The 576,716-nt window shown below is 38.6% G+C and overlaps 2 protein-coding genes across 3 annotated transcripts; one reads left to right on the top strand and one right to left on the bottom strand.

Moving 5' to 3' along the window:
- Positions 1–108,259: 108,259 nt before the first annotated feature.
- On the top strand, positions 108,260–108,862 carry LOC128647665 (ADP-ribosylation factor-like protein 6-interacting protein 1). The gene has a single exon (XM_053700415.1). The coding sequence runs from the start codon at positions 108,296–108,298 to the stop codon at positions 108,845–108,847; it is 552 nt and encodes a 183-aa protein (XP_053556390.1). The 5' UTR covers positions 108,260–108,295; the 3' UTR covers positions 108,848–108,862.
- A 19,752-nt stretch (positions 108,863–128,614) lies between these two features.
- MALT1 (MALT1 paracaspase) lies at positions 128,615–387,988 on the bottom strand. 2 transcript variants are annotated; one of them, XM_053701166.1, is made up of 17 exons: positions 387,771–387,988; positions 320,747–320,913; positions 307,764–307,885; positions 306,201–306,351; positions 293,650–293,816; positions 288,415–288,514; positions 283,170–283,220; positions 251,121–251,147; positions 244,850–244,873; positions 231,926–232,129; positions 207,866–208,043; positions 204,521–204,595; positions 191,947–192,074; positions 189,131–189,280; positions 187,431–187,588; positions 148,456–148,581; positions 128,615–129,173 (listed from the first exon to the last, which is right to left on the bottom strand). In XM_053701166.1, exons 1-17 carry the CDS (start codon positions 387,920–387,922, stop codon positions 128,748–128,750), a joined length of 2,406 nt encoding a protein of 801 aa, XP_053557141.1. In that variant the 5' UTR covers positions 387,923–387,988; the 3' UTR covers positions 128,615–128,747. The 2 variants fall into 2 exon arrangements, with proteins under 2 accessions (XP_053557141.1, XP_053557143.1); XM_053701168.1 differs by lacking the exon at positions 283,170–283,220.
- Between the last annotated feature and the right edge of the window lie 188,728 nt (positions 387,989–576,716).

Raw genomic sequence — 576,716 nt, 5'->3', positions numbered from 1 at the left:
GAAGAGGTCCTTCATCCAGTAGAAGTCTTCATCCAAGCGGGGCAAGAAGAGGTCCTCCATCCGGTAGAAGTCTTCATCCAAGCGGAGTCTTCTATCTTCATCCATCCGGAACGGAGCAGAGACATCTTCCATACAGCCGACGCAGAGCCATCCTCTTCAACCGATGGACTAACGACGAATGACGGTTCCTTTAAGGGACGTCATCCAAGATGGCGTCCCTCGAATTCATATTGGCTGATGGAATTAAGGTAAGAAAATCTGATTGGCTGATTGAATCAGCCAATCAGATTGAAGTTCAATCCGATTGGCTGATCCAATCAGCCAATTGGATTTACCTCGCATTCTATTGGCTGTTCCGATCAGCCAATAGAATTCAAGGTCAATCCGATTGGCTGATCAGATTTTTCTTACCTTAATTCCGATTGGCTGATAGAATCCAATCAGCCAATCGGAATTCGAGGGACGTCATCTTGGATGACGTCCCTTAAAGGAACCATCATTCGTCGTTAGTCCGTCGGTTGAAGAGGATGGCTCCATGTCGGCTGTATGGAAGATGGCTCCGCTCCGGATGGATGAAAATAGAAGACCCCGCTTGGATGAAGACTTCTACTGGATGGAGGACCTCTTCTTGCCCTGCTTGGATGAAGACTTCTACCGGATGAAGGACCTCTTCTTGCTCCACTTGGATGAAGACTTCTACCGGATGGAGGACCTCTTCTTGCCCCGCTTGGATGAAGACTTCTACCGGATGAAGGACCTCTTCTTGCTCCACTTGGATGAAGAATTCGGCTCGGCTGGGTGAAGATGACTCAAGGTAGGGAGATCTTCAGGTGGTTAGTGTTAGGTTTATTTAAGGGGGGTTTGGGTGGGTTAGGGTAGGGGTATGTGGGTGGTGGGTTTTAATGTTGGGGGGGTTGTATTTTAATTTACAGGTAAAAGAGCTGATTACTTTGGGGCAATGCCCTGCAAAAAGCCCTTTTAAGGGCTGGTAAAAGAGCTGATTACTTTGTAATTTAGAATAGGGGAAGGCAATTTATTATTTTGGGGGGCTTTTTTATTTATTAGGGGGCTTAGATTAGGTGTAATTAGTTTAAACTTCTTGTAAATTTTATTTATTTTCTGTAATTTAGAGTTTTTTGTTTTTTTGTATTATAGATTAGTTTATTTAATTGTATTTTAGTTTAGCTAATTGTAGTTAATTTATTTAATTAATTTATTGATAGTGTAGTGTTAGGTGTATTTGTAACTTAGGTTAGGATTTACTTTACAGGTAATTTTGTAATTATTTTAACTAGGTAGCTATTAAATAGTTATTAACTATTTAATAGCTATTGTACCTAGTTAAAATAAACAAAGTTGCCTGTAAAATTAATATAAATCCTAAAATAGCTACAATGTAACTATTAGTTATAATGTAGCTATATTAGGGTTTATTTTATAGGTAAGTATTTAGTTTTAAATAGGAATAATTTATTTAATTATAGTACATTTATTTAGATTAATCTAAATTACATTTAACTTAGGGGGTGTTAGGGTTAGACTTAAGTTTAGGGGTTAATAAATTTATTATAGTAGCGGCGACGTTGGGGGCGGCAGATTAGGGGTTAATATTTTTAGGTAGGTGGCGGCGATGTTAGGGAGGGCAGATTAGGGGTTAATACTATTTATTATAGTGTTTGCGAGGCGGGAGTGCTGCGGTTTAGGGGTTAATACATTTATTATAGTGGCGGCGAGGTCCGGTCGGCAGAGTTAGGGGTTAATAAGTGTAGGTAGGTGGCGGCGACGTTGGGGGGGGATGATTAGGGGTTAATAAATATAATGTAGGTGTCGGCGATGTTAGGGGCAGCAGATTAGGGGTTCATAGGTATAATGTAGGTTGCGGTGGTGTCCGGAGCGGCAGATTAGGGGTTAAAAAAAATCATTATAGGGTTGGCGATGTGGGAGGGCCTCGGTTTAGGGGTTCATAGGTAGTTTATGGGTGTTAGTGTACTTTATAGCACAGTAGTTAAGGGCTTTATGTTCCGGTGTTAGCCCATAAAGCTCTTAACTACTGACTTTTTTTTGCGGTTGGAGTCTTGTCGGTAGAGGGTCTACCACTCACTTCTTCCAAGACTCGAAATACCAGCGTTAGGCAAATCCCATTGAAAAGATAGGATACGCAATTGACGTAAGGGGATCTGCAGTAGCCTCGAGTCGCGGAAAGAAAGTGAGCCGTAGACCCTTTGCTGCCTGACTCTAAATACCAGCGGGCAGTAAAAAGCAGCGTTAGGACCCCTTAATGCTGCTTTTGACGGCTAACGCCAAACTCTAAATCTAGGCGAATGTATTCTGAGAGTTTCTGTGGGAAAAGCAAGTCTTCTGACTTGTCTAGATTTGTAAATGGGTTACACAATGATTTGTTTTCTCTATATTTTGTATTTAGTGGAGGATTTTAAACTTACTTTTCGCCTCCCCATAATTTTTGTTGTATTTCACCCAGAAATCAAATTTACCCAGCAGTGATTCAACCTTCTCCCAGCTGATGAGTGACAAAACAGCTGTCCTAGGATTGGTCTGAATCACTGTATTAACCCTAGCTAAGCTTAAAAGCTGTTTAATACGGCGATGCTATACCGTAAAGGGAAGTCTGCCTTAAAAAGCAGGCTAAAAGTAAAAAAGTGAGTCATTTTGGACCTAATTTGCATATCTTACCCCAAATCCTTTGCTGCATTGGAAACAATGTATTCAGAGAGTTTCTGTGGGAAAAGCAAGTCTTCTAACTTGTCTAGATTTGTAAATGGGTTGCACAATTAGTTATTTTCTCTACATTTTGTATTTAGTGGAGGATTTTAAACTCACTTTTTGCGTCCCCATAAATAATAAAAAAAAAAAATCCAGTAAGAGACATCAACATCTGCCATTGTTTATGCAATATTTATGCCAGTGAGCCCAATGAAAGAAGCTTTTAAAAATAAGAGGCAATAGACTAAAAATAACATTCTGCTAAAGCTCATTTGTAATTGAGTCATGAAAGTCCTGTCAATGACTAAGAAAATTAGTGTGTTTGTTTTTTTAAGTTGTTAGTTCTTGCGTTTAATTACACTTTATTATACAAAGATAAACACAGTAGAAACACAGTAAAACACAATGGCCCCCATTCTAGACCATCATCATTTTCATTCAAAGTGCCTTGCAAATGTGGTTTTCAAATTCAAAGCCTTTTTATTTAATTAAATAAAATAAAATTAAAAATCTGTCATCATAACTAGCTTTCCTAGTGTCCTTGTGACATGATACCCTTATTCCATACTGTGCATAGGAACAGTTCAACAGTAATACTCTAATTCATCAGTACCTAATGAGAATGATAAATGATATAAAATAATACTAATACAAGAGGAGGAGGACACTGCACCAAAGAGCTTGCAATACATGGTACAGACAGTATTCGCACTGAAGCTTACTACATCCAAATGGATTACAAAAAACCCCAAAACAAAACAGGAAAGATTCCCCTGAGCTGGATACAATGTTTCAGACAGACACTGATGGGTTGGAATAGACAACCAATATCAAGAGTGCTATAGTAAAGTAATGTATTCTGCATTTCCTATTGAAATCATTATTTCCAGTAACTGGTTATTATAATTGCAGCATGTTAGATATTGGAAATTTTAGTTTAGAGTAGCAAAGTGAAGAATGAATCAACATTTTTTAAATCTTTTTTTTGTTTAATTAACTAAATTAGAAACATTTTAGAAATTATTAAAGTTAATATTCTGGAAAAACAGTAACAAACATTATGTATCAAGTAACAAAATAAAATAATTATTTGCCAGAATCTGAGCTCCAGAATCCAGAACACCCATATCGCCATCTAGTGTAGTTTTTAAAACTACATGCTGATTTTTTTTATCATATTTGTACAAAATAAAGTCATTTATTTATTTGTAAAGTTAAACAAATAATTTCAGTTTAGTAAATTGTTTTCTGTTATAACACACTTACTTTATTTCCAAAAGACATATCTGTATCAGAGAATTTGTATCATCAGAAACAAAGTAAAGAAAAGGGAGCACTATTATGTCACAAGGAAGAAAAGATCAATTCTTTTATTAGTAGAAAGATGTGACTATGGGGCGATTTATTAAAGTGCAGATGGACATGATACAATGAAGCGCATCATGTCTGCCTCACATCGATAAATGCCAACAGCATACGCTGTCGGCATTTATCATTGCACAAGCAGTTCTGGTAAACTGCTTGTGCAATGCCGCCCCATTGGCCGCTAGCAGGGGGTGTCAATCAGCCTGATCGTATAGGATTGGGCAGATTGATGTCCACAGCCTCAGAGCAGGCAGACAGGTTATGGAACAGCTGTCTTTAGAGGGGCATCAAGCTCCATTCGGAGCTTGATAATTCTGCCCCTATAGCTACATGGCCATAATACTTTACTGCCATCCACAGTCATCCTGAGATTTTGAAGTGAATCATAACTAATAATGTACCCTGAATCAGAGTACTTGTTTTTAAAGTTATTTTTAGGCTATTTTGGGCTAGATTAGTGGAGTGTTAATTTATCGTGCACCCGTAGACAAGCAAATTTGCATGTTTGCAGGTGCACAATAAATAACCAGCTATTACAGGTGACTGGTTATTGCTACTGCGAGATCAGATCTCTGGTTAATTTTCATAAAAGCAGTTATAAGGGGTTAAAGTTGGCAATTGTGGGGTGTTAGAAGAATAACGGCGCTGAAAAGTGCCTTTACATAGTGGTCTATGGGAACTGTGCGTTCTCTGTAAATATATATGTGTATGCTTATATACATATATATTTTTGTAGAGAAGAAAAAACAGGCAGACACTCAATATGATCAAGTCCAATAAGCACTTTACTTCATAGGCAGCAGTATTTTTGTGTTATTAAGTGAGTATACATATATTAACACATAAATATATATGTATATAATTATATACATATATATTTGCTGCTCATCGCTGCACTACTTACCCCTTTCACTGTGCTAGTTCTCATGCCGTGTCCTCTCCTATTGGAGGCTATTGAAGCGCTCTCTTGTGAGCGCAATGCTTCCCTGCAATGCGAAAGTGAGGTTGCGTTCGCATTGCACCTCACTTGTATATGCAGTATATACTCAGGACCAAAGATCAGGTCCGCAAGACCTCGCTGAATGCGGAGAGCAATACGCTCTCCGAATTCAGCATTTCACTAGCAGCTCACAAAAGCTGCTGGTGCAGCGCCACCCCTTGCAGACTCGCGGCCAATGGGCCGCCAGCAGGGAGGTGTCAATCAACCTGATCATACTCGATCGGTTGAATTGTGGCGATTCCTGTCCGCCTGCTCAGAGCAGGCGGACATGGTTATGGGGCAGCGGTCTTTAGACCGCTGCTTCGTAACTGCTGTTTCTGGTGAGTCTAAAGACTTGTCAGAAACACAGGTCCACAAGCTCCATAATTGTTTCAAAGCTACAGGGTGAAAAAGTTCTAGTTTAACTCTCTAAGTTCCCAGTACACTCTCTCTCTCGCACGCGTACACTGTCGCTCGCGCTCTCACTTTTTCTCTTTCTCTCTCTTTTTTCTCTGTCTCTCTCTCTCTCACGCTCTCTCTCTTTCTCTATTGTGCTCTTTCTTTCTCTCTGTCTTTCACACACGCTCTCTATCTCTTGAGCTTTCCTCGCGCTGTCTTTCGTTTTCTCTGTCGCTCTCTCTCTCTCTCTCATTCTTTCTTTCTTTAATTCTCCTAAATCAAAGTATAGAAAAACATAGTGCGGTAATTCTGCCGCTGAATTAGAGACTTCTCTGATACCTGTGAGAAAACAGAGAGAGAGAAGTATTCAGTCTATTAGTTTCTGTTATTACAATAAAATAGTGGAATCTCTCTAGTTGCAGTAACATAGTGAAATGTAGGCTTTCCAGCCCAATTTGGTAGGGATTGTTTGGTGTTTTCCAGTGTTTAGGGTATTAGACTCTTGGCCCCAGTCAGCATCATTAGGAAGGTTTTCACTTTAGGCTTGGGGAGTTTGTATAGTAGCCATGTATGGGGATAATTTGGAACAGGGATTCTCGAGGACTGCATTCATAATTTTGAGGACATCAGACCTATAACTCAATATGCAGGCATTGCCACCACATATGCATCATGGCACCATCACTACCCATCTCCTCCAACATTTATTTATAGTCTGGAGGTTTATATGTTGAAGCCTAGGAATTAAGGTAGGAAAAATACTATTGGCTGATGCAATCAGCCAATAGAATTGAGCTTGCATTCGATTGGCTGATTGGAACAGCCAATAGAATGCAAGCTCAATCCTATTGGCTGATTGGATCAGCCAATAGGATTGAACTTCAATTCTATTGGCTGATTGCATCAGCCAATAGGAATTTTCCTACCTTAATTCCGATTGGCTGATAGGATTCTATCAGCCAATGGGAATGGAAGAGACGCCGTCTTGGATGACGTCACTTAAAGGAACCTTCATTCTTCAGTCGCCGTCAGATGGAAGAGGATGCTCCGCGTCGGATGTCTTCAAGATGGACCTGCTCCGCTCCGAATGGAAGAAGATAGAAGATGCCGCCTGGATGAAGACTTCTGCCGGTCTGGATATCCTCTTCTGGCCGGATCGGATGAAGACTTCTGCCCCTCTGGAGGTCCACTTGTGCACGGGGGGTGGGTTTTAATGTTGGGGGGGTATTGTATTACAGGTAAAAGAGCTGATTACTTTGGGGCAATGCCCTGCAAAAAGCCCTTTTAAGGGCTATTTGTAATTTACTATAGGGTAGGGAATTTTTTTATTTTGGTGGGCTTTTTATTTTATTAGGGGGATTAGATTAGGTGTAATTAGTTTAAAAATTAGTAATTTCTTTTTTATTTTCTGTAATTTAGTGGGGGGTTTTCTCGTAATGTAGTTTATTTAATTTAATTGCAATTAATTGTAGTTAGTTTAGGTAATGAATTTCATTATAGCGTAGTGTTAGGTGTAATTGTAACTTAGGTTAGGGTTTATTTTACAGGTAAATTTGTACTTATTTTAACTAGGTAGTTATTAAATAGTTAATAACTATTTAATAACTATTCTACCTAGTTAAAATAAATACAAAGTTGCCTGTAAAATAAAAATAAACCCTAAGATGGCTACAATGTAACTATTAGTTATATTGTAGCTAGCTTAGGGTTTATTTTACAGGTAAGTATTTAGTTTTAAATAGGAATAATTTAGGCAATGATAGTAAATTTAATTAGATGTATTTAAATTATATTTAAGTTAGGGGGGTGTTAGGGTTAGGGTTAGACTTAGATTTAGGGGTTAATACATTTAATATAGTGGCGGCGTTGGGGGCAGCAGATTAGGGGTTAATAAATGTAGGTAGGGGGCGGCGATGTTAGGGATGGCAGCTTATGGGTTATTAAAATTTAACTAGTGTTTGCGAGGTGGGAGTGCGGCGGTTTAGGGGTTAATATATTTTTTATAGTGGCGGCGATGTCCGGTTCGGCAGATTAGGGGTTAAAAATGTTATTTTAGTGTTTGCGATGTGGGGGGGGCCTCGGTTTAGGGGTTAATAGGTAGTTTATGGGTGTTAGTGTACTTTTTAGCACTTTAGTTAAGAATTTTATGCTACAGCGTTGTAGTGTAAAACTCTTAACTACTGACTTTAAAATGCGGTACCAGTCTTGACAGGAGAGGGTGTACAGCTCACTTTTTGGAAGACTCATAATACCGGCACTATGCCAGTCCCATTGAAAAAATAGAATACGCAATTGATGTAAGTGAATTTGTGGTATTTTCGAGTCTGGCCGAAAAAGTGGGCGGTACACCTGTACCTGCAAGACTCGTAAAACCAGTGGGCATTAAAAAGCAGCATTGGGACCTCTCAACGCTGCTTTTTAAGGCTAACGCAAGACTCATAATCTAGCCGTTGGTTAGCAAGTTTAATAAACTGATTGTCTACAGTTGAAGTGTGCCTAAAATAAATCAAGGGGTAGTAACCCTAGCTTAACCCTGACTACTTTTAAGTAATATAGATCTACCTGCTTGGTCTCAAGCTGTTCCACTCTTTGATCTAAAGCACCCAGATCCTTGCACAGCTCCCTAAATACATTTTTAACTCCAATCATAACTTATTTTTCTCCTCCTTTAGAAACAATGTTTTAAGGTAATCCTTGGTGATATTAAAATCATCCTTGGTGATATATGATATACTGTAGGTGGGGAGGATTGTTCATGGATCTGCGCAGTGGTAGTAGGTCTGTGATCTTCTGGGGTGTCCACTGTTGATGCTGGTAAAGTATCAGTGAGTTTGAGGTAGTAGTTTATATTTTTGGATTTAATATTTTTATGTGCCATATTAGATCTTTTATGTGGCATCACAAGTGCGCTTTATTTTAACTCAGCTACAGATGCATAAAAGTTTCTGATGAGGCAACTGTGGCAGGTTGAGAGTGAAATATCATACTAAGAGAACTTTTAACTCTTTGCGAGAGCTGAGTTTTCATTTATTGTAGTGAACGAATTTTTAGATGAGCAATAACAGCATGGAGGAATACAAAACACAGGAGCCATCAGCTATGTGTGCCAAGGGTTCCAGCATCACTCACTTTGTGATTATTAAACAAAACAGGAAATTATGCTTTTCATCCTCCTATAATAAGATACAGAACCCAACTTTTCATCATATACAGTGGGTATTGAAAAGAATCACCCCCTTGAAAATAATCACATTTTGTTGCTTTGCAGCCTGAACTAAAGGCAGACACAGTTTTTGTTTATCCAGTTGTAATTACTCAGTGCAACTTATAACATCCAAGTGAAAGATATAACACCAACCTTCAGGCAAAAATAAAGACAATTCAAAATAGAATCATTGAGTATTTTGTTGAACCACCTTTTGATTTATTACAACCTTAGTCTGTTGGAATATGTCTCTACTAACTTTGCACATCTAGGGCTCCATTACATATGCAGCGTCGCCCGCAAAAGCCGGCGACGCCGGTTTTTGCCCATTTTTGGTATCCTATATACAGCGCCGCATATAAATGCGGCACATATATTTCACTCGTCGCTCACATTTTTACTCCCATAAGCTAACATGGGCCCGCGTCGTAAATCGGTATCCAATATCCAGCGCAAAGTCTTACGTGGCGAAAATGGAGAAATCTTACTTCATTTTTACCTCACCATAAAAAGCAGCTGTAGCAGGCCTTGCGCTGAGTATGGGAGCACCGTAACTCCCTAAAATGCCTGCAAAAATAAACTAACACCTAACGCATGCGCAATGTCTATCTACCTGTCAACCACAATCCCCCACCGCAATAACTAATAAACTGTATTAACCCCTAAACCGCCATAGCCCACACCGCAATAAACCTATTCTATTATTAACCCCTAACCGTCATAGCCCACATAGCCTATTAAATCTATTAACCCCTAATCTGCCATCGCCAACGTTGCCGCCACTATAATAAAGTTATTAACCCCTAAACCTAAGTCTAACCCTAACACCCCCCTAACTTAATTAGTATTTAAATAAATCTAAATAATATTACTATTATTAACTAAAGTATTCCTATTTAAAACTAAATACTTACCTATAAAATAAACCCTAACGGCTAGATTTAGAGTTTGGCGTTAGCCGTCAAAACCAGTGTTAGAGGCTCCTAACGCTGGTTTTGGGCTACCGCTGGTATTTAGAGTCTTGTAGGTAAGGGTCTAACGCTCACTTTGCAGCAGCAACTTTTCCATACCGCAGATCCCCCTACGCCATTTGCGTATCCTATCTTTTCAATGGGATCTTTCTAACGCTGGGTATTTAGAGTCGTGGCTGAAGTGAGCGTTAGAAATCTAACGACAAAACTCCAGCCGCAGGAAAAAAGTCAGGAGTTAAGAGCTTTCTGGCTAACGCCGGTTTATAAAGCTCTTAACTACTGTGCTATAAAGTACACTAACACCCATAAACTACCTATGTACCCCTAAACCGAGGTCCCCCCACATCGCTGCCACTCTATTAAAAATTTTTAACCCCTAATCTGCCGACCGCACACCGCCGCCACCTACGTTATCCCTATGAACCCCTAATCTGCTGCCCCTAACACCGCCGACCCCTATATTATATTTATTAACCCCTAATCTGCCGACCGGACCTCACCGCTACTATAATAAATGTATTAACCCCTAATCCGCCTCACTCCTGCCTCAATAACCCTATAATAAATAGTATTAACCACTAATCTGCCCTCCCTAACATCGCTGACACCTAACTTCAAGTATTAACCCCTAATCTGCCGACCGGACCTCACCGCTACTCTAATAAATTTATTAACCCCTAAAGCTAAGTTTAACCTTAACCCTAACACCCCCCTAAGTTAAATATAATTTTAATCTAAAGAAATAAATTAACTCTTATTAAATAAATTATTCCTATTTAAAGCTAAATACTTACTTGTAAAATAAACCCTAATATAGCTACAATATAAATTATAATTATATTGTAGCTATTTTAGGATTAATATTTATTTTACAGGCAACTTTGTAATTATTTTAACTAGGTACAATAGCTATTAAATAGTTAATAACTATTTAATAGCTACCTAGTTAAAATAATTACAAATTTACCTGTAAAATAAAACCTAACTTAAGTTACAAATACACCTAACACTACACTATCATTAAATTAATTAAATAAATTAACTACAATTACCTAAAATTAAATACAATAAAATAAAATAAACTATAGTACAAAAAAAAACCCAAACACTAAATTACAGAAAATAAAAAAAAATTACAAGAAAACATAATTTATGCTTACCTGATAAATTTTTTTTATCTTGTAGTGTATCCAGTCCACGGATCATCCATTTCTTATGGGATATTAACTCCTCCCCAACAGGAAGTGCAAGAGGATTCACCCAGCAGAGCTGCTATATAGCTCCTCCCCTAACTGCCATTACCAGTCATTCGACCGAAAACATGCAGAGAAAGGAAAACCATAGGGTACAGTGGTGACTGTAGTTTAATGGAAAAATTACCTGCCTTAAAGTGACAGGGCGGGCCGGTGGACTCTGGATACACTACAGAAAGCAGAAATAAATTTATCAGGTAAGCATAAATTATGTTTGTCTCTTGTTAAGTGTATCCAGTCCCACGGATCATCCGATTACTTATGGGATACCAATACCAAAGCTAAAGTACACGGATGACGGGAGGGACAGGCAGGCTCTTTATACGGAAGGAACCACTGCCTGAAGAACCTTTCTCCCAAAAACAGCCTCCGAAGAAGCAAAAGTGTCAAATTTGGAAAATTTGGAAAAAGGTATGAAGAGAAGACCAAGTTGCAGCCTTGCAAATCTGTTCAACAGAAGCCTCATTCTTAAAGGCCCAAGTGGAAGCCACAGCTCTAGTAGAATGTGCTGTAATTCTTTCAGGAGGCTGCTGTCAGCAGTCTCATAGGCTAACCGTATTATGCTACGAAGCCAAAAGGAGAGAGAGGTAGCCGAGCTTTTTGACCTCTCCTCTGACCAGTATAAACGACAAACAGGGAAGACGCTTGTCGAAAATCCTTAGTTGCCTGTAGATAAAATTTCAGGGCACGGACTACATCTAGATTGTGTAGCAGACGTTCCTTTTTCGAAGAGAGGATTAGGACACAAAGATGGAACCACAATCTCTTGATTGATATCCTGTTAGTGACCACCTTAGGTAGGAACCCAGGGTTTAGTACGCAGAACTACCTTGTCTGAATGAAAAATCAGATAAGGAGAATCACAATGTAAGGCAGATAACTCAGAGACTCTTCGAGCCGAGGAAGATCGCCATTAAATACAGAACTTTCCAAGATAACAACTTGATATCAATGGGAATGAAGGGGTTCAACGGAACCCCCTGTAAAACATTAAGAACTAAGTTCAAACTCCATGGTGGAGCAACAGGTTTTTAAACACGTGGCTTGATCCTAGCTAAAGCTGACAAAAAGCTTGAACGTCCGGAACTTCTGACAGACGTTTGTGTAAAAGAATGGACAGAGCTGAAATCTGTCCCCTTACGGAACTAGCGGATAAACCCTTTTCTGAAACCTCTTGTAGAAAAGACAATATCCTCGGAATCCTAACCTTACTCCATGAGTAACTCTTGGATTCGCACCAATATAAGTATTTGCGCCATATCTTATGGTAAATCTTTCTGGTAACAGGCTTCCTAGCCTGTATTAAGGTATCAATAACTGACTCAGAAAAACCAACGTTTTGATAAAATCAAGCGTTCAATTTGCAAGCAGTCAGCTTCAGAGAAATTAGTTTTGATGTTTGAAGGGACCCTGGATCATAAGGTCCTGTTTCAGTGGTAGCGACCAAGGTGGACAGGATGACATGGTCCACTAGATCTGCATACCAAGTCCTGCCGTGGCCATGCAGGCGCTATTAGAATCACTGATGCTCTCTCCTGTTTGGATTCTGGCAATCAATCGAGGAAGCATCGGGAAGGGTGGAAACACATAAGCCATCCCGAAGGTCCAAGTGCTGTCAAAAGCATCTATCAGAACCGCTCCCGGATCCCTGGATCTGGACCCGGCTAACGAGGAAGCTTGGCGTTCTGTTGAGTACGCCATGAGATCTATCTCTGGTTGCCCAACGTCGAAGTCTTTGTGGCAAAGACCTCCGGATGAAGTTCCCACTCCCCCGGATGAAAAGTCTGACGACTTAAGAAATCCGCCTCCCAGTTCTCACTCCCGGGATGTGATTGCTGACAGGTGGCAAGAGTGAGACTCTGCCCAGCGAATTATCTTTGATACTTCCATCATTGCTAGGGAGCTTCTTGTCCCTCCCCTGATGGTTGATGTAAGCTTCAGTCGCGATGTTGTCTGACTGAAACCTGATGAACCCCCGAGTAGTTAACTGGGGCCAAGCCAGAAGGGCATTGAGAACTGCTCTCAATTCCAGAATGTTTATTGGTAGGAGACTCCCTCCTGATTCCATTGTCCCTGAGCCTTCAGAGAATTCCAGACAGCGCCCCAACCTAGTAGGCTGGCGTCTGTTGTTACAATTGTCCAGTCCGGCCTGCTGAATGGCATCCCCCTGGACAGATGTGGCCGAGAAAGCCACCATAGAAGAGAATTTCTGGTCTCTTGATCCAGATTCAGAGTAGGGGACAAGTCTGAGTAATCCCCATTCCACTGACTTAGCATGCACAATTGCAGCGGTCTGAGATGTAGACGTGCAAAGGGTACTATGTCCATTGCCTGCTACCATTAAGCCGATCACCTCCATGCATTGAGCTACTGACGGGTGTTGAATGGAATGAAGGACACGGCATGCATTTTGAAGCTTTGTTAACCTGTCTTCTGTCAGGTAAATCTTCATTTCTACAGAATCTATAAGAGTCCCCAAGAAGGGAACTCTTGTGAGTGGAAAGAGAGAACTCTTCTTTTCGTTCACCTTCCATCCATGCGACCTTAGAAATGCCAGTACTAACTCTGTATGAGACTTGGCAGTTTGAAAGCTTGAAGCTGTGTATCAGAATGTCGTCTAGGTACGGAGCTACCGCAATTCCTCGCGGTCTTAGTACCGCCAGAAGAGCACCCAGAACCTTTGTGAAGATTTCTCGGAGCCGTAGCCATCCGAATGGAAGAGCTACAAACTGGTTAATGCCTGTCTAGAAAGGCAGAACCTTAGATACCGGTAATGATCTTTGTGAATCGGTAAGTGAAGGTAAAGCATCCTTTAAATCCACTGTGGTCATGTACTGACCCTTTTGGATCATGGGGTAAAATTGTGCCAAATAGTTTCCATTTTGAACGATGGAACTCTTAGGAATTTGTTTAGGATCTTTTAAGTCCAAGATGGCCTGAAAGTTCCCTCTTTTTGGGAACCACAAACAGTTTGAGTAAAACCCTTGTCCTTGTTCCGAGACCGCGGAACCGGATGGATCACTCCCATTAATAAAAGATCTTGTACGCAGCGTAGAAACACCTCTTTCTTTATTTGGTTGTTGACGAACCTTGACAGATGAAATCTCCCTCTTGGGGGAGAAGAATTTGAAGTCTAGCAAGGGTATCCCTGAGATATGATCTCTAACGGCCCAGGGATCCTGGACATCTCTTGCCCAAGCCTGGGCGATGAGAGAAAGTCTGCCCCCCACTAGATCCGTTCCCGGATCGGGGGCCCTCGATTCATGCTGTCTTAGGGGCAGCAGCAGGTTCCTGGCCTGCTTGCCCTTGTTCCAGGAGCTGGTTAGGTCTCCAGCCTTGTCTGTAGCGAGCAACAGCTCCTTCCTGTTTTGGTGCAGAGGAAGTTGATGCTGCTCCTGCTTGTGAAATTACGAAAGGAACGAAAATTAGACTGTCTAGCCTTAGGTTTGGCTCTGTCTTGAGGCAGGGCATGGCCTTTACCTCCTGTAATGTCAGCGATAATTTCTTTCAACCCGGGCCCGATATAAGTCTGCCCTTTGAAAGGTATTTTAAGCAATTTAGATTTAGAAGTAACGTCAGCTGACCAGGATTTAGCCACAGTGCTCTGCGTGCCTGAATGGCGAATCCGGATTTCTTAGCCGTAAGTTTAGTTAAATGTACTACGGCATCTGAAATAAATGAGTTAGCTAACTTAAGGGCTTTAAGCTTGTGTGTAATCTCATCTAATGGAGCTGATTCAAGTGGCCTCTTCCAGAGACTCAAACCAAAATGCTGCGTGCAGCCGTGACAGGCGCAATGCATGCAAGAGGTTGCAATATAAAACCTTGTTGAACAAACATTTTCTTAAGGTAACCCTCTAACTTTTTATCCCATTGGATCTGAAAAGGCACAGCTATCCTCCACCGGGATAGTGGTACGCTTAGCTAAAGTAGAAACTGCTCCCTCCACCTTAGGGACCGTTTGCCATAAGTCCCGTGTGGTGGCGTCTATTGGAAACATCTTTCTAAATATCGGAGGGGGTGAGAACGGCACACCGGGTCTATCCCACTCCTTAGTACAATTTCAGTAAGTCTCTTAGGTATAGGAAAAACGTCAGTACTCGGGGCCGGGTACCGCAAAATATTTATCCAACCTACACGATTTTCTCTGGTATATGGCAACTGTGTTATCAATCATTCAGAGCTGCTAACACTCCCCTAGTAATACACGGAGGGTTTTCCAGCTTAAAATTTAAAATGTGAAAATTCTGAATCCAGTTTGTTTGGATCAGAACCGTCACCCGCAGAATGAAGCTCTCCGTCCTCATGTTTCTGCAAATTGTGACGCAGTGTCTGACATGGCCCTAATATTATCAGCGCACTCTGTTCTCACCCAGAGTGATCACGCTTACCTCTTAGTTCTGGTAATTTAGCCAAAACTTCAGTCATAACAGTAGCCATATCCTGAAATGTGAATTTGTAATGGCCGCCCAGATGTACTCGGCGCTACAATATCACGCACCTCCCGAGCGGGAGATGCAGGTACTGACACGTGAGGCGAGTTAGTCGGCTATAACTCTCCCCTCGTTGTTTGGTGAAATATGTTCAATTTGTACAGATTGACTTTTATTTAAAGTAGCATCAATACAGTAGTACATAAATTTCTATTGGGCTCCACTTTGGCTTTAAGCACATATAGCACAGATATCTTCCTCTGAATCAGACATGTTTAACACACTAGCAAATAAACTAGCAACTTGGAAATACTTTTCAAGTAATTTACTATAATATGAAAACGTACTGTGCCTATAGAAGCACAGAAAAAGTTATGACAGTTGAAAATTAATAAACTGAAAAGTTTTAGCATCAAATCTTTGTAAAAAGCACAATTTTAGCAAAGGATTGCTCCCATTAGCAAAGGATAGACTAACCCTGATAGCAGAAAAAAAAAAATACAGAAATAAACGTTTTTTTTATCACAGTCAACTACAATCTCACAGCTCTGCTGTGAGTGATTACCTCCCTCAAAACAAGTTTTGAAGACCCCTGAGTTCTGTAGAGATGAACCGGATCATGCAGGGAAGACAATAAACTTCTGACTGAATTTTTTGATGCGTAGCAAAAGCACCAAAAAAGGTCCCTCCCCCTCACACATAACAGTGAGAGAGATAAGTAAACTGTCATAAATTAAATAAAACGACTGCCAAGTGGAAAAAAATAGTGCCCAAAACATTTTTTCACCCAGTACCTCAGAAAATTAAACGATTTTACATGCCAGCAAAAAACGTTTAACATTAATAAATTGAGTGTTATTAAAAGCCTGTTGCTAGTCCCTGCAAATTAGGCTAAAGTCTTATGCATACAGTATAATTCCAGTGAAGTGCCATTCCCCAGAATACTGAAGTGTAAAATATACATACATGACAGCCTGATACCAGTTGCTGCTACTGCATTTAAGGCTGAGTTTACATTATATCGGTATGGCAGAATTTTCTCATCAATTCCATTGTCAGAAAATAATAAGCTGCTACATACCTCTTTGCAGATTAATCTGCCCGCTGTCCCCTGATCTGAAGTTTACCTCTCCTCAGATGGCCGAGAAACAGCAATATGATCTTAACTACTCCGGCTAAAATCATAGAAAAACTCAGGTAGATTCTTCTTCAAATTCTACCAGAGAAGGAATAACACACTCCGGTGCTATTATAAAATAACAAACTTTTGATTGAAGGTATGAAACTAAGTATAATCACCACAGTCCTCTCACACATCCTATCTATTCGTTGGGTGCAAGAGAATGACTGGTAATGGCAGTTAGGGGAGGAGCTATATAGCAGCTCTGCTGGGTGAATCCTCTTGCACTTCCTGTTGGGGAGGAGTTAATATCCCATAAGTAATGGATGATCCGTGGACTGGATACACTTAACAAGAGAAATTTAAACTAATTACACCTAATCTAAGCCCCCTAATAAAATAAAAAAAGCCCCCAAAATAATAAAAATGCCCTGCCCTATACTAAATTACAAATAGCCCTTAAAAGGGCTTTTTGCGGGGCATTGCCCCAAAGTAATCAGCTCTTTTACCTGTAAAAAAAAGAAATATAACCCCCCAACATTAAAACCCACCACCCACACCCAACCTTACTCTAAAACCCACCCAATCCCCCCTTAAAAAAACCTAACACTACCCCATTGAAGATCACCCTACCTTGCGACGTCTTCACCCAGCCGGGCAGAAGTCTTCATCCGATCCAGGCACAAGTGGTCCTCCAGCTGGGCAGAAGTCTTCATCCAAGTGGCATCTTCTATCATCTTCCATCCGACGAGGAGTGGCACCATTTTGAAGACAACCGACGCAGAGCATCCTTCCTGGCTGACAGACTAACGATGAATGAAGGTTCCTTTAAATGACATCATCCAAGATGGCGTCCCTTGAATTCCGATTGGATGATAAGATTCTATCAGCCAATCGGAATTTAGGTAGGAAAAATCCGATTGGCTGATGAAATCAGCCAATAGGATTGAGCTTGCATTCTATTGGCTGATTGGAACAGCCAATAGAATCCGAGGTCAATCCGATTGGCTGATTGCATCAGTCAATCAGATTTTTCCTACCTTAATTCCGATTGGCTGATAGAATCCTATCAGCCAATCAGAATTCAAGGGACTCCATCTTGGATGATGTCATTTAAAGGAACCTTCATTCGTCGTTAGTCCATCGGCCAGGAAGGATGCTCCGCGTCGGATGTCTTCAAGATGGTGCCGCTCCAAGTCCTCATCAGATGGAAGAAGATAGAAGATGCCGCTTGGATGAAGACTTCTGCACGGATGGAGGACATCTTCTGCCCGGATCGGATGAAGACTTCTGCCCGGCTGGATGAAGACGGCTCAAGGTAGGGTGGTCTTCAAGGGGTTAGTGTTAGGTTTTTTTAAGGGGGGATTGGGTGGGTTTTAGAGTAAGGTTGGGTGTGGGTGGTGGGTTTTAATGTTGGGGGTTGTATTTCTTTTTTTACAGGTAAAAGAGCTGATTACTTTGGGGCAATGCACCGCAAAAAGTCCTTTTAAGGGCTATTTGTAATTTAGTATAGAGTAGGGCATTTTATTATTTTGGGGTGCTTTTTAATTTTATTAGGGGGCCTAGATTAGGTGTAATTAGTTTAAACTTCTTGTAATTTTTTTTTATTTTCTGTAATTTAGTGTTTTTTTTTTTGTACTATAGTTTATTTTATTTAATTGTAATTAATTTTAGGTAATTGTAGTTAATTTATTTAATTAATTTAATGATAGTGTAGTGTTAGGTGTAATTGTAACTTAGGTTAGGTTTAATTTTACAGGTAAATTTGTAATTTTTTTAACTAGGTAGCTATTAAATAGTTATTAACTATTTAATAGCTATTGTACCTAGTTAAAATAAATACAAAGTTGCCTGTAAAATAAAAATAAATCCTAAAATAGCTACAATGTAATTATTAATTATATTGTAGCTATCTTATGGCTAGATTTAGAGTTCTGCAGCCAAAGGGGTGCGTTAGCTACGCATGCTTTTTATCCCCCGCACCTTTTAAACAACGCTGGTATTGAGAGTTCTCAGAAGGGCTGCGTTAGACTCCAAAAAGGGAGCGTAGAGGCATATTTACCGCCACTGCAACTCTCAATACTAGCGGTGCTTACGGATGCGGCCAGCTTCAAAATCGTGCTCGTGCACGATTCCCCCATAGGAAACAATGGGGCAGTTTGAGCTGAAAAAAAACACCCGCAAAAAAGCAGCGTTCAGCCCCATTGTTTTCTATGGGAAAACACTTCCTAAGTCTGCACCTAACACCCTAACATGTACCCCGAGTCTAAACACCCCTAGCCTTACACTTATTAACCCCTAATCTGCCGCCCCCGCTATCGCTGATCCCTGCATATTATTTTTAACCCCTAATCTGCCGTTCCGTACACTGCCGCAACCTACGTTATCCCTATGTACCCCTAATCTGCTGCCCCTAACACCGCCGACCCCTATATTATATTTATTAACCCCTAATCTTCCGCCCCCAACGTCGCCGCCACTTACCTACAATTATTAACCCCTAATCTGCCGACCGGACCTCACTGCTACTATAATAAATGTATTAACCCCTAATACGCCTCACTCCCGCCTCAAAAACCCTATAATAAATAGTATTAACCCCTAATCTGCCTTCCCTAACATCGCCGACACCTAACCTCAAGTATTAACCCCTAATCTGCCGACCGGACTTCGCCGCTACTCTAATAATTGTATTAACCCCTAAAGCTAAGTCTAACCATAACCCTAACACCCCCCTAAGTTAAATATAGTTTAAATCTAACGAAATAAAATAAATCTTATTAAATAAATTATTCCTATTTAAAGCTAAATACTTACCTGTAAAATAAACCCTAATATAGCTACAATATAAATAATAATTATATTGTAGCTATTTTAGGATTTATATTTATTTTACAGGCAACTTTGTATTTATTTTAACCAGGTACAATAGCTATTAAATAGTTAAGAACTATTTAATAGCTACCTAGTTAAAATAATTACAAAATTACCTGTAAAATAAATCCTAACCTAAGTTACAATTAAACCTAACACTACACTATCAATATATTAATTAAAGGGGCAGTCTAGTCAAAATTAAACTTTCATGATTCAGATAGGGCATGTAATTATTAACAACTTTCTAATTTACTTCTATTATCTAATTTGCTCAATTCTTTAGATATCCTTTGTTGAAGAAATAGCAATGCACATGTGTGAGCCAATCACACAAGGCCTCTATGTGCAGCAACCAATCAGCAGCTACTGAGCATATCTAGATATGCTTTTCAACAAGTGATATCAAGAGAATGAAGCAAATGAGATAATAGAAGTACATTAGAAAGTTGTTTAAAATAGCATGCTCTTTCTAAATCACGAAAGAAAAAATTTGGGTTTCATGTCCCTTTAAATAAACTATCTACAATTATCTACAATTAAATCAACTAAACTAAATTACAAAAAAACAAACACTAAATTACAAAAACAAACAAACACTAAATTACAAAAAATAAAAAAAGATTACAAGAATTTTAAACTAATTACACGGTACTCTAAGCCCCCTAAAAAAATAACAAAGCCCCCCAAAATAAAAGAATGCCCTACCCTATTCTAAAATAAAAAGTTAACAGCTCTTTTACCTTACCAGGCCTTAAAAGGGCCTTTTGCGGGGCATGCCCCAAAGAAAACAGCTCTTTTGCATTTAAATATACATACAATACCCCCCCAACATTACAACCCACCACCCACATACCCCTAATCTAACCCAAACCCCCCTTAAAAAACCTAACACTAAGCCCCTGAAGATCTTCCTACCTTGTCTTCTCCACGCGGGTAATCACCGATCCGTCCAGAAGAGGGTCCGAAGTCTTCATCCTATCCGGCAAGAAGAGGAGATCCGGACCGGCAAACATCTTCATCCAAGCGGCATCTTCTATCTTCTTCCATCCGGCGTGGAGCAGGACCATCTTGAAGCAGCCGACGCGGATCCATCCTCTTCTTCTGACGTCCTAAGTTCGAATGAAGGTTCCTTTAAATGACGTCATCCAATATGGCGTCCCTCGAATTCCGATTGGCTGATAGGATTCTATCAGCCAATCGGAATTAAGGTAGGAAAAATCTGATTGGCTGATTGAATCAGCAAATCAGATTCAAGTTCAATCGGATTGGCTGATCCAATCAGCCAATCAGATTGAGCTTGCATTCTATTGGCTGATCGGAACAGCCAATAGAATGCAAGTTAATTAAATAAACTATCTACAATTATCTACAATTAAATCAACTAAACTAAATTACAAAAAAAACAAAACACTAAATTACAAAAAAAACACAAAATTACAAAAAATAAAAAAAGATTACAAGAATTTTAAACTAATTACACCTACTCTAAGCCCCCTAAAAAAATAACAAAGCCCCCCAAAATAAAAAAATGCCCTACCCTATTCTAAAATAAAAAGTTAACAGCTCTTTAACCTTACCAGCCCTTAAAAGGGCCTTTTGCGGGGCATGCCCCAAAGAAAACAGCTCTTTTGTATTTAAATGCCCCCCCAACATTACAACCCACCACCCACATACCCCTAATCTAACCCAAACCCCCCTTAAAAAACCTAACACTAAGCCCCTGAAGATCTTCCTACCTTGTCTTCACCACGCCGGGTATCACCGATCCGTCCAGAAGAGGGTCCGAAGTCTTCCTCCTATCCGTGTAGAAGAGGTCCAGAAAAGGGTCCGAAGTCTTCATCCTATCCGGCAAGAAGAGGAGATCCGGACCGGCAAACATCTTCATCCAAGCGGCATCTTCTATCCAATCAGCCAATCAGATTGAGCTTGCATTCTATTGGCTGATCGGAACAGCCAATAGAATGCAAGCTCAATATGATTGGCTGATTGGATCAGCCAATCTGATTGAACTTGAATCTGATTTGCTGATTCAATCAGCCAATCAGATTTTTCCTACCTTAATTCCGATTGGCTGATAGAATCCTATCAGCCAATTGGAATTCGAGGGACGCCATCTTGGATGACGTCATTTAAAGGAACCTTCATTCAGACTTAGGACGTCGGAAGAAGAGGATGGATCCACGTCGGCTGCTTCAAGATGGTCCTGCTCCGCGCCAGATGGAAGAAGATAGAAGATGCCGCTTGGATGAAGATGTTTGCCGGTCCGGATCTCCTCTTCTTGCCGGATAGGATGAAGACTTCGGACCCTTTTCTGGACCTCTTCTACACGGATAGGAGGAAGACTTCGGACCCTCTTCTGGACGGATCGGTGATACCCGGCGTGGTGAAGACAAGGTAGGAAGATCTTCAGGGGCTTAGTGTTAGGTTTTTTAAGGGGGTTTGGGTTAGATTAGGGGTATGTGGGTGGTGGGTTGTAATGTTGGGGGGGCATTTAAATACAAAAGAGCTGTTTTCTTTGGGGCATGCCCCGCAAAAGGCCCTTTTAAGGGCTGGTAAGGTTAAAGAGCTGTTAACTTTTTATTTTAGAATAGGGTAGGGCATTTTTTTATTTTGGGGGGCTTTGTTATTTTTTTAGGGCGCTTAGAGTAGGTGTAATTAGTTTAAAATTCTTGTAATCTTTTTTTATTTTTTGTAATTTTGTGTTTTTTTTGTAATTTAGTGTTTTGTTTTTTTTGTAATTTAGTTTAGTTGATTTAATTGTAGATAATTGTAGATAGTTTATTTAATTAACTTATTGATAGTGTAGTGTTAGGTTTAATTGTAACTTAGGTTAGAATTTATTTTACAGGTAATTTTGTAATTATTTTAACTAGGTAACTATTAAATAGTTCTTAACTATTTAATAGCTATTGTACCTTGTTAAAATAAATACAAAGTTGCCTGTAAAATAAATATAAATCCTAAAATAGCTACAATATAATTATTATTTATATTGTAGCTATATTAGGGTTTATTTTACAGGTAAGTATTTAGCTTTAAATAGGAATAATTTATTTAATAAGATTTTTTTTATTTCGTTAGATTTAAATTAGATTTAACTTAGGGGGTGTTAGGGTTAGACTTAGCTTTAGGGGTTAATACATTTATTAGAGTAGCGGCGAGGTCCGGTCGGCAGATTAGGGGTTAATACTTGAAGTTAGGTGTCGGCGATGTTAGGGAGGGCAGATTAGGGGTTAATACTATTTATTATAGGGTTTTTGAGGCGGGAGTGAGGCGGATTAGGGGTTAATACATTTATTATAGTAGCGGTGAGGTCTGGTCGGCAGATTAGGAGTTAATAAGTGTAGGTAGGTAGCGGCGACATTGGGGGGCAGATTAGGGGTTAATAAATATAATATAGGGGTCGCGATGTTTGGGGCAGCAGATTAGGGGTACATAGGGATAATGTAGGTTGCGGCGGTGTGCGGTCGGCAGATTAGGGGTTAAAAAAATTTAATAGAGTGGCGGCGATGTGGGGGGGCCTCAGTTTAGGGGTACATAGGTAGTTTATGGGTGTTAGTGTAATTTAGAGCACAGTAGTTAAGAGCTTTATGAACCGGCGTTAGCCCAGAAAGCTCTTAACTCCTGGCTTTTTGCTGCGGCTGGAGTCTTGTCATTAGAGTTCTAACGCTCACTTCAGCCAAGACTCTAAATACTGGCGTTAGAAAGATCCCATTGGGACTTCCGGCTGGGGGCGGAGCGAACAGGTAGCTGGCAGGTAGCTGCTGTCTGCTTCGTCTGTCCTGTCCTTGCTGACTAAGGATATTATCAATCTCCAGCCTCCGAATTGTGCCTTGGCCTAATGGGGTTCAATAGACCCGGCACCTGATCTGTGGATCTCGGAGTAGAAGTCCCTACAAGGCTGAAGTTGCTCTTTTGCCAAGAGCACGTTTCCAAACCCCCTCAGCTGGGGGAGTTGTCGGGGTGTTGGCAACCCAGAGAGTGCTTGTTATGTCCAGCTGTAAGCACTGCTTTTTTGTTCGCTCTACCGACCTGCTAAATAATACCTGATACACTAAATTATTTATGTCTCGGGGCGAAGGTGGGAGACAAGAAAAAGACGAACTAACATATACTGGAACCTTAACTGGGGGCCCTCAAGAACTGTGTGTGATTAAATCTCAGCAGTTTGAAGAGCTGTGCTAAATACAGACATAAACCTGAAACCTTCCAGTGATCCGGTTCTGTGCTCCAATTTGGCATAGAAGTTGTGGAATAAGCGCACAATGGCCACGGTGCCGCAAGTGTAAGAAATATCAGGCTTACTTCAAATCTCGTAGCGCCGGAGGGGAAGGTGTGTACCCGGCTGCAGCAGTCTGAGCCAATCCAGTAGCGGTGAGCCGACACTCCTACTTTCTGTTTGCGTCGCGCCAAACGGGTCCTGGAAGTAGAGTGCTGTTAACCGAGTCTCCCTTCGTCCTCTACAACAGACAACGGCTAACACAGACAGCTAATCGTATGGTCCAGGAGGACAAAGCTCAAGCCGAGTTGCATTAAATAAGCCGTGAAGTGGAACTTTGCATGGGCAAACACGTATCACAGCTAAGACGGCGTCAGTCAAGGCAAAAGGCTCTGGAAATTTTAGAAGGATTCCCCGTTATGGTGCGGTAGATCCAACACTGAAGAGGAAGGGGTACTAAGAGTCGCAGTATTTTGTGCTCATCAGCAGCATCTCGGCATGTGCTAACATCGAGTTCTGAGGTACCTGTGCTTTCTTTCTTTTTTGGACAGCTGCCAGAAGATATGTAAGTGTAATATCTGGAGGGTATATAAGTACGGGACATTTTCCTCTTAAACAATTGGAGTGATACCACATTGTCCTAGACGAGACTTTTTAACCTAATGGCATTTTGAAGAGTGTGTTGTCCCAGTGGAATATCAATGTGCAGTGTCCAGAAACGGTCTAGAAATAAAGTTAATAAACAAAGGGTATTAAGGTGCCCCTGTCTGGACTCTGGGACTGTTTAGGGTAAACCTAACTGTCAGTTTATATGTAGCTATTTAATGTACCAAGGTTATTTAACAATTGTGCCAGATTTAACATATAGCATGTTGCTACAGGATGAATAGGTTCCCTGATGTGTGTCTCCTAATGAATCTTTTTCTGCTTAACATACACAAATATTGTTAGTTTATTCAGAAGGGGGAAAAAAAAGGGGGATTTAGTGTAAAGGTACTTGGATGTAAACTTTAAGCTATTATATTTAATAGGTGTATCAATCCTTTTGATATAACGCTATCAATTACTACATGTTTATTGACCCAGAAGTCTTTCATATGGAGATAGTGTTTAAGGGCTCATTAAATTGTGTTGAGGGTATATAAGCATCATTAAACACTAGTGTTAAGTACTACACAGTGTATATATCCTAAAACTACAAAACTAATATATCTAGGAGTTTTGTGGAGCCTAAGAAAGACCTGGGGTTATTTTGCTCTCCTGCTATAAATTTGGATAATTATTGTGTTGAAATCCATCTTTAGGAAATCCTAAGATTTGAGCTAAATTTTCTCTCCATTTTTGATAATATTTTTGGCTGTATTTTTTTTTTTTTTTTTTTCTCAAGCTATACTGAGAAGCACCGAAATTTTTTTTTTTTTTTTTTTTTTTAAGATTTCACCTTTTTCTCACTATCGGCTTTTTTTAGCCCCTGTGCACATATTGGTACCAACTAATTTTTTTTTTTTTTTTCTCCCTCTCCCCCACATCGCCCCCCCCCCACTGAGTTCACTGAGAATCACTGATTCCAACACTTTTTTGGCACTATAAGTGTGCGTGTTTGATTTTGTTCATTTTTGCTCACAATTTTTTTTTTTTTTTTTTTCACTTACACTCGGTCAGCCCCCCTAGGGGATTGACTGTGAGCATCACACATAGACACATTTATTGATATATTGGTATTTTATCTAGCACGAAACACACGTATACAGAGGTGAATGGAGAGGTTTATCTCTCAGCAAAAAAATTCCTCTCCTATTATGCCACCTAAACAGAGAGACAAGAGAGGCAACTCCAAAAGTATAGAGGGGCCCCATGATACTTCCCAAGATAGAAATGCAATGAATATTTTTAATGATATGTCTGAATTTGCCGCAGAAGTGGCGAAAATGATGGCCCCACATTTGGATTTAGTTAAACAGGAAATAAAGTCAGAGATCTCTAATCTTTCCAATGAGATTAGGCAATTTACTGTCCGAATGGAGGAGGTCGAGACAAGAGTGTCCGACGTAGAGGATAGGTTGAACGTTGTGAGTTCGGCATCAGCTGTCCAGGATAAGGCCATCGCTCAGTTACAAGCTCGAGTAGAGGACCTTGAAGATAGGTCAAGGCGTAACAACTTGAGAGTGATTGGCCTGCCTGAAACAGCTGAATTCCAAGATGTATTACGTTTTGTCTCCATCACGCTTCCTCAGGCACTCATGATCCCTCCTCCTCCTACACCATTTTTGATAGAAAGAGCCCACAGAATAGGGGTGCTCAGAGAAAATAACACTATGCTTAAAACAAGGCCGATCATTTTCAAGTTTGTCAATTATCAAGATAAAGTATTATTTTTGAGCCATTACAGAAAACTTAACTCCTTGATTATTAACTCCCATAGAATTTCAATCTTTCAAGACTTTTCCGCGGAAACTAGGGCCAAAAGAAGAGAAATGTCCCCTTTCTTTGATAAATTTGTGAAAGCGGAATGTAGTGTTAGACTGGTTTATCCAGCTAAGCTTCTAATTAATAAGGCAGGGGTCTCATATGTGGTAAATAATAGTGAGGAAGCGATGTCTTTATGTAATAAAATGGTCATAGCTTGACTAGAAGGTGTTGAGGAAAATGACATAGAAATTCATTAATAAGAATTAAGAATGGGACATGTTCTTTTTATGTGTTTGTATTTTAAAGTTTTACTTACAGTTTTTTTTTTTTTTTTTCCCCCCCCCACTCCGTTCCCCCTTGGCGCTTTCCCCCCACGCAGTATGGTTGGTTGTTTAAATTCTAATATATTGAAGGGACACCTGTTAAAGTTTGATTGTTTGGAGGTATGTTAGACACGCTTAACTTGGTTTCTTGGAACGTGGGGGGCATAAATTCTCCAATAAAGAGGAAGACCATAATTAAACATCTAGCAAAATTAAAACCAGATCTCGCCTTCTTACAGGAGACACACCTAAAAAGCTCGGAATATGTGAAACTTCAGACTAACTGGGTAGGTGAGGTAATTGCGGCCCCATTTAACGCACGTAAAAGAGGAGTGGCTATTCTTTTTAATAAAAACTTAGAGTATAAAATAGATTCTTCCACCATAGATCAGGAAGGCCGCTTTTTAATTGTAGAAATCACAATTAATAAAATACGGTATGTATTGCAATATATATGGGCCAAATAAAATTGACAAGTTATTCTGGGACAGGATGGTCCGATATCTGCATAAATTTATAGGTCAAAATCTTATAGTGGCGGGGGATTTTAATCTAATAGCAGATCCTATTCTTGACAGAGCAAGTAAAATATAATTTTGTTCGCACAGGAAGACTCGTATCCTTCAAAAATTTTCCACACAACTAGGGTTAACAGATATCTGGCGCACACAAAATCCAGATCTGAGAGCTTTCACATGTCTAGCAAGAGGTCAGCAATCCCTGTCCAGGATAGATATGTTTCTGATTGCAGAATCTATGATTGGCTTAGAATGGAAAGCGGACATAAGAGATATAACAATCTCAGATCATGCGGTGATCACATTATCACTTAATGTACCCCAGAGACAGGTAATTACCAATCAAACTATTTTTTTCCCTAAATATTTAGTGAATAATAGTAACTTCCAGAACTGGCTGATTAATCAATGGAGAGAATATGAGAATATTAATAAAGATTATAAAAATAGACCAGAGGTGTATTGGGAAGCGGCTAAAGCTGTAATAAGAGGCCAAATTAAGGCGTACATGTGTAAACTGAAAAAAAGAATTAGACAGCAGGAGACGCAACTGAGCAATCAAGTAAAGAATACATACAGAGTATACTTAAGCGAGCACACAAGAGTTAAATGGCAAAAGTATATAGACGCCAAGAACGCGCAAGACATATTTATCAAACAAAAGACTGCTTTAGATCTTCAGAGACAAAAAGCCCTATATGGAGGTTTTGCGGGCAGATCCGCCAAATTTTTGGCTAGGCTAACTAAAAAAAATCGTCGGAATCCCATAAAGGCCATTAGATCTAATACAGGTAGGTTTACTAACAATGCGGATATTACTAAAAAAATTTATGATTATTTTAGCGCGCTTTATAGAGCTGAAGACTATTCGATAGATAAGCAGAAATTATTCTGGGATAAGATCAAGATTCCCAAAATTTCTCCAGAGATTTTGGCAGAGATTAATAAACCGATCGATGTGGAAGAAATTTCAGTAGCAATTAAATCTGCCAAAACAAATAAAGCAGCTGGTCCAGATTGTCTTCCCAGTGAATTTTATAGGATTCTCCAACCACATATTATCTTAGCACTGGAAAAATTGTTTAATTTTATTTTATTGGGAACAATAAATGTTCACCATATTTCGCAGCAGCAGTTATATCTCTGATTCCCAAAAAAAAACAAAGAACCAGATCTTCCAGAATCATATAGACCAATCTCCGTATTAAACACGGACTATAAATTGTTAACATCTATTTTAGCAAACAGATTAAAACCGCATTTAGGCTCAATCATCCATGAAAATCAGTCAGGCTTCATGGCAGGGAGAAATCCCACTAGGAATACACGAAAGGTCATGACTCTGATAGACTTTTTCTGGAATAAACTTAGAACAACAAGACATAGCGATATGGTGGACTTAGCCTTACTAACGTTAGACGCTGAAAAGGCTTTCGATCGTATCGCCTGGAGGCATCTATTTTATTCCTTAGAACAATTTGGCCTGACAGGACATATGTATAAATTTATTCAGTTAGTATACTCTACCCCCATCTCATCTCTACTAATTAATGGGCAGATTTCTCAACGGATGGTCCTACAACGGGGTACGCGTCAGGGCTGCCCACTATCCCCATTGTTGTTTAACTTATCATTAGAGCCGCTAGCAATTTTACTTAGACAGAAATTGGAAGGGATTCGGGTTGGAGATCAGAAATTAGTATTACTAATGTACGCGGATGATATACTTCTATGTCTGAGTAATATTGAACGAAGTCTTTCCCGACTACTAGAATCGATTGAATTGTTTGGTGCAATTTCGGGCTATAAAATTAACCTCACCAAATCTGAGCTATTATGGCTTAATAAGAAAGATCAATATTTCAGACACCCATTTACCGAGACTTCGCAGATAACCTATCTTGGCATCAAATTAAGTGCGAATCCAGATGACTGGTATAAATTAAACTTCGGTAAATGTTTTCTAGAATGTAAAAACAAGATGGAAGGATGGAAAAATCTACCTATCTCCTTAACAGCTAGGGTCATACTTATAAAAACCATTCTCTTTCCTAAATTATTTTACCTCATACAAAATATCCCAATTCCTATTCATAAGACAGATATAACCAACTATAATAGGGCATGTTCCAACCTAATCTGGAAGGGCGCCAGGGCGCGTATCTCTGCTCTACGTCTTATGTGTAATAAAGAAGCAGCAGGTCTATCTCTTCCCAATCTACAATTCTACAGCTTGGCAGCACGGATGAAAGTTGCGGTTGATTGGGTAACCGATCGCGAACAGGTCTCGGCAGTATTCTGGGAAATGGCCCTGGTGGCTCCATTTCGATTAGATGCTATTTTACACTGTCCAATGAATACACTTCCATCTTCAATTTTTGGTCTCAGTACTTATAGATATATTATTCTAGCATGGCAAAAATGTTGCGTCCTTGCGGGGTGTTCGCCTTATTTCTCTAAATATTTACCTATTATAGGGAACCCTAATTTTGCACCAGGGTTGTCAGATAAAGTTTTCAGGGTATGGTCTTCCAAAGGATTGGTATTTGTCGCTCAAATGTTGGATTCAAATCTTGTGCCATTAACCTTTAGTGAATTAACACATTTATTTGGACTCGGAAATAAAGATTTTTACGCATATTTGCAGTTAAGGCATTTTATATTTGAGTTAAAGCAAAGTTATGGAGTAGAGTGGGCCCTTTTGGAGCTTCAAATTAAAATAAATAATTTTCAAGGTGGCTTGTACTCAATAGCTCCTTTCTATAATTTCTTGAATCAGGGACCATCGGATGTACAGAGAGAGTTTATAGCTGAAAAATGGAGTAAGTTTTTTCCTGAGGTTGATAGCCAGGTTATCGAGAATACTTTTAAGATAATTGGAAAAAGTTGGGTGCTGACCACCTGGAGAGAGACACAAATTAAGCTAGCCTTTATGACGTATTTGACGCCAACTAGATTGACTAATTGGTATAGGGTGAAGGTGGTATGCCCCAAATGTTCTGCTTCTAGGGCAGACCTTTACATTGTTTTTGGACTTGCCCAAAGATTGGTCAATTTTGGCTTAGGGTAGAGCACTGGATACAGGCCTCTCTCAAAATAGATTACAATTTTCAGCCGATGGAAATATTTTTTTTAGTGAATCCGCAGAGTGCCCCCAGAAACTTTAAATTAATCAACTTGATCATATTTCTTGGCCGCAACATATTATTGAGAGCATGGAAAGCGAAAATAGTCCCTAAATTAAAAGAGCTTAAAAATGCTTTGACTGCCCATTTTACACAAGAACAATGGAATTTGCAAGACGTTACGGAGGGAAGGTTAGCCCGGTTCTTTAACCAATGGGAAATATTTATTCTATCTTTCCCTGTGGAAACTCAAATTAGGTTGGTTAAACCTTTTAGGGACACTCCATATGTGCAATTACAAGTATTGGCTGGTCATTTCCCCCGTATATGGTGTAACATTGGAGAGTCGGAAGGGGAATGAATACGGAGGGGGGGAATACGGACTGGTGGGGATTTTTGTTTTCGTTTTGTTTCTTTTTTTTTTTTTCTTTTTTTTTGTGTGTGTGTTGTAATTTTAGGTCAGGAAATTCCCTTGAGCTAGAATCCGATCAATATAGTGTCAGGTCAGATCAAACAGGAGTTAGATTCAGTGTTAAAGTATATTTGCTACAGTGGAGGCATAAAGAGGCATAGTTAATAAATGTATAGTATATATTATTAAGAGCTGATCTAAAATTTCTTTTATTTTTTGGTTGTAGACATATACACTGTTACAGAAGAACTGTAATTCATTTATTTTCTGTTATTTTGTTTCTTCTCGGTTTTGTTGCTAATGCCAGAATGTATATATATCTATGTTGTTGCATAATATAAATCTTATTTAAAAAAGAGAAAGGAAAAGAATAGAAAAATTCCAGCTAAGTGTACAAATACTTCATATAAGGGGATTATTATTTTGTTAAGAGGAAGTGATTCTGTTGTCCTAAATTGTCTTGTTTTGTTTCAAAATATGTCTTACCTGGCCCTGCGTGGCACAAGGAGTTTGAATCCATGTGATTGTACACTTTGTTGGATATAAATAAATATTTAAAAAAAAGAAAGATCCCATTGAAAAGATAGGATACACAATTGACGTAAGGGGATATGCGGTATGGAAAAGTCGCGGCTGGAAAGTGAGCGTTAGACCCTTTCCTGACTGACTCTAAATACCAGCGGGCGGCCAAAACCAGCATTAGGAGCCCCTAACGCTAGTTTTGACGGCTAACGCAGAACTCTAAATCTAGGCGTTAGGGTTTATTTTATAGGTAAGTATTTAGTTAAATAGGAATACTTTAGTTAATAATAGTAATATTATTTAGATTTATTTAAATAATAATTAAGTTAGGGGGGTGTTAGGGTTAGACTTAGATTTAGGGGTTAATAACTTTATTATAGTGGCGGGGATGTTGGCGGTGGCAGACTAGGGGTTAATAGATTTAATAGGCTATGTTGGCTATGGTGGTTTAGGGGTTAATACTACAATAGGTTTATTGCGGTGTGGGCTATGGCGGTTTAGGGATTAATAATTTAGTTATTACTTGCGGTGTGGGCTATGGCAGTTTAGGGGTTAATAATTAGGCTTATTGCGTTGTGGGGGAATGTCTGTCTAGGGGTTAATATATTTATTATTAGTAGTGAGAGGGGAGATATAGGGGTTTTACGTGTCAGGCTTATTTTTGGGAGGCAGGTTAGACTTTTACGGGAATTATTTCGTTTACTTTTCTTAGGCGCCGGCAGTTTCTAAAGTGCCGTAAGTCACTAGCGACTCCAGAAATTAGTTACGCTCATTTCTGGACATCGCTAGTTTATCAGACTTTCGGCACTTTATGAACTGCCGGCGGGGTATATGTAATATCCTAATGTGCTAGATGAAATTACGGCCGGCACAGGATCCCACGCTTGCACCGAAACCTGCACCGTATATCGGATCACGCCCCTAGACTGTGCAATATTTACCCACTCTTCTTTGCAGAACTGCTTCAGTTTCGTTACATTTGAGTTTAAAGGCACACTGAACCCAAATTTTTTCTTTCATGATTCAGCTAGAGCATGCAATTTTAAGCCACTTTCTAATTTACTCCTATTATCAAATGTTCTTCATTCTCTTGGTATCTCTTGGTATCTTTATTTGAAAAGCAAGAATGGAAGTTTAGATGCCGGCCCATTTTTGGTGACTAACCTGGGTTATTCTTGCTGATTGGTGGATAAATTAATCCACCTATAAAAACGTGCTGTCCAGAGTTCTGAATCCAAAAAGAAGCTTAGATGCCTTCTTTTTCAAATAAAGATAACAAGTGAATGAAGAAAAATTGATAATAGGAGTAAATTAGAAAGTTGCTTAAAATTGCATGCTCTATCTGAATCACGAAAGAAAAAAATTTGGGTTCAGTGTCCCTTTAAGTCTGGGCTCTGACTAGGCCATGCAAGGACATTTACGCCTTTCTCCTTCAACCACTATGTGGTCATTTTTGCTGAGTGCTTGGGGTCATTGTCATGTTGGATGGTAAACCTTCTTCCCATTGACAACTTCCTGGCAGAGGGCAGCAGTTTTCCTCAAGAATTTAATGGTATTTTGCCCCATCCATTATTCCTTCTATCATGACAAGTGCTCCAGTGCCTGCTGCAGAGAAACTCACCTATAACAGGATATTACCACCTCCATGCTTTACTGTTGGTATGGTGTTATTTGGATGGTGAGCTGTATTGGATTTCCTCCAGACATATCGTTTGGTGTTGAAGCCAAATAATTAAATTTTAGTCTCATCTGACCATAACATCTTTTTCCATGTGGCCTCAGAATCCTAGGTGTGTTATGGCAAAGCTCAGTCGTGACTGCATTTGGCCTTTCTTGAGGAGTGGCTTTTTCTTGCAACCCTCCCATAAAAGCCACATTTGTGGAGAATTTGTGATATTGTTGTCACATGCACACAATGACCACTCTTTGTCATAAATTCCTGGAAATGCTTGAGAGTTGCTGTGGGCCTCTTGGTAGCCTCTCTGACCAGTTTCCTCCTGGCTCTTTCATCCTGTTTGAAGTGAAGTCCTGATCCAAAGAGGGTCTGTGTTGTACCAAATACCTCCCCCTTCTTAATAATAGACTTCACTGTGCTTCTAGACATTGATAAAGCCTTTGATATTTTCTTGTATCCATCGCCTCACTTGTGCCTATCCACAACACTATCCCGGAGATCTTTTGACAGTGCCTTGCCACCCATAGTTGATTGTTTGCTTCAGTTGCACTACCAGGGACTGAGATTCTCCAAGAAAGTTCTTTTCATGCTGAGCTAATCAATATGCCCATAGCTGATCACAGTTGAAGGTCAAATGGCTTTGTGTGTGCCATTGAGGTGATTAACTACACCTGATTGAGTTTACAAGTAATTTTAGGAGGGGGTGATCCTTTTTGCAACTAAGTGATTCTGTTTTTGAATTATCTTTATTTTTGCCTGACGTGTTGGTGTTATATCTTTCACTTGGATGTTATAAGTTGCACTGAGTAATTACAACTGGATAAAGAAAAACTGTGTCTGTCTTTATTTCAGGCTGCAAAGCAACAAAATGTGATTATATTTAAGGGGGGTGATTCTTTTCAATACCCACTGTATATTATGAAATGTTGGGTCTAACTACATAATGGAAAGTTGGCCGCAAGCAAAGTCCCAATAAACCATAAAGAGAGTGCTGTTTTGCAGAGGGTAATAATAAAAATTAGAACTTACAGTTGCTCCGTCAGTGTTGAAAATATGTGTTATCCTGTTAATGCCATTTGAGGCTTATATATTTGTATGTGCCACCGGGAGCATCCAATGTGTCATTTCGGAGGGCTAGCAAGTGCTTTATGCAAGGCTAAGTGATGACACAAACCTAGTTTGTGTTTCAGCAGGGCATTGAGCAGTCGGTTGCACTTACGATAAGAGCTGCAGGACGCGAAGCAGGTATTGAGATCTGCGCAACTAGAGTGCTGTCTGCCAGTACTGTTTTCATCTGCGCCGCTCCGTTGTCAGCGTGATAGGCCTCACCAGGTAGCTACGTAAGGCTGTTAAATCAAAATCTGGTCACTGAACTCATTACATTTAATCTTGTGTGCAATTATATATTATTATAATAGGTGTCGAAAGGTTTATTGCATGTCTGGGATAGGATTTATCTGAAGGGTTGTGCTGAGTATTGTATCTAGAATGATTGGCACCTATAGTAAATGCACCACAACAGAGACGTTTTCCAGGTGTGCAAGGAGACTAGGAGAGGGGGTGGTATCCTCAGATGAAGTGTCACAGTGAATATTATTTCATACTAGGATCTGCTTCTCATCTGGGGATCAGCAATCAAAGTATAGGAGTTATCCCATTTTAGCCAAGACTAGTAAGGATGTAGGAAGGCACATTTAGTTCTGAAATTATAGCAACACATACAATATAGGGATACGGTACAGTTACTTATGTATACATGCAATCTGATGTGTTTTCCTCAGCATACTTGTGCATCATCAACTTGTCCATTAACATTTCATAACAAAAATTACAAAATCCTTGATCAAATCAGTAATATTGTAGGGCCTGATTATCTAAACTTCACCTGATCAGACGTGGTTTTTCACGCCGACCCTCGCAAGGTTTGCCCTCATGGAATTATCTTAAAGGAATACTGAACCCATATTTTTTCTTTCATGATTCAGATAGAGCATGCAATTTTAAGCAACTTTATAATTTACTATTATTATAAATTTTTCTTCGTTCTCTTGCTATCTTTATTTGAAAAAAGAAGGCATCTAAGCTAAGGAGCCAGCCAATTTTTGGTTCAGAACCTTGGACAGCATTTGTTTAATGGTGGCTGACATTTAGAGGCCTATTTATTAAAGGTCTGTCGGACCTGATCCGACAATGCGGATCAGGTCCGACAGACCTCGCTGAATGTGGAGAGCAATACGCTCTCCGTATTCAGCATTGCACCAGCAGCTCTTGTGAGCTGCTGGTGCAACTGCGCCCCCTGCAGATTCGCAGCCAATCGACTGCTAGCAGGGGGTGTCAATCAACCCGATCGTACTTGATCGGGTTGAATTGTGGCGATGTCTGGGTTATTGAGCAGCGGTCTTTAGACCGCTACTTCATTACTGCTGTTTCTGGCGAGTCTGCAGGCTCGCCAGAAACATGGGCCCTCAAGCTCCATTTGGAGCTTGATAAATGGGCCTCTTAGCCTCCAATCAGGAAGAACAACCCAGGTTGTGAACCAAAATTAGGCTGGATTCTAAACTTACATTCTTGCTTTTCAAATAAAGATAGCAAGAGAATAAATAAAAATTTATAATAGGAGTAAATTAGAAAGTTGCTAAAAATTGCATGCTCTATCTGAATCATGAAAGAAAAAAATTTGGGTTCAGTGTCCCTTTAATATAGGGGCAGTTCCCCATGGTAGAGCGAAGTTAGCAGTGTGCATGGGGCTCACTTTAAAAATTAAATCCTGCATCAAAAATAAATCACATTGTGCTGCTTTCTGCGTATAGCATCTTACAGTCGCAATTCGTATGCATGCGTTTTTCTATTAGGGTATTAAGTATTTTATCACAACCTTTTAGTTAGCGAGAACAAACTGTGAGATCTGTAAGGCGGAAATGTTTTTTAGATAATTACACTTGGATTTTCATAAATGTCCAGTTCAGCCCATTTTACGATAAAACAACAATTTCGCTTTGTATTTTATACTTATAAGTACCAATTTCTATGTTTTTTGCTCATCCAGTTACTTAAATTACGATTTACGCTATGCACATTTAATATGATTTATTCCTATGTCATTTACATACACATTTTACGTTTTTGATAAAATATGATTTTTGGTGAACAATTTTTTTTACAATTTTTGATTCACCTTAAAGGGACATGAAACCCTAAAAAAAACAAAAAAAATCCTGATTCAGATAGAGAAAACATTTGTACACAACTTTCCAATTTACTTCTATTATCAATTTTGTTTTATTCTCTTGGAATCTTTTCTTGAAGAAGAAGCAACGCACTACTGGGAGCTAACTGAACACATTGAGGCTGATTTATGAAATGTCTGTCGGACCTGATCCAACAGTGCAGATCAGGTCCGACAGACATCGTTGAATGCGGAGAGCAATACGCTCTCCGTATTCAGCATTGCACCAGCAGCTCACAAGAGCTGCTGGTGCAACGCCGCCCCCTGCAGACTCACGGCCAATCGGCCGCCAACAGGGGGTGTCAATCAACCCGATCATACTCGACCGGGTTGAATTCCAGCGATTCCTGTTCGCCTCATCAGAGCAGGCAGACAGGGTTATGGAGCAGCGATCTAGACCGCTGCTTCATAACTGGTGTTTCCGACCGCTGCTTCATAACTGGTGTTTCCGACCGCTGCTTCATAACTGGTGTTTCCGACCGCTGCTTCATAACTGGTGTTTCAGGCTCGCCAGAAACACGGGCCTCAAGCTCCGTACAGAGCTTGATAGATAGGCCCCATTGGTAAGCCAATCACAAGAGACATATATGTGCAGCCACCAATCTGTAGCTAGTTCCCAGCTCCTAAGCCTACCTAGGTATGCTTTTTTTTAAAAAAAAGGATACAAAAAGAGCAAAGCAAACTATCTTTTCTCACTGTTAAAAAGATTTCACACTGACACCCTTTTGTGTTTTTTTTTTTACATGTTTATATATACTTTAGGGTTTTTGCATGAACATTTTATATATATATTTAAGCTATCCAAAATTTTTTTTTTAACCTAAACTAATACCCCTATAAAAATAAAAAATCCCCCCAAAATAAAAACACCCCCTAATCTAATACTAAACTACCTATAGCCCTTAAAAGGGCCTTTGGTAGGGCATTGCCCTAAGTTAAACATCTCTTTTACTTAAAAAAAAATACCAATTACCCCCTAACAGTAAAACCCCCCACCCAACCAACCCCCCCAAAATAAAAAAACCTAACTCTAAAAATCCTAATCTAATCATTGCCCCTAAAGGGGCATTTGTATGGGCATTGCTCCAAAAAGGGCATTCAGCTCTTTTACTACCCTTAAAAGGACAATCAGCTCTTTTACAGCCCATTAAATCCCTAATCTTAAAAAAAATAAAAAAAATCCTAAAACTAAGCCCCAAATAGCTACTCACCATTCCTTAAGTCCGGCAGTGAAGGTCTTCTTCCAGGCGGCTCAATCGTCTTCTATCTTCATCCGAAAGCGAAGGCGGCACGGAGCGGAGGTGCAGAGCAGTGTTCCCCGATGCACGGATCCGGAGCAGCGGTCCTCAGTGGCGGCGATCCTCAGCGGAGTGGGGGCATACACTGAAAATTGAATGCAAGGTACTGCATTCAATTCGGGGTACCTTGCATTCCTATTGACTGATATTTTTAAATCAGCTAATAGGATTAGAGCTACTGAAATCCTATTGGCTGTTCAAATCAGCCAAAAAGATTTCAGTAGCTCTCATCCTATTGGCTGATTTCAAAATTTCAGCCAATAGGAATGCAAGGTACCCCAATAAATATGAAGTACCTTGCATTTAATCTTCAGTGTGTGGCTGACGATCGCATGAAGAGGAGCCTCCACGCCACAATGGACCACCGCCGCTGAAGACCACCGCTGAGGATCTGTGCATCGAGGAAGCCAGCTCTGCACCTCCGCTCCATGCCACCTTCACTCCGGATGAAGATAGAAGATGATGGAGCCGCCTGGAAGAAGACCTTCTCCGCCAGACTTCAGGAACGGTTTGTACCTATTTGGGGGTTAGACTTGGCAGATACCCTTTTTCAGGACTCTCCGAATCTTCTGACACTTCTCTGTCGCCACCTCCTAACGTGACGAAAGGCAAAGAATGACTGGGGTAATGAGGAAGTGGGAGGGATATTTAAGCCTTTGGCTGGGGTGTCTTTGCCTCCTCCTGGTGGGCAGGTGTTGTATTTTCCCAACAGTAAGGAATGAAGCCTTGGACTGTCCCTATCTTAGGAAGGAAAGAAATAGGAAAGCAAGAATGGGAGAGGGGAGAGAAAGTGAAGAGGGAAAAAAGAGAGAATAGAAAATAGAGAGGAGAGAGAGAGAAATAAAGGAGGAGAGAATGGAAAGACAGTGTACAAAGTCAAAAAGAGGAGAGGGCAGTAGAGAGACAGAGAGAAAGAAAAGAAAAAGAAGGGATAAGAAGAGAGTGGGGAGATTTGGGAGAGAGAGAAAATGGATCTGGAGAAGGAGAGAAAGTATAGAAGAAGAGGAGTAAATAGAGAGAAGGAGATAGTGAGAAAAGAAAGAAGGGAGAAAGAGAAGGCAGAGAGAGAAGGGAGAAGAATGGAGATTGAATAGAGAGTGGAGAAAAAACAGAAAAGAGAGGGGAGAGAGTGTTTATAGAATGGAGTTTGACAGAGAGAGATAAGGGAGAGCATGAAAAGAGAGATCAAAGAGAAGGAAGGAGGGCGTGGAGAAAGAGAGAGATAGTGAATAGAAAAAGTGAGAAGGGATGGGGAAAGAGAAAAGTGGAAAAAAGGAAAAGGGGCAGAAAAAGAGAGGGTTAAGTGACAGATCAAGGAGAGAAAAGGAGAGAAGGGAATAGTGCAGAAAGAGAATGTCGCTAGTAATGGAAGGTCATAGCAGACCTGGCAGATGTTCTTTTTGTTTGTTTTTTTAGTCATTATAGGCATTACAGACAGGATTATCATTTGGAGCTCCCTCATACAGGCTATCCCATGCTCCCTGCTTCTCCTCAAGCAGTGTGTGGTTAATTCTCACATCCTCAGGTTCTTCACTTGATCACACTAATCTCTACTCTCCTTCTCTCAATCACACCTGTATATGGGGGGTAGTTATCATCGTGTCAACTTTCCTGCCTTCGCCGGCCCAATACGCCCGCCTAAGCTCGCCTACCTTCGCCACCGCGGACCTGAAAAAATACGCCTAAGTTATCAAATAAAGCTGGCAAAAAGCCGCGGGCGATGAGCAGCGGACTGTGAGAGTTATCACTCATCCGATCTCGCTGCTCTTCGGCTTTTTCCCAGCTTTATTGCTAGCCTGTCACTAAGCACTCACACTAAACTGCACTGTTCTACCCCCTATACCGGCGCCCCCGGAGCCTCCCGCAACTAAATAAAGTTACTAACCCCTAAACCGCCGCTCCTAGACCCTGCCGCAACTCTGATAAATGAATTAACCCCTAAACCGCCGCTCCTAGACCCTGCCGCAACTCTGATAAATGTATCAACCCCTAAACCGCCGCTCCCTGAACCCGCCGCAACCTATCTTAAATTTATTAACCCCTATCCTGCCCCCCCTACACCGTCGCCACCTATAATAAATTTATTAACCCCTATCCTGCCCCCCACTACACCGCCGCCACTGTAATAAATTTATTAACCCCTAAACCTAAGTCTAACACTAACCCTAACATCCCCCTAACTTAAATATTAATTAAATAAATCTAAATAATATTTCTATTATTAACTAAATTAATCCTATTTAAAACTAAATACTTACCTATAAAATAAACCCTAATATACCTACAATATAAATAATAATTATATTGTAGCTATCTTAGGATTTATTTTTATTTTACAGGTAACTTTCAATTTATTTTAACTAGGTACAATAGCTATTAAATAGTTATTAACTATTTAATAGCTTACCTAGCTAAAATAAAGAGAAATTTACCTGTAAAATAAAAACTAACCTAAGTTACAATTACACCTAACACTACACTATACTTTAATAAATTATTCCTATTTAAAACTAAATACTTACCTGTAAAATAAACCCTAAGATAGCTACAATGTAATTCATAATTACATTGTAGCTATTTTAGGATTTATATTTATTTTACAGGTAACTTTGTATTTATTTTAGCTAGTTAGAATAGTTATTAAATAGTTATTAACTATTTAATAACTACCTAGCTAAAAGAAATACAAAATTACCTGTAAAATAAATCCTAACCTAAGTTACAATTAAACCTAACACTACACTATCATTAAATTAATTAAATAAATTAAATACAAATAACTACAATTAAATACAATTACATAAACTAACTAAAGTACAAAAAATAAAAAAAGCTAAGTTACAAAAAATAAAAAACATAAGTTACAAACATGTAAAAAATATTACAACAATTTTAAGCTAATTACACCTAATCTAAGCCCCCTAATAAAATAACAAAGCCCCCAAAATAAAAACATTCCCTACCCTATTCTACATTAAAAAAAGTTCAAAGCTCTTTTACATTACCAGCCCTTAAAAGGGCCTTTTTGTGGGGCAATGCCCCAAAGAAAAACTGCTCTTTTGCCTGTAAAAGAAAAATACAACCCCCCCAAACATTAAAACCCACCACCCACATACCCCTAATCTAACCCAAAACCCCCCTTAAAATAACCTAACACTAATCCCCTGAAGATCATCCTACCTTGAGTCGTCTTCACTCAGCCGAGCCACCGATGGGAACTGAAGAGGAAATCCGGAGCGCCAGAAGTGATCCTCCAAGGGGCGCTGAAGAAGTCTTCCATCCGATGAAGTGATCCTCCAAGCGGCGCTGAAGAAGTCTTCCATCCGGCCGATGGTCCTACTTCCAAGCGGCGCTGAAGATCATCTTCCATCCGGGCGATGTCATCTTCCAAGCGGGGTCTTCAATCTTCTTGCTTCAGGATCGATCTTCATCCCGCCGACAGCGGAACATCCTTCTTGCCCGACGGAACTAACGACGAATGAAGGCTCCTTTAAGGGACGTCATCCAAGATGGCGGTCCCTTCAATTCCGATTGGGCTGATAGGATTCTATCAGCCAATCGGAATTAAGTGTAGGAAAAGGTCTGATTGGCTGATTGAATCAGCCAATCAGATTGAGATCGCATTCTATTGGCTGTTCCGATGTATTTTTCTTTTACAGGCAAAGAGAGCAGTTTTCTTTGGGGCATGCCCCACAAAAGGCCCTTTTAGGGCTGGTAAGGTACAAGAGCTTTGAAACTTTTTTAATGTAGAATAGGGTAGGAATGTTTTTATTTTGGGGGGCTTTGTTATTTTATTAGGGGGCTTAGATTAGTGTAATTAGCTTAAAATTGTTGTGTAATATTTTTTACATGTTTGTAACTTATGTTTTTTATTTTTTGTAAATTAGCTTTTTTATTTTTTTGTACTTTAGTTAGTTTATGTAATTGTATTTAATTGTAGTTATTTGTATTTAAATTTATTTAATTAATTTAATGATAGTGTAGTGTTAGGTTTAATTGTAACTAGGTTAGGATTTATTTTACAGGTAATTTGTATTTCTTTTTAGCTAGGTGGTTTTTAAATAGTTAATAACTATTTAATAACTATTTCTAACTAGCTAAAATAAATACAAAGTTACCTGTAAAATAAATATAAATCCTAAAATAGCTACAATGTAATTATGAATTACATTGTAGCTATCTTAGGGTTTATTTTACAGGTAAGTATTTAGTTTTAAATAGGGAATAATTTATTAAAGTATAGTGTAGTGTTAGGTTGAATTGTAACTTAGGTTAGTTTTTATTTTACAGGTAAATTTCCTCTTTATTTTAGCTAGGTAAGCTATTAAATAGTTAATAACTATTTAATAGCTATTGTACCTAGTTAAAATAAATTGAAAGTTACCTGTAAAATAAAAATAAATCCTAAGATAGCTACAATATAATTATTATTTTATTGTAGGTATATTAGGGTTTATTTTATAGGTAAGTAATTTAGGTTTTAAATAGGATTAATTTAGTTAATAATAGAAATAATATTTAGATTTATTTTAATTTATATTTAAGTTAGGGGGGTGTTTGGGTTAGTGTTAGACTTAGGTTTAGGGGTTTAATTAAATTTTATTACAGTGGCGGCGGGTGTAGTGGGGGGGCAGGATAGGGGTTAATAAATGTATTACAGTGGCGGCGGTTTTAGTGGGGGGGCAGGATAGGGGTTAATAATTTTATTACAGTGGCGGCGTTGTATGGGCGGGGCAGGATAGGGGTTACTAGGTATAATGTAGGTGGCGGTGGGCTCCGGGAGCGGCGGTTTAGGGAGTTAATACATATATTTAGTTTGCGGTGGGCTCCGGGAGCGGCGGTTTAGAGGTTAATATGTATAGAGTAAGCTTGCGGAGGGTGCTCCGGAAGCGGCGGTTTAGGGGGGTAATACATTTATTTAGTTGCAGCAGTGTAGGGGGGACAGATTAGTGGTGTTTAGACTCGGGGTACATGTTAGGGTGTTAGGTGTAGACAGCTCCCATAGGAATCAATGGGATGTCTGGCAGCAGCGAACTTGTACTTTCGCTATGGTCAGACTCCCATTGATTCCTATGGGATCCGCCGCCTCCAGGGTGGCGGTTTTGAAAACCAGGTACGCTGGCCGTAAAAAGTGCTGAGCGTACCTGCTAGTTTTTTGATAACTAGCAAAAGTAGTCAGATTGTGCGCACTTGTGTGCGAACATCTGGAGTGACGTAAGAATCGATCTGTGTCGGACTGAGTCCGGCGGATCGAAGTTTACGTCACAAAATTCTACTTTTGCCAGTCTTTAGCCTTTGATAACTAAGGCGAATCAGCCTCGCCACAAATACGCTGCGGAATTCCAGCGTATATGAGGTTGACAGCTTGATAACTACCCCCCTATGTCTACTCACTGTGTGCGATTCACCTGGTGCAACATAACTGTCCCACATGTTACTCTTGTTTAGAGACACTAAGGAAACAACAGGGGTGGCATTTAGACATGCAGGATAGCAGGGCGTGCAATATAACCCCTAATCCACAACTATCATTTTGCAGCACTTCATTTTGAAACATGTATGCCCCAGGTAAACAATAGTAAGACACTTTTAATTTACTCCAGTATCAATTTTTGCACAGTCTTTTATAGTCATACTTTATGGGGAACAAGATCCTACTGAGCATGTGCAACAAGCGCAAAGGCTATATGTATACGTAGTCTGTGACTGGCTGATGTCTGTCACATGATACAGGGGGCCGGGAAAATGGGAGAAAAAATAAATTTGTCCGAAAAAATCTACTACTTATTTCAAATTCAGAGTAGGGGGGGTAGATTTATTAGCAGCGGATGCTGCAATCTACGCTGATAGTTTCAGGTCCGCTGAATTGTAAGTTAAGAGCAGAAAACATGTCAGCTCACCATTTAATACATTTACCCCTAGGTGTTAAATCATTGTCTTTCTAGTATGCACTTGTTAATTATGCAAATTCTAGTGGTCCTTTAAGATCAGATGGGTGGCTTCTATTCATTTTATACTATGCTAACACTTTATGGGTTATCCAAATATTTCTATCACTTTACTTAGATTCACAGAATTTTGTTATTCATTTACAAATCAGGCCAAAATTAAGATGCAACGACAAAAGTCAATCTACTATTCCTCTTCACCGAATAAGGTCTAAAATCTCAGAATGTTTGTGGTAATTTTACTGATCTCTAGCTGTATGTGCGTGGTATCGAAATGACTTGTGGGGGCAGCCAAGCGCTATATAAAATGTATTTGCCGATTTGCAAAAGTGAAGCTAAAAAAAAGTTTCTTAATCAGAATGCCGTTACATGTTCCGCATTGCTGATCAAGTATGATAAAAAGGGAGTTTTCAACAGAATCCTAATTTCTGATTTGACAAATATAAATAGGACATTTAATCACAGGATTGTTCTCGTCTATAAGAACGATGCAACACGGGGCCGATAAACAGCAAATGTGTCAGATTTCTAATCTTTCCCTGGTAAATAGAATATGAGAGATGGTAATGAAAATAAAAAAAAAGATAACTGTAAAAAGGAAAGAAAAACAGGAGAAATTATATTTTAGGGGAATAAAATGTTACTGCCAAAAAAAAAAAAAAAAAAAAAGCATTTCAGTTTGTTCAGTGTTGACTTAATGCATATTGCAGCCCAGCACACAGGAATTTTTAACAACCAGTGAAATTTGAATATCTTTTTAGGTATTTGTGAGTCATTGGAATTTTGCTCTTGCAAATAAATCAAACGTGTTCCAGAAACATATTGTAAAGAAAACATAACAACACAGTGTTTTTTATTTATTTATTTATTATTATTATTATTATTATTATTATTATTAACCCTTCCACACCCATGTGCTGGATGTGTCTTTAGTTATTTGTACTTGTTTGCATTTACACATAGATTTTATATTTTTTTGTCAGGAAAATTATAGCTCATTTATTTTTTTAGCGGACCAAGGGGGCCAGATTAGAAGTGGATCACAAAATATTGCTTTCCCCTTGAAGCGATATTTGCGCACCAATGAGTAATACCAGTGCATGCAAATGTGCGCTTGGTATTATGATGTAGGTGCAATGCAGGACACATTCCTCACGTTCGCCTTTGCACGGAAGGCATTGTGCTCACGAGAGCATGCTTCTATAGGCTCCCAATGGAGCCTCAGGGGGGGGGTAGTTATCAAGCCCGTCAACCTCAATATACGCTGCGTATTCCGAGCGTATTTGTGGCGAGGCTAGATACGCCTTAGTTATCAAAGGCTCTCGAGACCGGGCAAAAGTAGAATTTTGTGATACCGTCAAGCTTCGATCAGCCGGACTCTGTCCGACAACAAGATCGATTCTTACGTCAACTCCAGATGTTCCGCACAACAAGTGCGGCTACATTCTCACTACTTTTTGCTAGCTATCAAAAACTAGCAGGTACGCTCGGCACTTTTACGGCCCAGCGTACCTGGTTTTCAAAGCGCCAGCCCTGGAGGCGGCGGATCCCATAGGAATCAATGGGAGTCTGACCATAGCGAAAGTACACAGGTTCGCTGCTGATAGACATCCCATTGATTTCTATGGGAGCTGTCCTACACCTAACACCCTAACATGTTCCTCCGAGTCTAAACACCACTAATCTGACCCCCCCTACACCGCCGCAACTAAATAAAGTTATTACCCCCTAAACCGCCGCTCCCGGAGCCCACCGCAAGCTACTCCTATACATATTAACCCCTAAAACCGCCGCTCCCGGAGCCCACACGCAACTATAATAAATGTATTAACCCCTAACCCGCCGCTCCCTGAACCCGCCGCAACCTATATTAAATGTATTAACCCCTATCCTGCCCCCCCTACACCGTCGCCACCTATAATACATTATTAACCCCTATCTGCCCCCCCCTACACCGTCGCCACCTATAATAAATTTATTAACCCCTATCCTGCCCCCCACTACGCCGCCGCCAACTGTAATAAAATGATTAACCCCTAAACCTAACCCTAACCCTAACGCCCCCTAACTTAAATATTAATTAAATAAATCTAAATAAATTAACTCTTATTAACTAAATGAGATCCTATTTAAAACTAAATACTTACCTTTAAAATAAACCCTAATATAGCTACAATATAAATAATAATTATATTCTAGCTATCTTAGGATTTATTTTTATTTTACAGGTACCTTTCAATTTATTTTAACCATGTACAATAACTATTAAAATAGTTAATTAACTATTTAATAGCTTACCTAGCTAAAATAAAGAGAAATGTACCTGTGAAATAAATCCTAACCTAAGTTACAATTACACCTAACACTACACTATAACTTTAATAAATTATTCCTATTTAAAAATAAATACTTACCTGTAAAATAAACCCTAAGATAGCTACAATGTAATTAATATTTATATTATAGCTATCTTAGGATTTATATTTATTTTACAGGTAACTTTGTATTTATTTTAGCTAGTTAGAATAGTTATTAAATAGTTATTAACTATTTAATAACTACCTAGCTAAAAGAAATACAAAATTACCTGTAAAATAAATCCTAACTTAAGTTACAATTAAACCTAATACTACACTATCATTAAATTAACTAAATAAACTACCTACAAAGAACTACAATGAAATACAATTACATAAACTAACTAAAGTACAAAAAATAAAAAAAGCTAAGTTACAAAAATAAAAAAATAAGTTACAAACATGTTAAAAATATTACAACAATTTTAAGCTACTTACACCTAATCTAAGCCCCCTAATAAAATAACAAACCCCCCCAAAATAAAAAAAATCCCTACCCTATTCTAAATTACATAAATTCAAAGCTCTTTTACCTTACCAGCCCTTAAAAGGGCCATTTGTGGGGGCATGCCCCAAAAAGTTCAGCTCTTTTGCCTGTAAAATAAAATACAACCCCCCCCCCAACATTAAAACCCACCACCCACATACCCCTAATCTAACCCAAACCCCCCTTACAAAAACCTAACACTAATCCCCTGAAGATCATCCTACCTTGAGTCGTCTTCACTCAGCCGAGCCAACCGATGGAACTGAAGAGGACATCCGGAGCGGAAGAAGTTAATCCTCCAAGCGGCGCTGAAGAAATCTTCCATCCGATGAAGTCATCATCCAGGCGGCGCTGAAGAAGTCTTCGATCCGGCCGATGTCATCTTCAAAGAGGCGCTGAAGAGGTCTTCTATCCGGGCGAAGGTCATCTTCCAAGCCGGGTCTTCAATCTTCCTTCCGCCGACGCGGAACCACCTTCTTCACCGACGGGACTTACGACGAATGACGGCTCCTTTAAGGGACGTCATCCAAGATGGCGTCCCCTCAATTCCGATTGGCTGATAGGATTCTATCAGCCAATCGGAATTAAGGTAGGAAAATCTGATTGGCTGATGGAATCAGCCAATCAGATTCAAGTTCAATCCGATTGGCTGATCCAATCAGCCAATCAGATTGAGCTCGCATTCTATTGGCTGATCGGAACAGCCAATAGAATGCGAGCTCAATCTGATTGGCTGATTCCATCAGCCAATCAGATTTTCATACCTTATTCCGATTGGCTGATAGAATCCTATCAGCCAATCGGGAATTGAGGGGACGCCATCTTGGATGACGTCCCTTAAAGGAGCCGTCATTCGTCGTAGTCTGTCGGTGAAGAAGGTGGTTCCGCGTCGGCGGAAGGAAGATTGAAGACCCGGCTTGGAAGATGACTTCGCCCGGATAGAAGACCTCTTCAGCGCCTCTTTGAAGATGACATCGGCCGGATCGAAGACTTCTCCAGCGCCGCCTGGATGATGACTTCATCGGATGGAAGATTTCTTCAGCGCCGCTTGGAGATTAACTTCTTCCGCTCCGGATGTCCTCTTCAGTTCCATCGGTGGCTCGGCTGAGTGAAGACGACTCAAGGTAGGATGATCTTCAGGGGATTAGTGTTAGGTTTTTGTAAGGGGGGGTTTGGGTTAGATTAGGGGTATGTGGGTGGTGGGTTTTAATGTTGGGGGGGGGGGGTTGTATTTTTATTTTACAGGCAAAAGAGCTGAACTTTTTGGGCATGCCCCCACAAATGGCCCTTTTAAGGGCTGGTAAGGTAAAAGAGCTTTGAAATTTATGTATTTAGAATAGGGTAGGGATTTTTTTTATTTTGGGGGGGTTTGTTATTTATTAGGGGGCTTAGATTAGGTGTAAGTAGCTTAAAATTGTTGTAATATTTTTAACATGTTTGTAACTTAATTTTTTATTTTTTGTAACTTAGCTTTTTTTATTTTTTGTACTTTAGTTAGTTTATGTAATTGTATTTCATTGTAGTTCTTTGTAGGTAGTTTATTTAGTTAATTTAATGATAGTGTAGTATTAGGTTTAATTGTAACTTAAGTTAGGATTTTATTTTACAGGTAATTTTGTATTTCTTTTAGCTAGGTAGTTATTAAATAGTTAATAACTATTTAATAACTATTCTAACTAGCTAAAATAAATACAAAGTTACCTGTAAAATAAATATAAATCCTAAGATAGCTATAATATAATTATTAATTACATTGTAGCTATCTTAGGGTTTATTTTACAGGTAAGTATTTATTTTTAAATAGGAATAATTTATTAAAGTATAGTGTAGTGTTAGGTGTAATTGTAACTTAGGTTAGGATTTATTTCACAGGTACATTCTCTTTATTTTAGCTAGGTAAGCTATTAAATAGTTAATAACTATTTAATAGTTATTGTACATGGTTAAAATAAATTGAAAGGTACCTGTAAAATAAAAATAAATCCTAAGATAGCTAGAATATAATTATTATTTATATTGTAGCTATATTAGGGTTTATTTTAAAGGTAAGTATTTAGTTTTAAATAGGATTCATTTAGTTAATAAGAGTTAATTTAATTTAGATTTATTTAATTAATATTTAAGTTAGGGGGGCGTTATGGTTAGGGTTAGACTTAGGTTTAGGGGTTAATCATTTTATTACAGTGGCGGCGGCGTAGTGGGGGGCAGGATAGGGTTAATAAATTTATTATAGGTTGCGGCGGGTTCATGGAGCGGCGGTTTAGGGGTTAAACTATTTATTTAGTTGCGGAGAGGTGCGGGATCAGCAGGATAGGGGTTAAATAATTTTATAATAGAGGGCGACGGTATAGGGGGGGCAGGATAGGGGGTTAACTAGGTATAATGTAGGTGGCAGCGGTGTCCGGGAGCGGCGGTTTTAGGGGTTAATACATTTATAAGACTTGCGTCGGGGTCTAGGAGCGGCGGTTTAGGGGTTAATACATTTATAAGACTTGCGGCGGGGTTCTAGGAGCGGCGGTTAGGGGGTTAGTAACTTTATTTAGTTGCGGGGGCCTCCGGGGGGCGCCGGTATAGGGGGTAGAACAGTGTAGTTTAGTGTGAGTGCTTAGTGACAGGCTAGCAATAAAGCTGGGAAAAAGCCGAAGGGCAGCGAGATCGGATGAGTGATAACTGTTACAGTCCACTGCTCATCGCCCCGCGGCTTTTTGACAGCTTTATTTGATAACTTAGGCGAACGTATTCAAGGTCCGCGGCGGCGAAGGTAGGCGAGCTTAGGCGGACGTATTGGGCCGGCGAAGCCAGAAAAGTAGACGGCTTGATAAGTAGCCCCCTCATTCTCATCCAGCGATGGGCAGCAACTATATATATTTATTTGTTAATATGTGTATATATTTACAGGGAACACACTGTAACGCAATATAAAGGCACTTTTCTGTACCGTTTTTTTTTCTAACACCCCACACCCACCATTTTTAACCCCTAAAAACTGCCTAGTGCGGTAGTTTTTTTATGAAAAAACATCCGCAAACGGGTGAATTTGCCCATTGCGGGCACGCGATAAATTAGCGCTACACTTGTAATCCATCCCCAAGTATTTTTAAAAAAATATATTAGTTTGCAGAAATACAATATGCAAAAACACCACCATATGAAATGCAAAAATACAGTAAATAGCAGCATGGAAGTAATTATTTCTTAAATATTTCACACATATTTTATTGTCCCACACTGAGCATAAGTTCCCTTCTTCAAAACAGAAAATAGTTTGGATTTCATACATATATTGTTCAATTAAATTTAGCAATTAAAAAAAAATAGAACATTTATTATTTTAGTCACTTTGCACCATCTTGCAATATAAGCATAAAATGAGTTGGTATAAAATATCTAACCCTCCTACAAATATTACATATATTTATAATTACACAAACTTCTTCAATGTGTGTACTTTCCTATTCCTGTCCGAAATCACTCAGCATAGAAAAAAATATTTAAAAACATATAGGGGTCAAGTCCTTCAAAAAAACGTGTGGGAACTCACCAAGTTTTCACACCCCTCATAACTGATATTGTTTTATACAGACACACACATACATACATACATACAGTATATACATACATACATACAGTATATATATACATACACACGCACAGAAACACAGTCCCTTACACACACACAGATCATTTCTAAAACACACACAGACACACCCTCACACACACAGATACACTATCTCTCTTACAAACACACCCAAAGAAACACACTCTCTTCCTCAGACACAGAGAAACACACTCTCTCTGTCCCAAACACACACACAGAAATACACTTTCACACATGCACACATACAGTACATCTCTTTCACACACACACACTCAGATATACAATGTTTCACACAGGGCTGCCACTAGAAATTTTGGGGCCCCTTACTTAACCATTGATCAGCCCCCCCCCCCCTTTGACATGTGCAATTTTTGACCAAGTGACTAAAATGCATATGCACTTTATTCTTAAGTGTAGTCAAACTTGGAAATGTTGTAAATGTAGTAACACACAAACACAGAAACACACAGCACACTCATACACTGAAACACACACTCACACATACGGATTCACATATAGATACTCTAGCAGACACGAAAAGAAACACACTCAGAAACAGACACCAACACAGACACTCAGCACGTGTTTACATTGACCTGACAAGCAATGAGGTAGACTACAGTTTTTTAAAAAAAAAAAAAAAGATTTACAGGACAAAATATGGAGTTCTGATTATCTTTTTGTCAAGGAAGATGCCAACAGCATGCAGTGGCTTAAAGGAAGGGCCCTGAACTGCCAAAACAATAATTTAAAGGTTAAGTGGTGGATTGGTGACTTCCGGAAAGGTCTCATTAGTCTCAAAGTCTATAGAAAGATGTCAAAAATCAGTAATAAGCTCATAATGTCCTAAAAGGAACAGACAATGGACACACACTCACACACACACAAACTTGCACAACATCATGCAGTGGCTTAAAGGAAGGGACCTGAACTGCCTAAACAATAATTTAAAGGTTAAGTGGTGGATTGGTGACTTCCGGAAAGGTCTCATTAGTCTCAATGTCTGTAGAAAGATGTCAATAATCAGCAGTAAGGTCAAAATGTTCTAAAAGGGACAATGGACACACACTCACACACACACAAACTTGCACATACACCCAAGGAAACACACACAGAGGCAGCCTCAGAAAACACACAAAGACATACACACTGACACCAACAGAAAACAGAAAAACATACACACACACAGATACACCCACATAAAAAACACAAAGACATACACAAATACACACACCCCCTCACTGAGACATCTACAGAAAACACACAAAGACATACACACATACACACACACCCTCACTGAGACATCCACAGAAAACACACACAGACATACACACACACACACACACACACACCCTCACCATAGACACCCACAGAAAACATACAAAGATATATGCACACACCCTCACAGAGACACCCACAGAAAACACAGACATACATACACACACCCTCACAGAGACATCCACAGAAAACACACAAATACATACACACCCACCCTCACAGAGGCATCCACAGAAAATACACAAAGACATACATATACACGTGAAGCTCCTAAGAGCAAGCACTGATTGGCTAAAAATGCAAGTCTGTCAATAGAACTGAAATAAGGGGGCAGTTTTCAGAGCCATAGATACAAGGTAATCACAGAGGTAAAAAGTATATTATTATAACTGTGTTGGTTATGCAAAATTGGGGAATGGGTAATAAAGGGATTATTTACCTTTTTAAACAACAAAAAATCTGGTGTTTACTGTTCCTTTAAAGATTTTGAAAATGCTGTACTCTATATGGTCTTGGTTGAACCATAAGCTGTGGTATTCAGTCTCATACCATTAGATCTGGTTAAATGCAGGATTAAGGCTTGTTTTGTATGTATTTCAAAATTAAGTCAGCTGTAGTGTGAACTGAGAAGTGTTAAGTTAACCTGTCTAATTTCAAACACTGAGCAATCTTAGCCTGAGAGTATAACATGTTATGCAGATGTAAAAATCTTAGCTAAAATGCCTCCTGACATCTGGAAAGTCCTTGCATAAAGGGGCAGTAAACTGAAATGTAATATATATATATATATATATATATATATATATATATACCGGTATATAAATCATATGTGCCAAAAGGGAACCTACCATTTGTGTATTGAGGAAGAAACATTTCTGCATGGTTTTAAATATAGAATTTCTACAGCATTGTCAAATAATCATAAATACGCAGCTGCATATTGCTAAAAATAAATGTGTTTTTATGGACCCCTGGCCCCATACAACTACCACACTAAAGTTACAATCCAAAATTGTACAAAGAAATAAAAAAACATTTACTAAGTAAGTCCTACCTCCTCTGCAAATGAAAGTGATCTGCCGTCTGACTCAGGCACACACTTTACAAACTGAAGTGCCAAGTCTCACACTGTGCATAGTGGTTTAGTGCACACTCAGAAATCCTCTCAAATGTTAATGCTTTACTCCTTGTAATGACATTTCCCGCGCTCAATAACATTCTGCTGTAGCACACATACATAAATGCACTCACACACAGACTCAGATACTCTCACACACAGTCAGATACACTCTCTAACACACACTCAGATACACTCTCTCACACACACTGATTCTCTCACACACACTGATACTCTCTCTCACACACACACACTCATAGACTCTCTCATACACACAGATACACTCTCTCTCACACACACACACTCAGATACAATCTCTTACACACACTCAGTTACACACACTCACATACACTCTCACACAAACACTCAGATACACTCTCTCTCACACACACACACACTCAGATACACTCTCTCACACACTCAGATACACTCTCTCACACACACACTCAGATACACACTCTCACACAGATACTCTCTCTCTCTCACACACACACACACTTAATCAATCAATAAGCTCAGCACCCAAACAGACTTATCTCCAATTTTAGTAATTATGCAAGTGGTAAGGGGTTACTGCATACCCCAAGTGTAATTAAGTGTTAATTAAAAGGCCTATATAATGTGTATATGGACCAGGCTATTTTATATGCATGATTAACCCCTTAACGACCAGCATCCTACCCTGTACGACGCTGGTGGTTATGCTCTTAAAGACCAGTGACGTACCCTGTATGTCGCTGCAGTCCTGAGCTTCTCTCTGCCGCGATCTCGCTCAAAATTGCAAGATTGCACTATTTCTGCATGCTCCACGAGTGGGGCACTGCAGAAATAGATTTGCAGAGTTACCGATGCATTCTGCACTCTGTGGCCCTCTTTGCATTGGCCAGCGGTGGTGCCGATCATTGGTGGGTGGGAGGTTAAGGAGGGAGGCGGAGGGCAGGAGCGGGTGGGACCGCTACGCCATGCTACAGGGAAGCCAAAAAAAAAAATATATATACCCTCGTCATTGAGGGGTAAGGAGGGAGGTAGGGGCAATGAGGGCAATCCTATGTGGGATCCGTTGCCATAAAGGGATCTAGGAGGGGGAGGGTGGGTAGTGTATTGGGGGGGGGCAGCTACTACTACTTTTATTTTTTTGTAAAAAAATTGCCTAATTTGCAGCAAACTACAACAGCTGCCAGTACCTAAGATGGCGGCAAATAGGTAGAGGGGGGAGGGTTAGAGAGCTGTTTGGGGGGATCAGGGAGGTTAGGGGCTAAAGGGGGATCCAACACTGCAGAATATTTATTTAAAAAAAAAAGCCTTTTATTTTAGTACTGGCAGGCTGCCAGTACTTAAGATGGCAGTGACAATTGTGAGGTGGGGGAGGGAAGAGAGCTGTTTGAGAGGGAGAAATCAGGGGGGTGAGATGTGTCAGGTGGGAGGCTGATCTGTACACTAAAACTAAAATTAAAACTACAAGCTACCTAATTAACCTCTTCACTGCTGAGCATAATACAAGTGTAGTGCGCAGTGGCATTTAGCTGCCTTCTAATTACCGAAAAGCAATGCCAAAGCCACATATATGTCTGCTATTTCTGAACAAAGGGGATCCCATAGAAGCATTTACAACAATTTATGCCATGATTGCACAAGCTGTTCTTAAATAATTTCAGTGAGAAACCTTTTTTTTAAATATATTATTGCATTGGCAGTGAAATGGTGGCATGAAATATACCAAAATTGGCCTAGATCAATACTTTGGGTTGTCTACTAAAAAATATATATAGTTTTGATAGATAACTTTAAAAAAGGCTCTATTTCTGTTAAAATATAGTGATAGCACTTTCATAACTCATTCACACAAAAAAAGAGAGGGGTTAGTATCCTTTTGGATAAAAATATAGCCTTTCAACATATACAGACCTCTAAGGATAGAGATGGAAGATTTTTGGGAGTCTTTGGTCTCCTATTTGGGAGTCCAGTGACGAACAATAATCAGCTCCCTTTTTTCAAAAAGATGTTCCAGAAGATTCTGGACTTTTCTGGAGGTGTTGTCATATTGGGGGGGGATTTTAATTTTCCAATTCAACCACAAATAGACAGTTCAAATCCCAATTCCAAAGTATCTCTTAAAACAGCTAGATTCCTTTGGAGAATGTTCAGAGAATATAACCTTTTTGACACCTGTCGGTATTTCAACGGTGAAAAGAGGGACTATACTTTTTTTTCAGCCCCTTTCAAGACATATAGCCGTCTAGACTATTTTTTTATTAACCAAGCAGGCCTGACATACGCTAAAAATTCCCTAATAAAACCAACTGCATGGTCAGATCACTCTGCTATGATGATACAATTACATTGGCCTAACACTAGGGGCTCTGAATTTCAATGGAGATTAGATGATTCCTTGTTGCACTCTGAAGACAGGATAGAAAAATTATGTAAATCACTTAAAGAATTTTTTGAAATAAATAGCACTAATGATGTAAATGACACCATTCTGTGGGAAACACATAAATGTTATATAAGAGGGGAATTCATCTAAAAAACAAAAGATAGAAAGACAGCACTACGCCGAACTTACCACACAACTCTCTCATGTAGAATTTCTGCACAAAAAGAAACCCACGGACCCTCACATCACAAGCAAGTTGCAAGACCGTAGGCACCAACTTAAAGCGCTACTCGCTCAGGAACAACAGACCATTGCCCAAAAATATAGGGAAAGATTCTTCTATGAGGGTAACAAGGCAGGGAAAATGCTTGCTAGGTATTTGAAGGTTAAAAAACTTAAATCTCACATACATGAATTACATACTTCTAGGGCACAAAAAGTCCATACAACCCCCGCAATTATGGCTCAATTTAGGGATTACTATAATAAGTTGTATAATCTAAATACTATACGCCCCCGATCTGAGGTAACATCCAGCATATCCCCATATCTAAATAATACCAACCTACCCACATTAAATGAGGAACAAAAGGCTGAGTTAGATGCCCCGATAACTAAGACATAATTATCCAATGCCATTAAAAACCTAAAAGGGGTAAAAGTCCAGGCCCAGATGGGTTTTCAGCCCACTATTATAAGACCTTCCAGGACATTTTGGTCCCATTTCTCCTGTCCCTAGTTAATAATATAAATAAAGATAACCCATTCCTGCAGACTATGGTAGAAGCCCATATAACCGTCCTTCCCAAACCGGGAAAATCTCCTACCACGGCAGCTAATTTTAGACCCATCTCATTACTCAATGTAGACACAAAGTTATTTGCAAAAATTATAGCTAACCGCATCAACAAATTTCTCCCCCAATTGATCAATATCAACCAAGCAGGTTTTACACCAAACCGCGAGGCTAGGGACAATACTATTAAAATAATTAATTTGTTAGATCATGCCTCCAAAATGAAAATTCCAACGATTTTACTATCCATAGATGCGGAAAAAGACTTTGATAGGCTAAATTGGGAATTTCTAAAGGCCACCCTACACAAATTTGGATTCGGATCACTGATAATTGAGAAAATATTCGCCTTATACCTTCACCCAACAGCTAAAATACACCTCAATGACTCCTTTTCCTCCCCAATCAAACTCTCGAATGGAACACGTCAGGGATGCCCATTGTCGCCCATATTATTTGTAATGGCTATAGAAGCATTAGCAACAAATATACGCCAAAATTCTGATATCTCGGGCATCATGATACGTAATAAAGAATACAAAATGACACTTTATGCTGATGATGTCATGCTAACTCTCACAAACCAAATACAATCATTGAAGGCCCTTTCTGCAGAATTTTCCAGATATAGCCACATCTCTTACTTCAAAATTAATGATTCTAAATTGGAATTCCTTAGTTTAAACTCTCAGAACACCATACAACAAATACAGCAGGTATTTTCTTATAAATACCAAAATAACTCTATTAAATACCTAGGATTACAAATATCCAGTGACAAAGATAAATTATTTACATTAAGTTTTTTACCACTATACCAAAGGGTTAAGCAGGAACTCCAAGACTGGACATATAAAAACATGTCATGGCTAGGTCGAATAAGTGCTATTAAGATGATGATACTTCCAAAGATACTTTATATACTGCATGCTCTACCTATACCTATACCCGAAAAATTCATGCAGACCCTACAAAACTCTATTAACACCTATATTTAGTCTAAACATATGATTAGAGTACCGATGAAGACGATGTATATGTCTAAAGAAAAAGGGGGTTTGGGAGTCCCGAATTTAACTCAATACAAATTAGCAGCCCACCTTGTACGCATCATTAATTGGTGCAGACATGAACATGATAAAGAATGGGTAATATTAGAAAGAGATATAGTCAAATCGGATAACCTAGGTAGTAATTGCTGGACATCAATGTCACAACGTGAGGCATCTTACACATCTTCTACACTTGTTGCTGAAACACTTAAACAATGGGACAGAGTGCTCAAAAAAGACCCCACAATATCATCGAACCCTTCCACATTAACACCAATACTTGCAAATCATATTTTTGACAGCGAGATAAAGATTGGGTCGGACTTGGGACATTCCATACATTCACTAATTCCCTACCACGTGGTATTTGACAATGGTAGATTACGCTCAAGAATTGAATTATTAAATATGGGGATCCCGTACTTTAAACAATGGCTAAAATATCACCAACTGGCCCATATAATATCTTCACACCCGGAAAAAATGAAATTCAATAGACCACTCACACCATTCGAGTCTCTCTGCTATTCGACAATTGTGAATAAAAGACACTTATCGATCTCATATAAATTACTTGCACAAGGGTCTGCACGCACACTTCCCACATACACACGGAGATGGGAGACTGAATTAAACAAAACTCTCTCTGAGAAAGAGTGGACATTTATCATATCTAAGATGAACTCATCAACCTCTTCCATGAGGTTTCGTGAAACTAACATGAAACTACTTAGTAGATGGTACTACACACCCCAAAGATTGGCACAGATTTACCCAACAACAGATGTGAAATGTTGGAGAGGATGCGGACAGGTAGGATCACTGATACATATATGGTGGGAATGCCCCAAGGATAGGGGGAATACTGGCAGTCAATAATAAGAGAAATAAACAAAGTGTTACATATCACAATTCCCCTAGATCCCTTGTCATGTCTATTTCACAAAATAGTTAAACAGAATTGTAACCTGAGATCTACACTTCTATATATAATGTTAAATTGTGCAAAACAGTTAATACCCAAATTCTGGAAAAGGGAATCTATCCCTTCAATAAGGGCATGGTACGAATGTGTTAATTTGATGCTGTCATTGGAAAAGTATCACTACTGTAGACTAAAGAAAATGGAGGATTATTATTCCATTAAATTTATATGGGAGGAATATGCATACTCTAAGGACTATTAACAAAGTTTATAAAGTGCTGTCACATAAACTATTTTATAAAAATCAGAAACCTGAGTAGAATTGTACCTACAAAATAACAATACCTTGTTGTCTTATTGTTACCTGTTAATCACTGTAACTACATTTCATTGTATGCCTGAAATTATTTTACTCAATAAAAAAAATTGAAAATCAAAAAAAAAAATAATAATCCCAATTTACATAGTGAAGAAAATATCTTTATTAAAAAAATATTTTTCTATAAGTCTTTTTCTATCATCCTCCAATCAGGGTTCTTAATTGTTTACCAGGATTAATGACTCCATACAGCTAAAGCAGATAGTGTAGTCTCATCAGTTTCAGTGAAATATTGTGAATGTAACAAATTATTTTTAATTAAAGTGCATTTAAAAGAAAAAAAGAAAAGTGATGGCAAAAATGCTAAAAATGCTCTGGTCTTTAGGGGATTTTTTTTGTCTAAAATGCCCGTTCATTAAGGGGTTAAGGCCAGAAGGGCCGAAACGTTGCATTGTGTCATGAAAGTAAAGGTATAATATTGTGAAGAAATCCTTGGTGCTGTGGTCTATTTGGATACTTTCACACACACATTCAGATACTCTCTCACACACACTCAGATACTCTCTCACACACACTCAGATACTCTCTTACACACACTCAGATACTCTCTTACACATGCACACATACAAAAATACTCTCTCACACACAGACTCAAATATACTCTATTACACACACACACACACACACTGATTCTCTCTCTCTCTCACACACACTCAGATACACTCTCACACACCCACACTCAGATACTCTCACACACACTCAGATACACTCTTTCACACACTCAGATACACTCTCACACACTCTCTAAGATACACTCTCTTTCACACACACACTCAGATACACTCTCTCTCACACACACACACTCACACACAGCTTCAGATACACTCTCACACACTCAGATACACTCTATCTCACACAAACACATTCAGACACAACCTCACACACACACACACACACTCAGATACACTCTCTCGCACAGATACACACTCAGATATACTCTCTCGCACAAACACACACTCAGATACACTTTCTCACACACTCATACACTCTCACACACACACTCAGATACTCTCACACACACTCAGATACACTCCCACACACTCACTCAGATACACTCTCTCTCGCACACACTCAGATACTCTCGCACACACACACACTCAGCTACTCTATTTCACACACACACTCAGATACACACTCTCGCACAAACACACACTCATATACACTTTCTCACACACACTCATACACTCTTGCACACACACACAATCAGATACACTCTCTCGCACAGACACACACTCAGATACACTCTCTCGCATAAACACACACTCAGATACACTTTCTCGCACAGACACACTCATACTATCTTACACACACACACTCGGATACACTATGTCTCTTACACATATACACACTCAGATCCACATTGAGGCTGAATTATCAAGTGTCTGTCGAACCTGATCCGACAGTGCAGATCAGGTCCGACAGACATCGCTGAATGTGGAGAGCAATACGCTCTCCGTATTCAGCATTGCACCAGCAGCTCACAAGAGCTGCTGGTGCAAACGCCGCCCCGTGCAGATTCATGGCCAATACTCGATCGGGTTGAATTGTGGCGATTCCTGTCCGCCTCATCAGAGCAGGTGGACAGGGGTATGGAGAAGCGGTCTTTAGACCGCTGCTCCATAACTTGTATTTCTGGCGAGTCTGAAGACTCGCCAGAAACACGGGCCCTCAAGCTCAGTACGGAGCTTGATAAATGGGCCTCTATGTCTCTTAGACATACACACACACACTTACACTCTCAAACACACAGAGCAATGGTGGTTAGATCAGTGTCAGTACTACATAGTGTCAGCCGCTTTGGAATCAGTCCGGGATGCAACCCAACTGCTAGCGTGAATTGAAAGCACACGCTAGCACACTGAGAAATATCCAGGACGTGACCCACTCAGGAAACAGATGAGAAGGATAACAAAAATAATTATTGTTCCAGAATGCAGGAAAGCCACAAAGGAAAAAACGTCCCTTTAAGCAGTTCAAAGAATATAAAGGAAATGCTCTTATTTGCAGCTTTGAAAAACAGTCCTCTTTAGCAGGCTTGTAAAACAAAGGCAAAGTTCTTTTTTGCAGCTTGTAAAAGTAAAAGTCCCTTTAAGCAGGTTTATAACAAACAGAAAGGCAAAGTTCTCTTTTGCAGCTTGTAAAAGTAAATGTCCCTTTAAGCAGGTTTATAACAAACAGAAAGGCAAAGTTCTCTTATGCAGCTTGTAAAAGTAAAATGTCCCTTTAAGCAGGTTTATAACAGACAGAAAGGCAACGTTCTCTTTTGCAGCTTGTAAAAGTAAAATGTCCCTTTAAGCAGGTTTAGATTATTAAAGAAAAGGTTTGAGGATAAAGGCAAAAGCAAGGTCAGGCAGGCAGAAGTCGGCATCCAAATATCAGCAAAAGGGTTAAGGCAAAAGACAAGGTTAGGCAGGCAGAAGTCGGTATCCAAATATCAGCAAAAGGGTTAAGGCAAAAGACAAGGTCAGGCAGGCAGAAGTTGGTATCCAAATATCAGCAAAAGGGTTAAGGCATGAGGCTTGGTCAGGCAGGCAGAAGTCGGTACACAAGAAAACAGAATTTGATAAGGTACTCACAAACTCCAAAGGGAACAAACAAACGGGCCCCGAGTAAGATCTCCCGCCGCGGTTTAAAGGCAAGAGCGGCAACGTCATCAGAGGGGTGTGTTGGAGGAAGCGTCACGTTGCTAAGCAACGTGACGTCATTCACACAGAGAAGATCCGGGAGCCGCGGCGACACGGCAATGAACGGACAGAATCATGACAGCACCCCCCTCCTCAAGGACCCCTCCGGGGGACAGGACCAGGCCTATCAGGATGAGTCTTGTGGAAGGCCTTGATCAAAGTAGGAGCATTTACTTGATGAGCCGGTTCCCAAGAATGTTCCGTGACTGGATAACCCTTCCAATGAATGAGATAATACAATTTCTTGCCACGTAGCTTGGAATCCAGAATATGGCTGATCTCAAACTCAGGGTGTCCATGCACAAATAGAGGTGGAGGTTTGGAAAAAGGCTTAGAATACCTGTTAGTCATCACAGGTTTCAAAAGAGAAACATGGAATACCGGATGGACTTTGAGAGACTTGGGTAAAGCCACCCGATAAGCCGTGGAACACACCTGACCCAGTATTCGGAAAGGACCCACGTATCGTGGTCCCAATTTGTTAGAAGGTTGTTTCAGGCGAAGAAAACGAGAGGAAATCCAAACTTTACCACCAGGGCGATATTTGGGAGCCTTCTTCCGTCGAAGGTCAGAAAAGAACTTGTAACGTCTAGAAGCTACAGAAAGAATACAATGTATTTTACGCCAATGTCGAGTTAATCTTCGGGCTGTAAGATCAGAAGCAGGATTCACTGTGGAAGAAGTATGCAAAGGAAATGTTCTGGGCTGATATCCGTAAGCTGCATGAAAAGGAGAAGTCTGAAGGGAGGAATTGTACCGGGCATTATGAGCCAATTCAGCCAAAGGAAGGTAAGAAGTCCAGTTAGAGTGATAATGATCCACATAATGTCTAAGATATGTTTCAAGACACTGGTTTACCCTTTCAGTCTGGCCATTAGATTGTGGGTGGTGAGAAGTAGAGAGAGATATAGTAGTTCCAAAATGTTTACAAAGTGACCTCCAAAATCGAGAAACAAACTGTACCCCTCTATCTGAAACAATATCTAGAGGAAATCCGTGGATTCTTACAATATGTGAAATAAAAAGTTCAGAGAGTCTTTTGGCAGATGGTAATCCTGGTAAGGGTACAAAATGGGCAGTCTTAGTGAACCTGTCGACCACCACCCAAATAGTATTGTTTCCAGCTGACAAGGGAAGGTCGGTAATGAAGTCCATGGATACATGAGTCCAAGGCTGATGAGGTATGGGCAATGGTTGGAGCAATCCTGAAGGAAGTTGGCGTGGAGTTTTGTTCATTGCACATTGTGTGCATACTGAGACGTAATCTTTCACATCTTGAGAGAGAGTAGGCCACCAGACATACTGTTTGAGATTTCGAGTGGTAATACTGATGCCAGGATGTCCAGAAGGGGGACTATCATGAGCCCAAAATAAAATCTTGGAACGAAGGCGTTCAGGAACAAAGAGTAAACCATCGGGAGGTTTACAGGACAAAGGAAGTTTCTTTTGAGCAGACTGTAAATCTTGTAACCAGGAAGTTGTTAACTGGGCTATGACTTCATGAGGTTGGAGAATGGTACCAGACTCAGGAACTGGGGTATCTTGAAATTGTCTGGAAAGGGCGTCTGCTTTAATATTTTTTGAACCAGGTATGTAAGACAAATTATAGTGAAACCGGGAGAAGAATAATGACCAGCGTGCTTGCCTGGAATTCAATCGTTTGGCTGTTTGGAGATAAAGAAGGTTCTTATGATCAGTGAGTATGGTAAATGGCAAAGAAGTACCTTCCAGCCAATGCCTCCATTCATCCAATGCCATTTTGATGGCAAGCAACTCTTTATTCCCTACGTCATAGTTAAATTCAGAAGGAGTGAATTTTTTAGAGAAGAAAGCAACAGGATGAATCTTTCCAGTCTCCGGTATTCGTTGAGACAGAACAGCTCCAGCAGCAACAGAGGAAGCATCAACTTCCAGGATAAACTGAAAATCAGGATTCGGATGACGGAGAATAGGTACTGAGGAAAAAGCTTCTTTGAGAGACTCAAAAGCTTCTATAGCCTTAGGAGGCCATTTTTTACAGTCTTGTCCTTTTCTACTGAGAGAAGTAAGAGGAGAAGTAATAGTAGCAAAATCCTTGATGAACTTCCTGTAGTAGTTGGCGAAGCCCAGAAAATGTTGTAAAGCCTTCAAAGAATCAGGTCTAGGCCAATCCAAGATGGCAGAAAGTTTAGTAGGATCCATTTCAAATCCAGATGCCGATATTACATAACCCAGAAAGGGTATGGATTTTTGATGGAAAGAACATTTCTCCAGTTTAGCAAACAGATGGAAGTCTCTTAAACGTTGGAGTACTTTCTTGACGTGGTGTACATGATCTTGGTGGTTCTGGGAAAAAATTAAGATGTCGTCAAGGTATATAATGACAAAGATATTCAAAAAATCACGAAAGATCTCGTTTACAAAATGTTGGAAGACCGCCGGAGCATTGCATAGCCCGAAGTGCATGACCAAATATTCGTAATGCCCAAATCGAGTGTTAAAGGCAGTCTTCCACTCATCTCCTTTGCGTATACGGATCAGATTGTATGCACCACGTAGATCGAGTTTGGTGAATATGGTGGCTCCCTGAAGATAAGTAAAAAGTTCAGGAATAAGGGGTAGAGGATAACTGTTCTTGATGGTAATCTGATTTAATCCTCGGTAATCAATACAGGGTCTTAATCCGCCATCCTTTTTTCCTACAAAAAAGAAACCAGCCCCTACAGGGGAAGAGGAGGGTCGAATAAATCCTCTAGCCAGATTGTCTTTAATATATTCTTCCAAAGCCATGTTTTCAGGTTTAGAAAGTGGATATGTCTTGCCTCGAGGATAGGTAGCCCCGGGAAGGAGATCAATGGGGCAATCAAAAGGGCGGTGAGGAGGAAGACGTTCAGCTTCTTTTTTGGAGAAAACATCCACAAAGTCATGATAAGCATAGGTAGGGAGTCCGGAGTTTCGACTGTGAGAGCAATAGTGAGTGGTAACTTGGTAATCTTTTGAAGACATTTAGTCTGGCATGTAGATCCCCAGGAAGTGAGTTCACCGAAAGTCCAAGAGAAAATAGGATTGTGAATTTGGAGCCAGGGTAAACCCAAGATAATGGGAAATTGAGGAGTGGGAATGACATCAAAACAAATTGTCTCGGAATGAAGTATTCCTACGGTGAGAAGTAAGGGTTGAGTAGCAAACTGAATATATCCAGAACCCAAAGGATCTCCACTGACCGTAGAGACTGAAATTGAATACTCCTTCTTTAGTAAAGGTATAGAGTGAATAGAAACGAATGTAGAGTCAATGAACACTCCTCCAGCACCAGAATCGATTAGAGCTTGGGTATGAATCTTCTTATGTCCAATTTGAAGGGTTACTGGAACAAAAAGTTTCTTGTATAGGGAATGGCAACTGTTTTGGCTTAACTCAGTTCCCTGGACTAGAGTTAAGCCCTGGCTTTTACTGGCCTAGTAGGACAATCCCTTAATAGATGCCCTTTAAGGCCACAGTACAGGCATAAGCCAAGAGTCCGTCTTCTCAAGCGTTCAGTCTCAGTTAATTTTATAGTTCCCACTTCCATAGGTTCAGCCTGATCAGTAGTAGGAGAGGCAGGAGTGACTGGATTAGATAAACGAGGAGCCAAGCGAAAAGGGGTTCGAGTTGAAGACCTCTGTGTTCTATCCTTTTCTTGTTGGCGTTCACGAAACCTGGCGTCGAGACTGATACAAAGATTTATTAAGGCTTCTAAGGACTCTGGAAGTTCACGATACACCAATTCATCCTTGAGACGCTCAGAAAGTCCTTTACGAAAAGCGGCTCTGAGTGCTCCCTGATTCCAAGTGGTTTCAGAGGCAAGGGTGCGGAACTCAATAGCGTATTGAGAAACTGGTTGATTACCTTGACGTAAATCCAGGAGAGTGGCTTCAGCAGCGGATGACCTTCCAGGTTTATCGAATACATTTGAAAACATAGATAGGAATGTATCAACATCCAAAAGTATAGGATCATTCTTTTCTAGCAAAGGTGATACCCAAGCCAAGGCTTTTCCTTTCATTAAGGAAATAAGAAATGTGATTCTAGAAGAGGGAGTAGCAAAAAGAGTAGGGCTATTCCGGAAATGAAGACGGCATTGATTCAAAAAGCCTCTACATTCTTCAGGATTCCCATCATATTTATCCGGAAGAGGTATCCTGGGACTTAGTTGTACCTGAGACTGATTGTTAGGAATCGAAGGAGGTAATGCCTCAATAGGATTAGGATTGGGATTAGGATTGGGAGGTGCAGTAGCAACCAAATTTTGTAAAAGAGCAGTTATTTGATCAAGTTTAGTGTCCAGAGACTGCAAGTGAGTGGCATGAGATCCCAATAGCTGTCCCTGGTGAGCCACGGCCATGGATAATTCAGTGGGGTCCATTTTTATGGCCCGTTTGTAATGTCAGCCGCTTTGGAATCAGTCCGGGATGCAACCCAACTGCTAGCGTGAATTGAAAGCACACGCTAGCACACTGAGAAATATCCAGGACGTGACCCACTCAGGAAACAGATGAGAAGGATAACAAAAATAATTATTGTTCCAGAATGCAGGAAAGCCACAAAGGAAAAAACGTCCCTTTAAGCACTTCAAAGAATATAAAGGAAATGCTCTTATTTGCAGCTTTGAAAAACGGTCCTCTTTAGCAGGCTTGTAAAACAAAGGCAAAGTTCTTTTTTGCAGCTTGTAAAAGTAAAAGTCCCTTTAAGCAGGTTTATAACAAACAGAAAGGCAAAGTTCTCTTTTGCAGCTTGTAAAAGTAAATGTCCCTTTAAGCAGGTTTATAACAAACAGAAAGGCAAAGTTCTCTTATGCAGCTTGTAAAAGTAAAATGTCCCTTTAAGCAGGTTTATAACAGACAGAAAGGCAAAGTTCTCTTTTGCAGCTTGTAAAAGTAAAATGTCCCTTTAAGCAGGTTTAGATTATTAAAGAAAAGGTTTGAGGATAAAGGCAAAAGCAAGGTCAGGCAGGCAGAAGTCGGCATCCAAATATCAGCAAAAGGGTTAAGGCAAAAGACAAGGTCAGGCAGGCAGAAGTCGGTATCCAAATATCAGCAAAAGGGTTAAGGCAAAAGACAAGGTCAGGCAGGCAGAAGTCGGTATCCAAATATCAGCAAAAGGGTTAAGGCATGAGGCTTGGTCAGGCAGGCAGAAGTCGGTACACAAGAAAACAGAATTTGATAAGGTACTCACAAACTCCAAAGGGAACAAACAAACGGGCCCCGAGTAAGATCTCCCGCCGCGGTTTAAAGGCAGGAGCGGCAACGTCATCAGAGGGGTGTGTTGGAGGAAGCGTCACGTTGCTAAGCAACGTGACGTCATTCACACAGAGAAGATCCGGGAGCCGCGGCGACACGGCAATGAACGGACAGAATCATGACACATAGTATTATTTGTTTAACCCTTTTGAGTGTGTGTCACTCTAATTCGTAATCCCCATTTATGTAATTCTCTTGCATTCTGGCTTTCCCCACTTTTTATTGTTATCTCCATCTACACGTTATACTCTCTATCGCGTTGGTTTTTTTAGTTTTGTTTTTTAATTTTCCCTTCCTTGTGTCTCATTTATTTGGGTAACCCCCCCCCACCACCACCACCACCACCACCACCATTTTAATTTTGTTTTTGTTCCCTTCTGTGTTTATCTCCCAAAAATGAAAAAGTAAAAAAATAAATAAAATATGAAATCAAATCACATGTGTTTCCACACTATGATCTTGTACTGTTAGTGCAGGTTCCTTATGATAATTAAATGCATTTGGATAACTGCACTCCACAGGGTAATCAGCCCAGCTCACTGCCTGCCCCTTCTGCTGGTACTGATCCTTCAGTCCTCACCACCAGATGACTCACTCTGTGATGTGTCTCTGTTCACCAACCATAACATCATTTGGAAGGGTAGGGGTGAAGGATACTACAAAAATAACACTTTATACACACACAATACACACAAAATGCACACATATTCACAAATAGCATGCAACTGAGAACACACATCATACATACTCATAGACACACAACACAAAACACACACAAAGTCTTGCTCAAAACATTCTAACAACAGCGGTTAAGCCAGAGATGAAGTGGGATGATAGGGACATGGGTCTATGGCTTAAGATGACTCCTCTTAGTTCCTCTCAGCCCTTTCTAGCCGGGCCAGCGGCCAAACCTCTGGGGGGTGTCAGCGTCGGTTAGAAAAGGATTTTGTTTCACATTTAACGAGAAGGTTTGTAAGTGGGGAGCCACATGTAAATTCCGGCACTAATGCACCGGGTGTGGATGTTCCCACCCTTACGCTTAATGCTTCCGTAGGGGCAAAACAGGTGGTAACAGTGCCCCCTTTGAAAAAGGGGGTGTCTCCAGTGATAGTAAGGGCGATGGAGCAGTGGCTCGTCAGGTTTGTTAGGAAGAGGGGTTGTAGAGAGAAGGCGATCTTGCTTTTGCATGGTTTTGAATTTGGGTTTTTGATTACTTCCGAGGGTGGCGTCAAGCAATTTAAAGGGAATTTGAAGTCTGCTAGGCAATTTCCTGGTGTGGTGAGGGAAAAAATAAAAAAAGAAGTCACTCTGGGTAGGATGGAGGGTCCTTTCAGGGCTCCTCCTGTGCCTAATTTGAAGGTTTCTTCTTTAGGGGTTGTACCCAAAAAGGAACCAGGCAATTTTAGGATGATACATCATTTATGATTCCCTAAGGGTCTTTCGGTAAATGACAGGATCCTGGAGGACATGGCGTCTGTATCGTATACGTCTTTCGATCAGGCCATAAGACTGGTTAAGGAGGTGGGGCTTTTGCTTTGTTGTCAAAAATTTATATTGAGGCGGCCTTTCGGCTTTTACCGGTGAACCCTAGGTTTCATCACCTGTTGGAATGCTTCTTCGAAGGAGCATATTACGTAGATCTTTGCCTCCCTATGGGGTGTTCCATATCATGTTCCCTTTTCAAGTGCTTCAGCACGTTTTTAGAGTGGGTGGTTTGAGTTTTGTCAGGTTGCCACTCAGTAGTGCACTACCTCTACAATTTTTTTTATTCGTGGGGCTGGCTGGGTCCGAGAGATGTAGGAGTTTGCGTGACAATTTTTATCAGATGGCTGAGGAATTTGGGGTGCTTATTGCGATGGAAAAGTCTGAGGGGGCAGTGACAGCCCTCAGTTTTTTGGGTATAGTCATTGAAAAAATGGAGTGCAGGCTCCTGCTCGATAAGATAACTAACATAGTGGGCCTCATTGAGCGCTTTCTGGTCACCCCGAAAGTGACATTGAGAGACTTACAGTCCCTAATTGGAAAACTGAACTTCGCTTTCAGGATTATCCCCATTGGGAGGGTCTTTTGTAGGAGGTTGTTCTTAGCTACGGCTGGGGTGGTGCAGCCTCATCATTTCGTGTGGTTGACTAGGGAGCTTAAGGATAATTTGCCTGTAGTAGTTGGCGAAGCCCAGAAAACGTTGTAAAGCCTTCAAAGAATCAGGTCTAGGCCAATCCAAGATGGCAGAAAGTTTAGTAGGATCCATTTCAAATCCAGATGCCGATATTACATAACCCAGAAAGGGTATGGATTTTTGATGGAAAGAACATTTCTCCAGTTTAGCAAACAGATGGAAGTCTCTTAAACGTTGGAGTACTTTCTTGACGTGGTGTACATGATCTTGGTGGTTCTGGGAAAAAATTAAGATGTCGTCAAGGTATATAATGACAAAGATATTCAAAAAATCACGAAAGATCTCGTTTACAAAATGTTGGAAGACCGCCGGAGCATTGCATAGCCCGAAGTGCATGACCAAATATTCGTAATGCCCAAATCGAGTGTTAAAGGCAGTCTTCCACTCATCTCCTTTGCGTATACGGATCAGATTGTATGCACCACGTAGATCGAGTTTGGTGAATATGGTGGCTCCCTGAAGATAAGTAAAAAGTTCAGGAATAAGGGGTAGAGGATAACTGTTCTTGATGGTAATCTGATTTAATCCTCGGTAATCAATACAGGGTCTTAATCCGCCATCCTTTTTTCCTACAAAAAAGAAACCAGCCCCTACAGGGGAAGAGGAGGGTCGAATAAATCCTCTAGCCAGATTGTCTTTAATATATTCTTCCAAAGCCATGTTTTCAGGTTTAGAAAGTGGATATGTCTTGCCTCGAGGATAGGTAGCCCCGGGAAGGAGATCAATGGGGCAATCAAAAGGGCGGTGAGGAGGAAGACGTTCAGCTTCTTTTTTGGAGAAAACATCCACAAAGTCATGATAAGGCATAGGTAGGGAGTCCGGAGTTTCGACTGTGAGAGCAATAGTGAGTGGTAACTTGGTAATCTTTTGAAGACATTTAGTCTGGCATGTAGATCCCCAGGAAGTGAGTTCACCGAAAGTCCAAGAGAAAATAGGATTGTGAATTTGGAGCCAGGGTAAACCCAAGATAATGGGAAATTGAGGAGTGGGAATGACATCAAAACAAATTGTCTCGGAATGAAGTATTCCTACGGTGAGAAGTAAGGGTTGAGTAGCAAACTGAATATATCCAGAACCCAAAGGATCTCCACTGACCGTAGAGACTGAAATTGAATACTCCTTCTTTAGTAAAGGTATAGAGTGAATAGAAACGAATGTAGAGTCAATGAACACTCCTCCAGCACCAGAATCGATTAGAACTTGGGTATGAATCTCCTTATGTCCAATTTGAAGGGTTACTGGAACAAAAAGTTTCTTGTATAGGGAATGGCAACTGTTTTGGCTTAACTCAGTTCCCTGGACTAGAGTTAAGCCCTGGCTTTTACTGGCCTAGTAGGACAATCCCTTAATAGATGCCCTTTAAGGCCACAGTACAGGCATAAGCCAAGAGTCCGTCTTCTCAAGCGTTCAGTCTCAGTTAATTTTATAGTTCCCACTTCCATAGGTTCAGCCTGATCAGTAGTAGGAGAGGCAGGAGTGACTGGATTAGATAAACGAGGAGCCAAGCGAAAAGGGGTTCGAGTTGAAGACCTCTGTGTTCTATCCTTTTCTTGTTGGCGTTCACGAAACCTGGCGTCGAGACTGATACAAAGATTTATTAAGGCTTCTAAGGACTCTGGAAGTTCACGATACACCAATTCATCCTTGAGACGCTCAGAAAGTCCTTTACGAAAAGCGGCTCTGAGTGCTCCCTGATTCCAAGTGGTTTCAGAGGCAAGGGTGCGGAACTCAATAGCGTATTGAGAAACTGGTTGATTACCTTGACGTAAATCCAGGAGAGTGGCTTCAGCAGCGGATGACCTTCCAGGTTTATCGAATACATTTGAAAACATAGATAGGAATGTATCAACATCCAAAAGTATAGGATCATTCTTTTCTAGCAAAGGTGATACCCAAGCCAAGGCTTTTCCTTTCATTAAGAGGGAGTAGCAAAAAGAGTAGGGCTATTCCGGAAATGAAGACGGCATTGATTCAAAAAGCCTCTACATTCTTCAGGATTCCCATCATATTTATCCGGAAGAGGTATCCTGGGACTTAGTTGTACCTGAGACTGATTGTTAGGAATCGAAGGAGGTAATGCCTCAATAGGATTAGGATTGGGATTAGGATTGGGAGGTGCAGTAGCAACCAAATTTTGTAAAAGAGCAGTTATTTGATCAAGTTTAGTGTCCAGAGACTGCAAGTGAGTGGCATGAGATCCCAATAGCTGTCCCTGGTGAGCCACGGCCATGGATAATTCAGTGGGGTCCATTTTTATGGCCCGTTTGTAATGTCAGCCGCTTTGGAATCAGTCCGGGATGCAACCCAACTGCTAGCGTGAATTGAAAGCACACGCTAGCACACTGAGAAATATCCAGGACGTGACCCACTCAGGAAACAGATGAGAAGGATAACAAAAATAATTATTGTTCCAGAATGCAGGAAAGCCACAAAGGAAAAAACGTCCCTTTAAGCAGTTCAAAGAATATAAAGGAAATGCTCTTATTTGCAGCTTTGAAAAACAGTCCTCTTTAGCAGGCTTGTAAAACAAAGGCAAAGTTCTTTTTTGCAGCTTGTAAAAGTAAAAGTCCCTTTAAGCAGGTTTATAACAAACAGAAAGGCAAAGTTCTCTTTTGCAGCTTGTAAAAGTAAATGTCCCTTTAAGCAGGTTTATAACAAACAGAAAGGCAAAGTTCTCTTATGCAGCTTGTAAAAGTAAAATGTCCCTTTAAGCAGGTTTATAACAGACAGAAAGGCAAAGTTCTCTTTTGCAGCTTGTAAAAGTAAAATGTCCCTTTAAGCAGGTTTAGATTATTAAAGAAAAGGTTTGAGGATAAAGGCAAAAGCAAGGTCAGGCAGGCAGAAGTCGGCATCCAAATATCAGCAAAAGGGTTAAGGCAAAAGACAAGGTCAGGCAGGCAGAAGTCGGTATCCAAATATCAGCAAAAGGGTTAAGGCAAAAGACAAGGTCAGGCAGGCAGAAGTCGGTATCCAAATATCAGCAAAAGGGTTAAGGCATGAGGCTTGGTCAGGCAGGCAGAAGTCGGTACACAAGAAAACAGAATTTGATAAGGTACTCACAAACTCCAAAGGGAACAAACAAACGGGCCCCGAGTAAGATCTCCCGCCGCGGTTTAAAGGCAGGAGCGGCAACGTCATCAGAGGGGTGTGTTGGAGGAAGCGTCACGTTGCTAAGCAACGTGACGTCATTCACACAGAGAAGATCCGGGAGCCGCGGCGACACGGCAATGAACGGACAGAATCATGACACATAGTATTATTTGTTTAACCCTTTTGAGTGTGTGTCACTCTAATTCGTAATCCCCATTTATGTAATTCTCTTGCATTCTGGCTTTCCCCACTTTTTATTGTTATCTCCATCTACACGTTATACTCTCTATCGCGTTGGTTTTTTTAGTTTTGTTTTTTAATTTTCCCTTCCTTGTGTTTCATTTATTTGGGTAACCCCCCCCCCCCCACCACCACCACCACCACCACCATTTTAATTTTGTTTTTGTTCCCTTCTGTGTTTATCTCCCAAAAATGAAAAAGTAAAAAAATAAATAAAATATGAAATCAAATCACATGTGTTTCCACACTATGATCTTGTACTGTTAGTGCAGGTTCCTTATGATAATTAAATGCATTTGGATAACTGCACTCCACAGGGTAATCAGCCCAGCTCACTGCCTGCCCCTTCTGCTTTTTTAAATAATTGGTTATCATTGGATGTGTATATGGTTATTTAAAGTTTATAATATATATATATATATATATATATATATATATATATATATTATATATATATATATATATATTTAAAAAAGGAGCTGCAGCCAATTTTTTTTTTTTAAATAACTTTATTTATAGTAATAGGATCCATTACACTCAAAACAAGTCATACAAAGAAATGGCATGGGTACAATTGGATAAACCTTGACCTGATGAGGCAAATTTATGCTTAATGCTACCCATATTTCGGCCCTGTAAGTCCATTCATGACATATATCACATAGTCCAAGAGTCCTTCATGCTTTTGTAAGAAACATGATATACAAGGTCCAAACGACTAAGACATCAAAGAGTGATCTGAATCCCTTTTTTTTTTACAAATTTTTGAACAAGAAAACAAACAAAACAGAACAAATAAATAAATAATAACTTACCCCCAACAACCCCAGACTTTCCTCCGCAGACCGGGACCCGAGACAATAAAATAAGATTCGTATAGAGGGGGAGAGACCTAACTAGGGCAATTGGAAAGGCACCAGTTGCCTCTAAGATTTTCTTTAAGGATGTAAAGGCTATTTTTTAAAGGGTAGATTATTCTGTCTCTAACGGTTGCTGGCAAGCTTAACAAGTATGGTTCCCATTTATGCAGAAATCTTTTAATTCTCCTCTCCGGGTCCCCCCTAACATCTGCTTGTTCTGTTAACATTTGAAGGTGAATCTTTTGTTTAAAGTATTGAAAGGGGGGAAATTTGTTCTCCACCCAACCAGACAAAACTGACTGCCTTGCTAGGACAATAACTGTGGAAATGAAAGCGTCAAAATTATGCTTTTGTTCCCCTGGAAGCAGGAATATAATCTGCTGAGGAGAGAAACGTATCTGAGTTTTAATCAGTTTGGATAACCAGAAGAAGGCTTTATTCCAGAAACTAGACAATTTGGGACAATTACAAAACAAATGAATCCAGTCTGGAGAGGGGAGACTACATTTTGTACAAATATCTCTGGCCCCTGGTACCCATTTGGAGCGCAAATTAGGAGTTATGTATGCCTGCTGTATGATTTTAAGATGTGTTTCCCTCAGGTTTGCTGAAATAGTTATGGACTGGATTTTACTCAAACTAGCCTCAATTACTTCTTCATCTACTGTTAAATCTGCAAAACCAGACCATTTGGATACAATCCTTTGCTCTATGTGGCCCTCACAGTGTTGGAGTAGTAGATTGTATGTATTAGCAAAAGCGTATGACCCCGACCTAGCCAAAACACATAACTTGTCTATATTGGTTGTGTCCGTGGTTAGTGTACCCTCAGATCTCAGCTTAAGTATGTAATGTCTACACTGGAAGTAAGCAAAGCTGTGAGTGCTAGGGAGGTTAAACATATTCCGTAACTCCTGAAAAGGTATAACATCCAAAGTCAGCGGGTTAATTAACTGTCTAAGTGTGGTAAGTCCCCTATGTTGCCACGTTCTAAATGCTTCCGTAGTGTACCCCGGGAGGAATTGTAAATTACCTTGAATTGGTAAATATTTACTCACAGTCCTTCGTGTACCCCAAAATTTACAGATCTTGTCCCAAGCCCTCAGGGGGTCTTGATAGAGGATATGTGTTTGTATATGTACTGGTAAAGAGGTTAAATCCGCATGAGGGAGAAACGCAATGTTTATTGGATTGATCAAGCACGCCTCGAGAGCAGGAATTGTAAAATGATTATTTCCTACCAGCCAGTCCACTGCCAATTTAGCTAGAGTCGCCCAACTGTACCATAAAATATTTGGAAGCCTAAGTCCCCTCTCTGTTGAATGGCATAAAAAGAAAGGATTTTCCTATTCTAGGCTTTTTCCCTTTCCAAATAAAGCGCCCTAGAGCCACTTGCAGAGAATTGATGTCTCGATGTGTAAGGAGAAGAGGGAGCATCTGCAACTGATAAAGAAGCTTAGGTAGAGCCACCATTTTAAAAAGATGAACCCTGCCTGAGAGGGAGATCAGCAACTTCGCCCATCCAACAAGCATCTGGATAACATGTTTAACAGTTTCCCCATAATTTAGACTATATATTTTATTAGGATTAATATGTATGCGAATGCCTAAATATTTAAAAGAGCCATCTGTAATTTTAAGGTCATCATATGGTATCACAGTGTTTTGCAAGTTCTGTAGCCAGGTTATCTCCGACTTATCTATGTTCACCTTATAGCCCGAGAAGGCCCCAAACTCGTCAATTAGTGTCAAAAGTTTATTTAAGTTAGCATGCGGGTCCCCTATGAAAAGCAATAAGTCATCCGCATATAACGTCAGATGTTCTCTGTGATCCTGCAGATGAAGACCCTCACAATTCTGTCTGATGTAACAGGCCAGAGGTTCTATAGCCAGATCAAACAACAGAGGGGAAAGTGGGCAGCCTTGCCTCGTACCTCTCTGCAGCAAAAAAGAAGGGGAAAGACCTCCATTAATTATCAAAGTCGCTCTGGGAGCCATGTACAGTCTGTGGAGAAACTCTGGAAAATGGCCTGCAAAACCAAACCGCTCCAAAGTAATATGCAGATTATCCCACTCAATCCTATCAAAAGCCTTCTCCGCATCAAGTGCTAAAAGACAGGCATCGGGGAGGTGATCTGGCTTAGAGGAATGGGTGTTGTACCACTAATAATCTGTAATTGCTAAAGTCTTACGTATATTAGTTACCGATGAACGGCCCTTAACAAAGCCTGTTTGATCTGTATGCACCATGGAAGGCATTATCTGGGATAATCTGTCTGCTAGTATTTTAGTTAATAATTTATAGTCCCCATTTAGTAGGGAAATTAGACGGTAAGAGGTGGTATTGGTAGGATCCCTGTCAGGCTTGAGCAGTAAAAAGATATTAGCTTCATAGAATCTACAATTTATCGCCGTGGTTCCCTGTAAATAAGCTGTATATAGAGAAGAAAGGATGGGCGCTATGTCTTCACCTAACAATTTATAATATTCTGAGGGTAGGCCGTCTGGTCCTGCTACCTTCCCTAGCCTGATATTGCGTATTGCTTTAATGACCTCTTGCACACTAATTTTATCGTTCAAAGTTTTTTTTTCTTCAGATAAGCTAGGGAGCTTCAGAGAACTCCAGAACTTCTACTTTTTGTTTAAGTCCACTACCTGACTGGAATACAGAGAAGAAGAATAATTCACAAATTCTGCCATAATTTCTTTAGAATCGGAAACTAAATGTGTCTGGGAGGTAATGGCCGAATTGTAGGATTTCGGCTTATAAGCCCTAACTATATTCGCCAAAAGTTTACCCGATTTATTCCCATACCTGAAATATCGACCTTCTCTGGTTATATTAAATATAAAATCTCGTTGTGCTAAGAAGGTATCTCTAGCTAGTTTAAGGTCATAATAATGTCGTCTAGTCATAGGTGTTGGGTCAGCTAAATCATTGTTGTATGCGTTTGGGAGGTTAGAAAGAAACTCATCTATCCGTTTGAGGCTTTTATTATGATGGGCAGTAAAGGAGGTTATACAGCCCCTCATCACTGCCTTTGAGGCATGCCAAAACAAATATAGGTCTTCAAGGTGTTGTGTATTGTCTGTTGCATAATGTGTCCAAGAGGCTTGAAGGTGTTTGTGAAAATCTACATTACCATAGAGGTACGAGGGAAACCTCCATGTTGTATGCCTAGCCAAGTGTATCCTAGCCTTTTTAGACGAGTTCGGGTCTTGGAATCTATCTAACAGTAAGGCCTGAGCCAAGTTAAAATCTCCCCCAACAATATAAGGAGCATCTTAAGATGCCAATTTTGCCAGCAGGTTAGTCCAAAAACTGGGGCAGTAATCGTTCGGGCCATAAACATTGCAGATTGTATATGTGAAGGAGTCTACCTGCAAAAGAGCTATGATGTATCTACCTTTCTTATCTGCAACTACTCGCGTAAAGGACACTGGGAGACCCTTACGCACCAAGATAGCTACCCCCCTCTTTCTGCCCTCTGTAGGGGAATACAACACCTGCCCAACCCACCGACTATTTAGTTTCTTATGCTCTTCCACTGTTAACTTAGTTTCTTGTAGGAAAGCTATGTCTGTATGTAAATTTTTTAACTGTTGTAAAATCATGCTCCTCTTTGCCGGGGATGTGATACCTCCCACCATCCATGAGGTCACCCTAAGAGGTCTAGCCATGTATGGATACTATTAATGCAAAGGGGTGCGTGATATAACTGTGCACAAAGGTATATCCATAACTTACAAATGATGCAAAGGGGGAAGCAGGTATATGGCTCACTATTCCAAACTTGGCGCATGAAACTGGATGAAGTCTCTGAGGGTCCCAGTCCGGAGGTCAAAGCATCATATAACTGAAGTTCTCCCTGATATGAATGAATAAAAACAATAACAGCTTTAAACAGATATAATCTTATGTGACGTGTCACAACAATATTATCAGTGTAAAATAATAGAATCTTAAAGGGACACTAAACCCCAAAAAAATCTTTTATAATTCAAGTAGAGAATACAATTTTAAACAACATTCCAATTTACTTCTATTATCTAATTTGCTTCATTCTTTAGATATCCTTTATTGAACAAATAGCAATGCACATGGGTGAACCAATCACACGAGGCATCTATGTGCAGCAACCAATCAGCAGCTACTGAGCCTATCTAGATATGCTTTTCAGCAAAGCATATGTAGAGAATGAAGCAAATGAGATAATAGAAGTAAATTTGAAAGTTGTTTAAAATTGCACGCTCTTTCTAAATTATGAGAGAAAAAATTGGGGTTTCATGTCCCTTTAATGCTCTTGTCATCCTTCCATGTACCCATATGAGGTGTAAAAGTGGCAGAAAGTGTAAAAGTGGCAGAAAATAACAAGAAAAAAAGGGATACTCCTAGGGAACAGAGATGGGACATCAAAGGGGCCCTAGTGGACAAAAAGGAACCCAACATATGAGGGCAAGGTACCTATTCTGTCTGAATGCTATGTCGGGCATACAATGTTGATAATGAATAATAAAGGGATTTAAGACTAGTGAAGGGTCCCTTATAAAAAAAGACCCCCCAGCTGCAGCCAATTTAAACCAATAAAAAGTATTGCATCTTTATTTATAAGGTAAGAAGGAAAGGTGGGGTTAGGTAGAGAAGAGGAAGGTGTTACATTGGGGGCAGAACATTGACGACTCAAAAGGTCAAGGCACATATAATTACCCACATACCTATGCATGTCACCACATACTCTGGGATATAAATTTTGGGGATTAAAAATTTTAGAGGGATCATTAAAATTAGCCAACTGCTGCTGAATAAGCAGAGTAAAATAAAAGAGGGGTTAATCATCTTTTTAATAAACACATTTCATGGGTGTACTTTTTACACTGTTCTCAAACAGAAATTCCCAGCCTTTTCTTTACAATATTTTTTCTCTGTGTTTTGTGATAACCCCTTGTCAGTTTGTGTGTGTCAACTAGATATACCTTTTAAAACAGCATGTTTCCTTCTATTGCACACTATGAACAGTGCTCCATGTATTGAAATGAAGTCAGACAAGTTGGGAGGGAGCTTCAGTACTGAGAGGAGGGTGAAGAGGAGGGGAAAAGAAGCAGATGGGCTTGGGCTGACAAAGCACCACCCATGTGGCTATCTGCAGGAGCACAGGAACGCTGCTGCTAGATGCTTTGTAAGAGGCAGGGCTGGCTCAAGACATTGTGGTGCCTGGGTCCGATAATGAAATTACGCCCCCCTCCACTTAAAGGGATATGAAACCCAATTTGTTCTTTCAAGATTCAGGTGTGATTTTAATAAACTTTCCATTATACTTCTATTATCTAATTTGTTTTGTACTCTTGGGTATCCTTTGTTCAAAAGGATACCCAGGTAGGCCAATGAGCTGCTTATTGGTGCTTGCACATATGTACTTCATGTTATTGGCTCAACTGGTGTTCAGCTAGCTCCCAGTAGTACTTTGCAGCTTATTCAAAGGATACCAAGAAAATGAAGTCAATTAGACAAAACAAGTAAATTGGAAAGTTGTTTAAAATAGTATAGTCTACCCCTACCAACATCGAGAAACTATACCTTACAAACTCACCAATAAAACACTCTCTCTGCCATCTATAAAATTCTCCTCCAACCCCTACCAGGTAACCTGCCATATTCCATAGAGATGTGGGAAAGGGAACTGGGTACAATTATCCTTCCTCAAACAGCGACTAACATATTTCTTAATACTAAAAAATCCTCCATCTCAGCATCCATTCTAGAAACTAACTATAAAATCCTACATTGCTGGTATTTAACTCCACGGAAAATGTACCGGCTATACCCTAACACTAACAATAGATGCTGGATATGCGGTCATGTGGGGAGTGGTATGGGTCACATGTGGTGGTGGTGTTCGCAACTAAATAATTTTTGGTACAAGGTCATAGATGAGGTTGGAAAAATATTACATATGACTTTACCACCAGACCCCCTAATATGGTTGTTAAACAAGTCTGTCAAACTGCCGCTCAAGTCCCTCCTTCCCCTATTCCGTATATTCACAAACAGTGTAAAAATGCTTATAGCCAGATACTGGAGGGCAAAAGATGTTCCCTCCTTGGGATTGTGGAGAGCAAAAGTATAAGAATTGTTAGAGTTAGAAGAGTATTCCGCTTATAAGAAAGGGAACACAGAAAGTTTTATAATCATACAAGCAATTTGGGATGAATAGAACAGAACACCAGATGCTTCATCTAGGGCAACTGTGGGTAACTAGTAATCTCTATAGAATATAACAGTAATTTATCAAATGCCATCATACATTACACCCCGAGACTGGACATATCCCTACCCCTTTTTGTTACTCAGCTACTTTCTTTTTTTCTTGTAATTATATTTTACGAATATACCTAGTTTTCAACTGTATTACAAAATTGTTTGAGTCTGTACCACTTTATGAGAAAATGTAAATGTTATTATATTTACTTATTGTATGTAAATGTTGTGAGTTGTGTGCAGATTCAACGTCAATAAAAAGAATTTAACTAAAATAGTATACTCTATTTGAATCATGAAAGAAAAAAATGTGGATTTCATATCCCTTTAAAAAGCCTGCCTGGTGTCTGCAGGCAACCTGACCCTGAACCAATTCTTATGCAGTGTCTGGTGTGGGATTGACGCAGGAGAGGACTGGCACAGGTGGAAAGTACAACCACATGGTCTTACAAAAGAAATACATATGTATAGTGTATAAGTAAACAGAGGTCCCCTCTGCCTCACACACACAGCCCCTTCCCCAGTACCTTATATACAGTATATTATAAAGAGATATATATTTATAATTATAGAGTGCATTGCAACTCCTGAGCAGAACTTGGCCAGTGAGACCATCAGATGCACATAGATGACAATCACAAGCATATCATCAGCATCACATTCATTTCAAGTTTCTTTGCTCCACAGTTGCAGGTTCTATAGTGTTACCAATTACATCATTTTACTTTTAGACTGGCATGTCCTTTTAATGAAATCAAACAATATTATTAATTCTGGCAAAAATAAAAGATGTATTGTCTGGACCAAAAGCAGAACATGTTTTAAAACAATAAATCAGGGGGATCAGTCAAAATTAATAAAGTGATTTCTAAAATCCCGAAACATAAGTCAAAGCAACAACTAATCAAAATATAATGCCTAATTTTACACTTTATTTCTGATGATAGACTATTGCCCTAACACAAAGCAACTGAGAGGGGATCATACAGTTAAAAACAAACTCTCAGAAGAGGTCTGAAAAAATGGGCACATTTAAAAGTGTCTACTTATTGTAAGATTTTAATAGTGTAGATTAAGGACATATGACGGAATTTTTCCGTCATAAAACAATTGAGCAAACTGAAAGCTGTGTCCTTAAAGGGTTAAGCACTTTATGTTTGTTAATTTAATAATTTGCATGTTTGAGGTCACATGCATATAATTAATGGTTAAGCCAACTATATAACATGTCAGATAAAAGTAACATAGTCCCTCTCTAGAACAATGCAATGGGCAACCCTGCAAATGTAAAGCTGACCCTAGGTCTGACCTCCTGTCCTGACACTGTCAAGGTAAAGTCTGTGCTCTCAATCAGAAACAAAGGATGCCATCTGACACACAGAACAAGAGGCAGGCTAACACTTCTCTCACCTCTATCTACCATTCCGCAGGCAGCAAAGCTAGATCTGCCACATGATCACACAGGAATGTGTGTGTAGTTGTAGCAGAGAGAGGTGGTCAGGGTCGGTTCTAAGGGGGGGCATTGGGGGGCAATGCCCCCCAAATGGAATGCTGTGCCCCCCAGGACAAAAGAAGTGATTTAAAAATTTTTTTTTTTTTTTTTACATTTTAAAAGTGACCGAACGTCCAGGGTCCCAAATGTCGCATCAACCATTTGCAGCCACTGGACCCTGGAGATCCACCATTGGAGGGCCCAGCTAATCTCTTTACTCTCCTCTATTTACAACCAGATAGCAAATATAGTTGCATTTCCCTGCTGGTGCTCTCACAGTTAAACTAGGGCTTGCAATGCCCCTCCTCCTGCTAGCCCACTTACTACAGAGCTGAAGTGAGATGATGACATCATCAGACCTCTACAGGAAGTGCTGGGAGAAGCTAACAGTCAGTGAGAGGGAAGGCAGAAGTAATTTTGTGAAAACACAGCCGTATAACCAATGTGTATGTGAGAGTAGTATCCCTTCCCTATTGTGCTTTATATCCTGGCAGCCACAGATAAAGAAGCAAATTGGGAATTCCTTGGTTTCCCCACTGCAGGTCACACAAAACAAGTTTGCATTGTGCCTGCTTTATCTGCAGTGATCAATGTAAAATGTGTGTCAGATTATAGGTGCTCAAATACACACACTTCAAATGTAGCTGTGGGACAATGAGTGAAATAGCCTTATGTTTATTATTTTTCAAAACATCTCCTATTTGTCCCCAAGGTTGTTTTATTTTATATATATATATATATATATATATATATATATATATATATATATATATATATATATATATATATATATATATACATATATATATATATATATATATATATATATATATATATATACATACACACACACACACACACATACATACACACAATACACACACTGTGTGTATATATATATATATATATTGTTTATATGTATATATATATATATATATATATATATATGTGTGTATATACATATATACATATATAATGTGTGTGTGTGTGTGTGTGTGTGTTTGTATATATATATATATATATATATATATATATATATAGCCAGAAAACAAGAAGCACTACAGAAGTCTTTCAATAGTTTCACCTTTAATTAGTTAACGTTTTCGGGCAATAAACTGCCCGTCCTCAAACTTACAAGGTTACAGAAAAACTTACCACCCAGCTGTGTTATGAACCGCCACCAGAGAAAAGTGCGCCACGCTCTCCGCGGTAGATGCGCCGCCCCTAGCGAGTGACGTCACCGCCCGCGGCAACGTGTAGAGACTGAATAAAGAAAAACAACAAAAAGCCAGCATAATTATACATGCATACAACAAGCGCTAAGCATACAAAAATAAGGACATAGGCAACATTAATGACAAAAATGGGTAATTATGTTATATCGCCATATAATAATACATATACGGTTGCCATAGCAACCAGTAAACAATAGACGCCATGTATGGCAAGTCATCAATAACAAACAAAAAAGCAAGCAAAATTGCACTAAATATCCAACTGTGTGACTCCAGAGAACAGAGATGATACCAAAAAATGGTACAACCACAGAAGCAAAAACTGAAAAGTGGAGTCACATACTAGGATAAACAAAAGGAAATGGCTAAACAAGATAGAAATATTACAGTTATCAAAGATACTCAAATGGAACATGGCTCTCATAAAGTTGTATACAGTAATTGGAATGACCATGGACTCTCAAGCAAATATGGATGACCCCCATATTCCAAAGCAAGTAACAGCTAATGGAAAGGGATCATAGGAACACCTGCCAATCTAGCTGTGTATTCAGCCCATAAGGCACAAGAGTGTTCAATTCAAATGTCCATTTTGCTTCTTTTTGGAGAAGCAGTCGATTCCTATCACCTCCTCTTGACAATGGTGGCACATGGTCTATGATTGTATACTTGAGGTCCATAACACTGTGTTTGTGTTCCAAAAAGTGTCTGGCCACCGGTTGCTCCGATGTGCCTTTATTAAGTGCCGTTTTGATAGCAGATCGATGATTTGCCATACGTGTACGCAGGTCATCGCAGGTCTTTCCTACGTAATACAGCCCACAAATACAGTGTAATAGGTATATTATATGTGTAGTAGTACACGTCAGGCGGAATTTGTGTTTATAAATTTTGCGTTTTTGTGGATGAGTAAAGCTCGGGCCAGTGATTAGACCCCCACATGTTGTGCAGCCAAGGCATCGAAAAACCCCTGGTTTTTTAATATCCAACCATGTTGAAGATTTATAACTTTGTATCAGGTCGGTTTTAATTAGCAAGTCCCGCAGTGACCTGGACCTCTTATAGCCCACTCTTGGTGGTTCAGCTTTGTGTAAGGGTAACGATCTGTCCGTGTTAATGATCTCCCAATGCTTGTTAAGAATGTCCTTTAAGGGGCCCTTGTCACCTGTAAAGGTTGTGATGAATGTCATCCTTTTATCCTCCTTTTTGGGTACCAAATCCCTGGCCTTGCAGACCTGATCCCGCTGTTCATTTAGTAGTTTGTCAGGATAACTCCTAATTTCAAAACGTTGCACCATCTCAGTGAGTTGTTCTTCTCTTTTGTCAATTTCAGAATTATTCCTGACCACTCTAAGCAATTGAGATTTAGGCAATGCTTTCTTCAATGTGGGGGTATGGCAACTGGTGTAATGTAGTAAGGAGTTTCTATCGGTCTCCTTTCTATACAAAGTTGACTGAATCCTACCGTTACTTATATACAACCTGACATCTAGAAAGTCAATTTGTGTTTTGCTGGATGTCATTTTAAACTTCAGAGCCATATTAGCCCCATTAAGCTCTTGGAACCAATTATCTAGGCTAGCTGACGTTCCAGACCAAATAAAAAACAGGTCATCTATGTATCGCTTAAAAAAGCGAATATTTTTTACCTTAAATAATTCCGTCCCAAACTCCTCGAAGTGGGCCATAAACAAATTGGCGTAAGATGCATATACACTTAGTGTGTGTGTATAAATATATATATTGCTGGTAAATATCATTAATAATATCTGTACAAGTAATGTACTGCTTGGCACTCAAACTTATTGTCACGTAAAAGCTTATTTGATCATTAGTAGGGTCATTGGTAGAGCTACACATGCAAACAGTGTCCACTGGCTGTGTCATATGTGGGAGACATTCCTGAGATATGACAAATGTAACCCCTGCACTGCCATAAATCTGGTAAATGTAACTGCTGCGGCACTGCCAGACATCTTATAAATGTAACCCCTATACTCCTTGAGATATGACACATGTAACCGCTGCACTTCCAGAAATATAAACAAATCTAACTCCTGCACAGCCAGAGATCTAATAAATGTAACCCCTGGACTGCCACAGTAGGTCTGCTCTTATTTTGACTCTCATACATGCTTTTTAAATGCGTGCACCCTCGTGAAAAAAAAATGCCCCCCCATTTCATTCGTTCTGCCCTGGAGGCGGTTATTATTAATGTCCAGTAGCAGCAGCTTAGCCCTTCATGATATAGCTCTCCGTTAGAACATCACCCTAACACTAAAACCCCCTCCCTCCCCTGCTAATAGTTTACACTCACAGGGCTGGAACTCTCAGCCAGGTTCCCTGTGTGAACCGAGAGACCACTGAGCACAGATGAATTACATCTCTCTGTATTTTTTCCAGGACTGTTAGCCTCCCTGCACTATATATATATGCAGTGCTCTGAACGGCCACTACTTACTACCAGACATGTTGTAAACACTATGCCCCTGCCCTTAGCCCAGTCAGCCAATGTAAAAAAAGGGCAGCAGTGCACCACTAAAATATTATCTGAATTTCTTTTACAAAGATGCAGCCTGCTTCTCCATGCCTGCCACCATTAGTTATCTATCCAAGCTAGCCCCTTCCTCTTCGCAGAAGGATCCACATGTGGGAAAGAGGGAGGCTAGAGGGGAGGAGGCTGCACATTATTGGTGGTCAGGGGTGAGTAGTGTGTGACATCACACTGTGGCAGTGGCGTCACTAGGGTTGGTGTCACCCGGCGCGGTACGTTATGGTGTCACCCCCCCTCCCCCCAGAAAGCAGACACACACAAACACAAAAACACAGGCACACACACATACAAACACTCAGACACACTTCAAAACACACTCAGATGCACACACAAACACTCGGAAACACACTCAGACACGCACAAAAACACTCAGACACACAAAAACACGCAAACACACACAAAAAAGCACTCAGACACACACACATACAAAATATGTAAACTGCACTGCATTAATTATAAAGCTCATGCCTAGAGATGCTCCCTGGCTCAGCAGAGCATCAAATGAAAGATAAACAGAGCACTCTAAAAATAAATCACTAAAGAAAAGGTTTAGGCGCAAACTATGAAAATTCTGCTCTCTGACTCTGTTCCAAGTCTGTCAGTTCACAGCCCCGTTCTGCGTGTCTACCGCTTCTTATGGCCAAGCACCTCTGCTCTCTGCTCACCCCCAGACCCCCACCTGCCCTCCCCTCCTACCTCTTCAGTCTGAACTTAGTGTACCGTAACTTTAGAGACAGTGTCAGACAGTTATCCCCCTCATGATTTCCCAGTTCCCGATTAGAGAGACAGCACAGCAGTGAGTGACTCCACTGCTCCACATGCCACTGAGCAGTGAGCACAGATAGGCAGGCAGGTATAGGCTAGCAGCACAACTTTGCAAGCCCCACGGCCCGCCAACAACATTCATAGTGAAATTGGGCAGTGGAGGAGCAAAGTACAAACAACCAAAAGCAGCCAGGAAAACTATTTGTGGAAATTGCAGCGCTGGCTCAAAAATATGAGTCTACAACTTCCCCAGACCAACTAATGTTCACAAATTCTGGCCCCTCTAATAAAAAAATATATGCATCTCTACATTGTATTTCTTTGAATTTCAATAAAATTAAAAAAAAAAAAAAAAAAATTTTTTTGGTGGTGTCACCCCCTGGAGGGTGTCACCCAGGTGCGGCCCGCACCCCCCGCACCCCCTAGTGACGCCACTGCACTGTGGGGCAGCATGATTTATTTGCGCTGATAGCATGCATCATCATTGGCCATTTTTTAAGACAGACAATGTCAGTGACACTGCTGCGCTGCCAGTAATTAGAAATAAACTGACCATCTTACTGCTGCAACGCAGTCATAGACTTCTCTAAGTTTATGCCCCTGCTGAGGTATCCTTAGCTTACTGGAGCTGCCTGTTAGGGAAAGGAGGGCAGAGATTGTAAGAAAGGAGCGTGGTGGTGGGATGGGATTGAATCTGACTCTCAGTTACTGAAGTGATGCTCCATTCTCCCTCCCGATGCAGTCATGTTGATAGCGCAACATGTTGCTGCAACTGCAAGGGCAGGAGGAGAGACAGAGCTATCACAGGACAGTAGGAGTGGTATGACCCGATCTGACAGTGACACACTCAGTCACTGAAGTGCCACTCCCTCTTAAGTGCCACCTGGGTCCAGTGGACCCACTTGGTCCCATTATTAAGTCATCCCTGGAAGAGGCATCTGACTTGAAGGCAGCGGTGCCTGTAATCTTCATGTCTGTTCCATGTCTAAGCCTACGGCATCCAGCTCTGTCTCATTACCCCTCACTTTAGCTTCACCCACCTGCACCGTGTCTGTATAAATGCTGGTATATGCACCTTACCGGGATCTCATCATAAGGTAAAGCCGGGGTAACGGAGCAGCAGGCTTATTACTTAAAAAAAAAAGGCTAAAAAAAAGTTGAGAGGCACTATTTTAGCAGAGGGAACATAGTTCCCTCTGCAAAAATAGTGCAGGGACACCGTTCCCATTGGACTCGACCCCTGAAAATATATATATATATAAATGTCACCTGTTTATACATTCTCCCGAACATCAGCAGCACAACAAAATGAGGCCAGCGGTTACTGCCAGCTTATTAGTCTTACTATGGTGATTGATTGATAGCTCTAAGGACATGAAACCCCATATATGAATTGTGAAACCTGACTCAAATGCTAGGTTTTATTATTGTGGTGAGGGGGTAATAAAGGCCTCTTAAACAGCCCCAGAGCCCCCAAAATAGAACCAAAGGTTGTGAGGCATTTGTAAGTGGGCGGACACAGGACCACCACACCTTTGAAAGAGCAGAATTTTTCAAATATAGGGTCTGAAGATTATTTATGTATTGTGGGGGACAACATAGAGGATACCCCATCTCCCGATGTTGTTCCATATGTGTATGTATTGATATGTGATCCCTATTAACACAGTGGTCAGGGATAACCCCCTGGGCATGTTACCTCCTCCTTTGAAAGAGTGGCCTCTCCTCTTTCAAGAGGGGTCACTTCCCCATTTCAGTGAATATTGTGGGGTGTAAGGATCCCTGTTATAGCCAAAGAGGACTGTAAAAAGCAATCAAGTATACAGGTGATTGCTATGTCTAGGACAATCACCTGCTATTTAAAGGGACATGAGACTTATTTGATTATGGGCAATCCATTCTTTCATGTGAGGGGTTTTGTATATGCACTATATTCAGTATATATACTGTATATATACCACTGCCCCATTCAGTAAACATGTTAGTTAAGTGATTGGCATAAAATGGCAACCACCTACTAATGACAGGGGTATGAGACTTCAAACTGGAAAGAATGTATTCCCCTTTTTTAAACAAGGGTTTCATATATTTAACTATTTCACTATTTTAACAGTGATCAGCTACATCCTGGAGGGAGCAAAGAAGACAACGGATACCTCAAAAAGAGTAATATTCTCTTTACAATGAGGGGTCACTTGTTCGTCTAGCCCAAATAAGGGAGGAGATAGGGGCTCTATTAGAGCCTTCCTCTTCTTGTGTTAAACATCACTTTAAATTTAGCGACCAATCAGCAAACGCTACCCAGGGTGCTGAACCAAAAATTGTCCAGCTCCTAATCTTACATTCAAATAAAGATACCAAGAGAACAAAGCAAAATTTATAATAGGAGTAAATTAGAAAGTTGCTTAAAATTGCATGCTCTATCTGAATCATGAAAAAAACATTTAGGTTTGACATCCCTTTAATAATGACACTCATTTATTGATCTTGTTTTGCAAATATGTTTCCAAAATGTTGTTTTTATTTATTTTTCTTTCTTTCTAGTGGTTCATATTTGCTATTGCCCATATCATAAATTGGCCATTTAATAAAAAGACAGTAAAGTCAAAATTAAACATTCATGTTTCTGATATGTTATTTTAAACAACTTTTTAATTTACTTCTAGCATCTAATTTCCATTGTTCTCTTGGTATCCTTTGTGGAAGAGTAAATCTAGTTAGGTTAATAGGAGCTCAGGAGGGTGCATGTTTCTTTAGAAATTTTTGGCAGTGTTATTTAACATTGTTGCAAACACTGCTGTCAGACAGCTAAAGATATATGCGTGTCCTGAGCTCACATATAATTACTTTTTAATAATGGATACCAAGAGAACATAGCAAAATTGCTAATAGAAGTAAATTGGAAAGTTGTTGAAAAAGTAATGCTCTATCCATTTAAAGGATCAGTAAATACAGTAGATCACCATAATCAACAAATTAATTATACAAATGATGCAATAGCACTTAGGGGTCAATTTATTAAATGTCGTACAGCGGATCATGTCTGCCCGACATCGCTAAATGCCGACAGCATACACTGTCGGCATTTAACATTGCACAAGCATTTCTAGTGAACTGCTTGTGCAATGCCGCCCCCTGCAGATTCGCAAGCAATCGGCTGCTAGCAGGGGGTGTCAATCATCCCGATCGTATGCGATCGGGAAGATTGCTGTCTGCCGCCTCAGAGGTGGCGGATGAGTTAAGGAGCAGTGGTCTTGCGACCGCTGCTTCTTAACTCTTGTTTCCAGTGATCTGGAAATTACGGGGATAGATTGCAGCATCCGCTGCTTGTTAAATCTACCCTTTAGTCTGAACTTCAAAAGAGTAGTAGATTTTTTTTCTAATAAATTTCAAACTTATGTCTATTTCCTCTTTCCCTGTATCATATGACATCCATTAGCCAATCACAAATGCATAAACAGTATGTATATTCTGCAAACTCTTGCACATGCTCAGTAGGAGCTGGTGACTCAAAAAGTGTAAATATAAAAAGAATGTGTACATTTTGTTAATGGAAGTAAAGTGAAAGTTGTTTAAAATTGCATGCTCTATCTGAATCATAAAACTTTAATTTTGACTTGATTGTCCCTTTAAGTTTAGTTTGGAGTTTACTGCCCCTTTAACACAACTTTATCTGTTAAAGGGAGAAACTCCCACAGGAGAAATTATAAGTGAAATAAGCCTCAATGTAGATGTTGAGAGTGTGGTATAACCCAGCAAAAACCACACCCTTAGGGGGCGCCTCCAAACACAAATGACAAAAAATAGTAGTGTGAAAGGAAAAAGAGAAAATGGATATACAACTCTATAAGCACTATATCTACCAAACAATGTCCATAGGAGATATGTGGAAAACAAGTTCCAATGTACAATAGTCCAAAAAAGTGTGGCAGCTCTCGGTTGTAGGATGGTCTTCCTATGATGTTAGATCACTGAAAAAAGAAAAAACAGAGGCGCCGACATGGCCTAGTAATGCAAAGATAAGTGGCTCCAATAAACACAAATCCAGATGTATACTCACAAGAGCAGCGCGCTGTGGTGCTATTGATGCAGGCCGGAGCCTCGCAGTGGTCCAGCTCACTGTGGGATTGAAGTGGATACCCAGAAGATGTCCCTGAGGGGATTGATAGTAGATATCCTATGTGGACACAAAGTATATGCACATAGCCCAGTATTGTTCAGACAGATAGACAAGTAAGTAAAGAATAAACTTACAAGATCCAATGCACCTCCAGGTACATTAACAGCAGGCTGGGACCTAACAGTCGCCCAGCAGACTGGAAAACTCCCAGCAGGTCCTGGTCTTCCTCAGGTGGCTAATAGCAGCACAGCCCAATTATGTACTCACAAAAAATACGCCAAAGGGCAAGCAAGTGTATTAAAATGTATAAAACTTTAATAAAAAGCGACGCGTTCCTCAGCTGACTAAGAGCTGTTTCCTCAGGCTAAAATATATATATATCAATAAATTAGCAGTTATATCTGGAATAATACAGGATATATACTTCCAACACAAAAAAATACAAAAAACAAATTTGCTTCTCAAAGGTTAAAATCAAAATAATCAGATGAATGGTAACAATCAACACTCAAACGTCAACTGTCATCACATACTCAATTTTTTTAGTCCTTTCATGCTGAGCAAGTAAAACAAATAGAGCTTGGTAATCCCTATATTATCAGCCTCACAGCTACATGGAAGAGCTACGTATTCTAAAGTTTTCATTTCAATCTTCACTTACTGTTATATCTACAACAATTTCCTTGTCTGATTCTGAGGCTTAATTTGTGATATCCCACTTTAGAATTGTTTAAAATAGACTGTAACTTGCAATACTGAAATTATGAAACAACACCCAAACCATAAGTGCAGAGGTGAAACAATAATTTATAAAACAAGTGCCAAATAAATTACCAACACTAGAAGGAAAAAAGCTAAGATTACTTGATCAGTGTTGATTATAATGGGCACACTCTTATGTGGTGGTTTGGTGTGTGATCAAAGGTAGATGTGTAAAGTTTAATAAATCACAATTCCATTACACATATCGCAAGCATTTTTGTATTCTATTACAGTATTTGGTCCCAATTAATTTATTGAAAGCCTATTAAATGAAGTAGAATTGTGCTTAAGGGACAGGAAATGCATCAGATTCTTTATATTACCTTGGGTATGATATTTTTAATCACTATGTTTTATGGAGTCTGCACAGTCTTTTTTGTTTTATTAAATAAAGGGACAGTTTACTTGAAATTTGTATTCTTTAAAAAGATAGATAATCCCTTTATTACGCATTCCCCAGTTTTGCTACCAACACTCTTCTATTTATACACTATTATCTTGTATCTAAGCCGTTTTACCCGGGTAATCCTAGTATTACACAATATCTGACTTTACCCACAATATATATATATATATATATATATATATATATATATATATATATATATAATACAACACACAGGAAAAAGTCCAGCACTCACTCTCTTCCAAAAACCCTGACTTGTTCCCAGTTTGTTTGATTAAAGGACCAGTCAACACTGTAGATTTGCATAATCAGCAAATGTAAGATAACAAGACAAAGCAATAGCACTTAGTCTGAACTTCAAATGAATAGTAGATTTCTTTTCAGACTATTTTAAAACTGTCTTTTTGCACTCCCCCTGTACCATGTGACAGCCATCAGCCAATCACAAATGCATACATGTACCATGTGACAGCAATCAGCCATTCACAAATGCATACACACTTATTCTTGCACATGCTCAGTAGGAGCTGGTGACTCAAAAAGTTAAAATATTAAAAGACTGTGCACATTTTGTTAATGGAAGTAAATTTGAAACTTTTTTAAAATTGCATGCTCTATCTGAATAATGAGTTTAATTTTATTGAGTGTCCCTTTAAGAGCTTGCATTTGTGTGCGTGACTGCATTTGTGTGGCTTTAAGAGAGTGCTATAGCACCAAAAGCTGAGCCTGAGGGGTCATGGGATGTGTACCCTGTCCAGTCTGAGAGTGCTCTCCTCTTTTCCTTGTTTTGCATATGCCTAGGGTGATTACATAAGTCTGTGAACCCTGACTTGTTCCCAGTTTGTTTGATTAAAGAGCTTGCATTTGTGTGCCTGCTGCATTTGTGTGGCTGTTTTAGGGACCCAGGTTTTGGAAGAGACCTTGACGTGGTACCAGGGCTTGTCCCATTTGGCCAAATGCCGTAACTGACTCTTCCAGTTTTGCTCTTAATCTTAGCTGAGAGCTTGTGAGCGAGTGCTGGACTTTTTATGTGTGTTGTATTGTCTGTTTTGTAATTTTCCCTATGGACCTGCACCCAGGCAGGCCCGGGGTTAACTGCCTGTGACTCTGGAAATAGCGTAGCTTTAAGAGAGTGCTATAGCACCCAAGACTGGGCCTGTGTAGGGGTCATGGGATGTGTACCCGGTCCGGTCTGAGAGTGATGTCCCCTTTTCCTTGTTTTATATATATATATAAATACTTTCATCTCCCAGACTTCAATAACAAGCTGACGTCCAGGTCATGAGCTCTAGGAATCAGGTGCCCGCTGTCTCTCTCTCTTGCACCACACCTTCTCTTTCCCTAATCTCCTTTACTTTCTATTTTCTCTTCCTTTTCTTCTTCAGCATTCCTGTTTTCCCCTTCTCCCTCTCATCCTCCCTTTCATATGCTGTGCACTTTTGTTTTATATACTGGCCATACACCATGGCCTCACATTTCACTAATTAATACATGTGTAAGGGCTGGACTCCCTCATAATTCTATACATTTGTTTTTCATACCTAAATATACTACTCAGTTTTACCAGAGAAGAACAAATTTATGGGAGCATATGTATCAAGCTCCGAATGGAGCTTGATGCCCCGTTTTTCTGGCGAGCCTGCTCCATAACCTGTCCGCCTGCTCTGAGCAGGCGGACACACATCGTCGGAAATCAACCCGGGTTGATTGACACCCCCCCTGCTGGTGGCCTATTGGCCGCGAGTCTGCAGGGGGCGGCGTTGCACCAGCAGCTCTTGTGAGCTGCTGGTGCAATGCTGAATATGGCGAGCGTATTGCTCGCCGTATTCAGCAAAGTCTGGCGGACCTGATCCGCACTGTCGGATCAGGTCCGCCAGACTTTGATAACTTGGGGCCATGGACTGGGCCTTCTTGTAAATTTTACCTACTATGTTTTTTTTGTATGTTAATTCAAATATTTTACTGCTTTATTGTTTCCTAAATGCACACATGTAAACAGCAATGAAAATTATTGATATGAATGTACACTTTATATACATTTGTATTATACATTGTATTAAAAATTAATAAAAAAAAATTGTTTGGGTACCTCAGAATAGAAAAAGGTTACATTTATGTGTAAATGTAACAAGCACAGGGGTGTGAAATGTATCAGCACTGAAGGGGTTAGTTTGTGTATAAATTTCATAGTTTGGGTTAGAGTACGAGTGGAGCGTTATTTATTGCTCCAGCTCACGCACTAACTATGAATTAAAAAGTTATGAGCGCTAACCCAACTGCGGAAAAAGCAGAACTTCAAATATTGCGACCACGTTAACGTATTCCCCTATAGACTTTAATGGGGCACCAAAAGTGGAAAAAAAACACCCTTACTTGCACGTAAACCTGATTGCGTTTTCTCAAGTGTGCTAACCTAACATGAAATATGAATATGTCACATTCCAATGTTCTTCACATAGCAGATAATGATCTATTTATTCTTAAAGGGACATTAAACACTTTGAGATTGTAATATAAAATGATAAATCGGATATATCAAAAAAGTCTGCAATATACTTTCATTATTTATTTTGTCCCCTTTTCCTGTAAGTCCACTCTGAATTTGTGAGCTTTCAGTTCCTGTTAGAAATGGAAGTGCAGAACACTGTTAAATTCCACACAGCCATTGGGCCCGATTTATCATCGGTCTGTCCGACGTGATTCACTCAGCGGATCATGTCCGGCAGACATTGATGAATGCCAACAGCATACGCTGTCGGTATTTATCATTGCACAAGCAGTATTTATCATTGTATTTATTTTGCACAAGCAGTTCTTGTGAACTGCTTGTGCAATGATGCCCCCTGCAGATTTGCGGCCAATCAGGGGGTAGGATCGGGCAGATTGATGTCCGCAGCCTTTAGAGCAGGAGGACCAGATTATGGAGCAGCGGTCTTAAGACCGCTGCTTCATAACTGCTGTCTTGTGCGGAAACAGGGGCATGAAGCTTGATAATTCTGCCCCATTGGCTGCCCACTCTATTGACCTATTTATAACTGTCTCTAATTGGCCGCAGCAGAGAAGGTAACCTAATTTACAACATGGCAGCTCCCATTGTTTTATAGACACTAAGGGGTCGATTCAACAAAGTCTGGCGGACATGATACGCTGTAGCACATCATGTCCGCCAGACATCGCTGAATGCAGACTGCATAAGCTGTCGGCATTCAGCATTGCACAAGCAGTTCTAGTGAACTACTTGTGCAATGCCACCCCCTGCAGATTCGCGGCCAATCCTCCGCTAGCAGGGGGTGTCAATAAACCCGATTGTATTCGATCGGGTTGATTGTTGTACGCCGCTGCTTCTTAACTCCTGTTTCCCGGCGAGCCTGAAGGCTTGCACGGAAACAGGGTGAGTTGGCCCCATTCGGGGCATAATAAATCGGCCCCTCAAAACTTTACAGTTATTTTGTCAATATTTAAACAGCATGTTATTTATTCTCAGACTAATCTTTTCTTTGAATGCAACATTCTATCTAGCATTTATTTAGTGTTTAATGTCCCTTTAAAAATATATATATATATGTATACACTCAAGTCAAAATAAACTTTTATGATTCAGATAGAGCATGCAATTTTAAGACACTTTATAATTTACTTCCATTATCAAATTTTTAACAGTCATTTTATACTTACACTTTCTGGTGAACAAGCTCCTACTGAGCATGTGCACAAGCTTACAGATTATACGTTATATAGTCTGTTATTCGCTGATGTCTGTCACATGATACAGGGGGCCGGAAAATGGGAGAACATTTTTTTTTGTCAGAAAAAAAAATCTACTGCTTATTTGAAATTCAGAGTAAGTATTAAATCATCGTCTTTTTATTATGCACTTGTTAACTATGCTATTCTACTGCATTGAGTGGTCCATTAGATAAATATATATATACAGTATATATATATATATATATATATATATATATATATATATATATGTATACATACACTCACCGGTAACTTTATTAGGTACACCTATTCAATTGCTTGGTAACACAAATTGCAAATCAGCCAATCGCATGGCAGCAGTTCAATGCATTTAGGCATTTAGACGTAGTGAAGATGACTTGCTGAAGTTCAAACCGAGCATCAGAATGGGGAAGAAAGGGGATTTAAGTGACTTTGAAGTGACTCTGAGTATTTAAAAAACTGATGTACTGGGATTTTCACGCTCAACGATCTCTAGGGTTTACAGAGAATGGTCCAAAGAAGAGAAATTATCCAGTAAGCGGCAGTTGTGTGGACAACAATGCCTTGTTGATGTCAGAGGTCATAGGAGAATGGGCAGACTGGTTCGAGATGATAGAAAGGCAACAGTAACTCAAATAACCACTCCTTACAACCAAGGTGTGCAGAATACTATCTCTGAACCCACAACACGTCGAACCTTCAAGCAGATGGGCTACAGCAGCAAAAGACCACACCGGGTGCCACTCCTGTCAGCTAATAACAGGAAACTGAGGCTACAATTTGCACAGGCTCACCAAAATTGGACAATAGAAGATTGGAAAAAGTTGCCTCGTCTGATGAGTCTCAATTTCAGCTGCGACATTTAGATGGTATGGTCAGAATTTGGCGTAAACAGCATGAAAGCATGGATCCATCCAGCCTTGTATCAACGGTTCAGGCTGGTGTTGGTGGTGTAATGGTTTGGGGGATATTTTCTTGGCACACTTTGGACCCCTTAGTACTAATTGAGCATCATTTAAACACCACGGCCTACTTGAGTATTGTTGCTGATCATGTCCATCCCTTTCTGACTAAAGTGTACCCATCTTCTGATGGCTACTTTCAGCAGGATAAAACACCATGTCACAAAGCTCAAATTAACTCAAACTGGTTTCTTAAACATGACAATGAGTTCACTGTACTCCAATGGCCTCCAAAGTCACCAGATCTCAATCCAATAGAGCACTTTTGGGATGTGGTGGAACGGAAGATTCCCATCATTGATGGATGTGCAGCCGACAAATCTGCAGCAACTGCATGATGCTATCCTGTCAATATGGCCCAAAATGTCTGAAGAATGATTCCAACACATTGTTGAATCTATGCCATGAAGAATTAAGGGAGTTCTGAAGGCAAAAGAGGGTCCAACCTGGTACTAGCAAGGTGTACCTAATAAAGTGGCTGGTGAGTGTATGAGTATATATAAAAGAATACAGTTGTAACACAATGGAAGGAATAAATACTCCCCTTTGTGTGTATATATGTCTGTAAATACATATATATATATATATATACACATATAAATACATATGTACACACACACATACGTACATATACATATTTAGACATGTGTATTTATGTATCTTTAAATTAAAGCCATTTGTCTACCTTTTTTTCTAACATCTGAAACCTCATATTTTTGAGCCCTTACAATTTTTTTTATGCAATTTTTATTTTTAATAATTTTTATTAGATAATTTTATTATGAGTGTAACTGTAACTTTTAAATATAATTTTAATGTGTTTTGTGCAACTTTTCCTTGCGTAAAAGTTAACCAGAGTTCTGAAGTCTTCTGTCGCACACAAAGAGACACGATAAACCCCTTATCGATTGCACACAACAGTTACCTCGCCACTCGTAATTCAGCCCTTTATAAGTTAACTTTTTATTAAACAAAAAATAAACAGTTAGGGTTATTTATGTGTGAACTGAGCATGTGCAAGAACTTTAATATTGGAGTTTTTTTTATTTTTTGAGCTATTTAAGGGACAGATTATGTCTTTCATCAAATATACCACTTTAGTTATTCTTTGTTGCAAATAAGCTTCTTTCTATGGGAGCATAACAAGGTAGGTCAGTAACATGCATGTGCCTGGGCACCATATGTTATAAACACTGCCATATAGTGCTCGAGACACGTGCATGCTACTTAGCCTACCTCAGTATGTACTTGTGAAAAGGTGCTAAGTTTTAACAAAGGACAGCAAGAGCAAGAGGTGATATGCCAATAATAAAAGCGCATTCATTTTTTTTTGTATGCTTTATCTGAATTATTAAGTTTAATAGTAATTAAAATAATGTTATCTTTAAATCATGTACTGACATCTTCAGGGCCGGCTCAACCATGGGACCAAGTGGGTCCAAGGGACCCAGGCAGCACTTGACAAGGGGCAGCACTTCTGTGACTTAGTCAGTCACTGTCAGACCCAGACCATTATGCACAAAGACACAGAATTGGTAAGGGGTGACATTAAAGGTGGGACAAGTGCACTTCTGCCCTAACTTCCTTCCCACTTATTGCACAATTCTGCATAAGCATTGGTTGCATGCAGGTAGGCAGGCTTAGTAAGGACAGCGGCCAGGCTAGTAGGTTGATATGCTAATCAGTAATGTTACTACTGGGGGGCATCATTGCATTCTGGGACCCAGGCAGCACAATTTTTTGAGCCAACCCTGGACATCTTGATGGTCAACCTGGGCCTTTCTTAATTAAAGCAAACCCTACTGGTCTGACGGGTTATTGGAACGAGTGATCCTGCTGCTATTTTACTAGTATAAATATCTGTGTGTCGTTCAATTGCTGGGAAATGCATTCAAAGGTTTGACTTGGAGTGCATTACATTGTGCTTGTAGCTGTAGATACACTTTGTTACAAGTATTTCTTATTTTTAACATCTTCATCTTTCAAGTTTATCCGTGTAATCCTAGATACTTGTATCTTGAAACACAGATACTAAGATAGAAAACAAGTTTTATCTTGGTTGATGGTGTATGCGCTTAAAAGAAATGTCTTCTGTATACGGTGTGTGATAAATATTTGAATTAGAAGATCATAGGAAAAATGCTCTTTATCAGATTTTGATTCCCTGAGTAGAGTACAATTTCACATTACTGTTTCACTGGAAACAAATGTACTTGGCACAAAACACAAACTTTCAGTTAAAATGTAATTATTGTTCTACAGTACTTACACTCATAATAAAAAAACAATTTCTGAATAAAAATATGTAAAATATATAAAGTATAATGCCAAAATAAATAAAATAACTACTCCCTTGTGTAATTAAATACTACAATAATCTTACATTGAAGATGATTCTACCTGTGGTAACTTTTCCAGTCTATTGCAAGAGGCATATAAACACATTCTCCAATTTAACAAATTGCTAATGTACCATGTACCCAGCCAGGGAACCTGTCCGCCTTTGTTTGGAGCTTGTAAAGCAGAATTTGCTGCACACATTTAACAGTGAACAAGCAATCTTCAGATGTTTTTCAATAACCAAACTCCACCAACCACTTGCCTTATTTGGAGGAACCAATCCAGACTTATTATTGCAATAGAAAAGGCACAGCCATTATGACCTTTGCTGAGGCCTGGAAAGGGTTTAAACACAAGGTTACAATATGCTTCAAAGCAGCAATGCTGATACCATCTGGTGAGCTAATGACACGTATATGTGTAGCCACCAATCACCAGCTAGCTCCTAGTAGTGCATTGCTGCTCCAGAGCCTAACTCATGTGCAAGAGTTCACAGTGTATACATATGAGTCTGTGAATGGCTAATGGCTGTCACATGGTATGGGGGAGGGTAAAATGAAGTACACTTTGAAATTTGTCAGAAAAAAAAACTAACTGCTTATTTAAAATTTAGAGTAAGTGCTATTGCACTGTCTTTTTAATTTATCTTGCATTTGTATCTTGCATTTGTACTATATTTTATGGTCCTTACGGGGACAAAAGAAAGTGGGAATATTTTGATAATGCTACAGTAACAGTAGGTGAGTTCATAAAAGTAACCAATATGGTTCTCTAGAGATGTAGCACAGACATATTAAGAGAATATGGAAAATAAAAAAAATTGCTAACTAGTTATTTATTTAGACTCATTATGAGTGAGGCGCTAACTGTTGCGCGCGAGTGATAAGGGGTTTATCGCGGCTCTGCGTGTGTCAGAGGTAGCGCGTGTATTAAAAATTAAATGTGCTAAATTCTTTTTTTAGACAAAATGCTATTAAACACTTAATAGACTACACTATAGTGTAAATATAACTTTAATTTGCACTGGGAACCAAAAAAAAGGAGTGCAACTCATTTTATTGCTATATTCACTTTATTGCAGTGGTCTGGAACCGAAGCCACAATATCTCAGAGGTACTCCTGTATATCCATATATATAGCTACAGATATATATTATAAATATATATATTTATTTATTAATACAAAAAACATAAAAATAACAAAGGATTAGCACACAAGCAAAAGTCAGAAGAGGCTTTTGCATCGTGCCACACAGAAGTCTGTGGGGAAAAGAAGTTAGCGCTGTTGCTCTATCCGACCTCCAGATGTTAGCGCTCCTGAATTTTTAGCTCGCTCTTAAACTTTTTACTTTCAGCTTGTAATATGAGAGCCAGAATAGAGGCACTATTGATTTAACATGCGTGGTGTTAGCGCTAAATAGCACTGCTAATATTTTTGTGCTCCACTTGTAATCTAGCCCATTATATTTAATAATATTATAGAGATATTCATAAATATTTTATCAGACTTCATTATAATATCAATTAAAGAGACAGCTCATAAGTAGATGTTCAATGTTGTTTAATGATTTTCCTATTTAATTAAAGCAGTTCTTAGCAATTTATACACTCTCTTAATTTCATAAACTTTTTTTTGTAAGATGGCTGCATTCACTTCTCATTTTATACATATACTTGTTTTTGAGATCTAAATTGCAGTGTCTCTTACCAGACTAAAGTGTATTTTAAATTAACTGCATTATGCTGGGAACGCCTGTTTCATGTAATTTTCTTGTAATTTTCCACATTATTTTTAGGATTTTTGTACAGTAGGCTATTAAACAATTTCAATGATGACCAGACTGCTCATGTTGCAAACAAAATGATTTTTTTTTTTGGAAACGGAAAACGGTATAACATCTAAATTTAACTTTCACTTATGTGCATCAGTTCCTTTGCAAAAAACAAACAAAAAAAATTAGTCAAGTGTAAAGAAATCTACTTAAAGATTGTTCATGTCTACACAGTACAAGAGGAATCCATTATTTCTTAAATAAATGTGATTAAAAAATATAAATGATCATATAAAATATTGTGCATAATGGTAATTTTTTAAAGCGTGTCCTGTTTTTTTGTGATTAACTGCGTAGTGAAACTGTCATTTCCCACAATATTTTATTTGCTAACTTATATTTACAATCAAATTTATTTATTCAATATTTTTCTTGCACAGAGTAGAGATTAATATTTATAAAATATTTTTCATCAAACAAGTGATTTTTTGCAATCAAAATAACAAATAAATAACAGATGTTTGAAAAAGTAAATTATGTATTTATACACACTCATTTTTCTTTGTTTCCAAGAAAGATCTTTTTTCTGTATTTTGTATTTCTGTGTATCCCTTAATCTAAGCAATAATTTGTTAAATGTTTGAAATTAGATCTTATGGAACAGCGCAGCAATAATACAGAATAATTTATAAATTATACTATGGTCAAAGAGAAGGAGTGCATCCAATTCTATCTGTAAGCAGAGCGAAGGGGACGGGAGGGATTGTATCTGGAGACAAGGTCTGAGATATAGAGGAGAGCAGTGCAGTTGAGGGCTTTGTATGTCAGAGTCAGAGTTTTGTGTTTAATTATGGAGGCAAGAGGAAGCCAGTGAAGGAATTGGCCGAGAGGTGCAGCAGATGAAGAGTGACGTGTAAGGAAGATGAGCCTGGAAGAGGCATTTATTATGGATTGTAAAGGAGCTAGACAGCAGCTAGGGAAACCAGAGAGAATGGAGTTACAGTAGTCATGGCGGGAAAGGATGGGGCAGTGGAATAATTGAGTAAAGTAGTTTCTTATAGAGGCAAGAGGTAGCAATAAGGAATATGAATATATTGAGCATTATTACAAAAGTGGGAACCAATTAAACTCATAAAACACAGAATTACAGCAGCACTTGCATAAGGAAACAATTAGATACTTAAAACGCAAAATTACAAGAGTACTTGCCCCTTGTTCAATTCTTGTATAATTCTTATCTTAATGCCTGGTAAATGTAAAATTCTTCATTTTAAAAATAAAAATATGCAAGTTACCTATTATTTAAATAGGACTAGACTTAGCAAAACAGACGAGGAAGAGGATTTAGGCATACTTATAGGTAACAAGCTCAGAATGAGTGTGCAATACAAAGCTAGTTCTAAGACTAATAAGATACTAGCATGTATTAAAAGAGGCCGAAATGCAAGGAAAGAAAGCATAATTCGGTTGCTGTATAAATAGTATGGGGTGCAGTTCTGGGGACCAATTTTTAAAAAGGACATTACAAAGTTGCAAAAAAATTAATGGAAGGCCTCAAAACTAATGATGTACATGGAAGATTTAAACAATTATGTATTTTTATGAATATTAATAATTAATAATAAAAAAAATATTAATATTTAATCATATTAAATATAACCAAGTTCTGACAAGTGTAATATGAATACAACTAATATGTTTTATGCAGTAACAAAGCAAGGGCTTAATTATGATGAAATATATAATAGATTTATTACAATATCAATAAAGTACAAAACAAGATATAGAAATGATTTAAATTAACTCAATTTAATTTAAATTATCAGACTTAGCATAATTGTCACTAAATCAAATATATTATTAGAAGCCTTATAATGATTCATCAACTATCCAGCATTTATCAGCAAATACAATGTAGTTCAAATTGAATATAACCCGAGAACACTTTATAATAATTTAAAATACTTTTGCAATATTTATACTAGAAAACCTTTTAGTCTCAACTAATAAATTCAATTCCTACACACTATATAGTATAAATGACACTTATATATGAGTAATTCCTAGGACGGTCATGTGTAAAATATCAAGCTGAGAAATAAAATACACTTATAAGCAGGAAGTTAAGTCACTTTTAGCTACAACGATAATTCAGGGATTTCTCCAGTGCACCAATCAGGACGCTCTATGAGAATGTTAAAGGGACATAAAACAAGTTGGGATAGAGAAAAAATATAATAATATTTACTTTAATTACTTTACCTGCAAATGTATACTGCAGTGCCTCACTATTAACCCTTTCTTTTTAGTTTCTGAATTTTAAAGCTCTAACTCCCCCTACACATTTCCTTCTATGGCTGCATCTATATATATTGATCTTTTGGTAAAATGCAAAAGTGCATAGGGATTATCTGCTGGAGCAGGCCTAGAAGCTGTGAACTCAGTTTAAATACACCGGCTGCTCCAGGCAGCTTAGCTATGTAATTCATTTTGCTTATATTTTAATTTTATGCAAACTATTTAAATTAATTAGCCCTTTTAGTATATGCACAGATCTCAACCTATTTTATGTCCCTTTAAAGGGATATGAAACCCATTTTTTTTTCTTTAATGATTCAGATAGAGCATGCAATTTTAAACAACTTACTCATATTATCATTTTTTTCTTTGTTCTCTTGGTATCTTTATTCGAACAAGCAGGAATGTAAGCTTAGGAGCCAGCCCATTGATGGTGGTATGAATGTTAATTTCAAAAGTGCTCAATCTAAATGGCTTTAGACAAGCCTGGGTTATTTTTTAGCTTTTTTTAAAGTCATGCCAATTCCCTGTTTTGAGGGGTCACATGCCCTCAGAAATTGGACTCTTTTTTATACACCTTTTCATTCACAATAAGCCATACATAGGGACCAAATTATCATTGTCTGGCAGACATGATACGCTGTAGCGAATCATGTCCGCCAGACATCGCTGAATGCCGACAGCATATGCTGTCGTCATTTAACATTGCACAAGCAGTTCTAGTGAACTGCTTGTGCAATGACGCCCTCTGCAGATTCGCGGGGCTACTAGCAGGGGTCTTAAGACCGCTGCTTCATAACTGCTGTTTCCGGCTAGCCTCAAGGCTTGCGCGGAAACAAGGGCATCAGGGGCTATTTGGCCCTTGATAAATCGGCCCCATAGAATTTTCTTTCTTTCTGTAATGCTCGTGGGATATCAGACCAAACTTGGCCAGTAGTCTTCTTATCCCAGCGTCAAGTGGAAGGATAAGGAAATATCCAAAAACAAAAGAATAAAGTAATAAGTCAATCCTTCTCTGCACTACAGGGAATAACTGGAGAGTAGTCAGCCAAGCAGAGTTCGGCAACAATGAGATAATCCACAGTAACAGCAGTTCAGGGGTTAATTAGAAGAGTGGTTAGAGGCAAGCAAAGTTCAGCAGCAGTAAGGCAAGCTGGCAGATTAGGGGTTAAACAGGCAGAGTAGTCAGACAGGCAGAATTCAATAACAATTAGGCAATCCAGCAATTCAGCAGCAGTAAGACAATCTGGCAGATTAGGTGTTAAACAGGCAGAGTAGTCAGACAGGCAGAGTTCAGTAACAATAAAACAATCCAGCAATTCAGTAGCAACAAGCACCCAGGATCACACACAGTAACACCTATACTTGGGCAACGTATATGAAGTGAGGTGAGACTTACAAAGGGGCAGATTCGCGCCAGCAGACCGGTGAGCGGCATAAGAGGAAGAAGACGGCATGTGGGGATGACATCATCGCCACAACAACCGCCGCAACCATGGCAACGGAAATGGAAAGAGAACACCGAGCCATCGCTGAGACGGAACGGCGTGACACTTTCCATTTTGGTGTCTAATACAAATGTCATTAGTTTATGATTATATACAAATAACAGTTATCTACATAATGTATGTACTATGGAGGGAGTGTGACTACAAAAGAGTCTCTATCTCCTATAAAAAGTATACAACACATACATAAAATCCTTATATATAAGAAGGGATTACTCCTCTAGGTAGCAAGTGAATGGAATGACAATTAATTATCTACTAGGTTATTTACTAGTTACCCTGTGGGCAATCATTCTATTTCAGCTGGTTATAACATGCTATAACAAATTGAAGGACAATCTTATTTATTATTTATCGCTTATAAATGGCAAAATGAATATGATTTGAGGATCGATTCTGCTATTATTCAATTAAGCATTAAACATTATACAGAAATCAACTTTATCTCTTACCTGGAGAGAATCATATTTGAAAATATTGCACAGAACCTATTAAAGGGATATGAAATGCAAAAATATTATTTTGTGATTCAGACAGAGCAGACCATCTTTAAAAAAGTTTCCAATTTATTTATAATATCAAATTTATTTAGTTCCCAGGATATTCTGTGTTGAAGAGATACCTAGGTAGGCATCTGGAGCACTTCATGGCAGGAAATAGTGCCGCCCTCTAGTGCTTTAGCATATGGATACATTTTTTGCTAAACTGCTGCCATATAGCGCTCCAGAAATGGGCTGGCTCCTAAGCATATGTCCCTGCTTTTCAGCAAAATAAACCAAGAGAACGAAGACGTTTTTTAAACTTCCATGCTCTATCTGAATCATGAAAGAGTTTGTTTTGGGTTTCATATACCTTTAACGCTCTTTGCTATGTCTAAATGGTCTAAAATTCACCTTCTAATGCCCAAAATGATGTTCCTCTATTCCTGATCTTACACATTATCTTTGGCATTGTCCAAAAATAAAGTATTTATGGTCTAAGATCAATTACTGGATGTCTAATATATTTAGAAATGAAATTAAATAGATTAAATGTATATCATATCATTTTTCTTATGGACGGAAGAGAATTCAGTTTAAACTATAATTGATTGAATACTATTATCCTCTTAGGAGCATGATGTTCGAAACATGGAAAGCTAAACAACCTGTCAAATATAATGAGTTTAAAAATAAACTATTTTACCAGCTACAGGTAGAACAGCATTAAAGGGCCATGATACCCAAATGTTGAAACACTTGAAAGTGATGCAGCATAGCTGTAAAAAGCTGACTAGAAAATATCTCCTGAACATCTCTATGTAAAAAAGAAAGATATTTTACCTCAAAAGTTCCTCAGTAGCCACCTCCAATTGTAAAGGATTTCTAAGCAGCATTTTAGTGTGTCTGTCCTGGGACAGCTTAGGGGATGAGCCTCGTGAACTCTCATATTATTTCACCAATCAGGTAAAGGAAGCTTACTATGAAATCTCATGAGAGTTAGGTCAAATCTCATGAGATCACAGTAAGAGTTCATGACCTCAGCACTGCTGATGCTGATTGGCTGCTGTTCATTTCTTCATTTTTTTTTTATTTTTACCTGCAGCTGGGAGCAGCTGAGTATAACTTTTTATACAGAACTTACTCTGCTGAGCTGAGGAAATTATGAGGTAAAATATCTTCCTTTTTTACATAGAGATTCTCAGGTGATATTTTCCTGTCAGCTTTTTACAGTTATACTGCATCAGTTTCAAGTGATTTAGCATATGAGTATTATGTCCCTTTAAGTAGACGTTAAATCTGAGCAGAATATTAAGACATTTTACCAGAAATGGGAAAAGGTTCTTATTTTGTTACCTTCAAATATATATTTATACTTTCAGAAACTCAGAATATTTTGCAGGACTTCGCCTTAAGGGTGAACTGGTCCCAGGGGAGTTGGGAGGTGATTAGAAAGATTTTTTATTTTATTTTTAAGAGAAAGATAAGACTCCATTATGATTTTTTCCTAGACAAAATCCTTTATTTCCTTTTTTTCCTTTACAGGACCAGGGTTCTGGTCTTCTGTTTTATTTTGTAGCCAAATGTTAAATGTATTAATGCTATGTTTAATTGATTTGTAATCTATAATTATGCTTTGTGAAAAAAAAAAAGTTGAAAGGTATTAACGTCTCCATGTTTTCCTCTGTTATGGTCTTCTAATAAAATTAAATAAAATTAAATATAGACTTAAGAGAGGAAGAAAAATAAACAAACTAATTTAAAATCGTAATTTTTGCAGCAGTATAAGAATACTCCTTACCAAACTAGTGTTATGCCAGCTCAGTTATTTTTAGGGTATAACTTATGATGATTCCAGAGGTAAAATTATGAGTTAATAAACAGGAAAACCCTACAAACAACATGCCAATTAATTATGATTACAAGTTTTAAAGCAGTAGCAAAAAAGAATACACTGATTAAAGGAACCCAGAGAAACGAAAGGACTGATATTTTGCATGTGGTCTGGAATGATACAAAAAAAGAAACAAGGAACAGGGTAGAAAATCAAAATGATCACGTTCAGCATTAACTTAATGAACCAGATAAGATCGGATAATAAAACTTAACAGGAAGATATTGAAGTGAATACACAACCACTGGAATGACTTTCAAAATATATAGAAATGGATTATAGAATTCTTAATGGTGCGCAAATTGCCCCTTGCACTATCACCTATCTGCTCCCAAAGACAGATATATAATGGAAAGATACAAGAAATATATAAATTGGTGAGAGTACACTAGCAGCAGCAGGGGATGTGTCACTGGTATAGTCAAATATATAAAATCAATAAAGCAAATAAGTGATAAAATACAAACACATTTATATCAATAAACACATAGGTAAAATCCTGAATTGGTTTGATTGTGCTAAACAGCAGCAGGGAATGTGTCACTGATATAGGCAAATGTTGTTTGAATATATTATGAAATCAATAAAGCAAATTTGTTATAAAATACAAACACATTTATTTCAATAAATAAACACATAGGTAAAATCCTGAATTGGTTCGATTGTGCTAAACAGCAGCAGGGAATGTGTCACTGATATAGGCAAATGTTGTTTGAATATATTATGAAATCAATAAAGCAAATTTGTTATAAAATACAAACACATTTATTTCAATAAACACATAGGTAAAATCCTAATTTTATGACCGGTCTTAAATATTTAAGAACTTAAAGAGTAAAGGCAAGTTCTCAATAATTTAAAAATGCTATTGCATAGAGTTAAAAGAAAATTGGGGATTTACATATACAACTTGTTTACAAGTTTAGAAATATAGTGGTGCACCACTCTTTATGTTGCGGTAGTAGCTGAATAGCTGATATATCACCAATCCACCTTATTATTTTGGTACAAAAGGTTTGACTGTTTGCACACAAAACAAAGTAAAGTCACACTTTGAGAAGAAAAGTAAAAAATATGTGTATATATATGAATCGTTTCAATAAACGACTAGTCCCAATTGTATTTTCCTTTAAATATACGTTCCTTCTGCCTGTATAATTTCTAACGCCTAGATTTAGAGTTGGGCGGTAGCCGTCAAAACCAGCGTTAGAGGGTCCTAACGCTGGTTTTTACCGCCCGCTGGTATTTGGAGTCAGTCAGGAAAGGGTCTAACGCTCACTTTGCAGCCGCGACTTTTTCCATACCGCAGATCCCCCTACGCCATTTGCGTATCCTATCTTTTCAATGGGATCTTTCTAACGCCGGTATTTAGAGTCGTGGCTGAAGTGAGCGTTAGAAATCTAACGACAAAACTCCAGCCGCAGAAAAAAGTCAGTAGTTAAGAGCTTTCTGGGCTAACGCCGGTTTATAAAGCTCTTAACTACTATGCTCTAAAGTACACTAACACTCATAAACTACCTATACACCCCTAAACCGAGGTCCCCCCACATCGCCGCCACTCTATTAAAAAATTTTAACCCCTAATCTGCCACTCCGTACACCGCCGCCAGCTACGTTATCCCTATGTACCCCTAATCTGCTGCCCCTAACATCGCCGACCACTATGTTATATTTATTAACCCCTGACACCTGCATATTATTATTAACCCCTAATCTGCCGACCGGAGCTCACCGCTACTATAATAAATGTATTAACCCCTAAAGCTAAGTCTAACCCTAACACTAACACCCCCCTAAGTTAAATATAATTTAAATCTAACAAAATAAATTAACTCTTATTAAATAAATTATTCCTATTTAAAGCTAAATACTTACCTGTAATTAATTGTGATTAGGGGTTAATAATAATATGCAGGGGTCAGCGATAGCGGGGGCGGCAGATTAGGGGTTAATAAGTATAAGGTTAGGGGTGTTTAGACTCGGGGTTCATGTTAGGGTGTTAGGTGCAGACTTAGGAAGTGTTTCCCCATAGGAAACAATGTAGCTGCGTTAGGAGCTGAACGCTGCTTTTTTGCAGGTGTTAGGTTTTTTTTCAGCTCAAACAGCCCCGTTGTTTCCTATGGGGGAATCGTGCACGAGCACGTTTTTGAAGCTGGCCGCGTCCGTAAGCACCACTGGTATCGAGAGTTGCAGTGGCGGTAAATATCCTCTACGCTCCCTTTTTGGAGCCTAACGCAGCCCTTCTGTGAACTCTAAATACCAGCGGTATTTAAAAGGTGCGGGAGAAAAAAAGCACGCGTAGCTAATGCACCCCTTTGGCTGCAGAACTCAAGATCATGAGAAAGCCACAGCAAGTGGTGAAATGCGTTGATGGTCCTACTGCCTACAGGAATCTAACGTTGCCCAACAAAAGGAATACATAGTGACCAAGGATTGCAAAGGATTGCATTGGCACTATTTTTCTTCATCCAAAACTACAGATACTCTCTGTGCAGAGTTGAAGCCGGATCTACTTTCAGGAGAAAAAATTGGTGTGTGACATCAAACGACTGGCCTTGATTCAATAAAATCCATTTGTTAAACTAATAATCTTGTGGACAAAAACTTGAAAATTGAGGAATTCATACCAATTTAAACCTGCACCTCATCATATCGAAGAGTCACTCTCCATTATAATCGATGAAGTACCATTTTTCTCATAATAATAGTTTTCCACACGGTGAAAACATTCCAAAGGACATTGTTATACCAACAACTACTACGTTACAGATCAGTTGAAATAAAACAAAATAAAAAAACATTCCTTGTTAAAATATGGAAAACTTTAAAGCAGTTAGAGAAAAAAAATATATATACAAACTTGTCAGCTCTGAAATAGAAAGACACAACAGCAAGATGATAATTTACACAGCCAACAGAGTGTTTATCAATACCTCATGCGAGGCCTAAGTATAAGTAAAAAATCATGCTCACAACTCTAGAACTCCCCAAAACGCTAGCTCCTCAAAACAACTTGCATTATATCCAGTGAGACATTACCATAACAAAACAGGCCTGCAAATGGTTTACAATTACTTAAATTTACTTAAACAATCTTGCAAGAGTTTTTTGCCGTTGTAATAATAGTTTTTCCTCATTGCTAGTGGTTTGTGTTTGATGTGGGAGATATCATGTACTGGACACGTCATGCAACTATAGATGTTAATATGGAAAATATAGGTGAAGTGATGCTAAAACTTTGAGCATAATCTCTGCTTTTGCAACGTGATCCCTTGACAACCGTACGAATGTCTATGAATCTAGGCCACTGATTATGTATCTTTTTAAAGGTTAACTTTTGTATTGAGGGGAGATATGACATCTGGAACGAATTTAAGGAGCTTAAGTTTCAGAGGTTTGAGTGTGGTCAGGCTGAGGCTGTAGAGATTAATATCCTGTAGTCTACAAGGCTAAACATCCAAAGGTTCCAGAAATAAGAATTGCTCTTCTGGTGTCAGTAATGGAACAGCCATTTGCATATGACTAACTACAAGAACTAGAGATCTGCTTGTTAGATCTTACATTTTGCATGTTATACTCTTTATATATATTTCATTTATTATGTTGTCTATTTAAATAACAATTCCAAATACAGTTTATCTAGTAAAAAATATACTACAGTTGTCACATAAACCAGAAATAATAATTGGTTCAAAACTTCAGCTGACAATTTTTTTTACTGAACTCAGGGAAAATTAAACACACACATGTGCCAGATAAAAAGTGGCGGTCTATTGTCAGCATGGGTAACCAATATTCTGCAAGCACAAACTTGAGGCCGTATTACAAGTTGAAAGTAAACTAAATTTGCACACAGGGAGTTAGCACAAGTGGAGGCCTAGCGTTATCTAATACAAATTATTTTATAAATATTAATATTATTGTTTTTACAAGGGTTAAAAGGTATATGGTATTTGAATGGAAAGGGCTATAATGTTTGTGTGCCCTGCTTGCAGATTACGGAATGCAGTGCGGGGAGAGCTTATTGTTTTCTGATTGCTGTGACAGGTAACAATGGCGGAAGGGGACAACAAGAGCGTTAACCAGCTGGCAGCAGAGACTTTACGCCTTAAAGAATACTTTCAAGGATGGGGAGAGGTGATCGTCGTAGTTGACCGCACTCTTCGCAGGGAGAAGCCTTGGTTTCCTGCAGTTATTGTGGGTGTGGTTTCATTTGTATTTCTAATAATCTACTTCTTGGATCCATCTGTCCTTTCGGTAGTATCCTGTTTTGTAATTTTCCTGTGCCTGGCTGACTACCTTGTTCCTAGACTTGCTCCCAGAATTTTTGGATCCAACCAGTGGACCACAGATCAGCAGCAAAGATTTAATGAGATTTGCAGCAACCTTGTAAAGACTTGTCGACGAATCATGGGTTGGTGGAATCGCCTCTCTGCCCTTAAAGAGGAAAAGCCAAAAATGTATTTGATGTCTGTGACCATCTTTCTGGCTATGCTTGCTTGGATAGGACAACAGGTTGATGACCTTTTGCTTACATATCTTCTTGTGACCTTTTTTGCTGTTGATTCCTGGTCTCGACAAACATCGAATTATAACAAAATATGATGGAATGGGAAAACGAGAAATGAATAAACTTCTTAAACAAAAGGAAAAGAAGAATGAATCATTTTGTTTCCAGATTTACTATGAACACATTCATGGGAACAATTTTCTTTTGTTTTGTCTTATATCTGTGTTTGGAGAGACAGAGATAGTCTGTGACATTCTTGTTAACCTTCCTATAAAGTATAATATACTGAGTGTCATTTTTGAGTGTCATTTTTAACATTGGTTGCACTGAAACATGTTAATGTTTCTTCTAAATGCAAATATTAAAAATTCTTTGAATATTTGCATTTATTTGCATATCTGTGTTTGGAGAGACAGAGATAGTCTGTGACATTCTTGTTAACCTTCCTATAAAGTATAATATACTGAGTGTCATTTTTGAGTGTCATTTTTAACATTGGTTGCACTGAAACATGTTAATGTTTCTTCTAAATGCAAATATTCAAAATTCTTTGAGAAAAGTTTACACTATTTTCTGATTGTGTCTTGAACTGTTAGTTATTTTATATGTTCACTTCTGTAAATATCTTTTACGTTCGTTTGCTGTGTGTTTATTTTGCATCATGAGTTACAGAACTGTCTTCCTGTTATTAGCTGAAGGAATAAAATCTGCAAAATCTTTAAAAAAATAAAATGTGTGTGTGCATATATATATACAGTATATATATATATATATATATATATATATATATATATATATATATATACACACAAAGAGAAATGCACTCACAGGAACGAACAACCAGCTCAATACCATTGTTAGCCTGTTCTATGGCGATTTACCACCTGGGTGCAACTTCTTTTAGCCCAGCAATGCTTTTCACAGAGTAGAACTTTCCTGTAATATATCAGTCTGGTCCCGCCTATTACGGTCAGTCCAGCGCCGAAATACCAGGCAATTCCTCTCTGAACAAGGAACACAGCAACACCAGACGATCATTTCGGCCTTCATGGGGCAACCAGACATGGACTGTTTGTCAGTGTGCTTAGAGGAATCCACGTCTTGTTGCCCCTTTTTCCCATAGGGAGACTAAATACACACAGAGAGACATGCACTCACAGGAACAAACAACCAGCTCAATACCATTGTTAGCCTGTTCTATGGCGATTTACCACCTGGGTGCAACTTCTTTTAGCCCAGCAATGCTTTTCACAGAGTAGAACTTTCCTGTAGTAGATCAGTCTGGTCCCGCCTATTACGGTCAGTCCAGCGCCGAAATACCAGGCAATTCCTCTCTGAACAAGGAACACAGCAACACCAGACGATCATTTCGGCCTTCATGGGGCAACCAGACATGGACTGCTTGTCAGTGTGCTTAGAGGAATCCACGTCTTGTTGCCCCTTTTTCCCATAGGGAGACTAAATACACACAGAGAGACATGCACTCACAGGAACAAACAACCAGCTCAATACCATTGTTAGCCTGTTCTATGGCGATTTACCACCTGGGTGCAACTTCTTTTAGCCCAGCAATGCTTTTCACAGAGTAGAACTTTCCTGTAGTAGATCAGTCTGGTCCCGCCTATTACGGTCAGTCCAGCGCCGAAATACCAGGCAATTCCTCTCTGAACAAGGAACACAGCAACCCCAGACGATCGTTTTGGCCTTCATTGGGCCTCGTCAGTGAGGTGTAGCAGTATTCCACTAAGCACACTGAGCAAGGAGTCCACGTCTGGTTGCCCCTTTTTCCCATAGGGAGATTAAATACACACAGAGAGAAATGCACTCACAGGAACGAACAACCAGCTCAATACCATTGTTAGCCTGTTCTATGGCGATTTACCACCTGGGTGCAACTTCTTTTAGCCCAGCAATGCTTTTCACAGAGTAGAACTTTCCTGTAGTATATCAGTCTGGTCCCGCCTATTATGGTCAGTCCAGCACCAAAATACCAGGCAATTCCTCTCTGAACAAAGCAACCCCAGACGATCGTTTCTGCCTTCATTGGGCCTTGTCAGTGAGGTGTAGCAGTATTCCTCTAAGCACACTGAGCAAGGAGTCCACGTCTGGTTGCCCCTTTTTCCCATAGGGAGACTAAATACACACAGAGAGCAACCAGACGTGGACTCCTTGCTCAGTGTGCTTAGAGGAATATAGCTACACCTCACTGACGAGGCCCAATGAAGGCCGAAACGATCATCTGGGGTTGCTGTGTTCCTTGTTCAGAGAGGAATTGCCTGGTATTTCGGCGCTGGACTGACCGTAATAGGCGGGACCAGACTGATATACTACAGGAAAGTTCTACTCTGTTAAAAGCATTACTGGGCTAAAAAGTTGCACCCAGGTGGTAAATCGCCATAGAACAGGCTAACAATGTTATTGAGCCAGTTGTTCGTTCCTGTGAGTGCACTTCCCTCTGTATGTATTTAGTCTCCCTATGGGAAAAAGGGGCAACCAGACGTGGACTCCTTGCTCAGTGTGCTTAGAGGAATATAGTTACACCTCACTGACGAGGCCCAATGAAGGCCGAAATGATCGTCTGGGGTTGCTGTGTTCCTTGTTCAGAGAGGAATTGCCTGGTATTTCGGCGCTAGACTGACCGTAATAGGCAGGATCAGACTGATATACTACAGGAAAGTTCTACTCTGTGAAAAGCATTACTGGGCTAAAAAGATGCACCCAGGTGGTAAATCGCCATAGAACAGGCTAACAATGTTATTGAGCCAGTTGTTCGTTCCTGTGAGTGCACTTCTCTCTGTATGTATTTAGTCTCCCTATGGGAAAAAGGGGCAACCAGACGTGGACTCCTTGCTCAGTGTGCTTAGAGTAATATAGCTACACCTCACTGACGAGGCCCAATGAAGGCCGAAACGATCGTCTGGGGTTGCTGTGTTTCTTGTTCAGAGAGGAATTGCCTGGTATTTCGGCACTGGACTGACCGTAATAGGCGGGATCAAACTGATATACTACAGGAAAGTTCTACTCTGTGAAAAGCATTACTGGGCTAAAAAGTTGCACCCAGGTGGTAAATTGCCATAGAACAGGCTAACAATGTTATTGAGCCAGTTGTTCGTTCCTGTGAGTGCACTTCTCTCTGTATGTATGTATGTATATATATATATATATATATATATATATACATACACACATGATATATATATATGTGTATGGGTATATAATATATATATATATATATGTATATATATATATTCATACATATATACACATGCATATAAACACTTTTGAGCCATTTCCACTCAAATACCTTAAACATAAAATAATAATTTTATTTTCATTTTAATAAATTGTTTTTTACTGTAAATGTTTTACATTCCAATGTTCACTTAAAATAAAATTTTCTGTGTATATATACACATACACCTGTATATATTTATATAGATATAGAAGTATAGATATTTATAGATATATTTTTAAATAATCATATATATATAGAAATATATATTTAAAAATAAAACAGAACATATTGTCTTCGATGTGAAGAACACTGGAATGTAAAATATTCCTAACTACCTTCGGGTTTAGCTATGTAGGTCTAACAAGGCGTCTGGTTAGCGCAAAATAATTATTAGTTATTTTTGTGAAAGCTTGCTCCATTAAAGTGTATGGGGCTGATTTATGATGGCCCGAATGGGCCATCATAAACTCCTTAACTCATACGCCGCCTTTGAGGCTGCGTACTGCAATCTGCACGATCGTGTATGATCGGGCTGATTGACACCCCCTGCTACTGGCCGATTGGCCGTGAATCTGCAGGGGGCAGCATTGCACAAGCAGTTCACTAGAACTGCTTGTGCAATGCTGAATGCAGACAGCGTTTTTAGTGATGTCTGGGGCATATCATGTCCGCCAGGCATTGTTAAATCGGCCCCTATGAGGATAATTAATTGTCCTGAAATGAGCGCACATTAAAAGTTTACTTCCAGCAGTTTTTGCCCGCAAGCGAAAGCGCTAAATAGCGCCACAATATTCTAAAACAAGCCACATAAAACAATATAAAATGTATAAATAAAAGTTTATTCATTGTTATATTGTAAACATAAATTACAGTATAAATATATTATTTGCATAAAACATCTGATCATTTCATCAAAACATTGTACAACCATAGATTTACATTCCCTATGCCACTGAAACACTACAATGTCGTCTGCAACCAAGTACCAAACTATTTATTATGTCTTGTTTAGAGTATTATTTCAGTCTTAGAAATAAAGTTATCTACTATAATGAATGCCTCCATAATTATAATATATTATATGTTCAGTCTGGCTACCTAGGCAGTTGTATTCAGCGCGGTTACTTCTCAGTCGTTGGTTACTTTGGCTAACATAGAATTAGAAGATATAATATATATAGCATAACTAAAATAGCATAGTATATTGTGGAGAGTTTTTTTGTTAATGGCTTAAATAAATTCTATCATAAGTCCATCAGTGTGTCCTGTATGGGCATGTTTTTGTTTATTGTAAATGGAGTTCTATAGAATTTTGTGTGCACTTTTTCTCTTTTTATCAGCTTTACTTAAAGGGACAGTCAAGTCCAGAAAAAACTTTCATGAATCAGATAAGGCATGTATATTTAAACAACTTGCCAATTTAATTTTATCTCCAATTTTGCTTTGTTCTCTTGGTATTCATAGTTAAAAGCTAAACCTAGGAGGTTTATATGCTAATTTCTTGGACCTTGAAGGCCGCCTCTGCATTTGACAGTTTTTACCACTAGAGGGCGTTAGTTCATGTGTTTCATATAGATAACACTGAGCTCATGCATGTTCATATGCTAATTTCTTAGACCTTGAAGGCCGCCTCTGCATTTGACAGTTTTTCACCACTAGAGTGTGTTAGTTCATATGTTTCATATAGATAACATTGAGCTCATGCATGTGAATTTACCAAGGAGTGAGCACTGATTGGCTAAAATACAAGTCTGTTAAAAGAACTGAAATAAGGGGGCAGTCTGCAAAGTCTTAGATAAAAGGTAATTACAGAGGTAAAACATGTATTATTATAACTGTGTTGGTTATGCAAAACTGTGGAATGGGTAATTAAGGGATTATCTATCTTTTAAAACAACAACAATTCTGGTGTAGACTGTCCCTTTAAAATTCACAATTGTGTCCTATAGGAAAGTAAAGCTTCAATAATGTTAGTTATGCAGCCTTTTTCTAGTCATCCACTCATCTACATATTTATAATGAAGAGTAAATTTCATTGATTATACAATTATTTTCAAATTAAGCTTTTTAAAGAATTTGGAAAAATGAATACAGTCATAGTTCACTTATTTACAATTGTAATACAATCCTTTATGCATATAACCATTAAAATATAACTAAAGAATATCAAAACCTTGCTAAAACATCCTAAACATAATTTCATTACAGTGTGCATGGATAGCATTAGCAGTGCAATATTATAGGTTGAAGCATTAAAAAAATAATAATCAAGAATTAATTAAATGGACAGCAAATTCAGAATTTAATTCCCATAAAAAAATGTAATTATGTGTAGTAAATCCCCCCCCCCCCCCGTAATTTAATTCTTAAAGAGACATAAACCACTAAGGGCTATCTTACAAATGGAGTACAATTGATAGAGCATGGTATGTTATCTTCTGTGTGACCTCGTGTAAAGAATAATGCCAAAACTAGAATTACAAGTTAAACAATATAAAGAAAGCATCTTAATGTGGCCGAAACATTTTTAGAGCAATTTACACCTTCAATAGATAGCGAAAGGAACATTATCAGTACATTCACTGTACTCGTAATACAAAAAGTGTAATATCCAAAATGTTATGTTTTTTAAGACCTGAAGAAAAACATTATTATTATTAATAGTATAGCACAGAACTACATGAAAAATTATACTATGTGCCAACCATCTGCTTAGTGCACCCTCAACTTATTTCAGAAATTAATTTTACCGCCACCCCCATAGAAGTCTAAAATGTGAGGGATTGAGAGCCCTCACACTATTTTATGTGCAGATATTAGCTCTTAAGCTGCTTAAAGGGACAGTAAATACATTTTGCAATATACTTTCATTATTTATTTTACCCCCTTTGTAGGCAAATTGTGTATTTTCTAATTGTCAGAGCTGAAAAGGCATACTAAAGGCTTCTCAATGCTAAACCTGCTACATAACATGTCTTTAGCATATAAGAGCTGTAAAACAAAACATTTTATACTAAGATTATGGACATGCCTAGCCTTGCTGTCTGCAGACTCAAGCCTGAATTGGCTCCTGCAAATAAGGCAAGTGGTTGGTGAAATGTGTCTATTGAAAAACAATTGCAGCAAACACAATTTAAATAAATAGTTTAGTGTTTTTACTGTCCCTTTAATCAGTGCAGCACATTTCTTTATGTTCTTTACTGGCCACAGGAAGGTAGGTAATAGTAACCACCATCTAAATGAGTTATGGTATAATAATGATTTTAAAAGATCTTGTTTTGAATACAGATGTTTGCAATGCAGCGCTGAACTACTAATGTATTCTAACCATGTATAAAAAAATATATTGTTTTAATGCTGATTTATACTCCACTGTATTATTAATATTTTTATACTTTATTTATGAAGAGCCAATATATTCTGCAGCACTGTCCATGGGTACAATTCATTTAAATAAAACAAAATGATATAAAACTTGTAAGAGACAAGACAACATTTTACATACATATACAGGAGGAATTGCGGGCCCTATTCCCATGGGAATTTACAATCTAGAAGGGTAGGTGGTTGAGAAACAGGAGGTGAGGACTGCAAGATTAAGAAAGATGTTAATACAGAGTTAGATGAGGGAAATGTTAGGTAAGTGAAATTAATTTATTATTGAGTTGGGTGGTAGGCTTCTCTGACCAAAAACATTTTCAGGGAACATATAAAGGAAGAAGGTTTAGGGCAAAGCCTGACAGCATGAGGGAGAGTGTTCCAGAGGGTAGGTGCTGCACGACAGAAGTCCTGCAGTCTAGCATGAGAGGAGGTGATAGTTGCGGATGCAAGGAGCAGGTCAGTGTTGGATCTTAGTGGGCGGGCTGGAGTATAATTGTGTATTAGAGAGGATAGGTAGAGGGGAGCGGCGTTGGTGAGAGCTTTGTATGCAAGGGTGAGAATTTTGAATTTAATTCTGCTGTGTATGGGAAGCCAATGAAGGGACTCACAGAGAGGTGCAGCAGATACAGAGCGACGGGAAAGGTGGATCAGCCTGGCAGAGGCATTTAGGATGGATTGAAGGGGGGAGAGGCGGGAAAAAGGAAGGCCAGTAAGTAGTTTATTGCAGTAGTCAAATCGGGAAATAACAAGGGAGTGGATTATTTGCTTTGTTGTGTTAGCGCTCAGAAAAGGGCAGATCTTGAAGATTTTGCGTAGGTGGTTGCGGCAGGTTGAAGAAAGCGATCGTACTAATCACTACTTAAAGGGACACTGAACCCAGTTTTTTTCTTTCATGATTCAGATAGATCATGCAATTTTAATCAACTTTCTAATTTACTCCTATTATCAATTTTTCTTCATTCTCATGCTATCTTTATTTGAAAAAGAAGGCATCTAAGCTATTTGTTTGGTTCAGAACCCTGAAAAGCACTTGTTCATTGGTGGATGAATTTATCCACCAATCAGCAAGAACAACCCAGGTTTTTCACCAAAAATGGGCCGGCATCTAAACTTACATTCTTGCATTTCAAATAAAGATACCAAGAGAATGAAGAAAATTTGATAATAGGAGTAAATTAGAAAGTTGCTTAAAATTGCATGCTCTATCTGAATCACAAAAGAGAAAAAATTGGGTTCAGTGTCACTTTAAGTTTGACCAAATATTCTAAAAGATTCAAATGTTTCTAATTCTGGATTAGAAGGAGAGATTTAGCTGAAATTGGTAGTTTATAACAGACTGACAAATACTACAAAATATTAAATTTTGAAATAAACTCAGTTTAGCAGTTTCTTAGATATTTTGGTTAAATGTGGACTTTAACGTTAAACAAAGCTACACCCAAAAACAGCAAATGGATTTATGTAAAACCAAAAAGATCTGTAAGTGACATATACTTAAAAATACATTGTTTAGATACATGTGCTAAAAGTGGAACTATAATAGGTATACATTGTGCTGGGTATATTATTTATATCCCCAAATCCAAAATTCAAAATTCCAGAACTATTTTGAAATCCAGACCTTTTCATTAATTATTTTTTATTTATTAACAATTATCATTTGGTTTGTTTTTGTGTTATAACATGCAAATAATAATCTATATATAAAATAAACAATTGCCTTTCTGATTACAGTACTGTACTAAGCATAGAAAAGTATTAAAAATGATATAAATCTACCTTTAGATTAGCGGTGTTATAACAAGTTAATATGGTTAAAATGACATAAACTATTTCTGTTTACAACTGGTTGTATCTGCTCTACAGGCTGTTCCATTTTACAGAAGCAAATTATACAAATATTCCAAAATCCTATATATTCCGAAATCTAAACTTTTTCTAGTCGCAAGCATTTTGGATAAAGGGATTTGTTTGTACCTGTATTTATATATAGGTATAACTAGCGCTGGGCATGCACAGTATGTGCTGCACAACCTTTTTTTGCATTGCAATGGCAATATCATTATTCAATTGAAAAAATAGCTGTAGTCTGGATGCATTATTAGTTGATGTATTCTATAAAGATGCTGGATATGAAAAGGGAAGGCAATATAATGATTTGACTATAAATCATGTTGTAAAATTACATGGTTCTTGGTCCAAAGCCACATAACCCCTGGTGTGCTTTGCACAGAAATGTGTTGCAGCAATCTGTATTATATACAAACAAAGCTTAATGTGACTCACATCTGAAGCCTGTGCCATACCACAATACCTTTTGAACCTGTTTTGTAATGATGAGTTTGAGTTAGGAAGTGCAGTTTTTCTCTCTCTCGTATTTTCCATGCAGCTATAGGTAGTGTGAGCACTCATAGGGCTAGATTACAAGTGGCAATGTCTTGACCAAGCTAACTTGCGCGCGTATTACAATTTGATAAAAATGCAGTACAAACTAAATTAGCGTGTGTCAGGTTTGCGCAAGTGAAAACCTAGCGTAAAGTGTAAGGGTTAAAAAAAATGTGCACCAAACCGAACATAAGCACATTAAATTAAAGTGTTACACTCATACATACACTATCTGATAAAAATATTCATATTAATATGAAAAAAACATAATTTAAGCTTACCTGATAAATTCCTTTCTTTCTAGGTGGTGAGAGTCCATGAAATTCCTTACTGTTGGTAACTAACACCCAAGCTGTGGAGCCCCCATAAAAGTGTGGGGTAGAAAAAGAAAATTCAGGCACCAATTTAGAAACCACAACCTGAAAAACATCCCTGCCAAAAGCTGCCTCAACTGAGGCAAATGCATCAGCATGGCAAATACATCAACATGAACAAAGACGACCAAGTTGCCACCTTGCAAATTTGTCCTACTTAAGCCTCATCTCTGAAGGCCACAGAAGAAGACACAAAACAAGTTAAATGAACTGTACTAGGAGAAGGAGGTGACTGTCCTGCCTCAAAGTAAGCTCTGAGAAATAGAGTGCTCAATCATGAAGCTAAAATAATAGAAGATATCTGCTTACTCTTATGCCTAATCTGAAACAAACAGACCAACTAGAAAACTGACGAAAGCGCTAAGAGCCTGAAGATAACACCTCAATGACCTGACTACATCCAGATAGTGTCTTAATCTTCCCCTGAAAGATTTTGGGTTAGGATAAAAGGCACTACAATATCTTGAAGTATGCTCAGAAAGGACTATCTAAACTGCACAAAGTACCTAAAACCATTTCAACCAGAAAAAAACCCAGGTACTAGAGATCGTCCTATCCAATCTGAACAGAAAACATAACCTTTCCGGATAATGTAGTGCCAAGGTATTCATAGGTTAAGAAGGGAGAAAATTACAGAACCCTTAGAACCAAGCCCAAATTCCAAAAATAAAAAATGGGCTCAACAACTGATCTGAGACTAACTAAGGTATGAATAAATGCTTAAATGTCTAGCAGACGAGCAAGCTTCCTAAACATAAGAATGGAAAATGCAGAAAGGCGACCCTTTAAAGCACTGGTCAACAGACCCCATTCTAAGCCGTCTTGAAAAATTGAAAGATTCGGATATCCAAACAGAATGCTATGTATAACCCTGGGCTAAACCTCAAGGAAAATACACTTTCCACACCCTGTAGTGATTTAGGAAAATGACTTACATGAGTACAGGAATCAAAGGGCTCCACTGCAAAGTCCAGTAGACCTCTAGGGAGCAAATTAAGTGTGCTTTCACTAAGTCATCAAGTTAGCAAAAGAAAATAACCTAATAAAATAGATCAGAAGTAGCAGGAGACGCCAAGAAAAGGAGCAGGACGAGTTAACCAGATCAATGTACCATGTCCTGCAAGGCCTAACAGGAACTAAAAGAGTTGAAATTCGACCCTGAGAGATCCGAACAAATACCCTCAGAAAATAAGTCATTAGAATAACAGAGAAACTAGAGCCTCTATCAGATCCACTTGAGGAACTCTCAACCTTGACCTATCTGGGGAGTTTGTAATACAGGTGGAATGCCATCAAGGTGTTCTTCTAGAAACTCCAGCATCAACTTTTTTCCTAATTGATATAAAATTGTTATAAATACATTTATGCAATTATGCAATTTATTTGTGCTTTGGATATTAAAACACACACACACACACACATATATATATATATATATATATATATACATACCAGTGTGTGTGTGTGTATATATATATATATATATATATATATATATATATATATATATATACTTTTGAGCCCTTTCCACTTAAATATCTTAAAACTTGAAAACATTTTTTAAATTAATTTTAATATTTTATGTTTTTTACTGTGTATTTAATGTAATTTTTTTACATTTCAATGTTCTTCACATAGTAGAAATATCCCTATATATATATGTATATATCTATACAACCTATATAACCTATATCTATACAACCTATATAACCTAGCTTTTTTAGCGCTCCTCTCTTTTTTTCTGTATATATCTATACCTGTATATATTCATATAGGTATATATATATATATATATATATATATATATAAAAAAATATATCTATATATATATATATATATATATATATATAGTATATATATATATATATATATATATATATATATATATATATATTTGTATTTTTTTAATAAAAAGAACATTTTCTTTAGCACAGTAATGCGATGTCGGGTTAATGAGCAAGCAATAAGTATTATTTCTTTTTTAAAGTGTACTCCATTGAAGTATATGGGGAGAAGAAGATAACTCAGCCTCAATATCTAAAGTCCAGTGCACAAAGAATTTACTTTTCAACTTGTAATACGCGTTTTAACCTGCCCGTGTTAGTGGTGAGCTGACGTCCAAGCAGCTTAATGCCAGATGCCCACAAAGATGTTCTAGCTTTTCAAACCAACATTTTCCCCCCCCAAAAAAACCCATAAATTATGCTTACCTGATAATTTCCTTTCCATCTGTATGAGGAGAGTCCACGGCTTCATTCCTTACTTGTGGGAAATACAGAACATGGCCACCAGGAGGAGGCAAAGACAACCCAGCCAAAGGTTTAAATACCTCCCCCACTCCCCTCATTCCCCAGTCATTCTGCCGAGGGAACAAGGAACAGTAGGAGAAATATCACGGTATAAATGGTGCCAGAAGAACAAAAAATTTTGGTCTGCCCAACGGAGAAAACGGGCAGGAGCAGTGGACTCTCCTCATACAGATGGAAAGGAAATGATCAGGTAAGCATAATTTATGTTTTCCATCTTAATATGAAGAGAGTCCATGGCTTTATTCCTTACTTGGGGGACACATATACCCAAGCTCTATAGGACACTGAATGAAAACGGGAGGGTAAAAGAGAGGCGGACCCTATTCTGAGGGCACCACAGCCTGCAAAACCTTTCTCCGAAAAGCTGCTTCAGCCGAAGCAAAAACATAAAATTTACCACCGCCTTACAAATCTGCTCCATAGAGGCCTCATTCTTGAAGGCCCAAGATAAAGCTACAGATCTAGTTGAATGAACCATAATCCTCTGAGGAGGCATATGTCCTGCTGTTTCATATGCCAAGTGAATAATGCTCCTCAACCAAAAAGATAGGGAAGTGGAAAAAGCCTTCTGCCCTCTACGCTTACCAGAATAGACAACAAACAATGCCGAAGTCTGTCTAAAATCCTTTGTGGCCTGAAGATAGAATTTCAAAGCTTGAACCACATCTAGATTAGGAAGTAATAGTTCCTTCGAAGAAGAAGGATTAGGACACAAGGATGGAACCACAATCACCTGATTGATGTTGCGATCAGACACAACCTTAGGGAGGGGAGAAAACCCAACCCAGTGCGAAGAACAGCCTTATCAGCATGAAAAACTAGGTAAGGAGGCTCACATTGCAAGGCCACCATCTCAGAGACTCTGCATGCCAAATCAATAGCCAGTAGAAAAAGAACCTTCCAAGACAGTAATTTAATGTCAACCGAATGCATGAGCTCAAACGGAGCCCTCTACAAAACCTTAAGAACCAGATTTAAGCTCCAAGGAGGAGCGGAATGTCTACACACAGGTCTGACTGTCCATCATAAAGCTCAGCGAGCCTCTTGTGCAATAGCACAGATAGAGCCGAAATCTGTCCCTTTAAGGAACTAGCGGCAAGTCCTTTCTCCAAACCGTCTTGAAGAAAGGAAAGAATCCTGGACACCTTGACCTTATGCCAGGGGAAGCCACGCTCTTCACACCAGAATAAGTATGTCCTCCACATCTTATGATAGATGCGACGGGTGACCAGCTTTCTAGCTTGAATGAGAGTATCAATCACTCTCTCAGAAAAAAACTCTCTTGGCTAGGACTAAGCGTTCAATCTCCATGCAGTCAGCCTCAGAGAATCTAGATTCTGATGAACAAAAGGACCCTGTTCCAGTAGATCTCTGCAACAAGGTAACCTCCATGGAGGAGATGAAGACATCCACACCAGGTCCGCGAACCACATCCTTCGCGGCCACGATGGAGCAATCAGATTAGCCGAAGCTTGCTCCTGATTGATGCGGGCCACTACACGAGGGAGAAGTGGTAACAGAGGAAAGATGTAATCTAGGTTGAACCTCCAAGGCACTGCTAATGCATCTATCAGCTCTGCCTGAGGATCCCTGGACCAGGACCCATATCTGGGTAGCTTGGTTTTGAGCCTGGACGCCATGAGATCTATCTCCGGCGTCCCCTATCTGAAGCAAATCTCCGCAAACACCTCTGGATGGAGAGACTATTTCCCCGGATGAAACGATTGTCTGCTGAGAAAATCCGCTTCCCAGTTGTCAACGCCCAGAATGTGGATCGCTGACAGCAAACAGTTGTGGGCTTCCGCCCATTCCAGAATCCAAGATAATTCTCTCATTGCTAGGGAGCTTCTCGTTTCCCCCTGATGGTTGATGTAAGCCACAGAGGTTATATTGTCTGATAAGAATCTGATAAACTGGAATGAACCCAGAAGAGACCAAGCCTTCAGAGCATTGAAGATAGCTCGAAGTTCCAAAATGTTGATCAGGAGGAGAGATTTCTCTTGAGTCCACAGGCCCTGTGCCTTCCTGGCACCCCAAACAGCTCCCCATCCTAATAGACTTGCGTCCGTAGTCACAATCTCCCAGGATGGCCTCAAGAAGGATGTCCCTTGGGACAGGTGATCTAGACAGAGCCACCAAGAGAGCGATTCCAGAGAAATCTGTTGTTACAGATCTGAGTAGTCACCATTCCACTATCTCAGCATGCACAGCTGAAGAGGTCTGAGATGGAATCTGGCAAATTGGATGATATCTATACTGGACACCATGAGTCCAATTACCTCCATACTCCGCACCACAGAGGGCCTTAAGGAGGTCTGGAGGGCAAGACAATTGGAAGTAATCTTGCAACGTCTCTGGTCTGTTAGAAATATCCTCATAGACATGGAATCCATTATCGTACCCAGGAATTCCACCCTGGTACTGGGAACCAGAGAACTCTTTTCTAAGTTTATCTTCCATCCATGAGATCGAAGAAGAAGTAGAAGAGCTCTTGAATGGTCATCTGCTAGCCGACAGGACAGAGCCTGATCCAGGATGTCGTCCAAATATGGCGCTACTGCAATACCTCTGGATCTCGCCACCGCGAGCAGAGCCCCCAGAACCTTCGTAAAGACTCTTGGAGCAGTAGCTAGACCAAATGGAAGAGCAACAAACTGGAAGTGCTGGTCCAGAAACGTGAATCTTAAGAACTTGAAGTGATCATTGTGTATTGGCACATGAAGGTAAGCATTCCTTAAAGTCTATCGTAGTCATGAACTGTCCCTCTTGAACTAAGGGCAGAATGGACCTTATTGTCTCCATCTTTAACGATGGGACTGACAGAAAGTTGTTTAAGCACTTTAGGTCCAAAATCGGGCGAAACGTACCCTCCTTCTTTGGGACCACAAAAAGGTTTGAGTAGTACCCCAAACCTCTTTCTGCTAGAGGTACCGGCACAATTACTCCCAGGGAGGAGAGATCCCTCACACACCCTAGAAAAGCTTCTCGTTCTTTTGATAAGAGAAATCTGCCCCTGGGTGGATGAGTTTTGAAACCTATCCTGTAACCCTGGGCAATAACCTCCAGAACCCAAGGGTCTTGCACGTCCCCAAGCCAATCCCTCACAAAGAGAGATAGTCTGCCCCCAACACGATCCGCCCCTTCATGCCAATTTTGTTTCGGTGGGTTTCTTGTTCTGCTTGGATTTATTCCAAGATTGAGACAGTTTCCAAGTTCCCTTGGAAAGTTCAGGCTTTGTGGAGGGCTGCTGGCATTCGGATTTATCCGATCGAAAGGGACAAAAATTAGGACCCTAGGTTTAGGTTTATTTTTCTTATCCTGCGGTAGAAAGGCACCTTTGCCCCCAGTGACCGTGGATATGATTGAGTCCAGGCCTGGACCAAAAAGAATCTTCCTCTTAAATAGAAGGGAAAGTAGTTTAGATTTTGAAGTCATGTCCGCAGACCAGGACTTCAGCCAGAGTACCCTATGGGCTAGAACAGAAAAACCTGATGTCTTGGCATTCAGGCGAATGATCTGCATATTTGCACCACAGATAAAAGAATTAGCTAGCCTCAAGACCTTAATTCTTTCCTGGATCTCCTCAAGGGGAGAGTTGCACCAATATGTAGCAGCTCCAGCCACCGTAGCAACTGCCGCTGCAGGTTGAAACAAATACCCCATGTGCTGAAACATTTTTCTTAACAGAGTTTCTAGCGTCTTATCCATGTTCTCCTTAAATGAAGAACTATCCTCAAGTGGTATAGTAATGCGCTTACTGAGTGTGGGGATAGCTCCATCCACCTTAGGGACGGAACCCCACAACCCCAATTGCGAGTCCGGAACCGGGAACAATTTTTTAAAGGAAAAAAAGAAGGGGAAAAAGAAGATCCAGGTCTCTTCCATTCATTCTTAATAATATTTGCCATCTTTACAGGAACCGGAAAGTCTGTGGCACAACTCTTTCCTCATAAACCTTTTCAAGTTTAGGAATAAAAGATTCCTCGGGTAATATAGGTTCTGGAACCTCTAAAGTAGCCAAAACTTCCTTTAACAAAAACCATAAATGCTCAATCCTAAATCTAAAGTCTGGTTCCTCCACAGCCGGACGTTTAGAGGCAGCAGATTCCGACCCAGAAAGAGCATCCTCTGGAATATCAGAGGCGTCCAACAAATTAGTAGATGACCCCTGGGAAGGATAGCAATATTTAAACTTTCACTTGCGCTTAGCAGGGCGAGGTAGAGCACTGAAGGCTGCAGACACTGCCATTTGTAGCTGTTCAGTAAAGTCTGGTGGTAAGAGGGCCCCTCCCAAAGGAGGATTAGCAGTGCAATGGGAGGCTGCATGTGTAATAGGAGATGACTGCAGGGAACGCACATCACAGGACGGAGACCCCTCAGAGGTGGATGGCTCAGTGGTTTTAAACATCTTGGTTTTCTTAGATATAAGTACTTTATCAAGTCATGTGGAACATAATTGAGCAGGCGGGTATCCCGTAGCCTCCTCACAATAAAAACAGGTATTAGATTTAGGTAAAGAGGGAGTACCCTCTAACGCATCAGAGTCCTCCATAGCGTGCGCTTTCAAGATAGACTATAGACAAAATAAATGGCACCTTTATACCCCAAATGGCTAAGGCACTCACCACCTCCTATGACCCAGGCCCCACAGAGAAACCACTTCGTCTTCTGTAACCGCACGGTCAGGAAAGAGGAAATCAATGACACCACACCCGGTCACATGGTGTGCCATGCAGGACCACCCCTGCTCCTGGAATAAGCATGCCAAACCTAACAGGCCGCGCAGTTATCCAAAAATGAAAGTAAAACCTGAATGTTCCAACATCTATCTGAGCCTCATCTCACACATGTCGCAGCATAAAACATAATAAAGTAAAGTATGCGTAAATCCCCCCTGTTCAATAATCCCCTTCCGGAGATATTAACTTTTGATTCCATACAGATAAAGGGAGTCACACTGTGACCCTGTCTTCTTGCATTATCATATGAGTATAAAATGAAATGATCTTACCAGAATCACCGACGTGGAACAGACACACAGCCTCTCAAGTTTCACAAGTCTTGTAGCATCGCATCTGACATGGACTTGAGTGATAGAAGCAGGCAGTGAAACTCGTCAACACTGATTGCTTAGGAGCTGTTAATACGAGTCTGGATGGTTTCGCAGAAAGCCTCTCCCTGCATCTCCAGACCCTAACATTCGTCAATGCTCTCACTGAGAGGGTGACAAGACTACTTAATACTCCAGTCCCATACCGAAGAGTACTACCCTCCATAAGAGACTACTCCGAATCTTCCAACACTTCTCTGCCATCCTCCTGTGATGAAAGGCAAAGAATGACTGGGGGATGAGGGGAGTGGGGGAGGTATTTAAGTCTTTGGCTGGGTTGTCTTTGCCTCCTCCTTATGGCCAGGTTCTGTATTTTCCACAAGTAAGGAATGAAGCCATGGGCTCTCCTCATATTAAGATGGAAATAAGCATATTGAAAACATGCTTCTAAAGGAATATAAAATATATTGCTGTGATCTTCAAAATCTACTTTTATGCCCTGCTAACATTCGTTTTGACCATTGTAATTAACAGAAATATATTTCACTTACATTTAGTGCCAGCTTGCTTCACACTTTAACCAAAATGATATTATGTCAGCTTGATGAAAAAAGAAGTATTATAGATCAGCTTTATCGTTGACCTTAGAAATGCCACACATAGGTCTAGATTACAAGTGGAGCAGCGCTGGTATTACAAGTTATACGTGTTTGCATTGATGACGTGAGACACGTCAAAGAACCTAGCACAGCGCAGGGGGTAAGTCTATGTTTATGCTTATATACACATAGTAACACATAAATATATATGTATATAAGCATATACAGTACATATATATTTCAAGTAAAAACACAGTCCCCATAGACCTTAATATAAAGGCACTTTCAAACACTTTTTTTTCTTCAAGCACTGCACATTCCCTCACTTTAACCCCTTATAACTGTTTTGTGCAGTTAGTTTAAAATAAATAAATAAAGATGCTCATATTTTTTATTTTATAATAGGAGCTGTACACTTTATTTTGGGGGCAATTGAGGGACATTTTTACATTTATATTAATTAATTTCAGTGAAATCTCATGAGATCACATCAAAGCAATGCATGACCTCAGCACTGCTGATTGGCTATTATTATTTTTTTCTTTTCAGTTTCCAGCTGGATAGCAGCTGAAGAATAACTGTTCACAGAGCACTTACTCTAGTGAGCTAAAGAAAGTATGAGGTAAAATATCTTCCATTTTTACAAAGAGTTGTTCAGATGATATTTTCATGTCAGCTTTTAGTTATGCTGTATCACTTTCAAGTTATTTAGAATATGAGTATTTTGTCCCTTTAACTTTAGTTCTAGCCAAACCTGAATACTCTTGCGCAGTGCACAGCATAGTAAATAAATATGTGCAGAGTAAACGCAATGTATAATAGCACATCAACACAAACTTGTACATAGATGTTCACACTCTCACACACTCTCTAACACATGCTCACTCACACACACAATCACACACTAGCACACAATCTAAAACACTCACACATATGCTCTGTCTTACACTTTCTAATACACACAAAGACACTAACACTCTCTCATAGATTCTCTCTTAAACTCTCTCTCACACACAAACACAAATACACTCACTCTTTCGCGCACACACACACACACACAAAGACACTAACACACACACTCTCACACATTCTCTCTCACACATTCTCTCTCACACATACACAAATACACTCACTCTTTTGCACACATACACACACACAGAAAGACTCATACACTCTCACACACAAAGACACTTGCACACACAGACACACTCCTACACAAAGACATACACGCAAATGAGAAATAACCTAGGCACGTGTAGTATGTTGCAAATACACAATGTCCCCTTTGGCTGTTCCCCATAAAACCCGGACATTTGAATGTCGGGCCTGACTCAGCTTCAAACCACACAAATGGAAACCTAAACTGCCAGACAGGTGGCCAAAAAGTAAAATCTGTAACCTAGGTTTTTAAAATACTGCTATTTGCCTAATTAAGCTATATGATTTACAGCATTTCATTTTTTTTCACCCCTTTAATGTGTTCACAATTATCCATTTTTACCTGCTAAAGTGTATTAAATTGTTACAAATCGCTCCTTTACCTATATTTTGTCAGTTAAAATAACTTCTTTTGTCAATTATATCCCCACCATGCTGAAAAGTTTGTGACATACGTATTAGTTATTAGATATGTGAATTTGGCGGTTTCGGATACCTCCGAATGTGGGAGAAGACGGACTCTCATGCCGGTCAGCTATTTCCAGAGCCAGATTTGTTCTTGTTAAACTGCAACACCAGATCCTAGTGTGTTGCAGTTTCACAAGAATAAATTCAGCTCCGAAAATATCCTAATGGCACGAGCAGCCGCCTTCTTCTGCATTTGATGGTATTCAAAATCTCAGAATGCAAATATCTATTAGTTATAGAAAAGATATGTAAACACGAAGGTGGGATGTTGAAGACTGGTACTAAAATATTAATTTTCAGTTGTTCTCCCTTTGAGCCTGATGATCAAAAACGCACAAGCCTGGAGAGAAATCAATCAATAAAGATAACATGTCTGCTTTCTCTGCAAGGTCAGTCCATTTGATTGGGTTGTGGATTACATTAGCAAAACAGTTATTTTCCATATACAAAAATAAACCTAAAGGTACAGGTTGAAAACCCTTTATCCAAACTGCTTAAGACCGGGAAAGGTTTGGATTGTGGAATAGTTTGGATTTTGGAATATTTGCATCTGTAAAAACAGCTTGGAGATAGGCTGGAAGAACAATATCTTATGTCATTTAGGAAATATTTATATGTCACAATACAGCTTATACATGTAACCCAAAGTTAGTTTTATATCCTATATAGACTATTATTTCCATTTTTGAACATACAATTCAAACTAGATACAGAAAGATACAAATATGACTTACAGGTAGGGAAAAAAAAGTAATTTTTAAACTTTTTATTTAAAAAAATATATAAATTAAAAAGTTTAGATTTCAGAATAAGTTTGAATTTTGGAATTCCGGGTTTGTACCTGCACATTTAAACATTTTTATAGCACTCTATACTCTCTAAGGAATGTGGGACAAACACACGTTTTACACAAAAGCAAGAGGTGTTTAATGTAATTTTAACAATTCTGCTAAACTGCTCCGTCTGTGCCACTTTAATACATTTACAATGTTAGGAACTGAAGTTTTCATAGGATATCTATTTACCTGTTTATAGATTAATAGGTTTTAAACCCGCTAGCACTTGCATACAATGTGTAATTAAATTCATCATTGTCATCAGTAATTTCCTCAGGGATGTTACGTGTTGATTTGGGCTGTGAAAAGAATTTTGTGTCATGACTTGAGTAGATATCCTGCTGGTAGCTTTGTCTGACACTTGTAACACTGGGATTATAGATGTCAAGGCGTGACGGTGACAATGCCTGGCTTGTACAAACATGAAATGGTCCTCTAGGGGCGGGTTCCTGTTCAGGGCTATGAGGTATATGACAAGTCTGAACACAGAAGTTTCTCTTAAACCCAGAATTGATGTCTAACTTTGCTATAAGAGGCTTTCCTATGTCGACTCTTTTCTTCTCATCCATCGTTTCTTCAATGCTTTCATACATGTAACTTAAACATACTGAGAACGTCAGGTTCTCCTAAAAGATAGAGAAAAATTTGTACAGTTACAAAATGAAATCCTTATATTTAAATGATCTTTGATATTAAATTGTTAATATTCTCATTATTATTATTTATGTGTAAAGTGAAGACAAATTCTCTTAGCACTGGCTACAGGGGTGGGGATATACAATGCACTAGATGCAATAAAAACTGTTTGTGAAACCAATATTATGCTGTAAAAATCATAAAGATGTGAAAGCTCCCCTTTTTGTGAATGCTACATCTATATTGTAACTTCTCAAAACGTAGAATGAATTCCACTGTCACGGATACCAGCATCATAAAAACGCTTTCCAAACCTTACCAAAAGAATTTAAAAAAAATTATGCTTACCTGATAAATTAATGACTTTCATGATGGTGAGAGTCCACAAGCCATCACATGTGGGATTAAAGTCCAGTTTTACAGGAGAAGAAAATACACACTACAGAACAGAGCTTTAATACCTCCCACTTTCCCATGATTCCTTAGTGATACATGAAGCCAAGAGAAAGGAGAAAATAAGAAAGGGAAAAAAAGCATAGTAAAAGAAGTGCAAACTGGTATTGAAACCAACTGGTATTGAAAAACAAGGGTGCAACTTGTGGACTCTCACCATTATGAAATAAATTAATTTATCAGGTAAGCATACATTTTCTTTTCTTTTATAAGATGGTGAGAGTCCACAAGTCATCACATGTGGGACCATCATGAAATAGGGAGGGAAAAACAGTTAAGGCAAGTACTAAACATGCACTGTAACCTGCAGAAATGTCCTACCAAAAGCAGCCTCAGAAGAGGCAAATGTGTCAAAATTGTGGAATTTTGTAAATGTATGACAAGATGACCAAATAGATTTCTTCCTCCCCTGTTCAATGCAAGCTTAATGTCTAAAAGCCTAAGAAGTGGCAACTACTCTGGTAGAATGAGCAGTAATTTATTCAGGGGGAGACTTCCCTGCTACTAGGTATGCTACGCTAATCAAAGCTTTAAGCCACACTGACAAGGTGATTGCAGCAGCTTTCTGCCCCTTGTGGGGGATCTGAGAAATCAATAAACAAGGAAAACGAATTCTGAACTCTTTAGTGGTTTGAAGATACAAGGCCCATACTACATCCAAGTTATGAAGTGATCTCTCTCTTTAGTGTTATTTTCATGCTGGGACTAAATTGATGTTTTCGGAAGAAACAACCTTAAGAAGGAAAGAGTAGTTTGTTCTTAAAACTACTTTATCCTGATAACAAAAACAGGTAAGGAGAATGACAAGATAGAGCAGAAAGCTCAGATGCTCTTCTGGGTGAGGAAATTTCAAAACAACAGCTGAATGTTAAGACTATGCATAATGTCATGATAAAAACCCCAAACACTTGCCGAAAGAGAGTAATTGTACCTGTTGCAACCTGTGCTGAACAAAGATTGGTTCAGTTTGCCATGCCCTGTGTGAGATCTGAATCTTGTCCATCGTAGTCTGTCCAGGATGCCAGTGTCTCATTTTGGGGGTCCTCTCCTTTCAACCTCTCAGTCATCTGCTGTGTCTATGACTGTGTTTACACTAATCCAATCCCCAGGTTTGAGGCCTAAAGCACATGCTTAAGAAAAAGGGAACACTAACACTAACCTATGTGGTGAAAGCAGGTACTGCAATAACGATACAGGTGCACTTATTAGCAAATGATCCATACTTTGTAATGAATATCATCCTGCTGAACCACTCCCAAAGGAGTAGTCCTTCCTTATAAAATCCTGCAACTTACTTTAATCAGTGCTTGGACACTGTTGCACTCTGTGTCTGTGTTTCCTGGTATTCTGTGTTTGCTGCTTTCTTTTGATACCATATTTGTCTTTAGATCCTTGACCCCAGACTTGGCTATCTGGGCTGCTCTATTGCCATGCTCTTACCTGTTCTGTTGCTGACTGGACAGACTTTTGGTTTGATCCTGAACTGTTCTTTCTACAAAACAACTCTCTCCACTACCTCTGCATATTGGGTATCAGCATAACCAGTAAAAGAGGTACATTTACCCCTGATACATAGGTTCAAATGGCTGAGCCTGAATAAAACCCTCAAGACTAAGTTAAGGTTCCACAAAGGGGAAGCAAGACTGATAATTGTTCTCATCCTGATGAAATATTGAGCAAAAGCTTGAATTTCAGGAAGTCTCAAAATCTGACTGATAAACCCTTATCCAGATCATCAAACAAAAATAATTGAAGAATTCAAGAAAGCTGAAAAGAGTTCCAATGGTAATTCTTAGACTCACATAAGGAAAGGAAAACTTTCCAGACTTTGTGATAAATATGTCTTGTAACAAGCTTTCTGGCCTGAATCTAAGTGTCTATCACTTGATCTGAAAATACCTGTCTGAGACAAAATCAAACGTTCACTTGCCATGCTGTCAAATTGAGAGATTTGAGATCTTGATGGAAGAAGGGACCTTGAGAGAGAGAGAGAAAGTCCTTCCTGATAGAAAAACACAAAATCTGGCTTAAGGACAATTGTACCAGATCTGCGTACCAAGTCCTGCAAGGTCATACAAAAGCAATTAAAATCACTAAGAACATTTCATGTTTTATCTTTATTTATTTATGTTTTTAGTAAAACAGAAGGAGGAAAGTTGAAAATCAAATTGAATGACCAATCACTAGTGCATCTAATAGAATTGCTTGTGGATCTCAAAATCTTGCATAATACTGGGATAGATTGTAATTCAAGCAAGAAGCCATAAGATCTACATCTGGCTTACCCCAACGATTCACAATATACATCCTAATTCAAAGACCATTTACTGGGGTGAAGGTACTGTCGACTGAGGAAGTCCACTTCCCAATTGTACATACCCAGAATGTGAATAGCTGCAATATGGAATGATGGTGTTCTGCCAAGTCAGAATGTGGTCTACCTCTTTCATTGCTAAGGCCCTTTGAGTATGACCTTGGTGATTTATGTAAGTCACTACTGTGGCATTGTCTAACTGAAACCTCAGCAAAAAACTCCAGTCTTAACAGGGGCCAACTCAGTAGAGCCCTAAAGATTGCATAGAGCTCTAAAATGTTGATTGAAAACCTCATCTCCCAAGGAAACCAAACTCCCTGCAATTTCTGGCAATCCCAGACTGTGCCCCGTGGTAAATATTACCCAATTCGGATGGAGGGAAGAGGCTCCCTAAATCAAGATTGGTGAGTCTATCATCAAGTTAGAGAATGTCTTGTATTGAAGTCTAAAAAGATCTTCTGAAACAGACTGTTGAAATCTCCATTTCACTGTTGCAACATTCAAAGCGGCTAAGAATGTTAGTGAAATCTGGCAAAAGCAATGGCATCTGAAGCCACTACTATGAGACTAACTACTTCTATGCATTGAAGCAGTGTAGGAAGAAGAGTTTGATGGAGAAGAGCACACAGCTTCTGCAATTTGAGTTTGCAGATAGTCTTTGTTACAGAGTTTATGGGAAGTTCAGAAAGGCAACTATGGTATGTGGTAGTAGAGAGCTTTTGGGGAATTTGATTTTATAACCATTGAAAACAAAGGAACTGAAGAAACTGTGCTTTTATGTTTCTGACCCATCTGAAAGAAGAAAATGTAGTCTAGGTAAGGACCTACTGTTGAGCCTTGAGCTCTCACTAAATTCACAAGAGTTCCAAAAACCTTTGAGAAGATTCTTGGTGCTGGTGCCAGACCAAATGGGAGTACCACACACTGGTAATGCCAATTTAGAAAGGCAAATCTGAGAAATCTTGTATGCTCCCTGTGAATAATGATATTCAAATAGGTATCTTTCAAATCTATGGTAGATGTAAATTGACCCTCCTGCACTAAAGTTAATATAGTGCAAAATATCTCCATTTTAAAGTTAGAAAATTTGTTCAGTGTTTTGAGATCCAAGATCAGCCTGTAAGTCATGTTTTTCTTTGGAAAAGAAGGCTTGAATAGAACCCCTGAAAATCTGTTCCCCCAAGGGAACCAGAGTAATCACTCTCATAGCTTCTAGGTCTGTTACACATTCCAAGAAAGCTCTGGCCTTTAAATGATCTTTTGTAATATGAGACAGGAGGAATCTTCGATGAGGGTGAGACTGAAAGCCTATGAGTTACCCCAAGGAAATTATGTTCAGTACCTAAGGAACTGCAACAGAATTCTCCAAGCCTCTTAAAAAAAAGTTCAGTCGGCCTCCCACCAGAACAGAGTCAGGGTTGGGGCCCACACCTTAATGCCAATTTTGAGGAAAGGACAGGATTTTATTTTTGGTCTGTTTGGACTTAAACTAAGAGGAACCAGGCTTCTACATGGACTTGGAGGTGTCTGACTTCTGAGACATTTAAGAGGAGGATCTTTGCCTCTTGGAATGACAAAAGGAGTGAAATTGTCTAGCGGACTTATCCCTGCCCTTAGCTTTTTTTTTTGTCTTGTAGCAGGAACGCTCCAGTGACTGTATCAATGGTAGCATCTAGTCCAGCTCCAAACAAGCTCTTTCCCTGAAATAGGAAAGAGAGAAGTCTGCCTTTTACATATTATATCAACAGACAATGGGGCCTATCTATCAAGCTCCGAATGAAGCTTGACACCCCGTGTTTCTGGTGTGCCTGCAGGCTCGCCAGTAACAGCAGTTATGTAGCACTGTCGGATCAGGTCCGCAAGACCTTTGTTAAATTGGCCTCAATTACTTCAGCCATAAGGCTCCTTTAGCCATAACAGTCATAGCAACAATTTTTGCATTTATACAAGTTAGGATATTACAATATGTATGCAAGAAAGCATACAATATGGTGTGCCGGTTGTGTAAGGGTACACCACAAGATATAGTGTAAGGGGTAGTGCTGTGGTGATGAATACAAACTAGGTCAGTGGTATGCCGTAAAGAATGGAATCAGTGAGTGAAAAATGTAAAAAAATGGATAACAAGTTAAACAACAGATATGTGCGGATAAAAAATACTTGTGTGTAATGGGCAAAAAATGGTGTCAAGTAATTCAAAATAATTCAAATTGATCGGTATTCACTAAGGTAATATATAATTGGTGCAAGATGGTAAAAATATACCAGATATATCGTAATTTGTAACAGGCCGGTACAATCGGTACTGTATGAAAGTGCCCTAATGACTATGAAAAACTAAGATGTATCAAAACGTATCAAAACAAATGAGATAAGAATACACAATAGAAAATTGTAATATATATGCATGTACTCAATGTCAGTTTGAAATAACAAGTTCCCTCTATATGCAGCACAGTATATTAAAATAAAATAAAATAAAATGGAATAGATACGTGGGCATTAAAACAGCAATTAAGATTATTGAATAAGGGATAATGAAATATAAAAAGCAATATAAAATGTATAAAGCAATATAAAATGTATCTGTTCGTTTAAATATTAAATTAGATTGGGTGTATCAACAGGTCAAAAAAATAATAAAAAAACCTTTCACACAGACAGTACTGTTCAAACATAAACCGTTCTGTCGGATGGTTGCAAACTTTGTCAACGTTTATGAAAACTGTTACAAAAGAGCAAAGGCGTTGGCCTAATCCATATAGGTCACAGGCTGCTTCTCTTCCAAACCGGCGGTTAATCGGATAATCTTGAAAGTGGAAACAAGAAAAAAAGAGAGCGCCTGATAGTGCAATATTGTACTGTCAAATCCGGAGCCAAAACAATCACAAACTCGTAAGAAAGGTACTCACAAGAGAGTTGGCACTCACAAGTAGTGCATGCGGGCAGGCTGACCTTTAGCAGCAGTCAGTACGCTGGGGATCCCTCCTATACAGGATCCACCTTGGATGGATTTCACAAAGAACTCGGAGAGGCAGATTTCTTTATACACAGGATATGTGTCTGTTTGATCCGTCAGCAGTCCCGGTTAGAAGTTGCGACCAGATGGTCGGTCCCGATCTCGGTCACAGGCTGTGGTGATAGAAGATCCTCTGTACACGGAGTGTGTGTGGAATAGGTACATCTGGAAACTCAGTGAGTCAGTTACACAGGTGTTTGAAATCTCCAAAGCACAACAGGTGTGGAGCGATGTAACAAAGTCCGTCTTGCTCAGAGGAAAAATACCGGTGCTTGTAATAAAACAAGTGGTCACTATAACACATTCACAGCGTAGTCAGATGTATTATAATGTATAAAAAAACATTTATTTGAGGAGCAAACAACGCGTTTTCTCTGGCCGTTTCATCAGGTAAATATTACACCTGTTTTATTACTCCACACCTGTTGTGCTTTGGAGATTTCCAACACCTGTGTACCTGACTCACTGAGTTTCCAGACGTACCTATTCCACACACACTCCGTGTACAGAGGATCTTCTATCACCACAGCCTGTGACCGAGATCGGGACCGACAATCTGGTCGCAACTTCTGACCGGGACTGCTGACGGATCAAACAGACACATATCCTGTGTATAAAGAAATCTGCCTCTCCGAGTTCTTTGTGAAATCCATCCAAGGTGGATCCTGTATAGGAGGGATCCCCAGCGTACTGATTGCTGCTAAAGGTCAGCCTGCCCGCATGCACTACTTGCTCTTTTTTTTCCTTGTTTCCATTTATACAAGTTATTTCAACAGCTGCATCTCAAATGAGACTACTAGCAGTCTTGACCAACTCAAGTGATCCTGAATTTTATCAAGGGAAGCTTCTTAGGAAATAAGGTCAGAGATTCTGTCACACCATGCTGCAGAAGCTAAAGATATGTAGACTACACTAACAGGAAAAACCTTAAATTTTCTGTCTATAGGATCCTTAAAATAGGTACTGTCCTCTAAATGAATGGTAGTCCAACTAGTCAAAGTAGAAATAGCACTGTCCATCTTTGGAATAGTTTCCCACACCTCCAATTTTTCAGAAGGTAAAGGAAACATGTTTTTGAATTTGGCAAATGGAACAAAGGGAATGTCTGTTTTTTTCTATTCCTTGCTAATTAGTTTAGAAAAGAGGCAGCTAGGAAGCGAGTTCAACAGCTTCAGGTTAGTTCAAGTGACGATAAGAAGCAGATATGTATTAACATTCCAGGGACAGCAGACAGAGAAGACGGTGCTAGCTGACACTCAGAATCTCTGCGCAGGGCCCCCCAAAGTGAGGTGCTCAGGGCCAAAGGGTGGGCCTGGCATAATGTAAGACTGAAGTCCCTGTAAGGAAATTAGAAAATCCAGTAGAAGAGCTCATCTTGTGTAGTAGGCATTGACACAGGATATAAGGAAGGAGTACTCTGATGAAGCCAACAGGAACAGGCTACAGGATCAGTCCCAGCGACACCTGTGGCAGGCAAATGACAAACTCCCACAGCAGAATTACTCTCACTGCCAATGTATTCCTTTACAACACTCTGTCCTATACCAAGCTCTCTGAGTGGGATATTGGGTCTCACATCCGGTTTGAGAACATCTTTTATCTTTTCTCCTTGCAGGAGGCATTTTTTTTATCAAACTCCGGATGGAGCTTGAGGGCCCGTGTTTCTGGCGAGCCTGCAGGCGGACAGAGATTTCCGCAATTCAACCCGATCGAGTACAATCAAGTTTATTGACATCCCCCTGCTGGTGGCCGATTGGCCGCGAATCTGCAGGGAGCGGCGTTGCACCAGCAGCTCACAAGAGCTGCTGGTGCAATGCTGAATACGGAGAGCGTATTGCTCTCCGCATTCATCGAGGTCTGTTGGACCTGATCCGCACTGTCGGATCAGGTCAGACAGACCTTTGTTAAATAGGCCCCTAAGGATTCATGGGGAAGAGGGATTAAAGCTCTGTTGTGCAAGTTGTTTTGCCTCCTCCTGTAGAACTGGACTTTATTAAAACCAAAGATTAGCCTTAAAATAATATGTAGATGTAATTTTTACAGTTATATTAGTTGTTTAATATTGAAAATAAGCGTAAATGTTTAGTTTCTATAAAGTAATAAGGGTCAATATATTCTGACATAGCCGGTGTAAATTATATTTAAACTCAGGAGAGTAGTCAGTAGAGGCTCCCTCAGTAATATATCCAGGAACAGGATATAATTCCTTAGAGGAAGTAGAGGGATGAGGTTGATTTGCAAGCAGAAATTGAGGTACACGACTATTGCAAACTTGATTGACCTGGCACAGATTTGCAAAACAGTCACAAAAATGTACAGGGAGAAGTATTAGTAGGACATAGTTTCAGTGGGGACATATTCACTGGGTTCCATTATGTGCAAAACTCACAAGTATAGCAGAGTATGAACAACACACATACACTGATAAAATGTAATGGCAGAGAGCTCTCTACACTTGCAAATTTACACCCTTGACACCTGAAAAGTACATAAAGAGTAAAGTAATAGACTCTATAACAAACAGCAGCTCCTGCGTGGGTACTTAACCCCCTCCAGCGACATGAGCACAAATTGAGAACAATTTGAGAGGAAAAAGGCAGATAGATGCTTTGAAGGCCTTTTCCTCCCCAACTGCAGCTCTGGATTGAGAAGAACAAGACAGAGAAGCTAAGGGGCAGGGCTAACGCCCGGAACAGTACAGGTGCCTCAGACAGGCTAAACACAGTGAAAAAGCCTTTATTAAGGCATAAATAAAGTAAACCAATAGAGATATTGCAGGCTTGAGTTTGAGGGGGCTTGGTCAATCCTATCCTGCCTTCTGGTGTTACTGTTTACAGCTTCAGAGTACATTATCCAAGGTGTCCAAACCTGTAAAAAGCTGTCTTTCTGGTCTAGCAAGTCTGCTGATAGGCTAGAAAGTTGGAATATGCGTTCAATCTTGTGTATGAGTGTGAAAGTTGGGATATGGTGCTTCCAATATCTGGCAATGTTTAGTCTGGTGGCTGTACAAATAATCATGGTTAGTTTATTCTCATTCGGTGACAGGCCAGGTATGGATTGGTGAAGTAGGGCTTGTGCAGTGAGTATTTTTATTTGTTTATAAAATATAGTACTTAATAAGGTTGAGGTCTGGATGCAAATCTGTGAGACAACTGGACATTCCTTCCATATGTGTATATAAGTCCCTCTCTCTTCACATCCTCTAAAGCACATGTTATCTCCTCTTTGTAATCGTGTTGGATGTAAGTACCATCTATAAGCAGTTTTTATATAAGTTTCCTCTAAATTAGCACTAAGGGAGAAGGAGCAGCCTCTATTTATTATGTTAATCCATTCTGTTTGATCCCATGTGATATTGAGTTCAGTTTCCCACTTTAGCAAAAATAATTCTTTATTTTCTGTAGCTGGGATGTTGAAGATATTCTAGCAATAACGCTTTTGGGTCTATTTCTAGAAAGACATAGGGGGATATTTATCAAAGGTCTGGCGGACCTGATCCGACAGTGCGGATCAGGTCCGCCAGACCTTGCTGAATGTGGAGAGCAATACGCTCTCCGTATTCAGCATTGCACCAGCAGCTCTTGTGAGATGCTGGTGCAACGCCGCCCCTGCAGATTCACGGCCAATCGGCCACTAGCAGGGGGAGGTTGAATTGCAGCGATGTCTGTCCGCCTGCTCAGAGCAAGCGGACAGGGTTATGGAGCAGCGGTTTGTAGACCGCTGCTTCATAACTGCTGTTTCTAGCAAGCCTGCAGACTCGCCAGAAACACGGGCCCTCAAGCTCCATCCGGAGCTTGACAAATGGGCCCCATAGTATTTCGAAGCTAGTTGTAGTGTAAAGAGGGTTAGAGTGTTATATTGCCTGTACCCTATATTTAAGTTGTAAATAGTGGAACCATGTGTTAGTGTCAGAGGGGTCTAGTTCTGTATATTGGTTGAAGGATAAAACCTTTTTGTTTACTTATACATTGATTAATCTGTAAAGGCCTCTGTTAGCCCATTTATTTATCACCGCCACCAAGAAATCCAAAGGAGTTGCCCTAGAGTTTTGTGAAATTAAAGGGTATGTACAAATAACCGATAATAATAATAATAATAATAATAATAAAAAGGTATACTGTATGAGCAATAGTGGTGTATTGCTGCTACTGAGGAGGTCTCGCTATTTTGCCAGCCCATACATTTTATAAATGAGATCTGTTTGTATTAAGTCAGATTCTAATTGTACCCATCTGATTCTGTCATGTATATTGTGCCATAAGGATGTTTGTGTCATTCTGGCTGCAAAATAGTAGGAGGTCAGGTGTGGAACACCCAATCCTCCACCCTTCTTGTGTTTTGTTAAAGTAGATCTGTTAATCCTGGGTCTTTTCCCTCCCCAAATTAAATTGTTGATTTATTTTTGTATTAGGTGTAACTCAGCCATCGGGACTGACTGGTAGTGATCAGAAAAGATAGAGTAACTTAGGTAGTATGGTCATTTTGGTAACTACTATTCTACCATAAAAGGAAATATTTTCCCTGGTCCAGTTATTTAAAAGTTTTTTTAATTTGTAGGAGCATTGGTTTATAGTTGAGTGAGAATAGAGAGTTAATGTTATTCGAAAGGGTAATCCCTAAGTATTTGAGACCTTTGTCTGCCCAGGAGAATCCAAAATTAATCTCAAGGAGTTTTTTCATGTCTGCTGGGAGGTGTATACTCAGGCCCTCACATTTATCATTATTTAGCTTATATCCTGATAGATTTCCATTTTTTTTTATCAGTTGGTATAATATGGGTAATGAATAGCGCAATTTTATAAGTGCAGTCTTCTACTTCAATTTCCGAAATATCTGGGCAATTTTGTATCTGGGCCGCAAGTGCAAAGCAAAAAGTAATGGGGAAAGGGGGCATCCCTGCCTTGTACCGTTTCTGATTAAGATTTCTTTGGACTGGTAACCTGCACTTTTGGTGAAATCTTTAGGTTCTGAGTATATTGTTTTTATTGCTTTAAGAAATTTTCCCTTGATCCCAATTGTTTCCAACACAGTAAACAAGTAAGTCCAATTAACCCTATCAAATGCCTTTTCTGCATCCAGTGAAAAGAGCAAAAAAGGCATCCTTTTTTTGTCAGCAAAATTGATTGTCTATTGTTCTGCGTATATTGTCTGGGGCCTCCCTATTAGGGATGAAGCCCACTTGATCTGGGTGTACCAAGGCTGTCATAAAGGGGTTTAGTCTATCTGCTAGAATCTTTGTAAATAGCTTAATGTCTTGGTTGATAAGTGATATTGGTCTATAATTCTGACAATGCTGTTTGTTTTTCCCAGATTTGGGTATTACTGATATTCTGGCTAGTAATAGTTCAGGGGGTATTGCATTGCCTTCTAAGATATGGTTAAAAATGTTCACATGTGAGGGGGCTATAATATCTTTTAGTTTTTCTATGTCTTCCTTCTCTAAAGTGAGTAGGTGACATTCTGTTAGAAATTTACGCATTTCCGTCTGATGATCTGTATTTTTTTTGGAGTTTGCAGATCGAGTGTTTGGTAAAATTTGGCAAATGTATTAGTTATTTCCTGAGGATTATTAGTTGTTCTCCCTTCGGGTGTTTGTATTTGGGTTATTGAGGTAGTTCTGGTTATGTTTTTTAATTTATTGGCCAACATTTTGTCAGGCTTGTTCTCGTAGATAAAGTAATACAATGTATAATCTTTCTCGCCTCTGTGTAGTGACCTCCAACAATCAATCAGGTTATGGTTTATTAAGAAGTCGAGCAATATCTTCCTTGACAGCTCCCCTTTAGAGCTATGTGTTCCAATTGCGATCAACTACTAAGTTAACGTCCCCTCTCAATATTAGTCAATATCTTTTCCAGTGTGTTATCAATTTGCTAATCTCAGCTAAGAATGTGTGTTGTGCTTCATTGGGTGCATAAACATTCCCTATGATAACTGGTGTAAAGTGGATTTTGCCTCTAAGGATAATATAATGACCTTGACTGTCAATCAAGATTTAATCTTCTTGAAAGTTAAGTGAAGCGTGTATCAGAATAGAGACCCCACAATATTTTTTGGTACTACTAGCATGGTATTGTATGGGGTATGCCTTATCCCAATATTTGGGTGTGGGGTGGGGGGGAGTGGAAGATGAGGATGGAGGGATAGGGGAGGATTGTGATTAATCTGAGTATGCTCTGTGTTAAGAGATGGAGATGGTGCTTTATATTCATTTCTCCACCTATGGGTGGATATTTAATCTGGTAATGTTATGAAGTAGAGATGGTGGAAATTGCGAATGCCCTTCCAGCATTGGAGGTATAAATAGGTTACAATTTAACATTAACAAGATAAATAGAACTGAAGAGTCCAGAAATTTAGACTATCTGGGGCGAGATCAAATATACGGCGCAGGTTTTGGCGCAAGCGTGGGAACCTGCGCCGTCCGTAATTTCACCTTGTACATCGGGGTATCACATAAACCCCGCCGGCAGTTCATAAAGTGAGTAAGTCTAATAAACTAGCGATGTCCAGATATGAGCGTAAATAAAGATTTCTGGAGTCGCCAGTGACTTACGGCACTTTAGAAACTGACGGTGCCTAAGAAAAGTAAAGAAAATAACAAATCTCCCGTAAAAGTCTAACACGCCTCCCAAAAATAAGCCAGACACGTAAAACCCCTATATCCGCAACCCCCCTCTCATTACTAATATTAAATGTATTAGACCCCTAGACCGACAACCCCCCACAATGCAATATGCCTATTTAAACTATTAACCCCTATATCCGCCATCAAACCCACACCGAAAGTAATAACTCAATTATTAACCCCTAAATCCGCCAACCCCAACATCGCAAACTACCTATTAAAACCATTAACCCCTAATCCGCCATAGCCCACAACGCAATAAACCTTATCAAGTATTAACCCCTAATCTGCCATAGCCCATAACGCAATAAACCTAATCAAGTATTAACCCCTAAACCGCCATAGCCCACAACACAATAAACCTAACCCCTAACCTAACCCCCCCTAACCTAACACCCCCTAAATGAACTAAAATGAACTAATTTACAAAATACTAACGTTACTATTAAATGTAAAAAAAACTAACACTACTTAAAAAATAAAAATAAACTAAGTATAAATTAAAGGGGCAGTCTAATCAAAATTCAGGAGTAGACTGTCCCTTTAAGCAAGAATTACAGAAAATAATAAAATCTAAGTTTACAGAAAATAATAAATAGAATTACAAAATTTTAAATAAATTACACCTAATCCCTATGAAAATAAAAAAGCCCCCCAAAATAAAAACACCCCCTAATCTAATAAAATACCAGTAGCCCTTAAAAGGACTTTTTGCGGGGCATTGCCCCAAGATAATCAGCTCTTTTGCACAAAAAATACACACAGCCCCACCTACCAGTAAACTCCCCCACCCACCAAACCCCCCCCCAAAAAAAAAAGAGTCGCCGGTCTTTAGTTCCAGATTCACCGGTCTTCAACTCTGCCCTCCGCTCTGCGCCGGCTGGTTCCTGGAAGAAGAAAGATGAGGTCGCCGCTTGGAAGAAGACTTCACCGCCTGGAACAGGACCTTCTCCGCTGGACTTCAGGACAGGTGAGGACCACTTGGGGGTTAGACTTAGGCTTTTTTAAAGGTTTTTTTGGGGGATTTATTTTATTTAGATAGGGTGGGCAGCAAAAGAGCTGAATGCCCAACAAATGCCCTTTTCAGGGCAATGGGTAGTTTAGCGTTTTTAGTGCTAGTTTTTTTTTTGGGGGGGGGGTTTACTGGTAAGGGGGCTGTGTGTATTTTTTGTGCAAAAGAGCTGATTATCTTGGGGCAATGCCCTGCAAAAAGTCCTTTTAAGGGCTACTGGTAGTTTATTAGATTAGGGGGTGTTTTTATTTTGGGGGGGCTTTTTATTTTCATAGGCATTAGGTGTAATTTATTTAATTTTTTTTAATTTTATTTATTATTTTCTGTAATCTTAGATTGTATTATTTTCTGTAATTCTTGCTTAAAGGGACAGTCTACTCCTGAATTTTGATTAGACTGCCCCTTTAATTTATACTTAGTTTATTTTTATTTTTTAAGTAGTGTTAGTTTTTTTTACATTTAATAGTAACGTTAGTATTTTGTAAATTAGGTAATTTTAGTTAATTTAGGGGGTGTTAGGTTAGGGGTTAGGTTTATTGCGTTGTGGGCTATGGCGGTTTAGGGGTTAATACTTGATTAGGTTTATTGCGTTGTGGGCTATGGCGGATTAGGGGTTAATACTTGATTAGGTTTATTGCGTTGTGGGCTATGGCTGATTAGGGGTTAATGGTTTTAATAGGTAGTTTGCGATATTGGGGTTGGCGGATTTAGGGGTTAATAGACTTTATTAGTTATTGCGGTGGGGGATTGCGGTTGACAGGTAGAGAGACATTGGGCATGAGTTAGGTGTTAGTTTATTTTTGCAGGCATTTTCGGGAGTTATGGTGCTCCCATACTCAGCGCAAGGCCTGCTACGGCTGCCTTTTATGGCGAGGTAAAAATGGAGTAAGATTTCTCCATTTTCGCCACGTAAGTCCTTGCGCTGGATATTGGATACAGATTTGCGACGCGGTTCTATGTTAGCTTATGGGAGTAATAATTGTGGGCGACGGGTGACCTATACGCTCGTAACTTGTATGCTACGCTGTATATGTAATACCAAAATCACGTAAAATTTGTCGGCGGAGGATTTTGCGGGCGACACTGCATATGTAATGGAGGCCCAGATTTGCTATCCTTATAAGGACAGTACAAGGAATGGGATAAAACCTAAATTTTCAGGAAAAGTGTCTTTTAGTCCCCCATTAAATTTTTTAAACTGGTAAAGTTCTACGTAGTTACTCAGGTGACATCACCTAGTTGGGGGTTTTGGTGATCTGTAGGTGTCGTAATTACTCAGGTGACATCACTTAGTTGGAGGTTTTGGTCATCTGTAGGTGTAATATTCTGGCGAGCTCTTTTGTGTTAGTTTGGCTTCTGGACCTGCGTCCATGTTCTTTCTATTGATCTTCAAGGATTTCTTTGTGTCAGTGGTTCTGCTGGTAATGTGGTGATTTTGAGTTTGGATAGTATGGATAGACCCTCAGTCAGGGAGGAACAGGTATGTATATTATTGTTGTTATTGAAGACTAGTTTAAATGGGAAGGTCCATCTGTAGCGTATTTGCGCCTGTTTTAGAGCAGTAAGCACTGGTTTCAAGTCTCTCCTTTTCCTTAGGGTGATTGGTGATAGGTCTGTAAATATCTGTATTGTAGATCCCTGGAATTCAAGCTGTTTGTGTTTGCGAGACTCTAGGACTATCTGTTCTTTAACATGGTAATAGTTCATTCTAACTATGATGTCCCTCGCATTGTTTCCAGGTGGGGGCTTGGTTAGTGCTCTGTGAATTCTGTCGAATAGCAATAGAGAGGGATCCACTGAGGGAATTAGTTGTTGAAAAAGTTCAGTGATAGTATCCTGCAGATTAGTATAGTATGGGACTCGGATATTTTTTATGTGTAGATTAGATTTTCTGGAGCGGTTTTCTAGATCCTCTAGTTGGGCCTCCAGCCCATTTATCTGTGATTGTTGCTCCTCTAGAGTGGTTTGTAGGGTTGGTACTACATCTGCGATTTCATCCACTTTGTCTTCTAACTTTGCAGTTCTACCTCCGATATCTTGGATGTCCTGTTTAAGTTCTTGTAATGCTGATCGCAGTTCTTCCTGGATTTTATTTAAGCTAGTAGCTCTTGATTTGTACTGTCAGTGTTTGATAATTGCAGTGTTTCAGAAGCATCTTCTCTGGCAGTTTCTTCTTGAGTTTGTGGAGCTGAGGTCTCTCCCTTTTGCTTTTTCATTTACGATTTAGATAAGCAATCCTTCATAGTTTGATTGCATCTTTTCATGATGAGGAGAGTTATACTTTGTTCCAATGTTCCAATGAAAAAGAACGATAAGGTGTATTTTGTTAAGGCTTTCTGGAATAATGTTAGTATCCTCTTGGTCTTCTAAGTCACTTTTGGTTGTTGGCTTCTGAAATCTTTTATGGTTTCATGTTTATGTTAAGAATAGTTGGTGCTGTTAGTTCTGGGAACCCTTTGTTGCCTCTTGGAATAATTTCTTTCTTGGCTTCTCAATTCCCAGCTGAACAGTGTCCAGTTGTGATTAAGAGAAAGAAAAAGGTTGGATTTTACTCGCCAAGAGGCCTCAGTGGTAAGATTAAGTTAAGGGTCTAGACCATTTCCATATTTCTCTTAGGTGTTGCACATGGGGGTCCTGCACCCTAAGTAGGTCACTAAGAAATGGTTGTTACCCTCTTATTTGTGTTGCTCCCCTGGGGAATTTGTTACTGTATGACCATGTAGGAAAAAGGTGTATGACCCACTGGTTATTATCCAGCGGGAAAGGATGGTGAGACAGCACCTCTGATAACTGTATCTTGTAGCTATGTTTTTGTCTGTGGAGGAGTCGGCAGATATGAGGCTGGTGTAAAGATGGAATTTCACACCAAATTTGTCTATCCCTCCGGCAGTAGTACAGTTATATCAATTTTATATGTCAGTTTGAATATCGCAATGAAAATGAGCTGTAAATACTGTTGCTTCTTTACTAGAGTCTTTTATTGTTTATCAAAGTTTGTCTCTTGGAAGGGGTTACCGCACTGTTTTGCCTTGTGATGTAGGGCCTGGTGATAGTGATCAGCTTGAGCTACATGGTGTTTATTCCTCTGTGTGAGTGATTGTTAATATTGGTGTATGGGGTCTTCAATCATGACCAGATGGGGACTTCGATTAAAGTATGATGAGCCCAGGCCCCACTCACCCTCTTGTAGCGCTCTGCACTTGTTTCAGCTTGCACTGAGGTCTGGTCACTCAGTCAGTCCCTGTAGACCTCTCCAAAGCGGATCCCCAACCCTCTCGAGGCAAGGATGCAGTGTGTTGTGGTTATAGGGGTCAACTGGTTACTCGGCTTCGTGTAGCAGTGGCAGTGCAGGCCACCTCTTAGTAGCGGTCGCCTCTTATCTCTTACACCCGACTCTGGAGCGGAGCCCCGACCATCCGGAGTGGTGTCACCTTGTGCTCACAGCGAGTTGGTGGTGAACTCTCTCCTGTCGCTGGTGAGGCCGATATCAAGATTTTCTCCACATGGGTTGTTCGCAATGAAGGTCTGGCAGTGAATGTCAGATAATCAGCCCTGGTGTCTCCTTTCAAGTGGGGTTCAGTTAGGAACTATCTTGGAAGTATTCCCACTGGAGTATCTTTGTGCACATTAGGTTTTATTTGCCAAAATATAGGGTTTTATTATATGCCACAGACGGAGCTAGTTTAGCATGCGTCCTAAGTCTCCACTGCTTGGCTCCGCCCCCAAATCATTCATATTTTCTTGTTTAGTTAGCGCACATGAGAATATACGATCAGGTTTCCACTTTTTTTGCTCCATTGACTTCTATAGGGAAATACATAAACGCGGTCACAATATTCTAACTTTGGCTTTTTTAAAGTCAACTTGTAATACGAGCGCTACCCAGCCAAAAAGCTTACTTCTAGCACAGTTAACACAGGCAGGCCCATTTATCAAAGGGCTTGCGGACCAGATCCGACACTGCGGATCAGGTACGCAAGACCTCGCTAAATGCGGAGAGCAATACGCTCTCCGCATTTAACATTGCACCAGCAGCTCACAAGAGCTGCTGGTGCAACGCCGCCCCCTGCTGACTCTCGGCCAATTGGCCGCCAGCAGGGAGCTGTCAATCAACCCGCAGGCGGACAGGGTTATGGAGCAGCGGTCTTTAGACCGCTGCTTCATAAGTTGTGTTTCTGGCGAGTCTGAAGACTCGCCAGAAACACGGCCCTTCAAGCTCCGTACGGAGCTTGATAAATGGGCCTGTAAGTGGCCGATTTACTAAGCAGTGGATGCTGCTTATTCCACGCGAGCCTTTCAGTGGTAGTAAGACCGCTGCTCCTTGACGACTGCAATTATCCTGATCAGATACGTTTGGGATGATTGACACAGGCATTTTACCAGAAATGCTTCTGCAATGTTAAATGCCGACAGCGTAGGCAATAGTGAATCATGTATAGTGAATCATGTCCGCCCGGGGTATGATAAATCTAACCCTAAAGCAGGAGCTTTAAATAACACTCCACTTGTAATCTGGCCATATAGTTTAGATAGGCAAAATAAAAAAAGCTCTATTTCTATTTAAGAGGAGTGATAGGACAATGCTAAAAAAAATAATCTGGTATTTTGGGCAAGTTTTTCACTGAAATTACTGGTAGGGAAGGGTTTAAAGGAAGACTAATGTCAAAATCAAATGCTCATGTTTCAGAGCAGGCAATTTTAAACAGTTTACTTTTATTATGTAATTTGCTTCATTCTCTTGATATCCTTTGTGGAAATGCATACCCAGATAGGCTCAGAAGCAGCAATGCACTAAAGGGAACTAGCTGCTGCTTGGTGGCTACACATTTGTCTCTTGTCATTAGTAACCTGATATGCTCAGCTAGCTCCCAGTAGTGCATAGCTGCTCCTTCAACAACAAATACCAAGAGAATGAAGAAAATTTGATAATAGAAGTTAATCTGAAAGATGATTACAATTGTATGCTCTGTCTGAATCATAAAAGAAAAATTGTGGGTTTCATGTCCCTTTAATTTGGATTCCCCTGCTTTACAACATATTGCCATCTCAAAAAATAGCCCCCAGATTGAAGGGGATTAGCAGATAATTTTTTCTTACTCTGACTGCTGTAATAGTTATTCTATCTACTTATGATAACTGCCTATTTGCTCATCGTTCTGGTTAAAGTGTTTTTAATTTCAGCCAACGCTGTCTGTATGAATACCGGTAAATGTCTTTGTAAACCAATAAAGATTTAGGGGCCTATCTTTCAAGCTCTGTACGGAGCTTGAGTGCCTGTGTTTCTGGCGAAGACCGCTGCTCCATAACCCTGTCCGCCTGCGCTGATGAGGCGGACAGGAATCGCCGGAATTCAACCCGATCGAGTACGATCGGGTTGATTGACACCCCCTGCTGGTGGCTGATTGGCCTTGAGTCTGCAGGGGGCGGCGTTGCACCAGCAGCTCACACACTGCTCTCCGCATTCAGCGATGTCTGTCGGACCAGATCCGCACTGTCGGATCAGGTCCGACAGACATTTCATAAATAGGCCTCTTAGTATATATGTAATTATATAGCCGCTACACTATTTTGCTCACATTTCGTTAAAGCAGTATCACGTTACTCATTACACAGAGAAAATCAACCCTTTTTTTAGTTGCATGCTTTCCTACAATTATTTGATAATTGTGTTCCTTTTGCTTACACTCTGTGGCATTAAACCTCACAATAGATATATATATATATAAATTATATAATACATATTAATTTATTAGCGGTATCTTATGCAGATTATTCTACTGCTTTCCCCCATCCTCTATCTCTAACTCATATTAGTCATCTCAGTCTATTTTGGTTTCTACAAATACCTTTAGTGTTTGCAATGAACTCAGACGGGTGTACAGACATTGGTTAGGAAAGTCTTTTGATACCAAAAAGCTGCCCGTCTCTTCAGGAGTTCTTTTATTTGCTTCTTTCGGATCCACATATAAACCCTATTAAGAAAATAATCAAATTAGAAGATAAAAAATATTAGCCTTAAAAATACTGGGCATGATAGTTATTAGTTATACAATATTTTATGTTGTTATAAAATTAATTGAAAGACCACTAAATTTAGTAGAATTGCATAATTAACATGTGCATAATAAAAAGACAATGCAATAACACCTATTATGAATTTCACATAAGCAGTAGATTTTTTTTACGACAAATTTATATTTCTTCCATTTTCCGGCCCCTTGTATCATGCGACAGACATCAGCCAATCCCAGACTAGTATATGTATACCCTGTGAACTTGTGCACATGCTTAGTAGGAACTAGTGCCTCAAAAAATCTGCATATAATAAGATTGTGCAAAAATGTGACAATGGAAGTAAATTGGAAACTACTGCTCTATCTGAATCATAAACATTTATTTTGGTGCATCACGTTTTCATTTTAAATTAATCCCATTCACGCCCTTAGGACGTTCCATGCAGTCCTAACATTCTAAGGACGGATTGAAACAACCTAAATTCTTCGGCGTCCTGCTCCCCTCCTTGATAAGAAACCTAAAGATCAGACTGGGGGACATGTCTGGCAATATAGGCAGCCCCCCAGGCGTTGGAGTCGCGTGAACTTAATTACGATCTTGTCCACGTTCCCCTGTCTTGAAGGGTTAATTTTAAAAAAATCCACATAATAGCATTGAAAAACTGCAAAATAAAATGTCCACAAATTAATAACAGTGGTAACACGTATAGCAGAAGACATTTAGTATACATCCTTTGAAAAAGAGGGGCTAATTGGCTTCATATTGAAATGTGCATTTAGTGTCAGACGATAAACAATGTGTATTTTTATTTTATTTGGTCAGCTTTATTGAAAAATAAGGTCAAAACAGAGAATATCAACATAATTTAAGCTGCTCCTAAATATCATTAAAGGGACATTATACACTCATTTTTTCTTTGCATAAATGTTTTGTAGATGATCTATTTATAAAGCCCATAAAACGTTTTGTTTTTTTTAATGTATAGTTTTGCTTATTTTTAAATAACATTGCTCTGATTTTCTGACTCCTAACGAAGCTCCAAAGTTTTATGTGAATACCATCAGCTACCTTCTCCAACTTGTTCCTGTTTTTCATATGCAAAAGAAGGGGGGGGAGTGTCTTATTTCCCACTTGCAGTGGGCTTTCCAGCTACCTTTTCAACAGAGCTAAACTGAGAGCTTCTAAGTAAGTTTTTAAACCATTTTATACTGGATTTTTATATCAGTATCTGTGCAACTTATTATTTATAGTAGTGTCTGTTACATGCAGTTATATGAAAATAAGTGTATAATGTCCCTTTAAGTGCTGGAGGATTTTAAAATAATAAGCAGAAACAAAAACATAAGCAAAGACAACAAGCAAAAAAAAGTTGTCTCAGTTATAGTTTTTCCCTAAAAATTATGTTGAACCAAAAAAGAAGATTTGCAATAAATTACACACCTAGATTACAAGTTGTGCGCTAAACCCGGTGCGTAAATAACACAAACAAATTAGCGGTACCACACTTTCCATAGCGCTGCCATTACAAGTTACAAAAAACCTTCTTGTGTTGTGCGGAATGGTGCGTTAAGCTCCATACCGCAAAAAAGCCAAGTCCTGACTTGATGTGCTCGTGCACGTATTCCCCCATAGACATCAATGGAGAAAAAGTGTTAGAAAAAACCTAACACATGCGATTACGGAATGGCGATCACTATAAAGCATCCCCCATTGATGTCTATGGAAACAAGAAAGTTATAAATCTAACACCCTAACATAAACCAGTAGTCTAAATACCCCTAATCCACCGCCCCCCGACATCGTCAACACTAAATAAAAATATTAACCCCAAATCCGTCGCCCACCTGCATTGCTAACACTAAATAAAGATATTAACCCCTAATCCGCAACCGCCGACATCGTCAGTACTAAATAAAACTATTAACCCCTAATCCACCACCCACACGCATCACCAACACTAAATAAACCTATTAACCTCTAATCCATTGCCCACCCGCATTGCCAACACTAAATAAACCAATTAACCCCTAATCATCCGTTCACCCGCATCGTCAACACTAAATAAACCTATTAACCCCTAATCTGCTGCCCACTCACATTGCCAACACGAAATAAACCTATTAACCCCTAATCTGCAGCCCACCCGCATTGCCAACACTAAATTAAAGTATTAACCGCTAATCCGCCGCCCCTGCATCGCTAATACTAAATAAATCTATTAACTCCTAAATCGCCGACCTCCCCCCACATCACTACTATTAAAATAAACCTATTAACCCCTAAACCACCGACCACACACATCGCGACTACCTAAATAAAGCCATTACCCCTAAACCACCCCATAACCCCTAAACCTAACACCCCCTGACTATAAATTACATTTACAATATAACTACCTTAAAATAAATAAAAACTTACCTGTGGAATGAAAAAAACCTAATCTTAAACTATAAATAAACCTAACAATACTATTTAAAAAAAAATAAAAAATATATATATATATATATATATATACCAAAAATAAAATACCTAAATTACGCCTAGATTTAGAGTTCTGCGTTAGCCTTAAAAAGCAGCGTTAAGGGGTTCTAACGCTGCTTTTTAATGCCTGCTAGTATTTAGAGTCAGGCAGGAAAGAGTCTACCGCTCACTTTCTTTCCGTGACTCGAGGCTACCGCAAATCCCCTTACGTCAATTGCGTATTCTATCTTTTCTATGGGATTTGCCTAACGCTGGTATTACGAGTCTTGGAAGAAGTGAGCAGTACAGCCTCTACCGCCAAGACTCCAACAGCAAAAAAAAGTCAGTAGTTAAGAGTTTTATGGGCTAACGCCGGAACATAAAGCTCTTAACTACAGTGCTATAAAGTACACTAACACCCATAAACTACCTATGAACCCCTGAACCGAGGCCCCCCCACATCGCAAACCCTATAATAAAAAAATGTAACCCCTAATTTTCCGACCGGACATCGCCGCCACCTACATTATCCCTATGAACCCTAATCTGCTGCCCCTAACATCGCCGACACCTATATTATATTTATTACCCCCTAATCTGCCCCCCCCCCCAACCTCGCCGCCACCTACCTACACTTATTAACCCCTAATCTGCCGACCGGACATCGCCGTCACTATAATAAATGTATTAACCCCTAAACCACCACACTCCAGCCTCGCAAACATTATAATAAATTTTATTAACCCCTAATCTGCCCTCCCTAACATCGCCTCCACCTACCTACACTTATTAACCCCTAATCTGCCACCCCCAACGTCGCCGCTACTATAATAAAGTTATTAACCCTAACACCCCCCTAAGTAAAATATAATTTAAATAAAAAAAACTAAAATTACTATCATTAAATAAATGAATCCTATTTAAAACTAAATACTTTCCTATAAAATAAACCCTAATATAGCTACAATATAACTAATAGTTACATTGTAGCTATTTTAGGATTTATATTTATTTTACAGGCAGCTTTGTATTTAGGAAAAACAAATTTGGAATCCAGCGAGGGATCCAAACAATAGGGGTGCGCTAAAGAAAAAATGTGAATCAGTCACTTCACAAACCGTCAGTTTAATGATTGGATCGATATTGCCAAATGGCTCCTATGAGGCAAGACGGGTGAAGTAAATGCAGTTACGTGGTGATTATTGTTTCATTGAAGGCAGCTCCTCTAATCCTCGGTGTGGGGATTCTGTAGAATTAAAGTTGAGAAAGAGGGCGCCACATAGCGTAATATGTTTGAGACAACTTCAAAGGTAAAATGAATCAAAAATGCTTACCGAATGGAAATGCACCGTACTGTGACCGGTGCTGACAAGCCGGCTAACACTCACAGTGGTTAGTACACTGATGTCTGTGGTATACTGCGTCTGTGTGCAGGTCGAGTGATTCTGTCTGACTCCTGTGTCGGATCGCTCACTTTCTCAGCCAACGTGATATTGTTTTGTTAAATTCACACTGCAGGTTAAGTGTGACACCTTGACCCTTGCAAATTGCCGGTAAAAGCAAAAAGGACAACTTCCGTGTAAGTTAAAAGATATTTATTCCATATAAAGTATCGCTACACGTTTCTCGACCGTAACCGGTCGTTTCCTCAGGCATGAAATAATGGATACAATTGTTACAGAGTAAAAACCTTATATACAGGTGTGTATTAAAAAACGGAAGTTGTCAGAGCACCTAGAGTAACCAATAATAGCTTAGTTAATACGATGAGTGTAATTATCCCTGATTAGAAATTCAAATGTGAGTTAACCTATAACAGACTGGTATAAAATTTTTTAATTTAACTGTTTTGTCTGAGCTCAAAAATAAAATGAAAAAGGGGGAAGAAAAGAACCTGGAGTTTTGTTATCCATATTAATCATATCTTACATGTAGTAAAGGTATAGTTATTTTTTCTAGCATCAACAAAAGAAAACATGATATTTTATAATCTATGTAGTTCGTGTGTATGTTAGAATAAAATCACTTGCACACTAAAAAATTAAAAATTAAAAAACCAAGTTGTAGTGTTTTCCATTTTAGAAAAGGTAAACAAATTTTGTTGTTTTCAGTTTGAGTCTGTAAAGATTTGTTAAAAAGAACTTAAAAAGATATTTTGTTGATATTAAATTGATAATGAAGGTATAGAATATCTATTGATGCAGGTGTGTGATTTACAGAGAAGGTGGGATTTCCCGGCCCTAGCCTAAAGAACGGAAAAAAGTACCACATCATGTAATGGCAATTTTTGTTAAAAAGTATATAATATCTTAATTTTTAAAATATATAAAAATAATTTTAATCTGAAAGTTTGCAGATTGTGTGAGGAAAGAGTGGAATTGGTACGGATTCCTCTTCAATGAATGGAAGTTGATAATGTAATTTAGCTATATTACTATGGGATTCCTATAATATTTGATCATGATAAATAGAATGAGTTGGATCTGTAGTGTCTACTGACTTTTGATTTGATCAGAACAAACCCCTATGTCTGTTCTCATATATGTGAACAAATGTTGCTATTCTCCTATATGACCACTGTTGTACTAATTTGGCTAAACGCTATGTGAACCTATGTTGTAAAAATTCTTATATAGTTAATGATTGTGTAAGCGATCCTAGTCTTGAATGAACATGTAGTGCATGTCTGAGAAAGTGTGTATATATGTGAAAGTTGATGTGTGATGTCACAATAGATTGCTAATGAAAAATTTAGCTAATCTAAAGATAAAATAGGGTATGCATCTATGAGAACCATTTTTGAAGCATGTATATATAATATTATAATAACCGTATCGATCATATAGTGTCGAGAAAAAGATAAAGTAGAGGATCATTATTGTGTGAATGCCAATGTGCATAAAAATAAGGACCCATGTGCATGAAAGTAGTGAGTGTATAGATATATTCGTGGAATGAGAGATCTTGATCAGGTAATGAGAATCGTGTCCTTATCAGTTCTAAAGAGAATGGTAGAAGTCCGATTAAATAGTTTGTATGGGACTACCCTACTGGAAATCTTTAATGCAGACCAAATAGTGTTGGTCCACAAATGTTGCTAGTTTTTTTCAAAAATAGAAGCAGTGGATGTGAAGCTGATGGTGCTTCTAGGTGATGTTGGGCGGATATTTAAGTCTATCAGTTCTAGGTTGAGCTAATTGGGAGATCTTGAGACCAAATCCTTATTAATGGTATTTACCACAAGGGTGTATCTGATATAAGGGAGACGTTCATGGTAATATGGATAATATAAAGAACGGCTTGAAAGTATATATGTATATGTGTGTTTCATTAATTATAATCTGCTAACGATGATGATGTGTGAATGTTGATGTTTGAAATATGTAAAAAGTGAATGCTTCTGAACTTATTTGTGAAAACATGTGCTTCAATTGATTGGGTTTTGATCTAATGGATATGGGATTTGAGATAGTGGGATCTGAAGTAGTTTATATTGAAAAAGATTAAATTTCCAGTTTTTGAGAGACCTTAATTGAAGGCTGCCAAATCCAGGTTGGCATTTAAACCATCCGGAAACAAGGTTTTTAATTTAAAAATCCAAAAGGTTTCTCGTTGTCTAAGTTTATTGACTCTGTTATAATCTGAGGATTTAGGGATAAAATCTATTGGTAGATATTTGAAAATGTAAGGATTGCCTTGATGTTTTGTTAAGCAGTGATTAGGGACACTGTGTTTGATATTAGATTTCTTGCAATTTTTACAATTGCGAAAATGCTCACCCCACCTTATTTTTGCCTTTCTGGTGGTGCGGCCAACATATTGTAGGCCGCATACACATTCCAATAAATATATGACAAAAAAGGAGTCGCAATTGAAAAAACCCTGGATAGGGAAAATTTCCCCAGTGATGTGAGACTTAAATTGTTTAACACCAGATTTAATATATTTGCAAGAAACACATCTAATTTTACCACATTTATAGATTCCCTGTAGGCCAAAAATACCCTTTTGGATTTTATTGTCTTTATATCTCTGTTGCGTGTGTTTGACTATTTTGCTCGGTGCTAGTCTACTTCTCAATGTAGGAGCTCTCCTATAAACTATTTGTGGTTTGTCTGAAACTATATTTTTCAGTATTGGGTCCCTTTGGATGACATGCCAGTGTTTGCAAATTATCTGTTGTATTTTGTAAAAGCTATTATTGTATTGTGTGATGAACATAGTGCTACTTTGTTCAGTTGTTTTGTCCCTTATCTGATTAATATTTTTGTTCTTAGATAACATTACATTTCTATCTAATAGTTTTGTTCTCATTAGCGCCTGATCTAAAATGTGAGCAGGATAACTTTTTTCCATGAATCTATTGTATAAAATTTGGCTTTGGTCGATGAAGGTTTGATATTCTGAACAATTTCTCCTGATACGTCTAAACTGGCTGTATGGGACATTATTAATCCAGCTTCTATGATGGTTACTGTGGTATTCTAGATAGCTGTTGCTGTCCACATCCTTAAAGTGTGTTTTGGATGTTATAGTTAGATTGGGTCCCCAACTAAGTATTAAATCTAGATATTCTATTGAAACGGTTTGTATGTTAGCTGTAAAGGTGATTCCCATATCATTATTATTGAGATGTGAAATAAAAGATTCGGCTGATTCTAAGCTGCCATTCCATATGAACAACAGGTCGTCTATGTAACGGCCATAGAATACCAGGCTCGCCCCAAGGTCCGCCTGGTGAATGTACACCTCTTCAAAAAATCCCATAAAGAGATTGGCAAAACTTGGGGCAAACCTGGTACCCATGGCCGTTCCCCTGGTCTGTAAATAAAAACGATCTAAGTATAAAAAATAATTATGTTGCAATATGTACTTAATGCATTCCAAAATGAAAGCTTTTTGTTCCTTAGGTAAATACAGATCTTGTTCTAGAAAATGAGATACTGACGACAGCCCCAAATCATGGGTGATATTTGAATAAAGAGAACTGACGTCACATGTAATCCAAAGTTTAGTAGTGTTAGTAAGAGTGAGATCTTGTAACAATTGTAAAAGATGAGTGCTATCTCTAATGTAAGAAGGAAGTGTTATTACGAATTTCTGCAAGAACTGATCTATATAAAATGATAAATTGTATGTTAAATTCCCAATCCCTGCTATGATGGGACGTCCGGGAGGGTTGTTTTTATCCTTGTGGATTTTGGGAAGATGGTAATAATGTGCTATGCTTGGATTGTCTACTCTCAAAAAATCCCTTTCATCTTTATTCAGTATTCCTTGTGTAAAACCTTTCCCTATTAGTTTTCGATAGGTCTGTAAGAACAAAGGAGTGGGATCTTGTGATAGGATTTTATAATAATTGAAGTCCCCTAGGATTCTTTCTGCTTCTATGATATAGTCTTTGTAATCTTGAATGATGATCCCACCACCCTTATCCGCATCGCGAATAACAATATTCTGATTGTTCTGTAGGCTGTATAATGCTTTTTTGTGTCTATAAAATGAGTGATTTTTCTTTTTGGCCCCTGATTTTAACAATTTTTCACAATCTTCTAAGACCATATTTTGGTATAGTTCTATATATTTATTGTTAATGTTCGTAGGGTTAAAATTAGATTTGTTTTTGACTGTTGTGTGTATGTATTCTTCAAATAAATGATCAGTTAAAACATCAACATTATCATTTGCCGTTATACATGGAATTAATTTGTTGGGTGTCATGTTGTCAGTTACTATCACCTGGGAATTTGTGTTATTGTAAGGGTCTTTTTTTAATTTTTTGTTAACAAAATATTTTTGTAAAGATAATTTTCGTGTGAAATTGTTCACATCAACGAATATGTTAAAAATATTTGGGGGGTTGGGTGGACAAAAAGAAAGACCTTTTTTGAGTACCCTTTTCTCCTCAATAGATAATGTGTGAGATGATAAGTTGAACAATCCCTGATCTAATCGGGATAATTCCGCTTTCTTGGCGGCAAGGCCTCTGCCCCTGCTGCCTCGTTTTCTGCTATATGTGGTCTTTTGGCCGACCTTGTTGGAAAATTTTCCGTTCTTGTATTGGGGCCTATCCCTAAAAAAGGTGGTGGAGGAAGGTGACTAGTGCTGGGACTTTCGGCATTTTCCACTATTGTGAGTGGACTGTATCTGTTGGCGTGTTCATATTGTTCAAAATTGATATTTGGTGTACGTGGACTGTCATTATAAGCCCATATGTGATTTGTTTGTGGATCTGAGGTAGGTCGCCTCAAGTGTCGTGGCATGTTATGATGGTCGTTATCATCGTGTGTGATGTTGTGTTCCCTCTGAGATCTATAATGGCTCATTGGCTTCCAATTATTACCTGGTTGTGGTGGGGGATGCGCTCCTTGATGTTGATATGCCTGAACTGTCTGATATGATGTGTTATGATTAAAATGAGTGTTGTGATCATTGTGTGTTTTTTCTCTGTTTGAACTGTGTGTTTAACCCCTAATCTGCCACCCCCAACGTCGCCGCTACTATAATAAAGTTATTAACCCTAACACCCCCCTAAGTAAAATATAATTTAAATAAAAAAAACTAAAATTACTATCATTAAATAAATGAATCCTATTTAAAACTAAATACTTTCCTATAAAATAAACCCTAATATAGCTACAATATAACTAATAGTTACATTGTAGCTATTTTAGGATTTATATTTATTTTACAGGCAGCTTTGTATTTATTTTAACTAGGTACAATAGCTATTAAATAGTTAATAACTATTTAATAGCTACCTAGTTAAAATAATTACAAAATTACCTGTAAAATAAATCCTAACCTAAGTTACAAATACACCTAACACTACACTATCAATAAATTAATTAAATAAATTAAATACAATTATCTAAACTAAAATACAATTAAATAAACTAAACTATAATACAAAAAAAACCAAACACTAAATTACAAAAAATAAAAAAATATTACAAGAATTTTAATCTAATTACACCTAATCTAAGGCCCCTAATAAAATAAAAAGCCCCCCAAAATAATAAAATCCCCTACCCTAAACTAAATGACAAAGTAATCAGCTCTTTTACCAGCCCTTAAAAGGGCTTTTTGCGGGGCATTGTCCCAAAGTAATCAGCTCTTTTACCTGTAAAAAAAAAATACAATCCCCCCCCCCAACATTTACAACCCACCACCCACACACCCCTACTCTAAAACCCACCCGATTCCCCCTTAAAAAAACTAACACTATCCCATTGAAGATCACCCTACCTTGAGCCGTGTTCAGCCAGCCGGCCACCGATGGGACAGAAGAGGACATCCGGACCGGCAGAAGTCTTCATCCTATCCGGGCAGAAGAGGACATCCAGACCGGCAGACATCTTCATCCAGGCGGCATCTTCTATCTTCATCCTTCCGGAGCGGAGCCATCTTCTATCCAGCCGACGAGGAGCCATCCTCTTCTTCCGACGGACTAACGACGAATGAAGGTTCCTTTAAATGATGTCATCCAAGATGGTGTCCCTTGAATTCCGATTGGCTGATAGGATTCTATCAGCCAATCGGAATTAAGGTAGGAAAAATCTGATTGGTTGATTTAATCAGCCAATCGGATTGAACTTCAATCCGATTGGCTGATTAAATCAACCAATCAAATTTTTCCTACCTTAATTCCGATTGGCTGATAGAATCCTATCAGCCAATCAGAATTCGAGGGACGCCATCTTGGATGACATCATTTAAAGGAACCCTCATTCGTCGTTAGTCCGTCAGAAGAAGAGGATGGCTTCGCGTTGGCTGGATAGAAGATGGCTCCGCTCCGCTCTGGAAGGATGAAGATAGACGATGTCTGCCGGTCCGGATGTCCTCTTCTGCCCGGATAGGATGAAGACTTCTGCCGGTCTGGATGTCCTCTTCTGTCTCATCGGTGGCCGGCTGGCTGAACACGGCTCAAGGTAGGGTGATCTTCAATGGGGTAGTGTTAGGTTTTTTAAGGGGGGATCGGGTGGGTTTTAGAGTAGGGGTGTGTGGGTGGTGGGTTGATTATTTTTGTTTTTACAGGTAAAAGAGCTGATTACTTTGGGGCAATGCCCCGCAAAAAAGCCCTTTTAAGGGCTGGTAAAAGAGCTGATTACTTTGTAATTTAGTTTAGGGTAGGGAATTTTATTATTTTGGGGGGCTTTTTATTTTATTAGGGGGCTTAGATTAGGTGTAATTAGATTAAAATTCTTGTAATTTTTTTAATTTTTTGTACTTTAGTGTTTTTTTTGTATTATAGTTTAGTTTATTTAATTGTATTTTAGTTTAGATAATTGTAGTTAATTTATTTAATTAATTTATTGATAGTGTAGTGTTAGGTTTAATTGTAACTTAGGTTAGGATTTATTTTACAGGTAATTTTGTAATTATTTTAACTAGGTAGCTATTAAATAGTTATTAACTATTTAATATCTATTGTACCTAGCTAAAATAAATACAAAGTTGCCTGTAAAATAAATATAAATCCTAAAATAGCTACAATGTTACTATTAGTTATATTGTAGCTATATTAGGGTTTATTTTATAGGTAAGTATTTAGTTTTAAATAGGATTAATTTATTTAATGATAGTAATTTTAGTTCGTTTTATTTAAATTATATTTAACTTAGGGGAGTGTTAGGGTTAGGCTTAGGTTTAGGAGTTAATAACTTTATTATAGTAGCGGCGACGTTGGGGGCGGCAGATTAGGGGTTAATAAGTGTAGGTAGGTGGCGGCGATGTTAGGGAGGGCAGATTAGGGGTTAATAAACTTTATTATAATGTTTGCGAGGCGGGAGTGCGGCGGTTTAGGGGTTAATACATTTATTATAGTGGCGGCGATGTCCGGTCGGCAGATTAGGGGTTAATAAGTGTAGGTAGGTGGCGGCGACGTTGGGGGGGAAAGATTAGGGGTTAATAAATATAATATAGGTGTTGGCGATGTTGGGGGCAGCAGATTAGGGGTTAATAAGTATACTGTAGGTGGCGGCAATGTCTGGAGCGGCAGATTAGGGGTTAATAAGTAGACATGTGCAATTCATTTTGGATCGATTCGGAAATTCGGCCGAATTCGTAAAATTCGGGATTCGGATCGAGACAGCAGATTAGGGGTTCATAGCTATAATGTAGGTGGCGGCGGTGTCCGGAGCGGAAGATTAGGGGTTAATAATAAAATGCAGGTATCAGCGATAGCGGGGGCGGCAGATTAGGGGTTAATAAGTGTAAGGTTAGGGGTGTTTAGACTCAGGGTTCATGTTAGGGTGTTAGGTGTAGAGTTAGAAACTGTTTCCCCATAGGAAACAATGGGGCTGCATTAGGAGCTGAACACTGAGCCAGCTCAGCCCCATTGTTTCCTATGGGGATATCGTGCACGAGCACGTTTTTCCAGCTTACCGCTACCGTAGGCAATGCTGGTATTGAGGGTTGAAGTGGAGCTAAATTTGGCTCAACGCTCACTTTTCTGAGGCTAACGCAGCCATTCAGAAAACTCGTAATACCAGCGTTGTCTTAAGGGAGCGCTGGAAAAAAAAGCAGCGTTAGAGCCGCAGGTTTTTACAGACAAAACTCTAAATCTAGGCGTTACTAAATTAAAAAATCCTAACACTACAAATAAAAACAACAACCTAACATTAGAAAAAAATAACAAACTCTAAAATTTCAAAAATAAAAAAATTCTAAGATTACAAAAAATAAACAATATTATCCAAAATAAAAAATAAAGCTAATCTAATACTCCTATAAAAACAAAAAAGCCACCCCAAAATAAAAACACCCTCTAATCTAAGAATAAAATTACACCCTAGATTGTAAATAGGGGTGCTAACCACAAATAATCTATATCAATCAATAATTATAGAACAAAAAATTGGCACAGTGTCTACTGTAATTGTAGGAGTCTTAAAGGTATCAGTGAAACCTTGGTGCTGCCCCTTTAAATAGTACATTAAGGGGGGCGGAGCCTGGAGCTGAACAAGGATGGCGGTGTAATTTCTTAGCTCCACAAAACACTGCTCAAGTTGTTATCATTATAAGGCAAACAACTACCCAAAATCTGCCCAAAAGCACAGGAGAGCAACTATGAAGGAGAGGTGAGCACGGATCAAGAGGGAGAGCGACTATGAAGGAGAGGTGAGCACGGATCAAGAGGATTGGGAGCTGACCCGGTCACCTCGTAAGCACACAAGCAGCGCATTCAGCAGAGACTGAAAGGAGCCGATCGCCATCTTGGCCACGAGGTGAATCTACCTGCGCTTAGAGGAAAATCAACTAGACATGATAGCGGAACCAAAAGGGGTGGCGTAGCATCACTGGAACCGATCATAACAAAATCTACAAAACAGAAGTTACAAGGACCATGAGGTACACAGCATCTGCACCGGGAAGGGGGTATGTGATATGAACGGCAGAGTGCCGGTTGGAAGTAATAGACATCGATAGCTACAGAAAGTTGTCTAATGAGGGGGACAATTACTTTGTATAATCTGCTTAAGAGTCTATATTTATAAAAAAGCTACAGGGAAGGTGAAAAACTTTTAAAATAGACAGCAGAAGAGGGCATGAAATATAGAGGGCTCTGTGTCACCGGAGAGCTACACACAATAATGTAATTATAAGGAGGCCTCATGAGAAAGGCACTCTAACGTGTTACACCCAGATAACTCATCTTACAAGCACATCAGAATCTTATACATATTGTTGCAGACAGTGATATGTTGGGCTTGATGATAAACCCTGCTAACAGGTCTTACACTACAAACATCATAATGCAACTATAAAGGGCTGTATTGGAGCTCATCTGCAATAGTATATATATGCACAGAAAGAATTTTCAATATCATATGGCTGAATCTAAAGTGTTGTGCAGGGCTAAAATATAAATGAGCCATTAGCTATATCTGTTGGAGAAAAAGACTTTGGCCCTAACTGGAATATATGTCTGCCTTTACTGTTATGGATGCTGGGCTATATGCTGAAATTTAAATTACATTAACATATAATGAAAAAAAGCCTGGGAGTCAAGGCAATCTGATAGCGATTGTTGTCAAGAGGGAACTGTACCCCAACTGTTTAAACACATATAAGCAACTCAGAGAGAAACCAGGCACACCCAGCACACATACCCCTTGCTGTTGTAAAAAAACTGACATACACAAGATCAAGGAAAAGGCATCTCAAACCCTGCCATTGACCGCTCTACTCTGCTGATTAATCTTTCACAGCCAGTATGTCAGCCAGGAAGCAAAATAAAACCTCTCTAGGGCCTAAAACGCCAGCAGCTACCCTGTTTTTTAAACCGGTCAGAGAAGAAAAAATCTTAGAAAATGCCAGCAGCATTGTAGAAGGGGACGCAGACTCTGAAACAGACTCACAGTTTAATGAAGATTAATCTATACCTGCCACCAGAGATGACCTTAAGGCCCTGGTGTCCAAACAGGACATTAACAAGAACTTTGACAAGCTCTGGGAAAAATGTGATTCATTCCAGAATACTGTTACCAACAGTCTAGCAGGAATAAAGCAAGACATTACTGAGCTAGGCTCTTGAGTGGCTACTTTAGAGGAGTCTGAGACCACTATCACAGAAGATTTAACCACTATACACCATAGCCTTTCTGCACAACAACAAGAAGTGAAGGACATACAAGACAAATTAGAAGATCTTGAAAATAGAAGCCGCAGATGCAATTTGCGGTTGAAGGGGTTCCCAGAGTCTGTTTCTGCAGACGAGTTACCCAATTATCTACATCAGCTCTTCCAGGCAATCACTGGCGAGGTTGAAGACGGGACGTTTCAGCTAGAAAGAGCTCACAGAGCTCTAATGGCCAAGCCAAAAGAAGATGCTCCACCAAGAGATGTGGTTATCAAATTTTTCAGATTACCAGAAAAAGAAGAAATCCTTACAGCTGCAAGAAAGAACCCTACTTTTAAGTTTCAAGGGACAGTAATCCAATTTTTTCAAGACCTATGTGTCACAAAGTTACAGAGAAGAAGTTATTTGAAACCACTTACCTCACTCCTGAGGAAACACCAAATAATGTACCGCTGGGGATTCCCTTTCAACTTGCATATTCTTTATAATGGCAGAACGCTAAGCCTCAAGGAGCCGATAGAGATTCCAACGATATGCACTAAACTTCAATTGGAAGTACCAGAGCTACCACAGATGAAAACTATAGAAGAGGCATCGCAACACTCTGCTGGATCAAGCCAACTGCAAAGGCAAAGGTGGACAAGGGTGATGAAAAGGAAGGCCAAGACATGAAACTTCCTCTATACAGACTTCCTAAAGGTTTACTATATATGTTCGGCACTCGGAAAGTGTAAAACGGTGAGATATCACCTTTTGTCTTCTCTTCCTCATCTTAAGCTAGGAGGCTGAGATGAACTGGTATGTAAAAAGATTTTACAATTGCAAGAGTCCTAGCCAAGAAAGCTCTGAGAAAGAGACACTATAGATAGGACCAATGTTATGCATAAAAACATGTTGACATAAGTAGCCGGGGGAAAGGAATAATCAGATTAGGCTAATTAACAGTCTGCTCATAATGGTAACCCAAAATGTTTTTCTTTGCTTAAAATTTGCTAACTAGCAGTGGGGGCATAATGTACTCACGGACTGTCAGTGGAGGGGGGGTGATATTTTTCCATCCTTTGTTTTATATTACTTGTTGAAAGTGTTGTTGTTTGATGACAACTTTGTTTTTGTTTTTGTACCTGTTTCTACTCTATTATATTGTTCCGCCTGCTTGCATGAAGGGTTCAGAAGAGAAAGCACAGATAAGCAATGTCTATGGATAGAGGTATTGAACATGGCGGCAGAGCCGGGGGGGGAGCTCTAAATGACCAGAAAATAGCACCTGACCAGGACCAGCTTGCTACATAGGGAATTCAGAACTGACCCAGGCCACAGAAAAATCAAAACCCCAACAGGAATCGACAAAAGGAACTATAGACATAACAATGTACTTACACCTTAAAATGCAACTTCTACGGAACAAAATCGCTGGTATGAAATTCCAGAAAATAAATGTTTCCCACAGGAAAAATTATAACAGACATGAGCTTCTTGAAAAAAATAAAACCATCCTGCTGGATCATAGAAAATTAGGGCAGCACCCGCAGGTGAATGCCCAAGAAGAATGAGTACACTAACAGGACCAGCCAATCAGAGACCCCATACTCCTGAAGCTCAGAACTGGAATAAGATACCAAAAGAAAGTAAATTGGAGATGACAAGGAAATTAACTTCATCCCTCCACGTCTAACCCAGCTTTCCGTCTGGTGCAGCAGACCGAGGATCCCTCAACCCATTAGGATTGGGATCCTCCAGCACTGCCAAAACGAGTCGCAGTAGGACATGAAGGAATGCCAGTCTATAACAAAAAGTAAAACTTACCTCTGCCGGGGCAACTGACGACCCAACCCCGTGGATTGGGTCCCTGAAGTTTCAGAGGCAACTGCTTCCCCAGATGGCTGATCTGACCCAGACAATCCCACGCCTGACGAGCCCTGGTTAACAGAACACGGACAGTATCTCATCAACACCTCCCTTTTAGGAAGGTGTAAAAGAGCCAACGCCGTAGATATGCCATGCGAAACCGTGCCGTAACCTCTGGAAGAAACAAGCCGCCTTCCGGAAAAGGGGTAACGGCATTAGAGAGACCTGCTTGTGTAGCTAGGGATGGATCTAGGGCACGCGCTTCGCGGGATGTGGAATCTCCAGGGGCAAAAATAACAAAAAGTAAAACTTACCTCTGCCGGGGCAACTGACGACCCAACCCCGTGGATTGGGTCCCTGAAGTTTCAGAGGCAACTGCTTCCCCAGATGGCTGATCTGACCCAGACAATCCCACGCCTGACGAGCCCTGGTTAACAGAACACGGACAGTATCTCATCAACACCTCCCTTTTAGGAAGGTGTAAAAGAGCCAACGCCGTAGATATGCCATGCGAAACCGTGCCGTAACCTCTGGAAGAAACAAGCCGCCTTCCGGAAAAGGGGTAACGGCATTAGAGAGACCTGCTTGTGTAGCTAGGGATGGATCTAGGGCACGCGCTTCGCGGGATGTGGAATCTCCAGGGGCAGATGGCTCGGCGGACTCTAAGGTCCCTGTTGAGGGAGAAGAGAGCACTCTAAAGCGGCATTCGGAACATAACTGATGGGCAAGGATTACCCGGGCCATCTCATACTCTTCGCATGAAGTAGAATCTGAATCAGAGACATCCATCTCCAAAAAATCAGAAACCTCTATAACTTGGATAAAAATTATGGATAGAAGAAGAAGAAAAAGAAAAATAGCACCTTACACCCCCAATGGCTGGGGCACTCACCACCTCCTGAGACTCAGACAACTAGCGAAACAGACTCTCTCCATTGCCATGCGTTCTTGAATATGGAAAGTGCAGAACGTAACCACGCCTAGTCACAAGGTACACCGTGCAGGCCAGAAAAAAACACTCCAAAGCCACAAGAGCCGTGCAGCCTGACAAAAAAAAGCCATTATGTTCCAATATAGCCACGAGCCCTAGCATCACTACACACTAGCAGAAAGAATCACATAACAAACATGATTAAAGTCCCCCCTGTTCAATAACCCCCCTCAGGAGATATTAACCCTTGATTCCATAAAGATAAAGGAGTCCCACTGAGACCCTGACTTCTTCGTTCACATTACACTCACACATCAAAGTAAAATGAAACGATCTTACCAGAATCTATGCCGTGGAACAGGAACATGGCCCTTCAAGTGTGACATATAGTAGCCTCACTTCTGACATGGACTTGAGTGAAGAAAGCAGGCAGTGAAATTTGTCAACCCTGATTGCAAAGGAGCTGTTAACATGAGTCGGGTTGGTTTTGCAGAAAGACTCTCCCTGCATCTCCAGACTCTAACATTCATCCATGCTCTCACTAAGAGGCTGACAGGATTACTTAAAACTCCGGTCCCATTTCGATGAGTACTACCCTCCATAAGAGACACTTCTCTGCCATCCTCCTGTGACGAAAGTCAAAGAATGACTGGGGGATGAGGGAAGTGGGGGAGGTATTTAAGCCTTTGGCTGGGGTGTCTTTGCCTCCTCCTGATGGCCAGGTTCTGAATTCTCAAAAGTAATGAATGCAGCTGTGGACTCTCCCCGTTTAAGAAGAAAAACATGACAAGTGCTGCTTTATACTGCTATTTGCTTTCCTGTTAATGTATAATCTTTTCAGTGAACACAAAATGATACACAGAAACACATTTCTGCATACAGAAAGACACAAACCGATGTACTCATGGACATTGCTGCTAGCCGTGTTTTACAACCTTTTTATTTTACAACACACCTTATTTTCAGTATAGTGTCTCTATATCCAGTTGTAAAGCTAAATACTACATTTTCAAACAAATAATCACTAATCATCCAGATCTTCTGGTAACTGACCTTTTGTGTCACTATATACACCCTGGTAGTGAGTCACTAACCTATAGATAATAGCACTGACGCACACACGTACACAGGGGAAAACCTCAGAAAATGAGAAGCTTAGAGATATTTGCACAAACTGTTTATTAAATGAATATTAAATATGTGCTAGACATAATGATTCAAAGCAAAGATTAGAATTATAATAATATGTATCTGTATTTTTACCATTAAATTAGTTGTTTAAATATTGATGATATAAGTGTAAAAATGTAGGTTCTATAAAGTTTTCTATTTATCTCTGTCTTCTGCTAAGAACAATTAGGGAAATCTGTTCCTAATTATTTGCAGCAGGACAGTTAGATAAGGTTAAAACTTAAGTTTAGACATGGCGGTGTCCATTAGTTTATAGAAACTTTATAGGAATTAAAAAAAAAAAAAAATTTCAGAGTTAAATTAAAAGAAAAGGGGACAAAATAAATATTAAATGTATATTACATTTTTTAGCTACACATAATTAAACATTGTATATTACAATCTCAAAATTAGAAAACAGAAGTAAAGTTGATTAGAATTGCATGCTCTGTATGAATCATGAATTATTATTTTTTTTTTAAATAATCTTTATTGAAGTTTACACCGAAAATTGCAGATAAAAAAAAATTAAGGGTACAATGATTCACATTAAAGAAAGAAGAAATACATTTTCACAAGATCTCTTGAAACAATTCCTGTACATAAGACAAAAACAGCATCTAAGATCCACCCAGGTGTCTACACCAGCAACTCCGGTCTAGATCCAACTCTGAGGATCAAAAAGACACAAGAAAAACCCAAAAGGTCTATAAGCAGGCGAAGGTAAGAAACCCGTAAAAGCCGAGACCTGGGAACTACTGTAAAATCTGTAAGCAGCAGTGGCGACTCTAGGAACAATATTAAGGGGGGGCACATAAGATACCACAGTGAAAACTGGGGGGCACCAATAATTTTCACCACTAAATATTATTGTATATATATACAAACAAACATACACATTATATATACAGTATATACAGTATATATATATATATATATATATATATATATATATATATATACACACACACAAATTATACAGGGAGTGCAGAATTATTAGGCAAATGAGTATTTTGACCACATCATCCTCTTTATGCATGTTGTCTTACTCCAAGCTGTATAGGCTCGAAAGCCTACTACCACTTTAGCATATTAGGTGATGTGCATCTCTGTAATGAGAAGGGGTGTGGTCTAATGACATCAACACCCTATATCAGGTGTGCATAATTATTAGGCAACTTCCTTTCCTTTGGCAAAATGGGTCAAAAGAAGGACTTGACAGGCTCAGAAAAGTCAAAAATAGTGAGATATCTTGCAGAGGGATGCAGCACTCTTAAAATTGCAAAGCTTCTGAAGCGTGATCATCGAACAATCAAGCGTTTCATTCAAAATAGTCAACAGGGTCGCAAGAAGCGTGTGGAAAAACCAAGGCGCAAAATAACTGCCCATGAACTGAGAAAAGTCAAGCGTGCAGCTGCCAAGATGCCACTTGCCACCGGTTTGGCCATATTTCAGAGCTGCAACATCACTGGAGTGCCCAAAAGCACAAGGTGTGCAATACTCAGAGACATGGCCAAGGTAAGAGAGGCTGAAAGACGACCACCACTGAACAAGACACACAAGCTGAAACGTCAAGACTGGGCCAAGAAATATCTCAAGACTGATTTTTCTAAGGTTTTATGGACTGATGAAATGAGAGTGAGTCTTGATGGGCCAGATGGATGGGCCCGTGGCTGGATTGGTAAAGGGCAGAGAGCTCCAGTCCGACTCAGACGCCAGCAAGGTGGAGGTGGAGTACTGGTTTGGGCTGGTATCATCAAAGATGAGCTTGTGGGGCCTTTTCGGGTTGAGGATGGAGTCAAGCTCAACTCCCAGTCCTACTGCCAGTTTCTGGAAGACACCTTCTTCAAGCAGTGGTACAGGAAGAAGTCTGCATCCTTCAAGAAAACATGATTTTCATGCAGGACAATGCTCCATCACACGCGTCCAAGTACTCCACAGCGTGGCTGGCAAGAAAGGGTATAAAAGAAGAAAATCTAATGACATGGCCTCCTTGTTCACCTGATCTGAACCCCATTGAGAACCTGTGGTCCATCATCAAATGTGAGATTTACAAGGAGGGAAAACAGTACACCTCTCTGAACAGTGTCTGGGAGGCTGTGGTTGCTGCTGCACGCAATGTTGATGGTGAACAAATCAAAACACTGACAGAATCCATGGATGGCAGGCTTTTGAGTGTCCTTGCAAAGAAAGGTGGCTATATTGGTCACTGATTTGTTTTTGTTTTGTTTTTGAATGTCAGAAATGTATATTTGTGAATGTTGAGATGTTATATTGGTTTCACTGGTAAAAATAAATAATTGAAATGGGTATATATTTGTTTTTTGTTAAGTTGCCTAATAATTATGCACAGTAATAGTCACCTGCACACACAGATATCCCCCTAAAATAGCTATAACTAAAAACAAACTAAAAACTACTTCCAAAACTATTCAGCTTTGATATTAATGAGTTTTTTTGGGTTCATTGAGAACATGGTTATTGTTCAATAATAAAATTAATCCTCAAAAATACAACTTGCCTAATAATTCTGCACTCCCTGTATATATATATATATATATATATATATATATACACATACACACTTATATAAACATAGATACAAATATATACAAACACACATACACATAGACACATACTACACACTCACTCATATATACACACATTCTCATAAACACACATACACACACCCTTACATACACATACATACAAACACTAGACACTCATACATACATACATACGCATACACTCACTCTCCTGTCACACACACATCAACACTGTTGATTTTTTTTAAAAACTTTGGTGGCTGGGCCAAATGTGCAATGTGAGGGAAAACTAGGGAAAATAGACTCACACAGAGTCACAGCTACACGCACATCACACAGTTGACAGTTTGTCATTAGAAAAATGGCAGCAGATAACACTGGAGACTGGAGTCGCATTAGGTGACATAGTTACTGCTTCCCACAGACTTCTGCTAGCTTTTTCCCCACACCTGCTGCAACACTTACTGCTGTCTAAATAGCGGAGCTGTCCGTGAGCGATGACTGTGGGTTTTACTGTTGTGCTTGTGCTGCTAACATGGAGGAGGACTTGGACCTGCCAGCTGAGAGGGAGACTAAGGTAAATGCACTCGGCCTCAAAAGATGGGTTAACACACACACACTGACAGGCAGCTCACTGACACTTCACACACACACTGACAGGCAGCTCACTGACACTTCACACACACACACACACTGACAGGCCGCTCACTGACACTTCACACACACACACTGACAGTCCGCTCACTGACACTTCACACACACTGACAGGCTGCTCACTGACAGGCAGCTCACTGACACTTCACACACTGACAGGCAGCTCACTGACACTTCACACACACACTGACAGGTAGCTCACTGACACTTCACACACCCACACACACTGACAGGCCGCTTACTGACACTTCACATACACACACATACTGACAGGCAGCTCACTGACACTTCACACACACACACACTGACAGGCAGCTCACTGACACTTCACACACACACTGACAAGCAGCTCACTGACACTTCACACACACACACTGACAGGCCGCTCACTGACATTTCACACACACTGACAGGCAGCTCACTGACACTTCACACACAGACACTGACAGGCAGCTCACTGACACTATACACACACACTGACAGGCAGCTCACTGACACTTCACACACACACACACACACTGACAGGCAGCTCACTGACACTTCACACACACACACACACAGACAGGCCGCTCACTGACACTTCACACACACACACAGACAGGCCGCTCACTGACACTTCACACACACACTGACAGGCCGCTCACTGACATTTCACACATACACACGCACACTGACAGGCAGCTCACTGACACTTCACACACACACTGACAGGCAGCTCACTGACACTTAACACACACACACACACACACTGAAAGGCAGCTCACTGACACTTCACACACACACACACAGACAGGCCGCTCACTGACATTTCACACACACACTGACAGGCAGCTCACTGACACTTCACACATATACACGCACACTGACAGGCAGCTCACTGACACTTCTCACACACACTGACAGGCAGCTCACTGACACTTCACACACTCACACACACACACACACACACTGACAGGCAGCTCACTGACACTTCACACACACTGACAGGCAGCTCACTGACACTTTACACACACACTGACACTTCACACACATACTGACAGGCAGCTCACTGACACTTCACACACACACACACACACACATACTGACAGGCAGCTCACTGACACTTCACACACACACTGACAGGCAGCTCACTGACACTTCACACACACACTGACAGGCAGCTCACTGACACTTCACACACACACACACACTGACAGGCAGCTCACTGACACTTCACACACACACACACACACACACACACTGACAGGCAGCTCACTGACACTTCACACACACACACTTCACACACACACATACTGACAGGCAGCTCACTGACACTTCACACACACACACACACACACACACTGAAAGGCAGCTCACTGACACTTCACACACACACTGACAGGCTGCTCACTGACACTTCACACACACACACTGACAGGGAGCTCACTGACACTTCACACACACACACTGACAGGCAGCTCACTGACACTTCACACACACACTGACAGGCAGCTCTCTGACACTTTACACACACACACACTGACAGGCAGCTCACTGACACTTCACACACACACACACACACTGACAGGCATCTCACTGACACTTCACACACACACTGACAGGCTGCTCACTGACACTTCACACACTGACAGGTTGCTCACTGACACTTCACACACTGACAGGCAGCTCACTGACACTTCACACACACACTGACAGGTAGCTCACTGACACTTCACACACACACACACACACACTGACAGGCCGCTCACTGACACTTCACATACACACACATACTGACAGGCAGCTCACTGACACTTCACACACACACACTGACAGGCAGCTCACTGACACTTCACACACACACACACTGACAAGCAGCTCGCTGACACTTCACACACACACACTGACAGGCCGCTCACTGACACTTCACACACACTGACAGGCAGCTCACTGACACTTCACACACAGACACTGACAGGCAGCTCACTGACACTATACACACACACTGACAGGCAGCTCACTGACACTTCACACACACACACACACACTGACAGGCAGCTCACTGACACTTCACACACACACACAGACAGGCCGCTCACTGACACTTCACACACACACAGACAGGCCGCTCACTGACATTTCACACATACACACGCACACTGACAGGCAGCTTACTGACACTTCACACACACACTGACAGGCAGCTCACTGACACTTAACACACACACACACACACACTGAAAGGCAGCTTACTGACACTTCTCACACACACACTGACAGGCCGCTCACTGACATTTCACACATACACACGCACACTGACAGGCAGCTTACTGACACTTCACACACACACTGACAGGCAGCTCACTGACACTTAACACACACACACACACACTGAAAGGCAGCTTACTGACACTTCACACACACGCACACAGACAGGCCGCTCACTGACATTTCACACACACACTGACAGGCAGCTCACTGACACTTCACACATATACACGCACACTGACAGGCAGCTCACTGACACTTCTCACACACACTGACAGGCAGCTCACTGACACTTCACACACTCAGACACACACACACTGAAAGGCAGCTCACTGACACTTCACACACACTGACAGGCAGCTCACTGACACTTCACACACACACACTGACAGGCAGCTCACTGACACTTCACACACACACTGACAGGCAGCTCACTGACACTTTACACACACACACACTGACCGGCAGCTCACTGACACTTCACACACATACTGACAGGCAGCTCACTGACACTTCACACACACACACACATACTGACAGGCAGCTCACTGACACTTCACACACACACTGACAGGCAGCTCACTGACACTTCACACACACACTGACAGGCAGCTCACTGACACTTCACACACACACACACACACTGACAGGCAGCTCACTGACACTTCACACACACACACACACTGACAGGCAGCTCACTGACACTTCACACACACACTGACAGGCAGCTCACTGACACTTCACACACACACTGACAGGCAGCTCACTGACACTTCACACACACACACACACTGACAGGCAGCTCACTGACACTTCACACACACACACACTGACAGGCAGCTCACTGACACTTCACACACACACTGACAGGCAGCTCACTGACACTTTACACACACTGACAGGCAGCTCACTGACACTTCACACACACACACACACACACACACACACACTGACAGGCAGCTCACTGACACTTCACACACACACTGACAGGCAGCTCACTGACACTTCACACACACACACACACACTGACAGGCAGCTCACTGACACTTCACACACACACACACACTGACAGGCAGCTCACTGACACTTCACACACACACACACACAATGACAGGCCGCTCACTGACACTTCACACACACACACACACTGACAGGCAGCTCACTGACACTTCACACACACACACACACTGACAGGCAGCTCACTGACACTTCACACACACACACACTGACAGGCCGCTCACTGACACTTCACACACACACTGACAGGCAGCTCACTGACACTTCACACACACACACACACTGACAGGCAGCTCACTGACACTTCACACACACACACACACACTGACAGGCCGCTCACTGACACTTCACACACACACATACTGACAGGCAGCTCACTGACACTTCACACACACACACTGACAGGCAGCTCACTGACACTTCACACACACACACTGACAGGCCGCTCACTGACACTTCACACACACTGACAGGCAGCTCACTGACACTTCACACACAAATAGTGACAGGCAGCTAACTGACATTTAACACACACACATACTGACAGGCAGCTCACTGACACTTCACACACACACACACACATACTGACAGGCAGCTCACTGACACTTCACACACACACTGACAGGCAGCTCACTGACACTTCACACACACACTGACAGGCAGCTCACTGACACTTCACACACACACACACACACACACACTGACAGGCAGCTCACTGACACTTCACACACACACACACACACTGACAGGCAGCTCACTGACACTTCACACACACACACTTCACACACACACATACTGACAGGCAGCTCACTGACACTTCACAAACACACACACACAGACACTGAAAGGCAGCTCACTGACACTTCACACACACACTGACAGGCAGCTCACTGACACTTCACACACACACTGACAGGCAGCTCACTGACACTTCACACACACACACACTGACAGGCAGCTCACTGACACTTCACACACACACTGACAGGCAGCTCACTGACACTTTACACACACACACACTGACAGGCAGCTCACTGACACTTCACACACACACACTCACACGCTCACTGACACTTCACACACACACATACTGACAGGCAGCTCACTGACACTTCACACACACACACTGACAGGCAGCTCACTGACACTTCACACACACACACTGACAGGCCGCTCACTGACACTTCACACACACACTGAGAGGCAGCTCACTGACACTTCACACACAAATAGTGACAGGCAGCTAACTGACATTTCACACACACACATACTGACAGGCAGCTCACTGACACTTCACACACACACACACATACTGACAGGCAGCTCACTGACACTTCACACACACACACTGACAGGCAGCTCACTGACACTTCACACACACACTGACAGGCAGCTCACTGACATTTCACACACACACACACACACACACACACTGACAGGCAGCTCACTGACACTTCACACACACACACACACACACTGACAGGCAGCTCACTGACACTTCACACACACACACTTCACACACACACATACTGACAGGCAGCTCACTGACACTTCACAAACACACACACACACACACTGAAAGGCAGCTCACTGACACTTCACACACACACTGACAGGCAGCTCACTGACACTTCACACACACACACTGACAGGCAGCTCACTGACACTTCACACACACACACTGACAGGCAGCTCACTGACACTTCACACACACACTGACAGGCAGCTCACTGACACTTTACACACACACACACTGACAGGCAGCTCACTGACACTTCACACACACACACACACACACACACACTGACAGGCAGCTCACTGACACTTCACACACACACTGACAGGCAGCTCACTGACACTTCATACACACACTGACAGGCAGCTCACTGACACTTCACACACACACACACACTGACAGGCAGCTCACTGACACTTCACACACACACACACACACACACAATGACAGGCCGCTCACTGACACTTCACACACACACATACTGACAGGCAGCTCACTGACACTTCACACACACACACACACTGACAGGCAGCTCACTGACACTTCACACACACACACACACTGACAGGCCGCTCACTGACACTTCACACACACACTGACAGGAAGCTCACTGACACTTCACACACACACACTGACAGGCAGCTCACTGACACTTCACACACACACACACTGACAGGCCGCTCACTGACACTTCACACACACTGACAGGCAGCTCACTGACACTTCACACACAAATAGTGACAGGCAGCTCACTGACATTTCACATACACACATACTGACAGGCAGCTCACTGACACTTCACACAAACACACTGACGGGCAGCTCAATGACACTTCACACACACTGACAGGCAGATCACTGACACTTCACACACAAACACTGACAGGCAGCTCACTGACACTTCACACACACTGACAGGCAGATCACTGACACTTCACACACAAACACTGACAGGCAGCTCACTGACACTTCACACACACACTGACAGGCAGCTCACTGACACTTCACACACACACACTGTCACCGACACTTCACACACACACACACACACTGACAGGCAGCTCACTGACACTTCACACACACACTGACAGGCAGCTCACTGACACTTCACACACACACACACTGACAGGCAGCTCACTGACACTTCACAAACACACACTGACAGGCAGCTCACTGACACTTCACACACACACACACACACACACACACACACACACTGACAGGCAGCTCACAGACACTTCACACACACACTGACAGGCAGCTTACTGACACTTTACACACACACACACACACACTGACAGGCAGCTCACTGACACTTCACACACACACACACTGACAGGCAGCTCACTGTTACTTCACACACACACACACATACTGACAGGCAGCTCACTGACACTTTACACACACACTGACAGGCAGCTCACTGACACTTCACACACACACATACTGACAGGCAGCTCACTGATACTTCACACACACACATACTGACAGGCAGCTCACTGACACTTCACACACACACTGACAGGCAGCTCACTGACACTTCACACACACACACACTGACAAGCAGCTCACTGACACTTTACACACACACACACACACTGACAGGCAGCTCACTGACACTTCACACACACACTGAAAGGCAGCTCACTGACACTTCACACACATACTGACAGACAGACAGCTCACTGACACTTCACACACACACTTACAGGCAGCTCACTGACACTTCACACACACACTGACAGGCAGCTCACTGACACTTCACACACACACACACTGACAGGCAGCTCACTGACACTTCACACACACACACACACTGACAGGCAGCTCACTGACACTTCACACACACACACACACACACACACACACTGACAGGCAGCTCACAGACACTTCACACACACTCTGACAGGCAGCTCACTGACACTTTACACACACACACACACTGACAGGCAGCTCACTGACACTTCACACACACACACACACTGACAGGCAGCTCACTGACACTTCACACACACACATACTGACAGGCAGCTCACTGACACTTCACACACACACTGACAGGCAGCTCACTGACACTTCACACACACAATGACAGGCAGCTCACTGACACTTCACACACACACATACTGACAGGCAGCTCACTGACACTTCACACACACACATACTGACAGGCAGCTCACTGACACTTCACACACACACTGACAGGCAGCTCACTGACACTTCACACACACACACTGACAAGCAGCTCACTGACACATTACACACACACACACACACACACACTGACAGGCAGCTCACTGACACTTCACACACACATACTGACAGGCAGCTCACTGACACTTCACACACACACTGACAGGCAGCTCACTGACACTTCACACACACACACTGACAGGCAGCTCACTGACACTTTACACACACACACACACACACACACACTGACAGGCAGCTCACTGACACTTCACACACACACTTCACACACACACACACACACTGACAGGCAGCTCACTGACACTTAACACACACACTGACAGGCAGCTCACTGACACTTCACACACACACACACACACACACACACACACACACACTGACAGGCAGCTCACTTACACTTCACACACACACACACTGACAGGCAGCTCACTGACACTTCACACACACACACACACACTGACAGGCAGCTCACTGACACTTCACACACACACTGACAGGCAGCTCACTGACACTTCACACACACACTGACAGACAGCTCACTGACACTTCACACACACACTTACAGGCAGCTCATTGACACTTCACACACACACTGACAGGCAGCTCACTGACACTTCACACACACACTGACAGGCAGCTCACTGACACTTCACACACACACACACACACACTGACAGGCAGCTCACTGACACTTCACACACACACACTGACAGGCAGCTCACTGACACTTCACACACACACACACACACACACACACACTGACAGGCAGCTCACAGACACTTCACACACACACTGACAGGCAGCTCACTGACACTTTACACACACACACACACACACTGACAGGCAGCTCATTGACACTTCACACACACACACTGACAGGCAGCTCACTGACACTTCACACACACACACACACACACACACATACTGACAGGCAGCTCACTGACACTTGTAATTGGATATATAGGAGTGCCACTGGCTGAGATATACCACAGGAGTCAAAATTTAAAAATCGAATTGTTATACAAATGTATTTAATAGAATCAACATAAACAAAGAAAATAAAATTACAAAAAGTTGGTAAAAAACAAAATAATAATTAAAATCAATAAGATCAGGTTATTTCAACCAAAATGGTGAACTCACTGAAATACAATCCTTAGGGGTATCCACCCTTTTGAATACAAATTTATGAATACAATCTAATATTTATTTATTGATTAATCCTATCTTAAATTGGTACAGCTCTTGATGTTATCTAAATGACTTTAGTTTAACATACGATCGTGAACAAAGTGTAACAAACCAAAATTTTTACAGAAATCCAATAAAGGATTTGCTTCTTAGTGTAAGACCCCTGGTTATGAGTCTAAAGTGTTAAAATGCAGATAAAAAATAATAAAAATATAATTTATGCTTACCTGATAAATTCATTTCTCCTGTAGTGTAGTCAGTCCACGGGTCATCCATTACTTATGGGATTATAACTCCTCCCTAACAGGAAGTGCAAGAGGATCACCCAAGCAGAGCTGCTATATAGCTCCTCCCCTCTACGTCATATCCAGTCATTCGACCGAAACCATACGAGAAAGGAGAAACTATAGGGTGCAGTGGTGACTGGAGTTTAATTAAAATTTAGACCTGCCGTAAAAACAGGGCGGGCCGTGGACTGACTACACTACAGGAGAAATGAATTTATCAGGTAAGCAAAAATTATATTTTCTCCTGTTAAGTGTAGTCAGTCCACGGGTCATCCATTACTTATGGGATACCAATACCAAAGCTAAAAGTACACGGATGACGGGAGGGACAGGCAGGATCTTTACACAGAAGGAACCACTGCCTGTTGAACCTTTCTCCCAAAAACAGCCTCCGAAGAAGCAAAAGTGTCAAATTTGTAAAATTTTGAAAAAGTGTGAAGTGAAGACCAAGTTGCAGCCTTGCAAATCTGTTCAACAGAGGCCTCATTCTTAAAGGCCCAAGTGGAAGCCACAGCTCTAGTAGAATGAGCTGTAATCCTTTCAGGAGGCTGCTGTCCAGCAGTCTCATAGGCTAAACGTATTATGCTACGAAGCCAAAAAGAGAGAGAGGTAGCCAAAGCTTTTTGACCTCTCCTCTGTCCAGAATAAACAACAAACAGGGAAGAAGTTTGACGAAAATCTTTAGTTGCCTGCAAATAAAATTTCAGGGCACGGACGACGTCCAGATTGTGCAAAAGTCGTTCCTTCTTTGAAGAAGGGTTAGGGCACAATGATGGAACAACAATCTCTTGATTGATATTCTTGTTAGTGACTACCTTAGGTAAGAACCCAGGTTTAGTACGCAGAACTACCTTGTCTGAATGAAAAATCAGATAAGGAGAATCACAATGTAAGGCCGATAACTCAGAGACTCTTCGAGCCGAGGAAATAGCCATTAAAAACAGAACTTTCCAAGATAACAGCTTGATATCGATGGAATGAAGGGGTTCAAACGGAACACCTTGCAGAACGTTAAGAACTAAGTTTAAGCTCCACGGCGGAGCAACAGTCTTAAACACAGGCTTAATCCTAGCCAAAGCCTGACAAAAAGCCTGAACGTCTGGAACTTCTGCCAGACGTTTGTGTAAAAGGATAGACAGAGCTGAAATCTGTCCCTTTAATGAACTAGCAGATAAACCCTTTTCTAAACCCTCTTGTAGAAAAGACAATATCCTAGGAATCCTAACCTTACTCCATGAGTAACTCTTGGATTCGCACCAATATAAGTATTTACGCCATATTTTATGGTAAATTTTCCTGGTAACAGGTTTCCTAGCCTGTATTAAGGTATCAATCACTGACTCCGAGAATCCACGCTTTGATAGAATCAAGCGTTCAATCTCCATGCAGTCAGCCTCAGAGAAATTAGATTTGGATGTTTGAAAGGACCCTGAATCAGAAGGTCCTGTCTCAGAGGCTGAGACCATGGTGGACAGGACGACATGTCCACTAGATCTGCATACCAGGTCCTGCATGGCCACGCAGGCGCTATTAGAATCACTGATGCTCTCTCCTGTTTGATCCTGGCAATCAATCGAGGAAGCATCGGGAAAGGTGGAAACACATAAGCCATGTTGAAGACCCAAGGTGCTGTCAGAGCATCTATCAGCACCGCTCCCGGGTCCCTGGACCTGGATCCGTAACAAGGAAGCTTGGCGTTCTGGCGAGACGCCATGAGATCCAGATCTGGTTTGCCCCAATGATGAAGCAGTTGGGCAAACACCTCCGGATGAAGTTCCCACTCCCCCGGATGAAAGGTCTGGCGACTTAGAAAATCCGCCTCCCAGTTCTCCACGCCTGGGATGTGGATCGCTGACAGGTGGCAAGAGTGAGACTCTGCCCAGCGAATTATCTTTGAGACTTCCATCATCGCTAGGGAACTCCTTGTTCCTCCTTGATGGTTGATGTAAGCCACAGTCGTGATGTTGTCCGACTGAAACCTGATGAACCTCAGAGTTGCTAACTGAGGCCAAGCCAGAAGAGCATTGAAAATTGCTCTTAATTCCAGAATGTTTATTGGAAGGAGTCTCTCCTCCTGAGTCCATGATCCCTGAGCCTTCAGGGAATTCCAGACTGCGCCCCAACCTAGAAGGCTGGCGTCTGTTGTTACAATCGTCCAATCTGGCCTGCGGAAGGGCATCCCCTTGGACAGATGTGGCCGAGAAAGCCACCATAGAAGAGAATCTCTGGTCTCTTGATCCAGATTTAGCAGAGGGGACAAATCTGAGTAATCCCCATTCCACTGACTTAGCATGCACAATTGCAGCGGTCTGAGATGCAGGCGCGCAAATGGTACTATGTCCATTGCCGCTACCATTAAGCCGATTACCACCATGCACTGAGCCACTGACGGGTGTTGAATGGAATGAAGGACACGGCAAGCATTTAGAAGTTTTGATAACCTGTCCTCCGTCAGGTAAATTTTCATTTCTACAGAATCTATAAGAGTCCCTAGAAAGGGAACTCTTGTGAGTGGCAATAGAGAACTCTTTTCTACGTTCACCTTCCACCCATGCGACCTTAGAAATGCCAGAACTAACTCTGTATGAGACTTGGCAGTTTGGAAACTTGACACTTGTATCAGAATGTCGTCTAGGTACGGAGCTACCGCTATGCCTCGCGGTCTTAGTACCGCCAGAAGAGAGCCCAGAACCTTTGTAAAGATTCTTGGAGCCGTAGCTAACCCAAAGGGAAGAGCTACAAACTGGTAATGCCTGTTTAGGAAGGCAAATCTTAGATACCGGTAATGATCCTTGCGAATCGGTATGTGAAGGTAGGCATCCTTTAAATCCACTGTGGTCATGTACTGACCCTCTTGGATCATGGGTAAGATGGTTCGAATAGTTTCCATTTTGAACGATGGAACTCTTAGGAATTTGTTTAGGATCTTTAAGTCCAAGATTGGTCTGAAGGTTCCCTCTTTTTTGGGAACCACAAATAGATTTTAATAGAATCCTTGCCCGTGTTCCGACCGCGGAACTGGGTGGATCACTACCATTAGTAAGAGGTCTTGTACACAGTGTAGAAACGCCTCTTTCTTTATCTGGTTTGCTGATAACCTTGAAAGATGAAATCTCCCTTGTGGAGGAGAAGCTTTGAAGTCCAGAAGATATCCCTGAGATATGATTTCCAACGCCCAGGGATCCTGGACATCTCTTGCCCAAGCCTGGGCAAAGAGAGAAAGTCTGCCCCCCACTATATCCGTTTCTGGATCGGGGGCCCTCACTTTATGCTGTCTTAGGGGCAGCAGCAGGTTTTCTGGCCTGCTTGCCCTTGTTCCAGGACTGGTTAGGTTTCCAGCCCTGTCTGTAGCGAGCAACAGTTCCTTCCTGTCTTGGAGCGGAGGATGTTGATGCTGCTCCTGCCTTGAAGCTACGAAAGGCACGAAAATTAGACTGTTTAGCCTTTGGTTTGGCCCTGTCTTGAGGCAGGGCATGGCCCTTACCTCCAGTAATGTCAGCGATAATTTCTTTCAAGCCGGGCCCGAATAATGTCTGCCCTTTGAAAGGAATATTAAGCAATTTAGATTTAGAAGTCACATCAGCTTACCAGGATTTAAGCCACAGTGCTCTGCGCGCTTGAATGGCAAATCCGGAGTTCTTAGCCGTAAGTTTGGTTAAGTGTACTACGGCATCAGAAATAAATGAATTAGCTAGCTTAAGGGCTTTAAGCTTGTTCATAATCTCATCCAATGGAGCTGTGCTAAGGGTCTCTTCCAGAGACTCAAACCAGAATGCCGCCGCAGCAGTGACAGGCGCGATGCATGCAAGGGGTTGTAATATAAAACCTTGTTGAACAAACATTTTCTTAAGGTAACCCTCTAACTTTTTATCCATTGGATCTGAAAAAGCACAGCTATCCTCCACCGGGATAGTGGTGCGCTTAGCCAGAGTAGAAACTGCTCCCTCCACCTTAGGGACCGTCTGCCATAGGTCCCGTGTGGTGGGTCTATTGGAAACATTTTTCTAAATATAGGAGGGGGTGAAAAGGGCACACCGGGTCTATCCCACTCCTTGTTAACAATTTCTGTAAGCCTTTTAGGTATAGGAAAAACGTCAGTACACGCTGGTACCGCAAAATATTTATCCAGCCTACATACTTTCTCTGGAATTGCAACCGTGTTACAATCATTCAGAGCCGCTAATACCTCCCCTAGTAATACACGGAGGTTCTCAAGCTTAAATTTAAAATTTGAAATCTCTGAATCCAGTTTACTTGGATCAGATCCGTCACCCACAGAATGAAGCTCTCCGTCCTCATGTTCTGCAAATTGTGACGCAGTATCAGACATGGCTCTACTATTATCAGCGCACTCTGTTCTTACCCCAGAGTGATCGCGTTTACCTCTTAATTCTGGCAATTTAGATAGTACTTCAGTCATAACATTAGCCATGTCTTGCAAAGTGATTTGTATGGGCCGCCCTGATGTACTTGGCGCCACAATATCACGCACCTCCTGAGCGGGAGGCGAAGGTACTGACACGTGAGGAGAGTTAGTCGGCATAACTTCCCCCTCGTTGTCTGGTGATATTCTTTTAACATATAAAGTTTGACTTTTATTCAAAGTAACATCTATACATTGAGTGCACAAATTTCTATTGGGCTCCACATTGGCCTTTAAACATAGTGAACAAACAGATTCATCTGTGTCAGACATGTTTAAACAGACTAGCAATAACACTAGCAAGCTTGGAAAAAACTTTTAAATAAATTTACAAGCTATATAAAAAACGCTACTGCGCCTTTAAGAAACATAAAAATGTGACACAGTTGAATTAACAATGAACCAAATATGTTAAGCAAAAGGATGATTAACCCCTTAATACCCAAAACGGATAACAGTTGAAATAATAAACGTTTTTATCACAGTCAAACACACTGTCACAGGTCTGCTGTGACTGATTACCTCCCTCAAAAAAAAAACTAGTTTTGGAGACCCCTGGGCTCTGTAGAGACGTCCTGGATCATGGAGGAAGAAATAGGAAGACTGTGACTAAATTTTTACTACGCAATAAAGCGCTAAAATAGGCCCCTCCCACTCATATTACAACAGTGGGGAAGCTCAGTAAACTGTTTTCATGCAGAAAAAAACGACAGCCATGTGGTAAAAATCATGCCCATAAAGTTTTATCACCAAGTACCTCAGAAAAAACGATTAACATGCCAGTAAACGTTTTTAAAATTGAAAATTATGAAGTGTTATTAATAAGCCTGCTGCTAGTCGCTTTCACTGCAGTGCAGGCTCAAATATTACATTTTGTATTGGGTATTCTATTCTAAACCATTCTAGAATAGAATACCCAATACAAAATGTATCTTGCATTAATATAATATTAATATAATTTCATTTATGATTATCCTATTCATATTTTCAATTTATAACTTTTAGGGTGTCTATTTGTGTATTTATTTAGCATTTTTATTTTTGTCGGTTTTAAGTATATCAAATAAGAGAAACAAGAAATGGTACAATTATAAATAGAGTTATTATTATCTTGGAAATTGAAATGTAAATAAATGTATGCTACAAACATTGTAAGTCCTGGATATATAAGCCCAAAATCGGTGACAATCGATCCGAAAACAATTACTAGAAAATAAAATAATCATATAGAGAAACAAAATGATGGAAATCTATCCTCTGATAGTCCGTAGTACCACCTTGCCCCTTTCCAAAATGTCTCCGTTAAACCGGAAGCACTTAGTATACCGATATCCGATCTTGCCGATAGACTGTTGTTCCTTTTTGCCCTTTCGCAAAATGGCCCCGCCAAACCGGACGTGGTAAAGAACCGGAAGCGCTAAGCACTTGGACATCCGGTTCGTCTAGCGGAAGTGCGGTAAAGCGGCAGCAGACAATCTGACAACATCCAACCCTGATTTTGGCGCAATTATAGCAAACAAACGCCCATTTCTAAAAATATAAAAGGTCAGTATTAATTTAGCCTCCACATGTCTTGAAAAAGGCCCCATCTAGAGGGCCGAAACGCGTAGACGACGACTTAGTAACAAAGATTGAGAGGCTAATTATATCCAGGACCGGGCTTTGAATGGTAAGACTATTTTCAATAGTCAATACCCCTGAAGCGCTTTTGTTTAGTGCACTTTTTTCTTTTTTAGGTGTCTGTATTCTTTTTCTAAGGAGTAGGACATTGGACCTCATCGCACTCAAGGAATCTAATCTCTAATAGACATTTCAAGGAAGTGACTTTTTTATGCCAATTTTTTGTATCTCATTAGGACTCGATTCATATCGGACTTATTATTCATTTGTCTACATTGGTTATATCAGTGTTTTACTAATTGTTATATTACATGATTTTACTTGGTTTATATCCTATATGAAGTTAATACATTGGGAAGTCTAATTATTTGAACGGACCGCTGTGTCCACAAGTTGATTGAAATACAATTTCATCGCATTTCTTTTAGTTTTTTTGAATGAGTTTATTAATTATAGCTGGTACCAGTTTAGTCTAGTTTTAGGCTTGTAAGTGGTAAACCCACCTATTTTTCACTGTATTGTATTATCGCACTTTATGCACAGAACTACCACTATATCTTGTAAGGAATTTCGATTTCTATCTTTATAATTATATTTTATTATTTTTTATCTGCATTTGATAGAAAATTAACACTTTAGACTCACAACACAGGTCTTACACTAAGAAGCAAATCCTTTATTGGATTTCTATCTTTATAATTAGATTTTATTATTTTTTATCTGCATTTTAACACTTTAGACTTATAACCAGGGGTCTTACACTAAGAAGCAAATCCTTTATTGGATTTCTGTAAAAATTTTGGTTTGTTACACTTTGTTCACGATCGTATGTTAAACTAAAGTCATTTAGATAACATCAAGAGCTGTACCAATTTAAGATAGGATTAATCAATAAATATTAGATTGTATTCATAAATTTGTATTCAAAAGGGTGGATACCCCTAAGGATTGTATTTCAATGAGTTCACCATTTCGGTTGAAATAACCTGATCTTATTGATTTTAATTATTATTTTGTTTTTTACCAACTTTTTGTAATTTTATTTTCTTTGTTTATGTTGATTCTATTAAATACATTTGTATAACAATTCGATTTTTAAATTTTGACTCCTGTGGTATATCTCAGCCAGTGGCACTCCTATATATCCCATTACCTGTGTTCTGTTCTTTAGACCTATTAGGGGGTCTTCATTATAGTGAGCAGATATCAGTCTTAGGCGCTGGTTACTTTTCTATAATAGCTCACTGACACTTCACACACACACGGACAGGCAGCTCACTGACAAGCAGCTCACTGACACTTCACACACACAATGACAAGCAGCTCACTGACACTTCACACACACACACACACACACACACACACCGAGAGGCAGCAAAAATGGTAAAATATATTTTATTAAGGCCGGATGAAGCCACCCCCGCCACGCCTGCAGCCACACCCCCATCATGCCCCCCAACCACGCCCAAATTCAAAGTGTCCAGGAATCTGCTGGGCAAAAGGTGGCAACCCTACTTATACCCCCAATGACTGGGGCACTCACCACCTCCTATGACCCAGACAAATAGAGAAGATGCTCCTCTCCGCAGACACCCGGTCAGGAATCGGAAGCGGGGGAAAAAACGTGGGGATCATGCATGACCTGCCGCTGCTAAGGAAAAAGCGCGCCATCTTAATAAAAATAAACTGTGCAGCTCTCAAAATGAAAATAACCTGTACGTTCCGTATCAGCCTAAGAGCCCAAACGTTCTTACACATAAGTAGTCGAAATCACATAACAAATATGATTAAAAACTATTACAATATGATTAAACACTATTCAATAATCCCCCTCAGAAGATATTAATTATGAGTCTGATGAGTCTGGATGGGTTCGCAGAAAGACTCTCCCTTCATATCCAGACTGTAACTTTCGTCAATGCTCTCACTGAGAGGCTGACAAGACTACTTAAAACTCCAGTTACATTTTGAAGAGTACTACCCTCCATAAGGAACTCTCCGTATCTTCTGACACTTCTCTGCTAACTTCCTGTAACGAAAGGCAAAGAATGACTGGGGTATGAGGGAAGTGGGGGAGGTATTTAAGCCTTTGGCTAGGGTGTCTTTGCCTCCTCCTGGTGGCCAGGTTCTGTATTTCCCACAAGTAAGGAATGAAGCCGCGGACTCTCCTCATATTAAGAAGGAAATATCAACTGATACATGGAGGAATGTATTTATATTGTGCATAACTTCCAGTTTTGTGACCAAGCATGGTCGCCACCTAGTCATTCCCAAATTAAAGTTTTTATTTTGACTTTACAGTCCCGTTAAATTTGTACCATGGACATTATCATCACTATTACCATTTTCTATCTATAATTTCTCTCTTACTTCTTTAAGGATAGATATCATACATACATAATAATGTATATGAGTTTCTACTAATAAAATACTCTAACAGATATTGTCATTTAAACACCTATACAATTTGTTTAATTTTTTTTTTTTATAAATGATTACATTGCAGATAAACATGGTCTTTAAAAAATTAACTCTATGGGCTTCATTTATAAAGCTGGAAATGCTGGCTCACGCTACTTAAGACTGCTGTTATTTAACATCTCCACTACCACAAGAGTTAAATATTTCTGGCCAGATCTGAGTGAGATGACTGAAAAGCAGCTGCACAAGCTAAAGGTAAGTGCCACAATGCCGGTGGACAGGTTTTTTGGACCTTTTTATAGCTATTTTTTTTCTTCTTCATGGAATTTTCTGCATCTATGTTCCCATGATTGGATTTCATGTGTAGGGGACCCTTTTTGTCTTTTCCGCTCATATTTATTTTCCCTACATTTAATTGTTGATTCTGGAAAAGGAGACGATTTTAGGTTTATGGTATTTTAGTTACCTTCTGATATGCCAGCAATTGTCTGTTTTTGTTTTTTTTATCTTTTCCAGGTTTAAATTAATGACCAATACAAATCTATCTTGTATTAATGACCAATACCAATCTATCTTTTTTATTTGCATTAAATTTGCTGAGTAAAAATCATCTTTATGAACTCAAAACACTGTAAACATTTATCAACTTTATATAGTTTGAAATTTCTTGGAATACTTACTACAGGGAAGTCGGTAACATTTGCACAACACTGAATTATATTTGACGGTCTCTCTATTATTGTGGTGTAGATTATCATGACATTAGAATATTCAGCAGCAAATCCAAGTTGAATTTTAACTCCGCATTCAAATTCGATGCACATACTTTCTGGAAGTTCTATAATTGGGAAAAAAATGAATTGGGTATCTATGCTCCTTTCTTTATACCACAATAAGAAATTTACTAAGAAATAGTTAAGCAGGTAGCTTTAAATTGTTTTAACAAAATGTACAGAGACAAATACTGAAGTAATATTTGTGTGTAATATATCTTCACCCCAATACACTAACATTATTAATGCTGATGTCCTTGTACAGTTGATCACATTTGCACATGAGTAGCAAATTCACCAATACAGTTTTGCATGCACACATCTGATCAAGTGTACATGAAGCACTCAAAAGCTTGTATTTGTTTGTCTTTTGTCTAATAGCAATTCCTAAATAAAGTAGAACGTCCAATCATTGTGCACTTTGCAGGAACACTCCATATTAGGTACAATGTCCGTCCTTTCTCTATGACAGGAGTACCCCCTTTTTTATGTATGGTGAAATGGTCATTAAAGGGCTATCTGGGGATCACATATAAGTTAAAAAAAATACAAACAAATGAGGTATAACTAATGAATTTGATATCACTGTACATACTACTACTGACATTTAAAGAGTTTGGTACAAATACACATTATTTTTATCTTATTTAGCACAATCCTGGGGTACATAAATAAAACAGTTTGTGCGTCCCTGTTCTATGTGCATGATCGAAAAATTTGTTTCGGTTCGGATCGATTCAGAGTTTTTCGAATTTCGTTTCGGATCGATTCGAATTCGGAAAACTTTGAATGAATTTGTTTCGGATTCGTTTTGGATTAATTCGGATTCGAAAAAATTCGGCTGCATTCGGTTCGGAAATACGGAATTTCGGTATGTATGCTGTGTATTAGACTAGTATTATGTACTGTATATTAGGTGTAACCCATAGCAGAGTGATATAACCTAATATACTGTACAATACTAGTGTAATCCATGGCCATCCGAATTTACCGAATAAATCTGAACTAATTCGGATTTATTCTGTAAATTCGGCAGTATTTTAATTCGGAAATTCGGATCGATCCGAATCTCCGAATTTGCCGAATTTTCCAAATTTCCGAATCGATCCGAAACAAATTGCACATGTCTAGTTTTAAATAGCATAGAAAAGTTCATATACTGCTAAGGAATATCCAAATACTGGCCCAGACCATACAGATCATGCCCCTTATTGCTCATACCACATTTGGACTACCCAGATGTTTCTACAACCCCCCATTCCATAGTACAGGATTAAAAAATGCATGTTAAAAGTATGCTAAAACTTTTAAACTAGATAAAGTGTGCATACTTTACCATTTATAGGTCTGAATTCTAAACTAGAATTGTGAAAATGATCAGTCACTTCTTCACTGTGAGAGATGCACATTATATGTTATCATACTCCAAACTAGCCATGAAGCATAATGTAATGCTATGGGCCAGCACTTATTTCACGTGGAACTTTTAAAAATATCTGCAAATATTAAACAAGGACAACCAATATTTAAATCTAAGGTACATACTTAAATTGAATTTGTTTTATAGGTTTTAGTAAATATAATGTAGGCAGTGTTCTGTATGTTACCATGTGCCTTAGCCCATTGCAGGTTTCGCACTAAGGATTCTGGGGAACATGCTGTTTGCTGTATTGGATCCGTCAAGGCTCTTTTCTCAGACAAGCTGCTGCGGATTTCCAAAGCTTGCATTCCTTTGGTGAGCTGACACCTTCCCATGTCTAAAGACAATAGCGAGGAAACATCATTACATTGTACATTTTATCACCTTGCTTTTGCTGATTTGTAATTGCTGCTCTAATTCAAATGGTTTAAGATTAAAGTTTCCCATTCATCAATGCATTTCACTGGGTTATTTTTTCAAACCCATTCCAAATAGTTTGAACGACCATTTATCTAATGCTTTACAAATGCATTCAGCTGAAACAACTGCTATGCTTGGGGTCAATTCAACATGTCTATGTCAATCAATAAAAAGATTTTATAGCAGTTTCTCAAAGGATTTTTTTGACTGTTTAAATTCTATTTACTGGACTTGTTGAAAACAAATTTTTAACTGTTTAAAGACACAGATCATAGTTGTTGGATTATGTGTTCACAACTTCTGTGTAGTTAGGATCATACTTTGTATGTTTATGTGTATCTTTTACAGATTACATTGCACTTTGTATTTCTTCTATTTAAAATAAAACTGAAAAACTGACCGCTTCAGTTTCCCAGAGAGCTTCAATACTTTCTATGCGCCCAATATGCAAAGATTCTCTACTTTCAAGAGAAATTATAGTGTAGACTTCACAGGGGCTGAACTCACTGAATTCCATAGAAAGCTCTCTGGGAAACAGAATTTCACAGGAGAGAGAACGGGTAACTGGAGACTACCTGGGGCTGATATAAAGGCTCAGTTTGCATTAATTACAAATTAAACTGAAATGTTTTCACTACAGTTTAACTTGCTTTTGCCTACAGTTTAGTATATATATTTTATTTTTATTTAAGTTAAATAAGTATATTGTAAATGTTGAGCAAACTTCACCTGCATACTGCTGGCGAGAAAAAAAAAATATTTTCTAAAATGTTTACAGCATTTCACAAGAATTGTGAGAGAGATTCAGACATACACTGGGAACTCCACTGTTTAGCGCTAGGAACTCCCCAGTCTCTCCCACTTTCTAAAGCTGTGTTTTATTTTACAATAAAGAAAGTTGTAAAAGATCCTAATTTGTTAAAGTAAAACAGAAACTTTCAAAGCATAATCAGAATTTGTAAAATCACTGCTGGCTCTAAATCTAAATGTATTTAAATACAAAATAGGAAGTGAGCTTAAATGTAATGATACTGAAAGCACCCAATCTGAAGTGTAGAGTAATATAAAATACAATGCACAAAGTGTAAGTGTAACAAAACTCTCACATCATGCAGTACAATATTGCACTGGGATTGTCTCTACTTCAAAAACAGAAATGTGAGAGATCACGCAGTGCTGGAGGGTTCCACCCTTTTTTCTTTTAGTACAGTATGGCTCAGTCATTGTATAAAAAAAAGGGGCTTCAGCACTCTTTTAAAAAGAGTGCTGAAGCCCCTTTCTTTTTTATATAAGGACTACTATATCCTTGGCATCCAACTTTTATTAGTTTAAAGAAATATAGCTCCATTGGGTCTGCACCAAACTATTTATATATCAATACTTATTGCTAAAAATTTTGTTGAGCTTGTTCTCCTGTTTGATATTTGTTTACAGTATGGCTCAGTAGTACAACATACAATATTTTTCAAAATAATAACTTTTTAAAAACAATTGTATGCACTAGGGTTGCACGGATACCATTTTTTTAAGACCGAGTACAAGTACCGATACTTTTTTTCAAATACCGATACCAATTACCGATACTTTTTTAATGTCATGACAGTTTACCAAGCACAATACAGACTAATGATTTAAGATCGCTTCTTTATAATTATGAACTGTATCTCAAAAGACATTTGGAAAAAATAAAACTGTTTTTTGTGCTTGTTGTCACAAAGTTCATAGAACATGTTTATAAATAAAATTATTACAATAACATATATTAATAAAAACAACAATAAATAACAGCTGCAGCAGCTGGGACTGGAAAGCTACAATTTAAAGGGGCGATTACTGGATGCAATTGGGTTGTAGGGTGCCTATATAACTGATAAATCTGACACTTGTACATAATACAAAGTCATATAATTTAATTCTGAAAATAATATTGAGGAAGGAGTATCGTAGTAATCCCCTTTGAGAAAAATGGGGCATTTATATTCTACTGACTCAACAGAAAATAGGGCTGGTCTTCATATTTTTCCAGGGCTGCTTTTTTTCCCAGTCAAGCCCTGGCTAAGGTTGTTCCTCAGAGTACAGAATATTTTGAGCATAATTGTGCAAGATGAGAGGCTTCCAGCTGTAAAGTAGCAGCTTTTAAAGCACTGCTCTGACGTAAAATAATACAAATAACAGCAATTTGTATTGGCAGAACAGAAGTGAACAAATTTTAGTTAAGTCTCCACTCCAGCTTAAAATGAAATGGGAACATACAGTTTGAAAAACGTCACAAGATGGTGTATGGGTAGGAATTGGAGGTATCGGTTTAAGTATCGGTGCATTTGCACGAGTACAAGTACTCATGCAAATACTTAGTATCGGTATCGGTGCAACCCTAGTATGCACCCACAACTACCCAGTGACGAATCCTCTAAAGCTTACTCAACGCATGGAACCCCTGCTAAACATAATTGCCATATACTCATACATGCAAACATACCATGGCAAGTAAGCAGGCGTGTCTTGTCTCAGCATGAAGCAGGGGACATAACATAGCAATCAAAGGAACAAGCGCAAGCCACCTCTGGTTAAATGTATTCTCACCTTCAGCAACATGGTCTAAAAGAACAGTAATCTTCTTCTCTTCTAGCAAACGCTTCTTTAAGAATTTCATAAATATCCCATTTGCTAAATCCGAGTGCTGAATTTCAAAAGCTTCTGCTCCTTGGCAACTAAAAATAGAGCACACCACATAACATTTTAACAAACTAGTTTCAGTATACTTTTTTGGCAACAAAATCGGCACAACAAATTTAACACACACAGGGCATTAATAAAGTGCAAAACTGGCCATTTTTTATTCTAAGACGATTAGGAATAATTCTATTATCTTGCGAATATGCACTACACTATGAAATGATCACAGATGCCATTTTGCATATATATATATATATATATATATATATATATATTGGGGCCTATTCATGATGTGAGCGGACATGTTCCGATATTGCTTAATTAATGTCCGCCCCAACATAAGCTGTATATATAGACTTAAACTCCTGACACTCATGGTAAACACGGCCAAAAGATACATTCCTTACAACTGGAAAAAAAACACATTACCGACATTACAGTTCTAGAGGGACAGAGTGACAGTAGCCCTAAAACTAGAACAATACCACTATACTAAAACAGGAAAGTTAGAGGAGTTTCACGATTTGTGTTTTATTTGGGAGGAATATTTACATTCCCTTAAAGACCCGATCACTCATCTTACACCCCTACCTCATAGTACCAATGCCTCATAAGGACATTTAACACCCTTTGATCACACCCTACATATTAATTCGGGATATACCTTAGGTTTTGGCCATTGCCTGGTGAAAATTATAAGATAATGGAGGACGTGTCTAATAACAATACCCCCTGGACTGGGACCCTAGTTAATAATAACCTGTGACAAGAGGAGTTATGTAACATGTGGATCTTATTTTGATGTTATTCTAGATTGCCACTGTCTTTCTTTTAAGTCAGATCCATACAATGTACCTGTTTTCCTTTTTTCTTTTTATGGCTGTATTCTTGATAATGACATGTAACATGTATACTGATCTTATTTTTTCAATAAAGTTTGTTAAAATCAAAAAAAAAAAAAAAAATACCAAGAGAATGAAGAAAATTTGATAATAGGAGTAAATTAGAAAGTTGCTTAACATTGCATGCTCTGAATCATGAAAGTTTAATTTTGACTAGACTATTCCTTTAAACTCTAACCACAATTCCTAATCCTAACCATGGACCTTACGTTCAGATCCGTAAAGATAATCAACCACAACATTTCTGCTGTTAGATCTAATGGTTAGCAAAATGTCTCCACTCCCAGGATCCTAGTTACATTATTGTGATCTGTAATCTTGTGGCTATGATATAGCACTTGAATCTCAAAAATAACTTTTTAAGACAAAATAGAAAAAAACATAATTTATGCTTACCAGATATATTCCTTTCCTTCCGGATAGGGAGAGTCCACGGCTTCATTCCTTACTGTTGGGAAATACAACACTTGGCCACCAGAGGAGGCAAAGACACCCCAGCCAAAGGCTTAAATATCCCTCCCACTTCTTCATTACCCCAGTCATTCTGCCGAGGGAAATAGGAAAAGTAGGAGAAACATTAGGGTATAATTGGTGCCAGAAGAACAAAATAAATAAATTGGTGCCAGAAGAACAAAATAAATAATAGGGGACTGCCCATAGACAAGAAAAAATGGAAGGAAAGGAATTTATCTGGTAATCATAAATTATGTTTTCCTTCCTAAGATAGGGAGAGTCCACGGCTTCATGCCTTATTGTTGGGAAAACTATACCCAAGCTTCAGAGGACACTGAATGAATAACGGGAGGGAGCAAAAAGGAAGAGGCAGACCCTATTCTGAGGGCACCACAACCTGCAAAACTTTTCTCCCGAAAGCTGCTTCAAACTTGTAACATTTTGAAAAAGTATGTAAGGAAGACCAGGTAGCCACCTTACAAATCTGATCCATAGAGGCCTCATTCTTAAAGGCCCAAGAGTAAGCCACTGCTCTAGTGGAATGAGCCGTTGTACTCTTTGGAGGACGATGTCCCGCTGTCTCATAAGCTAAGCAGATGACACTTCTTTACCCAAAAGATAGGGAAGTCAAAGTAGCCTTCTGCCCCTTACGCTTCCTCGAATAGACAACAAACAAAGAGGAAGATTATCTAAATTCCTTAGTAGCCTGAAGATACAACTTCAAGGCACAAACCACATCCAAATTGTGAAGTAAGCGTTCCTTCGATGAAGAAAGATTAGGACACAAGGAAGGAACCACATCTCCTGATTGATGTTGCAATCTGACACAACCTTAGGAAGAAAACTTAATTTAGTACGTAAAACTGCCTTATCTGCATGAAAAAGGGGGCTCAAATTGCAAAGCAGAGATCTCAAAAACTCTGCGCGCAGAGGCAATAGCCAATAAAAATAGAATCTTCAAAGATAACAATTTAATGTCAACTGAATGCAGAGGCTCAAACGGAACCTGTTGCAAAACCCGAAGAACAAGATTTAGGCTCCAAGGAGGAGCCCCAGCTCTGATCCTAATCAGAGCCTTAACAAAGGACTGCATCTAGAAGCTCAGTCAGTCTCTTGTGCAATAAAACAGACAGGGTCGAAATCTGTCCCCTCAGGGAACTAGCAGAAAGGCCTTTCTCCAGCCCATCCTGGAGAAAAGATAAGATCCTGGCAACCTTAACTCTGTGCCAGGAAAAACCACACTCTTCACACCAGAATAATTAGGTGCTCCACACATTGTGGTAGATAAGCCGAGTAACTGGTTTACGAGCTTGAATAAGAGTATCAATGACACTCTCAGAGAAATCTCTCTTGGCTAAGACTAAGCGTTCAATTTCCACGCAGTCAGCCTCAGAGAATCTAGATTTTGATGAACAAATGAACCTTGTATCAGCAGGTCTCTGTGACAAGGTGACTTCCACAGAGGAAATGAGGACATCCCCACTAGATCCATGAACCACGTCCTTCGCGGCTACGATGGAGCAATCAGGATTACTAATACCCTCTCCTGCTTGATGCAGGCCACAACTCGAGGAAGAAGCGGTAATGGAGGAAAATGATATATGAGTTTGAACCTCCAGATCACTGCTAGTGCATCTATTAGATCTGCTTGGCGATCCCTCGACCTCAACCCGTACCTGGGTAGCTTGGTATTGAGATGGGACGCCATCAGATCTATCTCTGACATCCCGTACTTGCTGCATATCTCTGCAAACACCTCGGGATGGAGAGACCATTCCCCTGGATGGAAGGATTGCCTGCTGAGAAAATCCGCCTCCCAGTTGTCCACACCCGGAATGTGGATTGCTGACAACGAACAGCTGTGGGCCTCCGCCCACTCCAGAATCTGAGATACTTCTTCCATCGCCAAGGAACTTCTCGTTCTCCCCTCATGGTTGATGTAGGCCACTGAGGTTATATTGTCTGATTGGAATCTGATAAAGTGGCCAAGCCTTCAAGGCCTTGAAGATTGCCTGAAGTTCAAAAATATTGATCGGGAGGGATGACTCTTCCTGAGTCCACAAACCCTGTGCCTTCCTGGCACCCCAAACAGCTCCCCATCCGGATAGGCTTGCGTCCATAGTCACAATCTCCCAGGATGGTCTTAAGAAGCATGTCCCTCCGGACAGATGATCTGGACAGAGCCACCAAGAGAGCGATTCTCTCGACTGGCTGTCTAATACAATCTGTTGAGACAGATCTGAATGATCACCATTCCACTGCCTCAGTATAAACAGTTGTAAAGGTCTGAGACAGAACCTGGCAAAAGGAATAATGCCCATGCAGGACACCATGACACCAATCACCTCCATACACTGAGCCACAGAGGAACTCAAGGAGGTCTGGATGGCAAGACATGCCGAAGTTAGCTTGCAACTGGTCTGTTAGAAATATCCTCATGAATATAGAGTCTATTATTGTACCCAGGAATTTCACCCTGGTACTTGGGATAAGAGAACTCTTTTCCAAGTTTATCTTCCATTCATGTGATCGAAGAAGACTGAGAAGGGACACCGAGAATTCTTCTGCAAGACGAAAGGATGGTGCTTGCATCAGAATACCGTCCAAGTATGAGGCTACTGTAATACCCTGAGTTCTGGCAATAGCTATAAGAGCCCCCAGAACTTTTGTAAAGATTCTTGGAGCAGTAGCTAGGCCAAACGGAAGGGCAATGAACTGGAAGTGCTGGTCCAGGAATGCAAACCTCAGGAACTGAAAGAGCTCCCTGTGGATTGGAACATGAAGGTAAGTGTCCTTCAGATCTATAGTGGTCATAAACTGGCCTTCCTGAATTAAAGGAAGGATGGAACTTATCGTCTCCATCTTGAAGGAAGGAACACTGAGAAATTTGTTTAAGCACTTTAGGTCCAGAATTTGGTGGAAAGTTCCCTCCTTCTTTGGGACCACAAAAAGGTTTGAATAAAACCCCAAACCTCTTTCTTCGATAGGCACCGGGACAACAACTCCTAAAGAGGATAGATCCCAAATGCACCCTAGAAAGGCATCCCTCTTTTCTAGTCTGGTGGACAGATTCGAGAGAGGGAATCTGCCCCTTGGCGGATGAGATTTGAAGCATATCTTGTATCCCTGAGATACCACCTTCAGGACCCATGGATACTGTACGTCCTTGAACCAGGCGTTTGAAAAAAGATACAGTCTGCCCCCTACATAATCGAATCCTGGATTGGGGACCACCCCTTTCAACGTCGCTTTGTTTTCGGCGGGCTTCTTATTCTGCTTGGATTTATTACAGGACTGAGCTGGCTTCCAAGTACTCTTGGATTGCTCGGGCTTGGAGGAGGATTGTTGTCATTGGGATTTTTCAGAACAAAAGGAACAAAAATTAGAAGATTTTTGCCCCTTAGACTTGTTCTTCTTATCTTGCCATAGGAAGGCACCCTTGTCACTGGTAACCATAGAAATAATGGAGTCCAGGCCTGGACCAAATAAAATCTTTCCCTTGAAGGGAAGAGAAAGGAGTCTGGACTTAAGTCATATCCGCAGACCAAGACTTCAAACAGAGCGCCCGGCGGGGTAGGACCACAAAGCCAGAGGCCTTTGCATTTAGGCAAATAATTTGCATGTTCGCATCACAGATAAAAGAATTTGCAATTCTCAGAGCTTTAATTCTGTCTTGAATATCCTTGAGGGTAGACTCCACCTCAATGAGTTCTGACAAAGAGTCGAACCAGTAGGTAGCTGCTACGGGAACTGCGGCAACTGCAGCTGCCGGTTGAAACAATAATCCCATATGTTGAAAAATCTTTCTCAGAAAGGTTTCCATTTTCTTATCCATCGGCTCTCTGAGCGAAGAACTATCTTCAAGAGGTATAGTAGTACGTTTACCAAGCGTAGAGAGAGCACCATCCACCTTAGGAATAGAGCCCCACAAATCCAGTTGAGAGTCTGGGACCAGGAACAACTTTTTAAAAGTAGACGAGGGAGAAAAGGAAGAATCAATTCTTTCCCATTCATTCTTAATAATGTTCGCCATCTTAACCGGCACAGGAAAAGTCCAAGAAACTTTCCTGTCTTTCTCTGTCTAATTTAGGTATCATAGGTTCTTCAGGCAGCGCGGCCTCTGGAACCTCTAACATAGACATAACCTCCTTTAATAAAAAACGCAAGTGCTCAATTTTAAATCCACAGCAGGATGCTTAGATGCTAAGGACTCCGACCCAGAAAGTTCATCCTCTGTAGCAACAGAGGTTAATTTATCATCGGATAACTGGGACATAACAGCTAAATCCGATAAATATTTAGATGACTCTAGGGGGCCTATTTATGAAAGGCCTGTCGGACATGATCCAACATTGCGGGTCATGTCCGACAGACCTCACTGAATGCGGAGAGCAATACGCTCTACACATTCAGCATTGCACCAGCAGCTCTTGTGACCTGCCGGTGCAACGCTGCCCCCTGCAGATTTGTGGCCAATAGGCCACTAGCAGGGGGTTGTCAATAAACCCGTATTCAATCGGGTTGAATTGCGGCTATGTCTGTCTGCCTCCTCAGAGAATGCGGACACGTTATGGAGCAGCTGTCTTTAGACCGCTGCTCCATAACTTGTGTTCCTGGCAAGTCTGAAGGCTCAGCAGAAACACGGGCCCTCAAGGTCCATACGGAGCTTGATAGATAGGCCCCTAGGTCAGGAGAGCTTTGTTTAAACTTTTCTCTTGCGTTTGTTAGAGCGATGTAATGCACATCACAAACGGCCGCAGACACCGCAGTTTGTGACTGTGTGGCAAACTCTGCCGGAAGAAGGCCCCCTTCCGGATGGAGGATTAGACGTGCTACCAGGAACTGCATGTGGAGTGGATAATGTAGCAAGGGTAGTAATCTCTCAGGACGCCAAGTCCTGAGAGGTAGACGGCTCAGAGGGACTAAGAGCCTTAGCAGGCTTGTCCCCCTTCTTAGACTTTATAACAGTGTTAAGGCAGGTGGAACATAATTGAGTGGGCAAGAAAACCACGCCCTCCTCACAAAATAAACAGGTAGGATTTAGTACAGAAGGAGCACCTTCTAACATGTCAGAGTCCTCCATAGCTCAGGTTATACCCACAGTAGGACACAAATAAAATAAAAATTATTATAGAAAACTGCACCTTTATACTCCCAATGGATGGGCCACTCACCACCTCCTAGATCCAGACAGTTAATAGAGGAAATGCTCACCTCAGGTTTAAGTCTCAGTCGGAATGGAGGAAATGAACATAGACCACACCCGGTCACATGGAGTGCAAAACTGTACTTCCCCTGTTATTACAAGTACAAAAAGTAATAGGAGCTGTGCAAAACTTTCAAAAACGAAAGTGACACTTAAAAGTGAAACCTGTTTGTTCCAGCCAAAAACACACAGTCTATCAGCCCAGGAAAAAAATCACACCAAGCAGCATGTAAATAATTAATACACTAATTAATTAACCCCAACTGTTCAATAAACCCCCTTCAGAGGATATTAACCCTGGATCCTATCAAGGTATAAAGCAGCCACACTTTGACCCTGTTATAGCGTTTTATGCGTAAAAATTTAAACAATCTTACCTCCAGGATCCATGCTGTGGAACAGAACACAGCCTCTCAAGTATGACAGTCTTATAGCAGCGCTCCTGACATGGACTTGAGTGAGAGAATACAGGCAGTGAAACTCGTCAACACTGATTGCTTAGGAGCTGTTAGCAGTAGTCTGGATGGTTTTGCAGAAAAACTTTCCCTGCATCTTCAGACTCTAACATTCATCAATACTCTTACTGAGAGGTTGACATGACTACTTAAAACTCAAGTCCTATCTCGAAGGGCAGATACCCTTTTTCATGACTCTCCAAATCTTCTGACCCTTCTCTGCCACCTCCTAATGTGATGAAAGGCAAAGAATGACTGGGGTAATGATTAAGTGGGAGGGATATTTAAGCCTTTGCCTGGGGTGTCTTTGCCTCCTCCTGGTGGCCAGGTGTTGTATTTCCCAACAGTATGGAATGAAGCCGTGGACTCTCCCTATCTTAGGAAGGAAAAGATTGTTTTGTCTATCAGTCATTGATACAAAAAATCTGTATTTCTGTGTAGGAATAGTTTTACTATTAGTAGAATTTTATTTCTGAGTTTATTTATATAAATACCACATTGTTTTTTTATAAGCTTCTCTACATAACTTGCAGTAGCATTTACATTTTCAGAAATGGTTAATACAGTCAACAGTGCAAAACCAAACATGTAACAGATGTGCCAAGATCTGCTTGTAATCCTTAAAACTAAAGCCTCATTGATCACATTCACAGCAAGAATTTTCATTCACTTGTACATCACTGAAATTTAGGTGACTTCTGATGGAGACACGTGACAGTATTGCTAAATGTTTCCCACAGTGATATTATGGTTACAGAGCAAACTAACAAAATAGATTAATGGAATGTGGGAAGCCTAAAGACAGTACGCTACAGCTGATATTGCTGTGTTATTGCTCTAATAAGGACAAAGAGAACGATCAACCAGCTGTAACATTAGTATATTGAACTTGGAACAGAAGGAATATTCTGTAGTGATAAAATAATCTGTTAAGTACTTTGGTTAATGTCAAGTCCAGTAAAAGACATAGAAGTGAGGTAACTTCTACAGAAATTTAAAAGGTTAAAAAGAACACCAAAAATAATTTCTCTGGCATAATGTAACTATAATGTACTTAAAAGTTGCCAGACTTGAAATTCACAAGAGTGCAATGTCACATTGTATCACTGCCTGGCAAGGCAATTTATTTGTTTACAGGTTTTTGACTGTGCCGCATAATTTTTCCATGCCACAATGTCTTACGTTATTAATCTAATGCTGTATAGTTGCCTGACACTCGGCTAGATTTAGAGTTTTGTCGGTAACGACCCGCGTAGCTAACGCTGGCTTTTTTCTGGCCGCACCTTTTAAATAACTCTGGTATTGAGAGTCCACAGAATGGCTGCGTTAGGCTCCAAAAAAGGAGCGTAGAGCATATTTAAAGCAACTTCAACTCTCGATACCAGAGTTGCTTACGGACGCGGCCAGCTTCAAAAACGTGCTCGTGCTGTTTGAGCTGAAAAAAAACCTAACACCTGCAAAAAAGCCGCGTTCAGCTCCTAACGCAGCCCCATTGTTTGCTATGGGGAAACACTTCCTACGTCTGCACCTAACACTCTAACATGTACCCCGAGTCTAAACACCCCTAACCTTACACTTATTAACCCCTAATCTGCCGCCCCCGCTATCGCTGACCCCTGCATATTATTTTTAACCCCTAATCTGCCGCTCCGTACACCCCCGCCACCTACATTATCCCTATGTACCCCTAATCTGCTGCCCTAACATCGCCGACCCCTATATTATATTTATTAACCCCTAATCTGCCGCCCCCAACATCGCCTCCACCTAACTACACTTATTAACCCCTAATCTACCGACCGGACCTGAGCGCTACTATAATAAATGTATTAACCCCTAATCCGCCTCACTCCCGCCTCAATAACCCTATAATAAATAGTATTAACCCCTAATCTGCCCTCCCTAACACTGCCGACACCTAACTTCAAGTATTAACCCCTAATCTGCCGACAGGAGCTCACCGCTATTCTAATAAATGTATTAACCCCTAAAGCTAAGTCTAACCCTAACACTAACAAGTTAAATATAATTTAAATCTAACAAAATAAATTAACTCTTATTAAATAAATTATTCCTATTTAAAGCTAAATACTTACCTGAAAAATAAATCCTAATATAGCTACAATATAAATTATAATTATATTATAGCTATTTTAGGATTTATATTTATTTTACAGGCAACTTTGTATTTATTTTAACCAGGTACAATAGCTATTAAATAGTTAAGAACTATTTAATAGCTAAAATAGTTAAAATAATTACAAAATTACCTGTAAAATAAATCCTAACCTAAGTTACAATTAAACCTAACACTACACTATCAATAAATTAATTAAATAAAATACCTACAATTACCTACAATTAAACCTAACACTACACTATTAATAAATTAATTAAATACAATATCTACAAATAAATACAATGAAATAAACTAACTAAAGTACAAAAAATAAAAAAGAACTAAGTTACAAAAAATAAAAAAATATTTACAAACATTAGAAAAAAATTACAATTTTAAACTAATTACACCTACTCTAAGCCCCCTAATAAAATAACAAAGACCCCCAAAATAAAAAAATGCCGTACCCTATTCTAAATTACAAAAGTTCAAAGCTCTTTTACCTTACCAGCCCTGAACAGGGCCCTTTGCGGGCATGCCCCAAAGAATTCAGCTCTTTTGCCTGTAAAAAAAAACACATACAATACCCCCCCCAACATTACAACCCACTACCCACATACCCCTAATCTAACCCAAACCCCCCTTAAATAAACCTAACACTAAGCCCCTGAAGATCTTCCTACCTTATCTTCACCATACCAGGTTCACCGATCAATCCAGAAGAGCTCCTCCGATGTCGTGATCCAAGCCCAAGCGGGGGGCTGAAGAGGTCCATGATCCGGCTGAAGTCTTCATCCAAGCGGGAGCTGAAGAGGTCCATGATCCGGCTGAAGTCTTCTATCAACGGCATCTTCAATCTTCTTTCTTCAGGATCCGTGTTCATCCCGCTGACGCGGAACATCCATCTTCACCGACGACTTCCCGACGAATGACGGTTTTCCTACCTTAATTCCGATTGGCTGATAGAATCCTATCAGCCAATCGGAATTCGAGGGACGCCATCTTGGATGACGTCCCTTAAAGGAACCGTCATTCGTCGGGAAGTCGTCGGAAGAAGAAGATGGGTCCGCGGTGGAGGTCTTCAAGATGGAGCCGGTCGTCATCGGATGAAGATAGAAGATGCCGCTTGGATCAAGATGGTTGCCGGTCCGGATCGCCTCTTCTTCCCGGATAGGATGAAGACTTTGGAGCCTCTTCTGGACCTCTTCAGCCGCCGGATGATGGATGTCTAGCCCACGCTTGGGCTTGGATGAAGATTTAGGAGCCTGCAACGATCGGTGATACCTGGCATGGTGAAGACAAGGTAGGAAGATCTTCAGGGGCTTAGTGTTAGGTTTATTTAAGGGGGGTTTGGGTTAGATTAGGGGTATGTGGGTGGTGGGTTGTAATGTTGGGGGGGGTATTGTATGTGTTTTTTTTACAGGCAAAAGAGCTGAATTCTTTGGGGCATGCCCCGCAAAGGGCCCTGTTCAGGGCTGGTAAGGTAAAAGAGCTTTGAACTTTTGTAATTTAGAATAGGGTAGGGCATTTTTTTTATTTTGGGGGTCTTTGTTATTTTATTAGGGGGCTTAGAGTAGGTGTAATTAGTTTAAAATTGTTGTAATATTTTTCTGATGTTTGTAAATATTTTTTTATTTTTTGTAACTTAGTTCTTTTTTATTTTTTGTACTTTAGTTAGTTTATTTCATTGTATTTATTTGTAGATATTGTATTTAATTAATGTATTGATAGTGTAGTGTTAGGTTTAATTGTAGGTAATTGTAGGTATTTTATTTAATTTATTTATTGATAGTGTAGTGTTAGGTTTAATTGTAACTTAGGTTAGGATTTATTTTACAGGTAATTTTGTAATTATTTTAACTATTTTAGCTATTAAATAGTTCTTAACTATTTAATAGCTATTGTACCTGGTTAAAATAAATACAAAGTTGCCTGTAAAATAAATATAAATCCTAAAATAGCTAAGATATAATTATAATTTATATTGTAGCTATATTAGGATTTATTTTACAGGTAAGTATTTAGATTTAAATAGGAATAATTTATTTAATAAGAGTTAATTTATTTCGTTAGATAAAAATTATATTTAACTTAGGGGGGTGTTAGTGTTAGGGTTAGACTTAGCTTTAGGGGTTAATACATTTATTAGAATAGCGGTGAGCTCCAGTCGGCAGATTAGGGGTTAATACTTGAAGTTAGGTGTCGGCGATGTTAGGGAGGGCAGATTAGGGGTTAATACTATTTATTATAGGGTTATTGAGGCGGGAGTGAGGCGGATTAGGGGTTAATAACTTTATTATAGTAGCGGTGAGATCCGCTCGGCAGATTAGGGGTTAATAAGTGTAGGCAGGTGGAGGCGACGTTGAGGGGGGCAGATTAGGGGTTAATAAATATAATATAGGGGTCGGCGGTGTTAGGGGCAGCAGATTAGGGGTACATAGCTATAATGTAGGTGGCGGCTCTTTGCGGTCGGCAGATTAGGGGTTAATTATTGTAGGTAGCTGGCGGCGACGTTGTGGGGGGCAGGTTAGGGGTTAATAAATATAATATAGGGGTCGGCGGTGTTAGGGGCAGCAGATTAGGGGTACATAAGTATAACGTAGGTGGCAGTCGGCAGATTAGGGGTTACAAAATTTAATCGAGTGGCGGAGATGTGGGGGGACCTCGGTTTAGGGGTACATAGGTAGTTTATGGGTGTTAGTGTACTTTAGTTAAAAGCTTTATGAACCGGCGTTAGCCCAGAAAGCTCTTAACTACTGACTTTTTTCTGCGGCTGGAGTTTTGTCGTTAGATTTCTAACACTCACTTCAGACACGACTCTAAATACCGGCGTTAGAAAGATCCCATTGAAAAGATAGGATACGCAATTGACGTAAGGGGATCTGCGGTATGGAAAAGTCGCGGCTGAAAAGTGAGCGTTAGACCCTTTCCTGACTGACTCCAAATACCGGCGGTAGCCTAAAACCAGCGTTAGGAGCCTCTAACGCTGGTTTTCACGGCTACTGCCAAACTCTAAATCTAGGCCACTGTGATTTGTTTGTTTATGGGTTTTACTATTTTTGCTTAATTTTTCCACGTTGCAATTGTTTTTTTGTTTTTTTGCTGCAGGGTTGTTGAGCATGCAACCAATGGCAAACTACAATGAATGGGCACCAAACCACATACAATGCCCAACCAAACAGATGCTGTACGTATATAATGACCTAGTGGCAAAAAATGATTTGAGCTATTTGCAACATGAAAACATTTTGACACAAAATTAAAACCCAACATATCTTGTTGCCAGACAATGATACAACACAACACAATTTCACATATGATGACTAACCATTTATATCTTACTTACGTGGCGTATCCAAAAACAATGTTTGCAGTGACCTTGAGGCTCTCTGGAATTACGATGGTGTCATCATATTGATTCCTAAAAAAAAAATATTATAAGCGCAAGATGAAATACAAAGCAGGATTTCTGCTACCTGCAATTAAAATCAAATGTTATTCAGGACAGATACGTATTGGCCTAGATTCATAGACAATTGTGAGGCTGCCAAGTGGCCACACTGTAAAGGAAACATTGTGTAGGAAATGAATTTAACTTCGCTTTACCTCCATTTGCCAGCATTTTGTTACACTTTTTCTGCCATTAATATCTATAGTTGCGTGAGGCGCCCTATCTATACGATATCTCCCACATCAAACGAGAAACGCTAGTATTGGGGAAAAGCAGCACAACTCATAACTTGGTTTATGTAAATATTTGCATTGTCTGTTTTGTTTAATTGGTCTTTCTGGAGAGAACTGTATCTTCAGGGGCTGGCCATGGGTTGTCAGGGGCCGGCCATGGGCCTTTTAGAGGTGTGGTCAGGAATTTTTATCTACACTTTAGCCCAGCATGAGGAATTCATAAAGACTCTGTTGTCCTTGTGCAGTATCTAGTTTCATAAATGGGTTTTATTGAATCTATACCCTTATCAGATCCCAAAGGATTAGTTATTTACTTAAACAATCATTTATCACAAAGACGTAGTGCAGAGATTAGACAAACTTTTGCAAATGTAAAAAATAATCTAAAAACAAATTGACTTGGCTATTACATGCCATGCAATTCCCACCCCACACTTGACCAGATTACGAGTGGAACGCAAATTAACGCTTCAGCTTGAGCATTAATTGTGCTAGAAGTAAGCTTTTTGCGCTTGTCGGGTTGCACTCATAATACAAGTGCAAAGAAAACTATTTATGCTCTTGCGCTAACCAGACAAGAGCAAAAAGTAGGAGTTAGAATAATGCGTGTGTGTTCACGTATTCCCCCATAGAAGTCAATGGAAAAAAAAAAAGTGGAAAAAAACACCCCACTCTACATATATCTGATGTTTTTTGGTACAATATATATCTATACCTATATATTCATGATTAAATATATATATATATATATATATATATATATAGGCAGTCCCCAGGTTATGAACAAGATAGGTTCTGTAGGTTTGTTCTTAAGTTGCATTTGTATGTAAGTTGGAACAGGCACTTTTTTTAGGTGAAACTCTAGCCAAAAATTTTTTTAGTTTTGGATAGCAAAGGGAAAAGTTTGTTTTGCTATCTGTGCCCCTGTTCAGACAATTTCACATAACTTTCTGTCCTTGTGAAAATTGGATTTTGAGTATTTTGGGTTATCCTGGAAAGAAAGATTGTCGATAAAGCTCTATTTTCTCTGTTTGTAAGTATGAGTTGTACTTAAGTCGGATGTCTGTAACCCGGGGACTGCCTGTATATATATATATATATATATATATATATACACACGGATATATATAGGAATATCTATTTATAAATACATAGGACATATTCTGCTATGTGCAGAACATTGGAATGTGAAATATTTCCAGTAAATACAACGTTAAAACCTTTATTAGAAATCAATATTGCATAAATATTCTTTAACATGTTTTCCTCTACTTAACTGCAAAGGGCTCCAATGAACTTGTGTGTGTGTATGTATGTATATATATATATATATATATATATATATATATATATATATATATATATATATATACATACATACATACATACATACACACATACATACATACATATACACACACAAATACATCTTTTGACATGTATATGTATGTATCTCAATGTTAAAGTCCTTTGCCTGTCTTTTTTTTTTCTAACACGTGTATTGGGCAACTTTTTTATTTTGTGAAACAGAAACCAGAGCTCTGAAGTCACAGTAATCATTCTAGCATAAATCACGATTGTGCTCAAGTAATCAAGTTTACTTTCGAATTGTATTTCCAAGGGTAAGGCAGACAAGCACAAACCCCTGGGATAAACCCCTTATCGCAAACATTTGCACTCCACTCGTAATCTGGCCCACTATGGGCTCATTGTACTAAGTAGTGTAAGCTGATTTTAAGCCCTTGCGGAGCCTTCTTTCCACAACCTTAAAAGCAGTAGTCACCAGACTCCTGCTTCTTACACTCTCCACCACCTCTGAGATAGCGTATTGAAATTACCATGAACACACTTGCTCGGGGTGATTGACAGGCCCTTCTTAAATGAGAGTTGGGAGCGGCATTACACACCCAAGAGTGTGTAATGAGACATCCGGGCAACAGGCCCTGTTCGATGTAAAGCCAGGCAGCTAGGTTCTTAAGTTGAGCAGAGAAGAATAGCGGCCGCAGCTCTCGGCATATGACCATACAACCCGGAAATCAATCACACAAAGGGGTAAGCAGAAATCTTCCGTCGCCCGGAGTGCCGTAGCCAAAGCGGTGGATAAATCTGAAGTAATTAGAAATAGACAAGAGGGACCGCAGGCACTACTCCAAAGCCCAAAAGGTATAAAATCCAGAAAATACTTTATTCGAACATGTTACAAAGAGCAGACAGACATGGCAGGACAGGTATACAAACAGTCTGAAGTGTTTGCGCCCCCTCACGCGTCAGACTGTTTGTATACCTGTCCTGCCATGTCTGTCTGCTCTTTTTAACATGTTCTAATAAAGTTTTTTCTGGATTTTATACCTTCTGGACGTTGGAGTAGTGCCTGCCGTCCCTCTTGTCTATACTCAAGTTGAGCACCTTGTCCACTCCAACCTTATTACACAAAGCCCTATGTATTGATGTCTTTGTTAATTATTCTCATATTACACCAGATTTCTTTAATTCATTCAATGATTCATTGCCTCCAATGATAAACTTTATATATTTAAAAATAACAAACAATTGTGGGATGAATAATACTTACACTGTGAAACAGTAGGGAACATTTTCTATTTTTTATAACTGCATATTATAATATTAATCTCCACAATAACTCAGATTTTTAATTGTTGTTAACAAAATTACTACATAAATTTAAACATGTGTGTAGTTTAATATAAAATAAATAACATTAGTGACACTTCTATCTGGTAATTTCTGAAATACAGAAGATACAGATACAGCCTGCAGAGACTCAATAAATATCCGCGGCTCATCAATGAACTGTACTGCCCTTGCATTAGATTATAAACCACAGAATCTTCCTGAGGAAAAGGCAATGTTTGTAATATTTCTATGTTGGAAATTAAATTATCTGCAAAATAAATATAGGCCATGTTATTTTATATTGCATTCCCAAATACATATTACAAAGATAAATATATATTACAAAGATATGCTTTAATTCCGCAATACTTACCGTTTTCTACACATGTCCAACAGAAAAACGTTGAGACCCGTTTCCTTTTCCTGCATTAATTTTAGGATGCTCTGAACACACAAACAATTTGAAGAACTGTAGGGCTTGGGAGCATCTATAGGTACCATAAAACTGTTCCCATAATTTTCATATCCATGGCCTGCATAATAAAACAACCCTAAAATAAAACAAGACACCCATGAATTATAACAATGGAAACACAATACTTATATTTGAAGCTAAAAAAAAATCTACAATTAATTACAGAATTCAGAGCACAGAAAGAAACTGTATCTGTAGTTTTAACTTGTATCAAACCAAATGGTTTCATAAAATTCTGATATAGTAACCCCTTAATGACAATAACATACCTTGTACATTACTTGCTGCAAGGGGCTTCCAGGGCTGTAACAGCACAGATCTGTTCTGTACTCTTACATCCCTGGAATTGCAAGAAGCTGATATTAAAGGGTACACTGGCTATCATTAATGGTTTAAGCAACTATACTCGAGAGATAAATTTCTAATAATTGACAGCGAAACCAGAATTATTTAAATTATTCTACTGAGAAATATAGAAGAAGAACAGAATTTTAAACATAACTAATAAATAACATATACTGTACATGACTATAATAAATAACATACACATGACTATAATAAATAACTTATGTATATGTTATTTATTATAGTCATGTATATGTTATTTATTATAGTCATGCATATGTTATTTATTATAGTCATGTATATTTTATTTATTATAGTTATATATGACTATAATAAATAACATATACATGACTATAATAAATAACTTATACATAACTATTTAAATAACATATACATGACTATAATAAATAACATATACATGACTATAATAAATAACTTATACATAACTATAATAAATAACATATACATAACGATAATAAATAACTTATACATGACTATAATAAATAACATATACATAACGATAATAAATAGCATATACATGACTATAATAAATAACTTATACATGACTATAATAAATAACATATAGATTACTATAATAAATAACTTATACATGACTATAATAAATAACTTATACATGACTATAATTAATAACTTATACATAACTATAATAAATAACATATACATAACTATAATAAATAACATATACATAACGATAATAAATAACTTATACATGACTATAATAAATAACATATACATAACGATAATAAATAGCATATACATGACTATAATAAATAACTTATACATGACTATAATAAATAACATATAGATTACTATAATAAATAACTTATACATGACTATAATAAATAACATATACATGACTATAATAAATAATATATACATGACTATAATAAATAACATATACATGACTATAATAAATAATATATACATGACTATAATAAATAACATATACATAACTATAATAAATAACATATACATGACTATAATAAATAACATATACATGACAATAATAAATAACTTATACATGACTATAATAAATAACATATACATAACTATAATAAATAACTTATATATGACTATAATAAATAACATATACATAACTATAATATATAACTTATACATGACTATAATAAATAACTTATACATGACTATAATAAATATATAAATAATTTCTCTTTTAGCCAAAAGAGAAATCTTTTGGATTTTTAAATTAGACACCAGAGTTCCCAAAGGATTAAATTCCAGGTTTGACTTAATAAACTATTGGGAATAAATCCAATGTGTGAGATAGATCTGCACATATACCCAAAATCCCACCTTGTTTAAATTCTGTTTGTGTGCCCAGTTGTAATAACAAGAATAAAATTACAAGAGGCACACAATAGGACAACAGCATGATTTATCCATATTCAAAGTTAGGGGAACTAAAAATTAGGTCACTCAAGATATATGAGTATACCCTCATATGGGTTTAAACAAATACACATATGTGGGTCTTGAATTGTTGACATTGATTAAAGGTGCAACATGTCCTTTTGTTCTTTAGGATATAGTCAATTTACCCTTAGGATAAGAAAACTAGAGATCAACATATAGCAAATGCATTGATATGACAGAGAGTAAGGTTAGATAACTTTATACATAAATAAATAAAAGCGAGATACAAAAATAGAAATTTATAGCTCATTCCATACAGCAAATATTAAGAGGAGGGGTTTGAACCCCAATCCACTTGCTGCTAAGAGTACCTGTAATCTGCATTTTTTGCATTTTTTTCATTATACCATAAATAGGGCACTTGACATATAACACAAATTAACACAATAATTATCTTACAATAACATTGCTAATAGAAAAGAAATAACCTTTTCTTAGCTTCTATGATCAATATATTGCTTTAAGTAACTATGCAATTATATTATGTGTTCCTTTACATTCATTCTTACTGGCATCTAGCTAGAGTAGAGCATTCGTGTGTTTTTAATTACCAATTAACTTAAAGCCAATAGGATTACTGTGTCTTTATTTTAAATAGCAGTAGCAAACACAGCACTATAGGCTATGACTACGGCTTAACAGACGAAACGCGTAAGCCCAGTGCTGCGTCTACTCTGCAAAGTTGCTGATTCCTCCATCGTTGTAATTGTTTTAAATATACGAATAAAGGTCAAGTTTTATTTTACCCTGGCGTGGATCGCATACTTCTTCTTCTGATGAACTGTAAGCCATATCCTGGGATCCGACGCCTAGGTACTGCTGTGCACCGTGAGCCCTGTAAGCCAGCCAACTCGCAAATCCCCAACTGAAAGAGACGTTACCCGGGATTCTCGGGCCACCTGTGGAACACTTCCGGCTGGAGATGCTGAGGGAGGCGAAGGGTACCGAGAAGCAGCGTTCCTATACGGAACACACGGACCCTTTTTTCTCGGAAGCGGGGAGATCTGAGCTGTGGGGTAAAAAAGCACATTGATAGTGCCAAAGTTTGTCTGTGTTACCAGAATTAAGTAACGGATACCCCAGGGATTTGAAAGCGCACACATTGGCGTGGGTACTGACTGAGCTAGTACAGGAAAGGCACATACATACAAAAAAGTGCAAGTTGTTTGTGTGATTCGCACTCGTTTTCTTTTGTGTAACCAAAGTTTTAGGTGCTAACAGGAGGCACCAGTGGAGTGCTCGAATCACCATTTTCACAGTCACACAGCAGTTAAAATGGAGGCAAATCAGCAACAGGGAAATATGATACAATACAATAGAGACTATTTCTCACTCATGCCAGCAATTGAACGGGAACACAAGACTAAAGATCATGAACACATCTTTTCAGAAGACAAAGGAGTATTATCTCTTAGTTCTCTTTTTGAAATGATGGAGTCACTACTTTTGAAAGAATGCAAAGTTCAGTGGGATATCTGGACATTCGAGAAATACCTTGAATTGGGAATGATTCCCAGAGGATTGAGACTTTTTAAATTCCCAACATTTGATGTGGATTTAAATGAAAAAGATTTTATTAAGGACTGGAATTTGACTCTAACTGATTGTTCAATGAAATTGATGAACATGTTAAAAGATCTTAAATCAAGACAGTTAATTGGGATAAAAAATGAAATCTCAGAGTTACAAACTGAGATGGATAAACGTATAAATGATCCAAAGTTTGGGAAATTTGATACCATACTCAGAGGCATTGTGGCTAGGGGTAAAAGTGTTGTAATGGAGAATAAGCATTCTAAGTTTCTAAGGGATAGATCAGACTATCAGACAGACACAGTATATATTTGGAACAGAAAGAAGAGGGGAGAATTTAGACGTACTCAGTTCCCTCATAAAAAACGAAGCAATCGCAGACGCAGAGGTAATAAACAACAAAAAAATGTCACATTCTCAGGTAGTGACTCAGAATATTCCTCTGAAGAAGGATTAACAGAGTGCACTGCACCTTCGATTGCCTCTAATATTGGAGTCCCTTCTGCACCCCATAATTTGGCTATTACTGCTGTTACACACACAGGTCCTATGGTGGGTCCTATGGCAAGGCCAGTAGGTGGGCCATCTGTCAGACAGAAAGAAAACAAACAATTGCAACATGTAACTCACTATGAACCTATGCAGACACATAGTATATCACATGTACAGGATCCTATGCAAACTATAAATGCTCAAGGGACCGTAAACCCTGATCTTGAACAGGTATTCCCTCAGGTTTTTAGAGAAACTCAAGATCATATGGGGGGATCCCAGCAGATGCAAGGAGAGGGGTCAGGGAGATACCAACTGAGGGGCAATCGCCCGCAAACAAAGTACAAATAATTCACAATGTGTTAAATCTTTCTTCTAATACACTTTCTAATGAACAAGTACAAGTGTTGTCTTTAGGACTGGGTTTTTCACCTAATAGTAATTTTAATCTGTTCCAAACCTTGTTGGATGTGAATCGCCTTATTAGGAATTTAACCTTGAAAAAACATTTTGGTGTAACTGACACGACTCCAAATAGTGTGGAAGGAGCAACCTCACAGAATCAAGAGAAAGATACTCTCCATGATTTTAATGAACTCTGTGATGTGGTGGCCCTACACTCCTTGGAGAATGAGTCCAGAATTCACTCTAACACTACCAGTAGGGCATCGAGTTTTAAAAATAATTTGATATTTTACCCAATTCAAAATAGAGGAACTATTTTGGAAACCTTCCAACAAAGGGATGAAACAGATTTGATTAATCTGGCCACTACATGCACAGACATCAAACACAACCTGTCTTTTAAGCAAAGAAAATCACTGAATGACCTAGAGAACAACAATAACTTGGTCATACGCACAGCAGATAAAGGCGGTGCGGTGGTTGTGATGAACAGGGCCGATTATGTGGCTGAGGCCCACCGCCAATTACATAATCCACATGATTATGTAAAATTGGAAAGAGATCCTACACGAGCTTACCAGTTAGAGCTTAAGAATATTTTGGACGATGGTAGGGAACAGGGGTTTCTGGATGACCAGACAGTGGCATATCTTTATGTATCACATCCACGGATCCCCTGTTTCCACCATCTTCCCAAAGTTCATAAATCTGTCACCAATGTACAGGGTAGGCCCATAGTGAGCGGCATAGGCTCACTTTTGGAACACCTGTCACAATGGACTGACTCGATCCTGCAGCCCCTGGTGATACAATTGGCATCCCATCTGAAGGACACTAAACATGTCATCAACATTGTAGAACAGTTCGAGTGGGCAAGTGGTTATATGTGGCTCACGGTGGATGTTGCCGCATTGTATTCTTCCATTCCCCACAACAAGGGACTGGAAGCTATACAATTCTTTCTGCACAACTATTCCAACTAAAGTACTGATTTTCAGGCCTTTCTCCTGAGAGTGATTAAGTTTCTTCTGACTCACAACTTTTTTCAATTTGAGAGAGATTGCTATCTCCAGAGGTGCGGCACAGCTATGGGAGCGAAATTTGCCCCATCCTACGCCAATTTATATCTAGGCTGGTGGGAGCTGTGCCGCATCTATGGAGATGGCAACCCTAACAAACACAATATACAACTTTATTACAGGTATATAGATGACCTGTTGCTGGTCTGGAAGGGGTCAGAGGAAAATATTGAATTGTTTATGACTTTCATAAACAATAATGATATGGGTTTGAGATTCACTCATGAAATTAATCCTGTGGAAACACATTTTTTGGATTTATCGCTCAAAGGTACTTCAGGACAAAAAGTGTCCACATGTGTGTATCAAAAACCCATAACAGGAAATACTATACTCCACGGCCAGAGCTGCCATCCAAAGCAGATAAGATTCGCAATAGCAAAAGGCCAACTAATTAGGCTGAAGCGCAATTGCTCTGACCCCTCAGATTTCAGAAACAAGGCCAACGATCTTAAACAAAACTTGAGAAAAAGGAAATACCCACAAAGGGATTTGGAGAAAGCAGAGGCAGTAGTAGAAGGTATTCCGAGATCAGAACTACTTAAATACAATAGAACAGAGAAGAAAAGCTCCACTTGTGACAGAGTTAATTTTGTAACTGAATACAGTTCTCAATATTATGACATATGTAAAATAGTGAGAAAGAATTTTTCAATTCTTGCGGCAGACGATCAACTACAACAAGTAGTTAAAACAGGAATCAGATGCTCATACAAAAAGAGCAAGACACTGGGGTCTATACTAGCACCCACTCAATTAAGGAAATCATCTAATACGAACAGTTCATGGCTAGCACATGTAGGCATGTACAAATGTGGGAGCCACCACTTTCGTCCCTGCGAGTTTGTACAGGTCACCAAGGAGTTTGAGTCTGTGGCACATGATATCAAATATGACATACGTGCCTGTTTAAATTGCAGAACTACTCATGTCATATATTTGATAACCTGTACAGCTTGCAGGAAACAGTACGTGGGTCTCACGTCAAGGGATGTCAATACCCGAATCAGGTTACATCTATCCACAATAAGTCAAGGTAAGGCAACCACTCCGCTTGTGCAACACATTGCCCAAAAACATAAAAGCTCACTAGGCACCTTCAGGTGGTGTGCCATTGAAAAAGTGGTGTTGCCCAAGCGGGGCGGTGACCTCGAGGGACTTTTAGCCAAAAGAGAAATCTTTTGGATTTTTAAATTAGACACCAGAGTTCCCAAAGGATTAAATTCCAGGTTCGACTTAATAAACTATTGGGAATGAATCCAATGTGTGAGATAGATCTGCACATATACCCAAAATCCCACCTTGTTTAAATTCTGTTTGTGTGCCCAGTTGTAATAACAAGAATAAAATTATAAGAGGCACACAATAGGACAACAGCATGATTTATCCATATTCAAAGTTAGGGGAACTAAAAATTAGGTCACTCAAGATATATGAGTATACCCTCATATGGGTTTAAACAAATACACATATGTGGGTCTTGAATTGTTGACATTGATTAGCACTATAGGCTATGACTACGGCTTAACAGCCGAAACGCGTAAGCCCAGTGCTGCGTCTACTCTGCAAAGTTGCTGATTCCTCCATCGTTGTAATTGTTTTAAATATACGAATAAAGGTCAAGTTTTATTTTACCCTGGCGTGGATCGCATACTTCTTCTTCTGATGAACTATAATAAATAACATATACATAACTATAATAAATAACATACACATGTCTATAATAAATAACATATGCATGACTATAATAAATAACATATACATAACTATAATAAATAAAATATACATGACTACAATAAATAACTAATATATAACTATAATAAATAACATATACATGACTATAATAAATAACTTATACATGACTATAATAAATAACATATACATAACTATTATAAATAACATATACATGACTATAATAAATAACATATACATAACTATAATAAATAAAATATACATGACTACAATAAATAACTAATATATAACTATAATAAATAACATATACATAACTATAATAAATAACTTATACATGACTATAATAAATAACATATACATGACTATAATAAATAACTTATACATGACTATAATAAATAACATATACATAACTATAATAAATAACTTATACATGACTATAATAAATAACATATACATGAATATAATTAATAACTTATACAAGACTATAATAAATAATATATACATGACTATAATAAATAACTTATACATGACTATAATAAATAACTTATACATGACTATAATAAATAACTTATACATGACTATAATAAATAACTTATACATAACTATAATAAATAACATATACATGACTATAATAAATAACTTATACATGACTATAATTAATAACTTATACATGGCTATAATAAATAAATAAATACATAACTATAATAAATAACTTATACATGACTATAATAAATAACATATACTGTACATGACTATAATAAATAACATATACATAACTATAATAAATAACATATACATGACTATAATAAATAACATATACATAACTATAATAAATAACTTATACATGACTATAATAAATAACTTATACATAACTATAATAAATAACATATACATAACTATAATAAATAACTTATACATGACTATAATAAATAACTTATACATGACTATAATAAATAACATATACATGACTATAATAAATAACATATACATAACTATAATAAATAACTTATACATGACTATAATAAATAACTTATACATGACTATAATTAATAACTTATACATAACTATAATAAATAACTTATACATGACTATAATAAATAACATATACTGTACATGACTATAATAAATAACATATACATAACTATAATAAATAACATATACATGACTATAATAAATAACATATACTGTACATGACTATAACAAATAACATATACATGACTATAATAAATAACATATACTGTACATGACTATAACAAATAACATATACATGACTATAATAAAGAACATATACTGTACATGACTATAACAAATAACATATACATGACTATAATAAATAACATATACATGACTATAATAAATAACTTATACATGACTATAATAAATAACATATACTGTACATGACTATAATAAATAACATATACATGACTATAATAAATAACTTATACATGACTATAATAAATAACATATACTGTACATGACTATAACAAATAACATATACATAACTATAATAAATAACATATACATGACTATAATAAATAACATATACTGTACATGACTATAACAAATAACATATACATGACTATAATAAATAACATATACATGACTATAATAAATAACATATACATGACTATAATAAATAACATATACTGTACATGACTATAATAAATAACATAAACATGACTATAATAAATAACTTATACATGACTATAATAAATAACATATACTGTACATGACTATAATAAATAACTTATACATGACTATAATAAATAACATATACTGTACATGACTATAATAAATAACATATACATAACTATAATAAATAACATATACATGACTATAATAAATAACATATACTGTACATAACTATAATAAATAACATGTACATGACTATAACAAATAACATATACATGACTATAATAAATAACATATACATGACTATAATAAATAACATATACTGTACATGACTATAACAAATAACATATACATGACTATAATTAAAGGGATAATTAACACAAATATTTTCTTTCATGATTCAGATAGACATGCCATTTTAAGCAACTTTCTAATTTACTCCTATTATTATTTTTTCTTTGTTCTCTTGGTATCTTTATTTGAAAAAGCAGGGATGTAATCTTACGAGCCCACCCATCTTTGGTTCATCACCTGATTAGTGCTTGATGATTGGTGGCTAAATGCAGCCATCAATCAGCAAGTGCTATCCAGGGTTTTAAACCAAAAATGGGCCGGCTCATAAGCTTACAATCCTGCTTATTCAAATAAAGATACAAAGAAAATCTGCTAATAGTAGTAAATTAGAATGTTGCTTAAAATTGCATGCTCTATCTAAATCATGAAAGAAAAAAATGTGGGTTCAGTATCCCTTTAATAACATATACATGACTATAATAAATAACATATAAACATTCCTATAATAAATAATATATACATGACTATAATAAAAATAACATATAAACATTCCTATAATAAATAATATATACATGACTATAATAAATAACATATACATGACTATAATAAATAACATATAAACATTCCTATAATAAATAACATATAAACATTCCTATAATAAATAATATATACATGACTATAATAAATAATATATACACATGACTATAATAAATAACATATACATGACTATAATAAATAACATATAAACATTCCTATAATAAATAATATATACATGACTATAATAAATAACATATAAACATTCCTATAATAAATAACATATACATGACTATAATAAAAATAACATATAAACATTCCTATAATAAATAACATGTACATGACTATAATAAATAACATATACATGACTATAATAAATAACATATACATGACTATAATAAAAATAACATATAAACATTCCTATAATAAATAACATGTACATGACTATAATAAATAACATATACATGACTATAATAAATAACATATAAACATTCCTATAATAAATAACATATATATGACTATAATAAATAACATATACATGAATATAATAAATAACATATACATGACTATAATAAATAACATATACATGACTATAATAAATAACATATACATGACTATAATAAATAACATAAACATTCCTATAATAAATAACATGTACATGACTATAATAAATAACATATACATGACTATAATAAATAACATATAAACATTCCTATAATAAATAACATATACATGACTATAATAAATAACATATATATAACTATAATAAATAACATATAAACATTCCTATAATAAATAACATATACATGACTATAATAAATAACACATAAACATTCCTATAATAAATAACATATACATGACTATAATAAATAACATATAAACATTCCTAGAATAAATAACATATACATGACTATAATAAATAACATATAAACATTCCTATAATAAATAATATATACATGACTAATAAATAACATATACATGACTATAATAAATAACATATACATGACTATAATAAATAACATATACATGACTATAATAAATAACATAAACATTCCTATAATAAATAACATGTACATGACTATAATAAATAACATATACATGACTATAATAAATAACATATAAACATTCCTATAATAAATAACATATACATGACTATAATAAATAACATATATATAACTATAATAAATAACATACAAACATTCCTATAATAAATAACATATACATGACTATAATAAATTACATATAAACATTCCTATAATAAATAACATATACATGACTATAATAAATAACATATAAACATTCCTAGAATAAATAACATATACATGACTATAATAAATAACATATAAACATTCCTATAATAAATAATAAATACATGACTAATAAATAACATATACATGACTATAATAAATAACATGTACATGACTATAATAAAAATAACATATAAACATTCCTATAATAAATAACATGTACATGACTATAATAAATAACATGTACATGACTATAATAAAAATAACATATAAACATTCCTATAATAAATAACATGTATATGACTATAATAAATAACATATACATGACTATAATAAATAACATATAAACATTCCTATAATAAATAACATGTACATGACTATAATAAATAACATATAAATGACTATAATAAATAACATATACATAACTATAATAAATAACATATAAACATTCCTATAATAAATAACATGTACATGACTATAATAAATAACATAAACATTCCTATAATAAATAACATATACATGACTATAATAAATAACATATAAACATTCCTATAATAAATAACATGTACATGACTATAATAAATAACATAAACATTCCTATAATAAATAACATATACATGACTATAATAAATAACATGTACATGACTATAATAAATAACATATACATGACTATAATAAATAACATATACATGACTATAATAAATAACATATAAACATTCCTATAATAAATAACATATAAACATTCCTATAATAAATAACATATACATGACTATAATAAATAACATAAACATTCCTATAATAAATAACATGTACATGACTATAATAAATAACATGTACATGACTATAATAAATAACATATACATGACTATAATAAATAACATATACATAACTATAATAAATAACATATACATGACTATAATAAATAACATATATATAACTATAATAAATAACATATATACAGGGAGTGCAGAATTATTAGGCAAATGAGTATTTTGACCACATCATCCTCTTTATGCATGTTGTCTTACTCCAAGCTGTATAGGCTCGAAAGCCTACTACCAATTAAGCATATTAGGTGATGTGCATCTCTGTAATGAGAAGGGGTGTGGTCTAAAGACATCAACACCCTATATCAGGTGTGCATAATTATTAGGCAACTTCCTTTCCTTTGGCAAATTGGGTCAAAAGAAGGACTTGACAGGCTCAGAAAAGTCAAAAATAGTGAGATATCTTGCAAAGGGATGCAGCACTCTTAAAATTGCAAAGCTTCTGAAGCGCGATCATCGAACAATCAAGCGTTTCATTCAAAATAGTCAACAGGGTTGCAAGAAGCGTGTGGAAAAACCAAGGCGCAAAATAACTGCCCATGAACTGAGAAAAGTCAAGCGTGCAGCTGCCAAGATGCCACTTGCCACCAGTTTGGCCATATTTCAGAGCTGCAACCTCACTGGAGTGCACAAAAGCACAAGATGTGCAATACTCAGAGACATGGCCAAGGTAAGAAAGGCTGAAAGACGACCACCACTGAACAAGACACACAAGCTGAAACGTCAAGACTGGGCCAAGAAATATCTCAGGACTGATTTTTCTAAGGTTTTATAGACTGATGAAATGAGAGTGAGTCTTGATGGGCCAGATGGATGGGCCCGTGGCTGGATTGGTAAAGGGCAGAGAGCTCCAGTCCGACTCAGATGCCAGCAAGGTGGAGGTGGAGTACTGGTTTGGGCTGGAATCATCAAAGATGAGCTTGTGGGGCCTTTTCGGGTTGAGGATGGAGTCAAGCTCAACTCCCAGTCCTACTGCCAGTTTCTGGAAGACACCTTCTTCAAGCAGTGGTACAGCAAGAGGTCTGCATCCTTCAAGAAAAACATGATTTTCATGCAGGACAATCATCACACGCGTCCAAGTACTCCACAGCGTGGCTGGCAAGAAAGGGTATAAAAGAAGAAAATCTAATGACATGGCCTCCTTGTTCACCTGATCTGAACCCCATTGAGAACCTGTGGTCCATCATCAAATGTGAGATTTACAAGGAGGGAAAACAGTACACCTCTCTGAACAGTGTCTGGGAGGCTGTGGTTGCTGCTGCACGCAATGTTGATGGTGAACAGATCAAAACACTGACAGAATCCATGGATGGCAGGCTTTTGAGTGTCCTTGCAAAGAAAGGTGGCTATATTGGTCACTGATTTGTTTTTGTTTTGTTTTTGAATGTCAGAAATGTATATTTGTGAATGTTGAGATGTTATATTGGTTTCACTGGTAAAAATAAATAATTGAAATGGGTATATATTTGTTTTTTGTTAAGTTGCCTAATAATTATGCACAGTAATAGTCACCTGCACACACAGATATCCCCCTAAAATAGCTATAACTAAAAACAAACTAAAAACTACTTCCAAAACTATTCAGCTTTGATATTAATGAGTTTTTTGGGTTCATTGAGAACATGGTTGTTGTTCAATAATAAAATTAATCCTCAAAAATACAACTTGCCTAATAATTCTGCACTCCCTGTATAACTATAATAAATAACATATACATGACTATAATAAATAACATATACATGACTATAATAAATAACATGTACATGACTATAATAAATAACATATACATAACTATAATAAATAACATATACATGACTATAATAAATAACATATATATAACTATAATAAATAACATATACATGACTATAATAAATAACATATACATGACAATAATAAATAACATATACATGACTATAATAAATAACATATACATAACTATAATAAATAACATATACATGACTATAATAAATAACATATACATAACTATAATAAATAACATATACATGACTATAATAAATAACATATATATAACTATAATAAATAACATATATATAACTATAATAAATAACATATACATGACTATAATAAATAACATATACATGACAATAACAAATAACTTATACATGACTATAATAAATAACATATACATGACTATAATAAATAACATATATATAACTATAATAAATAACATATATATAACTATAATAAATAACATATACATGACTATAATAAATAACATGTACATGACTATAATAAATAACATATACATAACTATAATAAATAACATATACATGACTATAATAAATAACATATATATAACTATAATAAATAGCATATACATGACTATAATAAATAACATATACATGACAATAATAAATAACTTATACATGACTATAATAAATAACTTATACATGACTATAATAAATAACATATACATGACTATAATAAATAACATATATATAACTATAATAAATAACATATACATGACTATAATAAATAACATAAACATTCCTATAATAAATAACATATACATGACTATAATAAATAACATATACATGACAATAATAAATAACTTATACATGACTATAATAAATAACATATACATGACTATAATAAATAATATATACATGACTATAATAAATAACTTATACATGACTATAATAAATAATATATACATGACTATAATAAATAACTTATACATGACTATAATAAATAACATATACATGACTATAATAAATAACATATACATGACTATAATAAATAACATATACATGACTATAATAAATAACATATACATGACTATAATAAATAACATGTACATGACTATAATAAATAACATATAAACATTCCTATAATAAATAACATGTACATGACTATAATAAATAACATATACATGACTATAATAAATAACATATACATGACTATAATAAATAACATATAAACATTCCTATAATAAATAACATGTACATGACTATAATAAATAACATATACATGACTATAATAAATAACATATAAACATTCCTATAATAAATAACATATACATGACTATAATAAATAACATATACATGACTATAATAAATAACATATACATGACTATAATAAATAACATATACATGACTATAATAAATAACATATAAACATTCCTATAATAAATAACATGTACATGACTATAATAAATAACATATACATGACTATAATAAATAACATATACATGACTATAATAAATAACATATACATGACTATAATAAATAACATATAAACATTCCTATAATAAATAACATATACATGACTATAATAAATAACATATACATGACTATAATAAATAACATATAAACATTCCTATAATAAATAACATATACATGACTATAATAAATAACATATACATGACTATAATAAATAACATATACATGACTATAATAAATAACATGTACATGACTATAATAAATAACATATACATGACTATAATAAATAACATATACATGACTATAATAAATAACATATAAACATTCCTATAATAAATAACATGTACATGACTATAATAAATAATATATATATAACTATAATAAATAACATATACATGACTATAATAAATAACATATACATGACTATAATAAATAACATATAAACATTCCTATAATAAATAACATGTACATGACTATAATAAATAATATATATATAACTATAATAAATAACATGTACATGACTATAATAAATAACATATACATGACTATAATAAATAACATATACATGACTATAATAAATAACATATACATGACTATAATAAATAACATATAAACATTCCTATAATAAATAACATATACATGACTATAATAAATAACATATACATGACTATAATAAATAACATATACATGACTATAATAAATAACATGTACATGACTATAATAAATAACATATACATGACTATAATAAATAACATATACATGACTATAATAAATAACATATAAACATTCCTATAATAAATAACATGTACATGACTATAATAAATAATATATATATATAACTATAATAAATAACATATACATGACTATAATAAATAACATATACATGACTATAATAAATAACATATAAACATTCCTATAATAAATAACATGTACATGACTATAATAAATAATATATATATAACTATAATAAATAACATGTACATGACTATAATAAATAACATATACATGACTATAATAAATAATATATACATGACTATAATAAATAATATATACATGACTATAATAAATAACATATAAACATTCCTATAATAAATAACATATATATAACTATAATAAATAACATATACATGACTATAATAAATAACATATATATAACTATAATAAATAACATATACATGACTATAATAAATAACATATATATAACTATAATAAATAACATATACATGACTATAATAAATAACATATACATGACTATAATAAATAACATATACATGACTATAATAAATAACATATATATAACTATAATAAATAACATATACATGACTATAATAAATAACATATATATAACTATAATAAATAACATATACATGACTATAATAAATAACATATATATAACTATAATAAATAACATATACATGACTATAATAAATAACATATACATGACTATAATAAATAACATATACATGACTATAATAAATAACATATATATAACTATAATAAATAACATATACATGACTATAATAAATAACATATACATGACTATAATAAATAACATATATATAACTATAATAAATAACATATAAACATTCCTATAATAAATAATATATACATGACTATAATAAATAACATATATATAACTATAATAAATAACATATAAACATTCCTATAATAAATAATATATACATGACTATAATAAATAACATATATATAACTATAATAAATAACATATAAACATTCCTATAATAAATAACATATAAATATTCCTATAATAAATAACATGTACATGACTATAATAAATAACATATACATGACTATAATAAATAACATATACATGACTATAATAAATAACATGTACATGACTATAATAAATAACATATACATGACTATAATAAATAACATATATATAACTATAATAAATAACATATACATGACTATAATAAATAACATATACATGACTATAATAAATAACATATAAACATTCCTATAATAAATAATATATACATGACTATAATAAATAACATATATATAACTATAATAAATAACATATAAACATTCCTATAATAAATAACATATAAATATTCCTATAATAAATAACATGTACATGACTATAATAAATAACATATACATGACTATAATAAATAACATATACATGACTATAATAAATAACATGTACATGACTATAATAAATAACATGTACATGACTATAATAAATAACATATATATAACTATAATAAATAACATATACATGACTATAATAAATAACATATACATGACTATAATAAATAACATATATATAACTATAATAAATAACATATACATGACTATAATAAATAATATATACATGACTATAATAAATAACATATATATAACTATAATAAATAACATATAAATATTCCTATAATAAATAACATGTACATGACTATAATAAATAACATATAAACATTCCTATAATAAATAACATATAAATATTCCTATAATAAATAACATGTACATGACTATAATAAATAACATATAAACATTCCTATAATAAATAACATATAAATATTCCTATAATAAATAACATATACATGACTATAATAAATAAGATAACTGTTGAAAATGGTCTCTATCGGTTATTTTGGAAAGTTTTATATTTTTTTTTAAATTTTAAATATAATTTTAATAGCCCTTTACTAAATTCACATTTTAAGCTTCTAATACACAAAATAAAATTGTGTATGACATTTTAGAAAATGTTTTATAACTTGCTGTGGTTAAGGTTTGGCAAGATGAGTGCATAGGATGTGGCTTTGCATTGCACAACATAACATGCAATTAAGAACCTAGGCAAATACATAGAAGAAGGACAAATACACATTATGTGTAATTTTATATCAAATTTAAAGGAACTGGGAAATCAGATATTTTCTTTCATAATGTAACCTTTAACCCCTTCGCTGCTAAACTCTTTTCACGCCCCTGTGCTAAGCTGATTTTTAGCTTTTTTTGCTGCTTACATTTAAACACTATTAAGTCATATTTCAGTAAGTGACCCAAACATTTTTTTTTTTAGCAGGCTCTCAGATTCAGGATATCAAATATCAATATACCATTATTACATTTATATTTCATTGCAGGTGTAAAGGCTGTAACAAATGTTTGGCTTTTGAGGGGTTGTAATAACAACATTTTAGAAATAAAAACACTTTTGCAAGGTGATCATCTGTCTATACAGACAAAATGTGCATATGTATTTAAAAGGGATTTGTCCACAATAAAATACACTTTATTGTGGCTCTAACAACATTTCTGTTTTTTTTTCTATTATTAAGTCCCTAAAGCTCCCTTCCAGAAAAGCCATATTTTTTTTTGGTGGGGGACCACTACCATTTGAAAGAGGGATTTTTCTATATTAACAGTGGTCACATTCAGTTATTCTACGAGATCTCAACACTGGGGCATGAGTAGAGTATGGTTGCTAGGGATACCGCAGTGTGTGAAGGGGCAGGTCATTAAACAGTCTGTTGGTCAGACACGAAAAGTGCTACAGGATTGGATCTTGAGGGACATCGATTTCAACCATTTAATGTAGGTGATTTTTGAACGACAACACAATTGGCCTATCAAAAGTATGGTTCAGTGAGTACTCTCCCAATGGATATGGTGGTATAGTATACCCTGGAAGAGTCCAAATATTGTAGCCCTATTGAAGTCAGTTATATATCCAAATAAGACTTTTAATAAAACAAAAGCAAAATGAAGAAATAAAAAAATGAATGAATAAACAATTTAAGCACTTGCTTTCACAAACTCCTGTGCACTTGTACCTGCTTCTTGATCTATTGGTTTGAACCTGGAAGTGAATTTGGCATTGTTAACAATACACTAAGGACATTACCACAGCAATCTGTTTCCAGTTTGCAAAGTAGCAAGGGAAAAAGCAGGAGAGTACTACCTAACCCCAGTAGAGCAAAATACCACTGATTTCACTATGACCATTCCTCAACAAAATAACTAATTAGACTAAAATAACTTATCAACAGTTTTCTAAACTCTTCTAAAAGCAGAAAGTTATAAAGACTAAAAATGCACAATCTTGACTTGCCTGTCTCATAACTTCCTCAAATAGCAACAAGAGGAGGAAGAACCAACAAAAGAGGAAATGCTTCTACCAGGGCGTCTGAAATCTCAATGAGAAGAGACTTGGCTAGTAAATGTCTGTACCCTTAAATTGTGTTTGCTTGAAAAACATATAGTTAAAAGCTGTTTAATTTTTACACTGAAACTAATGGTGCAGTCCTAGTTTTGTACTTTCTACTAATCCACATTTTCAAATGATTATTTTTTTTCTGGTCAGAAATGTGAATTTAATACTGAAATACATTTTCAAATGTGATATTTTAGGTGAAAAAAGTTTCAGAGATTGTGTTCTGTAAAATCTTCTAACCTTCAATTTGTTTCCAATTATCCATTTTCCCAGGTGGAGTGTATTACACTGTTCACAATAACTCAATTACCTTTATTTTCATATTTGAGATAACTGATTTTGCTTGTAGTATTCCCACCTATTCTGGGCATGTTAATACTTTTATAATGGCTATAAAACACAACATAGCCAGTAGAAGAAATTACACTCCCTGTGAAGGTAGCAGATATGATATAAACATTTTAATTTTTAAAAACTTTTCTCTCTGTAAGTACTGGGCTTTGCTATACAGACAGAGATAAGATGATGAACCATGTATTTGTATAGTAAGTGATAAAATAAGGAGATCTGATTTTTTTCCTTTAAGATCAGCAAATTTTTTATTGATTGTGTTATCAAAGAACAAAACCTAAAAGAGCAATTATCATGCATTTTATACTCTGCTGTTGGTATAAAAAGTCATTGGTAACACATTAAGGGGAAACTAATATTACAGTACACTGTCCCTTTAACTACAATGATTCTCTAAGCAAAAAAAGCATCTTACCAAGGGCTAACAAAGAAAAATAAATAGCCTACAAATGTATGCTAAGTAAACAAGGAAGCAAACACTGAAGAAGTATTCCTAGATTTGCTAGGATCAGACGGACTCCCAGGATAATTCCAGACCTTCCACACATTCTGGATTTTACAGGATTGTCACTGTTTGGGAGGTCTGCTCACTGAGTCTTAGGCACCTCCTCTTGTCAATGCCAATGTCATGTTATCTATGGATTGTCCTAGCTCTGCCAATGTCACAAACCTGACTCCCCCTAGCCTGACCTGCCCATAACACACACGGACACAGACACGCCACCCACCAAACACCATTGAACCACTACCCACATGATACCTCACTTCCCTGTCCCAGAAAGCCTCAGGGGCATGTGGAGAGGTATGTTATTTTCTGTTACCTGAATATCAGGAAAAACCTCCAAATTATTGATTTCGCTAAAACCATAACATTAGCACAAGCCTTACTGCTTAAAGCCCAATCCTACAGATAGCATCAGCCCTATCCCTCATGGCCTATAACATTACACCCCTCCATAAGAGAGTTATAATGTTTAGGGCTAATATTCTAAGTAGAAAACACCTCAACCCCAAAACATTTACAAACAAATCTTATCTAATCAGTTTGTGATATAGGCAGAAAGGGGATGCCTACAAATCATAGCCACATCCCCTCTAACACCCATATTCTCACACACAATTACACAATTATACAGAGAACATTTGTACTGTGAACTGAAATACTCAATGCCCTGGAGTGCCATAGCTTCTCCAGCTTACTCCCTAGATCTATGCCCACTCACAAATGACTGATTCCCCAAGATGCCCACTCCCTTATTCTGATCTTCAGCAACCATTGTTCTATCTCACACTTTATCAAGTTCCCCTTTCCTTTTTTGTCCAGCATCGATTAACATGCAACAATAATACATCTACTGCTCTCCGACAATTTAATCCCTCTAAAGGTTTACAAAAAAGTCTAAAATCCACAACACCTTACCTTCTAAGACTCCTCTTTATCATCTCATCTGTATAGTGCCTGATTAGTCCATCTCAAAAAATAAACCTCAATAACCCCCACGCTAGAGATGTGCATTCAGACGAAATGCACATTCGTCACAAAAATCCGAAAGAATGCACCAACAAAAATAAAGAAAACTAAATCAATATTCATTTGTTTTCTTTATTTTTTTTTAAGCATTTAATATTTACATTAGTTCGCTCCCCATGCTTTCCAGAGCCCATTAAAGGGACAGTCAAGTCCAAAAAAAACTTTCATGTTTCAAATAGGGCATGTTTTTAAACAATTTTCCAATTTACTTTTATCACCAATTTTGCTTTGTTCTCTTGGTATTCTTAGTTGAAAGCTAAACCTAGGAAGGCTCATATGATAATTTCTAAGCCCTTGAAGGCCGCCTCTTATAACATGCTTTTTTATTTGCTTTTCACAACAGGGGAGCGCTAGTTCATGTGAGCCATATAGATAACAATGTGATCAAGCCCGTGGCTTGTGGCAGACACTGCACTAATTGGCTAAAGTGCAAGTCAATAGATAATAAAAAAAATGTCATGTGATCAGAGGGCTGTCAGAAGATGCTTAGATACAAGATAATCACAGAGGTAAAAAGTGTATTAATATAACTGTGTTGGTTATGCAAAACTGGGGAATGGGTAATAAAGAGATTATCTATCTTTTTAAAAAACAAAAATTCCGGTGTTGACTGTCCCTTTAAGGTAAGTATTGTATCATCCCAACCAATATTCGGAAAACTAATTTCTCTGAATATTCGTTACAAAACTTTAGTTCGAAGCGCACATCTCTACAAAGGGGTCAAGTCCTACAAAAAAATGGGTGGGAACTCACTAAGACTTCAACCCCCTCACATTTGATATTATTTTACATACACACACTTAAACACACACACTGTATTTATATGTAAATAATCTATACACTTTGGTTAATGAAAGAAAATTAAATCCAATGAAGGGTTGAATGGTTGTCTTTGGGCCTGCAGTCCTATTTCTGCTGAGGGAACTAAATAACCCCAAAGCAAGCAACACAGAAATGTAAGCACCATGTGTTAAACACACTGCCCATTACTAGAGTATTTCCCTTTCCCTCTAATCAGACTGTGCTCCAGCTCCTCCCACCAGCAGCAGCAGTGTTTACTGAAGCGTTTCTGTTCTCTGTCCAGGGGGAACTTAGTTCCTCCTGCAAGAATAGTGCAGGAACTTCGTTCCCATGCGTTCCTATTCGACTTGACCCCTGTCTCTACACCAAGCATGAAAATATAACTCCATCTGCACTGCTGAGCATTTTTGGATGAAAACTTGGATCTTAGTTGCCTTTATGCAATGCAGTCTTTCTAAGCAACATTGTATCACTCTCATATCAATGCAAACCCAAATATATATTCTACGCTTTTAATGCCCTTCTCTGACCACTCTATTATTCCATGATCATTACCTTCCTCTCATGTACCTCTGTCAGGACCAGACATGTTTTTCTTTGTTTACTCATATCATAAGCTGCCATTCTAGAATCACATTCTGGATGTCTTTTCAAAGCATCTTGATGTTAGCTCGTATTTGTAGAGCACATACTAAGGGCTAATATTCAAAAATATTCTTTCACGATAGAGCATGCCATTTTAAACAGATTTCTAATTTACTCCTATTAGAAGTTTTTTTCTTTGTTCTCTTGGTATCTTTATTTGAAAAGCAGGAATATAAAGCAGCCAACCCATTTTTGGTTCAGCACCTGGGTAGTGCTTGTTGATTGGTGGCTAAATGTAGTCACCAATTAGCAAGCGCTAGCCAGGGTGCTAAGCTTATATTCCTGCTTTTTCAAATAAAGATGCCAAGAGAACGAAGAAAAAATAATAATAGGAGTAATTTAGAAAGTTGCTTAAAATTGCCTGCTCTATCTGAATCATGAAAAAAAATAATAATTTGTGTTTAGTATCCCTTTAAGGTATTGCACTTTATATTTTATTTTTCTCCAATGAACCGTTAGCAGGGGCCATCAATCATCCCGATTGTATTGGATAGGGATGATTTCAGTCCGTCAAAGGAGCCGCGGTCTTATGACCGCTGCTTCTTAACTTCCGTTTTTGGCGAACCAGAAACGATGGGGCTTTGATGTAGCATCCGCTCCTTAATAAATCGACCCCCATGTGTCAGTTCTTGTAGACTCAGTAAAAAGTGAGATTTCTGGTCAGAGAAAAAACAAGGGGGCTACTCTTCAAAAGAACCATATGGAGGGGTGAACAGCAGACAGGGGGTACCCACCCTACCTACGTCTGGCCCATTGCCACAGAACATTTATAGGAAATAAGTTTTAGTTTAATAGCCATATATATATATAAAATCAGAGTTTCATGGACTAATATATCTATCCCTTTAGAACATATTAAATATAATAACTTCCAGGCTGCATCCTATATTATTGTGCACCTGAAAATATTAATAAAAATGCATTCCAAATAAATTGCAGGCTCTGTAACCTTATTGTTGGCTAATAAACATTTAAAAAAAACAGACTGCACATGGAGTGACTGAGAAAACTTAAATGATAACATTGCTATTGTGCAACAGCAAAATAATCACTCTGAATGATATTGTAGATCTTTGATATAAGACAAAGACATCACTTGATAATCTGTAAGTATTTGCATGCTGACATTGCTGTCATGGAATGCGGAGAACAAATGAGAAGATTAGTACACAATGCAAAGCTTGTAATATAATTACAGTGTATGCAATAGAAGGAAGTAGAGATCTTATCAGCCAGCTGAGACTTTTGAGGCATTTTGCAAAGCAAAACCACAGGAAGTATGGGAGGGCACTTGTATCCTGCACAGTAACTTAAAATAACACCAATCTGATGTACAAGGATTTAAAGGGACAGTTAAGTCAAACTTAAACTTTTTGATTTAGATAGAACATGCAATTTTATTAACTTTCCTATTTACTTCCATTATCTATTTTGCTTTTTTAATTAGGTATCCCTTTTTTGAAAAGCATACTTGGGTCAGCTCAGGAGCAGCAATGCACTCCTGGGAGTAAGCTGCTGATTGGCCGCTGTGCATACATACCCTCTGGTCATTGGCTCACCTGATGTGTTCAGCAATCTCCCGTTAGTGCATTATTCCTCTTTTAACAAAGGATACCAACATAATGATGCAGATTGGATAACAGAAATACATTAAAAGAATCATGAAAGAAAAATGTTGGGTTTCATGTCCTGTTTAATTATACATCATACTAATCAATGTTTCTTACCGTATACCCCTTTATCAAGAAGGAGTAAGAATTCATTCACTGCGTTCCTCATCTCCAGCTCGGTGAGATCAAGAAGAGACACAACCTTAAAGTTAAGTTGTCTCAGTAAATTTGTTAGTTCGTATACATCAACCATGGGAGCTTTGAGTGGAGTGTGATTTTTGTATGACATGTTTCCAATAAGCAGAGCAACCTTATCTGTGGCTGCAAAATAACAAAAACACAATAGATATATTAACTATCAAACAAACAGGGCTAATAAAATATTTAATGATGTCAACAAATAAACAAATGACAAAATGTATGCTTACCAGATAAATTCCTTTTTTTTCTGGCAGGGAGAGTCCACAACTTCATTAATTACTGTTGAGAATATCAACACCTGGCCACCCAGAGGAGGCAAAGACACCCCAGCCAAAGGCTATACATATCCCTCCCACTTCCCCTATCCCCCCAGTCATTTGGCCGAGGGAACAAGGAAAAGTAGGAGAAACATTAGGTTATAGAGGTGCCAGAAGAAAATAAAAGGGAAGCCGCATAAAAAAGACAACGGGCAGGGTCATGGGCTCTCCCTGCCAGGAAAGAAAGGAATTTTTCTGTTAAGCATCAATTTTGTTTTCTTTCCAAAGGCAGGGAGAGTCCACAACTTCACTCATTACTGTTGGGAACCAATATTCAAGCTCCAGAGTACACTGAATGAATAACAAATGGGAGGGCAAAAAGAAAGGCAGACCCTAAACTGAGGGCACCACAGCCTGTAACACCTTTCTCCCAAAAGCTGCTTCAGTCGAAGGAAAAACATCGAATTTATAGCATTTTGAAAAAGTATGTAAGGAGGACCAGGTAGCCCCCTTACAAATCTGATCTATGGAGGCTTCTTTCTTAAAAGCCCAGGAAGAAGAAACTGCCCTAGTGGAATGAGCCGTTATTCTCTCAGGAGGCTGTTGTCCAGCCTGCTCATAAGCCAAATGGATGATGTTTCTCAGCCAATAAGACAATGAAGTTGCTGTGGCCTTCTGGCCCTTGTGTCTACAAGCATATAAAACAAACAAAGAAGAGGATTGTCTGAAATCATTAGTTGCCTGGAGATAAAATTTTAAAGCACTCACAATGTCTAGAATTGTGGAGCAAACGTTCCTTCGAGGAAGAAGGATTAGGACAAAAGGAAGGACCACCTTAGGTAGAAATCCTAACTTTGTACGTAAAACTGCCTTATCCACATGGAATACCAGATAAGGGGGTTCACACTGTAAAGCAGATATCTCAAAGACTCTGCGAGCAGAGGCGATGGCCAACAAAAATAGAACCTTTCAGGATAGAAGCTTAAGATCAACAGAATGCATAGGTTCAAACGGAGCTTGCTGCAAAACACAAAGAACAAGATTGAGGCTCCATGGTAGAGCAACAGGTTTAAATACAGGTCTAATTCTAACCAGGGATTGAACAAAGGGCTGTGCATCAGGAAGGTCTGCAGTAGGACCGACAGAGCAGAAATCTGACCGTAGCTGATAGGCTCAAACCATCCTGAAAAAAGACAGAATTCGAGCAATTCCCAGTTTGTGCCAGGGAAAACCGCGTTCCTCACACCAAACTAGGTAAGTTCACCACAGCTTGTGGTAGAAATGGCGAGTAACAGGATTACGAGCCTGTATCAGAGTATCTATGACTCTCTCAGAAAAACCTCTCTTGGACAAGATTAGGCGTTCAATTTCCACGCAGTCTCAGAGAATCTAGGTTTTGATGGAGGAATGCTCCCTGCATTAGAAGATCCGCACGGGGCGGCAATTTCCATGGAGGGGAGGAGGACATCCTCACCAGATCTGCGAACCAAGTACTTTGCGGCCAAGATGGCGCTATCAGAATTACCGGAGCTAGCTCCTGCTTGATGCGAGCAATGACTCAAGGTAAGAGAGCCAATGGAGGAAAAATATATATGAGCTTGAACCTCCATGGAACCGCTAACGTGTCCAGCAACTCCACCTGAGGATTCCTCGATCTCGACCCGTACCTGGGTAGCTTAATATTGAGACGAGAAGCCATGAGGTTGATCTCCGGAACCCCTATCTGAAAGGTTTCTCTGAGAACACCTAGGGGTGTAGAAACCCCTTGCCTGGGTGAAAAGACTGTCTGCTGAGGAAATCCGCTTCCCAGTTGTCCACTCCAGGGATGTGGATTGCGGAAAGAAGACAATTGTGGGATTCCGCCCAATACAGGATTCAAGGCACTTCCATCATCGCTAGGAAGCTTCTTGTTCTTCCCTGACAATTTATGTAAGCGACAGAAGTTATGTTGTTTGATTGAAATCTGATATACCGGGCAGAACACATTTGAGGCCAAGCTCTCAGAGCATCCAAGATGTTGAATGGAAGAGATGATTCTTCTCGAGACCAAGTCCCCTGAGATTTTCTGGGACCCCAGACTGCTCCCCAGCCTGAAAGGCTGGCATCTGTAGTCACAATCTCCCAGGATGGTCTCAAGAAACACGTGCCTAGAGACAGGTGATCTTGATGGAGCTACCAAGAGAGAGAGTCTCTTGTTAGCTTGTCTAGAACAATCTGTTGAGACAGATTTAAGTGATCTCCATTCCATTGCCTCAGCATACATAACTGTAGAAGTCAAAGATGGAAGTCAGCAAAAGGAATAATGTCCATGGAAGACACCATGAGACCAATCACTTCCATAAACTGAGCCACTAAAGGGTTTAGGGTGTTCTGAATGGATCGACAAGCTGACACAAGCTTGGAACATCTCTGATCCATCAGAAAGATCTTCATAGAGACTAAATCTATTATATTTCCTAGAAAAACCACCCTGGTGCTGGGAACCAGGGAACTCTTTTTCTAGATTTATCTTCCATCCGTGTGTCTGAAGGAGACACAGAAGAGACTCTGTCTGATATATTGATAGAGAAAAAGATGCAGCTTGAACCAAGATATCGTACAGGTAGGGAGCCACCGCGATACCCCGGGATCTGGCCACTGCTAGGAGGGCTCCCAGAACCTTCGTAAATATTCTGGGAGCAGTAGCTAAGCCAAATGGTAGGGCTATGAACTGGAAAAGCTGGTTCAGAAATGCAAACCGCAGGAACTGAAAAATGATCCTTGTGGATCGGATCATAAAGGTAAGCATCCTTTAAATCGATTGTAGTCATGAAGTGTCCTTCCTGAATTAAGGGACAGATGGACCTGATAGTCTCCATCTTGAAGGAGGGAATTCTGAGAGAGAAACTTGTTTAGACATTTCAAGTCCAGTATAGGGCGATAAGTCCCCTCCTTTTTGGGAACCAGAAAGAGGTTTGAGCAAAAACCTAGACCTCTTTCTGAGGTGGGTACCGGGATGAATACTCCCAGGGATGAAAGGTCCCGAACACAATCTAAGAAAACTGCCCTCTTCTCTGGTTTTGAAGACAGTCTTGAAAGAAGAAATCTGCCCCTTGGAGGACAAGATTTGAGCCCTATTTTGTATCCCTAAGATACGACGTCTAACACCCAAGGATCCTGAACATCCTGAACCCAAGCCTCTGAGAAAAAGAACAATGTGTCCCCTACTCGATCCGATCCTGGATCGAGGGCCGCACCTTAATGCAGATTTGTTGTCTGTGGGTTTCTTGGTCTGCTTGGATTTGTTCCAAGTCTGGTTAGGCTTCCAAGTAACCTTGGACTGTTCAGGCTTGGAGGATGATTGAGTCCTCTGGGTCTTTTCTGACCGAAAGGAATGAAAAAATGAAAAAAGAGGACTGACATTCCTTAGGTCTAACTTTCTTATCCTGGGGAAAGAATGAACCTCCCCCCCCCCCCCCCCCCCGACCTGGTCCAAATAAAACCTTCCCCTTGAATGGTAAGGAAAGGAGTTTTGACTTTGAGACCATATCAGCGGACCAAGATTTTAACCAGAGGGCGCTGCGAGCCAGGACCGCAAAACCTGAAGCTTTGGCATTCAAACGTACAATTTGCACATTAGCATCACAGATAAAGGAGTTGGCTATCTTTAAAGCCTTGATCCTATCCTGAAAATCCTCAAGAGGGGATTCCACTTCAATTAATTTCCGACAGAAAGTCACACCAATAAGTGGCTGCACCTGCAACTGTGGCTACAGCTGCTGCCAGTTGGAAAAGGAATCCCATATGTTGAAACATTCTTCTCAAGAAGCTTTCCAATTTCTTATCCATAGCGTCCCTAAAAGAGGAACTATCCTCTAGAGGTATAGTAGGTGTGCGTTTGGAGAGTGTAGAAATGGCGCCATCCACCTTAGGAATGGAGTTCCACATTTCCAGATGAGAATCAGGAATTGGAAATAATTTCTTAAAAGTTGAAGGAGAGAAAGGAGTTCCAATCCTTTCCCATTAATTCGCAATAATGCTCGCCATGTGGACAGGAACCGGAAAGTTCTGTGAGACCTTCTTGTCTTCATAGACCCAATCTAACTTAGGAATCTGATCAGAAAGCTTAGCTTCTGGAACCTCCAGAGTAGAAAAACCTCCTTTAAAAGAAAACGGAGATGTTCAATTTTAAATCTGAAGTTAGGTTCCTCTGAGACAGGAGGCTTAACTTCTGAAACCTCTGACTCCGAAAGTTAATCTTCGGATGCGACCCAGGTTAACTCATCCTCAGAAAGGCTATGCAGACTAGCCAATTCTGACTGTAGAGAAGGAGTATCCCCCAAATCAGTTGAACTGTGTTTGACCTTTCTCTTACGTTGTCCAGAGATAGGCAATGCATTTAGGGCCGCAAATACAGCAGATTGTAACTGAGAAGTAAAATCCGCTGGAAGAAAGCCACCTCCAACTGGAGGGATAAGCGTGCCATGGGTAACTGCTTGTGAAGAAGGGTTAAATCAGGGTTGTGGAGTGAGTGTATGAAGAATCTGGACAATAGAGTCCTGAGAGGTGGAAGGCTCAGATGGGATAAACTTATCAGAGGGATTAACTTTTCTAGCCCCCTTCCTAGGATTGGAGCAGGAGCCGAACCCTCTGAAGGATTCATATCAGAATCCTCCGTAGAATAATAATGGTTCTCAACAAAAAAGCAGCTAATGAAAAAAATCAACTGCGCAGAGAGGCACCTCTACCCACACCTATGCTGGGGTACTCACCGTCTCGCAGTACCCCAGACCGGTCAGAAGAAACAGACTCTACGGAGTCAGCGTCAAGGATCTCTGCAGTCTGCGACTAGAACCGGAGTTGCTAACAAGGAGGAAATTGTCTTTTTTGGGCAGCTTCCCTTCTATTTTCTTCTGTCACCTCTATACCCTAATGTTTCCACTACTTTTCCTTGTTCCCTAGGGGATAGGGGAAGTGGGAGGGATATTTATAGCCTTTGGCTGGGGTGTCTTTGCCTCCTCCTGGTGGCCAGATTTTGATATTCAAAAAAAGTAATGAAATAAGTCATGGACTATCCTTGCCTTTGGAAATAAATATACATTTTGCAAATATAGACAATATTATATCTGGAAAGTTCATTCTTAATAGGAACAAAGTGTATTACAAAAATGATCATAAATGGCAAAATATTAAAAACATTTCACTTCTATATATAAAATAAAAACAGAACTATAATTTTCAGTTTAAAATCCTACACAATTTTTCTACTTCCTCTTGTTGCAAAAGTGTAGTCTTAAAGGGCCATAATACCCAAATGTTTAAACGCTTGAAAGTGATGCAGTATAGCTGTAAAAAGCTGACTAGAAAATATCTCCTGAACATCTCTATGTAAAAAAGAAAGATATTTTACCTCAAAAGTTTCTCAGTAGCCACCTCCCATTGTAAAGAATTTCTAAGCAGCATATTAGTATGTCTGTCCTGGGACAGCTTAGGGGATGAGCCCCGTGCACTCTCATATTATTTCCCTATTCAGCTTACTATGAAATCTCATGAGCGTTAAGTCAAATCTCATGAGATCACAGTAAAAGAGTTCATGACCTCAGCACTGCTGATGCTGATTGGCTGCTGTTCATTTCTTCATTTTTTTTTTATTTTTTTACCTGCAGCTGGGAGCAGCTGAGTATAACTTTTTACACAGAACTTACTCTGCTGAGCTGAGGAGATTGTGAGGTAAAATATCTTCCTTTTTTACATAGAGATGCTCAGGTGATATTTTCCTGTCAGCTTTTTACAGTTATACTGCATCAGTTTCAAGTGATTTAGCATATGAGTATTATGTCCCTTTAAGGCTGTGATACACTGCACTCTGACGCGGCTGAGCAGGCAGAAATGAAAAGGCAAGACACACTGAGAGTGCATAGCCGTATCATCACGCTGTGCACCGCATTGCTTCTGAAGTTCAAATATTTTAACTCTGAGCGCTCAGCTACACGACCTGACGCGGCTGAGCGGGCAGAGATGAAAAGGCAGGACACACTGAACGCGCACAGCTGCATCATCACACTGCGCGCCACGCCACTCTGAAAAAACCACTGAGTTCACAAAAAACACAAATCAGTTTATAATTTAGTGATATAATTTTTATCATTTATTGCCCGTTATCACAAAAATAAAAAAACAAACAAAAAGACCACTATGAATAACTATGAAAGCAATTATAAAAAAACAGTCATCGATGAGTCCTTTAACAGTGATAACCTGTTGCTTCGTTTCCATGATATTCTGTGTTGAAGAGATACATAGATAGGCATCTGGAGCACTACATGGCAATGGAAATAGTGCTGCCATCTTGTGATCTTGCACATGAAAAACATTCTTGCAAAACTGCTGCCATATAGTGCTCCAGAAATGGGACAGCTCCTAAGCTTGTGTCCCTGCTTTTCAGCAAAAGATACAAAAAGAACAAAAAAATGATAATAGAAGTAAATTAGAAATTTGTTTAAAATTGCATGCTCTATCTGAATCATGAAAGAAAAATTTTGGGTTTCATATCCCTTTAACCACTGCCAACCCTAATTTACTTTTCAGTGTGTCTCCTTGCTCAGCTATGCACCTTATGTGCTGAGTCTATGTCTAATACTTGACAGAGATTTGGAGCTCTGCCCTTCAGTCATAGGGCCCCATGTAGTAACGCCTGCTGCCAGTACATACCATTACACTTGAGTGTGTAATCCTGCACCTTTTTTTCAAGCAAGAGAAGGGCCTGTCAATCACCCTGAGCAAGCTTGTTCAGGGTGATTTCAATCTGCCACCGCTGCTTCTTACATTGCTTGAAGCAGGCTCGCATGTGCAAGCCTTCTCTGCAAGGACTCAAAAGCAGATTGCACTGCTTTGTACATTGAACTCATAGGGCTCCATTTAAGAAGCTGCAAAAGCAACTTTGGAGCGTCTTCGGCTGCATGCTAGCATGAGCGAGCCTGCCGTTGATAGTTAAGAAGCAGCTGTCATTAAACCTACTATGTCAACAATAATGTGGCGTTCCTCAATCCCCCCGGACTTCCCTACCTGGGCGATTGACAGCTCCTACTTACGGCATTGCACAACCTGACAGGGATGGAGATGTACTTCCCTTTCTTCCATTGCTCAATGCATGGAGGTTGTGTGCCTTATAGTAGCTGCCTCAGATGCAGGTCCATTTTCCAGGTTTCATTTTTGGCCTCTTCAACTGCCAAAACTTCAGCAGGGAGGTAATGGGGACTATGGGACCTTTCTTTTTAGATCACAAGCACAGACAGTTCTTTACATGGCTGCAGACTCACCAATCTCTTGTTCAGGGGGGCTCCTTCCTGTTTCCATTTTGGACAGTGATCACCACAGAGCTAGCTTAAGTGGTTAGGAGGAAGTCTGGAGGTCACAAAAAGTGCAAGAAGTTTGGTCTCCTTTGGAGGCGAGGTTCCAAATAAGTGTTTTGGAACTCGGGGCAATCTTTAGGTCTTCTCAGAATTGTCCCAACCTCAGGCAAAAGTCTTTCCTACAAATTCAAACAATATTACTGCAATGGCATACATAAATCACCAAAAAGGAACTCACATGTGCTTGGCACTAATAAGATGGGCATTAACATCATTAGTCTGACCTCGGCCATTCACATGCTGGGATTAAACAATACAGAGGCAGACTTTCACCAGTGTCTTCACCAGGGGGAGTGGTGTCTGACCCAGGAATATTCTACCAGATAGTGATACATTGGGGTCTGCCAGAGATAGACCTCATGGCTTCTCACTTGAATCACAAACTTACTAACTATTGTGCTAAGTCTCCAGATCCTCAGGCAGACCTGATAGATGCAATACTGCTTTCAGGGTCATTCAATCTCATTTATCAATGCCATCCATTTGTGTTGCTATCCAGGGTGATAGCCAGGATCAAACAAGAACGAGCACCAGTAATTTTGATTGCTCTAGCATGGCGTCTCATGACTTGGTATGCAGATCAGATTCACATGTCCTTGTACCCACCTTGGTGTCTTCCTCTCAGAAAGGACCTTTTTTCCCAAGGACCTTTCTTTCATCAGGATCAGAAAAAAAACTGAATTTGAAGGCCTGGCAATTGAAGGCCTTTTCCTATCTCAAATAGTTTTTTTCTGATATGGTTATCAATTCTTTGATTCAGGCCAGAAAGCCTGTCACCAGGCATATCTATCCTAAAGTGTGGAAAAACTTTTTGTCCTGGTGTGCTAATAAAGTTTACCATTGGAATTCTTTTAAAATTTCAGTTTGTGCATTTCTGCAGGATGGTTTGGAGGAGGCATTATCAGCCATTTCTTTTAATGGTCAAATTTCACCTTATTTATCCTACATGATAGGAAAATTGCCAAGTTTCCTGATATCCAGACCATTGTTCAGGCCTTGATCAAAGTCAGACTGTTGATTCAAACAGTCACTCCTCCTTGGAGCCTTAATCTGGTTTAAAATGTTCTTCAAGCCCCGCCATTTGAACCTATGCATGGTTTTGACCTTCAACTTTTATCCTGAAAAAGGTTCCTTTTATCTTAGCCAGAATAATTTCTGAGTTTACAGTTTTCTTCTTTTTTTTTTTTTTTTGCATTTTAAAATTTTTATTGAAGACATATGGGAAAAACAGCGAGGATACATACATAATCATAAAGTCGTAAACACACAGAAATATACAAAGAATGCGAGAGTACACATATCGCGTATCTACATACCACTTTGTTAAAACATTAATTTGTCAATAAAAAGAATATAAAGTTTCAAACTGGGGGGGGGAGGACGGTTGGAAGAGGGTGGAAATCTTCCCCTTAATTTTTATTAATTTTTGCCCAAATTTCCCAAGCCTGGCAATGGAGCTGTAAATTATTATTAGAGGAAAAAAATAGGACACTCCATAGTCTCCAGATAAGACATAATTTTAGAGATATCATTCCAAGTTGGGATTATAGCTTGTTTCCATAACCGAGCAATGGACAACTTTAACGCCATCAATAGGTAAATACTAAGTAAGCTATTAGGGGTAAGAGAAGACCCAAAGGACAAATGGAACAATACTGTTTGTGGATTAGTCCACAAATAAGAGTCTAAATCAGAACATCTTAGAGAGAGCATTTTCCACAAGGGGAGCAGCAATGAGCACTCCCACCACACATGAGCCGGTGAGCCAACATTTCCACATCCTCTTCAGCAGAGAGGCGAATTCAAGGGGGAGATTTTGAAAAGCCTCAGAGGCGTAAGATGCCATTGGGTGCAAACTTTAAGGTATAATTCCAGCAGAGTAACACAATGGAGGGCTTTCTTGGTGAGTAGAATAGCTAATGACCAATCTTCTTGTGAAGCTTGGAATCCGAGGGATCTCTCCCACGAAGTGATATGGGCCGATTTGTAGTAGACATTTGGATTAAGCAGATCTTGATAAGAAATTGACAGTGCTCTAGGTATCCTTTTGGCCATATCCCAACGCTTTTCCCAGTTGGTGCGTGCGCGCATCGGAAGTTCAGTGAACCCCCAAGCCTTCAGGAGGCTTCTAAGTCTCCAAAACTCAAATTGCAATATCTGGGATGGATTGTATGCGAATCGAAATGTTGCTAATGAGATAAGATGACCATTCGGGAAAAGATCCCCAATAATAGTGATTACCATGTGATTGCCATAGCAGCGGGTGTGAGTCTCGTAGTGCTTTGAGAAGACCCTGGAGGGATTGACTAGGTGAAGGATGAGGAGCAATTTGGGGAAGAGACCAGGTTTTATCCCAAAAGCGTAAAGCAGAAAGAACAATATAATTTTTTAATATCAAAAGATACCCTAATGTGTTTAGGAAACCAGAGGAGATCTGAGAGGGAAAGTGGGTTTGGCAGGGTAGCCTGCTCTATGGCCCACCATTTACAATTAGAGGAGTCTGAATTCCAGGGAAGAATGTGGGCCAGTCTAGATGCCTCATGATACAGACCAAAATTGGGGGCGCCTGCACCTCCACTTAGTATTGGCTGCTGCATTATTCTTGAGTTTACAGCTTTAATTTGAAAGCCATTCAAATTATTATTTAATTCCCAAGGTATCAACTGAATCAACTCAATGAAGAAATTGTAGTTCCTTTTTTTATGCCCAGCTCCTAAAAGTGTCTTCTTAACATTTTTGAGCTGAGTTTAAACTTTCTTCTCTGTTATGTCATTCCTCATGACCTTATAAAGGAATTAAAGCTATGGCAGTTACTTTAGCAGTTTGGCTTAAGGCCTTAATTTGTAAGGCATATTTGATCGCAGGGAAGACTCCCCTTGAGCACATTACTGCTCATTCGACTAGAGCAACTGCCACTTTTTGGCAAGGCGGCTACTTGGTCTTCTTTGTACACTTTCACTACATTTTAACACTTTCTTGTGTATGCCTTTTTAGAGGCTACTTTTGACAGGAAAGTACTGTGGACTGCAGTGCATAATCAGTAACATTCCTGCCTTTACTATATTGTCCCCCTAAACATGGTTATCTTGTGGACTTCACTGTTTTGGTATAAGATCCCTCATCTTATGAAAGAAAACAAAATTTATGCTTACCTAATATATTAATTTCTTTCATGGTGGAGAGAGTCCACAGGTCATGTGTTTTTTTTCTATACAGTAGGAGGCAGAACTTGTTTTGCACGTCATTTGCCCCAGTTTGGGCGCTAACTGTTGCGCGTAAGCGAAAAGAGGTATATTACGGCTCTTTGCGCACGTCGGGAGTAGCACACATATTACGAGTTAAAAGTAAATGCTTTTGCTTGAGTGCAATAGAATTTAACGTGCGTCAGGTTAACGCGACTTGACACTCATTATAACAGTGTCTATTAAAAAAAAATTTTTTTAAATTGCATAAAAATTGAATTGTAGTGAAATTATACCTAGGAATTTATGTTAATCTTAGTTTATGTTAACGATAGTTAGCACTCCAATATTCCAAATTTGTAATTTTCCCCCACATAATAAAATGATTACTTCCTTCTTTAATACGTCAAAGATATACATAAATAACAATAGGATAGTGCATAGTTCACAACAAGATAAGGTTTATGGTTTAATGAAAGGTACACAGTTGTCTTCTTTAACGGCATATGGAAGTAAAAAAGAAAGCAATAAATTTAAAGAGATTTTTCAAATTACTTCTAGTACTGTATTATTATTATTATCAGTTATTTGTAAAGTGCAAACAGATTCTGCAGCGCTATAAACATAGGTATAATATACAATGGTAGCATTTATTGGAGGCAAATGAGAGTCCTGCCAAGAATTGCTTTGTTGTATATCACCTCTCATGAATTTGATCTACAAAACAGATGGGCTCATAAGCTTACATGCTAAGGGGGTTCAAGCGAATGATAAAGAAAGAGGAGAGGAGCTAAGGTAAGAAAGGTTAGCGTATGGTGTATGCATCCTTGAGCAGCAGTCTTTAAGGAACACTTGAAACTATGAAAACTAGGGGAGAGTCTTGTTAAGCGAGGCAGAGAGTTTCACAAAAAGGGGCCATTCTGGAGAAGTCCTGTAGACGGGAGTGTGAGGAGGTAACAAGGGAGGAGGAGAGAAGGAGGTTGTGAGCAGGGCGAAGGGGACAGGAGGGAGAGTATCTGGAGACAAGCTCTGAGATATAGGGGGAGCAGTGTTATTGAGGACAATGAATGCCAGAGTCAGGATTTTGTGTTTTATTCTGTTGGCTAGAGGAAGCCAGTGAAGGGATTGACAGAGAGGCGCAGCAAAAGAGGAACGACATGTAAGAAAGATCAGCCTGGCAGAGGCATTCAATATGGATTGTAAAGGAGCTAGGGAGACCAGAGAGGATGGAGTTGCAATAGTCAAGGTGGGAAATGATGAGAGCGTGAATTAAAATCTTAGTTGTATCTTGGGTGAGGAAGTGGCAAATTTTGGAGATGTTTTTAAGGTAGAGACATCAATGAGCTGGCCAAAGACTGGATGTGGAGACTGAAAGAAAGATCTGAGTCAAGTGTGACCCCAAGACATCAGGCATGCAGGGTTTGGGTAATTATGTTGCTATCAATAGTTATAGAAAGAAGGGGGATAGATATTTTGGAAGAAGTGGGGATAAGGAGCTCATTTTTGGAGAGATTTAGCTTAAGGTAGTGAAAGGACATCCAGGATGAAATATTAGAAAGACATTTACTGACATGAGTTAGCAAGGATGGGGATATCTGGTGCAGAGAGGTAGATTTGGGTGTCATCAGCATACAAATGATATTGAAACCCATGGTACTTTATTAAGGAACCTAAGGCAGATGTATAGATTGAGAAGTGAAGGGGACTACGGACAGAGCTTTGTGGTACCCCAAGAAAAGTGGTAAAGGAGTAGAGGATGCACCAGAGAAGGCTACACTAAAGGTATGGATGGGCAGGTAGGAGGAGGACCACAAGAGGGCTGTGAAGTATTATATTTACTTCATTATCTTGGTATCCTTTGTTGAAAAGTACATCTAGGTAAGCTCTGTAGCAGCAATGCACTACTAAGATCTAGCTAGGGGTAAACACATATGCATGTTACAGTATTTGTATCAGTACCCCTGCAGTTGGCATTCAAGATGTGTCTATAATTCATCCATACTTACTTACCATAAAAGTGTTGATTGACTTGCTCTGCAAAACAAAATAAAAGCAAAAATATTTTTAGAAAAATTATATTATTAATTTCAAGGCCAACTTATCTAAGCAGAAAAAATATATCAACAGAGGAATATCTCAAACATAAGAGCATAATAACTATATATTGCAGCAGGAGATTATTTAGTAGGATATGAGTGCCCCCACCTATTTATTCTTTCTGACTAAACCCTGTTTAACATTGTTTTTTTACTTTATAAGTGGTGTATTCTAATAGCAATTTATATATTGGGGAAAATAATGTTGCTGATCTAACCAACGGCTAGATTTAAAAGTTCTGCGTTAGCCGTCAAAAGCAGCGTTGCGGGGTCCTAACGCTGCTTTTGGCCGCCCGCTGGTATTTAGAGTCAGCCAGGAAAGGGTCTAACGCTCACTTCCTCACCGCAACTCCAGGCTACCGCAGATCCCCTTACGCCAATTGCGTATCCTATCTTTTCTATGGGATCTGCCTAACACTGGTATTTGGAGTCTTGGAACAAGTGAGCGGTAGACCCTCTACCGACAAGACTCCAGCCACAAAACAAAGTCAGTAGTTAAGAGCTTTATGGGCTAACGCTGGAATATAAAGCTCTTAACTACTGTGCTACAAAGTACACTAACACCCATAAACTACCTATGTACCCCTAAACCGAGGCCCCCCCACATCGCTGCCAATCGTATTGAGCTTGCATTCTATTGGCCGATCGGAACAGCCAATAGAATGCGAGCTCAATACGACTGGCTGATTGGATCAGCCAATCGGATTGAAATTCAATCTGATTGGCTGATTGCATCGGCCAATCAGATTTTTTCTACCTTAATTCCGATTGGCTGATAGAATCCTATCAGCCAATCGGAATTGAAGGGATGCCATCTTGGATGACGTCCCTTAAAGGAACCGTCATTCATCGGGAAGTCGTCGGTTGAAGAGGATGGCTCCGCTCCGGATGGATGAAGATTGAAGACGCCGCCTGGATGAACACTTCTACCGGATGGAGGACCTCTTCTTGCCCCGCTTGGATGAAGACTTCTACCGGATGAAGGACCTCCTCTGCGCACCTTGGATGAAGAATTTGGCTCAGCTGGGTGAAGACGACTCAAGGTAGGATGATCTTCAGGGGGTTAGCGATAGGTTTTTTAAGGGGGTTTGGGTGGGTTAGAGTAGGGGTATGTGGGTGGTGGGTTGTAATGTTGGGGGGGTATTGTATTTTTATTTTCAGGTAAAAGAGCTGATTATTTTGGGGCAATGCCCCGCAAAAAGCCCTTTTAAAGGCTGGTAAAAGAGCTGATTACTTTGGTAGTTTAGAATAGGGTAGGGCAATTTTTATTTTGGGGGGCTTTTTTATTTTATTAGGGGGCTTAGATTAGGTGTAATTAGTTTAAAATTCTTGTAATTCTTTTTTATTTTTTGTAATTAAGTGTTTTTTTTTTGTATTATAGAATAGTTTATTTTATTGTATTTTAAGTTAGCTAATTGTAGGTAATTTATTTAATTTATTTAATGATAGTGTAGTGTTAGGTGTATTTGTAACTTAGGTTAGGATTTATTTTACAGGTAATTTTGTACTTATTTTAACTAGGGAGCTATTAAATAGTTATTAACTATTTAATAGCTATTGTACCTAGTTAAAATAAATACAAAGTTGCCTGTAAAATAAATATAAATCCTAAAATAGCTACAATGTAATTATTAATTATACTGTAGCTATATTAGGGTTTATTTTCTAGGTAAGTATTTAGTTTTAAATAGGATTATTTTATTTCATTTTAGGAATATTATTTCGTTTAATTTAAATTATATTTATGTTAGGGGGGTGTTAGGGTTAGAGTTAGGTTTAGGGGTTAATAATTTTATTATAGTAGCGGCGACGGTGCGGGCGGGAGATTAGGGGTTAATAATTGTAGGTAGGTGGCGGCGATGATAGGGAGGGCAGATTAGGGGTTAATACTATTTATTCTAGTGTTTGCGAGGCGGGAGTGCGGCGGTTTAGGGGTTAATACATATATTATAGTGGCGGCGAGTTCCGGTCGGCAGATTAGGGGTTAATAATTATAGTTAGGTAGCGGCGACGTTTGGGGGGCAGATTAGGGGGTAATAAATATAATATAGGGGTCGGCGATGTTAGGGGCAGCAGATTAGGGGTTCATAGGGATAATGTAGGTTGCGGTGGTGTATGGAGCGGCAGATTAGGGGTTAATAATATACAGCAGGTGTCAGCGATAGCGGGGGCGGCAGATTAGGGGTTAATAAGTGTAAGGTTAGGGGTGTTTAGACTCGGGGTTCATGTTAGGGTGTTAGGTGCAGACTTAGAGATTGTTTCCCCATAGGAAACAATCTGGCTGCGTTAGGAGCTGAACACTGCTTTTTTGCAGGTGTTAGTTTTTTTTTCAGCCCAAACTGCCCCATTGTTTCCTATGTGGAAATCGTGCACAAGCACGTTTTTCCGCTACCGTAGGCAACGCTGGTATTGAGGGTTGAAGTGGAGCTAAATTAGACTCAACGCTCCCTTTTCTGAACCTAACGCAGCCACTCAGACAACTCTAAATACCAGCGTTGTCTTAAGGGTGCGCTGGGAAAAAAAGCAGCGTTAGCTACGCGGGTCTTTACCGACAAAACTCTAAATCTAGCCGCAAGTGTTTTCATTTATTTGTATGATTAAAGATATTTTTTATGTGCAGCATAAAAGCCTACCATCCATTAAAATAGTCCCAAGATGATCATAAACATTTTGACCACATTACCTCATTAAGGGCCAGATTTTGAGAGGAGCGCTAAGAGTTACGCGCGAGTGATAAGGGGTTTATCGCGTCTGTTTATATGTGTCGGGCTTCCCGCTTGTAGTAGTTGAAAGTAAACGCAATTGCAAAACAAAAGTGTCACAAAAAAAAATCAAAGATACATTACAAAGTACAGTTACTCTCACAATAACACCATCTAATAAATATTATTTTAAAAAGATGCAGGCAAAGGGCTTTAACACTGAGATAGATATATATACATGTCTAAATATGTATATCTATCTATCTATCTATCTATCTATCTATCTATCTATGTATTTATATGTATATTTACAGACATAATAAATATAATAAATAAATATGTATACATATATAAACATATATGTGCATTTGAGCCCTTTGCAGTCAAGTAGCTGAAAACATGTAAAAACATATTTATGCTATATTCATATTAAAGTGTTATACTGTGTATTTACTGCAGATATTTCCCATTCCAATGTTCTGCATAATATGTTCTATGTATTTTGAAAGAGAAATTCCTATATATATAGTATCTGTATATATCTATACCTATATATAATCATGCATATATATAAGTACAGATATATATGTACCAAATAGGAATAGGCGAATGTGTTTATATCCGAATTTGAATGTTAGAACGAATGTTATTGTTGAAATTCGATTTACATAATAGAATGTTGATAAGAACGAATATTCTTAAAAATTCGATTTTCGAATGTTATTTACAGTTTTTGAATGTCACATTACATTTACATTTACAAAACATTTATAAAACACAATTGTAGACTAGAAACACTATTTCGAATGTCACATTCAAATCGAATATCACATTCGAATCGAATGTCACATTCGAATTCGAATATTACATTTATAAAACACAGTATTAGACTAGAAATACTATTTCGAATTCGAATGTCACATTCAAATCGAATATCACATTCGAATCGAATATCACATTTAAAACACAGTATTAGACTAGAAATACTATTTCAAATTCGAATGTGACATTCGAATTTGAATGTAGCATTCGAATATTACATTTATTAAACACAGTTGTAGACTAGAAATACTATTTCAAATTTGAATGTCACATTCGAATTCGAATGTCACATTCGAATTCGAATATTACATTTCGAAATTGAATGAATACATAGCTAAACATTCTATTATTCGAATGAATATTTTCGAATTTTATTGAAAAATTTGAAAACGAAAATTCGAAAATAGAATGTTAGAATGTTATATAAACATTCTAAATTCAATTCGAATGAACGAATGTATCAAAATTTGTTTTAAATTTCGAATTTTTAGAAACATTCGCCCATCCCTAGTACCAAAATACCATCAAATATATGTAGAAATATGTATTTAGGAATAAATATAACATATTGAGGAACATTGGAATGTGAAATATTCAGATTTTCTTGTTGGGTTAGCGCACTTGAGAATATGCAAGTTTGTGCATTAATAGTATGTTAGTTTTTTTCAACTGTTTTCACTCCATTGACTTCGATGGGGGAATATGTTATTGCGCGTGCGTGTGCGCGAGCGAGTGAAAACTCTTTACTTTCAACTTGCAATATGAGCTACACGGCGCGCATAAAAAAGCTTACTTCTAGCGGAGTTAGTGCTCAAAAGGGAGCATTAAATACCGCTTCACTTGTAATCTGACCCTCAGGTGTTATAAAAGAGTTGTTGGGTAACTTGGGGTGAAGACACTTGGCTCTCAAGTTAAATCTAAACATTTCTTCAGATAAGGGATGTCTAATATAAAAAAAACAATACATTTAGTCACCCTTTTAGAAGGTCAACACTGAGAAGATTGAGGGTGTGACAGGAGCGAGCTGCACTTAGTCTTATGGCGCGGGCTGTGACTATACAGCTGGCCCAATGCGATGTGTAAAAAAAGCAGACCCGCTCAGCAGAGCGCAGAGAGCGGGTCTGTAAAACTGTGTTTTTTGTTAAAAATGAAAGGGAATATTATGTGTTATAAAGTTTGGCTAATATAATGTTATATAATTCTGCACTATGTGCAGAATTATATAACATTAATTTTAAGGTTTACTGTCCCTTTAAGGGGTTAATGGCTAAGAATAGATAATTTCTATTCTTGTAATAAAATCGGGGGCAGCATATGTGCTCAGAAATACAGCCTTATTTTTAACATGTGCTTGTCTTGCTTGACTGATCACAATCAAAATTCTTGATAATTAGCAACACATTTACAGGATCATTACCCGTCACTGTATTGGATAACATTAGGAAGCAACATCACCAAACCTATACAAACCCTAACTGTTAAATTAATTTGATAAAACTTTTGGTATAGGTGCAGTTTAGCGCCCAGAATCAGGAAGGTACCAAATCCCACCATGGGGGGGAGGGGGGTGTTGTGGTATTTTTACAGTGTGTATTTTTACAGTGTACTTCAAAAAAGTACACTTTACTGTTGGAATTACTTCAGTAAGGTAATTTGGGGGGGGGGGGCCCTGGATAGGTTACCAGCAGCGGTTGTGGCGCCCGGGGCAGGTATTGGAACAGATCGCTCTTTTCCAATATCGTTCCCAGGTGCCGCAACGCTCTGTTCCAATATCGTTATTGGACGCCAGAACCACTGCTGGGAACATATCCATGGTTCCCCCCTTTTGCTGCGGGATGTGGTACCTTCCGAATTTGGGACGCTAAACTACACCTTTACCAAACTTTTACAATAAGCGCTTTTCCACTATTAAAAACTAATCAATTCCATAACCCAGCAAACATAATTGCCAATTATTACTTATAATAATCTTGTTCAAATCTCTTTAAATGACGTACCCACGTGCTACTCATTATAATCACAACGCACTATAAAAAGGGATCAATTAATATACAGGCCCTTCAACCTTTGATGTAAATGCTAAACCCGTGAAATTGCCATTTTGTTACTGGTTTATCATGTGCATTTAGATTTTGGACTATGAAATCAAAAGATTAATGACGCAGATTTTGATTTTGTGCTGTTTCCTGGAGGTAATGATTTTGAGCTTCATGGATATTAAAGGCAAAAGCATTTTAAGATTGTGGTCACTAAAACAAACTGACAATACTGGATTAAGTTCAGAAATTGTTATTTACCACAAAATTGTGATCAAACCCATAGTTCTCTGCAAGAAATAGTGCACATTACATAATTTTATTATGTAAGAAAACAATGCATAGTCACTTGAAAATAAAAGTCATTGTATACCTCTTCTCTCTTTTTTCATTTTTCTAAACAGCCACAAGGATTACGTTTTTCACTTTTGTATCATAAATATGTTTCTTAAAATATTAAACACTATTCAGATCACGTTCTTAAAATAACTTATTTAAACAAATCAATATTTAATGTGGACTAACAGTCAGCAAGAAAATGACATTTAAATTGCTTTACAAAGCTGAAAAAGACAAACAGTGATACATTGTATTATTCTAAAAAATAATTATATATATTACTTACCAGTAACTGTAAAGCCACTTAACTCTTCTAAAAAAAAAAAAATACAATATATTTATTTGAATCTTTTTTGTTTCATAGCACACAAAATAAATTAGCATGCAGAAAATAAGCCTAAATTGTAGCTTTATTAATTATTGATTATATAGTTAATAAAATGAATACATTGTTATTTGAGTATGGTACTGCAACAATTCATTATTCATTCAATTATTTATATTTTTATTTTTGCTTCAAGCAAAAAGTGTATAATTTGCCAGTCAAGTTATCATCATTGTATTTTGAAGTTGTGTCTTATTATGACTTCCTCCTGTCTATTAAAGGTACAATAAACTCAGGCAAGCAGTTGATAAGAATTAATTGTAATCAAAGCAGCTGCAGGAATACACTTTCAAATTGGCTGGGCTCTCTCCCACCCCTGACTGTAAGGTTGACTTCTGCTGCTACCTCTTGTTTACAGTACTATAGAAAAAAACTGCTGCACTTACATTTTTAGAAAAAATAAGCTCATTCGAATAACAAAATAAAGGTAAAGGAATTATTTGAGAACAGTTTAATACATTTCAGCAGGTAAAATGAAACACACAAAGGGAAGAAAGCTTTAAAATGCAATGTCACTTTAAGTAAGAAGAAAATATATAAGAAAATATCAGTACAGCTTTTAGCTCATGTTGTATATGAATGTGACACAATGTCCAAGATTTTAACTTTGCAAAAATACATATTTATAGGGAATTCAATGTTGAGTTTATTTAAAAAAAGACTGCTATCTGCTTCCATTTGGGAGTAATGGACTAATATTTGCTACTAGTTTGACACAACCTCTCCAGCATACAGCTTATGACATAAATCAGTGCGAACTGCAGGGGTAAAAAGCTTCCAGAAAACAATGAGAGTTATGAGAAAATTTCAAATATGCTGATATTTTTTCCTTAGTGAAAGGTTTTGCGTATAGTTCACATGATAACAAAAACTTTCTACCAAGTTTAACCCCTTTAGAACGGAGGCAACCGTCCAAGTTGAGAACGTAAACAAAAGTGCCAAAAAGGATATCCTGTGAGGGCCAGTGCACCACTACTCAAACACTGGGCTACATTACAAGTGGCACGCTAACTGTTGTGTGCAAGTGATATCGGCTTTTTGTGCACGTATTACAAGTTAAGAGTAAACGTGGCCATGAGAGCACATTGTCAGGTTAGTGCAACAGAAACACTCACGTAAAGGGGAGTGTATTAAGTTAAGTTGCACTAAACACAACAGAAATACATTTAAAAATACAGTTACACCCATATAAACACTATCTGATAAAAAATATTCATATAAATATTTTAAAAAGTTGTAAGGTTTCAGAGGCATATGGTATGTGACAAGGTGTTTGACTGTAAAGGGCTATAATGTATATATGTCTAAATATATGAATATTGCATATATTGCCTATTTGTGTATGTATATATATATATATATATATATATATATATATGTGTGTGTGTGTGTAAATATGTAGTTATGTATATGTATATTTAGTTTACTTTATATTTACTGTACATATTTAACAAGTATATTGCAAAAATGTTTATATTTCAAGTTGAAATGAACCCATTTCATTTTTAATTTTTCAATCCCTTTAAGGGGGGTGATGAGAGTGGGAGTGTGACATCACCGGATGGGGGCGTGGCCTATAGCCGTTATAGTCTATGTCGCAGTTACTATGCTGGATATATTGTGCAGTCTGTAAACATTTTGAAGTGGTGTGTAAAACTGAGTCCAATAAAGAGATGCCGGTGGACAGTGACCAAGAAGCTCAAGAAGTGGCCATTGTAGGGTCTGTTGTTGAACGATCTGGTTCAGACAAAGATTGGTGGGTTACCCTTACAGCAATGGTAACCAAGGTTGCCTTCAAGATTGACACAGGAGCAGACATTACCGTTATGTCCCTTGCAGCATTCATAAAACTGCCTCGACAGCCTCAAGAGGCAAAAGTTAAGACAAACGTTCACAGTCCCGGAGACCGCATTGATTGTGCAGTGAAATTTCTCGCTAGCTGCAAGTACAAACAGAAGAAATTCACAATGTGGCTACATGTAATTAGAGGACAGTGTGTTAACAATCTATTGAGCAGGAAAGCAGCCTGTGGTCTGGGCCTTGTCGCCAGAGTAAATGAGATCAGCAAAGACATGTTTGGTGAATTGGGCCTGCTAAACTGGGAGCCAGTCCGAATAGCACTTAAAGTTGATACAGTCCCATACAGCATTAGTACTCCTCGTAGAATTCCATTCCCCTCATGCCTCAAAGTGGAGAAGGAAGTTATTGAAGAAGTTGTCGAAGTAACCGACTGGTGTGCCCCCATTGTGCCCGTTGCGAAGGACGGAAAGGTACGCATCTGCGTAGATTTGAAATGGCTGAATGAGGCGGTAAAAAGGGAGATATATGTGCTGTCGACGCTTGAAGATATAGCTCCGAAACTGGCTGGGGCGAAGTTCTTCTCCACACTGGATGCTTCCAGTGGCTTCTGGCAGATACCTCTAGACCCACAAACTGACTACCTTCAATACACCGGTAGGTCGGTTTTGCTTCTGCAGACTCCCCTTTGGGATATCCTCTGCCCATGAAATATTTCAATAGATAAATGAACAGCACCCACCAGATGGTACTGAGCACGGAGAGGGTTAACCAGACCCAGACAAGTCACAATGTAAAGAAGTTCTCCAGCTAGTAGTGCAAATCGACCTTTATTAGTGCATACAGGGTTCCAACAGTAACAGCAACGTTTCAGGCAAACAATATGCCCTTTGTCAAGCTAAATATCAAGTGATTATACAGGTGTTTAAATAGCCCTACTGGCGCCAAACAATGCATATTAACATCCCTAATGCGCCACCTAGTGGTCAAAAACATAATTGACTTTTGAAAAATAATTGTGTATATACTTATCTATCGGCTAGATTTAGAGTTTTGTCGGTAAGGACCCGCGTAGCTAACGCCGGCTTTTTTCTGGCCGCACCATAAAAATAACTCTGGTATTGAGAGTCCACATAAAGGCAGCGTTAGGCTCCAAAAAAGGAGCGTAGAGCATTTTTAACGCAACTTCAACTCTCGATACCAGAGTTGCTTACGGACGCGGCCAGCCTCAAAAACGTGCTCGTGCACGATTCCCCCATAGGAAACAATGGGGCTGTTTGAGCTGAAAAAAAACCTAACACCTGCAAAAAAGCCGCGTTCAGCTCCTAACGCAGCCCCATTGTTTGCTATGCGTAAACACTTCCTAAGTCTGCACCTAACACCCTAACATGTACCCCGAGTCTAAACACCCCTAACCTTACACTTATTAACCCCTAATCTGCCGCCCCCGCTATCGCTGACCCCTGCATATTTTTTTAACCCCTAATCTGCCGCTCCGTAAACCGCCGCTACTTACATTATCCTTATGTACCCCTAATCTGCTGCCCCTAACACCGCCGACCCCTATATTATATTTATTAACCCCTAATCTGCTCCCCACAACGTCGCCTCCACCTGCCTACACTTATTAACCCCTAATCTGCCGAGCGGACCGCACCGCTATTATAATAAAGTTATTAACCCCTAATCCGCCTCACTAACCCTATAAGAAATAGTATTAACCCCTAATCTGCCCTCCCTAACATCGCCGACACCTAACTTCAATTATTAACCCCTAATCTGCCGACCGGAGCTCACCGCTATTCTAATAAATGTATTAACCCCTAAAGCTAAGTCTAACCCTAACACTAACATCCCCCTAAGTTAAATATAATTTAAATCTAACGAAATTAATTAACTCTTATTAAATAAATTATTCCTATTTAAAGCTAAATACTTAACTGTAAAATAATATAGCTACAATATAAATTATAATTACATTGTAGCTATTTTAGGATTAATATTTATTTTACAGGCAACTTTGTAATTATTTTAACCAGGTACAATATCAGAATCAAGTTCAATCCGATCAGCCAATCGGATTGAACTTGATTCTGATTGGCTGATTCCATCAGCCAATCAGAATATTCCTACCTTAATTCCGATTGGCTGATAGAATCCTATCAGCCAATCGGAATTGGAGGGACGCCATCTTGGATGACGTCCCTTAAAGGAACCGTCATTCTTCAGTTGGACGTCGCCGGATGAAGATGGGTCCGCGTCGGAGGTCTTCAGGATGGAGCCGGTCCTCATCGGATGAAGATAGAAGATGCCGCTTGGAAGATGATGGTTGCCGGTCCGGATCTACTCTTCTTCCCGGATAGGATGAAGACTTTGGAGCCTCTTCTGGACCTCTTCAGCCACCAGATGATGGATGTCTAGCCCCCGCTTGGGTTGGATGAAGATTTTGGAGCCAGGACGGATCGGTGATACCTGGTGAGGTGAAGACAAGGTAGGATGATCTTCAGGGGCTTAGTGTTAGGTTTATTTAAGGGGGGTTTGGGTTAGATTAGGGGTATGTGGGTGGTGGGTTGTAATGTTGGGGGGGGTATTGTATGTTTTTTTTTACAGGAAAAAGAGCTGAACTTTTTGGGGCATGCCCCGCAAAGGGCCCTGTTCAGGGCTGGTAAGGTAAAAGAGCTTTGAACTTTAGTAATTTAGAATAGGGTAGGGCATTTTTTATTTTGGGGGTCTTTGTTATTTTATTAGGGGGCTTAGAGTAGGTGTAATTAGTTTAAAATTGTTGTAATATTTTTCTTATGTTTGTAAATATTTTTTTATTTTTTGTAACTTAGTTCTTTTTTATTTTTTGTACTTTAGTTAGTTTATTTCATTGTAGTTATTTGTACATATTGTATTTAATTAATTTATTGATAGTGTAGTGTTAGGTTTAATTGTAGGTAATTGTAGGTATTTTATTTAATTTATTTATTGCTAGTGTAGTGTTAGGTTTAATTGTAACTCAGGTTAGGATTTATTTTACAGGTAAATTTGTAATTATTTTAACTAGGTAGCTATTAAATAGTTCTTAACTATTTAATAGCTATTGTACCTGGTTAAAATAATTACAAAGTTGCCTGTAAAATAAATATTAATCCTAAAATAGCTACAATATAATTATAATTTATATTGTAGCTATATTAGGATTTATTTTACAGGTAAGTATTTAGCTTTAAATAGGAATCATTTATTTAATAAGAGTTAATTAATTTCGTTAGATTTAAATTATATTTAACTTAGGGGGGTGTTAGTGTTAGGGTTAGACTTAGCTTTAGGGGTTAATACATTTATTAGAATAGCGGTGAGCTCCGGTCGGCAGATTAGGGGTTAATGTTTGAAGTTAGGTGTCGGCGATGTTAGGGAGGGCAGATTAGGGGTTAATACTATTTATTATAGGGTTAGTGAGGCGGATTAGGGGTTAATAACTTTATTATAATAGCGGTGCGGTCCGCTCGGCAGATTAGGGGTTAATAAGTGTAGGCAGGTGGAGGTGACGTTGAGGGCAGCAGATTAGGGGTTAATAAATATAATATAGGGGTCGGCGGTGTTAGGGGCAGCAGATTAGGGGTACATAGCTATAATGTAGGTGGCGGCGCTTTGCGGTCGGCAGATTAGGGGTTAATTATTGTAGGTAGCTGGCGGCGACGTTGTGGGGGGCAGGTTAGGGGTTAATAAATATAATACAGGGGTCGGCGGTGTTAGGGGCAGCAGATTAGGGGTACATAGGGATAACTTAGCTGGCGGCGCTTTGCGGTCGGCAGATTAGGGGTTAAAAAAAATAAATTGAGTGGCGGCGATGTGGGGGGACCTCGGTTTAGGGGTACATAGGTAGTTTATGGGTGTTAGTGTACTTTAGAGTACAGTAGTTAAGAGCTTTATGAACCGGCGTTAGCCCAGAAAGCTCTTAACTACTGACTTTTTTCTGCGGCTGGAGTTTTGTCGTTAGATTTCTAACACTCACTTCAGACACGACTCTAAATACCGGAGTTAGAAAGATCCCATTGAAAAGATAGGATATGCAAATGACGTAAGGGGATCTGCGGTATGGAAAAGTCGCGGCTGAAAAGTGAGCGTTAGACCCTTTTTTGAGTGACTAGGAGTTAGCCTAAAACCAGCGTTAGGAGCCTCTAACGCTGGTTTTCACGGCTAACGCCAAACTCCAAATCTAGGCCTATGTGTTTAAATAGCCATTCTAGCACCTAATAATACACATTAACATGCGCCACCTAGTGATCCAAAAAATTCCTTCTTTTTAAATATTTTTTTTTCCTTTTTGTATAAATAATTGAAAGTGTATATTTATACATAATGTGTATATAAAGTTGTGTACAGAGATGTGTCCTTATATCAAATAAGAAACTAAACAACATTCTATATAAAAGTGCTGAAATTTTGTGCTAAAAAATATATATATGTTACAAACAATTAAAAACAATTATATGAAGAAATTATAACTTCATATATCACTCAATATTAAAATGGATACTGCATCCTTTTTTAGTATCCATTTTAATATTGAGTGACATATGAAGTTATAATTTCTTCATATAATTCTTCATACAAAAAAGAAAAAAAAAATATTTAAAAAGAAGGAATTTTTTGGATCACTAGGTGGCGCATGTTAATGTGTATTATTAGGTGCTAGAATGGCTATTTAAACACATAGATAAGTATATACACAATTATTTTTCACAAGTCAATTATGTTTTTGACCACTAGGTGGCACATTAGGGATGTTAATATGCATTGTTTGGCGCCAGTAGGGCTATTTAAACACCTGTATAATCACTTGATATTTAGCTTGACAAAGGGCATATTGTTTGCCTGAAACGTTGCTGTTACTGTTGGAACCCTGTATGCACTAATAAAGGTCGATTTGCACTATTACCTGAAATATTTCAAAGAGAGATGAGTTCCCTCCTGAGGGACCACGTAGGCATGGCAGTCCTCATGGATGACATTTTAGTGTATGGGTCCACACTGGAAGAACACGATCAGTGATTTAGTTGTGTGCTGTAGACCATTAGAGAGTCCAGGCTGAAATTTGCTTGCTGCACCACTGAAGTAAGTTCTCTCTCCCTTATCCCTATGTATTTGTGCTGTATCTTTCTGTATTTTGTTTGCTCTGTTATTATTTCACACCTACCCCCTACCCAGCTAAGCAGCCTGCCCACCTTCCTGCTGTATTTAATGGTGCTCACTGCGCAAAGGCAAGCTCGTCAGCGCCCATCCGTGCCCCGACCGCACCCAACGCCACAAACCTTGGCTCCAGAAACTGTCACCACTACGACTCCAGCACCCTCCACGCACTCAACACCGGTAGATCGTCTGCCTGCCACCACACATCCCTGACCAACACCTTTAGACCTTTCACCTGCCGCAACTGCTCCTTCCCTCCGGACCACAACCGAACCAACTAACCCACCCAAAAACAGCCGCAATTACCTCAACTGCATTCTCCTCAACACCCGCTCCATCCACAAGCACGCCCTCGAAATCTGGAACATGCTAGACTTCAGCTCCCATGACGTCGCTTTCCTCACCAAGACCTGGCTAAACCCTGCATCAGCGCCAGACATCGCCACTGCAATACCCGGCGGCTACAAGATCTGCCAAGAAGACAACAGCAACCGATCTGGAGGAGGCATCGCCATCATATACCAACACAACATCCAAGTCACAACCAGCTCCGATGACCACTCACCAGGCATAGAACACCTACACTTCAAGATCCAGGTCAACCCGAACACCACCCTCCGCGGCACCTTCATCTACAGACCTCCCGGACCTCGTCCTGCCTTCTGTGACTCCATCACCGACCACATCGCATCCCATGCCCTCACCTCAATGGACTATCCTCCTCAGTGACCTCAACTTCCATCTTGACAACCCCAACAATCACACCTCCACCCTTCTGGAAAACCTTGGAACTATCAGACTGAAGCAACTCATAAACTACCCAACCCACACAGCCGGCCACACCCTTGACCCGATCTTCTCCTCAGGCAACCACATCTCAGTCAATTAAATCACCAAACTCCTCTGGGTTGACCACTACTGCATACACTTCTCCTTCAAAAAACCCACCACCGACCTCCGACAGTACCACCCGCCCTGCAGAAACTGGAACAACATCACCCAAGACCAACTACACCGCACCCAAAACAAATCCTCCCCACCTACCTCCACAGATGCCAAGTCCTCCGCCCACAACCTGCACCACTGGATTAAAGACTGCTCCAACACCCTCATCCCCCTCAAAAAACCATCTGGCCGCCAAACCACCAACAAAGTCAGCTGGTTCATTCCGACTCTCCAGGACTCCAAACGCCACTGCAGATGACAGGAAAGAACCTGGAGATACAGCAAGACCATTCTAGATAAAGCTACCTTTAAGATAGCAATCACCACCCACCACCACCTCATAAAAACCGCCAAAAAAACAGCCATCCAAGACAGAATCAACTCTAATGCACAAAACAGCAAGGAGTTGTTCTCAGTCATCAAGTAATTCTCTAAACCCAACAGCGACTTTAGACTCGCCAGAAACACAAGTTATGAAGCAGCGGTCTAAAGGCGGCAGACAGACATCTAAGAAAATTCACCAGAACTGCTGGTGCAATGATAAAAGCCGAGAGTGTATGCTGTTGGAATTGATCGATGGGCGGCAGACATGATACGCTACATCAGATCATGTCCGCTCGCACCTTCTTAAATATGCCCCAATGGCTGTATTACATTCAACTTTATTGAAGAAAAAAATATTTTGTAAAATCTTGTTCCCTCCCACAGACTGTGGTCTGGGGCAGCTAATGTTACGTTGTTTAGGGTGTACACAGATGCTTCAGAAACCTCAAAATATTGGTGAGTACAGTGAGGAAGTAGAGTACTGTACAAAAAAGATGTCTGTCTTGTAATAGAAAAGTAGTCTATAAAACATGTGAAGGTGTTTTGAAATCCTTGCACAGCATTATGAGCTGACTGAAGGGGTTCTGTGGGAGTGGTTAGGACTTTTCTCCCACCAAGCATACAAAATGCTAAAGACTGCAACTATAAAGCGTCTTATTTCGTGATTTTGTCTAGCTTTTCAAAGCTGACGAGAATGTCTTGATTTTTTTTCTTTTCATTATTTCAATTATCTTTAGTGTATATGTTGGTGTGGACTGTTTTATGGACAATGTTTTTTTTTCTTTTGTTTATTTTGTAAAGTTTTTAAGGTGTTTAGTGATGCAAGGATCCTTCACTGCAGAACTTGTTCTATGATCCGTGAAGTGAACAGTTATGACATAGATGCTGCCCAGTTGATTATAATGGAGCTCAAGTAACAGGTGTGATGACGTGAGGGTACAAATCTTATCTTTTAAGTTGCATCAAGCTATGTTTTCTTCTTCAAGATATTAGTTTGAATGAGTTTTTTTTGTTTGTTTGCTGTTGTTGTTTTTTTAAAACTGGGCCATGATATTTAATTCAATTTTTTTTCCAATAACTTGGAATTTAATAAAAAGGAAGCAAACAAATTAGTTTAAATGGATATTAAAGTTATTTTTTTTTTATTTATGCATATTATTCAAAGCATAACAAAATGTCTGCATGCAAAATAAATGGTTTAAAAGAATTTAAAATAGTAAGTTTGTAAAATATGCATAGTTTTGCAGGCCTGAGATAGAACCTTTGAAAAGTCTTGAATGCTATTTATCATACTTCCTTAGATGTGACCAATTAGGGACAAATATAAATGAGCTCCTGTACATATCAAACAATCACTGTGCAGCATGCCTGAGTATCAGGTTTCTGCATTCCACGGAATGTACTTCAGCCTCTCTGGGAGGGTGTGTGGAAAGACTACAATATTAAATTACAGGAAAAACAGACAAAATAAATAATGCAAGTGCATTGCAAAGTTTCGTAATTATGCATAATTAGTCTTTTTATGGGATTAAAGTTAATCATTTTTCACATGACAGATGCTAAAGGACTGAGATGGTGGTCATTGTCACTTCTGTTTCCTTTACTTCCTCACTGTACTCACCAACATTTTGAGGTTTCTGAAGCATCTGTGTACACCCTAAACAACGTAACATTAGCTGCCCCAGACCACAGTCTGTGGGAGGGAACAAGATTTTACAAAATATTTTTTTCTTCAATAAAGTTGAATGTAATACAGCCATTGGGGCATATTTAAGAAGGTGCGAGCGGACATTATCCGATGTTGCGTATCATGTCTGCCGCCCATCGATAAATGCCAACAGAATACGCTCTCGGCATTTATCATTACACCAGCAGTTCTGGTGAACTGCTGGTGCAATACCGCCCCCTGCAGATTCGCTGCCAATCGGGGGTGTCAATCAACCCGATCGTATTGGATCTGGTTGATTTTCGGCGATGTTGGTCTGCCGCCTTTAGACCGCTGCTTCATTACTTGTGTTTCTGGCGAGTCTAAAGTCTCGCCGGAAACACGGAGCTTGATAAATAGGCCTCACTGACTTTGGTGAGGAAATTAATACCTTGTCCCTTACAAATACGTGAAAGATTAAAGGGACATAAAACAAGTTGGGATAGAGACAAAAAATAATATGTACTTTAATTACTTTACCTGCAAATTTATACTGCAGTGCCTCGCCATGAACCCTTTCTTACTTAATTAGCCTTTTTAGGATATGCACAAATCTCAACATGTTTTATGGCACTTAAGGGTAAGAGGCATATTTATTAGGCTACGCATTCTTCTGCTTTCTGATACAGTCGTCCTGATTCATAGAATATTTAAAGAACTACTGAATGAGATAAATAAATCATTTATCCTATGACACTAATTTACTAAGCCTTTGCAAATCATCTCCCTAGGATCATATAGGAATTGTCAACTGCGGTAAGGGGCGTTAAGCCCTCCAACCCTCCACCACATGGGGAGAAAAACTCTGTTCTGATGAAATCAGATGTCAGAGAGTGTGACACAGCGGAAAAATCCACTGCCCGGTCATGATCTATGACTGAAGGCTATAAGGACTGAAACAATGCTTCCAGCCTCACGGACCCACAGGTCCTCTCGAATGCTTAGTTGAACAAGAAAAACAATGATAACCTGAGCACTCGGCGCTTCTACCGAACCAGCCAAGCAGAACAGCGCCACGTGTCTGAACAGCCGCAAAACCGAATGAACCTGACAGGACCAGCCTGCACCTAGGGTCCTAACTGGCAAACTGCATAAATTGTCCCACCAAGGGGAAAAAACAGAAAACAGACATTCTTAACATAGGACTAACATGTCCAAAACAACTTCTGAAGCAGTAATAAAGAGTATCAATCCCAGAAGGTTCCTGAAGAAAACAAAAACAAATAAAAGACATCCAATCGGATATAAATAAAATATAAGGCAACCCGGAGGTTAATGCCCAAAAAGACACAGGCCTACCCGCAGGACCAGCCAAACAGAGCCCTATCTTTCAAAAACTGGGAAAGATCTCAAACAAATGACAATCAGGAGATGACTTCATCCCCACATGTCTAATGAGATGCACCATTCGAATTAGCAGACTGAAAATCCCCGTATCTAGTAATGATAGGGTCATTCAATAACTGAAAAACATGTCTGTACAATACACGAAGGCGCACAATCCTGTAATGAAAGGCACAACACTCAGGGACAGTTACACCCGTAGGGAACTGTTGAGGCCCTCCCCAAGGCAGAAGGCCAGGGACAATAGGTCACGAGCACATTCTCAAAGAAACGTCTGGACTCTGCAGACGAACAATCGCCAACATTATGTGGAAGTAAAAACGTGCTGCAACCTCCGGGGGGAACACGCCACCCTGCATGGAGGAATCAGAAACTGGGTTACCCGCATGTGGAGAAGTATGAATTGGTAGGGAACTCACCTCTCGGAAGACAGGACCCCCAGAGGCAGATGGCTCAGCAGTCCCTTGATTCCCCGAGCCCGAGGAACCAGGCGCTCTGAAATGGCATACGGAACAAAACTGGTTGACATGTGTCAACGAGGCCAATCCGGATTCGTCACCGGACACAGAATCTGAATCTGAAATCAAAATACTCTCAGTATCAGAATCCTCCATAACTGCATCTGAAATTAGCACTGTCTCAGCATCAGAATCCTCCATAACTGGATAGAGGATATATAAATATGGACTAAAGTAGTAAAAACAAAAACCCTGACATCCCCAATGGCTGGGGCACTCACCACCTCCTATTGCCAGACCCCTGCGGACTAGAAAATTTCCTTTGCCACATGGTCAGGAACGCAGAAATGGAAAACGGAACGGAACCACGCCTGAATACATGGTGAACCGTATAGTCCAAAAAAGCGCGCCCAACCAAAAGGCCGCGTCACTTCCAAAGGCCTCAATGTTCCAAATCACTAGCCCATAAACATCACACATAAGCAGGTTGAATCACATAACAAACATGATTATAAACCCCCCTGTTCAATAACCCCCCTCAGGAGATATTAACCCTCGATTCCAAGATACTACAAGAGACTCACTGAGACGCTTATGATAAGACCCTCAAGGTGGTAGACTCTCGAGAAAGCATTCACATTACAGTACATAAATAAATAAAGTAAAATTAAACGTTCTTACCGCAATCTACACTGTGGAACAGGAACACAGCCTTTCAAGTAGGATGGATAGTAGCATCACCTCCGCCAAGGACTTGAGAGAAGAAAGCAGGCAGCGGAGCGAAGTTCGACAATGCTGATTGCTTGAGGAGCTGTTAATCTAAATCGGGATGGTTTCGCCGAAAGACTCTCCCTGGATATCCGTACTTTCATCCAAGCCCTCAGAGAGACAAAAACAAAAATAAAAAATTCCGACACTTCTCTGCCAACCTCCTGGGACGAAAGGCAAAGAATGACTGGAGGATGAGGGGAGTGGGAGGAGTATTTAAGCTTTTGGCTGGGGTGTCTTTGCCTCCTCCTGGTGGCCAGGTTCTTATTTCCCAAAAGTAATGAATGCAGCTGTGGACTCTTTCAATTTAAGAAGAAAATTGTAAGCTTCCATCCACTGCAGAATGCGAGTCACCTCCTTAATGGCCAAGGAACTCAGAGTTCCTCCCTGGTGGTTGATATAAGCCACTGAGGTGATGTTGTCTGACTGGAACCTGATAAACCAGGCTAAGGACAACTGACGCCAGGCCATCAGAGCATTGAAGATCGCTCTCAACACCAAGATGTTTATTGGAAGAGAAGACTCCTCCCAAGTCCATAGGTCCTGAGCCATTAATGTGTCCCAGACTGCCACCACGAGAGAGAGTCTCTTGTCAACTGGTCTAAATCTATCCTCTTAGATAGATCCAAACGGTCTCCGTTCCATTGTAGAGCTCTCAAATGGAATTCAGCAAAGGGACTGATGTCCATGGAAGCGACGATCAGACCAATTGCCTCCATACATTGAGCCCCTGATGGCCGAACAGTAGACTGTAGAAAGAGGCAAGTAATAAGAAGCTTGGATCTTCTCACCTCTGTCAGAAACATTTTCATAGATAGGGAATCGATGATGGTCCCTAAGAAAACCACACTTGTAGCTGGAACAAGGGAACTCCAAATTTATGTTCCAGCCGTGGGAACGTAGAAAAGACAACAAGATCTCTATATCAGAGTTTGCTTGTTGAAAATATGGCGCCTGAACCAATATATCATCCAGGTAAGGTGCCACCACAATGCCCTGAGACCTGACAACTGCCAAGAGAGCCCCCAGAACCTTTGAGAAGATTCTGGGAACTGTGGCAAGGCCAAAAGGAAGAGCCACAAACTGAAAGTGCTTGTATAGAAAAGTGAATCTCAGGAACTGGTGATGATCCCTGTGGATGGGAACATGAAGGTACGTGTCCCTCAGGTCTATGGTCATCATGAACTGACCATCTTGGACCAAAGGAAGAATGAAACAAATGGTTTCCATTTTCAAGGACAGTACCCTGAGAAACTTGTTGCGACACTTCAGGTATAAAATGGGTCGAAAAGTTGCCTCTTTTTTGGGAACCACAAAGAGATTTTAATAAAATCAAAGAACCTGTTCTCTTACTGGAACTGGAACAATCACTCCCAGGCAGGAAAGATCCTGAACGCACTTTAAGAATGCCTCTCTTTTTACCTGATCCGCAGATAACCTCGAGAGGAGAAATCTGCCCTTGGGAGGACGAGATTTGAATTCTATTTTGTACCCTGAGATACTATGTCCACAGTCCAAAGATCTGGGACATCTCGTATCCACGCTTGACAAAAAAAGGAAAGTCTGCCCCCCACTTGATCCGATCCTGGACCGGGGGCAGACCCTTTATGCTGACTTAGGGGGATATTTATCAAAGCGTCAACTGATAATACGCTGGAATTCCGCGTCGTATTTGACGCGAGATTGATCCGCCATAGTTAACAAAGCATCAAGATCATCAAATGTTGAAATGTGTGACAAAATATACGCTCCTACGATCTCAATCCGACGCAGATTGATGCTTGCGTCATTACAGATGTTTCGAATTTACATTCGACTCTATTTGACCCTTTTCCCAATGTATCAAACATTTAACAGGTATGCTCGCGTTTATTCCGATACAGCATACCTAGTTTTCAAACCACCACCCTGGGAGTCTGAAAACACAGAAAGCTTATGTTCGATGCTGCAAGAGAATAAAACATATTACATAATAAAAGTAAATTAGAAACTTTATTAAAATCATATACTCTTTCTAAATCAAACAATATTATTGCTCCACATTTGGTGCACTAATAGATATAGAGATAAAAATGAAATAAATTCACAACATAATATAGCTAACTTCCATTTTATTTTTTTGATAAATCTATTTGCATCATGTTTAAGGCATATAATACAAGTCCCACTCTCCACTTTGCACATAATTTGCCGCAACACTTTTCGCACAAATTATGACGCATACACCTAAACAACCCACACACTAGTGAATTTTTCAACCACTTTTGATTGGAATATGCATAATCACATGATTTATGACATCAGCCAATCTGATTCAAATATACATTTTAAACTATCACTAACGAATCAAATTGCTCGATACGTGTGTCATTGATCACTAATCAGAACTTGTAAGTGCCATTTGTTACATTGTGTATTATACTTTGAAAGTATGTATATGTGAAATTAGTATTAAAGATAAACATTGATGCTGACATTAGGACCAGTGTTAATTTCGTCGACTAAAACTAGACTAAAATGAAAACTAAAGAAATTCTGATGACTAAAATACGACTAAAACTAAAATGACATTTTAGTCAAAAGACTATGACTAAAACTAAATCAAAATTTGCTGACAAATATAATCAATCCATATCCAATTACTGCTCTTTTGTAAAATTTACGAAACTTAATTTTATTAAATTTTAAGATAAAGACATGTTATATACCAAAACAGTTAAATCTGTTAAATCTGTATTGCATGTTCAAAACTTAATACCATAAACAAAAACAGGTTAATAAACCTTTACTTCAGGAGTATATAATGAGTTTGGAAGTTCTAGAGCAGTGCTAATATGATTGTCGAAAATTTTTCGAATCTGTGAACAATCAATTGATTCTTCCTATAGAAATAAGCATAACCCACGGATATGGGTTTAAGTTATGCTGTGCCTGTGCTAGCTGCAGAAATTTTTTGTTGTGTTGAGTTACTTGATACTTATTTTAATTATTAACAGAGAACTGTTAAAGTTTTTATATTGGGTAATTTGTTCAATACAGTTTACAGTTTTGTTTTTTTATATTTTAAAGTTGCACTTCTGTTTGTTTATGAAACTTGGTTTTATTTAATTGTAAGTTTAATAAAGATGTTACATATCACAACGGCTAAATCTGTGTCTGTATTGCATGTTTAAACATTAATACCATAAATATTAACAGGTGTAATGTTTACTCCTGGAGTATATAATCAGTTTGCAAATTATAGAGAAATGCTTAAATAATGCATTACACTTTAACTAAACCCCTTAGATTTTAGTCGACTAAAATCTATTGGAGATTTAGTCGACTAAAACTAGACTAAAACTAAAACAATTCAGATGACTAAAATACGACTAAAACTAAAATGGCATTTTAGTCAAAAGACTAAAACTAAGACTAAATTGAAATTTGCCGTCAAAATTAACACTGATTAGGACACACAGTGTAATATTTTAGACAATGATTTTAAAATTCGAATGATGTTTGATTCAATATAATCTTAAGATGGTAGCTCAAAGGGATAGCTCACCTAACATTAAACTGTCATGAATCATATACAGCAGAAATTAAAATCACCTCTTTACTGTCATGCTATTTTCAGTGTATTTCTTTCTTCTCTTGAATTTCTTTTTTAGTAAGAAATGTCATCTTATATGACAGCCCATTTTGTAACACCTGTGTAGGGGTGGTTTTTAAAACTAGATTGCAATCAAGAGGGGTTACACAGGTACAGAGAGAAAACTGGCCCAGCTCTTAAAATATCCATTGATTGCAAATAAATACATATGATACCCTGATTACATATTATATTTGCAATTAAAGCATATCATGACTTCTAGAAATACAAATACACATTAATTTCTGTGAAAGTATCATATAACAGATTATTTTGTATAACAAATAAATATAAAAATAACTTTCTATGAGATATTGTTTGTTGAGGTATAAATCTAGCTATTTCTTGGACATTTACAGATGAAAAATAAAAGATTAGCTTTAGAGAAATGTGCTTGTTCATGGGCAGCAATGAAATGGTATAAATAATGTTGGGGAAAAACAGAATAACAGTGACATCGATGACTGTTAGTTAACAACAGTCCGATGCTCATCGTGCCATACTTGACTCATGTGTTTTTGATAGTTTTTTGATTAATAAGATCATCGTATGCACATCCGTGGAAGCTATGTCTGGCGATGTCTGCCGAGCGTATTGACGCCAGCGAATGCTCCGACATTGACGCTTTGATAAATATCCCCCTTAGTCTCAGCAGAGGGCTTCTTTGATTGCTTTCCCCTATTCCAAGACTGATTGGGTTTCCAAGAAGACTTGGACTGCTCCTGCTTGGAGGAAGGAGATGAAGACTTTTGACCTTTGAAGTTACGAAAGGAACGAAAATTACTTTGACGTCCTTTAGGTCTATTCTTCTTGTCTTGTGGTAGAAAGGACCCCTTTCTACCCGTAATTTCAGAAATTATCTCTGCCAGACCAGGACCAAACAGGGTTTTACCCTTGTAAGGTAGCGACAGAAGCTTGGACTTGGAGGTAACATCAGCTGACCATGATTTTAGCCACAGAGCCCTGCGGGGTAGGACAGTGAAGCCCGACATCTTGGCTCCCAGTCTAATAACTTGCATGCTAGCATTAGAGATAAAGGAATTGGCTAGTTTGAGAGCTTTAATCCTATCCTGGATCTCCTCCAATGGAGTGTCCTCTAAAACCAGTTCTGACAAGTACAAACTGCAGGTTGCCATTGAAGCCCCTTATGAACATACATTTTCTTTAGATAAGCATCTAGCTTTTTGTCCATGGGATCCTTAAAGGAACAGCTATCCTCAATAGGGATCATAGTTCTTTTAGCCAGAGTAGAAATAGCCCCTTCTACCTTAGGCACCATGTGCCATGAATCTCTAATGGAGTCAGCAACAGGAAACATCTTTTTGAAGACAGGACATGGGGAGAAAGGTGTTTAAGCTTAAATCTGAAGTTTACTTCTTTAGCATCAGACAAAGGAATTATACTGTCCGAATCTGAGATTTCACCCTCAGAGGCTACGAGGTATTCTCCTCATCAGACTTATAAGGGAGGGAACAGACGGGACACCTTACCCTCTGAAATTTTTGTAGGTTTTCTCTTGCGCTTCCCCATCATGGGAAAAGCAGATAAAGCTGCTGATACAGCAGAGGATATCTGTGCAGCAAAATCTGATGGCAAATAAACTCCTCCAGGAGGCTGAGAGGAACTGCATGGCACTGTATGTGGCACCAATAAGGCTTGGGGACGTTTGAGGAGAAAGCTGTGGCATTGCCTGAACAGCATCATCTTGAGAGATATTGGGCTCAGCGGGCATTCATTTATATTTACACTTTAGTGCTCTAGCTAAACAAGTAGCACACAATTGCATAGGTGAAACCATTTGGGACTCTAGGCATAGTAAGTATTTATCAAAGGAAACAGCTTCTGATTCCATGTCCATAGCTCAAAATATAACAGTTCCTCAAAAAGAACAAGCAAACTAAAATATTAGAAAATGAACTACTGTAACTTTAAAAATAAAACTTATGCCTCAAAGCGTTATTCACACTAAAAATGCTCACACCTCTTCACCTCACCTGAGGTGCCCTACCTTACTCTCAGAAAAATTCTTGTGTTTAAACCGCAGCTGGATTAAAAATGCACATGGAGACTGCTGCAAGCAACTTGACACAGAAAACTGCCTGGAAACAGTGACGCCGCTCCTCTCCGTATCGGATGAGTGGCGAGTCACATGACCGGCAAACAGGAACTGCGCAGCTAACTAAAAGCGTGCGTTCCTAACTGCCGAAGAAATAACAGTCCCCCACATTTTCCGTGCTAGGAGATTGACACTCCTCCTAAAAATGGCCGCCAAACTGCCAAACTTTGTAACACACAAAAAGCCCCATATAGCCTGTTACTCTATCAGAGTACTTTGTCTATGAGCCCAAAAATAAAAAATAAATGTCTCCAAAGTAAGGGAAACTTAACCCTTCACATACCAAGTGCCTGTACCTGCCCTACTAAATCCTGTAAAAAAAGAATTATCATGTCCCTTAGAAAATATTGCAGAGTTAACTGTCTTCAGGATTGATATGCCCCTTACTGCAGAGTTAGCTATCTTCTTAAAGTGCAAGTTTCCAACACCTAGAAGACAAAAGCACTTACGTGCAATCTAGCAGGAGGACAGCTCACCAGGCGTGAAAGGACACATACTCCTTACAGAGACCTGTGGGGGGAAAAAAAGAACAGAGTAACCAACTCTGGCTTTCTGTGAAGAGGGCAGCAAATATGTTAGGAAAAAAAAGTAAGGACCACCTCACCACTTCCTAACTGCTTAAAAGCCACCACTACTCTTACTCAAGAGATTGACGTGGACACAGCTAAACCCAAATCTTTGCTTGCAGGGAAAAGTACCCAAAAAAAAATATTCAGACAACAAAGAGGCAAAGAGAATGACTGGGGGTTATGGGTAAGGGAAGTAACACTTAACAGCTCCTCCTGCTGGCCAGGAGTGAATATCAGAGTTTAATCACTCTGGAGTTTTGATGAGTCGATCCATTTGGAGATTTTAGAGAACTTTAAACTTTATTTGTTTTTTAACAACACAATAAATTGGATTTTAACTATACAATTTACTACAAGTATAGCTTTATTGGTTCTGAACTTAAGGACTAAGTATTTCATCTTTAACACAGTGGGGATATATATCCCAACAGAGCATATTATATACCTCATACTGATGAGGATTTACCAGGTGAGCACTAATAATCTCACAATTTCGAAACAACAGTGGTGATCATACCACACTATGATGCTTTCTTTTCTCTTTGTTTTTTTTAACTGCTTTCTATGTTCCTCTGGCTAACAGCAATTACATCTTCTACTTGAGAGCGCTGTCTAAATATTGTTTTTTCTACATAGACTTCCTTTATCTTCGTGACCTTAAAGGGACATTATACACTCATTTTTTCTTTGCATAAATGTTTTGTAGATGATCTATTTATATAGCCCATACAATTTTTTTATTTTTTTTAAATGAATAGTTTTGCTTATTTATAAATAACATTGCTCTGATTTTCAGACTCCTAACCAAGCCCCAAAGTTTTATGTGAATACCGTCAGCTACCTTCTCCAGCTTGCTCCTGTTTGTGTAAAGGGTCTTTTCATATGCAAAAGAAGGGGGAGGGGGGAGTGTCTTATTTCCCACTTGCAGTGGGCTTTCCAGCTACCTTTGTAAATACAGCTAAACTGAGAGCTTCTAAGTAAGTTTTTAAAAAGTTTTATACTGGATTTTTATATTAGGATCTGTGCATCTTATTCTTTATAGTAGTGTCTATTACATGCAGTTATATGAAAATGAGTGTATACTGTCCCTTTAAAGGTTCAGTCTATTTTATAGATAGCAGCATCCAAGTGGTTCCACAGTCAGATTGGACACACTAGCTTATCTGCTTCGGTTCTTTTACTCTAAGGAGTTAACATTTATTGATTGCGTATTACAGCTCTTACACATATCTCTTTTGCTTTTTATATATATATATATATATATATATATATATATATATATATATATATATATATATATATATACACATACACCACACACCTCCCCTGGTTATATGCTGGGTGTCCGGTATTTTTAGGGAGGTCTCCTGACAACCCTACAGGTGACAGGCAGCTTACTGGAGCACTTGATAATGAGGATCATGATGAGGGGGAGCTGTGGGTGCAAAGAGAGGGGTTCAGATTAAGAGGGTGAAGACAGAGGGGGCTATGTGTGAGGCACTGAGGCAAAGGGGAGTGAGAATTTGCATAGCTGCTGGTGGGGTGACTGGCAGTGGCAACCCTAAATGACATTGCAGATTCCAGCGCTGGAAAATGCCCAGTATGTGCTCTACTTGTGATGTTTGTTTTTTTCTATACATCCAAAACAGTAAAAAAGATAACTATAATGGAGGAGACCAAAACAATAGACTAATTCAGGGACAGGGGGTTGGTAAAGTCTGTTGATTTTTTTTTTCTAATAAATAATCTGTTGATTATATAGTGGCTTGCAGGCTGTAGATGTATTTACTGGTAGTTATATGCAGGGCAAATGGTGATCTAAGCCACCACTATAAAATACCTCTGAGTCTGACACTCAGTCACATGGTACTCAGTCACTCTAGTATCAAGAGGTAGATAACTTTCTGACAAGTGACCACTATAATTACCCTGCATATAACTGCCAGTGAATACATTTATGGCCTGCAAGCCACTATAGCAGATTATTTATTAGAGAAAAAAAATTAACAGACTTTACCAACCCTTTGAATTAGTCTATTGTTTTGGTCTCCTCCACAGTTATCTTTTTCACTGTTTGGGAAAAATAGAAAAAAAACACATCACAAGTAGAGCAAATACTGGGAGTATTCCAGCACTGGAATCTGCAATGTCATTAGCTGCAGAACCCTATAACCACCCCTATTGCAGAGGACTTTATAATCCGCTCCTTTCTGCTGCAGCTTCCGAATGGTTCTACTTCCTAATCCCTAACTGTACAGGTGCGGTAGGGTAGGCGGAACTGAGATACCAACTTGCTTTTAGAGGCTGGTGGCAGGAACATGGGCAGTCATACTAGCTCTTGGTAAGTCCATGGCAGCAATTTAGTCCTCCCCTTGGTGGTCACATGTGAGTCTTTCAGCTAGTGTTACTTTGGTCCCTACTGGGTTGGGGTTTTTTTTGTCAATAGTCACCCTAACAGGTGATTTCAGGGCCCAGTTTTTTTTTTTTTTTGTAATAACTTTATTTATATAATTACTGGCTCCGCCACAACATGAGAACATTGTACAGAGAGTTACCTTTACATATACATAGGTTGAAAGACGGGTGCTGCTAACAGCAGGGTTAGTTCCACATTGCTACAGAATCCAGCATCGTTTTCTATTATAACAAATACAAAACATCAAACAAAAACCAACTTAATACATAACAAGAGTGGGGAATCCCCTCACTGAAACCTCCACTCCAGGGAATAAAGGAGGGGGGGTCACTCGCACCCCGGCACACAAGGGAAGAAGAGGCAAGTGTGATAAATTCGGGTGAGGCCCAGGTATAAAAGAGTGATGGGGCATAACTCTCAAGATGTGGAGGGTGGGGGGGGGGCAGACACCATCTACCATGGAGGTTTTCTTCCAGCATAAACAAAGAATTACGGAAGGGGTAGATTATCCTGTTTCGCACCTGTGGGGGTAAGTGTAGGAGATAGGGTTCCCACTTATGGATGAAGACTTTAATTATTTTCTCTAAATCCCCCTGTACATCTGATTGTTCTATAAGCACTTGGTTGTGTATGGCGTGTAATAACTTTCCAAAGGGGGGAGGCTCACTAGACACTCAGAATTGCAAAATTAGCCTCCTAGCAAGGAGTATAACAGAATAAAGAAATTTTCGGTATCTCGGAGTGACCTCGAAGTCGTGCAAGAATATAGTGTTAGTTGACGTCAAGACCCAATACCTTGTGTAGCCAATAGCCAAGTTTACCCCACAGTCCAACAAGTTTGGGACAATCCCAGATGAGGTGAGTAATGTCAGGGGAAGGTAAGGAACACTTAGTACAGCTGTCAACTGCCTGTGGTATCATCTTAGCTCTAAGCTTCGGGAGAATGTATGCCTGGTGGAGTAGTTTAGTGTGGGCTTCTCTCGAATACGCCGAGAGAGTGGCCGTGTGAACTTTAGAAAAGCTATCAATTAGGTCTGGCATGGTAATAGATATTGTCCTCGTTCCCTGCCATTTGTCGTGTATTGTCTGTAGAGCCTGTTGCTCCAGATGGGCCGCTATCTCATTATATATGTTGGTAATGGAGTGTGAGCCTTGTTGCGTAATGCGGTATAACCTATCTACACAGGAATTAGTGCTTGTAAGTTGGTTAGTGGTGATGAGGGCCCTAACATTGGGGGGTAGTTATCAAGCCGTCAACCTCAAATACGCTGTATTTGTGGCGAGGCTGATTCGCCTTAGTTATCAAAGGCTAAAGACCGGCAAAAGTAGAATTTTGTGACGTAAACATTGATCCGCCGGACTCAGTCTGACACAGATCGATTCTTACGTCAATCCAGATGTTCCGCACACAAGTGCGGCACAATCTGACTACTTTTGCTAGTTATCAAAAAACTAGCAGGTACGCTCGGCACTTTTCCGGCCCAGCGTACCTGGTTTTCAAACCGCCACCCTGGAGGCGGCGGATCCCATAGGAATCAATGGGAGTCTGACCATAGCGAAAGTACAAGTTCGCTGCTGACAGACATCCCATTGATTCCTATGGGAGATGTCTACACCTAACACCCTAACATGTACCCCGAGTCTAAACACCGCTAATCTGACCCCCCCTACACCGCCGCAACTAAATAAAGTTATTACCTCCTAAACCGCCGCTCCCGGAGCCCACCGCAAGCTACTCTATACCTATTAACCCCTAAACCGCCGCTCCCGGAGCCCACCGCAACTATAATGAGTGTATTAACCCCTAAACTGCCGCTCCCGGAGCCCACCGCAAGCTACTCTATACCTATTAACCCCTAAACCGCCGCTCACGGAGCCCACCGCCACCTACATGATACCTAGTAACCCCTTATCCTGCCCCCCCTATAATAAAGTTATTAACCCCTATCCTGCCGATCCCGCACCTCGCCGCAAATAAATAAATAGTTTAACCCCTAAACCGCCGCTCCCTGAACCCGCCGCAACCTATATTAAATTTATTAACCCCTATCCTGCCCCCCTACACCGTCGCCACCTATAATAAATTTATTAACCCCTATCCTGCCCCCCACTACACTGCCGCCACTGCAATAAAATTATTAACCCCTAAACCTAAGTCTAACACTAACCCTAACACCCCCCTAACTTAAATATTAATTAAATAAATCTAAATAATATTTCTATTATTAACTAAATTAATCCTATTTAAAACTAAATACTTACCTTTAAAATAAACCCTAATATAGCTACAATATAAATAATAATTATATTGTAGCTATCTTAGGATTTATTTTTATTTTACAGGCAACTTTCAATTTATTTTAACTAGGTACAATAGCTATTAAATAGTTATTAACTATTTAATAGCTTACCTAGCTAAAATAAAGAGAAATTTACCTGTAAAATAAAAACTAACCTAAGTTACAATTACACCTAACACTACACTATACTTTAATAAATTATTCCTATTTAAAACTAAATACTTACCTGTAAAATAAACCCTAAGATAGCTACAATGTAATTAATAATTACATTGTAGCTATCTTAGGATTTATATTTATTTTACAGGTAACTTTGTATTTATTTTAGCTATTTAGAATAGTTATTAAATAGTTATTAACTATTTAATAACTACCTAGCTAAAAGAAATACAAAATTACCTGTAAAATAAATCCTAACCTAAGTTACAATTAAACCTAACACTACACTATCATTAAATTAATTAAAGAAACTACCTACAAATAACTACAATTAAATACAATTACATAAACTAACTAAAGTACAAAAAATAAAAAAAGCTAAGTTACAAAAAATAAAAAAAATAAGTTACAAACATTTAAAAAAATATTACAACAATTTTAAGCTACTTACACCTAATCTAAGCCCCCTAATAAAATAACAAACCCCCCCAAAATAAAAAAATGCCCTACCCTATTCTACATTAAAAAAGTTCAAAGCTCTTTTACCTTACCAGCCCTTAAAAGGGCCTTTTGTGGGGGCATGCCCCAAAGAGTTCAGCTCTTTTGCCTGTAAAAGAAAAATACAACCCCCCCCCAACATTAAAACCCACCACCCACATACCCCTAATCTAACCCAAACCCCCCTTAAAATAACCTAACACTAATCCCCTGAAGATCATCCTACCTTTAGTCGTCTTCACTCAGCCGAGCCACCGATGGAACTGAAGAGGACATCCGGACCGGCAGAAGTGATCATCCAAGGGGCGCTGAAGAAATCTTCCATCCGATGAAGTGATCCTCCAAGCGGCGCTGAAGAAATCTTCCATCCGGGCGAGGTCATCTTCCAAGAGGCGCTGAAGAAGTCTTCTATCCGGTCGAGGTAATCTTCGAAGCCGGGTCTTGAATCTTCATCCCGCCGACGCGGAACATCCTTCTTTCCCGACGGACTACCGACGAATGAAGGCTCCTTTAAGGGACGTCATCCAAGATGGCGTCCCTTCAATTCCGATTATCTGATAGGATTCTATCAGCCAATCGGAATTAAGGTAGGAAAATTCTGATTGGCTGATGGAATCAGCCAATCAGATTCAAGTTCAATCCTATTGGCTGATCCAATCAGATTGAGCTCGCATTCTATTGGCTGATCGGAACAGCCAATAGAATGCGAACTCAATCTGATTGGATCAGCCAATCGGATTGAACTTGAATCTGATTGGCTGATTCCATCAGCCAATCAGAATTTTCCTACCTTAATTCCGATTGGCTGATAGAATCCTATCAGCCAATCGGAATTGAAGGGACGCCATCTTGGATGACGTCCCTTAAAGGAGCCTTCCGCGTCGGCGGGATAAAGATTCAAGACCCGGCTTCGAAGATGACCTCGCCCGGATAGAAGACTTCTTCAGCGCCTCTTGGAAGATGACCTCGCCCGGATGGAAGATTTCTTCAGCGCCGCTTGGAGGATCACTTCATCGGATGGAAGATTTCTTCAGCGCCCCTTGGATGATCACTTCTGCCGGTCCGGATGTCCTCTTCAGTTCCATCTGTGGCTCGGCTGAGTGAAGACGACTAAAGGTAGGATGATCTTCAGGGGATTAGTGTTAGGTTATTTTAAGGGGGGTTTGGGTTAGATTAGGGGTATGTGGGTGGTGGGTTTTAATGTTGGGGGGGGTTGTATTTTTCTTTTACAGGCAAAAGAGCTAAACTCTTTGGGGCATGCCCTCACAAAAGGCCCTTTTAAGGGCTGGTAAGGTAAAAGAGCTTTGAACTTTTTTAATGTAGAATAGGGTAGGGCATTTTTTTATTTTGGGGGGGTTTGTTATTTTATTAGGGGGCTTAGATTAGGTGTAAGTAGCTTAAAATTGTTGTAATATTTTTTTAAATGTTTGTAACTTATTTTTTTTATTTTTTGTAACTTAGCTTTTTTTATTTTTTGTATTTTAGTTAGTTTATGTAATTGTATTTAATTGTAGTTATTTGTAGGTAGTTTCTTTAATTAATTTAATGATAGTGTAGTTTTAGGTTTAATTGTAACTTAGGTTAGGATTTATTTTACAGGTAATTTTGTATTTCTTTTAGCTAGGTAGTTATTAAATAGTTAATAACTATTTAATAACTATTCTAACTAGCTAAAATAAATACAAAGTTACCTGTAAAATAAATATAAATCCTAAGATAGCTACAATGTAATTATTAATTATATTGTAGCTATCTTAGGGTTTATTTTACAGGTAAGTATTTAGTTTTAAATAGGAATAATTTATTTAATGATAGTGTAGTGTTAGGTGTAATTGTAACTTAGGTTAGTTTTTATTTTACAGGTAAATTTCTCTTTATTTTAGCTAGGAAGCTATTAAATAGTTAATAACTATTTAATAGCTATTGTACCTAGTTAAAATAAATTGAAAGGTGCCTGTAAAATAAAAATAAATCCTAAGATAGCTACAATATAATTATTATTTATATTGTAGCTATATTAGGGTTTATTTTATAGGTAAGTATTTAGTTTTAAATAGGATTAACTTAGTTAATAATAGAAATATTATTTAGATTTATTTAATTAATATTTAAGTTAGGGGGGTGTTAGGGTTAGTGTTAGACTTAGGTTTAGGGGTTAATAATTTTATTACAGTGGCGGCGGTGTAGTGGGGGGCAGGATAGGGGTTAATAAATTTATTATAGAGGGCGACGGTGTAGGGGGGGCAGGATAGGGGTTAATAAATTTAATATAGGTTGCGGCGGGTTCAGGGAGCAGCGGTTTAGGGGTTAAACTATTTATTTATTTGCGGCGAGGTGCGGGATCAGCAGGATAGGGGTTAATAACTTTATTATAGAGGGCGACGGTATAGGGGGGGCAGGATAGGGGTTACTAGGTATAATGTAGGTGGCAGCGGTGTCCGGGAGCGGCGGTTTAGGGGTTAATACATTTAGCAGAGTTGCGGCAGGGTCTAGGAGCGGCGGTTTAGTGGTTAATACATTTTTAATAGTTGCGGCAGGGTCTAGGAGCGGCGGTTTAGGGGTTAGTAACTTTATTTAGTTGCGGGGGGCTCCGGGGGCGCCGGTATAGGGGGTAGAACAGTGTAGTTTAGTGTGAGTGCTTAGTGACAGGCTAGCAAGAAAGCTGTCAAACAGCCGAAGAGCAGCGAGATCGGATGAGTGATAACTATCACAGTCCGCTGCTCATCGCCCCGCGGCTTTTTGACAGCTTTATTTGATAACTTAGGCGTATTTTTTCAGGTCCGCGGCGGCGAAGGTAGGTGAGCTTAGGCGGGCGTATTGGGCTGGCGAAGGCAGAAAAGTTGACACGATGATAACTACCCCCCATAGTGTCTACACTGGAAATAGGCAAACATAGTGTCGGATGGAATGTTGTATGTCTCCCTCAGAGCCTGGAAAGGTAGAATTTGGAGTGTAGTGGGGTTAAGAAGTTGCGCGATAGATGTCAGCCCAAGGGTCCCCCATATTTGCAAGGCCCGTGTAGTGTACCCCGGGATGAATTTGGGGTTCCCCTGGATAGGTAAATATTTGGTAAACTCATGATCAGTTTTCCAGAATCTGCATGTCTTGCGCCACGCTCTAAGGGGGTCCCGAAACAGTATGTTCTGAGAAATGTGGGAGGGGAGGGACGATAGCCTAGCGTGTGGCAGATAAGCTACATTGAGAGGTGTAATTAAGTCAAGTTCTACAGCGGGGCTGAAATAGGTAGATCTGGTAAGCCACCCCATGATCAGTTTAGCCAACGTTGCCCAATTATACCATTGAATGTTAGGAAATTTAAGGCCTCCCGCATTCACTGACATGGACAATTTTGCTTTACTAATCCTATGTTTCCTCTGGCTTCAGACAAATGAAGCAAATGTGGCAGAAATGGTTTGAATGTCTTTGTTGTGGAGCAGTAGAGGGAGCATCTGCAAGGGGTATAGAATTTTCGGGAGAATGATCATTTTAAGCAGGTGAATTCTACCATGTAGAGATAGAGGGAGTCCCCGCCAACCCCTGATAAGATCTTGTGTGCTAGCTATGACTTTGGGGATATTGAGGTTTTAGAGGCGCATAGGGTCAACATGGGGGCCCAGTTTTTTTATTGCCACGGTCTGGAAGAAGTCTGGCAAAGCTAATGGGAGGGGCAAGATACAGCAAATTGGAGCCTGAAGTGCCCCTCCCCGTGGGTCTGCTCCTAAGGGCGTCTAGCAATGATAATTTTTGAGTGCACAGCTCAGCAAGTGGTTCACGGCATAGCCAAAATTGGGGCCCTGATCTGCTATTGCTTGGATTTTTATGATTACGTAGGAACTCAGTTGCAACCTGCAGCCTCCCTCTTTGGGAGAACACATTTGTTTCATATATTATTTAAAGATATTTTGTTAAATAAAGGGACCATGTTGGTCTAATTCTCCATTTTTTTTAGTCTGTGTGTCTTTTGGGATTATGGCGAATGGAGGGGTAGGGGCCCCTGGTGAATACCAGGCAGCTGCCCAGCAATTGGTGGGTTCAATCCTTATGCACCAAGGGCGGACCTCAAAATTGATCAACAAAAAATGTTTTTTATCAAAAACAAAAAATTTGCATGTAAATTACACAGAAATAAATCATATTAAATATGCACGGCATAAATCATATTTTAAGTACACTGGATGTGCAAAAAACACATAAAAATGTGTACTTACAAGTACAAAATTCAAAGCCTAATTGTCATTTTTCTCAAAATGGGCTGAACATTGGCGTTCTAGGTGGGTATATGAAATTGTCTCTCAAATCCCAGCATAATTCTGTAAACATTTCTGGCCTACAGATCTCACTGTTTTTCTCACAACTTAATAGGTGGCAAGCTTTTAGCAAAATACTAACAAAACTAATTACTCTGAAAGGAAAACCTATGCATACGAAAATAACAGTGAATTTAAGAAATGATGTACTGAAAACAGTGTAGTTTGATTTATATTAGGTGTAATATTAAAGTTTAAACATATATGCCGGGGTCTCCCTCTGTATTAAGTCCTCCATAGTGAACTGTTACCTAACAGAGAGCACTCATTATTTCTTTGGGAGACATCTCGCCACTCGCAGGGACAGCCACTTTTTTCATAGAATTCCACAAGGGCTGTCCCTGAGAGTGTTGGCGTGGAATACCACATCTAGACCGTCAAATTTTTGGCCCCTCTTTCTTCCTATTTTTGCCTCACTATTTACCTACGTTTTGTTTCTATATATAAAAAAGGTTGGAAAGGACACATTTGCAGCTGCCTTAGATCAGTGTTTATAAACTGCGGTCCTTAAAGGGACACTGAACCCAAATAGTTTCTTTTGTGATTCAGATAGAGCATGCAATTTTAAGCAACATTCTAATTTACTCTTATTATCAATTTTTCTTTGTTCACTTGCTATCTTTATTTGAAAAAGAAGGCATCTAAGCTTCTTTTTTGGTTAAGAACTCTGGATAGCACTTTTTTATTGGTGGATTAATTTATCCACCAATCAGCAAGAATAACCCAGGTTATTCACCAAAAATGGGCCGGCATCTTAACTTACATTCTTGCATTTCAAATAAAGATACCAAGAGAATGAAGAAAATTTGATAATAAGAGTAAATTAGAAAGTTGCTTAAAATTGCATGCTCTATCTTAATCACAAAAGAAAAAATGTGGGTTCAGTGTCCCTTTAAGTACCGACAACAGGCCAGGTTTTCATTATAGCTGAACCAGTGCACATGTGAAGTAATCAGCTGATCAGTAACCATTGTTACTCACCTGTTCTCACCAGTCAGCTGATTATGTCACCTGTGAACTGGTTCAGCTATAATGAAAACCTGGTCTATTGTAGGTACTTGAGGAACGTGGTTGGGAAACACTGCCTTAGATGATACAACTATTACCTACACTGGTTATAGCTCCACTAATTTTTCTTTTTTCAAGGTTCACCTACCATACTTTTATTTGGTGACATTACATTTAATTGATGTTGCTGTTTATTGCTATACATATTTGTGCAGTTTCTTCTGATGCTATAAAACAAGTTTCAATTTTTTTTTACTGTTTTCCAAGTTCTTTATCATTTCATTTGTTTATTTAACGTTTACTGATATGTTAACCACTTTACTTGATTGCATTTTCTATGTAATTGTACACTTAGCACTTGAAAATAATACAAACTATTACATTCAAAAATATATACACCAAAATTGACTAGCGTTCAGAAAAAGAACCATCTTTCATATTCATATTAAATTATAAAACAAACAGCATTTTTTTCATATTGAGACACTGATCTAGTACCCACTGGACTCAGCAATGCATTAAACCAGAGATTGACAAATTTGTTTAAAATCTAGGAGCCATCCCATAAATTTAGGAGCCAGAAACTTTTTTCCAGTTTATAAATAGTATATTGATAGAGAAATGTACACACACATAAACTCATATATTATATAATAACCCAACAAAAGTTGGATTTGTATGTTACAGCTGCAAGGCCTAGAAAAGATCCAGCCAAACCAAGCTAAATTTGAGGTGCGGCAAGTGGTAGCCGGTGGGGAAGTGAGGACACTAAACCAGGGCGCCAGATTCCAATTTTAAGACCCTAGTTGCTCCTTGGCGGCTTGTTTTGTCAAACCCCCTATTAACCTTAATGCATTGCTTCACAGTTCCTTTACCACCATACTTCTAGGTATACACTACTGCTGTGTGTTTAAACAAATCCATTAAATGCTCTAGTTTCTTTATGTCCTTTAAATTAGTTTGCAAAGCTGTAGTGCCGCCAAGCATATGCTACGCCAAAGTGAGTAAGGGAAGATTAGCTGCTTTTCTGCTAATTTCAGCAATCTTAACTTGTAGCATTTTCTTTATAGTATATCCACTGAATTAACACAGCTTTCATGTTATAGGTACAGGGGAGATTGAAATGTTAATATGTTAGTTTGGTTTAAAAGATCAAAGCGTTTCATGGTCATGGGCTTAGAAAAGCTGAGCTTTGCGTGTGCGTAAATGTAACTGTACAGCAATAGTACTGTGACAAAGCAGACACACAAGTTCTCTCATTGCAAGCAACATAGCATTCTTTTTTTGTTTCTTAGGTAGTCTGGGATTAATATTATCTCTATCCTAAAAGGGACAAATTCTAATTAAAATGAATAAAATTTTAAAACGTAAAATCCCATAATAGTTATTTAAAGGGACATGAAACCCAATTTTTTTTTCAGGATTCAGACATACAATTTTATACAACTTTCCAATTTACTTCCATTATCAGTTTTGCTTAATTCTCTTTGTATCCTTTACAGAAGAAGCAGCAATGCACTACTGGGAGCTAGCTGAATACATTGGTAAGCCAGTAATAAGAGGTATATATGTACAGCCACCAATCAGCAGCTACTTCCCAGCTCCTGAGCCTACCTAGGTATGGTTTTCAACAAAGGATACCAAGAGAACATAAATTAGATCATATAAATAAATTGGAAAGTTGTTTAAAATTGTAAGTGCTATCTGAATCATGGAAGATTCTTGGGGTTTCATGTACCTTTAACTAAAATTGATTAAATCCATGAAATATGCAATAGACACTTTCATGCCATAAACTGTTAATGTCCTGTGCTTTATGGTATTATTATAATATCGGGCTTCTATCAGATATATTTTTCAATGTCATTTGTCGTGCAAGATACTTAAAGGGACACTAAGCGCCTTGTTATTACAAGACATCTGTTTTGCTATATATAACATATCAGCCGCGTGTAAATATTTTACAAGAAAATGAATACCTTGTCTGCTGCCATTGTTTTTCAGCTGTCAAAAACCGCCCACCAGTTGTGTTAGTAGGAGTAGCCAATAAAGACTTGTTACTGGAGTAGACAAGGCTAGCGATAGTCATTATGTTAACAACAAAAAAGTATTGTTTTGCAATTGTTATCTGCTGAAGTCAATTAGGTGCATATATGTAGCAGGGTTAGTCTTCATAAATCTGCAGTGTTTATTTTCATATCTGAGACTTAGAAAGTCCATGATTTACAGAGTCAAATTATATGACAAGGGGGGAAAATAAATAATTAAAGCAAAATGGAATGTTTTTTTACTTTGCATAACTAAACATTTCCTGTTATAATCTCAAAGCGTTTACTGTCCCTTTAATTTCTGCATTCCTAAATCAGTTGTATAAGAACACCGCCCCATTCCAAAGCATGCAGGATTGTTTATTTTGTACGCTACCTTCTGTGCATTCCACTGGTGCTGCGATATTTGTCGATATCTTTGTGGAGCCTTATATTTTAAGAGAAAAACAATGTTTATAGATTTTTACCTGTTTCCATTTTAGAACATTGCAACACAGTTATAGTTTATCCTTGCTTGAAAACATTCATTATGCACTGGATGGATACAGAAATCTTTATACCCCATTACTGTGCTCCTTGACTGCTAGAAAGTGCTGCGACAATACAGGTGAAACATGGAAGAAAATAGATTATGTGAGTGTGTTTCTGAGAATTTTTGCTTAAAAGGGACACTGAAACCAATTTTTTTTTTCTTTCATGATTCAGATAGAGCATGCAATTTTAGGCAGCTTTTTAATTTACGCCTATTATCAATTTTTCTTCGTTCTCTTGGTATCTTTATTTGAAAAAGCAGGAATTAAAGCTTATGAGGGGGGCCCATCTTAGGTTCAGCACCTGGGTAGCGCTTGCTGATTGGTGTGTTAATGCAGCCATCAATCAGCAAGCATCATCCAGGGTGCTGAACCAAAAATGGTCCGGCTCGTAAGCTTACATTCATGCTTTTTCAAATAAAGATACCAAGAGAACAAAGAAAATTTGATAATAAGAGTCATTTAGAAAGTTGCTTAAAATTGCATGCTCTATCTGAAACACGAAATAAAAAGTTTGGATTCGGTATCCCTTTAAAATGCTACTCCACAGCAGCCATGAGGAAGTCCTTTATGGACAGAAATGTCCTATGTCTACTATGAACCTTTTTACAGAGAAACATTTGTTTTAACGTGATCTGAAGTCTAAAAATGTATTTGGTATTTATTGGGACAGGCTTTCTGCTCAGCTTATCCGGCCTGTAAAGTGGGATTAGTGCATCTGTCACAATGATATTAAAAAGCCAGGTCATTTAAAGGGACACTGAACCCAAAAAAAATTATTTCGTGATTCAGAAAGAGCATGCAATTTTAAGCAAATTTCTAATTTACTCCTACTATCACATCTTCTTCATTCTCTTGGAATCTTTATTTGAAAAGCAAGAATGTAAGTTTAGATGCCGGCCCATTTTTGGTGAACAACCTGGGTTGTTCTTGCTGATTGGTGGATTCATTTAACCGACCAATAAACAAGTGCTGTCCATAGTTCTGAACCAAAGCACAGCGTAGATGCCTTCTTTTTCAAATAAAGATAGAAGAGAACAAAGAAAATTGATAATAGGAGTAAATTAGAAAGTTACTTAAAATGGCGTGCTCTATCTGAATCACAAAAGAATTTGGGTTCAGTGTCCCTTTAAATTATTTTTTTAGCATAGATGTATAAGTCCTTATCGAAGGCTGCTAAAATATATCTGTACCATAGAATAACAAGTACATTTATTCTATTGTTTTGTTATTATTTACCTTGTTGTTTTATTGATCTAGTGTCAGGGTGCTCAGACTTTGGTTAGATGTGTGTTCTATTTGTTAAAGGGACATCAAACCACAAATGTATCTTTCATGATTCAAATAGAATATTTCATTTCAAACAACAATTTTGTTTCATTATCTTTGTATCCTAAATTTAAGGAACAGCAAAGCACTATTGGGAGCTAGCTGAACATATCTTAAGCCAATGATAAGAGACATATATGTGCAGCAGCTAGCTACCAGCTCCTGAGCATACAAGGTATCCTTTTCAACAAAGGATACTAAAATAACTAAGCAAGTTAGATAAAAGAATTAAATTGAAAATGTGCTTAAATTGTATGCTCTGTCTGATTCATGAAATAAAAAAAACAATAGTTTCATGTCCCTTTAATGTTTCTCATTGTTATTTAGCTGTTTGCATGTATGCCACATCAGGGCTGGGTCATACAAAACAACTGGTAATAATTGAGTGAAAAATACTTATGAATGTATACGTTTATCACATCTGGCTGCAGAAACCAACACAACAATCTGTACATCTACTGATCAGTATGGAGAAATGTATTGGTCAATGAAGATGTACATTTTAGGCCTTACAGTTAGTGTAGCTAGAATGCTGCTAAGTAATACAGCCTTCCATGAGTTCATGCTAGGGGCGAAACTACAGGGGCTGCAAAGGTCACAATTGCGACTGGGCCCTGCACTGATATCATGAAAGATATGTATCAAATTCACTTTTTTTTGGGAGAGTGGGGGGGGCCCTTCTTAGATTCTTGCACCTGGGCCCTGTGGTTTCTAGTTACGCCTCTGGTTCATGCCATTGAGATTGTTGCAAGTAAAATTTACTAAGTTCAGTATTGAGGACGTCCCTGGCACTTGTGATTAAAAAAAAAGCTTTACCCTGCATGACTGTTTGTGGGAGCTGGCCTCTCACAGCTATTCCTAGGGAGAGGATTTCTGTACTAATTTAGTGTAGACACATTAAGGGATTTCACTGAAGCAAGATAGCCTATAATGTGGTTTTAATATGTATATGATACCTTTTATTTCCTAATCTCTGGTTATAAAATGACTTTTTTTTATTTCTTTAGGAGGAGACATGAATAGATTATCTAAGAGAGTTCTCTGTTCACCGACCCTATGGTTTGTTCACAGCACTATAGTGTAACTGTCTAATTATGTTTTAATGTATTTATTTCTTGTATATATTAAAGGGATATGAGGACATTTTCTTTTGTGATTCTAACAGAGCATACAAATTACAAAACGCTTCTAAAGTACTTATTTTATCAAATTTGCTTTGTTCCTATGGTATTCTTTGTTGAAGAAATACCTAGGTAGGTTTCCAGAGCACTACATGGCTGGAAATAGTGCTGCCCTCTAGTGCTCTTGCAAATCTGCTGCCATATAGTGCTCCACACATATGCACGCTCCTAATCTAAAGTCACTGCTTTTCAACAAAAGATACACAGAGAATGACACAAATGTAATAATAGGAGTACATTAGAAAAATGTTGTGATTCATGTCCCTTTTATGTTATAATTCTAATCAAATTCTAGCAAATATTATGGCCTAGTTTACAAGTGGAGTGCAAAAATGTTAGTGCCATTGTGCATTAACATCGCTTGAGCACAATCAATAGTGCTTCTTTTTTTCAGCTCATTTAACTTAAAGGGACAGTCTAGGCCAAAATAAACTTTCATGATTCAGATAGAGCATGTCATTTTAAACAATTTTCCAATTTACTTTTATCACCAATTTTGCTTTGTTCTCTTGGTATTCTTAGTTGAAAGCTTAACCTAGGAGGTTCATATGCTAATTTCTTAGACCTTGAAGGCCACCTCTTTTCAGAATGCATTGTAACAGTTTTTCACCACTAGAGGGTGTTAGTTCACGTATTTCATATAGATAACACTGTGCTCGTGCACGTGAAGTTATCTGGGAGCAGGCACTGATTGGCTAAACTGCAAGTCTGTCAAAAGAACTGAAATAAAGGGGCAGTTTGCAGAGGCTTAGATACAAGGTAATCACAGAGATTAAAAGTATATTATTATAACTGTGTATTAGGGTTGCCACCTGTCCCTTAAAATACAGAACACTTATAAGTTACACATGCTGCAAGGTGTGCAGGGAGGAACATGAATAGTGCTCTCCAGAAACACAATACATCTTCCTCCCTGCACACCCTGCAGCATGTGTAACTCATAAGTGTCCAGGAAAACATGGCTGAGGTGGCAACCCTAACTGTGTTGGTTATGCAAAACTGGGGAATGGGTAATAAAGGGATTATCTATCTTTTAAAACAATACAAATTCTGATGTAGACTGTCCATTTAAGTCCAAACATCTATTTTATCACTTGAGCAATAATGTAGGGCACACTAACATCTGTATGTCTGATAGAGCGAGCACACTAAATCCCTCACATGAAGGCGCTCAATAAAAATGAATGTTGAATATCCCGCGAGCGCACAGTCAAGGGTGTACTAAGCAAAGGATGTGCTAATTAGATGGCGCACAAGTTGTGGAGTTCTTCATGTGGGTTCTCTGCTATACTATTAATAAAAAAGGTTTACTTCAGGTCTTAAACATCACTAAACTTGACAGAGGTATTTTAGATTGTGCTCAAGTGCAACTTACCCACCACTTATAACTCAAGCGAAATGAGCATGATAATATCTCTCCCTGCGCTATCCACTAAAAAGTATAGGGTACACTTAAAAACGTTTCGCCGCCTTAAAGGGACACTGAACCCAACTTTTTTCTTTTGTGATTCAGATAGATCATGCAATTTTAAGCAGCTTTCTAATTTACTCCTATTAGCAAATGTTATTCATTCTCTTGGAATCTTTATTTGAAAAGCAAGAATATAAGTTTAGATGCCGGCCCATTTTTGGTGAACAACCTGGGTTGTTCTTGCGGATTGGTGGATACATTCATCCACCAACAAACAAGTGCTGTCCAGGGTTCTGGACATTCTTTTTCAAATAAAGATAGCTAGAGAACGAAAAAAATGAATAGCAGTAAATTAGAAAGTTGCTTAAAACTGCATGCTCTATCTGAATCACGAAAGAAAAAAAATTGGGTTTAGTATCCCTTTAAGATGCCTTAGATTTATAATCTAGGCCTATTGGTTTCAGTGGATTCCATTTAGTCAGGTGTCGTTGCCATAGTTACAGGTTCACATAAAAAATGTCATTGCCCACCTGTTTGTCATTAGTCTATTAATTTGTCAAAATCCACCTCTCTCTCGCTTTACTATATTGCTTTGCCAATGACCTCTATTAAAGGGACACTGTACCCAAATTTTTTCTTTTGTAATTCAGAAAGAGCATGCAATTTTAAGCAACTTTCTAATTTACTACTATTATCAATTTTTCTTCATTCTCTTGCTATCATTATTTGAAAAAGAAGGCATCTAAGCTTTTTGTTTTTATTCAGAACTCTGGACAGCACTTTTTTATTGGTGGATGAATTTATCCACCAATCAGCAAGGACAACCCAGGTTGTTCACCAAAAATGGGCCGGCATCTAAACTTACATTCTTGCATTTCAAATAAAGATAACAAGAGAATGAAGAAAATTTGATAATATGAGTAAATTAGAAAGTTGCTTAAAATTTCATGCTCAATCTGAATCACGAAAGAATTTTTTTGGGTACAGTGTCCCTTTAAGACCACACAATATAACAAACAATGATTATTTGCATTCTTCCGCACATGTGCAAAAGCAGACAGACATGTTGTGAGTATTATTATTTGATGACGCAGGAGATAATTAGCTCAAGCATAACACATAGTAGAGTAATAAAAATACATTTTGTGTTACACAAATGTTGCACCTTACCTGCAACTATAACTTCAACCTTCATACTGTCTTCTGATTGGTTCTTATTAGTCACCTGACAATAGTATATGCCCTCATGCTCCTCAGTGACACAGGATATCTATTAGAAAGCAACACCTAATATTTTATTTAAATCGCATGTAATATGTAGTAAACAACATAACACACAACTTGACACGTTTAAAAAAAAAAGGGAACTAGTTTTTGCCTAAAGCCAAGCTTTCACTTTATTTAAACTGATTTATCTTTAACAGGATCTATACATAGTTAAAGGTGTTAAATTGCTAATGAAGAAACATAAAGCAGGGTAATTGTAGCACACCCAGGGCCAAGTGACCCGTGCAATTTTAAACAACTTTCCAATGTACTTTTGTCATCAAATTAGCTTTGTTTTCTTGGTATTCGTTGTTGAAAGTTAAACCTAGGTAGGCTCATATGTTAATTTCTAAACCCTTGAAGGCCGCCTTTTATCTCAGTGCATTTTGACAGTTTTCCACAGCTACACAGCTAGTTCATGTGTGCCATATACATAAGATTGTGCTTACTCCCATGGAGTTATTTATGAGTCAGAACTGATTGACTAAAATGTAAGTCTGTCAAAAGAACTGAGATAAGGGGTCAGTCTGCAGAGGCTAAAATACAAGGTGATCAAAGAGGTAGATAAGTATATTAATATAACAGTGTTTATTATGCAAAACTGGGTAATGGGTTATAAAGGGATTATCTATCTTTTCGAACAATAAAAATTCTGAATTAGACTGTCCCTTTAAGATTTTTAAAGGGATAGTAAACACCAAAAATGTTATAGTTTAAAAAGATAGATAATCCCTTTATTTACCATTCCCCAGTTTTGCATAACAAACACCGTTATAATATAGAAATATACTTTTTACCTCTGTAATTACCTTGTATCTAAGCTGCCACAGACTGCCTCCTTATCTCAGATCCTTTAACAGACTTGCATTTCAGGCAGTTAGTGTTGACTCTTAATTAACTCCACATGCGTGAGCACAATGCTATTTATATGAAACACATGAACTAACGCCCTCTAACTATGATAAACTGTCAAATGCATTCAGATAACAGGCGGCATTCAAGTGCTTAGAAATTAGCACATGAGCCTACCTAGGTTTAGCTTTTAACTAAGAATACCAAAATAACAAAGCAAATTTGATGATAAAAGCAAATTAGAAAGTTGTTTAAAATTACATGCCCTATCTGAATCATGAAAGTTTAATTTGGACTTTACTATCCCTTTAAGATAAAATATTTAGTTATGAGTAGTAAAACAACTTTACAATATATTTTTAATCATTATTTTGCCCAATGTTCATGTAATTTAGCACTGATTTTCTAGTGGTATTCTCAAAGTTGTAAATGTATACACACACATACAGATACATACATACAACACACACATACAGATAAACAAATAGACATATACAACACACACACACACATACAGATACATACATACAACACACACACACACATACAGATACACACATACAACACACACATACAGATACACAAATAGACATATACAACACACACACACACATACAGATACATACATACAACACACACACACATACAGATACACACATAGACATATACAACACACACACACACATACAGATACACACATACAACACACACATACAGATACACAAATAGACATATACAACACACACACACATACAGATACATACATACAACACACACATATACAGATACACACATAGACATATACAACACACACACACACATATACACATATACAACACACAACACATACAACACACACACATACACATACAGTTGTGCTCAAAAGTTTGCATACCCTTGGATAATTGGTAATGTATGTACCATATTTAAATAAAACATGAGTGAGCAGGCAAAACACATTTCTTTTATTTCTTATGGGATTCATATTCAACTGTAGGTCATAACAGAATAGCACAATCATAAAACAAAACCTGGCAACAAATAAAAAACGAAATGACCCCTGTTTAAAAGTCTGCATACCCTTATTTCTAAATACTGTGTATTGTCCCCTTTAGCATCAATGACAGGGTGCAGTCTTTTGTAATAGTTGTCTATGAGGCCCTGAATTCTTACAGGTGGTATAGCTGCCCATTTGTCTTGGAAAAATGCCTCCGGGTCATGCAAAGTCTTTGGTCGGCTTGCATGAAACGCACGTTTGAGATCTCCCCAGAGTGACTCGATGATATTAAGGTCAGGAGACTTTGATGGCCACTCCAGAACCTTCACCTTTTTCTGCTGTAACCACTGGAGGGTCAACTTGGCCTTGTGCTTAGGGTCACTGACGTGCCGGAAAGTCCAAGAGCGACCCATGCGCAGCTTTGGTGCAGAAGAATGCAAATTATTTGCCAGTATTTTCTAATAACATGCTGTATTCATCTTGCCATCAATTTTCACAAGATTCCCCGTGCCTTTAGAGCTCACCTCCCCCAAAACACCAGTGAGCCACCACCGTGCTTCACAGTGAGGATGGTATTCTTTTCGCTATAGGTCTTGTTGACCCCTGCATTTTGTGACCATAAAGCTCTATTTTGGTTTCGTCACTCCAAATTACAGTGTGCCAGAAGCTGTGAGGCGTGTCTAGGTGTTGTTGTGCATATTGTAACTGGGCTTCTTTCTGGTAACTCGACCATGCAGCTCAAGTATTGTCGTATTGTGTTTCTTGAAACAACCACACTGTCTTTTTCCAGAGCAGCCTGTATTTCTCCTGAAGTTACCTGTGGATTTTTCTTTGTATCCCAAACAATTCTTCCGGCAGTTGTGGCTAAAATCTTTCTTGGTCTATCTGACCTTGGCTTGGTATCGAAAGAGATCCCCAAATTTTCCACTTCTTAATAAGGGATTGCACAGTACTGACTGGCATTTTCAAGGCTTTGATATCTTTTTATATCCTTTTCCATCTTTATAAAGTTCCATTACTTTGTTACGAAGGTCTTTTGAAAGTTCTTTCCTGCTCCCCATGGCTCAGTATCTACCCTGCTCAGTGCATTTACGTGAGAGCTAACAAACTTGACTATTTATACACAGAAACCTATTGCAATTTAAAAACCCACAGATTTGGGAAATTAACCTTTAATTGCCATGTTAACCTGTGTGTGTCACCTTGTGTGCCTGTAACGAGGCCAAACATTCAAGGGTATGTAGACCTTTTGGTCCATTTGGGTGATTTCTGTTATCATTATGATTTAAAAAGGAGGCAAACAACTATATGATATTAAATGGCTTCATGTGATCACTATCCTTTAATAAAAGACATTTTTTTTTGGCATGATCAGTTATATTTTCAAAATCAATGCCAAATATTCACGATTTCTGCCAGGGTATGCAAACTTTTGAGCACAACTGTATACACACATAAAGATATAAAACACACACACACACTCATATATATAACAAACAGTGAATGTTTGAATGCTTTTGTGTAGTAATGGCCATCTACATTCTCTATAACAAACTATAAATAAAACACACTTTAGCTTGCTAATTTAAAAAAAACTCTAAAACATTTTATCAAAAAGCAGGATAAGGTATGTGATTTTTCAAGGGACAGCAAAATGTATCTTTACCTGGGAAGATAAAAATTGTTGCCCTGAACCTGTATCTCATTATTATTTAAAACCAGCTTTATTCACGCCACCCGGCCAGTTTGTTGTGATCAATATAAACAATTTGTAAAAAACTTAAAGGGATACTGAAGAAATATTATATTTTGCAAAAGATCTGCAGACAAAATACATTTAAAAGAATTTTCTACTGTAAGTTTTAAACAAACTTTGCATTTTTTACTTTGCAGTCTAGGGACATAGCCCATTGAAAACCCTTTAAAAGTGTGTTTATCTCATCTTTTCACAGTTGGCTAATTAGCTCCTACACTGATCAAACCTGTATACCCTATTGGATGCTCTACAGCATATCTGAGCAGGAGAAATAAATAATAAAGGTAAATTAAATTATTTTTTCTAAAATTCTTAATTAAACAAAAGTGGTTTGGTGCATTTTATTACATTCGGGGTTTACATTTAGGGCACGTGAGTTTGAGAGGAAATGGAAAGAGATGAGAGGTTGACAGGAAGCCATGTCTATACAATGTAAGAATTTATTTTATGACTTAAATTGTTTTGGGCCATATAGTTTGTGGGATCCTCTAAAATTAAAGGGACAAGAAAGTAAACATTAAACTTTCATAATTCAGATACACTGTGCAATTTTTAACGTTAGTTTAGTTATCTTGATATCCTTTGTTGAATAGCATATCTAGATATGCTCAAGAGGGACAAGGTTAGCAGAGGCATATATGCCTCTGGTCATTGGCTCACCAGATGTGGCATTAGTGCATTGCTGCACTGGAGCTGACTATAGCAGGGGTTACACATAAAGGTTATGCTAGAAGTTATGGTGTTATTTGTGGTCTTGCAGGAACCTTATACATATGAGACAAAAAGCAGTGGTCCGATTAGCCTTACAATAGAGAACTTGAGCCCTCAGCCCCCCCCCAACCTTAACACGGGTTGACAGTTGCACATGGACTGTTCTCTATCTCTTTGAACATGGAGAAGGAACTATATTTTAAGATACAATCCCTATTTAGCTACGGATGGACAATAGATTTATCTAGTCATGTGTACTTCCTGGTATGATATCTTGTCCTATGGCAAGTGTGTAAAAAGTAATGCACTGATTATTGATGCCTTTATGAATATTTGCAATAGTCATCTAAACACCTCAATAAAAATTATTTTAATAAAATTGTATTCCAGTAATAATACTTAGGTCTTCATTTTAAATGTATCACAGATATCTTACACACACAGTGGCATCTCTAGGGGGTGTTCAATTCATTTTTGTAGCACCTCCCAACAATCAGAGATGCCAACTGTCCTAATTTTAATAGGCAGATCCATATTTAACCCTTTAAGGACACAGCTTTCAGTTTGCTCAATTGTTTTATGACGGAAAAATTCCGTCATATGTCCTTAAGAGGTTAAATATCCAGTGTGCTACCATGGACAAAATAGGGAGATTGGACAAAAACAAAAAAACAACAACAAATGAAGCGGAAATTAAGGTCCTCACCATAAAAACTATATATCCACTCATAACATTAAGTATGGCCCCCAAAATGTTATGGTCTAAAAATTCCAGATTACAAATTGTGACAGATGAAATAAAATTTGAATTTTTATTGCCTACCATATACTGTTTCTTTGTTGCATCTCTGAGTGCCACATCATTCCGGTACCATTGGTATCGTGGAATAGGTTTTCCAATTGCTGTACACTCCAACATAAGCCTGTCTCCTATCAACAACTTTTGTGACTGAGGGTGAATACAGATTTGCAGTTTATTTTCAGGTAACCCTATAAAATAATAATATATATATGAAGAGATTGTTAGATGAAAAGTATATCAACTGGAGGAAACAAAAATATAAAAAACATAGTTTAAAGATCAATACAAGTCTAATAATTAAAGTGATTGTATTAGTCTAATAATTAAAGTGATCGTATTAGTGTAATAATTAAAGAGATAGTAAATGTAAAATACAACCTTCATGATTCAGATAGAGCATGCAATTTTAAATAATGTCTATTATCTAATTTGCTTCATTCTCTTGGTAACCTTTGTTGAAAAGCATACCTGGGTAGGCTCAGGAGCATCAATGCAATATAGAGAGCAAGCTGCTGATGAGTGGCTGCATATATATTCCTCTTGTCATTGGCTCACCCAATGTGTTCAGCTAGCACCCAATAGTGCATTTCAGCTCCTTCAACAAAAGGATACCAAGAGAATGAAGCAAATTAAATAACAGAAGTGAATTGAAAAGTTGTCTAAAACTGTATGCTCCATCTGAATTATGACAGAAAAAGCTGGAAAACAAGGTGCAAAGATCATTGCGTATCAATAAATATTGATACCTTTTATATTTAGGTTGCTAATTCAATTTATACACAAACGCACATATTTGTGTGCGTATTTTTTCTATATTTTACTCTTGTTTAAATTAGAAGTATAACGTTTTTTTTTATCCCCGCACTGATTTTATTTCCTGTCCCAATGTTGTGACCAGGCAATAAGGCTCTGTAAACTTCCTACAATAACTGTAGCACCATAAGAAGTAGAATGAGCACTTATATACTGAATGTAAGAGAGTGTTATATATTGTCTGTAAACAATATGATATGAACATCAATGATCTTGTATTTATTTCCTACATCTATTACACTTTACTATTAGAGATTATGACATAATCAAGCATACTTAGCACCAGATTACAAGCAAAGCGCTAAATCGCAATAGGGCGCTGATATTAGGGGTTATATATGTTATACCTAATATATATAATAGCGTTAACATAGGTGGGGAAAGCTAGAAAGGCTCAGGAGCAGTATTACTACTGAGAGCTAGCTGATGGCTGGTTATCTGGGATAAAATAATCTAATCTAAAGCACAAATTTCCACTATCCCATCCCACTTAAAGGGCCATAATACCCAAATGTTTAAACACTTGAAAGTGATGCAGCATAGCTGTAAAAAGCTGACTAGAAAATATCACCTGAACATCTCTATGTAAAAAAGAATGATATTTTACCTCAAAAGTTCCTCAGTAGCCACCTCCCATTGTAAAGGATTTCTAAGCAGCATATTAGTGTGTCTGTCCCGGGACAACTGAAGGGATGAGCTTTGTGAACTCTCATATTATTTCACCAATCAGGTAAAGGAAGCTTACTATGAAATCTCATGAGAGTTAAGTCAAATCTCATGAGATCACAGTAAGAGTTCATGACCTCAGCACTGCTGATGCTGATTGGCTGCTGTTCATTTTTTTTATCTTTTTTTTATTTTTTTACCTGCAGCTGGGAGCAGCTGAGTATAACTTTTTACACAGAACTTACTCTGCTGAGCTGAGGAGATTGTGAGGTAAAATATCTTCCTTTTTTCCATAGAGATGCTCAGGTGATATTTTCCTGTCAGCTTTTTACAGTTATACTGCATCAGTTTCAAGTGATTTAGCATATGAGTATTAAGTCCCTTTAATGCCCTTATTAAACAAACCACTCCTCCCCTTTGGAGCTCCACCAACACCAATAGAAATCTCTCACTTTCTAACATATCAATCCATCTTATTTTATAAGGTGTAGGTTTAAAGGACTTCAACTATCTCAAGGCAGACTTTCCCTTCCCATTTTGGGCTAAATTACAAGTGGAGTGCTAATTTATCACGCTCCCATACAAGCTTGTTATTTCTACCGTGAGCTTGCTCCAAAAATTAACCAAAGGTCTGACCTCTGGTTAATTTTACAAATGTCACACAATAGCCCCCACTTTTAAAGGGCCACTAAACCCCAAATCTTTCTTTCATGATTCAGATAGAGAATAGAAATTTAAACAACATTACAATTTACTTCTATTATTTTTTTTTGCTTAATTTTTTAGATATCCTTAGTTGAAGAAAAAGCAATGCACATAGTGAGCCAATCACACGAGGCTTCTATGTGCAGCAACCAATCAGCAACTACTGAGCATATCTAAATATGCTTTTCAGCAAAGAATATCAAGAGAATAAAACAAATTAGATAATATAAGTAAATTAGAAAGATGTTTAAAATTGCATTCTCTTTCTAAATCATAAAAGAAAAAATGTGGGTTTCATGTCCCTTTAAGTGTAAGGTTTCTTAATAAAATAAAAAATATGAGCATCTTTATTTTTTTTAAATTAAAGGGACACTGAACCCAAATTTTTTTCTTTCATGATTCAGTTAGAACATGCAATTTTAAGCAACTTTCTAATTTACTCCTATTGTCAATTTTTCTTCATTCGCTTGCTATCTTTATTTGAAAAGCAAGAATGTAAGTTTAGAAGCCGTCCCGTTTTTGGTTCACAACCTGGGTTTTTCTTGCTGATTGGTTGATAAATGCATCCACTATTAAACAAGTGCTGTCCAGGGTCCTAAACCAAAAATTGCCTGGCTCCTTAGCTTAGATGCCTTCTTTTTCAAATAAAGATATCAAGAGAACGAAGAAAAATTGAGTAAATTAGAAAGTTGCTTAAAATGTCATGCTCTATCTGAATCACGAAAGAAAAAAATTGAGTTTAGTGTCCCTTTAACTGCAGGAAGCAGTTTTTAGGGGTTAAAGTGTGCGGATGTGGGGTGTTACATTGTGGTCTATGGGGACTGTGTTATCACTCAAAATATATATGTATATGCTTATATACATATATATTTATATGTTAATTTGTGTATATACACATATTAACACATAAATATATATGTATATATTCATATACATATATATTTAAATGTTGCTGCCCATTGTTGCGCAACTTACCCCCTTCTCGCGGCATGAGAACGAGGCTCCGATTCGAGACTATGGAAGCACGCTCCCATAAGCACAAAGCTTCCCTGCAATGCGAACGCGAGGCCGCTTTCCTATTTTGCTCAACTTGTAATACCAGCGCACATTTGCGTGCACTGGTATTACTGAGTGGAGCACAACTATCGCGCTTGGGTAAGCGCAATTTTACGTTCCACTAGAAGCCTGGCCCTTAATATTTGGTTGTCTTTTTTCAAATAAGGAACATTTTCATAACACATCCATATAAAAAGTACCTCAATAGATCTTTAACACACTTTCAGAATTTATGTTTTAACAATTCCCCTGCTAGAGGAATCCTATCAATTTGCTATAAACTGCTTACACTAATATGGAAACCTAATAACCCTTCTTATGTAACTAAATGCGAGGGAGAGAACTGAACACGTCTATTCAGGATAAGACTTAGGGGCCTATTTATCAAATGTCAGGCAGACATGATTCGCTGTAGCGAACAGATAACTCTGAGCAAAGCCTAGAATATGAGTTATAAAAGATGTCCAGTATAACAAAAATTAGGAGCGATGCCTACCGTAATTGGAGAGAACAGGACAATTGTAGCCCATATTAAACATAACTGAGGGTTATAGAAGAGGAGCTAAGGTGTAATGTCTCAGACTCCTGAAACAAGTTAGCAGTATGTTAATATGGCTCTCAACTGGAGAATTGCACAATAAATAGTTTATATGTGACACAACCTTATCTTTTTTAATACTATGAGGAAGTATTGTATGACTGAGGTTGTGCTAAGTTGATATCATTTGAAACTGCAACTTCCCAAGAATATTATTAGGAAATTCGTAAGTCACTTTTGTATTAGATAAGCAGAATTGTTCTATTGACAGTTTAAGGGAACTGTAGGCAATACTTAGAAGTTATGTCCTTTCATTCACACTGAAATTATATACCCAAAGTAACAGTCTTTATATGCTCCAGAATATATATACAATATGTACAGCTAGTGAGGAGTAAACACAGAGAGCACTTACGATCGTGCAGAGAATGTGTCCAGCTGCTGGGCTGATTGCGGCAATCCTGAGCGCTGCGTGAGACCCAAGAGGTGGAGTTTCCTCTATGCGAGGTTTTGAGTGACAGATGAGGTAGCGTGTGACGTCAGGAGTAGCCGATCAGCATAGAATGAAATTAGCTACAGTTCAGCAACAATTGTAAGTACAAAGTCTCAAAGGCGATAGACACAATTAAAAGGAGTACCTTTGCAAGTTGTTGAGAGGAGCAAGATTGCGTTCCAAGTTGGGAGATAGACAGGAATCCCTTTGTCGGTGTGAGACGTCTAAGGCAGAGGACAGAGAGCCGATGCTTAAATTAAAAATAAAGTTGTGAATCCAATGAAGGAAAGTAGCAATTCAAAATTAAACACAGTGATCCCACAAGATAACTGGTGCAGACTTAGGAGAAATTCACTAGAGAATTAGTTGGTTCAATTAGCTTAGGCAGGTAGCTTACTGCTCGGATGCAGGAAACAAAATACTAAGCAATGAGCTTTGCAGGCGGGAAGGATTTAAAGGGGAAGCACGTAAGTGATTGGTGAACAACTTAAAGGGACAGATGCTAATAACACAAGATCCTGACAGGACCCCCTCCTCAAGCAAGCTGATCCTCAGCTTGAGGCCGAGGACGATCCGGATTCTGACGGTGGAACCGAGATACAAGTTTAGGAGCATTAAGATTAGAAGCAGGTTACCAGCTATCCTCTTCTATGGAGAAGTTCTTCCAGCGGATTAAGTATTGTAGTTCACTTTTGTAATACGTCGAATCCAGTATTGAGTGTACTTCATAAACCTCTGAATCCAAGTCCATAAGAGTGGGAGGTAGAATTGAAATTCCCAATCTGGTAGGGGTGTATGGTTTCAGAAGTGAAACATGGAAGGTAGGATGGACCTTCATAGTGGTCGGTAGTTTAAGGGTAACTGTGTTAGAATTGATCACTTTGGATATTGGAAATGGACCAATAAAGCGGTGGGAAAGTTTCTTACTGGGTACATGTAATTTGATATTTTTGGTCGATAACCATACTTGGTCTCCAACTAGGTAGGTGGGTGGTTTCCTTCTTCGTAAATCGAAATATCGTTTTTGTGTGGCCTGAGCTTTTGTGATGTTTTCCTTTAAAACCTAAAATTTTCTCGTAATGAATTGTTGAATTCATCTACTAGAGGAGAACTAGATGCATTAGCTGGTTGGGAATCAAAGCTTGGGTGGAATCCGTAGTTAGCATAAAAGGGTGATATCTTAGTTGTTGAGAAGTTATTATAAGCATATTCAGCTAGTGGGAGATATTTAAGCCAGTTGTTTTGTTGGTATGAACAGAAGCACCTTAAATATTCATCCAACCACTCATTGAGCCTTTCTGCCTGTCCATTGGTTTGTGGGTGAAATGATGTACTGTAACAGTGGTCAAATTTTAAGGATTCACTGAGCTTTTTCCAGAAATTTGAGGTGAATTGTGATCCTATGAGATAACCACTGATGGAACTCCATGGTATTTAACAACGTTGTCTATGAATAGTGTTGCCGTTTTCCATCGATGATGGTACTTTATGATAAGGTATGAAATGTGCCATTTTAGTTAAGGTGTCTATGACTACGAATATGGTAGTTTGGTTCTTGGATGGAGGTAACTCTACGATAAAATCCATCCCTATTTGTTGCCAGGGTCTGTCTGGAATAGGTAACGGCATCAATAACCCATAGGGAGACCTTTTATCGTTCTTTGAAGTTTGACAGACTACACATGTTTTCACATATTCCTCTATAGTTGATTTCATATTAGGCCAGTAGTATTTTCTTTTGAGGAGTTCTTCAGTGCGTTTGATTCCTGGGTGTCCAGCTAAGGGGGAATCATGGTACTATGTACATGGTTATAATTTTTTCATTCTTTGGTTCTCTGGTAGAAAAACCCTGTTAGTTGTACGAGCAGTACACGTTCGATGAGCTGTCCTTGAGTCGGGGTGTTGCGGAAGAATATTGATATTCATAAGGTGGTTAGTAGGTTTTGAAACAAAACGCTCAGTTGGAATAATAGGTGAAGGGGAGGATACTCCTGTAGGAATACTGGCGTGTCTTGATAGGGCATCGGCCTTACCATTTTTGGTAGCTGGCCAATAAATTATTTGGAAGTCAAATCTTGAAAAGTATAGGGACCATTGAACCTGTCTTGCAGACAATGTTTTGTTGTTTTGTAGATACTAGAGGTTTTTATGATCCGTGTAGATGGTAAAAGGATGAGTAGCTCCTTCTAGTAAATGTCTCCAGAATTCGAGAGATCTACGTATAGCCAACAATTCTTTGTCACCAATGGTATAATTCAACTCGGCAGATGACATAACCTTGGAATAATAGGAGACAGGATGTAGCGGTTTGGTTACAGACTTTCTTTGCGAAAGTACAGCGCCTATGGCATAATCCGAAGAATCAACCTCTAACACATATTGTTGATTAACATCTGGGAAGTGTAGTATGGGGGCAGTAGTGAAACTTTCCTTAAGGTGATTGAAGGCTTTGGTAGCGTCCAGGTTCCATATAAAAGGTTTAGAGCTACTGGTGAGTTGTGTAAGAGGTTTGACAATGGCGGATAAATTCCTGATAAATTTACGATAGTAGTTTGAAAATCCTAAGAATCGTTGTAGATCCTTTTTGTTTTTCGGTGTAGGCCACTCCTTTACAGCGTCAACTTTTTCGGTTTGCATTTGTATACCTTCAGGTTATATCGTATAACCAAGGAAGGATATAGTAGTTTTATGAAATGAACACTTTTCAGGCTTAGCGTACAATTTGTGGACCCTTAACCGAGATAAAACCCACCTCACATGTTTAATGTGGTCCTCTATTGTTTCAGAGTAAATGAGTATATCATCGAGATATATAACCACACACACATCCAGCAAATCCCTAAAGATATGATTGATAAAATAACACAGCAAAGGTCTGTGTGAAAAGCGCACAACTCACCGCTCCAGACTTGATAGCTACTAGGGGTGGAGACTCCAATCCTCCTGACGGCTCAATGGAGAGTGGGAATGCTCTGCTAACCACGAAAGCTCCGCTATGCAGCCCCAAGATAAGTCTGCCAACTTATCAAAATATATACAGAATAATCCAGGAATAGGGCACACCGCAAAGACAATCAATTCATAAAGGTAAAAAATCTTCAGTTTATTCGGCACAGCATAAAAACATGAAAGGGCTCACAGGCCCAACAGAATCACAAGCTCACAGGTAAAAGCAACACAGGTGTGTCAGTTAGTCTTGCAGACATGTTTCGTGAGCATGCTCACTTGTTCACTGCAATATATCATTGATGAAATGCTGGAATGTGGCGGGTGCGTTGGTCAGTCCGAAAGGCATTACTAAGTACTCAAACAAACCATACCTGGTTCTGAAGGCAGTGAGCACTTCATGTCCCTCCTTGATACGAATGAGGTTATAAGCCTCCCTTAAGTCCAGTTTGGTAAAGATCTTAGCGGTAGATAACCTTTCAATCAGCTCTGGGATTAAGGGGAGTGGATATCTGTTTTTAACTGTTTGCTTGTTCAGCTCTCTATAATCAATTATCGTACGGAGTGTGGAATCTTTGTTAGTCACGAAAAACATTCCCGCACCAGCAGGGGATGTAGAAGGTCTGATGATTCCCTTACGGAGATTCTACTGTAAATATGTTTTTAAATGGTTGAGTTCGGGTTGACTCATTGGGTATAGGTGTCTGACGGGTATGGAAGCACCAGGAATGAGTTGAATAGGACAGTCATATACCCGATGGGGTGGTAAATTCTCAGCCTCAGATTTGCTGAATACGTCCTCGAAATCCTTGTATAGGGTAGGAATAGCTTCGGCCTGTAGGAAGAGTGAAGGGTAAAGTGATTAGGAAAACAGGTATCAGTACAATAACTAGAATTGAGCTGAATTTGTAGATTCGTCCAATCTATGGTAGGATTATGTAACTGCAACCATTTCACCCCCAGGATTACTGGGAAGTGAGGTGAGGGTATCACATCGAATGATATGTGTTCTGTGTGCCCATCCTTTGCCACTACTAATAAAGGAATTGTGTGGTGTGTAATGGGACCAAATTTTATAGTGGACCCATCAATAACTCGAATTGACACGGAATTAGGTTTCAATATAGTGGGAATTTTATTTGACTGGACAACAGTGAGATCCATGAAATTTCCAACGGCTCCTGAATCCACAATTGCACTGGTCTCCAGTCTCCTATGGTCCCACTGTAAAAGAAGAGATAGTTTGCAGTAAGGTTGAGTGTAATTTCGATTTTGAGATGTGTTAATATAAACGAACTTACTCTTTTTATTTCTTTGTAAGATAGGGCATTCTTGGACAGTATGTTTCGAACTTGCACAATACATACAAAGATTTTCCTGCAAAGTCTTTCTTCTGGTGTTAGAGGTCCACGTAACATGCCTATCTCCATAGGAGTCGAAGATGTAGTAGGCGATGGGGTTTGAGAGGTGTACGCCTCTCCCTTGAATCTTGGTTGGAAAGCTGGGTTCATCCGTTCAGCTCTCCTTTCACACAGACGTCTATCAATCTTAGTAGATAACCTCATTAAAGCATCTAGGTTGTTAGGTAACTCTACTCGTGAAAGTTCATCCTTGATACTCTCGACTAAACCGAGGCGAAATTGGTTACGTAGAGATATTGCACTCTATGGGGAATCGGAAGCATATAACTTAAATTCAGTTATATATTCTTCTACGGGTTTTTTCCCTTGTTTCAGACTCCTCATTTTATGCTCAGCTGTGAGTTGAATGTCAGCATCTTTATATAATTCATCCATAGCCAGGAAAAAATTATTTAATGAACCTAGGAGGGGGTCATCTGTCTCACATAAATGATCCGCCCAGATCCTGGGTTCAGATCTCAGGAAAGAAATTGTAGTGAGGACCTTAACCCTTTCAGTGGGATAAGTTAAGGGTTTCAAGGAGTACAGTAAATGGCAGGCATTCTTGAAATATCTGTAAGCCTTCCTGTCGCCTGAGAATGGTTCAGGCAGGGAAACCTATGGTTCAGGTGTTTGGTCTGAGGATGTTTTAGATTTTACTGAGTCTTTTATAATATAGTTTAAAGTTCTGTTTTCAATCTGCAGGTCTCTTATAGCTTGTCCCATTTGATCGACTTTTTGGGACAGGTTATAAACTATCTGAGGCAATTCTCCTGGCTCCATTGTAATGGCTTAGTATTATGTAATGTCTCAGACTCCTGAAACAAGTTAGCAGTATGTTAATATGGCTCTCAACTGGAGAATTGCACAATAAATAGTTTATATGTGACACAACCTTATCTTTTTTAATACTATGAGGAAGTATTGTATGACTGAGGTTGTGTTTAGTTGATATAATTTGAAACTGCAACTTCCCAAGAATATTATTAGGAAATTCGTAAGTCACTTTTGTATTAGATAAGCAGAATTGTTCTATTGACAGTTTAAGGGAACTGTAGGCAATACTTAGAAGTTATGTCCTTTCATTCACACTGAAATGATATACTCAAAGTAACAGTCTTTATATGCTCCAGAATATATATACAATATGTACAGATAGTGAGGAGTAAACACAGAGAGCACTTACAATCATGCAGAGAATGTGTCCAGCTGCTGGCAATCCTGAGCGCTGCGTGAGACCCAAGAGGTGGAGTTTCCTCTATGCGAGGTTTTGAGTGACAGATGAGGTAGCGTGTGACGTCAGGAGTAGCCGATCAGCATAGAATTAAATTCCCTACAGTTCAGCAACAATTGTAAGTACAAAGTCTCAAAGGTGATAGACACAATTAAAAGGAGTACCTTTGGAAGTTGTTGAGAGGAGCAAGATTGCGTTCCAAGTTGGGAGATAGACAGGAATCCCTTTGTCGGTGTGAGACATCTAAGGCAGCGGACAGAGAGACGATGCTTAAATGAAAAATAAAGTTGTGAATCCAATGAAGGAAAGTAACAATTCAAAATTAAACACAGTGATCCCACAAGATAACTGGTGCAGACTTAGGAGAAATTCACTAGAGAATTAGTTGGTTCAATTAGCTTAGGCAGGTAGCTTACTGCTCGGATGCAGGAAACAAAATACTAAGCAATGAGCTTTGCAGGCGGGAAGGATTTAAAGGGGAAGCACGTAAGTGATTGGTGAACAACTTAAAGGGACAGATGCTAATAACACAAGATCCTGACAAAAGGTCATAAGTGAGTAGATCCTAAATCAAGTTTCTGGATGGGCTCGCTTGTATTATGGGTCAAACTATATACACAACTTCTCTTCTCATATATAGGGAAGACCCAACAGAACATAATTTTCAAATTTCCAAGTGTCCTAATTAGGCAAAATATGGGAGATTCCCCTTAAATGACCAAAACTAAAATTGCACACCTCACTGTCTTGGTGGCTGACAGCAGGGCGGCAAAATATATTATTCAAGAAAGGGATCTCCATATATCAATAATAAAAATAAAGTTCAACCTGTTAGCAGCGGCGCAATGAACGTTAAAAGAGCTAGCAAAATATAAGTAGAACACGTCATTCAGGCTGGTTAAAATATTCCCTAATCATTACTTTTAAAATAGGGCACATCCCAACAATAGGCTTACTGAGCGAAATAAAGTTCAGAGTATATTATACAATAACACCAAAAACAAATACAGGTAGGTAAGCAAGCACAGATCTGACAGGAACAGTATAAATATTGTAGTTATACATATTCAAACATATATGTAATAGTGTCTAGGATCTACTATAGGTGAAAACATATAAATATATATATATAACAGAATTTTAAACAGTATGCAGGGTATAGCAGAGCAAAGTCCCAGACTGAAAACAGTCATCATATTAGATCTGAATGTATCCCTCAGAACCTGAGTTGCAAAATACAACTAAGCTTCCACAAAGCTTCATTCCCCCTAAACTGTCATAGGCTGCATAAGTGGATATCTCAATCAATATAGTCATCCAACGCCTTGACTCTGAGATTTGGACTGATCCTTTGCTCCTATGTTGATCACCATCGCATAGTAGTGGTAGGTGGATCTCAAACCATAAACCCGACATGTGTGTCCCCTGCGTCCAGCCACAAGGCAGTACTTCACAGCTGACATCTCCATACTCATAGAGGGTGACTTCCATAGGTGCATAAGAGGTCTATAAAGATGTTTGAAGTTCTTGTTAGTTAGTTTTAAGAACTCTTAAAATGCTGCTGATGTGCCACTCCTCTCCTCTATGGTCAGGCAATCTGGGATGTCGGTTGGTTAGAGACCGGGAGTTCCATAGGGTAGGTAGTGTGATTTACTAGTTTAGCCATATCAACTGATCTTCCAGCTGCCTACAAGGGATTTAGAGTCCCCTATCTCTAGGATCTGGCACAACTGTTTCCCCAGGTCAACAAAATTATGGCGTAGCAAATTGTGTGTCTCAACTTCCCATTTATCGATTGTGGCCATAGTCACCTTAGAAGTAGGTAATTTTCAGATTTATAAGAGATTGGGAACTGCCTTGTAGGACTGTGGAACCTATAGTGGTTCAATAAATTATGTCAAATGTTTCCCTTCTGAAATGCTGCCATAATTGTGCATTTGTAGTTTACACTATACATTACCCCAGTCTCCTGGGGAGGGTGGGGATGAGCGGCAGCCCTTGCTCCATGATCTGTCAGTTACCTCAAGCAAATGGAAGTTGCTGTGCCTAACTGAAGAGCATAGGTGAGGAAAATGGACTTGAGATTAGCCTCCTAACACTTTGGTATCTTGCTTGGTAGAACATCTGGATGATGTAGTAGCAGTACATACTGTATATAGCTTTTTACACAGAAAAAACAATAAAATAACTCAGAAAACCAAAGTGGAGCGAGGAGCTTCTCCAAGACACAACCTGCCGATTCAGCTATAGGCTCCACCCCTCAAGTAGAAAGTTTTAATACATATAAAACAATGGGAGCTGCCGTGTTGTAACTTGGGTTACTTTCTCTGCTGTGGCCAATTAGGGAAAGTTATAAATAGGTCTCTAGAGTTTGCAGTCAATGGCTGTGTGGAATATAACAATGTTCTGCATTTGTAACAGGAACTGAAATACTCACAATTTCAGAATGGAATTAAAGGAAAATGGGACAAAATAAATAATGGAAGTATATTGTAATATATATATATATATATATATATATATATATATATATATATATATATATATATATATATATAAAACATAATTTTATATTACTTAAAGTGTTCAATGTCCCTTTAAGAATACATCCTAGTGTTGCAACATTATGTTGCAAGATATAAAATACAGAGAATATTAGCCATAAAAAGTGAAAAAGGAGAGTCCGTAACTGATAATTTGATCATATTTTTTATTACTCACCATGACAAGTCATTTTGCTTTCACAAACATCCAACTGAACCCACTGGCTAAAGGCAAATGAGTGCCCATTGTTTACTCGACAGATATAAAATCCAGCATCAGTTACGTGAACAGGGTGAAAAACCAGCTCTGAAGAATTTCCCTGTGGAACCTTATGAAAATAGAAAATTAACAGTAATTTAAAGAGATATGGTATATGACAAGGTGCTGAACTGGGAAGGGCTCACACATTTATATGTATGTGTGTGTATTTATGTTTATCTATTATTATTATTTATTTATTTTAAATGTAAAAAAAATATTTCCTTTATTTAAACTCTTTTTTTTTTTTAAATAGGTTTTTTTTATAAATAAAATGCTTTTTTTATGAAAAATCTATCTAATTATAGTTTCTATTTAAAGTACATTATAATCCAAGTTATTCAACCTGGAACAAGGATTAGTTTTTTTTATTATGGAGCATGAGGCTGTATATTAATGGCTGTAAAGTTTAATTTTTTGGGTAAATTAATTCCATTAATCCATATTCACAATGTCATGATCTCCCAGAGATTTCTGTATGATTATTTTTGGCATTTTTTTAAAAAGATGTTATCACATATTCTTGGTTTTGTAGTTCTCAGAACTTTTAATTTGGGTCTGTAGAATTAACATGCCTCTTCTCCACAGCAAAAAATGTTATAAAATAAACATACAGATTTCAGAAATAGACCTTGAAGTGATATAAACACATTTTTCATTCATGATTCAGATAGAGCACACAATTTTCAGATTTCAGATTTACTTCTTTCATCAAATTTGCCTCATTCTTTTGGTATCCTTTGTTGAAGGAGAGCAGTGCTCTACTGGGAGCTAGGTAAACTCATTGGGTGTGCCAGCTAGCTCACAGTAGTGCCTTGATCCTGAGCCTACTTATGTATGTTTTTAAACAACGGATACTAAGAGAACAAAGCAAAATAGATAAGAAGAGTAAATTGGAAAGTTTTTTTTTAACATTGCATGTTCTGTCTGAATCATTAAAGTTACATTTTTTACTTTACTGTCCCTTTAATGCCATTGCCCCCTGCAAATCTATGTACACAGAATCAACTCTTACTAAGTTTTCAAGAAGCTCAATGAATAGAAGATTGTTTGGAGTGGGATAGATGTGCTCAAGGACCTAATTGTGAGGAAGGAGGGGCAATTAAAATGAAATATGTTATTGTTTTAGGTAAATAAAGCTATTTGAATTGTTATTATTTCTGTAATCGTTAATCTTCTCCTTCCAATAAAGTACAGCTGAAAACTTGATCAAATATGAACCGATTAAACTGGAGATAATTCACCTTTAATTTAATTAATTTTAATGATATATCTATGTATTTCTAATGGGATCTAATTAAAGGAGTCATTTTCTGATATAACTGAAATAATTACCTGAAAAGTTATTATTTTAAAAATGAAACATTTAAGTAAAAAAACATGATTTAAATTGTTATAAATTAAATCCACCCTGCTATGAATAGATGTATAATACATAGGTTGGTGGGAGTGTAATGTACAATTTTCAGTAGTAAAAAATACCTCTTTATTCATTTTGAACCATTGGTAATTAACAAGGGGATGTCCAGATGCTACACAGCCCAGCTTCACTAGTTGTCCGGATAAAACTGCTATTGATTCAGGATGAACAACCACTTTTATACCTAGAACAAAGAATATACAGAAATTATGCTTTATCCACCTAAAATGATTGTGGCTGCTAGCAGGGGGTCTCAATCATCTCGATCGTATCTGATCGGGTTGATTGTTGTCCGCCACCTCTGAGGTCTTAGACCGCTGCTTCTTAAAGGGACAGTTCACCCAAACATTTTCTCCCAATTAAATAGTTCCCAATGATCCATTTTACCTTCTGTGTATGTGTGCTGGAGTGTATTAAATTGTTTACAAGTAGCTCCTTTACCCCTATTTTGGCCTTTAAAATAGCTGATTTAGCCTGTGGTTTCCCAACCTATGCTGATAGTTTTGATACTGGAGTCTCAGCTATTGAATAGCCTAAGTAAACACAGCCAGCAGAAGAAATTACACTCTCAGTGGGGTGAAGGATAGTAAAGTAATAAAATGGTAATTTTCCATTGTTCTCTCTAAGTATTGAGCTTTAGTTTTCCAGACAAATATAAGATAAGGAAGCAAGTGTGTGTACATAAAAGTGATAACATAATGAGATCTGATATTACCTGAAGCTCAACCCATTGTAATAGGCTGTGGTTTAACAGCACAAAAACAGCTATTTCATATACACAAATAAACCTGAAAATTCAATTTCTCATACATTTTATACTGTGCAGCTGGTATAGCAAGTTATTGAAAATACATTCATTTAAAAACAATTTTACAGTGTACTGTCCCTTTAACTTAAGTTTCCAGCGAGCCAGAAACTATGGGAGTAGATTTCAGCATGCCCTGCTTATTAAAGGGACATGAACCCCAAAAATGTTCATTCATCTAGATAGAGGATACAATTTTAAACAACTTTCTAATTTACTTCTATTATCTAATTTGCTTCATTCTCCTGGTATCATTTGTTGAAGGAGCAGCAATGCACTACTGGTTTCTAACTGAACACATGGGTGAGCCAATCACAATCATTATATACCTGCAGGCACCAATCAACAGCTAGAACATAGGTGCTTTGCTGCTCCTGAGCTTACCTAGATAAACGTTTAAGCAAAGGATAACAAGAGAAGGAAGCAAATTAAATAATAAAAGTAAATTGGAAAGTTGTTTAAAATTATATTCTCTATCTGAATCATGAAAGAAAAAAAATGTGTGTTTCATGTCCCTTTAAATCTACCCCTATACAGTTTAGGATTTTCCCTAATAGGTTTAATGGCACAACATGTACAAAAGACTCTGTGTTACTACTGGGGCTCATTAGACAACTTCCCTCCCTACAGAAGAAAGCAAATGCTCAGCCAGAAAAAAAAAGGCTGAAAGCGGATAATTATAGTTTAACGCATGTTCCTCTTTTCTGTTATTTGTTAGAGTTGCATATTTTAAAGTTTAAAGCAACATGAAAGCCAACATTAAATTTTCATGATTCGGATAGACAATTCAATTTTAAAAATACTTTACATTTTATTTATATTATTAAACTGTGCACAGTCTTTTTATATGTACACTTTCTGAGTACACAGTATATACTGTACATGTTTGAGTCTGTGATTGGCCGATAGCTGTCACATGATACAGTGAACAGGGAAATGAAAAGAGCCCTTTAAATTTATTAGAAAAAAACAAATCTAACTTTTCAGTTTAACACCACAGTTCATATCTAATTTCAGATTAGATTAGAGGTTTAGATCACTTTTGGCTTAGAGACGACTGACATGAGTATTTCAGGGAAACCCCGATAGAAGTCTATTATGTGAAAGATTTAGTGCACCTGTGCTATCCAGCATCTAAACGTTAGCGCTCCCTATACTTTCGCTTGAACACTAAAACAATATTTTCAGACTGTATGAGTGTAAAAATAAAAGCACTATTAATTTAACGTGAGCGATGTCTATGCTATTTGTGGTGTCATAAAAAAGCCCATGAGAGCCACGACACATAAGTGGACTAGAAAATATTACATGAACATCTCTTTAAAAAGTAGGGCTGTGCAGTTTAATAGCATGATTCAATTAATTGTGATATGAGGCTATGCAATATCTAAATCGCATGAGGCTGCAATTTTTTATCAAAACAAACAAAAAAAATAACAGTCTGAAACGGATTCCTTAAAATGGCACATCAGTGTGTGTGTGCATGCACATGTAAGTGTGGGTATATATGTGTGTATGTGAGAGTGCAGGCACATGTATGTGTGGGTATATATATATATGTGTGTGAGAGTGCAGGCACATGTATGTGTGGGTATATATATATATGTGTGTGAGAGTGCATGCACATGTATGTGTGGGTATATATATATATATATATATGTGTGTGTGAGAGTGCAGGCACATGTATGTGTGGGTATATATGTGTATGTGTGAGAGTGCAGGCACATGTATGTGTGGGTATATATATATATGTGTGTGCAAGAGTGCAGGCACATGTATGTGTGGGTATATATGTGTGTGTGTGAGAATGCAGGCACATGTATGTGTGGGTATATATATATATATATATATATATATATATATATATATATATATGTGTGTGCAAGAGTGCAGGCACATGTATGTGTGGGTATATATGTATGTCTGTGAGAGTGCATGCACATGTATGTATGGGTATATATGTGTGTATGTGAGAGTAAAATAGTCATATATCCAGCACAGGGAATATTTAAAGGTGTGCCAGCATCAAGGTTCCTGCCAGAACCCACAAATACAAATGTAGAAACAAAAATGAAGCAGCACCACCAAACAGCGTTTCTTCAAGGTGTTTTATTCAGCTTGAGGAGAAGCCAGACCCAATGAAGTTTAACTTCATTGGGTCTGGCTTCTCCTCAAGCTGAATAAAACACCTTGAAGAAACGCTGTTTGGTGGTGCTGCTTCATTTTTGTTTCTACATTTGTATTTGTGGGTATATATGTGTGTATGTGAGAGTGCAGGCACATGTATGTGTGGGTATATATGTATGTGTGTGCGAGAGTGCATGCACATGTATGTGTGGGTATATATGTATGTGTGTGAGAGTGCATGCACATGTATGTATGGGTATATATGTGTGTGTGTGTGCGAGAGTGCATGCACATGTATGTGTGGGTATATATGTATGTGTGTGAGAGTGCATGCACATGTATGTATGGGTATATATGTGTGTGTGTGTGAGAGTGCAGGCACATGTATGTGTGGGTATATATGTGTGTGTGAGAGTGCATGCACATGTATGTGTGGGTATATATGTATGTGTGTGAGAGTGCATGCACATGTATGTGTGGGTATATATGTGTGTGTGAGAGTGCAGGCACATGTATGTGTGGGTATATATGTGTGTATGTGAGAGTGCATGCACATGTATGTGTGGGTATATATATATGTGTGTGTGTGTGAGAGTGCATGCAAATGTATGTGTGGGTATATATGTGTGTGTGTGCGAGAGTGTATGCCCATGTATATGTGGGTATATATATGTGTGTGTGTGTGTGTGTGAGAGTGCAGGCACATGTATGTGTGGGTCTGAGGAAGGGGAGTGTGTCCCCGAAACGTCACGCTTATTAAAGTTTTTTTGAAGAAAAGACCAGTGAGTGCCTTCCTTCACCTTGTATATATATATATATGTGTGTGTGAGAGTGCAGGCACATGTATGTGTGGGTATATATATATATATATATATATATATATATATGTGTGCGAGAGTGCATGCACATGTATGTGTGGGTATATATATGTGTGTGTGTGTGTGAGAGTGCATGCACATGTATGTGTGGGTATATAGATATGTGTGTGTGTGTGAGAGTGCATGCACATGTATGTGTGGGTATATATATATATATATATATGTGTGTGTGTGTGAGTGCATGCGTATATATGTGTGTGTGTGTGTGTGTGTGTGAAAGTGCAGGCACATGTATGTGTGGGTATATATATGTGTGTGTGAGAGTGCATGCACATGTATGTGTGGGTATATATGTGTGTGTGCGAGACTGCAGGCACATGTATGTGTGGGTATATATATGTGTGTGTGTGAGAGTGCAGGCATATGTATGTGTGGGTATATATGTGTGTGCGAGAGTGCAGGCATATGTATGTGTAGGTATATATGTGTGTGAGAGTGCATGCACATGTATGTGTGGGTATATATGTGTGTGTGTTTGAGAGTGCATGCACATGTATGTGTGGGTATATATATGTGTGTGTGTGTGAGAGTGCAAGCACATGTATGTGTGGGTATATATTTATGTATGTGAGAGTGCATGCACATGTATGTGTGGGTATATAGATATGTGTGTGTGTGAGAGTGCATGCGCATGTATGTGTGGGTATATATATGTGTGTGTGTGTGAGAGTGCATGCACATGTATGTGTGGGTATATAGATATGTGTGTGTGTGTGAGAGTGCATGCACATGTATGTGTGGGTATATATATATATATATATGTGTGTGTGTGTGAGTGCATGCGTATATATGTGTGTGTGTGTGTGTGTGTGAAAGTGCAGGCACATGTATGTGTGGGTATATATATGTGTGTGTGAGAGTGCATGCACATGTATGTGTGGGTATATATGTGTGTGTGCGAGACTGCAGGCACATGTATGTGTGGGTATATATATGTGTGTGTGTGAGAGTGCAGGCATATGTATGTGTGGGTATATATGTGTGTGCGAGAGTGCAGGCATATGTATGTGTAGGTATATATGTGTGTGTGTTTGAGAGTGCAGGCATATGTATGTGTGGGTATATATGTGTGTGTGAGAGTGCATGCACATGTATGTGTGGGTATATATGTGTGTGTGTTTGAGAGTGCATGCACATGTATGTGTGGGTATATATATGTGTGTGTGTGAGAGTGCAAGCACATGTATGTGTGGGTATATATTTATGTATGTGAGAGTGCATGCACATGTATGTGTGGGTATATAGATATGTGTGTGTGTGAGAGTGCATGCGCATGTATGTGTGGGTATATATATATATATATATATATATGTGTGTGTGTGTGTGAGTGCATGCACATGTATGTGTGGGTATATATGTGTGTGTGTGTGTGTGTGTGTGTGAAAGTGCAGGCACATGTATGTGTGGTTATACATATGTGTGTGTGAGAGTGCATGCACATGTATGTGTGGGTATATATGTGTGTGTGCGAGAGTGCAGGCACATGTATGTGTGGGTATGTATGTGTGTGTGAGAGTGCATGCACATGTATGTGTGGGTATATATGTGTGTGTGTGTGAGAGTGCATGCACATGTATGTGTGGGTATATATGTTTGTGTGTGTGTGTGAGAGTGCATGGACATGTATGTGTGGGTATATATGTGTGTGTGTGAGAGTGCATGCACATGTATGTGTGGGTATATCTGTGTGTGTGTGTGAGAGTGCATGCACATGTATGTGTCGGTATATATATATATATATATATATATATATATATATGTGTGTGTGTGAGAGTGCATGCACATGTATGTGTCGGTATATATGTGTGTGTGTGAGAGAGTGCATGCACATGTATCTGTGGGTATATATGTGTGTGTGTGTGTGAGTGCATGTACATGTATGTGTGGGTATATATGTGTGTGAGAATGCAGGCACATGTATGTGTGGCTATATATGTGTGTATGTGAGAGTGCATGCACATGTATGTGTGGGTATATATGTGTGTGTGTGTGTGTGAGTGCATGCAAATGTATGTGTGGGTATATATGTGTGTGTGTGCGAGAGTGTATGCCCATGTATATGTGGGTATATATATGTGTGTGTGTGTGTGAGAGTGCAGGCACATGTATGTGTGGGTCTGAGGAAGGGGAGTGTGTCCCCGAAACGTCACGCTTATTAAAGTTTTTTTGAAGAAAAGACCAGTGAGTGCCTTCCTTCACCTTGTATATATATATATATATATATATGTGTGTGTGTGAGAGTGCAGGCACATGTATGTGTGGGTATATATATATATATATATATATATATATATATATGTGTGTGTGTGAGAGTGCATGCACATGTATGTGTGGGTATATATATGTGTGTGTGTGAGAGTGCATGCACATGTATGTGTGGGTATATAGATATGTGTGTGTGTGAGAGTGCATGCACATGTATGTGTGGGTATATATATATATATATATATATATATATATATATGTGTGTGCGTGTGTGAGTGCATGCGTATATATGTGTGTGTGGGTGTGTGAAAGTGCAGGCACATGTATGTGTGGGTATATATATATGTGTGTGTGAGAGTGCATGCACATGTATGTGTGGGTATATATGTGTGTGTGCGAGAGTGCAGGCACATGTATGTGTGGGTATATATATGTGTGTGTGTGAGAGTGCAGGCATATGTATGTGTGGGTATATATGTGTGTGCGAGAGTGCAGGCATATGTATGTGTAGGTATATATGTGTGTGAGAGTGCATGCACATGTATGTGTGGGTATATATGTGTGTGTGTTTGAGAGTGCATGCACATGTATGTGTGGGTATATATATATATGTGTGTGTGTGTGTGTGTGTGTGTGTGAGAGTGCAAGCACATGTATGTGTGGGTATATATTTATGTATGTGAGAGTGCATGCACATGTATGTGTGGGTATATAGATATGTGTGTGTGTGAGAGTGCATGCGCATGTATGTGTGGGTATATATATATATATATATATATATATATATATATATATATATATATATATATATATATATATATATATATGTGTGTGTGTGTGTGAGTGCATGCACATGTATGTGTGGGTATATATGTGTGTGTGTGTGTGTGAAAGTGCAGGCACATGTATGTGTGGTTATATATATGTGTGTGTGAGAGTGCATGCACATGTATGTGTGGGTATATATGTGTGTGTGCGAGAGTGCAGGCACATGTATGTGTGGGTATATATATGTGTGTGTGTGAGAGTGCAGGCATATGTATGTGTGGGTATATATGTGTGTGTGTGAGAGTGCAGGCACATGTATGTGCAGGTATATATGTGTGTGAGAGTGCATGCACATGTATGTGTGGGTATATATGTGTGTGTGTGTGTGATAGTGCATGCACATGTATGTGTGGGTATATATGTTTGTGTGTGTGTGTGAGAGTGCATGGACATGTATGTGTGGGTATATATGTGTGTGTGTGAGAGTGCATGCACATGTATGTGTGGGTATATCTGTGTGTGTGTGTGTGTGTGTGTGTGTGAGAGTGCATGCACATGTATGTGTCGGTATATATATATATATATATGTGTGTGTGTGTGAGAGTGCATGCACATGTATGTGTCGGTATATATGTGTGTGTGTGTGTGTGTGAGAGTGCATGCACATGTATCTGTGGGTATATATGTGTGTGTGTGTGTGAGTGCATGTACATGTATGTGTGGGTATATATGTGTGTGAGAATGCAGGCACATGTATGTGTGGGTATATATGTATGTGTGTGAGAGTGCATGCACATGTATGTGTGGGTATATATGTATGTGTGTGAGAGTGTATGCACATGTATGTGTCGGTATATATGTGTGTATGTGAGAGTGCAGGCACATGTATGTGTGGGTATATATGTATGTGTGTGCGAGAGTGCATGCACATGTATGTGTGGGTATATGTGTGTGTGAGAGAGTGCATGCACATGTATGTGTGGGTATATATGTGTGTATGTGAGAGTGTATGCACATGTATGTGTGGGTATATATGTATGTGTGTGTGAGAGTGCAGGCACATGTATGTGTGGGTATATATGTGTGTGTGTGTGTGTGTGTGTGTGTGAGAGTGCATGCACATGTATGTGATATATGTATGTGTGTGAGAGTGCATGCACATGTATGTGTGGGTATATATGTGTGTGTGTGTGTGAGAGTGCAGGCACATGTATGTGTGGGTATATATGTGTGTATGTGAGAGTGCATGCACATGTATGTGTGGGTATATATATGTGTGTGTGTGTGTGAGAGTGCATGCAAATGTATGTATGGGTATATATGTGTGTGTGTGTGTGCGAGAGTGCATGCACATGTATATGTGAGTATATATGTGTGTGTGTGTGAGAGAGTGCAGGCACATGTATGTGTGGGTATATATGTGTGTGTGCGAGAGTGCAGGCACATGTATGTGTGGGTATATATGTGTGTGTGTGTGTAAGAGTGCAGGCATATGTATGTGTGGGTATATATATATATATATATATATATATATATATGTGTGTGTGTGTGAGTGCAGGCACATGTATGTGTGGGTATATATATGTGTGTGTGAGAGTGCAGGCACATGTATGTGTGGGTATATATGTGTGTGTGTGTGTAAGAGTGCAGGCATATGTATGTGTGGGTATATATATATATATATATATATATATATATATATATATATATATATATATGTTTGTGTGAGAGTGCAGGCACAAGTATGTGCGGGTATATATATGTGTGTGTATGAGAGTGCATGCACATGTATGTGTGGGTATATATATATATATATATATATATATATGTGTGTGTGTGTGTGTGTGAGAGTGCATGCACATGTATGTGTGGGTATATATATATATATATATATATATATATATATATGTGTGTGTGTGTGTGTGAGAGTGCAAGCACATGTATGTGTGGGTATATATTTGTGTGTGTGAGAGTGCATGCACATGTATGTGTGGGTATATAGATATGTGTGTGTGTGTGAGAGTGCATGCACATGTATGTGTGGATATATATATATATATATATATATATATATATATATATATATATGTGTGTGTGTGAGTGCATGCACATGTATGTGTGGGTATATATGTGTGTGTGTGTGTGAAAGTGCAGGCACATGTATGTGTGGATATATATGTGTGTGTGAGAGTGCATGCACATGTATGTGTGGGTATATAAGTGTGTGTGTGTGTGTGAGAGTGCAGGCACATGTATGTGTGGGTATATGTGTGTATGTGAGAGTGCATGCACATGTATGTGTGGGTAAATATATATATGTGTGTGTGAGAGTGCATGCAAATGTATGTGTGGGTATATATGTGTGTGTGCGAGAGTGCATGCCCATGTATATGTGGGTATATATGTGTGTGTGTGTGTGAGAGTGCAGGCACATGTATGTGTGGGTATATATGTGTGTGCGAGAGTGCAGGCACATGTATGTGTGGGTATATATATATATGTGTGTGTGTGCGAGAGTGCAGGCACATGTATGTGTGGGTTTATATATATGTGTGTGTGTGAGAGTGCAGGTATATGTATGTGTGGGTATATATGTGTGTGCGAGAGTGCAGGCACATGTATGTGTAGGTATATATGTGTGTGAGAGTGCATGAACATGTATGTGTGGGTATATATGTGTGTGTGTGAGAGTGCATGTACATGTATGTGTGGGTATATATGTGTGTTTGTGAGAGTGCATGCACATGTATGTGTGGGTATATATGTGTGTGTGTGTGTGAGAGTGCATGCACATGTATGTGTGGGTATATATGTGTGTGTGTGTGTGAGAGTGCATGCACATGTATGTGTCGGTATATATATATATGTGTGTGTGTGTGTGTGAGAGTGCATGCACATGTATGTGTGGGTATATATGTGTGTGTGTGTGAGTGCATGCAAATGTATGTGTGGGTATATATGTGTGTGTGTGAGAGCGCATGCACATGTATGTGTGGGTATATATGTGTGTGTGCGAGAGTGCATGCACATGTATTTGTGGGTATATATGTGTGTATGTGAGAGTGCAGGAACATGTATGTGTGGGTATATTTGTGTGTGTGTGAGAGTGCAGGCACATGTATGTGTGGGTATATATGTGTGTGTGTGTGAGAGTGCAGGCACATGTATGTGTGGGTATATATGTGTGTGTGAGAATGCAGGCACATGAATGTTTGGGTATATATGTGTGTGTGTGAGAGTGCATGCACATGTATGTGTGGATATATATATATATATATATGTGTGTGTGTGAGTGCATGCACATGTATGTGTGGGTATATATGTGTGTGTGTGTGTGTGTGTGAAAGTGCAGGCACATGTATGTGTGGATATATATGTGTTTGTGAGAGTGCATGCACATGTATGTGTGGGTATATAAGTGTGTGTGTGTGTGTGTGTGAGAGTGCAGGCACATGTATGTGTGGGTATATGTGTGTATGTGAGAGTGCATGCACATGTATGTGTGGGTAAATATATATATGTGTGTGTGAGAGTGCATGCAAATGTATGTGTGGGTATATATGTGTGTGTGCGAGAGTGCATGCCCATGTATATGTGGGTATATATGTGTGTGTGTGTGTGTGAGAGAGTGCAGGCACATGTATGTGTGGGTATATATGTGTGTGCGAGAGTGCAGGCACATGTATGTGTGGGTATATATATATATGTGTGTGTGTGCGAGAGTGCAGGCACATGTATGTGTGGGTTTATATATATGTGTGTGTGTGAGAGTGCAGGTATATGTATGTGTGGGTATATATGTGTGTGCGAGAGTGCAGGCACATGTATGTGTAGGTATATATGTGTGTGAGAGTGCATGAACATGTATGTGTGGGTATATATGTGTGTGTGTGAGAGTGCATGTACATGTATGTGTGGGTATATATGTGTGTGTTTGTGAGAGTGCATGCACATGTATGTGTGGGTATATATGTGTGTGTGTGTGTGTGTGAGAGTGCATGCACATGTATGTGTGGGTATATATGTGTGTGTGTGTGAGAGTGCATGCACATGTATGTGTCGGTATATATATATATGTGTGTGTGTGTGTGTGAGAGTGCATGCACATGTATGTGTGGGTATATATGTGTGTGTGTGTGTGAGTGCATGCAAATGTATGTGTGGGTATATATGTGTGTGTGTGAGAGCGCATGCACATGTATGTGTGGGTATATATGTGTGTGTGCGAGAGTGCATGCACATGTATTTGTGGGTATATATGTGTGTATGTGAGAGTGCAGGAACATGTATGTGTGGGTATATTTGTGTGTGTGTGAGAGTGCAGGTACATGTATGTGTGGGTATATATGTGTGTGTGTGTGTGTGTGAGAGTGCAGGCACATGTATGTGTGGGTATATATGTGTGTGTGAGAATGCAGGCACATGAATGTTTGGGTATATATGTGTGTGTGTGAGAGTGCAGGCACATGTATGTGTCAGTATATATATATGTGTGTGTGTGAGAGTGCATGCACATGTATATGTCGGTATATATGTGTGTGTGAGAGTGCATGCACATATATGTGTGGGTATATATGTGTGTGTGTGAGAGTGCATGCACATGTATGTGTGGGTATATATGTGTGTGTGTGCGAGAGTGCATGCACATGTATGTGTGGGTATATATGTGTGTGTGTGAGAGTGCAGGCACATGTATGTGTGGGTATATTTGTGTGTGTGTGAGAGTGCAGGCACATGTATGTGTGTGTGTGTGAGAGAGTGCAGGCACATGAATGTGTGGGTATATATGTGTGTGTGAGAGTGCAGGCACATGTATGTGTGGGTATATATGTGTGTGTGAGTGCAGGCACATGTATGTGTGGGTATATATATATGTGTGAGAGTGCAGGCACATGTATGTATGGGTATATATGTGTGTGTGAGAGAGTGCAGGCACATGTATATGTGGGTATATATGTGTGTGTGTGTGAGAGTGCAGGCACATGTATGTGTGGGTATATATATATATGTGTGTGAGAGTGCAGGCACATGTATGTGTGGGTATATATATATGTGTGTGAGAGTGCAGTCACATGTATGTGTGGGTATATATATATGTGTGTGACAGTGGAGGCACATGTATGTGTGGGTATATATGTGTGTGTGTGTGTGTGTGTGAGAGTGCATGCACATGTATGTGTGGGTATATATGTGTGTGTGTGAGAGTGCATGCACATGTATGTGTGGGTATATATGTGTGTGTGTGAGAGTGCATGCACATGTATGTGTGGGTATAAATATATATATATATATATATATATATATATGTGTGTGTGAGAGTGCAGGCACATGTATGTGTGGGTATATATGTGTGTGTGTGTGTGTGAGAGTGCAGGCACATGTATGTGTGGGTATATATATATATATATATGTGTGAGAGTGCAGGCACATGTATGTTTGGGTATATATGTGTGTGTGTGTGAGAGTGCAGGCACATGTATGTGTGGATATATATATATATATATATATATATGTGTGTGTTAGGGTGCAGGCACATGTATGTGTGGGTATATATGTGTGTGTGAGAGTGCAGGCACATGTATGTGTGGGTATATATATATGTGTGTGTGAGAGTGCATGCACATGTATGTGTGGGTATATATGTGTGTGTGTGAGAATGCATGCACATGTATGTGTGGGTATATATATATGTGTGTGTGAGAGTGCAGGCACATTTATGTGTGGGTATATATGTATATGTGTGAGAGTGAATGCACATGTATGTGTGGGTATATATGTGTGTGTGCGAGAGTGCAGGCACATGTATGTGTGGGTATATATGTGTGTGTGTGAAAAAGTTCTCCAAACAGTACAGTGGGGTTTTGAGAAGGAATACAGATATTTTCTGTGGTTACATAAAATACATTTTGTCCCTAGCCTATGGCTTTATGGAAATCACTTGCTCACAGCTACATAAGTAGTTCTCCATAAATAATAATTAAACCTTAAATAATCTAACCAAATATTGTTAGGTATGTTGGGAAAGGCCGCATATAACATTTATAGCAAACAGTTCTGTTCCAGTTTGTAAACATCTAGAAAGTCTAAGAATCTCTCTTCTTTGTGCCTTGAAACCAGGGACTTCATTATCTTCCATTACACTCAGCAAAAGAGTAAACAGAGTCATTTGTTTTTACATTTAGCAATAGCACATCACTATGAGAGATCTGTGTAACTGTTTAGACACGTTTTTTACATCTACTAAATGAGTATAAGTTCTGACCTTGGGGTCTAATAAACTGAGCAGCATCTAATTGGCCTAGAGTTTGTAAAAACTCTGTCAGCTCTTTTGTGGTACAGCCTCGATCCCCCATTAATCTCAGTAAACTGCGGCTGGGGCTTCCTTCCGAATCCAACACTTTGAGAGAACATTGGTGCAGCTCCGTGGAACTGGAATAAAGAGAAAAGTCATGTCATTAATACTTCATATTTTTATTAGATCTAGAAAACTGGTATATGATTTATAAATATTACATTTACAGTTTTTTTTGTTTGTTTTTTTAAAGGCATGGGCAGAATACTTTTGCATAGTTAAGGGGATAGTAAACACCAAAAATGTTATTGTTTAAAAAGATAGGTAATCCCTTTATTTACCATTCCCCAGTTTTTCATAGCCAACACTGTTATAGAAATATACTTTTCACCTCTGTAAATACTAATCTTTTAACAGACTTGCATTTCAGGCAATTAGTGCTGACTCTTAAATAACTCCACGTGCGTGAGCACAGTGTTATTTATATAAAAACATGGACTAACGCCCTCTAGCTGTGAAAAACTATCAAATTCATTCAGAAAACAGGCAGCCTTCAAGGGCTTAGAAATTAGCATAGGAGCCTACCTAGGTTTAGCTTTCAACTAAGAATACCAAGAGAACAAAGCAAATTTGATGATAAAAGTAAATGAGAACGTTGTTTAAAATTACATGCTCTATGTGAATCATGAAAGTTTAATTTGGACTTTACTATCTATCTATGCAATTAGAAGGTAATTTTTTCAGAGCATTTAGTTTTTACATTAGTAAGTTTAGTAGACTATGGGGGTCGTTGCTCTCTATCCTGTGATAATTATCAGCAGGTTAAGTTTTGATGGTGACGCGATCACTGTTTATCAACAGCATTTTTTATATTATCAGTTGGGTGAGTAATGGTCCTATAATTAATGTGCCACTCCTGTTTTTATTCCTGATCACATTCCAAATTCACACATTTATAGTTCTATTTTTCACTTATATAATTCCATAGCTAAACATGTCCTTTAATTATGTTGTTATGTAGAATTTGGGCCACCGAGAAAAATCACTTAATAAACCCACAGACAACACTTTTCCACTTATTACTGACTACCTCAGAACGTTTTTGAATGTAAGATAGGTTTGTATGCCCAAAACTAATTGACATTATTCACACTAAGGGCCAGATAACAAGTAGCGCACTATTTTTTCCCCCTTCTGCGCTAACTGCGCTCAAAGTAAAAAATATATTGTGGCTTTATTTTAAAAAAACAAAACAAACTTTTTTTTCCTAATAGTATTTCAAGAATTTCTATTCAAAACACATTAAAACATAAAAAATTAATAAAAAATATATTTCATATTTCAAGGTATTTAACTGGGAAGCACTCAGAACTGCATATATATATATATATATATATATATATATATATATATATATATATATATATATATGTATATATATATATGTATATATATATATATATATATATATATATATATATATATATATATATATATATATATATATATATATATATATATATATGTATATATATAGTAAAATTATGGGGGGAGATAAAAAACTGAAATTAAAATCCTCCATGTCTCAAAATTAAATCAATGTAAATATTTGCATAGAAAATTAGCACATCTAGGCAAGATTCCCCGCTTCAAAATACTGTTTTAACACAGCTATCCTTTTAACAGGATTATTGCAGCAAACTAGAAATCACTCACTAGACAGCCTGTTTCGTTCTTTTTGAACTCATCAGTAGGAGATAGATTTCTGGTTGCTGCATTGGTAAAGCTATTTTCAAGGTTAAACCAAAATTCATTAAAATTATGGGGGGAGATAAAACCTGAAATTAAAATCCTCCATGTCTCAAAAGTAAATCAATGTAAATATTTGCATACAAAATTAAAATATCAAGGCAAGATTCCCCGCTCGCTTTTCCCCAGAAATACCTCATATTTTCTATGCACATATTTAAATTGATTTAATTTTGAGACAGGGAGGAATTTAATTTCAGTTTTTTATCTCCCCTATAATTTTAATGAATATTGGTTTAACCTTGAAAATAGCTTTACCAATGCAGCAACCAGAAATCTATCTCCTACTGATGAGTTCCAAAAAGAACGAAACAGGCTGTCTAGTGAGTGATTTCTAGTTTGCTGCAATAATCCTGTCAAAAGGATAGCTGTGTTAAAACAGTATTTTGAAGCAGGGACTCTTGCCTAGATGTGCTAATTTTCTATGCAAAAATTTACATTGATTTAATTTTGAGACATGGAGGATTTTAATTGCTGCAATAATCCTGTTAAAATGATAGCTGTGTTAAAACAGTATTTTGAAGCAAAAAAAAATGAGAATTTGCATATCTTACCCAGAATTCTCTTGTGCATTGGTAACATTGTATATGAGGTATTTCTGGGGAAAAGCGAGCGGAGAATCTTGCCTAGATGTGCTAATTTTCTATGCAAATATTTACATTGATTTATATATATATATATATATATACTGTATATATGGGATGCACCAAAATTTCGGCCGCACGAATGTTTCGGACGAAAATGGCATTTCTGGTTATTTTGTTTTTCATTTTTTTTTGCCTGTTATTTTTGGTAAAATTATTGTGTAGCATATTTCAAATTTGATGCTAGCCTAGAGCTGCTGTTTGAGTCCATTACTTGACTTACGGCTAGATTTAGAGTTTGGCGTTAGCCGTCAAAACCAGCGTTAGAGGCTCCTAACGCTGGTTTTGGGCTACCGCTGGTATTTAGAGTCAGTCAGGAAAGGGTCTAACGCTCACTTTGCAGCCGCGACTTTTCCATACCGCAGATCCCCTTACGTCAATTGCGTATCCTATCTTTTCAATGGGATCTTTCTAACGCCGGTATTTAGAGTCGTGGCTGAAGTGAGCGTTAGAAATCTAACGACAAAACTCCAGCCGCAGAAAAAAGTCAGTAGTTAAGAGCTTTTTGGGCTAACGCCGGTTTATAAAGCTCTTAACTACTGTGCTCTAAAGTACACTAACACCCATAAACTACCTATGTACCCCTAAACCGAGGCCCCCCCACATCGCCGCCACTCTATTAAAATTTTTTAACCCCTAATCTGCCGACCGCACACCGCCGCCACCTACGTTATCCCTATGTACCCCTAATCTGCTGCCCCTAATATCGCCGACACCTACATAATATTTATTAACCCCTAATCTGCCGCCCCCGCTATCGCTGACACCTGCATATTTTTTTTAACCCCTAATCTGCCGCTCCGTACACCGCCGCAACCTACATTATACCTATGTACCCCTAATCTGCTGCCCCTAACACAGCCGACCCCTATATTATATTTATTAACCCCTAATCTGCCGTCCCCAACGTCGCCTCCACCTACCTACAATTATTAACCCCTAATCTGCCGACCGGACCACACCGCTACTATAATAAATGTATTAACCCCTAAAGCTAAGTCTAACCATAACCCTAACACCCCCCTAAGTTAAATATAATTTAAATCTAATGAAATAAATTAACTCTTATTAAATAAATTATTCCTATTTAAAGCTAAATACTTACCTGTAAAATAAACCCTAATATAGCTACAATATAAATTATAATTATATTGTAGCTATTTTAGGATTAATATTTATTTTACAGGCAACTTTGTAATTATTTTAACCAGGTACAATAGCTATTACATAGTTAATAACTATTTAATAGTTACCTAGTTAAAATAATTACAAAATTACCTGTAAAATAAATCCTAACCTAAGTTACAATTAAACCTAACACTACACTATCAATAAATTAATTAAATAAAATGCCTACAATTACCTACAATTAAACCTAACACTACACTATCAATAAATTAATTAAATAAAATACCTACAATTATCTACAATTAAACCTAACACTAAACTATCAATAAATTAATTAAATACAATACCTACAAATAAATACAATTAAATAAACTAACTAAAGTACAAAAAATAAAAAAGAACTAAGTTACAAAAAATAAAAAAATATTTACAAACATTAGAAAAATATTACAACAATTTTAAACTAATTACACCTACTCTAAGCCCCCTAATAAAATAACATAGCCCCCCAAAATAAAAAATGCCCTACCCTATTCTAAAATTAAAATAGAAAAGCTCTTTTACCTTACCAGCCCTGAAAAGGGCCTTTTGCGGGGCATGCCCCAAAGAATTCAGCTCTTTTGCCTGTAAAAAAAAACATACAATACCCCCCCCAACATTACAACCCACCACCCACATACCCCTAATCTAACCCAAACCCCCCTTAAATAAACCTAACACTAAGCCTCTGAAGATCTTCCTACCTTGTCTTCACCACGGCGGGTTCACCGATCGATCCAGAAGAGCCTCCGATGTCTTGATCCAAGCCCAAGCGGGGGGCTGAAGATGTCCATGATCCGACTGAAGTCTTCATCCAAGCGGGAGCTGAAGAGGTCCATGATCGGGCTGAAGTCTTCTATCAAGCGGCATCTTCAATCTTCTTTCTTCCGGATCCATGGTCATCCCACCGACGCGGAACATCCATCTTCACCGACGACTTCCCGACGAATGACGGTTCGTTTAAGGACGTCATCCAAGATGGCGTCCCTCGAATTCCGATTGGCTGATAGGATTCTATCAGCCAATCGGAATTAAGGTAGGAAAATTCTGATTGGCTGATGGAATCAGCCAATCAGATTCAAGTTCAATCCGATTGGCTATTCCGATCAGCCAATAGAATGCAAGCTCAATCTGATTGGCTGATCGGATCAGCCAATCGGATTAAACTTGAATCTGATTGGCTGATTCCATCAGCCAATCAGAATTGTCCTACCTTAATTCAGATTGGCTGATAGAATCCTATCAGCCAATCAGAATTCGAGGGACGCCATCTTGGATGACGTCATTTAAAGGAACCTTCAATCGGACTTAGGACGTCGCAAGAAGAGGATGGATCCGCGCCGGAGGTCTTCAAGATGGAGCCGGTCGTCATCGGATGGAAAAACATAGAAGATGCGGCTTGGATGAAGATGTTTGCCGGTCCGGATCGACTCTTCTGCCCGGATAGGATGAAGACTTCTGCCCGAAGATGGAATTCTTTAGCCGCCGCTTGGATCCAGACTTCAGCCGGAGGATGGACGTCACTCTTCAGCCCCTGCTTGGGCTTGGATGAAGATTTTGGAGGCTCTTCTGGACAGATCGGGACCCGGTGTGGTGAAGACAAGGTAGGGAGATCTTCAGGGGCTTAGTGTTAAGTTTATTTAAGGGGGGTTTGGGTTAGATTAGGGGTATGTGGGTGGTGGGTTGTAATGTTGGGGGAGGTATTGTATGTTTTTTTTTTTACAGGCAAAAGAGCTGAATTCTTTGGGGCATGCCCCGCAAAGGGCCCTTTTAAGGGCTGGTAAGGTAAAAGAGCTTTTCTATTTTAATTTTATAATAGGGTAGGGCATTTTTTTATTTTGGAGGCTTTGTTATTTTATTAGGGGGCTTAGAGTAGGTGTAATTAGTTTAAAATCGTTGTAATATTTTTGTAAATATTTTTTTATTTTTTGTAACTTAGTTCTTTTTTATTTTTGTACTTTAGTTAGTTTATTTCATTGTATTTATTTGTAGGTATTTTATTTAATTAATTTATTGATAGTGTAGTGTTAGGTTTAATTGTAGGTATTTTATTTAATTAATTTATTGATAGTGTAGTGTTAGGTTTAATTGTAACTTAGGTTAGGATTTATTTTACAGGTAATTTTGTAATTATTTTAACTAGGTAACTATTAAATAGTTATTAACTATTTAATAGCTATTGTACCTGGTTAAAATAATTACAAAGTTGCCTGTAAAATAAATATTAATCCTAAAATAGCTACAATATAATTATAATTTATATTGTAGCTATATTAGGGTTTATTTTACAGGTAAGTATTTAGCTTTAAATAGGATTAATTTATTTAATAAGAGTTAATTTATTTTGTTAGATTTAAATTATATTTAGCTTAGGGGGGTGTTAGTGTTAGGTTTAGACTTAGCTTTAGGGGTTAATACATTTATTAGAGTAGCGGCGAGCTCCGGTCGGCAGATTAGGGGTTAATAAGTGTAAGTAGGTGGAGGCGACGTTGGGGGCGGCAGATTAGGGGTTAATAAATATAATATAGGGGTCGGCGGTGTTAGGGGCAGCAGATTAGGGGTACATAAGGATAACATAAGTTGCGGCGGTGTACGGAGCGGCAGATTAGGGGTTAATAATAATATGCAGGGGTCAGCGATAGCGGGGGCGGCAGATTAGGGGTTAATAAGTGTAAGGCTAGGGGTGTTTAGACTCGGGGTTCATGTTAGGGTGTTAGGTGCAGACTTAGGAAGTGTTTCCCCATAGGAAACAATGGTGCTGCGTTAGGAGCTGAACGCTGCTTTTTTGCAGGTGTTAGGTTTTTTTCCAGCTCAAACAGCCCTATTGTTTCCTATGGGGATATTGTGCACGAGCAGGTTTTTGAAGCTGGCCGCTTCCGTAAGCACCGCTGGTATTTAGAGTTGCAGTGGCGGTAAATATGCTCTACGCTCCCTTTTTTGGAGCCTAACGCAGCCCTTCTGTGAACTCTAAATACCAGCGGTATTTAAAAGGTGCGGGGGAAAAAAAGCATGCGTAGCTAAAGCACCCCTTTGGCCGCAGAACTCTAAATCTAGTCGTTACTGTTTTGCATATAATACTAGTTTTCTAGGACTATACTGTATTTGGATAATTGGTAACAAAAAAAAAAAAGTTAAATCTGATTCTGTCACACAGAACTAAATACAGAATAATAGAGTATATTGATATTTAATATTGTTTTAAGTAGGGATGCAGAAACATTTTAACCGAAAATGGCATCTTTTTTTTCGGTTTAGTTTTTTTTTGCCTGTTTTTTTTACTTGGTAAAATTACTGTGTAGCATATTATTGTTTTTTGTCCAATTTTAGTGTGTTACTTTCAATAAAAGTGTGGTTATTTTATTTTATTGGCTTGCAAATTTTCAATTCATATTTATTCATTCATTAAATAGTCTAATTATGCAATATATATATATTTTAATAATTTGAAAAAAAAATACAGTTTCGGTTTCGGGCCAAGTGCATCCTGGATTTTCGGGTTTGGTTTATATATATATATATATATATATATATATATATATACACACATGTGCTTATATATGTATGTATGTGTGTGTGCACATACATATTTATATCTATAAATACAGACATATACAAAAGTACATTTATTCGCCAAGTATAAAAAAAAAAAGAAAAATATACAAGGAATTCTTCATGGAGCATTGGCATAAAAAACACAGCTAGATTACAAGTTTTGCATTATGAGTGAAAAAACATCATTATGCTTTATAATGATGCTTTTTCCCTAACGCCGCTATTACAAGTCTTGCAGGTATAGGTGTACCACACACCTTTTTGGCCGTCACGCAACGTCAGTACCGCACTTTTAAAAAAGTCCTTTTTTAATGGGACTTCCATTGCGCCGCTATTACGAGTTTTGCCTGGGAGGCCAAAAAGTGAGTGGTACACTCTATAACCACAAGATCTGTACTGCCACCTAAAGTCAGTAGTTATGAGTTTTACAAAGCTGTAGCATAAAACTCATAACTAAAGTGTTACAAAGTACACTAACACCCACAAACAACTTATTAACCCCTAAACTGAGGCCCTCCCGCATCGCAAACACTATAATAAATTTATTAACCCCTAATCTGCCGCTCCCGACATCGCAGCCACTTAAAAAATGTATTAACCCCTATTCCGTCACTCCCCGACATCGTCGCCACTATAATAAACCAATTAACCCCTAAACTGCTGCACTCCCGCATTGCAAACACTATTTAAAGATTATTAACCCCTAATCTGCCGTCCGCCCACACCGCTGCTATAATAAACGTATTAACCACTAAACCGCAAGCCCCCCACAACGAAATATACTAAAATAAACTATTAACCCCAAGACCTCTGGCCTCCCACATCACTAACACTACATAAATATATTAACCCCTAAACCTAACCCTAACATAACCCTAACCCTAAACATAACCCTAACCCTAATACCCCCTAACGTAAATATAATTAAAATAAATCTAAATGAAACTTACAATAATTACCTAAATAATTCCTATTTAAAACTAAATACTTACCTGTAAAAAAAAACTAAGGCCTAGATTTGGAGTTTGGCAGTAGCCGTGAAAACCAGCGTTAGAGGCTCCTAACGCTGGTTTTAGGCTACCTCCGGTATTTGGAGTCAGTCAAAAAAGGGTCTAACACTCACTTTTCAGCCGCGACTTTTCCATACCGCAGATCCCCTTACGTCAATTGCGTATCCTATCTTTTCAATGGGATTTTTCTAACTCCGGTATTTAGAGTCGTGTCTGAAGTGAGCGTTAGAATTCTAAAACTCCAGCCGCAGAAAAAAGTCAGTAGTTAAGAGCTTTCTGGGCTAACGCCGGTTCATAAAGCTCTTAACTACTGTACTCTAAAGTACACTAACACCCATAAACTACCTATGTACCCCTAAACCGAGGTCCCCCCACATCGCCGCAACTCGATAAAAATTTTTTAACCCCTAATCTGCCGACCGCCACCTACGTTATCCTTATGTACCCCTAATCTGCTGTCCCTAACACCGCCGACACCTATATTATATTTATTAACCCCTAATCTGCCCCCCACAACGTCGCCGCCAGCTACTTACACTTATTAACCCCTAATCTGCCGTCCGCACGCTGCCGCCAGCTACATTATAGCTATGTACCCCTAATCTGCTGCCCTAACATCGCTGACCCCTATATTATATTTATTAACCCCTAACCTGCCCCCCACAACGTCGCCGCCACCTACCTACAATAATTAACCCCTAATCTGCCGACCGCAAAGAGCCGCCAGCTACATTATAGCTATGTACCCCTAATCTGCTGCCCCTAACACCGCCGACCCCTATATTATATTTATTAACCCCTAACCTGCCCTCCCTAACATCGCCAACACCTAACTTCAATTATTAACCCCTAATCTGCTGACCGAATCTCGCCGCTATTCTAATAAATGTATTAACCCCTAAAGCTAAGTCTAACCCTAACACTAACACCCCCCTAAATTAAATATAATTTTAATCTAACGAAATTAATTAACTCTTATTAAATAAATTATTCCTATTTAAAGCTAAATACTTACCTGTAAAATAAATCCTAATATAGCTACAACATAAATTATAATTATATTATAGCTATTTTAGGATTAATATTTATTTTACAGGTAACTTTGTATTTATTTTAGCCAGGTACAATAGCTATTAAATAGTTAAGAACTATTTAATAGCTAAAATAGTTAAAATAATTACAAATTTACCTGTAAAATAAATCCTAACCTAAGTTACAATTAAACCTAACACTACACTATCAATAAATTAATTAAATACAATACCTACAAATAACTACAATGAAATAAACTAACTAAAGTACAAAAAATAAAAAAGAACTAAGTTACAAAAAATAAAAAAATATTTACAAACATAAGAAAAATATTACAACAATTTTAAACTAATTACACCTACTCTAAGCCACCTAATAAAATAACAAAGCCCCCCCAAAATAAAAAAATGCGAGCTTGGATCAGCCAATCGGATTGAACTTGATTCTGATTGGCTGATTCCATCAGCCAATCAGAATATTCCTACCTTAATTCCGATTGGCTGATAGAATCCTATCAGCCAATCGGAATTCGAGGGACGTCATCTTGGATGACGTCCCTTAAAGGAACCGTCATTCTTCAGTTGGACGTCGCCGGATGAAGATGGGTCCGCGGTGGAGGTCTTCAGGATGGAGCCGGTCCTCATCGGATGAAGATAGAAGATGCCGCTTGGAAGAAGATGGTTGCCGGTCCGGATCTACTCTTCTTCCCGGATAGGATGAAGAGTTTGGACCCTCTTCTGGACTTCTTCAGCCATCGGATGATGGATGTCTAGCCCCCTCTTGGGTTGGATGAAGATATCGGAGCCAGGACGGATCGGTGTGATACCCGGTGAGGTGAAGACAAGGTAGGAAGATCTTCAGGGGCTTAGTGTTAGGTTTATTTAAGGGGGGTTTGGGTTAGATTAGGGGTATGTGGGTGGTGGGTTGTAATGTTGGGGGGGGTATTGTATGTTTTTTTTACAGGCAAAAGAGCTGAACTTCTTGGGGCATGCCCCGCAAAGGGCCCTGTTCAGGGCTGGTAAGGTAAAAGAGCTTTGAACTTTAGTAATTTAGAATAGGGTAGGGCATTTTTTTATTTTGGGGGGCTTTGTTATTTTATTAGGGGGCTTAGAGTAGGTGTAATTAGTTTAAAATTGTTGTAATATTTTTCTTATGTTTGTAAATATTTTTTTATTTTTTGTAACTTAGTTCTTTTTTATTTTTTGTACTTTAGTTAGTTTATTTCATTGTAGTTATTTGTAGGTATTGTATTTAATTAATTTATTGATAGTGTAGTGTTAGGTTTAATTGTAACTTAGGTTAGGATTTATTTTACAGGTAAATTTGTAATTATTTTAACTATTTTAGCTATTAAATAGTTCTTAACTATTTAATAGCTATTGTACCTGGTTAAAATAAATACAAAGTTACCTGTAAAATAAATATTAATCCTAAAATAGCTATAATATAATTATAATTTATGTTGTAGCTATATTAGGATTTATTTTACAGGTAAGTATTTAGCTTTAAATAGGAATAATTTATTTAATAAGAGTTAATTAATTTCGTTAGATTAAAATTATATTTAATTTAGGGGGGTGTTAGTGTTAGGGTTAGACTTAGCTTTAGGGGTTAATACATTTATTAGAATATCGGCGAGATTCGGTCGGCAGATTAGGGGTTAATAATTGAAGTTAGGTGTCGGCGATGTTAGGGAGGGCAGATTAGGGGTTAATACTATTTATTATAGGGTTAGTGAGGCAGATTAGGGGTTAATAACTTTATTATAATAGCGGTGCGGTCCGGTCGGAAGATTAGGGGTTAATAAGTGTAGGCAGGTGGAGGCGACGTTGTGGGGGGCAGATTAGGGGTTAATAAATATAATATAGGGGTCGGTGGTGTTAGGGGCAGCAGATTAGGGGTACATAGGGATAATATAAGTAGCGGCGGTTTACGGAGCGGCAGATTAGGGGTTAAAAATAATATGCAGGGGTCATCGATAGCGGGGGCGGCAGATTAGGGGTTAATAAGTGTAAGGCTAGGGGTGTTTAGACTCGGGGTACATGTTAGGGTGTTAGGTGCAGACGTAGGAAGTGTTTCCCCATAGCAAACAATGGGGCTGCGTTAGGAGCTGAACGCGGCTTTTTTGCAGGTGTTAGGTTTTTTTTCAGCTCAAACAGCCCCATTGTTTCCTATGGGGGAATCGTGCACGAGCACGTTTTTGAGGCTGGCCGCTTGCGTAAGCAACTCTGGTATCGAGAGTTGAAGCTGCGTTAAATATGCTCTACGCTCCTTTTTTGGAGCCTAACGCTGACATTATATGGACTCTCAATACCAGAGTTATTTTTATGGTGCGGCCAGAAAAAAGCCGGCGTTAGCTTTTCGGGTCCTTACCGACAAAACTCTAAATCTAGCCGTAAGCTAGCTACAGAATAACTAATAGTTACATTGCAGCTATCTTAGGCTTTATTTTCATTTCACAGCTAAGTTTGTATTTATTTTAACTAGGTAGACTAGTTAGTAAATAGTTATTAACTATTTACTAACTACCTAGTTAAAATAAATACAAACTTACCTGTAAAATAAAACCTTACATTACAATAACATAAAATAAATTAAATTAATTAAATACAATTATCTAAATTACAAAAAAAAATAAACACTAAATTACACAAAATAAAAAACTAAATTATCAAAAATAAAAACCAATTACACCTAATCTAATAGCCCTATCAAAATAAAAAATAAAAAAGCCCACCCAAAATAAAAATAAAAAAACCTACAGTAAAATTACAGGTAAATTTGTATTTATTTTAACTATGTAGTTAGTAAATAGTTAATAACTATTTACTAACTAGTCTACTTACCTGTAAAATAAAAATAAAACCTAAGATAGCTACAATGTAACTATTAGTTATTTTGTAGCTAGCTTAGGTTTTTTTACAGGTAAGTTTGTATTTAGTTTTAAATAGGAATTATATAGGTAATAATTGTAAATTTAATTTAGATTTTAATTATATTTAAGTTAGGGGGTGTTAGGGTTACATTACTGTACGTTGATAGATAGGCCCCATAGACTGCTATATACATGTGCACACTCCTAAGCTCCTATCAGCCTACCTGGCTTTAGTCTTCAAGAAAGGATACCAAGAGAACAAAGAAAATCTGATAATAGAAGTAATTTGGAAAGTTATTTAAAATTGCATACCCTATCTGAATCATTAAAGTTTAATTTTTACTATTACTGTCCCTTTAAGGTAAATTATTTACTATTACTGTCCTTTTAAAGGGACATTAAACACTAAATAAATGCTAGATAGAATGATGCATTCACAGAACTGATTAGTCTGATAATAAAATCTATTTATTTTTTTGGTTCATGCCAGACTGCTGATGTCATGTGACATGGGACACACACACAGTCAGTCCCAATACTGTCACAGTCAAAAGTTCTCTGCTTATATTTATTTGTGAGAAACTGTGCCAGACCATGCCGGTGTCATGTGACATGTCAAGTTAGTGCCATGTGCTATTTTAGATGTACACTGTGCAGCACTGAATGCTAAGCCCTAACTCGGCATCCAGCCAATCCCACTGCATCAGAAAAGATCCTGCTGGGTTTACCACTGTTACCAGGTAACTAATCTGGTGGTGGGGATTGTTTCTGGGTAGGGCTGACTGTAGGCGCATGCAGCAGAAAGCTGGAGTGGCAGGCATGTGAGGGTTTGAGCATCTGTGCAGCTGCACACATTGCTCTCTTTAGTCTTGAGGCTGTGTGACTCGTCTCACACTGTATCCATGCAGCCTTGGACAGACAGCATCTAGTCTGCTGGTTCCCTTAGCCCTGCTCTTTCTGCTGTGGCCCTAAGATCAACTAACTAAAGTATGTTAGGGGAACAGTGCTTTGTAGAAAGGTATCAATGGGAAGAATAAGTGAGTGCATGCACGCCCCTCCCCATGCAGCATCGTCTAGTGCAGGGTGAGAGGGAACTTGTTCCTTGCAAAGACGTGACATGTGCTGCTGTGGCTGATGTATAGTGTCATGCTGACACTTCACACATTAAAGGATTCCAAAACTTTCGTATTTTTTGCACCAACTGACCATCAATATTATATAGTGCACATTTAAATATCATCACATACCTATTTGTTCTCTACAACAAAGTTTCTGAAGGTTAGAAAAATCAATTTGTATTTTCGGCAATGACGTCATATCAGCCAACCCTCAAATATGGGAGGTGCACAAACCAACAATGTTAGCGATAGTATTTAAGATTAGTGCATCTCATTAACTTGGGATGTTGTCAAAATGCGCATGCGCATATCTATTAGTTCACCCGCGCATGTGCATATTTGTTCACTGACTCCACATTTACCTATACAATGGTATGGTAATTACGCAAGCTACATAGGTTATCCTGTTTGCACTGAATAGAGCTTGTTAGCTATATAAAGTCTATACGGTTTCACTGCTCCCTATCTCTAAGTCAGATTTATTTTCTTTCAGTGACATATGGTATGACGAGAAATTAAAATTGTGCATGCGCATAGCGGCGAAAATCCGCCATTTTGATAACCTGAGTTATCGCTCTTGATTCTAAAATGCAAAGTTATTGCTAGTGGTGGGTTTGGAATTCAATAAATTTTCGGAAGGCGATTTCTCCTAAAAGGTAAAACTAAGTGCAATACTAATTACAAAAAGATCGAAAATATATTGATATGGCTATTGCAGGTCACTTTTTTTCTGTGTTTAGTGTCCCTTTAAAGGGACAGTCTAGTCCAAAAAAAACTTTCATGATTCAGATAGGGCATGTAATTTTAAACAATTTTCCAATTTACTTTTATCACCAATTTCTCTTTGTTCTCTTGGTATTTTTAGTTGAAAGCTTAATTTAGGAGGTTCATATGCTAATTTCTTAGACCTTGAAGGCCGCCTCTTAAGAATGCATTTTAACAGGTTTTTCACCACTAGAGGGTGTTAGTTCATGTTTTTCATATAGATAACACTGTGCTCGTGCACGTGAAGTTACCTGGGAGCCATCACTGATTGGCTAAACTGCAAGTCTGTCAAAAGAACAAATAAAGGGGCAGTCTGCAGAGGCTTATATACAAGATAATCACAGAGGTAAAAAATATATCAATATAACTGTGTTGGTTATGCAAAACTAGGGAATGGGTAAACAAGGGATTATCAAACAATTACAATTCTGGTGTAGACTGTCCCTTTAAGGTAAGGTTTATTTTTATAGGGTTTTTTTTCTCTCCATCTCAGATTTTACAGCTTCCCATAGTAGTTCTGCTGTTCCAGTCAGTAAACTTATATTTGTCTGCACCTCCATGCTTCCTCCTCAGTCTTTACCTTGCTTTGCTCCTGTTGGCTGCCCTAAATCTCTTTAACCAGCTAACCTCACACCAGAATCACATTCAAAAGCATATTCAATTAATCCACAGTGGAGGAATTTATATATTTATTTACTTATTAGTACTGCTTAGGTCCAGTTTCACATATTGCAATTGATTTCATTTTTTTTTAAAATGATTAGCCCAGCAGTGGATGATCTACTGCTGGGCTAATAATTAAAAAAAAATAAAAAAAATAAACTGGTTTAGTTGTTTTTTGTGATGTTGGGGTGGAGAGCAAAATTGCATGGGGAGGGGCCCAAGAAAATGTTTGCCCAGGGTCCAGTCAATATTAAAGATGGCCCTGCTTGTCGATAGGGTGATGTCTGTTGCTCCTGCAAAAAGAGAGCATGGACGTAGCAGCTAATAAACTATTGCAATGCACAGAAGCAGTTATCTGTATGATGATATTATATAAACACACTATTATTAGTCAGAGCTATCTGAGTGAAATGCTACCTTTATAACTAGACTTTTTCAAACATTGCCCAGAGTAATGTAGAGCTAGAAAAACACTGGCTGTATCATATATTATCAAATAGACTATAAAGTCATTTTGTTCTGTTGTATCTAAAAGAGAGACAAATAAAAAAATGCTCCTGTACTGAAAACAGACATCATTTCTTTATTGTGGTGCATGCTGTTGTCCTTATCAGACAGTGAGCAATGTGTTCCAGGTTAGTTTCAAAAACCAATTTAAATGGCTTTAGTAAACCTTTTCAATATGTATAGTAGTGTTATTATACAGTATGCCCATGGCAGAATGGCTGTATGGTTAATGCTCTACCAATAAACAGCTACATATAGCTATTCATCTATAAACTTCCCAATCCAACAGACAGTCAATGCTTTGTAACATTAAATTAATATAGTGCTATACATATTTGTTCACTGCAACAAAACACACAGTCCTCTAGTTATGAAGCTCCATATTTTCCTGCATTTGCCGGCCCAATACGCTCGCCTAACATCGCCGCCACGGACCTGAATACGTTCGCCAAAGTTATCAAAAAAGCTGTCAAGAAGCCGCGCACCAAGTACGGAGGGATGAGCAGCGGACTGTTGTTAACTGACAGTCATCGATCTCGCTGCTCATCGGCTTCTTCACAGCTTTCTTGCTAGCCTGTCACTAAGCACCCACACTATACAATACTGTTTTACCCCCTAAACCGCCGCTCCTGGAGCCACCCGCACCTAAATAAAGTTATTAACCCCTAAACCGCCGCTCCTGGACCCCTCCGCAACTATAATAAATATATTAACCCCTAAATCGCCGCTCCCGGACCCCGCCGCCACCTACATTATACCTATTAACCCCTAATCTGCCGACCCCTATACCGCCGCCACCTACATAAAGTTATTAACCCCTATCCTGCCGATCCCGGACCCAGCCACAAATAAATTAATTGTTTAACCCCTAAACCACCGCACCTGGACCCCGCCACCACCTACATTACATTTATTAACCCCTATCCTGCCCCCCCTACACCGCCGCCACCTTTTGTAATATAGTTTAGTTTATTTAATTGTATTTTATTATAGATAATTGTAGTTAATTTATTTAATTAATTTATTGATAGTGTAGTGTAGGATTTATTTTACAGGTAATTTTGTAGCTATTTTAGCTAGGTAGCTATTAAATAGTTAATAACTATTTAATAGCTATTGTACCTAGTTAAAATAAATACAAAGTTGCCTGTAAAATAAAAATAAACCCTAAAATAGCTACAATGTAATTATTAATTATATTGTAGCTATCTTAGGGTTTATTTTATAGGTAAGTATTTAGTTTTAAATAGGAATAATTTAGTAAATTATAGTAATATTTATTTAGATTAATTTAAATAATATTTAAGTTAGTGCGGTGTTAGGGTTAGGGTTAGACTTAGGTTTTGGGGTTAATTCATTTAATAAAGTGGCGGCGGTGTAGGGGGGTAGATTAGGGGTTAATCAATGTACTGTAGGTGGCGGCAGTGTAGGGGGCGTAGATTAGGGGTTAATCAATGTACTGTAGGTGGCGGCGGTGTAGGGGGGGCAGGATAGGGGTTAATCATGTTAGGGTGTTAGATGCAGACACTTCCCATTGAAATCAATGGGGTATCGGGCAGCAGCGAACATGAGCTCTCGCTGCTGTCAAACTCCCATTGATTCCTATGGGATCCGCCTCCACGGCAGCGGATTGAAAATCAGGTACACTGGGCCGGAATAGTGCCGAGCGTACCTGCTAGTTCTTTGATAACTAGCAAAAGTAGTCAGATTGTGCCGAACTTGCATTCGGAACATCTTTAGTGATGTAACCATCGATCTGTGTCGGACTGAGTCCGGCGGATCGTATGTTACGTCACTATATTCTACTTTTGCTGGGCTGTAGGGCTTGATAACTACGGCGAATCAGGCTCTCCACAAATACGCTGTGGAATTGACTGTGGGTTGACGGCTTGATAACTAGAGGCCACAGGCTTCAGAACTAAAAAAACTAAATTTATGCTTACCTGTTAAATGTATTTATTTACGGTGAGTCCACGGAATCATCAATTACTGTTGGGAATATCACTCCTGGCCAGCAGGAGGAGGCAAAGAGCACCACAGCAAAGCTGTTATATGTCACGTCCCTTCCCTTCAACCAAAGGAAAATGGAGAAAAAGGAAATAAAACAAGGTGTAGAGGTGCCTGGTGTTAAAGGTAAAAATAACGGTCTTAAAAGAAAGGGCGGGCCGTGGACTCACCGTATCCGGAAATAAATACATTTATCAGGAAAGCATACATTTTGTTTTCTTTCCTAAGATACGGTGAGTCCACAAAATCATCAATTACTGTTGGGAACCAATACCCAAGCTAGAGGACACCGATGATTAGGGAGGGACAAGACAGGTAACCTAAACAGAAAGCACCACTGCTTGAAGAACCTTTCTCCCAAAAGAACTTCAGCTGAGTCAAAAGAATCCAATTTGTAAAATTTTGACAGGGTATGCAGAGAAGACCAAGTTGCAGCCTTGCAATTCCGTTCCACAGAAGCTTCATTTTTTAAATCCCAAGAAGAAGAGACAGCCCTAGTGGAATGAGCTGTAATTCTCTCAGGAGACTGCTGCCCAGCAGTCTCATAAGCAAAACCAATTAACCTTCTCAACCAGAGAAAAAAGAAGTAGCAGAAGCTTTCTGACCCTTACGTTTCCCAGAGAAACAAACAAACAGGGCAGAAGACTGGTGAAAATCCTTAGTCGCCTGTAAATAAAATTTTAAAACACGTACAACCAACAAGTTGTGCAACAAACGTTCTTCAGAAAAGAACTACGACAAAGAGAAGGAAGAACAATTTCCTGATTAATTTCTGTCCAAAATCACTTTAGAAGGAAACTTTACTTAGGCCTAGATTTGGAGTTTGGCGTTAGCCGTGAAAACCAGCGTTAGAGGCTCCTAACGCTGGTTTTAGGCTACCGCCGGTATTTGGAGTCACTCAAAATAGGGCCTAACGCTCACTTTTCAGCCGCGACTTTTCCATACCGCAGATCCCCTTACGTAAATTGCGTATCCTATCTTTTCAATGGGATTTTTCTAACTCCGGTATTTAGAGTCGTTTCTGAAGTGAGCGTTAGACATCTAACGACAAAACTCCAGCCGCAGGAAAAAAGTCAGTAGTTAAGAGCTTTCTGGCTAACGCCGGTTTATAAAGCTCTTAACTACTGTGCTCTAAAGTACACTAACACCCATAAACTACCTATGTACCCCTAAACCGAGGTCCCCCCACATCGCCGACACTCGAATAATTTTTTTTAACCCCTAATCTGCCGACCGCCACCTACGTTATCCTTATGTACCCCTAATCTGCTGCCCCTAACACCGCCGACCCCTGTATTATATTTATTAACCCCTAATCTGCCCCCCACAACGTCGCCTCCACCTACCTACACTTACTAACCCCTAATCTGCCGACCGCAAAGCGCCGCCACCTACGTTATCCTTATGTACCCCTAATCTGCTGCCCCTAACACCGCCGACCCCTGTATTATATTTATTAACCCCTAATCTGCCCCCCTCAACGTCGCCTCCACCTGCCTACACTTATTAACCCCTAATCTGCCGACCGGACCTGAGCGCTACTATAATAAAGTTATTAACCCCTAATCCGCCTCACTAACCCTATAATAAATAGTATTAACCCCTAATCTGCCCTCCCTAACATCGCCGACACCTAACTTCAATTATTAACCCCTAATCTGCCGACCGGAGCTCACCGCTATTCTAATAAATGTATTAACCCCTAAAGCTAAGTCTAACCCTAACACTAACACCCCCCTAAGTTAAATATAATTTTAATCTAACGAAATTAATTAACTCTTATTAAATAAATGATTCCTAATTAAAGCTAAATACTTACCTGTAAAATAAATCCTAATATAGCTACAATATAAATTATAATTATATTATAGCTATTTTAGGATTAATATTTATTTTACAGGTAACTTTGTATTTATTTTAACCAGGTACAATAGCTAAAATAGTTAAAATAATTACAAATTTACCTGTAAAAGAAATCCTAACCTAAATTACAATTAAACCTAACACTATACTATCAATAAATTAATTAAATAAACTACCTACAATTACCTACAATTAACCTAACACTACACTATCAATAAATTAATTAAATACAATTCCTACAAATAAATACAATTAAATAAACTTGCTAAAGTACAAAAAATAAAAAAGAACTAAGTTACAAAAAATAAAAAAATATTTACAAACATAAGAAAAATATTACAACAATTTTAAACTAATTACACCTACTCTAAGCCCCCTAATAAAATAACAAAGCCCCCCAAAATAAAAAAATGCCCTACCCTATTCTAAATAACTAAAGTTCAAAGCTCTTTTACCTTACCAGCCCTGAACAGGGCCCTTTGCGGGGCATGCCCCAAGAAGTTCAGCTCTTTTGCCTGTAAAAAAAAAAATACAATACCCAAGCCCCCCAACATTACAACCCACCACCCACATACCCCTAATCTAACCCAAACCCCCCTTAAATAAACCTAACACTAAGCCCCTGAAGATCTTCCTACCTTATCTTCACCATACCAGGTTCACCGATCCATTCTGAAGAGCTCCTCCGATGTCCTGATCCAAGCCCAAGCGGGGGGCTGAAGAGGTCCATGATCCGGATGAAGTCTTCATCCAAGCGGGAGCTGAAGAGGTCCATGATCCGGATGAAGTCTTCTATCAACGGCATCTTCAATCTTCTTTCTTCCGGATCCATCTTGCAGACCTCCAACGCGGAACATCCTGCTGGCCCGACGGACTAACGACGAATGACGGTTCCTTTAAGGGACGTCATCCAAGATGGCGTCCCTCGAATTCCGATTGGCTGATAGGATTCTATCAGCCAATCGGAATTAAGGTAGGAATATTCTGATTGGCTGATGGAATCAGCCAATCAGAATCAAGTTCAATCCGATTGGCTGATCCAATCAGCCAATCAGATTGAGCTTGCATTCTATTGGCTGACCGGAACAGCCAATAGATTGCGAGCTCAATCTGATTGGCTGATTGAATCAGCCAATCGGATTGAACTTGAATCTGATTGGCTGATTCCATCAGCCAATCAGAATAGCGGTGAGCTCTAGTCGGCAGATTAGGGGTTAATAATTGAAGTTAGGTGTCGGCGATGTTAGGGAGGGCAGATTAGGGGTTAATACTATTTATTATAGGGTTAGTGAGGCGGATTAGGGGTTAATAACTTTATTATAGTAGCGCTCAGGTCCGCTCGGCAGATTAGGGGTTAATAAGTGTAGGCAGGTGAAGACGACGTTGTGGGGGGCAGATTAGGGGTTAATAAATATAATATAGGGGTCAGCGATGTTAGGGCAGCAGATTAGGGGTACATAGGGATAATGTAAGTAGCGGCGGTTTACGGAGCGGCAGATTAGGGGTTAATAATAATATGCAGGGGTCGGCGATAGCGGGGGCGGCAGATTAGGGATTAATAAGTGTAAGGTTAGGGGTGTTTAGACTCGGGGTACATGTTAGAGTGTTAGGTGCAGACGTAGGAAGTGTTACCGCATATCAAACAATGGGGCTGCGTTAGGAGCTGAACGCGGCTTTTTTGCAGGTGTTAGGTTTTTTTTCAGCTCAAACAGCCCCATTGTTTCCTATGGGAGAATCGTGCACGAGCACGTTTTTTAGGCTGGCCGCGTCCGTAAGCAACTCTGGTATCGAGAGTTGAAGCTGCGTTAAAAATGCTCTACGCTCCTTTTTTGGAGCCTAACGCAGCCTTTATGTGGACTCTCAATACCAGAGTTATTTTTATGGTGCGGCCAGAAAAAAGCCGGCGTTAGTTTTTCGGGTCGTTACCGACAAAACTCCAAATCTAGCCGTATGTATGAAAAACTGCCTCATCGGCATGAAAGATAAGATAAGGCGAATCACACTGCAAAGCTGAGAGTTCAGACACTCTTTGAGTGCAAACTTTAAGAACAAAAGTTAAGGCTCCCAGGAGGAGCAACAGACTTAAACACATGCATGATTCTGACCAAGGCCTGACAAAAAAAATAAATCTGGCACGTCCGTTAGATGCTTATGCAGCAAGAACAGATAATGCAGAAATCTGACCCTTCAAAGAACTGACTGACAAAACTCCAGACCTTCCTGTAGAAAGGGCAAAAACCTAAGAATACTGACCCTACTCCTAGAGTAGCCTACGGATTCAAACCATAAGGACATTTACGCCATATCTTATGGTAAATGTTTCCAGCAACAGGCTACAAGCTAGAAACATGGTCTCAATGAGCGACTCAGAAAACCCACGTTTAAACCAAACTAAACGTCCAATCTCCAAGCAGTCAGCTTCCAAAAAATGACATTTGGGTGAAGGAAAAGACCCTCAATTAGAAGGTCCTTCCTCAGAGGAAATATCCAAGGTGAGACAGACAATATCTCCATTAGCATAAATAAAAAGAGAGAAGCGCTCAACCTGGGAACGAACAATAGCATAATAGCTTGTTCTATGGCTAGTTACCACCCTAGAAGCAGCCTCTTTTTGCTCAATATGTGCCTTTCACAGAGAAGAACTTTCCTGTAGCATATCAGTCTGATCCTGACTTCACAGTACAGTCCAGCCCCAAAATACCAGGCAATCCCTCTCTGAACAAGAGAAACAGCAAAACCCCAGACGTACGCTTCGGCCTATTGTGGGCCTCGTCAGTGAGGTGCAGCCATATCCCTCTAGGCACACTGAGCAACGGGTCCACGTCTGGATTCCCGCATCACACTTAGGGAGACTTCCCTAAGTGTCATAATTTGCATAAATAAAAAGAGAGAAGCGCTCAACCTGGGAACGAACAATAGCATAATAGCTTGTTCTATGGCTAGTTACCACCCTAGAAGCAGCCTCTTTTTGCTCAATATGTGCCTTTCACAGAGAAGAACTTTCCTGTAGCATATCAGTCTGATCCTGACTTCACAGTACAGTCCAGCCCCGAAATACCAGGCAATCCCTCTCTGAACAAGAGAAACAGCAAAACCCCAGACGTACGCTTCGGCCTATTGTGGGCCTCGTCAGTGAGGTGCAGCCATATCCCTCTAGGCTGCTTCTTGGGTGGTAACTAGCCATAGAACAAGCTATTATGCTATTGTTCGTTTCCAGGTTGAGCGCTTCTCTCTTTTTATTTATGCAAATTATGACATTTTGGGAAGTCTCCCTAAGTGTGATGCGGGAATCCAGACGTGGACCCGTTGCTCAGTGTGCCTAGAGGGATATGGCTGCACCTCACTGACGAGGCCCACAATAGGCCGAAACGTACGTCTGGGGTTTTGCTGTTTCTCTCGTTCAGAGAAGAATTGCCTGGTATTTCGGGGCTGGACTGTACTGTGAAGTCAGGATCAGACTGATATGCTTCAGGAAAGTTTTTCTCTGTGAAAGGCACATGTTGAGCAAAAAGAGGCTGCTTCTTGGGTGGTAACTAGCCATAGAACAAGCTATTATGCTATTGTTCGTTTCCAGGTTGAGCGCTTCTCTCTTTTTATTTATGCAAATTATGACATTTTGGGAAGTCTCCCTAAGTGTGATGCGGGAATCCAGACGTGGACCCGTTGCTCAGTGTGCCTAGAGGGATATGGCTGCACCTCACTGACGAGGCCCACAATAGGCCGAAACGTACGTCTGGGGTTTTGCTGTTTCTCTCGTTCAGAGAAGAATTGCCTGGTATTTCGGGGCTGGACTGTACTGTGAAGTCAGGATCAGACTGATATGCTTCAGGAAAGTTTTTCTCTGTGAAAGGCACATGTTGAGCAAAAAGAGGCTGCTTCTTGGGTGGTAACTAGCCATAGAACAAGCTATTATGCTATTGTTCGTTTCCAGGTTGAGCGCTTCTCTCTTTTTATTTATGCAAATTATGACATTTTGGGAAGTCTCCCTAAGTGTGATGCGGGAATCCAGACGTGGACCCGTTGCTCAGTGTGCCTAGAGGGATATGGCTGCACCTCACTGACGAGGCCCACAATAGGCCGAAACGTACGTCTGGGGTTTTGCTGTTTCTCTCGTTCAGAGAAGAATTGCCTTGTATTTCGGGGCTGGACTGTACTGTGAAGTCAGGATCAGACTGATATGCTTCAGGAAAGTTTTTCTCTGTGAAAGGCACATGTTGAGCAAAAAGAGGCTGCTTCTTGGGTGGTAACTAGCCATAGAACAAGCTATTATGCTATTGTTCGTTTCCAGGTTGAGCGCTTCTCTCTTTTTATTTATGCAAATTATGACATTTTGGGAAGTCTCCCTAAGTGTGATGCGGGAATCCAGACGTGGACCCGTTGCTCAGTGTGCCTAGAGGGATATGGCTGCACCTCACTGACGAGGCCCACAATAGGCCGAAACGTACGTCTGGGGTTTTGCTGTTTCTCTCGTTCAGAGAAGAATTGCCTGGTATTTCGGGGCTGGACTGTACTGTGAAGTCAGGATCAGACTGATATGCTTCAGGAAAGTTTTTCTCTGTGAAAGGCACATGTTGAGCAAAAAGAGGCTGCTTCTTGGGTGGTAACTAGCCATAGAACAAGCTATTATGCTATTGTTCGTTTCCAGGTTGAGCGCTTCTCTCTTTTTATTTATGCAAATTATGATATTTTGGGAAGTCTCCCTAAGTGTGATGCGGGAATCCAGACGTGGACCCGTTGCTCAGTGTGCCTAGAGGGATATGGCTGCACCTCACTGACGAGGCCCACAATAGGCCGAAACGTACGTCTGGGGTTTTGCTGTTTCTCTCGTTCAGAGAAGAATTGCCTGGTATTTCGGGGCTGGACTGTACTGTGAAGTCAGGATCAGACTGATATGCTTCAGGAAAGTTTTTCTCTGTGAAAGGCACATGTTGAGCAAAAAGAGGCTGCTTCTTGGGTGGTAACTAGCCATAGAACAAGCTATTATGCTATTGTTCGTTTCCAGGTTGAGCGCTTCTCTCTTTTTATTTATGCAAATTATGACATTTTGGGAAGTCTCCCTAAGTGTGATGCGGGAATCCAGACGTGGACCCGTTGCTCAGTGTGCTTAGAGGGATATGGCTGCACCTCACTGACGAGGCCCACAATAGGCCGAAACGTACGTCTGGGGTTTTGCTGTTTCTCTCGTTCAGAGAAGAATTGCCTGGTATTTCGGGGCTGGACTGTACTGTGAAGTCAGGATCAGACTGATATGCTTCAGGAACGTTTTTCTCTGTGAAAGGCACATGTTGAGCAAAAAGAGGCTGCTTCTTGGGTGGTAACTAGCCATAGAACAAGCTATTATGCTATTGTTCGTTTCCAGGTTGAGCGCTTCTCTCTTTTTATTTATGCAAATTATGACATTTTGGGAAGTCTCCCTAAGTGTGATGCGGGAATCCAGACGTGGACCCGTTGCTCAGTGTGCCTAGAGGGATATGGCTGCACCTCACTGACGAGGCCCACAATAGGCCGAAACGTACGTCTGGGGTTTTGCTGTTTCTCTCGTTCAGAGAAGAATTGCCTGGTATTTTGGGGCTGGACTGTACTGTGAAGTCAGGATCAAACTGATATGCTTCAGGAAAGTTTTTCTCTGTGAAAGGCACATGTTGAGCAAAAAGAGGCTGCTTCTTGGGTGGTAACTAGCCATAGAACAAGCTATTATGCTATTGTTCGTTTCCAGGTTGAGCGCTTCTCTCTTTTTATTTATGCAAAATATCTCCATTAGGTCTGTCTGTCACCCAATCCTGCGAGGCCATGCAGGAGCTATCAGAATAACTGATGCTCTCTCCTGTTTGACACAAGCAATGACTCGTGGAAGGAAGCAAATGGAGGAAACAGGAATGCAAGATTGAAATCCCAGGAAACGCCCTCAAAAGCCAACTCTGGTAACCCCCAATTTGAGGGTTTACCAGAAGAACACCTCTGGATGGAGAGTCCCACTCCCCAGATGAAATATCTGTCTGTTCAGAAATCCGATTCCCAGATGTAAACCGCTGGAAAGTGGATGACAAACAGCAATCATGAGCTTCCGCCCACAGACAATCTAAGTCACCTCCTATGACTAAGGAACTCTGAGTTCCGCTGGATTAAATAATGTCCATGCACCGCATAGTTTAATTGGATTCTGGAGTGGTGGGATCTGAACCCACGCCTCCAAGGAGACTGGAGGTTTAATCCAGTGCCTAAGACAGCACGGCCACTGATGTAAGCCACTGAGGTGGCCTTGTCTGACAGGCTAAGGACGACTGAGGCAAAGCCCTCAGAACATTGTGAATCTCTTTCAACTCCAAGATGTTAAAGAGTAAAGCAGACACTTCCATGCCTTAAATAAGTCCCAGACTGCTTCCCAGCCCAGCAGGCTTGCGTCCGTGGTCACATCACCCAGGAATGTCTCCAGATGCATGCGCCCTGAGACAGATATTCCTGAAAAACCACCACGGAAGAAAGTCTCTTGATGATTGATCTAGATCTATCTCCTGAGACAGATCCAAATTATCTCCATTGTATGGAAAATAGCAAAAAGGGAATGATGTCCATGGAAACCATCAACCCAATTTCCTCCATACATAGAGTCACTGAAGAGTGAAGGGAAAATCAACTGCAGCTAGATTCAAAATCTCAACCCTCTGGTTGCAAGATGGCTCAGCTATCAACTGGACCATTAGAGCTTGCTGTTGGTCGGACAGTAGACAGCAGAGAGAGGAAAAGGAATAAATCCTTAATTAGCTGACCTCTGATAGAATCTTCTCCTAAATAGAGAATCTATTAAGGTCCCCCCTGTAATATCCCTTTAAAATGGAATCCTCCTTTGAAAAGCTATGGGAAAAGATAGATTCCATACATACTTCGGTGACATCCACCTTGGCTGAAATTAAGTCTGACCTCACGGATATGGGAAATAGAATTGATATATTGGAAGACCAAAAAGATGCAATGGTAGAAAATGTAGATGAGATAACGCAAACAGTATCTGACCAACAACAGCTTCTTCAGGAAATACAAGACAAAATGGAAGACTTGGAGAACAGGAGCAGAAGAAATAATATCAGATTAAAGGGGATCCCGGAAGATGTAACAACCAAGGATATTCCAGCATATATTGCGCAGCTTTTCAGTCAAATAACGGATGCTGACCCTGAGTACACATTCCATGTGGAGAGGGCACATCGAGCTCTAAAAGCCAAATCAAAGAACGGAATACCCCCAAGGGATGTGATAGTTAAACTGACCTTCTTTCCTGATAAAGAAAAGATACTACAGGCCTCCAGGAAGAACCCAACCTTCAAGTTCCAGGGAAATGTAGTACAATTCTTCCAGGATCTGAGCCTACGTACCTTACAACGGAGAGGCTCACTGAGACCATTAACTAACATCCTACGCAAACAACAGATCCCTTATAGATGGGGATTTCCCTTTGTTCTAAGCATTCTCAAGGACTCCAAAACCATAAATATCAAAAGTCAAGAGGATATCCCAGAGGTATGTGCCATACTAGGCCTGGAGCCCCCGGTTCCTTCGGATCCTCCGGAGCAACAGTCATCAACACCAGGGAGGGGCAACTCCATGGGCTCTAATATCCAAAGGACCTGGCAGAAGGTCAGCTACAAGAAGCAAAAAATAAGTGAAGCCAGAAAAAAGATCTCGTGAAGTGACCTTCCTTTTTCAGTTTCTTTTCATCTCCAGCCAATCACAAATACAGGGACTGAGGGCCTCAATGTGGCTCTTTACAGATATGACTCTTTGATACTCTACTACTGCTAATTATTTCGTCGGAATTGCCCTCAATGCCTGCTTGAACTGGGTATACCCAATGGAGTGCCATAGCTGGGCATTTTCCTTATGAACAACAACCCAGATTGGCCAGGAGATGCATATACTCTGCAACAGCGCTTACTATATTGACATTCAAAAGGGGCAGGTAGTTGCTCCCCACTGTTTAAGATTAAGTGGCAACCACTTGCCTGTTTAGATGCTCTCGAGCATTGTTAAGATGTCCCTCTGTTGGGGACCAGTTAATTGTTGACTGTTTAATGTTTTGTTGTTTGTCCCTTGCTCTTTTCTCTCCCTTTCTCAGCGGTCCCTCCGGGATAAAGACTCACAAGGTGCATTACATCACATCAGTTCAGAGGTTCTGGGGTAAGATGATTCATTTTACAGGTTGCATGCTTGCATACACTCTATCTCATATAATAGCACAGACCAATACATATGCCTATGAATACTAGGATTAGATTAGTGTCCCATAATGTTCGTGGTCTAAATACTGATATCAAGCGTAGATTAGCAATGAATCAGTATAGGACCTTGAACGCTAACCTGGTGTTTCTACAGGAAACACATTTCCTTAAAGAAAGTTTACCAAAGTACTGGACCAAACAATTCACTACACACTATCATGCCACTGCACCCAATAGGACCCGCGGGGTGTCTATCTTAATTCACTCATCAGTAGGTTTCTTTCATAATAGCACATTGGCTGACCCTGAGGGTAGATACTTGATAGTGAGGGGACGCATTCAAGACACTGAGGTGACCCTGTGTAATGTTTATGCTCCCAATGACAATCAGCACGCATTCTTTGCCCACATTGCCCACCTCATGACAGACTGGTCACAAACTAAAATTATATTAGCGGGGGATTTTAATATAACCATGGCTCCAATTCAACCCTCCCACAGCAAAAAGTTGACTCCTAAACATCATAGACATAATCGCATTGTCAAGGCAATACAAGAATCGCTCGCGCCACATACTATTAGGGACTCATGGAACACATTGTATGGTTCAACCACAGATACCACCTTCTATTCAGCCGCACATAACACGTATACCAGACTTGACTATATCTATCTGAGCCAGATATTACAGCCCATGCTATGAAGTTCAAGTATACACGCTTGTGTGTGGTCGGACCACTCTATTATTTCAGTTGACCTGGAGGGACTAAGGGATATCAACAGAAGTAGGACGTGGACATATGATAACACCCTGCTAAGACGAGACCAAGACTATAATGACATATTACGCTCCATGACAGAATTCTGGACTATTAATACTGACTCCACCACAAACCCAATATACTCATGGGCGGCTCATAAGGCGGTAGTCAGGGGATTATTGATTCAACTCAAAGCTAAAATTAATAAGAAATATAGAACCCACACAGAACAACTCCACCAAGAGATTGAAATCCTAGAGAGACAACACAAGCTGACTAAAAATCCAGTGACGCTGCGAGCCCTCCAAGACAAAAAACACTCCTTAGCAACATTATTAAACTCACAAGCAATAAGAGCAGCGCAGCGTCTTAAATCACATTACTTTATCTACGCGAACAAGCCAGACAGATTTATGGCGCATAAGATTAGGCAAAGATGCGGAGCGTCGGCTATACCCTTGATAGAGACGGAGAGGGGAGACTTGACCTCCCATCCCCAGGAAATAGTGAACACTTTTGCAAACTTCTATGGCAAGCTTTACGACGGGGAAAAGGTGACCCACAACATAGAAACAATGACTCAAACTGAGAAATTTCTGGGTGACTGCAAACTGACTTCGCTCACGACAGAACAAAAAAGTGCCCTTAACGCTCCGATATCTCCAGAGGAGATTTTAAGAGCTATTAAAGACTTGAAACCGGGGAAGGCGGCTGGCCCAGACGGTTTTCCAGGGGAATATTATAAACTTTTCAAAAGCACACTTGTTCCTCACTTGACTAAACTCTGTAACTTCATCCTGGAAGGCAATCCCATCCCTCAGGAGTTATTAGATGCAAAGATAGTGGTGATCCCCAAACCAGATAAAGACCATAAAAAATGCCAGAATTATCGGCCTATTTCTTTAATCAACCAGGACCTTAAGATTTTTACTAAAGTCTTGGCCGGCCGCCTTAAACCAATCATGCCACACTTGGTTCACCCTGATCAAGTGGGGTTTATACAGAATAGGGAAGCCCCGGATAATATAAGACGAGTAATTAACTTGATCCATCATTTAGAAAGCACACAGACGCCTTCTCTGGTCCTATCGCTGGATGCGGAGAAGGCGTTTGATAGAATAGACTGGAAATATATGCTTACGGTCATGAGGGAGATGGGCTTTAATGACACTTTTGTGACTGCTTTACAGGCAATATACTCAAATCCGCGGGCCCAGGTTACTTCGGGGGGATATAGGTCCAGACTCTTTCCCATACTAAATGGGACAAGACAGGGGTGTCCTCTATCGCCCTTACTATTCGCTCTCTGTATTGAGCCGCTGGCGGCCAAAATTCGAGCTCATCCAGACATATCAGGAATTCGGGTAGCCCAAACTGACTACAAAATATCTTTATTTGCAGACGACATACTACTCACCATTACTAAACCGCTTATATCACTCCCTAATTTGAATAAGACATTGACCGATTTTTCAAGCATATCGGGATATAAAATAAATATGGAAAAAAGCGAACTCCTGCCGGTGGCCATCCCCCTACATACACGAAAAATAATTGAACTTAACTTTGAGTTTCGATGGGTTACCAAAACACTTATATACTTGGGCATTAATCTCCCAGTTCAGATGCAATTTTTATATAAGTATAACTACACCCCACTCCTTAATCAGTTCAAAAAAGACCTTTTGAAGTGGCAATTATGCGGTTTCTCTTGGATGGGGAGAGTAGCATTAGTTAAAATGAACATGCTACCGCGAATTTTATATCTTTTTAGAGCCCTCCCCATTAAACTGGTCAAATCAGATATTATTAAAATACAGGCTGATATATTAGCTTTTATAAGGGGGCCGAAATCGGCTAGAATAGCGAAACAGGTGATCTGTAGAAGCAGAGCTGCGGGGGGAGTGGGTGCTCCGGATCTTCTGGAATATTACAGGGCTGCTAGACTAGCCCAAGACTCCTGTTTCATGAGGAGATCGGAGGAAGCTACCTGGGTGTTTTTGGAGATGGAGCTGGGAGGGTGGGAAGAAAGAGACTCAGTCTTATGGGACACGCATCCTACTCACTCAGTTAAGACACATGCTAAGGCATACACTTCAGACCTGACTACAAAGATATGGATACAGACACTTAAGATAGCAGAATTGTTTCCTAAATATTCTTTTCTGACCCCAATTAGATGTTTTCTAACGGGTGACTCTCGCATGCTGGTTGCCAAATGGGAAAACAAGGGACTCTACAGGGTGGCGGACATAGTGAAGGGGGGACAGTTGCTTCCTTTTATCCAGCTGCAGTCCAAACTTGCACCCATAAAACTTCATTGGTACCTTTATCTCCAATTGCGCTCCTCCCTGCATACCTTTCTTAAGGAATCAAAAAGTGAGCAACCAACGGTGTTAGAGACATGTGGCGCAAGCTTGACAAGGACCAAACACAATATTTCAAGAATATACATAACACTGCAGACACCTCCAAATAGAACCAAATCCTCGGTAATCAGGGCATGGGAGAAAGACCTGAATATACTTAAAGGAGTACAGGAATGGGAGGAAATGATCCAGGGAGCTGATAAGGGTTTAATTAGCATGGATCTAAAAGAAAACGTCACGAAGACTATATTTAGATGGTATCTTACCCCAATGAGGACAGCACATATGTATACAAACGGCAGTAACTTATGTTATAGAGGGTGCGGTGAACAAGGGTCATACAAACATATGTGGTGGGACTGTAGGGAGATACAGAGGACTTGGCAGAAACTCTCCACTCTTATTAGTCAGCTACTAGAGGAGGAGGTTACCCTTACTATTCAACAGGCGTTACTACATGAACACATAGATAAATTCCATAAATATATTAACACGTTTATTAGAATTCTGTGTACAGTGACAAGGGTCTGCATTGCGAAGTATTGGAAGATAAGCTCCCCTCCATGGTCGGAAATACACAATAAAATTTGTTACACTTATACCATGTATGAATCTGCAGCGGACACTTTAAACACTAGGGCTTCATTTCAGAAAATATGGTACTATTGGATTAGTAATTCGACACCCCCCAGAAGGGAACATGTAACCCAATCTGATTCTTGAGCACCGAGTCTGAGCATCTCCTGTAGGCTTTGGGGGGCCGCTGGGAGTGGGAGAGCCCCCCCCCTTCCCCCCTCCCCCTCCTTCCCCCCCTGGCTCTTTCTAGAGCCGTGTTCATCTGATCGTTATTAGAGATAAGAACCTTTCAGCATACTCTATATTTATTGCTTTATTATGGTTTATGAGGTTCACAGAGAGACAAATATTTAACAACTTTTCTAGAGCAGATTCCAATACAGATAGCAGATTAGTACAATTTGATAATTGACTTCTTTTGCAGGATCCTCTACATTCAAGAATGTGTCCCCTGGAAATATGAAGTGTATTAAAGTATATGGGAGGAACTGGGGGCATAACATTTAGATATGTTGGATCTGTTATATGTTAATATTATACAGCTTGTTCCTAAATTCTGTCTGCTTTGTACACGATCAAGAAATATTATAATAATAAAAAGATTTAAACATAAAATGGAATCCTCCTTTTTTCACTCACAAGTCTATTTAACCTCACTTTTCCCCCCAGTAACTTTGCTTGATTATTCTGGTCATATTGCCTACAGCTGGAATACCTCTCAGCACAATTCTGAATTGTGGATCTTCAAGCTAACCTTTCATTTTGTACTCTGGCAGACACGGTCTCTGTCCTTTCTCCTTGTGCAAATACTACGGATTACCCTGAACTCGACTGCAGCAGCTCACAGCACGAAGCCTTCCAGCCTTTACTGCATAAGAAATTGCAAGTACTTTTTACCTCTGATACTGGTAACATTCTGAGACACTGTTTCTTTTTTGCTATGTCAACAACCACCTGTTTGCTGTATGTATCAAGTTAACTGCAAGTACTTTGTTACCTTTTTTGTTGCATTTATAAACTTCAGCCTGTAATACTGAACAGCATTCTGACACTGTTTCTTTTTTGCTATATCAACAACCACCTGTTTGCTTTGTTACCTTTTTTGCTGCATTTACTAACTTCAGCCTGTAATGCTGAACAGAACCTCTTTTTTTAACTTATCCTGTTTAAAGCATTCTGCTTGGTCTTTACACAATCTTTAATCTTATACTTTGAACCAGTACTCTCTGTATAAGAATAATACTTTTCTGTATTAATTGCTGAATGCTGATTTTCCCAAATTCTGTTTCAGTCTTATTTTTGGGTTCTAGCATAATTCAGCTACAAACCAAACATTTTGTTTATTCTTAGTATTATCTTACCATATTCCTTTAAATCTGACACCCCCCAAAAAAATCACCCTTGTAGATGGAACAAGGGAACTCTGCTCCAGATTCATTTCCCATTTTCCATGGTAAAGAAGATTGGACAAGATCTCCCGAAAGAGTTTGCTCGAAGGAAGGATGACACCTGAACCATATATTGTCCAGAAAGCTCCCTTGCAACACCCCAAGACCTAAAAGTCTTTATAAGAAGACGAAACTTAGAGACATGAGAAGATCCCAATCATGGGAACAATAAATACACATCCTTCAGGTCATTATGAACAGGCCCACTTGCAGCAAAGGAGAATGGATACTACTTTGAAGGGCAGAACCTGAGAAACTTGAGGTAAATACATAGATCCCGTTCCCAGACTGGGACTGGGATTACCACTCCCAGAAAAGGTCCTGAACCAAGTTCAGGGAATGCTTCTCATCATACCAGTATTGCAGATACTCCAGAAGGAAAAATCTACCCCTGGGAGGAATCTTAGAATGGACTAAGTTTGGTTGGCTTCCCAAATACATGACTGGCCCTGCAAAAATAGCAAAAGGAAAACTTTCCTTTAGTCTACTCTCCTGACGGGTGGTATTTCCCCCATAAAGTCAGAGGATAATTCTGCCAGACCAAGTCCCAACAAGGTCTCATCCTTAAAAAGAAACACCAGAAGCTTGGATTAAGAGGAAACATAAAATAAGAACCTGCAACTGCAGAACTAGAAAGCCTAGGTTGTACCACTAAGCTGCAGGTAAGCTTCTCAGCTGATTTCCAAGATTTCAGCCACAAGCCCGTCTGGCTAGCACAGCAAGTCTAATAAGACAAGGCATTGATCTAAATGAACAAGTAAACCTCCAACTTCGTAATCTATGGATCCGTAAAGGAGCAGCTACCCTCCATAGGGATCGAAGTTCTCAGAGCCATAGTAGAAAAGCTCCCTTCTACTTAGGGCACCGTTTTTTTTAATGGAGTCAGCAACAGGAAAATCATTTAAAGGATGGGAGACAGGGAGAAAAGTATCTCTAGCTTCTCCTACACCTGTGAAATCTTCCATAGCACGTCTAGCAACATTTCCTTAAAAGAAGGAACATCATAGAAATGATCAAGCTTACAAAACTTCCAAAGGTTGATGACAGGGTTATCGATGTCGTCCAAGTAGTTAAAACCTTTTTTAACAGTACACAAGGTGTGCAAACATACATCTGAAGTAGACCACTTCAGCATCAGATGAAGGAATTATACTGTCCGATTCTAAGAATTTATTCTCCGAAGCTACTGGCGAATCCTCCTCACCTGACTTAGGAGAAAGAGCAACCTGGGTAGCAGAACGTGGATCAGAAACCCTACTATCTTAAATTTTAAATATCCTCTTGCATTTTTCCTGTAGGTAAGGAAAAACAGATAAAACCGCAGATATCGCAGAGGATATCTGATCTGCAAAATCTGTAAGCAAAACACTCCTCCAGGAGATTGAGAGGAACCGCAGGGCACTGTATATGATGCCATAGAGGCTAGGGACGTTTTAGGAGAAAGCTGTGGCATCGCCTGAAAAGCATTATCCTGGGAGACATAAGGCTCAGAAAAGCATAGACATTTTAATCGGTTAAAAAATAATCTTTGAAAGGAAGGGCTCCAATAAAGAATATCTTTATTTCTTTAAAAGAGAATTCTAAATATGAGGAACAGAATGCTCATACAAACAATATGATCCTCAAGAGCCAAAAATATTAGTTTCCTTATCTTAGGATTTAAAGGGAAATTGAAAAATGAACGTTTCTGAACACCAAAATGCCAGCAAGTACACTTTATTAGAAGGCAATGAACAATACAGTGGCTTAACATATGCTTTATACTTAAATTTATGGAGCTTAAATCTAATATTTGAGGAAACGTTACTGCCCGCCATGTTGTACAATAATGCAGCCACACCGTAAGCAAAGTCATCAAAAAATGTCCTCTAGCTCTAAGAGGAGTTTCCCAGCCTGAGTGATCAATGTCTCTTAACATACAGAGACAGACAACATAAAGACGCCACGATCTAAATGGAAAAAGGGGGCATGTACACAAGACCGGCTCAGAGAGCCGAAAATGGTGCTTCTCCTTGCAGAAAAGGAAAGAAGGCGGGAACACAGAGTTGATCCAGAAATGAAGCGTGCAGTTAGATGCTAACCTCGCGCTTCATTCTATCAGCCAAAAGGATACACAAATCATTTCATATTGGTACCTGAAAAAACGGTACATGTAAAAAAAAATAGGTTCCAACATCGGTATATGTGACAAAAAGTATACACTCCTCCCGCTTAAGACACTAGCCAGAGGCAAGTAGATAGAAGAGCGCACTTTGATAAACATTTGCTAAAAATCCTCTTAATAGGATACAAATAACGTTATCAGTAATAAATTAGTCACAAGAGCCAACCTTTTTAGGGGAATTTTTTTTTTAACCCCTAGTCTCCCTGTCACCAGAAAGTGCCTGCATTCTGCCTAAGATATCCTTCCCAAGGATATACAGTCCCAAATAACATTGCAGATGTGATTCTCAACAGTGCAAGTCCCCATACACACAAGACAAAGGCACTTACCTGCAGTCTGGCCGTCCGGCAGAAGGACAGCTTACTAGGTATGAGAGGATGCCGCTCCACACATGGATCTGTAGAGAAAAGAAAGAACAGAGTAAACCTATTCCGGCTTTCTATACCATGGGCAGCAAATATGTTAGGAAAACATAGCAAGGCCCACCTTACAAGTTCCTAACTGCTTTAAAGCCACCACTGCCCTTACTGAAAAGACTAATGTGTCGTACAGCTACACCAAATCTTGAGAGGAAAGGTCAAAGCAAACCTACTATGGCTTTCAAAATAATAAAATCTTGATTAAAGTGAAATCTTCTTCAGACACCAAAACTTCACCCCCTTCTTGCACTGAAGGTAAAGAGAATGACTGGAAATTGTGGGAAGGGAAGTGACATAAAACAGCTTTGCTGTGGTGCTCTTTGCCTCCTCCTGCTGGCCAGGAGTGATATTCCCAACAGTAATTGATGATTCCGTGGACTCACCGTATCTTAGGAAATAAAACGTTTTAGTTCCTATGCCTTTTAATACAATGTCAGTATGCTATACCATGACTTTTATAAAATAGCATATGTTCTTCAAATATTATAGCAGCATGCAGTGCAGTTCACAAAAATTTCTCACGTTTGCAAGCTACATGCAAATATAAAAAGTAAGAACCAAATGTTATTATGCAAACAACTCCAAAGATTAATAAAGTTCATCAGTCACTGTTCAGTTGTGCAAAAAAGGGAATTATAGAAGTGGTATACTAACAACAAATATAATACATCTAAGCATTAGCATGCAAAAGACAATGTATTACTTTGCCGAAAATGTCAGAAAATTAACTTAGCAAGAAAATGTCAGATCCTGATGTATTATGTTCCACTGAACCAGTATTGCACCACAATTGTCATGATTCCTCCGTTCATCGCCGTCTCGCCGCGGCTCCCGGATCTCTTCTGGGTTCTTACGTCACGTTGCTAGGCAACGTGACGCATTCTCAAGACACCCCCTCTGACGTAACGGCCCTCTCTCAGCCTTTAAATCTCGGCGGGAGATTTACTCGGGGCCCGTTTGTTCTCTTTTGCCGGACCTTGTCTATGTGAGTACTAATCTTTTGGATCCTGACCCTATCCTTCCTGACTTAGTTTTGCCTGTACCTCAAATGCCGTTTTGGATATACTTGTCCCTAGCCTGTCTGTAGTCCTGTGCTATTTGTTTTAAAGTTTAACCTCTTGCCTACAAGTCTTTGTTTGCTGACAAACCTGCTTAAAAGGACATTATCATTTGTTTGCTGTCAAACCTGCTTAAAAGGACATTACCATTTGTTTGCTGTCAAACCTGCTTAAAAGGACATTACCATTTGTTTGCTGTCAAACCTGCTTAAAAGGACATTATCATTTGTTTGCTGACAAACCTGCTTACAAGGACATTAACATTTGTTTGCTGACACCTGCTTAAAGGGACATTATCTTTGTTTGCTTTAATCCTGCTAAAAAAGGACATTATCATTTATTTACTGACAACCTGCTTAAAGGGACATTATCTTTGTTTGCTTTAATCCTGCTAAAAAGGACATTATCATTTGTTTGCTGACAAACCTGCTTAAAAGGACATTAACATTTGTTTGCTGACACCTGCTTAAAGGGACATTATCTTTGTTTGCTTTAATCCTGCTAAAAAAAGGACATTATCATTTATTTACTGACAACCTGCTTAAAGGGACTTTATCTTTGTTTGCTTTAATCCTGCTAAAAAAGGACATTATCATTTGTTTGCTAACAACCTGCTTAAAGGGACATTCTTTGTTTGTTGCAAACCTGCAAGAAAGAAACATTATCATTTGTTCGCTGATAACCTGCTTAAAGGGACATAATCTTTGTTTGTTTCTATTTCCCTGAGAAAGGAACACTATCTCCTGTAAATCAATTCAGTCCTCAAGAAGATATACTGAGTTACTAATTCTTTTGGGAAGGTCTTATATCCTGCTTATTTTGTTTCCTGAGTGGGTCACGTCCTGGATATTTCTCAGTGTGCCAGCGTGTGTTTTAATATTCACGCTAGCAGTTGGGTTAAATCCTGGACTGACTAAATACGGCTGACATTACAAACGGGCCATAAATGGACCCCACTGAATTATCCATGGCCGTGACCCACCAGGGACAATTACTGGGATCTCATGCTACCCACTTGCAATCCTTGGATACTAAGCTGGATCAAATCACTACATTATTACAGAGCTTGGTTGCTCCTATCCCTCCCAATCCTAATATTGAGGCATCTCCTCCTCCTATTCCCAACAACCAATCACAAGGAAATTTGAGTCCTGGGATTCCTCTTCCAGACAAATATGACTGGAATCCTGAAGACTGTAGGGGCTTTCTGAATCAATGTCGACTTCACTTTCGTAACAGTCCTACCCTTTTTGCTACTCCCTCATCTCGGATTACATTCCTTATTTCCTTAATGAAAGGAAGAGCTTTGGCCTGGGTATCACCTCTGTTAGAAAAAAATGATCTTATACTTCAAGATGTGGATGCTTTTCTTTCTGTTTTTTCTAACGTGTTTGACAAACCTGGAAGGACTTCCGCTGCTGAAGCTTCTCTTTTAGACCTACGTCAGGGTGGTCAACCAGTGTCTCAATATGCCATTGAGTTCCGCACTCTTGCATCTGAAACTACTTGGAATCAGGGAGCTCTTAGAGCAGCTTTTCGCAAAGGACTTTCAGAACGTCTCAAAGATGAATTGGTGTATCGGGAACTTCCAGAATCCCTAGAAGCCTTAATAAATCTTTGCATCAGTCTTGATTCTAGATATCGTGAACGCCAACAAGAAAGAGAAAGAAATCAGAGGTCCTCAACTCGAACTCCTTTTCGTCTGGCTCCTCGTTTTTCTAACCCAGTAACGACTGCCTCTCCTTCTCCTGATCAGGCTGAACCTATGGAAGTAGGAACCATAAAATTAACAGAAACTGAGCGTTTGAGAAGACGGTCTCTTGGCCTGTGTCTATACTGTGGCCTTAAAGGGCATTTATTAAGGGATTGTCCTACCAGGCCAGTAAAAGCCAGGGCTTAACTTCTGTCCAGGAAACTAAGTTAAGCCAAAAAAAAATGTATTCCCTCTATAATAAACTCTTTGTTCCTGTAACCCTTCAATTGGGTGATAACAAGATTCATACCCAGGCTCTTATTGATTCTGGTGCTGGAGGAGTGTTCATTGACTCCACTTTTGTGTCTACTCACACTATTCCCTTACTAAGAAAGAAGTTTTCAGTTTCCGTCTCTACTGTTAGTGGAGATCCTTTGGGTTCCGGACTCATCCAGTTTACTACTATACCCATACTTTTTTCTGTCGGAGTACTTCATTGTGAGAGGATATGTTTTGATGTGATTACTACTCCTCAATTTCCCATAATCCTGGGTCTTCCTTGGCTTCAGTTACATAATCCTACCTTTTCTTGGACCCATGGTGAACTCACCTCCTGGGGATTATCTTGCCATACTAACTGTCTTCAAGCGCTTACTAAAATACCACTCACTATTGCTCTTACTACCGACACTTCTGGTCCTCTACCTATGCCTTATCAAGATTTTGTCGATGTCTTTTCTAAAAAAGAAGCAGAACGTCTTCCTCCTCACCGTTCATTTGATTGCCCTATTGATCTTCTTCCTGGGGCTCCTTATCCTCGAGGCAAAACTTACCCACTTTCTAGGCCTGAAAATGTAGCCTTGGAAGAATATATCAAAGATAATTTGGCCAGAGGATTCATGCGACCCTCCTCTTCTCCTGTAGGGGCTGGATTCTTCTTTGTGGGAAAAAAGGATGGCGGACTGCGACCTTGTATCGATTACAGAGGGTTAAATCAAATTACCATCAAGAACAGTTATCCTTTACCCCTAATACCTGAATTATTCACATATCTTCAAGGTTCCACCATTTTTACCAAACTCGATCTTCGTGGAGCATACAACCTCATCCGTATGCGCAAGGGTGATGAATGGAAGACAGCCTTTAACACTCGATTTGGGCATTATGAGTATCTGGTCATGCCTTTTGGGTTGTGTAATGCCCCTGCTGTTTTTCAACACTTCGTGAATGAGATTTTTCGGGATTTTTTGAACATTTTTGTCATCATTTACCTTGACGATATATTCATTTTTTCTCAAAACTACCAAGATCATATACATCACGTCAGGAAAGTACTTCAACGTTTAAGAGTTAACCATCTATTTGCTAAACTGGAAAAATGTTCTTTTCATTAAAGGTCCATTCCCTTTTTGGGATATGTAATCTCTGAATCAGGATTTGAAATGGATCCAACTAAACTCTCTGCCATTTTGGAGTGGCCTAGACCTGATTCTCTTAAAGCTCTGCAACGTTTTCTGGGTTTTGCCAGTTATTACAGGAAATTCATCAAAGGTTTTGCTACTATTACGTCACCTCTTGTGTCTCTCACCAGGAAAGGGCAAAACTGTAAAGAGTGGCCTCCTGAGGCTGTTGAAGCTTTTGATTCTCTCAAAGAAGCTTTCTCTTCTGCACCTATCCTGCGTCACCCAAATCCGGATTTTCAATTTATTCTTGAAGTGGATGCTTCTTCAGTTGCTGCTGGGGCTGTTCTTTCCCAACGTATACCTGACACAGGAAAGATTCACCCTGTGGGATTCTTCTCCAAGAAATTTTCTCCTTCTGAATTAAATTATGATGTAGGCAATAAAGAGTTGCTTGCTATTAAAATGGCCCTGGATGAATGGAGGCATTGGTTGGAAGGTACTTCTTTACCATTTACTATACTCACAGATCATAAAAACCTTCTCTATCTTCAAACGGCCAAACGACTGAACTCCAGACAAGCACGTTGGTCTTTGTTCTTCTCACATTTTCATTACAATCTGTCTTATATTCCCGGTTCTAAGAACATCAAGGCTGACGCCCTTTCCAGACAATTTCAAGATACTTCAACTCCTGAATCTGGTACCATACTTCAACCTCATAAAGTCTTAGCCCAGTTATCAACCTCGTGGTTACATGACTTACAATCTGCTCAGAAGGATCTTCCTTTGTCTTGCAAACCTCCTGATGGCCTACTCTTTGTTCCTAAACGTCTTCGTTCCAAGATTCTATATTGGGCTCACGACAGTCCTCTCTCTGGACATCCTGGCATCAGTAACACCGCTCGAAGGCTCAAGCAACATGTCTGGTGGCCTACTCTGTCTCAAGATGTTACAGATTATGTCTCAGTATGTACACAGTGTGCCAGCAATAAGACTCCTCGTCAACTTCCTTCCGGTTTGCTCCAACCGTTACCCAATCCTCATCAGCCTTGGACCCATTTATCCATGGATTTTATTACTGATCTTCCTCTTTCAGCTGGAAACAACACTATTTGGGTGGTTGTTAACAGGTTCACTAAGACAGCTCACTTCATTCCTTTACCTGGTTTACCATCTGCCAAAAGACTTTCCGAACTTTTTCTCTTACACATCATGAGATTACATGGCTTCCCTCTGAATATCGTTTCGGATAGAGGAGTACAATTTGTTTCCCGGTTTTGGAGATCACTCTGCAAACACTTTGGAACAACGATCTCTTTGTCTACTTCACATCATCCGGAGTCTAATGGCCAAACCGAAAGGGTTAACCAGTGCCTTGAAACTTATTAGAGGCATTATGTGGATCATCATCATTCTAATTGGACTGGTTATCTTCCACTAGCAGAATTACACGTTACAACTCCTCTCTTCAGACCTCTCCTTTTCATGCGGCCTATGGATTTCAACCCAGAACGTTTCCTCTACACACTTCTTCCACAGAAAATCCTGCTTCTGATCTATCTGCCAGGAGGTTAACTTGTCATTGGAAGAAGATACGCCTTCTTCTTTCCAAGGCTTCTGAACGTTATAAGTTCTATTCTGATCTTCGGCGAAGGAGGGCTCCCAAATATCGGCCTGGCGATAAGGTTTGGGTTTCTTCACGTCATCTTCGCCTCAAGCAGCCTTCCACCAAATTGGGACCACGATATGTGGGTCCTTTCCGGATACAGGGTCAAGTATGTCCTACTGCTTACCGAATTGCTCTGCCCAAGACCCTCAAAGCCCATCCTGTATTCCACGTATCTCTTCTGAAACCTGTGTTATCTAAAAGGTATTCTAAACCTATGCTCAAACCTCCACCTCTTTTGATTCATGGACGACCTGAATTTGAGGTCAGTCACATCCTGGATTCCAAACTTCGTGGCAAGAGACTGTATTATCTCATTCATTGGAAAGGTTATCCTGTTACGGAACGATCCTGGGAACCTGCCCGGCAGGTGCGTGCCCCTGCCTTAATTAAGGCCTTTCACAAGTTTCACCCTACTAGGCCTGGTCCTGTCCCCCGGAGGGGTCCTTGAGGGGGGGGTGCTGTCATGATTCCTCCGTTCATCGCCGTCTCGCCGCGGCTCCCGGATCTCTTCTGGGTTCTTACGTCACGTTGCTAGGCAACGTGACGCATTCTCAAGACACCCCCTCTGACGTAACGGCCCTCTCTCAGCCTTTAAATCTCGGCGGGAGATTTACTCGGGGCCCGTTTGTTCTCTTTTGCCGGACCTTGTCTATGTGAGTACTAATCTTTTGGATCCTGACCCTATCCTTCCTGACTTAGTTTTGCCTGTACCTCAAATGCCGTTTTGGATATACTTGTCCCTAGCCTGTCTGTAGTCCTGTGCTATTTGTTTTAAAGTTTAACCTCTTGCCTACAAGTCTTTGTTTGCTGACAAACCTGCTTAAAAGTACATTATCATTTGTTTGCTGTCAAACCTGCTTAAAAGGACATTACCATTTGTTTGCTGTCAAACCTGCTTAAAAGGACATTATCATTTGTTTGCTGTCAAACCTGCTTAAAAGGACATTATCATTTGTTTGCTGACAAACCTGCTTACAAGGACATTAACATTTGTTTGCTGAAACCTGCTTAAAGGGACATTATCTTTGTTTGCTTTAATCCTGCTAAAAAAGGACATTATCATTTATTTACTGACAACCTGCTTAAAGGGACATTATCTTTGTTTGCTTTAATCCTGCTAAAAAGGACATTATCATTTGTTTGCTGACAAACCTGCTTAAAAGGACATTAACATTTGTTTGCTGACACCTGCTTAAAGGGACATTATCTTTGTTTGCTTTAATCCTGCTAAAAAAAGGACATTATCATTTATTTACTGACAACCTGCTTAAAGGGACTTTATCTTTGTTTGCTTTAATCCTGCTAAAAAGGACATTATCATTTGTTTGCTAACAACCTGCTTAAAGGGACATTCTTTGTTTGTTGCAAACCTGCAAGAAAGAAACATTATCATTTGTTCGCTGATAACCTGCTTAAAGGGACATAATCTTTGTTTGTTTCTATTTCCCTGAGAAAGGAACGCTATCTCCTGTAAATCAATTCAGTCCTCAAGAAGATATACTGAGTTACTAATTCTTTTGGGAAGGTCTTATATCCTGCTTATTTTGTTTCCTGAGTGGGTCACGTCCTGGATATTTCTCAGTGTGCCAGCGTGTGTTTTAAGATTCACGCTAGCAGTTGGGTTAAATCCTGGATTGACTAAATACGGCTGACAACAATGACTTACAAACTACAGCTCAACATTGCTTTGACATTTAAAATAATTTGCTTTAGAATTAGGGTTGCACCGATACCGATACTAGTATCGGTATCGGTGCCGATACCAAGTATTTGCATGAGTACTTTCACCAATACTAAAACTGATACCTTCCTTTCCTACCCATACGCGTTTTTCAAACTGCATTTTGCCATTTCATTTTAAGCTAGAGTGGAGACTTAACTAAAAATTGTTTACTTCTGTTCTGCCAATACAAATTGCTGTTACTTGTATTATTGTACGTCAGAGCAGTGCTCCAAAAGCTGCTACTTTACAGCTGGAAGCCTACCTGGGAGAGATCACTGTACCTCGTTCAGGCAAACCCCTGATGTACCGGGCAGTTAATAAACTGAGATTTAATGGCCCAAAAATATCTTTCTGACCCATGCAGTAGTGTGAAAAATGAAAGACTGTTCAGCTTAGCGGGAAACGTCCTTACTGATAGAAGAAACAGACTTATAGCTGAACATGCAGAGATGCTTCTGTTCCTTAAAGGATTACTTTCTGTTATAATTTTTAAGCTAAACAACTAACATATTAAAGTTAATAAACATTAATTAAAACCTACTGACCTATATTTTCTCCAAAACAAAGTTTCATAACGTTCTAAAAGTTATATCTTTTATTCGCCGATGATGTCACGTTATCCTGCCCACTATTTTCAGCACCGCATGTTCAAAATACTTAAACCAATAACTTTGTGTTTAATGCGCCATTTTGAAACCTAGGTATTATAAACAGATTGGTACAGAGCAAAGGATACCCACGGAGTGGGTTTGGAAAGCAATTAAATTTGCAGACAAGATTTCTGATATACGGTAGAGATATGTTAATGAAATGCTAATGATAAAAAGCGTATTTGGGGTAGTTAGTTAGTAACAGGCATAGAAAATATTTACTTACAGTGGCCCTTTAATAAGAACTTACCACTAACTATTGAAAAATTATTCTAATTGCTAGATTGCCTATTATACTGCTAGTTCTCATCTTGCACAATTATGCTCAAAACATACTGTACTCTGAGGAACATCCTTAGGGCTAGATTGGGAATAAAAAGCAGCCCTAGAAAAATATGAAGTCCAGTCCTATTTTCTGTTGAGTCAGTAGAATGCAAATGCCCCATTTTTCTCAAATTGGATTACGATACTCCTTCTCCAATATTATTTTCAGAATTAAATTATATTACATTGTATTAAGTACAACAGGCCCATTTATCAAGCTCCGTATGGAGCTTGAAGGGCCGTGTTTCTGGCGAGTCTTCAGACTCGCCAGAAACACAACTTATGAAGCAGCGGTCTAAAGGCCGCTGCTCCATAACCCTGTCTGCCTGCTCAGAGCAGGCGGACAGGAATCGCCGGACATCAACCCAATCGAATACGATCGGGTTGATTGACAGCTCCCTGCTGGCGGCCGATTGGCAGGGGGCGGCGTTGCACCAGCAGCTCTTGTGAGCTGCTGGTGCAAAGTTAAATGCGGAGAGCGTATTGCTCTCCGCATTTAGCGAGGTCTTGCGGACCTGATCCGCAGTGTGGATCAGGTCCGCAAGCCCTTTGATAAATGGGCCTGTAAATGTCAGATTGATGAGTTATACAGGCACCCTACAACCCAATTGCATCCAGTAATCACCCCTTTAAATTGTAGCTTTTCAGCCCCAGCTGCTGCAGATGTTATTTATTGTTGTTATTATTTATATATGTTATTGTAATTTTTTATTTATAAACATTTTCTGTGAACACATAAAACTGTTTTATTATTTCAAAATATCTTTTTTTTTATTTTATTTTTTATATTTTTATTGAGATGTTAAGGCGAAAACAGAAAGAATAAAAAACATGGTACAGGTAAATAAAGACTTGGTTTCAAAAGCATAGGGTAATCACTATACAATATACATATTAAATTTCACAATGTTCAAACAGTTAATCACCCAAATATACAAATATAAGATAACCTCAGGTTTTTGATTTAAGGAGAGTCCCCTTGAAATATAGTATACAGTCGTAAACAATGGCTTCCCTCTATGATAAATAGAGGCCTCTCTTGGACCTCCTGTAAAGATTTTAAAACTTAATAGGGAACAGTTAGGGGTGCAAAGGAAATAACTGAATGGGCCACTTTTGGACCCCAAATGCAAGCAGCTGGTTTGGGAAATAGTAAACTTTAAGCACATTTAATGACTATGGAAAGTGCTTAATTGAACCCATAAGAAGGAAACAACTATACTAATAACTATTGGTATACAAAACATATGGGCATGGATAATATAAGTAAAATAACAAAATAAGTGTAGGGGTGCTTGGGTTAGGGAGATGTCCTAAATATTCCAATCAAAGAACTAATTTGGTTAACGGCATAAGGAGTCATTTGCTATAATGGGTAAGGGATTCTTAAGGATACAGAGCTGTGGTAGAATAGGCAGCAGGTGCTGCTGTTACGGAGGCATTCAGGAGAAAGACTACGACCTAAGCATTAGAGAGCTCACAGTGAGGTTTTCTAATTAGTCCCGTAGCAAGTTATTATAATAGGGGGGCATATGGCTCAGTGCCGTGGCTAAGCATAGACGTGGCTTATAATCTATGAGTGCATTGACCCTGCAATTGCCCATCATCACTCCCAAAGAGCATGCACGCTCTGTAGGAGAACTTACTCGCAAGAGCATTACTGAGGCTGAGTGTAAAATCTTAACTCCTTTTTAAGCGGCTATCCCACAATGACCTAAATTGATATCTGCACGAACACATTAATGAACTAACAAGCTTTGTCAGTAAACTTGAAGGAGGTTATGCGGGCAGATTTAGGAGGATATTTGTCATATTAAGTCAATATAAGATGTCAAAGTAGGAGTTCCTGTGGGGCGGGTAATCGTAAGCAGGCTGTCTACTGTAGTGTCTACGGCTCCCACCTTTGTAAAAGTAAAATATCTAGCCGATTCCGGGTCGACCTCTCATGTCCAAAAGTCCCCGGTATCGTGTATAGTTTAACAGGCATGGACCTCCAGGGTCCCAGTTAGGCAGCACTGAGATCAACAGCAGATCTTGTTGTGTAACGAGCAAGGATATCATTTCCCCAGCTCTTGCCATAGGGCGATCCTGACAAAAAAGCCCACCAAACACTGCAGACATATTGTAATTCATTGCGGACTTCATGTCTGTATATCGTGACTGCTCTGTGTGTGCAGGAGCACTGTACTTCTTCGTCGGCATTAGTACCGCAGCCGATCTCCTCCAAGACAGACTCCCCTCTGTAGACAGATCCCAAAATATTGGGAATGAGCCAGTCCTCTCCACTTTTGTTTGGCCGGTCGGTGGTGAAGGTGCATAGGAGACCGGTGATTGTAGGGGGTAAACAGAAAGATCCGTAGGTCCCGCTGTAACAACGGGAGTGCTCAGGGAGACTTTGCAGTTGCTCTGAATCAGCTGGAGCGGTCCGGATTTCCACGCTGTGCTAGGTGGGCTCGGGGAACGCTGAGGCATATGTCGCTCTAGCTCCAAGATCTCCCCAGCTGGTTCTGTAGCCCTTTCTACAATGCCTGAGGCTGTTGTTTCCTCCGGGGGCATAAGTCCTCCTGACTCCAAGATCTGGCATAGCTGCCTCCCCAGGTCCTCAAAATGGTGCCGTATCAGATTCTGCATCTCCTTTTCCCATCTGTCCACCGCTGCCATAGCCATCTGGGTAGTAATCATCAGCGTTCCCTTTTCTGCTATAGGAACTTTTATGGTTCTTGCAATTGCAAAGATTGTTATCCAAATACTGGATATCGTAACCCCGGAGTACAGGGGGGGGGGGTTAATGTGCGGCAGCCCCAGACCCACACTTCACAATCCACACAGGGTTCATGTTTCTTATTTAGTAGTGCGTAGCTGTATAATGGCTTCTAGGCCTATGTGAAAGTCTGCAGCGTGGCTGACTCAAAGAGCATAGGCAAAACACAGTCCAATCTTCCGCTCTTAGAGTCTAACAAACCACAAGAACTTAATCCTGTTTGTGAGTTTAGGATAGCATCAGTTTGCTATAGGTAATTTGCCATAAATTTATAAAAACTCACAGAGCTTCAAGAGGACGCGTCCAGCCGCTTTGAGTGTAGGCTCCGCCCCCCTTCAAAATATCTTTTGAGATACAGTTCATAATTATAAAGAAGCGATCTTAAATCATTAGTCTGTATTGTGCTTGGTAAACTGTCATGACATAAAAAAAAAAGTATCGGTAATTGGTATCAGTGAGTATTTGAAAAAAGTATCGGTACTTGTACTCGGTCCTAAAAAAATGGTATAGGTGCAACCCTATTTAGAATATTACTGTGTATAAACTGTGTTAAAAACAGGACTGGGACCAAAAATAGGCCTATATTCAGGGACGGAAGCTATGGGATCACAATTATAGCATTTATATTTTCCACTAGCAAAAACAACTAGCTGACCCTGAAGGCTGTGTAATGCTTTTTTTTAACCAGCATCTCTGACATTTAAGAGGATAAAAAAAAAATCTCATAATCACCATTTGCACTAGCCCCAGGAACATACAGATATTATAAGGAAAGTCACCTTAGCAATAGTGATGTAATGAACTAATATTTATTTTTACAGTCAAATGTACAAACGCCCCCCCCCCTTTCACGATCACTAATCACTACAATAATGTTCACATCTCTGAATAAAACCCCCAAGCTGTATTTTGTACAGTTAAATAATATTACATGGCCTATACCATTTTTAAAAAAAAGTAAACTAAATCTGAACTATCCCCCACTCCTAAATCACCATTCGCCGGTGACACCCGGTACCTTTTCTCTGTTTGCTTCTCGGTCTCACATTTTTATCCTTTTGGGTTTTCATGTTCTAGTTCTACCCTCTATTCTTTCCCAAATCTCATATTGCCCGCTCACCAGCCTCCACACAGAGTCTTCTTTCCAGTTTCTAGGCGAGTGATGCTACTTCCGGTTCCAGCTGAGTTATCCAATCAGAAACTGACATTGTGAGCCCAAGTGTTCCTGGGAAACAACGTTACTTGTACTGGGAAAGTGACAGTTATTGTGTAGTGATGTCAGACATTTCTATTGGCTGGGTGACGTCACTATATTACCACTGTGTGCACTAAAAAAACATTACAAACCCTCACGTGTTATTGCAATTGTGTAGCTAGTTAGTGGGCTCATATTAACCCAGCTTGTTTGACTTGCACTGCAATATAGTGAGTCACTTTTCAACCATTGGTATATCCACGATCTGGAGTGAGCCAGCTGGTGGGCTCTGATCTATCCGCCTGCCTGACTTGCACTGCTACATAGTGCGCCGCTTTAGTGAGTACCATTCTGTAGAGTGATGTATTGACAACAATTGTTGTGATTTTCTGCACCATTGGAGCGCCTTTTTCTGTTTTTTTCATATTTGCAGTATCTCTACTTAGTTTCAAGAAGAGCTGATCCTGGTGTATCTCCTCAACCAACGATGGAAGCCTCTAGAGGGTGCCTTTGTCCTTAGGGACCATCTTTGATGGACTTTATTTGGTGATTCTCTGATTCATATGCCTGGCTTAGCAACTTAATAATATAGACTAGGGGCTACTGGTCACTAATACTCTACACACTAATGCTAAAATAATCCCACAGAATAAAATTAGGCTATAATCATATTTTTATTAAAATTACATGATAAATTAAAGGGATATGAAACCCAAATTTTTTCTTTCATGATTTAGATAGAACATACAATTTTAAACAACGTTCCAATTTTCTTCTATTATCTAAATTGCTTCATTCTTTAGATATCCTTTGTTGAAAAAATGTCAATGTACATTGGGAGCCAATCACACAAGGCATCTATGTGAAGCCACCAATCAGCGGCTACTAAACCTATTTAGATAAGCTTTTCAACAAAGGATATCAAGAGCTTAAAGCAAATTAGATAATAGAAGTACATTGGAAAGTTGTTTAAAATTGGATGCTCTTTCTAAATCGTGAAAGATTTTTTTTTGGGTTTCATATCCCTTTAACTACTTTTAATGAATTGCACATAATGGGATAGTCAACACCAACATTGGTGTTGTTTAATGAGATAGATAACGCCTTTACTACCCATTCCTCAGCTTTGCATAACCAATATTGTTATATTAATATACTTTATAAATAATACATTAGCACCCTCAGACAGAGAGTACTGTAATCAGACAGGTAATATGTATATTACATAATACAGCTTATACATGTAACCTAAAGGTAGTTTTATATCATGTTTATATACAGCACCCTCAGACATACAGTACAGTACTGTAATCAGACAGGTAATATGTATATGTTATATAATACAGCTTATACATGTAACCTAAATGTAGTTTTATATCATGTTTATACACAGCACCCTCAGACAGACAGTACTGCAATCAGACAGGTAATATGTATATGTTATATAATACAGCTTATACATGTAACCTAGCGGTAGTTTTATATCATGTTTATACACAGCACCCTCAGACAGAGAGTACTGTAATCAGACAGGTAATATTTATATGTTATATAATACAGCTTATACATGTAACCTAAAGGTAGTTTTATATCATGTTTATACACAGCACCCTCAGACAGACAGTACAGTACAGTAATCAGACAGGTAATATTTATATGTTATATAATACAGCTTATACATGTAACCTAAAGGTAGTTTTATATCATGTTTATACACAGCACCCTCAGACAGTACAGTACAGTACTGTAATTAGACAGGTAATATTTAATAATACATAATACAGCTTATACATGTAACCTAGCGGTAGTTTTATATCATGCTTATACATAGCACCCTCAGGCAGACAGTACAGTACTGTAATCAGACAGTAATATTTATATGTTATATAATACAGCTTATACATGTAACCTAAAGGTAGTTTTATATCATATTTATACACAGCACCCTCAGACAAACAGTACAGTACTGTAATCAGACACGTAATATTTATATATTATATAATACAGCTTATACATGTAACCTAAAGGTAGTTTTATATCATATTTATACACAGCACCCTCAGACAAACAGTACAGTACTGTAATCAGACAGGTAATATTTATATGTTATATAATACAGCTTATATTTGTAACCTAAAGGTAGTTTTATATCATGTTTATACACAGCACCCTCAGACAGTACAGTACAGTACTGTAATCAGACAGGTAATATTTATATGTTATATAATACAGCTTATACATGTAACCTAAAGGTAGTTTTATATCATGTTTATACATAGCACCCTCAGACAGACAGTAATGTAATCAGACAGGTAATATATATATATATATATGTTACATAATACAGCTTATATATGTAACATAAAGGTAGTTTTATATCATGTTTATACACAGCACCTTCAGACAGACAGTACAGTACTGTAATCAAACAGGTAATATAAATATGTTACATAATACAGCTTATACATGTAACCTAAAGGTAGTTTTATATCATGCTTATACACAAGACCTTCAGACAGACAGTACTGTAATCAGACAGGTAATATTTATATGTCAGTATACAGCTTATATATGTAACCTAAGGTAGTTTTATATCATGCTTATAAACAACACCCTCAGACAGACAGTACAGTACAGTAATTAGACAGGTAATATTTATATTACATAATACAGCTTATACATGTAACCTAAAGGTAGTTTTATATCATGTTTATAGACAGCACCCTCAGACAGACAGTACAGTACTGTAATCAGACAGGTAATATTTATATGTTATATAATACAGCTTATATATGTAACCTAAAGGTAGTTTTATATCATGTTTATAGACAGCACCCTCAGACAGACAGTACAGTACTGTAATCAGACAGGTAATATTTATATGTTATATAATACAGCTTATATATGTAACCTAAAGCTAGTTTTATATCATGTTTATACACAGCACCCTCAGACAGACAGTACAGTACAGTAATCAGAGTGGTAATATTTATATGTTGTATAATACAGCTTATACATGTAACCTAAAGGTAGTTTTATATCATGTTTATACACAGCACCCTCAGGTATACAGTAAAGTACTGTAATCAGACAGGTAATATGTATATGTTATATAATACAGCTTATACATGTAACCTAAATGTAGTTTTATATGATGTTTATACACAGCACCCTCAGACAGAAAGTACTGTAATCAGACAGGTAATATTTATATGTTATATAATACAGCTTATACATGTAACCTAAAGGTAGTTTTATATCATGTTTATTCACAGCACCCTCAGACACACAGTACAGTACTGTAATCAGACAGGTAATATTTATATGTTATATAATACAGCTTATACATGTAGGTAGTTTTATATCATGTTTATACATAGCACCCTCAGACAGACAGTACAGTACAGTAATAAGACTGGTAATTAGTGATGTCGCAAACAGTTCTGCCGCAAATAGTTTGCAGCGAACATAGCATGTTCGCGTTCGCAGCGGACAGCGAACATATGCGATGTTCGATCCGCCCCCTATTCGTCATCATTGAGTAAACTTTGACCCTGTAGCTCACAGTAACAAGACACATTCCAGCCAATCAGCAGCAGACACTCCCTCCCAGACCCTCCCACCTCCTGGACAGCATCCATTTTAGATTCATTCGGAGCCTGCATTCTTAGTGAGAGGAGGGACAGTGTAGCTGCTGCTGATTTAATAGGGAAATCGATAGCTAGGCTAGTGTATTCAGTGTCCACTACAGTCCTGAAGGACTCATCTGATCTCTGCTGTAAGGACAGCACCCCAAAAAGCCCTTTTTAGGGCTAGAACATCAGTCTGCTTTTTTTCTCTCCCTGTGTAATCTAATTGCAGCCTGCCTGTTCGCCGTTCGCGAAAGCAAAATTTTAGGTTCGCAACATCACTACTGGTAATATTTATATTACATAATACAGCTTATACATGTAACCTAAAGGTACTTTTATATCATGTTTATTATAACATTTAAACCTCTAAATTTCTGCCTGTTTTTAAGCCAGTGCATGGCACTGTACTAATTGGCTAAAATGCAAATTACTAGTTAATAAATAAATAGCCATGTGATCAGGGGGCTGTCAAAAGAGGATTAGATACAAGGTAATCACAGAGGTAAAAACTATATTAATATAACCGTGGTGGTTATGCAAAACTGGGGAATGGGTAATAAAGGAATAATCTATCTTTTTAAACAATAAACATTTGGCGTAGACAGTCTAATTGTATATATTACTCACATTTAGGGATGAGCAATTCATAATTTATTTATTAAACGATTGCTGAAAATGGCCATGATCTGCGACATACGGAAAACACAGACATTTGTATGTTGCACTTGTGTACAAATATATCCAGTGTCAAAAAAGAGCTGAATGTCTCAGACTGTATTCATTTAGTAAAGTATTGATGAATTGCACATCCCTACTTCAAGTTTTAAAACATTGGTAAAAAGGTAGAGAAAACAATGACTTGTGCCTTCTTTCTGCACAACAGTGCTGACCGCCATAAGAGACCCTTGGGGGACTGCATGTAACCAATACTTACAAGCCACCCTATAACAGTATGTCACACTGTTTGTGGTTTTATTCCAGATCACACTACGGATATGTAAAATCACACTATAAAATGGAGAATCATATTTTGCTAATCTCTTCCTGTGTGATTTCACAGGTTCAGAAATCTGCAACAAGTTATCTTTTTCATATCTAGTGTAAAAATACTATCGCCTAGATTTAGAGTTTTGTCGGTAACGACCCGCGTAGCTAAAGCATGCTTTTTTTCCCCCGCACCTTTTAAATACCGCTGGTATTTAGAGTTCACAGAATGGCTGCGTTAGGCTCCAAAAAGGAGTGTAGAGCATAATTTACCGCCACTGCAACTCTCGATACCAGCGGTGCTTACGGACGCGGCCAGCTTCAAAAACGTGCTCGTGCACGATTCCCCCATAGAAAACAATGGGGCAGTTTGAGCTGAAAAAAACCCAACACCTGCAAAAAGCAGCGTTAAGCTCCTAACGCAGCCTCATTGTTTCCTATGGGGAAACACTTCCTAAGTCTGCACCTAACACTCTAACATGTACCCCGAGTCTAAACACCCCTAGCATTACACTTATTAACCCCTAATCTGCTGCCCTCGCTATCGCTGACCCCTGCATATTTTTTTTAACCCCTAATCTGCCGCTCCGTAAACCGCCGCAACCTACATTATACCTATATACCCCTAATCTGCTGCCCCTAACACCGCCGACCCCTATATTATATTTATTAACCCCTAATCTGCCGCCCCCAACGTCGCCTCCACCTACCTACAATAATTAACCCCTAATCTGCCGACCGGACCTCACCGCTACTATAATAAATGTATTAACCCCTAAAGCTAAGTCTAACCCTAACACTAATACCCCCCTAAATTAAATATAATTTAAATCTAACTAAATAAATTAACTCTTATTAAATAAATTATTCCTATTTAAAGCTAAATACTTACCTGTAAAATAAACCCTAATATAGCTACAATATAAATAATAATTATATTGTAGCTATTTTAGGATTAATATTTATTTTACAGGCAACTTTGTAATTATTTTAACCAGGTACAATAGCTATTAAATAGTTAATAACTATTTAATAGTTACCTAGTTAAAATAATTACAAAATTACCTGTAAAATAAATCCTAACCTAAGTTACAATTAAACCTAACACTACACTATCAATAAATTAATTAAATAAAATACCTACAATTACATACAATTAAACCTAACACTACACTATCAATAAATAAATTAATTAAATACAATACCTACAAATAAATACAATGAAATAAACTAACTAAAGTACAAAAATAAAAAAGAACTAAGTTACAAAAAATAAAAAAATATTTACAAACATTAGAAATATATTACAACAATTTTAAACTAATTACACCTACTCTAAGCCCCCTAATAAAATAACAAAGACCCCCAAAATAAAAAAATGCCCTACCCTATTCTAAAATTAAAATAGAAAAGCTCTTTTACCTTACCAGCCCTGAAAAGGGCCCTTTGCGGGGCATGCCCCAAAGAATTCAGCTCTTTTGCCTGTAAAAAAAAAAACATACAATACCCCCCCCAACATTACAACCCACCACCCACATACCCCTAATCTAACCCAAACCCCCCTTAAATAAACCTAACACTAAGCCCCTGAAGATCTTCCTACATTGTCTTCACCACACCGGGTTCACCGATTGGTCCAGAAGAGCCTCCGATGTCTTGATCCAAGCCCAAGCGGGGGGCTGAAGATGTCCATGATCCGGCTGAAGTCTTCATCCAAGCGGGCGCTGAAGAGGTCCATGATCAGGCTGAAGTCTTCTATCAAGCAGCATCTTCAATCTTCTTTCTTCCGGATCCATGTTCATCCCGCCGACGCGGAACATCCATCTTCACCGACGACTTCCCGACGAATGACGGTTCCTTTAAGGGACGTCATCCAAGATGGCGTCCTTCGAATTCCGATTGGCTGATAGGATTCTATCAGCCAATCTGAATTAAGGTAGGAAAATTCTGATTGGCTGATGGAATCAGATTCACGTTCAATCCGATTGGCTGATCCAATCAGCCAATCAGATTGAGCTCGCATTGTATTGGCTGATCGGAACAGCCACCAATCAGAATTCGAGGGACACCATCTTGGATGGCTTCCCTTAAATGAACCTTCATTCGTCGTCTAGTCGTCGGAAGAAGAGGATGGATCCGCGCTGGAGGTCTTCAAGATGGAGCCGTTTGTCATCGGATGGAAGAACATAGAAGATGCGGCTTGGATGAAGATGTTTGCCGGTCCGGATCTACTCTTCTGCCCGAAGATGGAATTCTTCAGCCGCCGCTTGGATCAAGACTTCAGCCGGAGGATGGACGTCACTCTTCAGCCCCCACTTGGGCTTGGATCAAGACTTCGGAGGCTCTTCTGGACCGATCGGGACCCGGTGTGGTGAAGACAAGGTAGGGAGATCTTCAGGGGCTTAGTGTTAGGTTTATTTAAGGGGGGTTTGGGTTAGATTAGGGGTATGTGGGTGGTGGGTTGTAATGTTGGGGGTGGGTATTGTATGTTTTTTTTTTACAGGCAAAAGAGCTGAATTATTTGGTAAGGTAAAAGAGCTTTTCTATTTTAATTTTAGAATAGGGTAGGGCATTTTTTTATTTTGGGGGGCTTTGTTATTTTATTAGGGGGCTTAGAGTAGGTGTAATTAGCTTAAAATTGTTGTAATATTTTTCTAATGTTTGTAAATATTTTTTTATTTTTTGTAACTTAGTTCTTTTTTATTTTTTGTACTTTAGTTAGTTTATTTCATTGTATTTATTTGTAGGTATTTTATTTAATTAATTTATTGATAGTGTAGTGTTAGGTTTAATCGTAGGTAATTGTAGGTATTTTATTTAATTAATATAATGATAGTGTAGTGTTAGGTTTAATTGTAACTTAGGTTAGGATTTATTTTACAGGTAATTTTGTAATTATTTTAACTAGGTAGCTATTAAATAGTTATTATCTATTTAATAGCTATTGTACCTGGTTAAAATAATTACAAAGTTGCCTGTAAAATAAATATTAATCCTAAAATAGCTACAATATAATTATAATTTATATTGTAGCTATATTAGGGTTTATTTTACAGGTAAGTATTTAGCTTTAAATAGGAATAATTTATTTAATAAGAGTTAATTTATTTCGTTAGATTTAAATTATATTTAACTTAGGGGGGTGTTAGGGTTAGGGTTATACTTAGCTTTAGGGGTTAATAAATTTATTAGAGTAGCGGTGAGGTCCGGTCGGCAGATTAGGGGTTAATACTTGAAGTTAGGTGTTGGCGATGTTAGGGAGGGCAGATTAGGGGTTAATACTATTTATTATAGGGTTATTGAGGCGGGAGTGAGGCGGATTAGGGGTTAATACATTTATTATAATGGCGGTGAGGTCCGGTCGGCAGATTAGGGGTTAATAATTGTAGGTAGGTGGAGGCGACGTTGGGGGCGGCAGATTAGGGGTTAATAAATATAATATAGGGGTCGGCGGTGTTAGGGGCAGCAGATTAGGGGTACATAGGGATAATGTAACTGGCGGCGGTGTGCGGTCGGCAGATTAGGGGTTAAAAAAATTTAATAGAGTGGCGCGATGTGGGGGGCCTCGGTTTAGGGGTACATAGGTAGTTTATGGGTGTTAGTGTACTTTAGAGCACAGTAGTTAAGAGCTTTATGAACCGGCGTTAGCCCAGAAAGCTCTTAACTCCTGGCTTTTTGCTGCGACTGGAGTTTTGTCGTTAGATTTCTAACGCTCACTTCAGCCAAGACTCTAAATACCAGCGTTAGAAAGATCGCATTGAAAAGATAAGATACGCAAATGGCGTAAGGGGATCTGCGGTATGGAAAAGTCGCGGCTGGAAAGTGAGCGTTAGACCCTTACCTACACAACTCTAAATACCAGTGGTAGCCCAAAACCAGCGTTAGGAGCCTCTAACGCTGGTTTTGATGGCTAACGCCAAACTCTAAATCTAGGCCTAAGTTTCTCTTATAAATAACTGTACTAAAAACTAGATTTCACAAAATGTATTCAGAGTCAATGGGGCATATTTATTAATGTGTGACCGGACATAATACTTAGTAACGTATCATGTCCGCCGCACATCGATAAATGCCGACAGCATACGCTGTCAGCATTTATCATTGCACCAGCAGTTCTTGTGAACTGCTCGTGCAATGCCGCCCCCTGCAGATGGGGGTGTCAATCAACTCGATCGTATTCGATCGGGTTGATTTCTGTCCGCTGCCTCAGAGGAGGCGGACAAGTTATGGGCAGCGGTCTTTACAGAGCTTGATAAATATGCCCCTATATATGGAGATTAAAGGGACACAAAACCCACATTTTTTTTCTTTCATGATTCAGACAGAACATGCAATTTTAACTAACTTTCCAATTTACTCCTATTATACATTTTTCTTTGTTCTCTTGCTATCTTTATCTGAAAAAGCAGGAATATAAGCATAGGAGACCAGCACATTTTTGGTTCAGTACCTGGGTAGTGCTTGCCGATTGGTAACTACATTTAGCCACCAATCAGCATGTACTATTCAGGTTCTGAACCAAAAATGGGCTGGCTCCTATGCTTATATTCCTGCTTTTTCAAATAAAGATAGCAAGTGAACAAAGAAAAATTGATAATAGGAGTAAATTAGAATGTTGCTTAAAATTGCATGTGCTATCTGAATCATGAAAAAAAAAATGTGGGTTATGTGTTATATGTAAGTTATAGTGATATAAACCCCCAACAAAATTTGACAGAGCATACAATTTTAAAAAGTTTCCAATTTACTTCTATTATCAAATTTGTTTCATTTTCATGTTATTCTTTGTTGAAGAGACACCTAGGTGTCTCGAGCACTACATGGCAGGAAATAGTGCTATGATCTATGCTCCTGCAAATGGATAACATTTTAGCAAAACTGCTGCCATATAGTGCTTCTGACAAATGCATTCTCTTGAGCTTATGTCTCTGCTTTTCAACAAAAGATACCAAGAGAACAAAACTAAATGGGGTAATAGAGGCAAATTAGAAATTCTATCTGAATAATGAAAAGACAAAATTGGAGTTTCATGACCCTTTAAATAACATTATAAGTTGTGAAATAATACTTACGTATTATCTGAAATTGGAAGGCCCGTGTGACCCTTAAACAGACATGAAAACTAAATATTTCATTTTGTGATTCAGATAGAGAATACACTTTTAAAAATCTTTCTAATTTGCTTCTATTATCAAATTTCCCTCATTCTCGTGACATTCTTTGTTGAAGGAGCAGCACTGCAATACTGGGAGCTAGCTGAACACCCAAAGTCAAAATTGTTCTAGCACTCAAGCGTATGGGAGTATACACGTTGCAAGTCACCTATGGGCTACTGTCCTAAGCCCAAATACCATGTAATTAAACAAACTCAGGTGACAGAAAATCAGTTTCTTATTTATTCATACAAGGAGACAAACAGGTGACGTTTCGGGACAATATCCCTTACTCATGCCATGTCTTGCAAACATTAATTACACACTTATGTACCTTAAAACCACCAGGTGGCGCTAACGGACACTTTAACTATTTTCTTTTAACCCCTTGAATACATACTCATATGTTTAGGGTAATCAACAATATAGGTCAGGAAATAGCAAAATCAAAAAATGATACCATATCATTATCTGTGACATATGATATTGTCTCTAAGAATAATCTGATACTATCTATAAAAAAACTGATAAATCCCAATCTTTGTTTAACCCTTTAGGTTCTAGCGTTCCTAAATCATAAATCCAATATGATTCCTTTTGCTTTAACAGCAACTCCCTATCCCCTCCTCTATGGGGTTGAATAATGTGATCAATGATTTGAAACTTAAGCTGGCTGATAGAATGACCATGACTTAAAAAATGACTGGCTAATGGGGCTTTAAGATTACCAGTATGGATGTTGCTTTTATGCTCAATAATACGGTCCTTGCAACTTCTAGTTGATTTCCCAATATATACCCGCCCACATGGACATTTAACCATGTAGTTAATATATGTGGTTAAGCAGGTATAAAACCCTTTAATATAATAAAGCTAGCTGAATACATCAGGTGAGCCAATGAAAAGAGGCATATATGTTCAGCCACTAAGTCTAGATAATAGAAGTAAATTGGAAAGTTGTTTATAATTGCATGATCTGAATTATGAAAGAAAAAAAAATGAGTTAATGAGTTTCATGACCCATTTTATGCTGTAGTTTGGGCTACCTTGATATACACTAATAATACCATTTATACAGTCAAGAAAACATCACATATACAAAAGATTTACTGGAAACTCTAAACTGAAATTTCAGCCATGCAACAAAATGTTGTCCAGCATGCTATGCCCTGAAATGATCTTAAAAAGCAAAGGATATATAAAACATAAAAGAAAATAGGGCTATGATCATAAAATGATACAGTTGCCTTTCATGGGTATAAGGACACAGCTAGTGATATCCCAAATGGTGAATTTATGTGCATATGTCATTCAACAACTATTGTAACTTGCAATAGTCAGACAGACAAACAGAAGACAGACAGATTAGATAGATACATTTATTAGGAAGTATTGAAGAAAAAAAGAATCAAATTTAAAGGGATACTAAACCCAAATTTTGTCTTCCAGGATTTGGATAGAGCATGTATTTTTAAGCAACTTTCTAATTTACTCCTATTATCAAATTTTCTTTGTTCTCTTTGTATTGTTATTGGAAAAAGCAAGAATGTAAGCTTAGCAGCCGGCCCATTTTTGGTTTAGCACCCTGGGTAGCGCTTGCTGATTGGTGGCTAATTTTGTACAATGTAAGTGGTCAAATCCTGTCACTTCTGGAAGTTCTGCTGTACACAATTTAGCTAAACTTGGTGGCGCCATGGAAATCAACATAGCATTCCATCAAGATTGTTAATTTTGGCCCTAATCACTTGACCGTTAAGATGTGGGTGAGTTTATTCACTGATTTAAATCTTGCTGAGTGACACAGTGTTATTCTAAAGAAGGGGATAAAACGAAACATCAAATAATTTTGATTTGTGAGTCTCTCTCTCTCTCTATCTATATATATATATATACACAGGTAGCCCTCAGTTTACGCCGGGGTTAGGTTCCAGAAGGAATGGTTGTAAATCGAAACTGTTGTAAATTGAAACCCAGTTTATAATGTAAGTCAATGGGAAGTGAGGGAGATAGGTTCCAGGCCCCTCTCAAAATTGTCATAAGTAACACCTAATACATTATTTTTAAAGCTTTGAAATGAAGGCTTTAAATGCTAAACAGCATTATAAACCTAATAAAATAATCACACAACACAGAATATATAATTAAACTAAGTTAAATGAACAAAAACATTTGCTAAACAGCATTATAAACCTAATAAAATAATCACACAACACAGACTTCACTTGCATTTTTCTGCAAACAGTTCTTTCTATGCATTCCAATCTGGACTGATTTATAGACAGGAAGATCTTGTTCCTTTGAAATCTGCTCGATAACTCAGGTCTGGTTAAACTGATTAATTTCAGCTTGCTTGGCTTTGCTGCAACACAAGCGGACAGCTCCACCTACTGGGTATTTTAATAAATGCACTGCTTCTCAATGCTTTTCAATAGCAGTCACATGACTGGAAAAAAAGGTTGTTATTCTGAAACGGTGTAAATTGAACCGTTGTAAAACGAGGGCCACTTGTATATATATATATATATATATATATATATATATATATATATATATATACACACATATACACTATTTTATTGGGGAGTTACACACTTAACTTTACTTCCAAAAAACAGAGAGAAACTAGTGAGGACACGATAGTGTCCCCTACAAAAAGCCAGGGATTTCAGCACTCCAAAAAAAAATATATATATAATAATTTAGTCAATGACGCAATATGAATAGTTTATATATAATTTATTAAAGTCAGGTGATCTCTGCTCCGGTGCAAATCAAACAACGGCTGGGTCCCCTAAGCGAAGACCACACACACAATAAGTATCAATAAAATGTATTACTATGTGCAAATAAATAGATACATTTTATCAATCAGCAATGTGTAAACTAAATAAATAGAAAAAGCTGGCCAGCTCACTAAAAGTTAACTCGATACAAGCAAGGTCCTTATAAAGCTAAAGTGGTTAATAAGCAACACCCCTACCAGTGGGTAGCCCTGTATGCCCACAGGAATCTGCTACCATGGATAACAATGGGGATCCATACAAAGTAACTCACCACACAGTAATAGATTTAAATGGCAACACCTCTCTCAGAGGATAACCCAATCGAAATTGGAAATCTGTTATCTTGAGAAATTATTCCTGAGGATCTATGCCAATTAACTATATAACACTGTATTGTATAGCAATATAAAGGAATATTGAAAATCAATACATGCTTGACAATTTACACACTAAGTTCAATAAACAACTCCCCAACCAGAGGGTAGCACCAATATGTCAAAAAGGTAACTGCTACCATAGTAGTTTATAGGGATCTATGTTTATATGACACTAAGTGCGTAATAACAGCCATATTAGGAACCACATAATCATAGCAAACAAAATAAGTTAAGTTTTGTGCAATATGTTGCTATGTAATTGAAAGACATTTCAGTTCCACTCCGGCATTATTGAAACTGCAGTGCGTAGTGTTCATTACAACTCGTTATCCCCAGAAGGTACATTCCTTTTTCAAGTGTCTAGACTCGTAAGTCCGTTTATACGTTACAATAACTTGTTAGTATTGGGAATCCTCCTCCTTTGAGTGCCTTTTAAAGTTGTTTAATCCGGAGACAGAACCTGCTTTCTTCTGTGGCTGTTAGGCTTTGTTTGCAGCGTGCATCGAGTAAACTCAGGACCCGGTTCTCAGCTGTGAAAATTGACGTCACACGCCAACGGCCGTTTCACCCCCCACGTGACCAAGCGTCATTGGGGCTTCCTCAAGTCGTATCAATCTATATATATATACAGGGAGTGCAGAATTATTAGGCAAATGAGTATTTTGACCACATCATCCTCTTTATGCATGTTGTCTTACTCCAAGCTGTATAGGCTCGAAAGCCTACTACCAATTAAGCATATTAGGTGATGTGCATCTCTGTAATGAGAAGGGGTGTGGTCTAATGACATCAACACCCTATATCAGGTGTGCATAATTATTAGGCAACTTCCTTTCCTTTGGCAAAATGGGTCAAAAGAAGGACTTGACAGGCTCAGAAAAGTCAAAAATAGTGAGATATATTGCAGAGGGATGCAGCACTCTTAAAATTGCAAAGCTTCTGAAGCGTGATCATTGAACAATCAAGCGTTTCATTCAAAATAGTCAACAGGGTCGCAAGAAGCGTGTGGAAAAACCAAGGCGCAAAATAACTGCCCATGAACTGAAAAAAGTCAAGCGTGCAGCTGCCAAGATGCCACTTGCCACCAGTTTGGCTATATTTCAGAGCTGCAACATCACTGGAGTGCCCAAAAGCACAAGGTGTGCAATACTCAGAGACATGGCAAAGGTAAGAAAGGCTGAAAGACGACCACCACTGAACAAGACACACAAGCTGAAACGTCAAGACTGGGCCAAGAAATATCTCAAGACTGATTTTTCTAAGGTTTTATGGACTGATGAAATGAGAGTGAGTCTTGATGAGCCAGATGGATGGGCCTGTGGCTGGATTGGTAAAGGGCAGAGAGCTCCAGTCCGACTCAGACGCCAGCAAGGTGGAGGTGGAGTACTGGTTTGGGCTGGTATCATCAAAGATGAGCTTGTGGGGCCTTTTCGGGTTGAGGATGGAGTCAAGCTCAACTCCCAGTCCTACTGCCAGTTTCTGGAAGACACCTTCTTCAAGCAGTGGTACAGGAAGAAGTCTGCATCCTTCAAGAAAAACATGATTTTCATGCAGGACAATGCTCCATCACACGCGTCCAAGTACTCCACAGCGTGGCTGGCAAGAAAGGGTATAAAAGAAGAAAATCTAATGACATGGCCTCCTTGTTCACCTGATCTGAACCCCATTGAGAACCTGTGGTCCATCATCAAATGTGAGATTTACAAGGAGGGAAAACAGTACACCTCTCTGAACAGTGTCTGGGAGGCTGTGGTTGCTGCTGCACGCAATGTTGATGGTGAACAGATCAAAACACTGACAGAATCCATGGATGGCAGGCTTTTGAGTGTCCTTGCAAAGAAAGGTGGCTATATTGGTCACTGATTTGTTTTTGAATGTCAGAAATGTATATTTGTGAATGTTGAGATGTTATATTGGTTTCACTGGTAAAAATAAATAATTGAAATGGGTATATATTTGTTTTTTGTTAAGTTGCCTAATAATTATGCACAGTAATAGTCACCTGCACACACAGATATCCCCCTAAAATAGCTATAACTAAAAACAAACTAAAAACTACTTCCAAAACTATTCAGCTTTGATATTAATGAGTTTTTTGGGTTCATTGAGAACATGGTTGTTGTTCAATAATAAAATTAATCCTTTAAAAATACAACTTGCCTAATAATTCTGCACTCCCTGTATATATATATATATATATATATATATATATATATATATATATATATATATATATATATATATATATATATATATATATATATATATATATATATATAGATGCAATGATGAATAAGCACTCACTGGACTTTAGCCATCTGTGTAAACAAATAATTTTTATTGTGACGTTTCGGGACACCAAACAGTCCCTTCCTCTGACAAACAACAATACAAAAGTGGCGAAGATTTAAAGGTGAATAGAACCCTCCCCTAATAATTGATCCAATCAGTGCACAAGTAGTGAAAAGACAGGAGAATCAAACCCCCTGATAGGATAATACTAAAAAGAGAAACAACCAGATAGGCTGAAGCCAAAGTGTAAAAAGTGCAGCGTGAAATAAAGTGTATAAAAGATTATAAAAGATTATCCCCTTGGACCGCAAAGGTATACTGACATAAAACTTCAATCCTAAACTTATACTCATAAGCCCAATATTCAGTTTCATGTGAGGAAGGCACAATCTCTCCCTACGAATTTCCACCAATCAAACCTCAGAGTGCCACACACACCCTTCTACAAGCCAATCAAGTGGAGACAAACGCAGGTCTAACATAAACACAGCCCCACTGTGAAAGCCTTAACGTAACGAAGGAGGCTAGAGTGACCAGCGCTATACGATCAACACTAGAATCTAATAGTCTCATTGGAGGAGGTCCAGGTCTCCTAAGTTGTCTAACAAAAATCTCCCTAATAAATCTTAATCTTAAGTACCGCACACTGCACCAGCGGTCACGGACCCATACACACTCCCCACCAACAGAAATAATTCCTCCCCTCTTTAAGGGGAAATATAGGTAGCAGCCGTGTGGATTCTGTTCACCCACAAAAAACTGATCGGAGCATTATGTACTAAGAATCGGTAAGTAAACAATGATAAACAAGCCAACTAACCATCTACCAATAACCGCAGGCTATTGTCAGAGGTACCACCCAGTTGTCAATCTGAGCTAATGGTGGAGCAGAATCAGGTTAGTGCGGTCCGCCCCCATGGGCAATGCTCCTCCTATGTGTGAAGATAGCCGCACAATTTTTATCTATGTGAAGCACATGAACTAAGGCCCTCTAGTGGTGAAAAACTGTCAAAATGCTTTTAGATTAGAGGCGGCCTTCAAGGTCTAAGAAATTAGCATATGAACCTCCTAGGTTTAGCTTTCAACTATGAATACCAAGAGAACAAAGCAAAATTGGTAATAAAAGTAAATTGGAAAGTTGTTTAAAATGGCATGCTCTATTTAAATCATGAAAGTTTTTTACTTGGCATTCCCTTTAAATAACAATTACATGGCAGAGTGGGCTGCATTGTATTGCTACATAATATGCTGCATCCATCTTAGGAAAGGTTAAAGGGACACTAAAGTCAAAATTAAACATAATTCAGACAGAGCATTCAATTTTAAACACCATTCCAATTAACTTCTATTATCTAATCTGCTTCATTTTTTTAAAATCCTTTGTTGAGAAACATAACTAGGTAAGCTCAGGAGCAGCAATACACTACTGGGAGCTAGCTGCTGATTGGTGGCTGCATATATATATATAACTCTTAAATGTTCATATAATAGACCACCAGCACTATTAACAGTCTAGCAGGGAACCACCGTGAGCTACTGCCAAACTCACATAGTGCCATAGCATATAAAAATCCCTTTATTACTTCATCATGGGGATCCAAAGACAAAACACAACGTTTTGGGGGCGTTCCCCTTAATTATGTGACAACAATTGCACCTTCTTTGCCATGTTTTATAGCCCAATTAATTAAACGATTCACATAAAAGTATAACATCTTCTATTACCACTAGGTGGCAGCAGAATAATCAAAATCTCAAAAGAAAATAATTCAAATTATATACAATTTAAAAACAATGTTACAAAGCATCATATTTTAAATGCAACACACAGTTAAGACTGGACTCATATACTTAAAACAAAACAAATTATCCACAAAAATTACAATATCCTTTTGTACATTGATATTATTAATAAAAAAACTGACCAATATATCTCCCTATTCATGGCTTTCGGTTCCATGGTGTCTAATCGGAAAAATCCAAAACATCCAACACTAGTAGTCCAACACTAATAGTAACTGCCTATAACCTCCATGTCTAGGGGAGTTAACTTTTCAATAACCTGAATACGAAGTTGACTTATTTGATGACCTTCCTCTAGAAAGTGTGCAGCTACGGGGGGCCAAAGTAACCTTACAACGAATATAGCACTTGTGTTTATTTATACAATCTCTTACCGGTCTTGTGGTCTCCCCCATGTTGTCACATGATTAAGGGGAACTCCCCGAAATGTTGTGTTTTGTCTTTGGATCCCCATGATGAAGGAATAAAGGGATTTGTATATGCAAAGGGACTACCTCTTTTGATTTATGCTATATAAAATGATTGTCATTGGATCACCATATGTGTTCAGCTAGCTCCCAGTAGTGCATTGCTTCAACAAAGAATACCAAGAGAATTAAGCAAACTTAAAGGGACATTGTACATTGCATAAATGTTTTGTAGATGATCCATATATATAGCCCACACAGCTTTTTTTAAATTATCTAGTTTTGTTTATTTTTAAATAACATTGTGCTGATTTTCATACTCCTAACCAAGCCCCAAAGCTGGCTCCTGTTTGTGTAAAGATCCTTTTCATATGAAGAGGAGGGGGGGGGGGGGGAGAGTGTCTGCTCTTTTTGCTTTCCAGCCCATTTCACTGGGTGTCCCAGCCTAACATTTTCAACAGTGCTAAACTGGGAGCTTCTAAGTAAGTTTTTTTGACTGGATTTTTAGTAGCTGTGCATATTCTTCTTTATAGTAGTGTCTATTAAATGCAGTTATATGAAAATTGGTGTATACCGTCCCTTTAATAACAGAAGTAAATTGGACAGTTGTTTAACATCACATGCTCTATCTGAATCATAAAAAACATGCCCCTTTAACAATAAAAGTTGAAATGTTCAAGAATACATTTATAGTATTATTTTCAATTATTTTTAATAGTATTTGTTGTTCAATAACATTATTTATTGTTTGAAATTATAATTTATTTGCAAAGTTTCAGTATAATTATTGAGCGAGCCAATTCTCTGTAGGTGCACGGAGTACGGGCAACATATTCTACAAATGCCCAGAAACTTGAAAACGTACTAAAAATTTTTTTTGCAAATACCAATCTTAAAATATTAAATGTCTCTTTGAGAAATTAACATTTACATAACTCAACCTTCTGTCTGTTTGTAGCCAGTTTAACAATGACTAAAATAAAGTATAACTTGCAAAGGTTTTATTATTCTATCATAGCACAGAACCTGGTCTCCATTTTAACAGCAATTTCCCAGAATGCCTCATTGTAACCACCCCAATAAGAAATAAATCATAAAATATAGCAAGCAGCTGTAACTATTAAAGGGATAGGAAACCTATTTTTTTTGTGATAAGTTGTTAAAAAATATATTCTCTACCTGAAACATTTTGAGTTTCCTATCACTAAGCATATGTGTAACAATCTCTGTAGATCATAAACTTTATCTAATGATTATCTAGTGATATATGAGGATTATTACACCAAGACTTGTTCCTCTACAGCACACAATCACATTAACTAGGTCATTACTTGAGAATCACTGCCCTTTTTATTGCCTAGACTTGACAGGTCTGGCAGTTACACACACACATGATTGCTAGATGCAGAGTTTAGCTAAATCAGTGAATATATTTTGTTACTTTTTGTTATGATAGTTATGGAAAAATGCCTCCCAAAACTACTGGAATAAGCTTAAAGGGACATGAAACCCAAACGTTTCATTCATGATTCAGATAGCAAATACAATTTTAAACAACTTTCCAATTTACTTCTATTATTTAATTTGCTTCCTTCTCTTGTTATCATTTGCTGAAAGGTTTATCTAGGCAAGCTCAGGAGCAGCAAAGAACCTAGGTTCTAGCTGTTGATTGGTGGCTGCATATATATACCGATTGGGATTAGCTCACCCATGTGTTCAGTTAGAAACCATTAGTGCATTGCTGCTACTTCAACAAATGATACCAAGAGAATGAAACAAATTTGATAATAGAAGTAAATTAGAAAGTTGTTTAAAATTATATTCTCTATCTGAATCGTGAAAGAAAAAATTGGGGTTTTATGTCCATTTAAATAGAATGTATTATACTTGAAAGTGGTGGAAACAAGACTGACTAGCAGTTTATTACCAGTCAGTCACTAATGTAATCTTGGATGCAATTTCACAATAGATTTAAAATAGAACAAAAAAAGTCAGTGTAAAGCTGTTCACTGAATAGAATTTCAGGAGCAATTGTCTCAGTGACACAACTTGCTCAAAACTTAAAAAAAAAATCTCAGAATATAGACACATAAGGAAACAGCATTCTAGTCTATACTTGTCTTACCTTAATTTAAACCGTCTGTCGTTTGCCACAAGCTCAGCCAGTCTTCTCCATCCTCTGTTACTTGTCTGGTCTAATATTTCACTCACTTTCTGAAGAATTGGCTCTTGTAAAAAATTAATATTAAGTGAGTTGAATTGCTGAAAGTCCGACATCTCTGCAGACGGGCAGGTAATGCATTTCCTTCTGTTCTTCCTGCTTGGCTGGTGTTTTACATAAGGGTAAAGGTTCTCTGCTGACACCTCCTGGATATAAATTCTCTTTCGTTTGAAGCACAAGATAAAACAACTGAAAGTGAAACTGGTTGTAATGTTTCACAACCAGACTGTTGTTGTCATCTCTGTAAACACCACACCAAGTTTATGTACATTATTAAACACCACACCAACTGGTTTATGTACATTATTATCACTACATGTAAAAAATAAAGATCCTGAAGAATATTTTTTTAAAGAAACATTACAATTAAAGCTATAGGTCTGAAACAAGTCTCAACCGTTAGTTCAAAATAATTCACTAAAAGTAAACCATTTGTTCTACATTTCCACCTATTCTGAAGTTTAGCTTAAAGGGACAGTCTACACCAGAATTTTTATTGTTTTAAAAGATAGATAATCCCTTTATTACCCATTCCCCAGTTTTGCATAACCAACACTGTTATATTAATATACTTTTAACCTCTGTGATTACCTTGTATCTAAGCCTCTGCAACTGCCCCTTTATTTCAGTTCTTTTGACAGACTTGCAGTTTAGCCAATCAGTGCCTGCTCCCAGATAACTTCACGTGCACGAGTACAGTGTTATCTATATGAAATACGTGAACTAACGCCCTCTAGTGGTGAAAAACTGTTAAATGCATTCTGAAAAGAGGTGGCCTTCAAGGTCTAAGAAATTAGCATATGAACCTCCTAGGTTAAGCTTTCAACTAAGAATACCAAGAGAACAAAGCAAAATTGGTGATAAAAAAAAAATGGAAAATTGTTTAAAATTACATGCCCTATCTGAATCATGAAAGTTTATTTTGGCCTAGACTGTCCCTTTAAATGTTTTCTTTCATATTTTAGAAAGAGCGTGCCATTTTAAACAACTTTCCAATTTATTTCTATGATCTAATTTGCTTAATTCTCTTCATATCTTTTGTTGAAAAACATATCTAGATATCTCAGTAGCTGCTGATTGGTGGCTGCACATAGATGTCTTGTGTGAATGGCTCACCCATGTGCATTGCTATTTCTTTAACAAGGAATATCTGAAGAATGAAGCAAATTAATTAATAGAAGTAAATTGAGATGTTGTTTAAAATTGTATTCTCTATCTGAATCATAAAAGAAAAACGTTGGGTTTAATGTCCCTTTAGAGGAAAAAGAAAATAGAAAATTAAAGGGACATACAACCTAAAGTTTTTCTTTCACGATTCAGATAGAGCATATAAGTTTAAACAACTTTCCAATTTACTTCTATTATCAAATTGTCTTTGTTTTCCTGTCATCCTTTGTTGAAAAGCAGGAATGTAAGTTCAGGAGTGTGCACGTGTCTGCAGAACTGTATGGCAGCATTTTTGTAACAATATTACATTAGTAAGAGCACCTGTGCACTATTTCCTGTCATGCAGTGCTCCAGGCATGTGCACACTATCTAGATATCTCTTTAACAAAGAATAACAAGAGAGCAAAGCAAATTTGATAAAAGAAGTAAATTAGTAGTTTTTTTTAAATTGTGTGTTCTATCTGAATCATGAAAGAAAAAGTTTGGGGTTCATGTCCCTTTAATGCTATACATCATGATGTATTTAAATCATATATTAGCCTGATAATAATATGTAGAAGGTATACTAGATGTAAGCGTTACATTTTTATTATAAAACAGGCAATAAAAGAGAGTGTGCAAACAAATGCCTGTGTAGTATAAGATGTTAAAGGGACAGTAAACATAGGTATTAATGTTACAAAAATCTGCACTATAATTCAGCTCCACTGTTTTCATTAAAACCTTATAAAGGGCTTGCGTCTAACCACAGCGCCCCCAATTGTGCAGCTGAATTAAACATAGTGCGCTTCCATCTGGGTTAAACAACCAGCAGCTTTATCTAGCGCAGGAGCGCACTAAAATTAGTTCAGCTGCGCAATTGGACACGCTGTGATTAGACAAAGAGCCTGTGAGGTGTTTTTTTTTCACAGGTAATGCTAAGTTAATATAGTGCAGAATTATGTAGCATTAATACCTATGTTTACTGTCCCTTTAAGGTAACTACCTAATAGGGTTTCTAAACAGCCTTGTTTGAATACACTTTAATTGCTTATTTTATAAATGTCCCTAATTGCCCTCAAAAGATAGATTAGGGGAAATCCCAGATCTCAATATGCTGGTGCCCACTACTTTTTAAAAACTCAGTGGAATTGAGAAAACCAACAATTTTAAATAAGAGGAAAAAAGAGGCAAAATAAATAATGAAAGTATAATGAATATAATACTATACTATAATATTCTATAATGAAAATATATTGCATATAAGGTTTTTACTAAACATAATTAAACTTTTTTTTACAATTATAATCTCGAACTGTCCCTTTAAAGCATTCCTCCTTCTTTGCATTCATATCTAAGTAACGGTTAAGGGAATATAAAATAGTCTGTTTCATTGTTGTAATAAAAGAGCACTCAGACGTGGATTATACTTGATAGAAATTATTGTAATCTATTTTATTCATTATTTTAAAAATAATTTTACCCTTTATTTCTTTACTTTTTTAACTTTATTTGGGCAGGGTACATTACTTCCTGTCACAGTCCCACAAGGGGTCTGTGGTTTCTACAGGAAGGCAAAAGAATAGCTTAACCCTTTCACCCAAAAAGACGTATATACACATTGTGTCACTTGTGTGGTACTTTGCTTATCGTACCGCACAAGGTATATACAGATCTTAGCTTCAGGAAGCTCCAGCAGTCTCAGCTGTTAAGTTACAGCCAAGAGCTGGAGTTCCTGAAGTCTACATATAGAGCGCGATCGGTGCCCCCGGTTCCATATGAGGGCAGGTGCCTGATCGTTATAGATCGTAATAATCGTTGCTGGTGCCGGCGGGGGCGGGTGGGCAGCCCAGTAGGGAAGGGGGGAGGGAGTGGGAATAAAATAAAGGGACAGGGAGGGATGGGGCAGTTATACTACAGAAAAAGGGGTGTGGGGGGGGGTCACTAACTGGCAATTGCGGGAGGGAGGGAGGTGGTGGGACCATAGCACTACAAAAAAAATAAAGAAAAAAAAAAAACCCAAAAAGCATTTTGTTCTGTTTTTTTTGCTTGGCTAGTGTTTTACATAAGGGTAGGTTCTCTGCTGACACCTCCTGGGTATATATCCTCTTTCAACAAATAATGAGAACCAACAAGTGTGTGAGCTTGCACAAAAAAAAATATGTATACTGATTAGTAATGATTTTTTTTTAAAGTAACTTTTATTATATAGGGTTAAAAGACAGCAAAACACTTTTGCTAGCCTGCACTCACACAAAGTTAAAAACACTGCACCTTTTAAACTAAACAACAGGTGAGCAATTAAAATAAAACAGAAATCCCCTGACGCTGTCACGTTTCACATACACTTCCTCAGAGGGGTACGCAAGGCTGCAAGACGAGCTGGTTTATAGATCTTTTAATCCAGTCCTCAAACGATCATTGGTTATTAGCCGCTTGGTAGAGGATTGAGTTCATTGGCTGAGTGCTCTGTCAGTCCACATACCTATGCTGTGATATCGGATATTTACTTTTTGTCGGAAAAACTATATTAACAGACAATCAATTATGAACACTTTATTCACTGCCTGTTAATAAAATAAGTAGTAGACCAAAATCTCACTTCAACAATCTTGAAGGTATTTTTGATCTTCCTTAAAGGGGCATTAAACCCAATTTTTTTCTTTCATGATTTAGAAAGATCATGTCTTTTTAAACAAATGTCTAATTTACTTCTATTGTCTAATTTGCTTCATTCTCTTGATATACTTTGCTGAAAAGCATATCTAGATCTAGGCTCAGTAGCTGCTGATTGGTTGCTGCACATAGATGCCTCGTCTGATTGGCTCACCCATGTGCAATGCTATTTCTTCAACAAAGGATATCTAAAGAATGAAGCAAATGAGATAATAGAAGTAAATTGGAATCTTGTTTAAAATTGTATTCTCTATCTGAATCATGAAATACATTTTTGGGGTTTAGTGTCCCTTTAATATTCGAGTAAGGTTCATGATTACGTCAGCTTGTGTACATGCTGAACTTGAGTCATCTATTGGTCATTATATTTGTGGCAGAGACAAATCATAGAGTAAGATATCCACACACCCATCTTTTGTTGTTGATATGTCAATTAGATTGTGTGTTATATTTCATGGAAAGAAGAATGCATACTAACTCCCTCTTTTTTCCATATGTGAAACATAGAGTCAACACTTAAAGGGACATGAAACCCAATTATTTTCATTCATGACTTAGAAAGAGAATACAATTTTAAACAACTTTCTAATTTACTTCTATTATCTAATTTGCTTAATTCTCTTTCTATACTTTGCAGAAAAGCATATCTAGGTAGACTGTGTGGCTGCTGATTGGTTGCTGCACATAGATGCCTCGTCTGATTGGCTCACACATGTGCATTGCTATTTCTTCAACAAAGGATATCTAAGACATGAAGCAAATTAGATAATACAAGTAAATTGGAATGTTGTTTAAAATTGTATTCTCTACTTGAATCATGAGAGAAACATTTTGAGTTTAGTGTCCCTTTAAGAAGTTACTATTGATTTGGATACATATAGTTGCATGCATGCTTTGTTATAATATTACTGTTAGTGTGTATTTATTGAGAACAGTATTTTCTCTATCATTACATATATTTGGCATTTGAGAGTATTATTATGAAAGTGAATATAAATATAAGGGCAATAGATATGCTGTTTATGCGTAGTGACAGTATAGTGAAAAAATCATTGTTATTATGCCTATCATTGTTAATGAGTATACAGAAGCTGTGATGTTTGCTTAGAACATTAATAGTAACCATATAAAAATAAAGATGATGGTAAAAAACTAAATAAGTGCTAGGTGATTAATAAAATTATTTTGTGAAAATGTAAAATTGTTCGAGTGCAAATAAACGCCTAGATTACGAGTCCTAACGCTGCTTTTTAACGCCTGCTGGTATTACGAGTCAGGCAGGAAAGGGTCTACTGCTCATTTTTATTCCGCGACTTTTCCATACCGCAAATCCCCTTACGTCAATTGCGTATCCTATCTTTTTAATGGGATTTTGCTAAAGCTGGTATTACAAGTCTTGGAAGAAGTGAGCGGTACAACATCTACCTCCAAGACTCCTACGGCATATAAAAGTCAGTAGTTAAGAGTTTTATGGGCTAACGCCGGAACATAAAGCTCTTAACTAAAGTGCTACAAAGTACACTAACACCCATAAACTACCTATTAACCCCTAAACCGAGGCCCCCCCACATTGCAAACACTATAAAAAAATAATTTAACCCCTAATCTGCCGACCGGACATCGCCGCCACCTACATTATACCTATGAACCCCTAATCTGCTGCCCCTAACATCGCCGACACCTACATTATATTTAATAACCGCTAATCTCCCCCCCCCCCAACGTCGCCGCAACCTACCTACACTTATTAACCCCTAATATGCCGACCGGACATCGCCACCACTATAATAAATGTATTAACCCCTAAACCGCCGCACTCCAGCCTTGCAAACACTATAATAAATTTTATTAACCCCTAATCTGCCCCCCCAACGTTGCCACCACCTACCTACAATTATTAACCCCTAATCTCCCGTCCCAACGTTGCCGCTACTAAGTTATTAACCCTAACATCCCCCTAAGTTAAATATAATTTAAATAAATCTAAATAAAATTACTATAATTAAATAAATTAATCCTATTTAAAACTAAATACCTATAAAATAAACCCTAATATAGCTAAAATATAACTAATAGTTACATTGTAGCTATTTTAGGATTTATTTTTATTTTACAGGCAACTTTGTGTTTATTTTAACTAGGTACAATAGCTATTAAATAGTTAATAACTATTTAATAGCTACCTAGTTAAAATAATTACAAAATTACCTGTAAAATAAATCCTAACATAAGTTACAAATACACCTAACACTACACTATCAATAAATTAATTAAATAAATTAACTGCAATTATTTAAAATAAAATACAATTAAATAAACTAAACTATATTACAAAAAAAACCCCTCTAAATTACAAAAAATAAAAAAATATTACAAGAAGTTTAATCTAATTACACCTAATCTAAGCCCCCTAATAAAATAAAAAAGCCCCCCAAAATAATAAAATTCCCTATCCTAATCTAAATTACAAAGTAATCAGCTCTTTTACCAGCCCTTAAAAGGGCTTTTTGCGGGGCATTGCCCCAAAGTAATCAGCTCTTTTACCTGCAAAAAAACCCAAATACAATACCCCCCCAACATTACAACCCACCACCCACACACCCCTACTCTAAAACCCACCCGATCCCCCCTTAAAAAAACCTAACACTACCCTATTGAAGATCACCCTACCTTGAGCCGTGTTCACCCAGCCGGGCACAGATGGGGAAGAAGAGGACATCCGGACCGGCAGAAGTCTTCGTCCGATCGGGGCAGAAGAGGTCCTCCATCCAGCAGAAGTCTTCAACCAAGCAGCATCTTCTATCTTCATCCATCCGGCGCGGAGCGGGTCCATCTTCAAGACATCCGACGCAGAGCATTCTCTTCTTTCCGACGACTAACGACGAATGAAGGTTCCTTTAAATGACGTCATCCAAGATGGCGTCCATCGAATTCCAATTGGCTGATATGATTCTATAAGCCAATCGGAATTAAGGTAGGAAAAATCTAATTGGTTGATTTAATCAGCCAATCGGATTGAAGTTCAATCCGATTGGCTGATTGGATCAGCCAATAGAATGCGAGGTCAATTCTATTGGCTGATCCAATCAGCCAATCGGATTGAACTTCAATCCGATTGGCTGATTAAGTCAACCAATCATATTTTTCCTACCTTAAATCCGATTGGCTGATAGAATCCTATCAGCCAATCAGAATTCGAGGGACGCCATCTTGGATGACGTCATTTAAAGGAACCTTCATTCGTCGTTAGTCATCGGAAAGAAGAGGATGCTTCGCGTCGGATGTCTTGAAGATGGACCCGCTCTGCGCTGAATGGATGAAGATAGAAGATGCCGCTTGGATGAAGACTTCTGCTGGATGGAGGACCTCTTCGGCCCCGATCGGATGAAGACTTCTGGATGGATCGGATGACCACTTGTGCCCGTCTGGGTGAACACTGCTCAAGGATAGGATTTTTTAAGGGGGATCGGGTGGGTTTTAGAGTGGGGTGTGTGGGTGGTGGGTTGTAATGTTGGGGGGGTATTGTATTTATTTTTTTTACAGGTAAAAGAGCTGATTACTTTGGGGCAATGCCCCGCAAAAAGACCTTTTAAGGTGCTGGTAAAAGAGCTGATTACTTTGTAATTTAGTTTAGGATAGGGAATTTTATTATTTTGGGGGGGCTTTTTTATTTTATTAGGGGGCTTAGATTAGGTGTAATTAGATTAAACTTCTTGTAATATTTTTTTTTTTTTTTAATTTAGTGTTTGTTTTTTCGTAATATAGTTTAGTTTATTTAATTGTATTTTATTTTAAATAATTGTAGTTAATTTATTTAATTAATTTATTGATAGTGTAGTGTTAGGTGTATTTGTAACTTAGGTTAGGATTTATTTTACAGGTAATTTTGTAATTATTTTAACTAGGTAGCTATTAAATAGTTATTAACTATTTAATAGCTATTGTACCTATTTAAAATAAATACAAAGTTGCCTGTAAAATAAATATAAATCCTAAAATAGCTACAATGTAACTATTAGTTATATTGTAGCTATATTAGGGTTTATTTTATAGGTAAGTATTTAGTTTTAAATAGGATTAATTTATTTAATTATATAAATTTTATTTAGATTTATTAAAAATAGATTTAAGTTAGGGGGTGTTAGGGTTAGGGTTAGACTTAGGTATAGGGGTTAATACATTTAATATAGTAGCGGCGACGTTGGGGGCGGCAGATTAGGGGTTAATAATTATAGGTAGGTGGCGGCGACGTTGGGGGCGGCAGATTAGGGGTTAATAAATATAATATATGTGTCGGCAATGTTAGGGGCAGCAGATTAGGGGTTCATAGGGATAATGTAAGTTGCAGCGTTGTCCGGAGCGGAAGATTAGGGGTTAATAGTATAATGCAGGTGGCGACGATGTCGGGGGCAGCAGATTAGGGGTAATTAAGTGTAAGGTTAGGGGTGTTTAGACTCGGGTTCATGTTAGGGTGTTAGGTGTAGACATAAAAAGTATTTTCCCATAGGAAACAATAGGGCTGCGTTAGGAGCTGAACGCTGCTTTTTTGCAGGTGTTAGGTTTTTTTCATCCAGTTCAGCCCCATTGTTTCCTATGGGGAAATCGTGCACGAGCACGTTTTGCCAGCTTACCGCTACCGTAAGCAACGCTGGTATTACAGGTAGAAGTGGAGCTAAATTTTGCTCAACGCTCACTTTTGTGAGGCTAACGCAGCCTTTCAGAAAACTTGTAATACCAGCGTTGTTTAAAGTAAGCGCTGAAAAAAAAGGAGCATTAACCCCACAAGTTTTTACGGACAAAACTTGTAATCTAGCCGAAAGTGTTGGAAAACATACTAACAAAAAAGTGAAGATATCTTCAATGTGTTTTGTTCTTTTTGTATGTCTACAGAAGCAGAGGTAATATGCAGTGAGTGAAAGTATAATAGTGAATGGATGTGAAATCATTAAAAAATATTTAATGTGTGCATGATAAGAATTATGTACATATTCTCTTCTAACAAACTATATAGTACCACCATATTGGGTAAATTGTTAATATAAAAATATATTTAGAACAGAGGTGCATATGTTTTGATAGTGCTACCTTGTATGTATGGTTGTGATTATTGTATTCAAATAAATATATGAATTATAACAATTCTAGTTTTATATATGATTGATTTAATGTCAATATGCGGAATATTAACTATGATGGAGTGGTCATCTGTATGAATAGATTACTGTCATCTATTATTAAATAGTGGACTGAGTAATTATAAGTATACATTATAGTTGTTATTGTGATTCATTCCATATGGTTTGACGCTGTTTAGTAAATGAATCCATTTACATTCCATTTTCAATAATGCCTGCTCCATGTTGCCTTATCTTATGCCAAGAGTTGCTTGTTGGATTACGGCACATTTTATCTTTGCATCATTACTGTTATGTCTATTATAATAATGTCTTGCAACACTGATTATGGTTTCGCCCTGTTCCATCTCTTTTTTGGCATTACGGATGTTTCTACTGTGTTCCAATATTTGTGTTCTTACTTGTCTTGACGTCCTTCCGACATAGAACAAATCGCATGGGCATTGCAATACATTTATTACTCCTATACTAGAGAGACATTACTCACCAAATGGTGAGTGTGTCAGAAAAAGTATGCTTCTATGCACTGATAGTGGAATAATACATTCAAGAGTATGTTTCTGATACTATAATAATAAAAAATAACTTTTATTTAAGGTTACATTAAAAGACAGCAAGTGGTTTATGTGGTTTTGCTGCCCACACTGATTAAAAACACTTCTCCTTATTGTTGACTTTATTATTACATGTATGTGTATGGGATATAGGTATTCTGAAGATAAAATCGTAATCCAGTTCAATTTAGTCATTATGTTGTACTTTGGTTATATTATATTAGCCTAGTAAATTTGCTTGTATTCAAAGTGCAACCACAAAATTATCTGCTATTGTCTGCAGGAATGATACTCTGCTACTTTAGAGTTTGTACTGGATTTTAAATACTTGGGGCCCAATCCGATATGCAGCGTCGCCCGCAAAAGCCGGCGACGCCAGATTTTACGCGATTTTGGTATTACATATACGGCGTAGCATACAAGTTACACGCGTATATTTCACCCGTCGGACGTAGTTTTTTTACCCATACACTAACATAGAAAAGACGTGCAATTTGGTATCCAATATACAGCGTAAGGACTTACACGCGCAGAATTCAGAAAATCTACTCCATTTTCATCTCGCCACAAATTGCAGGCGCAGCAACCCTTGCACTGACTAAAAAACCAACGTAACTCCCTGAAGACCTAACAAATGCAGGTGCAATCACATACATATCAGCAGCAGATCTCAATCAGCTAAACCTCTTCTAAGCATTCATAATTTCGGCCCCTGCAAGTGTGTCAAACCAATCACAAACAGCACAACCTCTCACCTGCAGCCTTAAAACACCTGGCAATGCACTCCCTCATTAGCCACCATGTTTCCCCTGCATTATCTACAATACATATAGAGACAGCATCGTGGGGCACAAGGGGTGCTGGAAGCCCTACAAGCCCCTGTTGTGGAGGATATAGTTGCTGCTGAGGTCCCTGGTCATGGTGCTGTAGCCATCCCTGCTCCTGCTGCTGCTGTCCCTGCTCCTCACGCTGTTGTCCATGTTCCTGGTGCTGCCCCTGCTGCTGTTGTTGATGCAGCTAGTCATAGGCCAGCAGGGTCTATAAGACATCGGCATCAGCAGAGGGGAAGAGCAAGGGCTCCAAGGATACACAGGGTTAGGGTCACCCTGTTTGGGATGACAAAAGGGGAGGCCAGGGAAAAGTATTGCTTGACTTCTGCAAGCCTCATTGATCTATATGAGGTCTTGAAGGATGATATTGACCCTCAAGCGAATAGGAACCAAGCTCTGACTGGAAGCTGTTGTGTGTTGTACACTTCCTGGCATCCGGCTCATTCCAGTCAACAGAGGGGCTTTTGTCTGGCCTAGCGCAGTCCACCTTCTCCAGGATTCTAGGGGAGGTTTTGACTGCTCTAGATAACCAGACACAGTGATACATTCATTTCCCCCATACCCCCCAGGAATGGAACAGTCTTAAACAAGGCTTCTATCGACTGGGGGGTATTCCCAATGTCATGGGGGCAATTGATTGCACACATGTGCGTATCGTGGCCCCACATGAGGAGCCGTTCCTTTATATTAACAGGAAAGGGGTTTACTCCTAGAATTGCCAGATGGTCTGCGATACCACACTGAAATTCACACATGCGTATGCAGGCTTTCCAGGTAGTGCACATGATTCCTACATCCTGCTCCAGACCTCCTTATTCCAGCTTTTCGAATCTGGCACACTCTCGGAAGGTTGGCTGCTTGGTGAGTATGCACTACCTTCATTCTGTCTGTATATTTCTACTAAAGGGACACTAAACACAAAATAATTTTCTCATGTTTCAGATAGAGAATACAATGTTAAACAACATTACAATTTACTTCTATTATCTCATTTGATTTATTCTTTAGATATCCTTTGTTTAATAAATAGCAATGCACATAGATGCTCCAATCATATGAGGCATCTATGTGCAGCCACCAATCAGCAGCTAATGAGCATATCTAATATGCTTGTCAGCAAATGATATCAAGAGAATGGAGCAAATTACATAATAGAAGTAAATTATAAAGTTAAATAAAATTGCAGGTTCTTTTTAACTCATGAAAGAAGAAATGTGTGTTTCATGTCCCTTTAAAGGGACAGTATACTATAAATAGTTTTTCACTTAAAAGGACATTTTCTTAAAATGGAATGTTCTATCTGCATCATGAAAATAGAATTTTGTCTAGACTAATCCTGGCATAAAAGTAGATTGCTTACAATGCACCAATTTAATGTATTTGAAAAATATATCTTTTAAATGAAATCCATGTTATGTCCCTTTAAGCACATGATGAACCTGTAGTAATGAGAATACATATGTTACATGACAGGTGACGCAGGGTACAGCTGCAGACCATGGCTGTTAACCCCCTTGGTACACCCCCTTACAGAGCCACAACTCAGGTACCAGGAGGCCCACATACGGACAAGAAATGTGATAGAAAGGAGCTTTGGCCTACTCAAAACCAGATTCAGGTGTCTGGATTTGACAGGCGGAGCTTTACAGTATAACCCCAACAAAGTGTGTTCCATTGTCAATGCATGTTGTATTCTACATAACATTGCTTTGGACACACGTATATTGGGGGACATGGAACCAAAACAAGATCAGCAGCTGGTTCCTGTACCTGAGTATGTGGACAGGGGGACACTGAGGGGGAATAAAGTGAGGGACTTTGTCATCCGCGAATACTTCACTTGTAAGTTACTTGTTCATAAGTACAGTAAACCGTAACATTGACATGTATTATGATGTTTGACTGTACCTCACCAACCATTGCATGTGTATATATCATGTCTTGCAGAATTACATACTGCGGATTTCCACTGCATGTAAGTGAAACTACTACATCCCACACCCCTTCCCTTAACCACCCTAATCACTGTAAATTTTTCATTTGTTTAATTCATGTTTAGGTCACTATGATTTATTGACTATCATTAATAAGACTGAAAATGGATCTTTATACCTTATGTTCACACCTTCTGTAAATACATTATTATTTAGATATACCCATGTGTCAATTTATATTGGATGTGAGAAACCTTGATTTACATCTTATAAGTGAATATTACTATATGTACCCTTCATACACAACTATGTGTCATAAACATGATTATATGACCTTTTTTGTGCCATTTCCACATAGGTCTTATTATATATTATATATTATATGTTTTAACAATATTAGTGTACTAAAACACACCTCACATGGATGTAGATGACAATGATATGGTAAATAACAGAGGACAAGATTTATGGTGAACTATAAGAATATTTATTTCTTTTTTGGCTTCTTGGATGAGGGAGCTGAGGTGGCTATAGTGGATTTCCTTGTTCTCCTGGTTTCAGAAGATTCTGATGTTTCTGTTGGTGTGCTGGCCACATATGATAGGCTGGAGGCAGTCTCCTGCTGGTGTGTAAAGTGCTCAACCAACACTCCCAAGAGTTGATTTTGTTCACGCCATCTATTGTCCATCTGCATATCAGACAGAATTCACATCATCTGTGACTGGTTTTGAACAACTCCACTTAATGATGCTGCCAAGTCCCTCTGCAGCTCTATGCTACATTTGTGTAACCTCTCTTGGCTCCTGAAGAACCTCTCTTGGCTCCTGTGGAACCTCTCTTGGCTCCTGAAGATCCTCTCTTGGCTCCTGTGGAACCTCTCTTGGCCTCTTTGTGTGTTCTCGGAGCTTGTTATGAGCCTCCTCTGGAGTGCAATGTATTCCTCACCCAGGGGAGAATACAATGCATCTTGAGCAGCAGGGCTTCTAGGTGCTTGAGGTGCAGGTTCAGCTGCATCTGCTGGTGCTTATTGGACAGTTTCAGCTGCATCTGCTGGTGCTTGTTGGACAGTTTCAGCTGCATCTGCTTGTTCTTGTGGGACATTGTCAGCTGCATCTGCTGGTGCTTGTGGGACATTGTCAGCTGCATCTGCTGGTGCTTGTGACACAGTTTCAGCTATATTTACATCTGCAGATGGTGGAGCTCTCCCAAGTGATGAGGATGGGGGAGCTTTCAGGGTGGATTGATAGTCCCACTGATGACCAGTGTGTGACTACTCAGCCTGTCCAGTTGACACTTCTTGGAACCTCTCTTGGCCCCTTTGTGTGCTCTCAGAGCTTGTTATGAGCCTCCTCTGGAGTGCAATGTATTCCTCACCCAGGGGAGAATACAATGCATCTTGAGCAGCAGGGCTTCTAGGTGCTTGAGGTGCAGGTTCAGCAGCATCTTCTGGTGCTTATTGGGCAGTTTCAGCTGCATCTGCTGGTGCTTGTTGGACAGTTTCAGCTGCATCTGCTGGTTCTTGTGGGACATTGTCAGCTGCATCTGCTGGTTCTTGTGGGACATTGTCAGCTGCATCTGCTGGTGCTTGTGGGACATTGTCAGCTGCATATGCTGGTGCTTGTGACACAGTTTCAGCTATATTTACATCTGCAGATGGTGGAGCTCTCCCAAGTGATGAGGATGGGGGAGCTCTCAGGGTGGATTGACAGTCCCACTGATGACCAGTGTGTGACCACTCAGCCTGTCCAGTTGACACTTCTTGTGACATACTCTGTGTGTAAAAGCCATGACTGCCCTGAGATTGTGTTGGGGGGGGGTAAATACATGGACCCTTTGTGGCTGTCTTGGCTCCCCCTCAAAGCCAAAAGAAGAATATTCCTCTAGCCAGGAATCTTGCCAGGGGTCATATGTCAATGGTGGTGGCATCAATTCCGGGTCCTCAACTGAAGCCATCCAACCCTGCTCATGCCTGGGAGCCTACTGTCCATGTGGTTGCCTGAAGACTGGTGGTGGTGGCTGCATGCCTGTGATTGGTGGTGGTGGCTGCATGCCTGTGACTGGTGGTGGGGGTGGAGGTGGCGGCATGCCTGCTTGCATCCTCATGACAGAAGGTTCTGTGGAGGAGTCAAATGATGAGAGGGATTAGTACAGTCATATATATGTCAATGTGGGCATACAATGTACATTGATACATGCTAGGGCCTATACTGATTCTCATGTCAAACTCTATAACATGCATGTGCACATTGTGATTTGTGATATGAGGGATTTTAATATGCGCAGTATACAGGTATGTGTTTCATACAATAGTTATGTGTACATGTCAATGATGGAGAAAATGTGTTCTTTAAGTGACACTATGGTCACACAATTTACTTTAGCCTGATGTAGGCACAGAACTTTCTTTCTTGAGCTAAAAGTATTGTGATGTCTATAGTGTCCATTTAATGAAAACTCTACATGTGGCTTGTGGCCTGTGTTACTCTGAAATATGTTAGTATTGCACTATTCCACCTCATATAATGAATTGCATTGTGTTAAGTAGCATTAAAGGGACACTGAACCCAAAAATTTCCTTCATGATTCAGATAGAGGATGCAATTTTAAGCAACTTTCTAATTTACTTCTATTATCGATTTTTCTTCATTCTCTTGCTATCTTTATTTGAAAAAGAAGGCATCTATGCTAAGGAGCCAGCAAATTGTTGGTTCAGACCATGGACAGCACTTTTTTATTGGTGCTGTCCAATCAGCAAGGACAACCCAGGTTGTTCACCAAAAATGGGCCGGCATCTAAACTTACATTCTTGCTTTTCAAATAATTAAAAATTACATGCTCTATCTGAATCAAGAAAGAATAAATTTGGGTTCAGTGTCCCTTTAATGTCAAATATAATGGTAGATGTTTTTGTTAGTAGGCCAAATACCATGCTCCTCATTGTGTACATGAATGTGTGATAGTAAAGGATGTTATATCTCAAATACATATAATACTGGTGTGTGGGATGTTACTCACCAGCATGATGTGCTGTGGTTGCAGCCCCTGAGTCACGAGCCCCTGGAAGTCCACGGACTGCTGTGATACTCAGGGACCTGCGTATCATCTCCTGCCAGGTGTTATATTCTGTGTCCAGGGATGGACCACCACCTGTTCCCCTCTGGTGTATAGCTTCCTGCCCCATCTTTTCTTTCACCCACCTCTTGCAGTCATCCCACCGCTTTTTAAGGCCCTCAACAGTCCTCCTCTGCGGGGGCCACACTGTTGACGGCATCCTCTACCCCCAACCATGCTGTTTTACGCCTTTTGGCAACGCCTTTGCCCTTCTCCTGGCCAAAGAGGGCACTGAGATTGTCCATGATGGCCTGGACTAGGGCAACATTCTCATTGAATGAAAAGTTTGGACATCTCATCCTCTCATCCTCTGTGGACACCTGGCTTGCTTCCTGTGATGTCCCTGGTGTGGGTTCCTCCCTATCCTCTCCCTCCTCCCCCTTCTGTCCCCATGTGCACCCTCTGTCCCTCTCCTAGATGTGCCTGGTCTCTGGGGCTCTCCGGCATCTCCCCTCCCATCATCCCTTCTAGCTCTCCCTCTCCCCACTCCACTTACTCCCTGACGGGAACCCCGCTGCTCCTCCTGTCCTCTACAATACTCCTCTCCCTGCCACTCCTCTCCCCTCCTCCCCTCCACCCTACCTCTCCCTGCCATCCTCACACTACACACACTCACACACTCACACTCACTCCAAGTTCAATCACACACAATCACAACCAAACACTCAGCCTATCACACTGTAAAATTGAAATAAAATGTGTGAAGTGTTAGAATAAAAAGTGTGGTGTATTTTGTATATGTATGTATGCAAAATGTGTGCAATATGTAAAAATATGTGTAAGTGTACAAGCTTAACCAAACAACAATGCGACCTAACTAACTCCTCTGTTTGCGCCTCTCTCTACTCTAACTAATCCTCCACTCAACTGTAGTGTGCTGTAGCTCAAAGAACAATCCAAACACACTGAAGAAAATGGCGGCTGCACATGGGTTTATATATGACTTTTGAATAGCGTAATTACGTGGCACATTTTTAGATGGAGTCGCGGTTCATTTTTACGAGTGTTAGCCTAATTTGCATAAAACTACTCTTTATTGAGACTTTACGTGGACAAAATACAGGCATAAGTTACTTGCGACGACTAAAATGTGTATTTGCGCATTTTTCGGAAGATTGCCAGTTTGTCCTACTTACGCTAGTTTAGCATCTAACGGCGCAGTATATGTAATACCCCGATGTGTGAGGTGAAATTACGGGCAGCGTGGGTACCCACGCTTGCGCCGAAAACTACGCCGTATATCGGATCGCGCCCTTGTATAGCTTTATTCTAGCTTAGGCTTAATGTACTCGTTCTCAAAATTGCAAACTGTAAGTTGCTGTTTGTTTAGTTTCTTTCCACTTAAAGGATGGTATTACTCATATTAACAGTATATTTCCTTTATGTGGCAAATGTTGTAATTACTAATTGGCATTCAGTAGGTTAATCCAAAAGTAAGATACAACCTCAAGTTGTATTAGAGATTATATATATCCATATAATATATAGTTATTATATTGATTATCTCATGAGATTTTTTCACTGAATTTCCGGATATATACAGCTTTGTTTGACTTGCCTTAAGAGGTTGTGATGAATTCACTATATTTTAAATAAAGTGCACATTGGATGTTTATGGTACCCAATTCTAAAGGTAATATCCCTTTAAAATTACTGTGTAAAGATGAACAGCCTTATACTGCCTCTATAATCATTATTATGTTTGTAGAGTATATTATGATGTGATTATATACGTTCAGTGTTACTTTTAAAGTTGATACTTCAGCATTTAGAGACACAACAACTATTATGTTAAATTATATACGCGGAAAAATCTTTACAGCTTTAAATGAATAGGTAGTTATGTTTGTTAGTCTCGTATTATAAGTGAGTTGCTTAACTCTGATGTTATGTATCAGTTTTTGCTCATTATTGTTAAAGAGTTTTGATAACTACTTATGCTTATATGTAGTGCTTATACACACTTGTTATCTTGACTGAATATTAATTATATACCGGAGAGAAAACCGCAAAAGAGAAAGCAACTAGCTCTATCTTGCAATAGTGTGGTTTGATTTATAATACTGCTGCTGAATATCGTATTGCAATGTAATCATTGGTAAAATTACCTTAAAGCGTATTACCCCAAAGGGAAACAAGAAGGAGACAACCCAGTCCCTTCTCAAAGATAAGGATGGGAACCTAAAAATGATTAACCTTACCAACCATGTCTTAAACAAAGATCATATCTCTAGTTTATCTAAAGGTCTCAGTTTTTGTCCCACAAACAGGCTAAATAAATTTGAAGTGGTGAAGGACATAAATCTATATACTAGAAAACATTTGCTCAAAAAACTCTATGCCAAAAAGGAGCTTGGAGATGATTGGACAATTTTGGATCAATCAGCATTACAAGACTTGAAAGAATTATTACAAGAAAACTCAGAAAGTATGTATCCAGACATAAACTGGAGACAGCAAATACGAAACAAATCCAAGTATATTCCCCCCAGTAATCTATCACCACATAGTCCTATGGCACAAAAATATGTATTTGGATGAAGCCATGAAACAGCTGAACAATGATCAATGCAATAAGAAATTATTTGGTAATCCAACCCAAATGTACAGTGAAAAATATAATAAGATCATTGATAAAGCTTATAAGGACCAGATAATCAACTCAACAGAAAAACAGTTCTTAACGCAATCACATCAAACAACGGTGACATTTTATCTCATCCCTAAAATACATAAAGATATCAATAAACCGTCAGGTCATCCAATAGTTTTGGGTAATAACAGCCTTACCGAGAAGCCGAGTCAATACATAGATGAGAGACTAAGGGAATATCTTTACACTTTACCCTCCTATGTCAAGGACACGATGGAGGTGCTTCAAAAATTAGATTCCATAACACTATCATCAAACTCATTTCTTGTGACAGCGGACGTCGAGTCAATGTACACTAATATTAAACATCATGTGGGGGAACAAGCAATCTCATACTTTTTAACAATCAATGTAACTGATAACCAGGATCACAATCAATTCATTAAACATCTATTACATTTTGTACTACATCATAATTATTTTACATTTAAGGATTATTTTTATTTACAGGTCCAGGGTACCACTATGGGTACAGCATGCGCACCCACCTACGCAAATCTATTCTTGGGGTGGTGAAAGAACAATACGGTATTTACAGATGTCAATGACAAATATATGCAGTACATTCCACTCTGTATCCGCTATATAGATGACATTCTATTTATTTGGCAAGGTCCAAAGAAAACATTGACAGAATTTATGACAACTCTAAACAGCAACCAGCTCAACATAAAACTTACCTATGAATATAGTTATCATAAGGTTAACTTCCTAGATCAACAAATACATGTAGACCAACAAGGAATAGTAACCGCAACCATATATAGGAAGGAAACAGCCACAAATACCTTGTTACATCACACAAGTGCTCATGCCCCATGCACCCTGACTGCTATCCCTAAGGGAGAATTTACTAGGTTGAGAAGAAACTGTTCTAATCTAACTATATACAAACAAGATAGAGGATATAGCAAACGTTCAATTAACAAAGCAAATATACAGGTCATTAAAAAAGACCGCCAAACTTTACTGCAACCACGTTCAAGAAAAGTGGACAACAAACCAAGTTTAATTACATCATACAATCCACAAATAAAGCAAATTACAAACATACTAAATGAAAATTGGCACATCCTATTAAATGATCCCCTTCTAGCAAGCCAGATAGGAGATAGGGTATCTATAGGATATAAAAGACCTAGAAATTTGAAAGACACTTTGGTCAAAAGTCATTATATCCATAAACCCAAAAAAGAGAGTCAATCAAAAGGAATGTTCCCATGTGGAACATGCAGTACATGTTCTAAAGTATGGAAAACCAAAGACATTTGCGACAGATATGGAAGAAAACATCAACTATCAGCCCACTTCTCATGCACCACATTAGGCGTTGTCTATGCATTACAGTGTCCATGTAAATTATTCTATGTCGGAATGACGACACGCCAAGTAAGAACAAGAGTCATGGAACATAGTAGAAACATCAGAAATGCTAAGAAGGATCTGGAGAATAATAAAGCTATAACCAGCGTAGCAAAACATTTCTATCATAAACACAATAGCAATAAATATCTTTTAAAATTCACAGTTCTACAACAGGCAAGCCTAGGCATAAGAGGTGGGGATGTCGAGCAGACACTGTTAAGAATGGAGTGCAAATGCTTACACTTAATGAACAGTGTGAAACCATATGGGTTAAACGACAATAACAATTATAATGTTTTTCTATAAATTATATAGTCATACATAAAATGATTATGATATACTGGAAAGGAGTTGATATGACTTAAAAGTAAGATTACCTTTTCACATTTATTCTTTTTCAAAAGCACTTTCACCTCTTTCACATTATTCTAATAATACAGTATTGCAATCCCTTTAAGTCAATAAGACTTATTATATTGAACACGACCATTCACACTAAATAAATTCTTCACTTTATCATATACTAATAACTTTTGCAAAACACACGTAATTAACACACAGTATCACTTTTATTAAGTAATATATTGTTTTCCCTCTATTTAAACACTTGTTCTTATTCATTAGTAGCACCTTATTTTGATATTTTCAAGACAAATATTTTTCACTTTAAGGTATCTAGTTTGCTTAGGTTAGGGTTTTATCTTTATCAGTATCATTTTAATACACATATATCTCCAATTATACCTTATCAACTGACATCACTATTTACCTATATGGTAAGAGAGATTTTAAAAGCCCACACTTCCATCTTATCATAACAATTCAATATAAGGCATAATGTAATCTTTTTTTTATATAATTAATTCAAATATCAGTATTAAACAAACATAATTTAATACTCCATAAAACACTATCAGCTAGCGACCCATAGCAGCAAATTCCATAGAAACAGATAAAATTAAAAATTAACATACTAGAAAATGTCAATTGTAACAGCAACAAAGATGCAATGTCTATACAATGACAACAAGAATGAAACATATGACGTAATTTGATTGAAACCTTGCTATCCATTCACCTAACACCCTTGAACCAATCCGGTCTGAGAGGAGTGAATATGCAAGCCAATAAAGGAATGCAATTTTGCCGGCCCGCGAACCCCCTCTGAGGAAGCGTTAGTGAAACGCCGCATCAGGTTTTTTTTTGTTTTAACTAAGCTTCTCCTGTTGTTTATAATTTAATCATGTATCATAGTAACGAAATAATAATGGTATCCTGATTCCTCAATATAGCTTATAGTTAAACGTTAAGAGTCATCTCTCGATTCTCATAGAATTAACTGTTTAGTAAATGGTATGGTAATCCAATACGTGAGCACTAGCTCATAGATATCACTTTTGGCAAATTTATTAAATACACTTAGAATTAACAAGCCTTATATGTTCGAAAGAATACTGTATCTCAGAATATAAGGATCGTAATACGCTTTAAGGTAATTTTACCAATGATAACATTGCAAGACGATATTCAGCAGCAGTATTATAAATCAAACCACGCTACTGCAAGACAGAGCTAGTTGCTTTCTCTGTTGCGGTTTTCTCTCCGGTATATAATTAATATTCAGTCAAGATAACAAGTGTGTATAAGCACTACATATAAGCATAAGTAGTTATCAAAACGCTTTAACAATAATGAGCAAAAACTGATACATAACATCAGCGTTAAGCAACTCACTTATAATACGAGACTAACAAACATAACTACCTATTCATTTAAAGCTGTAAAGATTTTTCAGCTTATATGATTTAACATAATAGTTGTGTCTCTAAATGCTGAAGTATCAACTTTAAAAGTAACACTGAACGTATACAATCACATCATACAATACTCTACAAACATAGTAATGATTATAGAGACAGTATAAGACTGTTCATCTTTACACAGCAATTTTATATTGAAATTATTTTATTAGAGTTTTCCAATAAGTCAAATAACAGCATACAGTTAACCAGTATATTTTAAAGGGATATTACCTTTAGAATTGGGTACCATAAACATCCAAAAATATAAATAAAATATAATAAAATATAGTGAATTCATCACACAACCTCTTAAGGCAAGTCAAACAAAGCTGTATATATCCAGAAATTCAGTGAAAAAATCTCATGATATAATCAATATAATAACTATATATTATATGGATATAGTTAATCTTTAATACAACTTGAGGTTGTATCTTACTTTTGGATTCACCTACTGAATGCCAATTAGTAATTACAACATTTCCCACATAAAGGAAATATACTGTTAATATGAGTAATACCATCCTTTAAGTGGAAAGAAACTAAACAAACAGCAACTTACAGTTAGCAATTTTGAGAACGAGTACATTAAGCCTAAGCAAGAATAAAGCTATACAGGTATTTAAAATCCAGTACAAACTCAAAGTAGCAGAGTATCATTTCTGTAGACATTAGCAGATAATTTTGTGGTTGCACTTTGAATACAAGCAAATTTACTAGGCTAATATAATATAACCAAAGTACAACATAATGACTAAATTGAACTGGATTACGATTTTATCTTCAGAATACCTATATCCCATACACATACATGTAATAATAAAGTCAACAATAAGGAGAAGTGTTTTTAATCAGTGTGGGCAGCAAAACCACATAAACCACTTGCTGTCTTTTAATGTAACCTTAAATAAAAGTTATTTTTTATTATTATAGTATCAGAAACATACTCTTGAATTTATTATTCCACTATCAGTGCATAGAAGCATACTTTTTCTGACACACTCGCCATTTGGTGAGTAATGTCTCTCTAGTATATATTGTATTTTTATGCTTACGCACTGCTCCTTTAAGTGACCTATCGTATACACATATATCAATTCAAATTAATAGTGACAAGGCACTAAAGGAGAAATAACGAATCATATAAACAATACTAAGGTTCCTATTTTGTTGCTAAATACATTTATTACTCCTATCGAAGTACAGGAGAAATGTGATGTTAATCAATGAATTTTATCATATTTGTCCTGGTTTTCCTTTAGCTTCCAAACCTTTGGACAAGTCCTACATGTGCCACAAGGAAACATGCCTGGAGATTGACTTACCCTTCTGGGTTTATGAACGTAGTGACTTCTGTCTAGCATGTCACTTAAGGTTTTTGGCCTTTTGTATCCAATTGATACTCGATCACTTATTTGGCATGCTAGGAGAGGATCATTTTCTAATATATGCCAGTTATTGTTAATCACATTTATAATTTCTTTCATTTGAGGATTGAATGTGGTGTTATCATCAGTTTGTCTCTGGCAGGGCTGTAATAATTTTTTTCGTTCAGTTTTGAGTGCCTGTGTTCGCGCTCGTTTGATTGATCGATTACTGTATCCCCTTTCTCTTAGCCTATTGGATACATTTATGGATTCTTGTTTAAATGATGTGATACTTGAGCAATTACGCCTTAAATGTATAAATTCCCCTTTTGGAATTGCCTTGAGGGTGCTGGTGGCATTAGCACTGATATGATGTAACAGCGTGTTTGTAGCTGTTTCTTTTCTGCACATATTTGTGGTGATAGTACCTTCCTCGTTTTTCTTTATTTGCAAATCCAACAAATTCACTTGTTTAAAACTATATTCATATGTTAATTTTAGATTTAAGTTGTTAATATTGAGGGTGTGCATGAATTGTTTAAGAGTATCCATCCCATATAAATAGAACGTCATCTATATATCGGATCCTTAGGGGGATATATTGTGTGTAAATTTCATAGTTGTCTGCAAACACTGTCTTACATTCCCACCAGTCAAGGAATACATTTGCGTATGTGGGGACACACACATTGCCCATGGCTGTGCCCTGAATCTGCAAATAAAAAGAATCCTTGAAGGGGAAATAATTATGGTGTAGAATAAAATGTAGTAGCTGCATTATAAACTGATTATGATCTTGATTGTCATGTTGATTGAATGACAAGAAATATGAGATTGCCTGTTCCCCCAATTTGTGTTGAATATTAGTTTAGAGTGATTCTACATCAGCCGTTACCAGTATAGATTGATGAGATAAGGTTAATTTCTCTATTCTTTGAAGGACCTCCATTGTATCTTCAACGTATGATGGTAACGTGCAGAGGTATTCCCTTAATCTTTGGTCTATATACTGGCTAGCTTTTTCAGTTAGACTGTTGTTACCAGAAACAATGGGTCTCCCCAGGGTTTGGGAATATTCTTGTGTACCTTGGGGATAAGATAAAATGTAGCTGTTGTTGGATGAGCCTGTGTTAAAAACTATTCAGTTTCATTTATTGTTTCATCTTTGTAAGCATTATTAATTATTTTTGTGCATTTATCAAAATATATTTGTGTGGGATTGCCTTGTAATTTCTTATAACACTGCTTATTATTTAGTTGTTTCATAGCTTCCTCAGGTATATGTCATTGTGCCATAGTACCACATTGCCTCCCTTATTGGAGGGTTTAATGATGGTATCTTCCCATGTTTGGATGTCCTTTTTTCATTAGCACTCACTTAGGGTTGACCAGTGATGGGGTAATTGTTCTATTTGCTGGCACACAATTGGGTTAAAAACTGTTATATCTGGCGAGAGAGAGACTATTTGGATTTGGTTTGTTATATTTTGTCCCCAATTATCCACTGGGCTAGTTTCTGTTGGATTTTCTTTTAATAGCTCTTGTAAATCCTGCAAAGCTGATTGATCAGATATTGTCCAATTATCTCCTAACTCTTTTTTTGCACATCATGTTTTAAGTAACAGTTTTCTGGTAAAGAGGTGTACATCCTTTATTAAATCAAATTTATTTAGATAGTTGGTATTACAGAAACTTAAGCCTCTAGATAGTACTGTAATGTGATCTGGTTTTAGAGTGTGCTGGGTAAGGTTTATAACTTTTAAGTTCCCATCCAGATCTTGGAGAATGGACTGGGTTGTCTCCTCCTGGTTTTTCTGTGTGGGGTTGCTTGAGTTTTGCATTTGTTTGGCCTGGACTGGTGTGATGTTGTATTCATTGTGATACCTAAGGGTGTGTGTGACGGTTGTACTAAAAAAGAGGAGGAAGTAGAGGGGGTAGAATTATTTCTATTGTCAATAGCCAGCATTTGTGATCTAGTATAGGCTCTGGACATGGTACTATTGTCTGAGTTAGAACTATCCACTGATGTATCTGATTCTGATACTTCAATTTCACTATCATTAAATTGAATCAGATTTTGAGGTTTATTAACATTATTGGTACAATTAGTGTGTTTTTTTTGCCACCTGTATACTCTTTTATTGAAATAATCACCTTAGTCTCTTTCCTATTTTTTTTTTTTGGTTTGTATTAATTCATTTTCCAGTTTATCTAATTCTGTTTGGTACTGTTTGTATAAATCATTACATTTATCTAGATGTCATTTTGTGTTTGTAATTATTCTTCTAGAACTGCTATTTTATTTTAATCTGCTTCAATCTGAATTTGTATCAGTGTTCGTGAGCATGTTGTTTTCCCACCTTTCTATAGGTTCTTGTTTATTAAACTCATGTGCTGGGAACATTTTATTCTTAGTCCTCTGGGTATCATGTTATCTTGTTGGTATCTTTGGAAAAAAATGTAAATTTCACCACCTCTTAGAATGTTTATATAAGGTTTTATGTGATTGGCAAAGTAAATTATTGATTTGATCCTCTCCAAAGTTATTAGGTTTGTCATTTGTCATTTGGGGCATTAAATAATGAATTACATTCTTGTAACCTTTTTTTGCTGTCTGACCATAAGGTAATTTTGTAGGCTCATTTTCTTTATGAGTAGATAGTAGACAAAGAGATTTGTCCAAAGAAACCTAGATCTGACTAGGTATAATATTTATAACTTAAATAAAATAGAGAAGAAGGAGTTTGAATAATTTTTTGCATCTACTTGTAGACCTTGATAGTCAATATATTTTTAGGTCAATGCAAATAGTTGTGCTATGCGCATACAAGTAATTTAACAAATAAGGAGAACCCACAAGTGTGTGAGCTTGCACCAAAAAAATATATCCATTTTCTTTATTTTTTCACAGGTTCTGCTAAGTTAATATAGTGCAGAATTATGTAGCATTAATACCTATGTTTACTGTCCCTTTAAGGTAACTACCTAATACTCGCCTAGATTACGAGTTTTGCGCTATAGAGGGTGCGAAACGAACGCAACAATAGTTGCGTTATTTCACCCTCCATATCGCTGCCATTACAAGTTTCAGAAAAGCCGCCTTGTGCGTGTGATATGGTTGGTATAAGCTCCATACCGCACAAAATCCAAGGGCTGAGAATATGTGCTCGTGCACACTTTCCCTATAGACATCAATGGGGAGAATGTGATAGAAGAAAAACTAACACCTGAAGTGCGGAATGAAAAGCTCCGTAACGCAACTCCATTGATGGGGAAAAAAGTTAAGTTTAAACCTAACACCCTAACATAAATTCCAAGTCTAAACACCCCTAATCTGCCGCCCCCGACACCACCGACACCTGAATAAAGTTATTAACCCCTAATCTGCCGGTTCCGACATCGCCGTCACTAATGAAAGCTATTAACCCCTATTCTGCCTCTCCCCAACATCGCTGCCACTATAATAAAGTTATTAACCCCTATTCCCCCCGCACCCCAACATCGCTGACACAATAATAAAGCTATTAACCCCTATTCCACCGCTCCCCGACATTGCCGCCACTAAATAAAGTTGTTAACCCCTAAACCTCTGGCCTCCCACATCACCGCCACTAACTAAACCTATTAACCCCTTAAACCGCCAGCCCCCCACATAGCAAAAAACTAAATTAAACTATTAACACCTAAACCTAACAACCCCCTAACTTAATTAAAATTACAATATTCCTATCTTAAAATAAATAAAAACTTATCTGTGAAATATAAAAAAAATAAGTTTAAACTAACAATTAACCTAACATAAACTATTATACTAAAAATTAAATAACTACTAATTACAAAAACTAAATTACACATTATAAAAAACCTAACATTACTAAAAAAATTTAAGTCTAAAATTACAAAAAATAAAAAATACAAAATTACGAAAAATAACAAACACTAAATTACGAAAAATAACAAACGAATATCAAAAATAAAAACAATTATACCTAATCTAATAGTCCTATAAAAATAAAAAGCCCCCCCAATTAAAAAAAACCCCTAGCCTACAATAAACTACCAATAGCCCTTAAAAGGGCCTTTTGTAGGGCATGGCCCTAAAGAAATCAGCTCTTTTACCTATTTTAATAATAGCTTTATTATAGTGGCGGCGGTGTCGGGGAGTGGCAGAATAGGGGTTAATAACTTTATTATAGTGGTGGGGATGTGGGCGGGTGACAGATTATGGGTTAATAAGTTTTAAATAGTGTTTGCGATGTGGGAGGGTGGTGGTTTAGGGGTTAATAGGGAGTTTATGGGTGTTAGTGTACTTTGTAAAACTTTAGTTATGAGTTTCATGAAACATTTTTGTGGCGCAAAACTCATAACTACTGGTCTCAGACAGCGGAATGGATCGTGTCGGTATAGGCTGTAGCGCAAGTATTTTAGCCTCACCGCACAACTTGTAATACCGACGCTATGCTTGCGGTATAGCTATAGTAACACAACTTGTAATGGCTGCGTTACTGTTTTTACGCTGAAATGGCCAATTTTTCAGCGTTAAAACTGTAACGCACAACTCGAAATCTAGCCGAGGGTTTCTAAACAGCATTGTTTAAACACACTTTAAATGTCTATTTTATAAATGTCCCTAATTGCCCTCAAAAGATAGATTAGGGGAAAACTCAGGTTTCTCAATGCTACTTTTTAAAAACTCAGTGGAATTGAGAAAACCAACAATTTTATGAGTTAAATTAGAGGAAAAAGAGGCAAAATAAGTAATGAAAGTATATTGCATATAAGGTTTTTACTAAACATAATTAAACTTTTTTTATTATAATCTCGAACTGCATTCCTCTTTCTTTGCATTCATATCTAAGTAAAGGTTAAGGGAATATAAAACAGTCTCATTGTTGTAATAAAAGAGCACTCAAACATGGATTAAATAGCAATTAAAGGGCCATAATACCCAAATGTTTAAACACTTGAAAGTGATGCAGCATAGCTGTAAAAAGCTGATTAGAAAATATCACTTGAACATCTCTATGTAAAAAAGAAAGATATTTTACCTCAAAAGTTCCTCAGTAGCCACCTCCCATTGTAAAGGATTTCTAAGCAGCATATTAGTATGTTTGTCCTGGGACATCTGAAGGGACTAGCATCATGCACTCTGATATTATTTCACCAATCAGGTAAAGGAAGCTTACTATGAAATCTCATTAGAGTTAAGTGAAATCTCATGAGATCACAGTAAGAGTTCATGACCTCAGCACTGCTGATGCTGATTGGCTGCTGTTCATTTCTTCATTTTTTTTAATTTGTTTACCTGCAGCTGGGAGCAGCTGAGTATAACTTTTTACACAGAACTTACTCTGCTGAGCTGAGGAGATTGTGAGGTAAAATATCTTCCTTTTTTACATAGAGATGCTCAGGTGATATTTTCCTGTCAGCTTTTTACAGTTATACTGCATCAGTTTCAAGTGATTTAGCATATGAGTATTATGTCCCTTTAATCACCAAGATTACAAGTTGTGCGTTAAACCCAGTGCCTATATAACGCAAAAAAATGAGCAGTACCGTATTTTCCATAGCGCTGCCATTACAAGTTACACAAAAACCTTCTTTTGTTGTGCGATATAATGCATTAAGCTCCATACTGCAAAAAAGCCAAGGCCTTACTTTACGTGTTCGTGCACGTTTTCCCCCATAGACGTCAATGGAGAGAAAGTGTTAGAAAAAAACTAACACCTGAGATCACAGAATGGCAATCGCTATAACGCAATCCTCATTGATGTCTATGGGGAAAAGAAAGTTATGTAGAAACACCCTAACATAAACCCCTAGTCTAAATACCCCTAATCTGCCACCTCCCAACATTGCTGACACGAAATAAAACTATTAACTCCTAAACCGCCACCCCCGCATTGCTAACACCTAAATAAAGTTATTAACCCCTAAACTGTTGGTCCCCCACATCGCAACTACTATAATAAACCTATTAACCCCTAAACCGCCAGCCCCCCACATCGCTACTACTATAATAAACCTATTAACCCCTAAACCTCCCTGCCCCCCACATTGCTACTTCTATAATAAACCTATTAACCCCTAAACCGCCTTGCCCCCCACATCGCTACTACTATAATAAACCTATTAACCCCTAAACCGCCGACCCCCAACATCGCTTATACTAAACTAAAACTATTAACCCCATAAACCGCCAAACACCCACATCGAGACACACTAAATTAAAGTACTAACCCCTAAACCTAACACCCCCTATTTTTAAATTAAATTTACAATATAACTACCTTTAAATAATTAAAAACTTACCTGTGAAATAAAACAAAATCAAAGTTTAAACTATAAATTAACCTAAAATTACTATATTAAAAAAATAAAATAAACGAAAAATAAAAAACCTAAGTTACAAAATTAAAAAATCCTAACACTACAAAAAATTTAAAAAAACCTAACATTACAAAAAAACACACTAAAATTACGAAAATTAAAAATAATCTAACATTACAAAAATAACCGCTAACATTATGAAAAATAAAAAAAAACTAAGATTAAAAAAATTAATAAATGAAATATCCAAAATAATAAAAAATAAACCGAATCTAATACCCCTATAAAAACAAAAAAGCCGGGGGCGGAGCCAACAGACGTGCTGTTAGGACATGTTTGCACAGAGCTCCGGTGCAGGCACCTACAAATGGCTGTTTAAAATTTGCCCAACCTGCCCTAATTGTAGAGTATATATTGCCTAGCTCTAGACTGACACCCTGGCGAGGAATCCTGCCTAATTTACCACATGGGCCCATAAATTCCAGCGAAGAGAAGCATCGCGGCCAACACGGACCTCGATCTAGCCCACATCTACACCCGGGCAAGGACTCGGCCCTAACTTATCCCTGTCTATACCTGTGACACTGGATAAGGCACTGACCTCCGATATAACTCTCCGGCCCTTGGATTACGGCACAGCAGCCTTAGGTTACACAGCAGTCTCCTCAGGGTGTTTCCAGAGATAGTAAGAGTTCGGCCTAAACAGCTTCATCCATCAGTAGGTCCATAGGCGACCAGTGAAGGGGACATGTTATATCTGCCGCAAAAAGACCTATCCAACCACATCAAGGAGGGACAGGCCTCCCACAAGAGCCTAGAGATTACAGGTAAATAGGGATTAAGGGATACAAAGAGAGGGACCGGATAAGTCAGCCGCATAGCTTTGGGTACATTGCCTCCAAACCCCCCATCTGATATAGTGAAGTGTTCATTATAGAGCCACGTGGCTCCTCTGCTACTGTAATGGGAATCTCCTCATTTGCTAAAAAAGACTGTACATCTCCCTGATATCAGATATCTCTCCCCTTAATCCACTTCTACAGCTCCCACCATCTAAATCCTCATCCAAGGTCCAACTGTAGCCCAGTCATTTTGCCCCACAAATATACAGTGACTCCAGTGTGAACTACACTTTGGACCCCATACATATTCAAATAGGCGGATAAATAAAAAGATGATGGTATAATCAGCAATACTGCCACCCTAGGGGCTTTGTTCATTCCCATTTACTCAGTCTATATCTCCATCATCATGTGATATAATTTCTCTATAACATCTTATACACTACCTTTTTACTCTGGATACCCCTATGCTATGTCTCAGTCTGCTAAAAAGAAGCAAAAAGCTACAAATTCCAATAAAAAGACTGTAGTCGACCACTTTAGAGAACTTTCTGCTCTAGAACCTCCTTCCCCACATAGGGAACAACTCCCACAAGACCATAGCAACCCTTCAGGGACACTCTCCACTACTAAAGACATGGCCTCCAATATTGTGGATATTCTCACTCAACGCATGAACGCTATGCAAGACACACTAACTAAAGCTATAAAAGGTTCTGCAGCTGAACTGAGAAGAGACATAGCTGTTATAGGTGAACGCACTGAACCGCGAGAGAGGAAACACGAAGATCTGGCTATAGATCATGCCTATTTGATCTCTTATTCCCAAAACTTAGTAACCCAGAAAACAGATCTAGAACTTAAGCTTGCAGACCTTGGGGACAGATCCAGCAAGAATAACTTGAGATTCCGTGGGGTCCCTGAGGAAGCAAACCCCATTGAACTAGAAAGTTTCATCAAAGAACTATGTCTCAAGCTTATGCCAACCCCAGACCCTCCGGGTCTCCTTATTGACAAAGTACATAGGGTACCCAGACCCAAAAACATACCGCAAGACAAACCTAGAGATGCCCTGGTGAGGATCCATTTCTTTACACACAAAGAAAAAATTCTGCTGGAGTTAGCCAATAACCCCAGCCTTCCAATCAATAGCCATCTACCCAGATGTGTCCGCCTTCACCCTGCAAAAGAGAAGATCCTTCAGATCTATCACTCAAGCTCTTCGGAAACAAAGTATCAGGTATAGGTGGGACTACCCCACCAAGCTGATAATCTCCAAAGATAGTGAGACTCACACAGTCATTACCCCAAAAGAAGGATTTGCCTTGCTTAAGGACTGGGATCTCAATATACCAGCTGAACCCACTCAACAACCGAACCCAGTCAAAAAACTCAAGCCGTCAGCTCGAGAATAGCTCCCTCTTCCCTAGAGGCCAGCTACTTGAGCCGTTCCAAAAAGGACAGATGTCTTAGTCAGCTGACACTTCAATTCTCCTGATAGGAGAAAGCAATCTCAGATGCTGAAACTACCCATCATACGGTAATCCTATAACATGTTTAGTTAAAGTTTGTTTTCAGGAAATGCTTAGTTGTATACTCTTAATGTATTTCCCTTTGTTAATGTTGGTTTTCATCTTTTAGGTTTACAGAGAGTCATAATAGGACCCAAAGACCTTCTTGAAGGTCGTTCTTTGATAATATATAATAGGTATACCCCCCTACCTTATAGAGACAAAATCTCTGGCTCTTTATTTATTAATATACTTAATCATAGTTTACTTAAGTTATTTAGTGTCCTAATCAAAATTGGTATTACCTTACATACTTGACTCCCCTCACCAACGAATCTCAAATCTTATTTTGAATTACCAACCCTTATGAGGTAGCCTCCTCCCTATGATGTACCAAGAATAGTTTATTGGCCCCTTTCAGAGTTTTCTTCTCTGAAGTTTCCTTCTCTTCTACTGTACCCTACATTAAACCCAACTAACTACTCTTAACGTTGTTCAATTACTCGCTAATTAACCCTCACTCCTACCCTAACGTTAGCTCCATGGTTTCAGTAGACATAAAAACTTGATTTGGCCACCAACCCACATAGAGATGAATCTCCTATCATTTAATTGCACCTTAGATAATGTATATCACCTGTAATAAGCAAACCCTCCCACTACCTGACTCCCAGTAAAAACTGAGTAAAGTAACACTTAATTGTCTATTGTATACCCTAGGGTGTTAGTCCCCCTAGTGGCTCTCCTTGAAATATTTGAATTCCTCCCCATAACTAAATTATTTCAATCCTCTTATTGGGGACCATAGGGGTTGACTTAGTACCTTAGTCGTGCCTCAAAGTTAGGTGGAGAAAACTTCCACCTCCCTAACTATATTCACATGATTTTTCTTATAACTCCCTCCAAAATAGGACCTATTGTGCCTTACCAAAAATGTGTCATCTACTCAGGTTGCTATTGGAGTTAATTTAAACTTATTTTGGGATCAATTTTTGTCTTCTATTTCTGTATGTACATATGTTGATTTTATCTTTTTACTGCGTTTTTAATTTATGTTATATTATTTGTTTGTGCATATAGAGTGGCTACCCCGTGTATACCTGTTTTGCTGCTATATCCAGGTGACAACGCACTGGGTCTCTTTGGACCCATGATAACCTTGATTGGATCTTCCAACTCATTGGATCTCCAGGCATGGTAAGCTTTCCCCTATTCTATTTCCTCCTTCTTAATCTATCCTTCCCTATCTGATCCACTCCCCTCCCAAAGTTTGATAATGAGACAAAAACAATAACCCCTGAAGTTTACATCCCTAAACACAAAAGGTCTGAACTCCCCTACTAAAAAGAGTATGCTAAATAATTCCATGAAATCCCTCAATGCAGCAGTCCTATTTGTACAGGAAACACACTAGCCCTCGTTACTCCAAATCCCATTCCGATTATTGGATTACCCTACAATGGTTCACTCCTCAGATAAGTTGAGGGGAGTAGCAATATTTTTTCACAGACAGATAGGGGTCGAGCAGCTTTATCTGGAAACAGATACATAAGGCAGATTCCTAATCCTACAATGTAAATTAATTAGGGCTTATTCACTCTTGTTAATCCATATGCCCCCATCAGTCTCAACCCAGCTTATTGAGAAAGCTCCTAAATAGAGTTGAAGGGATCAAGGAACCCTGATCCTGAGCGGAGATTTTAACATGGTTTAGGATCCTCAGAGTGATAAAAGGATTCAGGCAGGTAAAAATATGGATTCTTACATGATTAATACATCCTCCAAATTGAGTTCTATCATAGCTCAATATAATCTCTTTAATATGTTGAGGGCCCTTCACCCAAGTGATAGGGACTTCACATTTTTCTCTAAGCCACATAACTCCTACTCTAGATTGGATCACTTTTTCACTGATTCTTGGACTTTAAATAAAGTCACTAAATCCCTGATTAGAATCTGCTCCTGGTCAGATCATGATATCCTGTCCCCATCTTGGAAACTCCCTAAGGGTCTCTGGGAAGACCCAGAGTTTAAACCTCTAATTCAGTCCTCTATCTCAGAATTCCTATCGTTTAATGAAAAATCGCAGACCTCATATCAGATCTTATGGGCTTCCCTCAAAGCTTCCTACGAGGAATTTGTATTAAAAAACAGGCCTCCCTGCACTCCCAGAGGAGCACTCCCTTAGGACTTCTGGTCCCGAGATTGAGAGCTAAAGAACTGATCAATAAATCCAACCCTTCTCCGAAAATTGCTGCAGAGATAACTTCTTTAAGGGCCCAAATTAAAATAAAAGAATTGTAGAGAGTCTGAGATTTAAACAGCTTCTTTATTACCAAGGTAATAAGGCCTCAGCCATTTTGGCTCATAAACTAAGGGGTAGAACCACAGCCTCTAGAATTCTAGCTATTGAAAAAGATGGCAAATTGGTCACGTCTCCTAAAGATGACTTTGCCAGTTATTACTAAGTTATACAATCTGACCCAAGATAATACTACATCTGAATTACCCCTAGATATTTCTAGGTAAATTAAACCTCACCTCACTAGAAGACTCAGTTAGGGAAGACCTGATGGCTCCCTTCACTCCCACTGAACTCCAGTTAGCAATTAAACATATGCAGAATACAAAAGCCCTGGGACCGGATGGATTTACAACACTTTTCTTCAAAACATTTTGCCCTCTCCTGACCCCTGTCCTCCTGAACCTCTTCTCTGAGGCACTCTCTTAATAATGAATTTCTTCAAGCCACCATTCTAACAATTCCTAAACAAGGGAAAAACCCAACCCAATGCAGTAGCTACTGTCCCATCTCTTTGATCAACCTTGACGTGAAGCTATATGCTAAGCTTTGGGCAAATCGTCTTTGCCAACTACTCCCAAAACTGGTCTATCCAGATCAGGTTGGGTTTACACTAGGTAGGGAGGGCCCAGACAACACTAGAAGGGATTAGGTCTGCCCATGCTGGCCCTGTCATTGGACGCAGAAAAAGCGTTTGACATGGTCAGATGGGTTTACTTATGGGAAGCTCTTAGACAATTTGGGTTCCCAGTTGAAGTAATCAAAGCATTACAGGCATTATACTCTACCCCTCATGCTAAGGTCAAGGGATTCTCCATTACCAATGGCACTAGGTAGGGATGCCCCCTCTCATCTTTGTTCTTCACCCTAGCGATTGAACCTTTAGCCCAGGAAATTCGTAATTCTAAGAGACTTCACAGAGTGAAGGTTAGTGGAGAAAGGGAAAAAATTGCCTTATTCGCTGATGAAATTACCCTATTTCTGACACATCCAATAGGCTCACTGCTGGAGGTCTTCAAGATTATTGAACATTTTAGTGATCTCAGTTACTACAAAATAAACTGAGGCTCTTCCCATGAACATGCCGTAATACGAGCTGGAGATTCTTCAAGCCACATATGACTTCAAATGGTCAAAGGACACCGTGAGACATCTGGGAGTTCAGTTAGGTCCTGACATTAAATTAGAGATGTTAATTACAATCTCCTCCTACATGAGATTCAAAATCTTTTAACCTCATGGAACTTCCGAGAGGTTTCTTGGCTAGGCCGTATAGCCTTACTAAAAATGACAATTCTCCCTAAGGTACTCCATGTTCTAGAAATTTGTGTGGCAGAAAGGCAAACCAAGAATATCTAGTAAGCCCTTACATAGGCTGTTTGAGAAGGGAGGAGTCTCTATGCCGATCATAGCGGGATACTATGAGGCAGCCAGGTTATAGCAAATCTTGGGTTAGGATAATTCTGAGGGGAATCAGAGATGGAAGGGAGTAGAACTACACTCACTTCCAGCGGGTGTTGAACTCCGGGACCTACCTTGGATTCCAACGTACAAATGGAAGGAATCCAAAATACATAACATTGTGGTCCTAGAGTGTCTTTAGGCTTGGAAAGACTTGAGAAACTCTCCAAATATCACCCCCCACCCATCTTTAATAAAATCGATACCTGGTCTTCTACTGGCCCTCCCAGACTCTCATGGCCTCCAGTGGAAATCAAGGGGCATTCAGTCGAACTCCCAACCGTACCAGCCAAGCTCCCTTAAGACCAGATCAACCTATATTTTCCTTTCAACTTTCCCCCCCCCTGGTTTGTGTTTGAATACTCCAGAATCTGTAGTCTCCTGCTCTCCTGGGGATTCCCTAGATCTAGGTTGTGGAACCTAAAATCATGGTAAAAGGTATGGAAGTCTGGGACAGGACTACCAAGAGCTCTCTCATGGCACTATGAAACAATCCTCTCATTTTCTAGTTCAAACAAACTATGGCAGGTTAGATCCTGGGAGTCAGACTGTTCTAGATCATTACCGGATAAAGAGATCCACAGAGCCGACCGGATCTGTGATTTGTCCACTCCTCTAGGTTGTAGCAAAAATTTGCAAACAATGTAACCCAAACTCACATCTAAAGCATGCTAAATGTTTAATAATTATATTTTGACCCCCTTCTTACAACTTTAGATGTTATGGATGTTTTATGTCAACAACTAGCTTTGGCCCCAATTGTTGTTGAAGAATGATCTTTGGTTCATAGCCACCCCATACTCAGATGACATATTGGTAAGCCTTAAACACTCAGTTTAATAGGCTTATGTAACCCTAGGGTGGCCCAACTACCCGATGAAGTATTGATCTCCCCATTGACTTAACTTGTAAATGTCAATGTGACATTTAACTATGTCATTTGTTCTTATATGTTCTCTTATGTTGTGTTTAATTGTTTTTTTGTTATGTTTCTTCTTATTTACCGAAAACACATTTGAGAATTTTCTTTTTCAACAAAAACTTTGAGCTCACAGAGGCAACCAATATAATCTAGCACTTGGAGTGGTAACCTATCTCATCCATTGATGAACATTGGACTAATGACTTATCCTTGAGGTTCCCTCTGCCGCCTCCTTTTTTGTTTTTAATTTTTCTTTTTGAACTTCTTCATCATTAAGGAGTGGACTATTACACTTGGACAACCAATCTTTTTAGTTACAAATAGGTCAACGTTCTAATGTAACATGTTTATTTTCATATTCTTTAATAAAGCTCTTTGAAAACTATAAAAAAAAAAAGCCACCCCAAATCTATCAGTAAACTACCAATAGCCCTTAAAATGGCCTTTTGTAGGGCATTGCCCTAAGTTAAACAGCTCTTTTACCTACAAAAATTACAAAGTACCTCTAACAGTAAACCCCCCCACCCAACCAACCCCCCAAAATAAAAAACCTAAGTCTAAAAAAAAACTAAGCACCCCATTGCCCCTAAAGGGGCATTTGTATGGGCATTGCCATTGAAAGGGCAACCAGCTCTTTTACGCCCATTAAAAACCTAACACTAACCCCAGAAAATGTACTCACAGTTCCTGAAGTCCGGACATCCATCTTCATCCAGGTGGCGACAAATCTTCATCCAGGCGGCGACATCTTCATCCATCACGGGGGCATCTTCTATCTTCATCCCGGTGGCATGGAGCTGTGGCGGCGCAGAGCTGACCAGTACCAGTGGCGACGACAACATCCAGTGCGGAGCCTCCTCTTCATGCGATCTCCACCGCAAACTGAAGCTTGAATGCAAGGTACCCCCTTTCTATTGGGTTGATTTGAACAATAGAATTTAAGCAGCTCTCATCCTATTGGCTGATTAGAATTTTTTAGCCAATAAGAATGCAACGGTACCCCAATATAAAAGGGGAACATTGCATTCAAGCTTAAGTGTGTGGCAGAGATAGGAGGAAGAGGAGGCTCTGCGGTGGATGTCATCGTCGCTGCCGGTCTAAGCTTAGTTTTTTTTTTTATTTCACAGGTAAGTTTTTATTTATTTTAAGTTAGTTATATTGTAAGTTTAATTTAACGTTAGAGGGTGTTAGGTTTAAGGGTTAATAGTTCAATTTATTGTGTCCCAATGTGGGGGCCAACGGTTTAGGGGTTAATAGGTTTATTTAGTGTTGGCGATGTGGGGGGCGGCGGTTTAGGGGTTAATAGGTTTATTTAGTGTTGGCGATGTGGGAGGTCGGCAGTTTAGAGGTTCATAGGTTTATTTAGTGTTGGCGATGTGGGTGGGCGGCAGATTAGTGTTAATAAGTTTAATAAAGTATTTGAGATGCAGGGGGATTGTGGTTTAGGGGTTAATAGGTTTATTATAGTAGTAGCAATGTGGGGGGCAGTGGTTCAGGGGTTAATAAGTTTAATGAAGTATTTGAGATGCAGTGGGATGACGGTTTAGGGTTTAATACTTTATTTTAGTGTTGGCTATGTGGGTATGCGGTGGATTAGGGGTTAAAACGTTTAATAAAATATTTACGATGCGGGGGATGGCGGTTAAGGGGCTAATAGTGTAGTTTATGGGTGTTAGTGTACTTTGTAACATTTTTGTTATGAGTTTTTTTAAACATTTTTGTTTCGCAAAATCCATAACTACTGGTATCAGATAACGAAATGGATCGTGGCGGTATAAGATATAATGCTAGCATAATAGCCGGACCACACAACCTGTATCACGGTAGACCCCAAAATTAAGTAAAGGCTAAAATGCTAACGGTATAGCTGTACTTCTGCGACTTGTAATATGGCAGACCTGCATATTCCACGCCAATTTTTCAGCAGTATAGCCGTACCACAGCACTTGTAATCTTGGTGATTGTAATATGTTGTATTCATCATTTTAAAAATGATTTTACCTTATATTTCTTTTTTTTAACTTAATTTGGGCAGGCTATATTAATTTCTATCATAGTCCTACAAGAGGGCTGTGGTTTCTACAGGAAGGTAAAAGCATAGCTTAACCCCTTCACCCAAAAAGACGTATATACACGTTGTGCGGTAATTATCTTATTGTACCGCACAACGTATATATACAGCGGGAGTTCCTGAAGCTCCAGGCATCTGCCCGCATATGGAACTGGAGCGCGATCAGTGCTCCGGTTCCATATGAGGGCAGATGCCTGATTATTACAGACGGTGACACTGTGTGTGTCACCATTTGTAACGATCGTTGCTGGTGCCAGCAGGAGGTGTGGGCAAGAGGTGTGTGGGCGGGCCCAGCAGTGGAGGGGGGAGGGAGTGGGAGGGCCCTATGTTACAGAAAAAAATTAAAGGAACAAGGAGGGATGGGGTAGCTACACTACAGAAAAAGGGGTGTGGGGGTGTGGGCGGGTCACAAACAGACGATCGAGGGAGGTGGTGGAACCTAAGATGGCGGCAATAGATAGAGAGCTGTTTGCAAGGGATCAGGGAGGTTGGAGGGTAAAGGTCTATCCTACTGTCATGATTCCACCTTAAATCCCTTTGTCCACCTTTACTATTCACCTATAAAAGGATATCAGATACACCTGTTTAATGCTTGATTATTGAAGTTGTGTTTCTGAAGAACTTCCTGTTTCCTCCGCTTCTACTCTTTCAAGCCTTTAACTAATTTTTGAGAATCATCTACGTAGGATCAAGTCTTCACTTTCAAAGTGTATCTCAAGTGATTATATCTTCCAAAACTTACTTCTCCAAGGTATTATTCCCTTGCCGTAACCTATAGCCTGAATCTGTGACGTCATCTCACACCGACCTCCATCTGTGTCTCTACACCTCTCACACGCTGTATCACTGGAGCCGTACAGCACTCGCATCTTGCAGCCCTCCTCCTGTCTGACCTGTTCAGTGTACACTGCCTAATCAATAACGCTGCTTCCCAGCTGTGTCTTCGATACATTTCAGTCTCCGCTCAGGTACAATCTCCCTCGGCTCATAAACTGTTTTTGCCTCAAGTAAGATCATCTTGTAACTTACAAAGTAAATTTTGTTAATTCAAGTTTACATCTCATATATAGCGGATACATAATTTTTCTATCTTTTTGTTCACCATTTTGTCTCCTGTTTAACTCTTGTGCGCACAGAGTGTATTATTTTTTGCCTTTAATACAGCCTGTCTCTTGTAAGACAAATCTTATTCTGAGTGAGTTTTACTTAAAGATTCTTTCTCCTCAGATTTCCCACTCTGTATTATTTTTTTTATTATACAAATCATTTTCAATTACTAATATTAAGTTTGCTTTATTCCATGTGTTTAACTTATTCAAAGCTATATTTGTTAAATATTGGAAAAAGCTACAAATCTATTTTTTATTTACCTGGAGACCTGACAGAATAATCAAGCCTTAAAAATATATAAAGTTACTCTGAAATATGGATCCTGCAGCAATGGCAAATGAAATAACCAGTTTAAATCAAAAGGTGGAGATATTAGCTCAGGGTTTAACAGAGTTAAAAAATGAAAATAACACTTTGAAAAGTATTGTGAATGACTTTATTACACAAAAGGCAGCTGAACACCCTGAACAAAAGATTAACCCACCAAGTGTGTTTGCTGGTGTACGCACTCGCTTCCGTGAATTTCGCAATGCATGCTTACTCATGTTCTCTATGAAACCTAAAACATATTATTCTGATAGAGTAAAAGTATGTACTGTGATCTCATATTTAAGTGGGGAACCCAGATTATGGGCTGACAAATTTTTTGAGGCTAATGATCCCATTTTAGGTTCACTTGAAGATTTCTTTAACGCAATGGCTTTATTGTATGAAGACCGCAACACCCAACTCACTGCTGAAAATAACTTGAGAACACTTAAGCAGGGCAAACGGCCAGTTGAGGACTACGTCGCTGAGTTTCAACTGTGGGCTACGGAGTCTCAGTGGAACTCAGTCTCTCTACGCAATCAGTTTCGTCTGGGACTATCAGAACATTTGAAAGATGAGTTATCTCGTATTGAGTTCCCAGACACGCTTGAGTCTCTCATAAAGATCTCTATTTCAATGGATAGGAGATTCAGGGAACGCCATGCTGAAAAGGTAACACCTGAACCATATCCAAAGAAGTACCATCAACCACATGTACAACAACCATCTTCAAGTTCTGTACCTATGGAAATTGGCACAATTAAGGGTCCTCTAACATACGAAGAAAAACAAAGAAGAAAAAGTTTAAATCTTTGTATGTACTGTGGAAACAAAGACCACACAGTATCCGCTTGTCCAACTCTAATACGCCAGAAGAGGGGTAAGATATTGATAGTTAACCCTCAAATTAATTCTAAAATGATATCACACTTAACCATTTCATTGTCTTTGCAGTGGGATCAACATCTTCTGCTGAATGAGGCCATGATCGATTCAGGGGCGTTTGGCATGTTCATGGATCAAACTTATGTTACAAAAAATAAAATACCCAGAGTGTTAAAGCAATTCCCTATTCTTGTAAAAGTTATTGATGGTTCCACTCATTTAAAAGGTCCAATAACACACCACACTATTCCACTACTCACTACTACAGGTAATGGACATACTGAATATATCACATTCGATATACTACCTAACTCTATCCATCCTATCATTTTAGGATACCCCTGGTTACAGCTGCATAATCCAAGTATTGATTGGGTAACCAATAATATACAATATACATCTCAGTACTGTACCAATACTTGTTACCCTACAATCTCTATAAACCACATACAACCTCAATTACCCTCAGAATACCTTGAGTTTTCGGATGTGTTTAATCTTAAAGAGGCAGAAAATCTACCACCACATAGGCCATTCGATTGTCCTATAGACACTAAACCTAATACCACCATACCTTTTGGTAAAATATATCCTATGTCTAATAAAGAATTGCAATACCTTAGAGAATATCTCAACGAAAATTTAAGAAAAGGGTTTATATCCACTTCCACTTCTCCAGCAGCAGCTGGAATGTTTTTTGTGACCAATAAAGATGGTACTATACGTCCTATTATAGATTACAGGGGTTTAAATGAAATTACAGTAAAAAATCGCTACCCACTTCCACTCATCCCTGAACTCCTAGAAAGATTAACTGATGCTCAAATCTTTACCAAACTAGATTTGAAAGGTGCGTATAATCTCATACGCATAAGGAAAGGGGATGAGTGGAAAACAGCTTTTAAAACTCGTTATGGCTTATATCAGTACAATGTCATGCCTTTTGGCTTGACAAATGCTCCAGCAACTTTTCAGTTTTTTATAAATGAGATATTCAAGGATCTATTAGATATCTGCGTAGTGATATATCTAGATGACATTTTAATTTATTCTAAGAACATAACTGATCACATCAAACACGTACGATGGGTTTTAATGAGGTTAAGAGAGCATCATCTTTATGCTAAATTAGAGAAATGTCAATTCCATGTAAAGACAATCAAATTTCTGGGTTATATCATCTCCCCAACTGGCATCGAAATGGATCCTGACAAAATAAAGGTTGTTTTGGATTGGCCTGTTCCTACCAATTTTAAATCTCTCCAAAAATTTCTTGGTTTTTCCAATTTTTACAGAAGATTTATTCAGGGGTATTCTTCCATAGTTCAACCCTTAACTAAATTGACAGGAAAAATTAAATTTTGTTGGACTACTGAAGCACAAGAAGCTTTCGAACATCTGAAAAAATGTTTTACTTCAGCTCCCATCTTACAGCTTCCTCATCCAGATGCAGATTTTACCTTAGAAGTTGATGCCTCAAATGTTGGTGTTGGGGCAATTTTGTCTCAACGACGCATTGGATCACAAGTTAACCATCCTGTTGCCTTTTATTCCCGACTCTTGACTCCAGCAGAAAGGAATTACTCTGTGGGTGATCTAGAACTTTTGGCAATAAAAGTTGCCATGGAACATTGGAGGCATATTCTGGAAGGTACATCCAAACCTTTTTTAGTACTAACAGATCACAAGAATCTACAGTTTCTAAAGAAAAACAAAACTTTATCTTCACGTCAGGTCCGATGGTCCCTTTTTCTAGATCGCTTTAACTATCTCATTCACTACCGTCCAGGATCAAAAAACACTCAAGCAGACTCTCTATCCAGAACTTTTCAGAATGTACCTGAAAAGGAAGAGGCACAAAATATCATACCCACTCACAGATTCTTAGCCTCTATTACCTCATTCCATTCTGATCTACTACATGCTCAACTCAAAGATTCCACAATCCCTTCAATCTGTACTAAAGATTCAAAGACTGGTTTATATCATTATCACAAACTTCTGTATGTACCACCAACATTAAGAAAACAATTACTTCATCATTTCCATAATCTTCCATTATCAGGACATCCGGGTATTACTAAAACCCATGAATTGTTGAATAGAGAATATTGGTGGCCGAAAATGAAACAAGATATTTGTAGCCATATCACTGACTGCCAAGTTTGTTCCCGAACCAAACGACCTTCGCATAAACCATTCGGTTTGTTGACTCCTCTGCCAATACCTGACACTCCTTGGCATATGATATCAATGGATTTCATTGTAGAGTTACCACCTTCGAAGAATTATACCTGTATCCTCGTAGTCGTTGATCACCTTACCCGTATGGGACATTTCATTCCACTTAAGAAGATACCCTCTGCAACAACCACTGCTACCTGTTTCATTAACCATATCGTAAAATTACATGGTCTACCACTTTCAATAGTTACAGATAGGGGAACTCAGTTCACCTCCAGATTCTGGAGGGAATTGTGTCGTCTATTGAAGATCACCCCCAGATTCACAACAGCTTTTCATCCGCAGTCTAATGGTTTGACAGAACGACTAAATCAAACATTAGAGCAGTATCTTCGGTGTTATATATCTCAAGTTCAAGATGATTGGTCAGACTGGCTACCAATGGCGGAATTCGCTTATAATAATTCGATTAACACTTCTACTAAAATGACACCATTTTTTGCTTCTTATGGTTATCATCCGAGAACAATACCCACTTCTAACATCACCTCATCTTCTCCCTATGCTGTCGAATATATTACTGAACTGAAAAACTCCATACCTTTATTGAAAAAACATCTGGAGACTGCAAAAGATAAACAAAAGTTTTATTTTGACAAGAAACATATACCTCCCCCATCATATAAGCCTGGAGATCGTGTAGGGTTATCCACGAAAAATATAAAACTGAAAGTTCCCTGCAAAAAATTGGCAACCCAATTTATAGGTCCCTTCAAAATTAAGAAAATCCTGAATCCTAATGCAGTCGTTATCCAATTACCAGCTCATCTACGGATTCATCCTTCCTTCCATGTGTCTCTCTTAAAACCTTATTCTGGTACATTAGACTCACTACCCGGGAATGATTCCTCTGATGCGGATTTGTGTGCAGATCAGTCTGAATTCGAGGTGGAAAAGATCTTGGATTCCCGCAACCGTTGGAGACGAGTTGAATATCTGGTCCGTTGGTTGGGATATGGTCCTGAAGAGGACTCTTGGATTCCTTTACGTGATATTCACGCTCCAGAGCTATTACGTGAATTTCATCTTCACAACCCTTCTAAACCTGGGTCTCTGCTCCCAGGAGGTCCGCCTTGAGACGGGGGATCTGTCATGATTCCACCTTAAATCCCTTTGTCCACCTTTACTATTCACCTATAAAAGGATATCAGATACACCTGTTTAATGCTTGATTATTGAAGTTGTGTTTCTGAAGAACTTCCTGTTTCCTCCGCTTCTACTCTTTCAAGCCTTTAACTAATTTTTGAGAATCATCTACGTAGGATCAAGTCTTCACTTTCAAAGTGTATCTCAAGTGATTATATCTTCCAAAACTTACTTCTCCAAGGTATTATTCCCTTGCCGTAACCTATAGCCTGAATCTGTGACGTCATCTCACACCGACCTCCATCTGTGTCTCTACACCTCTCACACGCTGTATCACTGGAGCCGTACAGCATTCGCATCTTGCAGCCCTCCTCCTGTCTGACCTGTTCAGTGTACACTGCCTAATCAATAACGCTGCTTCCCAGCTGTGTCTTCGATACATTTCAGTCTCCGCTCAGGTACAATCTCCCTCGGCTCATAAACTGTTTTTGCCTCAAGTAAGATCATCTTGTAACTTACAAAGTAAATTTTGTTAATTCAAGTTTACATCTCATATATAGCGGATACATAATTTTTCTATCTTTTTGTTCACCATTTTGTCTCCTGTTTAACTCTTGTGCGCACAGAGTGTATTATTTTTTGCCTTTAATACAGCCTGTCTCTTGTAAGACAAATCTTATTCTGAGTGAGTTTTACTTAAAGATTCTTTCTCCTCAGATTTCCCACTCTGTATTATTTTTTTTTATTATACAAATCATTTTCAATTACTAATATTAAGTTTGCTTTATTCCATGTGTTTAACTTATTCAAAGCTATATTTGTTAAATATTGGAAAAAGCTACAAATCTATTTTTTATTTACCTGGAGACCTGACACCTACTCTGCAGATTTTTTTTTAAATTTATATTGGCAGACTGTCTGCCAGTACTTAAGATCGGGGTGACCAATGGGGGATGGGGGAGAGAAGAGAGCTGTTTGGAAGAGATCAGGTAGGGATCAGAGGTGGGAAGTGTCAGGTGGGAGGGTAATCGCTACACTAAAGCTAAAATTAACCTTGCCAGCTACCTAATTAACCCCTTCACTGCCGGCTTAATAAAAGTGTGGTGCCCAGCCGCAATTAGCCGCCTTCTAATTACTAAAAATCAATGGCAAAGCCATATATGTCTGCTATTTCTGAACAAAGGGGATGCCAGATAAGCTTTTACAACCAGAGAGAATGTTCAGTGGCACTACCTATAGAGTTAGAATGCCTACACCCTCTTTATATTCATTAGCTCCTTGGCTATATCTCGGGGTGGGTGGTGCTGTGTATTAAATAATCAGAACCAAATGTGCATGAATTTCAAACACAGAGGCAGCAGCATAAGAGACACACTACATAGGGTGTCATATTACAGCCTACGTTACTTATAAATTTCATCCAACTATCTAATTTAACTATAACTCCAAGTATTCAAGTTAATAACTACTAACCCCTACCCCCATCCTGTGACTAATACCCTATCATTAGCTGAATTGGTTATCTAGTAAAAAGCTGATTACAACTTGCAAAAACAGTGCATTTTATGTGGTGAACAAAGTGGTTCTAAACATTACGCATATAATAATATTTGGAGAATATAAATCAATTCTATTGATAAATTAAATACCAACTCTAATTAATTATTACAAACCTTATGTGACTCTACTCTATATATGCTAAGCAAATGATGAGATACCTAAGTATGCACCAAACACACTGACTGGATAATGATATACTATCTTATAATTTTATCTACAATTCAGAAGGGGCTCTGAAAACAATATCTGAGCACCTCTGGAATATACACATATTGTAGATCCTTAAGATTGTTACTGGGCTAACAAATATTAATATAAGTCAGTACGCTACGAATGAACCCATTATGCTGATTTCTTAAATCCAAATCCACATGATACTAGATATTATCACACTAACATAACTCTATAGAGCTACCATACTATTGTTTCAATTTGAGGATCACAATTGATCTCTAGTAGTGAAGCAAGTGGATATTATTCCACTGTCAGAGGGTTTCTTTGATTCATTCTGAACGTGGAGTATTGAATACTCAGGTACTGCTATAATCAGCATACCTTTAGATTTTTGCTATTTTCACATTTAGGTAATAATTTGTGTATTTCATCACCTTACTAGGAGTTTTTTTGTTTTTTAATTTGCACATCCCTGAATTTTAACTCTGTTTTTATGTGTATAGAATAAAAGTTATATTTTACTAAATCCTATGAGATCTCTCTAACCATTTGGTGTCTATTCTTTATACATGCCTACCATGAGTGCTAATAGTGTATTCTAGGATGGGTCTTCAACCCATCACACTTTGGTTCTGATTATTTAATACACAGCACCACCCACCCCGAGATATAGCCAAGGAGCTAATGAATATAAAGAGGGTGTAGGCATTCTAACTCTATAGGTAGTGCCACTGAACATTCTCTCTTGCTAAACTAATAACCTGCAATAAGCAGGTCTCATTCCAGTGAGCACACCATTTATAACAAGTAAATTAATCTATCTATTATAAGATGACAACCAAATGGGAACAAGACAGACTCTCACGCCAACAAAAAAGAGAAGCTGATCTCAATGAAGTGTTCCAAAACCCTAATACTGTTAGTACCAATATCAATGATAGAATGAATGGTACCTTAAGAGACATCCACAAATTAATGCACAAACAAAATAAAGTATGGTGGAATCACCACTTTTTTGAAAAGTACATAGAAACTCACATGATCCCTCGCGGATTAAGAGTGCAATTATTCCCTGCATTTGAATTCAAAAATCCTTCTCTAAGCGTTGAATGGGAAGATACTTTGTCAGAATGTTCTAAGAAACTTATGAAAATACTTATCAAACATGACAAATCTGAGTATGATCTGCTTGAAACACAAATCAAAGAATTAAATGAAAAACTTAAAGAATTTGACCATCTGAGAGAGTTTGAGAGTTCATATAAAAAATATCAACAAGAACTTGACAAATATGAACAAGAAATCAAATCAGCAAAACAAGGCAAACTCAGCAGAGACAAATCAGATTATGAAAATAAAAAAGTCTATAAATGAAAAAAGACTAGCAATAGAGGTAAACCCTCAAGAGTAAATATAGTGGAAAGTGATATCTCAGACACTGACATTGATGAAACTGACAATTCTGAAACTGAAACAGAAATTCAAACTCCAAGTACTTCCATCAATGAGAGATTAACAAGAAGGAAAAGAAAGGATTTTTTAGACGAAAGTGCCTCTTCTTCCACAAACGTACAAGAAGAGGCAGGGGGAAAGGCAAAAAAGCAAATGAAGAACAAAAACAACAATCACAACAAATCAACAAGAAAGGGTTGGAAACCTTATCAAAGAGAACCGAGTCCATTCTCCCAAATAAGAATGACAAAATGAGAATTATTAATCTATCAAGCAAACTACTTTCAGAAGAGCACAAAAAAGTGCTATCCAAAGGGCTTTCGTTCTGTCCAACTCCTCGAAACGATAAATTTGAAGTGATAAAGGATATACAGTTATTTGTGAGAAAAATAGCTCTCAAAAGAATGTACAATAATAAAACCAGTCAAACTAACGAAGAACACAACAATATGTGGACAGAAGAAGAACAATCTACATTGGAATTGATGGAAGAACTGTTAAGAGAAAATGAAGACCCACAACAAGCATCGTGGAGAAAGAAAATAAAAAATCAATCCCAATTTATGCCCAAAATAAACAATAACCATTACCTGGAGGTATTTAACAACATGGTATGTAAACAAATTATTGATCTAAACATCATCCAAAGAGAACATAATCTCTCAGTCATGGAACAACAAGCATTATCTGAGTTACAAACTTGGAAGGATGTAATAATAAGAAACTCTGATAAGGGAGGAAATCTGGTTATCTGGCCAGTGGAAATGTACTTAATGGAAGCGGAGAAACAATTGAGAGATATCAAATGTTACAAAAAGCTCAATTTTAATCCGACACAAATGTATCTTGACAAATACACAGCATTGATTGAAACTGCCAGATATAACCGCATTATCTCGCCACAAGAATATAAGTTTCTGAAGGTTGTTAACCCAACTACAGCAACCTTCTACTTGATCCCTAAAATACATAGAAATCCAACTCATCCACCTGGTCGCCCAATAGCGTCAGGAATAAAGTGTATCACTGAAAAAGCCAGCAAATACGTAGATTACAGATTAAGAGAATACTTACAACAATTACCGTCATACGTGCGAGATACACCAGATGTGTTAAAACAACTTGAACAACTTCAGATGGAACCTGGCACCTGGCTAGTAACAGCTGATGTAGAATCACTGTATACCAGCATAGATCATGATTTGGGCCTAAAAGCAGTAAAAAGCTTTTTACAAATGGGATCAAGTGAAGATGATTCTCACGATGAATTTATTCTAGAATTACTCAGTTTTGTTCTTCATCACAACTTTTTCACCTTTAATCATGGATTCTACCTGCAAATCAGAGGCACGGCAATGGGCACATCATGTGCACCCACGTATGCCAATCTCTTCCTAGGCTGGTGGGAGCAAACTATAGTATTTTCAGATCAGAATTCCAGCCACATGGCACATGTACCTTTGTGGCTTCGGTATATAGACGATGTGCTCTTCCTGTGGGAAGGAAGCAAATCCGACTTGGATCTATTTTTGCAAACTCTCAACACTAACAACTTAAATATTAAATTGACATATGAAGCAAGCCTGACTGAGATCACATTTTTAGATCTAAAAATAAACAAGAACCAAAATGGAACACTTGATACAGACGTTTACAGAGAATCTACTGCAACTAACAGCAATCTACACTGTTCAAGTGCACATGCCCCTAGCACAGCTAAAGCGCTACCTACAGGAGAGTTTCTGAGAATGAAAAGAAACTGCTCAACCAAAGAAAATTACAAATGCAGGGCCAAAGAATTAACAGAAAGATTGTTACAACGTGGTTACAGTAAAAGATCTATTAAAAAGGCTGAATATAGAGCAAGACATACCCCTCGTCAAAAACTATTGATGAAGAAAACAGATACTAAATCTTCAGATAAAATTAGGTTTATTACTACTTATAATCCACAAACGAACAAAGTAGTGAAAATCCTGCAAGACAACTGGCATATCTTAAAAGCGGATCCTGTTCTAGGAACCATATTGGATGATAGGATAGCTGTTGGCTACAAAAGAGCACACAATTTAAAAGACCTTATCAGTCCAAGTCATTTCCAGGGAGAAAAAACAAAAACAAAACTAAATAACGGCTCTTTCAAATGTGGAGTCTGCAGCACCTGCAATTATATGCACAAAACCAATACAGTTACTGATAGATTTGGGAAGATTCACAAAATAAACGCATACATCAATTGCCATACTGAAGGGGTTATCTATGCTCTAAAATGCAAATGCAATTTATTCTATGTTGGGATGACCACAAGGAAAATAAGAACAAGGTTACAAGAGCACCTGAGAAACATCAAAAATGCCCACAAAGATAATCAGGCAGGTAAAACCATCACAACAGTAGCCAGACATTTTCTGCTAAAACACAAATCCAACCAGTCTGATCTGCAGTGTTTTGGCCTGCAGAAAATGGATCTGGGAATAAGAGGTGGGAATCAAGAAAAAGCACTCTTAAGAGCTGAAACAAGGTGGATTTTTCTTTTAAATTCAGTTTACCCTCAAGGGTTAAATGAACAGAACAACTTCGCCCACTATCTCTGAAGAGAGAGACAAATGATATCTCCAAGATGCGGAGCAATAAGTAATATCACACTGTAAATACATGAAGACTGTACAAAAGTATTAACTACTATACAATTCACAAGTTAATTTTACATCCTTAATCAAGAATACCTATTGAGTCTATAGTACTGTGGAAGGAAGTAAGGATATATTCAGATATCCAAGCCTGTGATTATGATGTACACATAAATCTCATCCGCAATACTATTATGATTAAGTGAAGAAAACAACATATTTTCATAAACAATAATCTTATGAGACAATGCTCACTTCTCACTTTCTCCCCCCTTTTTTTCTTATTTAGTTTTTAGATTATGTAGCACCCTAGGGATACTATGTTTGAGCACCCTTAGTTTTTCTGTATCACTTTACTTTTCACATTCACAATTTTCACTTTTAACAATTAATAAATCTGCACTTATATTTATACCAAGGATAAAACTCAATCTGGGCACTATTAAAGCCAAGATTAAATTGTAATTGACTGTTGGGTACTCACTATATAATATCAATCACATTATTAGTCACCACTCTTGTCAAGTCACAATAACATATTAAAATCATATACTATATAATTAACTTCTAGCAGTTGCGCCTTCCTCACAGAATTATTGATTTCCAATACACACATTCACGTCACATTTAATATCACATATGGGATGGTATCACCCAGATCTTGTAAGAATAATATAATTACATCACACATAAATATTTTAAGTTATTGTTGAATAGTTATTATTTTTTAGAGTTAACTGTCACCAATATATAGATATAGAAATATTTACACCCCTTCTGACGATATACAATAAGGTCACACATAGGCATGTTATTAAATTATGTGGATCTTTTACAATAACGTTAATACAATCTATCAATGGTTGATTAATATTAACTGTGGGATTTAGTAGACAGTCATACATTAACTCTATTTGTCCAGTCTATTTATATCGTTTTAATAATGGAACCCTGCAGTGGATGCGAGCACTACCTCCATACATACTGTATCCGCTCATCGCTCTCGTCAAAGTGACGTCACTGATGTGGGAGGGGGATCAGCCTCCTCAACACATAAAGAGCCAATGTCAGCGCGACGCACGCACACACCCCCCTTTGAGAAAGCTGTGAGAACGGCGAAACATGTTAGGGAATTGGTGAGGAGTCAGGGAGCTCCTGTGTTTGTTAGGGTAAAAAACTCTTAGTAGGGGTATCATTATTGGTATCTTCTCCTCGCATACTTAATTACTTTTTGCGGTTCAGAACCGACTAAGCAAGCTGTCAAGGATTAATTTAACCTAAACCATGTTTTGAGCTAGATAGTGCAATACCACTACAGGGATAAGATTAGTCGCCTAGATCACGAACAACCTTTGAGCTTAAGCTAAAGATGGGGGTATATTCATGTCAATAACGCTTTAGTGGTGTTTAAGTACATATATCTATATTGGCTAATATTTAATGCAGCACTGAACAAATACAGATACTATATGGAGTGAATTAAATCTAGATATTGGTGTATGTAAGCGCTTATACTTTGCGCTACATTAATTTACAACTCCTTTTCTGTTTCCATCCAGTGTTACGGATCCATTAATTAGATATTAATGCCTACTATTGTACCTATTCAACCCTAAGCTGGAGTATATGGCATAAATAATCTGAGTGTCTTACTATATGTGGTTACTCTGAATACACTTAACACAAGCAGAGTCTCACACAGGTGTGTGAAATTAACCTTGCTGCAGCTGCCAGCAACTAATGTGCATGAATTTCAAACACAGAGGCAGCAGCATAAGAGACACACTACATAGGGTGTCATATTACAGCCTACGTTACTTATAAATTTCATCCAACTATCTAATTTAACTATAACTCCAAGTATTCAAGTTAATAACTACTAACCCCTACCCCCATCCTGTGACTAATACCCTATCATTAGCTGAATTGGTTATCTAGTAAAAAGCTGATTACAACTTGCAAAAACAGTGCATTTTATGTGGTGAACAAAGTGGTTCTAAACATTACGCATATAATAATATTTGGAGAATATAAATCAATTCTATTGATAAATTAAATACCAACTCTAATTAATTATTACAAACCTTATGTGACTCTACTCTATATATGCTAAGCAAATGATGAGATACCTAAGTATGCACCAAACACACTGACTGGATAATGATATACTATCTTATAATTTTATCTACAATTCAGAAGGGGCTCTGAAAACAATATCTGAGCACCTCTGGAATATACACATATTGTAGATCCTTAAGATTGTTACTGGGCTAACAAATATTAATATAAGTCAGTACGCTACGAATGAACCCATTATGCTGATTTCTTAAATCCAAATCCACATGATACTAGATATTATCACACTAACATAACTCTATAGAGCTACCATACTATTGTTTCAATTTGAGGATCACAATTGATCTCTAGTAGTGAAGCAAGTGGATATTATTCCACTGTCAGAGGGTTTCTTTGATTCATTCTGAACGTGGAGTATTAAATACTCAGGTACTGCTATAATCAGCATACCTTTAGATTTTTGCTATTTTCACATTTAGGTAATAATTTGTGTATTTCATCACCTTACTAGGAGTTTTTTTGTTTTAATTTGTTTAATTTGCACATCCCTGAATTTTAACTCTGTTTTTATGTGTATAGAATAAAAGTTATATTTTACTAAATCCTATGAGATCTCTCTAACCATTTGGTGTCTATTCTTTATACATGCCTACCATGAGTGCTAATAGTGTATTCTAGGATGGGTCTTCAACCCATCACACTTTGGTTCTGAAGCTTTTACAACCATTTGTGCCATGATTGCATAAGCAGAATGTAAATAATTTCATTGAGAAACCCAAAGTTTGTTAAAAATTTGCTATTTATTTTTTATTTGATCGCATTTGGCAGTAAAATAGTAGCATGTTATATACCAAAATGAGCCTAGATCAATACCTTGGACTGCCTACTTAAAAAAAATATATCGTTTTGACAGGTAAATAAGATAAAAAAAACAAAGCTCTATTTCTGCTTAAATGGACTGATAGCAAAGTCGCTAAAAAATCTCCAGTATTTTGGAAAGTTTTTCTCTGAAAGTCCCGATAGTGAAAGGGTTAAAGGGATACTCAAGTCAAAATTAAATTTTCATGATTCAGATAGAGCATGCAATTTTAAAGGGACATAATACTCATATGCTAAATCACTTGAAACTGATGCAGTATAACTGTAAAAAGCTGACAGGAAAATATCACCTGAGCATCTCTATGTAAAAAAGGAAGATATTTTACCTCACAATCTCCTCAGCTCAGCAGAGTAAGTTCTGTGTAAAAAGTTATACTCAACTGCTCCCTGCTGCAGGTAAAAAAATAAAAAAAAATGAAGAAATGAACAGCAGCCAATCAGCATCAGCAGTGCTGAGGTCATGAACTTTTACTGTGATCTCATGAGATTTGACTTGACTCTCATGAGATTTCATTGTAAACTTCCTTTACCTGATTGGTGAAATAAGATGAGAGTGCACGATGCTCATCCCTTCATATGTCCCAGGACAGACACACTAAAATGCTGCTTAGAAATCCTTTACAATGGGAGGTGTCTACTGAGGAACTTTTGAGGTAAAATATCTTTCTTTTTTACATAGAGATGTTCAGGAGATATTTTCTAGTCAGCTTTTTACAGCTATGCTGCATCACTTTCAAGTGTTTAAACATTTGGGTATTATGGCCCTTTAAGCAACTTTCCAATTTACTTCCATTAACAAAATGTGTACATTCTTTTCATATTTACACTTTTTGAGTCACCAGCTCCTACTGAGCCTGTGCAAGAATTCACAGGATATATGCATTTGTGATTGGCTGATGGCTGTCACATGATACCGAAGTGGAAATAGACATAACTGAAATTTGTCAGAAAAAAATCTACTACTCATTTTAAGTTCCGACTAAGTGCAATTGCATTGTCTTTTTATCATGCGTTTGTTGATAATGCAAATCTACTGTGTTTACTGGTCCTTTAACATGAATTGGAAAGTCCACAATATTCAGAATTAAATTACGGGAAAGAAGAACAAAATAAATAATAAAAGTATATTGCAAAGTTGTTTTACTACATGCAATGAAATAATTTATTTTAATATCTTGAGGTTTAATGTCCCTTTAACGTAATAAACCCAGGTAATTAACCAACCAGAACCTTTAACTAATTTTCAAAAGAACAAATAATTTTGCAACAGCCTATATAGTTTTCTTTTGAGTTCACAGCTTCATAATAATTCACTAATCTCATGTTACATTTAAATAAAAACAAAATTTCCAATCAAATAATTTTATACATGAAATTAAATCCACAATATTATTTTGCTAATCACTGTGAGTGTCTGTTTAAAAAAAGTCCCGCCCTGAAAATGACTGGCGTTGTCCGTATTATAAACTTTGTGAATACATCATATTACAAGATGTCCGAAGCAAACTGTGTATCCAATGTTTGGATATGGTCTTAATGAATATGCTATCAAAAAGGAGAAATAAAATGCATACAGAAAAGTGAAAAAAGTAAATTTTTAACAAAAATGAATAATATTTCTTTCAGTGATTACATTTTATGTAATCAACAAAAAATTGAAGTTCAGCAGAATAACAAGGGGTTAAACCATTCAGCAGCATATTCCAAGCGGTTATCTATGCGGAGCTATGCATGACAAGTGAAGTACAAAATTCCCGTAATGCAACTCATATATTCCACTAGGTTACAAATTCAAGTTAAACATCAGCACATACATAAATCATAAGATGTGCAGGTACTCACTGGACTTATGAACCGTCCTGTCTCTCCGTCATTGCGCTTCTTCCCGGCGGTCAGTTAAATTCCTGAGAACAGATCGCTACTGTTACAATGGCTGCTCGCCGGTGTAGTATAGTGCTGTATCCCATATACTTCTCCGCATGAGCCCTTTAGGTATCCTTGGTGAAAAGAGGCTAATAAACAATAAAAGCACCCAGTCCGGCTCCAGAGTGGTGAGATAAAAAAATGGATACTTTATTCAATAAGCAACATAGTAAAAAACAAACAAACGAACCATAGCAAGTGTAACCGCCAAAATTAAAAGCTGGAAGCTACAACCTCGGCCCTGCTGACGTCACTGACGCGTTTCAGGATGAACCCGTAATCATAGTTAACGCCCAGGTGCCGAGGTATACAATTTATACAGGTGTGTAAGCTCCATGTTAGTACTTTGGCAAATTCGGATTGGCTGCTTAATAATACTTAAGAAGAATATGAGCACATATCACAGAAATAATACAAACTGCCACATTTATATAAAATAACCTAAAGAATGACATAATTAATTACACAGAATGTTTAGTTCACTTTGAATCGCCAAGTAGACTTCACTTTCATTATAGCGCTTTTAGACACTTCTTAATAAGCTGACAGCCTAAGTCTAACCTGAAGTTCTATATAAACTTTTATAAGCTAACATTATCAGAGAAAGCGCATTTACGGCTAGATTTAGAGTTTGGCGTTAGCCGTCAAAACCAGCGTTAGAGGCTCCTAACGCTGGTTTTGGGCTACCGCTGGTATTTAGAGTCAGCCAGGAAAGGGTCTAACGCTCACTTTGCAGCCACGACTTTTTCATACCGCAGATCCCCTTACGTCAATTGCGTATCCTATCTTTTCAATGGGATCTTTCTAACGCCGGTATTTAGAGTCGTGGCTGAAGTGAGCGTTAGAAATCTAACGACAAAACTCCAGCCGCAAAAAAAAGTCAGTAGTTAAGAGCTTTCTGGGCTAACGCCTGTTTATAAAGCTCTTAGCTACTGTGCTCTAAAGTACACTAACACCCATAAACTACCTATGTACCCCTAAACCGAGGTCCCCCCACATCACTGCCACTCTATTAAAAAATTTTAACCCCTAATCTGCCGCTCCGTACACCGCCGCAACCTACGTTATCCCTATGAACCTCTAATCTGCTGCCCCTAACACCGCCAACCCCTATATTATATTTATTAACCCTTAATCTGCCGCCCCCAACGTCGCCTCCACCTACAATAATTAACCCCTAATCTGCCGACCGGACCACACCGCTACTATAATAAATGTATTAACCCCTAAAGCTAAGTCTAACCCTTACACTAACACCCCCCTAACTTAAATATAATTTAAATCTAACAAAATAAATTAACTCTTATTAAATAAATTATTCCTATTTAAAGCTAAATACTTACCTGTAAAATAAACCCTAATATAGCTACAATATAAATTATAATTATATTGTAGCTATTTTAGTATTAATATTTATTTTACAGGCAACTTTGTATTTATTTTAACCAGGTACAATAGCTATTAAATAGTTAATAACTATATAATAGCTACCTAGTTAAAATAAATCCTAACCTAAGTTACAATTAAACCTAACACTACACTATCAATAAATTAATTAAATACAATACCTGCAATTATCTACAATTAAACCTAACACTACACTATCAATAAATTAATTAAATACAATACCTACAAATAAATACAATTAAATAAACTAACTAAAGTACAAAAAATAAAAAAGAACTAAGTTACAAAAAATAAAAAAATATTTACAAACATTAGAAAAATATCACAACAATTTTAAACTAATTACACCTATTCTAAGCCCCCTAACAAAATAACAAAGCCCCCCAAAATAAAAAAATGCCCTACCCTATTCTAAATTAAAAAAGTTCAAAGCTCTTTTACCTTACCAGCCCTGAAAAGGGCCATTTGCGGGGCATGCCCCAAAGAATTCAGCTCTTTTGCCTGTAAAAAAAACACATACAATACCCCCCCCCAACATTACAACCCACCACCCACATACCCCTAATCTAACCCAAACACCCCTTAAATAAACCTAACACTAAGCCCCTGAAGATCTCCCTACCTTGTATTCACCACACCGGGTTCACCGATCGGTCCAGAAGAGCCTCCGATGTCTTCATCCAAGCCCAAGCGGGGGCTAAAGAGTGACGTCCATCCTCCGGCTGAAGTCTTGATCCAAGCGGCAAATGAAGAAGTCCATCTTCGGGAAGAAATCTTCATCCTATCCGGGCAAAAGAGGACATCCGGACCGGCAAACATCTTCATCCAAGCCGCATCTTCTATGTTGTTCCATCCGATGACGACCGGCTCCATCTTGAAGACCTCCATCGCGGATCCATCCTCTTCTTCCGACGACTAGACGACGAATGAAGGTTCCTTTAAGGGATGTCATCCAAGATGGCGTCCCTCGAATTCCGATTGGCTGATAGGATTCTATCAGCCAATCGGAATTAACGTAGGAAAATTCTGATTGGCTGATGGAATCAGCCAATCAGAATCAAGTTCAATCCGATTGGCTGATCCAATCAGCCAATCAGATTGAGCTCACATTCTATTGGCTGTTCCGATCAGCCAATAGAATGCGAGCTCAATCTGGTTGGCTGATCGGATCAGCCAATCGGATTGAACTTGATTCTGATTGGCTGATTCCATCAGCCAATCAGAATTTTCCTACCTTAATTCCGATTGGCAGATAGAATCCTATCAGCCAATCGGAATTCGAGGGACGCCATCTTGGATGACGTCCCTTAAAGGAACCTTCATTCGTCATCTAGTCATCGGAAGAAGAGGATGGATCCGCGGTGGAGGTCTTCAAGATGGAGCCGGTCGTCATCGGATGGAAGAACATAGAAGATGCCTCCTGGATGAAGATGTTTGCCGGTCCGGATGTCCTCTTCTGCCTGCTTGGATCAAGACTTCAGCCGGAGGATGGATGTCTTCAGCCCCCCGCTTGGGCTTGGATCAAGACATCGGAGCCTGGACGGATCGCTGATACCCGGCGAGGTGAAGATAAGGTATGAAGATCTTCAGGGGCTTAGTGTTAGGTTTATTTAAGGGGGGTTTGGGTTAGATTAGGGGTATGTGGGTGGTGGGTTGTAATGTTGGGGGGGGGGGTTATTGTATGTTTTTTTTCCAGGCAAAAGAGCTGAATTCTTTGGGGCATGCCCCGCAAATGGCCCTTTTAAGGGCTGGTAAGGTAAAAGAGCTTTTCTATTTTAATTTTAGAATAGGGTAGGGCATTTTTTTATTTTGGGGGTCTTTGTTATTTTATTATGGGGCTTAGAGTAGGTGTAATTAGCTTAAAATTGTTGTAATATTTTTCTAATGTTTGTAAATATTTTTTTATTTTTTGTAACTTAGTTCTTTTTTTAGTTTATTCCATTGTATTTATTTGTAGGTATTGTATTTAATTAATTTATTGATAGTGTAGTGTTAGGTTTAATTGTAGATAATTGTAGGTATTGTATTTAATTAATTTATTGATAGTGTAGTGTTAGGTTTAATTGTAACTTAGGTTAGGATTTATTTTACAGGTAATTTTGTAATTATTTTAACTAGGTAGCTATTAAATAGTTATTAACTATTTAATAGCTATTGTACCTGGTTAAAATAATTATAAAGTTGCCTGTAAAATAAATATTAATCCTAAAATAGCTACAATATAATTATAATTTATATTGTAGCTATATTAGGATTTATTTTACAGGTAAGTATTTAGCTTTAAATAGGAATAATTTATTTACTAAGAGGTAATTTATTTTGTTAGATTTAAATTATATTTAACTTAGGGGGGTGTTAGTGTTAGGGTTAGACTTAGCTTTAGGGGTTAATAAATTTATTAGAGTAGCGGTGCGGTCCGGTCGGCAGATTAGGGGTTAATTATTGTAGGTAGGTGGAGGCGACGTTGGGGGCGGCAGATTTGGGGTTAATAAATATCATAAAGGGGTCGGCGGTGTTAGGGGCAGCAGATTAGGGGTACATAGGGATAACGTAGGTTGCGGCGGTGTACGGAGCGGCAGATTAGGGGTTAATAATAATATGCAGGGGTCAGCGATAGCGGGGGCGGCAGATTAGGGGTTTATAAATATAATATAGGGGTCGGCGGTGTTAGGGGCAGCAGATTAGGGGTTCATAGGGATAACATAGGTTGCGGCGGTGTACGGAGCGGCAGATTAGGGGTTAATAATAATATGCAGGGGTCAGCGATAGCAGGGACGGCAGATTAGGGGTTAATAAGTGTAAGGTTAGGGGTGTTTAGACTCGGGGTTCATGTTAGAGTGTTAGGTGCAGACGTAGGAAGTGTTTCCCCATAGGAAACAATGGGGCTGCGTTAGGAGCTGAACGCTGCTTTTTTGCAGGTGTTAGGGTTTTTTTCAGCTCAAACAGCCCCATTGTTTCCTATGGGGGAATCGTGCACGAGCACGTTTTTGAAGCTGGCCGCGTCCGTAAGCATCGCTGGTATCGAGAGTTGCAGTGGCGTTAAATATGCTATACGCTCCCTTTTTTGGAGCCTAACGCAGCCCTTCTGTGAACTCTAAATACCAGCGGTATTTAAAAGGTGCGGGGGAAAAAAAGCATGCGTAGCTAACGCACCCCTTTGGCCGCAGAACTCTAAATCTAGCCGTTAATTATGAATAAACTGTGATTTATCAAAATTTGAATGGCCATGTATTCAATGCACTCTATAATATTTAGTATTTATTTCTCATATTTCAAAGAATATTTCAATATAAATTACATATTAATTCATTAAATTATTTATCTTAATAAGAAAATTTTATATAAAAATACATTACATAAAGTTATTATACTGTTTAACCTTTGATATATCAATACTGTGACAGAACATATCGTGGGGACTTAAATGTCATATTAAACTAGAGAAACAATGAAAGTAGGATAGCGAAATTAAATAAATGGATTGTAAATAGATAGGCTATAAAAATGATGATTATGGATGATGGGAGCTAGTTATGTATATATATAGTCGTATATATATATATATTATATATATATATATATAGTCATATCCAGTATTTTTGAATTTCTCACATAGTTAATTACATATATCAGGTTTTCTGAAAAACCACCCCCTCATAGAGCTTACTGGATGATTACACCTATTCCCAGTGGTTGATTAAATCAAAGGTGGAATTAAACCCTTTTGGAATCCTTTTTTGCAGGGTAAAGATCCTGTAAGCTTCTCTCTTATACGGCAATTTTACTCTATCTCCTCCTCTCTTTGGGGTGGATACTCTTTCAATACACTTCCATCTAAAGGAGTTGACATTGCCTTGATGATCTTTGATGAAATAGGTAGCTAATGCTGAGCTCTCTCTTTCTTTTTAAATATTGTAAAGATGTTCTCTGACCCTAGACCTCACGTCTCTAGTCGTGAGGCCTACGTACTGTTTTTTACAAATATTGCACTCTGCTAGATAGACAACAAAATTAGTTGAACAATTGATACACTGTTTCGTTGTGTACTGTTTGTTTGTCACATATGAAATGAACTTATCAGTGACCTCAACAAAGTCACATGCCTTACACCTCCTTTGTCCACATCTATATGTTCCCTTATGTTTTAACCATGAACTGCCTGTAGCTGTAGAGGTCCCTGGCAGCTGAGTGGGATAAAGAATGTTGCCTAAAGTCTTTGCATGTCTGTATGAAAACCTACAGCCGTCCTCAATTAGGGATTTTTATTTCTGGTCTGCTAGAAGAATTGGAAGGTGCTTTCTTATTACCCTACAGACAGTAGTATATTGATTACTAAAGTCTGTTACAAATGTGACTTTATTAATTTCATTAGAGGGATCAGGTTTGGGTTTATCTCTCAGAAGATCATTTCGATCACAATGATCAACTTGGAATCTAGCTCTCTTGATTATTTTATGTGTATACCCCCTTTCTCTGAGATTTTTCGTTAGCAAATCACATTCTTTTTTATAGGTTTCATAATTACTGCAATTGCGTTTAATCCTTGTAAACTGCCCCTTTGCTATAGCAAAAGGGACATGGGCTGGGTGGTTACTTTGAGCATGTAGGAGTGTATTTTTTGCAAATTATTTCCTATACAGCTCACTTTCAATGGTCTTGTCACTTTTCCCTATCAGGGTGACATCTAGGTTATTGATTCTTTCACTACTGAATTCCATAGTAAATTTCAAATTTACCTGGTTATCATTTAAGTACTCCACAAACAACAAAGCTTCCTCCTTACTGCCAGTCCACACAAACAGCAGGTCATCTATAAATCTCCGGTAGACCTTAATAGATGACCTGAAGGGATTTCTACCTCCAAAGATGTGCACAGTTTCCCACCAACCTAAAAATAGGTTGGCGTATGACGGGGCAAATTTAGCCCCCATCGCTGTGCCACATCTCTGGAGGTAGAAATGATCCTCAAAGGAGAAAATAATTGTGTTTGAGTAAATATTTAACCACCATGAGGTAGTATCCTCTCTGTTCATCTGTCAAATCGGTATGTTGCAAGAAACTGTCTAAGGCCCTCAGTCCAAGATCATGAGGAATGGTGGAGTACAGGGACACTACATCCACTGTGAGCCAGCTGTAGTTAGACCTCCATACAGTGCCATCCAAAATATTCAAGAGGTGTTTCGTATCTCTTAAATAACTAGTCAGCTGGCTCACAAGTGGCTGTATAACCGAATCTGCCCACCCCGAAAGGGGCTATAGCAGTGAGCCAATCCCTGATACTATGGGCCTCCCTTTTATGTTGTCAAGTGTTTTGTGAATCTTGGGTAAATGGTGGAAGAGTGGAGTTTTAGGGTGCTTTACAGTTACATAATCCGCTGTTTTTGGATCTAAAAAACCTCTTTCAACCCCCTCGTCCACCAAAGACCTTATCTGTAACTGATATGTTTTTGTGGGATCCCTTGGATGTTATGTTCTGTCACAGTATTGATATATCAAAGGTTAAACAGTATAATAACTTTATGTAATGTATTTTTATATAAAATTTTCTTATTAAGATAAATAATTTAATGAATTAATACGTAAATTATATTGAAATATTCTTTGAAATATGAGAAATAAATACTAAATATTATAAAGTGCATTGAATATATGGCCATTCAAATTTTGATAAATCACAGTTTATTCATAATTAAATGTGCTTTCTCTGATAATGTTAGCTTATAAAAGTTTATATAGAACTTCAGGTTAGACTTAGGCTGTGTCTAAAAGCGCTATAATGAAAGTGAAGTCTACTTGGCGATTCAAAGTGAACTAAACATTCTGTGTAATTAATTATGTCATTCTTTAGGTTATTTTATATAAATGTGGCAGTTTGTATAATTTCTGTGATATGTGCTCATATTCTTCTTAAGTATTATTAAGCAGCCAATCCGAATTTGCCAAAGTACTAACATGGAGCTTACACACCTGTATAAATTGTATACCTCGGCACCTGGGCGTTAACTATGATTACGGGTTCATCCTGAAACGCGTCAGTGACGTCAGCAGGGCCGAGGTTGTAGCTTCCAGCTTTTAATTTTGGCGGTTACACTTGCTATGGTTCGTTTGTTTGTTTTTTACTATGTTGCTTATTGAATAAAGTATCCATTTTTTTATCTCACCACTCTGGAGCCGGACTGGGTGCTTTTATTGTTTATTAAAAAATTGAAGTGCTATATTCTAAATGTAAGCTAGATAAAAGATGCCATTTCAATGTATTTATTCAAACCCCATTCTCCAACTGTTATAAGGTAGAAAACCCACCACATCTCTGTTTATAATACATCAAAGTGCAAACCTATGTGATAGTGACCAGTAAGAGCTATGTTTAATTAAAACTCTCAAGAACATGACTAAAGGGTATATTATAGGAGCAAGGATTCCGATAGCTAATCTTCATGTATTCAAAATTCCCTAATGTAAACTGTGAAGCAGACACTTTAAACAGAATATAAAAATGTCAAAGGGACATTATACACTAGATTTTTATTTGCATAAATGTTTTGTAGATGATCCATTAAGATAGCCCATACAGGTTTTCTAAAAAAAAATGTATAGTTTTGTTTATTTTTTAAATAACATTGCTCCGATTTTCAGACTCCTAACCAAGCCCCAAAGTTTTAGGAGAATACTGATGTATACCTACTCCAGCTTGCTCCTGTTTGTGTAAATGGTCTTTTCATATGCAGAGGAAGGAGGAGTGGGGGGGGGGGTGCATGCCTGCTATTTCCCACTTGCAATGGGTATTCCAGATAACCTTTTCAACAGAGCTAAACTGGGAGCTTCTAAGTAGGTTTTTAAACGGTTTTATACTGGATTTTTATATCAGTAGTTGTGATTATTCTTTATAGTGGTGTCTATTACATGCAGTTATATGAAAATTGGTGTATACTGTCCCTTTAAATGTATATAAAAAACAATAGCTCAATCATAAAGTCTAAATGCTAATGCTGCAGAGTGGAAAGATATTCGGCACTGAATGATCTCAGGCAGAGTAATTGGAGGTTAATTATCCCACTCCAGATCTAATGAAAACAGCAGGCCCATCCAAATGACCCACAGTCATATGCAGAATCAGGTAAATGTCCCGTAAAAGTAGGATCTGATCCCTAATGTATCGTATCTACATCACTAGGCCAAACAAGATCTGCTAACAAGACCTATAACTCACTCAAGCTTTGAGAAGTCCCTGGTCATCGTTCAATAGGCTTAATCTGCATTACCTGGCTGTTCAGTGCTACAATCCTTCTGTTTGTGTCATAGCTCATGGAGGCTCCAGGATTCCTCTTTTGCCGCTTCGCATTCTCTTTGCCCAGCAGCTTCAGAGCACATGTGGAAGTCAGAGCCAGAGGCTTAAATATTGATTCTTAAGTCACAGTCAGCTTAAAACTTTCCTCAAACTGTGAATAATGCTGAGTAGGATCTTCAGACATGGGGCTCCAATTATTATTCATATTCTCCTATATTGTCTCCTAAAAATTCTCATGAGAAATAATTCCCCTATTTATCATTCAAAAATGCGCCTAAAATTGGGCAAGTTCGACTGTGAAGTTCTCCTACTCTGTTCTCACTCTCCTTGCAGAACATGTTCTCCAAAAAATAGTTAAATTAGATCCTTTTAGTCGTTTTTCATATAGTTCTCTTCTTTAGTTCTCCTAGTTACAAATTTATCATTTATATTTTTCTGCGGAGGACTGAAAGTTCCTGCATTAATGTTCTCCATAACAACTGTGGAAGTCACCTTAGAAATCTATTCTCTACCAGTTGTGGAAGCAGTTAAAAAAAGGGCTCTGCAAGGTGCAAAAATTATCTATAACAAAGCTCAATAATAATGGTTATTGGAGCGCAATAATAATTTAATATTGGCGTTATAAAAATATATATATATAATGGAGCGCCAAAAATTATATCTATTGAGGCATAAAAAAAAGATATAAAAGAAGTTAAAATTGAAGCCCAAAAACAATGAAAATGTAGTTCTATTTTCTTACATGATAGTTTGCTGAAGAGGGGCGTTAACAAAGCAACTAGGAAGGCTGTCTAAATATTTCTATTGGCTTATATATGACTGACATGGAGAATAGTGGCTTATTTTCAGTGATAAATAAGGAGAAGATACTAATCAGACTGGAGAAATTTATCATTAGTTCTCCTCAGCTCTCCTCAACTCTCCTATGAAGAAAAAACAACTTTTTAATGATAAATATGGGCGCACAGGTGCGCCTCTCTAAAGGAGAGCTGCGGAGAACTGATAGGAGAACAGAAAGGAGAACTCCCCAAATGATTGATAAATCAAGCCCATGGTAGGGCACAAAACCGGGCACATAGCTTCTGGAATTAGCCATCAAGAAGGGTCTGCACTGCCTTAACAATTTGACGATCGGTATCTGCCATTGTCGGAGGAAGGTCAACACTCACATACAAAACAATTGCTCTCAAGGTATCACAAGCAATCTGCAATTCACAGTAGCGCAGCTAGCGTAACGCAAGCAACAAAATATAGCATGTATCCACAGAGAAGTTCAATATAACAGTTCAATTGCAACTGGATGTAATACACCTAGATCTAATCTCCTCTGATCAGGATGATGCTGTAGTAATTGTCGCCATACGTTGCCGCTGCCTAGATGAGACACTCCCCCCTGTCGTCAAGTTTTAATTTGTTGCTAAAAGTGTGTATTTTAAAATGTGCCTCCCGCCTAAAAAAAAATTTTATGTTGGAAAAATGTTTGGCCCTGTACACTATAACTGGGCTGTAGCAGTTTTCTTTGTCAGCCAGTAAGTAACAGATGTCAAACAAGGAACCCCAAAGGGAACCCAGAGCGGGGTGCGCTTAGTGAACCAAACAATCAAATTAGTGCACAAACCATATGGTTCCCGTGGGATCGGGCAGTGAGTTCAAAACAATTGGAATGAAAGGTGCAGGCGGCCAAGCTCCTCTGGTCCTCGGAGTGAAGGTTTCTGAAATTTATAAGTGAAAAAGAGGGCGCCACATAGCATGATACTGTTGTTGTAAAATCAGAAGGCAGAATATTCAAAACGGCTTACCAAATGGCTCTGCACCGTTCTATGACCGGTGCTATCAGGCAGACTAACACTCTCAGTGGTGTGCTAACCACTGAGACTGTTAGTCTGCCTGATAGCACCGGTCATAGAACGGTGCAGAGCCATTTGGTAAGCCTTTTTGAATATTCTGCCTTCTGATTTTATAACAACAGTATCACGCTATGTGGCGCCCTCTTTTTCACTTATAAAAGTAAGTAACAGATACTGGAGTAATGTGTGCCCTTTCCTTCTCAGTATCAATTTAATATCATCTTAGCACTTTAATAAAAAACATGTTAAATAGTGCTCTTTTGTATGCATGATAGATAACCTCTCTAAAAAAAAAATCCCAGTGGGCGCTAATATGCAGATTTGTTATCACAAAAGGTTCCAGGTTATTGTAAATCTATATTTGCTTCTTCTTTTATGGTTTAAAATTAAAGGGACAGTCTACACCAAAATGGTTATTGTTTAAAAAGATAGATAACGCCTTTACTACCCATTCCCCAGCTTTGCACAACCAACATTGATAAATTAATATACTTTATAACATTTAAACCTCTAAATTTCTGCCTGTTTCTAAGCCACTACAGACTGCCTCTTATCACAGCTCATCTAGGCCATATAGATAACATTGTGCTCACGCCCGGAGAGTTATTTAAGAGTCAGCACAACCCAGCACTAATTAGTTAAAATGCAAGTCAATAGATAATAAATAAAAAAAGTCATGTGATCAGGGGGCTGTCAACAGATGCTTAGATACAAGGTGATCACAATTGTGTTGGTTATGCACATAGAATATGTCGCAATATAGGAACCATTCAGCCAATCTAGTCTGCCCAATTTTCTGAATACTTTCATTACTTCCTGACCTTATCTTATATCTAGCATAACCTTATGCCTATCCCATGCATGTTTAAACTACTTCACTGTCTCTACCACTTCTGCTGGATGGCTACTACTCCACCATCTATCCACTACCCTCTCTGTAAAGAGAGCCGGCTAGATTACGAGTTGTGCATTAGGGTTAAAAAGCAGTGTTGAGAGGTCCCAACGCTGCTTTTTTTAACGCCCGCTGGAATTACGAGTCTTGAAATGACAGGCTCACCGCTCACTTTTTTGGCCAGACTCGGAAATACCTCAAATCCACTTACGTCAATTGAGTATCCTATATTTTCAATGGAACTTGCATAGCGCCAGTATTATGAGTCTGACCAAAAGTGAGCGGTACAGCCTCTCCTGTCAAGACTGATACCGCATTTTAAAGTCAGTAGTTAAGAGTTTTACACTACAACGCCGTAGCATAAAACTCTTAACTAAAGTGCTAAAAAGTACACTAACACCCATAAACTACCTATTAACCCCTAAACAGAGGCCCCCCACATAGCAAACACTAAAATAAATATTTTAACCCCTAATTTGCAGAACCGGACATCGCCGCCACTGTAATAAATATATTAACCCCTAAACCGCCGCACTCCCCCCTCGCAAACACTAGTTAAATATTATTAACCCCTAATCTGCCGTCCCTAACATCACCGCCACCAACCTACATTTATTAACCCCTAATCTGCCGCCCCAACGTCGCCGACACTATATTAAAGATATTAACCCCCTAAACCTAAGTCTAACCCTAACCCTAACCCCCCTAACTTAAATATAATTACAATAAATCTAAATAAAATTACTACAATTAACTAAATTATGCCTATGTAAAACTAAATACTTACCTGTAAAATAAACCCTAACGCCTAGATTTAGAGTTCTGCGTTAGCCATCAAAACCAGCGTTAGGGGGTCCTAACGCTGGTTTTGGCCGCCCGCTAGTATTTAGAGTCAGTCAGGAAAGGGTCTCACTTTCCAGCCGTGACTTTTCCATACCGCAGATCCCCCTACGCCAATTGCGTAGCCTATCTTTTCAATGGGATCTTTCTAACGCCGGTATTTAGAGTCTTGGCTGAAATGACCGTTAGAAATCTAACGACAGAACTCCAGCCGCAAAGAAAAGCCAGGAGTTAAGAGCTTTATGGGCTAACGCCGGTTCATAAAGCTCTTAACTACTGTGCTCTAAAGTACACTAACACCCATAAACTACCTATGCACCCCTAAACCGAGGCCCCCCCCACATCGCCGCCACTATAATAAATATTTTTAACCCCTAATCTGCCGACAGCACACCGCCGCAACCTACATTATCCCTATGTACCCCTAATCTGCTGCCCCTAACACCGCCGACCCCTATATTATATTTATTAACCCCTAATCTGCCACCCCCAATGTCGCCGCCACCTACATACAATTATTAACCCCTAATCTGCCGACCGGACCTCACCGCTACTATAATAAAGGTATTAACCCCTAAACCGCCACACTCCCGCCTCAAAAACCCTATAATAAATAGTATTAACCCCTAATCTGCCCTCCCTAACATCACCGACACCTGACTTCAAGTATTAACCCCTAATCTGCCGACCGGACCTCGCCGCTACTCTAATAAATGTATTAACCCCTAAAGCTAAGTCTAACCCTAACACTAACACCCCCCCTAAGTTAAATATAATTTTAATCTAATGAAATAAAATAAATCTTATTAAATAAATTATTCCTATTTAAAGCTAAATACTTACCTGTAAAATAAACCCTAATATAGCTACAATATAAATAATAATTATATTGTAGCTATTTTAGGATTAATATTTATTTTACAGGCAACTTTGTATTTATTTTAACCAGGTACAATAGCTATTAAATAGTTAATAACTATTTAATAGTTACCTAGTTAAAATAATTACAAAATTACCTGTAAAATAAATCCTAACCTAAGTTACAATTAAACCTAACACTACACTATCAATAAATTAATTACATACAAATACCTACAAATAAATACAATTAAATAAACTAACTAAAGTGCAAAAAATACTGTTTGAGGCGGGAGTGAGGCGGATTAGGGGTTAATAACTTTATTATAGTAGCGGTGAGGTCCGGTCGGCAGATTAGGGGTTAATAATTGTAGGTAGGTGGCGGCGACGTTGGGGCGGCAGATTAGGGGTTAATAAATATAATATAGGGGTCGGCGGTGTTAGGGGCAGCAGATTAGGGGTACATAAGGATAACGTAGGTTGCGGCGGTGTATGGAGCGGCAGATTAGGGGTTAATAATAAAATGCAGGGGTCAGCGATAGCGGCGGCGGCAGATTAGGGGTTAATAAGTGTAAGGTTAGGGGTGTTTAGACTCGGGGTACATGTTAGGGTGTTAGGTGCAGACATAGGAAGTGTTTCCCCATAGGAAACAATGGGGCTGCGTTAGGAGCTGAACGCTGCTTTTTTGCAGGTGTTAGGTTTTTTTTTCAGCTGAAACGGCCCCATTGTTTCCTATGGGGGAATCGTGCACAAGCACGTTTTTGAAGTTGGCCGTGTCCGTAAGCACCGCTGGTATTTAGAGTTGAAGTGGCGGTAAATATGCCTGTAACGCAGCCCTTCAGACAACTCTAAATACCAGCGGTATTTAGAAGGTGCAGGGGAAAAAAAGCACGCGTAGCTAACGCACCCCTTTGGCCGCAGAATTCTAAATCTAGCCGTAAGATAGCTACACTATAACTAATAGTTAAATTGTAGCTATCTTAGGGTTTATTTTTATTTTACAGGCAACTTGGTATTTATTTTAACTAGGTACAATAGTTATTAAATAGTTATTAACTATTTAATAACTACCTAGTTAAAATAAATTTACCTGTAAAATAAAACCTAACCTAAGTTACAATTACACCTAACACTAGACTACAATTAAATTAATTAACAAAACTAAATACAATTAATTACAATGAAATAAAATTATCTAAAGTATGAAAAAAAACACCACTAAATTACAGAAAATAGTAAAATAATTACAAGATTTTTAAACTAATTACACCTACTCTAATCCCCCTATAATAAAAAAAGCCCTACCCTACACTAAATCACAAATAGCCCTTAAAAGGGCCTTTTGCAGGGCATTGCCCCAAAGTAATCAGCTCTTTTACCTGTAAAAAAAAGTACAAATACCCCCCCAACATTAAAACCCACCACCCACACAACCAACCCTACTCTAAAACCCACCCAATCCGCCCTTAAAAAAACCTAACACTAACCCCTTGAAGATCACCCTACCTTGAGAAGTCTTCACCCAACCGGGCAAAAGTCCTCAACGAATCCGGCAGAAGTGGTCCTCCAGATGGGCAGAAGTCTTCATCCAACCGGGCAGAAGTCTTCATCCAGACGGCATCTTCTATTTTCATCCATCCGGCACGGAGCGGGTCCATCTTCAAGACATCCGATGCGGAGCATCCTCATCAAACGACGGCCGACGACTGAATGAAGGTTCCTTTAAATGACAACATCCAAGATGGCCAGATTCGTTGAGGACTTCTGCCCGGTTGGGTGAAGAATTCTCAAGGTAGGGTGATCTTCAAGGGGTTAGTGTTAGGATTTTTTAAGGGGGGATTGGGTGGGTTTTAGAGTAGGGTTGGTTGTGTGGGTGGTGGGTTTTAATGTTGGGGGGGTATTTGTACATTTTTTTACAGGTAAAAGAGCTGATTACTTTGGGGCAATGCCCCACAAAAGACCCTTTTAAGGGCTATTTGTAATTTAGTGTAGGGTAGGGCTTTTTTATTTTGGGGGTCTTTTTTATTTTGTTAGGGGGATTAGAGTAGGTGCAATTAGTTTAAAAATCTTGTAATTATTTTATTATTTTCTGTAATTTAGTGGGGGGGGGTTTCGTACTTTAGATAATTTTATTTCATTGTAATTAATTGTACATTGGGGGTGGCAGATTAGGGGTTAATAAATTTAGGTAGGTTGCGGCGACATAGGGGGCGGCAGATTAGGGGTTAATAATTATAATGTAGGTGTCGGCGATGTTGGGAGCAGCAGATTAGGGGTTCATAAGTATAATGTAGGTGGCGGCGGTGTCCGGAGCGGCAGATTAGGGGTTAATAATATAATGCAGGTGGCGACGATTTTGGGGGCGGCAGATTAGGGGTTAATAAGTGTAAGATTAGGGTTGTTTAGACTCGGGGTTCATGTTAGGGTGTTAGGTGTAAACATAAATTTTATTTCCCCATAGGAATCAATGGGGCTGCGTCAGGAGCTTACGCTGCTTTTTTACAGGTGTTAGGTTTTTTTTCAGCTGGCTCTCCCCCATTGATTCCTATGGGGAAATTGTGCACAAGCACGTTTTACCTGCTTACCGCTAACGTAAGCAGCGCTGGTATTGAGGTGAGATGTGGAGCAAAATTTTGCTCTTTGCTCACTTTTTTGCGGATAAATCCGTAATACCAGCGTTGTCTGTAAGTTAGCAGTGAGCATAAACTGCTCGTTAGCACCGCACCCCTGTTAACGCAAAACTCGTAATCTAGGTGATAGTTTCTTTCATGTAAATGGAAAGAGTCCATGAGCTAGTGACGTATGGGATATACAATCCTACCATGAGGGGACAAAGTTCCCCAAACCTCAAAATGGCTATAAATACACCTCCCACCACACTCACACCTTAGTTTTACAAACTTTACCTCCTATGGAGGTGGTGAAGTAAGTTTGTGCTTCATTTTTATGATTTCTTCTATGATAAGTGCTTCTAGGTATTCTGAAGCCCAATTCCTCTCACAGTACAGTGTTTGTCAGAGGCACGTGAAGAGAGTATCACTGTTGATTTTTATGGTTTCACTCATGGGAAATCTTTTCAAGGGTTCTCTGTTATCGGTCGTAGGGATTCATCTTCTACCTCCCTTTTCTGGTGACAATATACTCTTATATACCATTACCTCTGCTGATAGTTTTCAGTGCTGGTTTTGCTATCTGCTATATGTGGATGGGTGTCTTTCGGTAAGTATGTATCATTATTTAAGACACTCTCAGCTATGTTTGGTGCTTTATGTTTGAATATAAAGTTTTAAATATATGTATTTACTTATATTTGCCATGAGTCCGGTATTTGTGTATTTCCCTTTGCAGTCTGTTTCAGTATGGGAATCATATTGAGGAAGTTATTTTTTTACCTGAGGTTTAGTCTTTTTTCCAATTTGACTTGCTTTTTCTTATTTTCGCGGGCAAACTAGACTCGCGAGGGCGCAATATTGCTATTATTTATTGCGTAATTTTTGGCTCAAAACTTTTTGGCGCAAATTTTCGTCTACAGTGGCGCAAGTTTTGTCATAACCTGCATCTTTGTTGACGTTAGGTTTTCGGTGCGAAGTCGCGCTTGTTATGACACGAGATACGTCATTTACGGATGTTGGTTGGTACAAAAAAAAAATCATTACTATTTGTGTCGTGCGTCATACTTGGCGCCAAATATTTTTTAGTTATTTTTACCCCACTTCCTTTATGCTTTTGCTCTCTTTATATTCTAGAGGGCTATGTTGTTTGCTTTTCTGCCTATTTAGCATATGGATTTTTTCCCATTCCTGAGACTGCTATATGAGGAAGTCGGATATTTGTTTAAATGTTATTTTTTCAAAGATGTCCCAGTCTGATCCTGCCTCAGAAGGTACTGTAGGAACCATGCTGCCTGAACACAGTTCTACCAAAGCTAAGTGTATCTGTTGTAAGCAAGCTGAGATTATATCTCTGGCTATATTATGTAACAGTTGTCATGATAGTAGATCATCTGCCTGCCACCACGCATCCCCGACGAACACCATAGGACCCTTCACCTGCCGCAACTGCTCCTTCTCCTCCCTTCGAACCACTAACCCGCCAGTCACCTCACGTAAAAACAACCGCAACCACCTCAACTGCATCCTCCTCAACACCTGCTCCGTCCACAAGCACGCCGTCAAAATCTGGAACCTGCTCAACTCCACCTCCCCAGACGTTGCCTTCCTCACTGAAACCTGGCTGAACCACACATCAATGCCTGACATCGCCATCGCCATCCCGGACCTGGAGGAGGCATCACCATCGTCCACAAACACTCTTTCCACGTCACAACCAGCTCTGACTACCACTCACCAGGCTTGGAACACCTACACTTCAAGATCCAGGTCAGTCCGAACACCACCCTCCGTGGCACCCTCATCTATAGACCTCCCGGACCTCGTCCTGCCTTCTGCAACTCCATCACAGACCTCATCGCACCCCACACCCTCGCCTCAACAGACTACATCATCCTCTGTGACCTAAACTTCCACCTAGACAACCCCAACGACCACAACACCACCAACTTCTTAGAAAACCTTGGAACCTTTGGACTGAGCAACTCGTCAACTCCCCAACCCACTTAGCCGGACACACCCTCGAACCCTATCTTCTCTGCAGGCAACCACATTTCAGTCAACCACATCACCGAACTTCATTGGACTGACCACCATTGCATACACTTTTCCTTCAACAAACCCACCACACACCTCCGGCAGCACCACCCGCCCTGCAGAAACTGGAACAACATCACCGAAGACCAACTGCACTCCACCCTGAACCAGTCCCCCCCAGCTACCTCCACAGATATCAACTCCTCCGCCCGCAACCTCCACCACTGGCTCACAGACTGTGCCAACACCCTCGCCCCTCTCAAAGAAACCGTCCAACCGCCAACCCACCAACAAGGCTAGTTGGTTCACCCCGGCCCTCCAGGACTCCAAACACCACTGCAGGCAATTGGAAAGGACCTGGAGATCCAGCAAGACCCCTGTGAATAAAACAGCCTACAAAGAAACCATCACTACCCACCACCACCTCATCAAAACCACCAAGAAGACAGCCATCCAAGATAGAATCAATGCCAATGTCCACAACAGCAAGGAGCTATTCACAGTCATCAAGGAATTCTCCAATCCCAACAGCGACACCAACAACATCCCGCCCTCCCAGAACCTCTGCAATAACCTTGCAATGTACTTCCACCACAAGATCGTCGACATCTATGACAGCTTTGCACCCCATACCTTACCCACCACCGCCTACCCACCAACTCCCACTGATACCTCACCCAAATACACCACCGCCTACCCCCCACAGACCATCTGGAGCCCCCTCACCACAGAGGACACCATTAGAATCATGAGATCGATCCACTCCGGAGCACCCTCAGATCCATGCCCGCATCACATATTCAACAAAGCGGGTTACACCATTACCCCCGAGCTCTGCAGCACCATCAACTGCTCCATCGAAACTGGCACCTTCCCGGATGATTGGAAGCATGCAGAATTAAAACCCCTACTGAAAAAAAACAACGGCTGACCCCAATGATCCCTCCCAATCTGGTTTCAGGAGCAACAACAGCACCGAGACCGCCCTCCTCGCCGCCACAGATGACATCCTCGCCCTACGCCGCCCTCATTGTCCTAGACCTCTCAGCAGCATTCGACACTGTCTACCACCTCACCATCTGCACCTGCCTACACGATGCCGGCATATGCAAAAAAGCTCTGGAATGGATCACCTCCTTCCTCACCGGCAGAACCCAGAAAGTTAGACTCCCACCCTTAACCTCCAAGCCCACAGAAAGCAGCTGCGGTGTACCCCAAGGCTCTTCGCTGAGCCCCACCCTATTCAACATCTACATGGCTCCTCTCACCACCATCACCCGACGAAATGACCTCAACATCATCTCCTATGCCGACGACACCCAGATAATCATCTCACTCACCAGTGACCCCACCACCAAGAGAAACGTCCAAGAAGGGCTGACAGCAGTCGCCACCTGGATGAGCTACAACTGCCTAAAGCTGAACGCAGACAAGACCAAAGTCCTCCTCCTTGGTCCCACCACATCCACCTGGAATAACTCCCGGTGGCCCACACCCCTTGGACACCCTCCAACCCCCACCGACCATGCACGAAATCTAGGCGTCATCCTGGACTCATCGCTCTCCATGGACCGGCAAATCAACGCTGTCTCCTCTGCATGATTCCACACACTTCACCTGCTGCGAAAGATCTTCAAATAGATCCCAACCGAGACCAGGAAGACTGTCACCCACGCCCTCATCAGCAGCCAATTGGACTACGGCAATGCACTCTATGCCGGCTCCACCATCAAGCTCCAAAAGAGACTACAGCACATCCAGAACGCCTTGGCCAGACTAATCCTCGATATCCCTCGTCAATGCCACATCACCAAACACCTGCAGGACCTGCACTATCCCCATCAACAAAAGAAAAACCTTCAAGCTTCTCACCCACACATTCAAGGCCCTCCACAACATCAGTCCCGAATACTTGAACCACCGCCAGACAACCTTCTAAACCCCCGCCAGACAACTTCGATCGGCCGACCAAGCCCTAGCAGTCATCCTCCACATCAGGAAAACCACAGCGGGAGGCAGATCCTTCTCTCACCTGGCAGCCAAGACTTGGAACACCCTCCCGCTGTACCTCAGACAGGCTACCACCCTAACTAAGTTCAGAAAGGACCTCAAGACCTGGCACTGCAACCCTCAGCACCTTGAGACCCTTACATGTGAATAGCCGCGCTTTACAAGAACCTAATAAATAGATAGATGATAAGCTTTTGCATGCCGATAATGTTTCTATTAGTATTTGTACAGCACCTGTTGTTCCCTCAACATCTAATGTACATGATATTCCTGTTGATATAAAAAATTATATTGCTGATGCAATTAGAAGGTTATGACTGCTATTCCACCTTCTAATAAGCGTAAAAGGTCTTTTAAAACTTCTCATAAGTCTGATGAAATTTGTAATGACCGACAACATACTGAAATATCTTCCTCTGAAGAGGATCTCTCTGGTTCAGAAGATCCTACTTCAGACATTGAAATTAATAAATCTTCTTATCTTTTTAAGATTGAATATATTCGTTCTTTATTGAAAGAAGTATTGGATATTGAGGAGTCTGATCCTCTTGATAACAAATCCAGTAAGCGTTTAAATTCAGTTTTTAAACCTCCTGTGATTACTCCATGCTGTTTCTGATGTGATTGCTAAGGAATGGTCTAAGCCTGGTGCTTCTTTTAATCCTTCTTCTAGGTTCAGGAAGTTATATCCTTTACCAGTGGCTAGGTTGGAGTTTTGGGGAAAAGTCCCTAAGGTTGATGGGGCTATTTCTACTCTTGCCAAACGTACTACTATTCCTATGGAAGATAGTACTTCTTTTAATGATCCTTTAGATAGGAAGATTGAATCTTATCTAAGGAAAGCTTATTTACATTCAGGCTATATTCTCAGGCCTGCCATTTCTTTGGCTGATGTTGCAGCTGCATCAACATTTTGGTTGGATAGCTTAGCACATCAGGAAGCAGATTCTGATTTGTCTAGCATTATTCGTTTGCTTCAACATGCTAATTACTTTATCTGTGATGCTATTTTTGATATCATCAAGATTGATGTTAAATCAATGTCTTTAGCTATTTTAGCTAGAAGAGCTTTATGGCTTAAATCTTGGAAAGCTGACATGGTATCTAAATCTAGATTGCTATCTCTCTCTTTCCAGAGTAATAATTTATTTGGTTCTAAGTTTGATTCTATTATTTCCACTATCACTGGGGGAAGGGAGTTTTTTTGCCTCAAGAAAAAAAATATAAGGGTTCCAATTGGAAGCCGTCTTCAAGTTGGAATAATTCCAATCCTTTTAAGAAACCAAAGCCAGCCCCCAAGTCTGCATGAAGGTATGGCCCTCATTCCAGTTCAACTGGTGGGGGGCAGATTGAAATTATTTCAAGACATTTGGGCAGATTCTGTTCAAAATCAATGGATTCAGAGCATTGTCTCTCAAGGGTATCGAATAGGTTTCAGAATAAGACCTCCTGTGAGAAGACAACAAATCCTGTTAAAGCTCAGGCTTTTCTGATATGTGTTTCAGATCTGGAGCTTTCAGGTGTGATTATACCAGTTCCGCTTCAGGAACAGGGTCTGGGTTTTTATTCAAATCTATTCATTGTCCTAAAGAAAGAAAATTCATTCAGACCAGTTCTGGATCTGAAGTTTTTGAATCGTTTTGTGTAAGGGTCCCAACTTTCAAGATGGTGACTATAAGGACTATTCTGCCTTTTGTTCAGCAAGGTCATTACATGTCCACAATAGACTTACAGGACGCTTATCTTCACATTCCGATTCATCCAGATCAATATCGGTTTCTGGGATTCTCTTTTCTAGACAAGCATTACCAATTTGTTGCTCTTCCATTTGGCCTAGTGACAACTCCAAGAATATTTTCGAAGGTTCTCGGTGCCCTTCTATTTGTAATCAAGAGTTTCTTGATTCCTCAGACAAGGGTCACCTTTTTAAGTTTCCAGATAGATTCAGTGTCCATGACTCTGTCTTTAACAGACCAGAGAGAAATGCAATTGGTTTCAGCCTGTCGAAACCTTCAGTCTCGATCATTTCCTTCAGTAGCTATGTAAATGGAAGTTTTACAACATATAGCCCCGTTAAGAAATTCATTAGCTTTCCAGACGTTGATATGTGAAGAGAGGATACCTTACCAGTGGGGTGAAGTCAGAGATAGGATGGCGTAGTTCCGGTGCCCGGAGGGGAGAGGGAGAGAGGGATTACCCCCCCCTTTTTTTTTTTTTTTTTTTTTCTCCTCTTCTTTTGGGGTTTGTGACAGGGTAAACATGAGTCTAAAAGATCTCTAAGTTTTATGTTTAAAATCCAGCATTTTGTATAAATTAGCTTGATTATGATTATGAAATGTTAACAAGGTAATAAGCGATGAGCATCACTATGTATTCTTTTTTTGTGAAGTATGTTAAGGAGTCCTGTGAGGCGTAAAATGACAAATTCGGTTGTTTGCTTTTCCTTTTTTCTTTGTATTATACACTGCTGGATATTCTGACTTACACTGCATAGTCAGCCCCCCCCCCTTTTTTTTTTTTTTTTTTTCTTTTTCAGGGTGTGTGATAGGGTAAAAGATGAGTGTAAAAGATTTTTAAGATTTATGTTTAAAACCCAGCATTGTATATATATCAGCTTGAATATGACCATGAAAGGTTAACAAGGCAATAAGCGATGAGCTTCATTATGTATTTTTTGTTATGTGAACTATGATAAGGAGCCCTGCGAGGCGTAAAATGATAAACTTGGTTGTTCTCTTTTATTTTTCTCTTGTATTTTGCTGGATATAAATAAAGTAAATGGAAGTTTTAGGTCTCATGACTGCAGCATCGGACGCGATCACCTTTGCTCGTTTTCATATGAGACCTCTACAGCTTTGCATGCTGAATTAATGGTGTAGGGATTATACTCGAATATCACAATTGGTATTCTTAAATCCCAGCATTCTACTCTCTCTGACTTGGTGGTTAAACCATCATCGTATTGTTCAGGGGGCCTCTTTTGTTCATCCTTCCTGGACTGTAGTCTCAACAGATGCAAGTCTTTCAGGTTGGGGAGCTGTCTGGGGTCTCTGACAGCATAAGGGGTTTGGAATCCTCTAGAGACGAGGTTACCAATCAATATTTTAGAACTCCGTGCTATCTTCAGGGCTCTTCAGACTTGGTCTCTATTAAAGAGAGAACTTTTCATTTGCTTTCAGACAGACAATATCACAACTGTGGCATATGTCAATCATCAGAGATGAACTCGCAGTCCTTTAGCAATGAAAGAAGTATCACGGATACTTTCTTGGGCGGAATCCAATTCCTGTCTAATTTCTGCGATCCATATCCCAAGTGTAGACGATTTAGAAGTGCATTATCTCAGATGTCAGACTTTACATCCGGGGGAATGGTGTTTTTTTAGATTGTACAGATGTGGAGTCTTCCAGAGATAGATCTGATGACTTCCCATGTAAACAGGAAACTTCCCAGATAACTTTCCAGGTCCAGGGATCCTCAGGCAAAGATGGTAGATGCGTTAGCAGTTCCTTGGTCTTACCAACTTGATTATATTTTTCCGCCTCTAGTTCTTCTTCCAAGGGTGATCTCCAAAATCATAATGGAACAATCGCATGTGTTTCTGATAGCACCAGCATGGCCTCACAGGTTTTGGTATGCGGATCTTGTCCAGATGTCCAGTTGCCAACCTTAGTCACTTCCTTTAAGGCTAGACCTTCTGTCTCAAGAGCCGTTTTTCCATCAGGATCTCAAATCTCTAAATTTGAAGGTATGGAAATTGAACGTTTAGTGCTTAGTCATAGAGGTTTCTCTGACTCTGTGATTAATACTATGTTGCAGGCTCATAAGTCTGTTTTAAGGAAGATTTATTATCGAGTTTGGAAAACCTATATTTCATGGTGTTCTTCTCATAAATTCTCTTGGTATTTTTTTAGAATTCCTACAATTTTACAGTTTATTTCATAGAAAGATTGCTAAACTTCCTGATATTCACTGTTTTGTTCAGGCTTTGGTCCGTATCAAGCCTGTTATTAAGTCTATTTCTTCTCCATGGAGACTTAATTTGGTTTTAAAGGCTTTGCAGGCTCCTCCTTTTGAGCCTATGCATTCTTTGGATATTAAACTATTTTCTTGGAAAGTGTTGTTCCTTTTGACTATCTCTTCTGCTAGAAGATTTTCTGAATTGTCTGCTCTCTCTTGTGAGTCTCCTTATCTGATTTTCCATCAGGATAAAGCTGTTTTGCGGACTCCGTTTAAATTTCTTCCTAAGGTTGTGAATTCTAACAACATTAGCAGGGAAATTGTTGTTTCTTCTTTGTGTCCGAATCCTAAGAATTCTCTTGAGAAATTGTTACATTCTTTAGATGTGGTAAGAGATTTGAAATACTATGTTGAGGCTACTACGGATTTCAGGAAGACTTCTAGTCTATTTGTTGTCTTTTCTGGTTCTAGGAAAGGTCAGAAAGCCTCTGCTATTTCTTTGGCATCTTGGTTAAAGCTTTTGAATCACAAGGCTTATTTGGAGGTGGGATAGTCTCTACCTCAGAGAATTACAGCTCATTCTACTAGATTAGTTGCCACTTCGTGGACTTTTAAGAATGAATCTTCAGTTGATCAGATTTGCAAAGCAGCAACTTGGTCTTATTTGCATACATTTACTAAATTTTACCATTTTGATGTATTTTCTATCTTTGGTAGAAAAGTTCTTCAGGCAGCTGTCTCAGTTTAATTCATCTGCTTATATTTTAAGGTTCTTGAAATTTATAGAAAAACGTATTTTTTGTTTGGATTTAATTTCTCAGCAGAAATAGCTGTTTTTATTTTATCCCTCCCTTTCTAGTGACTCTTCTGTGGACTTCCACATCTTGGGTATTTTATCCCATACGTCACTAGCTCATGGACTCTTGCCATTTACATGAAAGAAAACATAATTTATGTAAGAACTTACCTGATAAATTCATTTCTTTCATAATAGTAAGAGTCCATAAGGCCCATCCTGTTTTTGGTAGTTATATTTTTTTGTATAAAAGCACAATATTTTTTTCCAGTTCCTCTTTTTTGTATGCTTTTTTACTCCTTTTTATACCTCGCTATTTGGCTATACGTTAAACTAAGGTGTGAGTGTGGTGGGAGGTGTATTTATAGGCAATTTGAGGATTGGGAAATTAATAAGGTATATGCACATGATGGTGGCTTATTTTCTATCCAGGTTTAATAGGTATATAACCTCAGTATGTGTGTGCCCTTCCATTTGTCATACTACAATGAGACACATCCGCCTTCCATATAGTGGCTACTCAGTACCTAATGAGTTGGTCAAGAGGCGTATTGCATAGTATTTGTGATGATCCTATTACATACCACACTGTAACATGATATGGGATATAATATTTTTGGCTACTTCTATTATCGTTCCCTTACAAAGCACCTAGCCAGGACATAATAATATTATCCACATGTTAACTCATATAAACTTGCCCTTGTGGATATACTATCCCATACTTTATATGTACGCCTCTTACTTGTTGAGACAGAATATTTAATTTTCCTTTAAGCTTTCATCCGCTGTAAGGCCCATGATACATTCTGACATACTAAGGGTGTTCTAACTAGTTTGATGCCGGACTACATATTGCCCGAATTCTTTATAGGCCTCTTACTGTTTCTATAATAATATTATATAATGCCCTTTTTATGGGTAAAAACTGCAGTGTCTCACTTATGGCATAGACCAGACGCTGCCATCATCATATAAACCTACTACCTATGTCACATAAGTTACTATACTCCACAGCTGTTATGTTATATATATTCTTACTGTCAATATTTAGGACACATTCATACTGTATAAATCTCAGAGAATCGTCTGTAAACCACCCTCCACTATTGGGTCTATTTAGGATTATAGGTTTATTCGAGACGACAGGACATCCCTTATATTTTCATAAATCATACTCATATGTAGACATCCCCCTTATTTGGCCCTATAAGATACCAAAAACTGGATTTGTTAGCTCAGATACCTCAGACACCACAAAGATGACTTATTATCCTCTCTAGCATTTTCAGAAACACCTACCATTAAGAGGTCTTGCATTGTACCTGTTCCTTTAGACATGTACCTTTTAACTTGCCCCATATAGGCCTCTATTGATTTCTAACCGTTCAGCTATCTTAGCTACAGGTAACTCCTCAGCCTACTCCATACTGCTATTGTATATTATCTAAAATGAAAGAGACCAAAATATATATTAGTTCTTCTCCCTTATACATAACCTCATTAGGAGGTACCTGTACAGGTCCTGCATCCAAATTATTTGAAGACTCAAAAGTTATACCTGTTTGACACCCTAACTGGCTCCTTCCCCCCCACCCCCTCCCTTTTTTCTCAATTAGAGCGGCTCTCGCCCGCTGATTTTCCCTTCCCGAAAAACCCATGATGCTAACCTCCCATTTTGCCTCAATTTGCTTCTAATAGATAAATTACTTCACAGTTTCCACAGCAATTTGGGGACCATTTTTATCTTTGATAAATCAAAGGTATAAAAAAAAAACCCAAAAAAACCCCCAGAGGTTTCATGGTTATATGTTCCAGTCACCCATACTTATCATAAACTAGACTCTTTTATTGTTAACCCTATATCGAATACAGTTTATCATCAAAATCTCAGACATAGTGTTAAGGCTCATGTTAGTAGCTACTCTCTTACTTAAACTCTTACTTATTAAAATTGCTATACTGTATAATAAATGCTCTTCTCTGTTTGTATATACCACTACTGCTGGTTAGACTGGGCAATTATATTTGCAATGTCGGCTACCTAATGTATTAGTTCAAGTTTATTTTCTGTATGAGAATTGTATAATAGCTCTTACCAATTTTGATCTGTGCCTGGACATATTTTATGTTTTGGTGTTATTACTCATCAACTAAAAAAAAAAAAAATTAAATAAAAAAATTATTAATACAACAGTGTTATGCAAAATTTGGGAATTGGTAATGAAGGAATTATTTATCTTTTTAAACAATAAAAATTTTTGAGTTGACTCAAAAATTTTTTTAAAAAAATTACTAAATTCCCTACCACGTGGACTATTGAACTTCTGAATAGTATTTGTTAAATGTGGATATTCAATCTAATTATGAACATTTTAAAAGAAAGTAACATTCAAAAAATGATAATACTGAATTTCAATGGGTTTTCATTCTTATCAACATTTCATTGCCAAAACGAATGTCCACAGGAGTATTCATTCTACCAAACAAATTACACTTTCACCATATTCGCTGATCCCTATTCATATGCCAGCAAGATTGTTGAGCCAGTCCCAACTATGTTTGTGCATAGTATGTAGTATAATAATTCAAAATTTTATGAGCCAGAAGTAAAATTATAGGAAATGGGACTTCCAAGCTCCTGGGATTTGTCATTTAACACAATCAATTTATCTGTTTTTATTATGTGTTTTAAGAAGGGCCAACATTTTTTGCTTGGACTACGGCCTCACTAACTCTAGAGCTGCCTCTGTATTCTTCTCTATTTTTCCACAACTCCACCCTGTATCTCTTTGACCGAACCACCTGCCTCCCAATCATATTCTCCAGAAAATATTGAGAGGTATGGATTGGATATGCCCAATCTTGCATTATCAGTAGATTGACAAACAATGGACTTGTTACCGATCTCTGAATGTGGATGATCACACAGCAAGATATTTGATTAATGTGATTTGTAATCTCACTTATATAGTGAAAATGCTTATCCATAGTGTAATTTGGAAAACTGATTACATATAGGGGCAGATTTACTAAAGTGCAGACAGACATGATACGATGTAGCGTATCATGTCTGCCACACATTGATAAATGCCGACAGCTGGTGAACTGCTTGTGTCAATCAGCCCAATTGTATAGGATCGGGCAGATTGAAGACCGCAGCCTCAGAGGCAGCAGACAAGTTATGGAGCGGCGGTCTTTAGACCGCTGCTTCATAACTACTGTTTCCGGCAAGCCTGAAGGCTCGCATGGAAACAGGGGCATCAAGCTCCATTCGGAGCTTGATAATTCGTCCCCTTAGTGTGTCACACTATCCCACATGACAGCTCTGTCACAGAAATATTGCAGTTGTGATGTACCTTTAAGGGATACTAAACCCAATTTGTTTCTTTCATGATTCAGATAGAGCATGTCATTTTTAGAAACTTTCTAATTTACTCCTATTATCAATTTTTCTTTGTTCTCTTACAATCTTTATTTAAAAAGCAGGAATGTAACACTTAGGAGTCGGCCTATTTTAGGTTCAGCACCCTGGATAGCGCTTGCTTATTGGTGACTACATTCAGCCAACCAATAAGCAAGCATGTTCTGAACCAAAAATAGGCCGGCTCCTAAGCTTCACATTCCTGCTTTATAAATAAATATAGCAAGAGAACAAAGAAAAATTAATAATAGGATTAAATTAGAAAGTTGCTTACAATTGCATGCTCTATCTGAATCATGAAAGAAAACATTTGGATTTAGTATCCCTTTAACATAGCTTTATAACCTTATGTTTTTGCCGTAGAAAATGTTTCAGCTATTTCTGTTCATTTGTCTCACCAGACTTACTGAGAAATAGGAAAAAACATTCTCTTCTGCCTCTCAGAGCTGGTGCGAGTTTCTTCCACCTTTGACCTATCACAGCACTTTGTATTTCAGCTTGTGGAGCATGTTGGGTATTACTAATTTACTTTTCTTTCTCTTTATGGTCTTTTGATCCATCTGAAATCTATCCCCAAGGAGATAATCCCGTTTGTGTGAAGAGTAAAGACTAGTGGAATTATATATGAAATCCTACAGTTATTTAATATTTTAGAGTTTTAGTTACTATAGCAATAGAAACTGCCATTCTCTACAGAATAAAAGTTGCCTACGTTTGAAAGAAAGAAATGCATTTAAATTTAAACGGCAACTCTTTCCAAAAACAAAGGAGAACATTCTTTGCAGTAACTTTCTAGAGAAATGCAATAATATTTCATTATAGATAGTAACACTATAATTACTAATTTGCCTATATTCTTGTTAAATTTCAGGGCCCCTGGTACCATGATATAATTATCCAGGAAATCATTGTAAAATGTTGTCACAAGTATGGGTTGGCAGTGATGTCACTTTGGGAATCAGATGAGATTTTGTTGGTCAAATGTTGGTCAAATGTATATATTAGTTATCTGAGTTACTGCTGTTTACTCATTAGGTTGAATAATACAATAATGATTTGTGCACACTGTGTGCAATTTACTTTTGATCCTTTGGAGAGGGGCATAGTGGGAGGAGCTATGGAAGCTGCATTTAGAAATAGTCAACACCAACCCTTCAAAACATATTCAGAAGTTAGCAACTATGCTAAACAGCTTTTAATAATTGATTTAGGAAAACCTGAAATCTGCTAACACAGTATATCAGATTAACTGCAGAGTTGTACAATTATGCTAGGAAAGGGTTACAACGGTCATCAGAGCCTGTTACCTCTGATATGTCAGCTAGGACATCCCAACCCTGGACCAGACTCACTGACATACATGGGCCTGCCAACTGCAAGGTGGCACTCCACGGCGATACACACTCCTGGTCCTCATATGAGCTGCATTAACATCTTAAAACTAAGATGGTCAAGCACATCCAGGACGGGAAGTACGTTAACATCTTTGAACTCTCTGTGGAAGCCTATAGGCAAAAGGAGAAAGCTGAGGATGGGACTGGGCCTAAAAAATTCCAGCGCCCAGATACGTTCTGAGAGTGAAGAAGATGTTTCAGGGTCTACTCTTCTTGCTATTTGGAGAAGAGACCTGATCAGAATTTGTCCATATTAAAATACAAGGAAAACATGTAGATTATTGAGAATTATCTCGAAGGAGCCTGGCTTGATTACAATGAGGCCTTTCGCAGGAAAATGGTAGGTAACCCTCTCCTTGGATGTGTGGAGATGCAGCTCTGGGCCCCCCTCCTCCAAAATGTACACCACAGGTACGTTCAGCCAACAGATTTCAGAGGCGTCCTACTAGGGTCTGTTGGAAATTACAGGACAAGCATTGTGGGCTGGGAAATTTGTGTACCTTTCGGCAAGCATGCTGCAACTGCATGGGGCCTCACCCAGCTGCAGATTGCATTAAAAAATTTGAGAAACATTAGAGGGCAGGACCAAGAGGCACTGCTGCTTATAAGGGTGGCCACCCCGCTGAAGGTGGCCGCAATTAGGCCATGACTCGCTTTGTACCCTGCTAAGGGTGCGGCGGTCTTACTGAGGGCAAGCCCTCAGGAGGGGTTCATCATTCCTGTTCAGGGTAAGGTTGCAGGCTCCACAACGTGCAGGAATTTAAAATCTGCATACAAGTTCCCTGATGCACTGAAGGAGAAGTTGGATAAGGAAGTTTCACTGGGTCGTATGGCAAGCCCCTTTGGGAAAAAGCCAATACAGGGGTTGGTTATTTCCCCATTAGGATCGGTGCAGAGTAAGGATCCAGGGAAATTTAGGATGATTCAACACCTTTCCTACCCCAAGGGTAAGTCGGTGAATGATGCCATCCCGGCTGAGCTGTGCATGGTGCACTATCAGTCCTTCAACAACGCACTAATGGTAGTATGGAAGGCAGGACGAGGTGCCCTGCTGGCAAAGATAGATGTGGAGTCAGCTTTCCGATTATGGCCAATTCACCCAACTTTTTTTTACTTAATGGGTTTTTTTTCAACGGATCCTACAATGTTGATCATTGTCTCCCTATGGGGTGTTCAATCTCTTGCGCTTACTTTGAGGCCTTCAGCACCTTCTTGCATTAGGTTGTGGCCGAGGTGGCTGGGGAAGACCGAATTGCTCATTATTTAGATGATTTTTTATTGATGGGAAGACCTGGTTCCAGTGAATGTGAGCTGCTCCTGCACACCATGAGAATTCTGATGAATAAATTTGGTGTCCCCCTGGCAAAAGAGAAAACTGAAGGCCCATGTACATATCTTACATTCTTAGGGATAGAAATTGACTCTGTGGCGCAGGAATGCAGACTCCCGGTGGATAAAATTCAGAAGATGCTGGCAGAGGTTAGAAGAATTGCTTCTTCTGCCTTCTGTGCGCTGAAAGAGTTGCAATCCCTTTTGGGCCTGCTCAACTTTGCAGGGTGAGTTATTCCTATGGGAATAATTTTTCTAAAAAGAAAGGAGCGCTTGTTACCGGGGATGACTTCCCTGAAGGCAAAAATTGCGGTTAACAAAGACATGAGGAATGATCTCCAGATTTGAAATTGAGATCAGTTTCTGAGGGATTTCAATAGGGTTTGCATTTGGTGCAAACCCTATTGAAATCCCATTGTTTCCATCTATTTGTTTTTTACGGATGCTGCAGGATCCTTTGGAGCTTACCTAAATGGTAAGTGGAGTGTGGAACCATGGCCAGTGGAATGGACTGTCAAAGGGCTTACCAGGAACCTTTACCTCCTGGAGCTCTTCCCCATATTGGTGGCACTGGAGATATGGGGTGATGAACTGAGGGACAGATCAGTTGTTTTTTGGACAGACAACATGAGTGTGGTCTTTGCCATCAATAGACTATCCACATCATCCCCAGCAGTGGTAAGATATCTTCGGATTCTTGTCTTGGGATGCCTTAGTTTCAGGCAAGGCATGTCTCTGGGGTTTCTAATATCATAGCTGATGCGCTTTCCCATTTTCAATAGGATATTTTTAGGAAGGTTGCACCTAATGCTGTGACTCATGGTGTTCCCTGTCCTCCTTATCTTTGGCAGGTGGCACTGGATGGCAATCACTGATACTGAAGGCTCCCCTGGCACCTTCCACTTGGAAATCATACGTGAGGTATTGGGAAGAATGGGTTTTCTTCTGTGAGGTTCAGGGATTTTCATCCTGCGCAGATGTGCAAGATTGGTTGTTGCGATGGTTTGCGGAGCTCAGGGGTAGACAGGTAAAAAAAGGGGTGGTTACAGCGAGATTAGCACCGGTTTCCTTTTCTGTAAGTTGTTTACCCTGACGGACTCTTTCAAGATGTTTTTGGTTTGCCAAATTCTATAGGGCTGGGGGAGGTCGGAGGTACAGGGAAAGGATACACTTAAGCCTATAACCGCTGATAGGTTACTCCTTTTACTCCAGGTTCTACCTGGTGTCTGCTCCTCAGCTTATGTGGTGCAGCTCTTTTCCGCAGCATTTGCTATGGCATTTCACGGGACCCTTAGAGTGGGAGAGTTAGTACCACAGTCAAAAAATGAAAAAGTTGGAGGGGTATTGTGCGAGCATGTGAGATTCACTGAAAATTGGGTATTGTTATAAATCCCTAGATCCAAAGTGTATCAGGAAAGTAGGGGAGCATGGTTGTCACTCCCTACAAACCAGGGAACTTTAAGTTGCCCTTATGCTTTTCTGAGGGCCTTCTCGGACCGGCGTTCAGTGGGTTTTCACAGATTTTGAATTCACCAAGACAGTACCCCTCTAACGAGATTTAAATTCCGTAGGGTCCTAGGATGGGCTGCTGAAAAGGCAGGGTTGAATCCTAATACAATAGCCCCTCATTCATCTAGAGTTGGGGCTGCTACAACAGTGGCTGCTTTAGGCTGGTCGTGGCGGCATATAGCCAACCACAGGGCTGCTTTCCAGGTCTGAAAAAGCTGAACAGGGATGTTAGAAAGTTGATGTTCGAGCTTAGAGGCTCGAACACCAACTCCCCAAGTGTTCAATGTGGTTTGCACCTAGTTGACCCTTGTCCTAATGATCTGGAGTGGTGGGTTAGCACCCTGGGCTGGCGGTTGGACAGTGTCAGGGGACAGGATGTGATCGAGGTAGAGTGACGGATACTTCCAGACAGGGGTGAAGTCCTCAGACACGCATCTGGGGGGTCCCCTGTCTGTGCGATTCGAAGGTGAGAACTCCCTAAGCCATTCTTGCATTGAGCTACACTCTGCTTACTCTCCTGCATCCCTGGTACTGCCCATCTTGTTAGCATGGGTTTCTACACATTAGCAAGTACTTGATTGCTGCCCCCCTGGTCCATGTTATTGGTGCTGTTCGTTGGTTCCTTGTGTTGCCACAATAAACATGACCTGCAGGTTTAAAAACTAATAAGTTTTTTTTTTTTTTTTTGTTTGTTTTTTCTTCTTCCCCTTTTCTCATTTCCTTCATTCCCTCTCCCCGCTCTTTCCCTCCCTCCTACCCTCCATTTCATTTACCAACAAAGTTACCCGACACCTGGCATCATGCCATACACTTGTGTCACCCAGAATGCTAGGGGGCTGAACTCCCCGACCAAAAGAAGTATGTTGTTGCGGTCTCTGTACAAGAGCAGAGCCCACTTGGTCTTTCTTCAAGAGACCCATTGGCTCAAACATATGAAAGTTCCTTTGCGGTCTAAGTTGTTCCCCGTGGTGGAGACCTCTAGCTTCTCACAAAAATCGAGAGGGGTTGCTATCCTTATTCATAAGGATATAGCATATGAACCTATTCATCTAGAAACGGACCAGCAAGGCAGATATCTAATTCTCCTCTGTAAATTAGATGGAGTGACCTATACGCTAGCTTCCTACTATGGGCCTAATAAACAGAAAATTTCGACTTTACGTAAGTTTTTACATAAATTAGAAAGTTTACGACAAGGCTCCCTTCTTCTTGCAGGGGACTTCAATTCTGTTTGGGACCCCCTTTTGGACAAAAAAATGGATAAAACCCGCAAGTGTGATAAGGCTGTGGTGGACTTATCATACAAATTTAAAAATCTCATGTGTCAATTCAACTTGTTTGATGTGTGGCGGGCTCTTAATTTGACTTCACGAGATTATACATATTTTTCGTCGGTCCATCACTCTTATTCGCGGATAGATTTTTTCTTCTGTGAACCGAGTCTCTTGGATTGCATTTCTAGATCATGGATCTCTCAATGCCCCTGGTCTGATCATGACCCTGTACATATCATTCTTAAATCTCCTTTGGAATTACAGTGTATACCAACATGGCGTCTTTCACCAACTGTTTTTTCGGACCCTAATTCAGTAGCTGATATATCTAAAGATATTACTGAGTTTTTTCCAAATTAATGATAATGGAGAGGTAGACGATTTCATTTTATGGGCATCATTAAAGGCGTATGTGAGAGGGTCTTTTATAAAAATAGCAGCGGCACAAAAAAAAATAGAGGTAAATCCTTGGCTCAACTAACGTTATCTCTCCATAACCTCACTATTGCACATAAAAATGATCCAACACCACGTCTGTATGAACAGCTAGTAGCTGTTAGGGCGAAATTAGTCCAATTGGAAACGGAGAGGTCGGCGACTAGGCTTCTTAGACTTAAAGAGATTTTCTATTTTAAAGGCAACAAAGCGGATAGGCTCTTAGCCAATCGGTTACGTCAAAGCACGGCGGCGGCTCGTATACACTCTCTGAAAACGGGGGGCAAATATGTAACTCATCCGCGCGAGATAGGGACGGCTTTTGCGAATTACTATATGTCCCTTTATAATCTATCAAAAGATAGGGAGACCCCGCCTCCTACTTTAGACAGTATTAATGATTTCTTGTCCAAGTTAGACCTTCCGGTGACGAGTGATTCCCAAGCAGAGGCACTGCTGTCCCCTATTTCTGGGGCTGAGATTAAAACCGCCATCCTCTCTCTTAAAGCCCTTAAATCACCAGGGCCGGACGGCTTCTCAGATCTCTTTTATAAGAAATTCCAAGCGCAACTTGTCCCACCTTTGTTGCAGTTTTTCTCTAAGGCAAGTTCATGTGGTACATTCCCGGGTGAGTTTCTGCAGGCCACGATTATTACATTACCTAAACAAGGGAAGGACCCTACGGAATGTTCCAGCTATCAGCCAATCTCATTGTTGAACTTGGATATCAAGTTGTATGCAAAAATCTTAGCTACACGCCTCAACTCCATACTACCAGCTTTGATCCACTGTGATCAGGTGGGTTTCGTCAAGGGTCGCGAAGGCCCTGATAACACCAGGAGATTATTAAACGTATATTTTGCTGCTCATGAACTAAGCTTACCATGTGTCACCCTGTCGTTGGACGCAGAAAAGTCCTTCGACAGGGTGAACTGGGAATATATGTTTGCAGTCCTGAGGAGGTTTGGCTTGCCGACCTCTTGTATAACATCTATAGCGGCTCTGTATTCCAGCCCTTCAGCCACAGTTCAAGGTCTCGGGTTTTGTTCTGATCCCTTCAAGATCATGAATGGAACGAGACAAGGTTGTCCACTGTCACCGCTCATTTTTGCTCTTGTGATGGAACCGCTAGCTGCTGCCATTCGGCTGAACCCCCATATTAAGGGAGTGGACATATATCATACCACCCAAACTACAGCCTTATTCGCTGACGATCTGACAATTTTACTTTCAGATCCTATTGGCTCTCTACCGCACCTCTTTGCGCTATTGGAGAGGTTTGCTTCAGTTAGCTATTATAAGCTTAATGTCTCCAAAACGGAGGATTATGCTATACATGTCCCGGAGGAAACATTGACTGAATTAAAAAGGAAATATACATTTCGTTGGTCTACCTCACATGTTAGACACTTAGGCGTTTTTCTGTCGCATAGTATCCCCACTATTCTTTCACTAAACTTCTCCCCTCTGCTGGCCGAAATAGCAAAAGCCACAGAAGCATGGAATGTTCCCTCCTTGTCATGGATGGGGCGCATAGCCGCATTTAAGATGAGCCTCTTGCCCAAGCTGACATACCTTTTTAGATCCCTGCCGATCCCGATATCTAAGTCCCTCATCCGAATATTTCAACAACAATGCAATAAATTTATTTGGCGACATAAAGTTCCCAGAATTGCCACTAGCACCTTACAACAGCCCATACTTACAGGAGGGGCAGCTGCTCCTAATATTCTCTATTATCACAAAGCTGCTCGTCTTTCACATGTGACACAATGGGGCTCACCGGCTTGTAGTCGATGGGCAGAACTGGAGCAGGCTTCCCTCCCATCGGGGGTTTTTCTTGCAGACCTGATTTGGTTTCCTGCACACGCTAGGCCAAAAATGGCTTTAGTGAACCCTATAGTACATACCAATTTAAAATTTTGGGATAAGATTCATAATCTCCCCACGATTGCGCCTCATCCGTCCCTGTCTCATACAATAAGGTGCCTCCTTCTTGCACTACCAGACACCCATCTACTCCTTTGGGAGGATCTGGGTATCACAAGAGTTTCGGACCTATATGAAGGGACCCAACTACTCTCCTACCAGGCCTTTCTCCGAAAATATAATCCACCGCTCCCCCTCCATTTTGAGTTTTGGAGACTACGAAGTTTCCTTAAGTCTTGGGGCTTCGACAAAGACCCGCTACGTCCTAAAACTAAGTGGGAGACGAAATGGGACCTCAAACTCTTGTTTAAGAAATTACTCTCGTCATCTTATCAGGACATACTGCGTCCTCCAATTTTTCTAAAATCCTCACCGATAAAGAGTTGGGAATCTTCCCTAAACATAACCCATGAACCACAGATATGGCATATAGCGACTCAACTAACCAGAAAAACGGTGCACTGTGTCACTCTGTATGAATTGTTTCTCAAAGTACTCTTGCAATGGCATCTGACGCCGGTCCGCTTATTTAAGATCTCACACACAAATTCCCCAAAATGTTGGAGAGGCTGTGATGCCTTGGGCACCCCAGCTCACATCTGGTGGTCCTGCCCGGTTATTACACCATTATGGCAAAAGGCAATTCAATACTGCAATACGAAAGGTATTCTAATACCATTTACACCAAGTGTGGCTTTGTTCCATATCTTGCCTCCTAAACTGCCTGTCCCACAGAAAATGTTTTGTGTCTACTTATCCCTTGCACTCAAATTATCTATCGCTAGGATGTGGCTACAATTGACCTCCCCAAGCTGGGACCAAATTGTAGAAACCTTGAAATATCTCAAATCAATGGAAGCCTATGTGTCTCATGCTCATAGTACTGAAGACCAACACACTCTGATTTGGGAGTACAGCCCTGATTAGCGCTTCTTAGGCTCAGTAGCCTTCGCAACCTCTGTCCAAGCCAATAAACCTGGGGACTTCGTGTCCCTACGACTTGACCCTCCTGGTCCCTAGGATTATGATCTATTTCCCACCACTTCTCTGCCCTTAAAATGATAACTTTCTATCCCCTTTTTCCCTTTCCCCCGCCCGCCACCCATTTCCCTCCCCCCCCTTTTTTTTTTCCCCTCTCTCTTCTTCTCTTCTTCTAATATACTCTACTTCTTTCCCTCCTGTCCTCTTCTTATTTCCATCTGGAGATATTATCTATTGCTGAGACCTAAATATAGACTTACTCACAGAGCGCTCCATTTTGTTGATATACATATACTACCTGTGAGTCAACTCTGAAATATCTGTTAATTATTTGCTGTTTAACAATTATCACACTGTCATAATTACATGTCAATGCTGAATACAGATGCTAGTTCCTTATTATGTTGAAGGACACTATACTTTGCGGAGAACTTTGAGAGCTCAGTTCTCTCATTATATATTGTGGACTACGCTTCGTGCATCTTACCATCATGCAAAACTTGCTGGATATGACTACTGCTCCTGTAACCTTAATAACTGATGTTCTTAATTATGACTGTATTGTGAATGTTTCAATAAAGCATTTAAAATTAAAAAAAAAAAAACAATAAGTTGTGTTTTTATTTCTACGTTAGAAATAATGTTAAGGTTTATATTAAATGTTATCATGTATATAGTTGTTATTATTTAAGTTTCCCACAGAGGAGTGTATGACATTTAATCCCTTATGTTCTTATGTTTTCATTTGTTTGCATATAATTATACAATAATTAACCGAATTTGGTGATCTGGCATTTGATAATCTCCTGCGGTTTACATATTAGATTTAATAATATGATATTCAATATATTTGTATATACATTTTTAAGATAGTATTTTTCAGTCATTATTATTTTGCTGCAAAGTGTCCTTAGAATTTTTGGTACGTTATACAGGAGAACTGTGTGATCAAATTACTTGAGAACTGTATGAGACAATTTATTTATAGATAAATACATGACTGACTCATCAGAGAGATATTGTACATACCCCATCATGCACATTATAAGCATGCAGGTCGCATTTTGATTTCACACTATAGCTGCAGACACCGAGCTTTCGGGTTCATTCATGGTTATGTCACTGATCATGTCCCAAAAGGTGAGAACCAATAAGGTAGGACTTGTGGTGTCATTTATTTCAGCAACTGTTCAGCTAGCTCCCAGTAGTGGAATGCTGCTCCTTCAAAGGATACCAAAATAATGGAACAAATTTGGTAATAAAATTAAATTGGAGCGTTGTTTAAAACTGTATGCTCTATCTGAATATGTAAAGAAAAAATGTTGGTTTCCCTTTAAGATCATTGTAGTTTGTAGGCTATGTGGCTGCACAGATATGTCTCTTTTCATTGTCTGATTCAACGTCTTTAGCTAGCTCCCAATAAATCTTTGCTGCTCCTTCAACAAAGGATACCAAGAGATTTAAGCAAATTTGATAATAGAAGTAAATTGGAAAGTTATTTAAAATTGTATGTTCTGTCTGAATCATGAAAGAACAAAATGTTAATGTTTCATCATTATTATTATCGGTTATTTGTAGAGTGCCAACAGATTCCGCAGTGCATTAAAGGTTGTTGTGAAAGATCAACATTTTTATATGTCAAAAATATGTGTCCTCTGTTTAAAATGTAATTTAAACTTATACTGCAATATTGGTTTTGAATTTCCTGCTTATCGGCTAGATTTAGAGTTTTGTCAGTAAAGAACCGCGTAGCTAACGCTGCTTTTTTTCCCAGCGCACCCTTTAACCCCTTAATGACCACAATGTACCCTGTATGTCACTGGTCGTTAAGGGTTTTTTCAAGACATAATAGCACAAGTTTAGCAAGAACATGCTATTAATGCCCTCCCTCCAGCAGGCTTTGTGGAATAGAGCAGTCTCAACGCTGGTGGCAAGACCGTGCTATAAAACAATCAAGTGCCAAAAAAAGGCCAGTGACATACAGGGTACGTCGCTGGTCCTTAAGGGGTTAAACAACGCTGGTATTGAGAGTTGTCTGAGGGGCTGCGTTAGGCTCAGAAAACGGAGCGTTGAGCCTAATTTAGCTCCACTTCAACCCTCAATACCAGCGTTGCTTACGGTAGCGGTAAGCTGGAAAAACGTGCTCGTGCACAATATCCCCATAGGAAACAATGGGGCAGTTTGGGCTGAAAAAAAACCTAACACCTGCAAAAAAGCAGCGTTCAGCTCCTAACGCAGCCCCATTGTTTCTTATGGGGAAACACTCTCTAAGCCTGCACCTAACACCCTAACATGAACCCCGAGTCTAAACACCCCTAACCTTACACTTATTAACCCCTAATCTGCCGCCCCCGCTATCGCTGACACCTGCTGTATATTATTAACCCCTAATATGCTGCTCCGTACACCGTCGCAACCTACATTATCCCTATGAACCCCTAATCTGCTGCCCCTAACATCGCCGACACCTATATTATATTTATTAACCCCTAATCTGCCCCCCCCAACGTCGCAGCCACCTTTCCTACACTTATTAACCCCTAATCTGCCGACCGGACCTCGTCGCCACTATAATAAATGTATTAACCCCTAAACCGCCGCACTCCCGCCTCGCAAACACTAGAATAAATATTATTAACCCCTAATCTGCCCTCCCTAACATCGCCGCCACCTACCTACAATTATTAACCCCTAAACCTAACTCTAACCCTAACACCCCCCTAACATAAATATAATTTAAAATAAACAAAATAATATTCCTAAAAATAAATAAAATAATCCTATTTAAAACTAAATACTTACCTAGAAAATAAACCCTATTATAGCTACAATATAATTAATAATTACATTGTAGCTATTTTAGGATTTATATTTATTTTACAGGCAACTTTGTATTTATTTTAACTAGGTACAATAGCTATTAAATAGTTAATAACAATTTAATAGCTACCTAGTTAAAATAAGTACAAAATTACCTGTAAAATAAATCCTAACCTAAGTTACAAATACACCTAACACTACACTGTCATTAAATTAATTAAATAAATTACCTACAGCTAACTTAAAATACAATAAAATAAACTATTCTATAATACAAAAAAACAAACACTAAATTACAAAAAATAAAAAAGAATTACAAGAAGTTTAAACTAATTACACCTAATCTAAGCCCCCTAACAAAATAAAAAATCCCCCCAAAATAAAAAAAAATGCCCTACCCTATTCTAAACTACCAAAGTAATCAGCTCTTTTACCAGCCCATAAAAGGTCTTTTTGCGGGGCATTGCCCCAAAGTAATCAGCTCTTTTACCTGAAAATAAAAATACAATACCCCCCCCAACATTACAACCCACCACCCACATACCCCTACTCTAACCCACCCAAACCCCCCTTAAAAAAACCTATCGCTAACCCCCTGAAGATCATCCTACCTTGAGTCGTCTTCACCCAGCCGAGCCGAATTCTTCATCCAAGGTGCGCAGAGGAGGTCCTTCATCCGGTAGAAGTCTTCATCCAAGCGGGGCAAGAAGAGGTCCTCCATCCGGTAGATGTGTTCATTCCGATCGGAACAGCCAATAGAATGCGAGCTCAATATAAATCCTAAAATAGCTACAATGTAATTATTAATTATATTGTAGCTATATTAGGGTTTATTTTCTAGGTAAGTATTTAGTTTTAAATAGGATTATTTTATTTAATTTTAGGAATATTATTTTGTTTATTTTAAATTATATTTATGTTAGGGGGGTGTTAGGGTTAGAGTTAGGTTTAAGGGTTAATAATTTTATTATAGTAGCGGTGACAGTGCGGGCGGGAGATTAGGGGTTAATAATTGTAGGTAGGTGGCAGCGATGTTAGGGAGGGCAGATTAGGGGGTAATAAATATAAAATATGTGTTGGCGATGTTAGGGGCAGCAGATTAGGGGTTCATAGGGATAATGTAGGTGGCGGCGGAGTCCGGTCGGCAGATTAGGGGTTAACATTTTTTATTAGAGTGGCGGCGATGTGGGGGGGGGCTCGGTTTAGGAGTACATAGGTAGTTTATGGGTGTTAGTGTACTTTGTAGCACAGTAGTTACGAGCTTTATATTCCGGCGTTAGCCCAGAAAGCTCTTAACTACTGACTTTTTTGGTGGATGGAGTCTTGTCGGTAGAGGCTCTACCGCTCACTTCTTCCAAGACTCCAAATACCAGCGTTAGGCAGATCCCATTGAAAAGATAGGATACAAAATTGGCGTAAGGGGATCTGCGGTAGCCTGGAGTCACGGTGAGGAAGTTAGCGTTACACCCTTTTCCTGACTCTAAATACCAGCGGGCGGCCAAAAGCAGCGTTAGGACCCCTTAACACTGCTTTTGACGGCTAACGCAGAACTCTAAATCTAGCCGTATGTTTGCTGGCTGATAAGGGAAACTGCCTTTTCTTTACTGGATACACCTCTGTAAGCATGACAGGAAAACATTTATTTATTAAGTACAGGAAAAACAAAAAAACAAAAAAACAAAAAACTGAAATATATTTCAAAATACTGTCTTTCAATTAAACCATAGAAAAAGTTGACTACAAGGGCTGATTTTTACAAAGGATGTTTGATTTATGTTCAATAATCCTGTTACTAATTTGCCTAGTTATTTGACCCACATAAATAACCAAACAAGGACATATAATTATATAAACCACAAACATGGATCTGTATGTCAGTCTGCATTTTTTATTGCCTGTATATGGAGGGTAAATTAATTCACCCATAATTGTAGAGTTGCAGTTGGCACACCAGGAGGTGCCACACTTCTTTATTCATAAATATATTGGCATATTACGTGGCAATATTGGATTCTAGAGTTGTTCGCTTCTTTTGTAAATAATAATTATCTTTAAAGAAAAAAGTAAACACAATAAATAATATCTCATTGGCATCCTTAAAGGTACAGCAAACCTACTAAACCTACTTAAAAGCATGTCTTAATACAAAAGACGTAGGTTGCCATTACTGCCCTGGCCTTTGCCAACACCGGAGAGGTTTGAAGTTGCCTCTGAGGCTGAGGATTGAATTATGGCTGCAAAAGCTGCAGCAGCGCTTGGCTGCGGAACATAAGGTTGACATGTGATCACGAAGGCAGGCCTAATTGTGTGTTATGCCTGATGGAGGCCCCTTGACCCCTGGGATCTCTGGACTTGGATTTGGGGTAGGGTTTTTGTGACCAGTAGTACTTATCTTATCTTCTCCTTTTAGGTACCCTGGATCCTACAGAAGAGGGTTAGTCTTGAAAAAGCTTAGACGGTACTGATGGAGGCCTGGCCCTCTCCATAGCCTCAGCAGTAATCGCAGGCAAAACTTCCACAGTATAAATCCAGCAGGAGAAAGAGAGTCCAGGGACTTTGTGACCTCATTACCAAGGTAAGCCCCCCTAGCACCACCTTGCAACCACCCCCACTGACACTCACTGTTCTCCTGTTACATTCCCTACCCAGCCTTAACCATTAAAGGGACATGAAACCCAACATTTTTCTTTCATGATTCAGATAGAGAATACAATTTTAAATAACCTTCCAATTTACTTCTATTATTTATTTTACTTTCTTCTCTTGTTAGCCTTTGTTGAAAGGGTTATCTAGGTAAGCTCAGGAGCAGCAAATAACCTAGATTCTAGCTGTTGATTGGTTGCTGCATATATATATATATATATATATATATATATATATATATATATATATATATATATATATATATATATATATATATATATATATAGCTATTTTCATTGGCTCACTCATGTGTTCAGTTAGAAACCAGTAGTGCATTGCTGCTCCTTCAACAAATGATACCAAGAGAATAAAACAGATTAAATAATAGAAGTAAATTAGAAAGTTGTTTAAAATTGTATTCTCTATCTGAAACATTAAAGAAAATGTTTGGGTTTCATGTCCCTTTAAGGTACTGCAAACCCATTGCAGGGCACTCTACTATCATTTCCGACAAAATCACATCTATGTCTGAAACCCAATCTTTGCAAAACACTCCTAATTAACAAATAGGCTAGGATATTGCTATAGGATATTTGCTTAGACAAAATATACTAACACTCAACCACTGAAACTATAGAAGCGTTAACAACTAACAGACTTTTCACAAATACCAAAACACACTCTCACTATTTTGAAATGCTAGGAAAACCATTCACTGTCATTAAGAAAACGTGCTCCTAAAATTAAAACGAAAGGCTGATTGGTTTCCTGTATCAGTTCAAATCAGGCAATTAAAAATGATCAAAAACAATTTTCTAGGATGCATTTGTTTGAACAAAACAATCTTAATTTAGAAAAACATTTCATTCATGCATGAAGTACGAGCATTCAAACTCTGGAGTTTGCAAACTTTATAATAAACTTTCTAGATAGAATTAAAGGTAGTTTACCTTTACCCGTAATGACCCCTATAGACCTACCGCAAAAGTGCCTTTGTTATAAATATCTAGTATATCTGCAGGCTAGCCATTTAGTGATAATATCTGATTTAACTTCTAAAAAGTTAGGTACTTTAACCGAGTGTCTCTCAACTCTAGTCCTAAAGTACCTAAAATAGGGTTGCCACCTTTCCTGGAAAAAATACTGGCCACATCCATTAGCGTACATTTGCATAAATAATTATACAGTATAAATCAAGAATGCTGCTAGGACTGGTTTTAAATGAAGTTCTCTTTATAATTAGATTCCAGTACACTTAGACTTTGTTTGACTTTGATAGCATTTTTATTTCTATAATTAGTGCTAGATTACAAGTGTAGTGCTAATTTATTATACACCGCCCACAAATGGGCAAATTTGCAGTTTGCGGGCGTGTGATAAATAAGCAGCTATTACAAGTGGCTGGTTATTGCTAATGCTAGCTTATGGTAACAATTAGCACTTATAAAATTAACCAGAGATCAGATCTCTGGTTAATTTTATAAATGTGCCCCAAATACCCTCAAAATACAGTAGAGTGTATTCTATTAAAAACAAAATTGTAGCATTTTTAATTTTTAATTAAATAACTGCAGTAGGCAGTATTTTGGTGGTAAAGTTAGCGGGAATAGGGTGAAAGGTGAGTTCCCAGAAAATATATACTGTATGTATATGCTTATATACATATATATTTAGGTGTTACTATGTGTATATACGCATATACATAAATATTTAATATTGTTGTCATTGCTGCGCTACTTACCCCCTTCGTTGTCTTTGATGGCATCAGAACGAGGCTCTCATTGGAGCCTATTGAAGCTCACTCTCGTGAGTGCGATGCTTCCCAGCAATGCGAACACGAGCTGGTGTTCGCATTGCTGTCAACTTGTAATACCAGCGCACATTAGCGCGTGCTGGTATTACAATGTGGAGCGCAAATATTGCTTAACTGAAAACGATATTTTGCGCTCCACTTGGAATCTGGACCTTAATCTTTATTTTGAACTTTAACCTGAACCTTAAAAATACCAGCCATGTCTTAAAATACCTGCTGGGTGGCAACCCTGACCTCTAACAGATTTTAACGATATTTTAACTAGAGCACAGGTGAAATTATCAGATGATGAATTAGTAACCATGGTTACTGATCAGATGAATATTTCACCTGTGCTCTTGTTAATATATCTTAAAAATATTTGGCCTAGATTACGAGTTGTGCGTTAGGGTTAAAAAGCAGCGTTAAGAGGTCTTAACGCTGCTTTTTAATGCCTGCTGGTATTACGAGTCTTGAAGTGACAGGTGTACTGCTCACTTTTTTGGCCAGACTCGGAAATACCGCAAATCTCCTTACGTCAATTGCGTATCCTATATTTTCAATGGGACTTGCATAGCCCCGGTATTATGAGTCTGACCAAAAGTGAGCGGTAGACCCTCTCCTGTCAGGCCTGGTACCGCATTTGAAAGTCAGTAGTTAAACTCTTAACTAAAGTGTTAAAAAGTACACTAACACCCATAAACTACCTATTAACCCCTAAACTGAGGCCCTCCCGCATCGCAAACACTAAAATAAATATTTTAACCCCTAATCTGCTGAACCGGACATCGCCGCCACTATAATAAACATATCAATCCCTGAACCGCCGCACTCCTGCCTCGCAAACATTAGTTAAATATTATTAACCCCTAATCTGCCGTCCCTAACATCGCCCCCACCTACCTACATTTATTAACCCCTAATCTGCTGCCCCCAACGTCGCTGCCACTATATTAAATGTATTAACCCCTAAACCTAAGTCTAACCCTAACCCTAACACCCCCTAACAAATATAATTACAATAAATCAAAATAAAATTAATACAATTAACTAAATTATTCCTATTTAAAACTAAATACCTATAAAACAAACCCTAAGCTAGCTACAATATAACTAATAGTTACATTGTAGCTATCTTAGGGTTTATTTTTATTTTACAGGCAACTTTGTATTTATTTTAACTAGGTACAATAGTTATTAAATAGTTATTAACTATTTAATAACTTCCTAGTTAAAATAAAGACACATTTACCTGTAAAATAAAACCTAAACTAAGTTACAATTACACCTAACACTACACTATAATTAAATTATTTACCTAAATTAAATCCAATTAATTACAATTAAATAAAATTATCTAAAGTACAAAAAAAGCAAACACTAAATTACAGAAAATAATAAAGAAATTACAAGATAAAGATAAAATTTAAACTAATTACACCTACTCTTATCCCCCTAATAAAATATAAAAAAAGCCCAAAATAAAAAAAAGCCCTACCCTACACTAAATTACAAATAGCCCTTAAAAGGGCCTTTTGCGGGGCATTGCCCCAAAGTAATCAGCTCTTTTACCTGTAAAAAAAATGACAATCCCCCCCCCAACATTAAAACCCACCACCCACACAACCAACCCTACTCTAAAACCCACCCAATCCCCCCCTTAAAAAAACCTAACACTAACCCCTTGAAGATCACCCTACTGGGAGACGTCTTCACCCAACCGGGCAGAAGTGGTCCTCCAGATGGGCAGAAGTCTTCATCTAGACAGCATCTTCTATCTTCATCCATCCAGCACGGAGCGGGTCCATCTTCAAGACCTCCGACTTGGAGCATCCTCTTCATCCGATGGCCGACGACTGAATGAAGGTTCCTTTAAATGACGTCATCCAAGATGGCGCCCCTTCACTTCCGATTGGCTGATAGAATTCTGTCAGCCAATCGGAATTGAAGGGACGCCATCTTGGATGACCCGCCCCTTTCTGTCTCATTTTTTTACATCACACAAACCTGCCATTTTAACAGGGGTGTGTAGACTTTTTATATCCACTGTACACATATATATATATCTATATATATCAGTGACGTGCAGTGACGTCAGAGGCTGGTGAGGCAGTGGCTAGGATACGCCTTCATTCTTTAGATATCCTTTGTTGAAGAAATAGCAATGCACATGGGTGAGCCAATCACATGAGGTATCTATGTGCAGCCACCAATCAGCAGCTACTGAGTATATTTAGATATGATTTTCAACAAAGGACATCAAAAGAATAAAGAAAATTAGAGATTAGATGTAAATTGGAAAGTTATTTAAATTTGCATATGGGTTTCATATGGGTTTTATATACAGCCAACTAGATTAAAAGGGGCCATGTCCCAATTATAGGAACTTCCACCTGGAGGTCTCAGGTGTGGGAGTTCCTATTAAAACTCACCCAGCCCATCACTCTGGGCTGAGTTATTGCCTTACCTACTTTGCACACCTTGCTCCTGAGACCAAAGTATATTTATCTAATTCCTATGCATGCTCACCTTATTCCTGATTCAAAGAATATTTACTTGATACCTGTGTATGCTCACCTTACTCCTGAGACAAAGCATACTTAACTGATGCCTGTATATTCTCTCCTTGCTCCAGAGACTAAGCATATTTATCTTGTACCTGTGAATGCTCACCTTGCACCAGACACTATGCACACTTGACTGTTACCTGTGTACGTTCACCTTGCTCAAGAGACCAAGTATACTTACCTTGCACCTATATATTCTAACCTGGTTCCAGAAAGCCAAACAGATTGACCTGATACCTGTGTATGCTCACGTTGTTCTAAATGCTGTACCCATCTGATATCTTGTGACAGTTTTACCAACAGTACCCGCTGGGTATCCTGTGCCTGCTGAGAAACCTGTGTTTACCACACCAGTGACATCCTTCTTCAAACCAGTTGTGCCAGCTTTACCTATCTGGTATCCCATGACAGTCTCACCAACAGTATCCACTGGGAGGGACATGCAGTCAGGAAAGGCAGGGGAGGCAGAGCCTCACCTGTCATGAAAAGAAAAAAGAAAATAATGTTAAAGTAAAATAAAAATAAATAAACTTACCAAATTTTCTGACCTTAGCTGCAAATACATTGAGAGAGGCAGCAACCATCTTAACCTCCCTTGACTGTTTAGAAGATGTTGTATAGAGTGCCCACCCACTGTCTGTCTGGTCAGGTGTCATATTTCATCACTAAGCAAACAGGAAAAAGCCCCAATTAAAGGAGCTCTCATTTCTGGCTCTTGGGGGTGGTGACAGTGTTTGTGTAAGAGAAGCACTGACAATCTGTGCTGTGGGCAGGAAAAATCTGGGTTGTAGAAATATAGTGCTGCATCTGCCTTTCCACTTAAAATTGGGCACAGCAATTTTTGTTTTGAGTGCAATGTCTGCAGCATCAGCAGCAGGAGCGTAAATTATTTTAGTGTCACTCTCCGTTTGGCACTGCGTGTCCTGTGTGGGCGGGGCTAGGTTACACTTATACAGTTCCCCATGTAAAGGGCTGCTGGAGCAAGCAATGCAGGATGGCAGCACTCCAGCAGCCGGGGTTTTAAGAGGGCAGAGATGTCAGCCTTTCACTCCCTCCATTAGGCAGCAGTGATGTGACATCAGGGGAGGCAGTGCCTCACCTGTCATCACCTGTCATCATAGACTAAGGCAGTACTTAAAATATAAGTTTTGATGTAATCTATATGGGGAGATGCAATGAGCAGATCTTCCTCTTTCCATTTAATTTACAGCTCAGTGCTGCCAATAAACCTCCAATTGAAACAGCTTTCAAAGCTGCGTCATGGGGGGGGGGGAGCCAAAGAACTAATACTATCTGGTCACATTCCTGGTGAGTAACAGCACAAGGAACATGACCACAGTGATGGAGAGCATGAGGATGAGGCAGAGCAGCGGCATGCACACATTTAATTGAGTCTGTGTATCGGTTGGTCAGTCAGACTGGAGTAGTCGCACGTGGGAGCAGCAGCAGCTCAGGGGCAGCCGGCAGCTCACTCACCTGAACTTTTGTGCTATGCAAATATTTGCAAAATAAATAGGAAAAAATCAAACTCTTACTTATAAAATGAAATTCACCTTCCTAAGATTTCTTATTTAGTGGTACCCAAACTCATTTTAAGGGGAGGGCAAACTTGGCTTCTGCCCGGGAGCCACAGACATTAAGGGGCAAACTGGGAGGAATCAATCACTTTTCTGAAAGCGCACGTTTACTTCACAGTAGGCAGATTGGCAGGGCATTACTGGGATGTTCTGCTCTTAGATCTCCCTGCTGCTCTGATAGCTCTCATACAAAGGTGCTAAGTAGGCACAGCCTCGTTTAAGTATTTATTTTACAAACATTTATCCCCTTATAAATTCAAACTCTTCCAAAAAAGTGAAGAAAAATAGAGGGCACTGATGATAAATAATGTGAATAAATGATCATAAAATTATGAATAAAAGATATATATATATGTAAAAAAAAATATATATAGATATAAATATAAATATATTGAGAATAGTAATGTAATATAAGAATATCAAATAAAAATAACAATATATCTCTATATGTGCACAATCATACACTCATATGTAAGTGAAACTATCAATAATTGACAGTGGATAGGATAATAATCAAACGTACATAAGTCAGCTCCTCTTTAGGTGGATTGGACTCGCTTAGAAAAACGTTATGGGGAAAACAAAGAAGAGCAGCTCATGGTGAAGAATATCTGATGACAGTGTAAATACTCACAAAAGTATTGCACTATTTGAGAGGGCAAACAAAGCAAGCTGGGTCTCTTAGTCTCGAACTGACTGTGCAAGGAAATCTCCTCCAATGGTGTGAACACAAGAGTATTGATAGATGATTGGGATCTTTGTAAATAAGAAACAAAGAAACTGCCCAATGGCAAAAAAATGTAAGGTATAAATGTGGTACTCAAATGTGGGAAAGCACTGTCAGGTAGTGCTGTTAAGGCAGGCTGGGTATTGTAGTCACCAGCTGACTAGACTTGTTTGGTCTCCCAGGAGGGTATGCTGTGGTTCCTAGGTCCCAATGTTTCCAACAGCAATGTAGTATATTGTTATACTTTGAGAGACCCAGCTTGCTTTGTTTTCACTTGCAAGTAAAGCAATACGTTTGTGAGTATTTACACTGTCATCAGATTTTCTGCATATCTTTGATTTCTACATCCCAATTGGATCAGCCAATCAGATTCAAGTTCAATCTGATTGGCTGATCCAATCAGCCAATCAGATTGAGCTCGCATTCTATTGGCTGATCGGAACAGCCAATAGAATGCGAGCTCAATCTGATTGGATGATTCCATCAGCCAATCAGATTTTTCCTACCTTAATTCCGATTGGCTGATAGAATCCTATCAGCCAATCGGAATTGAGGGGACGCCATCTTGGATGACGTCCCTTAAAGGAGCCTTCATTCGTCGTAGTCCGTCGGTGAAGAAGGAGGTTCTGCGTCGGCGGAAGGAAGATTCAAGACCCAGCTTGGAAGATGACATTGCCCGGATAGAAGATCTCTTCAGCGCCTCTTTGAAGATGACATCGGCCGGATCGAAGACTTTTCTTCAGCGCCGCCTGGATGATGACTTCATCGGATGGAAGATTTCTTCAGCGCCGCTTGGAGGATTAACTTCTTCCGCTCCAGATGTCCACTTCGGTTCCATCGCTGCTCGGCTGAGTGAAGACAAGGTAGGATGATCTTCAGGGGATTAGTGTTAGGTTTTTGTAAGGGGGGTTTGGGTTAGATTAGGGGTATGTGGGTGGTGGGTTTTAATGTTGGGGGGGGGGTTGTATTTTTCTTTTACAGACAAAAGAGCTGTTTTCTTTGGGGCATGCCCCACAAATGGCCCTTTTAAGGGCTGGTAAGGTAAAAGAGCTTTGAACTTTATTTAATTTAGAATAGTGTAGGGCATTAGATTAAGTGTAAGTAGCTTAAAATTGTTGTAATATTTTTAACATGTTTGTAACTTTTTTTTTTATTTTTTGTAACTTAGCTTTTTTTATTTTTTGTACTTTAGTTAGTTTATGTAATTGTATTTAATAGTAGTTATTTGTAGGTAGTTTATTTAATTAATTTAATGATAGTGTAGTATTAGGTTTAATTGTAACTTAGGATTTATTTTACAGGTAATTTTGTATTTCTTTTAGCTAGGTAGTTATTAAATAGTTAATAACTATTTAATAACTATTCTAACTAGCTAAAATAAATACAAAGTTACCTGTAAAATAAATATAAATCCTAAGATAGCTACAATATAATTATTAATTATATTGTATCTATCTTAGGGTTTATTTTACAGGTAAGTATTTAGTTTTAAATAGGAATAATTTATTAAAGTATAGTGTAGTGTTAGGTGTAATTGTAACTTAGGTTAGGATTTATTTTACAGGTAAATTTCAGTTTTTTTTTACTAGATAGCTATTAAACAGTTAATAACTATTTAATAGCTATTGTACCTAGTTAAAATAAATTGAAAGGTACCTGTAAAATAAAAATAAATCCTAAGATAGCTAGAATATAATTATTATTTATATTGTAGCTATATTAGGGTATATTTTAAAGGTAAGTATTTAGTTTTAAATAGGATTCATTTAGTTAATAAGTTAATTTATTTAGATTTATTTAATTAATATTTAAGTTAGGGGGGCGTTAGGGTTAGGGTTAGACTTAGGTTTAGGGGTTAATAATTTTATTACAGTGGCGGCGGTGTAGTGGGGGGCAGGATAGGGGTTAATAAATTTATTATAGGTGGCGACGGTGTAGGGGGGGCAGATTAGGGGTTATTAAATTTATTATAGGTGGCGACGGTGTAGGGGGGGCAGGATAGGGGTTAATACATTTAATATAGGTTGCGGCGGGTTCAGGGAGCGGCGGTTTAGGGGTTAATACATTTATTATAGTTGCGGTGGGCTCCGGGAGCGGCGGTTTAGGGGTTAATATGTATAGAGTAGCTTGCGGTGGGCTCCGGGAGCGGCGGTTTAAGGGGTAATAACTTTATTTAGTTGCGGCGGTGTAGGGGGGACAGATTAGTGGTGTTTAGACTCGGGGTACATGTTAGGGTTTTAGGTGTAGACAGCTCCCATAGAAATCAATGGGATGTCTGTCAGCAGCGAACTTGTACTTTCGCTATGGTCAGACTCCCATTGATTCCTATGGGATCCGCCGCCTCCAGGGGTGGCGGTTTGAAAACCAGGTACGCTGGGCCATAAAAGTGCCGAGCGTACCTGCTAGTTTTTTGATAACTAGCAAAAGTAGTGAGAATGTGCCGCACTTGTGTGCGGAACATCTGGAGTGACGTAAGAATCGATCTGTGTCGGACGGAGTCCGGCGGATCGATGCTTACGTCACAAAATTCTACTTTTGCCGGTCTCGAGCCTTTGATAACTAAGGCGTATCAGCATCGCCACAAATACGCTGCGGAATTCCAGCGTATTTGAGGTTGACGGCTTGATAACTAGGCCCCTTTTATGCCTTCTCTCTCCCTCTTAAATTAAAAAAAGACCTGTGCCTCTATTATGTAACTAATATTATTTTAACAATTACTTTAGGGACATGAATTATTTACTATTTTAACTGATTGTGTAGGAACAATACTTTTTTTTAATCATAACATGTTTATTTATTATTTGTAAAACAGAAAATGACGTGCTGGCATCTTTAAGTTAATAAAGTAAATCATGTCCCTTGCTAACTAAAATAAAATGTTCTATTTAGCATACAAATATACAGAATTATCCTTTTGACATTAAAAAATGTTGACATGTTTCAGCAAAACCATATAATTAATACAGGGAATAAAAGGAAATGCTGGGTTGTGCACAACTGATTGAAGGTTTATAGTTCACTGCGGTTGATAAGGATGACTGTAATTGCTGTGAGGGTGATGAGGGACTTGACTCAATCCAGTGTAAGGAACCAGCAATATCTTTAGGTAATGCAAATGCATTACCTAAAGTGTGACTAAGAGTGTATAACCTGAAACGTTACTACTATTTTTGTACTTTCTTATCCAAATAAAAAGAAACATTTTGGAAGCTTATGGTGTGGACATCTTTGCTTATTGGAGGGACATAACTCCACAGTATTAAAACACAAAGTAGTTTTATTCAAGAGAGGAGCATCCCTTTAATATAACTCCAAGGAGTTTTGCCAGAGAAAGAAGAGAAGAGAAAGACGTTTATTCTAATAAAATGATTATTTTACTCACAAAAGTGATTTCCACAAGAAATAAATTATATTCTTTAAAAATCCATTTGTCTAACTGAAAACCAAATCACTTATTATGAAACATAACATTCCTTAGCCAGAATCAGACTTTCCACTTAAGTCTAAAAATAAATTTAGAAAAATAGCACAATTTTTCTTCTCAACAGAATCCCTAGGCAGCTGTGTGTTGTGAACCATAAGGAACAGTGTGTTGCCTAAGGGTGCTGACAAATATCGCTGCAGTGTTGCCTAATGGTAAAAATAGGTTTTACAGAATCTTAGCAGCTGCATTATAAGAATGTGATAAAATATTCCAAATTGTTCCAGTACTCCCAACAGACTATAAAAGCAGTATAGATAAACTAGATAAACTATGGAGCATAGTACAGATAGAAAGGCACTTCCTGGATTTTCAGGAAAAAAAATAACATTTGATTAATTTTTTTTGCAATAAATCTAATGAGTGGATATTTTTGTGCATCTATATACAATATATCTATTTTTTCTTTTTGTGTATTTGTCTGTGTTTATTTGTGTCTCTGTGTGTAAGTTTATGTATCTCAGCCTTTCTATGTGAGTGTCTGTGAGTGCTTTTGTGACTTTGAATGTGTATATGTCTCAGGAGTGTTTCTGTGTGTCTAAGTTTTTTGTTGGGTGTGAGTATTTCTGAGTATCTGTGAGTGTGTGTGTGCTTTTTACTGTCTCTGTTTGTGTGTGTCTATGAATGTGTGTGCTTTTTACTGTTTTTGTTTGTGTGGGCCTGAGTGTTTCTGCAGACTTTTAAGTATCCAACAATTGAACCTCTATCAGTTTCATATGTGTGTTTATCTAGCTCTGATACTAGCCAGTGCCTCACCAGCCACTTGACCTCACTGCCTGCTGGGTAGGGATGGGCGAATGTGTTTATATCCGAATTCAAATGTTAGAACGAATGTTATTGTAGTAATTCGATTTACATAATAAAATCTTGATAAGAACGAATATTCTTAAAAATTTGATTTTCGAATGTTATTTACAGTTTTCGAATGTCACATTCGAATTCGAATGTTACATTCGAATTTGAATATTACATTTATAAAACACAATTGTAGACTAGAAACACTATTTCGAATGTCACATTCAAATTGAATATCACATTCGAATCGAATGTCACATTCTAATTTGAATATTACATTTATAAAACACAGTATTAGACTAGAAATACTATTTCAAATTCGAATGTGACATTCGAATTCGAATGTAGCATTCGAATTCGAATATTACGTTTATTAAACACAGTTGTAGACTAGAAATACTATTTCAAATTTGAATGCCACATTCGAATTTGAATGTCACATTCGAATTAGAATATTACATTTCGAAATTGAATGAATACATAGCTAAACATTCTATTATTCTAACAAATTTTTTCGAATTTTATTGAAAAATTTGAAAATGAAAATTCGAAAATAGAATGTTAGAATGTTATATAAACATTTGAAATTCGATTCGAACGAACGAATGTATCAATATTCATTTTAAATTTTCAAATTTTTAGAAATATTTGCCGATCCCTACTGCTGGGTATCCTGTGCCTGCTGAGAAAACTGTGTCTACCATACAAGTGACAACCTTCTTCAAACCAGCTGTGCCTGCTGTACCTATCTTGTATCCTGTGATAGTCTGACCTACAGTACCCGCTGGGTACTCTGTGCCTGCAGAAACTTGTGTCTGCTTTCCTCTCACTAGCTGTATCTGCTGCAACTACCAGGTATTCTGTGACCTCATTCTTTAGTTATCAATTTCAGTTACTGTTTACTGTTCAGACCGCAATATAAAAGCACTTTTTTTTTTCTAACACGCCACTCCCACCAAATTAAGACCCCAAAAACTGCCTAGTGCAGTTGTTTTTTATAAAAAATAAAAAAAGCTATTTTTTTTTATGAAAAACTATAATACTCTCTATTTTGAGGGTATTTGAGGCAATATTCGGTAGCAATAACCATTCACTTGTAATTTCTGGTTAATTATCAGACTCCCGCAAACAGGCAAATTTGCCCTGTTTTGGGCATGTGATAATTTAGTGCTCTACTTGTAATCTAGCACTACATTTTTCAGTGCTAATATTTGTTATGTTCAAGTGCAACACATAACTGACCGCATGTAATATTAGCGATGATAGTGCACCCTGTGCTACCCATTGAAAGTATAGGGTGCGCTATGAAAATTTTGGCAGAGCTAACAATCTCTAGTTAACCATTTGTTTACTATTTACTTGTAATACCAGGTTGTGCACTATCTTTAGCACAGGGTCACTAGGCCTTAGGCTTTCCAGAATCACTGTTACAGAAACGCTTTGTGGCTGCTTCAGTTAGCTTACCTTACAGATCATGTGATCACTGCTCCGCCCCTCTATATCTCTACAATTAATGGTAACCATTCTACTTAAACTGGCCACTACCACCCATGAACAAGTAGGCGCATTACAATGTGTGTAGTGTAATTGTGTTCTGTGTACTGTTTGTACTTTGTGTACTGTGTGGTCTATGTAGTATGTTTGTGTAGAGTTTGCAGATCTCTTAAACTATTTCTCACACACCAATCATGACTTTCTCACATTTTCTCCACATTTTCTCACACTCACCCTCTTACTCACTCTCACAGACCATTTTGTATTACAACTGTCATACTAATAAAGATGTGGAAACTCTGTGTATCATAATGACACCCAAAAAAGATAGCCAGAGACATATTACAAAACTTATAAAACATTTACACCTAGATTACGAGTTATGCGCGCTATAGGGAATTTAACAAACGCAACAAAAGTTGCGCAGCTATTACAAGTTTTGTGTTCATGCGATATGTTTGCGCTGAGCTCCATACCGCACAAAATACAAGCACTGTTTTGATGTGCTCGTGCATGCTTTCCCCATAGACATCAATGGGGAGAGCAGGTTAGAAAAACCTAACACCTGCGATCTCGGAAAGAAAAGCTCCGTAACACAGCCCAATTGATGTCTATGGGGAAAAAAAAAGTTACGTTTAAACCTAACACCTTAACATAAACCCCACGGGTCTAAACACCCCTAATCTGCTGCCCCCGACACCGCCGACACCTACCTAATGTTATTAACCCCTAATCTGCCACTCCTGATATCGCCACCACCGAAATAAAGCTATTAACCCCTAATCTTCCGCTCCCAATATCGCCGGCACTATACTAAAGTTATTAACCCCTATTCCCCTGCACTCCAACATTGCCCACACTATAATAAATCTATTAACCCCTATTCCACAGATCTCCGACATTGCCACCACTAAACAAAGTTATTAACCCCTAAACCTCTGGCCTGCCACATCACTACCACTAAATAAACGTATTATCCCCTAAACCACCAGCCCCCCTCCCATTGCAACAACCTAATTTAAACTATTGACACCTAACCCTAACACCTCCTAAATAATACCTATTTAAACCAAATTCCTGTGAAAAAAACCTAAGCTAGCTACAATATAACTAATAGTTATATTGTAGCTAGCTTAGGTTTTATTTTTATTTCACAGGTAAGTTTGTATTTATTTTGACTAGGTAGACTAGTTAGTAAATAGTTATCAACTATTTACTAACTACCTAGTTAAAATAAATACAAACTTGCCTGTAAAATAAAACCTAAGCTGCCTTACACTAAAACCTACCATTACAAAAAATAAAAAAAATTACATTGCAAAAAATAAAAACACTAAAATTACAAAAATATAAAAACCTACCATTACAAAAAATAACAAACGAAATTATCCAAAACAATAAAAATCATTCCTATTCTAATACCCTTTAAAAAAATTAAAAAAACACCCCAAAATAAAAAAAAAACGAATCTATAATAAACTACCAAGGGCCCTTAAAAGGGCCTTTTGTCGGCCCTTAAAAGGGCCTTTTGTAGGGCATTGCCCTAAAGATAACAGCACTTTTCCTACAAAAGAGAAACAAACACCCCTAACAGTATACAAACCCCCACCCCCCAAACCCACAAAATAAAGATAGTAAAACCTAATCTACCCATTGCCCTGAAAAAGGCATTTGTATGGGCAATGTCCTTAAAAGGGCATTCAGCTCTTTTATGAAATGCCCAACCGCTAATCTAAAAATAAAAACCCACCGCAAAATGAAAAAAAAAAACATTACACAAAATAACAAACAAATTATCCAAAATAATAACAATTATTCCTATTCTAATCCCCATTTTAAAAAAAAAAACACCCCAAAATAAAAAACCTAATCTAGAATAAACTACCAATAGCCCTTAAAAGCTCTTTCACCTGAACAAAAATACTGAGACCCACTAACATTTCAAACCCCCACCCCCAAACCCACAAAATAAAAAAAAACTATCTAAAAAACCTAATCTACCCATTGCCCTGAAAAGGGCATTTGTATGGGCATTGCCCTGAAAAGGGCATTTAGCTCTTTTAAGAAATGCCCAACCCCTAATCTAAAAAGAAAAACCACCAAAAAACCCTTAAATCCAGGCAGTTACATCTTCATCCAGGTGGCATCTTCTATCTTCATCCCAGCGGCATCTTCTATCTTCATCCCAGAAGCGTGGAGCGGGTCCATCCTGAAGATTAGAGCTGTTCAAATAAGTCAATAGAATTTCAGTAGCTCTCATCCTATTGGTTGATTTGAACAGCCAATATGATTTCAGTAGCTCTCATCCTATTGGCTGATTTGAATTTCCAAAATCAAATCAGCCAATAGGCATTGCATTGAAGATTCAGTATACGGTGGCGACCGTTTCAAGAGGATGCTCCGCGTCTGATGTCTTCAGGATGGACCAGCTCCGCGCCGCTGGGATGAAGATAGAAGACGCCACCGGGATGAAGATAGAATATGCCGCCTGGATGAAGATGGAGCCATCTGGATCAAGATGGAGCCGCCTGGATGAAGATGGACCCGCCACGATGAAGATCGTTCAAGCCGGACTTCAGCAATTGTGAGTACCTAAAGAGGGGTTAGTGTTAGTGTTTAAGGTTTTTTGAGTGTTTTTTTTTTTATTAGCGTTTGGGCATTTCTTAAAAGAGCTAAATGCCCTTTTAAGGGCAATGCCCATATAAATGCCCTTTTCAGGGCAATGGGTAGATTAGGTTTTTGTTAGAGTTAGTTTTTTATTTTGGGGGGTTGGTTGGGTGGTGGGTTTTACTGTTGGGTGGTCTTTGGGTTTTTTTACAGGTAAAAGAGCTGTTTAACTTAGGGCAATGCCCTACAAAAGGCCCTTGTCACGAATACCTCAGGATTTAGCTGCTAAGGGGTTAATTCTCTTTAGCCTGTGAGCTAAAAAAGATTTGTTTTTCAAGAAGAATTGCGTGCTGTGTTTGTGTTTTCTTTGAAGTGCCAGGAGCCTCATAAATACCCTGTAGTATACACAGAATAGGCCTTTATGGCTCAACCTGTCAGCAGAGGGCATGATACAAAACAGTGCTTCTTCCGCATATCCTGATGAGGTCAATAAAAGGACATTGGTACAATGTAGATATGTGTTTAAAACATGTTATGACATTAAATGAAGGGAAATATGGCAATCATGTCATATTTGGTGTCAAATTGATTCTCACAATGTAAATAAGAGCTTGCCATTTTGTCTATATGAAAATGGATGTATCTAGCAGAAATTATAAAGGGTTCTATAATTTCAGGCAAAGACTTAGAGTTTATTGAAGGTCATAAAAATAGGGGGGGTTCTTATCCCTGCCAGGAGGGTGTGCAACTTGATCTCTGGAAAATATGTATAAGAATCTTGTGTTTTAACAATTAAATTGTCATTCTTACAAGGGGAGCTGTTATACAGAGTAAGGACCCATTGCTTCATGTCATCCCCCGGGCATAGATTTTAAAACTAGTAAAGTATTAAATCTGTTTTTCTCCTTTTTATTTTAAAAACTGTTTGCTGTGTGTAATTTTATTTGTAACAACTTTTTATTAATAATGCATTGTGCATAATATTTTTGGCATAGTAAATAATTCCTTTATTAAGCTTTGGCCTTTGTCTAATAATTGAACCACGTTACTGAAAGGATTGGAGTATTAGAACTGTATATTTTAGGTTATTTACTGCTAAATTGTAGTCTGAGAGTTAATGTGTAAGTCTGGGTTTTTCCTTAGGATTTTCCCTTTAATAAATCATAAGGGGTGGCAGCATAGTTTAGTGTGGGTGGCATTAAAGGGGAGTTTGGGGCATTTCTTTTGAGTCTAGTACAGAGTAGAGAGTGTTGTTAACCCTTGCACTCACTGAACTAAATCACAAGCTTGCCTGGTGTGGCTAGATTGTGACATATTAGTGACATATTAGTGACAGTAGAAGGGGTCTCATAACCCTTTCTGTGCCAAACAAGTGACTGGTGCAGGGTTGGCTAATATTGGTCGTCACAGCCCTTTTAAGGGCTATTGATAGTTAATTGTAGGCTAGGTTTTTATTTTTATAGGGCTATTAGATTAGGTGTAATTATTTTTTATTTTTGATAATTTCGTTTGTTATTTTTCGTAATTTAGTGTTTGTTATTTTTTGTATTTTAGTCTTTTTTATTTTTTGTAATTAGATACTTTGTAATTTTTAGAGTAGTGTTAGGATTTATTTAATGTGTAATATAGTTTATTTTATTTTTTTTTGGTTTTAAAATATTTTTATTGAGATCCAAAATTGCATACAGTCAAACAACAAGAGGAAAAATTATTTTCCACAAAGGCCACAAAGTAGTTACATAGATTTGACATATTGCGTCTAGATATAACACTGAGTGATAAGCAACCAAGTATACAATAAACAATATATATATGTCTAGACAATCGTTATAAAGCATCCTTAGGTTTAGTAGGAATCTCAAATAATGAAACATTAATCTAGCACTTGAAATAAAAAGCTGTAAGTGACAAATATAACCATATATCTCAGGCATCAAGATGGTCTCTAGTTCCTCTTAATTATTCAAGGGTGTTATAAGGAAGGGGAATGCCATGGGAAAAAGGGCAAAGGAGTCATCTCGTGGGAGGTGGTGGGAAGGTCTAGGGAAGAAGGAGGGGTAGGGGAAGAAGGAATAGGGAAGAAAGAGTAAAAGTAGCAATGGGATTATGAGGAGGGGGGGGGGAGGAATGAGAAAGAGAAAAAAAAAAGGGTTAGAATATAATTATGATAGCTTGTGCACAATGTCCCCGGACCCGATTGTCTGAGGTGGGGAGTAGTAGCATGAGGAAATGTCTGGGTCTATTGGATCTGAATCCAATCTTCCCAATTAGCCCAGTAGTCTTCCATCCGTTCCAAAGAGCTATATTTGAATTTCTCCATGTTAGCCAGGTATTGTATTACCTCGCAGACGTCCGAGATTGCGGGTGGAGTGACTTGTTTCCATGCTCTGGCAATACAGAGCTTAGTGGCCGCCATCACATAGATCACCAATTGCTTACTACATTTAGGCAGGGCTTTGTCAAGAATATGGAAAAGAGCTAGGCTTGGCGTCAGCTGTATAGTCACATTCATAGAATGTAAAAGCGTTTCAACATCTTTCCAAAGGTCCCGGATTTTTGGGCAAGACCACCACACATGTGAATTAGAGCCTTCCTCTCCGTACAGTCTCCAGCACCCTGGGGAGGCACTGGCAAACATTTTCGACAGTTTAGTCGGCACTCTGTACCATTGTAGCATAAGTTTCATATAACTTTCAAAAATCGTTATGCAATTAATCGTTTTTTTTTGTCAGTTGAATCGCCCCTCTCAGCTCTGTGTCTGATATATTTAAGACCAGCTCCCTGCACCACATTTTGATTTGGCCCGGGAGACCCACCAAGTGATCTTGTAACATGGCTTTGTAATGAAATGTAAGAGGTTTTGTAATATAGTTTATTTAATTGGTAGTTATTTTAATTTTAGTTTAATAGTTATATTAGTTTAATTGTTAGTTTAAACTTATTATTTTTAATGTGACAGGAAGGTTTTAATTTAATTTAAGATAGGGAAATTTTAATTTTAATATAAATTTAGGGGGGCGTTAGGTAGGGGTGTAGTTTAAATTAGTTTATTGCAATGTGGAGGGCTTTCGGTTTAGGGGTTAATAGGTTTATATAGTATAGTTAGTTGTGGGGGCTTTCGGTTTAGGGGTTAAGAGGTTTATTATAGTGGCGGCGGTGTCGGGGAGCGGCAGAATAGAGGTTAATAACTTTAATATAGTGGGGGCGATGTGGGCGGATGGCAGATTAGGGGTTAATAATATTTAAATAGTGTTTGAAATGCGGGAAGGCGGCGGTTTAGGGGTTAATAACTTTGGTATAGTGGCGACGATGTCGGGGAGCCGCGGAATAGGGGTTAATACATTTTATTAGTGGCGGTGATGTTGGGAGCGGCAGATTAGGGGTTAATAAGTTTAATTTAGTATTTGCGATGTGGGGTTGCGATTAAGGGGTTAATAGGTAGTTAATGGGTGTTAGTGTACTTTGTGACAGTTTAGTTATGAGTTTTATGTAACATTTGTGTAGCGTAAAACTGATAACTACTGCTCTCAGATTGAGAAACAGATCGTATCGGTATAGGGTGTAACGCAAGCTTTTTGCCTCACTGCAAAACTCGTAATGGCTGCGCTATGGAAGTCCCATGAAAAACGCCATTTTTACAAGTGCGGGACTGACGTTGCGTTACAGGCTAAAAGGCTTGCGGTACAGCTATACCAACAAGACTTGTTATGGCTGTGGTGCTGTTTTAAAACACGAACGCACAACTCGTAATCTAGGTGTTATTTATTTATTTAATAAGCAGGTTCAACACCAAATTATAAAATGAGAGCAATTAAAACAAAATATCAGCGCAGAGCAAACAGGCATACAATAATTTTAATATAAATGAAACACACCTAAGAGGTATCATTTATAATATAAATACATATGCAAAAGATGTTGAAATAGTAATTGTTGACACTCCCTAGTCAACCAAAGTCTAAAGAATGCAGCTGATAAAGCTATTTTTAACCTCATTGAGTATACTGAAAATACGTGTAACTTTACTATTTATATTCAAAATGTTACAGTGTGTTCCATGGGCAAAAATTAAAAAAAAAACTTGGCCTCAGCAAAGGTTATAAGATAACAAACTGCAAAATAATGACGTGGCTAGCATTGTCTATTCCAGACTGGCTATAAGCAGACAAGGTGTCCATTTGTTTTTAAAATGTTTGGCTGATATGTTATACCATAGCATCGCAATAGAAATGCATTGTAATCACAAGGATACATATGCATATCTGTATTTATATGTGTGTATCTGTCTGTAAATACATATATACACATATAAATATAAAGATACATACGTATATCTGTATTTATATGTGTGTATCTGTCTGTAAATACATATATACACACATAAATATATAAATACATATGTATATCTGTGTTTATATGTGTGTATCTGTCTGTAAATACATATATACACATATAAATATAAAGATACATACGTATATCTGTATTTATATGTGTGTATCTGTCTGTAAATACATATATACACATATAAATATAAAGATACATACGTATATCTGTATTTATATGTGTGTATCTGTCTGTAAATACATATATACACATATAAATATAAAGATACATATGTATATCTGTATTTATATGTGTGTATCTGTCTGTAAATACATATATACACATATAAATATAAAGATACATACGTATATCTGTATTTATATGTGTGTATCTGTCTGTAAATACATATATACACATATAAATACAGATAAACATATGTATAAAAATACATACATATACTGTATCTCATTGCAATCTTGCACTCCTGTTTATGCGAGTTGATGGCTGTTTTTTTTTTTTCTCTAAATGAGGCTCTTTTAAAATCTATGGAGAATATTATCCTGCGTACCCGAATTCGCAGTCTTTTTTTCTGCGTGAGAACGTAACATTTTTACTTGCGAGTCGCGACCTGTAATACCTGCACAACTGGGCACACAATGGTAAAAAGAGGAACCATAGGAGCATGCACGTGTTTTTAGCCATCTGGCAGCAGGGTTTGTAACAATTTTTATAGCAATGTTATACATAGTTGCAAACAGCTGCAATATAATGCTACAGACACTCTCTGACAGCAGAGTTTGTAACTATGTATAACATTTTTTAAAGCATTTTTGCAAACACTTGCCTGATGGCTAAGGACACGTGTGCTCTTCTGATCTCACCTAGGATTACTCTTTAACAAAGTATACAGGGAGGACTAAGCAAAATGGACAAAATAAGTAAATTGGAAAGTTGTTTAAAATTGTATGCTGTATCTGAATCATACACACACACATACACATACACACATACATACATACACACAGACACATACATATACACACAGATGCACATTCACAGACACACACACACACATACACACAGACACACACACACATACAGCACACACATACACACACACAGACACATACCTACACACATAAGAGCAGAATGAGCTATAGTGATTACAGGGATCAGTACAATCACACAAATCTCACAGACTATGCGTTCAAAGGCGTCCTCCTGCCTGCGTACTGCTGGGATTGAACCCAGTCAGCCGATTTCTAAATAGATACCCTATCACTAAAAGTCACACACATAACAGGAATTCACTCTGTTAAACTGCATTTGGCAGCATTAAATGTTACAAAGTATGCTCAAATAACCTCTAAAGGGCTTGTATAATCAACATATAGATATAATGTGTCGATAGTAATCACTGTCTGACACCCACATTAGTAAGCATATAGTTAATATCTATAGTATTTCTTGTTCAGTAGTTACCAACAGATACCAATATATTAAAGCCTGATATAAACTTGGGTCAAGTGTGCTTGATTAGTCTTGTAGTATTAGCTACAATTAGATTCTAACCGAAAATTCATTAAGCATAATCTTGGCTAAATGGTTATCTGAGGAGCTAGGTATAGCAAGCCGTTAGTTCAGTTCATAACATGCACGCCTCTAAGACACGCCCACCGACGCGTTTCGTCACTGTAGCGTGACTTCGTCAGGGCATAGGGGCCGTCCAGCCGTACTTTCAGTAAGATATACTGTTGAGTTGCCATGGAAGCATAGCGCGTATGCGGAAGTGTTACCCGCATCTGTCTGGCGACTTAGTATTCAATATTTCATATTGCGGAATCGCCCAAAATTTTAGTAGATAGCATCCTTCTAATATCATGACGATAAATCATCTAATGTTATTGGTGAAATCATTAATGGGGACAGAATATCGATCATGAGTATTGTAGAGGGAAGGTATTGTGCTGTATTTAAATCCATTAGACATAATTTTCATGGATATGTATGTGTGCATTCTGAGATTCCTATTATAATCCCGATATGGACTTGTTTCTTGTTGTTGTATTAAAGTTCAAAAAGCCAACAAGAAGATTATTAAACTGAGGAATGTTAGGTTATGTGTCGATCTTGTTCTCACATAATATTTTATAGTATAGAAATGAATATGTTTTTATGCACATTGTAATATCTCTTAAGGAGGATAAGATATCACTATTGGGGTTATTTGCTATTAGGCAATTTAAATATCAATTGACAAATTCAGTATCAATTGTATATAATATTCAAATACATGATATAGTTCATGCCTAGTGTCATTATTCATACAGTTAAACACTAGTCAAATGCCCTATAGGTAATCGTCCATATTAAAACAATGTGCTTATTCATATGTATTATATACTTATAAAATACAGTCAAGCATTTTATATGATATCGCTTATCAGCTAATTGCTACTGTCTACATCATTTCCATCTTATGTAACCATATCATAATTCATATCGGATTATCGGTGTATGTATGTTGTTTCATTTTATTATTATATTTTTATATTGGGATAACCAATGTTACTCATAATATAAATATTAACACCTTGTGTATTGTTACTTACATCTAGATTGTACAGATGTCAGTATCGAAGATAGATTGTAGTTATATAATACTCAAGTGGAGTGACTCTAAAGTTGCCATATTACAAGAAACATTTGAATGATATGGCTTCATTAAGACCTTTAGGGGATGCTGATTTTAACTTATGTATCCACCTACATTCTTTTTGTAAGAGCAGTTTATTTATATCTCCTCTTCTCCCTTTCAATTTAAGTTGTTCTATAGCAAAGAAGTGTATTTGATATTTATCATCTTTATGTACACTATTCATATGTTTTGCTATCGGTACATTGCGGTCCCACTTTATGTCTCCCAGATGTTCCAACACTCTGGTGCGTAGTTCACGGGAGGTTTCACCTACATAAATTAGGGGACACTTGCAAGTCGCCACGTATATGACTCTTTTTGTTCTGCAATTCATGAAGTCATTTATCTGGTAATTTTTCCCTGTTTGGGGATGTGTAAATGTTTTTGTAGGTGCCATATTTTTGCAAGCTTGGCACCTGCCACATTTAAAGAAACCCTTAGTTTCCTGAAACCATGTTCTTTGTTTCACTGGACAGTAATGACTTTCAGTCAATATATCTTTTAGATTCTGAGATCTCCTATTTGTTATATTGGGTTTCTCAGTAACTACCTCTAACAAATCAGAGTCTTCATGTAGGACATGCCAATGTTTTTGGAAGATATTGCGTATAGTATTGTTTTTCTCATCAAAGGTACCAATCATTCTGATTTTGTTGGTATTGGCATTTTCGTCCAATACCTTTTCTTGTAATAAAGGTGGTCTCTCTAGTGCTTTAGCACGCTGATAAGCTTTTTTAAGGCACCTATTGGGGTAACCTTTTTCTTTAAATCTTTTTCTCAGTTCTTTTGCCTCAGACTCAAAATCTTCCATGGTGCTACAGTTGCGTCTGGCCCTCAGATATTGTCCATAGGGAATACCCATCTTTTGACCTTTTGGATGATGGCTTTTCCAATTTAATAGACTATTGGTGGATGTCTTTTTTCTGAACAGTTTTGTACTGAGAGAATCATCAGATTCTTTTTGGATCATTAGATCCAAGAATGGAATGCATGACTCCTCAATCGCAGAGGTATAGTGCATGCCATGTCTGTTATTATTAAGCCAATCGATGAAACTTTCAAAGTCATCCTTAGAACCTGTCCAGAGTATTAGGACGTCGTCAATATAACGAATGTATAAATCCATATATTTCATGAAAGGATTAACATCTTGGTTAAGGATATGTGTATGTTCAATCCCCCCCAGAAAGAGATTGGCATAAGTAGGTGCACAGCAGGTGCCCATTGCTGTGCCCTTTTTTTGTCGATATATTTTATTGTCAAAAAGAAAGTAATTATGTTGAAGTACAAAATCTAGAAGCTCAAGAACAAAGGCATCTTTCTCATTACCACGAGGATTGATTGTTTTCTGAAAAGGCTCTTCACCCTAAATGTAGGTAACATTTGTCCTCAAGCTTCTAATATTGAAGAAGCATTTAAAAGCATAGATAAAATCATGAAAAAGCAGGTGAAATCATTTTGGGAAATCTTTAGCCTTGAGAACTATGTTAAAAACAAACTTATACCAAGGGGGTTAAGGATACAACTAGCGCCCTCCTTTCACATTCCTGATGAAAATTTCATCTTAAGATGGCAAGAAATCCTAACCCAATGCTCTCTTGATCTAATGAAACTCACATTAGAATATGAAAGAAATCAATATGAGCAACTAACTAAATTAGTGGATGAGGCTAAAGTACAAACTAACAAGTTCACGTCACATAAAGATTTTGATGCTTTAGATCAAAAACTAAAATTCCACATTGACAAACTAAAAGAGGAATTAAGTGAAACTAAAAATAGAAAATTGCAGAGGGACTGGTCAGACCATCAGAAGGGAAATATATATAAAGCTAACTACAAGCGTAAAAATATCAGATACACACAAGACACTAGAGGACAAGGGAATGCATCTGAGAATTCCTCTACTGAATCTGAGGTCTCAGATGAGGAGCCTATACAAACAACCAATACAAGTACATCCTTACCTATAACTGAACCCTCCATAACGAGGATTTTTTTAGAGAAGGATCTGTTCCCACCAAAAAAGGCAGTGAGAACAAGGCAGCAAACAAAAACAAAACCAAACAAAAAGAAGTAAAAGATGAGGGATTACAGATAATAAATCTGGCAGACATAGAGTTAAAAACTGAACACTATACTCTGTTATCAAAAGGTTTGTCATTCATCCCCACTCCTAAATATGACAACTTCAACTGGATTAAAGACACACACCTCTTTGCGAGAAAGTTAGCACTTCATAAATATCACAAGGAGGCTAATAAAGCGTGTCTTTCTGATATGGGTGTTGAAGAGGAGGATCAAGAGATAGTGAACTTGATGATAACCTTACTTGATGAAAATGATGATACTGACTACACAAATATATCAAGTGTAGTAAAACCTAAGAGTACCTTTATGCCAGCCATATCTAAATATCCTACAATTGATAAATTTGTTTCTCTAGTAACTACTGAATTAGAAGCACTTAATTACAAAAGCAAAGCCAAGAAAAACTTGAGCTTTAAAGAAAGAAAGGCTCTAACTGACCTTAAAAATAATCATGAGATAACAATCAAAAATGCTGATAAGGGTGGCAAACTTAGTTATTATGAAGAATACCCAATATAAAGAAATGTGTCTTAATATCTTAAAAAACACAGAGTATTATCAGATACTATCACAAGACCCCACAGTGAGATTTACTAAAGATCTCAAATCACTACTAGATAGGGGGTATGGCGAAAGATTAATCACCAAATCCGAATATCAATACATGTGTAACATGACCCCAAGGATAGCGACATTTTATAGCCTGCCCAAGATCCACAAGGACACTGAGTATGTATGTATATCTTGTGAGCTGCTGGTGCAATGCTGAATACGGAGAGTGTATTGCTCTCCATATTCAGCGAGGTCTGGCGGACCTGATCCACACTGTCGGATCAGGTCCGCCAGACTTTAATAAATAGAGGCCATAGTGATTAACTAAGCTGTACACATCATTCTACGTGCAGAGTATTCTGAATATTACTTTAAGCTCATTGTTTTTCAAATTCTTTAAATCTTTAAAGGTAACTTGAGATGTGTGCTGGAGAAAAACAATTCTGCTGATAACTCTGCTTAAAAAAATTAAATCACAAAAGCTAGTTTATGCCAACTGAAATCAATTAAGACTTATATACACACACCCATGCTCTACACACACACACACACACACATACACACAGACACATACACACAGACACACACATACACATGCAGACACACATACACACACACATACACACACACACATACACACAGCCACACATATATACACACAGACACATACACACAGACACACATTCACAGACACACACACACATACACACATACATACACACAGACACACACACACATACATATACACACAGAGGCACATTCACAGACACACACACATACACATAGACACACACACCACACAGACACACACACATACTCACACAGACACATACACAAACACACACGCACACACACATACACATACATACACACACAGACACACTTACACCCACACACATACACAGACACACACACATACACACACAGACACAAACACCCCCCCAACACACACACAGACACATACACACACACACACACACACACATACACAGACACACATACACACACACAGACACACACACACAGAGACACATACACACACATACAATAAAATAAATATGGTTGTAAATGACATATTGACCAGTAGACGGAGATATAGTGATTATTTAAGCTGTACACATCATTCTACGTGCAGAGTATTCTGAATATTACTTTAAGCTCATTGTTTTTCAAATGCTTTAAATCTATTTAAAGGTAACTTGAGATTTGTGCTGGAGAAAAACAATTCTACTGATAACTCTGCTTAAAAACATTAAATTTCAAAAGCTAGTTTATGCCTTCTGGAAAAACATTAATTATCTGAGCTCTGAGCATAAAAATGCATTATTAAAATGATCTAATGCAGTTTATTACGCCCATACTCTAACTATGGGGTCTATTTCACTTTTCAAAAAATAAAAATAAAATAAAAAATTGAAAACCCCAATATCTTACATATATAACTCTTTTCAAATGGACTTACAATGCAAAAACTCCTTCTATACCTTGTATGGGGATAATATATCTGTATTCCAATCAAACAGAAATACACAGGGCGAGATTACATATGCGGTGTAAGTTTAAGCGCAACTACTGAAGCCCACGTTGCCCGTAAGTTCAGCTAGCACATAGGGAGAATCACATAAACGGCACCAACAGATGCTATATTGCCATAAGTCAAACAACTGGCGAGGTTCAGAAATGTGTGCAAATACACATTTCTCCAACATTGGTGTGTCCGGTCCACGGCGTCATCCTTACTTGTGGGATATTCTCTTCCCCAACAGGAAATGGCAAAGAGTCCCAGCAAAGCTGGTCACATGATCCCTCCTAGGCTCCGCCCACCCCAGTCATTCTCTTTGTCGTTGCACAGGCAACATCTCCACGGAGATGGTTAAGAGTTTTTTGGTGTTTAAATGTAGTTTTTATTCTTCTATCAAGTGTTTGTTATTTTAAAATAGTGCTGGTATGTACTATTTACTCTGAAACAGAAAAGGATGAAGATTTCTATTTGTAAGAGGAAGATGATTTTAGCAGACAGTAAGTAAAATCGGTTGCTGTTTCCACATAGGACTGTTGAGATGAAGTAACTTCAGTTGGGGGAAACAGTTAGCAGACTTTTCTGCTTAAGGTATGACTAGCCATATTTCTAACAAGACTGTGTAATGCTGGAAGGCTGTCATTTCCCCTCATGGGGAAATGACAGCCTTCCAGCATTACACAGTCTTGTTAGAAATATGGCTAGTCATACCTTAAGCAGAAAAGTAAGCCATTTTCTTAGTCAAAAACAAACAGAATAAAGGGCTTATTATGGGCTAAAAAACTGGTAGACATTTTTATGGGCTAAATCGATTGCTTTATTTGTGCATATTATTCAAATTTAGGCTAACAATTGGCATTTATAATCTTGGGGAACGTTTATAAAACGGCAGGCACTGTATTGGACACCTTTTTCAGTCAGGGGGCCTTTCTAGTCATAGACTGAGCCTCATTTTCGCGCCATTAATGCGCAGTTGTTTTTTGAGAACAGGGCATGCAGATGCATGTGTGTGGATCTAAGAATCTCTGAAAAAGCTTTTAGAAGGCGTCATTTGGTATCGTATTCCCCTCAGGGCTTGGTTGGGTCTTAGCAAAGACTGTATCTGGGACTGTATAGGGGTTAAATTGAAAAACGGCTCCGGTTCCGTTATTTTAAGGGTTAAAGCTCTGAAATTTGGTGTGCAATACTTTTAAGGCTTTAAGACACTATGGTGAAAATTTGGTAATTTTTGAACAATTCCTTCATACTTTTTCACATATTCAGTAATAAAGTGTTTTCTGTTTGAAATTTAAAGTGACAGTAACGGTTTTATTTTAAAACGTTTTTGTGCATTGTTGACAAGTTTAAGCCTGTTTAACATGTCTATACCTTCAGATAAGCTATGTTCTATATGTATGAAAGCCAATGTGTCTCCTCATTTAAATTTATGTGATAATTGTGCCATAGCGTCCAAACAAAGTAAGGACAGTACTGCCACAAATAATGATATTGCCCAAGATGATTCCTCAAATGAGGGGAGTAAACATGATACTACATAATCTCCTACTGTGTCTACACCAGTTTTGCCCATGCAGGAGGCCCCTAGTACATCTAGTGCGCCAATACTTATTACCATGCAACAATTAACGGCTGTAATGGATAACTCCATAGCAAATCTTTTATCCAAAATGCCTACTTATCAGAGAAAGCGCGATTGCTCTGTTTTAAACACTGAAGAGCAAGAGGACGCTGATGATAATTGTTCTGTCATACCCTCACACCAATCTGAAGGGGCCATGAGGGAGGTTTTGTCTGAGGGAGAAATTTCAGATTCAGGAAAAATTTCTCATCAAGCTGAACCTGATGTTGTGACATTTAAATTTAAATTAGAACATCTCCGCGCACTGCTTAAGGAGGTGTTATCTACTCTGGATGATTGTGACAATTTGGTCATTCCAGAGAAATTATGCAAGATGGACAGGTTCCTAGAGGTTCCGGTGCCCCCCGACGCTTTTCCTATACCCAAGCGGGTGGTGGACATAGTAAATAAAGAGTGGGAAAAGCCCGGCATACCTTTTGTTCCTCCCCCTATATTTAAGAAATTATTTCCTATGGTCGACCCCAGAAAGGACTTATGGCAGACAGTCCCCAAGGTCGAGGGGGCAGTTTCTACTCTAAACAAACGCACTACTATTCCTATCGAAGATAGTTGTGCTTTCAAAGATCCTATGGATAAAAAATTGGAAGGTTTGCTTAAAAAGATTTTTGTACAGCAAGGCTACCTTCTACAACCAATTTCATGCATTGTTCCTGTCACTACGGCAGCGTGGTTCTGGTTCGAGGAACTAGAAAAGTCGCTCAGTAGAGAAACTCCATATGAGGAGGTTATGGACAGAGTTCACGCACTTAAATTGGCTAACTCTTTTATTTTAGATGCCGCTTTGCAATTAGCAAAATTAGCGGCGAAAAATTCAGGGTTTGCTATTGTGGCGCGCAGAGCGCTTTGGCTAAAGTCTTGGTCAGCGGATGTGTCATCCAAGACAAAATTACTTAACATTCCTTTCAAAGGTAAAACTTTATTTGGACCTGATTTGAAAGAGATTATTTCAGACATCACTGGGGGAAAGGGCCACGCCCTTCCACAGGATAGGTCTTTTAAGGCTAAAAATAAGCCTAATTTTCGTCCTTTTCGCAGAAATGGACCAGCCTCTAATTCTGCATCCTCTAAGCAAGAGGGTAATGCCTCACAACCCAAACCAGCCTGGAAACCAATGCAAGGCTGGAACAAAGGTAAGCAGGCCAAGAAACCTGCCACTGCTAACAAGACAGCATGAAGGAGTAGCCCCCGACCCGGGACCGGATCTGGTGGGGGGCAGACTTTCTCTCTTTGCTCAGGCTTGGGCAAGAGATGTTCAGGATCCTTGGGCGCTAGAAATAGTTTCTCAAGGTTATCTCCTGGAATTCAAGGAACTACCCCCAAGGGGAAGGTTCCACAAGTCTCACTTATCCTCAAACCAAATAAAGAGACAGGCATTCTTACATTTTGTAGAAGACCTGTTAAAGATGGGAGTGATACACCCAGTCCCAATAAAGGAACAAGGAATGGGTTTTTATTCCAATCTGTTCGTAGTTCCCAAAAAAGAGGGAACGTTCAGACCAATTTTGGATTTGAAGATCCTAAACAAATTTCTCAGGGTACCATCGTTCAAAATGGAAACTATTTGAACGATTCTACCCACCATCCAGGAAAGTCAATTTATGGCTACCGTGGATTTAAAGGATGCGTACCTACATATCCCTATCCACAAGGAACATCATCAGTTCCTAAGGTTCGTTTTTCTGGACAAACATTACCAGTTTGTGGCTCTTCCATTCGGATTAGCCACTGCTCCAAGGATTTTCACAAAGGTGCTAGGGTCCCTTCTAGCGGTTCTAAGACCAAGGGGCATTGCAGTAGTACCTTACTTGGATGACATTCTAATACAAGCGTCGTCCCTGTCAAAGGCAAAGGCTCATACGGACATCGTTTTAGCCTTTCTCACATCTCACGGATGGAAGGTGAACAAAGAAAAGAGTTCTCTGTCCCCGTCAACAAGAGTTCCCTTCTTGGGAACAATAATAGATTCCTTAGAAATGAGGATTTTTCTGACAGAGGTCAGAAAATCAAAACTTCTAAGCTCTTGTCAAGTGCTTCATTCTGTTCCTCGTCCTTCCATAGCGCAGTGCATGGAAGTAATAGGATTGATGGTTGCAACAATGGACATAGTTCCTTTTGCACAAATTCATCTAAGACCATTACAACTGTGCATGCTCAAACAGTGGAATGGGGATTATACAGACTTGTCTCCAATGATTCAAGTAGATCAAAAGACCAGAGATTCACTCCGTTGGTGGCTGACCCTGGACCATCTGTCCCAGGGAATGAGCTTCCGCAGGCCAGAGTGGGTCATTGTCACGACCGACGCCAGTCTAGTGGGCTGGGGTGTGGTCTGGGAATCCCTGAAAGCTCAGGGTCTATGGTCTCGGGAAGAGTCTCTTCTCTCGATAAACATTCTGGAACTGAGAGCGATATTCAATGCTCTCAGAGCTTGGCCTCAACTAGCAAAGGCCAAATTCATAAGGTTCCAATCAGACAACATGACGACTGTTGCTTATATCAATCATCAAGGGGGAACAAAGAGTTCCCTGGCGATGAAAGAAGTGACCAAAATAATTAAATGGGCGGAGGATCACTCCTGCCACTTGTCTGCGATCCACATCCCAGGAGTGGAAAATTGGGAAGCGGATTTTCTGAGTCGTCAGACATTTCATCCGGGGGAGTGGGAACTCCATCCGGAAATCTTTGCCCAAATAACTCAATTATGGGGCATTCCAGACATGGATCTGATGGCGTCTCGTCAGAACTTCAAGGTTCCTTGCTAAGGGTCCAGATCCAGGGATCCCAAGGCGACTCTAGTAGATGCACTAGTAGCACCTTGGACTTTCAACCTAGCTTACGTATTCCCACCGTTTCCTCTCATTCCCAGGCTGGTAGCCAGGATCAATCAGGAGAGGGCCTCGGTGATCTTGATAGCTCCTGCGTGGCCACGCAGGACTTGGTATGCAGACCTGGTGAATATGTCATCGGCTCCACCATGGAAGCTACCTTTGAGACAGGACCTTCTTGTTCAAGGTCCATTCGAACACCCAAATCTGGTCTCCCTCCAACTGACGGCTTGGAGATTGAACGCTTGATTCTATCAAAGCGTGGGTTTTCAGATTCGGTGATAGATACTCTGGTTCAGGCCAGAAAACCTGTAACTAGAAAAATTTACCATAAAATATGGAAAAAATATATCTGTTGGTGTGAATCCAAAGGATTCCCATGGAATAAGATAAAAATTCCTAAGATTCTCTCCTTTCTTCAAGAAGGTTTGGAGAAAGGATTATCTGCAAGTTCCCTAAAGGGACAGATCTCTGCTTTATCTGTCTTACTACACAAAAGACTGGCAGCTGTGCCAGATGTTCAAGCATTTGTTCAGGCTCTGGTTTGGATCAAGCCTGTTTACAGACCTTTGACTCCTCCCTGGAGTCTAAATCTAGTTCTTTCAGTTCTTCAAGGGGTTCCGTTTGAACCCTTACATTCCATAGATATTAAGTTACTATCTTGGAAAGTTTTGTTTTTGGTTCCAATTTCTTCTGCTAGAAGAGTTTCAGAGTTATCTGCTCTGCAGTGTTCTCCTCCTTATCTGGTGTTCCATGCAGATAAGGTGGTTTTGCGTACTAAGCCTGGTTTTCTTACTAAAGTTGTTTCTAACAAAAATATTAACCAGGAGATAGTTGTACCTTCTTTGTGTCCGAATCCAGTTTCAAAGAAGGAACGTTTGTTACACAATTTGGACGTTGTCCGTGCTCTAAAGTTCTATTTAGAGGCTACTAAAGATTTCAGACAAACATCTTCCTTGTTTGTTGTTTATTCTGGTAAAAGGAGAGGTCAAAAAGCGACTTCTACCTCTCTTTCCTTTTGGCTTAAAAGCATCATCCGATTGGCTTATGAGACTGCCGGACGGCAGCCTCCTGAAAGAATCACAGCTCACTCCACTAGGGCTGTGGCTTCCACATGGGCCTTCAAGAACGAGGCTTCTGTTGACCAGATATGTAAGGCAGCGACTTGGTCTTCACTGCACACTTTTGCCAAATTTTACAAATTTGATACTTTTGCTTCTTCGGAGGCTATTTTTGGGAGAAAGGTTTTGCAAGCTGTGGTTCCTTCCGTTTAGGTGACCTGATTTGCTCCCTCCCTTCATCCGTGTCCTAAAGCTTTGGTATTGGTTCCCACAAGTAAGGATGACGCCGTGGACCGGACACACCAATGTTGGAGAAAACAGAATTTATGCTTACCTGATAAATTACTTTCTCCAACGGTGTGTCCGGTCCACGGCCCGCCCTGGTTTTTTAATCAGGTCTGATGAATTATTTTCTCTAACTACAGTCACCACGGTATCATATGGTTTCTCCTATATATATTTCCTCCTGTCCGTCGGTCGAATGACTGGGGTGGGCGGAGCCTAGGAGGGATCATGTGACCAGCTTTGCTGGGACTCTTTGCCATTTCCTGTTGGGGAAGAGAATATCCCACAAGTAAGGATGACGCCGTGGACCGGACACACCGTTGGAGAAAGTAATTTATCAGGTAAGCATAAATTATGTTTTCTGGCATTTCCAGTGACTTACGCCAGTATAGCATCTTGCGTCGCATAAATTAAAAAAAAAAATTAAATCCCAAGCAATGTTCCCTCTAATTTTTTTGAGCACTGGATGCAAAAAAAATGTACCTCTGGAAATTGTGGGTAAGTGACCAAAATGTGTGCGCACTTGAAAACATAATAACAAACACAGGTACACAAACTTGCACATAGATATTCGCACACACTCACATACACACTCTCCCTCACAATCTCTTACCCTCAAACCTTTTCCATTACACTCTTAAATACACACAGCCCATCTCCCTCACACTCACAAACACACACAGTCACTCTCCCTCACACACACACATCCACTCTCCCTCACACACACACAGCCACTCTCCCACACACACACACAGCCACTCTCCCACACACACACAGCCACTCTCCCCCACACACACACAGCCACTCTCCCCCCCACACACACAAAGCCACTCTCCCCCACACACACACACAGCCACACTCCCCCACACACGCACACTCTCCTACACACAAAGCCAAAGCCACTCTTCCACACACACACACTCTCCCACACACACAGCCACTCTCCCATACACACACACACACAACCACTCTCCCACACACACACACAGCCACTCTCCCACACACACACAGCCACCCTCCCAAACACACACACACACACAGCCGCTCTCCCAAACACACACACACACACACACAGCCACTCTCCCACACACACACACACAGCCGCTCTCCCACAAACACACAGCCACTCTCCCACACACACACAGCCACTCTCCCCCACACACACACAGCCACTCTTCCACACACACACAGCCACTCTCCCACACACACAGCCACTCTCTCACACACACACATACATACATGAACAGTTTATCTGGGGGACTGTAAATTCCCAGTATGCATTTATCAGCACCTGGAAGTACATTTATGTTTTAAGGTCTGAGTATATTTACTGCTGATTCAATTCAACCTTGTTTATATAGACATTCTTTGCTTATTGTCCTAACTTTCCAATTAATTTATTTATTCAATAATATATCATCCACTAGGTGGATGTTAGTAAAGTAGGAGATACACAATATGCAAATAAAAACCATTAGCATTTCAATATTTTTAAAATAATTCTACACTTATATAGAAGCCTCCTCATTTAAAATACAACTAGGATCATCCTGCATTTGCTGGGGGACCTCTCCCGCACTCATGCATTCATTTCTGCTGGAAGGTGAGGAGAACTTTGAAAAAAAATCTGTGCAGCCCATGTTAGTTCGCCCTACCCTTACTACTAATCCACCCACTGAGTACTCAATGTGAAAAATTGCTGACAAAAAATGCAATAACTGAAAAAAAATTAAATTGTGGTTAAAGCGGTGCAAATGCCTAACTTTAAATGCAGTAGCAGGGGAGGGCAGATGGTGGTTTCAGTGAGGGGACTTGACTACTTCCCTGTCTGCTCTCTCCATGGTACGTTCCTCATTACTGGGTCTCTAAACTTTTATAAAATCTTTCAGAGTGTGCAGGGCCAAGCGGTGCTGATGTAATCTGCAACAACCTCTTCGGGAACCGCTTGGCCCTGCACACTCTGAAAGATTTTATAAAAAGTTTAGAGACCCAGTAATGAGGAACGTATCATGAAGAGAGTAGGCAGGGAATGAGTCAAGTCCCCTCACTGAAACCACCACTTAGAGCCCAAAAATATAAAAAATAGTTTGTCAAGTACCGCACTGCATATTATACCCAGAAATCTGTCACGCATCCAGCCTGCTTCTGTGTCCCCAACTCCCCATTTACATCACTGCTGCCAGCCCTGAGCTCTCAGTCATTTTCCTCACTCTGCTTCTGCTCACAGCCCTGCGGTAAACACTTCAGAAAGGACTGTGAGCAGAAGAACAGAGAGAGGAAATGCCTGAGACTGCAGTGAGCGATATCAAGTGTCTGAGAGAGAGTGTAACAAACCTCGCCCCCAATGGAGCCTTTGCAGAAAAATGGCCTTGGCGATATCTTACTTTCCCCCATCCCTCCGGTGTTGCGAGGCCTGACATTCTGCCTGCGCTACACCAGGAGGGAAGGTGCACAGCCGCACTGCCACGCACCTTAGAGGGAACATTGATCGCAAGTAAAAATCTAAACCGGCTAAAAAAAACAACACATCAAAACCCCTCCGATCCGCCATCCCCCCACATCGCAACTACTAATAAAAATTATTAACCCCTAATCCGCCATCCCCCCACATCGCAACTACTAATAAACGTTATTAACCCCTAATCTGCCATCCCCCCACATCGCAACTACTAATAAAAGTTATTAACCCTTAATCCACCATCCCCAATAAATGCAAACTACTATATAAACCTATTAACCTCTAAACCGCCACCCCCAACAACGCAAACTACCTAATTAACCTATTAACCTCTCTAAACCGTCAACCCCCCACAACGCAAACTACCTAATTAAACTATTAACACCTAAATCACCAACCCCCCACAAAGCAAAGTATCTAATTACACTATTAACACCTAAACAGCCAACCCCCCACAATGCAAAGTATTAACCTAATAACTAAGCCCCCTAGCCTAGCCCTAATTACAATACACTTATATAAAATAACAAAATACTAACTACATTAAAAATTATTTAAAAATTACAAAAAATAAAAAACATAAATTACTAAAAAAAAATAAAAACTAACATTACCCCCCCCCCAAAAAAAGAATTATATTACATAAAATAAAAATTAAAAACTAATATGAATGTAATATGTATGGGCATTGCCTTTAAAAGAGCAATCAGCTCTTTTACAGCCCATAAAAAAGCCCTAATCTAAAAAAAAGTCCACCCCCAAAAATAAAAAAACACTAATCCCAAATTCGGTACTCACCATCGTTGAAGTCCGGACATCCATCTATCGCCAAGGTCAGCGCAGGACCATCTTCCATCTTCATCCCGGTGGTGCGGAGGCGGCGCGGTCATCCGACATGGAGGTCCTCTTCATGCGATCGTCCGCCACACACTGAAGATGGGATGCAAAGTACCCCTTTTATATTGGGGTACCCTTGCATTCCTATTGGCTGACAATTTCAAATCAGCCAATAGGATAAGAGCTGCTTACATCCTATTGATTGATCATATCAATCATTCAATCTTCAGTGTGTGGCGGACGATCGCATGAAGAAGGCCTCCGTGTCGCCTCCGCGTCTCCTCTGTGCCACCAGGATAAAGATGATAGATGGTCCCACGCTGGATGAAGATGGAGCTTTTTGTAATTTTTAATTAATTTTTAATGTAGTATTTTGATAAGGGTATTTCAATTGGGGTTAATTTAGGGGGGTGTTAGGTTAGGGGGCTTAGTTATTAGGTTAATACTTTGCATTGTGGGGTGTTGGTGGTTTAGGTGTTAATAGGTTAATTAGGTGTCGTGTTGTTGGGGGATGGCGGTTTAGCGGTTAATAGGTTTATATAGTATTTTGCGTTGTTGGGGGTTGGAGGTTTAAAGGTTAATACATTTTATTACACATTGTGATGTGGGGGTTGGCGGATTAGGGGGTTTATATGTTTATTAGGTAGTTTGCAATGTAGGGGTTGGCAGATTAGGGGTTAATACTTTTATTAGTTATTGCGTTGTGGGGGGTTGACAGTTTAGGTGTTAATAGGTTAATTAGTGTTGTGTTGTTGGGGGATGGTGGTTTAGAGGTTAATAGGTTTATATAGTAGTTTGCGTTGTTGGGCGTTGGTGGTTTAGAGGTTAATACATTTTATTACACATTGTGATGTGGGGGGTTGGCAGATTAGGGGGTTAATATGTTTATTAGGTAGTTTGCGATGTGAGGGGTTGGCGGATTGGGGTTAATACTTTTATTAGTTATTGTGTTGTGGGGGGTTGGCAGTTTAGGTGTTAATAGTGTAATTAGATAATTTGCATTGTGGGGGGTTAGCGGTTTAGGTGTTAATAGGTTAATTAGGTGTTGCGTTGTTGGGGGATGGCAGTTTAGAGGTTAATAGGTTTATATAGTAGTTGTTGGTTTGTGGTTTAGGGGTTAATACATTTTATTACACATTGTTATGTGAGGGGTTGGCGGATTAGGGAGTTAATATGTTTATTAGGTAGTTTGCAATGTGGGGGGATGGCAGATTAGTGGTGGATATGTGTTAGGTGTTTGTTAAGGCTTCCAGGGAGTTACGGTACTTTTGTACTCAGTGCAAGGTAAATTAGGTAATATAAATAATGAAAATGCTTAAAGGGACACTGAACCCAAATTTTTTCTTTCATGATTCAAATAGAGCATGCAATTTTAAGCAACTTTCTAATTTACTCCTATTATCATTTTTTCTTCGTTCTCTTGCTATCTTTATTTGAAAAAGAAGGCATCTAAGCTTTTTTTTTGGGTTCAGAACTCTGGACAACACTTTTGTATTGGTGGATGAATTTATCCACCAATCAGCAAGGATTGGTGGATAAATTCATCCACCAATAAAAAAGTGTTCACCAAAAATGGGCCAGCATCTAAACTTAAATTCTTGCATTTCAAATAAAGATACCAAGAGAATAAAGAAAATTTGATAATAGGAGTAAATTAGAAAGTTGCTTAGAATGTTATGCTCTATCTGAATCACAAAAGAAAAAATTTGGGTTCAGTGTCCCTTTAAATCAAGATTCTAGTAGAATAAAATTATGGGTTTAAAGCAACTTAAAGGGATAGTCTAGTCAAAATTAAACTCAGGAGCCGACCCATTATTGGTTCAGCACCTGGGTAGCATTTGCTAATTGTTGAGTAAATGTAGCCACCAATCAGCAAGTGATACCCAGGTGCTGAACCAAAAATGGGCCGGCCCCTACTAATTTACAATCCAGCTTTTTTTAAGTAAAGATACCAAGAGAACGAACAAAAACTTATAATAGGAGTAAAGTAGAAAGTTGCTTAAAATTGCATGCTCTATCTGAATCATGAAAGTTTAATTTGTACTACACTATCCCTTTAAATAAACATTAATATTTTGGCTTATTAAAAAGTTTTTAAAATAAATCTGAAATCAAACTTTTAAACTACGCAATTTGTGGTAAAATTAAATACAATCATCTAAATATGCTTTTATTGTTGCTGTGAAGTGTTTGTATAAAATGAATCTAAATGATGTAAAACTATTAATTGCACACACTATACATTAACATTATTGGCTAAATGGAAAAAAAAGTTTGAAACATTGTGCTGCTTTATCATTTTCTAATTTGCGGCTAGATTACGAGTTGTGTTATGAGGGGTATGGTACTAACTTGCACGTTATTGTCACCGCTCACTTACCTACAGTGCTGTACAGTGCTGGTATTACAGGTTTTTATAAACCCGGCGTTAAAAGGCAAGAAGTGAGCATAGAGCTACCAGCGCTGCTTAAGTCAGCGGTGAGCTGGTTGTACGTGCTCGTGCATGATTTCCCCATAGTCATCAATGGGGAGAGCCGGCTGAAAAAAAGCCTAACACCTGCAAAAAAGCAGCGTAAAGCTCCGTAACGCAGCCCCATTGATTCCTATGAGGAAACTAAATTTATGTTTACACCTAACACCCTAACATGAACCCTCGAGTCTAAACACCCCTAATCTTACACTTATTAACCCCTAATCCGCCGCCCCGACACCTACATTATACTTATTAACCCCTAATCTGCCGCCCCGGACATCGCCGCCACTATAATAAACATATTAACCCCTAAACCACCGCACTCCCGCATCTCAAACACTATTGAAATATTATTAACCCCTAATCTGCCGCCCCTAACATCGCCGCCACCTACCTACATTTATTAACCCCTAATCTGCCGCCCCTAACATCGCCGCCACCTACCTACATTTATTAACCCCTAATCTGCCGCCCCAATGTCGCCGCCACTATACTAAAGTTATTAACCCCTAAACCTAAGTCTAACCCTAACCCTAACACCCACTAACTTAAATATAATTAAAATAAATCTAAATAAAATTACTATCATTACCTAAATAATTCCTATTTAAAATTAAATACTTACCTTTAAAATAAACCCTAAGCTAACTACAATATAACTAATAGTTACATTGTATCTAGCTTAGGGTTTGTTTTTATTTTACAGGCAAGTTTGTATTTATTTTAACTAGGTAGACTAGTTACTAAATAGTTATTAACTATTTACTAACTACCTAGCTAAAATAAATACAAATTTACCTGTAAAATAAAACCTAACCTGTCTTACACTAACACCTAACCTTACACTACAATTAAATAAATTATCTACACTAAATACAATTACCTAAATTACAAAAAAAAACCACTAAATTACACAAAATAAAAAATAAATTACAAGAGGTTTAAACTAATTACACCTCATCTAATAGCCCTATCAAAATAAAAAAGCCCCCCCCAAAATAAAAAAAACCTAGCCTAAACTACCAATAGCCCTTAAAATGGCCTTTTGCAGGGCATTGCCCCAAAGAAATCAGCTCTTTTACCTGTAAAAAAATACAAACAACCCCTCAACAATAAAACCCACCACCCACACAACCAACCACCCAAATAAAGCCCTAACTAAAAAAAACCTAAGCTCCCCATTGCCCTGAAAAGGGCATTTGGATGGGCATTGTCCTTAAAATGTTATTTAGCTCTATTGCTGCCCAAACCCTAACCTAAAAATAAAACCCACCCAATAAACCCTTAAAAAAACCTAACACTAACCCCTGAAGATCCACTTACAGTTTTGAAGAGCCGACATCCATCCTCAACGAAGCCGGGAGAAGTCCTCAACAAAGCGGCAAGAAGTCCTCAACAGCCGGGAGAAGTCTTCATCCAAGCCGACAGAAGTGGTCCTCCAGACGGGCAGAAGTTTTCATCCAGATGGCATCTTCTATCTTCATCCATCCGGCGCGGAGCGGGTCAATCTTCAAGACATCCTCTTCAAGCATCCTCTTCTTACGACGACTCCCGACGAATGAAGGTTCCTTTAAGTGACGTCATCCAAGATTGCGTCCCTTAGATTGCGATTGGCTGATAGAATTCTATCAGCCAATCGGAATTAAGGTTGAAAAAATCCTATTGGCTGATGCAATCAGCCAATAGGATTGAACTTCAATCCTATTGGCTGATCCAATCAGCCAATAGAATTGAGCTTGCATTCTATTGACTAGTGTTTGCGAGGCTGGAGTGTGGCAGTTTAGGGGTTAATATGTTTATTATAGTGGTAGCGATGACCAGAGCAGCAGATTAGGGGTTAATCATTTTATTTCAGTGTTTGCGATGCGGGAGGGCCTCAGTTTAGGGGTAATAGGTAGTTTATGGGTGTTAGTGTACTTTTTAGCACTTTAGTTATGAGTTTTATGCTACAGCTCTGTAGTGTAAAACTCATAACTACTGACTTTAGAATGCGTTATTAATCTTGCGGAATAGGCTGTACCGCTCACTTTTTGGCCTAAAAAAAAAAGCTTGTAATACCAGCACAATGGAAGTCCCATTGAAAAAAGATTTTACGAAAATTGCGTAAGTTAATTTGCGGTACGGCCAAAAAAGTATGCGGGACAGCTGTACCTACAAGATTCGTAATAGCAGCGGTAGTGAAAAAGTAGCGTTATGAGCCTTAACGCTGTTTTTTACTCATACCGCAAAACTCGTAATCTAGCCGTAAGTTTTTAATAGTTCAGTCAGCGGCTCTTCCTAATGATTAGAAAACATTTTAAATCATTTTTTTAAATAAAAAAGTAGGTAGAATTAGAGTATGTGTTTAACCCCTTCAATACCGGGAATTTCAGAGAAAGACTTTCTCAAAATACTGGAGAATTTATAGCATTTTTGCTATCACTCAAGAAATAGTTTTGTTTTTGTTTTTTTATTTACCTATCAAAAATTTATATAAATATTTTATTTTAAGTAGACAACACAAGACATTGAACTTGGCCCATTTTGTTTAATTTCCTGCCACTATTCTGGGGCCAAATGCGATTATATTTTCACTAACTTTGGGATTCTCACTGAAATTATTTACATACAGCTTGTGCAGTCATAACACAAATGGTTGTAAAAGCTTCTCTGGGATCCTTTTTGTTCAGTAATAGCAAACATTGCATGGCTTTGCCAATGCTTTTTTGAAATTAGAAGGCAGCTAATTGCAGCTGAGTACCACACTTCCTGCCAGTGGAGGGGTTAATGAGTTAGCTGGTAAGGGTAATAATATTGTAATGTAGGCATTACCCTCCCAACTGACACCTACCAGCTTCCTGTTCCCTCCCAAACAGTTCTCCCAACCCACACTCCTCACCACCATCTTAGGTACTAGCAGACATCCTTCCAGCATGCAGTCTAGGGATTTTCATTTTTAATTCTTTTTTTTTTTTTTTACAACCAAGACTGCTTGGGCTTTCAGCATTAAAGGGACAGTCAAGTCCCAAAAAAACTTTCATGATTTAAATAGGGAATGTAATTTTAAACAACTTTCCAGTTTACTTTTATCACCAATTTTGCTTTGTTCTTTTTGGATTGAATGCAAGCTCAATCCTATTGGCTGATTGGTTAGGTTTTTTTAGATAGTATTTTATTTGGGGGGTTCGTTGTGTGAGTAGTGGGTTTTACTGTTGGGGAGGTTGTTTGTATTTTTTTTACAGGTAAAAGGTTTGTATTTTTTTACAGGTAAAAGAGCTGATTACTTTGGGGCAATGCCCAGCAAACGGCCCTTTTAAGGGCTATTAGTAGTTTAGTTTAGGCTAGGGTTTTTTTATTTTGGGGGGCTTTTTTTATTTTAATAGGGCATATTAGATTAGGTGTAATTAGTTTAAATTTCTGTAATTTGTTTATTATTTTCTGTAATTTAGTGTTTTGTTTTTTTGTACTTTAGCTAATTTAATTTAATTTAGGTAATTGTATTTCATTTAGTTCATTTATTTAATTATAGTGTAGTGTTAGGTGTTAATGTAACTTAGGTTAGGTTTTATTTTACAGGTAAATTTGTATTTATTTTAGCTAGGTAGTTAGTAACTAGTTAATAACTATTTAATAACTGTTCTACCTAGTTAAAATAAATACAAACTTGCCTGTAAAATAAAAAAAAACCTAAGCTAGATACAATGTAACTATTAGTTATATTGTAGCTAGCTTAGGGTTTATTTTATAGGCAAGTATTTAGTTTTAAATAATAATTATTTAGTTAATGATATGAATATTTATTTAGATTTATTTAAATTATATTTAAGTTAGGGGATGTTAGGTTTAGGGTTAGACTTAGGTTTAGGGGTTAATAACTTTAATATAGTGGCGGCGACGTTGGGGGCGGCAGATTAGGGGTTAATAAATGTAGGTAGGTGGCAGCAACATTGGGGAAGGCAGATTAGGGGTTAATAAAAATAATGTAGGTGTCGGCGATGTTGGGGGCAGCAGATTAGGGGTTCATAACTATAATTTAGGTGGCGGCGATGTCCGGAGCAGCAGATTAGGGGTTAATAATATAATGTAGGTGTTGGCGATGTTGGGGGCGGCAGATTAGGGGTTAATAAGTGTAAGATTAGGGGTGTTTAGACTCGGGGTTCAGGTTAGGGTGTTAGGTGTAGACATAACTTTTATTTCCCCATAGGAATAAATGGGGCTGCGTTAGTGAGTTATTCGCTGCTTTTTTGCAGGTGTTAGACTTTTTTTCAGCTGGCTCTCCCCGTTGATTCCTATGGGGAAATCGTGCACAAGCACGTTACACCAGCTCACCGCTGACTTAAGCAGCGCTGGTATTGAAGTGAGATTTGGAGCAAAATTTTGCTCAACGCTCACTTTTTGTCTTTTAACGACGGGTTTCTGAAAACTCGTAATACCAGCGCTGTATGTAAGTGAGCGGTGAGAAAAAACTGCTCGTTAACACCGCATAGCCTCTAACGCAAAACTTGTAATCTAGGCGTTTGTAACCACAAGGCACTTTTATTGACTTGCTATAGAACAACATATCATCCAAGTCTAAACATTTAAAAAATGAATATATCTCTTGTTTACTGCAATATGTTTTCAATAGCCAGACTCCATTCACCACCTGCTTTATTTGGCAATCTGGTCTTGAGTCCACAGCTGACAAGGCTAGACATGGTCATAATGTTAATATAACATGCATTTCCTTGCAGTTTTTATCTTTTTAAGAGAAAAGAGGGAAGTATATGTAGCAGGGTTAGCCTTGATAAGTATGCTGTGTGCTTTTTCAGTTCTAAATATTAAAAAAGACACATTGTCAGAGCTAAATTACCAATAACACAATGCTCATAGATTACATATATTAAAGCACTTTAATATTTAAAAGTTATTATCTAAGTTTCCCCACAGCCACAATACCATTCCACTTCTTGGGGCCTCTCTGTGACCTGCTCCCCTGTGTGAGCTGCTTGTGGTGTCTTCAGCACATCTACAGACCCGGGGACTCCAGAGCGCTGCAGGAAAGATCCTCATAACGTTAAAGCAAGTCTGAGATGTAGTAGAAAAGGCTTTGTGTCCAATTCCATCTTCAGTAGGAGGGAGTTGAACACTGCTTCAAAGTAGCTGTCAAAGCAGGCGTTTGTCAAAGAGAGTGATGTTTGTTCCTCCTGCAGTAAGGTGTGCTGCAGGATGTATCTCTCTTCATCCCATAAATAAAATGAATTTAAAATCAATAGTGGGAGCCAGTTTGACAATTGCTAAATGGAGCACATAGGGGCCTATTTATCAAATGTCTTGCGGACTCGATCCGACAGTGAGGATCAGGTCCGCAAGACATCATTGAATGCGGAGAGCAATACGCTCTCCGTATTCAGCATTGCACCAGCAGCTCACAAGAGTTGCTGGTGCAACGCCGCCCCCTGCAGACTCGCGGCCGCCAGCAGGGGGTGTCAATCAACCCGATCGTACTCAATCGGGTTGAATTCCGGCTCAGAGCAGGCGGACAGGGTTATGGAGCAGAGGTCTTTAGACCGCTGCTCCATAACTTGTGTTTCTGGCGAGTCTGAAGACTCGCCAGAATCACAGGCCATCAAGCTCCATTCGGAGCTTGATAGCTAGGCCCCATAGCCTTACCCTAAATAATAATAAACATTTAAAGGGACAGTCCACACTTTGGTCATCTTAATGTCTTACCTTAGGTTAAGCTGCAAATAGCCTTCTGCACCCTTTCTATATCATGCAGCAGGAACAGTAAAAAAGTTATTTTAAAATGAATATTGTTTCTTGCCACTTTGAAATGGCTGCCAAGCTCAGCCCACTGATGACATCCTGATCTGGACTGTATATGTTGTCCAATCACAAAAGGCTCACTAGTTGGATTCAACAGACTGTCAATGCTATTCAGCAGAGTTCCTAGATGCAGCCCAGATTGTGATGTCATCACTGGACAGAGCTTGGCAGCCATTTCAAACTGGGCAGAACACTATTCATTTTAAAATAACTTTTTTACTGTTCCTGCTGCATGATATAAAAAGGGTGCAGGAGGCTATTTGCAGCTTAATCTAAGGAAAGACTTTAAAATGACTAAGGTGTAGACTGTCTCTTTAAATCTTGTCTGGTCAGAAGAAGAAAAAAAGTTTTTCCTGGATGGTGTGCTGTGACTACCAAGCCACATATCAACAGCAGCAGCACCTTCAGATGTGTCATTGGATTTCTGCACCGCTGATGTGATCAATCCGTCCTGCAGATTTTGCTTTCTTCTTCCCTCCTGTGGAATGGGAGGAAGTGATGTTTCTTAAAGGGACATGAAACCTAAAATGTTTCTTTCATGATTCAGATAGAGAATACAATTTCAATCAACTTCCCAATTTACTTCTATTATTTAATTTGCTTCCTTCTCTTGTTTTCCTATGCTGAAAGGTTTATCCAGGCAAGCTCAGGAGCAGCAGAGAACATAGGTTCTAGCTGTTGATTGGTGGATGCATATATATATTGATTGGGATTGGCTAACCCATGTGTTCAGTTAGAAACCAATAGTGCATTGCTGCTCCTTCAGCAAAAAACAAGAGAATGAAACAGATTAGATAATAGAAGTAAATTAGAAAGTTGTTTCAAATTGTATTCTCTATCTGAATCATGAAAGAAAAATTGTGGGTTTCATGTCCCTTTAAGGTTAGTTACCCCAGCGATGCCGTGGAGGGAGGGGAGGAAGATATGAATATGAGCGCTGGGAGGAGCAAGCAGTTCCAGGGCAGCAACGATGTTACTAGCGCTAAGAGGACCAGGCAGCTGCAGGGCAGCACTTATTAATTTTATGCACATATTAATTTGATGCCGGAACAGAATGAACAATCGGGCGGGACACCGAGACAGCGCCTCCAAACAAGGACACCTCCGGGCCAAACCGTGATGTCTGGTAAGCTTACTTCTAAGCACTGTGTTTGTATCATGATACTGCTTGTGTATTGAGTGTGCTAGCTACCTCTACTTTGGCAATTTACAGTTTAGATTTTTCTGGTTTGACTTGGCTACCCGTGACTGCTTTTTTAAAGTCCCCTTAGTTTGGACTGACTTGGTTATTTGACTTAAGCTTGTTTTTTGGACTTTGTATCTGTTTTCTGATTTTGTGCTGTTTTCCTTGTATAGCTTAGACCTGGACTGTTTTACTTAGAATTCTCTTATTTCTTACCTAAACGTAGTGACTTTATAGTTTGCTTCTTGTGTTTGATTATTTCCCTGTTGTTTCCTGCATCTCCAGTATCTTATTGTGTTATTACCTTGGATGTCTTTGATCTCATGAAATCTGCATTCAGCAACTGAGTTTGGTCTCATTCATCTCTTACCTCTGGCTCTTCCTTGATTACTATGTTTCATTATCAGCGCCCCCAGTAAGTGTTTGTTGTAAGTAGCGCTAATCCACCATTGTGAGCCTATTTAGTATTCGGCACGCCGCTTGACACGGATCTATCCTGTTGTTGCCTGTTAGTTATTACAATGCCAGACTTCTCATTACACAATGCATGGTTACCATGTATATCTAGTGGGGGATAGTGCAGTGTCAAGCAAGATAGCACTGCTCTATCGGTTTGTCCAGGAGTTTAACCGCCGAGGAGCAGTGTTCTCTCTAAGGCAAAATTTTGTGAGCGGCCCAGCAGTGAAACGGTTAATAACCGAACCATAACTTGCTGTGTGCATTGTGTAGTCTTTGCTAACTGCAGGGTGTGGTTCACTAATTAATGTTACATAATTCTGCACTATTAGACTCAGTCTTCATAATGGTTAGGGATAACTGCAGTTTGTGGGGATTATGTTGTGGGAAAAGCAGTGATATTGAGGGGTTTTAGGACGGCAGTCCCTAAAATAGGACTTCTATGAAATATCTGCCCCATATTTTGTCGTTAAGAATTAATAACTATGCATAAGATCGTGATCCCTGTGTGTACACAAAACCTAATCATAGCCTGCCAAGACTTCTGCATTCACTGTAACTACAATAATCAGAATATCGTGCTTTTTAGCTTTTAGAATATCACAGCTTTATTTTTGTTGATTTAATATTACTTAGTAAATTCATGCTCCAGTTGACATGCCATATTAGTGCCATCTGTCTCTTTGCATATCCAGGAGAAATATCTAGTGTGTATGGCAATACTATGATTATGTTATCTAGATGCTTTCTAAGACAAATCAATCCTTAAACCCCTTAGGCTACCAGATGGGACTGGAAACACAGATCCTTTTTTTTTCTTTCATTCATACAAAGAAAATATTCTGATGTTTAATAGAATGTTAATGCGGTCAGTAAACCATAAATAACATTGCAATATATATGTAGTCTTCCGACCAGGGGAGCAATTCCATGAAAAGTCACATAATAAACATTGAAATGTGCTTTTTTGTTGGGGGGGGGGGGGGTTCTTAAAGAGATAGTAAAGTCCAAATAAAATTTTCATGATTCGTATAGGGCATGTCATTTTAAACAACTTTCTAATTTACTTTTATTATCAAATTTGTTTTGTTCTCTTGGTATTCTTAGTTAAACCTAGGTAGGCTCATATGCTAATTTCAAAGCCCTTGAAGGCCGCCTCTTATCTGCATGTATCTGACAGTTTTTCACAGCTAGAGGGTGTTAGTTCATGTGTTTCCTTTACAAAACATAGTGCTCACACACATGGAGTTATTTAAGAGTCAACACTAATTGCCTGAAATGCATGTCTGTCAAAAGATCTGAGATAAGGAGGCTGTCAGTAGAAGCTTAGATACAAGGTAATTACAGAGGTAAAAAGTATATTTCTATAACAGTGTTGGTTATGCAAAACTGGGGAATGGTAAATAAAGGGATTATCTATCTTTTGAACAATAAAAACATTTGTGTTTACTATTGCTTTAAATGTTTGTTGCAAAGATTGTAATTAAATACATTTATGTTAAACTATGCAATTAATTTGTTCTTTGAATAGCTTTAGCAGCATAAGTATCATTTCTAAATGTTACAATATCGTGGCAACATTTTCTGTGGGGAACACTGATATATAAAGTATATACAGTATCTCACAAAAGTGAGTACACCCCTCACATTTTTGTAAATATTTTATTATATCTTTTCATGTGACAACACTGAATAAATGACACTTTGCTACAATGTAAATTAGTGAGTGTATAACCTGTATAACAATGTAAATTGGCTGTCCCCTCAAAATAACTCAACACACAGCCATTCATGTCTAAACCATTGGCAACAAAAGTGAGTACACCCCTAAGTGGAAATGTCCAAATTGGGCCCAATTAGCCATTTTCCCTCCCCGGTGTCATGTGACGCGTTAGTGTTACAAGGTCTCACTCAGGTGTGAATGGGGTGCAGGTGTGTTACGTTTGGTGTTATCGCTCTCACACTCTCTCATACTGGTCACTGGAAGTTCAACATGGCACCTCATGGCAAATAACTCTCTGAGGATCTGAAGAAAAAAAATTGTTGCTCTACATGCATGGCCTAGGCTATAAGAAGATTGCCAAGACCCTGAAACTGAGCCGCAGCACGGTGGGCAAGACCATACAGCGTTTTCACAGGACAGGTTCCACTCAGAACAGGCATTACCATGGTCGACCAAAGAAATTGAGTGCACGTGCTCAATGTCATATCCAGAGGTTGTCTTTGGAAAATAGACTTATGAGTGCTGCCAGCATTGCTGCAGAGGTTGGAGGGGTGGGGGGTTAGCCTGTCAGTGCTCAAACCATACGCTGCACACTGCATCAAATTGGTCTGCATGGCTGTCGTCTCAGAAGGAAGACTCTTCTAAAGATGATGTACAAAAAAGCCCGCAAACAGTTTGCTGAAGACAAGCAGACTAAGGACATGGATTACTGGAACCATGTCCTGTGGTCTGATGAGACCAGGATAAACTTATTTGGTTCTGATGGTGTCAAGCGTTTGTGGTGGCAACAAGGTGAGGAGTACAAAGACAAGTGTGTCTTGCCTACAGTCATGCATGTTGGTGGGAGTGTCATGGTCTGGGCCTGCATGAGTGCTGCCGGCATTGGGGAGCTACAGTTCATTGAGGGAACCATGAATGCCAACATGTACTGTGACATACTAAAGCAGAGCATGATCCCCTCCCTTCGGAGACTGGGCCACAGGGCAGTATTCCAACATGATAACAACCCCAAACACACTTCCAAGACGACCACTGCTTGCTAAAGGGTTAAGGCGATGGACTGGCCAAGCATGTCTCCAGACCTAAACTCTATTGAGCATCTGTGGGGCATCCTCAAACGGAAGATGGCGTCTCTAACATCCACCAGCTCTCTGATGTCATCATGGAGGAATAGAAGAGGACTCCAGTGGCAGCCTGTGAAGCTCTGGTGAACTCCATGCCTAAGAGGGTTAAGGCAGTGCTGGAAAATAATCGTGGTTACACAAAATATTACAATAAATGACAGGTCAGGAGCACCGGTAGATGAAAAAGGTAGCTTTTATTCTCGCATAAACAGCTACAAATTAAAAGTTCCAATACTTGCTTCACAAAGTAAAAACTCAGTTTGCACAGAAAATGGTAGGCTTGACAGCAGCTGGTTGGTCAAGTTGGAGAAAAGGAGCTGACATGTTTCGGCTTTGCAGCCGTACTCTAAGCTGATAAAAAATTAAAACCATGCGCCCTTTTTCTAGGGCCTTCCTTCCTCCAATTGGCCAAACAGTGAACCAATCAAAAAATACTTTAACTAATAAGTCAACATATCTTTTAACATAAACATGAAATGTCACTTTATTTCAGTCTCAAAGTAATATGCACAACTCATTATTATAGAAAGTCATCATCCTATTTAGAGATACCATTTGTATTTAACATTATCTAGGTAATGAATACTACCAGTGCTTTAACAATTACTACCTCTTGTTCGTTAGAATTATTTTATTAATATCCTTATTAGTTATATCCAAGAGTGTGCTGACTATTTGGGGGTCAAAATGTGCTTAATGCTTGGAAAATTGGGATGCCGTTATGAAAAAGAGAGATACTTAATGTGGGAAACCACCTTTACATGTTGCCAATTCTGTGAAATAAAAAGGTGCATATTTGAATATTTCAAAATTCATTATATATGGATTAGGAAAAATTATGTTAATTCACATATAATGCAAGAGTGAGGAGTGCTATTGGCTAAGATAACCTGTTCCTTTTAGAGCAGTTTTCAATATACATTTTGATAGACAACCTCAATGCCAATAGTTAATCAAGTCATAGGAGGAATTTAGTCCAGAAGGTGTTCTGCTCCCCAATTTGAAGATCCAGAACACCTCCTGCCTACCCAAAAGTTTTTAATCTACCGGTGCTCCTGACCTGTCATTTATTGTAGCATTCAGAGGATTCCCCACAGTGAGCACGGACGCAGACACCAATAGGGTTGAGTGTCTCCTCCCTTCCTAACTCCGGATTGGTCCGACATCGAGCAGGGCAGGCGTGACAAGATACTCCAATCACCAGAGAGTAACTGCACACGTCTGAGGAGGGTGTGTCCACTACGCCGATACAGGAAACCTGGAGACCCTGGATACCGCTTGATCGGAGGAGGTTTCTGGGAGAAAGAGTTGATTTGGACTTCAGTCTGACAACAAGGTACAACAGTCGCATCCATGGACCGGACGCGGTAAGACAGACTCCAACACATTTGTTTGAATTTGATTTATGTGCTCTGCCCTGTGGACTAGGACTGTTTACTTAAAAATTGAAGCATGAACACTGTTCACATTTGAATTACTGCATAACCTTTTGTGTAGTTTTCCTCTATGACTGTACACAAAATATTGACACTTTGGGCCCAATTCAGACATTTCCTCTTAGGGGTGTACTCACTTTTGTTGCCAATGGTTTAGACATTAATGGCTGTGTGTTGAGTTATTTTGAGGGTACAGCAAATTTACACTGTTATACAGTGTTGTCACATGAAAAGATATAATAAAATATTTTTCAAAAATGTGAGGGGTGTACTCACTTTTGTGAGATACTGTATATATGTGTATATGTGTATGTATGCATATATATATGTATGTATGCATGTATGTATATATCAAGTAGGAGAAGGCACTCACTGGTCTTTTCAAGTGTACTTTATTTCAAAAGTGTACTTGATATATTTAACCGCTGGCACCCTGGCAGTTGCCATTAAGGTGAGAGTGCTCATTATTGTGTGTGTATATAAATATATATATATATATATATATATATATATTTATATTTATATATATATACATACTATTGTGCTTTCAGTTTTGTATAACCTCTGTCTCTGTTCTCTGCTCCATCTTGTCTTTGGCAGTCATTTTGTCCCATATCATATTAACTCTCAGGAATACCAACACGTTTAGCTTCACTGTCTATTTCAGATGAAATCCCTGTGACATTTTGACATCTGCAATAAATTCTGCTTCTGTTGAGCTTCCACTTCTGTTGACCTTGGACAAAAAAATATATTTGTTTATTTATTAAACTAGTCGATAAGCCTGCCCAGAGGGCAGTCTATGTGTTGTTAATAAAAAAATAAAAAAATTGAACTACAGAAAAAAATAAAAAAATTATCAAAAATAAAAAAAATTAAACCTAATCCCTATGAAAATTAAAACCTCTGAGGAAGTGCAGGTACGCCTGCGCGAAACATGTCAGGTGTTTTATGTCTGCTTATGTCTCTTCTTGTGGACGAATAAACTGTACCTGATTGAACAGCACAAGTATCTGGATTGCAGTGTTTCCTTTTTCTTCATTATTGAAAATTAAAAAGCTCCCCCCAAAATAAAAACACCCCCTAATCTAATGCTGAACTACCAATAGCCCTTAAAATGGCTTTTTGTAGGGCAGTGCCCTAAATTAAATAGCTCTTTTTCAGTTACCAAAAATTCTAAGTCCCCCCTAACAGTAAAACCCTCCACCCACCAAACCCCCCAAAATAAATAAACCCTATAAAAAAAACACTAAAAAACCTAAACTATCCATAAAGTCTAACCCCCAAAAATTTAAAAATAAACCTAAATTTAAATTAAGCTAAAGTTATAGAAAATAAAAAAAATCTAATATTACTGAAAATAAAAAACAAAATTACCAAAGTTTAAAAAATTAAACCTAATCCCTATGAAAATAAAATGCCCCCCAAAATAAAAATGCCTCCATATCTAATGCTAAACTACCTATAGCCCTTAAATGGCTTTTTGTAAGGCATTGCCCTAAAGAAATGAGCTCTTTTACATTAAAAATAAACAAAGTCCCCCCTAACAGTAAAACCCGCCACACACCAAACCCCCCAAAATAAAAGAACCTAACACTAAAAAACCTAAACTACCCATTGCCCTTAAAAGGGCATTTAGCTCTTTTACAAAGTGCTCACCCTAATCTAAATAAACCCCCCAAAATTTTTTATTTTTTTTAAAAAAAACCTAAGTCTAACCCCCAGGTTGATACTCACCATTCCTGAAGTCCGGCGGAGAAGGTCCTGTTCCATGCGGTGAAGTCTTCTTCCAAGCAGCGACCTCTTCTTTCTTCTTCCAGGAACAATCCGGCGCTGAGCGGAGGGCGGAGCTGAAGACCGATGACCGCGGAGCTGAAGACTGACAACCCTGGAACTGAAGACCAGCGACCACAGAGCCAAGGAGCGTGGAGGAGCCTCTTTGTACGATCGCCGCCATACACTGGATAGTAAAATCAAGGGAAGAGATTAAAAATGGCGTCTCTTGAATTTCTATTGGCTGATTTGATTCTTCAAATTCAAATCAGCCAATAGGATGAGAGCTACTGAAATTCTATTGGCTGATTTCAATAGCCAATAGAATTTCAATAGCTCTCATCCTATTAGCTGATTTGAACAGCCAATAGGATTTGAGTAGCTCTCATCCTATTGGCTGATTTGAATTTGAAGAATGAAATCAGCCAATAGGAATTCAAGGGATGCCATCTTTAATCCCATACCTTGAATTTACTATTCAGTGTACGGCGGCGATCGTACGAAGAGGATCCTCCACGCTCCATGACTCTGTGGTCGCCAGTCTTCAGTTCCAGGGCAGCCGGTCTTCAGTTCCAGGGTTGCCGGTCTTCAGCTCCACGGTCATCGGTCTTCAGCTCCGCCCCTACTCTCCGTGCCGGATTGTTCCTGGAAGACTTCACCATATGGGACAGGACCTTCTCGCCGGACTTCAGGAACGGTTAATATCAACCTGGGGGTTAGACTTAGGTTTTTTTTTTAGGTTTTTTTTTAATTCGATTAGGGTGGGCAATTCCTAAAAGAGCTAAATGCCCTTTTAAGGGCAATGCCCAAACAAATGCCCTTTTCAGGGCAATGGGTAGTTTTTTTGGGGGGTTTGGTGGGTGGGGGAGGTTTACTGTTATGGGGGACTTTTTTCTTCTGCAAAAGAGCTGTTTATCTTGGGGCAATGCCCTGCAAAAAGCCCTTTTAAGGGCTACTAGCAGTTGAATCTTAGATTAGGGGGTTGGACAAAAAGTAGAGTATCCCTAGAGAATTGCGACCGTCTACTTGGAAAGTATGCACACAAAGCACTCTGGGCCCAGACTATTGGCCAGTTATTAGGATACATGGTTTAAAATATAACTTTTATTGGCTTATAAATCTTAAAATAAGGGTAACACACAATTAAAATCGACACAGACACTGACTCGTGTAATTTGTAATGAATGAGTCATTGGGGGATTAATTATGTATCCACGCCTATCTATGAATTTGTATATAATTCCCCACACCAGCTTTACATAAAGTTCATTCTGTATATTGTAAATTACTTAATAATATTGGCTGCGAATTGAGTCTCACAATATTAATTTATTATCATCTGTTCCAAATATACAATTGGATTCGCTCTGGTCTTTTAAATAAGTCCTCATAGGGCAGGGGTGTCCAAACTTTGCTCTCCAGAGGTTTTGGAACTACATTTCCGATGATGCTCAGCCAGCATTTTATCTAGCTGAGCATCATGGGAAATGTAGTTCCAAAACCTCTGGAGAGCAAAGTTTGGACACCCCTGGGGGCTGGGTCTAAATAACTGCTATCTGTTATATTGCCCACAATGATATTGTGAGGTCAAATGTTGTGGTTAAACCATATAAATTCCCTTGTGCATTATAATTTGTAGCTAGATATAAAGCTTATGCGTGACCTTAAACAGCCATAATGGCCTTTATAATTGTGTGATCCTCGTTGTTTGATCTGTATATAGTATTATGCGGTAAAATGCTAGTGCTGAATAATACACAGATATTTAGAACGTTTATTACATCTATATATTCCTTGCTCTATTCATATACGTTACCGATTGTGAAGCTAATGTTTGGCTATTCACTTATAATTATTGGATTCCTATATGAATTATAATACATTAATTGTATCATCCATGTGAAGATAAGCGAGATAGGATATTGAACATAAAAGTTGCCAAAAATGGCTACTATTGTATCTGTGTGATCAACGACACATACCACCAAGAGAGTGTATTTGTAGGCGCTTGAATCAATTGGCCACATACTTGATTTTAAATTTAAAGTTGTAATTATCTTCTCAATGTAATATGTAATGCTTTCACATATACAGAGTTGAATCTATTTTTCTCTGCGCTGCCCTACACGGGTTAGCGATATTTTGTTATTATATCCACAAATTACATTTAGGTCAATAAGTCATTTTGTGTAGCTTAGTTACTATGTAGCGTGCACTGGAAGAGTCTAGCAGTTAGTCCTTTGAAAAATCTGTATTGATCTGTGACTCTAACTAAGTCTGGCACAACCCAGACTATACAACAAGTTAACTGCTTGGAGCGAAATGTATTATTGCTAAATCACAAACGGGCCAGTGTCTGGCAAGATAAAATTAGAACGCCCAAACGCTCACGATAGGGGACTTATTTATTGACCTAAATGTAATTTGTGGATATAATAACAAAATATCGCTAACCCGTGTAGGGCAGCGCAGAGAAAAATAGATTCAACTCTGTTTATGTGAAAGCATTACATATTACATTGAGAAGATAATTACAACTTTAAATTTAAAATCAAGTATGTGGCCAATTGATTCAAGCGCCTACAAATACACTCTCTTGGTGGTATGTGTCGTTGATCACACAGATACAATAGTAGCCATTTTTGGCAACTTTTATGTTCAATATCCTATCTCGCTTATCTTCACATGGATGATACAATTAATGTATTATAATTCATATAGGAAATGGAATCCAATAATTATAAGTGAATAGCCAAACATTAGCTTCACAATCGGGGAAGTATATGAATAGAGCAAGGAATATATAGATGTAATAAACGTTCTAAAAATCTGTGTATAATTCAGCAGTAGCATTTTACCGCATAATACTATAAAGATCAAACAACGAGGATCACACAATTATAAAGGCCATTATGGCTGATTAAGGTCACGCATTAGCTTTATATATAGCTACAAATTATAATGCACAAGGGAATTTATATGGTTTAACCACAACATTTGACCTCACAATATCATTGTGGGCAATATAACAGATAGCACATATTTAGACCCAGCCCCTATAAGGACTTATTTAAACCTAGACCAGAGCGAATTCAATTGTATATTTGGAACAGATAATATTAAATTAATATTATGAGACTCAATTCGCAGCCAATATTATTAAGTAATTTACAATATACAGAATGAACTTTATGTAAAGCCGGTGTGGGGAATTATATACAAATTCATAGATAGGCGTGGATACATAATTAATCTCCCAACGACTCATTCGTTACAAATCACACGAGTCAGTGTCTGTGTCGATTTTAATTGTGTGTTACCCTTATTTTAAGATTTATAAACCAATAAAAGTTATATTTTAAACCTTGTATCCTAATAACTGGCCAATAGTCTGGGCCCAGAGTGCTTTGTGTGCATACTTTCCAAGTAGACGGTCGCAATTCTCTAGCGATACTCTACTTTTTGTCCAATTATTATTTTATGCACTAGCACCATTTCTTTAATATTTTGTGATTATTATGTACACTATATAATAGTTTAAAGTAAAGAATAAGGGGAAAAGCCCTAGTAGTGCCATTGTTCGTGTGTTGTAATATTAGATTACGGGGTGTTTTTATTTTGGGGGGGCTTTTTATTTTCATAGGGATTAGGTTTAATTTTGTAAATTTAGGTAATTTGTTTTTTTATGTTCTGTAATGTTAGCCTTTTTTATTTTTGTAATCTTAGCTTTTTTTATTCTTTTTAACTTTAGTATTTTTTAATTTAGGTAATTTGTGTTAATTTAGGGGGTGTTAGATTAGGGGATGTTAGGTTAGGGGGTTTAGTAATTTAATTAGTTATTTGCGTTGTGGGTTTTGGTGGTTTAAGGGGTTAATAGGTTAATTAGGTTTATTGCGATGTGGGGGTTTATGGGTTAATAGGGTAAATAGGTTTATTGTGATGTGGGGGTTTTGCTGTTTAGGGGTAAATAGGTTAATTATGTTTTTTGAGATGTGGGTGTTTTGCGGTTTGGGGGTTAATAGGGTAATTAGGTTTATTGCGATGTGGGGGTTTTGCGGTTTAGGGGTTAATAGGGTAATTAGGTTTATTGCGATGTGGGTCGTTGACGGTTAAGGGATTAAGGGGTTAATTACCTTATTATTTTACGATGTGCGGGATTGCAGTGTATGTGTTAATACTTTGTGTGGAAGGTTCGGGATTTTTTTTGTTATACTTTGTGCGGGCGGTGTTTTTTTTTTTTTGTATGCTCCGTTTGCCTTCGCTGCATCCCGGTGGATTCCGAAAATGGCAGGGCGGTGAAAGAATCCACTGATGCAGCTTCGCAACATTCTGTTGACTGCCTCGCTCTGCCAACATTCCATTGAGAATGTGTGCGCAACTGCCGACGGCGACGGACATTACAAACGCAATTGCAGTATAGATATTCTATTGTTCATTTGTTACAAATTGACCAGATATAATAGAATGACATATGCAGCTACAAAGGTTTGAAATGCTTTTTAAGTTAAAGGGATGTGAAACAGGGCTCCTTTAGTAGAAAAAAATATGTTAAATCAATGTAAGCATTAGAAAAAAAACAGCAAACAACTTACTTGTTTTTTTGCTAGATGAGCATTTATAAATTCTTAGTTTAGCCACTGCCTGCTGATAAATAAGAGAGCAAATACTACAGAACTGAGGTTCTATTGTCACATGATTTTTATCACAAAAGTCCTCTACTGAACATGAACAAATAAACTGATTGCAGCTAGATTAGATGTCTCCTAGCAACAATGCTAAATTGCCTTCCTGTAGAGACTACAGCCGCCTTGTGGGGCTGTGACGGGAAGTAATGGACCCTGCACTAAAGAAGTTAAAAAAAAAAAAGATAAAATCCATTTAAAATCATGAATACTACATATTGCAATGCTTTCTATTACGTTTAACCCACTGCTTAGTGCTTTTTTTTATTACAACAATGAAACAGACTGGTTTAAAGAGTTTTGTGTAAAAAGGAAACATAATGTAAAGGGTAATTCAAATGTTATTATTTTATTTTTAGGGCAAATGTTGTTTGTTTTTTTCTGATACAAAAAATAAAATTGTTAAAGGAACAGTAAACATGTTGAGATTTTAAAATAAAAGGTTTTGTTATGCCCCCCTTTTATGTAATTTAGCCCAAACAATTGTGGATTTTATAATTCTCAGAATTGAAAAAAGCACACTGCAGACTCAAGGCTAACCCTGCTACATATATTCCCTAATTGGCTTTAATAGATAACTACAATGTAATGCAATGCAATGTAATGCAACAATGGACTATATACTTGTAGTATGATTGTGGCTAGCCTTGATGTTTCCAAATTCAAGGCAAGATTGACTGCTTGAAATGAGGTAAGTGGTGGTTGGAGTTTGGCTATTAAAAAACAAATGCAGCAAACAAGATAATTTCTTTTAAAAATGTTTAGACTTGGCTGATAACAAGACAACAGAAATGTCTCTTAATTACAAGATGTTTACTGTGCCTCTAAAGTGTTGGTAAATAACTAGATAGAGGATTTCACTAGTGTGGCGCTTACCGTTCCTGCGGGGTCTGCGGTCCTTTCACTGAGCAGCGTCGCTTCAGCGTGTCTTCAGTGTGTCTGTGTATGGCGTCCGTTCCGCTCCTCCGTGCAGTCTGGTGTGTTGAATCCGGAAGTAGGGAGCCCAGCCGACACGCCTCTGTCAGGGGCGCAATAGAGGTAAAGAAATACAAAAGTTTTTTGCGGCTACAGGGCTTCAAACCTACTCAATCCCAATAAGCAAAAAAGCAAAAAAGGGGACAGTACAAAAAAGTTTAAAAGTGAAAAGGCTTTATTCTGTGCAGTTAAAAACAAGCAGAGCCGTAGCTCTAAACAAAAGCATACACTGGCAAAAAGGGGTAACAGTGCAGCACAGCAGACATGTTTCAGCACACTTGTTCACTGCTATGTTGTTGCTGCCACTGTTACTCCTATTTAAAGGAACAATACACTTTAATTAAAAACAAATGTTAACCCCTTAATGCCCTGTTGAATTAGGTGTAAGGCTAAGCTAATGACAGAAGGAAGGAGGGTACTATATAGGGACCCCAAAAGCTATATTCTAAGCACATAGATATGAAAGGCAAAAAAACAATTTATGTAAGAACTTACCTGATAAATTCATTTCTTTCATATTAGCAAGAGTCCATGAGCTAGTGACGTATGGGATATACATTCCTACCAGGAGGGGCAAAGTTTCCCAAACCTCAAAATGCCTATAAATACACCCCTCACCACACCCACAAATCAGTTTAACGCATAGCCAAGAAGTGGGGTGATAAAAAAGTGCGAAAGCATAAAAAATAAGGAATTGGAATAATTGTGCTTTATACAAAAAAATCATAACCACCACAAAAAGGGGTGGGCCTCATGGACTCTTGCTAATATGAAAGAAATGAATTTATCAGGTAAGTTCTTACATAAATTATGTTTTCTTTCATGTAATTAGCAAGAGTCCATGAGCTAGTGACGTATGGGATAATGACTACCCAAGATGTGGATCTTCCACGCAAGAGTCACTAGAGAGGGAGGGATAAAATAAAGACAGCCAATTCCGCTGAAAATAATCCACACCCAAAATAAAGTTTAAATCTTATAATGAAAAAAACTGAAATTATAAGCAGAAGAATCAAACTGAAACAGCTGCCTGAAGTACTTTTCTACCAAAAACTGCTTCAGAAGAAGAAAACACATCAAAATGGTAGAATTTAGTAAAAGTATGCAAAGAAGACCAAGTTGCTGCTTTGCAAATCTGATCAACCGAAGCTTCATTCCTAAACGCCCAGGAAGGAGAAACTGACCTAGTAGAATGAGCTGTAATTCTTTGAGGCGGAGTTTAGGCATGATGAATTAAAGATTTTAACCAAGATGACAAAGAAATGGCAGAGGCCTTCTGACCTTTCCTAGAACCGGAAAAGATAACAAATAGACTAGAAGTCTTTCGGAAATTCTTAGTAGCTTCAACATAATATTTCAAAGCTCTAACTACATCCAAAGAATGCAATGATTTCTCCTTAGAATTCTTAGGATTAGGACATAATGAAGGAACCACAATTTCTCTACTAATGTTGTTAGAATTCACAACCTTAGGTAAAAATTTAAAAGAAGTTCGCAACACCGCCTTATCCTGATGAGAAATCAGAAAAGGAGACTCACAAGAAAGAGCAGATAATTCAGAAACTCTTCTAGCAGAAGAGATGGCCAAAAGAAACAAAACTTTCCAAGAAAGTAATTTAATGTCCAATGAATGCATAGGTTCAAATGGAGGAGCTTGAAGAGCCCCCAGAACCAAATTCAAACTCCAAGGAGGAGAAATTGACTTAATGACAGGTTTTATACGAACCAAAGCTTGTACAAAACAATGAATATCAGGAAGATTAGCAATCTTTCTGTGAAAAAGAACAGAAAGAGCAGAGATTTGTCCTTTCAAGGAACTTGCAGACAAACCTTTATCCAAACCATCCTGAAGAAACTGTAAAATTCTCGGAATTCTAAAAGAATGCCAGGAAAAATGATGAGAAAGACACCAAGAAATGTAAGTCTTCCAGACTCTATAATATATCTTCCTAGATACAGATTTACGAGCCTGTAACATAGTATTAATCACAGAGTCAGAGAAACCTCTTTGACTAAGAATCAAGCGTTCAATCTCCATACCTTTAAATTTAAGGATTTGAGATCCTGATGAAAAAAAGGACCTTGCGACAGAAGGTCTGGTCTTAACGGAAGAGTCCACGGTTGGCAAGAGGCCATCCGGACAAGATCCGCATACCAAAACCTGTGAGGCCATGCTGGAGCCACCAGCAGAACAAATGAGCATTCTTTCAGAATCTTGGAGATTACTCTTGGAAGAAGAACTAGAGGCGGAAAGAGATAGGCAGGATGATACTTCCAAGGAAGTGACAATGCATCCACTGCTTCCGCCTGAGGATCCCTGGATCTGGACAGATACCTGGGAAGTTTCTTGTTTAGATGAGAAGCCATCAGATCTATTTCTGGAAGTCCCCACATTTGAACAATCTGAAGAAATACCTCTGGGTGAAGAGACCATTCGCCCGGATGTAACGTTTGACGACTGAGATAATCCGCTTCCCAATTGTCTATACCTGGGATATGAACCGCAGAAACTAGACAGGAGCTGGATTCCGCCCATACCAGTATTCGAGATACTTCTTTCATAGCCAGAGGACTGTGAGTCCCTCCTTGATGATTGATGTATGCCACAGTTGTGACATTGTCTGTCTGAAAACAAATGAACGATTCTCTCTTTAGAAGAGGCCATGACTGAAGAGCTCTGAAAATTGCACGGAGTTCCAAAATATTGATTGGTAATCTCACCTCCTGAGATTCCCAAACCCCGTGTACTGTCAGAGACCCCCAAACAGCTTCCCAACCTGTCAGACTTGCATCTGTTGAAATTACAGTCCAGGTCGGAAGAACAAAAGAAGCCCCCTGAACTAAACGATGGTGATCTGTCCACCACGTCAGAGAGTGTCGTTCAATCGGTTTTAAAGATATTAATTGAGATATCTTTGTGTAATCCCTGCACCACTGGTTCAGCATACAGAGCTGAAGAGGTCGCATGTGAAAACGAGCAAAGGGGATCGCGTCCGATGCAGCAGTCATAAGACCTAGAATTTCCATGCATAAGGCTACCGAAGGGAATGATTGTGATTGAAGGTTTCGACAAGCTGAGATCAATTTTAGACGTCTCTTGTCTGTCAGAGACAGAGTCATGGACACTGAATCTATCTGGAAACCTAAAAAGATTACCCTTGTCTGAGGAATCAATGAACTTTTCGGTAAATTGATCCTCCAACCATGATCTTGAAGAAACAACACAAGTCGATTCATATGAGATTCTGCTAAATGTGAAGACTGAGCAAGTACCAAGATATCGTCCAAATAAGGAAATACCACAATACCCTGTTCTCTGATTACAGACAGAAGGGCACCGAGAACCTTTGTAAAAATTCTTGGAGCTGTTGCTAAGCCAAACGGCAGAGTCACAAACTGGTAATGCTTGTCTAGGAAAGAGAATCTCAGAAACTGATAGTGATCTGGATGAATCGGAATATGCAGATATGCATCCTGTAAATCTATTGTGGACATATAATGCCCTTGCTGAACAAAAGGCAGGATAGTCCTTATAGTTACCATTTTGAATGTTGGTATCCTTACATAACGATTCAATATTTTTAGATCCAGAACTGGTCTGAAGGAATTCTCCTTCTTTGGTACAATGAAGAGATTTGAATAAAACCCCAGCCCCTGTTCCAGAACTGGAACTGGCATAATTATTCCAGCCAACTCTAGATCTGAAACACATTTCAGAAATGCTTGAGCTTTCACTGGATTTACTGGGACACGGGAAAGAAAAAATCTCTTTGCAGGAGGCCTTATCTTGAAGCCAATTCTGTACTCTTCTGAAACAATGTTCTGAATCCAAAGATTGTGAATTGAATTGATCCAAATTTCTTTGAAAAAACGTAATCTGCCCCCTACCAGCTGGGCTGGAATGAGGGCTGTACCTTCATGTGGACTTGGGAGCTGGCTTTGGTTTTCTAAAAGGCTTGGATTTATTCCAGACTGGAGATGGTTTCCAAACTGATACCGCTCCTGTGGGTGAAGGATCAGGCTTTTGTTCCTTATTGTGACAAAAGGAACGAAAACGATTATTAGACCTAAATTTACTTTTAGATTTTTTATCCTGTGGTAAAAAAGTTCCTTTCCCTCCAGTAACAGTTGAGATAATAGAATCCAACTGAGAACCAAATAATTTATTACCCTGGAAAGAAAGGGAAAGCAAAGTTGACTTAGAAGACATATCAGCATTCCAAGTTTTAAGCCATAAAGCTCTTCTAGCTAAAATAGCTAGAGACATATACCTGACATCGACTCTAATGATATCAAAGATGGCATCACAAATAAAGTTATTAGCATGTTGAAGAAGATTAACAATGCTATGAGAATTATGATCTGTTACTTGTTGCGCTAAAGCTTCTAACCAAAAAGTTGAAGCTGCAGCAACATCCGCTAAAGATATAGCTGGTCTAAGAAGATTACCTGAACATAAGTAAGCTTTTCTTAGAAAGGATTCAATCTTCCTATCTAAAGGATCCTTAAAGGAAGTACTATCTGCCGTAGGAATAGTAGTACGTTTAGCAAGAGTAGAGATAGCCCCATCAACTTTAGGGATTTTGTCCCAAAACTCTAATCTGTCAGATGGCACAGGATATAATTGCTTAAAACGTTTAGAAGGAGTAAATGAATTACCCAAATTATTCCATTCCCTGGAGATTACTTCAGAAATAGCATCAGGGACAGGAAAAACTTCTGGAATAACTACAGGAGATTTAAAAACCTTATTTAAACGTTTGGATTTAGTATCAAGAGGACCAGAATCCTCTATTTCTAATGCAAATAAGTAAAGAACGAATAAATTCCATTTTAAATAAATATGATGATTTATCAGCATCAACCTCTGAGACAGAATTCTCTGAACCAGAGGAACCATTATCAGAATCAGAATGATGATGTTCATTTAAAAATTCATCTGAAAAATGAGAAGTTTTAAAAGACCTTTTACGTTTACTAGAAGGAGGAATAACAGACATGGCCTTCTTAATGGATTTAGAAACAAAATATCTTATGTTAACAGGAACACTCTGAGTATTAGATGTTGACGGAACAGCAACAGGTAATGTAACATTACTAAAGGAAATATTATCTGCATTAACAAGTTTGTAATGACATTCATTACACACAACAGCTGGAGGAACAGATACCACAAGTTTACAGCAGATACACTTAACTTTGGTCGATCCAGCACCAGGCAGCGTTTTTCCAGAAGCATCTTCTGACTCAGTGTCAACCTGGGACATCTTGCAATATGTAATAGAAAAAACATATAAAGCAAAATTGATCAAATTCCTTAAATGACAGTTTCAGGAATGGGAAAAAATGCCAGTGAACAAGCTTCTAGCAACCAGAAGCAATAAATAATGAGACTTAAATAATGTGGAGACAATAGTGACGCCCATATTTTTTAGCGCCAAAAAAGATGCCCACATTATTTGGCGCCTAAATGCTTTTGGCGCCAAAAATGACGCCACATCCGGAACGCCGACACCTTTGGCGCAAAAAAACGTCAAAAATGACGCAACTTCCGGCGTAACGTATGACGCCGGAAACATAAAAAAAAATTTGCGCCAAAAAAGTCAGCGCCAAGAATGACGCAATAAAATGAAGCATTTTCAGCCCCCGCGAGCCTAACAGCCCACAGGGAAAAAAGTCAAATTTTAAGGTAAGAAAAAAATTGATTGATTCATATGCATTATCCCAAATATGAAACTGACTGTCTGAAATAAGGAACGTTGAACATTCTGAGTCAAGGCAAATAAATGTTTGAATACATATATTTAGAACTTTATATAAAAGTGCCCAACCATAGCTTAGAGTGTCACAGAAAATAAGACTTACTTACCCCAGGACACTCATCAACATGTAGTAGAAAGCCAAACCAGTACTGAAACGAGAATCAGTAGAGGTAATGGTATATATAAGAGTATATCGTCGATCTGAAAAGGGAGGTAAGAGATGAATCTCTACAACCGATAACAGAGAACCTATGAAATAGACCCCGTAGAAGGAGATCATTGAATTCAAATAGGCAATACTCTCCTCACATCCCTCTGACAGTCACTGCACGCTGAGAGGAAAACCGGGCTCCAACCTGCTGCGGAGCGCATATCAACGTAGAATCTAGCACAAACTTACTTCACCACCTCCATAGGAGGCAAAGTTTGTAAAACTGATTTGTGGGTGTGGTGAGGGGTGTATTTATAGGCATTTTGAGGTTTGGGAAACTTTGCCCCTCCTGGTAGGAATGTATATCCCATACGTCACTAGCTCATGGACTCTTGCTAATTACATGAAAGAAATATTTATTAGAAACCTAAACTTAATTCTAAGTTAGAATGTACTAAGAAAGACAAGAATGTATGAGTGTTCTCTACTTATTCTTTTACTATTGATAATACCATATAGGGATTAGAAAAGAGGAATAGTTATATTGGCTGAAAATCCTACATATTCAAGTACATTTATTCTTAAGTACTAAAAGTATTATCCCCTACTTCAACTATCCTGGATTAATGTAATATATTTAGATGTTAAGTTATTTGTCTGTTCATAGAATGTATACATCACTAGGTTTTAGTTGTCCAACTTTTACATGATATGGCCAGAATGAATGGCATAACATAAAGAGAGTGTGATTCTAGGTTGGATAATATTAAATAAAAAGATTGACATCACTTTCTTTGTTAATGCCATGTGGATGTCTTGTGTTCAATAGAAAAATCCATTGGGCTTCCTTATAGTCCAGCCTTTGGATTCTGTCACCACCCCTTTTGTGTGGTGGTACATGTTCAATTGCCTGTATAGACAACAGGGCAGCATTGCCCGAATGTTCAGATTTGAAATGTCTGGCTACTGGAGTAAATATGTCAGGGTCTTCGATGTCCCTGACATGTTCCTGGGCTCTATCCCTGATTGGATTTACAATTTAGATTATATCTAATATTATATGTGCGATTTGTTGATGTAGAGGTAAAGTTCACTCCTTCCTGTTGGTAAATAACATTTGGCACTTACATAGATATTGTACATGCAATTGTTTTTCACAATAATTATGTGTAAATATATTCATTTTAATAATTAATTGCTATCTGCTATCAATCTTTCCACCATTCCCTCTCAACATTTTTTATCCATTTGTTCTGTTGTGACGTATAGAGCGATTATGCCATCTATAAACTTGATCTTTTATGCTCACCCCCCCCCTTAGGTTAACAGAAAGTCAAACTGTGCACATGCATTTTGGCAATATGAGCGCAGAAATAAAAGCGCTATTGTTGTTAGCGCCCATTAGAAGTAATATTATTGTGCTCCCTGTATCAGCAATGTCACTGTCATTCACTGTTTACTTAGAGCATAGCCAGCGTGCAGTACAATCATATGTGTCAGTCAAATAAGTCCTAACATTTATTGTGCATATTAGTTATTAAAGGGACGGTACACACCTTAATTACAAGACATTTCTGTTTCGTTGATTTAGAATAACACATCAGAAAGAGCATACAGTTTTACAAAAATTTCCAATTTCATTGTATTATCAAATTTGCTTAATTCCCATGATATTCTGTGTTGAAGAGATACCTAGGTAGGCATCTGGAGCACTATATGACAGAAATAGTGCTGCTATCTAGTGCTCTTGCAAAACTGCTGACATATAGTGCACACTCCTTAGGTTACGTACCTGCTTTTCAGCAAAAGATACTGCGAGAACAAATACAATTTGATAATAGCAGTAAATTAAAAAGTCGATTAAAATTGCATGCTCTATCTAAATCATGAAAGAAACATTTTGGGTTTCATGTCCCTTTAACATCCTTTTACTGGGCTTATTTTTCAATAGCTTAAGTCCACCCACCATTTGCCTTATTTAGAGTAGCCAATCCGGGCTTTAGTCCACAGACAACAAGGCTAGCCACAGACGTAAAGTTAGTATAAAGCAAATTGTTTTGCAGTTGTTATCTCATAAAACCAATTTGGGACATACATGTAGCAGGGGTAGCCTTGAGAAGTCAGCAGGTTCCATTTCAAGTTCTGAGAATTAGAAATTGCTCAATTTGCAAAGCTAAATGACCTAAAAAGGGGGGGCAAAATAAATAATGAAAAGATATTGCAAAATTGTTATTCAAAAATCTCACGGTTAATTATTATGATGCATATATGTATGATAACATGCTATTGTCCCAATTAAGCTAGTAACATTCAAACATACAAGGTTCCAAGCCGCAGGGTATACAAAACTCACTAACCACAACCTTCTGGCTATGTTCCTAGTTTACTGAGTTCCCTTGTTGACAAGCTGCTCATATACAGTTAATCACTCTGGTTTGCTAAGACACGGTAGCAAGCTGGCATTTAGATCAATTGAACGCGTGGCACAGCTTCACATTGGCAGTACCTACTACTTTGACAAAGACAAAAATGGATTTGCAAGTTGGCCGCTGCATTAAAGGCATAACAAATAAATTACCTTCCACTGCCTTTTTAAAAAGAAAAAGACAGGTGCTATAGCAAGGTAGTGCATAGATTTGCATGCATGCCTTATGTGGTAGATGATTTACCGTCACTTTAAACCATGTTTTTTTTTCCTTTATTCATCCTAGATAAAAATGTGTTAACCCCTGCAAGCATTGCAGCTCCTGATTGGTGGCTGTCTATGACTGCCGCTCCTGATTGGTTCATCAGTAATGTCTAGCTTGTGAGTGTGATTTCACCTATATGTTTAAAACTTTGCAACAAGGGCCATATAGCAAGTTGAGAACAAAAACACAAGCATTGTGGACTGCACTCTAGTGTACTTGTTTTAAAACCTGTCCTCAGACCTCCCTAACAGGCCATATTTTGAGTTTATCTGAACTAGAGCAGAGGTGAAATAATCAGCGGATTAGTAACCATGGTTATTTTACTTTATTTTTAGGGAAGCCTGAGAACAGGTTTGAAAACCAGTGCACTAGAGAGATATTAACACTACAATTCTTGCATTTCTGGCTATCAGTCCTCTAGTGTTACTCACAACACTTTCATTTTAGTACTCAAATTACAAGTAAATGGTTATCTGCAAGCATTAGTATCACAAGGCTGGGTGGCCTGAATGCTGGAAGACATTTTTGTATGTTTCTTCACATCAGGTAATTTATTTCTATTACGGTATACACTAGATATTCCTGTCTGGATTCCTGTGTATATGCTGAAAGGTGTTCTAGCATGCTAGTTCAGCGGTTCTAGCTTGTTATGTCCCTTAGCCAGTTGATTTTCTGGTTTATTTCTTTGCTATACGCACATGATAGATTTAACACACATAACTATATACTAAGTTTGATACATAATATTAGGGCACACATACACTTCACCCTTGAACATCCCACTCCCCCCATTGTCATATACCTTATCCTTATACTCCTTTCCCAATTTGTTTCCTTTTTTAACCTTTTGTTCCCCATTTATTAACCCTTAATTAATCATAATTTATTTCTATAGCTTTTGAAGGTGTATGGGAAAACACAACAGCAAACATAAATAGTTATTACCAGGTTTTTAAATGAGAAAGCAGTATTTTGGATAGTGTTTACATTCTAAGATGCGTGCAAAATGAGTGTACCAGTGATGTGCGGTGAGGTATGTGGCTGGGGAGTCACTAACTAGTATCAGAGCCAGAGTGCTTGAGATATTACACACACAATAAAATGATACACACAGAGAGACACAAGCAAACACAAAGGGTCACACATACAGAGGGACAAACACATTGTAGAAAAGCAATATCCATGTTTATTTGTATTTAATATTTAAGCACAGCAAATGTATACCTGCTGCAGGTCAACACATAAGGTTACCAAATGGGAGCATGAATTGCTATGCAAAAAAGAATTGTTTCGTTTTATGTCATTCAGTCTTAAATAATTTCTATAATAAAAGTTCAAACAATAGTGTCTAATCACACTGAGCATTATAAGTATATCCTAAATTAAATAATAATTATTGAGCTACAACATGTTTTAATGTTAATGTTTCATTTTCAGAAGCCAGATACATTACATGATGTTTTGTTACATATTACATATTGTTTTCATTAAAAGTATAAGGCAAACTATATAATTTAATTGATTTTAATTTAGTCCATAGAAAACCAGGATCAGTAAAGCAAGAATTGTATGCTCTAATAAATTAGAAAAAATAATTTTGCCATACAATTTCCTTTTATTTGTTTTTTTTTTAAACCCAAGGCATACCTGAATTAAAATGCAGATTTTGTTTTCAGCAGATGCATATCAATTATGTACTAGACAGGGGCTTGCAGATATTGAATACATTTTTGCATTCTAATCACAGCAATATCACTCAGCCTGAAAAAGAATCTTTGAAACCTGCAAATGGAGTGTCTTTATGCAGTGCCCTAGACATTGTATCAATATACATGTGTCTAAATCCATTTCTGTAGATTCTCACCCTCACGCTTGGCGGCTGTTGGAGATATAAACACTTAGCGATCTTTATCTTGAGGAACATCTGTGCATCCTACCTTAATTCAGATCTCTGTTTAACACTCCCTCATACTTAGTATTAGCTAAGTGTTCTTTGGTCTTGGGGGCTTTTAAACTCCTGGCCCTGACAGCCTATAGTCTGGGAAATGCGGTGGGCTTCCAAGCTCACAACTTATAGGTTCCTTTCAGTTTCATATGGAGATATCTCTCATCTTTCTATATTCTATAAATCAGCATACATTGTCTCCTTGGAGAAATCCTTGAATTTTGTGTCAGAGCAGGCAGACTGGTCTAGAGCAGTTGTAAATATGAGAGCTGCCATTGCACCATGTTTTTTTATCTCTCTTTCAAGATATTCATTCAATGGCATCTATCCCCTCTGCGTGAGTCGCACATATATTGGAGGGATTGCAGTGTTGTTGGCATCTCAGCTCATATTTGGTGGGAGTGTCTGCAATTTACCAGATTTTAAAACAGGCATTTTATTAAATGTGCTAGAATGGGGATCCACTGTGATGAGGGGTTAGGGTGTGTGGAACTCAGAATGCAGGAACAGATACATAGAACAATGAAAGTCTTTTGAAAGATTTACTAATTGATAAGCAAAAGAACAGTTGGTACTTTAGATTGAAGATCACAGAAGCAGCAAGTTTGAACACAGGCCCTATGCAGAACACTAAAGTCCAATACAAGGTTCAGAATACTTTAAGTAGTTTGCAGTAACTGAGTCCAATATACACTGGTGCTTAGAATTAATTTGAAGAAGGCTGTCATGGGTAAGGTAGACACAGGTTTCTCAGCAGGCGCAGGACACCCAGCGGGTAGTGTTGGTGAGACTGTCACAGGATACCAGATAGCTACAGCAGGCACAGCTGGTTTGAGGAAGGCTGTCACTGGTATGGTAGACACGGGTGAGACTATCACAGGATACCAAATAGGTACAGATTTAGTAACAAGGTGAGCATACACATTAGGCTAGTCTGCTTGGCTTTCAGGAACCAGGAGGAGAGCATACCCAGGTGCAAGGTAAGTATGCTTGGTCTCTGGAACAAGGTGAGCATACACAGGTATAAGGTAAGTATGCTTGGTCTCTGGAACAAGGTAAGCATACGCAGGAACAAGCTAAGTATGCTTGGTCTCAGGAGCAAGGTGAGCATACACAGGTATCAGGTAAGTATGCTTGGTCTCTCGAGCCAGGAACAAGGTAGGTAAGGCAATAACTCAGCCTTGAGGAATGGGCTGAGTGAGCTTTTATAGGAACTCCCACAACTGAGTCCTCCAGGTTTGAGTTCCTGTAATTAGGATGTGGCGCCTTTAAATCTAGGCCATGCACTTTTAGAAGGCTGCAGCAGCAGTTGCAGACAAGAGCAGGAAGGCTGGATGGGACAGTCATTCTAGGCGTTTGCTGAGACAGGGAGCTTCGGTAAGTACTCTCACAGTGACCTCTCCTTAGGTGTAAACTCTGGGGATAATTGAGAACAAGATGTTTGGGATGATTTATTTTAAAGTCTCAGATGCTGGTACCCATCTTTTCTGATCAGGACCATAGACCTTTCCAATGGATTAGGTATTCCAGTCTTCTTCTGGGAAGTGTGGCATTTAGAATTTCTTCAACCTGATATTCTTCTAACCCATCCATCATGACAGGCTCAGGAGTAGGTGGCTTGCCAGATGGAAAGGGGCCAGGCACTACAGGTTTAAGAAGAGAGACATTAAAAACTGGATGGATGCAATAGGAAGATGGCAACTGGAGACAAATTTCAATGGTGAAAGGTCTAATTAAACAAGGGCCTAATTTCTTGGAAGGAAGAGCAAGTTAAATATAAGCAGTGGATAAATATACTTTGTCTCCAACTTGATAAGCAGGAGTAGGACACCTCCTCTTATTAGCATACTATTTATATTGTTGTTGGTCCTCCAATAATCACTTCTTAATTACATAGAATGTATTGTGAGCCTCCTGTAAACGTTGATCATCAGCAGAAACTGAGCGTTGGAGAGCAGAGCCAGGTAACATGGTTAAGGAAAGGAGACATGGACGTAGCCCTATCAACGTCCAGAATTTAGATGCAAATTGGGGGCCCTTATTAGACACTATAGTCTCTGGTAAGCCATGCAGCCAGAAAATCTAGCTATGCAATCTGCATCGGGTACACCCATGGTGGCAACAAAATGGGCCATTTAAGAAGGAGAAAATAAAACTCACATTACACTTGAGAAAAACATGATGAATACATGAGTACATTATTGAGACTGTAAATAAGATTTCATAGCTTTTTGCATGCCAGGCCACCAGAACTGTTGACTAATTAACTCTGTGGGTCTTATGGATACCCCCATCTCCTCCTAGAGGGTTGTCATGGAATTAATGGAAATTAAGTAAAATGGCACTACCACCTTGCTGTCCGGAATCTGGAACTCTAGATGCTGAATAGTTTCTGAGGAGCTTTAGGGTTTAGAGTCTTTAGATGAATATTGTTTCATAGGGAAGCTTTGTTAACTAGAACATGTTCTGGCTGCAGAAAAGTAGTTGGCTCGGATTTTTTCTTCTCAATTGCTCCAATACGGGATAAGCCATCCACTTTGCCATTTTTGGCTCCAGGTTGATATGTAATGAGGAAATAGTGCCTAAAGAAAAGTGCCCATCTGGCCATTCCGGATTTGAGCTTATGAGCTGAACATAGGTATTCCAGATTTCTATGGTCCATTGAAAAGAGTAATGTGGTGATTGGCCCCCTCCAGTAAAATTCTCCACTCCTTGAAGGTTGTTTTTATGGCAAGTAGTTCTCTATCCCCCAGGTCGTAGTATCTTTCTGCTGGGGGGATAACTTGAGACAGGAAGTCAACAGGGTGAAGGTAATCCTTGTCACCGCTCTCTGATATAATACTGCTCCAATGACTGTCTCAGAGGAATCAATTTCAACATAGAATGGCTGTCGTGGTTCAGCTAAAATCATGATGAGTGAGGAGGTAAAAAGTGAATAACACGAGTGAAGTCCCTTATAAACTTATTGTAAACGTTTGCAAAACCTACAACGCGTCAAATGGCTTTTATACTGTCTGAAATGAGCTAGTTTATCATAGCTTCAATTTTCTTGGAATCCATATGGATCCATCCAGTTGCTAAGATGAAGCCTAAGCATTCTACTGAGTCAGTGTTAGAAATACATTCCTCCAGTTTAACATATAGACAATTAGCTTGTAGATGGGATAGCACAGTTCTCACATGATGTTATTATACAGAAGAGGAGTAAATAAGTATGTTGTCAAGGTAAGCTACTACATAAATGTCCAGAATAACATGAAAAATATCATTGACAAACCTCCAAAAAGTGGCAGGGGCTTTTCACAGACCAAAGGGTGTCACAGTGTATCTATAGTGCCCATAATGGGAACAAAGGGCAGTTTTACAGTCAACTCCTTTCCGTACTCTTATAAGATTGTAAGAACCCATAAGTTCTGGAATAAGTGGTAATGGATATTTATTTTTTACAGTAATGACATTGAGGTCCCTGTAGTCTATGCATGAGTGAAGTCCTCCATCCTTTTTGCTGACAAAGAATATACTAGCCCTAGCAGGTGACTTGTTTGGTTTAGCAACCTTTCTGAAGATTTTCTTCAATATATTATTTTAACACCTTTAACTCTGGTTCTGATAATGGATAGATGCGACTAAAGGAAATTCCCCAGGGAGGAGATCAATTGGGCAATCATATTCCCTATGGGGATGGAGAGTATAAGCTCCTTTCATTTCAAAACCATCTTGAAAATCCTGGTACATATCTGATAATTGAACAAGAGGTCTTACTGGAGTCTTGGGTTAGAGGGTAGTATTGATGAGGGACTTAAGACAGTGCTGAAGACAAAATTCGGATTAAAAGTGTACAGTTCTAGTTTCCCATTTGATAAACAGATTATATCTTCGTAACCAGGAAAGGCCAAGCACTAAAGTGAACACTGGTGAAGTTACTAAATAAAAAATGATAATCAATTGTGACAGATCAAGAAATAGTTTATTTTGAGAATTGACCAGACTTCAATGGTGACCCATCGATGAGCTGTATGTGAATTTGCTTTTTTTTTAGTAACACAGTCTTGGGCTTATTGTGTGTCTGCTGTCCCCTGAATCAATCATGGCAGGTAGATTAACTACGCTTTTGTCCCACTTCAATAAGAGAGGTAGGGAAAAATGAGGCTTTGAATATCTTGGCATTTTAACAATGAATAGGAAAGGAAGAGGTTGCTTACCCCTAGAAGTCTTGGGCTTGGCAGTGATCACACAAGCAATATGTCCAGGCTTTCCACCATACAATCAGAGGTTTAGCAACCTTCTTCTTTGCTGTCCGGCTTCAGAGAATGGCTCTTCAGCGGAGGCAGTTGGTGAAGGTAAGGCAGAGGGTAAACAAACCGCTTGTGAGGAGGGCAATAATCAGCAGCTTTTTCCATGCGCCTCTCTCTAAAGCGGGGGTCAATCTAAATTGACAAAGAGATTAGGCTCTCTAGAGTCTTAGGGACCCCTGATTGTGCTAGTTCATCTTTCAAAGTATCAGACAGGCCCAACCGGAAGTGACCCAGGAAAGCAGCTTCATTCCAGGCTGAAAGTGTGGCAAGGTGACAAACTCAATTATATATTCTTTCACATCTCTTTTACCTTGTTTAAGAGCACAGATCTTAGCTTCTGCTGTAGAGGACTTGTAGGGGGTCTTCATATTATGACTCAAGGTTTTGTAAAAATTGATCCCAAGACTCAAGGATAGGGCTGTGAGTGACAAGGAGTTGGTGAACCCATAACTGTGGTTCGCCAGGGAGACGTGAAATAACAGTCCTTACACGTATAAAGTCTGAGTAATAGGTTCTAGAGAAAACAGAATCTGACAAGAGGGGATAAAAGTTCGGAATTGAGGTGATTCCCATTACATTTTCTCAGGTAAAGCAACTCTAGGCTCAGGGGGATTGCTTATAGCAGATTCTGAATCAGGTGCACTAGTTACTGGTGCTGGAGGGGTAGGACCCTGCAGGGGTCTTTGGAGTTCTGTTCTGTTTGTTTTAATTCTCTTGTAAGGTACGCACAGTTTGAGTTACAGCATTTAATTGCTGTGTTAAAGCTTCATTTTTGGCAACCAGTGAGTTAATTTACCAGGGCAGAAGTTTATGTGGGAGGAGCTGTTGCTCTGTTTTTCTTCCTCTTCATGTGTTTACATAATATATGTATTTTCCAGGACAGCTTTTTCAGGCTGCAGAAGTGAGTGTTAAAGCTGTTTTATTTTAATTTTAATTTAAAATGGTTTATTTTGATGTATATAGTAGTCTAAACATAACATTTCAAGTTAAAAGTATTTATAATCTAGTTTAAAATGAGCTTTATCTTGTTTAGCTCTTTGTGTTTGGCAACATCTGTCTCTATCTATAATTACAGCTCTAAAAAAATCTGCTTTTACATTGTTCTGCAATTTCAATAATATACTTACAAAGGACCAGTTTACAAGTAGCGTGCTAACAGTTGCACGCAAGCGATACCAGGTTTAATGCGGTTGTTTGCGCCTGTCAGAAGTATCGCGTATATTACAAGTGGAAAGTAAACACGGTTAGCTCAAGCGCAATTGTATTTAACGCTCGTCGGGTTAGCACAAACTCAGAGCTCAAGTTAACTGTTAAACTTGAGTAAAAAGTTCCACAAGGTACATTCATAATAACCCTATCAGATAAAAATTATTTAAACAAATAATTGTATTAAAAAAAGTTAAAGGGACACTCAAGTCCAAAACAAAACTTTCATAATTTAAAAGGGAATGTAATTTTAAACAACTTTCCAATTGACTTTTATCACCAATTTTGCTTTGTTCACTTGGTATTCTTAGTTGAAAGCTAAACCTAGGAGGTTCTTATGCTAATTTCTTAGACCTTGAAGATTGCCTCTAATCTGAATGCATTTTGACCACTAGAGGGCATTAGTTCAAGTGTTTCATATAGATAACATTGAGCTCATGCACGTGAAGTTACCCTGGAGTGAGCACTGATTGGCTAAAATGCAAATCTGTCAAAAGAACTGAAATAAAGGGGCAGAAGCATAGATACAAGGTAATCACAGAGGTAAAAAGTGTATTTCTATAACAGTGTTGGTTATGCAAAACTGGGGAATGGATAATAAAGGGATTATCTTCGTTTTTAAACAACAACAATTCTGGTGTTGACTGTCCCATTAAGTGCTCAAAGGTATGAGGTCTCAGGTGTTAGAAAGAAAAAAAAAAAAGGCTGCAAAAGAGACAGGAAATCCCAAAAATTTCTTACATGATTTGGATAGAACATATAATTTTAAACAACTTTCCAATTTACTTATATTATGAAATTTGCTTCATTCTCTTGTTATCCTTTGCTGAGGAAGCATCATTGCATTAATGGCAGCTAGATGACCACATCTAGTTAGCCAATCACAAGAAACAAATGTGCGCAGGCACCAATCAACAGCTAGCTCCCACTAGTGTAGGATATGTGCATATTCTTTTTCAACAAGAGATACCAAGAGAACGAAGCCCATTTGAAAATAGAAGTGATCTGAAAATTGTCTTAAAATGACATGCTCTATCTGAATCATGCAAGTTTAATTTTGACTTTCCTATCCCTATAACATAGATATATAAATATGTATGTATGTGTACATGTACTGTATATACTGTATATATTTTGAAACATTTGAAAAATGAAACAAATTTGACACATTTGTTTGTTCTTTCGAATTTCAAATGTTTGTACAACATTCTAACATTCGTTAATGTAATATTATTTCTAATGCTTTCTTTAAATGTAAGATTCGGTTAAAATGTTTCAATATAATTTTTTTGTACTCATTATATTTGTAATAGTATTTCCAAATGCTCTCTTTAAATGTAATATTTGAATTATGCAATATTTGTTAAATCGAATGTTACATACAAATTTTCAATTGTGGATATTCAATCTAATTATGAACATTCGAAAATTAAAGTAACATTCGAAAACCAAAAATAACATTCAATGGGGTAAATTTATTAAAGTGTGGATGGACATTATATGAATCATGTCCGCCGCACATCAATAAATACCGACAGCATACGCTGTCTGCACTTATCATTGCACCAGCAGTTCTTGTGAAATGCTGGTGCAATGCCGCCCCCTGCAGGGGGTGTCAATCAACCCGATCGTATTTGATCGGGTTGATTTCTGTCCACCGCCTCAGAGCAGGCGGACAGGTTATGGAGCTTCATAACTTCTGTTTCATGGGGCATTAAGCTCCGTACGGAGCTTGAAAAATTGACCCCCATTACCGAATTTTAATGGATTTTCATTCTTACCAACATTCAATTGTCCAAAACAAATGTCCACACTAATATTCGTTCTACCAAAGAATTAAACTTTCAGCACATTCGCCCTTCCCTAGTGTATATATATATATTTATAGACATATATATACACATATAAACACATAAATGCATATGTATACATATATAGACATATATATACACATATAAACACATAAATGCATATGTATACATATATAGACATATATATATATACACATATAAACACATAAATGCATATGTATACATATATAGACATATATATACACATATAAACACATAAATGCATATGTATACATATATAGACATATATATACACATATAAACACATAAATTCATATGTATACATATATAGACATATATATACACATATAAACACATAAATGCATATGTATACATATATAGACATATATATACACATATAAACACATAAATGCATATGTATACATATATAGACATATATATACACATATAAACACATAAATGCATATGTATACATATATAGACATATATATACACATATAAACACATAAATGCATATGTATACATATATAGACATATATATACACATATAAACACATAAATGCATATGTATACATATATAGACATATATATACACATATAAACACATAAATGCATATGTATACATATATAGACATATATAGAAGTGCATTGGAGCCCTTTGCAGTCAAGTATATGAAAACATGAAAAATCATATTTATGCAATATTCATATTTAATAAAGTGTTATACTGTGTATTTAATATAAATATTTCACATTTCAATGTTCTTTACATAGGTGAATAATATGTTCTAAGTATTTATAAATATATATTACTATCTATAATCTGTATATATCTATACCTATATCTAATCATAGAAGAAGCCCTCAATACCCAAAGGAAAAGGGGAGGGGCAAAATGGCTGTCGACAATGCTTTTGTTTGTGCAGCGGGGAGCTGGAGTTACAAGTCCTGAATGACAACTAAACTGCTAGGATACTTTGCCATTTGAGAAACCCAAGTAAGACTATCCAGCGCTGAATGGGAAGTCCGCAGTTGTGGAACTTGAAGGAAGGCGAAAATCCCAGAGCAGATATAAGTTCATATATTGAGGCCCATTTATCAAACTCCGGACGGAGCTTGAGGGCCCGTGTTTCTGGCGATTCTTCAGACTCGCAAGAAACACAAGTTATGGAGCAGTAGTCTAAAGACCGCTGCTCCATAACCCTGTCCGCCTGCTCTAATGAGGCAGACAGGAATCGCCACAATTCAACCCGATCGAGTACGATCAGGTTGACACCTCCCTGCTGGCGGCCCATTGGCCGCGAGTCAGCAGGGGGCGGCATTGCACCAGCAGCTCTTGTGAGCTGCTGGTGCAATGCTGAATACGGAGAGGGTATTGCTCTCCGTATTCAGCAAGGTCTGGCGGACCTGATCCGCACTGTCGTATCAGGTCCGACAGACATTTGGTAAATAGGCCTCTTAGAGGCAATTTGCTATATTTTCAGCTGGCTGCTATTAGATCAATACGGTCAAGAGGCTGAAATACTTGGTGTGACTGAGAGATATCCATTTGATGTACTTTTGATAAAAGATCATTTTAAATCACATCTAAGGCATGATATGAAGACCTGGTATATTATATACTCTACTGAAGCTGCTATAGCTGCATAAATATATATATACAGTTATATAAGCACTTAAGGACAGAAGTATTACAGACATTGGGACATATTTATCAAGCTCCGTATGCCCCGTGTTTCTGGCAAGCCGGTAACACAAGCAGCTGTCTAAAGACCGCTGCTCCTTAACCTGTCCGCCTGCTCTTAGGCAGCAGACAGAAATCGACAGAAATCAACCCAATCGAATAAGATCGGGTTGATTGAAACCCCCTGCTAGAGGCCAATCTGCAGGGGGCGGTATTGCACCAGCAGTTCACAAGAACAGCTGGTGCAATGATAAATGCTGAGAGCGTATGCTGTATCGCTATATCGGATCATGTCCGCGCATGCTGTATCGCTGTATCGCTATATCGGATCATGTCCGCGCATGCTGTATCGCTGTATCGCTATATCGGATCATGTCCGCGCATGCTGTATCGCTGTATCGCTATATCGGATATATATTATATATATTAAATATACTGGCCAGAGTTAATATGCGCATTTCTGTTCCATAAGGACTTTTATTTGTACATTCATTAATTGTACCATTTTAGTAAGGTGTGGTAATTGGTTGAATTAATTTATGCACAATAAAAATGTGGTATATAGCTCATTAAGGTGGTTCATTTGCTTTTTGGTACTCCTCTGATTCAAACATTAAATATTTTTTTAAGAACATATTGAGACATTTTATTCTTATGTCTTAATTACTCTATGTGGTACATTAATATGTAGTCTGTTTTCTGTCCTCTATAGTTAATAAATATATAAATATAGGTATAGATATATATTTTACCAAAAAAACATCAAATGTATATTTAAGAATAAATAGAATATATTCTTCTACATGAAGAACATTGAAATGTGAAATATTCATATTTCATGTCGGCTTAGCCCATATTTCATATTTCATGCCTATTAAATACATATACATTTGTAAACTTCTATACTACTAATACCAACGGACAATACAATAGCGATGGTTAGATGCAAACATTTTTGAAAAAGCCAATTTTTCCACTTATCCCCTGCCTAAGTGTTCACAAGCTGATAAATTGTAATGCAAAAGTATGTAAACTGTGTCTAAAACGAAAGTTGATGCAGGATTTTTAGAAGCAATATTTCTTCTGTTTTACACGTGCTAATTATCGGTGACTATGTAAATTCAGGTCTATGTATCTACTCTATTCATATATGGTTATTAATGATCTTCTGTCTGCTAAACGTTATGGCCACTACTCTATACTTATCTTACTTGACTTCTCAGCTGCCTTTGACACAGTTGACCACCACTTCCTACTTCTGACCCTAAGCTCTATCTCTATCTTAAATGCCTCTGCCAGGCTAATCTACCTTTCCAGACACTTTCTGCTGCACCTATGTGCGAGTCCCTTCACTGGCTCCCCATTCAAAGAAGAATTAAATTCAAAATCCTCACCCTGACATACAAATTCCTTTACTGCGCCGCTCCCCACTACCTGTCCTCGCTAATTAACAAACAGCTTGATTACAAGTTTTGCGAAGCCGGCAGAAGTCTTCATCAAAGTGGGCCAAAGTCTTCATCCAAGCCGGCAGAAGTCTTCATCCAGACGGCATCTTCTATCTTCATCCATCCAGCGCGGAGCGGCTCCATCTTCAAAACATACGGCACGGAGCATCCTCTTCTGACGACGGCTAACGAAGAATGAAGGTTCCTTTAAGGGACGTCATCCAAGATGGCGTCCTTTGAATTTTGATTGGCTGATAGAATTCTATCAGCCAATCGGAATTAAAGGTGAAAAAATCCTATAGACTGATGCAATCAGCCAATAGGATTGAAGCTCAGGATTGATGTCCGGTCATCAAAAACTGTAAGTGGATCTTCGGGGGTTAGTGTTAGGTTATTTTAAGGGTTTATTGGGTGGGTTTTATTTTTAGCTTAGGGTTTGGGCTGAAAAAGAGCTAAATGCCCTTTTAAGGGCAATGCCCATCCAAATGCCCTTTTTGTAGCTAGCTTAGATTTTATTTTTATTTCACAGGCAAGTTTGTATTTATTTTAGCTAGGTAGCTAGTAAATAGTTGATAACTATTTAGTAACTAGTCTACCTAGTTAAAATAAATACAAACTTGCCTGTGAAATAAAAATAAAAACTAAGCTAGCTACAATGTAACTATTAGTTATATTGTAGCTAGCTTAGGTTTTATTTTATAGGAAAGTATTTAGTTTTAAATAGGAATTATTTAGTTAATGATATCAATTTTTATTTAGATTTATTTTAATTATATTAAAGTTAGGGGTGTTAGGTTTAGAATTAGGGTTAGGTTTAGGGGTTAATATCTTTAGTATATTGGAAGCGATGTTAGGGACAGCAGATTAGGGGTTAATAACAGTAATGTAGGTTATGGCGATGTTAGGGACAGCAGATTAGGGGTTAATAATATTTAACTAGTGTTTACAATGCGGGAGTGCGGCGGTTTAGGGGTTAATATGTTTATTCTAGTGGCAGCGATGTCCAGAGCGGCAGATTAGGGGTTACTAATTTTATTTTAGTGTTTACTTTTTAGCACTTTAGTTATGAGTTTTATGCTACAGCTCTGTAACATAAAAGCCATAACTACTGACTTTCAGTTTACGGTATGGATCTTGACGGTATAGGCCAGACAGGCAAATTCGTAATACCGGCGCTGTGGAAGTCCCATTGAAAAAGGACCTTTTGAAAGCTGCGGTAGTTACGTTGCGTTACGGCCAAAAAAGTGTGCAGTGCAGCTATACCTGCAAACTCGTAATACCAGCGGTAGTGAAAAAGAGCCATAACGCTGCTTTTTCACTCATACTGCAAAACTCATAATCTAGCCGAAATATAGTCCAGTCCGCCCCCTAAGGTCCAACATTGACCTGCTCCTTGTGTATTCTATCCTAACCTCTTACCATGCTAGACTGCAGAACTTCTCTTGTGTCGCACCTGCCCACTGAAACACACTTCATGGCAGACTTTCCCCTAATCTGTTTTCTTTTAAATGCTCTATAAATAAAAAAATTTCAGAGAAGCCTATCACCCAACTCAGTAACTTACCAAATAATTTCCCTCATCAAACTCTGTATTAACATCATTCTTCCTGTCATCACCTTCTGTTTTTCACCCTCATACCCTTCTAGATTATAAATTCCCACAGGAAACGGGCCCTCAACTCCATATGTATTTATTTGTAAAATGTTGTCTAGTCTCTTACTAGTAATGTATCATTGTTTTACCTATATCAATTGTACCCATGGACATCAGAATATGTTGATATTTTATAAATAAAGTATGCTAATAATATGAATGATAATTTACAATAATAACCTCGTTAGAGTTTTAACAATCATATATATATTTGCATGGACTATAATGACACTTTAAAAACCACTGTTTTTAGCACTGCTGTTAATAATAATAATAATAATAATAATAAATATTACATTGCAGCTCAAAAGATTTCCATGATGCCACTCCATGACACAAGATTTTCCCACAGCACTCCCAAAGATATTGTTGGTGTAATAAACTTGCAAATCATTTGTGTCCCCCCTGAGAGTGATTGATGTATAAACATGACCTTGAAATAGCTCTTTGTAAACTGAGAAACGTGTTGAGCTATAGCTTGCTGTTGTATTTCCCAATATACCCTTGGAAATTTGTTCTTGTTTATGCAGTAACAAGCTCTTGAGAGACTAAAATTATATGAAGATTATTTGAACCTCCCCAGTTAATCATAATTATTGACCTCTAAGCATTGTTTGAAGACATCCATGTAAACATAGTGGGCTAGATTACAAATGGTGCGCTATTTAGCTCTGCCACAAGAGCATAACATTGTTATATATAATTTTTTTGCCAGGTTAGCCAGAGTAATACAAGCGAAACCCGATGCTCACTAACTTCAGGACTTCGGATATTGCAATTGTGTTAATGTATTCACCCTATAGACTTTAATGGAGAGCGCAGAAGAAAAAAAGAAAAAACCCTTATACTTTCATATATATATCTGTATATACCTATACCTGTACATCTATTCCTACAGATATTTAGGTATATATATATATATATATATATATATATATATACATATATATATATTTATATTTTACATTAACTTTATTATTATATATATATATATATATATATCAAAATAACAAGAGTATTGCATTGAGCAATGATACTTTTTTTATTGGACTAACTATACATTTATAAGATGACAAGCTTTCGGAAGAGTTCCTTCCTATAAAGGAAGGAACTCTTCCGAAAGCTTGTCATCTTATAAATGTATAGTTAGTCCAATAAAAAAAGTATCATTGCTCAATGCAATACTCTTGTTATTTTGATATCTAAATCTCTGGACTAACATGGCTACTCCAATCAACGTGTATATATATATATATATATATATATATATATATATATATATATATATATATATATATATATATATATATATAAAAATGTGTATATATAAAAAGAACATTTTCCTGTATCTGAAGAACTTTAGAATGTGAAATATGTACATTAAATACACAGTAAAACACATTATTAAATATTAATATTGAGTAAATATAATTTTTCATGTGTTCAGGTATTTGACTGCAAATGAATCCAATGTGCATATAAATATGAATCCATATCTGTATATATATATGTTTATATGTGTATATATGTATGTATATAAAATATAAATACTGTACATATGTACACACACACATATACAGTGTGTGTGTATATATATATATATATATATATATATATATACACACAATATAGCCCTTGCAATCAAACACCTTGTTATATAACATAACTTTGAGCCCTTATAACTTTTTTAAAAAAATATATATTTTTTATCAGATAGTGTTTGAGTGTACCTGTAGTTTTAAATGCATTTATGTTGTGCTTAGTGCAACTTTTTTTTTTAACTCTATACCCTTTACCAAGCTTTTCAGTCACACTAAACCGATGAGAGTAAAATGCAATTGGGCTCTCATGATCACGTTTACTATTAACTTGTAATATGAGCAGTCTATAACCTGTGTGTGTATGTTAGATCAAAGTAAACATTGTGTTAAAAACAACAAACAAGTTACTTGTTTTCTTGCAAAATAAGCACTTAGAAATTCTCAGTGTAGCCATCAGAGAGCTACCATTATAAAACTTGAGTTCTACTATCACATGATTTTTGCAGCAAAAGTCCTCTTCGAATCATGGGAAAGGTACTAACTAGAGCTAGTGCTTGTGTCGTCTATTATCAACCACTTCAAACTGAAAGCTCCTTATTTTGTCTTCCTGTTGAGACCACAGCCCCCTTGCAATGGGCCCTGCACAAATTAAGTTAAAAAAATAATAATTAAAAGGTAAAGTCCTTTTAAAAGAACAAATAACACATGTATCAATGAAACTGACTTTTATATCCCATTAAATACATACTTTATAATGTAATATAAGAAAGGTGTTTGAATTGTTTTAAGACACAGTTGCCCCCATTTATAAAACGGCATAACCGCTTGAGAGACATTTCAGTGCAGACTCGCTCATACAAACAGAATTTAACAAGTACCGGTTTTACAACTGCTGCCTCTGAACCTGTCCAAAACCTTACATGTTGCAGATGTCAAACAGCCCAGACTTATTCGTCCAGGATGACTGACAAGCCCAAGAGCGTAAAAGCTGGGGTGGGAAAAGTGTTTGATTGAGCAATATTAAAATCTGGTAGGCAATGCTGTGTCTGAGGCTCCAAAGGAATGCGGACAGGTTACCTGTTTGGGAACCTTGACTACACAGACCTTAATAAATGGGAGCCAGTCTGTTTTATGTATTAATTTGTATAGTCAGACAGTTTCTGCTTTTGTAATATCTACATACACATAAATTGTATTATATTTTGTGCTTGTTATTCTCCTAGATTTTAATTCAACTTGTGAAACCATTATTATGGAGCAGACACATTTGAACAAATATGGGACAACCAAGAACACTAAGTGGACTAAGGGCCCAGTTTTGTAAAACTCTCTGGGCCAGTGAGATTATATAAGAAATCTTGCCAGTACAATGTCCTAATAGTATAAAAGCCTTTTACCTTGAGAACAGTGTGTCTTGCAAAGGGGTGTTCTTTGCTTTTAGGTATGTAACGGTGATGCATATGTTACAGTAGGGCTCACACAAAAGCCTAATTTAAAAATCATAAAATGAATGTATTAAATATTGAAATATAAATATGCAGTAAAAATTGTATTGCTCTGCAAAAGTCACATTAATGGCCAGATTACAAGTAGAGCAGTAATTTATTGCGCGCCCGCAAACTGACAAATGTGCCCTCGAGATAAATAACCAGCCATTACAAGTGGTCAGACCTCTGGTTAATTTTCTAAGGCCTAGATTTGGAGTTTGGCGGTAGCCGTGAAAACCAGCGTTAGAGGCTCCTAACGTTGGTTTTAGGCTACCTCCGGTATTTGGATTCAGTCAAAAAAGGGTCTAACGCTCACTTTTCAGCCGCGACTTTTCCATACCGCAGATCCCCTTACGTCAATTGCGTATCCTATCTTTTCAATGGGATTTTTCTAACTCCGGTATTTAGAGTCGTGTCTGAAGTGAGCGTTAGAATAGTAACGACAAAACTCCAGCCGCAGAAAAAAGTCAGTAGTTAAGAGCTTTCTGGGCTAACGCCGGTTTATAAAGCTCTTAACTACTGTGCTCTAAAGTACACTAACATCCATAAACTACCTATGTACCCCTAAACCGAGGTCCCCCCACATCGCCGCCACTCGATTAAATTTTTTTAACCCCTAATCTGCCGACCGCCCCTAACACCGCCGACCCCCCACAACGTCGCCGCCACCTACCTACAATAATTAACCCCTAATCTGCCGACCGCAAAGAGCCGCCACCTACATTATAGCTATGTACCCCTAATCTGCTGCCCCTAACACCGCCGACCCCTATATTATATTTATTAACCCCTAATCTGCCCCCCTCAACGTCGCCTCCACCTGCCTACACTTATTAACCCCTAATCTGCCGAGCGGACCTGAGCGCTACTGTTAGGGTTAGACTTAGCTTTAGGGGTTAATACATTTATTAGAATAGCGTGAGCTCCAGTCGGCAGATTAGGGGTTAATAATTTAAGTTAGGTGTCGGCGATGTTAGGGAGGGCAGATTAGGGGTTAATACTATTTATTATAGGGTTAGTGAGGCGGATTAGGGGTTAATAACTTTATTATAGTAGCGCTCAGGTCCGGTCGGCAGATTAGGGGTTAATAAGTGTAGGCAGGTGGAGGCGACGTTGTGGGGGGCAGATTAGGGGTTAATAAATATAATATAGGGGTCGGCGGTGTTAGGGGCAGCAGATTAGGGGTACATAGGGATAATGTAAGTAGCGGCGGTTTACGGAGCGGCAGATTAGGGGTTAAAAATAATATACAGGGGTCAGCGATAGCGGGGGCGGCAGAATAGGGGTTAATAAGTGTAAGGTTAGGGGTGTTTAGACTCGGGGTACATGTTAGAGTGTTAGGTGCAGACGTAGGAAGTGTTTCCCCATAGCAAACAATGGGGCTGCGTTAGGAGATGAACGCGGCTTTTTTGCAGGTGTTAGGTTTTTTTTCAGCTCAAACAGCCCCATTGTTTCCTATGGGGGAATCGTGCACGAGCACGTTTTTGAGGCTGGCCGCGTCCGTAAGCAACTCTGGTATCGAGAGTTGCAGTTGCGTTAAATATGCTCTACGCTCCTTTTTTGGAGCCTAACGCTGACATTATATGGACTCTCAATACCAGAGTTATTTTAAAGGTGCGGCCAGAAAAAAGCCAGCATTAGCTACGCGGGTCCTTACTAGGGATGGGCGAATGTTTCGCAACATTCGAAAAACGGCATGAATTTTAACACATTCGTTCGAATCAAATTTCGAATGTTTACATAACATTCTAACATTCGATTTTCGAATGTTCGGTTTCGAATTTTACGATTACATTCGAAAATATTATTTTCGAAAAATTCGAATTTAGATTGTAATAGTATTTCCAATGCTTTTTCTTTAAATGTAATATTCGAATTATGCAATATTCGAATTAAAAAAATTCAAATTTATATTCGAATTCGAAAAATTCGAATTTATATGTTTGTAATAGTATTTCTAATGCTTTCTTTAAATGTAATATTCAAATTATGCAATATTCTATATGGAAACATTCGAAATGATATATTTGTATCTATTTACTAGATTCCCGCCCTACCACATGAACTATTGAACTTCTGAGTAGTATTTGTTAAATAGAATGTTAAATTCGAAATTTCAAATGTGGACATTCGATATAATTATAAACATTCAAATTCGAAAGTGACATTCGAAAACTGTAAATAACATTCGATTTCCGAATTTTTAAGAATATTCGTTCTTATCGACATTCAGATTTAGAATTCAAATTTCGGTAATAACATTCATTCTACATTCGAAATTCGAAAATTTACACATTCGCCCATCCCTAGTCCTTACCGACAAAACTCTAAATCTAGCCGTAAATGTTCCCCAATTGCCACAAAAGCATTTTTTTGGGGCTAAAGTTGTCGGCTGTGGGGTGTTGGAAAAAAAAAAAACAGCACTAAAAAGTGCCTTTACATTGTGGTATATGGGAACTGTGTGTTCCCTGTAAATAGATGCATATATATTTATGTGTTAATATGTGTATATATTCATATACATATATATTTCAAATTGCTGCCTATCGCTGCGCAACTTATCCCCTTCGATGCGGCATGAGAACGAGGCTCCCATTGGAACCTATGAGCGTAATGCTTCCGTGCAATGTGAACACGAGGTTGCGTTTGCATTAGATATGTGCGATTCGGTTCGGTTCGATTCGGAAATTTGGAAAATTCGGAAAATTCGGCGATTCGAATCTAACCGAATTTCCGAATTAAATTTCTGCTGAATTTTCCGAATCGAATCAAATCGATTCATAAATTCGGATGGCCATTGGGATTACACTAGTATTGTACAGTATGTTAGGTTAACACCTAATATACAGTATAATACTAGTCTAATCCCACCTAACACTTACCGAAATGCCGAATTTCCGAACCGAATCGAACCGAATCCAGCTAAATTTCTTCTAATCCGAATGAATCTGAAACAAATCCGAAACGAATCGATTCGAAATTTTCCGAATTCGAATAGATCCGAACCGAACTTCGAAAATTTCCGAATCGATCCAAACCGAACCAAATTTTTTCGCCATGCACATGTCTAGTTTGCATTGCACCTCACTTGTAATACCAGTGCACATTTGCGTGCGCTGGTATTACAAAGTGGAGCGCAAATATCGCTTTCGTGGAACCGATATTTTGCTCTCCACTTATTATCTGGCCCTAAACTAATTACAATTCAGATTGAAATTGTGCAGAAAAGAAACAACTTAAGGTGCACAGTAGAAATTGTGATACAACTACACTGCATAATATATACACTCACCTACATAAAGGGGGGCTGCCCAGTGCACATAGGGTAGCGGCTGCAAGGAGATATTACAGAGGACAAACTCTAAGATGGACAACATTCATGATGATTACACCCTGTGTGAGATAAAAGGCTGACGTGAAAGAAGTATGATAAACACAAGGAAATAGTGTTTTTAAATATGAAGTTTTCTTATTTTGATCAGGTGAGGGTTTTTTATAGTCATAGTTTTTGTTAGATTAGACCGGTAAACGTTATCTTATCTGTTGACAGTAACACTTGGTCATTCAGGAATATTATAATAAAATTACCCATTTTCTTCTGATTTGTCAAGATTTTTAGCTTTCCTGATTCTTGCCAGCTGTTGAGAATGTAAAATGTGTCTCTTTCTCTATTACACACACAAGCTTTTGCAAATAACAATAATCTAGCAAATGTTTTCATTAGAGCTAAGCTGATAATACTTCAATTATTGTAATGTAATCATAATGATTAGCTTCACTCAAATATTCCATATTATTTTTTTATTGATCAGCTTTATATTGATTTTTGTTTTGTTTATTAATCTGTGTAAGGAATTGGAAACTCTTCATGATTCCATGTACAAATAACTAATCAAACAATTGGGGCCTGATTTCAAGTAGAGCCCTATATATCGCTCCACTGTGTAATACCAGCACACTCTAATGTGCGCTGGTATTACACGTTAACGGCAATACGAAGGCTAGCTCGTGTTCGGATTGCTGGGAAGCTTTGCGCTCATGAGAGTGTGTTTCCATAGACTCCAATGGGAGCCTCGTTCTGATGCCGTCACAGATGGCATCAGAACCTCTTACAGCGAAGTGGTAAGTAGCATAGCAATGGCAGCATGTTTATAAATATATATGTATATGACTATAAACAAATATATTTATGTGTTAATATGTGTATATTCACATATTAACAAATAAATATATATGTATAATCATATACATATATATTTACTGGGAACACACAGTTCCCATAGATCGCAATGTAAAGGAACTTTTCAGTGCCGTTTGTTTTCTAAATTTAAATAGCTATTTTTCATCTAAAAACTACAACCCCATTTTACAATAAAAGTAACCCCCCCACCCACCCCCCAAAAAAAGCCTAATCTAAAAAAATATACTGTAAAAAATACTGAATCTAAAAAAAAAAGTTTCCCTGAAAAGTGGATTTAGTTGGGCATTGCTCTTGAGAGGGCACTTGGTTTTTAGAATAGGTTATTTTTTTGGGCAGCAAAAGAGCTGTGGGCACTGCCCTACCAAATGCCCAATTAAAGGCAATAATCAACAAATGCCCTTTCCAGGACAACCTATTTTTAGATTAGGTTTTTTTTTGGGGGGGGGCATAAAAAGAGCTATTGGCACTGCCCTACCAAATGCCCTTTTCAGGGCAATCTTTTTTTTAGGTTTTTTTTTTTTAGATTAGGCTTTTTTTGGCAGATGTGGGGTTACTTTTATTGTAGCATAGGGTTGTAGTTTTTAGTTGAAAAAGAACTATGTCACTAAGGGCTATTGTAAGAGTAACTTTTAGTGTTAGTTTAGGGTTATTTATTTATTTTTAAAGGAGGCCTTAGCTTTAGTATAGACATAACTGTAGGTTTTTATTTTTGGTAGTGTTGTTTACTTTTTTCTGTAAGGTAAGGTTTTGTTATTGTTGTAAATTTAGTGTTTTCTATTTTGTTGTAATTTAGGTGGTGTTATCTTAGAGTTGGGGGAATTAGGTGTTAGTTAAGTAGTGTAGGAGTAGTTTGCATTGGGGGGTTGGGACAGTATAGGGGTTAATAGGTTAGGAGGCTTATTGTGGGGGGTTTGTAGTGGTTTAGGGGTTAATAGGTTAGGGGGTGGTTAGGTCATTCGATTATGGCATATTAGGTGTTAACAGTGTAGTTTGTGCTGGGGGCGAGAGGCACCTAAGGGTTAATAGTTTATTACTTTATATCCAACGTTAAAATGATATGCATTGCCATGTATAATGCATATTATTTTAAGTATTGTATCTAATTTAAAATGTAGTTATTTTTTATTGATATTTTTTATTATTTTAGGAATAAATATATAATTTAAATGATGTATTTTGTTTTTTTTTTAGTACATTGACATTAAAGGGACACAAAACCCCAAAAAATTCTTTCATGATTCAGATAGAGGCATCTACTTATCAAACCATTAACCGCAAATACGCTGGAATTCCGTATTTGTGGCGAGCCTGATTCGCCTTAGTTATCAAACCCTACAGACCGGCAAAAGTAGAATTTTGTGACATAACATACGATCCGCCGGACTCAGTCCGACACAGATCGATGCTTACGTCACTACAGATGTTCCGAATGCAAATTCGGCACAATCTGACTACTTTTGCTAGTTACCAAATTTCTACCAGGTACGCTCGCCACTATACCGGCCCAGCGTACCTGGTTTTCAATCCTCTGCCCTGGAGGCAGCGGATGCTAATAGTTACATTGTATCTAGCTTATGGTTTATTTTTATTTTACAGGCAAGTTTGTATTTATTTTAACTAGGTACAATAGTTATTAAATAGTTATTAACTATTTAATAACTTCCTAGTTAAAATAAATACAAATATACCTGTAAAATAAAACCTAACCTTAGTTACAATTACACCTAACACTATACTATAATTAAATACATTCCCTAAACTAAATACAATTAAATACAATTAAATAAAAATATCTAAAGTACAAAAAAATAAACACTAAATTACAGAAAATAATAAACAAATTGCAAGATCCAATCAGCCAAAAGGATTGAGCTTGCATTCTATTGGCTGTTCCAATCATAACTATTAATTAATAACTATTTAATACTATTGTACCTAGTTAAAATAAATACAAACTTGCTTGTAAAAAAAAAAAAAAAGCCATAAACTAGATACAATGTAACTATTAGTTATATTGTAGCTAGCTTAGGGTTTATTTTATAGGTAAGTATTTAGTTTTAAATAGGAATAATTTATTTAATGATAGGAATATTTATTTAGATTTATTTAAATTATATTTAAATTAGGGGGGGTTAGAGTTAGGGTTAGACTTAGGTTTAGGGGTTAATACATTTAATATAGTGGCGGCGGTGTAGGGGGTGGCAGATTAGGGTTTAATAAGTATAATGTAGGTGGCGGCGGTGTAGGGGGGCAAATTAGGGGTTAATAACTTTATGTAGGTGGCGGGGGTTTCGGGGTGGCAGATTAGGGTTTAATAAGTATAATGTAGGTGGCGGTGTAGGGGTGACAGATTAGGGGTTAATAAGTATAATGTAGGTGTCGGTGGTGTCGGGGCGGCAGATTAGTGGTTAATAAGTATAATGTAGGTGGCGGCGGTGTAGGGGAGGCAGATTAGGGGTTAATAAGTATAATGTAGGTGAGGGCGGTGTAGGGGGCAGCAGATTAGGGGTTAATAAGTATAATGTAGGTGGCGGCGGTGTCTGGGTGGCAGATTAGGGGTTAATAAGTATAATGTAGGTGGCGGCGGTGTAGGGGGCAGCAGATTAGGGGTTAATAAGTATAATGTAGGTGGCGGCGGTGTAGGGGGTGACAGATTAGGGGTTAATAAGTATAATGTAGGTGGCGGTGGGCTCCGGGTGTGGCGGTTTAGGGGTTAAACACTTTTTTTTACTTGCGACGGGGTCCGTAAGCGGCGGTTTAGGGGTTAAACATTAATACATTTATTAGAGTTGCAGTGGGCTCCAGGAGCAGCGTTATAGGGGTAAAACAGTTTAGTATAGTGTGGGTGTTTAGTGATAGGGAACCAATAAAGCTGGGATAAAGCCGAAGAGCAGCGAGATCAATGACTGTTAGTTAACAACAGTCCGCTGCTCATCACACCGTACTTGGTGCGCTGCTTTTTGACAGCTTTTTCATAATTTTGGAGAACGTATTCAGGTCCGCGGCAGCGATGTTAGGCGATCTTAGGCGAGCGTATTGGTGCCGTCGAATCCAAGTAAGTTGACGGCTTGATATGTAGATGCCAGAGAATACAATTTTAAAAAAAGTCTCCAATTTACTTCTATTATCAAATTTGCTTCGATCTCATGTTATTCTTTGTTGAAGAGATATTTAGATAGATAGCCTGCACATGTCTGGGGCACTACATGACAGCTGCCATCCAGTGCTCTTGCAAATGTATGATATTGTTGCAAAACTGCTGCCATATAGTGCTGTAGACACATGCACTCTCCTGAGCTTGCTTTCATGCTTTTCAACAATGGATAACAAGAAAATTAAAAAAGAAAATTGATGATAGAAGTATGTTAGAAAGTTATTTAAAATTGTATGTTCTATCTGAATCATGAAAAAGATTCTTTTGGGTTTATGTCCCTTTAAAGACCAAAATATACTTTCATGAATCAAACAGGACATGTAATTTTAAACAACTTTCCGATTTACTATTATCACCAATTTTGCTTTGTTATCTTGGTATTCAGCTAAACCTAGGTAGGCCAACCCTCCCACAATGCAAATAACTTTTGCCCCCTAACCTAACACCCCCTAAATTAACCTCACTTACTACTAAATTGCAATTAAAATTTAAAAAAAACTTACATTAAATTACAAAAAATAAAAAAGTCTAACATTACAGAAAAAATAAACAAAATTATCAAAAATAAAAAAAATTAAACCTAATCCCTATGAAAATACAAAAAGTACCCCAAAATAAAAACACCCCCTAATCTAAACTACCAATAGCCCTAAGTTAAACAGCTCTTATACTTACAGTAAACCGAAAAAGCCCACCCACCAAACCCCCCAAAATAAAAAAACCTAATGCAAAAAAACTAAACTACCCATTGCCCCTAAAGGGGCATTTGTATGGGCATAGCCCTTAAAAGGGCATTCAGCTCTTTTAATGCCCTTAAAGGGGCAATCAGCTCTTTTTCAAGCCCAAAAAAACCCTAATATAAAAAAAACACCCCAAAAATGAAAATAAAAAAGTCTAAACCTAAGCCGCAAATAGGTACTCACTGTTCCTGAAGGTCTTCTTCCAGATGGGTCCATCATCTTCTATCTTCATCCAGAGTGAAGGTGGCGCAGAGCGGAGGTGTGGAGCTGTGTTCCCAATGTCTGTATCCTCAACAAACGCGGTCCTCGGCGGCGGCTGTCCTTGGCAGCATGGAGATTTCTCTTCATGCGATCGTCCGTCGCACACTGAAGATTGAATGCATGCCACCCCATATTTATTGGGGTACCTTTCATTCCTTTTGGATGAGAGCTACTGAAATCTTATTGTCTGATTTGAACAGCCAATAGGATTTCAGTAGCTCTAATCCTATTGTATGATTTCAAAATTTCAGCCAATAAGAATGCAAGGTACTGTACCCCAAATTGATTGCGGTACCTTGCATTCAATCTTCAGTCTATGATGGACATCGGATGAAGAGGAGCCTCCATGCCGCTGAGGAACACCGCCACAGCCACCTCTGCAGCCGCCACCAAGGACTGCCGCAAAGGACCGCCGCCATTGAGGTCCGCCGCTGAAGATCCAGGCATCCGGAACATAGCTTTGCACCTCCGCTCCGTGCCGCCTTCACTCCGGATGAAGATAGAAGATGATGGATCCGTCTGGAAGAAGACCTTCTCTGCCGGACATCAGGAACAGTGAGTTCCATTTTGGGGCTTAGATTTAAGCTTTTTTATTTTAATATTTGGTGTGGGGTTTTTTTAGATTAGGGTTTTTTTAGACTTGAAAAAGAGCTGATTGCCCTTTTAAGGGCATTAAAAGAGCTAAATGCTTTTTTAAGGGCAATGCCCATACAAATGCCCCTTTAGGTGCAATGTGTAGTTTATTTTTTTTTTATGTGTTATGTTTTCTTATTTTGGTTGGTTTGGTGGGTGGAGGGGGTTTTAACTGTTAGGTGGAACTTAGTATTTTTTAGAGGTAAAAGAGCTGTTTTAAGGGCTATTGGTAGTTTACTTTTAGATTAGGGGGGGGGGGGTTTTGGGGGGGATTTTTTATTTTTATAGGGGTATTAGTTTAGGTTTACATTTTTTATTTTGTATAGCTGTTTATTTTTTTTATTTTTTTTGTAACTTAAAGGGCCACTAAACCCAAAATCTTTCTTTCATTATTCAGATAGAGAATAGAAATTTAAACAACATTACAATTTACTTCCATTATTTATTTTGCTTCATTTTTTAAATATCCTTAGTTGAAGAAAAAGCAATGCACATGGCGAGCCAATCACACGATGCTTCTATGTGCAGCAACCAATCAGCAGCTAGTGAGCATATCTAGATATGCTTTTCATCAAAGAAAATCAAGAGAATAAAACAAATTAGATAATATAAGTAAATTAGAAAGATG

Source organism: Bombina bombina, chromosome 2 (genome assembly GCF_027579735.1).
Source record: "Bombina bombina isolate aBomBom1 chromosome 2, aBomBom1.pri, whole genome shotgun sequence".
NCBI classification, from domain to species: Eukaryota; Metazoa; Chordata; class Amphibia; order Anura; family Bombinatoridae; genus Bombina; species Bombina bombina.
This window is presented reverse-complemented; position numbering and strand designations above follow the sequence as displayed.

Bases quoted from the DNA above. Each gene is read 5' to 3' on its own strand.
- LOC128647665 (XM_053700415.1), top strand. From the start codon at position 108,296: ATGGCGGAAGGGGACAACAAGAGCGTTAACCAGCTGGCAGCAGAGACT.
- MALT1 (XM_053701166.1), bottom strand. From the start codon at position 387,922: ATGTCGGACTTTCAGCAATTCAACTCACTTAATATTAATTTTTTACAA. The intron at 283,221-288,414 runs GTAAGGTGCAAC...TTAAAATATAAG, and splicing joins GGTTGAAGTTATAGTTGCAG to GCTCCACAAAGATATCGACA. The intron at 189,281-191,946 runs GTGAGAATACAT...TATTGTCTTTAG, and splicing joins TTTAGACCATGTTGCTGAAG to ACATGGGAAGGTGTCAGCTC.